General features: G+C 43.8%; 5 protein-coding genes and 2 long non-coding RNA genes across 17 annotated transcripts; 4 read left to right on the top strand and 3 right to left on the bottom strand.

The window, feature by feature from the left end:
• Positions 1 to 2,491: 2,491 nt before the first annotated feature.
• ELP2 (elongator acetyltransferase complex subunit 2) lies at positions 2,492 to 234,146 on the bottom strand. 2 transcript variants are annotated; one of them, XM_048839455.2, is made up of 22 exons: positions 234,077 to 234,146; positions 228,513 to 228,660; positions 118,125 to 118,195; positions 114,779 to 114,935; positions 112,479 to 112,556; positions 84,054 to 84,118; positions 72,855 to 72,921; positions 71,396 to 71,539; positions 63,924 to 64,019; positions 62,637 to 62,737; positions 58,369 to 58,500; positions 57,385 to 57,534; positions 45,243 to 45,431; positions 42,968 to 43,037; positions 29,203 to 29,298; positions 28,990 to 29,047; positions 20,731 to 20,803; positions 19,589 to 19,781; positions 10,494 to 10,615; positions 9,809 to 9,951; positions 9,391 to 9,504; positions 2,492 to 2,792 (listed from the first exon to the last, which is right to left on the bottom strand). In XM_048839455.2, exons 2-22 carry the CDS (start codon positions 228,559 to 228,561, stop codon positions 2,636 to 2,638), a joined length of 2,325 nt encoding a protein of 774 aa, XP_048695412.2. In that variant the 5' UTR covers positions 228,562 to 228,660; positions 234,077 to 234,146; the 3' UTR covers positions 2,492 to 2,635. The 2 variants fall into 2 exon arrangements, with proteins under 2 accessions (XP_048695412.2, XP_048695411.1); XM_048839454.2 differs by lacking the exons at positions 228,513 to 228,660; positions 234,077 to 234,146 and adding exons at positions 125,075 to 125,153; positions 127,622 to 127,878.
• LOC125631954 (uncharacterized) lies at positions 127,119 to 135,113 on the top strand. Its single transcript, XR_007355113.2, has 5 exons — positions 127,119 to 127,254; positions 128,872 to 128,934; positions 129,411 to 129,546; positions 131,140 to 131,426; positions 131,772 to 135,113. It is a non-coding gene; the product is annotated as an uncharacterized LOC125631954 (long non-coding RNA).
• CTNNAL1 (catenin alpha like 1) lies at positions 207,125 to 330,588 on the top strand. Of its 4 annotated transcripts, none has more exons than XM_048839457.2 (19): positions 207,125 to 207,324; positions 235,245 to 235,434; positions 244,176 to 244,363; positions 252,355 to 252,474; positions 264,220 to 264,309; positions 264,619 to 264,789; positions 267,713 to 267,913; positions 279,873 to 279,959; positions 284,402 to 284,560; positions 288,229 to 288,321; positions 296,313 to 296,463; positions 308,598 to 308,635; positions 320,573 to 320,623; positions 320,727 to 320,881; positions 324,106 to 324,154; positions 325,579 to 325,635; positions 325,798 to 325,917; positions 328,625 to 328,708; positions 328,789 to 330,588. In XM_048839457.2, the coding sequence occupies exons 1-19, from the start codon at positions 207,199 to 207,201 to the stop codon at positions 328,948 to 328,950; spliced, it is 2,292 nt and encodes a 763-aa protein (XP_048695414.1). In that variant the 5' UTR covers positions 207,125 to 207,198; the 3' UTR covers positions 328,951 to 330,588. The 4 variants fall into 4 exon arrangements, with proteins under 4 accessions (XP_048695414.1, XP_048695416.1, XP_048695418.1 ...); XM_048839461.2 differs by lacking the exon at positions 207,125 to 207,324 and adding an exon at positions 207,846 to 208,129; XM_048839462.2 differs by lacking the exon at positions 207,125 to 207,324 and adding an exon at positions 226,692 to 226,742.
• ABITRAM (actin binding transcription modulator) lies at positions 315,350 to 347,982 on the bottom strand. 5 transcript variants are annotated; one of them, XM_048839468.2, is made up of 6 exons: positions 347,859 to 347,982; positions 344,403 to 344,454; positions 332,298 to 332,427; positions 330,897 to 330,973; positions 330,749 to 330,818; positions 315,350 to 315,807 (listed from the first exon to the last, which is right to left on the bottom strand). In XM_048839468.2, the coding sequence occupies exons 1-6, from the start codon at positions 347,917 to 347,919 to the stop codon at positions 315,742 to 315,744; spliced, it is 456 nt and encodes a 151-aa protein (XP_048695425.1). In that variant the 5' UTR covers positions 347,920 to 347,982; the 3' UTR covers positions 315,350 to 315,741. The 5 variants fall into 5 exon arrangements, with proteins under 5 accessions (XP_048695425.1, XP_048695424.1, XP_074981593.1 ...); XM_048839467.2 differs by lacking the exon at positions 315,350 to 315,807 and adding an exon at positions 330,284 to 330,675 and having other exon boundaries at positions 347,859 to 347,969; XM_075125492.1 differs by lacking the exon at positions 315,350 to 315,807 and adding an exon at positions 330,284 to 330,675 and having other exon boundaries at positions 330,897 to 330,935; positions 347,859 to 347,968.
• A 31,645-nt stretch (positions 347,983 to 379,627) lies between these two features.
• Positions 379,628 to 409,818, bottom strand: SLC39A6 (solute carrier family 39 member 6). Of its 3 annotated transcripts, none has more exons than XM_048839465.2 (10): positions 409,607 to 409,818; positions 405,657 to 406,277; positions 399,618 to 399,798; positions 399,187 to 399,356; positions 394,100 to 394,312; positions 392,826 to 392,892; positions 389,709 to 390,086; positions 385,041 to 385,121; positions 383,170 to 383,360; positions 379,628 to 381,995 (listed from the first exon to the last, which is right to left on the bottom strand). In XM_048839465.2, exons 2-10 carry the CDS (start codon positions 406,266 to 406,268, stop codon positions 381,843 to 381,845), a joined length of 2,046 nt encoding a protein of 681 aa, XP_048695422.2. In that variant the 5' UTR covers positions 406,269 to 406,277; positions 409,607 to 409,818; the 3' UTR covers positions 379,628 to 381,842. The 3 variants fall into 3 exon arrangements, with proteins under 3 accessions (XP_048695422.2, XP_048695423.2, XP_048695421.2); XM_048839466.2 differs by lacking the exon at positions 409,607 to 409,818 and adding an exon at positions 409,274 to 409,506 and having other exon boundaries at positions 405,657 to 406,273; XM_048839464.2 differs by lacking the exon at positions 409,607 to 409,818 and adding an exon at positions 408,759 to 408,841.
• Positions 408,893 to 416,382, top strand: LOC142071123 (uncharacterized). Its single transcript, XR_012667110.1, has 2 exons — positions 408,893 to 408,993; positions 415,380 to 416,382. It is a non-coding gene; the product is annotated as an uncharacterized LOC142071123 (long non-coding RNA).
• Positions 416,383 to 434,899: 18,517 nt separating this feature from the next.
• Positions 434,900 to 442,052, top strand: LOC142070838 (uncharacterized). Its single transcript, XM_075124780.1, has 9 exons — positions 434,900 to 434,986; positions 435,199 to 435,294; positions 436,010 to 436,112; positions 436,559 to 436,694; positions 436,931 to 437,025; positions 437,192 to 437,344; positions 439,117 to 439,195; positions 441,004 to 441,109; positions 441,674 to 442,052. The coding sequence occupies exons 1-7, from the start codon at positions 434,955 to 434,957 to the stop codon at positions 439,156 to 439,158; spliced, it is 657 nt and encodes a 218-aa protein (XP_074980881.1). The 5' UTR covers positions 434,900 to 434,954; the 3' UTR covers positions 439,159 to 439,195; positions 441,004 to 441,109; positions 441,674 to 442,052.
• Positions 442,053 to 519,486: the final 77,434 nt, after the last annotated feature.

The raw sequence follows: 519,486 nt of genomic DNA on the forward strand, positions 1-519,486 counted from the left end.
GGAGCGCCCTCTGCCGGTGGTGTCCCATCCATTTCTTGCCCTCCGTTGGTCTCTGGACCCATGTTGCTCCCCGCTCGGCGGCGTCCTCTTCAGGACACTGCCCTCCAGCGGTGACCCTTAGTCCATGCTCACCCCCTTCCGGGGGGATTTAACAACAGTCTCCTGGTTTACCCGTGCTGCAGTGGCCAACCACACCCCAAAGTCTAACCCCTTCCCTCAGGGGTCTGGTGCAGTCCATTATGGCCACTTCCCGCGGCCAGGTGGAAGATAAGGGGGGGGACGACCCAGGCCCACCCACTACTCTGGGTTCCAAACCAGTGACCCTCTAGCGACAGCCTCCCTACCCTCCTTCTCTCCTGTCATCTGTCCGCTCTCCCTGGGTCACTTCCCCTCTGACCCCTTTGCACCCTCTTGGCCCTTCTGGTCAGAGCCCGCAGCCTGGCAGGTAACTGGCTGGAGCTCTTCTATGCTCCCCTGAGTCTGCCCAGCACTGCACGTCCAGGTGCTGGTCTCCTTGGTCAGGAGACTGACCGCTCCGCTCATGGGCAGCCTTTATATAGGGCTGAGCCCAGCCCTGACTGGCCACCTCTTGCCCGACCCTGATTGGCTCTCTAACAGGCCCTCCCTGATTGGCTGCCACTTTGTGCAGCCTCTCTGGCCTGTCTTTGACCCCTCTCACAGGGGGGGTGGGGCACTTGCCCCACCACACTCCCTCATAACATTGTTTGGCAGCCACCTGCTTTGTCCACTGCTTGCAGGAAGAGCAGCCCGTTGGAGCCAGCTGGTGGGGGCTTGGAACCAGGGTGGGCCGGCAGCCCCCCTATCAGCTTCCCCACAGCGTTCCCTGTGCACCAGCCGCCCAGCAATTGCCCGGCAGTTCAGGTGTCCCTCCCCCCACTGCCGTGTGCTGCTTCTGGGAGGCTCCTACTTGCTGTGCAGGGGGGAGGGGAGAAGAAGGGTGCTGATTGCAGGGTGTCTCCCCCCTGTTCCTCTACCCCTCTCCACAGAGCAGGGGTGGGGACACAACAGGGCTCAGGATGGAGGGATCTTGCTGGCAGCATCTGCTGTCTCATCTTTTTGATCTACTTAAAAAGGCAGTGTACTTAGAGTGGGGTCAGCATACTTAAAGGGGCAATGCGCATCTCTCTCTCTCACACACACACACACACCCCAGCACTTTGGAAAGTGGAGGGAATGCTGCGCGCCAGTGGGATAGCATGGGTTCATCATCACGTTCAGTTTCTGCAGGGAATGTTTGCAGCCACTGCCATGCGTTTATTGGGTTTCCTCCCTCCATTTGTGCTGCCTTGTAGCATAGGCGCTGACTCCGTGTGTGCTAGGGCTGGAGCACCCAGGGGGAAAAATTAGTGGCCAATGGCTCTGCAATCACATCCGCCAATTCCTTTAGCACTCTCGGATGCAGTGCATCTGGCCCCATGGACTTGTGCACATCCAGCTTTTCTAAAAAAGCTGCTTGGCTGCTTTCCAGCTTGGCTGTCTGCACCCACAGACAGCCAAGCTCCCCTTCCCCCCTGCCCCATCTCCCCCGCTTCCCCCGCCCCTGAGCACGCCACGTCACCGCTCCTCCACCTACCTCCCAGCATTTCCCGCCTGGCCACCACCAAACAGCTGTTTGGCAGCATTAGCATGCTCCGGGAGAGAAGCGGGAACGCGGCACACTCAGGGGACGAGGTGGGGAAGAGGTGGGGCTGGGGCGGGGATTTGGGGAAGGAGTTTTAATATTGGCAGGGAGGGGGCAGAGTTGGGGAAGGGGTGGGCGGGGGCTTGGCCTCATGGAAGGGGTGGAGTGGGGGTGGGGACAGAGGGCAGGTCGAGCATCCATGAGAAAGAGGGAAGTTGGAGCCTATGCCTTGTAGAGTGTGAGGCTACACTAACATGTTAACCCTCGAGGGCTCAGCCGAGTGTTAATCATTTAGAAGCAAGGCATTCCCTGGGAAATATCCCACCCTCTTCCACCCTCTGACTCCACCACCTCAACCAAGCTCCACAATTGTCATTGCTGTGTACAGTATTCAATTCTTTAGAACTTATACTCTGTGTGTGTGTGTATATATATATTTATTTATTTCCCTGGAACCTAACCCCCACTATTTACACTAATTCTTATGGGGAAATTGGATTCACTTAACATCGTTTTGCTTAAAGTAGCATTTTTCAGGAACATAACTATAAGTGAGGAGTTACTGTAATAAGTTTGAAATATTTTGATACTTCATTTTGAAGCCCAAACACAAACAGTTCCTTCCCTCTCAACTGCATGATAGAGGTACCATTTTCTCTGCTTATCCAGCTCCATGCAGAGTGGAGAAACATTGTCTCTTTGCCACCATTTCTATACAAAGTGGAACCCCCCCCATCTATTTCACACATTCTCCAAAATATTTACTAGCTGGAACACCCAATGTATTTGAAACTTCCTAATACTGCTGGATAAGATAATTATTTAACACTTCAAGACACTACAAGGTGCTATTATTCAAGATACTTTAATAAATTAGATCAATACACTTGTCAGACATTCCTGTTTTCACAACAGAAAATGGAGTTTAAAAATCAAAAGGTTAAACAAACTGAAATACAGATTCATTTGGCTCAGCTGGGTCTGCTGCCTTAGCTAAAGAGCACACCTGTTAACATTTAGTATCTTTACACAGTGATCAGCTCCACAACTTGCAAGCTGCAACCATTCACTGTTGTCTTGGTCGTTATGTCCAGCTCTGCCCACCCGGTTTCTCCAGCATAGCCGTTTGACAGCAAGAGTGTGACTTTGGCTGCAACAAAGACAGAAGATATTGAAAAAAAGAATGCATACACCAACTTCAAAATGTCAAACTCAGCTGGACTTCTCAGCTAAACATCATCATTTTATCTAATTAGTGCACTCCCTTTCAGTGCTACCAGCTGAGAAATATTGACTTGTCACGACCTGCAGGTATTAAACACTCCAGAATTTCTAGGGTTATTAACAACACTAATGACATTTTATCCTCTCACTTGTCAATAATTAAAACTGCTATCAATTTCAAGTTTTACCACATTAGTTTCAGATTAAGCATCTCACTTGCTCAGAAATGACACTGCTGACTAAATGCTAGAAACAGTGTTTGATGCGTCTTTCAAACTGACTAAGTATACATGAGCCAAAGTCACAATGTTCAGCTGCAGATCCACATGTGAATCCCAATTTCCTCAATGTATGGTGGTGGTGGAGGGTGATTCTAGTGCACTGCTCTGGTTGGAGTTCATCTATAATTTTTAGTTACAAAATCAGAGAAACACTGTAGCTTCCCTTACTGTAATATTCTCTAAAATACTGCTGTCATTTACCGAAGATATCAGTCTAAGGTTTCTGACTGATGATCACGTCCAGGCAGCCAAGATAAAGAGTAGGGTATAATCCCAGTATATTGAGTAATTTTCTTCTTACTTCTTAAAACAAGATGCAATGCATAAGCTAGTGCTTAGGAGCATAATGACTTAGAGCTGGCAGGAGGATGTTTTCACTGCCACTTTTGTGGTATCAAAATTTTCCATTCCATATTGGAATGGAAACCAAACCTTTTGAAACATTTTCACACAAAACTGATGTGTCTCTCTCCAGCCAGGTGGTCAGGATATCAGTTTGGGTCGAGGGGTCGGCAACCTTTCAGAAGTGGTGTGCTGAGTTTTCATTTATTCACTCTAATTTAAGGTTTTGCATGCCAGTAATACATTTTAACATTTTTAGAAGGTCTCTTTCTATACATCTATAATATATAACTAAACTATTGGTGTATGTAAAGTAAACAAGGTTTTTAAAATCTTTAAGAAGCTTCATTTAAAATTAAAATGCAGTGTCCCCTGGACCGGTGGCCAGGACCCGGGCAGTGTGAGTGCCACTGAAAATCAGCTTGCGTGCCGCCTTTGGCATGCCTGCCATAGCTTGCCTACCCCTGGTCTGGGCTGTGGAAGATCTAGGTTCAAGTCCCTGCTTTGCCAGATTCACAGCAGTTTTTTATCCCAGATCACTCCAAATCAGGCAGAGCAGGGTGCTTTAACCTGGGTCTCCGACATCCCAGGCCAATCCTCTACCCACCCAGTTACAGAATCTCTCTGAACATTTTGTGAAAACGGATGTCTCTGTGAAACGTTTTGGTTCAATGAAATGTTCCTGACCAGCGTTACAATGATTCTTATATGTGCCCTCCAAGTCACTGCAGTACCAGCATGTATAGCTTATGTTCTAATCCTTTTAGGTTTGCTTTCTGTATGGAAGGTACTATATAAAACTGCTTGTTCTATCTACAATGCTTTCTGAGCAACAGTGATGATTAGGAGGTTGAATTTAAACTAAAGTTATTTAGGCCAAATGAAACGAACTGAAGAATTGGTGTTAAAGTATGACTATGACTTGGGAACAACTATTAGAAAGTCATATCCTGACTGAGGATATGTGAACCAGCTGAGCAGCAAACAGCAGAGAGGCTAAAAGAGGGAGTTTGCCTGGGATCTGTCTGAGAGGAGGTACGCTAAGGGCTGCATTAGGGAAGCTGTGTTGGTGAGTATTTGAGTGTCTGTTGTGGGGACAGTTTGACCGTGTGCTTGATTGGTTGTTTGAAAAGTGTGAATTGGGAGTGCTTTGTTTCAGGTGAGCCTTGAGTGGGCCTGACTGTTATAAAAAGCCAGTCAGCTGCGAACCAGCTGAGCGGCGAACAGCAGAGAGACTAACAGAGGGAGTTTGCCTGGGGAGAGCCCACTGAGGCTTACATCTTGCTGGCTTCTCTGAGTAGTTACTACAACTCCTGTGGAAGCTCACAGAAGGAAGGTAATATGGATGGTGAACGTTCAGCTGTTGTGACCTGCACTGGATGTGCCATGTTTGTTTTTTTTCCACAGGACAGAAACGACTTTGTCTGTACAAAATGCAAGCTGGTCTCCATATTGGAAGAGAAGGTTCAAGGTCTGGAGAAACAAGTATCGACCCTGCGTTGCATAGGAGAACTGAAGATTTCCTGGACAGACGTCAGGATATGCTTCTACGGGCACATGTTCTGAAGATTCAGAGCAGGCTGCGCAGCGGGGACAGGAGGATGGTGAAGAAATTTGGCAGCATGTGACCTCCAGAAGAACAAAGGGGAGCATCCATGTACCAGCAGCGCAGATACAGGTAAGCAACCATTTTCATGTTCTCTCCACAGGTACTAATGCGGAGAGTGGACTAGATGATACATCTGAGGGAAGGGAACAGAAGGAGACTCTGCCGATTGGAAGGCATGGGATGCACTGTCCTAGGGTTGGGGGTTCCACGACCACCGCTCCTAAGAGGAGGAGGCAGGCGGTGGTGCTTGGGGATTCTCTCCTCAGGGGGACTGAGTCATTTATCTGCCGCCCCGACCGGCAAAACCGAGAAGTCTGCTGCTTGCCAGGAGCTAGGATTCACGATGTGATGGAGAGACTGCTGAGACTCATCAAGCCCTTGGATCGCTACCCCTTCCTGCTTCTCTACGTGGGCACCAATGATACTGCCAAGAATGACCTTGAGCAGATCACTGCGGACTACGTGGCTCTGGGAAGAAGGATAAAGGAGTTTGAGGCACAAGTGGTGTTCTCGTCCATCCTCCCCGTGGAAGGAAAAGGCCTGGGTAGAGACCGTCGAATCGTGGAAGTCAACGAATGGCTACACAGGTGGTGTCGGAGAGAAGGCTGTGGATTCTTTGACCATGGGATGGTGTTCCAAGAAGGAGGAGTGCTAGGCAGAGACGGGCTCCACCTAACGAAGAGAGGCAAGAGCATCTTCGCAAGCAGGCTGGCTAACCTAGTGAGGAGGGCTTTAAACTAGATTCACCGGGGGGAAGGAGACCAAAGCCCTGAGGTAAGTGGGGATGTGGGATACCGGGAGGAAGCACGAGCAGGAGAGCACAAAAGGGGAGGGCTCCTGCCTCATACTAAAAAAGCAGGACAAACAGCAAGTTATCTCAAGTGCCTATACACAAATGCAAGAAGACTGGGAAACAAGCAGGGAGAACTGGAAGTCCTGGCACAGTCAAGGAATTATGATGTGATTGGAATAACAGAGACTTGGTGGGATACTCACACGACTGGAGTACTGTCATGGATGGATATAAACTGTTCAGGAAGGACAGGCAGGAGAGAAAAGGTGGGGGAGTTGCATTGTATGTAAGAGAGCAGTATGACTGCTCAGAGCTCCGGTATGAAACTGCAGAAAAACCTGAGTGTCTCCGGATTAAGTTTAGAAGCGCGAGCAACAAGGGTGATGTCGTGGTGGGAGTCTGCTATAGACCACCGGATCAGGGGGATGAGGTGGATGAGGCTTTCTTCCAGTAACTAACGGAAGTTACTAGATCGCAGGCCCTGGTTCTTATGGGAGACTTCAATCACCCTGATATCTGCTGGGAGAGCAATACAGCGGTGCACAGACAATCCAGGAAGTTTTTGGAAAGTGTAGGGGACAATTTCCTGGTGCAAGTGCTGGAGGAACAAACTAGGGGCAGAGCTCTTCTTGACCTGCTGCTCACAAACCGGGAAGAATTAGTAGGGGAAGCTAAAGTGGATGGGAACCTGGGAGGCAGTGACCATGAGATGGTCGAGTTCAGGATCCTGACACAGGGAAGAAAGGAGAGCAGCAGAATACGGACCGTGGACTTCAGAAAAGCAGACTTTGACAACCTCAAGGAACTGATGGCAGGATCCCCTGAGAGAATAACGTGAGGGGGAAAGGAGTCCAGGAGAGCTGGCTGTATTTTAAAGAATCCTTATTGAGGTTACAGGGACAAACCATCCTGATGTGTAGAAAGAATAGTAAATATGGCAGGCGAAACAGTGAAATCCTTGCTGATCTTAAACACAAAAAAGAAGCTTACAAGAAGTGGAAGATTTGACAAATGACCAGGGAAGAGTATAAAAATATTACTTGGGCATGCAGAAGTGAAATCAGGAAGGCCAAATCACACCTGGAGTTGCAGCTAGCAAGAGATGTTAAGAGTAGCAAGAAGGGTTTCTTCAGGTATGTGAGCAACAAGAAGAAAGTCAAGAAAAGCGTGGGCCCCTTACTGAATGAGGGAGGCAACCTAGTGACAGAGGATGTGGAAAAAGCTAATGTACTCAATGCTTTTATTGCCTCTGTCTTCACGAACAAGGTCAGCTCCCAGACTGCTGCACTGGGCAGCACAGCATGGGGAGGAGGCGACCAGCCCTCTGTGGAGAAAGAAGTGCTTTGGGACTATTTAGAAAAGCTGGACAAGCATAAGTCCATGGGGCCGGATGCGCTGCATCCGAGAGTGCTAAAGGAGATGGTGGATGTGATTGCAGAGCCATTGGCCATTATCTTTGAAAACTCATGGCGATTGGGGGAGGTCCCTGACGAATGGAAAAAAGCTAATGTAGTACCCATCTTTTAAAAAGGGAAGAAGGAGGATCCTGGAAACTACAGGCCAGTCAGCCTCACCTCAGTCCCTGGAAAAATCATGGAGCAGGTCTTCAAGGAATCAATTCTGAAGCACTTAGAGGAGAGGAAAGTGATCAGGAACAGTCAGCATGGATTCACCAAGGGCAAGTCATGCCTGACTAATCTAATTGCCTTCTATGATGAGATAACTGGCTCTGTGGATGAAGGGAAAGCAGTGGACGTGTTGTTCCTTGACTTTAGCAAAGCTTTTGACACAATCTCCCACAGTATTCTTGCCAGTAAGTTAAAGTAGTATGGGCTGGATGAATGGACTATAAGGTGGGTAGAAAATTGGCTAGATTGTCGGGCTCAACGGGTAGTGATCAATGGCTCCATGTCTATTTGACAGCCGGTATCAAGCGGAGTGCCCGATGGGTCGGTCCTCGGGCCGGTTTTGTTCAATATCTTCCTTAATGATCTGGAGGATGGTGTGGATTGCACCCTCAGCAAGTTTGCAGATGACACTAAACTGGGAGGAGAGGCAGATACGCTGGAGGGTAGGGATAGGATACAGAAGGACCTAAACAAATTAGAGGATTGGGCCAAAAGAAATCTGATGTGGTTCAACAAGGACAAGTGCAGAGTCCTGCACTTAGGACGGAAGAATCCCATGCTCCGCTACAGACTAGGGACCGAATGGCTAGGCAGTAGTTCTGCAGAAAAGGACCTAGGGGTTACAGTGGACGAGAAGCTGGATATGAGTCAACAGTGTGCCGCTGTTGCCAAGAAGGCCAATGGCATTTTGGGATGTATAAGTAGGGGCATTGCCAGCAGATCGAGGGACGTGATCATTTCCCTCTATTTGACATTGTTGAGGCCTCATCTGGAGTACTGTGTCCAGTGTTGGGCCCCACACTACAAGAAGGATGTGGAAAAATTGGAAAATGCCCAGCGGAGAGCAACAAAAATGATTAGGGGACTGGAACACATGACTTCTGAGGAGAGGCTGAGGGAACTGGGATTGTTTAGTCTGATGAAGACAAGAATGAGGGGGGATTTGATAGCTGCTTTCAACTACCTAAAAGGAGGTTCCAAAGAGGATGGATCTAGACTGTTCTCAGTGGTAGCAGATGACAGAACGAGGAGTAATGGTCTCAAGTTGCAGTGAGGGAGGTTTAGGTTGGATATTAGGAAAAACTTTTTCACTAGGAGGGTGGTGAAACATTGGAATGCGTTACCTAGGGAGGTGGTGGAATCTCCTTCCTTAGTCGTTTTTAAGGTCAGGCTTGACAAAGCCCTGGTTGGGATGATTTAGTTGGGGATTGGTCCTGCTTTGAGCAGGGGGTTGGGCTAGATGACCTCCTGAGGTCCCTTCCAACCCTAATATTCTAAGATTCTATGGGGCCTTTCTGGCACGGCTATAGCCCTGCACCAACACCCAATGAATACAGAGCTGGGATCCCATAGTTGATGTGATAGATCAGTAGAATCACCATGCCTTCTCTCACTTCCTACTCCTCGCCACATTTTAACAGTGATTTTTTAAAAACATTTTTAAAAGCTTCAATCCTATTTTACCCTTAAAGGTCACATCAAAGGATTTCTTAAAAACTGGGTTTATGCCTTTTTTTGTCTTTCTCTGATATCTAATGGCAGCCTGAAATAATTTTTTTTTTTAAAAGCTTCTCTCTCTTTTGGAAATATCAGGAAGGCTGATGCTGGTTTTTCCCAGGGTTTACTGGAGGGTTTCTTGGGGTTACAGCGGTTGCACATTGTCTTTTTCTGAAAAAACTTTCAGAGCTTTTGATACCTTTTTTTTTTTTTTTTTTTTTTTTTTTGCTGTTTTCATGGTGTGTCTGAATAAGTTTAATTCCGAATTCCCATACTGCCCAGATCTCAAAAGGAAGCTCTTTCCTTGCACATGACCTGGACGACAGGATCGGTCTGGAGAACTGCTCATGAGCCCCTTGACCCAAAAAAGATACCTGTTGTCAGTCTCGACACATTTGGTCCAATCAGTCAACGCTGATCTCTGCTCACTCTGCTTCCATGTGTACAGGTTCATCTTCCCGCACTCTAACCCTACTGCGACGATGTAGCTGTTGAGAAGGAACAAAACTATGTTATTTCTAAAAAGGATGAATCAACAATCTTCAAAAAAAGACAACCACTGCCCAAGTCACACACATTTTCTGTTGAAACCTGCTCTTCAAATCAATATTTTATCATCATCAAAAGAACATGCAAATGAAAACAAAAAGGTAATGTTAAAAAAACCAAGAAGAGAGCAAGTAACAGACCTAGAAAAGGCTTGCACTGACTAAAGTGGAAAACAAATATCACTTTCAAGTAAAAAGAAAAAACCCACCAAAAATGAATTCTAGAATGCCGAGGTAACAATACCTTTCATCAGGAGCAAGCACATGGCTGATGCTGACTGCAGTGACAGAATCCCCAACATCCAGTATTGAAGAACAAGGCTCGATTGCACCTAGCCCATTGCTTTCAGTGGCTCCAGCTGAGCCACAGTCACCCCAGATAATGACCTATTAGAAATAAAAGCAGCAACTGTTCCCTTTGATCTTTTATGTACCTGTGCTTAGGAACTAAGAACACGTCAGGAATAGCAGTAATTTTGTATTGTGCCGTGGAGGTAGATAGACCAAAACTCCTTTTTTCCCCTGAAATAAACAACAGTTTCTGTTTATAGGAATTCAAATCTTTCTTAAAAAACAGAGTTTTGAGTGGTATTATTAAATATATTGGCAACAATATCTGGTAAATAGAAGTCTACTTGTAAGAGCTGAATGAATCAAGTTACAGAATCCTTGATTAAAAAACACATACACAAAATAACATGCAGCATGTTCTCCTTTTGTTGCTATACACAATAAAAAAGAAGCAAAATCACTGGCTATAATCTTGCACATGCTTACAGACGTGCTTAGCTTTATGCATCCAAGTAGCCCCAATGACTTCCATGTCGCTATTCGTACATATGATACAGTTGCTAAATCCAAAAACATTTATTTCAAATCAATGCTTACTTTATACTGTTCTTTTTGTTAGTTCCTTTTGTATTAGTTACCTTTTTGTCCCGACTTCCGGTAATGAAATATTTGCTGTCTGGGGTCCAATCACAAGACCAAATGATCCGGCTATGCACAGCTGTGTTTTTGTCAGTGTATGCAAAGAGGCTGAAAACAGGATCTGGAATAAAGCAAGTAAACAGAAGAAAAATTCTTGTAATTATCTTTTGAAAAAAAAATACCTGTTCTTATTTTGCTTTGAAAGCAGTACAGGGAGGGGACCAAGGCTACAGAAATAATCCTGTACAATCCCACCATCAGCTCCGCGTGTCTTTAGTGGAAACTGGGGTAGTTAGCACTTTGCAGGACGGATCAAGCCATATGCCTGTCATATTTATTATATATGAACAGCGACCAATATAAATATAACTAGTCAGCCTAATTACAATATAATACTGTTAGCTGTAATGCCAGATGATAGCAAAAACAATTTTATCTTCTGCATGCATTTCTCTCACTCTGAAAACGTATCCATGTCTATAAGAATACTCTTTCATATTCTATTTGGCCTAATTCTATGATATTCTGTTTATTTTTGATAGTATCTTAATAAGTACATTTTAGTGACTTTGAAAAGTATTACCAATGTAACTTTCATTTTATCATGATGTGTGCAGAAGTCACTGACCCAATAACAGTTCTTCATTCTTTACTACAAAAGACTCCAGTGATATTGCAAATTTTCAGAATCATGCAGTCTTGAGTAACAATTTTTTATTTTAACAACAGAAAAGCACTCATTAACTGCAATGGAAAAAGCAGTAATATTAAATTTTAATAAGCTTTTAAATTTCTTGGGATGGCAGTAAATGTAATTTTACTTTAAACTGACTTGGTGATGTGTACTTTGTAGACAGATGGGTTCTGGATTTGTACATGAAAAGAGAATCTCTTCCGTCCACCTCCCACAGAGTACTCATGATCCTTAACTTGGAACAGTGTGTGCTATTTGGAGTTTAAACTAAATGTGCCAATCTTATTCCTACTGCTTTATTAAAGTAACACAAACTAACAAAAGAAGTTTCTCCAGTGAGAGGAGTACTGTAAACAAGCTAGCAAGATTAGCGATAGATTGGACTGGCATACTTAAACATCAATAACACATCCTTTCAGAAGTTAATGAGCAAAAAATCTTGGGAAAGTGAGAAGTACAGCAGATTTTCTTCTCATTCATATCTTAACCTCATCTACAAAGTAAACCACCAAAACATTTTTCCTTCCTTTCACACAAAACTTTAAAATAGATGCTGAAACTTAACTGAAAACAACATTCAAAGTTGACTGCTTTTCTGACTGAAATCAGTGGAAAAGACTCGATCTCATTTAACAGAGCTTCCTGCCTGTTTCACAGGAAAATGGCAGTCTCTGTGGAATAAGCTCAGAGCCTTCCACAGCCACAAAATGTTGAATTTTTTACTTATTTCTTTAATTTATTTGCAACTTGCATTTACATTTTTGTAATCCCCACAAATCTCTCTGAAATGTTTTAAAAAACCTCACCCCCCCAAAAACAACAACAAATAATGAACAAAAAAAACAACCAGTCCAAGAACCACTGGAGTTTCCTTTTAGCAGATTATTTATGGGAGATAACATCAAACATCAAAATCTGGGGATATTTAATTTATTTAGAAGAATCAACACAGCCAATTTTCATATCTGACAAAACCAATGGAAATTTAAGTGTTAATAATCTAATGTACTATCAGGTAAGAAAGTTTGTTTTTAAACGTGATTTTTAACATAATAGTGCTGCTTTAGGCCTTGTCTACACTATATAGTTTTGTCGACTTAAGTCTACTTTTGTCTGCAAAACAGTGGAGATACACACACTAAAATGCTCCTCCTGCTGCTGTAACTCCCTTGCTAAGCCAACATAAAAAAACCCACCTCAACAAGTGCTAGAGCTTTTTGCGACCCCGTTAGAGTGACGCAGCATCAGTATAGACAATGTGCATGATTGTGTTGCCCTAACTGACCTCCAGGAGGTGTCTCCCAATGCCCATCATGACCACTCTGGTCAGCAGTTTGAACTCTGCTGCTCTGAAGATACATCGGTATGTGCCCCTCCCACATCTAAAGGCCCAGGAAATTTGAAATTTCTCTTCCTGTTTGCTCGGCGTGCACAGTTCATACAGCATCTTCCCAGCTGACCATGCCAGCTTTTCGCAGTAGACACGCTCCTGCGTGGAGCACACCAGAGCTGTTGGATCTACGGAGTCTATGGGGAGAGGAGGCTGTGCAGTCGCAGCTTTGCTCTAGCCATCGGAACTTTGATACTGACGGTTGATTGCTGGTGGCATGCAGGAGAAGGGGCACAAGAGGGACAGGCAGCAGTGCTGTACTAAGATCAAGGAGCTGAGGCAGGCGTACCAGAAGGCCAGGGAGGCCAACCGTTGCTCTAGTGTGGCGCCGAAAACATGCTGCTTCTAGAAGGAGCTGCACGCCATCCTCGACAGCGATCCCACCTCCTCCTCCTCCTCCAAGTGCCTGCGGATACTTCAGGGGAACTAGAGGCACCAGCCAGCAGACTCAACCCCGATGACGAAGCGGTGGACGAGGAAGTGGAGCTGGAGGACGATGTGGAGCGCCCAGCAGGGTTGTCCAGTGGTGTGGTGAGTCAGGACCTCTTTTCCACTCTGGAGGCGTCTAGCCAGTCCCTGCACTCTGGCTCTGGCATGCAGGATGTAGGAGAGGGGAGTTCTGATAAGTGCTCATTTTGCTTTGATACTACACAGCGAGAGGAGATTGAGCTGTCATGTACTTTATTATATGGTAGAGAAGGGATAAGGGGCAGAAATTAACAATAGAGCCTGTCCATATATGCAGTGGGGCCATGGTGGAAAAGTTTGTTAAAGTACATAGGGATGTCTTGGGAATCCTCCACAGAGATCTCTAGGAAACTTTCCTGCATGTATTCGGCAATCCTCTGCTGAAGGTTCCTTGGCAGAGCCTCCTTGTTTCTCCCCTGGCTGTCGGAAACTTTGCCATCCCACTGTGCAACTTGTCACCCTCTGCCGCTGGACCTCTGGGAATGGATTGTGGTGCATCACGGGGACGTGCTCGCTGTCTTATGATGCAGTTCTTTCCATCCCATCATTCCTTGAGCTTCCTACTTCATTTCATGCCATTTTTCAGCAGTCCTTATAAACTGTGCACCTGCCATCTCTGCCTGACAGTATGGATCTTGAGCTATTGACCAGTCTGGTGATGAGCGTTATGAACACCACCAGTTATTTCATGAGCTGCAAAACAAAGAGAGTGAATCGGCTGCCATGGAAACAAATAATTCAAGATTGCTGCTGCCACTGTAGAGCATTGGTACTGGGCTCAGGAAACAAGCTCTGAATGGTGGGATTACATCGTGATGCATGTATGGGATGACGAGCAGTGGCTGCAGAACTTTTGGATGCACAAATCCACCCTCCTGGAACAGTGTGTGGAGCTCACGCCAGCACTGCGGCACAAGGACACCAGAATGAGAGCTGCCCTCACTGTGGAAAAGCAAGTGGCAATTGTTGTGTGGAAGATGGCAACTCCAGACTGCAACTGGTCAGTCGCAAATCAGTTTTGAATGAGAAAGTCCACCTTGGGGGTGGCGGTGATGCAAGTGTGCAGGGTCATTAATCACCTCCTGCTATGAAGGACTGTAACTCTCGGTAATGCGCAGGAAATAACTGATGGCTTTGAGGCAATGGGATTCCCTAACTGCAGCAGTGCGCTAGATGGAACACATCCAAATTTTGGCCCCCCAACCAACTTTCAACAGAGTACATCAACCGAAAGGGCTACTTCTCCATGGTCTTGCAGGTGCTAGTGAATCACCAGGGCCGTTTCACTGACATCAATGCAGCACAGTCAGGGAAGGTGCATCATGCACGCATCTTTCAGAACACTGGAGTGTATAGAAAGCTGCACACTGTGACTTTCTTTCCAGACCAGAAGATTCCAATGAGGAATGTACTTGCCTCCTGCATTCAGCAAGGAGTCATTATTCCTACTGTCAGTGAATGTAACTCCCTCATTTTACTGTGCTGTTAATACTGCTGTGCTCCCTACCTTTCCCGTTGTTCCTAGCCCTGCTACTTTCCTTTCCTACAAAGCACCAGGGCTGAGGGGTTGTTACCGCCTCAAATAAGGAAAAGGTTGTATTAAGTCTGGACATAAAAGGATTAAGGTTATTGTTAAATAAGATGCATCTAGATATGGGGAATAAATGTGTGTGTATGTAAATAGGTGTGTATAAATAAATAAAAGGAGGCTTAGTCAAAAAGCCAACCCTCTTGGCTAAATTGGTAGTGAAACAATGCCTGTGCCCATGGAAAGAAATAATGCAACAACAAAAGAATCGGGCCCAGACAAGCAGGCAAATGCAGTAGAGGAAGTTAAAAGAAAGAAAGAGAGAGGTTAGCTCTGTAGTTACTGGAGGAAATTAAGCAGTGAAATTTTGTACAAACGTTAAAAGAAGGTATTATGAAAAGAAAATTCTTGGTTTCTTTGCAGCCATTCCTTTGGCGAAAGGGCACATTTCTCTGGAGGAATTTCTGTAAATAATCCAGGCAAAAGGTTAAGTGAAATCATTTAACTATGAACAAGGTAGTCAAATTTGCTAAAAAACACTCCTGGTGTGTACAATCTTTCTTTTATAAGTTTAAGATGAATTGGTGTTGTTTTAAAATTGTAAAACAGAAAAATACTTTTGCCAAACAAAAGAAACTAGTGTTATTTAATTTTGGTATTTAGCATTTAATCCTTAAGGTGACTTAATGCTTTACAAGATTTAAAATGTTTTTAAATAAAGACCAAAGTTGTGGCTGCAGCAGGGCAGTCAAAGCCAGAAAAATGGAAAAGATTTTAAATCTGTTTTGGTAACAAATAGCAGATAAAAGCTGTAGACAGTGCCCCACACTAAGTCTTAAGGTGGCTCTGTATAATCAACAGTCACTTTGCCAAAGGAAAGCCAAACTGGGCTGTGTTTTCCTTTTCAAATCAATGTGTGTTTAAAAGCAGAAGTTAAAAGTTAGAAGTTAATTGTGTCCTTTTGAGACAAAGTCTCTAACGGGCTGATACCTTTGAATCCAAAAGCAAGCCAAGAATGTCTGTGTTAATGCAAATCACCTAAATAATAAAGATAGAAGCCACTGAAACCTGACCTGCCTATAAAATAAATACAGAAAAATATGGGAGTAATTCCTCAGTTTTGCCTGCAAACAGCAAGGGTATTTCTAAAGAAAGGAATATTTTAAGCAGTACTGCCAACAGTGTGTAATCTGCCAGCAACATAGTGTTGGTAAAGCTGTCAAGGTTAGGCAGGCAGCACATCCCCCCTTCCTGGGCATCTTTTGTAAATGTTCAGCTTGATTCAAATGTTTAAATGTTGTAATTGTAAGTATGTGTTAGTTTTAGTAATGTATTTCCCTGTAAAAAGGAAGATGCCAAAACTGTTGTAAAACTTTGTACCACGATTTGCCATACCTGTGAGTAGCAACAATAAGAGTGTACCTAATGTTATTGGACAAATTATAAGAAGTTATGTGCAGCTTTACAGATCCAACACAATCTCCACTGCCCCCACCACCTGCAGTCTGCCGGGACAGTAAAACGTCAAAATGAGATTTTTAAAAATAAAACTGACCAAGTTCTGTGCTAAAACAAATTTAAAGTGGCCAAATGCTCTCCCATTAGCATTAATGAATATGAGGGCCACTCCCAATCGAAAGACTGGACTCAGCCCTCATAAAATTCTAACAGGGTGCCCAATGCGACTACTGGCTGCGCCCCACTGGCCCTGGCTCAGACGGACAGTCATTTAATGAGTAACACAATGCTTAATTATTGTCAGACACTAACGAAATGTGTTAGGTCTTTTTATATACAGCAGCCCTGCCACCCACTGAAACCAGGAGACTGGATCTTCACAGAGATCCATCAGCGAGGAACCATCCTAGCCCCATGCTGAAAGACCCTTATCAAGTCCTGTTAATTATCAACACCGCTGTGAAGTGCCGAGAATCGACTACCTGCCCATGTTTCTCACTGTAATGGCTCTCCGACTGATGATCAGTCTATCTTTCCTTCTGGCATTGTTGCTCCTTCTGGACAGCAGGAGTGAAGGACAAGGTGAAAAGCCGGTAACCTCTCCTTTGTCTGCTGACAGACCCACCGTGCCTTTGAAGGCACAACCTCTCCACCTGAGGACATCATAAAGCCTCCCACCAAGCAAGGTGATTGTGCTAGTAACCTCTCCCTTGCTGCCTCATTGCCGGACAGCTAAGTGAATTAAGACTACGAAATCTTGAAGAATAGCTTGCAGAAGCTAGCCAAAACTACCTGAAGATAAAACTTTTAATATTCCTCAGCCTCTCCTTCTTAACAAACTTAGGGTGGGGACGGGAAAGTAATATTTTTCTAGATCTTGACCAATCAGTAGCCTCACTAGTAAATAATCAAACGTATACCCAAAAAGTTTGTTCTGGCACCGGAAATTTTGCCTGTACTAAAATTATCCCAGTAACGGATAATTTAACCTGTCCCGTATTGTAATATGCCCCTTCTTATGCCATTGGCGCTGATGCCTCTCAACCTTTTTGTGAAGGTGTCGAGCCAACAGATGTGGTCTAATACTTCACGAGGAAGAGGTGCGTTGGGACACTGACGGACTGTAATTAATGCCACATTAGGGACCATTAAATTCACATTGCCCTTATCCAGTTTTTAAATTACCTCTACATATCCAAATTGCTGTAAAGGGGCTGCCATCAGGTTAGCACAGCAAAGGGCCTGGGTTTCCCCTGGAAAGAAAAGGGACTTGGCTGGACACTTATGGGATGGTGCAAATAGCGTAGCGGCAATCTGAGTATCCACAAGAGTCAAGAACATGAGGAAAAAACTGGGACACTTAGAAAAAGCCACAGGCCTTATTACTGGAGCACAATTGACCCAGACACAAGCAGGAGTAGGTGAATTAGGTATTATTTCCACCCTCAGTGTAATGACCCAGAAGCTTGTAACAGATATGGTGCTTAGTATTGCTGGGGCTGGAAAGGCATTGCAGTGGGATCAGGCTTGTTCAGAGGTTCAGGATTTCCTGAATGACCGGCTCACGGCCATTCGGAGGGATCTTGAACATCAGGCATGGCCCTCTGCCCTTACAGCCACCTCGGGAGTACCATCTGATCCGTGGCCAGGGAGACATGCTTGCAGATTCTCTGGGTGGAAATGCAGATGTTCGCAGCGCTCCTTCTAGCATACGGGCCGGTGAGAGGGGTATGGACTCCCACCTACAGAATCCTGCTGGGTCCGTGGGGAGGATGCATGTGGGATTGGATAATTCACCGAGACATTTGGGAACTTGAACTACCTGGTATGCCCAACCGATCTGTAGTCAGTGCTCCTGGAATAACGCCCGTCATTTGGATAGGGATTGGAAGCCAATGGACACTCTGGCCGTTAGAACCCCCTCAACTTCAATGTGTACGTAAACTCAAACCAGGAGAGGTTGTCACTGTTCATGACAACATTTGTTGGGAGGGTATGGAACATGGGACTACCCTGACAGGACATCTACTTTTCCAAGCTAATAATAGCTGTATGCATGTTAAGAACACTACCTTGAATGATGTACATTTTAACCTCACCATGGCTGCAGGCAATCATATCATTCATTGGCCTGCGGATAAAATTCTACAATTAGCCCTTAGATTCCAAATACCCTTTAACTGGACTACCCTAGTGCCTGACCAATTCCAAAATTTGCTTTCAATTCTACCAGAGGTTCAGAAAATTTCCAACCTACAGGGACAGATTCACATTCTCCAAAATATATATCAAGTTGAAAAGAATGCCTTTCATACAGCCTATAGGGAGTCTACCTAATGTACTAAGTATGATGCTTTGTGTTTTGTGACTAAGACTATTCAGCAATCTCAACCCCATCGTTTTATTGCCATAGAAATTTTGTTGTTTTTATTTCTGTTCGGTATGGGGTTATGTTATTGCTGTTGTAGTAGATGTGTTTATCATTGCCTGTCTGGTCGTAGACCTTTTAAGCTCAATGTAAAGGAACAAGTGGCACTAATGATTGTCAATAAACTCTAGGATAACAGGAGGCAAGAGTCAGCAATGAATGTTTATGAGGAAATGCAGGTAGTACATGAGGGAGAGAGAGAGGAAATTAATAAATTAATGTCCATGGAGGTATGACAGAATAAAGTGAGGCCTCATAGGGGGGGAACTGTGAGGGAAAATTAACAGGACATAAAACTCAGGTCAAGGCCCTGACTTTGGTCAAGATTGCCTGCAGGCCGTAAAATGAGATTCTGCTTGCTTGTGTGTGTCAAGGGGTAGGAGAAGTCACAGTGGAAAGTCCCCAAAACAACAATGGTTTTCTGTGCATAAGGGACACCAAGGGGCAGGATGGAAAAGTCCCCAGACAGAACAAATTTGCAATAGTCAAGCTCATGAAATATATAACTGCAACAATTGTGTTAGAAAGGTCACTGACTGCAAAAGAACAGACAGGGAATAACAGGAAGGGCCTAGTGCGGGAGACGCTTCTTTTTGCTTTTGACCAGTGTTAATTTTGCAATGTATTCCAAATAAGGTAATTAATACGGAAGTATGTGTAATTTGTCTGTGGTTTTAAGCTTTAAAAAGCTGTGTGTGCTTTGCAGCAGGAGGCAGCTACCTAGAGTTGTTACCCCCCTGCGCTCGTAATCAATGAAGGAGCCTCAGGCTTGTTCTGATCCAAACACAATGCATGGTTATTTTTCCACGATACGCGCATGGATCCCAAATCCCGCGTTCTAGCAAGGGTCCAGTGTATTTATTTTACTGATATGTTTATGGCTAGCTTTCTACATTTTAATCTACTTTGTGACTGCTCCATACAACAATAAATGTACAGTATTTAAAAAGAACCATGTGAACAATTCTCTGTTTCCTAAAGAGTGAAAAAATAAAAGTATAACAAGATGTCACAGTGAGATATAACAGAACCTTATTAATTTATTGTTAAAATTGTTTTAAAAGCTAAACTTGTTTACTAGTTTCAACACCTCTTTTTGAATGGATACACCAATGCCATGTAGCTTACCTGATTGCAATGGTTTGTTATCTTGATTTTTCCACAGTGACCAATTCCTATCTCTGGAAACTGCTAATAAGAATTTGTCATCAGGAGAAAATGCCATCTGAGTAACAGTCAGATTGTGAAAAGACAAGCTTTGCAGCTGATTCCAAGAAGTGGTGCTCCACAAAATAATTGCTGCGTGTTCTTTTTTAGAGGCCTGTAAGTACAGGGACAAAACCACTGAAAATGAAGGAAAGGAAACAAAAAACAAAACGACACCACCCTAAAATATTAGCATGATTTTTTAAATGCTTGCAACTGAGTTAGACTGAATTTTCCTCTAGGTAGTTCCAAGTTTTATTTTCACTCACGTTACTATGATAGTAAGGATGTTTCCCGCTTAAACTTTCTACTAAACCCTGGAAGATGAAAACAGTGTATGTATGAATTCTGACAATTCACTTTCTTCTTAATTTGTTCAACACCAAAAATACCACAAATCATTTATTATTACTAATTTTTGTACATTCATTTGCACATGTCCGTAAGGCCAAATATACCCATTTTATGGAATGACAAACTGCGGTACAGAAAAGTTAAGTGGCTTGCCCCAAGTCACTGGGAGTCAAGTAGCAGAACGTAGACCACAATTTAGAATCTGTCTCCCAATCCTTTCATAATGACAGGTTTCAGAGTAACAGCCGTGTTAGTCTGTATTCGCAAAAAGAAAAGGAGTACTTGTGGCACCTTAGAGACTAACCAATTTATTTGAGCATGAGCTTTCGTGAGCTACAGCTCACTTCATCGGATGCATACCGTGGAAACTAGAGCAGACTTTATATACACACAGAGAATATGAAACAATACCTCCTCCCACCCCACTGTCCTGCTGGTAATAAGCTATTACAGTGGGGTGAGAGGAGGTATTGTTTCATATTCTCTGTGTGTATATAAAGTCTGCTGCAGTTTCCACGGTATGCATCCGATGAAGTGAGCTGTAGCTCACGAAAGCTCATGCTCAAATAAATTGGTTAGTCTCTAAGGTGCCACAAGTACTCCTTTTCTTTCTCCCAATCCTGTGATCCAACTTTTAGACCACAATCCCTGTCAATCTGATAGCATATAACCCTTTTCAATAAATGGTGCTAAAATCTCTCTTTTCTTACCTTACATGCTGAGGCAATTATAGTTTTTGAATTGTTACAAGCAACACAAAATATTTCATAGCCATGTCCATATCTGAAATGGAAAATAAAATTATACAGATTACACAATCTTGGTGATACGTTTCAAGATTTATATAGGTTTTTTTAAAAAACACCACTGATGTACAAATTATGAAGCAATCTCAAAAACAACAATATGAGTATGTAATCTTCTGCATTTTGTTACAGACCTCTAGATCAAATCAATAAAGGAAGCAGTATTTAAAAGGGAATTCAAACCCTTCACGAACAGAATAAAAACGCGTTTGCCATTTAGTTTACTATTGTTAAATATCTATATTAAAATAGCGGTTGGAGGACCCAATCAGAAACAGGGCCCCATTGTGCTACGTGCCGTACAAACATATAAAGACGAAGTCCCTTACCCAAAGGGTTTACAAGCTAAAAATGACAAATGACACATGGGTTTTTTTTTTCAGGGGTGGGGAGGTACACAATTATATAATACATGAACTCCCCCAACACAATATATGCACATCAACACAAATCAGCCAGTCTTTCCCCAGTACCTTTTTTGCACAGTTCTAGAAAATCACATTCACTCACGTCTAGGGAACAGGGTGCTTGAAGGTTAGCATCCACTCTGAAGCACAGCCACAATGTAGTGTATTGTCTGAGGTGTATCACTGTTGTGCTAGTAGCAAAGGGTGAGTGAGATTCTGGGTAGAAGACTAGAGGATACACACTACTGGATGCCTTAAGTTAGTCTTTTTTGTGTTAGGTGTGTTATGTACAGACTAACCTGAAGTGACACACCACATAGTGGCGTTATGTATTAAATTTCCCAGATATGGGGGGTGGGTTGGTTGGTTTTTTAAGATTTTGGAAGGGAGCTGCAATGAGAAGAACAGGATCTTTGTTAAGCTGATTGTCTTGGAACTTCACTTTCACGAAAGGGCACTTTTATGAAGGTTTTTTTCTTCATGAAAGTAATCAATGCCATGCTGAAAACCTTCCTGTACAAAACAACAACAAGAATGATGCTGGATTAGAGAGACTACCACCCCCATGTTCTTGAGCTGGCTGAATCATTTCACAAAGAATAGGATCCTCAATCCAGCAGCTGTTGCTTTATCGAAGACCTTGTTGTCTGTGCAATTGTTCTCAGCTGGTTGAAGAGCAAAGCACTGTTTTTCCCCCAGAAAGAGAGGATGAGATCCCAATTTAAGGACAAAATAGAACTCAAAAGAACTTAGTATAAGGCCTTTCTACACTACACACTTTTATCGACAAAACAGTGGATGTGTAGACACTGAAATGCTCCTCCCACCGAAGTAACTCCCCTGCTCAGTTTTTCAGCATTCTTGAATTGTGGACAGTCACACCAGTACAAACTACAGAAGTAAAATATCCTCTCCACTCTTTCTCGATATTCCCTGGTTTATACATACAAGCATTATGTTAGCACTTTTGACCACAGGGTTGCACTGGGAGCTCATGTTCATGACTCCCATGTTCTTTTACGAGCCACTGCTTCACAAGATAGTGTCTTCCTGCATTCTGTTATGGATGGGCTACATTCTTTGTTCCCAGGGTTCTGCTCTCATCTACATTTCTTTATTACTGATAATCTTGTTAGCACACATATTATTCAAATCCTTTCTTTCTAAAGGATATTTTTTATTATTTGTATTATACTAGTGATAAGCGGCCCCAGTGAGAATGTAAGCATAAGCTGCCTAATTAGCAGCAGCTGTTGTCCTCAAAGCAAAATTCAGATGGTCAACAAAATGTTTGTTAAAGATGAAGCCTCATTTGATAAAAATAAAAATTAAAAAGAGAAAAAAGCTGGGAACTTTTTTCTTCTATAGAAAGGGCATATACAGTGTAGCATGAACAGCCCCAAAATGTGATCCTTGTCTTTCTAACATTAATACGATTGTGTTCCATGCAAATATGAGATATCCCTAAATCTCCTGTTATTCTGGACACTTAGATGTTTAATAACGTGTTTTGCATTCTTCTCCTCTGTAGAAAAACAATTATTATATTTTAGCACTTTTCCTGGCAAATGAGTGATTGTTTTCCTAAAACTGTCCAAATTTTGAGCACTGGGCTCTTTCAATGGCATTTCTTATAAAATAATGTCACTACCTGACTTTAAAGATTTTTTAAAATGCTCATAAGGCATGATTAAGTTGGCAAATGTATATGGCAAGCAGGTGCAGCCACTAACTCTCTGGGAAGTTGTTGGTGCAGTTCTTGGTTTTGAAAAGCTAGGGAAATCCTGCTCTACAGACTCTTAGCTGGAGGGATTCAGTTGAGAATGGTGGGAGATGAGGGTGAATGTACTCAAGTATGGCATTCTTGCATCTCTTCAAGATGCCGTTTTGTGCTCCACAATCTAAGCTTTGTTTTAAAGCAAGTGTCTAATTGTCATGGTTGTAAATAAAATCCTGTAAATTTGAACCGAGTGTAACACTGAATCATAGAAGATTAGGGTTGGAAGAGACCTCAGGAGGTCATCTAGTCCCACCCCCTGCTCAAAACAGGACTAACCCCAACTAAATCATCCCAGCCAGAGCTTTGTCAAGCTGGGCCTTAAAAACTAAGGATGGAAATTCCACCACCTCCCTAGGTAACCCATTCCAGTGTTTCGCCATCCTCCTAGTGAAATAGTTTTTCCTAATATCCAAACTAGACCTCCCGCACTGCAAATTGAGACTATTGCTCCTTGTTCTGTGATCTGCCACCACTGAAAACAGCCTAGCTCCATCCTCTTTGGAAACCCCCTTCAGGTAGTTGAAGGCTGCCATCAAATCCCCCCTCACTCTTCTCTTCTTCAGACTAAATAAGCAAAGTTCCCTCAGCCTCTCCACGTAAGTCATGTGTCCTAGCCCCCTGATCATTTTCGTTGCCCTCCACTGGACTCTCTCCAATTTGTCCACAACTCTTCTGTGTGTGGGGGGGAGGGGGGGACCAAAACTGGACGCAGTACTCCAGATGTGGCCTCACCAGTGCTGAATAGAGGGGAATAATCATGTCCCTCGATCTACTGGCAATGCTCCTACTAATGCAGCCCAATATGCCATTAGCCTTCTTGGCACCAAGAGCACATTATTGACTCATATCCAGCTTCTCGTCCACTGTAATCCCCAGGTCTTTTTCTGCAGAACTGCCACTTAGCCAGTCAGTCTCCAGCCTGTAGAAATAAGAACTAAACTAGATACTATATCCAGGAAAAATGGTTGATTGAAAAACTTATTAAAATTCCAGGGTATATTGCCTTTAGGCAAAATTCAAAACTAGGTACAGGAGGAGGTGTTTGTACTTTCATTAGGGAAAGATTAAACTACATAGGAATAAGTCTTGAATATAATGCTGTTGAGATACCAGTGCAGAAGAGAAATATTTCTTTAAGGATTTATAATATTTATAACCAGCGTGGGGAAATTAGAAAGCTCAGAATCACAAGAAACAGTGAAGAATGCTAAAAGACCATGTATTACTTGAGGTGATCTAAATAGTCATAATAAGTTATGGGAAGTAGGACAACTGATCGTAATGGCACAGGCCTAGAAAGATTTAATAGACAAAAACTATCTACAGGTTTTAACTGATGGCACACCAACTAGATTTAATGCACCAGATGGTAGGTTTTCTTACTTAGACCTGGGAACAACAACATCAGTTATTGCAAGCAAATGCAACTGTGAAATAGATATGGAAGGAGAAATGGGGAATGATCATTTCCCTTTACTTTTCAAGGACAAAGTAAGGCTGAGGTAATGGAAAATTACCCATCTAGAATTTTCAGACAGCTAACTGGGAGCTATTCACAAGTAAAAATATACTGAATTTGTGAATGATCACTGTGTGAGTGTTGACACAAAGAATTTCAATGACAACGTAATAAAAAGGATAATAGCAGCAGCTACTGTAGCCATACCTAAGATGTTAAAATACCCCAAAACTAAAAACTCACTTCCATGGTGGAATGAGGAGTGTGAAATGTCAGTTAAAGAATAAAGCTTATAAGAAAGCAAAAATTTACAATGAATAGTGAAGATTTAATGAAGTATAAAAGAAGTAAGGCAATGCCACAAAGCACTGTAACAAAATCAAAGAAAGTTGGAGGAAGTATTGTGAAAGGTTAAATAAAGATATCAAAGCATCAGAAATATACCAGAAAATCAGAATGAATGAATGGAATTCAGAATAAGAGAAGTTACATCCCAGGTTTTATTGGAACTGACAACATAGTTAGAAGTTCTTATAATGAGAAAGCAGAAGTTTTAGAAGAGACTTTGAAGAGTGAGTAATGATGAAAATCGAAGTGCAGTTTGCCACCAGATTAAAAGAATTAATTGAAGATCTATAATGTAGTTGGGGAAATCATGATGCTACTATATTGAATAAAAGTTTTTATAATATGCAGGCACTACAGAAAGCTATTGATATAAGCAAAACTATATACCTAGGCAAAGATAAAATAAGCAATATACCAACTGCAGGGAGAGAAAGTCTACAGTCAGTATCCCAGGCACTAAACGGTACACATATCTCGAAGGCACAGGACTGGAGCAAGCATCTGTGGCTGACGCAACACAAGGTCTAGGAATTATTTGTTGGACTTGTTTGTTGAACTCTGTAACCACGAAAGGGGTAGGGGCTAACTGGTGACCTGGCCAGAGGGCCAAGTTACCAGAAGAAAGACTATCGCAGAGCAAGCAATGAGCAGGCACCCAATGCAGTGAGATTTATATTCCCCAACCAAGATGTAAGAAGACGCACTAGTGGTGAGTGGGCAACCCTCTTATAGTTGGCCTTAGTTTGTGGAAAGAGCTTGGAAGTGTAAAGATTACCCAGACCTTATTTTTCCACAATTTGATTCCTGCTTGGTGTAAAGAAAAAACCTCTCCCAAACCTCACTGTATGAGGAGGAAACAAACAGTGGACTATATTCACAGCTCACTGAATTAAAGGAAGAATAAGGAGCTACATTTTCAACAGAATATGCACACAACTCATTTTGCCCTGGCATTGCGTAATAAGCAAAACTTTTGTGCACAGGTAAAATTGTGTAACTTTCGAAGTTTGCAGTAATCACTCTGATGAAATTAATTCACGTACTGCTGAAGTAAGCAATCAAGAACTTTCAAATATGATATAGGATATCCATATACACATTTCTGAAAACATTTTGGTGTCAATCGCAATAGTGCTCCAGGGTGCAATGGTTCAAACACACAGTATTTACACAAACCTGCTGCATACTAATTCTATATTGCGATTTTCCAAAAAGATTAGTGTAAATTTTAAATTATATCATCTCTCAGAATTTGTCACATACTTTACATGGCAGTTAGGTTATGCAAACACTTCAGCTGATTTTTTTATAGAAACATTATCTAATCAATTAAATATTTATGAAAATTCAACGTTATTTTTTTTCAAATTCTGCTGATGGAGTTAAAGCTTGAATATTTAGCACAGAAATGCAGATGCCAAGCAAGCTATTTTTAGCAAACCAGTTCCTACCTAACACGGTTTTCTAGCTGCTACGGCCACATGCAATCTACATTATGTGATTTCATGTTGCTTTTAAGATTAATGCTGTGCAATAAAATTGAAACCCAAGAATACTTTACATCCCACTGCCTATTTATCAAAAAAGATTCTCTTAAAAAAGATGGAAATCAATTAGATTAAATAAGCCACCCACAACCCCACCCCTAAAATGTAATATAATTATGATTTTAAGTAATGTGGATCAAAAAATGTCAAGGTTGCATTACTGCATAAGAATCCAAAATAGTGGATATACTGAAATGCAGCTAGACTTCTCCCTGAGGCAGGGGAGAATAAATTGTTAATCTTGAACTTTAACTTTTTAAAATAAGAAAAAATATGAATACTTTCATCTTGGACACAGAAAGGCGGTAGATCAATACAAAGAGAATCCCAAGGACATTTTGATGTGAATTATGGGCCATTCGTAGGATGGGCAAGAGAGCGTGGGAAGACCATGGCATGATGATGGGATTCCCCCCTCTGTTGGAGACTATCAATCACTTTGAAAAAGAATCTTGTGTAGGTCTATTCTATAGTAAATTAGTCACTAGAGCTTGAAGCATAGTCTATGAGCTGAAGTCACTACCACCAGGAAAAATGACCTTCCTTGTATCAGATTGTGACCCTCAGAGCATCCCAGTGCCAGAAGAGAAAAGGCTCCCTGGTATCTAGCAGTGAGTTTCAGCTGACCTGACCAGCCCACTATATCCCAACTCATTGTTGTCATAATCTGTATCTATAAGGTGTAATGTAAGGTATCATATACAAACTGGTAACACAATGTTCCTGAACATCACTGTGCGGTGAACACATGCAGGGTATGTACTAAGAATTATGTGCTGGAATTACGCTCTTAAAATGTGTTCAGCTAGCAATGCGTAAGCTCAGTCTCCCCTAGACAAAGGTACGTGTATTTGTTTGCCTGATCAGCCTGGTTCTCAAGCAGAGACAATGAAGGTATATTTGCATACAAGATAAACAAAGCTATCAGCTAACAATCGGGAGGAGAAGGCAGCATGAAAGAGAGACTTTGTCTGGGCTTACTTTTCAAAGAATACATTTCAAAAGTTTACTGGACCACAAAAAGGAGGGAAGAGAACCCCTGTTTTATCCTTCACCTGAGGTGACAAAGAAACTAAACACTTTGAACTCTCTGAAGGGTCCAAGTTAAAAAACTGGTCAGCCATCCTGGAAGAAAGACTGGAAAGAAAAATGCCTTTGAACCAAAGACTAGTTTATTAAATTTTGGTCTTAGATGCATATTTTTATTTTTGTTTCTTTGTAAACATTTCTATCCTTATTCCTTATATTTGGTTTCACTTACTTATGTCCTTTTGTTAATAAACTTGTTTTACTTTTAACATAAACCAACTTAGTGCTATGATTGAAGTAGAGGATGTCTCTCTTTATAGGATCAGCAGGCTTGGTAAATTTTGTGGATGCTACAGTAAGAGGAGCTGAGCACTGTAGAGAAAGATATCTCTGGGGAACTCAGGAACTGGGGTTCACTGATTGTTACCTGCTGGACAAGATTTGGACTGGCAGAGCATCTTGAAGAGTTTTCTGGTAAGGCAGACATGCTGATGTGTCAGCTTAGCAGCAAAGCTCCTACTTGCTGAGGCTAAGAGGGTAAAGTGGCTCACAGTTCTGGGAATCCCAGCTGACTGTCACACAGATGCATACAGATCTATGCAGCAGGGGTATTTATCTGAAACAACTGCTTGATTCCAGTTTCCTTACAAACTGGACTGAGTTTGGTGGTGTTCTTGTTCAGACTTGCTCTATGACAAGGTTTACTCTGATCAGAATGAAGCCCGATAGCGTGTTATGGTCCCACTGGATTCACCCATTCTCCCAGGATTGGGTTTTTAAGACAGTGAAACCTTTTTCAGTCATTTTATGACATTTCAACACACCATTAATACCAAGAACACATATTTTTGGCATTTAGGAACAACAAATTCCAATATATGCTGTATTTATTTTTTTATTTATTGTGTGTATTACTTTTACCCAAATGGTTTATATTAGTTGGCATGACTATATTAAGTGAAAACACTTCTCAGGATTTATGTTTATTGCAAATGCTGTGTTCTCTGTTTCCATATAATCCTGGAGAAAAAAGCTTCAATGGATCAGAAAGATCTGTGTTTGCATAAGTGCATTTATGGCTGGGAATATAGTACAGCTTCAGAACACTGCTTTTGGCTATCATTATAGGCTGCTGATATAAGCCCTTTAGTCTTAATGTGTCTTAATATCAGTGTTTTAATAGGATGCAGGTCACAGGGGGCTTTTTAATAAGAGGGTTCAAAAGTGTTAAGCCCTACATGAAGCTGACAAGGAGCTATACTTGACTGCTATGCTACAGACATACCACCTTGAGAGACATGGAAATAGCTTATTTAAAAGTATATCAGTTCCTATCTATCCAGTGCAAACTTGTATACTGACCCAGATTAAAAAGTTTCTTACAACCTACATACTGAACATGCACAACATTAAAACAACTAGCAAAAGAATGAATAAGAGCACTGGATATTAAGAACATAACATATTACTGCAATGGATGCCTTATAAACATGTATTATAATACTGTGTACAAGACTACATGAATCAGTTACAACAAGAGCTTCTAAGACATTTTGTAACATTTCTATATTTATATAAAACAAAATAACTTACAGCTTTTGAATTTCAGGCCATAATGTATTCTGCAACAAATGATCTTCTGTGGGAGGTTCTACAAGACATATGCATACATTTTATTCAAATTTAGTATAGTGTTTTTCTTTATCAGTTTCTCTCTCTGTCCCAAAGGGTAACACCCAAAAAACCTCATTCTAGTAATGAAAGCAACTACTAATTCATATAAAATACCCTTTTTATGTTGCATACCTGTAAGGATGAAGGGTTGAAAGTAAATCTGATTATACTGATTCGAAACACTATTAAACTTTTCTTCCTCATCAGCTGGTTGAGCTGCCATATCACCTGTCCAAAATAAATATTTAATTCAGCCACAGAGAAAATACTTGACATGAAAATTTGGTTACATATAAGTAAAGAGATCCTATTAGTTTTACCACAGAAATTATCTAGATGAGATGTGTCTATTTCAGTAATATCCTACTATGCAAATTAGGAATTACTTATTTAGGATAAATTCAAGTATCTAATGTACATCTAGGGAAGCAGGGGGAAAAAGCCTTTGTCAGACAAATATATAGTATGAAATGGAAAACTTCTTACTTGATTATTTTCTTTCTGGGACTGACCTCTCCCTGGATTGGAGGCATTTGGTCTGCCTCTCTCTTACAGAGACTCTAAGGGAGTTCAGACTTATCCACAAACCTCCAGGAGTTGGCCATGTGCTTCTCCCCGTGCACCAGAGGAGTATTTTCAAAGATGTGTGGAAACACTACAGCCAAGATTTTAAAAACAGGTGCCTAAAGTTAGCCTTGTAAATCTATATTTAAGCACCTAAATAAGGGGTTAATTTTCAAAGGTGCGAACTCTGCACTTCCCATGAACTTAAATGTGAGCTGCTGGCTGCTCAGCACTTAAATACAGTAGGTGCCTAAAGTTAAAGTAAATTAGTAAATTAAAATTCAACTGTTAATCTGACCCTAAAGAGGCCACTGAAAAGTTACCAAAAGAACTTATCAGGTGGGGCAGACTCAGGGAGAGGTCAGTCTCAGAAAGGATGCTATCAAGTAATAAATTTTCAATTCTGGAAGATGACTTCTCCAGAGAAGATATCTGGCATACAGAAAGCACTAAGAAAAAATATAAGCAAGGAGGAAAAATGAGGCAGAACAGAAAAGAAAATATGTCAGTGGACAGAACACTTGTTCTACCTAGTGCAAATAGGAATTGGCTGCTCTCAGGCCCAGACATCTAAGGTAGAAGGGAATATATAAAGATCTTTTCCTGAACTGGTAAGTTCCACAAATATATACAGTGTATATTTTAACTGTTTTTAAAGTCACATCAATCATGTGCTCCACTCGCTTTCATTTGCTGAGCCTTTGGGGTATGGGGGGGAAAAAAAGAGTTAATCTTGGTTAGGAGTTATTTTGACCTAAAAATTAAAAACAGTTACCTACCTTTCATAACTGTTGTTCTTTGAGATGTGTTGCTCATGTCCATTCCAAGTAGGTATGTGTGCGCCACATGCACAATTGTCGGAAGGTTTTTCCCTAGCGGTACCCACTGGGTCGACTGTGGAGCCCCTTGGAGTGGAGTCTTCATGGCCGTGTATATAGGTCCCTGCCAACCCACCACCTCTTCAGTTCCTTCTTGCTGGATCCTCTGACAGAGAGGAGGCAGGTGGGTCTTGGAATGGACATAAGCAACACATCTTGAAGAACAACAGTTACGAAAGGCAGGTAACCATTTTTTCTTCTTTGAGTGATTGCTCGTGCTGATTCCAAGTAGGTGACTCCCAAGCAGTCCCCTGGAGGAGGGGTCGGAGTTCACCGAGTTGCAGACTGAAGCACTGCTCTACCAAATGCGGCACTGTCTCTAGCCTGCTGCGTGATGGCATCGTGCAACATAAAGGTATGAACAGATAACCAGCTCGCCGCCCTGCAGATGCCCTCAATGGAGGCCTGCGCCAGGAGCGCTGCAGATGAAGCTTGCGCTCTCGTGGAGTGCGCCGTCAACGCTGGGGCTGGTGTCTTTGCCAGGCCGTGATCCAAGAAGAAATTCATTGGGATGAGACCAGAAACCCTTTCATTCTCTGAGCAATGGCGATGAAGAGTTGCGTCAACTTCTTAAATGGCTTTGTCCGCCCAATGTAAAAAGCCAGCACCCGTCTGACTTCTAGGGAATGGAGCCTGCGTTCTCTATCATTAGCATGTGGCTTTGGGAAGAACATTGGTAAAAAGATGTCCTGATTTGCGTGAAATTGTGAAACAACCTCAGGGAGAAAAGCCGGGTGTGGCCACAACTGTACCTTGCCCTAATAAGACACTGTATAAGGGGGCTCAGACAATAAAGTTTTGAGCCACGTTATTGCCACGAGAAATGCCACTTTCCAAGAGAGGTAAAGCAGAGAACAAGTTCTAGAGGTTTGAAAGGGGGCCCCATGAGCCTTGAGAGGACCAGGTTAAGGTCCCATTGGGGGACCAGTTGTCACACCTGGGGGTACAATCTGTCTAGCCCTTTAAGGAAGCATCCAAGCATGGGGTTAGCAAATACCGACCGCCCTGCTGCACCCGGGTGGAAAGTGGAAATAGCTGCCAGGTGCACCTTGATTGACGAGACTGCCAGCCCTTGCTGCATTATGTAGAGTAAGTAGTCCAGTACAAAGGGGATTGAGGACTGCAGCGGAGGGGTGCCATTCTGTGCAGACCAAACAGAGAACCTTTTTCACTTGGCTAGATAAGTGGCAAGAGTGGAAGGTTTTCTACAGCCAAGGAGAACCTTCCAAACCGAACTGGAGCACTGAAGCGCTAACGTGGGTTTAACCATGGATTTTCCATGTGGTGAGGTGGAAAGACTCTAGGTTGGGGTGCTGAAGGAAGCCACAGTGCTTCGTGATGAGATCTGGAATCATGGGCAAGGTCATGGGCATGTCCACCCAGAGGCTCAACAGCATGGAGAACCAGTGTTGGCGGGCCACGCCAGCACTATGAGAATCAGTGAAGCCTTGTCCTGCTGGAGCTTGAGGAGGACCTTGTGGATGAGACGGAACGGCGGGAATACATACAACAGGCGCCCCACCCACGAGAGGAGAAAAGCATCCACCATTGAGCCAGGGCTGTGATTCAGGAAGGAGCAGAACTGCTAGCACTTCCTGTTGCCTTGTGCTGCGAACATGTTGTGATGTTGCATTCTATATGATTTTATGAAAATATGCTAATGAGTGTGAATATAATGTAACTGGAATATGCTTCATGCAAAAGATCTCTTGTAAGGTATCATTACAAAGCTTATAATCTACTGAGTGTGGCCATCCTATTTGTATAAGTGTATCACTCTTGTATCTGAAACTAGAAATATGAAATATAACTTTGAGGGGTTTCAGAGTAGCAGCTGTGTTAGTCTGTATTGGCAAAAAGAAAAGGAGTACTTGTGGCACCTTAGAGACTAACAAATTTATTTGAGCATAAGCTTTCGTGAGCTATAGCTCACTTCTTCGGATGCATTCAGTGGAAAATACAGTGGGCTTATTGTAATTATGCGAAGTGTGGGCCATTAATGGTAGTTTGGAATCTTGATGGCTCCCATTAACTAGAACAATTGACTGTAGATGGCTCTGTTTACTTGCAAGTCTTCCTGTATACCCGTGTGCTGGAAAGTGAGTAATGAAGTCTTACAGTGACATGTGATTATGTCACCTGAACTGGAATCCATCTTTAACCTGGTGCTTTTCCATTTAGGAGGGGTAGGAACCCAGAAAGGGACAAAGGATTCCCACCTTGTGCAAAAGATATATAACGGGGTGGAACAAAACAAACGGGAAGCAGTCATGAGGAATCCCCTAGCTAGCACCTGAGCTGAAACAAAGACTGTACCAGGGAAAGGATTGTGCCCAGACTAGGAAGGCGTCCAGTCTGCGATAAAAGCTTATTGAAACATTTCTGAGGGTGAGATTTTATCTGTATTCAGTTTTCTTATTGTATTAGGCTTAGACTTGTGTGTTTTGTTTTATTTTGCTTGGTAATTCACTTTGTGCTGTCTGTTATTACTTGGAACCACTTAAATCCTACTTTTTGTGTTTAATAAAATCACTTTTTACTTATTAATTAACCCACAGTATGCATCAATAGCAGAAGGGGGGGCAAACAGCTGTGCATATCTCTCTATCAGTGTTATAGAGGGCGAACAATTTATGAGTTTACCTTGTATAAGCTTTATACAGGGTAAAATGGATTTACTTGGGGGTTTGGACTCCATTGGGAGCTGCATACCTGAGTGTTGGAGACAGGAGCACTTCTTAAGCTGTTTTCAGTTAAGTCTGCAGCGTGTGGGGGACATTGTTCAGACCTGGGTCTGTGTTTATAGCAGGCTCAAACCAGGCAAGGCACTGAAGTCCCAAGCTGCCAGGAAAAACAGGCTCAGAGGTAGTCTCAGCACATCAGTTGGCAGTCTCAAGGGGGTTTCTGTGATCCAACCTGTCACACAAGTCTCCCTGGGGAGATCCCCACCTCAGGAAGATATTGCTGACGACATCCAGTTGGAGAAACCATTTGTGGCCATGGAAAGATCTGCTGAGGTGATCAGCCAGTTTGTTTTGTACACCTGGCAGATACAATGCCTCCAACAGTACCGAGAGGGCAATGCAAGTCCCACAACCTGAGGGCTTCCTGGCACAGAGGAGAGGTGCGAGCACCCCGTTTGTTCATATAGAACATCGCTGTGGTGTTGTGTGTCCACACATATACACATTTTGCCCTGAAGATGGGCCTGAAACGTCTGGCAAGCTAGATGCCACACACGTATCTCCCTGACATTGATGTGTAGCTATGGTTCCACTTGGGACCATAGGCCTTGAGTTCTGAGGTTCCCCAGGTGCGCTCCCCACCCTAGCACTGACGCATCTGTGACAAGCGACAGCGACTGCTGTGGTTTGGAAAAAGGTACTCCCACAAAGACTGTCTGTGGATCGAGCCACCACCAGAGGGACTTGAGAGCCCGAGGAGAAAGCATGACCAGAATGTCCAAGTGATCCCAATTTGGTCTGTACGCTTGCGCCAGCCATGCCTGGAGGGGATGGAGGCACAGCCTTCCATACTGCACCACATAAGTGTATGCTGCCATATACCCGAGTAATTTTTGGCAGTTTCTGGCTGTCATGGCGGGGAACCAGTGGAGAGCTCCTATGATGGCGTTCATGGCTAGAAAACGAGACTTGGGCAGGAACACCCTGGCCTGGGTGTCCAGGAGGGCCCCGATGAATTCTATTCTTGGAGTGGGAGCCAGAGTTGACTTCACCATGTTAAGGATGAGACCGAGACTGAGGAACGTCGTCTGTACCAGGTTCACGTGTTCCTCCACCTGGGCTCGGGACTGGCCCTGGATGAGCCAGTCATCTAGGTATTGGAAGACTTGCACCGGACACTTTCAAAGGAAGGCCGCCACGACTGCCATATACGTGGAGAATGCCCGAGGCACCGCTGATAGGACCGTGAACTGATAATTATGTACTGTGAACCACAAACCACAGAAACCATCTGTGGGAAGGGATTATAGAGATGTGGAAGTATGCATCCTTCAAGTCGAGGGCAGCATACCAGTCCCCCAGATCCAGAAAGGAAATAGAAGAGGCCAGGGAGACCATACGGAACTTCAATTTCTTCACAAATTTGTTGAGGTTTTGCAGATCTAAAAAGGGCCTGAGCCTGCCTTTGGCCTTGGGGATTAAGCAGTAAGGGAAGTAGAATCCCCTGCCCCTGAACTCCAGAGGAACCTCCTCTACCGCCCCCAGCTGTAGGAACGTTTGCACCTCCTACACTAGAATTTGCTTGTGAGAAGGGTCCCTCAAGAGGGATTGGGGGGGATAGGGGGGAAGGGAACAGAATTAGAGAGAATACCCAACTCTACCAACAGCCTGAGGTTATTTGAGCCCAGGCATGGTAAAAATGGGATAGATGGTTCACAAAGGGAGGGGAAGGATCTGGATATCAAACTGGTGCTCCATCCTCAGGCGCACCTTCAAAAGTTTGGCTTTCAGCCCTAGGGCTACTTAGCTGAGCCCAGCCCGTGGCTGGAGGAGGACTGAGATGTGCGCCTCCTATTACTTCTGCCCAGCTTCCTACTGCACTCCTGTCTAGGAGGGGCAGGGCAAAATTGTTGGGTGGCCTGGGGCTTAAATGCATTTCTTTGCAGGGCTGGTGTGTGCAGCCCCAAAGACTTGAGGGTCGCCTGCAAGTCCTTAAGGCTATGCAGCCTTGAGTCTGTCTGTTCGGCAACGAGGCCGGAGTACTCGAAGGGAGGGTCCTGAATTATGTTCTGGACCTCATGTGGGAGCCATGAGACCTGTAGCCAAGAGCTGCGTCTCATAGCTATGGCAGGGCACATAGTGAAGTGGCTGAGTCAGCTGAACCCAGGGCGGCCTGAAGAGAGGGAGCACACATACCTACTTGGAATGGACATGAGCAACACATCTCAAAGAGCAACAATTATGAAAGGTAGGTAACTGTTTTTAATTTTTAGGTCAAAATAACTCCTAACCAAGATTAACTCTTTCCCCCCCCCCCATACCCCAAAGGCTCAGCAAATGAAAGCGAGTGGAGCACATGATTGATGTGACTTTAAAAACAGTTAAAATATACACTGTATATATTTGTGGAACTTATCAGTTCAGGAAAAGATCTTTATATATTCCCTTCTACCTTAGATGTCCTTGCAACCACCTTTCCCTCCTCCAGAATCACTCCAAACTCTGAGCGGGAGTCAGCTGGGAGCAATTCCTGGAATTTGGCCAGAGAGCTCTAGGAATTATAAGCATAGGGGCTCAGGACCACTTGCTGATTCCCTGTGCAAAGCTGGCGCTCCCCCAGTGGAGTAAACTTTCTGACTGAAGAGGTCCAGCTTCTTAGCGTCCTTGGATTTGGAGGTGGGTGAAGAGGTGCTCGTACCCCATAGAAGGCACCAAGTATTTGCACTCTACTCCCTTGGCTATCAGCAGCATAGAGGCGGGCATGTGCCACAGTGCCTAGGTAGCATTCTGTATGGTTTTGATGAGGGGCAGAGCCACCCTTGAGGGGCCAGAATATCCACCATGGGATCGGTATTCTCAGAGACCTCCTTTGACTGCAAGTTCAGCTTCTGGGCCACCCTTCTGAGCAGGTCTTGATAGGCCCTGGTGTCCATAGCGAGCAGAGTGGTGAAGGTGCCTGCTACTGCCTCATCCAGGGAGGACGAGGATGATGCCCTCGGAGGCATGGGGTCCTCTTGCCCCTCCGGCTCGCGGAGGTCCCCTACGCCACTTGAGAGGTGCAGGAAATGGCAGTAGCACCTGGTGCCACGGCTGCTTCGGTGCCGGTGCTGACGTCCTCATCAGCCTGGGCTTGTGCATCCCTACCCCAGAGAGGCTCCTGGGCTACAGACATGGCCGATGGAGGGATTCATGCCGTCACCACCACCGACAGGGACCTGGAACCCAGACTCTGGACTTGGCGGTAGGCCCATGGTGTCCAGAAAGGCCACTGCATTGGTCCCAGCCACAGAGGAGACCAGGCACCAGCTGCCCTTTGTCTTGCCTAGGGCAGTGTGAAGAGCAGTGCCGACTCCACCTAGAAGCATAGGAATCAGTCTCCGAGAAGTCCGAATCTGACCAGGGCAGTGCAGATCGAGACGGTGCCGGGGATCGGTGCCACATCATAATGGGCTTGCCCCTATGCGGGATCAATGTCAGTGTCCAATGATGTTGCTCGTGCTGGAGCCTGAGCCAGCACCAGTGCATCTGCTGGTGGAGCAGGGAACCAAGCCATCATGGCAATCAACTCTTTGGCTACCTCAAATGTGTCTGGTGTGGAGGGAGCATCCAAGTCCTCCTCCAAATCTTCCCGCACCGGGGAGTCCACTGTGGCCAGACTCAACAGACCTCCCTGAGAGGCCGGAGTAGACGGCACCGGTCTAGGCGGCCCCAAGACTGGGTGTCCCAACGTGGGACTCACCCCACTGGTGCCTGCCTGCTCTGCTGCGCGAGCAGGGGAGTGCCCTGTCAGCTCTCTTTTTCTTGTGCCACACTAGCGACTGCAAGCAGTGCCTCGTACTACAGCTGGTCCTCAGTGCTGGGGAATGGTGGTGCCGTGGCGCACCGAAGCACTTAGCCAGATGCTACTGGGAGCGGTTGGGGTTGAAGAGCTGACTCCATTAGTAAGAGCTTTAAGTGAAAGTCCTGCTCCTTCTTAGTTCTGGGCTTAAAACCCCTGCAGATTTTACACCTGTAGGACTGGTGTCCTTCTCTGAGACTCTTTAGATATGAATCGTGTGGGTCTCCCTTTGGCATGGGCTTCAGGCAGGACCTGCATGGCTTGAAGCCCTGAGACTGGGCATGCCCTGGTCCCCAGGGGGGGTGGGAAGAACCTCCAACTAAAAGTTAACTAACTACTACACTTATCACTAACTATAACTTTCAAATTATTTACAGGGAGAAAAGGAGAGTCCACTAGGGAATCGCTTGCTAATGCAAGAGAGGAGCTGCTCCAATGACCGTCACTGGCAGTGAGAAGGAACTGAAGAGGCAGCGGGTCGGCAGGACCTATATACACGGCCATGAAGGCACCACTCCAGGAAGCTCCACAGCCAACCCAACGGTACCACTAAGGAAAACCCCTGCGATGACTGGGCATGCAGCACACACACACCTACTTGGAATCGACATAAGCAATCACATGAAGAATTACTTTGCCCTCATGTCTTACAAGATCAGAAGTTTTAGTGAAAACTCTTGATGAGGTGATTGTGACCAGGAAACAAGTCTTAAGAGCAGATTCCAACTAGGAAAAACAGGCCTAACTGTGATCTATCAGAGTTGGATAAGCCTGTAGTGGATAAATGATGTTTAACACAGGTGTGAGATGTGATGACAGGAGGTATTAGGCCCAATTCGAGGCTGTTTTATGAGAAACAGGGTTGGTTGGTTTGGCTGGAAGTCTCCTGGAGGCTACTGAAGCCAATCCGGGAGATTTTAGTCCTGTGTCACAGCAGGGCTAAGGCAGGTTCCCTACCTGCCCTGGCTCCACGCCACTCCTGGAAGCAGCAACATGTCTGGCAGCGGCTCCTAGGCAGAGGTGCAGCCAGGGGATCTGCCCCTGCCCCGACTCCACAGCTCCCATTGACTGGGAATGGGGAACCACGGCCAATGGGAGCTGCGGGGATGGTGCCTGCAGGCAGGGGCAGAGCGGAGAGCGGCCTGGTTGCCCCAGAGCATAGGGGCCGATGCCAGACACGTTGCTGCTTTCGGGAGCTGCCTGAGGTAAGCACCGCCCAGCTGGAGCCTGCACCCCGAGCCCCTTCCTGCATCCCAACCCCCTGTCCCAGCCCCCTCCCACACCCAAACACCCTCCCAGAGCCCTCATTCTGCACCCAAACACCCTCCCAGAGCCCACACACTGAACCTCCTCCTACACCCCAACCCTCTACCCCAGCCCCCTCCCAGAGTTCACATTCCCTCCTGCACCCCAACGCCCTGCCACAGGCTTAGCCTGGAGCCACCTCCCAGACTCCAAACCCCTCAACCCCACGCCCCAGCCCAGAGCCCACACCCCCTCCCGCACCCCAACCCCCTGCCCCAGCCCGGTGAAAGTGAGTGAGGGTGAGGGAGAGTGAGTGGGTCGGGGCCTCAGAGAAGGGGCGGCGCAGGGGTGGGACCTTGGGCCAGAGCAAGGGTGTTTGGGTTTGTGCGATTAGACAGTTGGTAACCCTAATGAGAAATCCAGAACAGCTGGAATGCCTAGATTCTTTGGACTGATATTTTTACATTGACATCCCTAGACGAATTTTGTCCGAACTCTTGTGTAGGCTGAGAGATTAGACGGCCAGTGTGAGGCTAACAGTTTTACTGTAAAGTACAACCCTATCTGATTTAATCTGTGCTGCTCAATAGCCTAGCTGTAAGATTCAGTTAACCTGGATTGGTATGTAGGAGCAGCCTCTGTGAGAGAGATCTCTAGCCCACTGGAGAGAGATAACAAAAGCCTCTGATAGCTCCACTAGGTCACGGTATTATAGCAGTCTTGACCAACTTGGAGCGAAAAGAATGACCTCTTCCTTTCTAAGTCTTTTTAGCCCCACTTCCTTTGGGAGATGCCTAGACCTTTGTTAGGTAGAGAATCTACAGATCCCTGATCTGCTTCCCTGATGAAGGGCTTCACCTTAGTGTTTTGAATGAAGGGAATTTGATACACTTGGGGGTGGCCTAACTTGGATATCAGCTGGAAAATTTCTTGGTTCAGGAATCATTCTATATTTTATACACTGATAGCTTCAATATATAGTTTTTTGGTTTTGTTTTTCAGTGCTTGGAGTGATTGGAAAATGCAAATAAGTTTCTGCAATGATCCAACGTTAAGAGGTCTTTTACAGAAACTGTGGCTCTGGAGGAAACTAAAATGTCTGTCCTGCATTTCATGTTTTCCAACCTGAAAATTTTGTGGCCAGGCACCAACTCTGGCTTAAGCTTTGGACAATGGATAATAACTAGGGCTGTCAAGCAATTAAAAAAATTAATCATGCAATTAATCACACTGTCAACCAATAATAGAATACCATTTATTTAAATATTTTTGGATATTTTCTACATTTTCAATATATTGATTTCAATTACAACACAGAATACAAAGCATAAAGTGCTCACTTTATTTTTATTACGAATATTTGCACTGTAAAAAACAAAAGAAATAGTATATTTCAATTTGCCTAATACACGTACTGTAGTGCAATCTATTTATAATGAAAGTTGAACTTACAAAGGTAGACTTATGTACAAAAAATAACTGCATTCAAAAATCAAACACCGTAAAACTTTAGAATCTCCAAGTCCATTCAGTCCTACTTCAGCCAATCACTCAGACAAACAAGTTTGGTTACAATTTGCAGAGAGATAATGCTGCTCACATCTTGTTTACAATGTCACCTGAAAGCAAGAAGAGGCGTTCACTTGGCACTGTTGTAGCTGGCATCGCAAGATATTTATGTGCCAAATGTGCTAAAGATTCGTATGTCCCTTCATGCTTCAGCCACCATTCCAGAATACACGCATCCATGCTGATGACGGGTTCTGCTCGATAACGATCCAAAGCAGAGCGAACTGACGCATGTTCATTTTCATCATCTGAGTCAGATGCCACCAGCAGAAGGTTGATTTTCTTTTTTGGTGGTTTGGGTTCTGTAGTTTCTACATTGATCGGAGTGTTGCTCTTTTAAGACATCTGAAAGGATTCTCAACACCTTGTCCCTCTCAGATTTTGGAACGCGCTTCAGATTCTTAAAACTTGGGTGGAGTGCTGTATCTATCCTTAGAAATCTCACATTGGTACCTTCTTTGCGTTTTGTCAAATCTGCTGTGAAAGTATTTTTAAAACAAACGTGCTGGGTCATCATCCGAGACTACTATAACATGAAATATATGGCAGAATGCAGGTAAAAGAGAACAGGAGACATACAATTCTCCCCCAAGGAGTTCAGTCACAAATTTAATTAACGCATTATTTTTTTAACGAGCATTATCAGCATGGAAGCATGTCCTCTGGAATGGTTGCCGAAGCATGAAGGGGCATATGAATGTTTAGTACATCTGGCACATAAATAACTTGCAACGCCAGCTACAAAAGTGCCATGCAAATGCCTGTTCTCACTTCCAGGTGACATTGTAAATAAGCAGCAGTCAGCAGTATCTCCCATAAATGTAAACAAACTTGTTTGTCTTAGCAATTGGCTGAACAAGAAGTAAGACTGAGTAGACTTGTAAGCTTTAAATTTTACATTGTTTTGTTTTTGAGTGCAGTTATGTAACAACAATAAAAATCTACATTTGTAAGTTACACTTTCAAGATAAAGAGATTGCACTATAGTACTTGTATGAGGTGAACTGAAAAATACTATCTTTTGTTTATCATTTTTACAGTGCAAATATTTGTAATAAAAATAATAATGTAAAGTGAGCACTGTACACTTTATATTCTGTGTTGTAATTGAAATTAATATATTTTAAAATGTAGAAAAACATCCAAAAATATTTAATAAATTTCAATTGGTTACTGTTTAACAAAGCGATTAATCACGATTAATTTTTTTAATCGCAGTTAATTTGTTTTTATTTAATTGCATGAGTTAACTGCAATTAATCGACAGCCCTAATAATAACTGGAATCAAATCTTGTGTATTTCAAATTTCTTAGGCGGAATCTTTTCAGAGAGAAACTTGATTAAGATAGTGGCTAACAACATAGGTAAGCTAAAGCAGTCCTAGGATTTTGCTGGATTGTGAAGTGAATGCAAGTCCTCTTATGAGGGCAGAAGCTCCTGTTGTTCCTGTCCACAACAAAAGTACCACTTGAGGGATGACTCCTTTCAGTCAGGGATAAGACCCAGCCTGGAACATCAGAAAGCAGCACAGATCAGGAAAGGTTCAAAGCCCTCCCTGCAGTTCAAACAGCTGGTAGGACTACAACTCGGCCTGCTCCAATAAGAAATATGGGGGAGGCAGAAATGGCAGGATCTCTCATTCTCGAACACTTGGTTCCAATTAACCTAAGGCAGGTGAGTATAGGAGAGCGCAGCATGGATCCTATCTGGAACTTTTACCCTCTTCATCCCTTTTCCAAACTCAGGGGACAAGGACCATTCTGAAAAAGATCTCACACCTCAGAACTATGGCCAATAGAATCTGTCCCCTCAAGACTTGATTATAGCTCTACTCTATATTCTCCATAGTAAGGAAAGGATCAGGAGGCATCTAGGCCTTTCTAGACCTAAAAAAAAAACAGAGTATTTGGTTTGAGGGGAGAAAGAGGATGGCCAAGTCCATGAGCTACCTCAAAAGTTTGCAGGAAGATAGGCAGAAAAGGTCTCAGACTGCATGAGAGGCCAGGGTCCAGAATGAAGTACCTCCTCTTTATTTTTATTTTAACAATGATCTGTTTAAGGAGCTCATCACCATATTATCAGTGTGCCTTACAAATGTCACTCGCTATTCCTGACAATTCCCCCTTAGGAAAGAAAGTATGATTATCTTGGTTTATTACACATGGGGAGCTGGGCCACCAATATATTAAGTGGCCTGCAAAAAGGTCACACAGGAAGTCTGTACCACATGCAGGAATAGAATAGTCTTCTTAAGACGCAATTCAGTGCTTTAGCCACAAGGCCAGTTCCATCTCCTGCTTGCCAGAATACTGAACACACTCCTACCAGACTCAAATTTGGCCTCAAAGTTCCACATTTTCATAACACCCAGACTAAGCTTCTGCAATTCTCTGCGTCTACAAATGAAGCCCCATGCCATGAGAAAGATCCAGCTTGTTAAAAAAAAAAAATCCCACAAACTCTGCAACACGAGTCACTAGACACACACCACGTTGTTATGTTACCCTCTGCAGTGGCTCTCCATTAAACACAGACTGCAGATATAGGTCTCAGTCCTGATTTTCAAAGCCCTTCATGGAATTGGTCCTAGTCACTTGAGACTCCCTCCACAATTATAACAATTATTTACTGCAATAATGAACTAGCTGGTCATAGAGGGAGATTAGTGACTGCAGAAGATAAACATTCCTAGGAGCTGTATCAGGACTACAGACCTCACTTGCCAGATGAAATAAGAATGGCCACTAATCCCACCATATTCACAGCTAAATGCAAACCCCATCTCTTTGCCCAAGCATTCCCATATCAGCACCTTCATTCTCATACATCAGTATTAAAAATTCCTAAGCCTGTCTTTGATGGCAGGGAAAGGAGAGATTATTGTTGTCATTTTTACATTCGGGAGGACACTCAAATAGGTTGGGCACCAATAAAGAAGCCTACACATAGATAGATAAATGCTCAGCACCTAACAATAGTTCCAGGTGATCTTAAACGTTAATCAGTTGTATGGTAGCAGACTTAGTCAAATCATCGAACATACACTTTTAAGACAAGTAATGGTGTAAATTTACAATCAATTCTGGAGTGCCTTCACCACTATCCACAATAGTCTTACCCTGAAAGACAGCTTTATTGGACAAACCCAAAGCAGGTACAGTCGCACCTTCTGGAAGGTCAACAGCATCCTGGGTAAAAAATAGTAAACATATTTTCATGCAGAAGTTAGTATACTTTATGGGTACTTTAAAATCAAGGGGCAGATGTCACTAGAGGGAAGTAAAGATGTGTCACATTGTAGAAGAAGCCTCTGAATCATCCAGAATTCCTCAGGGAAGTGTATGCTTGAGCAGTTGCACTGCCAGGCTTTGAAAGCCATGCCGTGCTTCAGCCCCTCCTCTGAAACTACATATGGTGAACTTTGCTCAGTTCTCTAGATTTGATGTGAAGCATGCATCTTTAATCATTTTAGTACAGGTATTCTGAGGTAACATCACTTATTCAATGAGAGAGAGAGAGAGAGCGCGCGCGCGCGCTTTTATAAAGTGAATACTTAACTCAAAGAATACAGTTTCCAGGAAGACAAGACATGGGAACTAGGTGTTTTGAGGTCTGGGTACAAGGAACGATTTTTCGGGGGAGAAAGGAGGTGAGAGTATATATCTGGGATTTTCAAGACGACTTTGGGTGCCTAAGGGGCAGCTTTGCTTTGGGCACATGGCAGGATAGGGAGAGAAAAGGTCCTGTTAGCTGAGTGGCAGTTTGCATCAGCTATATTTCAAAGGAAGGGAAGTCCTGGGAGAAAGCCAAAGCTAGAAGTGGGAAGTCAGGTTGGAGGACTTTTCGGGGGGTGGGAAGACAGGGACATGAGAGATCAGTACCTGCTGGTGCGTATATTCATACTCAGCACCTCTGTGCAAATTCACTGAGACAAAAGTATTTTCCAGGATTGGGTTAACAGATTTGGTGGAAACACCTTACCTGATAAACAATATTTAATTATATCATAAAACTACATCAGAAACCCAGAATACAAATAACAGTCTCTAAGGTTTAAAGTTTTTTCAGGAAAAAGTATGAATTTAAAGCAATACAGTTGTTCTGGGTATAACCCCAGGTGGACACTTATTTTGGTATAAAAGTGCCTTATGTCACAAGGATGGGGTTTAAGCTAAATCAAAAAAGCCAGTTTTATACCAGAATAAGTGTGTCCAAACAGAGGGTTATTCTGATAAAACTATATCATAGATGTATTGTACATAGTTACAATCTAACTGGTAAAACTTTCCTGTGCGGACAAGGCCTGTAAAGAGTTCTGGACTACTATAGGTCACAAACAGAGTACAAAGGGAGAATGGTATGGAAAATCAAACAGAGCATGTGTCTGCATCATATAGTACAATATATTATTTTGTATAGCTTCATTAACACAAATGATCACAAATGCTATTTAGCGTTAAAGACATAAATAGTGAGAAATAATATGAGTAGCCATGGGAGAACATTTTTTTTCAGCGGATATTTAATATATGAAAACGCTAAAATGTTTGGACACAAGAAGATTATTCCAGCTGGTGGTAGCTGCAGCAGAGCGAGCTCATGAGCCTGCAGTGCAGAGAATGTGTTATGGCACGGAAAGGCAGCCAGTGTGAGATGAGCAGGTAGAGAGCAGGAAGGATTGAACCTGAGAGACAAGATCTTTTAAGATTAAGCAAGTTAGTAAGAGAAGAGAATGGATTTGATTTGGATCACAGGGAAGCCAGGAAAGCTATTTCAGGATGGAAATGCTGTGGTCATGTCTCTTTCTATGGATAAGGAAGCAAAGCTATAGCCTGGAAAACTGGGACATAAAGACCTCAGAAGACAGTTTGAAGACAAGACAAGACAAGGTAAGACAAAGAGACATTGATGAGTATGTATACAACATTTATATACAGTATCTAATGCAGTAGCTTCTGGAAGCCTTGGATTGTTTCAGAACATACCATTAAAGAACAAATAATACCACACAACAGTAACTACATCTAGATAATGCTATTATGCCCTTACATTCTTGAGAACCTATTAACAGGATTTGTTCTTAATTGTTTAAGAGTAGCTCACACATGCTGACCTTTAGTACATACCCACACACTTTAGAACCCTCAGCAACCTTCCTTCTATCCAGCCAATTTGATAAAACGATAGAGAAGGTACATGTGATCTAACTACACACAAACCTGACTGAACAGACTGGAAAGAGAGAAATATCTAAGGGCTGTGGTTTCAGGATTTTTTTAAATAATTTTGACATTTTATAAATTTTAATCTCAATAGTTATGCCGTAGTGATGATTCTCTGTCTCCTAAAGGAGCCATTTTATCAAACACTTGTTTGTTTGTTTCAATACTTACACCGGAACACAGTTTCTCCATTGAAATACCACTGATGTTACTGAAGTTTTCCACAAAATTCTTGGGGGCAGTAAAGACTCGAAGCACCTTTTCATCTGCTCCAGAAACAAACTGAAATCGGCCAGTCATTGCTAGACAATGCATGTCATATCCATGTACTTGAGGCCTTGCAATTTCATGCCAAGTTACCTAAATAAAAAGCAACCACAGTTGTCAAATTATCAGTTGTCTAAATTCAACAACAGATAACTTAAATTACCATCTTCAAATTAAGCTATTTCAAATACTGCTTTAAGGTTAAGTTAATCTTCTGCTGATACTCCTTAAAAAAACACACTATCAGTTCACCATGCAAGGGCTAAAATACTTAAGTTTACTATTCTTCAGCTGAACAACTCTCTCAAACCCAGACCATTAGGGTCCCAATCCTGCAAAAACTCATGCACAAGCTTAACTTCACTATTGTGAGTAGGACTACTCACGGTAGTAAAGTTGCAGGGTCAGGCCTAGGTTAGTTAGGAGGGGTGAGAGGAGGATCATGTGTTACATTATCCCTCTCAAAGCATTAAGCTTTGAAAAAAGATTCAAGACAATGGGGAAAAAAGTTTAATTTAGGTAAGCATACATAAAATTAAGGTGAATTAGCTATACAGTAGAACCTCAGAGTTATAAACACTTCGGCAATGGAGATTATTCGTAACTCTGAAACATTCCTAAATCTGAACAGAACACTATGGTTGTTCTTTCAAAAGTTTACAACTGAACATTGACTTAATACAGCTTTGAACCTTTATTATGCAGAAGAAAAATGCTGCTTTTAATCATCTTAATTTAAATAAAACAAGCACAGAAACAATTTCCTTACCTTGTCCAAACCTTTTTTTTTAATACTTTCCATTTATATTTTTAGTAGTTTATGTTTAACACACTACTGTACTGTATCTGCTTTTTTCCCCCCCCTTGGGTCTCTGCTGCTGCCTGATTGTGTACTTCTGGTTCCAAACGAGGTGTGAGGTTGACCGGTCAATTCGTAACTGGTGTTCATAACTGTGAGGTTCTGCTTTATGTAATATTTAACAGGATACAGTTTATTTGTGCTGTTTATCTTTGTACCTCACTTTTTAAAAATTTACCCTTATTTAATTTAAAAAAGGAAAAGAGTACCTCAAACAGGTTGTGACACACATCTCCTTGGCAAAGGATCCCCTGTTCTTTGCAAACAACTCTTACCTCAGACCGGACAAACTCACTACACCAAACAAATTGAGAAGTCAAAAAAAAAACAACCATGTTTGGCTTGAACAAGAACAACAACAAGTTATTAACCTTTCATTACTGCTGTTTTTCGACACACGTTGTACATGTGCATTCTGCTCTTGGTTTGCATGCATAGAGACCGGAAATGTTTCCCTCAGCCAACTCTGAGCCCCTCTCAGTTCTTTCTTTCCGGAAACTCTAATGTAGAAGAGTAGGAAGGCAGCTCGTGGAATGGACATGTGCACCACATCTTGAGAAACAACAGATATGGAAGTTTAGTGTTTTTTTGTTCTTCAAGTGACTGCACATGTGCATTCCACTCTTGGCAACTCCCAAGCAGTAAAACAGGTGAAGGGATCAGAGTTCACATACACACTGACTGTAGCACAGTTCGACCAAATTTGGCATCAACTCTAGAATAATAGGTGATGGCATAATAGGAGGAGAAAGTGTGCACTCATGACCAGGTTGCTGCTTCACAAATGTCCGGTACAGGGATCTGAGCTAGTAATTCCATTGAGGACGCATGCAATCTTGTGGAGTGAGCAGTCAGCTTGTCAGGTAGTCTGCCAGGTCATAACAAGCATGGATAAAAGAAGTTATCCAAAATAAAATTCTCTGTGAAAAGACTGGATGACCTTTCATTCTATCCACTATAGCCAAGAACAGTTGGGTGGACAGCTGAAATGGTTTGGTCCCACCTATGTAGAATGCCAGTGCTTGTCTAACAAGTATAACCGTTGCTAAAGAGAATGTTGCTAAAGGCTCAAATGGTGGTCTCGTAAGTTTAGTCAAAACCAAGTTCAAGTCCTAAGGGGGAACTGGCTCCCTTATTGGAGGGTAAGATCTTTCCAGACCTTTAAGGAATCTACTTGTCATGTCATTAGAAAAAACAGAACAGTTATCCACACAAGGATGGAAAGCTGATATTGCTGTGTAAGCAGGTTTGGGTGTCTCTCCCCTTCTGACAGGGTGAGAGGCTACACCCCCTCCCCGCTTCTCAAGCGGGCACGGCTCACAGCTAGTGAGTCCACCTGGTGATTAGTCCAATTAGCAGTTAGTCCTTCTGCCAAATCCCTCAGTCAGGGCAGTGAGCACATAGCAGACCTGGCCGACAATCAGCCCAGGCTTTAATTAGTCTTTCCGCCCCAGCCCCTCAATCAGGGCAGTTCACAGTTTATACCTCAGGCTGAGTCCGTGCCATACAGCCGAGCAGTTCAGGGTGGGGAATTAGCTCCCAGCTGGGAGTGACAGCACCTGGTGACCTAGCTCTGGTGGGCACCAGACCAATTCAGGCCTCCTGGCCTATTAGTGGGGAGGTGGCCCCCCTTCACAGGTGGGGTGCCCAGGGTAGGGGGACACAGGCCCTCCCACTCCACTGTGTCCCAGCCCAGCACCCTATTAGTGGTGGTGTATTGCGCCACTAGGTCAGTGAGGATCTGCCCGCAACACGCTGGCCAGTTCACAGTAACTCCACAGCTGAACCCTATTTGGCATCCCTGGGCTTCTTCCTGCCCTCCCCAGTTTGGGGTACCTGGGTTCCAGGATCATCCTCGGTCTCCCCCAGGTAAACAGCCAATGGCAGTCCCGGCAGTTTGTCGGCGTTGCTGGTCTCTGGCAATTCAGGTAACTCCTCTGGACATGGTAAATCTGGCACTTCTTCCACCGCCCCGGCTGGTGTATCTCATAGTTGACAGGCCCAACTTGGCGAAGGACTTCATAGGGGCCTTGCCACCAGGCTAATAGCTTGGACTCCTCTCCGGGAGTAATACCAGGACCCGATCCCCAGGTTCGAAGGTTCAGTCTCAGGCTCCTCGGTTGTAGGCTTGGGCTTGGGCTCCCTGGGCAGCCTGCAGGTTCTCCTTGGCTAGGTTACTGACCCGTCTCAGGTTCTCATGCAATAGAATCACGTATTTCAGGAGTCCCTGGGTTGGCAAGGGGCTCTGTTCCCAGGTCTCCCTCATGAGGTCCAGCAGCCCCTGCGGCTGGTGTCCATACAGTAACTCGAACGGGGAGAACTGCGTGGAAGCTTGTGGTACCTCTCGAATTGCCAATAGCAATGGTGGAAGGAGTTGGTCCCATTGACGCAACTCTTCCGGGGGAAATTTTCACATCATCCCCTTTAGCATTTAATTGAATCGTTCCATGAGGCCATTGGTTTGAGGATGGTAAATTGAGGTTTGCAACTTCCGGATCCCTAACAGGAGACAAACTTCACGGAGCAGCTGAGAAGTGAAGTTCGTTCCCTGATCAGTTAGTATTTACTTTGGTAAGCCTACCCGAGCAAAGATTTTCAGAAGTTCTGCCACGATAATCCAGGCAGTGATGGACCTCATGGGGATGGCCTCGGGGAAGCAAGCGGCATAGTCTATGACGACTAGGATGTACCGAAATCCTGCACTGCTCCTTGCAAGGGGCCCAATTAGATCCACAGCAATCCTTTCAGAAGGGGTCCCCACCACCGGCATGGGCACCAGGGGTGCTTTCGGGACTCTGGATGATGCAGCCTGCTGGCACTCAGGGCAGGATGCATGAAGTTCTTGGCATCCTGGTGTACTCCAAGCCAGTAAAATCTGAGTAGTATCTGAGCCAGGGTTTTCTCTTGGCCCAGATGGCCTACAGCGGGGATATCATGGGCCATCCTCAACACGGTCTGGCGCTGACAGTGTGGTACCACCAATTGGGAGCAGGGTTCACGAGTATGAGGGTCCTGGTAAACCCGGTAGAGACGCTCGCCCTTAAGTTCAAACCGGGGCCACTGAGTCGCATGCTGAGGGTCTATAGTGACACCGTCGACACATGCCACCTAGTCATAGGTCCAGCTTAAGGTGAGGTCCTCTTTCTGGTCTCGACAGAAGTCCCCCTATGCCCCAGAGGAGTCCCTTGCCCTCGGGTGCCACTCAGGGTTCATCTGAAGGGTTGGTCGGCCCTTCCTCTGGTGGGTCTAGAGGGTCCCCAGGGGGTTGCCCTTCCTCGTCATCCTCGAGCAGGTCTCCCTCCAACCCCAGCTTCTCCGGCCCAGTCTGGAGGGATGCTGTCTGCAGGACCTGGCTGAACTCCAGCCAATCTCTCCCGAGGATGACGGGATAGGGGAGGTTCGGTGCAACTTCGACTGTCATTTGTCGGGTTACTCCCTCAATTGTGAGGATGAGTTGAGCACTGGGGTACACCTTCACATCCCCGTGTACACAGCGGACTGATCAGCTGGGAAGGGGCTTTCCCGCACCATCGTTAGGCTGCACCCCGAATCCAGAAGGGCCTCCACCTGTCTTCCCCCCAGACTAGCTGGGACGATCACTTTAAGGCTGGAATATTGGCAGGCCCGGGCATCCCTGGCATCGACCTCGCCAAAAGAACAGTCCATGACGGGACACTGCCTCTGGAGGTGCCCTAACTGGCCACACCTGAAGCAGGGGCCAATCGCAGCGGGATCCAGTCAGTCCTCCGACTTCAGCAGATGATCCGGGCTCTCTATCAGAGAAGTCCTTCACCTGCTGTCATGGCTCATCAGAGGGCTGGGGGGCCTTGGAGCCAAACCCAAGGTGCCTCCACCACGTCGGCTGTTTTTGCGGCCTGGGGCAGGCGAGGTATCGCCAGAGACCCAGAGTTCTTTCCCCCATTCGGAAGGGGGGTCCGCCCCAGGCCCAGTGGACCAGGGTTCACCGGGGTCTCAGCCACTAAGAAGTCCTCCATGAGCCCAACTGCAGCCTTCGGGGGGAGGCTGGTGCCACAGGACCCACGCCCTCCCTCAGGGCGGGAGAATGTGGGTAAATTGTTTCACTATCACCTGTTCAGCCAGTTCGAGGGTCGTGTGTCACTCCGGTTGGAGTCAGCACCAGCAGGCATCCTTAAGCTCCTAGGCGATGACGCAGGGTCATGCCCCCAGCGGATAAGTCTTCCCCCAAAATTTACGCCAAAAGATTTTGGGTGTTACATCCAGAGTGTCCAAGATTGCAGTCTTCACTGTCTGGTAGTCTTGGGCCTCCTCATTAGGAAGGCCATGGTAGGAGGCCTGGGCAGCCCCCATCAAATATGGGGCTAGGAGCGTGGCCCATTGTTCTGGCACAGTTGGTACTAGGACAGGGTCAGTATCGTGTGCTGCTGCAGAGGTGGAAGAAGCTCCTTCTGGCTCCAGACTCCATGGCACCTTCCCAGATGCCAGAGTCAACGGTTCCATCTTCTGCAGAGGAGTGCTTAGACTTGGACCACACTCTCGTCTTAAGCCCTTGCCTAGCAGACATGGGTGCCTGGGACCTTCCTCTTTTGGCTGTCTGCTTCTTATGCCTCTTTTAGGCATTGAGGATGGTGAATGGTGCTGAGACTCAGGCACAGAGTGAGGTGCAATCCTTACTGATGCCAATGCACTCAATGTCAAGTCCATTAACCTGGTTCAGATTGAGGTCTCAAGGCAGCCTCCATGAGTAAAAACTTTAGCCTGGCTTCATGATCTTTCTTTGTGAGAGGCTTAAAGTGCCTGAAAATTTGGCAAGGCTCCCCAGTATGAGCCTCCCTGAGGAACTTTAAGCAACTTGAGTGCAAGTTGCTCATGGGCATAGCTTTATTGCAGGAAACACAGGACCTGAAGCCTGGTGAGAGAGGCATCCCTTGGCACCGGGAACCGACCAAAATCTTCAGGTGGAGTAAACACCTAACTAACTATAATAAACTCTAATAACCTTAATTAAAGTAAACTATTTACAATAAAATACAAGCAAACACAGTCCACTGGGAGTATCTGCAAAAGGACGAAGGGCAGTTCCAGCAACCATCACAGGCAGTGAGGAGGAGCTGAGGGAGCGTGGGGTCGGCTGGGCCTTTTACACCAGCTCCAGCAGCGGGCACTAGAGTTGTCCCCAACAGGTACCACTGAGGGAAACATTTCCGGCAACCGTGCACAGGACGTGTCATAAATATAAAGGGAAGGGCAACAACCTCCCTGGATACAGTACTATAAAATCCCTCCTGGCCAGAGGCACAAAATCCTTTTACCTGTGAAGGGTTAAGAAGCTCAGGTAACCTGACCAGCACCTGACTAAAAGGACCAACAAAAGGACAAGATACTTTCAAATCTGGGGGGGCGGAGAGGGAGAAGCGGGGAGGGGGACGGTTTTGGTCTATCTGTTCTGTGTGCTTGCCGGACACAGATCAAGGAAGCAAGCAATGCAACTCCACTAGAATTAGTAAGTACTAGCAAGGGAATGCGTTACCTTATTTCTGTTTTGGCTTGTGATTTTCTCAGTGCTGAGAGGAAGGTGTATTCCTGGTTTTCTTTTTGTAACTTTAAAGTTTGTCCCAGAGGGAAATCCTCTGTGTTTTGGAATCTGATTGCCCTGTAAGATTATCTTCCATTCTAATTTTACAGAGGTGCTTCTTTTACCCTTTTTCTTTATAATAAAGTTCTGTTTCTTTTAGAATCTGATAGGGGTTTTTTTCAGTGTCCTAAAAAAAACCCAAGGTTGGTCTGTGTTCATCTTGTTTATTCTCAAGCCACCCCAGGAAAGGGGCTGCGGGGGCTTGTGGGGATATTAGGGGGGAGTAGGAACTCCAAGTGGTCCTTTCCCTGCGTTTGTCTAAATCACTTGGTGGTGGCAGCATTACCTAATCCAAGGTACAAGGGAGAGACCTCACCTGGAATACTGTGTGCAGTTCTGGTCTCCCACGTTTAAGAAGGATGAATTCAAACTGGAACAGGTACAGAGAAGGGCTACTAGGATGATCTGAGGAATGGAAAACTTGTCTTATGAAAGGAGACTCAAAGAGCTTGGCTTGTTTAGCCTAACTAAAAGAAGGTTGAGGGGAGATATGATTGCTCTCTATAAATATATCAGAGGGATAAATATCGGAGAGGGAGAGAAATTATTTAAGCTCAGTACCAGTGTGGACACAAGAACAAATGGATATAAACTGGCCACCAGGAAGTTTAGACTTGAAATTAGACGAAGGTTTCTAACCATCAGAGCAGTGAAGTTTTGGAATAACCTTCCAAGGGAAGCAGTGGGGGCAAAAGATCTATCTGGCTTTAAAATTAAACTCAATAAGTTTATGGAGGACATGGTATGATGGGATAACATGGTTTTGGTAATTAAATATTCATGGTAAATAGGACCAATGGCCTGTGATGGGATATTAGATGGGGTGGGATCTGAGTTACCCAGGAAAGAATTTTCTGTAGTATCTGGCTGGTGAATCTTGCCCACATGCTCAGGGTTTAGCTGATGGCCATATTTGGGGTTGGGAAGGAATTTTCCTCCAGGGCAGATTGGAAGAGGCCCTGGAGGTTTTTCGCCTTCCTCTGTAGCATGAGGCAGGGGCCACTTGCTGGAGGATTCTCTGCTCCTTGAAGTCTTTAAACCACGATTTGAGGACTTCAATAGCTCAGACATAGGCGAGAGGTTTTTTGCAGGAGTGGGTGGGTGAAGTTCTGTGGCCTGCGTTGTGCAGGAGGTCAGACTAGATGATCATAATGGTCCCTTCTGACCTTAGTATCTATGAATTTGTGCCTTGGGGAGTTTTTAACTTAAGCTGGTAGAAATAAGCTTAGGGGGTCTCTCATGCAGGTCCCCACGTCTGTACCCTAGAGTTCAGAGTGGGGAGGGAACCCTGACAGGGCGCATGCACACCAAGAGTGGAATGTGCATGTGCAATCACTGGAAGAACAATTTGATTTCAAGTTTTAATTTTTTAAAATAAAATTGAAGGAAATTTCAAAACAAAGTCATTTCAAATAAAAAAATCAAAATATTTCTTTTTCAAAAATGGCAAAACAAAATGTATTCTTTGTTAAACAAAAACAAAACAAAAAACCACAATTGTTGTTTTGCCCCAACATGAACATTTTGGCAAAACAAACCTAAGTTTTCAAAATATTTTATTGGTGCTGAATCTACATTTGTCACTGGAAAAAGTTTCAGCTGAAAAAGGTTGCCTCGCTCTAGGTAGTATGCACCCAACAAACCTCCCTTCCATTTTTTTCCTGTGTTTCAGCCTCTAAAAAGGAGTCTAGGTGTCATTATTTACAGAATGTGTTACAAGTCCTATTTTTCCCCTCTTCTGTCTACATCACAATGTTTTCATTGTAGGTTTATTTTTATCTTAAATTGACAATACTTTGTATTAAGTGGCATGTAATGGTGTATGTTCAGACTGATGCTCATTATTGCTCACTTGAAAACCATGCACATTTGGAAATAAAGAAAGATGAAGAGGAGGTCAACTGAGGCAATAAAAGAACATCAATAGCATAATCTACTATTTTAGCAAAATTTCTTTTTTTCGGTAGTTAGACCCTATGTATATGTTGGGGGGTGGGCGGGATTTCAAAACCCTGGGGTTGACAGAAATGTTTTCATTAAAAACATTTTTTTTAATTAAAAATTCTCTTGCACAATACTGTAATACTTGGAGTGCAAATGCAAATACTGCAAGTGCAAGAGAAATAGAAAGTGACAGTGAAAACTTACTAGACTTAAATGAAACTGACTAGTCCAGTTTTATTGGTCACATGAAATAAAAGGCAAAAAAGTACACTGATAATACAAATATTGAAAAGTACGCTAGATTTTGAAAGAGTATTTCAATTTAAATAATTTGTTTAACACAATAAAGGAATTTTTTTCTTAAAATGAAAAAAAGTTTTTTAACCAAATTCCCTTTCATAGAAGTCATTTGTTCCAAAGCTTTCATCCTTTGCCACTGCACATATCTGACACCTTACTTTGCAGAACATATAGTGTTCTTTGGGTTAATGACTACCAGGATCCTATTTTTATTATTTGTTACTATTAATATTATGGTAACGCCCAGAAGTCACAATCAGGATGAGGCTCCTATCTAGACGCTATACAAACATATACAAAGACATGGTACCTATCCTGAAGAGCTTACAAGGTGGGAAAAATCTGCATAAGTTTCATGTATCCTAAGAGTTTTCCATTACAAACAAATGGGAAGTTTGAAAGAGCTTGCTAAATCCCAAGATCTCTTTTCAGTGAAAACAGATAGTTTTTTGAACTCTTACAAAAAGAGGATATGACATAAAAAGTTAATTTTAAGTCCTTCTCCACTCCTTACTAACTTATCTTTTCATTTGTTTTCCTCTACACTATTCTGTACTAATTTTGCAATGATTTGTTCAATAATTTCTTCCAAAAAATAGAGTGCAAGTCTGGATGTCAAATTATAACTGATGATTAATTTTGTATTGCATTCACAGGTCAGAAGATAAATAAAGGTAAACAGAGATTACTGAAAAGGTGACCAAGGATCTTACTGAAATGGAGGATTAAAGAGTTAATAAAACAGAGGTTCATAGTAAAAGCAACTAACAGCTGTGATTAAAAAACATTTGGATGCCAATTTTTCCGTGGACATCTGAAGAATACCAGTTTTATTTTTTGCATTTTGCTCAACTGTTAATTCACCAACAGATGTCACTATCCTATACATTACATATCCTATACTAATATTTAAGCTGCTTTAGAGCCTCTATATTAAAAATACAGTAAAATATACTTGTGGCTTTAAATTCTTGAGGTATAAAGTATACATAGTGCTATACTATAGTTTGTATAGTAAATAAATGATACCTCAATAAATTAAAGCCACAAGTACCCCTAATACGTTCCCGACAGATAGTTTTTTGAAGATTGTCAACTTACAGTACATCTACTGTACATACCATACCTGGTATCTAAATTTAGTCCACATTATACCATTTCCTGAGAAGAAACAGCTATTCCTTAATTTTATGCTATTAACATGTTGACAATTAACATACAAAAAATTAGGAAGTTCAAAGCTGAAGCTCCCTCAGCAATCTTAACTCAGTCTCATAACACATAAGTAGTACTTTGTATTACTTTTTATTTAAACACTACAATGTTTTTTTGGCATAGCTATATCAGCCAGAGGTGTGGGAAAAAACCCCACACAGTCTCTAGCCAATGTAGCAGTGTCAACAAACCCGCCAGTGTAAACACAGCTATGCTGACAGAAGACTGCTTCTGTTGGCATACACTGTGTCTACACTAGGGGATTCTGCCGGCATAGATATATCGGCAAAGCATTTGCAGTGTAGATCAGGCCTAAGCCTAATAGGTATTACTGAATAATTGCACATGTAGAAAACGCCTAACTCAATCCACGCTAGGGGCTAAACCAGTATAGATATTTTGGTAAAATAATCATATACCCCTCACCAAAATAGTTATATCAGTACAAAAACTGTATGTAGAACAGGCCTGAGAAAAGAGAGGAGAACTATCATTATGAAGAACTATTCCAACAATGACCAAAGTGGCGGGGACATGAAGGACTAAACAGAGGAGTGCAAAGTGAGGTTACAGGGAAGCATGATTGATTTAATTTTCCTGAAGGAGGTGGGGGAGTTTGGGAAACATTGGTTGAAGCTATTGAAGATGGGACTATAGTAGTATAAACAATAACAAAGATACTACATGGTATGTGAGTTAAAATTGCAAGAATTGTATTGGCCTGCTTTTCTTCTTTTTTCCCTTTTTTGAGAGAGAGATAATAAGAGTGCTCTCAATGTCAAACACAGGTATATTTCAATTCCTCCACAAAACAATTCCTTAATCAGAGTAACAACACAAACATTTTTCATTTCCAAGTCATTGTCCAGTATTAACACTACCCAATTGGACAGTACACATCCTCTCTATTTTAAGGCCAGGTCTACCCTAAAAAATTAGGTTAATCCAGCTACCTTGTTTAGGAGTGTGAAAAAGCCACACCCCTGAGTGATGTAATTAAGCGAACCTAACCCTCCCCCTCTCTCCCGCACAGACAGTGCTAGGTTGATGGAAGAATTCTTCTGTCGACCGAGCTGCCACCACTCGGGGAAAGTGGATGAACTATAGCAATGGGAGAAACCCTTCCATCGCTGTAGTGAGTGTCCACACTGAAGTGACAGCTGCAGCATCGTTTCTAGTAAAGACAGCCTCAGAAAAGCCAGAAGTTTGTCATTTTAGAATATCTGCTTGTCAGTGCAGCAGTACAAAACCTCCAAAAACAAACAAAAAACACACAAAGGAGAGAGGTGTTTGTGTGGCTTGAGAAGGAAGCAGATGCCTAATTGAACATGACACTATCTCCATTAAAAAAAAAAGGTTAGGGACCTCATTATTTTTCATCCACCTGGATATGCCTATTCCATTATATCCAAGGCAAAAAGTCTTCAAAAGAACTGATGGGTCTAGTGGATCAGCAGCAATTTAAGAAAACAATGAGGAAGATAAGGATCTTGTAAGAAAGCTAAAGTGATTTCTTTGCATCAGCCTTCACCATAGGATGTTGGGGAGATACCTTACCCGGACCTCCCCTCCTCACAAACTTAATTAGGTACTCTCATATCAGAAACTGAGGAGTCAACAAAAGAGGTGCTGGAACAAAACTGGTAATTTAAGAACAAGTCACCAAAACCAAGAATTCTGATGTAATTTACAAGCGATGCTACACAAATAACAAAATAAATAAAAAACCTGGAGGAAATCCATTGAGAAGATTATTAGGTTTTAGTTTTCAAATACCTGCTAGTTTTTGAAGAGTTGGAAATGTTATTATTTATAATTGATATTACAGTAGCACCTACAGACCCCAAATCAGGGATCAGGGCACCATAAAAGCCTGTAGCAAATACTGCCAGAATTCCTCTCTCTTACAATATTTTTGTATTTCAGTTTCTTGTCCTTACAAACACTGAAAACAGGAAATGTTGAAGGACAAAATTAAAAATGTAAACACAATGGGTCCCAGTTTAGCATAGCTTAAGCAATAAGCATTGTTCAGGTTGGCTCTAATCTTGCGCCAAACTGCTTTATCCATCCTGAGTTCTAACATCCCTTTGCAAAAACTTCCAAAGACTTACCTCTGTCTGGTGTTTTCTTTTCCATGGAGCAAAAAGTCTAGTAGTTTGATCAGAACCAACAGTGATAATAAATTCACCTTCTGGATCCCACTTTACATCTTGTACACTGTTAAAATGTCCTGAAATCACAACTTCTGGAGTCCATTCTTTCTATTAAAAAACCAGAAACCATAAAATTACACATATGAATGAGAGAACATGCATAAAAAGGAGCAATAGATATATTTCTGTGTACCTTTTTACATTAAAAAATATATAGAACTGAATGCAGAAGTCCTCTACCAGACCTGACTGTGAGGAAGACAAAAACAGGATACCTGAAAAAGCAAAAGGTTAGATCAAGGTGAAGTGCCAGAGCATGGGCTGAAGAGGCTCAAGTCCTGGTGGGAGCTGCTCAGTGATTCTTGACTATCAGCAGACGTGAACATTCAGAGGCGGCAGTTGGAACACAGCCCAGACCCAAATGGAAGTTAGCTCATGCCCCAAGCCACTATCATTGCCCTTAGGGCATGTCTACACTTACCGGTAGATCAGCACTGCTGCAATCGATGCAGCGAGTGTCAATTTAGCAGGTCTAGTGAAGACATGCTAAATCGATGGGAGAGTACTCTCTCATCGATTTGTGTACCCCACCTCTCAGAGAAGCATAACGGAAGTGCACCTCCTGTCGACACAGCACAGCATAGCCACTGTGGTAAATGGATCTAACTACGTTGACTTCACTTACGTTATTCACATAACTGAAGTTGCGTAAGTTAGATCAATTTACCGCAGTGGTGTAGACCAGCCCTTAGAAACAGAAAGGCTAAAAGTTTGAGGAGCCCAACATGCCTTATTCTCAAGGTCCAGAACTGAGAATCCTGCAGAATGATATCTTTAGACAAAGAATGGTTCTGTCATTTAAAGTAAGTTAAACGGCACTCGGTCCACATACATTTATCATGATTTTTCTACCCAACAGTAAAAACAATAAAATGGTTTTACCTTGTTAGCTGGAGTCTGTCTCCAAAGATGCAGTGCTCCATGGAAAGCATGAGCAAGAATCATTGAACCATCTGGGCTAAACTGACAGTCAAAAAATCCAAGCGTGTTACCACCCACTTCTCCTACACGGACCTGAATGAACAATTGAAAGTGAAATATTTATTGCTCAGTAACTAGTCTTTCATTAGTTGTAATCCTACTCCAAGATCAGCCACATAGCACAATCTATATCTTGCATGCAAAGAACACATTAAAAGAGCATTATTCCTCCTGGGGGAATTCTGTGACACTGCATATGCAAAATTCACAGATTTCTTTGCTTCCCGCAGAAAAATGACTTTCTGATGGTGAGGCAAAGGGAAGCCGCACGAGTGATCACGTGCCCTTCCCCAGTAGTGTGGGCGTGTGGTTTCAGGTACCTAGAGCAGTCAGTGCAGAAGTAAATCACTGGGGGGAGAGGGTGTCTGGGGATGCCTCGGCTGGTGCCCAACCCCCATGCATCTGAAGTCCCCCCATACCCAAACCACCTGCCATCAAGCCTCACCCTCCCCCCGACCCAGAACACTCCCATCAAGCCCCCTGCACCCACCCCTCCCCAGCCCCAGCCGGTGGCTCCTACCCTGCGCCGGGCTCAGCTGCTAGTGCTGGCTGGGTTGGGAGTGGGGGAGGAGCACCGTTCCCCTACACAGGGTGGCTGGGGCTGGGTCAGACCCACTGCCAGAAACCTTCCCCAGCGCTGCATCCCCCCATTCCTGCCCCCATTGCTCCTCAGCTAGGGGGGAGGGGTCATTATATGGGGAGCTGCTCCCATCTGCCCAACTCCCATGCATCCTGACGCCCTCATATCCAGACCCCCTTTACCGAGCCCCACCCCCTGCACCCAAACCACCCCCACTGAGCCACCTGCACTTGGACCCCCAACCCAACAAGCCCCACCCCCTTTGCACTTGGACCACCCCAATGAGCTCCCCACACTCAGACCCCCACCCCACTGAGCCCCAACCAGCTACACATGGACCCCCACCCCACACTGCCCCACTCCCACAGAACCCAGACCCCTCTGCTGAGCCCCGACACCCAGACCTCCCCTGCCAAGCCCCATTCCTCCACACGTAGGCCACCCCCCTGCTGAGCCCTAACTACCTTCACCTGGACCCCACTGCAGAGTCCCATTGCCCCTGCACCCAGATGCCCTCCAACAAGCCCCTGTGTATCCGGATCCCACCTGGACCCAGATCCCCACCAGAGCCACCTGCACCCAGATTGCCCCACACAGAACCCTCTCACCCAACGCCTGGATCTCCCAATACTGAACCCTCCACACTTTGATCCTGCTGGATTGAGCCTGCCTGCCCACATTTGGTGCACCTAGCAGGGAGTGGCAGGGACCCAGAGTGTTTCCGGAGCAGGCTTAGCCCTTGCACTGTGTCGGGGTCGCAACTCTCCACCAAGTCCACATCCGGCTTGGGGGGGGAAGGGGGGCTGCAGGGTGATCTCCCACCTCCGTGGAGCCAGTCACCTGTGCTCCCCACTGCCACATTTATTTATTAACAAATAAAATTTGCAGAATTTTAATATACCATATGCAGAATTTTGTTTTTTGGCACAGCATTCCCTCAGGAGTATATTATGGTTGCAAAATCAAGGACACAAAAGTTAAGAGGTGTCAAAATAAAGGTTGCTCATGAAATTTTTATGTGGCCTCCTTGCATACATATATCAGGGATCTTTCTCCAAATCAGTAAGTCTGTGGTAGAGCCAGGTATAGAACCCAGCTCTCCTGCTCAGTCCAGCTCTTTAAAAACAAGAGAACTTCTTGCAATTTTCTTCCTCATTCACTATACATCTTTGAACTGAATGAGAAATGGGACTTGTAGAACAAATCGTGTGTGATCAAAGACTATTGTATTATATACATGTAAGGGGACTGTATTAAGGTTGCACGGTCAAACTTAATTTTGGTATTTTCTAGCTTTTAAATTCTTGTCTTTGCAACTTTAGGCCATTTAATGTAGGTTTGTGAGTCTAATTTCCTAGGTTTAGTTAGAAGGAAAGAAAACAAATTCCGTCATATGAAACCCTACGTGGGTCATTTGTAGGGTTTGAAAAAATAAAAACATATGTTCATTTAAAAATTTCAAATTTTCTAAGTTTTTTCATGTCTAAGTGTTCAAAAGGACCCATTTTTAATTTTTTGTGAAAATTTTCAATGTCAAAAATTTTTCATGAAAATTTTTATTTTTGATAAAAGGCTATTTTTAAATGAAAAATCTTTTTGTCCAAAATTTTCACCAGCTCTTATTAAGACCTTTAAATCCACAGCACAGACCTCTCGCTCATGAACTCAAGGAGTAACTGATGGCAATAGAAGCCTGTTATCCTCTTCCAATTAGCCACATACTTTGCCAGTGGTTTACACAACTATTTGCTAGATAGCAATGGAATGTTGGGAGGTAGGATTCGTAGGTTCTGTGTTTGGCTGTAAAAGGGATTGTGGACCAGTGGATATAGACAGCATAGCCAGATACACAGCTATGACACGCTCATGCTGAAAAGCACTGTGGTTGTGGATTAGACTTTCCTCTACCATAGTAAAGAAAGGATTCTATTCCCAACTCTGCCTGAAGTGATTTGGTGCAGCCTCCCCATTACCCACATTAAAATGGGGAAGGGCAAGAGTGGAAATAATACTTACCTGGCATCTTTGGCGTATGAGTGCAGAGAATTATTAAACACAAATAACTGAAAGAGCAGAAACTAGATCTCCTTCATTTGGGCTTCCAGCCCTGCTCTTTTTTTCCTAGGCCAAAAGAGTTGCTGTGGCTTATATCTAACATATGGAGCTCAAGATCTGTGTGCTTAGAGAACATATTCAATGCAAACGGAATGTTCGGAGATTTAGCAGTAAACCCCTAGCAAGTTCTGTTGAATACAGTAGAACCTCAGAGTTACGAACACCAGAGTTACAAACTGACCACACCTCATTTGGAACCGCAAGTAGCAGAGACAAAAAAAGCAAATACAGTACAGTACTGTGTTAAACGTAAACTATTAAAAAAAACAAAGGGAAAGCAGCACTTTTCGTCTGCATAGGAAAGTTTCAAAGCTGTATTAAGTCAATGGCTAGGTATAAACTTCTGAAAGACCAACCATACCATTTTGTTCAGAGCTACGAACATTTCAGAGTTACGAACAACCTCCATTCCCGAGGTGTTCAAAACTCTGAGTTTCTACTGTATATGCAACTAATGGATTTTCAGAGACATTATTTGGCCAGATGTGTGTGGATTTTCATGGTTAGAGCAAAAGGAATTTCTCTGACCTGATTAGCATCACCAAGCCAATTTCAAATTCCTACTCCCAAGCACTATATAACTCTTCAAAGAAATAACATTTAACATTAAGAACACAACCTATTTTCTAAAAACTCATTCTCAAAAATGGTTGAAACTTTTTGCTGATATCTATACCTATATCCAATAATTGACCTTAAGCAAAGACGAAGCATAGAAAATTTCAGCCCAAACACGTAAAGTCTGGCAAAGTTATAAGTAACTGAAAACAGGGACTTAGAAAGTGTAAAGGAACCCTAAATATAGGTATTGCAACCATATCTACCTATATTAAAACATCATTACAAATAACTGTAGTGGTATGCACTACTTATAAAGAAACTTATTGTGGCTTGCCACACGTTGCAAATAAGTAAGGAAATACATAAAGCAGAAAAATTAAAATTACATCACAAAGTATACTTTGTTCTTTCTGAGAAATGTAGTTTTATTTATGTCATAGAGTATATCAGCTGAGTGAACAAAGGAGAGAGTGTTTTAACAGTGTATGTAAAAACACCAAAGAATTCACTTTGCAATCAAGACCAGTTTTTGCAAATTTCAGCCCCAAAAGTGGAAAATTAGAATGTTATTCACAACACAGTAACTGTGTTTAAAATGACAACCTTAACCAAGGATAACACTAGCACTTCAGCTATAACTCAGTTTTGTCAGGTACTACATCTTTTGTTCAGCTGTTGCCCTTAAACTACACAACTGTTTCTGCATCATCTTTTCTATATTTTGCATATGATTCTTATTCCACTGACCAGACATATAACTTAGGAAACATTTTCAAAGCAATATATTCTACTTGAAATTTGTCACAATAAATTAAAAAAACAAAACACAAAAAAACTAAAGTCACAGAGAAACTCAAGACAAACCCAATATATGTTAGGTTACACAGGTATGCTTAGAAAAACTGACCCTTACCTGTTCTAACCATACCCCAGATTCTTCATCTGGAGCCCACAGAATCATAGTTTTGTCCATTGATGCAGACAGTAGTCTCATTGGTTGTTGTATTATGCCATCTACAGTACAAAAAAGAAATTATTCTGCTACTACAAATCAGAATGCTCTTTAACAGAATATGGCAATACTGAAACCTAAATATGGTGAAAATTCAACTGCTATATTACAAAACTTGTGCTGTAAACAATGAATAAACACCAGCCTTAACAAGATCAGGTCCTTGATGAATGCAATCTCTGATAAGGGTATGTTAAAATATTGCTCCAAATATTTGTTTGTACCAGGGCTATGCTAAAGGAAAGTATAAGAATAAGCAATTTATACTGTTTCTTTCACATTAGGATTTTCAAAGTTCTGATTTAGAGGAAACAAAAGCTAGCACACACTAAAGACCCCAAGGTTATTAATCACAATTCCAAACTCTTTATTTGTAAAGGTAGTCTATTCTGTTGGACATATATCATTAGATTATTATTGCTCGAAAGTGGGGAAAAAATTCTATGCTATTCATTGTTCTACAAACTGAAAAATTAACTGTTCTATCACGTATTCAGAAGAAATAGTTTATTCCTTTATTTTTTTAAATCCCTGATTCTATGGTGGGCTGGGGATAGAGAACTGCAGAAGCAGTAAAGAAGAAGAATGTTTTCGATTAACTTTGACTAATTAGATATTAATGCATAGTTTTAAATAATTTATATCTGAAAAACAGACAAATTCAAGGGATTTCTCTGAACACTTCTACTAATACATGTAAGGTTGAACCAAAGAAATTTCAGAATGCCAATATTTTATTACCGTACCATTTTTCTATATTAAGAAAAACAAGGAAGGGCATTTGAGTTAATATTGATCTTCTGGAGAGATTATTAAAAACAAATCTTCATCTTTAAAATTTATTTTTAGTTTGTGTTGAACAAACAGAGGTGAAATACCACAAGCTGTATAAATCACAAATCAAACAAAACCAGTACTACATGTAAAGCATTCATATACTATATTCATATAGTCTTTTATCAAGGCAACATCGATAAAAGACAAAGCATCAGACGGTGTACAACAGCAAATAAAACAGGAACACCATACAGCAGGACCTTATGATACATGCAAAAATGTTCTGATTGCAAAATTACAGAGAATATTCCAATAGCCTCTCTGTGGAAACTCTTGCCCACAAAAAGGTATATAACGTATTGTAGCACCATGTTTATACATTATCTGGTAAGCTATGTACTTTCTTCCTACCTTTCAAAAAAGAAGGCTGCCAGTGAACTGCAAATACCCAATTTTCATGACCAGCTAACACGGACTCCAGAATAACTGCATATGTTGTCTCAGTATCTACCATAGAACAGAGGGAATGAGACTGCTTATTCTTCAATGGCATTTTGATAAGAACAAAGATCTTTCACATTTTCACAAATACAGAGACAGCTGCTATAGTGATACAATTCTATGAGAAGCCTTAAAAACAAGCAAAGTTAACTGCAGTATGGTACCCTGCACTGCTGGGTGACTCACACCCAATGTGGGCACTGCAATGCACAGGCCAATCCTATTGCCCTCTCTGGAAATGGTACCAAAATTAAAGGTAATTTGTAGCCTTACTCTACTCTACATGATGTTGGAAATTAGCAAATTAAGGCTGCCCTGCATAAACTGAAATACTCATAACTACAGAATAGTCAGTCTAACTCACTGCAATGCTTAATTATAAAAATTATAATTATATATAATTATATACTCACTTAATTATAAAAATATTTCTGACCTCAAACCATAGCTCAAGTCTTATACAAGGTCGTGTGTGGGGTATTTATAACAGTTTGTGTAATATATTATATTTTAATATGATCTTTAAGTACTATATTTAAAGAGAAGAAGAGACTTTGAAATAATATCTTAATAATTAAAAAAGAATAATTTGGCCTCTGAGACTTGAGATTCTCTGAACTACTATATATATTTTAGAAATTTCTATAGAAAATGACTTAGCATCCTATGTAAAGGAAATCATAACGAACCTCTCTCCAGTACAGGGGCAGATCTTTGGGATTTTTTCAAATGTTTTTATACTTCTCCCCTTATAAACCTCTGTATAAGAAGACTAATGAATTTTGGCTATAATCTCCATAAACGTGATGTTTCCAATGCTCATAAGTCTAACTCCTACAAAATGTTAAGTATGTGCAAACATGTGTATACCATAATTCACTCTCTCTTTCGTTATATGAAGAGGTCTGTATGAGTTAGTTAGGACTAGTTAGGAAGTAGGACTGAGTAGACTTGTAGTCTCTAAAGTTTTGCTTTGGTTTTTTTTAGTGCAGTTACGTAACCAAAAAAAAAAAATCTACATTTGTAAGTTGCACTTTCTGGATAAAGAAATTGCACTTCAGTACTTGTGTGAGGTGAACTGAAAACTGTTTCTTTTATCATTTTCACAGTGCAAATATTTGTAATAAATATAAAAAGTGAGCAGCGTACACTTTGTATTCTGTGTTGTAAATGAAATCGATATATTTGAAAATGTAGAAAAATATCCAAAAATATTTAATAAATTTCAATTGGTATTCTATTGTTTAACCGTGTGATGAAAACTGTGATTAATTTTTTAAATAGCAATTAATTTTGTTGAGTTAATCATGTGAGTTAACTGCGATTAATCGACAGCCCTATTACAAAGTAAAAGATAATCAAATTTTTCACTCAAACATGTACTGTAGTGAAATCTCTTTACCGTGAAAGCACAACTTATAAATGTAGATAAGTGAAAACAGGTGTTTGCATGGCACTGTTGTAGCTGGCATTGGAAGGTATTTACATGCCAGATATGCTAAACATTTGTATGCCCTTTCATGCTTCAACTTGTAGATTGCACTACCTTTTTAATCTTTTTTACAGTGCAAATATTTGTAATACAAATTAATAATTACGGCTGTCAATTAATCACAGTTAACGCATGCAATTAACTCAAAACAGATTAACTTTTTTTTTTTTAAAAGGAGTGTGAATTGCACACCAGGGTGCCGTGCTCATTGGGCCCTTCTGCATGCCTCGAGGGCCAGGGTGCCCCTTCTCCCGCCACAGTGCTCCACTGCTGCTCGTCTCCCCTCCCACCCACGGACCCATCCCTGGCCAAGCTACTCTGGACCGGGAGCCTGCCTCCTGTCTGTTGTGCAGAGCTGGGGAGCTGATGTTGGGGTGTCCCTTTCCCCCGCTCCCATGTACCTTGTCGCCACTGAGCTGGGGTTGGGGAACAGGGGAAGCCTGTCTGCTGCTGGCTCAGGAGTGAGTGTTGCTGACAGCAGTTGCTGCTGCCTGGAAAAGTGTACAAGCTCCTGAGTGCTCTGCTTAAAGAGAGAGTGCTCCCCACACACACAGTTCCCCCCCACACACAACACCAAACATATTTAAATAAATGGTATTCCATTATTATTTAACAGTTCTATTAAAACTGCAATTAATCGTGATTATTTTTAATGTAGTAATTAATCACGATTTTTTTTAATAGTTTGACGGCCCTAAAATTAGGACATTTTCCACTTTCGTTACACACACTAACAAGAAGGGCTTGAAAAGCAAAGCCAGTTACTTTCCACCTCTTCTACGTACTTTCTTTCAATAAATATTTAACAGCTACATTTTCCACATTATGGTTAGCAGTAGATTGATTACCTTTCTATTTAAGCAACATGGTTGATCATTTATGGGAGCATACAAGGGAACTTATACAGTTTCCTGACATTTAATGCCACATTTATTGCTTATCTTTGTTCCACCTTTAGATAAAGGCATCAGAGTAGAAAAAGCAGAGACAGGTGTGTAAACCATCTTAAAGTCAAAAAGGGACGTGTTCCCCTCTGCTGTCAGTACAGAGGGTAGCCTAAGTGAGGTGCATGGGCCTCATGCTAGAGCCCTGTTTCTCAAACTTCTGAAAGCTGAGGCCCACTACAGGAAGCAAAGCCAAATGACTCCCCTCCTATGTAACCTCACCATGTCTAGGTGAAGACCTATACACCTTAATTTATACATCTTGTGTGCGCCCCCTCTCCCTATGCACATATAGCTCAGTACTTCTCAAAGTGCATGTTCATAATATATTACTCTTCCTTTCTGTCATGCTTTGTTAAGCCGTAAAATAATTAACAACGTTGACATTTAAGGAATCATCACTGGCATATGAGTTAGCATCTACTGAAAATAACAGGGCAGCACACACATCAGAACTCTATTCAGGATCTCTGGACACTCAAGATGAGATCACTGCAGTGGTTACATTCACATTATGTTTTGAAGATTATATTCATAACTTTTTTTTAAAATCAGGTAACGTTGATTTCACCATACACAAAATGACAAAATATTGACATCAATAATAACTGAAATTGAAATAGGCAAAGTAAGAAAAATTATCTTGAGAACTAAAGGATATTTAATTGTACAATTTATTTTTCAATAGTTATAACGCTTTAACTTTTTGAATTTTAATGTCTACTGTTAAATGACTATTGTCTGACACCCCCCCACCCCATAATTTCCCATGACTGAAAATGTAAATAAATAAAAATTTTAAAAATGCTTAAAAATCTTTGATATTATCCAGTGAAATACTAGTAAAAAAAGACCAAATTTGGTCAAGTCTAAGAGCCACAGACTTTTTTTTTTTTTTTTAAATGAAAGCACAGACTCTGGAAAACAGTTGAGAGTTCTGTCCACATCCCCTTGGCTACTCTTTGCCATGAGGAACAATCCATACTTTGGGAAACACTGCACCAGGGAAAGCAAGCTACACTACAGCTTCCTCTCCATGAGGTACCTTTCTTTGACCTCTCTGAGGCTGCTCTGTAAGAGCTGAGCTCCACACAGCTCAGCTGTATATATGGTTGAATAAAAAGTCTGAGAAATAACTGTTAAGTGCAGAACAGGAGGAACAACAGCAATGATACCATTGGTGTGGGAGATCCTAGGGATCACAAGCAGGCCAAAACCTGCAAGGGGGAGGGGGGGAGGTCTCCATTATTCCTGTGGACCTCAGCTAACCACGAGGATAAATGGTATCACCTCCCAGCAAGTCCCTTTGGGAGGCAGAACTAGAGACAAAGCAGAATTATACAGATGAACAGGGGCCCACAGAAAGCCACATATCTGTAGAAGCTGTGGTTCTTTTCTGCGATACTGTAAGTGTGAAGAATAGCTTCTGATCTCACATGATTAAGGTTAAGATTTTGTCAGGGTTATTTTTAGTAAAAGTCACAGACAGGTTGCAGGCAATAAACACAAATTCACGGAAGCTCGTTACTTGTCTGGAGTGTTCTGCATTTTCAGTTTTTATTTGTTTAAAAAAATGAAAATCAGGTTAAAAATAAACTTGAAAAACAGAGGGGAAAAAAGAAAAAAAGGAAAAAATCTTTGTAATATACACATTTCACTACAGTATAATTGAAACTTTTTTAATGTCCAAAGATATATTTGGTCTCTCTCAGAGCTAATAGTTTTTCCAGAAATCCTGGTTTGCGTACGCACACATAATTTTCTTCAAAGTATCCTCACTCATGTTGAGCCTCTTGCTGTCTTGGAGGTAGGCCAACTTTGAAAATATGTACTCTGCATCAATAGATCCAAGGGGTACGTTCAAAGCTTGCCATATCACTTTGTTGAAGTTGGTAAGTGTGTTTTGATAGTTGGTAAGTGTGTTCCAAAAAGGCGGCATATCCAGTTTCGCATTATCAGTGTGAGGAAAGTTCAAGAAGTAAATTCCTCTTTCAGATTTGAAATTTCTTCTTTAGTGGCAAACGGTCGAAATGCTCTGGCATAATGGTCATAGTCTGCTGCAAAATTCACCTTGAGGAAGGGGTGCAACACCTGGATCACATTCCTAAAAGAATCTTCAGCACCAACACTTCGGGTTCAGATTACGGGTCATTTCTCACCTAGCACTGTGTTGAACGTTTTTTGGCTCTCTCATGTTCCAGAGTGGGAAGGATTTCCAGAAACAGTTGGGTTTTCTCGCCGTATGTTTCTCCTGCAGCTTTTGTGCTCAGTTCAGCTGAGATTTTGGTTGTCAGGATCCAGTAAATGTCAGTACTGGCAAACATGTTGACAGTAGTCGGAGAAAACTCCAGTGTTTCCTGTGGGTCATGCAATGATTCCAAGTTTTCAACAACAAACGTTACCTTGGTGCGCAGAATCTGGTGGTCATTCTGGAGTCAGAGTTTCTGCTTTATAAACCAACAAACTGAGGGTGATCTTGGAGACACATTAGCAAAGTCCACACGTTATTTACATGACAGGCAGCAAAATACAAGCTCTTCCATTGATGTGGCACAACAGGGGTAGGTAACTGGCAGCTCGCACTGCACTTGTCTCGCAACATGTAAAACAAAGCCATCAAGTTGTTCATATGCTTGAAAACGGCCCTAAACCCAAAGATGAAAGATTTCACATCTTTCAATTTTTTGTAGCAGTAGATGCTGATAGTGAAACACTGATCAGATGAGCAGAACAGGTAATACATAGCAGCTCCAGTTTCTGATTGAGTTAAATTTCCCAGGCAAACTCAGCCATGTAGGAAGCAGAATCTGTGTTAGTTATAGCTACACTCCCCAAGTTAGTTGGTACATCTCAAATATGTCAGTTATTGCGGCATCGACAAACTGGGTGTCAGCAGAGGGAATGAATGTCACATCAACACAAAACAATGCAGGTTTATACGCTTTGAAATCAAAAAGAAAAACAGAAGACCAAGAATCAGATGGTCCAAAGCATTAGAAGACTTGTCAAAAGTCAGACTAAGTGCCACATTTCCACCAGTTTAGATATTAAAGCATTCTCATTTTCTTTCAGTTACTTATGAGTGAGGTTGTCTGCATTAGGAAGGGTTTGGCTGCTGGACAGTATTGTTGCACAAAGTCACCAACAGGCCCCTTTGCAATTAATAGAGAACACAGAGACACAAAGAGCACACACAAATTCATTGACACAATTGTGCTGTGTCCTCTCTTTCATTAAAGCCCAGTGAAAGCGCCTGATATTGACTGTTCATCCCAAAGTTCACTTTCTTCTTTAAGCTTCTTGTGTCGCTTACTTTCAACATGTTCCTTTGTTCTGTCAGCATGAGCACTAACCTCAATGCTGCAATACTCGCAGCACAATGCATCCTCTTCACTCCCATCTTTAGTTTTCTTGAAAATTTTTAAGCACTGATTTTCTTGTTGGTATTCAGGCATAGATCTGCATCTTCCCTCCACGTTTACCTTTTTACCTTATCTATCTGTAAGCCCCAACAAGCTTACCTAGGTTCCTGGGGCTCAGTATGCTGGTAGTTCAGAGAGATACACACTGCCCCTGGTAGGAAGAGGGAGCCAAGGGCAGACTCAATCTGCTAAGCAACCCAGAGGGAGAGAGGAGAGACATTATGTAGAACAAGAGAGGGCCTCGTTGGTTTGGGGAAGGATTGCAGGCATTCCTGCTCAGAGGAAGGGGAAGAGTCAAACAATTGACAAGAGGAAGCCTGGGAAGAAGAGCTAGCCTGCCAGTAGTGAGATACTCTCCCCTGGGAGCCCTGGAGGGGGGAGAAGAAATTTTGGGGGTACTCTGGAGCCACCTATAGAAAGGACAGGACTGGCTGTGTGGCGATCCATCCAAACCTGTAAGGCATTTGGCACTAAAGAGGTAACTGGGTGGACATATATCTTTATGGAGAATTGATTGTTTAAATTCAGCACCACACTAAACAGACACAAAGAAATAGGCAGGCAGCATCTCTTTGTGAGCCAATCATAGTGCAATATTAACAGTTTGATCTTCCGACCTCCACCGTGTGTGCGTTTTGTGTTTTACACTGAGGAACTGCTTCAATCTCAGAGCTGCAGGACACAACAATCGCGTAAAGCTTTAATGTTTAACAAAAATAAGTCCCTGAAAAAGTACTCAGTGGATTGATAAGTGGGTGTAAATCTGTAAAAACTGAACTCCTTTAATAAAAAAACTGGTAATTTATCAGTGAAAAATCAGTAAAAACTGAAAACACAGAAGGCTACCTGTCTGTGACTTTTACAAAAAACGATGGGGGGGGAGGAGACACACTCCCTCCACACAAGGCAGCTCAGAGCTGCAGGGCCAGTGGCTGGGAGCTGTGGCTGAGAGCTGCCTTGCATGACCTCTGTGACATAATTTCATCTTTACATATAACAGCCTGTTAAATTATCCAAAAAATATTGAAGTAATAAATACATACAATTCTCTCTTTTCACCTTTAAAGGCACATGTGTAATTAAATCTTATTAATAGGAAAGACTTATTAATCTTATTAATTTAAAAAAAACTTTAAGACGCACACTTGTCTGATAACTGGAGAGAAACTGTGTAACCAACAGTTTACTACAGGTGGAACAAATACATGCCTTAAAACCATAGGCTATGGTTCGAATATTTGTAGTTTAACAGAAGGCCTCTATTGAGATTCTTTTGCTGATGTACTATTTCTGCAATAAACCAGACACTGTACACAGTCAATGCTTCTAAAACACAAACACATTTACTATATTTTTTGCTGCTGAGGAGCAAGCGTTATTGTAACTGAATTTGTCTTAAATTCCTCTAGCATAGGAATAAAATTATAACAGACAGAATTCCTATTATCCCTACTGAAAGCAATAACCACTACACTGGCTGGAAGAAGGAATAGCTACAGAGAGAGCATTTCAGTTGTTACTCACTTTTATTTTTCATAGTAAAAATGTTCTCCTTCAGCCTTATAGAGTCATCATCTTTGACTTCCACAGATGGTGTTGATTTTGCCTGCACTTTCCAGATTCTTATCAGACAATCTTGCGCACAGCTTGCTAAGAAAAGATCCCCACCTGTTTAAAAAAATAACACACAGTAAAAATAAAAATGTTAAGTCACATACCTTTTCGTTCTGACTTATCAAGGTTAACTTATTTCATTCTTATCACCCTTCATCACACCATACATATTTTATTTTTCTCTCTGCAAACAGTATTATGAACACGATTGTTCCTTCTATTCCAGTGTCAACTCATTCTAACATTTTAACACAACCAAGCAAATTACAACACACTAATGGGTCCTGCCTCACTTACATGGTAACAGCCATATCCTGGGATTTACAGTATTAAAACTTCAGCCTCACAGTTCAACAGTCCAGGATACATTGGTTATTGACTTACGGAGAAAACCCACAAGTTACTCTTCTGAGATGTGCTTCTCACTCCTACACCCTTGAGCTTTTCACCCTCCATGTTGCTTAGGAAGGATAAGTCCCCGCTCTTGAATATCTTTTTAAATTAATACATTTTAAGAACTCCCTTCCTCCTGTTGCCTCTCTCCTACATTTTCTACAAAGTGAGTAACGTTTGGAATCAGTTATTCAAAGGCTGAATATGAGGAGTAGTGGAGTCTCCCACCAATTTGCGCTGTTCTTACAAGGGGAGAAAGAGGAGGCAAGGAAGTTCCTAAAATTAATTTAATTTTTAAAAATAAAGTGGGGCTGACTCATCGTTCTCAGGAACAAGGACCACAGGGTTGACAAGGAGCAAGTTGCTGAGTCAAGCATATTTGTTTGAGTTCAAATGCCACTAAAACTGACACACTAAAAACCAGGCAGGGCAAGACAAGGTGATGGATGCAGGGAAAACAATGGTTATAAAGAGATTTGCATACTGGGTGGTTGAGAAATATACAAATGCAAACCAATCCCACTGCAATCAGAGTGCAGGAAATAACCACACCATTGTGGTATTAGCATAAAGACCTGCAAGGCATCCCGGTATTCTGGCTACCTGAGACAATTCAATTTCTGTATGACTTTGCATTATACTTTATTTAGTCTGAGGAATGTTGTTCTGTAAAGTGACCCACATAGATCATAATCAGAGGTGCCATCTAAAAAAAGATCTACAGCAAATATACAGAAGTATCAGAGAATATAAATATATCAGAGAATACCTAATACTGGAGTAAAATGGCAGTGCTATGCTAAAATATTTCTCCACCTAACGTCTAATCCATGCAATGACATCAACCTTCCATTGGACTGGGAACTGCGATCTAACAAATGAATGGGATTAAAAATGGAGATCAGATGGTTGGTTTTTCTCTTCTAATCTTCAAGTCTCTGCCTCATTAAATATTTTATTGGACTTTCATACTGACCACAGACGACCCATTCAATGCCTCTTATCCAATCTTCATGGCCATAGAGTATTAGTGTTTTCTGAAACTAAAAAGAAATCACCGTTACATCACAGAAGTCAGAACTTCAATGTCCATTAGTCTTACATACCATACATATGCCTTTGGACAATTAACTCCTGCTCTTCAGATGTGCTGACCACCTGCAACTCCTATTAACTGGATGATCAGTACCTGAAGAACAAGGCCTTATTGTTCAATACCATGTTCTTGTATGGGCCCTTCTGATGAGACCATAGCCAAGGAGTAACTCTAGCAGATCAGCTCATCTCAGTTATTGTCCCACTATCTAAACAAGAAAGGTGGGTGAAAAATAGGTGGGGTTTTCTCCCTACAAACTTTTTCTTTTCTTTTTTAAATATTTTGGAAAAAAAATTGCAAATACTGTAACCTCTGTCAATCCTACACTTACGAGACTTCAACAGGAGTTTTGTCTGAGTGAAACAGCAGCAGGGCCATTAACCATAATTGTTTATATTTACTATGTTGATATGTACACATACCCAATAAAAGGGATGACTTCCTACATAGTCTTTGACATTCCTGTAATCGTCTTCACCCACTAATCAATATTTCTTTGCTTTTCTGTTTTTACAATTCACAGCCTTAATATTACATAGATGTCTAGATAAAAAGCATTAAGTCACTGAAAAGACTTTTGAAAACACTCCAAATTGGAAAATTTTATTCTTAACTATAAATTTGTCTATTCATAACAGGGAATCCAACAATCTGACTAATCAATTGGGGAATTTATACCCACCAGCACTCACAGAGGCAATGTTTTGGTTAGATTTTTTTTAACACCTAAATGATTACTCAACAACAGGGCAGTAACTATAGCACAAGCCCAGGAGGTAACTTCCAACACAGAAGAGAACCTATAAAATACTTGTCAGTGTTACAGAGCTTGTTGCATCTCTGTCCCCTTTCTGTGCCCCCTAAGGTCTCAGGCCACCTCTACCTCTTCTGGGGTGGAATTCTGCAATTCTCCCACTCTTAGCCCATGCTCCTGGACTACAGTACCCAGTGTTATCAACTGCATTTCCCAGCATGTTCAACTGGGTTCACCACCTGCAGTTCTTACCTTTGAGAGTCTGTGATCAGTGGTGAACATAGTGAGCAGACAGCCTTCTTAAAATTAATGTATTGCTTACTGACCAGTGGGAACAAAGCATTTCAAGAAAAAGGATTTTTAAAACAGCTAACATGCTGTTCTGTCTTCCCTAAAGCCCCTACCAGCCTGTGATGGTAACCTGGGCAGACCTAGCTTCCTCAGGCACCCCAGATATTATATATTATATCCTTCTCATGACAATGTTGGCACACAGAGCGGAAACTAGTTTCTTCCATCCCTCTTTATCATTAGCTGCTGTTTCCATCTGCTCTATGGTGTTGAGTTTGACTGTTCTGTCCTCCCAGCTAACGGTTCTTCTTAAGGTTTCCCTTGGAGTGAGGAAATGAGACCACCCAATTGGTTACCACTTGACAGCTTCATGTGGGAGTCTACGTATTGGCAACCAGAGTACATGCCCCAAATATGTCCAACACTTACTCCTAATGCTAGTGGAGACAAGCTGCAGATTGGCACTTTCTCCGATATCTGTGTTGGTAATAAAGTCTCCCCATCTAATGCCCAGAAACTTTTATAGCACTTATTTTAAAAAGACATCTAATTTTCTATACGTTGTATTGGAAGCTCTCCAGCTGACACAGCCATATGTTAGCACTGAGATTACATTTGAGCTGAAATTTTTTAGGTTTTGTCTGGTACGGTCTCTCTCTGATTTCCAAATGTTATTGAGATTAGTGAATGTTGTGGATACCCTTCCTATCTTTGATGTCACTTCTTTCTTGACATCTCCATTGGCTAGTATGGTGCTTGTGATTGGACATCTGCCCCACACTGGTAGAGATGGGGTTAATAGAGACCTGGGGAGGCTACACAGGAACAGGCACATAGATGAACATAATTTGTTGGGAAACAGTCAACATGGTTTTTGTAAAGGGAAATCATGCCTCACCAATCTATTAGAATTCTTTGAGGGGGTCAACAAGCATGCAGACAAAGGAGATCCAGTGGATATAGTGTATTTAGATTTTCAGAAAGCCATTACTTGGCCCAAGAAAGCCATTACTCCAAACTGGCAGAAGGAATGCCTGCTGAGTCCCTGTGAGAAATCAAATTTACACGAAAAAAATTTCCTAGTCAGATTTTCAAAAGTTTTCAGTGACTTAATACATTTAATGTTAAACCATAATAGCTTGAGCCTGAGCATGGTTTTCACATTCAGCATCAAGTTCAGCGAGTTACAGTTATCCAGACCAGAGATGTCAAATGCATGAACCACTGTGGCCAGATCCTTGTCTAGAAGGAAAGGAAAATTTTCCTGGCAAGTTGGAGGTGAAAGAAAGCATTTTTAAACACTGATACTTCGTGTTGGACTTTGAGGCTTCACATCACGTTGACAAATGAATGCCTTCAATGGAAAGCGGAGGCAACATCTACATCAGTTTTTTACGGCACTTCCCCTTTCCAACCATCACCATCTTGCCTGGATTTAGCTTGAGCCAGTTGCTTTTCATCCAAGCGCTGATTGCTAGTAGGCATTATCACAGTTTTGTAGTGGTGGTAATTGCATCAGTTCAGGATGAGATACACAAGTGAGTTATTGTGTTGTTGGCAGCAAAACCTGATGGTGTCTCACTATCTCTTCAGCGGTCTCATGTAGATATAGAAGAAGTGAGGGTTTTTAGAGAGGACAACTCATCATTCTCTTAGCTCTGCTGGAAAGGTATTATCACAGCAATCTACTCCTGTTACGTCACGTAGGCAGGTTAACAGTATCTTGTGGTCTACTATGTAAAAAGCTGCAAAGAGGTCCAACAGCACAAGTATGGAGATTTTGCCTGTGTTCATGGCTATAAGAAAGTAGCCTTTTAGCATCATTAGAGCTGTCTCTGTGCTGTGCCCTGGTCTGAACCTTGATTGTGAGGCATCCAGGATGTTGTCTGCCATCACATGTAGTTAGACTTTCATGATTATTACTTCTGATGTTTCCAAAAGCTTTGAAGATCTTACGAGTAGGAAAAATGCTCTTGAAATACAGAGAACTTGCTAAGATCCAAAGCTTTTTAGAAAGCTGTATCTAACTTCTGACCACCAAATGAGGTATGATCGAGATGTCATCCTTATCCCAGGACTACAAGATGTGCTTTCTGGCCACTGTGGATCAGATAAAAGACTATGAAGTGAATCCAGTGATATTACAAGAAAACATGTTATACAAAAAATAAAATAAAAATGTAGGAACATAGGAATTGCCATACTGGAGCAGAACCATGGTCCATCCAGACTAGCACCCTGTCTCATAGAGTGGCCAGAACCAGATGCTTCAGAGGATTGCTTAAGAACCCCGCAGTAGGCAGATGTGGAATAATCTGTCCCTCATATAGGTCTCACTCTGATCTCTAATAGTTAGAGATTGGCTTAAACTCAGAAGCTCAAGGTTTAATGGCATTTCCAAAATTTGTACTGTCACTGATTATGACAAATCTGGATATTCTTAATATCTGTATAAATATCCATTCACTTTTTGAATCTCATTATGTTCTTGGTCTCAATGACTTCCTGTGGCAATGAGTTCTAGTTTAGTTATATACTGTGGAGGAAAATTTTTCACTCTTTGTTTTTAATTTGCCAATTTCTGATTTCACTGAATTTTGCCTTGTTACAGCTTTATAAGACAGGGAGAACAGAAGCTCCCGATCTATGTTCTCTGTAATTTTATATATTTTTATTGTGTTCCCTCTTATATGTCTCCAGATTGGGATTGTTTCTCTTCACACTGGAATTTAACGAGCTTTTGATCATTCTTATCATTCTTCACTGAATCCCCTTCAGTTCCTTAATACTCTTTTTGAAATGGAGTGTCCAGTACTTCACACAGTATTATAAGTGAGGTTACGTCACTGAATTATATAAAGGAATTAGTGTTTTCATTATTATTCTTCATCCCATTCCTAATGTCTTGTTAGCTTTTTTGACTGCAGTTGCACACTGAGCGGAGATTTTCATTGAACTGTCTACAGTGATGATCCTGGCCCCTTTCTTGGGTTGATAGAGTTAATTTGGAATCCTGTTATGTGCATGAGTAGTTATAATTTTCCCTCCAATGTGCATTACTTTGCATTTCACAACACTGAATATTATTTGTCATGTTGCCCATTCACCCAAATTGTTTAAGTCTCTCTGAAGAGCCTCATGGTCTTCTCTGGTCCTGAATAACACAAATAACTGTGTCTCATATGCAAATTTTGCTACCTATTAATGACCCTTTCCAATAACTGTTTTAATATATTAAACACAGGACATAATATGGAACCTTGAGGCACCCTGATGTTAAATTTTTTGCCATGATTAAAGTTGACTTACTCCTATTCTTTGCTTTGTCTCCTGTCCAGTTTTTGATAAAAAACAAAAACATACTTTGCCTCTCACCCATAACTACTCTTAACTTTTTTAGTAGCCTCTTCCTATGGACCTTATCAAAGGCCTTTTGGAGGACTAAATAAATTAAGCCAACTGGTTCTCTTTTATTCACTACTTTACTGACACACTCAGATAATTCTAAGAGACTAGTGAAACAATTTTTCTTTGTTGAATCCAAGCTCATTAAATATCTGGAAGATCATGATCTTCCAGATGTTTTGTTATTGTTTTTAAACTATCAATTCAACTGATTTGCCTGGTACAGACAGACAGCAAGGCTTACAGATTTCTCATTTTCCTGATCATCTATCAGGACTTTTTTAAACATGAATAAAACATTTGCTACTTTCCAATACTCTGGAAGAGTAACTGTTTAATGAAAAATTACCAATTTGTGTTACCAACTCAGTTGCTTCATACTTAAGCTCCTTCAAATCTCTTGGATGTACACCACCTGGGCCTGATGATTTACTGCATTTTACATTATCAGCATGCTCCAACTCCTCTTCTTCTGTCACCTCAGAGAGTACCTCATTTTTGTTACCAGGAAAATTAGGTCTGGGGTAGGAATTTCACCAATTTTCTCACTAATGAAGACTGATGGAAAGAAATCATTTAGCTGCTCAGCAATGGTTTTATCTTCTTGAATTGCTCAGTTTAACCCTTGAGGATCTAGTGGACCCACCAATTCATTTGCAGGCTTCCTGCTTCCAATATACTTAAAGAATCTCATGTTTGTTTTTACACCTTTAGCAATTTACTTTTTGAATTTCATTTTGGCCCTTCTAACTTTCCTCTTCTTTAATAACTGCTGTAATTTATACTCCTGTTCATTGGCTAAGCTAGAGGAAGAATTCCAAATTTTGAAGGATTTCAATTTGCACAAATAGCCTTTTGACTAACCTCATTTTATTTAAATATTTTTTCTAAAGATTAGTGTCACTTTTTAGTACTCTACCTGCTGTTTGAATGTTAAACCTAATCATACTATTGTCACTATTTCAGCATAGTTTAGCTACCATCACTTCTTGAATTAGTTCTTGTGTGCAAATTAATAGCTTATGCCCTAGAACTAGTTGTTGAAAGAAGCAATCATTTGAAGTGTCAAGAAATGGTTTCTCTAAACTGTCCTGTTATGCCATTTGACCAGTTTCTATATGGGCAGTTAAAGTCCCACTTTATTGTTTTGTTGGATTTTACTGCCTGACTGATCTCTCTCAGTACTGAGTGCTCAGTTTCCTTTGCTTGATATGGAAGCTGGAAGTAACATCTACTAATATATTTATATTTTTACAGTTTGGGATTTGTATCAATATAGATTCACTTGTGTAGTAGTCTCCATTCAGGATTTTTAAGCTCATTAAATTCTATGGAATCACAAATATATAGATAGCACTACTCCTCAACATCTCTAGCCTATTCTCTATTTTCTGTATAGTTACAATAGATGGCCGTTTTTGATCACTCTGCCACATTTCTGTGATACCTAATTTTGCTTTTAAAATTCTTGCCTTGGTACACAGCCACTTCTCGCTTTTATTCTTGCCTACATGTCTGTTTCTATTTAACTCCTTGATCCAACACCAAGCTAATTTTGTGGAATGTACCTCTGTGTTCTTATCCTGTCTCTGCTCTAGTGTAGTGGTATTTTCACTCTACGCTTTATTGAATACACAGATACCAGTGTACTACCCACATCTTTAACAAATGTCTCTTTCCAACTTGTGCGCATTTCAGCTCCTGCTGGCTTTCCGCCCAGCTTTTAGTTGAGCCATTTCTCCAAACTCATTTATTTTACATGCCAACAATCTGGTTCCATTTTAACTAAAAAGAACTTTATGCAAATTTTGAAATTTTTTAGATACTGTTGCACAAATAAATTTGTTAGTCTCTAAGGTGCCACAAGAACTCCTCATTGTTTTTGTTTTCCTTAAGTTTCTCTTGACAGGCCTTGTAAGAATGCTGATGCAGGAAGAGATATATAACTTTTCTTCCCTGGGAGCAACAATTCTGAATCAATACTATCTTTCAAAGGCTCTCAAAAAAAGAAACAGTAGTTTCCCCTATACTCTTTTATCCTACAAGAGATTTCTTGGTACAAGAGTCTTCAAGGATTTCACATCTGACCCTTCACACTCAAAAACCTAATTGACTTTAGGAATAAGTATATTCAGACTGCTTTCAGCATGAATTTTATTACTTGAAGCTGAAGAGATTTCACCTTGCTCAAGAGTATGACAACAATCCCCTTTTAGGGTTTATCTGAACTTTCCTTTATCAACCTGTCCTCCACCCTCCCACACACAAAACTTTTTTTTTCTTATGATGATAATCTCTGGGGGATGGTTCAACACCAAAGAGTCACTATTGACTGGGAAGGGTGAAGGATCTTTACTGGCTAGGGGAGGAGGCAGTGTCTGTAAACTCAATCTTCCACACCAAATTAACTTGAAAGGAGACAGGATGAGGTGTAACATTTTATTCAGATAAATACGAAATGAAATGAAAGAGAAAACATAGGAGTGAAGGGGGAACTATCTGCAGAGCTGGTAGTAGGTCAAGGAACAGAAATAGAGAGGAGAGAGTGAGAGATGCTTTTAAAATACAGATCAAAAAGATGTTTGTTTTTTTAAATAAAGTATGTGAATTTAGGTCCAGATCACCATTCTTAAAATTAATTTGTGTTCACTATCAAAATGGGGACCACCCTCACTTTGTATAAAATGTTAAGCTCTTGAAACACAAAACAAAGAAAGGAAAGAGGAGGAACTGACCAGTAAATACAAGTTTAAATGTCGCCTAATATACTGAATTAGGTTTCTTCTAATGTACAGTGCTAACACTGGGGCTGGTGGGCAGGAATTGATGACTGGACTACACCTGGATGAAAAAGGAAGCTGAAGGTAACAGTGGGTCTTAATGGAATGAAGGAGTGAGAAAAAGGACAAGCTATTGGTAGAAAACCTTTAAAAATATTAAATTTACATTGAGTTTTAGAAAAAAATGACAAAATGTTACTCTGAAAAAAATTGTATTTGATTGCATCTCATTAATTTCCTAAAGTTACAAATACTTTTAAGAAGGAACATACAGGTTCAACTGGGTGTTCATAGATTCTCGTGCTTTTTGGATGGAGGAGGGGTATGTGGGGGGGGGGGCGGCGACACTTATTCTAAACCCTGCAACTTTGCACTTAAACAAATGTAAGAAAATTGGTTATGTTTCAAGTAACTTTGAAGCTGTGTTTTAGTAATAATGGCCACTCTATGAGGGCCCAAAAACAGAAAGTGGATATCGCCCAGAATGTAATCCTACATTCACAAGTATATTCTGAACCTTTTCTTTACTGCCTCAGCCATGTCATTTCATGACTGTAAGGAGTGTAGAATGGCTTATTACCAATGGTGTCAAATTGGATATGGTATGAGCCAAGTTTTTGAACTTTAGTTGCAATGGACCTCTTTAGCCCTAATGCTGAGCAGCTAACCCAACCAGCATACAACACACCCCAAAATTTTCAAGTGGATATTGCTTCAGGATTTTATCACTTGAGATCTGAAACCAGGGATCCTCCCCCAAGCTCCAGAAGAACTGAGTTTAAAGTATCTTCAAATCCAGACTCTGAAGATGTAAATCCAGACTCTGAAGATGTAAATGACTTAGAAGAGGCTTGATTTTCAAAGAATAGTTGATCAGCACTTTCTGAAAATCAAGTACCTTTAAGATATCTTAAGTTAGGCAACCAAAAATTGAGGCACAAAATAAAATCACTTGAAATTCTTGGCCACAATGCAGCAGCATCACCAACAAAAAATTAGCATTTTAGCCACAGCTTTCACAAATCTTTCATTCTGTGTGTATATACACACTAGCAAATTCAGACCCAGAATTCACCCCAGTAGAGCTGCCCAAAGGGTGAAATATAGGTCTGAATTTATTGTAAACAAGGCCTTGGACTGTAAGTTGTGCATATCAGAGAAACTTTTTTTATTTAGTCTCTAATGCCTATCACAACAGATATATAAAAAAAAATCACCACCACATGTTTGGGGGGCCTTGCCAGAATGACTTGTCAATGGAAGAAATTAAAAAAAAGTTCCCAAAAGCCAGAGGGACACAAACATTTTTAAGTTTTGATAGGAGCTAAAAATTCAGATACATAATTAGAGCTCCATCCCATAGCCTCATTTGAATACTTTTGATAGTTAACTATATGAAAAATTAAAAGTTTCCATGTTCCAAATGACACACAGTACTTTTCACACATACTGAACACGGGTCACAACTTGCTGGATATCAAGTGCTTCAAAGGTTCTTTTGAACTTTCAGAAGCACTCAGCAAAGAAGGCAATTTTAGCGGGAAATGCCAAATTCCAAAAAGAGTAATAATGCAATTCTAATTAGACTACGATATTTACATTTTCAATTGAGGAAGTTATTTTTCAAATGATATACTAAATGCATGGATACTCCTTAAGGAAAGAGATGCATAATTACTTTATTTCAATGGTTGGTCTGAGGTAGGTTTTCTTTTCATAAAGAGAAATGTTTAAAAAAACCCTGAGATTTCCATGTGTGAAACTGACATATCTGTATTTCATGATTACCCAAGAAATCATAGAAATGTAGGGCTGGAAGGGACCTCAAGAGATCACCTTAGTCCATCCCTCCCTGTGCAAAGGCAGGACCTTAGACCATCTTTGAGAGGTGTTTGTCCAGCCTGTCCTTAAAAACCTCCAATTATAAGGTTTCCACAACCTTCATTGGTAACCCATTCCAGTGCTTAATTATCCTTATAGTAAGAAGCTTTTTCCTAATATCTAATCTAAAACTCCTTTGCTCTCTATATTAAGCCCATTACACTTCTTCTCCAAGTCCACTGAAGGTAGGACAACTGATCTCCATGCTCTTTATAACAGCCCTCAACATATTTGAAGAGTGTTATCAGTTCCTCCCTCAGTCTCTTCTCAAGATTGAACATGCCCATTTTTTGTTAACCTTTACTCGTAAGTCAGGCTTTCTAAGTCTTTTATCATTTTTGATGGTCACCTCTGGACTCTCTCGACTTTGTCCACATCTTTCCTTAAAGTATGGCACCCAGAACTGGCCACAATACTCCAACTGCTAAGACCTCACCACTGCTAAGTAAAGTGAAACAATTACCTTCTGTGTCTTACATATGACACTCCTGTTAACAGAAGTACTTGTGGCACTTTACAGACTAACAAATTTACATATAGTAAGATGATATATACATATACACATACACACACATACAGAGAAGGTGGAAGTTGCCATACAAACTGTAAGAGGCTAATTAATTAAGATGAGCTATTATCAGCAGGAGAAAAAAAACTTTTGTAGTGATAATCAAGATGGCCCATTTAGACAGTTGACAAGAAGGTTTGAGGATTCTTGACTAATAAAGCCCAGAATGACAGCAGCTTTTTTTGCAACTGCACCACACTTTTGGCTCATGTTCAGTTTCTCATCCACTATAATCTTCAGATGCTTTTCAGCAATACTACCCAACTAGCCAGTTATTCTACATTTTTAGTTGTATGCTGGATTTTTAAGTGTAGTACTTTGCAATTGTCTTTATTGAATTTCATCTTGTTGATTTCAGACCATTCTGAAATTTACCAAAGTCCTTCTGAATTCTAATCCTGTTCTCCAAAAATGCATGCAACCTCTCCCAGGTGCCATCTGCAAATTTTGTAAGTATACCCTCCACTCCATTTTTCAAGTCATTAATGAAAATATTGACTAGCATCAGACCAAGGACAGACCCCTGCAGGACCCCACTAAGTCCTCCCACTTTCACAGAGAACCATTAATAAAACTTTTTATTTAGCATGGTTTTCCAACCAGTTGTGCTCCCACCTTACAGTAAGTTCCCATAGACCACATTTCTCTAGTTTGTTTATGAGAATGTCATATTGGACTGTGTTAAAAGCTTCACTAAAATCAAAATACAACATCTACCATTTCCCTCCTATCCACTAGGGCAGTAACCTGTCAAAGAAGGAAATTAGGTTGGTATGGCATGATTTGTTCCCAAAAAATCCATGTTGTCTATTCCTTATCACCCTGTTATCCTCTAGGTGCTTACAAACTGTCTAATAATTTGTTCCACTGTCTTTCCAAGCATCTAAATTAGGCTCACATCTATACATTTCCAGGTTATCTCTGTTCCCCTTTTTAAAGATAGGTGCTATGTTTGTCCTTCTCCCGTCCTCTGGGACCTCACCCACTATTGAAGATAATTGTTAACAGTTCTGAGAATTGTTCCAACTAGTTCGTTAAGTACCCTAGGGTGAATTTCATCAAGCCTTACACTTTTCCCCCCTATTCTGGACTGTGTTACTTGCCACTTGCTGTTAGTATTAAATGTGCTAAGCATCTGATCACAACTAACTGTTTTAGTTAAGACAGAACCAAAATAGGCATTAAACACCTCAGCCTTCTTGGTGTCAGCCGTTATTAGCTATGCAGGAAAATTAAATATCTGAAACAGAATTTAAATAAAGCTGTTATTATGTGATGACTATCTAGGGAGAGATAGCAGTTATAGAAGAAGCCAAAAAGAATAGCAGTGCACATCAAAAGAAATGAAGCAGAAAAGAATGAGTATTTTACTTCAAGACAGGATATGAAGCAATAATTACCTGCCCATTCTGTTGAATATACAAATTAATTCTGCAGTCATCGCCACCACAAGCTAATATTGGAACTGCAAAAAGAGAAAAAAAATTAAGTGTTTGTTATTAAATCTTGTAACTTTAGCATTCTGTGATCTTTAGTAAAAGAAAAAATGGGCACAAGATGAAACCATAAATATAACTGAATAATATAATGGATATTATGTCACTTTGTGATCTTTATGCAAGATGAGTTAGAACTTCAAAGTAGTAAAAGATTTAAAAGCACCTAAAATTGAAGTTATTGTACATATATAGTATCTGCTACAAATATTGGGAGGCTGAAGGGCAAGTATCTCTAATTTAGGTCTCCAATGTACCTCTATTAAGTCCAGTTGTGACAGATATGGCAATTTCCTGCAATATCTTTGGGAGATCTTACACACAATAAGTAATGGCCACACTGGGTCAGACCAATCGTCCATTTAGTCCAATATGCTATCTTCTGACAGTGACCAGTACCAGATGCTTCAGAAGGAGTGAACAGGACACTTTTATGGAGAGATCCACCCTGTCATCCAGTTCCAGCTTCCAGCAGTCAGATGTTTACAAACGTGCCAAGCATGGATCTGCATCCCTGACAATCCTGGCTAACAGCCATTGTCGGACCTATCCTCCATGAACTTATCTAATTCTTTTTTGAACCCAGTCATACTTAACATATTAAGTTTACATATCATTATAGACTAGAGATTGTATTGGTTTCAGAATAGCAGCCATGTTAGCCTGTATCCGCAAAAGAAAAGGAGTACTTGTGGCACCTTAGAGACTAACAAATTTATTTGAGCATAAGCTTTCATGAGCTATAGCTCACTTCATCGGCTGTAGCTCATGAAAGCTTATGCTCAAATAAATTTGTTCGTCTCTAAGGTGCCACAAGTACTCCTTTTCTTTTTTTAGAGATTGTATGTAATTCCATAAGTGAGGGGACCAGAGTCATCCAAGAACTAAGAGCAGTAAGGGGTGATTCGGCAAATGCACTCAAGTTGTAACACCTCCAGAGAGGTACAACCACCTGAAGAGTGGCATATTGGTTCAAACTGGATTCTCCAGAGACCAAAAGACAAGCAAAGAAATTGCATGAGCTGACTCAGGAACTTCTTTCTGATCCAGAAAACAGACAGGCCCTTCTGTCAAAAGGGGGCCTCAATCCTTAGGAAAGACCTGGAAGGACTAACACCAGCACCAGACCCCAAGGTCGGAGGTAGGGTGACCAACTGGTCATTTTAGCATGTGTGTAAGTTCTTACTGTTTTTAATACATTTCCTCTGTAATGCTTTCACCAAATGTGCTTATTTAGAAATGAGCTGTGTGGTAACTTATAACTGTGGGTAATTATGCTGTTTATAGCATCTGAGGAGAAAGCAAAGCACAGATGCTGGCCTGTCTAGGCCAATATTGCAGCCACAGTGGCCACATTTGAGTATGTGGCGACCAGGAGGTTTTTGTGCAGCTACTACAGCCTCCTGGGAAGTGATGGGGGGAAATAAGCCCCCCCTCACTCCCTCCTTGTTGCTCCCACTCCCTCCTTGTTGCTCCTGGCCAACTGCGGGGCAGTGGGTACTGACCTCCTCCCCCCAGTATGGCCACGAGGCCTTGGCCTCCAGCTGCAGGGCTTCAGCCTCTGGCCCCTGGTTCCAGCTGTGTGGTAGCAGGTGCTGGCCCCCTGCTCCAGTCTCAGGCTCCGGTCATGCGGCCCCAGCCCCTGGCGCTGATCCTCTGCCCCAGCTGCATGGCAGCAAGCGCCGACCCACAGCTCTGTTCCCAGGCTCCAGCCACGCGGTGGTGGGAGCTGGCCCTGGGTGCCAACCCCTAGCCTTGGCTGCACAGCAACAAGTGCTGGCTCCAGTCACACAGTGGCGGGCGCTTATTCCTGGCTCCAGCCATGCAGCCCTGGGCTCTGGCTCCCAGCACTGTGCAAGCTACATGTTACTAAATTTTGTACCATACCAAGTAAACTGACTGAAATAATTAAAAACAGAATTATAACACAGGTGATAATATAAGGACAAACCATTAGATGCCTCTCTAATGTATTAGGATTCTTTGAACACAGCAGAATAGTGGATAAAAAAGGTGGGAAAAAATTGGGACTTTCATAAATTCCTTGGCAAAGAGTCAACAGATTTTGTTTTAATGGAAAATACACAGTTATGAATTAAGAAACTAATTACTACAATGGATGACAATCTGGCTACAAAACAGAAAATGGGCACTGGAATAAGTGGTCAGTTTTCATCATGACAATAGGTTAAATATAACCTATAAAGCTTTTTAAAGTTTGTTCATGTTTTCAGCTTGAGATTCAAGATCATGAAGAGCCACTTCTAATTTATTTGTCAGAACCCAAGTTACTAGGATTGGTGAACCAACAGCTTGATCCATTATGGCAGTTCTTATATTAGTAAGGGGTGATTAGGCTGCATGGCAAAAGGACTTGCCAAGATCTGTAAGCACTTGAGGGGAGTTGTTCTGCAGTCTTAGGGATCCACAGGGTAACAACTCTCCCACAAATTCTCAAGGTCCAGGAGACCAGCTCAGAGCAACTCTTTGCTCATAGGTCAACCAGTGAAGCACTGAATCATATAATTTGCTCTTCTGTAACAGTTTTTTTTAATTAAGGGTTTTCTGTTGTCTTCTCATAGATGACTTACCGGGCAGAGAATGTTCCAGTATCAATTCTCCAACAAAGCAATTGATGCAAGATTAGTTATGGTTATGAAGAAGTTCATGGAGGCACCATAATGGTTCCATAGATTTATCAAAGACATTTTGTCCTCTAAAGTTTTAAATTCTTAGTCATCTCAGTCTGTCAGATTAACTGACTGATTCTGGCAAACAGATCAGCAGTGAGCCTTAAGGATGACATTTAAGTTACCTGTAGGTTTCAGAGTTAACCTTCATATAAACACTGGCAATCCAAGCCTCTGTGGTATTGTTTCAGATTCAAGCAGACAACACAACTAACTGCACCAGTTTATACTCTATTCAAGTTTTCAAGGTTTCCTCAACCACCAACATAGTGAGAATTTTTTTTTTAAGATGACTTTGGATCATAATGATAGATTTTGAACATTAATTATTGCAGCACAGACCAAACCATTTATAACTAGTATTCAAAAATTAACAAATTAATAATTTTTCATCATCGTATGCCTGAGCTTTTGATACAGTCTAGAGCAGTGGTTCTCCAAGCCGGTCTGCCGCTTGTTCAGGGAAAGCCCCTGGCGGGCCGGACCGGTTTGTTTACCTGCCGCGTCCGCAGGTTCGGCCGATCGCAGCTCCCACTGGCCGCGGTTCGCCGCTCCAGGCCAACGGGGGCTGCGGGAAGGGCGGCCAGCACTTCCGTTGGCCTGCGCCGCTTCCCGCAGCCCCCATTGGCCTGGAGCAGCGAACCACGGCCAGTGGGAGCTGCGATCGGCCGAACCTGCGAACGCGGCAGGTAAACAAACCGGTCCGGCCCGCCAGGGGCTTTCCGTGAACAAGCGGCAGACCGGCTTGGAGAACCACTGGTCTAGAGGCAAGTCAGTTTTCACACGCCCATACCCACAAAAAAACAAAAACAAAAAAAAACAAAGCATTTCTTTATCCATTGGTTTTAAAAATAATAGACTTGTCCCCTTTTTAGAATTTTTGGGATATTTTAAAATGCTTATACCTCAATTAACAGATTTATATGAAAATTCATTCTTTACCTTTTGAGGAAGTTCTTTAAGCTGTGGAAGATATGCTATATCATTTCCACATAAAAACAATGTTTCCCTGCTTTAAATACAAACTTAAACTCAGCCTTAGCTATGGAAACAAAAGGGTACCTTTATAATAAAGCAAAATGTTTAATATCCAGTTATTTACATTTCAAGGTTAAGCCTTACATGGAATATCACCTTTAGAAAGGGCTGATATTAAAACTCAGCACAGTAAATTCTGAGTTTAATTTTTAAACTACTATTATAGGTTTGCAAGTTTTATTTTAAATCTTGAAGTCTGAATCATTACTTCTCATTTATAAACACAGTGCTATACTGATATATTTCTCTAGAGAACTATAAAGAGAATTTCTAATATGTACACCACCATAATAAACAAAGAACTAACCTATTGCTTCACAGCATGAATTTTAGGACAGCATTATCCTGACTAATATGCAGCACAGCCCCTTTATTATTTCTGACAGTAATTCAGACTACAGGTCACGAATTTATTGTAATTTTCCAGCCTTGTAAACTTAATGTCAACAACCACCTTCTCACACATCTAAGGAAAAAATGTCTATTGAGTCAATATTATTCAGAATGAAAATGGAAATATTGCTTTTCATATTGCACTGCCTTCAGGGTATGACAGCATTTTCAAACTACACGATGTATTTTGTATATAGTTCTAGAAGATTTGAAAACTTCATAAACCAAACAAATTGACTTGTCTGCTCTGAAGGCATTACAGTAAAAAAAAAACTGTCAGAGTTAAATAACACATAACTAGACAGCTATGAATATGCCTATACTTGTCCCATTAAATGCGTCATACATAGGGCCCTACCAATTTCACAGCTGTAAAAAAACATGTCATGGATCATGAAATAAGCCCTGCTCCGTGAAATCTGATCTCCCCAAAATCAGCCAAGCTAGGGAGGGACAGGATTTGTCCTTCCCCTGCATGGCTGTTATGGGGAGAGGTCAGACCCACCTCCACAGACAGCGCAGAAGAGGGTGGTACACCCTCATTTATGTGCTGCAGAAGCTCCAGAACTGGGCCCCAGACTGTGGCCCTCCACAGCTCCTGTCTGGGCTCAGGGCCTCCAAGCTCTGGGGCTTCCGCTCCCTCTCCCCCATGGCTCCTGCTCGGGCTGCTGTTCTCCCTCCCTCCACGGCTCCTGCCTGGGCTAATCGTGCCCAGGCGCCAGCTGGGACTCAGGGCTTCCACCCCCTGCAGCTCCTGCTTGGGTTCAGGGACCTGGGCTGGGGGCTGCCACCGCCCACAGCTCCTGCCCAGCTCAGGGCTGCCCCCCGCGGCGCTTGCCCAGGCTCAGGAGACCCAAGTTCCAGGAATGCTGCTCCCACACCCCGTGGTTCCTGCCGGGGCTGGGGGCAGCCAGTCTCCAGCCAGGACTCAGGGCTTCCACCCTCAGTGGCTCCTGCCCAGGGTCAGGGCTGCCGCCTCCCCGCCCCCCCCACAGCTCCTGCCCGAGCTCGGGACACCCGAGTTCTAGGGCTGCTGCTCCCTTCTCTCCCCCCACACCCCCCATGGCTCCTGCCAGGGCTAGGAGCACCCAGGCTTCAGCCAAGACTCGGGGATGCCAACCCCCCCCGCAGCTCCTGCCTGGGCTTGGGGAGGCCACCCACACCTCCCCACCCCCACCCCAGGACTCCAGCTGGGGCTCGGTGTGCACAGGCTCAGGGCTGCGGTCCCCAAGGGCTCCTGCCTGGGCTCTGGGCCGCCCAAGTTTGGGGCTTCCGCCCCCCTTCCCTCCTCCTCTGGCTCCTGCTGGTGCTCGGGGCTTCCACCCTGTGGCTCCTGCCAGGGCTAGGGCACCCATTTTTCAAACTGTCCGGGGCCCCTGGGCACAGGTCCCATGAGCCCATGTGTTAATCCACCACTGGCCCTGACTAGCAGCTAGGAGCCTCCCAGTTGGGGCACTCACAGCAACACTGGGGAGATTGGACGTACCTGGGGGGGGGGGGGGGAATAGCTCAGTGGTTTGAGCATTGGCCTGCTAAACCCAGGGTTGAGAGTTCAATCCTTGAGGGGGCCATTTAGGGATCTGGGGCAAAAATTGGGGATTGGTCCTGCTTTGAGTAGGGGGTTGGACTAGATGACCTCCTGAGGTCCCTTCCAACCCTGATAGTCTATGATTCTACCTCCGGGAGCCTCCTCTAGCTGCAGGAAACGCTGCAGAAGTGAGCATGACAATCCTGCAACCCCCATACAACAGCTTTAGGACTACCCCTGCCCCACAATACCCTTTTGGATCACGACTCCCATGGTTACAACACCGTGAAATTTAAGATGTAAACATCTGAAATCATTAAATTGACCAATTTTAAGACCCTGTGGCCGTGAAATTAACCAAAGTGAACCATGAATTTGGTAGGGACTTATTCATACATGTTCTGTGCTCTACTAAGCACTGTTGGATTGCTGTCTTCATGCAACAGTTATACAGCGTATGCCTAACCATGCCCTGATGCAGTCCCTTACATGCATGGACAGAAAGTAGTTTATACCTTATTCACCTGAGGAAAGAATATCTGCTGGCAGCTTCTTCTCACAATGCAAAATAGCTGACATTTTAATTATCTTATCAAAGAATCTCTTCCCCACTGAACATTCAAGGCAATTTTGGGAGGGCGCCTCTCTCTGGATTATTTTCCTAGTATTTCAGAAACACCTGCATTCATACTAACAACACACTCACTACTTCTATTAAATACTGGGAGGTGCTCAGATGCTTTATATGGTCCCCATTACTGTAATATGGTCATTTACCTTGTCTAGTAACTGGAGCTCTTCAAGATGCGCGGTTCCTAAGTGTATTCCACTCAAGGTGCACATGTGCTCCTTGAACCTTAGACAGGAAGATTTCTGCTACCGGTGTCTCTTGGACTATGCCAGGGAGGGCAAACTACAGCCCGCAGGTTGGATCCGGCCTACGAGCCATTTTAAGCCAGTCCAAAAGTTATGGCCGGGGCGCTGCGTCAGGGGCCGCACCACGCGGCTCGGCCCCGCTCCGGCCGGGGCGCTGCGTCGGGGGCCGCACCACGCGGCTCGGCCCCGCTCCGGCCGGGGCGCTGCGTCGGGGGCCGCACCACGCGGCTCGGCCCCGCTCCGGCCGGGGCGCTGCGTCGGGGGCCGCACCACGCGGCTCGGCCCCGCTCCGGCCGGGGCGCTGCGTCGGGGGCCGCACCACGCGGCTCGGCCCCGCTCCGGCCGGGGCGCTGCGTCGGGGGCCGCACCACGCGGCTCGGCTCAGCCCTGCTCTGGTGCTCCAGCCGGGACGCTGGGTCGGGGGCCACACCATGCGGCTCCCGGAAGCCGCAGCATGGCCCCGTGGCTCCTAAGTGCTCCAATGGGAGCTACAGGGGTGGTGCCTGCCAATGGGGCAGCGTGCAGAGCCACCTGGTCGCGCCTCCAGGTAGGAGCCGGAGAAGGGACATACCACTGCTTCCGGGAGCCACTTGAGGTCAGCACTGCTCAGAACCTGTACCCCTGAGCCTCTCCCCATGCTCCAAACCCCTGCTCCAGTCCTGATCCCCCTCTTGCTCGCCAAACCCCTCAATCCCAGCCCTGAGCACACTCCTACACCCCAAACCTCTCATCCCCAGCCCCACGCCAGAGCCCGCACCCCCAGCCAGAACCTGCACCTCTTCCCACACCCATGCCCCAGCCCCAGCCCTGATCCCCCTCCCACCCTCCAAACCCCTTGGTCCCAGCCAAGATCACCCTCCCATACCCCAAACTCCTCATCCCTAGCCCCACCTGAGGGCCCGCACCCCCAACCAGAGCCCGCACCCCCTCCGGCACCCCGACGCCAATTATGTGAGCATTCATGGCCTGCTCTATCACAGCCTTTGGAAGGACCTGCAACAAAAGGGAAGCAGGGCAGGTAGTGGAATACAGATAGGAACCACACAGCTCAAAGAATTCCAGTTACTCCACAAGACAACCATATTTCACACTCCATAAGTATTCCACTCAAGGTGATTCAGAAGCAATATTCATCGAGAAGGAGGGTACAAGGAACTATGCTGTGCCACAGACTGGAGGCTGTTCCACTGAAAGATATATGTGCTACAGAAGCTTGTATCAGGGCATAATGCCTAGTAAACGTGTGCACAGAGCCCCAAATTGCTGCTTTATAGATTTCTAGGAGAGGGACATCTCAAAGCAAAGCTAGTAGTCTGGATTCTGCTCAAGTGGGCCCTTATACCTTGCAAGAGGGGGGTTGCTATCAACTCCTACTAAAGCGGGATGCAGAGCAAAATCCATTAGGAAAGTCTCTGACAGGATACTGCTGAAGGGAAACAAAGGAGACAAATAGTTTAGGGGATTTCCAGAAGGGTTTTGTCCTCTGCAGGTAAATGCCACGGCTTGATGGACATCCAAGAAGTGTGTAGCTTCCCATCCTCTCTGGTGGCATGGCACTTCAGATAAAAAAAAAAAAAAAAAAAGACAGGTCAACGGATGACCTGCTTCACATGGAATTCCAACATCATTCAAGAGATTAATTTAGGATGTAACCTCTCAAGGAAACCCTGTCCTTATGAAAAACCTTGTAGGGCAGGCGTGCCATAAAGGGCCTCCAGCTTAGTTGCCTTTCTGGCTGAGGTTCTTGCAACCAGAAAGGCAACCTTCATAGACAGATGAACAAAGGAACATGAGAATAAAGGTTCAAATGGAGCTTTCATTAATGCTGACAGGACTAGATTGAGATTCCATATCAGGGTAGGTTTCAGTACCAGAAAAAAGGTTCTGACAAGTGCCTTGAAAAACCATGCTGTAGCAGGATGCACAAAGAACAAATGGCTGTCCACTGGAGGGTGAAAGGCGTTAATAGCCTCCACATGCACTTGCAAGGAGCTGATAGGCAATCCTGACCTTTTCAGAGAGAAGGCAGTCCAGAATAGTGGGGATCTGGAAAATGCTGGTGAACCACAACTGCCTCAGCCACTGAGGAGCAAGTAGGATTACTGACTTTATCTTGTTTTCCTCAAGACTTGAGGTAAGAGAGGGATGGTATAGGAATGTGTACATCAACAGCTTCAACCACTATAAAAGTAATGCGTCCCAGAGACACTCTGGAGCAGTAGACCGGGCATTTATTGTTTTTTGCGGGATGCAAAGAGATCTCACCGTTGGAATCCCACTATTTGAATATGCTCTGTACCACTGAGTTATGTAGCTCCCACTCATGGTCTCTAGAGAAATGTCTGCTGAGACGTCAGCCACTCTCGGAAAGAGCACTGCCAAGCTGGTGACTTGACGGTAGAGGCACCAGTTCCAGATACTAACAGCTTCTGTACCAAGAAGGGTGGACCTTGCTCCTCCCAATTCAGTGATATAATAAAGTGCTGTCATGTTGTCTGACATGACTTGAAAGTCCAGGGTCTAATAAACAGTAGGAATTGTTTGCAGACTTTCTGCACTGCCCACAGTTCCAAGATATTTATGTGCAATTGGGATTCTTGTTGGGTCCAAGTACGTGTTTATCCAGGCAGCCTACCCATCTTAGTAAGGAGGTGGCTGATCAAACTTTTTGTGAGTGGGAACGGGACAAACGTAATCCTTCACATACACACTGTTATCCGGTTTTCCCACAAAGTAAGCAAAGTCAGAACTCTGTGGAGGAGCAATAACAACATTGGGGGGAAAACAGACAGTATAGTCTCATCATATGGTGATTACACTCTTTTCATTCCACTAGTATCTCTAGAGGATGTTAAACAGAAGCTACCAGAGTCAGACAAATTTTAAATCAGCAGGTCCAGATAACTGCCTGAGGAGCTTGCTGGACCATTAATGTTTATTTTCAGTAAGTCCTGGAGCACTGAAAGCTAAATGTTGTGCCAGTTTTGAAAAAGGGCAAGAAAATGGAGCAGCTGACACAGGACTCTATTAATAAAGAATTAAATGAAGGTAATGTAATTAGTGAAAATGAACATGGGTTTACGGAAAATAGATCCTATCAAACTAACTTACTATTTTTTTTTTTGAGATTACAAGTTTGTTTGGTTGATGAAGGTAATAGTGTTGACGTAACAGACTTTGGTAGGGTGTTTGACTTGGTACCACTTGACTAAATTAGAATATAAACTTAACATGGTGCAGACACACATAATTATGGATTAAAAACTGTCTAACTGATAGGTCTCAAAACTTAATTGTTAATGGGGAATGTCACTGAGTGGGTGCTTCTCCAGCATGGACCAACAGGAATCATCAGTTCTTGGCCTTATACTAATTAACGCTTATCGATGTCCTGAATGAAAATATAAAATGGTCACTGATAAAGTTTGCAGATGAGACGACAAATTGGTGGAGTGGTAAATAATGAAGAGGACAGGTCACTGATACAGAGAGATCTGGATCACTTGGCAAACTAAGCACAAGCAAATAATATGCATTTTACTATGGCTAAAAGTAAATGTATACATTTAGTAACAAAGAAGGCAGGGTCATACTTATAGGTTGGGGGACTCTATACTGGGAAGCAGTGACTCTCGAGAATTTGAAGGTCACTGTGGATAATCAGCTGAACATGAGATACCAGTGTGACACCTGGCCAAAAGAGCCAATGCAAACCTGGAATACATAAACAAGGGAATCTAGAGTAAGAGTAGAGAAGTTATTTATCTCTGCATTTGGCACTGGTGCTACCACCAATGGAACACTGTGTCCAGTTCTGATGTCCACAATTCAAAAAGAATATTGAAAAATTGGAGAGAGTTCAAAGAAGAGCCACAAGAATAACCAAAGGGTTAGAAAACATGCCTTATAAACTCAAGTAGCTCAACCTATTTAGCTTAACAAAGAAAAGGTTAAGGGGTGACTTCATTATAGTCTAGAAGTACCTACATGGGGAACAAGCATTCAATAATGGGCTCTTCAATCTAGCAGAGAAAGGCATACCACAATCCAATGGCTGGAAGCTGAAGCTAGACAAGTTCAGACCAGAAATAAAGTACACATTTTTAATGGAGAGAATAATTAACCATTTTGGAACAATTTACCAAGGTGAATTCTCCATCACTGATCATTTTTAAATCAAGATTGGATATTCTTCTAAAAGACACACTCTAGAAATTATTTTGAGGAAGTTCTGTTATGGGCAAGACCTGTGTGATATAAGAGGTCAGACTAGATGGCCTTGGAATCTGATGCGTATTTAACGATTCATTTGTTCTCTCGCTAAATAGATCATCGCCCTCAAAAGGCAGATCCTCACAGTGAATTGGACTTCTTTGAGAATCTAGAGGATTAGAACCATGAAATTCATCTCATAACTATGGATATTGCCATCGAGCTGGAGGCTGTATCTGTTGCACCCACAAAGCCTGTAGGGCCAATCTGGCAGGCAAATTTACCTTTATCAACAATTGCTTAGAGCTGAAGTTTATCCTCAAGTCAGTTTCTTGGTGAATTCAGAGAACTTACTGTAATTAATAAACTAATAATTTGATAATAAAGGTTGGTACTTCACTATCCGGAACTGTTATACTTGCCAAAGTGAAGTTCTTCCTCTCAAAAAGGTCTAGACATTTAGCCTTGTCTGTGGGTTTAGATCTGGGTTGGTAGTTGCTTGTTCCTTTCAATGACAGCCTGCACCACTAAAAAGAGTATGGAGCAAGGTGTTAAAATAAGTATTCTGTCCCTTTGCATGGTACAGAATATTTATTCTCCATTCTTTTCAGAGTGGGGGTGCAAGTGACTGGAGTATGTTAGACCAGTGGTTCTTGTGGAAGTATAACATTGTATAAGGCGACATGCTGGATACATTGTATATGAGAGGGCATGCCAAAACATGTTACAAAGTATCTGAGGGAGCACACGTAGGGACAGTTAGCTTTTGAATGGAGAAGCAATTAAGATAGAGCCAGCACGTCTAAGAAGCAGGCATCAGAATGGAAGGTGTGAAGGGCAATTAGTTAAGTTAACTGGAAGCTGTTAAAGGAGATTGTTAAGGGTGGCAGGTAATTGAAGATACGTGACTGGTCTCAGGGATCTCGAAGGGTGGTGACTAAAATCTTTTTCTTCTTTTGTCTGTAACTTCTCTGTAACTTGTTCTCCAAAAAACTGAATAAATTAAAAGACAAGCCCCACTAGGGGGGCTCACTTCTAAATGTATTAGCAGAGCAGCTTTGCTAATAAAACAGAGTGGTCTGATAAATTGTGAGTCTGAGTCAAACTTTGACATTCTCAAAGCCAGTCCGCCACTTGTTCAGGGAAAGCCCCTGGCGCGCCAGACCAGATGTGCTGGCCGCCCTTCCTGCAGCCCCCATTGGCCTGGAGCTGCGAACCACAGCCAGTGGAAGCCGCAATCGGCTGAACCTGCGGACGCAGCAGGTAAACAAACCAGTCCAGCGTGCCAGGGAGTTCCCTGCACAAGCGGCAGACCAGCTTTGAGAACCACTGTGCTAGACAGTCTCAGCCAGTTCTAAAGTGGCCTCATTAATAGGCAGTGCCACGTTACTGGAAGCAGCACTCTGGAGGATATCAAGCAGCTTATAAGAGTGCCCTGTATTTCCTCCAGGGGAATCTAGAGAACGCATGCAATTCTCAAGAGGTCATAAAGTCATCATGTGGTAATGGCAAGGCAGGAGTGAAGGCCTCATCTGGTGAGAACAATGATAATCCTACAGAAGTGGGTGGTTCATAGAATCATAGAATATCAGGGTTGGAAGGGACCTCAGGAGGTCATCTAGTCCAACCCCCTGCTCAAAAGCAGGACCCATACCCAATTAAATCATCCCAGCCAGGGCTTTGTCAAGCCTGACCTTAAAAACTTCTAAGGAAGGAGATTCCACCACCTCCCTAGGCAATGCATTCCAGTGTTTCACCACCCTCCTAGTGAAAAAGTTTTTCCTAATATCCAACCTAAACCTCCCCCACTGCAACTTGAGACCATTACTCCTTGTCCTGTCCTCTTCCACCACTGAGAATAGTATAGAACCATCCTCTCTGGAACCACCTGTCAGGTAGTTGAAAGCAGCTATCAAATCCCCCCTCATTCTTCTCTTCCGTAGACTACACAATCCCAGTTCCCTCAGCCTCTCCTCAGAAGTCATGTGTTCCAGACCCCTAATCATTTTTGTTGCCCTTCGCTGGACTCTTTCCAATTTATCCACATCCTTCTTGTAGTGTGGGGCCCAAAACTGGACACAGTACTCCAGATGAGGCCTCACCAATGTCGAATAGAGGGGGACGATCACGTCCCTCGATCTGCTCACTATGCCCCTACTTATACATCCCAAAATGCCCTTGGCCTTCTTGGCAACAAGGGCACATTGCTGACTCATATCCAGCTTCTCGTCCACTGTCACCCCTAGGTCCTTTTCCGCAGAACTGCTGCCTAGCCATTCGGTCCCTAGTCTGTAGCTGTGCATTGGGTTCTTCCGTCCTAAGTGCAGGACCCTGCACTTATCCTTATTGAACCTCATCAGATTTCTTTTGGCCCAATCCTCCAATTTGTCTTGGTCCCTCTGTCTCCTATCCCTGCCCTCCAGCGTATCTACCACTCCTCCCAGTTTAGTATCATCCGCAAATTTGCTGAGAGTGCAATCCACACCATCCTCCAGATCATTTATGAAGATATTGAACAAAACCGGACCCAGGACCGATCCCTGGGGCACTCCACTTGACACCGGCTGCCAACTAGACATGGAGCTATTGATCACTACCCATTGAGCCCGACAATCTAGCCAACTTTCTACCCACCTTATAGTGCATTCATCCAGCCCATACTACTTTAACTTGCTGACAAGAATACTGTGGGAGACCGTGTCAAAAGCTTTGCTAAAGTCAAGAAACAATACATCCATTTCTTTCCCTTCATCCACAGAACCAGTAATCTCATCATAGAAGGGGATTATATTAGTCAGGCATGACCTTCCCTTGGTGAATCCATGTTCTGGATGTTTGGATTGCTCCTCTTCCTCAGCGTGTTCCTGGGCAGATTGAGGTTCTCCCCCAGGTAAAGAAGCCTGTCCTGACTCCCAATGAGACCTTGCATATTTGGGATATCTCACACAGATCCCATGAGCCCTTGCACTGGCCTTATTTGGGTCCTTGGGGTGATCCTCCTGGAGGAGGATACCATCAATCCCAAGTCAGGTAGTCCTACCTGTGAGAGTGGGAAGTTGCCCATGAGATTCTGGAGACGCTATCAGGGCTGATCTTCCACCTTGATAAGGCTGGTGAAGCCCTCTCCTTGATTCTGGACTCACTGAAGGAGAATGAGGCTTCTGTCAGTGGGTAGTGCTATTGGCATCGGTGGTCTCATTATTCCTTGGCTAGTCAATGGTACCAGACAGTGGCTAACCAAACTTGCAGAGACATCCTTGGTTAGACCAGATCTGATAGTATTACTGATTCTTGGCCTGCACAGATTAGCTGTTTTCAGTACTGATCATTCCTTTTCTTTGAGCATAGGTACAGTCGGTGTAGGAAATGTCCATTGTCTTCTTTCCCTCACCAGTATCAAGAACGGTGCCATCCATTTGGCTGTGGATGGCTTTGTTACATTTGTGGTTCTCAGTGTCAAGAAACCAGAACCATGCCTTTTGTGAGCTCCTGACCCACGTGGACCAGGGAGTGGAGTCCCAGCCAACTTTGAGGGTGTCAAAGAGGAAGTCCTGTACTTGAAGACTTGGAGGGAGATTTTTCACATTTTTTGTGAACGTTTGCTCCTGCCACCTAATGTCTGCTGTATTTGGAAGAGTCTGCTGAGCAGTCCCTGAGCCTGAGACCGGGTGCCTCTGTGCAATGCACAGGGAGGTCTCATGGGTGAGGATTGGACTGCAGTCTCATAGACATTAAGGTCAGAAGGGACAATTATGATCATCTGCACAATGCAGGCCACAGAATCTCACCCACCCGCTCCTGCGATAAACCTCTCACCTATGTCTGAGCTATTGAAGTTCTCAAATCATGGTTTAAAGACTTCAAGGTGCAGAGAATCCTCCAGAAAGTGACCCGTGCCTCATGCTACACAGCAAGGTGAAAAACCGCAGAGCCTCTTCCAATCTGCCCTGGAGGAAAATTCGTTCCCGACCCCAAATATGGCAATCAGCTGAACCCTGAGCATGTGGTCAAGATTCACCAGCCAGATACCCAGGAAAGAATTCTCTGTAGTAACTCAGATCCCACCCAATCTAACATCCCATCACAGGCCATTGGGCCTATTTACCATGAATAGTTAAAGATCAATTAATTGCCAAAATCATGTTATCCCATCATACCATCTCCTTCATAAACTTATTGAGCTTAACCTTGAAGCCAGATAGGTCTTTTGACCCCACTGCTTCTCTTGGAAGGCTGCTCCAGAACTTCACTCCTCTGATGGTTAGAAACTTTCGCCTAATTTCAAGTCTAAACTTCCTGATAGCCAGTTTATAACCATTTGTTCTTGTGTCCACATTGGTGCTGAGCTTAAATAATTCCTCTCCCTCCCTGGTATTTATCCCTCTGATATATTTATAGAGAGCAATCATATCTCCCCTCAGCTTTCTTTTGGTTAGGCTAAACAAGCCAAGCTCCTTGAGTCTCCTTTCAGAAGACAGGTTTTCATTCCTCGGATCATCCTAGTAGCCCTTATCTGTACCTGTTCCAGTCTGAATTCATCCTTCTTAAACATGAGAGACCAGAACTGCACACAGAATTCCAGGTGAGGTCTCACTAGTGCCTTGTACTAACACCTCCTTATCTCTACTGGAAATACCTCGCCTGATGCACCCCAAAACCGCATTAGCTTTTTTCACAGCAATATCACATTGGTGGCTCATAGTCATCCTGTGGTCAACCAGTACTCCAAGGTCCTTCTCCTCCTTCGTTACTTCCAATTGATATGTCCCCAGCTGATAACTAAAATTCTTGTTATTAATCCCTAAATGCATGACCTTACACTTCTCACTATTAAATTTCATCCTATTACTATTACTCCAGTTTACAAGGTCATCCAGATCTTCCTGTACGATATCCCGGTCCTTCTCTGAATTGGCAATACCTCCCAGCTTCATGTCATCCGCAAACTTTATTAGCACACTCCCACTTTTCGTGCCAAGGTCAGATATAAAAAGATTAAATAAGATTGGTCCCAAAACCGAACTCCACTGGTAACCTCCCTCCAGCCTGACAGTTCACCTTTCAGTATGACCCGCTGTAGTGTCCCCTTTAACCAATTCCTTATCCACCTTTCAATTTTCATATTGATCCCCATCTTTTCCAATTTAACTAATAATTCCCCATGTGGCACGGTATCAAACACCTTAGTAAAATCTAGGTAAATTTAGATCCACTGCGTTTCCTTTGTCTAAAAAATCTGTTACTTTCTCAAAGAAGGAGATCAGGTTGGTTTGGCACGATCTACCTTTTGTAAAACCATGTTGTATTTTGTCCCATTTACCATTGACCTCAATGTCCTTAACTACTTTCTCCTTCAAAATTTTTTCCAAGACCTTGCATACTACAGATGTCAAACCAACAGGCCTGCAGTTACCCGGATCACTTTTTTTCCCTTTCTTAAAAATAGGAACTATGTTAGCAATATTCTAGTCATACGGTACAACCCCTGAGTTTACAGATTCATTAAAAATTCTTGCTAATGGGCTTGCAATTTCATGTGCCAATTCCTTTAATATTCTTGGATGAAGATTATCTGGGGCCCCTGATTCAGTCCCCATTAAGCTGTTCGAGTTTCGCTTCTACCTCGGAACTGGTAATATCTACCTCCATATCCTCATTCCCATTTGTCATGCTACTATTATCCCTAAGATCCTCATTAGCCTCATTAAAGATTGAGGCAAAGTATTTGTTTAGATATTGGGCCATGCCTAGATTATCCTTAACCTCTACTCCATCCTCACTGTTTAGCGGTCCCACTTCTTCTTTCTTTGTTTTCTTTTTATTTATATGGCTATAGAACCTTTTACTATTGGTTTTAATTCCCTTTGCAAGGTCCAACTTTACTTGACTTTTAGCCTTTCTCACTTTATCCCTACATGTTCTGACCTCAATAAGGTAGCCTTCCTTGCTGATCCCTCCCATCTTCCACTCCCTGTATGCTTTCTGCTTTTTCTTAATCACCTCTCTGAAATGCTTGCTCATCCAGCTTGGTCTACAACTCCTATCTATGATTTTTTTCCCATTTCTTGGGATGCAGGCTTCCGATAGCTTCTGCCGCTTTGACTTGAAGTAATCCCAGGCCTGCTCTGCTTTTAGATCCACAAATTCTTCAGTCCAATCCACTTCCCTAACTAATTTCCTTAATTTTTGAAAGTCAGCCCTTTTGAAATCAAAAACCCTAGTCGCAGATTTATTTTTGTTTATCCTTCCATTCAGCTTGAACTGAATTAGTTCAGGATCACTTGAACCAAGATTGTCCCCTACAACCATTTCTTCTATGAGGTCCTCGCTACTCACCAAAACCAAATCTAAAATGGTATCCTCTCTTGTTGGTTCAGCAACTACTTGATGAAGGAATTCATCAGCTATCGCATCTAGGAAAATCTGAGCCCTATTATTATTACTAGCACTTGTCCTCCAGTCTATATCTGGGAAGTTAAAGTCTCCCATGATCACGCAGTTTCCATTAGTATTTACTTCAATAAAAACATTAAAGAGGGCTCTATCCATATCCAAATTAGATCCCGGCAGTCTATAGCACATCCCAAGCACTATCACAGGGGACAGTTTTCTTCCCCAATGTGATTTTTGCCCAGACGGACTCTGTCTTATCCATTCCATCATTTCCTATTTCTTTACAGTCTACCTCATCATTGATATACAATGCTACTCCACCACCTTTACCTTTATTTCGGTCTTTCCTAAACAGCACATACCCTTCAATACCCATACTCCAGTCATGACTACTATTCCACCATGCTTCTGTTATCCCTATAATATCTGGTTTCACTTCCTGCACCAGTAGCTCTAGTTCCTCCATTTTGTTCCCTAGGCTTCTCACACTGGTGTACAAACATCTTAATTTTTGCTGCTTGGCTTCGCTCACATTCTTTACCCAATTAGGCACGGACATTCTACCACCAGTAGGACCTAGTAGATTGGACATAAGGAGGAAGGGCAGTGTGGATACCATTCTCCTACCCACGGCTGTATCCTTTCTTACTTTGTTTTCTTCCCTCTCAATGTTAAAATCTGGCGTGGAGATTACCTGGACATCTCCCAACCATCTCCCTCAAATTCCTAATTTAAAACTCTCTTGATCAGTTGTGCCAACCTCCATCCTAGAAGTCTATTTCCTTCCCCACTCAGATGAAGTCCATCAGGAATCTTCTAAGTCTGAAGTCACAGGCTTGACAAGTCTGCCAAGAAAAGAACCATCAGATATTATACTTAGTAGGCAGACAGAGATGTGTGTCGTGGAAGTCGATGACCAGGAAGGCAGGCTATGCAGATCTTAAAGATTGAGGTCTTGGGTATGCTGGGCAACCCTGTATCGGGGATGCTGGGGTAGGTCAGGGTTTTCTCCAGGCCCCTGTACTACTGGAACGACACTATCTAAACTGAAAACTATTAATATCAAACTTGTTAAACAGGAATTCCAGCTAAATCTGTGAACGCTGAGGAAGCACTCTTCTTTTCGGAAGGTGGGATGAGGAGATGCCGTTAAATTGACTGAAATACCGATTACCAAATTCTGCATACCGATCTAAATGCCAGATCTAAGGAATAATGTTTTGTGAAAGTATGAGTTGAGCTCCAGGGACTACAGGCAGCAGAAAGGAACTGGGGAAGTGGGCATCTGCCCCATTTGCCCTCAGTTCAAGGCACAAGAAGGGCACAGACATGGATCTATGGACACGGCTAGGAAAAAATCTTCCAATCTCAGGTGCATGGAACACATGCACACCTTGACTGGAATACACATAGAGGCCGCCAGTTGAAGAACATTCATATCGCTAACCTCAAGTTTTCAAAAATCATGAGTCAGGCCCTAAAAAACTATGAGATTGGCTTAATAAACAAGAATTTTTAAAAAATAAAACTGAGGGTTTTTTATGTGGTTTCTGGGTTGTTGTTGTTGTTTTAAAGTCTTTAGGGTACAATACTCAAGTTTTCATGCTCTCCTCCACAATCTTGAGGGCCTGAAATTTCCTTTAAAAAAAGAAAATATATATATAGGTGATTCACTGTCATTTGAGTTCTTCAAGATGAACTCGGTCTATTCCCTCTCAGGTTATGCCAGGGGTACAGCTTGGATCAGCTGAACATACTAGCGGCAGTGCCCACTGGAGCACTTTTGTGTCCCCATACTAAGGGCGGGATTATGGGCAGGGGGTGGGGGTGAGGTTTTGCCAGCTGCCTTAATTCCTCAAGTCTGAAGCTGAAATTAGGACTATGAGGATAAAAGGAAAGGTGGGTGAGGAGTGTGAAAGTGCAGAATCATCTCAATGAAAACCCTGTATGGCTGAGTAACCTTTATTTCTTCAAGTAGCCTTTGCAAATTCCAATTCTTGAATACTGACAACTAGCACTCTTCTTTTTGGAAGGTGGGATGAGGAGATGCAGTTAAATTGATTGCAATACAGATTACCAAATTGTATACACCAATCTAAATGGTGAGCTCCGGTACGAAACTGCAGAAAAACCTGAGTGTCTCTGGATTAAGTTTAGAAGTGTGTGCAACAAGAGTGATGTAGTGGTGGGAGTCTGCTATAGACCACCGGACCAGGGGGATGAGGTAGATGAGGCTTTCTTCCGGCAGCTCACTGAAGCTACTAGATCGCATGCCCTGATTCTCATGGGTGACTTTAATTTTCCTGATATCTGCTGGGAGAGCAATACAGCAGTGCATAGACAATCCAGGAAGTTTTTGGAAAGCGTAGGGGACAATTTCCTGGTGCAAGTGCTAGAGGAGCCAACTAGGGGGGGCGCTTTTCTTGACCTGCTGCTCACAAACCGGGTAGAATTAGTGGGGGAAGCAAAAGTGGATGGGAATCTGGGAGGCAGTGACCATGAGTTGGTTGAGTTCAGGATCCTGACGCAGGGAAGAAAGGTAAGCAGCAGGATACGAACCCTAGACTTCAGGAAAGCAGACTTCGACTCCCTCAGGGAACGGATGGCCAGGATCCCCTGGGGGACTAACTTGAAGGGGAAAGGAGTCCAGGAGAGCTGGCTGTATTTCAAGGAATCCCTGTTGAGGTTACAGGGACAAACCATCCCGATGAGTCGAAAGAATAGTAAATATGGCAGGCGACCAGCTTGGCTTAATGGTGAAATCCTAGCGGATCTTAAACATAAAAAAGAGGCTTACAAGAAGTGGAAGGTTGGACATATGACCAGGGAAGAGTATAAAAATATTGCTCGGGCATGAAGGAATGATATCAGGAGGGCCAAATCGCACCTAGAGCTGCAGCTAGCCAGAGATGTTAAGAGTAACAAGAAGGGTTTCTTCAGGTATGTTGGCAACAAGAAGAAAGCCAAGGAAAGTGTGGGCCCCTTACTGAATGAGAGAGGCAACCTAGTGACAGAGGATGTGGAAAAAGCTAATGTACTCAATGCTTTTTTTGCCTCTGTTTTCACTAACAAGGTCAGCTCCCAGACTGCTGCACTGGGCATCGCAAAATGGGGAAGAGATGGCCAGCCCTCTGTGGAGATAGAGGTGGTTAGGGACTATTTAGAAAAGCTGGACGTGCACAAGTCCATGGGGCCAGACGAGTTGCATCCGAGAGTGCTGAAGGAATTGGTGGCTGTGATTGCAGAGCCATTGGCCATTATCTTTGAAAACTCGTGGCAAACCGGGGAAGTCCCGGATGACTGGAAAAAGGCTAATGTAGTGCCAATCTTTGAAAAAGGGAAGGAGGATGATCCTGGGAACTACAGGCCAGTCAGCCTCACCTCAGTCCCTGGAAAAATCATGGAGCAGGTCCTCAAAAAATCAATCCTGAAGCACTTGTATGAGAGGAAAGTGATCAGGAACAGCCAGCATGGATTCACCAAGGGAAGGTCATGCCTGACTAATCTAATCGCCTTTTATGATGAGATTACTGGTTCTGTGGATGAAGGGAAAGCAGTGGATGTATTGTTTCTTGACTTTAGCAAAGCTTTTGACACGGTCTCCCACAGTATTCCTGTCAGCAAGTTAAGGAAGTATGGGCTGGAAGAATGCACTATAAGGTGGGTAGAAAGCTGGCTAGATTGTCGGGCTCAACGGGTAGTTATCAATGGCTCCATGTCTAGTTGGCAGCCGGTATCAAGTGGAGTGCCCCAAGGGTCGGTCCTGGGGCCGGTTTTGTTCAATATCTTCATAAATGATCTGGAGGATGGTGTGGATTGCACTCTCAGCAAATTTGCGGATGATACTAAACTGGGAGGAGTGGTAGATACGCTGGAGGGGAGGGATAGGATACAGGGGGACCTAGACAAATTGGAGGATTGGGCCAAAAGAAATCTGATGAGGTTCAATAAGGGTAAGTGCAGGGTCCTGCACTTAGGACGGAAGAACCCAATGCACAGCTACAGACTAGGGACCGAATGGCTAGGCAGCAGTTCTGCGGAAAAGGACCTAGGGGTGACAGTGGACGAGAAGCTGGATATGAGTCAACAGTGTGCCCTTGTTGCCAAGAAGGCCAAGGGCATTTTGGGATGTATAAGTAGGGGCATAGCGAGCAGATCGAGGGACGTGATCGTTCCCCTCTATTCGACATTGGTGAGGCCTCATCTGGAGTACTGTGTCCAGTTTTGGGCCCCACACTTCAAGAAGGATGTGGATAAATTGGAGAGAGTCCAGCGAAGGGCAACAAAAATGATTAGGGGTCTGGAACACATGAGTTATGAGGAGAGGCTGAGGGAGCTGGGATTGTTTAGCCTGCAGAAGAAAAGAATGAGGGGGGATTTGATAACTGCTTTCAACTACCTGAAAGGGGGTTCCAAAGAGGATGGCTCTAGACTGTTCTCAATGGTAGCAGATGACAGAACGAGGAGTAATGGTCTCAAGCTGCAGTGGGGGAGGTTTAGATTGGATATTAGGAAAAACTTTTTCACTAAGAGGGTGGTGAAACACTGGAATGCGTTACCTAGGGAGGTGGTAGAATCTCCTTCCTTAGAGGTTTTTAAGGTCAGGCTTGACAAAGCCCTGGCTGGGATGATTTAACTGGGAATTGGTCCTGCTTCGAGCAGGGGGTTGGACTAGATGACCTTCTGGGGTCCCTTCCAACCCTTATATTCTATGATTCTATGAAATGCCAGATCTAAGGAATAATGTTTTGTGAAAGTATGAGTTGAGCTCCAAGTAGCAACTCTACAAATTTCTAATATTGGATTACGTCAAAGATAAACCACAGAAGCAACTTTGGCCCTAGTCAAGTAAGCCCTTCTGGAAGAGGAACAGAGATGTGTGTTATAAAACTTTTCAATACAGAGTCTAAACCACTTAGGTGTGGGAATGTGAGTACCTACCTTTCCTCTTTTCCCCATAAGGAACAAACAGTCCAGATGATTTCCTGTGTTACTTAGTCCTATTCAAACAAAAGGCTAATGCTCTCTTAGCATCCAATGTGTGTAGTTCACTTCACCTGAGTGACAGTGTGGCCTCGGAAAAAATACTGGCAAGTTTATGGACTGGTTAAGATGGAATTCCATTATCATTTTGGGGAGAAAATTTGGGAGTATATGAAAGATCACTTTCTTTGTGAAAAACTATAGGAGAATGGCCAGTTATGAGAGGTTCCCTGGTCCATTTTCTGGGAGGGCAATGACAAGGAAAGGTATCAGGCCAGTAGTAGCCTGATTCCAGATCAGTGTCAATCTAAGGCAGTTTCCAAGGCAACAAGAACAACCTAGTTAAGCAAAAAGCTCAAAACTGTGACACACATTTCCAAAGCGAACGAGTAGCGGGTTCTACGGGGAGGTTCTCATATCTCCAGAGAGGACTGCGTAGGTAAGAAAATGGTTTAGACTTACATTTTTCTTTTTCTTTTCTGGAGGAGGGGAAGAAGGAAGAGGAACCAGACCCACCACATTATACTTCTTTCCTTTACCCTAAATCACCAAAGATAAATTATCTGGTGTTGCATGAGGGTAACTAAATAACAGTGTTCCAAGTGTTTACCAGGAACCTAAGCCACCAATGTAATCATGGATCCAATAAGAACCAATGGCTCTAAGAAAGCATCAGGTGTCTTATCAGGCTTCTGATGAGTTCTCAAGCCTGGAACCAATTCAGGGAAGGAGGACACTGGCCCTTAATAACCCTTTTGCTGTTGCTCTGACTTTTAAGTGCAGACTCTTAATAGGGATGCTTTTGCACTTGAGTGTGCAAAATCAGAAGTACTGGATCCCTGAAATTTGCTCTTTCAGTAGAGGCATATGCCTGTGAGGCCAAAAGTTTATGCTTGGTCGGATTCATAGTGAACAACACCTTCAGTTTGGCTCTAATTAAGGAAGTGGATGAGTAAGCTGGAAGTTGGCTAGCCTTTTTAGTCTCCTTAGGAGTTGGAACTAAGGCCAGTCTCCCTGCATTTGTAGATTCTGATGCTCCTTTCTGGCCCTCAGAGTAACAGGGCTGTACATAAAGCAACAAGGTAAATGACCTTCCTCAAACAAACCAAAACAATACATATCTCCAGTAGAAGCAAGAAAATTAGCAGGGTAAGAGGCACAACTCTTAAACCGCAGTTTCTTTGCCTTTGGTTCCAACATATAAGAAGAAAGGAACCGAATCAAGAACATTAGTTAAAAGAACTAATTGAAATCTATCAAAACTAAGGCAGCATCACCTTTGGGAATGCAATGTGCTGACAAATCCAGGTTAGAGGAACCAGTGAGCTTCCCGGTCCATCTGCTACTGCAGTTGAAAGTAACTGAGGCAGTCAGGGGCCAGCCTACGCATGACCAAGACGTTATACGCCAGGACAACCCCCCAAGTCCCGACTGAGATATGCCCTCAGCCACACAGGTCCTCTCCACACCTTCAAGGTATGATTACAACTATGCATTCTGGGCAAGATCTGACAGATATCCCCACAGTGGGCCCTTATAATTCAGGTGCTGCCAATTACTTTAAAGATGACATTATAGCTCGAGCCCTACGAACACCGATACAGGCAAACTGCACCCTTCACCTCATTAATACAAAGAAGTGTTCCTCCTGTCCTCAGGCCCAGTGGTGAAAGAGACCACATCTTTGGAAGCCATCATCGAAGGACACAGAGAGAGGCTGCATTTGGCAAGATCACTTCCCCACTGATTCTTGATAAAATGTTGTTGGCTCTCCACAATCCTCACACCCTATCATGGGAATAACAATAAAAAAAAAATCAGCTTCCCCTCTGAATTCTGCCAATGTGTCTGCCTGCAGATGGCTAGCAACAAGTCTTCAGACCTGGGCAGACCAACCCAGCATGGACGTTTGAGAAGATGGACACCTGCCTCCACACCGGAACTACAACTGCCCCACAAATCTGCAGCCTGGGTGAAGGCTCCGTATAGTCAAATCCATGCACTATTCAAGCCTGAATTGGCTATCCTGTGCACATACCTCCAAGGGAACCTGGTCAAGGGCTTATGAGCCGATCTCCTACTGGGGCTCTGATCCCGTGGACTATTGGTCCTTGAACCAAGTGGAGATCAGGAACCAATATTCCTTACCTTTAATACTTGAACAGTTAGACTGCATTAGATCTGCTCGGCTATTTACTAAACTAGTATGTATTTGGGCAGGGGATGAATGGAAAACTGCATTCTGTACCCACTACAGTGACTTTGAGCATTTAGCGATGCCGTTTGAACTGAAGAATGCCCTGCAACCTCCCAGTATTTTGTTAAAGACAACATATTGGTCCAAGATGTCTCAGAAATATCTATCTCAATGAGATACTCATCTCCTCAGGAAATCCCAAGAAGCACACTCACCACGTTAGAGCCGACCTAAAAGAAAAGTCAACACAGTCTTATGCAAAATTGGAAAAATGTGTTTTCGATCAACCCTCCATGGAGTTCCTACAGTTTATTCTATCCCCAGAAGGTATCAGGAAGGATCAAAAAAAGGTGGAGACCATTTGCAATTGGCCAAGGCCTCAGTAAACCTGCTTCTTAGGCTTCACTATTGGTGTTTCATCACAGACTTTTCAGGGCAATTAGCACCTGTGACCACCCTCATTTATAAAAATACCAGATTTATTTGGTCCTCCAAAACCCCAGCAAGCATTCAAATGACAAACTCATCTTCACCACTGCTCCTGTCCTGGTACACCCAGACCCCACACAAGCCTTTATCATGGAAGCTGATGCATCCAACATGACAATCAGGGCAGTGCTCTGTCACACATATCATCTCAAAGAGTCATTACATCTGTATACCTACTTGTCCTGGAAACTCACCACCAATGAGCAAAATTATGAGATCTTGGACAAGGAACTCCTGGCAATCTAAGCCACTTTTGAGGAGTGGCATCACTACCTCCAAGGAATGCAACATCTAGTACAGGTCTATACGGACCTCATAAACCTTGAATATCTACACGAAACCAGAGTACTGAACCAGAGGCAACTCAGATGACTTGTATTCTTCTCCCACTTCAACTTCACCATCACCTACCGCCCAGGGGCCAAAAATGGTAAGGTCAATGAACTATTCCAAAAGGGGGAATTATTATGTAGCCCCAGAAATACCTAGCTAGAAGCTGCCTTCCATTCTCAAGCCTCATAATTTACTGAATGCTGCCATTCACCAAGATCTAACCCTAATCCATTCGGCTTCAAGGAAAGTGATCTTTCCCAAAGAGCTAAGGACAAGGGACATCATGACACGTGGGGTGGGATAATATATGTGACTGGACACACATCCCTCTAGAGCTTCCCACAACAGAGGTGACACATTTGGGACACCCACACTCCCCTAGCAGGGTATTTCAGTTACCTTATAACTTATCACTAACCCTCCTGTTTCTTCTGGTAATGCCGAACACAAGCTGTGATACATGCTTAAGTCAAGTCCTGTGACTTGTATGCAAGTATCAACATACCAGGGTACAAACTCTTGAGCATTCTCCTGCCCAGGCCCTGGATAGTCATCACCCTGGATTTTATTGTGCAACTCCCTGAGTCCAGTGGCCACACAGTAATCACAACTGTTGTGGACCAATTTACCAAGATGACACATTTCATCCTCTACATTCACCTACCTTTCTCCAAAGAAACAGCTCAGCTCCTAGTGAAATATATCGTCTACCTCCAGGGGCTCTTGGACTAGGTTATTTCAGATTGAGTCCCACAGTTCATATCACACTCCCAGCGCAAGGCCCTCCAGCTACTTGGAGCCCACACTTACATCTCTTTAGTGTACCACCCATAGACAGATAGCCAATCAGAGAGGGTAAACCAAATATTAGTACACTACCCACAATGTTTTGTCAATTATCACAAGAGCTACAGGTCCACACTCCTGTCCTATGCGGAATTTGGATATACAACATGTTTTCACCCTCGGATCCACCCACCATTACCTACAGCTTCCCCAAACCCAACAGTCACTGACTGGATTCAACAGATTCACCAGGTCCAAGAAGTGGTAAGAGGCTACCTTGAGGAAGCAAAGAAAGCCCACAGTGATATCGGACTGTCAGTAGCCAACTTTTTCAGTATGCAAGAGGTGCAGATTTCCACAGAACAACTCTGCGCAGACAGGCCATCCTACAAACTCGATCACCAGTTCCTCAGGCCATACCAAATCAGTTAACAAATCAACACAGTTACCTTCAAACTCTGCCTGTCTAGATCTCTCGAGTTACACCCTGTCTTCCACGTGTCGCTCCTGAAACCCTACATGGAGATCCATTCTCCCTAAACCTAACCTCCTCCCCCACCGGTACATGTCCCGGACTACAGAGAGTATGTAGTCCATGAAGTGCTTGACTCCAAGACAAATTGGAGCAAACTATGGTATCTCATTGACTGGAAAGACTATGGCCCTCAAAAATGGTCCTGGGAACCACCTGACCTCCATGCACCTCACCTTTCATAAAAACACCTTGGTCCAGCAATGCCATATGTGCACCCCAGAAGGGGGTGCGATGTGAGGTTCTGCAGGGATAGGACTGGAACCCAGGTCTGTGGGATGGCTAATGCCTCCATGCTGTTACCTGGCAGCTATAGTAGGGTGTCATGCATTACCACACAAATCCTGTGGAGATAAATACCACAGGAAGTACCACCTCGGAAGGCCAGGCTGACAGTTTCCCTCATGGCTAGACCATGCACTGTATTTCAGCCCAGGAGGAGTTCCAGGAAGCATCTGTGCAACAAAACAGATCCCTGCCAGGCATAGCAATAGAAAATGCATCTCAGGTTGCTCCAACTCCTGACTCCCAACTCTGGCTCTGATCCCTGGCTTGTCTGACTCCTGACTCTGTCTTGTCTCCTGACTTCAGTTCTGACCCTTGGCTTGACTCCTGTCTCCAACCATTAAGCCTGGTTCTACTTGCTAGGCCAGACCACCCATGTCCTGCTCATAACACATTCCGCCCCCAATATCACTGGGCATACAACTATGCACAGGGAAAAACCTATTCCACAAACACTAGGCTCCATCCAGCCTCCTCCCATTCACAAGATCTTGGGATAGACAAACTCATGAAAGGACCCACCAGGAGACTCAGCCAGCAGAGGCAGAGTCAAGCAGCTGCAGCAGGGACCATCAGACACTGATGATGTTGTCAGTGCTACTTCCTACACCTGCTTCCCACAATTTTTACTCTGGACACTCTCTCTTTTGCATTAATTTGGCAGTTGAATTCAATTCCCTCCCTCCCACCCTCTTCATCTCACTGCACCCCACACTCATATAGCTCTGCTCTTGTCCCACTTCTCCCTTACGCTATCCCCTTGCCCGCCTCATCTTCCTTTCTGATTGCCTTACCCCACTTCCTGCAACATCCTTTATCCCTTCCTATGTCTGTTTAGCTACTCTAATCACAACAAAACCCACCCCCCCAAAAAAATCATGAACTCACATGATATTTGCAGACAATCACAATGTTCACTGTTTGTGTTATATCTCTGTCACACAATCTGTTTCTGTCTTGTCTACTTAGATTGTAAACTTTGAGGCCAAGATTGTCTCAGACTCTGTATACAGTGCCTAGCACAATGGGACTCCTAGAAGCTACTATAACACAAATATCAGATAATAGTTAATAATAATAATAGAACATGACACAAAGTATTGGGTGATGTTCTATGGCCTGTGTTAGGCAGGAGGTTAAATGATTTAAATGGTCATTTTGGTCTTTAAAAAAAAATTTATGAAATTTATACAATTGCTTCAGGGTGCAACAGGTACTGTTCCTCCCTTCCAAAGGAGCTTAACTCCATCCTACCATTGCTGGGGTGCTTATATCTTGACCTAACTTTATGAATCTATAACTGACTTCTGCCTCACATTGCAACTAAATTGACATATAATACATGCTCTATCAAGACTGTTTTGGAAGCACTACAACTAAGCAACTTTGTTCTTACTACTAACGTCCAAATTAAATCTATTCAGACGTGAAGCTCAGGGTGGTTTCTTTTTAATTTAGATATGATTATTCATATATTATGTGTATCTGAAATTAGCTAAATGAAAACACTGTTTTTCAAGGCACATCAACCACTGTTTTAAAAAATCTGTCATTTCTCCAGGACTAAGCGTTCAGGATATGTGGCTGTACTTACCATCACTGCCAGGTAAGAAGGATAAGCTGACATCCATAACAAATCCATTTCCAAATTCCAGGGTCTGAAGGCAGTTAGCTGAAAATTGAGAGTAAAGAATGCTGAACTCACTCTACCAAATTAATGCTGTAGGGGGAGAGGGCAGCACACTTATGTTTTGGTTGGTTAACACTTTCCATTACAAAAAAAATCATGCACCCCACTTTGAAGCTGTTACCTCCATTGGTTGCAGGAAACATTTGATCTTTGGCAGGGGACCTCCATGGAATCAGGGAGGTGCCTTTTGCTGGCCCCAGTAAAATCCATTGAGATCTGAATTATAAGCTATTAAAAGTTATTTCCCACAGCATCTTATATTGTACAGTTTAATTTTAGCAGCACAACAACAGCAATGCATGTTCTAAATCCCTCTCTGGATGGGCCCCATCACTGCAGCATGCATTCACTGCACTGGGGCAGAAATTTAGCCTGTCTTCTACCAGAGCAGCTGCAGCGGCAGGAGGAAGAGAGAGATGAGCCGCAGCTCCCCACCACCACCCTACAGACCCAGCAGTGGTCCAAATGGCTCAGCACCCTAAACTAAAGGCAACACTGAGGGAAGAGCTCCCCCATATATCAGGGGCAAGATTAGGAACAGATGCTCAGCCCTGCTGCTGCTAGAGTGTGGCAATGCGGGGAAAGACATGTAGAGAATTTAGAATGTTTGCGCAGGAAGATGGGGGGGTTGTTTTCTGGGGTGGGGAGTTCTGCTTAGGCAGTTCCCTGCTCATTTAGTCTAGGGAAGAAGTTATTTCTCTGAGGTGGTCAGGTTAAAGGGAGATCTCTTTGGATGAGAAATAGTGGTGCAGGTTGCCTGGGGTGGATGTACATGGGGCACGGAGAAGGTGACTAGTTTGAGAAAACTAGAAACTACCACCAAATAACCATCAAGTTTTGTACCTCAACATTTTGCTTGTATGTTATCTATTATTATTTGTTTAGCTTGTCTAGTAAGACTAAGTTCTTAGGGCAGAGATTGACTTTTTGTTCTGTGTGCACACAATGCTTATTACAATGGGGCCCTGATCTCCGATGGGGACCTCTAGGCTCTACATTACAAAACAAAACCCCACAACTGGGAATCAGGAAATTACAAGTTCTAGACTCACTCTTCTACCGATTGCCGCTAACAATTCTGTACCCTTCACAATCATTATTATTAAGCAAGGTGTCACTGAAAGGCTACATAAGCTGGGAATAGAAGATAGATCTCTAATATGGAAAACCAAAATCTCAGACATTTAGCTACACTAGTCTGCTACGCTGTCTGTAAAATCAGGCTACTCATCCTAAGGTAAGCAACCCATCATTCCCAATGCAGAGGAGAGAGCAGCCAACCAATCAAGCAGCTCAATGCAGACCTTGTCTTCGAGCTGGCCCAGAATGCTACCTTCCTCCTTCTGAAGGCTTGGGAGGACAGAACAAACACCTAGCTTTCCCTGTGCCTCCTGGTCATTCTCTGCTGTGTCCAAGGAGATCCTGCACCTGAGGCCTTCTGGTCCATGTGGCCCCAGCTGCAGTATGGAGAAGCAGAAAGGTGCTTCTTGCTCCCCTCAGGCATTGCCTAGGTGCAAGATATCCCCCGTTGGTAAGAAGCAGTTCATGAAGAGATGACTCCTAGAATCCCTGGTTAAAAGGAGCCCAGGAATCTCTGTTTGTTTGTTTGAGTGGGGAATGGGGGGTTGCTTGTTTTGTTTCAAGTCAGGAAAATTGCATTTACCTCATTTTTCTTTTGAGGCTTGAAAAGAATCCCCAAAGCCCTGCCACAAGCAGAGATCCTTGGTCTGCCCCCTGCATGGACTCAAAGGCAAAGAACACTGGAGAACCCCAAAAAAAGGTGCAGTCCTAGCCCCTGCATGCTGCCAAAATTATTAGTGTGCCTTCATACAACAAGGAAAAGTGGATGCCAAACACTTCACCCTGCAGGATATGAGAAAGGTGTTTTTTCTAACTGCCATCCTTGCAAATTCAGCCTAGACCCAGGGTGAATTCTATTTTACATCAATGCCAATAGTTCTGCAGAGCAAATAAGATCTTCAGTTACAACAGTGCAATCCCCTGGCTTTCAATGAATTTGTAGAGGTCTGACTGAATGACTGTTCTGAAGAAACAGAATCCAGCTGACACCCAGTCTTTAGCAGAGATTATTCAGAGACTTTAGTGTAATAGAGGCACTTGAACATGTATACATTCATCCATTTTTAGAGTTGGTCTTTCAGCCATCCCGTCGTGTCTACAGTATTAACAGTAAGGAAAGTTACCTTCTGAACCTCGTTTGGACCAGATTCTGACAGTAGAGTCAGAAGCGGCAGAAGCTATTAGAAGATGTAACTCTGTTTTTGACTCATCTGTCTGGTAGACAGCATCCACAGCACAAACAGCTTCTGTATGGCCTTGAAGATGAACGCATTTCACAAGCTGAACATGACAGAAAGTTACATAAGATTAAACAAAGAATAAAGATAAAACATTTAACAGAAAACATGAAACTTTCAGGCATGTAGACATTTAAATTCTTGGAAATGTTTAGAAGAGCACCATAACAGTTAAATATGAAAACTAACAACTTATATGGGCTAGCTTGCCGAGGTAAGTACATTCAGCCTTGAAAAAAATGACAGAGGTAACTTGATTACAGTATATGTTTATGTATTTCTTAAAAGGAAATTTTACAGCTTACAGATGTCATAATTAAGGCAACAATTTAGTCACAGGTATTTTTAGTAAAAGCCATGGACAGGTCACGGGCAATAAACAAAAATTCATGGGCCATAACCTGTCCATGACTTTTTCTAAAAATACCTGTGACTAAATCGGGGGGGAAGAAGTCACAGTGGTCACTGAAAGTCATGGAATCTGTGACTTCCGCAACCTCTGTGACAGACACAGAGCCCTTGTCATAATGAGATAATTAGAAAAAGCTATTTAATGATAAATGCAGAACTTATCAAGGAAGTTTCTTTTCCAAAAGGCTTATAAGAATGTGGAGTACATTACTGAAGGAGACTTGGAACAATGAGTATAGCTGAGGGCATATCTACACTACCCCTTAAGTCAATCTAACTTACGTCACTCAAGGGTTCTGAAAAAGCTCCCACACACACACCCCCAAGCAACGCAAGTTTCGCACTGTCCACACTAGTGCTGTGTTGGTGAGAGACACTCTCCCACCAACATAGCTTCCGCTTCTCGCTGAGGTGGAGTAATTATGCCGACTGGAGAGTGCTCTCCTGTAGGCATAGTGCATATTCACCGGATGCACAGCATCAGTGCAGCTGCATTGATGTAGCACTGCAGCGTAGACTTGCCCTGAGTGCGTATTTAGTGTCCAACAACTTCTTAATACAGGCTTGCTGCAATTTTCTGCAATTCAAACTGTTTCCCCCCAAAAAAAATTTAAAAGCCATAAAGAATTTATGAAATTAAACACAAACATACCATGACTGATACATTTCATAATCACATGATACCCACGGACCGAAAAAAAAAAAGCTTGCAATCCTGTAACTAGTTAGGCCTAGCATTTGTTATCCACCCACAGAAACACCTGGCACCTTATCTTAATCTAGCCTATTACACAGTTTCATGAAAACCAATTCAAACATATTAAAAATGCTTGATTGACAGTGGTCTGGCTAAACATAGTGTAGGTCTTTTGAAAATTGACTAAGTTCTGAATTCAATTATTACACCTTCTATAATTTAGTCCCACTGTTTTCCACCACTGTGATGCAAACAACCCTGACAACCTCCTTGACACACATACTTTGGGACAGAAATCTCTAAATGCTAGAAGATCAGGAACACACTCTGGCTTAAGGTCCATCAGTCACATTTCAGCCTCTCCTTCATGTTCGGAGCTCAACCATTTACATTTGTATTTGTGATCAGTCACGTTATTTAAGTAAGAGAAAGGTTCTATAACATCTCTGTCTTTTTGGATTATTATTATTACTTCATCCTTCTATGGTTCTCATTTCAGGTTTTGGTTAATTAGCTAAACTGAGACTTCCACCGAGAATGGAAAAGTCTGCAATCTGTCAAACTCCTTCAAAATCTTCCTTCAATTGCTTTTGTAAATTTAGTGCCTGTCTGTACTCTTGTGCAAAATACATGCTACATTTTGATCATAGCCCTCCTCATACTGGATGCAAATTTCTTTTTTCAAATCCTCTTTTTTCAACCAAGTGGGAGACTGATTCTGACTGAAATCGAATTTTTGAATTTCCATAATCCACTTCAGGACTGTGTTAGGTATAACTTCGTATTCAACAAGGTTTAAACCCTTGCAGCCTTCAAACTATCTTTTCCACACTCCTCACAATTTGTCTATTCCTCTGGTAATAAAAGTCCCATTAAATAAATGCTGTATTCCAGTTGTGGATTCACTAAATCCAACTAGAGAAGAGTGAAGAGAGATACAGGAATGCTGTGCCAGACAAACAGAACTACACCTCTACCCCGATACAACGCGGTCCTCGGGAGCCAAAAAAAATCCTACCATGTTCAAGGTGAAACTGCGTTGTATTGAACTTGCTATTGAGGGCCAGGTAGGGAAGGCTGTGCCTCCCCAAACAGCCTGGTCCTGTCCCCGATCCAACCCCCACCTACTTCCCACTCCCTGACTGACCCCTCAGAACCCCCGACCCATCCAACCCCCCCTCCGCTCCCTGTCCCCTGACTGCCCCCCGGAGACCCTCTGCCCCTTATCCAACCCCCGTGCCCCGCCGCCTTAACACGCCGCTCAGAGCAGCATGTCAGAGCCAGACATGCTGTCGCCATAGGCACTGACTCTGGGACTGGAGCACCCACAGAGAAAAATTGGTGAGTGCAGAGCACCAACCGGCATTTCCCTGCCCTGCGTCCCCCGCCCCAGCTCAGCTCCACTCAGCCTCCTCCCCGAGCGCGCCGCCACTCCGATTCTCCCCCCTCCCTCCCAGGCTTGCCGCAAATCAGCTGTTTGGCACAGCAAGCCTGGGAGGGAGGGGGGAGAAGCAGAGTGGCGGTGCACTGGGGGGAGGAGGCGGAGTGGAGGTGAGCTGCGGCGGGGAGCGGTTCCTCTGTGCCCTTCCCCTCCCGTTACTTGCTTGCACAAGCCTGGTGGGGGAGGGGGAGGAGAGGGGAAATGCTTTACCGAGTTATATCCAAATTCGTGTTCTATCGGATCACGTTATATCGGGGTAGAGGTGAATAGAAAAATAGGTCTCACACTAAGAGTGATGAGATTATGGGAAAGAAGTATACTACATGATGTTAGAGAGTGAAGCAGGGAGAGATAAAAGTCTTTGAAACAATCTAGATAAGTCTATGAATTTTTTTTTAATGAATCACTAAAAGAATTGCAGCAGAGATATTTAGGAATAGGATTAAATGTAATCATGTGACAGAGGATAACAACATTATGCTGATGTGAGAGTTCAGAGAGAGACTTGGAAGAAGCATATAAGAGTTTCAGTAATCTAGGGGAGATGAAAAGGCATTATAAAGAGTTCAGAAATGCAGACAGAACTAAAATTTAATCTACTAAATATTTCATGGGTACTGTGCTTGAAAATAAAAATTGATGAAGTGATAGTTCAAAAAGACAATACCAATATTTCTGCTTACCTGGTTATTCTGTGTTTCCCATACAATGAGCTGTTTATCAGATCCTCCAGAAATTAATTCCGTCTCAGCAGCTAAAAAAATATTTTTTAATTATGTGAACACCTACTTTTAATGGCTACTATAAAGTAAGAATTATTTCCGTCACAGAACAAACAAAGCTACTCGATGTGTATTACAGAAAATAAAATTTCCCTAACAACATAAGAGTTGCGATAGCCATGAATGCTAAGCGCTGTTCAAGACTAGGCAGACCATTGAACATATCTGTAAAGAAAAAAAATCCCACAAACGTTAATGCTTGTGAAGTTTTATATGAATACGGTCAAGGGCATGCCAATTTTAAAATTCACTCAAGGAACTTAAGTGTGTCTTAATTAAGTTTTTTTGGTTTTGAATAGAGCTGTCTATTAATCACAGTAAACTCACGCGATTAACTCAAAAAAATTAATCATGATTAATCACAGTGTTAATCACACTGTTAACAGAATACCATTTGAAATGTATTAAATAATTTTTAATGTTTTTCTACATTTTCAAATATATTGATTTTAATTACAACACAAAATACAAAGTGTACAGTGCTCAGTTTATATTATTTTATTACAAATATCTGCACTGTAAAAATGACAAAAGAAAATAGTATTTTTCAGTTCAGCTCATCCAATACCGTAAGGCAATCTCTTTATCGTGAAAGTAAAACTTACAAAGTAGATTCTTTTTTTGTTACATACCACCACTCAAAAACCAAACAATGTAAAACTTTAGAGCCTACAAGTCCACTCAGTCATACTTCTTGTTCAGCCAATCGCTAAGACAAACAAGTTTGTTTACATTTACGAAGAGAACGCAGCCGGCTTCTTATTTACTGTACAATGTCACCTGAAAGTGAGAACAGGCATTCGTATGGCACTTTTGTAGCCGGCATTGTAAGGTATTTACGTGCTAGATATGCTAAACATTCGTATGCCCCTTCATGCTTCGGCGACCATTCCAGAGGACATACTTCCATGCTAATGACGCTCGTTAAAAAAATAATGCTCTAATTAAATTTGTGACTGAACTTCTGGAGGAGAATAGTATGTCTCCTGCTCTGTTTTACCCACATTCTGCCACATATTTCATGTTATAGCTGTCTCCAATGATGACCCAGCACATGTTGTTTGTTTTAAGAACACTTTCACTGCAGATTTGACAAAATGCAAAGAAGGTACCAATGTGAGATTTCTAAAGATGGCTACAGCACTCGACCCAAAGTTTAAGAATCTGAAGTGCCTTCCAAAATCTGAGAGGGACGAGGTGTGGAGCATGCTTTCAGAAGTCTTAAAAGAACAACACTTCAATGTGGAAACTACAAGAATCCAAATCACCAAAAAAGAAAATCAACCTTCTCCTGGTGGCATCTGACTCAGATAATGAAAATGAACATGAGTCAGTTTGCACTGCTTTGGATTGTTATTGAGCAGAACCCATCATCAGCATGGACGCATGTCCTTTTGGAATGCTGGCTGAAGCATGAACGGACATATGAATCTGTAACACATCTAGCATTTAAATATCTTGCAAAGCTGGCTACAACAGCGCCACGTGAACACCTGTTCTCACTTTCACGTGACACTGTAAACAAGAAGTCGGCAGCATTATCTCCTGAAAATATAAACAAACTTTTTGAGTGACTAACTGAACAAGACATAGGAATGAGTGAGCTTTTAGGCTCAAAAGTTTTACATTGTTTTATTTTTGAATGCAGTTATTTTTTGTACATAATTCGACATTTGTAAGTTCAGCTTTCATGATAAAAGACATTGTATTACAGTACTTGTATGACATAAATTGACAAATACTATTTCTTTTGGTTTTTATAGCACAAATATTTGTAATCAAAAATAAATATAATGTGAACACTGTACACTTTGTATTCCGTGTTGTAATTGAAATCAACGTTTGAAAATGTACAAAACATGCAAAAAAATATTGAAATAATATTCTATTATTTTTAACAGTGTGAATAATCGTGCTATTAATCATGATTAATTTTTTTTAATCATGCAATTAAGCACAATTTTTTTTTAAATTGCTTGACAGCCCTAGTTTGGAGTCTTTTTTTTTTTTTTTTTAGTACACCGATTTATACAAATCATAGAACTGTAGGGCTGGAAGCAACGTCAAGAAGTCATCAAGTCCAGCCCTATGCATTGTGGCAGGAACAAGTAAACCTATGCCATCCCTAACGGTATTTGTCCAACTTGTTTTTAAAAGCTTCCAAAGATGGGGACTCCATGATCACCCCTGGAAGCCTATTCCATAGCTTAACTACCCTTATAGTTCGAAAGTTTTTCTTACTATCTAACCTAAATCTCCCTTGCTGCAGATTAATCCCATTACTTCTTGTCTTGCCTTCAATGGACATGGAGAGCAACTGATCACTGTTCTCTTTATAACAGCCCTTAACATATTGGAAGACAGTTGTCAGGTCGCCCCTCAGTCTGCTTTTCTCAAAACTAAACATGCCCAGTTTTTTCAACCTTTCCTCATACGTCAGGTTTTTTGTTGCTCTACTCTGGACTCTTCCCAATTTCACCACATTGTTCCTAAATTGTGGTGCCTAGAACTGGACACAGTATTCAAGAGGGGACCCCACCAGTGCCAAGTAGAGCAGGACAATTACCTCCTGTGTCTTACATGCAACACTCCTATTAATCATATTCAATCATATTCAACCAGAATCATATTAGCCTGTTTTGCAGCTGCATCACATTGACGACTCATATTCAATTTGTGGTCCACTATTTCCCCCTGGTCCTTTTCAGCAGTACTACCTACAAAGTTATTCCCCATTTTGTAGCTGTGCATTTGATTTTTCCTGCTTAAGTGAAATACTTTGCTCTTGTATTTATTGAATTTCAGTCTTGTTGAATTCAGACCAATTCTCCAATTTGTCAAGGTCATTTTGAATTTTAAACCTATCCTCCAAAGTGTTTGTAGCCCAGCCAGCTTGGTGTCATCTGCAAATTTTATAAGCATACTCTCTACTCCATTATCCAAGTCATTAATGAAAATATTGACTAGCAATATTGAACCAAGGACTGACTCTGTGCAACCCCCCTAGATACGCTCTCCCAATGTTACAGCAAACCATTAATAACTACTCTTTGAGTACGGTCTTTCAATCAGCTGTGCATCCACCTTATAGTAAATTCACCTAGACCACATTTTCCCAGTTTGCTTATGAGAATGTCACATGGAACTGTGTCAAAAACAGTACTGAAAATCAAGGTATATCATGTCTACTGATCCCGCCTATCCACTTGTTCGGTAATCCTATCAAAGAAAGAAATTTAAGTTGGTTTGGCATGATTTGTTCTTTACAAAACCATGCTGACTATTTCTTATAACCTGATTATCCTCTAGGTGCTTACAAATTGATAAAAAATTTGCTCCAGTATTATTCCAGGTATTGAAGTCAGACTAACAGATCTATAATTCCCTGGGTCAGTCTTGTTACCCTTTTTAAATAAAGATACCATGTTTGCCCTTCACCAGTCTTCCAGGACCTCTCCAATCCTCAGGAGTTTTCAAAGATAACTGTTAATGGCTCCGAGGATTGCTTCAGTTAGTTCCTTAAGTACCCTAGGACGTATCAAGAACGGCCATATAGGGTCAGAACAACGGTCCAACTAGTTCAGCATCCTGTCCTCCAACAGTGGCCAATGCCAGGTACTTCAGATGGAATGAAAAGACAGGCAATCACTGAGTGATCCATCCTGTCATCCACTCCCAGCTTCTGGCAATCAGAGGCTAAGGACACCCTGAGCATGGGGTTGCATCCCCAACTATCTTGGCTAATAGCCATTTATGGACCTATCCTCCACGAACTTATCTAATCCTTTTAAAGAAACCATTATATTTTAGCCTTCACAACATCCCCTGGCAATGAGTTCCACAGATTGACTGTGAACTGTGGGAAGTACTTCCTTTTGTTTGTTTTAAATCTGCTGCCTATTAATTTCATTGGGTGACTCCTGGTTCTTGTGTTATGTGAAATAGTAAACAACACTTCTATATTCACTTTGTCCACAACATTCACAATTTTATAGACCTGTATCAGATATACATACCCCTTAGTTTTCTCTTTTCCAAGCTGAAAAGTCACATTCTTTTTAATCTCTCCTCATACAGAAGCTGTTCTATATCCCTAGTCATTTTGTTGTCTCTCTCTTTTTCTAATTCTATCTGTTTTGAGATGGGGTGAGCAGAACTATATTCAGTGTTTAAGATGTGGAAGTACCAAGGATTTATAGAGTAGCATTATATTTTCTATCTTTCCCTTTCCTAATGATTCTTAACATTTTTAGCTTTTTTGACGGTTGCTGCACATTGAGCAGATATTTTCAGAGAGTTATTCTTCAGTCCAAGATCTCTTTCTTGAGTAGTAACAGCTAATTTACACGCCATCATTTTGTATGTATAGTTGGGATTATGTTTTCCATTGTGCATTACGTTGCATCAATACTGAATTTCATCTGCCATTTTGTTGCCCAGTCATCCAGTTTTGTGAGATCCCTTGTGTGACTCTTTGCAGTCTGCTTTGGACTTTATCTGAATAATTTTGTATTGTCTGCAAATTTTGCCACCTCGCTATTTAAACCTTTTTACAGATCATTCATGAGTACGTTGAATGGCACTGGTCCCACTACAGATCCTTGGAGGATATCACTATTTACCTGTCTCCATTCAGAAAACTGACCATTTATTCCTAGCCTTTGTTTCCAGACTTTTAACCAGTTACTGATGCATGAGAGGACTGTCCCTTTTATTCCATGATTGCATACTTTGTTTAAAATGCCTGTCAAATGCTTTCTAAAAGTCCAAGTATGATGTATCAGTGGCCCCCAAACTGTGGGGCAATCCCCCGTAGGGAGGCGCAGAGGAATGTTCAGGGGAGCGCACGGCACGGTCCAGACAGGAGGTGGGGAAGGAGCACCACCAAACCCCGCTCCACTCCCAGCCACAGCTCCACTCTGCCCTCGTTCCCTCTCCGCCCTCTAGCACCAGCCCCTCATCCATCTCCAGTTCTACTTTCAGCCTAAGATCCTCTACTGAGCCAACTGTACAGCAATGGAGGGGGGGCACAGACAAATTCCAATACTGGTAAGGGGGGTCATGACAGGAAAAGTTTGGTCACCACTGTGCTATATCCCCTGGATCACTCTTGTCCACGTTTGTTCTCCCTCAAAAGAATTCTAATAGATTGAAGAGGCATGATTTCCCTATAAAAAGGCATGTTGACTCTTCCCCAAAAATCTTCATCTATGTGTCTGATAATTTTTTTCTTTATTACAGGTTCAACCCATTTGCCTGGTACCAAAGTTAGAGTTACTAGTCTGTAATTGCTAGGATCGCCTCCAGAGCTTTTTTTAAAAATTGGTGTCACATTAGCTATCCTCCAGTCAGCTAGTATAGAAACTGATTTAAATGATAGGTTACGTAACACAGTTAGCAGCTCTACAATTTCATATTTGAGTTCCCTCAGATCTCTTAGGTGAATATCCTCTGGTTTGGTAACTTACTCCTGTTTAATTTAGCAATTTGTTCCAAAACCTCCTCTAATGACTACAGCTGCGAGTTTGTCATGGAGGTCACGGAAGTAACGGATTCCATAACTTTCTGTGACCTCCGTGACTTCTACAGCGGTCAGTGCAGCTGGCCCTCGGGCCACCTGAGCAGTTCGGGCAGCCCTTGCGCCAGCCACAGTGGCCGCTGCTAGGGCAGTTCGGGCCACCGCCCACCCCCACTCCCCCCCAGCAGCAGACATTTGGGTCAGGGGCTCAGGGGTTGGAGCATGGCAGGGGGTGAGGGCTCTGGGTAGCACTTACCTTGGTGGGAGCGCCCCAAAAACCGCGACATCCTTCAGCTCATAGGGAGAGGTGCAGCCAGGGGGCTCGGTGCACTGCCTTCACCTTCAGGCACCGCCCCCATAGCTCCCATTGGCTGCAGTTCCCAGCCAACGGGAGCTGTGAAGCCAGCGCTCAGGGTGGGAGGCAGAGCATAGAGCTGCGTGGCCACTTCCAGAGAAGACCCCCTCCCCCAGCACCAGCAGGGTCCCGGGCCACGCGCCACTGCTCGCCTACCCCCCAAGCACCCAAACAACTAGTTAATTCAAATTTTTAAATTGATGAGATTGCAAGTTGACAGCATCCAGGATTCAACAGTCCTCAGATGAGCACATGAAAAATAAGAATCCTGTTCTAGCACAGAACAAAAGTGGGTATTTGCAAACACAGCTTGCTTAGTTCTTACAGCAGAGGTGAGCAAACTATAGCCTGCGAGACCGTCCTGTCTGGCCCCTGGCCCATCCCCTGCTGTTCCCCCTCCCCTGCAGCCTCAGCTCACTGCGTCACCGGCGCAACGCTCTGGGCGACGAGCTCTTGCCAGGCAGCACAGCTGCAGACCCGGTGCTGACCCGGTGCTCTGTGCTGCGCGGTGGCGTGGCTGGCTCTAGCTGGGCAGCGCGGCTGCCTGTCCTGGTGCTCTGGGCACCGCGGCTGTAGGGCCACCAGCGCTCCAGGCAGCACGGTAAGGGGGCAGGGAGTGGAGGGGATTGGATAGAGGGCAGGGAGTTCAAGATGGTGGTCAGGGGTGTGGATAGGGGTCGGGGCGGTCACAGAGCAGGGAACAGGGGGGTTGAATGGAGACAGGAGACCGGGGGGGGGTTGGATGGGGTGGCAGGGGGCAGTCAGGGGCAGGGGTTCTGGGGGCAGTTAGGGGACAGGGAGGGATGAATGGGGCCGTCAGGGGATGCGAAGCAGGAAAGGTCGGATAGGGGGCCAGGGCCGGGGCTGGGCCATGCCTTGGTGTTTGGGGAGGCACAGCCTCCCCTAACCAGCCCTCCATACGATTTCGGAAACCCAATGTGGCCCTAAAGCCAAAAAGTTTGCCCACCCCTGACTTACAGCCATCTTGGTTGTGAATCCACTGCACACAATTAACTCTACCAGTGTGACCATTCAGTGTAGCAACTACTCTTCTTTTCTGAGAAAAGAAAGAAAATGTTTAGTTGCCCAACTGTTTTTGAGGAAATTTATGTTTTATAAAAATGAGGACAGGTGAGCCACTCTGCCAAAGCTTTAAGAAGGGTCATTTAGCTAACAACTTCCTGATGTCCTGGAGAGCTTGCTCAAGAAGGAACAAGTTACAGAAAAAAAGATCAAACACCTTCTTGATGTTCGCGTTTTAATGGGAGGCGGGCCTTCAACCACTCAGGGCAGCCATGCGGCTGGCAGCCTCGGCACCAGAAGCAAAGCGGAGAACAGGAAGCTGAAGGGAGATGCACAATGATGCCCAGCCAGAGGGAGGCTGAGCAAAGAAAAACTGCTCTCTGTCTTAATTTGCTGCTTATGGTGTACTACACGACCTGAGCATACTCAATAACATCTGCTGAAGCCACAGCCCTTCACCCTGCCTTTACTTGGCATCAGATTCTGCAGACTGCTTTTTACAGGGGGTAAAAAGAGCCAAAGGGGGCAAACTGAAGGAGGGGGGTGAGCAGGAGACGGAAACTGACTGGCCAGGGGCGTTCAAGCAGATCGAGGCAGGGATAGGATATGGGCTGAAGGACTAAACCAGGGATGGGGGATAGGAGCCAGAGATGAAGTGCTGCCAGAGGGTAGCAGGGGGCAAAACCCTAGCACAGGCAGGGGTAGAGAGGGTAACAGTTACCCCAGTGGACTGAGACACCAGTGTTTGCAAAAATAGGGTGCGGGGGCAAAGGGGCTTTTTAATTTGGTCAGAGGGGCTTTTTCATTTTCCCTCTCACAAGACAGCAGATCTCAGCCTGGGCTTCCCGCTGGGTTCTTAAAGGCACAGGCATCCCAATGCCTAGTCACCGCAGCTCCTCTCTGTCTGATGTGACTTACTGAGGTGCTGCAGGAGATTTGATTCAGTGAAATATTTTACATATATCCCTTCACAAACAAAGAATCCCTTATGACTTTATAGAAGTGCACAAAGTATCTTAGGTTTCAGAGTAGCAACCAAGTTAGTCTGTATCTGCAAAAGAAAAGGAGGACTTGTGGCACCTTAGAGACGAACAAATTTATTTAAGCATAAGCTTCCGTGAGCTACAGCTCACCCACGAAAGCTTATACTCAAATAAATTTGTTCGTCTCTAAGGTGCCACAAGTACTCCTTTTCTTTTTTAAGGAATCTTAGCAGTTCACAAACCTGTCTTATTTGTTGCTGGGACTCCCTGAATTACTCTTAGCACTTCATCATTTGTTATTGTGCAGATGTGTCACTGTGCTATTTAATTTATATGTTAATAACAAATACTCATTGAAAGTATGTATAAGTAGTTATAGTTATAGTTTTAGCACAGACAGCTGTGTTTCTAGTATTGCATTTGCTATGTTGTGTTTGCACAGTAAATGCAGCTACAAAATAAATGACATTTAAATGCCCTCAGTCAATTAAGAAGTAATTGATACACACATACCCCAGGCAGGGTTCTTTGGAAGCTGAAGACTTTATGCTTCCATCCCACACCACTGTCAAGTTTCAGCAAATTAGGACAAGTTAGCAAATAAGAACAACTTTACATATCAGTAACTGATACTGATTACAATTTACTTCTGCTGTTACAGTATCAGAGTAGGTCAGATAGCCGTTTAATATCAGTAATGGCTACTGGTAGCAAATTTAAGACAGAGAGCAGTTTTCAGACTACACCCGCTGCTCTCGGGGGCAGTCGCTGAGGGCAGCCCCAGGACATCCTGCCCCTGGGGGCCAGGCCCATCTGCATGCACAGAGAGCTGGCCTGGTTATAACATGGGTTTCCATGCAGGGTAAGTGCTGCCAGCCCAGCGCGAGCCCATGGACTCGGTTCCCCGCTACGCACACGGCTGAGGAGGCTCGCGGCCGGCGCATGCAGCAGAAGGGCCGCCGGGAGCTGATAACCAAGTCGCTGTGGGGCGGGGCTGCAATGGGGAGGCCCAGCACGGCGCGTGCCCACCGCTGGGGGCTGAGCAGCCGGGTGCCTAGCCCGGCCAGGCTGCGAGGCGGCAGCTGAGGCACGGGCAGTGGAACTCCCGAGGCCAGCGGGCCCAGCAGCAGCGCTACCTGGGGGACAAACGAGGTAGCTGTCCCGCCCCCAGGAGGGCCTGAGCCCTGAGCGGGGCCTCAACCAGAAGAGGCGGGGCCATTAAACCCCTGGCCCTTTAACTCCCGATTTAAAAGGCCTGGGGCTGCAGCGGCTGGGAGCCCCGGGCCTTTTAAACCACCGCGGGAACTACAGCTGTGGAGGCAGCCGGGAGCCCCAGGACTCGAGCGGCGATTTAAAGCGCCCGGCCCTTTAAATTACCCACGGGGGGCTCCCGACCACCGCCGCTACCCCAGGGCTCCAGCAGCGGGGCTCCGGCCCCTACCGGGCACCCCAGGCCCTTTAAATCGCCAGCCTGGGGAAGCCGGTCCGGTCTACCTTCACCTCTGCCCGCCCCCCTCACCTCGGGGTCGTAGAGCGCCACAGAGCGGCAGGTGCCGAAGGCCAGGAGCCCGCCCCGCCCCCACGACACGGCCCCGCCGCCAGCCCGATTCGCGCAACAGGCAACGTGACCGATTCCCAGCGGCGCCGCCATTTCCCTCGCGCGCCGCCGCCTTTGACCTCACGCAGCTTCCGTCGTGCGACGCCGCGCGAGGCGGGTACGGCGTCCGGGAGGCACCGCCGGCGGGGCCACCGCGAGAGGGCGGGGCTGTGACCGGGAGCCAGGCTCTGAGGTCCCTCAGCCTCACTCTCACCCACGAGTCACAGGCCCCTCCCTAGCCGTACGCAGTTGCGTAAGGCATCACGTGGTGCCCTGCCCCGCTCCTTCCCCGTGGCCCCAGACCCTGCTCTGCCCTTAACTCCGCCCGGACCCCAGGAGAGCAGCCGCGGGCCTGGGGGAGGCGCGGCTCGGAGCCCGCCCCGCGCGTGGGGAAGGTGTCTGTTCGAGTCGTGTTCAATACCCCGCCTCACTTGGTCGCCCTGTTCTGGCCTGGACACGTGGCAGTGGATGTGTCGCCCTAATTTTCTGACATATGTATTAAGATTTTCAAAAGGAACCAAGTCCCAGGAACATTAAATCAGAGTTTTCTCATCGTGGACCTGTCGGTGGAATAGAAAAATGTTTATGGATTAAAAATGGAGTGACAGATCTGCTTCCGGGTCCCAAAGATGTTGATCACACAGTGTTGTAGGTGTGTTTTGTACACCTCGTAAATGTGTACTTTTAACTACACACACACACAAAAATGTTAAAAGCTGTTCACGTTGCATAGTCAAGTACTCAGAAGTTAGAAAATGTCAGAATTAATCATAGACTATCAGGGTTGGGAGGGACCTCAGGAGGTCATCTAGTCGAACCCCCTGCAGGGCCAATCCCCAATTTTTGCCCCAGATCCCTAAATGGCCCTCTCAAGGATTAAACTCACAACCCTGGGTTTAGCAGGCCAATGCTCAAACCACTGAGCTATCTGTTGCTGCTGCAGTCTTAGTTCTGCCCTTTTGTGCATATGCGTTGTGATACAATCTTTAATTAAATTGCCACATTTTTATCCTTGGGACCTCTGCCTCATTCAGTGCACAGGATAAAAGGTACTTGGTGAATGAGGGAGCTATTCAGTATTTTTATTTATCATCATTCGGTGTGTTGCTTCTATGCCTAATGTGCTGTACACAAACCAAACCCAGCCCAGAATCATTCATTTTCTTTTCTAGGGTACCCATCACCATAGTGCCTCACAAAAATAAATGAATGTCTTCACAAGACCCATGTGAAGGGTGAGTGGTATTACTATGCCCATTTTATAGATAGGGAACTGAAGAACAGAGCAATTAAGGCCAAAATTCACCTATGTCCATTAATTTTGAGTGCCTCACTACCTAGGTCCCCAACTTGAAAAATCTAGGGTGCCATTTTTCGGAGTTGCTGAGCACCCACAGCTCCTGTTGACATCAAATACAGTTGTAAGTCCTCAACGCTTCTGAAGATTAGATTCTAGAAGTAGGAAACCTGTTGTTTTCAATAGGATCCTCAAAACAAGACAAAACTCCTATTGATTTTAGTGGAGTCACAATTTCGGTCTAGGAGTCCCAAGTGTGGCACTCAGAAAATAAGGAACATAATTATGAACATTTTGGTGTGAGTGACTTACAGACTCCTTATCTAAAGCTGGGTAACACAGCCAAGAATAGAACTCAGTTCTCTTGGGTCACAATCATGTTAACCACAAGAACATCTTTTCCCTTTCTTCCAGGTTTGGGATATGGCCCTGTGGTCATTTCCATGATTGGGGAAATTCCACATCTCTAGCACAATAATAATCTCTTGCAGAAACTTCTACCCTCTGAACCCACCCCTGTAGGATTTACCACAGAAGGGGATGATCCAGGGTGAGGAATTATTCCCTGTGAGAATGTTTATAGACTGTATCTACATGATCTTTGATGGGAAAACACTGTTTTCTTTTACCAGCCAGATTTACTTACCCTACATTTTTAAAAAATGTAACTTGCCACAATAATTTCACTCTACACTATATTCCACAAACACAATGAAATCATTTTGTAAGATAAGAAAGCAGACATCAAACACAAGTTTTTACACTACATCTAAAATACTTAGATTAAACATTTTAAATTGAAAGTTGAATAGTGCTTGTGAAAGGTGCTGGATTTAATTTAATAAATATTAATCACATCTCTGTTCGATATTTATTGAAAGGACTAAATTGTAAATATTTTACAAATGGCTTTCACTGCCAAATGCATAGATGTGCCTCACATAATAGAGAATGTATTTCTGAATAATTTTACCAAACAGAAATTGCTGTGTCAAAATTTAAATGTCCAAACAATGAATGTAATTTGCTTGCTGAAAGACACACTAGAAAATCTCCTCGAATCCTTTTGTTAAACAGGGAAGTCTCATGCAATCATGACCTAGAAAATTGCTGGAAAAAGTAGAAGGGGATGAAACAGCTTGTCACATAATCAAACTGATTAGAGTTTCTGCTTCAAAAACATAATGCAGAAACAGATGTGGTAGCAGTCATGCATTCCAGAGCACATAAAAGTGTGGAAAGAGGTATTTTTCCATTGCAAAAAGACAACACTCAGAAGTGCAATCTCAAACAGTTAACATGATATTCTGTTTACAAATCCCATATTAGCAGAGGTTATTGTGTGGATTGTGGATAATACTGCAATACGCTAATATCTTATTAAAACAAAAAAGGCATTATGTATTGTTTGCCTGACATTCACACCCATCTGTGGTTATTTTCAAATAATATTGCTTTGTATGAAGAGCAGTAGCAGAGCCTTTATGCTTATATATTATTTTAACTATATGTACAGATGCCAAGAGTTTTTACATGAATTACACTTTGAAATATAAAATCTACTGATAAACATAACACAGTATGAACATCTCTAAAAGAGATAGGGCTCATATAGGTCCTGATCCAGAACTCAGAAGTCAGTGGAAAGACTCATTTGGATCAGGCCCATGTTTACTGGCGTTATATCTTTGCTTGCAGCATTCTTTTCTGCATCATAGTTTTGCTATCAGTACCTTCTGTCACTTTTACACATACACTAACTTAGTAAACAAGATATTCAAAAGTAGCAAGCATCCAGCCATCTGATCTGGAGCTTTCTCAGATCTCAGTTAAGAGCAAACACAAAATGCATTACTATGGAAAATCCCAGTTCCTTATGCCAAGGGCACAAACAGCTTAGGTGCCTGGGATTTATAGTGCAAACACGTATGCAGTAACTGTACACACCACTCTCATAAAATGTATTTCTTTTATTATGAACAACCTTATTTCCTGAAAAGTATTGTTAAGAATCTATCTCAATTCCCATTAAAACCCACATTTCAAGTGTTTATATTTGAGTTATAAAAATTCTTTCTGGTCTGAAAATTGTGAATATTTGTATGCATGGTCTCAGTATTATTCAATAATTTGTCTTTTTTAGAGGATTAACTACTTTTCCTCCAAACATAACAATTGAGAAGGTTGTGTGGAAGTGATCGACTCTGTCCTGAAACACTGGGATCTAAAATGGTTGTTTGTGAGGTGGCATTAACAGGAAGAAAAGTCAAATGCATGCTGAAGAACAAGAACAATTAGAAACATCAGGTGAAGGCTAAGGATATTACTGTATGATAATCCCTGAACAACTTGGACTGGATGTAGTGATCCGTATTGTTTTATGGAAGAGTGAATAAGCCTCCAGAGACCTCTGAAATTTCACTTTATTATGTGAGTGAACATTTAGGATTCTTGAGACACTATGCAGATAGCGTGACTGAATCAACTCTGAAAGCAATAACATTGCAACTATATCTTTATGTTTCAAAAATATTTTAAAATATATCAGCACATACTTACTAAAAGAAATATGTGCACAAACCTTAGTGACCTAGGAACACCCACCAAAAGATATAACAGATCTTCTGCCTCGTGAGGTCAGTGAGCAGGCACAAGATAGTGGGTGCTACCAAATCGTTTGCTCTGGGAGGGTTTTCTGTGCATTACTTTTCTTTTTGTATTTTTTACTTCCTTGTATTTTTCAGCCTTTAATATTATTCTAATTTTACTTTGCAGGAACCTCTGGCATTGGTGGTGCCTTGGTCTCTATTTTCTGCAACATTTTAGCATCCAGAGGAATATAATGTTTTAGTATAACTGAAGTCATTGTAGGCTCAATGTAGGGTATTTGCATGAAATTCAATGGCTTGTGATATCCAGGAGGTCAGATTATTTGATCTAATGGTCCTTTCTGACCTTAAATTCTATGAAGCTTAAGGAAATGCTTAGTTAAGGCACCCAATCTTAACTCAGCCCCATAGTAATACCATAAAAAATAGACAGAAAACATAACAGAAAAAACAAACAAAAATAACCCAACCACTAGCAGAGTTTCTTTGCCTCAAAAAATGAAAAAGACCTAAAGACTCCACATAGTCTCCTGGAGACCTCAGAGTTGAAGACCATAAGGGACCACTAATCTGATAATCTAGTCTGACCTCCTACACACCACAGGCCCCCAACACCACTCACACACCAAATCCAACGATCCAAAATTGGACCAAAGGAGACTAGACTATTAGGTGCTGCAGGCAGAGAGTAGGAGGGACCAAGGTGCACTAGTACGCGAGGCCCCTGCAGTAGCAGGGAATTGATTAAGATATACCCTTATAACACTGGCAAGTGACCCAAACTCTGTGCTTCAGAGGAAAGCGAAAAACTTCTAATGGTCTCTGCCAATCTGACCTGGGGGGAAATTCCTTCCCAATCCCACATATGGCAACCAATTAGACTGTGAACATGTGAGCTATTGCTAATCTATTTTAAATTGAAGGCACTCAGATTCTGTCAAAAACCCAAGATAGATAAGGAATTGGGAATCCATTTATCTTTCTTTTAGTTTATATTGTTGATCTAATTTCTTGATTGTACATCTGAAATATGCAACTCCTTGACCTTCCCCTTTGCTATAGAACCTTGGTCAAAGTTCTAGCTATATATTATGCCTAAATTACTGTGATTCTCATTTGACTGGAATCCTTTCTTCTTCTAACTACAGTCTTCATTCCATTCAAAGTTATGCAACTAAATTAATACTTCACTGCCCTCCTATTCTCAAGTGTCCCCTTTACTCATTCGGCTTCATTGGTTGTTGATGCATTTAAGGATTTATTTAAGGATTAAATTAATATAGTTTGTGTTTTAAGTTTCTTCCCATCATTGTATCATCTTATGCAACAGAAACTGACCAGGTAGTATCAAAGTAGGGGCCAGATCCTCAGATCCCTTTGAATAGCGTGTTTCGTTCTGGGCCTCTCAATACCAGAAAAATGTTAACAAAATGGATAAAATTTAGAGAACAAGAAAAATAATTAAAGAGCTGGAATGTGAAAGTTTTTAATCCTTCAACCCATATCCAAGGGGCTATTGTGATGCCATGGCCCTTTAAGAGCACAGTCTCCAAGCTTTCTGGGTCTCTGAGGACTACTCCAAGACCTGACTAAATGTGGGCCTCCAAATGTCCAGCTTTCTCTTTCCCACCTTGTAGAGTACAACCTGTGGGTCTGTTCTGTGGGCAGCTTCTTGGACTCATGGCACCTCCTTGAGATCATCACTGGCCTTAGCAGCCTCCCCACTGTCTGAGAATGCAGCCTTTTATCCAGCTGTTACTAGTCAGCCACTTGGTCACAGCTGGGGAAGTCACTGTTCTGGCCATTCACCCCTTCATGGTTCCTGCAGTGTGGGGTTTATGCACTTTATCACATACACTTATTAGGAAACCTTAATAGAATTATATCTGTATAGTTTGGCTAAGTGATATCTGAGGAGTGAATACAAGGCTGTGAAAGGTGTAAGGATTAAGTTGTTTATCTTAATCCAGAGATGACAGATATAAGTATTTAGTTAAGATTTGTGGGATGATATAGAACAAAAAATTAGCTGGAGTATCAAAACAATTTCCTCAAAATGAGATCTATGAGAGATTATCAACAGTGTCCGATGGAAGTGGTGGAAGCCCTCATTTGAACCATTTAAAACTAAATCGGACACAGAACATCAAACAAAATAACCCGAGTTTGTATTTTCAGGCACATGACTTATAAATCTCACATGCTAAATGTGCATTGAGGCATGTTATTTTTGTGTCATTTTTCTTTCAATCACAAAAATAATCACTGCAGTATTTTTTTAAAAAAAATATGCCAAGAGCGAGATGTCTAGAAAATGAGGGCAAAGTCACTCTAGTGTGCTAGCAATACCTGTAGGGTATTGTGTACATGAGAATGTTTGAAAGACCCAAGCAAAAAAGGCAGATACCTCTAGAAATCAGCATCTACATTGGAAAGAAAGTGGGATAAATATATGCTTTCTCACAGACAAAAATGTGAATGCTCTGGAAGGAAATGTTTAGTTTTTATGCTATGCTTGACTTTTGCACTTGCTATACATTAATGTTTAATGATTAATATAATGTAACCTGAACTATGCTAGAAAGGTATCTTTTTCCATTATTTTTAATATATAAAAAGGCAGTCGAGTGGGAAATGTACTCTAGCCAAACTGCAAAGCATGGAAAATAGAACGCTAAAACTTTTGCTTTCCCCGTCCTTTTTTTTTTAAACCTGTAGGCCAGTTTCATGAGATACATGATCAGGGGTGCTAAATTTGTCACCTTGTTTCATATAAGCTTTGTATCCCTTGGGGTTTGAGTTCGTTTTGTTGTGTCAAAACCAAAACAGGAACAAAACATTAACTCAGCAAATCTGGGTTTTCAAAAATTCCCTGTGAGTTTTTGAAGTGAAATGTCATTTTCAAAAATCCGTTCAACCAAAATCTTCAACATTTGCCTTTTTGGGTTGGTTTGGTGTAGAGAGAGAAGACAGGAATAGAGTCCTTTCTCTAATATTAGAGAGCCACTGGTCGCAGCTCCATAGTTAAGATTGCATTATAAAACATGCTTAAAATTAACACACAAACTTTCATTAACATGGAGTTAAGGTTGCAAGCATTCACTACTACCCTGTGCCCTTCCAGGATGTGAGAGTTGTTGTCATAAATATAAAGGAAGGATAAACACCTTTAAATTCCTCCTGGCCAGAGGAAAAACCCTTTCACCTGTAAAGGGTTAAGAAGCAAGACAACCTTGCTGGCACCTGACCAAAATGACCAATGAGGAAACAAGATACTTTCAAAGTGGAGGGAACAAAGGGTTCTCTCTGTCTGGGTTGTCTTTTGCCGGGACCAGAGCAGGAATGCAGGTCAGAACTCCTGTAAAGGGTTAGTAAGCAATCTAGTTAGATATGCATTAGATTTGGTTTTGTTTAAATGGCTGATAAAATAAATTGTGCTGAATAGAATGTATATTCCTGTTTTTGTGTCTTTTTGTAACTTAAGGTTTTGCCTAGAGGGATTCTCTATGTTTTGAATCTAATTACCCTGTAAGGTATTTACCATCCTGATTTTACAGAGGTGATTCTTTTACTTTTTCTTTAATTAAAATTCTTCTTTTAAGAACCTGATTGCTTTTTCTTTGTTCTTAAGATCCAAGGGTTTGGGTCTGTGTTCACCTATGCAAATTGGTGAGGATTTTTATCAAGCCTTCGGCAGGAAAGGGGGTGTAGGGCTTGGGGGGGGATTTTGGGGGGAAAGACGTTTCCAAGTGGTTTCTTTCCCTGTTATATTTGTTAGACGCTTGGTGGTGGCAGCAATAAGGTCCAGGGACAAAAGGTAAAATAATTTGTACCTTGGGGAAGTTTTAACCTAAGCTGGTAAAAATAAGCTTAGGGGGGTTTTCATGCAGATCCCCACATCTGTACCCTAGAGTTCAGAGTGGGGAAGGAACCTTGAAAGTTGTATTCTTAGTGATGTCAGAAAAACAAGGAAATGCACAGTTCTCAACAGAGCTACACAATCTTTACTTTGGGAACATTATAGCTGGGGCAGTGAGTTGTATGGTCCCATGGTGCCCGTGCTCCAGCAATATTCGGGGCCCGGCTCCACCAATGTTTGGGGCTGGGTCTTTTGCCCAGCCCTGCCTGCTGCCCCTGTGTGCCTCCCCTGGGTCCCTGCCTCTCCCCTACAGCTCCACGCTGACTCTGCTCTGCTGGCTCCCGGCATGAACTGCCACCGCAGGATCCTAGTGCCCCCATTCAGCCTGCCCTGTCCTGACCCTGCACTTCTGCCTCGGACCCTTCCTTTTTCCGGCAGGACCCTCCACCAGCACAGGGTGACCCCCGCCCACAGTCACTGCTCCTGCCCCACACTGGGCAAGGGGCAGCCCCATTCCCCACCCCCAGTGAGGGGCAGCAGCAGGGGAGGAGGTGCACATGTGATGGCAGCGCCACCCCCCACCCCTGCAACCACCATAGGGGAGGCAAGGGGGCTTCCTGGGCCTGAGAGGGGCCCTGGGAGCACGTGCAGTGACAATGGTGCAGGGTGAGTGTGCTGCCGGGGGGGGCCTCCCCCAGATCTCACTGTTGCCAGTGAGGACAAGGCTGAGGGGAGTCCTCCTCTTTGGCCCCAGCCCTGGAGAAGCCTGCCTGCACCCCAAACTCATCGCCAGCCCTGCCCCACCCCAGAGCCCACACCCCCAGCCAGAGCCCTCACCCCACACCCTGCATCATGAACCCCTCATCCCCAGCCTCACCCCACAGCCCTCACCCCAAACCTCTCATCCCCATCCCACAACCCTCACCCCTATATCCCCTCCCTCTGCACCCACCCATCCCCAAACTCCATCCCAGAGCCTGTACCCCCACCTGCTGTCCCAACCCAGAGCCTGCACCCAGCAACCAAACTCCATCCCAGAGCCTGCACCCCAGACCCCCTCCCCCACCCAAACTCCCTCCCAGAGCCCAACTTCTCACCCCTTCTGCACCCAAACTCCCTCCCAGAGCCTGTACCCTGCACCCCAATCCCCTCCCCCAGCCCAGAGCCTGCACTCCACCCAAACTCCCTCCCAGAGCCTTAGGCGGGGTGGGGTGGGGGGAAGCAGGTTCTGGGTACCACCAAAATTTCTACAAACCTGCCATCCCTGCATTATAGTACCTGACCCTCCCTCACCCCACCATTGGGGTTAATCACTTCCACGGCAGACCAACTGCTACTGCCATCTTTCCAGCCCCTGCAAAGTACAGGGCAGGCACAGGGACCTGGAGAGCATAAATCTGCAAGTTCTTCATCTCCCTTATTGTCAACACACTATCCTCCACTAGTGAAAACAAATTAGCAATTGCCTCTGGAGCCCTCTCCAGCTGTGTCTGACTGAACTTGCCTGCCATTTATCAGGCCGCTTAGGTGTACTTAATACTTTATCATCCCTTTGAGCAATTCATTCGCTGTATATTGATTTGTCAGCTGATCGCTTACATTTTCCATATAATGTATTATTTCAAGCCCCATTTGTTTTCTGCTTAATTAAATGTCTTTCCTCTGTATAGATTTAATGATTAGTTTCTTTGCTCAATTCATTTTCTGTGTATTCAGTTAATTCATAGCTCTAATTTTTGTCCTTCATTAATTGTTTCCCTGTTCATGTGATTTATCCTTTCTCCAAATACTGTGTTGAGTCACTGTGGATTTTATTTTTTTCACTTCTAACTATCATGACTATTGAAGTAATCTTCTGCTGGCTGCCTGATCGCCATCCCTTCTCCCTTTCTCCTTCTATTCTTCCCTCCCGCCCCTCTCACCAGCTCTTACTTACTCTTACCAGCAAATGACATCTGCCCCAGCCCTGTCTCTGTCCTCTCTTCTCAGTCTGCAACTCCTATCCTTGATGAGTTCAATTTCCATATCAGTGCTCCCATTTGATGTATTTGCCAACTACTCCTTGGATTAATTCTCCCACTCATCAAAAAAGCCATTCATTTGACCTTATATTCACTAAAACTCTGTCCTCTAATCTCTCTGGCTCTGGCTACCACCTAAGCTCATTCAGCATTGTCTATGACACTGCCCAGTCCCGCCCTTCCACCTGATCTTCCCCACCTCCAGTCTTCTGAAGCCTGCTCCCCCCGCCCCCCGTCTCATCCTTCACTTCAGTAGACTCAGACGTCCACTCCTAGTCTGATCTCTCCCCCACCCTTGACTCCCATGCGTTCCCCTCTCCTCCCGCCCATGGGCTAGATCACATACATTCAATTATCTAGGATCATACATATGCGACCAAGGAGGCTGAACCAAAGGAATCAGAAGGTGAAGATTGGTTTGTTCACCCATAGCCTCCTTACAAAAGTTTGGAAAAACCGGGGCATCTTGAAATGTAGAAAGGTTCAACTGGTAAAAAGAATACTTTTTCCAGTGCAACTTATCGATGTGAATCATGCGCAAGGCGAAAATTGAAACCTTTCAGATGTGGTGTTGGTAGAGACTCTTGCGTATCTCATAGGTTTTTTCTTTTTTTCTGTTCATGTTAGAAATATTTATTGTAGAGAAGTCAACAGGAGCAAACTTATGTACTTTGGTCACATCAGGCATAAAAATGGAAATAACCTCAACAAAGTTATAATGGAAGAATTGGTGTGTATTAGGAAGAGAGCCTGAGACATAACCCCTTGTATCAGAGGCCTGGTGTGAGGCCTGAACTAAAGTAGTGGTCAAGCCTTGCTAATATAAAGCAAAGTTAGCAAGAGACAGAAGTCAGACTCTGTCTGCATGCAGGCTCACAGAACCTGGCAAGAGCAGGGCTGATATTGCAAAAACACACACATTCCTGAGACAGCCCTAGGTACAGGACACTCACGCAAACATGTTCCAGAAGGGTGGTATGAGACTACCCCATACCAAGTTTGGTACAAACACACTCCCCGAAGATAATGAGAACACAATGACCCCTCCTAAAGATGAGGTCAGGATGACAGTGTGATAGAGATGTTATGATCAAACCAATATGTACAAGGTAATGGGTGGTAACAACCCACATCGGGGTGGGTAACTATGTCAGAGGGGCAATATGTAACTTGTTTGTTATTGGGGTATAAAATGAAGTTTCAGAGGGAGTGTCTTTGGCCAGCCTGGGGGCTAATGGAAAGTCCCATCTTCAACTGAGCTAGTCCGTTCCATGTGTTGATGTACCTGTAACCATTGAACCATGGCATTAAGACCATACTTCGTTGGCAATAAACGTGACCAAGTGCCTTCACTACAAAGAGGTCTGTGGTTATTGGGCAGTTTGACAGAGGTCTGCTGTGTCAAGTATCTGCACAGAGCTGGGACAGCACACAGAGAGAACACACACACGCCGCTGAACAACTGACGACGTGGTGGGTCATCATTGTGGAGCTGGAGAAGACCAGTAAGGAGATGATTAGTGTACAGCAGATCACTGGGATGGCAGCTGCTGAGTGCTCAAAACTACTGATAAATAGAGAAGGCTTCCAAAAATTCTGTTATGATGTCACCAATATTCAGACATGAATAAATGGATTTTACTTGTACACACAAGCTACCGAAGAACATAGATAATTTCCTCTAAGAGTTTACTCACAAATTTGCACTGGTTTAGTTAAACTAATGCAAATGCATAAATGGCCCCACTTACAGTGGTTTCACAAGAGTTATATTGATTTAGTTTGCCTCTGTACATTTAAGCTAATAAAAAGCCAGCTTTAAATCACTGGAAGAGTGTCCTCATGAAAAGTTGCACTAATTTAACTAAAAATTAGTTTAAAAATCACACTTTTCATTTAATTGGTGCAACTTTGTATGTGAACCATGTGTAAGGGTATGTCTTAAAAGCAATTAAGCACCTGCAGCTGGCCCATGCCAGTTAACGGGTTCACAAGGATGTGGGGCTATAAAATTGCAGTCCCGAGCCCCATGAGCCTGAGTCAGCTGACATGGGCCAGTTGTGGGTGTTTAATTGCTGTGTAAACATACCCCATGTGACCTGGGATGCCTGGGGAAGCCCTCACTGAAAATGCCACAGTCAGGGCATGCTGCTAAAAGGAGAGCCAATTCTCCCAAAACTGGTGGCTAACACTGAAGTTAAACTCACCCACCCGTCACAAACTATGCTTCTGATGCCCCGCACTGGTTATCGAGAAGCTTAAAAAAAAAAAATCACACAGCCCCCTTTATTGCATTCCAGTTCTCCGGCTGCCAGTCAAAACCTAGGTACAGTAGCACCAGTACAGTAAGAAGTTATTTAAAAACTCTGCTCACATATACAAAATGACTAAAGAGTCACCCATGTTACCAGGTCAATACTAGTTTGGATCTTACCCAAAATACCCCTGCCAGCCAATCCTTTAATGTCTAAAACTAAAGGTTTATTATAGGGGAAAAAAGAAAGCACAGGAAGAGAGTTGTTAAATTATAAAGCAATCAGATACATACAGAGACTTCAAAGTTCATGTATCAGGTTCTTAGCAGTACTGGTGAGTTTACTGGCTTGAAAGTCCCTCTGGAACACATCCACAACTTGGATGGGTCGTTCAGTCCTTTGTTCAGAGCTTCATGAGGTAAGAAGCAGGAAAGAAGACAAAATGGAGACAATGCAGCTGCTTTTTATATTCCTTTTGCCATGTGGCTTGTACTTCCTGTGTCCCAAACACAAGCTTGACAGCACAGGGCATGGGAAAGCCTGAGAGTTCTGTCCATAGGCATGCCCCTCCATGCCTTGCTGACTCATAAGGGGTAGACCCAGGCTTTTTCAATGAGTTCACTGTACAGCTGATGACCCCTGATGAGCCGTCGAACAGGCTAGGCAATGCTGATGCCAATCTGTCTGGGGGCGTCACCCAGAAACACAGCACAAGTTTTTGAAATACATATCCTGGCATATCTGGTCAGATTACTTGCAATTTTATAATATTGATATTAATATTATAAAGTATTTCCGTATTCCATACAGTGTCACACCCTACATGTCACATTTGAACAGATTCCAGAAGGAGAAAAAACCCCAATTACATGAACGCACTTTTCACTAGCTCCCTCCCAATTTATTCATAAACCTCCCTCTTATTAAAAGACATTCAAGGGTAAATTGTACCATTGGGAGATTCTCATTGTCTGCAGAACTCTTTACTTGCCTGTGACTTATCTGTCCTTGTGCAGTCCCAGCTGTGGATGGGGTTTTCAGATCTTCATTGCTCAAAACTCATGGGTAGTGTTCAGTCAATTGGTGGGAGGAGTCAGCAGACTGACTTTTAAGCAGTAGCAGCACTTTGGTGGCTTCTCAGAGCGTTTGCCCATGGCTATGTCAGCCCCTGTCTCTCACCCATCACTCCAAGTAACCTGCTCTGATCCTTGGTTCTGATTCCTGCCTTCTGACATTGGTTCTGACCTTTGGCTCTGGCATCTGGCTTTACTCCAGTTCTGACTCTCTGCTCCAATCCTTGCCGACTAACTCCTGTTCTAACCACTAGGCATGACTGCCCGCCTCCCAGTCTCTGATATACAGTGCCTGTCACACTGTCAGGATTGGTTCATGACCATGAGTACCAACCTCAGGGCAGACTGCCAAGAAGCAGGGCACACACCCCAAAATGGATGTGTGTTCTAGAAATAGATTTCACCAACCCAGTTACAAGTGTGAACTCCTAGGGCACTATAACAATCTTACCATGGAGTCAGAGACAGTTCTCTTGGGCACTCCAGTCTATCTTGCCATCCAGAGGCAAGCTGGACTTTGTGATAGTTGGTTGTTACATACCAAAGATCATGAAAGATTCAAGTTGCTTCCAGTCCCAAGAGATCTAATGAATCTGTGTTGTGGGAGGAGTGCTCTTGAGTAGAGTCGAGATCGACTCCTATGAATTCTAGTCTGTATCAGGGTTAATGTCTGTAAGGACACTGAAAGTGTTAAGAGCAGTTTAGAATGCGTTTTGTTTTTATTTCATTTGACCAGATCTGACTTGTTAGGCTTTGACTTATAATCACTTCAAATCTATCTTTGTAGTTAATAACTTTGTTTGTTTATTCTACCTGAAACAGCACATTTGGTTTAAAATGTGTCAGACTCTCCCCTTGGGATAACAAGCCTGGTGCATATCAATTTCTTCGTTAAGCTGACGAACTCATATAAGCTTGTAGTGTCCAGCAGGCATAACTGGACACTGCAAGATGGAGGTTCCTAGGGTTGTGTCTGGGACCGGAGATATTGGCTAGTATCATTCGGTTGCACAATCCAAGGAGCAGCTTACATGCCAGAGGCTGTGCGTGAACAGCCCAGGAGTGGGGGTTCTCACAGCAGAGCAGGGTAAGGCTGGCTCCCAGAGTCAAGGATTAGAATGATCTAGGAGATCACCGGTCCAGATAACCCCAGAGAGGAACACTACATGGGGGTAACCTCTTCCTCAATATTGGCCTCTTGTTCCTCGCTCATCTGTTCAGGAGGCTCAGACATTCTAGATGCAGTAGCTGAAGAAGGGCATCTCGTTGGCTCCTGATAAGCCATGCTAGAACTCCGAGAGGCACAATGCCTATATGTCTGCCAAGGATCCCAGTAAGGCCACTGGTATGGTGGGAAGGGTCCCAGTCGTTGGTACCATGGTTGCTCATACCAGGGAGGTTGAGGGTCAGGGAGATGGTCAGTTGAGGTCCGTATTGGTAAGGGGTGCCACAGGATGCTTGAGAGGAGCAACAGGAGACTACGTCCTCCTATTCACTCTCTGACTCCCCACTAAAGAATGGGGGTGCATGGCACAATACCAAAGGGGAATCTGGAGCTCGAGGTGGACTTAGTACTGGAGCCCCAGTACCGAGTAGAGGCAAGTCCGGTGCGTCAGACACAGAAAAGTCTCTCAAGTACCAGAAGTCTGGCAGCGATGCCGTATGCCTCGCTACTGGTAGTTGTTCACAGTGCTGGGATGTCTGTGTCGATGGAGTTGGAGATCCTGGCTGAACAGTCCACCAATGTCTGGCATACCAAAGATGGTAGCGACACTACTGTCCATACAAAAGAAGCCTTCCCCAGGGTGGAGTCTCAATCTTTCTCTTGTCCCGTCGGTACTGATGTTTCCTAGCCTGCGCCCATTGGGTCCTTAGGCAGCCCAACATGCTCTGTTGGGACAGTACCAGGAGAACTCTAGGTATCAAGTTTAAATAGCCTCGGTGCCGGCAGTACTGATGATACCGAATGAGCCCATGATCTTTTTCGGCTTGGTTGGGGCTCGCTGTGGGGACTCATGGCTCTCTTCTTAGAAGCCTTGTGTGAGTGGCTCATGGTTGTCTTCTTAGGCTCACCTCCCTTAGATGTAGAGAGTTGTGGTGAGGATTCCCGCCATCCTGAGTCTTGGCATGGGTCTAAAGGTGATCGGAGAGCTGCTTCCATAAGAAGTTGGAGTCTCAGCTCTCTATCCTTTCTGGACCCCGGTTTCAACTGTTGTCATAAACCACGCTTCTGGGGAATGTGGTTTTCTCCAAGGCAATAAACACACTGGCCATGTCTGTCTGTCACCTGGATAGACTTTTTACAGCTGAGACACTTCCTGAAGCCCAGTGAACCTGGGGAGCAGGTGTAATAGGCCAGGGGAGGCGCTGCCGTGGCCGCCAGACCCCTGGTTGTAGGATTTGGAGGGGAAGTTTTTGCTTTATTATGCCCCATGCAGGTTCCAGGATGGCTGGGGAAGTGGTATGTGCTGTTCAGCTTACTGATGAAGCCAGGAAGCTGAGTAGTACATGCCACCTCCTCAGCCGCTCCGGACCCTGCATGGGGCATATCAAATGTGTCAGGAAGAGATGCTTTTCCCCAGGGCGACTTGGGTCTGGGGATGGGAGTGGAGGGGAGGCACGGCTGGCCCAGGGCTTCTCCAGGCAGGTGGGGAAGGGGCTCAGGGCTTTGGCCAGCCCGGGATTCCTCTGGCCGAGGCCGGGGGGGTGGGGAGTGAGGGCATTCAGGGCTTCTCTGGGCAGGGGGACTTGTGGCTCCGGCTGTGGGGGGAAAGGGGTCTCGGGGTTCTGGCTGCGGGGGAGAGGGGCATGGGCAGAAGGGGCAGAGCAGGGGCTAGCCTCACCAAAGGGGGGCTCCACCCACCGCCCATGCCAGTGAACCGGACATAACCCGTCCGGGGGTCCCCAGATGAGGGGAGGAGTTGAACAAAAAACAAAGTTTAAATTAAAGATATTTTTGAGCAACAGGATAAAAGAAGGGAAACGTAGAGGAAAGTCTAAGAAGTTGTTAAGAAAAGGAAACAATTAGTAAGTCTTTTGAAGGTTAACAATCTGCTAACGGACAGCTATAGCTCCATCTCTAGCCAAGGGCTGTTGAGAAGGAACTGAAGAAGGTTCTCCTGCACAATACTGGTTATCCTCATGGCAGAGCACAGGGAGTGGGGGGACAGTGCGGGAGCAGGAGACAGTGCATGTGCGGGCTGAATGGACACTGCTACCAAAATTCTCCAGTCAGCAGCACAGGGATGCAAACACACCTTCAGTGGAGCACCCATAGGGACACTACTGGAAGAAGAACTTAAATATTATCTTATAGCATGTGATAAAGAAATTATAAGTGGGATTAATGCATGCAGCAACTTGCAAGCATTGTAAAGACCAAACACATTGTTATAAGTTCAATATACATCTTAACCATACTAACACACAGGGGGAACAGATTGGTTTCCAGCAATGAATTTGTCAGTGCTTGGCTAAGGCCTAAAGCCTTGGCAAGAGTTGGCACCTAGTTTGCCGGTTTCACAGTGACCCACATCCTTCTTAAAACAAACATTGTTTATTTAGCAGTAGGAACAAAGCTTTGGAGAAAAAGGCTTTTAAAACAACAAACAGTCTACACACATATCTATCTTACCTAAAGTCCTACCAGCCCATCATGGTGACCTAGGCAAGCCTTAATTCTCCAGACATCCCCAACCATTTCCTGGATCTGGTTTTAGTCTGGTTCTCCCATTTACAGTCCTAAAGGGATGTTCCTTTTAAACTCTGCCTGTGTTTGCAGGACCTCAGTCATTCCTGGTTAAACCAGTTTCAGAGGATGTCCAAAGAAAGAGGATAAGTCTTAGCTGCAGAGTTAATGCAGGGTTTTATGCAGTGTTGCTCCTAACCCTCCTCCCATCCAATTCCTTCTCACCCAAGTTTAGTGGAGCTTTCCACCCAGGGCAGCTGGCTCATCTAGGGCTGTAGGCTAAAATCCCAGTGAGGCTTTCACTCAATTAGTAGCCCACGCATTTCGCAGAGAGGATATAGGCTAAACCATTTGAGTGCTGTAAGTGCAAATACTCCTTTGCACCCGGAAGGGTAGACAAGTTCTCCCACAAATAACCAAGACAGAATCACAGAATGACACTGCTTACTGCAGCACAAAGAACCATGGACTATATCCCCAAAAGTCCTAGCAATACAGATGGGTGAATACAGCACCAGTGAGGACACAGTAACTCGAGTAAGGCTGTGCAGTGTGGAGGCACACCCCTGGGCAAGGCTGACCCAGCTGCTGATTTACTGGAGTTAACTCTGCAGTCAAGACATTCCCTTTGAGAGAGTAATCAAAGCTAACCGGTCTGGCACTGTCTCTTAACAATTCTTAAATGTTTGCTCAGAGGTAGCTATTTTGAGCTATTCTTCTCCTTGCTACCTGACTTCCAGACAGACCCCTACTGAGCTGAACTAGTATATTCATACAGGGCATGTCCACAATGCAGCTGGGAACATGCCTGCGTAGACAGACACATGCTAAAAATAGCAGTGTGGATGTTGCAGCATGGGTGATGGCATGGGTACAAATCCACCCAACCTCCTGGGTCCATACCCAGATAGCTAGCCTAAGCTGCTGACTGTGCTCTTACCTCCACTTGCCCTGGGCTGGGTGAGGAGCCTAGGGGGCAGGGACAAGGGCTGGGGGCTGCTGTCAGCCCCCCACCCCCTGCACCGCAGGTAGGGGGAGGGTCTCCCACAATTGTCCGGGCTTTCTTCCATGGCTGGGCTCCACAGTGGCCTGGCTGGGCGGTGGGGCCTCAGGGGGAAAGAGGAGGGGAAGGGGGTGGGGTCCACCCCAGTGAAAAGTGGGAGGGCCGTGGTCCCCTGGCTCCCTGGGTTCCAACGCCCCTGGGAGGAGGCAGAACAAGAGATGTACCCAGGCGTGGCAGTCTCAAACTGGCTGATGTTGCTCATTACACACGGTATAGCTGCTGCTGTAGACTGGTGCTTCTGGTGCAGGCCACAAGCACAGACTGGTGGGGACCACATTGTCATGCAGCCCTTGGATGACCAGCAGTTAGTTAGAACTTTTGCATGAAGAAAGCCACATTTCTGGACCTTTGTGAGCAGCTTGTCCTGGCCCTCCAGCATAAAGACACATGCGTAAGGACACCCTTCCATGTCCAGAAGTGGGTTGCAATAGCCACCTGGAAGCTGTCTGCCCCAAACTGCTACAGGTCTGTTGCCAACCAGTTTGGTGTTGGGGACTCTACTGTGGGTAAAGTGATGGCTGAGGTTTCTGAGCCAATCAGATGTGTAGTTTACCCTAAGGTGATGGCCATAAAAGATATTCCTGAGGTAATTGCTGGCTTTAAGAGAATGGGGTTTCCAAACTGCACTGGGGCCACTGATGGGAATTCTGTCTGTAGTTTGCCCTTCTCACAGAGCACTTGAGTACATAAACTACGAAGGGTACTACTCCATTGCAGGCCCTCACAGACCACAGAGGGCGTTTTATGAATGTCAATGTGGGCTGCCCTCGGAAAGTTCATGATGACAGGGTTTTTCTACATTCATGGACAGGCTGGACTTATAAATGACATAACCACTTACGAAATGGGGAGGTGGAGGATGATTCTAAGTATGGATTCACATTAGGAAGTGATTGAAGTGTGGATTGAAGTACTTAACTGTATAGGGGAATAATGTTTGCTTACTAATTTCTAATGGTCCCTGATACTATGTTTACCTTTATTATTTCTAATACAGACTGTATGATGAGATGCAGTGATAGCAAGAAACTTTCTGGATGACATAAAAAGCTTTATTTATAAATGTGTATTATAAAAGTACAATATTCACCCATTGCCAGGCAGGCCAGCTGCCATTACCACACCAAAACACTACAGTAGAACCTCAGTTATGAAAAGCAGCGTTACCAACTGACAGTCAACTACACACCTCGTCTGGAACTGGTAGTACACAATCAGGCAGCAGCAGAGACCAAAAAAAAGTACAGTACTGTGTTAAACATAAACCACTAAAAAAATAAAGGGAAAACAGCATTTTTCTTCTGCATAGTTAAGTTTCAAAGCTGTATTAAGTCAATGTTCAGTTGTAAACTTTTGAAAAAACAACTAATGTTTTGCTCAGAGTTACAAACATTTCAGAGTGATGAAAAACCTCCATTCCTGAGGCGTTTGTAACTCTGAGGTTCTACTGTAGTAACTAGAGAACCTTTCAAAAACAAGAACCAAAAAGTGAATGAACAAGTGCAAACACTGAAACCATGTACAAGACAGAAAGCCCCTACCATTGTACGTCCCCTAGCCCTCAGTTCTCCTTTCCCCATATCCCAAGTCTGGAACAGGCAAACATTTCCTGTCACTGTCATGAAGTCCATTAGACAATGGACACACTTAATTTAAAAATGTAAGATTATATACAGACAGTAAGCAAATCCTGCATTGTATCTCTGATCTGATTACTATGAATAGGCTGCGGGATAATGATTTTAAATATTCAAGGTATTGTGTCAATAAAAGACACTGACAGAACTGATTACAAAAGCTTCCCAGTTTTGGGAAAAGTTGACAATAGCCTATCACTAGAATAGGCTGACAGAGCTACCATATTTCATTTCAGGAGAATCAGATCAGTTGAGGGCATATTTTAAAATAAGGCAGACAGCTTGGCATGGGAGTTCCATGCTCTCGTTTTGTAAAACCATTAGTAGAAATGTTATACTATTTCTGTGTTGGTTCCATTAAAGATCTTAGACCATTTCTCAGTTGCTACTTTTGGATAACCATTGATATCAATAAGAACCCCCTGACAGCAGTTAGGTTCTGGAGGGCATGAAAGTCTTAGAGCCACCCAGCCAGCAGCAAGGGAGGAGGTATGCCGTCAGACTTGAGACACTTTTTGTGATAGGTTTTAGAGTAACAGCCGTGTTAGTCTGTATTTGCAAAAAGAAAAGGAGTACTTGTGGCACCTTAGAGACTAACCAATTTATTTGAGCATAAGCTTTCGTGAGCTACAGCTCACTTCAGTATGCATCCGATGAAGTGAGCTGTAGCTCACGAAAGCTTATGCTCAAATAAATTGGTTAGTCTCTAAGGTGCCACAAGTACTCCTTTTCTTTTTGTGATAGGACAGTCTGCATTCTGGACTTTGACAATTTCTTGTGCTATTTGATCCAGGCCTCCTAAGCCTTCCCTCCACACTTCTCCTTCCCTAGCTTCCTCCTTGTCTCACACAGTGTCTACATTTTGAAAATCACAAAAGAAAGACAAAGTTGGGGGAGACTAGAGAAGTAGAACAGAGGTTTTAAAAATAAGTGAGAGAAAAAGGCTGAGGTTTAAAACTAAATTACAAAAATACTGTAGATCCAAGGTGAGCAGTTGTTGGACCATACAACCTTGATGCAATTTTATTCTTGTTGGTACTCTTGTGCATAAAGCTATTCACATGTGTCAGTGATTGGAGGACAGAGGCCTGTATGTACAACATCTAGCAGAATGGGATTCCTAATCCTGACTGGGACCACTAGGTATCATTTATTGTTAAGGCTACGTTTTAGTCACAGGTATTTTTAGGAAAAGTCATGGACAGGTCACAGGCAGTAAACAAAAATTCACGGCCCGTGACCTGTCCATGACTTGTACTATATACCCCTGACTAAATCTTGGGTGCTCTGGGGCAAGGGGTGGCCCGGGGGTGCCACACAGCCCGGGACCCCTGCTGCTGTTGGGGCGGGGAGATAGCAGCCCCAGACCTCTACTGCTGCTGGGGAGCATGGTGGCCCAAGACTGCCCTAGCAGCGGCCAGTGCAGCTGGCCCCAGGGCTGCCCCAACTGCCCCAGAACACATGCGGCACCCGAGGCCAGCCACACCAGCCACTGCAGAAGTCACAGAGGTCCCGGAAGGTCACGGAATCCATGACCTCTGTGACAGACTCACAGCCTTATTTATTGTCATACAAATACTAGTTCCCCTCTTGCAGTGGTCCCTCTAAACTGCGCGCCTACGCGGCCACCCAAGAATCAATCAAGTGCCACGCACTTGATTAGCAGAGCCGCACACATCCAGCGACTTGTGTTTAGGTGCCCCTCCCCCTGCTGCTCTGCAGCTGCATTGCTCCTGCCCTCTGCCTTGGAGCCCCTGGCCAGATGCTGCCGGGATGAGACCCTTCTGCTTGCTGTGCAGAGCCGGGGGTGGAGGGGAAGGTCATTGATGTCAGGCTGTCCCCTTTCCCCTCCCCATCTCCACAGAGCAGGGGAGGGGGAATAGGTCTCAGGAGTTAGACATAGCTGCTGCGGTCTATACGAGGCTTCAGACTGGTAAGTGCCTCTCTGCTTAAAGAGACAGTGCACGGTCTCTCATACACTACCCCAGCAGTCAGCACACACACATTCTGTCTCTCTCGCTCATACACACACACATACACTGTCTCTGTGTATGTGTGTGTATCTCTCTCTCACACACACACACTGTCTCATACACACATACACACAAACTCTGCTCTCACACATACACACAGTCTCTGTCTCTCTCCTGACACACACACACACTGTCTCTTTCACACTCACCTCCCAACACATACTTGTGTTACTGTTGTTGTTGTTACTTCTTGGTACTTCCTGCAATGCACATATATTCTCTGTAATTTTATTCTTTCAAAGTGCTGTTTTTTAGTTTTTTGATTGGTCTATGCATTTCATAATTGTATTGCTCTCTTATGCTTAAATTTAATTGTTCGAGTAGTGGGTTCTAAAATGCCTAACCTGTTCTCGCTGGAGTAATTATCCCTATGGTAACTTTTTAAAAATATATATTATATCCAGGTGTTTTGTTTCTACTGGTGGCACACATACGCACATTACCTCGATATTGGTGCACATAACAAAATTAATTCCACACATGGATGGAAAAAATTAGAAGGAATATTGCTTTCTCAAATGGTTTTCTCATATGGTTTTCTCAAAAGGAGAACAGGAACTTTTAAAATAGAAAAATAGGCTGATTATTTTGGGGAGATTTAAATTCAATATTTTTTTTATATAAAATCCTTTCTAAATCCTTTCTAAATTCTATTACAAGTTGGCCTGCCATCTCCATGGTGTTATCCCATAGACTAGAGGTTTTCAGTGAAAACCCAGCAATCTACTGGAAGCTCTGTTCTGATTGGCTGTCTTCCCTTTTCTACCATCCTTATGAAAATACAGCAAATCGGAATTTTCCACGTATGCTGCAAAGTACAGCAGCCAGGAAACTTTGGCTGTCTCAGCACACAAGTAGATATCAGACCTCCACCCCTTCCTAATAAGGGGCCAGATGAAGGCACTGGTAGATGGGTAGCTGGATACCATTGTATCTCCTGAAAACAAGCTTAGAGGACAAGAGCCCTGACTCCCCATCAGTCCCATTTGGGGTTCTGGCTGAGCCAGAAACCTCAAAGAAAAAAACAGCCTTGGGCAGAGAATATATAGCCTTCTGCTCCACTGGTTCCTACAGGTAACACCTAGCCCCTTTTCCCATCTGACCTCCAGGACTCCCATTTGCCAGCCCCCAACAAAGACAAAAGCTACACGCTTCCTTGCTGACAACATCCTCTACCACCCAGTCTGCTGCCTACTCTTTTCAACCCCTGTTCTTTTACACCAAGCACTCTCACCACCTACCCCTAGCTTCCTCTCTCCATCCCTCAATTCCCAACCCACTGGCCAAGGCCCTGGGGCCCTGTTCCAGTGCAGATAAACCTGCTGGCAACCTCTATTCATCAGCTGTGTCCCAGACCTATCTATCACCTCCAGCCTCCTTGGCCACACTATGCAGGAACAAACAGATAATAGAATTTCCTTCATTTTTAATGCTTGTGGCTTTTTCCCTCAGTATTTCTCTTGTAGCATAAAGGTACAATACATTCTTTATAAAACTTTTCTGGCACTGTCTACATAGTCATAATTTTTGCTATTCTTGGCTTAATACAAAGTGGCAGTTGCAAAGAAAAACAACACACACACGCACAACAGGATCACATCCAGTTCTCACTGTCTCCCCTCTCGAAAAGGGAAATGTTATGTCTCCATGTCATGTGGCCATTGTAGCACAAGGTACATGGCTTATAGATTCATAGGAGTCAGTGAAAAGAGGAAGAGCAGAAAAAAATTAGACATCTATTGTAGGCACAAAAATAGGTTGTTATTTAATGTAAGCCAGTCGTCTGAATGAGCTCTTTTCTGCCATCTATTGATGAAGTGGGGGAAAAGACCTCAGGAGCAGACCGTATTTGCATAAACACACATGTTTTGCCAAACTGATCAATTTTCATAGAATCATAGAAATGTAGGGCTGGTGAGGACCTTGAGAGTTCATCTAGTCCAACCCATTGCACCGAGGCAGGACCAAGTAAATCTAGATCATCCCTCATAGGTGTTTGTCCAACCTATTCTTAAAATTCTCCGGTTTGTTGTTGTAGCTTAAAATTCACTTATATCTTAGATGAAGGGGTAATGAAATGTAATGAAATTCTCATTCTATGTCTAAGGGCCGTAGAACTGTACTTAATATGCCCTAATTGAGGGAGTCACCCTAACTTTAGCCTCACTTGCTAAGTTTGGGGTAGTGAAGTAAATTCAAATGTGAGACTGAGGGGGTAGGGATAGGTGTTCTTACCTGGTGGCTAGGGTTCTGTTTAAAGGGTCTTTGATACTATTTGGCTCTCCCACTCCAATGTTCAAAGGCAGAGCCTATTAGATTCATTTGAGAGTCTTTGTCTTTTCTTGCTGACCACTAGAACTGAAATCCCTGCTAAGCTGGTCCGGGAGGCTGAGCCTTAGAACTGGTATGGGGAGTGTGTTCTGGTGAAAGACAACTCAGAGGAGGCAGCGGTGAGGTTCCCCACTACCAGTGAAATCACTAAGAACTCAACTAGGTGGTGGTGCTTCGGAACAAGGCATTGCAGATAATGGCACCATAGTGAGACATAGAGCAGCAGCAAATCCTAGAGCTGTGATTACTAATAGCTGAGCTAGGTGATCACGGTACTGTAGGACCAGACCAGATTGGACCAAGGACACAGTGGAGAAGAAGAGGTGGTGGCAGCATAGCATCATCATCATCTCACCACCCCATCAGTCCTGCCTCCCCAGGGCTGGAGGCGAGCCCACCTGAATACACGCCTAGGCTATGGGATTTCGCTTACCTCAGATACAAATTATGAGTAATGTGCAACAGAGTAGAAGGGAGAATGGCACGTTAAAGGGACATTCATCCCATGGACAATCACATCACAGCGTTGGACACTTAGTCAAAGGACTTCTGCCCAAGAACTGTGGGTGTTTATCCATTTGAGTATTATGGAAACAAAGTTGTGGTGGTCTCCCAAAATTAATGCTGTGTTCCCTCTCCCATTTAAAAAAAAGGTATTGTTGTTATTATTATTATTATACACAAAGTCAGTCTTTGGGTTGGGGGGGGGCATGCCCCTCTTAGAAACACCCAGAGATGGTGTTTAGTTTTCTGAGATTTCTGGGTGGGGTCTTGCGCTGGTTCTGTTTTGCAAAGTTAAGAGGAACACCTAGATACTTAACCTGGCCCTGTTGCTGCTGACACCACTTGGCAGAACGGTTACATTACATACCCTCCCAAGTAAAGTCATTTAGCTCACAACATTCCAGTAACAAAATTCAGGTGGTATCTTTATGAGGAATCACCCTTCCTTAAGGCCCAACTTTACCATGCAAGGGAGCGTCTGGATGATTTCTGATTTGAAGTCTTCTTACTATGGATTCCTGATTGTGACTGACTTTATAATCCCATGGTTTCTCCTTCATTTTGCTTCAGCCAGTGAGTTCCTTCCCTGTTTCCAAGCTCCATTCTAGTACCAGATAGTGCTATGTGAGGGTATCACTATTGTACTCACACACCCTCATATGTGATTTAAAATGAAATCCAAGGCCAACTGACTTCACCGAGCTCTGAGGTAAAAAGATGCCCCTTACAGTAAGAATGTCCAGGACTCTACTTTTTGTTCTCCAGCATGGAAAGAAGGAAGGAACCAACTCTGTAGTGTGCCCCCTGTAGCTGGGTTTTCCTTCTCCATTTCTTTTATGACTTCACATATAATTTCCATTAAAGGTTTCAATAAAATTAAGATAGCTTTTGTATTTACCCTTTAGCAGAACCCACTGGATTCTCTCATCCCAGCAGTGACTTGCTCTGTCACTCCAGATCAAAAGAACCCAGTCATGACTTTTTAATGAACTATAACAATTTCTTGCTGTTTTTCTCATCCAGTTAAGTGAATCAAGTTAGCCTAGTTAGAAGGTAAAGGCTAAAAGCCTACTTCCAACCTAATACAAGATTACATATGGTGCTGTCAGAAACTAATATCCCAATTCAGGGGTAGAAACCCCAACAACCAGTTGCTCCAGCAGCGATTGTGTGAGAATACTACCAAACACACATTCTTTCTGGATGCTCAACTATGGGTTTCTCTCCTCCCCCTGTTGATGGTATTCAATAAAAATTGAAGTGCTGTGTCTGTTTTTTAGATTTCCATTGTGCCTCAAGAATAGCATGCCTCTCCAGTAGGGTGCTATCTGCAGGCTATGTAGATGCTAGCATATCCATTTTTTAAAATTCTGTCTATCATAGTTACAAAAATAGGCCTTTGTTTTGTTTCTTCTGTAATTTACTGCACTAAAATGAATTGTGAACAATAAGAAACACAGCAGATGATGCTTCTTACCCTTTCGCTACAAGCCATTTTAGCCATTGTAGCATCTGATGATGTAAAACTGGCTTCCCCAACTTCCTCCAAAGGGAATACCATCAAGGATAAAGCAAAACAGTTCCTTCTCCCCATGTTGGTCTGTAGTGCTGTGGTTCTGAATGTCTGTTTTTACTAGCCACAAAGTAATTTTACCATTGACTTTAATGGAAGAAGGAGTGGGTCCATTATCTACTCCTTCACTTGGGGTCAGCGAAGGGACTCTGTTAGCTTAGAAGTCATATTACAAAACCTACTTTTCTTGTTATTCAGTATGAACAATGAAAATAGACTCGTCCCCTTGTGGCTTTCATGCCCTACTGTAAGCTTGCAATATTTGGTTTGCAAATCGTGCAGGGGAATATTGACATCCAAACAAAAAAACTTTTTTCATTGAGGGTTATTTTTGTGATGTTTCACGCCATATGCTTTATGAAAATATGCTTATGATATGAATATGACATAATTGAGATGTACTTTATGCAAAATGGGTCATGTAAGATATCATTGGAAAGGTTATGATTTACTGAATGTGATTATCCAATGTGTATACCTGTATCATTTCTGTATCTGAAGTTAAGAATATTAACTATGTATCTGACTATGGTCTGGTCACCTGATACTAAACATTACCTGGGACTTCTTGTAACCTTCCACTGGAAGGGAAGGGGTGGGCGGTCAAGTTTGGGAAACAAAGGATTCCCGCCTTATGTAAATCCTATTTAAGGGTGGGGAGGAAGGCAAACGGGACTCCTCCTCTCCAGGGCCTGTCTGCCCAAGAAGAAATACTGCTAAAGCCACCTGAAGGGAAGGCAAGATGGGAGTCCAGACTGAGACAGGGGTCCAGTCTGAAAAGGAATATACCTGGAACTCTGAACCACAGAAACTTTGCAACCTGCCTAAAATAACATTTAGGGTGAGAATTTACATTTTGTAACCTGTTTCTTACATTTATTGAGCTTAGCTTGGGTACTTTGTTTTATTTGTTCAGTAATCTGCCTTGTTCTGTCTGTTATCTCTTATGTTCACTTAAAATTCACCTTTCATAGTTAATAAATGTATTTCTTGTTAGAAATTACATAAACTAGGTTATATTATAAATGAGGGGGGAGCAAGAAGTTGTGCATATCTCTCTCCACATTGAGGGAGAGAGAGAATTTCATACAACCTTTGGGTTTGTACCACTTAGAGGAAATGGGCACCAGAGCGGATCTCTGTCTCTCTGTGCAGCTGGGTGTGGCCCTGCGAGTGTGCTTGACTGGAAGAGGCTTGTGAGCCTAGCCCAGCAAGCCAGGTAAAAAGGACCCAGGCTGGCAGAATAAGCTGACTCAGTGGCACCTGAGCGCAACACGTGACACTCTAAAGTGCCCAATCCCATCACAATTTTTTTATTGATTTTTATTGAATTTTTATTGATCCAGAACACTTTATAGAATCTTGGGGGAGATTCTGTTCTGAGTTTGAGTAATGTAAATTCACAGTAACTCCTTATTAGAAAAGTTTCTGTAAAATCAAAACCTTTTATTGAGCTCAGTGGAACTACTTTGGATTTATTCTCTCATAAGTGAGTGCAGAATTTAACTCTTGCACTAGCCAAGGATCTCGGCCCTTGTATTTACAAACCCCAAACTTTTAATTAATTTGACTTGAGGAATGATCCCTGATGAAGTATTCTTAGCAGGACACTTTGTCACCATTTGTGCCCATAGCCTTTTCAGGACATCTCCAGGAAGTTCATGCTCAAAATCCAGTTGTGACAGAAATTAAGTTGCCATGCAATAAAACCATACTGCCAGAACTATATTTGCACATTGTAGTGGGGTGATCACACCACTCCAGCCCTGACGGGGTTAAAACAGCCCTGGGAGAGGGCTGCCCTGGGGAGAACAGCTGGGGCAAGCTGAGTGAGTAGCTGACCACAGCTGTGGCCAGCTCAGTCAGGGCCCAGCTGGCCTTTATAAGAGGGCTGTGAGCCAGGAGCAGAAGAAGAGTCTCATTCTAGTCCTGGAGTGGGAAGGACTAGCTGCCTGGGAGCAAGGTACCTGAGCAGAGCAATGCTGGGGAAGGGCAAAGGGAGCTCCAACCTGGTAAAGCCCCAGGCTACAGGCCTTGGTAAAGGCCCAGAAAGGTACTGGGACTGCAAAGGGGCAGCCTGGGGACAGGCAAAGGCAACAGGTCCTAACCCCTTGCCAATGATGAGTGGCCATTACAGACTGCAGTCTGCCCCAGGGAGCAGGGGTTAGATGATGACTGGCAGTAGCCACTGAGGCAAGGTGGATTTAGAGGGGCAACCCAGAGCAGCTGGGTTACTGCTGGGGGCAGAACGCTGAGGAAAAGGAGCACCGGGGTCCAGGAGGGACACAGGGCCAGTGGCAGCCGAGACACCAGCCTGCAGAGGGTGCTCTGAAGGCTGGAAAGAGCTAATTCCTGAAATGACCAGCAGGAGGTGCTGCACCAGCGAGTCTCGCCTCACTACTCCTGCTTATGGACTAAACTGGTGGAGCAGATGTACAGTACAGATGCTCTTCAGTTTGGCTGAGGGAGAGCCACGTCAGTAACCCCTGTGCATGGTTGCTCAGGCTTTGCAAAGGGGTCCTTAATATGTCACAGCTAATGTCTAATAAAAGGCCTCTAAAATGGAGTCTTCCATTCAAAGCCAAGTAATAATGAACACTGATAGGGTCATAGCAGAGATTGTTTATAAAATTCTGCTACAATTCTTTTTCAGGTTCCCCCCCCACTAAGTGATGCCTGTTATATATATCAAGAAAGAGATCCTAATCTACATCCCTGTAAAAACAGATATGCCTAAACCATGAAGTACAGCTTATGATCTACTCTGAACTTTCCCAAATCTTAAGAGTTTCACATCCTTTTGGGGGGTTAAACAAATCTTAGATTAAAAATCCTCCATGCCTAAAAGTAATGAGCTGGTCTATATGTAAGTTTTTGTACTACTAATAGTTATAGTATCATTTTTTATTTGTATTCTCATAGCTTCTAGAAGGCCCAGTCACAGACCAGGACTGTTGTGTGCTGTATAAACATAGAACAGAAAGACAGTCTCTGCCAGAAAGCTTACAAACGAACTAAAAGACAAGACAACAGATAAATACAAATAGACAGATGGGGGAAGCACAAGGAAACAATGAGACAATATTGTCTCAATAGATAGGACAGATGTAGGGGTGAGGGAAGAGGTATACCATGCAAGCAGAGTGAAGAATGTGATTGTGGAAAATGTAATTAAAGCAATGACACTCCAAGCATGGATGCAGTAATACTGGTATAAATGTGCTTACATTGGTATAGCTTATGCCTAAATTTGGAATTTTTGGAAACTTGGAAGTTTCTAAGTCAACATAATGGTAGTAGTATAAAACCCGTGTGCAGATCAACTCTAAATTGAGCTCATCAATACTTCTTTACTTACTGTAGCTCACTTTAAAACCTGATCCAAGTCAGTTGATTCCCTTCAGCTTAGGTCAGTGACAGTCACTTAGGACACTAGAGGAACATCTTTTCTTTTCAATCTTTGCATTTAAAAAAAAAAATCATGATTTGTCAGTGACTAACAATTGGGCCACCCATGATAAAAGTTTACAACAATTCATTATAAGCATATTTTAAAAACATTTTAAACTAGTTAAATCCTGTTACATTGCAACCAAAGTGTTTTATCATTCATAACTATACATTTGCCTACCTACAGAATGATGAGTGTCTATGAATTGAAAGGAAACAGAGCCCTGGTCTACACTAGGACTTTAGGTCGAATTTAGCAGCGTTAAATCGATGTAAACCTGCACCGGTCCACACAATGAAGCCCTTTATTTAGGCTTAAAGGGCTCTTAAAATCGATTTCCTTACTCCACCCCTGACAAGTGGATTAGCGCTTAAATCGACGTTGCCGGCTCGAATTTAGGGTACTGTGGACACAATTCGATGGTATTGGCCTCCGGGAGCTATCCCAGAGTGCTCCATTATGACCGCTCTGGACAGCACTCTCAACTCAGATGCACTGGCCAGGTAGACAGGAAAAGAACCGTGAACTTTTGAATCTCATTTCCTGTTTGGCCAGCGTGGCAAGCTGCAGGTGACCATGCAGAGCTCATCAGCACAGGTGACCATGATGGAGTCCCAGAATCGCAAAAGAGCTCCAGCATGGACCGAACGGGAGGTACGGGATCTGATCGCTGTTTGGGGAGAGGAATCCGTGCTATCAGAACTCCGTTCCAGTTTTCGAAATGCCAAAACCTTTGTCAAAATCTCCCAGGGCATGAAGGACAGAGGCCATAACAGGGACCCGAAGTAGTGCCGCGTGAAACTGAAGGAGCTGAGGCAAGCCTACCAGAAAACCAGAGAGGCGAACAGCCGCTCCGGGTCAGAGCCCCAAACATGCCGCTTCTATGATGAGCTGCATGCCATTTTAGGGGGTTCAGCCACCACTACCCCAGCCGTGTTGTTTGACTCCTTCAATGGAGATGGAGGCAATACGGAAGCAGGTTTTGGGGACAAAGAAGATGATAGCTCACAGCAAGCAAGCAGAGAAACTGGTTTTCCCGACAGCCAGGAACTGTTTCTCACCCTGGACCTGGAGCCAGTACCCCCCGAACCCACCCAAGGCTGCCTCCTGGACCCAGCAGGCAGAGAAGGGACCTCTGGTGAGTGTACCTTTTAAAATACTATACATGGTTTAAAAGCAAGCATGTGAAAGGATTACTTTGCCCTGGCATTTGCGGTTCTCCTAGATGTAGTCCTAAAGCCTTTGCAAAAGGTTTCTGGGGAGCACAGCCTTATTGCGTCCTTCATGGTAGGACGCTTTACCACTCCAGGCCAGTAACACGTATTCGGGAATCACTGTAGAACAAAGCATTGCAGTGTATGTTTGCTGGCATTCAAACAACATCCGTTCTTTATCTCTCTGTGTTATCCTCAGGAGAGTGAGATATAATTCATGGTCACCTGGTTGAAATAGAGTGCTTTTCTTCAGGGGACACTCAGAGGAGCCCATTCCTGCTGGGCTGTTTGCCTGTGGCTAAACAGAAATGTTCCCTGCTGTTAGCCACAGGGAGGGGGGAAAGTTGAGGGGGTAGTCACGCGGTGGGAGGAGGCAAAATGCGACCTTGTAACGAAAGCACATGTGCTATGTATGTAATGTTAACAGCAAGGTTTACCCTGAAAGAGTGTAGCCACTGTTTTATAAAATGTGTCTTTATAAATACCGCTGTCCCTTTTTTTTTCCTCCACCAGCTGCATGTGTTTCAATGATCACAGGATCTTCTCCTTCCCAGGGGCTAGTGAAGCTTAGAAAGAAAAAAAAAACACACTCGCGATGAAATGTTCTCCGAGCTCATGCTGTCCTCCCACACTGACAGAGCACAGACGAATGCGTGGAGGCAGATAATGTCAGAGTGCAGGAAAGCACAAAATGACCGGGAGGAGAGGTGGTGGGCTGAAGAGAGTAAGTGGCGGGCTGAAGACAGGGCTGAAGCTCAAATGTGGCGGCAGCGTGATGAGAGGAGGCAGGATTCAATGCTGAGGCTGCTGCAGGACCAAACCAGTATGCTCCAGTGTATGGTTGAGCTGCAGCAAAGGCAGCTGGAGCACAGACTGCCACTGCAGCCCCTCTGTAACCAACCGCCCTCCTCCCCAAGTTCCATAGGCTCCATACCCAGACGCCCAAGAATGCAGTGGGGGGGCCTCCGGCCAACTAGCCACTCCACCACAGAGGATTACCCAAAAAAAAGAGGGCTGTCATTCAATAAATTTTAAAGTTGTAAACTTTTAAAGTTTTGTGCTTAAAGTGCTGTGTGGCATTTTCCTTCCCTCCTCCACCACCCCTCCTGGCCTACCTTGGTAGTCATCCCCCTATTTGTGTGATGAATGAATAAAGAATGCATGAATGTGAAGCAACAATGACTTTATTGCCTCTGCAAGCGGTGATTGAAGGGAGGAGGGGTGGGTGGTTAGCTTTCAGGGAAGTAGAGTGAACCAAGGGGCGGGGGGTTTTATCAAGGAGAAACAAACAGAACTTTCACACCGTAGCCTGGCCAGTCATGAAACTGTTTTTCAAAGCTTCTCTGATGCGTACCGCGCCCTCCTGTGCTCTTCTAACCGCCCTGGTGTCTGGCTGCGCGTAACCAGCAGCCAGGCGATTTGCCTCAACCTCCCACCCTGCCGTAAACGTCTCCCCCTTACTCTCACAGATATTGTGGAGCACACAGCAAGCAGTAATAACAGTGGGAATATTGGCTTCGCTGAGGTCTAAGCGAGTCAGTAAACTGCACCAGCGCGCCTTTAAACATCCAAATGCACAGTCTACCACCATTCTGCACTTGCTCAGCCTGTAGTTGAACAGCTCCTTACTACTGTCCAGGCTGCCTGTGTACGGCTTCATGAGCCATGGCATTAAGGGGTAGTCTGGGTCCCCAAGGATAACGATAGGCATTTCAACATCCGCAACAATTATTTTCTGGTCTGGGAATAAAGTCCCTTCCTGCAGCTTTTGAAACAGACCAGAGTTCCTGAAGATGCGAGCGTCATGCACCTTTCCTGGCCATCCCACGTTGATGTTGGTGAAACGTCCCTTGTGATCCACCAGTGCTTGCAGCACTATCGAAAAGTACCCCTTGCGGTTTATGTACTCGGCGGCTTGGTGCTCCGGTGCCAAGATAGGGATATGGGTTCCATCTATAGCCCCACCACAGTTAGGGAATCCCATTGCAGCAAAGCCATCCACTATGACCTGCACATTTCCCAGGGTCACTACCCTTGATATCAGCAGATCTTTGATTATGTGGGCTACTTGCATCACAGCAGCCCCCACAGTAGATTTGCCCACTCCAAATTGATTCCCAACTGACCGGTAGCTGTCTGGAGTTGCAAGCTTCCACAGGGCTATCGCCACTCGCTTCTCAACTGTGAGGGCTGCTCTCATCTTGGTATTCATGCGCCTCAGGGCAGGGGAAAGCAAGTCACAAAGTTCCATGAAAGTGACCTTACGCATGCGAAAGTTTCGCAGCCACTGGGAATCGTCCCAGACCTGCAACACTATGCGGTCCCACCAGTCTGTGCTTGTTTCCCAAGCCCAGAATCGGCGTTCCACAGCATGAACCTGCCCCATTAGCACCATGATGCATGCATTGGCAGGGCCCATGCTTTCAGAGAAATCTGTGTCCATGTCCTGATCACTCACGTGACCGCGCTGACGTCACCTCCTCGCCCAGTATCGCTTTGCCAGGTTCCGGTGCTGCATATACTGCTGGATAATGCGTGTGGTGTTTAATGTGCTCCTAATTGCCAAAGTGAGCTGAGCGGCCTCCATGCTTGCCTTGGTATGGCGTCCACACAGAAAAAAGGCACAGAACGATTGTCTGCCATTGCTCTGACGGAGGGAGGGGCGACTGACGACACGGCTTACAGGGTTGGCTTCAGGGAGCTAAAATCAACAAAGGGGGTGTCTTTACATCAAGGAGTATTTCAGGCAGGACTTCACGGAGGGTTCCAATAAGAAATGGTGCACCTAAGTTATCGTTCTTATTGGAACAAGGAGGTTAGCCTGGCCTCTGATTGATACATGGCTAGATTTACCTCGCTGCACCTTCTCTGTGCGTGACTGCAGTGTGACCTAGAAGAATGAGTCCCCTAGAGGGGGGAGGGGGGAAGCAAATGAATACAGAACAAATCTGGTCTATTTCTTGTTTTGATCCACTCCATCTATCTTTTACATCTTTGGCTGGCAGCAGATGGTGCAGAAGGACTGCATGCCATCCACATCTCATGGCTGCTCGGCAGAAGATGGTACAGTACGACTGCTAGCAGTCCGTATCGCCTGCCCGCTCACCATAAGACGGTTCAATAGGACTGACTGCAGGACTAAAGAGAATGACCTGGTCAAGTCACTCCAAATTTAGTTCCTGCGCCCATGTCTGTCCAGGCACTCCCAGCCGACGTGGCCAGGAGCACCTCGGACATGACGATGACGGCTACCAGTCGTACTGTACCATCTGCTACCACAAGGCAAGGGGTTGCTGCTACTGTGTAGCAATGCCGTACCGCGTCTGCCAGCACCCAGGAGACATAGGGTGACGGTTACCTGAGCGGGCTCCATGCTTGCCGTGGTATGGCATCTGCACAGGTAACTCAGGAAAAAAGGCGCGAAACGATTGTCTGCCCTTGCTTTCACGGAGGGAGGGAGGGAACGGGGGCCTGACGATATGTACCCAGAACCACCCGCGACAAGGTTTTAGCCCCATCAGGCATTGGGATCTCAACCCAGAATTCCAATGGGCAGCGGAGACTTCGGGAACTGTGGGATAGCTACCCACAGTGCAACGCTCCGGAAGTTGACGCTAGCCTCGGTACTGTGGAAGCGCTCCGCTGAGTTAATGCACTTAGAGCATTTTCTGTGGGGACACACACACTCGAATATATAAAACCGATTTCTAAAAAACCGACTTCTATAAATTTGACCTTATTCCGTAGTGTAGACATACCCTAACTCTTAGCTGCCTTACTTCAGTTTTTTTGCCATGATGCAGCATGAAACTAAAGTCATAGCCAGAGCACCAGGCACCCTGCGCCTAGTACCAAAATTTCAAAAGCAGCTCCTAAATTCCATAGCAGCAACCCCTACAATGAGGCAACGTTTATTCTATTGACATAAAATAACCTTTACTTCCATCCCCACCTCAGCTGTGGTTATAACTGAAGATACTCAGGGATATAAACTACGTTGGTGATTATTTTCAATCACAGATTTCCCCCCCCCCCCCCCCACTCTGCTTTCCAAACAGCCCAGCTTTACTAACCAGGCCTCAGCTCCCATGATACTCATAACATCCTTCCTGCTTCATGTGTGCCAGGGAAGCAAGGAGTTTGTAGCTAACTTCAGCAGCTCAGAGATTCTCTCCCTGGGCCTCAGCTGCTGTGGTTTTTATCCAGTCTTCCCAGCTCACTGGTCTATACTGCTGCCTGGCTCCATGGAACAGTGCAGAGAGAATAAACTGTAAACTCTTGTCTCTTGGGAGGAATCATGGAAAACAAGATGCATCTATAAACAGGTCCTGGGAGGTTAGGAAGATGGAAAAGGAAATGTTGGGTGCCTAGTGCAGTAAAATGTTGAATTCTGTGGCACCTTAGAAAAATTCCAGAATCCTTAACCACAGAAGCATGAAGTCTCTGAAGCCCTGACAGAAATGAACAGGGCAGATTGCACCCTTTAAAGCTGTAGATGCAGCCTCTCTGCAGGCTCAGGCAGATGACCCTGCTTTGGTTTACATTTGATTCATCCAGGTTAGCATTGTAACCATAAGGGCTACATGCATTTTTTTAAATGATAGCTGAGATTCTGGAACACAATTCTGCATCACGAAAAAGAATTCTATGGTAAACTCTCCGACAGTGGAATATATGGACCCTGGTGAATGCTGAATGTAATATGGACAAGCACTGGTAGTTTGAGAAAGTCGTGCTAAAGTATTTTCCCATATAGCAACACACAGTGTTCAGATTATCCTCATTGACCCTGGTACAACTTCAGAGTGACAGATGGCAGAGTTTGGCTCAGCATTTCTGTAGTCATTTTAGGCTAGTTAAAATCTTTCCTTGTGCTAATGTAGGTAGCATCGGAAACTTAAAGCAGTGTGTTTACATTGTCAAATTCAGGTAACATCTGAAAATACAATGTAGCTTAAGACAATATAAATCTTATTTAAAAATGGGGAGTAGCTAGTCTAATATTTAACATGTACCTGCTGACAACAATGTAAGCTTGATCCAGAGTCACTGAGGGTATGTCTTCTAGACCAGTGCTACTCAAAGTGGTGGTCCGCAGACCGGTGCCAGTCTGCGAGCCATCGGCAGCCAGTCTGCACGCACAGTGGAAGAATTGTTGATCCCCCACATCAGATAGCTTGAGAAGCACTGGTCTAGGTTGCAATTTAAAACTTGCTGCTGGCCCAGGCTCAGGGGCTGTTTAATTGCAGTGTGAACATTCAAGCCTGAGCTCTGGTACCCTTGCAATATCCTAGAGCCTAGGCTCCAGCCCAAGCCTAAATGTCTACACTGCAATTAAACAGTGCCTAAGCCCAAGCCCCCTGAGTCCAAGGGATGAGCCAACTGCGGGTGTCAGATTGCAGTGTAGACTTATCACCAAAAAGGAACTTAAGGTAACACCAGATCTTGAAAAGATGCAACCTGCTAGTTTATAAATCTTGGATCCAATTTATTTGGCTCTTTGTTCCTAGTGATTAGTAATGTGTCTAAAAATCCAGCTATGTATTTGATGAGCTCCAAGATGTAATTAAAAGAAAAAACAGCAAGAAGCTGCATTCAGGAGCAGACAAACAGTGAAATGGACAAGCAGAGCAGAGAGTTTGCCGTTGGGCCTATGAAAGAACTGGTTTGCTCATTTTACTTCACATTTCTTCTTGACAGCATAGTGTTATTGGACGAGGCTTCTTTATTTAGATAAAGAGTGACTAAAAAGGAGTGATTTATTCATATTAGTAGTGACTCTCTGTTAATGACTCATTAGCGTATGATCAGAGAGAGGATTTGTAACCCAAGGGCCTGTGAACAGATTAACAGAAGGAGACAAAGATGAATTTGCCTTGGAGAATCAGTTTGTAGGGAAGTAAGCCAAATAAGAAGGTTTAATAAATAATTAGGAATCTTGAATTACTAGTGGGTATTCCTATTCAAGCAATGAGCATATTAAGAATGTTCACATTGTGTCCTTGAGGTCATATTCCATGTCTGAGACACTATTGCAAATTATGGGACAAGACCATCCACATGGCACAACCTTCAGCTCTGAATAGCCAAGAGACTCCAGCCTGATCATTCAAACATTAAAAATGCACAAATTAGAAGTGGCTGCTGACTTCCACCTGGCCTTGCACATTGTTTCTCTTTCATCTCTGCCACCCTCTGGCAGCACAAGAAAGTTCATTCTAGAGTTGTCCATTCTGTAACTAATGAAGGGTGTCTGAGTGCTGGGAAGTTCTTCATGCCCAGCTTGCAGTAGCTGCTTTGGGTCCAGGTTAATGGCAGCATCAAGAAGCTGCATTATATTCAGATTTCATAGCACTTGACTTAAACTGCCAGAGTCTGAATCTCCATTCCAGCTGAATAATGATGAGCCCAGAAAATGGGCTTGCCCTCAAACATTGCTAAGACGGCTTTGGGACATTTTATGCTAACTGTATTCAGTGGCTGACCTGATGTGTGTGCATTCACCAGTGTAACTTAAGGCAGATAAAGGTTTTCCTAACTTGCATCTGGCTGCCTCCAGCCTCAAGGGGCTGTTCCAGAAACCAGGAACAGTTAATTCATAAGGGCACACCACCATACCCTCTTTTTTCCAGGAATGATCTGTACACCAGGGGAAACGCAGAGATGCTCTGCCTGCCACATGTGGCTTTTCCCCTATTCAGGAAAATGTTCCCTGGGGCCTGTTCATCTGGGTTTATGGCCCCTTTGTAGCAGTGGAACAGCACAAAGGAGCCATAGCAGAACGGAGAATTGGATCTTAGATGCCAAACAAAACTAAATCTATTTCCATACCAACTTTAAAGTCAGTTATTTACTTAAAACTTGCTACATGAGTCTAGCCATTAACAATAATACCACCACTCAAAAGGCAGGTTTTGTAATGGCCTGGAGGTTTAAACCTGGATTTTGGTGGCCAAGAAGGGAAAGAGTTCCATGGTTGAGGTCCCTGATTGACAATGTTCTGCCAGCAGCTCTCTCTTAAATCAAAGGGTGTCCAGCTCAAACCCCTCTGTCTTTTAAAGATGATCATTAAATGTCTTTAAGATCAAAACATCCATTTCACTGATCTATCCCCAATATTGGTGTGAAAGTGCATGCACATAGAATTTGCAGGTTGGGCACCACACACCATGGAAGCTGCACTTATATAAAAGATAGGGCTGTCAACTGATTAAAAAATTGCAATCATGTGATTAATTGCACTGTTAAAATAATAGAATACCATTTAAATATTTGGGGATGTTTTCTACACTTTCAAATATATTTCAGTTACAACACAGAATACAAAGTGAGTAGTGCTCATTTTAGATTTACTTTATTACAAATATTTGCATTCTAAAAAATAATATTTTTCAATTCACCTAATACAAGTACTGTAGTGCAATCTCTATCATGAAAGAACTTACAAATGTAGAATTATCTACAAAAAACCTTCCATTTAAAAATATAACAATGTAAAACTTTAGAACCTACAAGTCCACTCAGTCCTATTTCTTGTTCAGCCAATTACTCAGGCAAATAACTTTGTTTACATTTGCAGGAGATAATGCTGTCTGCTTCTTGTTCATGTCACCTGAAAGTGAGAACAGGTATTTGCATGGTCCTGTTATAGATATTTACATACCAGATGCACTAAAGATTCATATGTCACTTCATGCTTCAATCACCATTCCAGGGGACATGATGGGTTCTACTTGATAACAATCAAAAGCAGTACAGACCAACACATGTTCATTTTCATCATTTGAGTCAGATGCCACCAGCAGAAGGCTGATTTTCTTTTTTGGTGGTTTGGGTTCTGTAGTTTCTGCATCAGAATGGTGCTCTTAAGACTTCTGAAAGCATGCTCCACACCTTGTCCCTCTCAGATTTTGGAAGGCACTTCAGATTCTTAAACCTTGGGTCAAGTGCTTTAGCTGTCTTTAGAAATCTCACATTGGCACCTTCTTTGCATTTTGTCAGATCTCCAGCAAAAGTGTTCTTAAAATGAAGAAGATGTGCTGAGTCATCATCCAAGACTGCTATAATGTGAAATATATGGCAGAATGTGGGTAAAACAGAGTTGGAGTCATACATTTCTCCCCCAAGTAGTTTAGTCAAAAAAATGCATTAAATTTGTAACAATCATCATCAGCATGGAAGCATGTCCTCTGGAATGGTGGCTGAAGCATGAAGGGACTTGAACGGTTAGCATATCTGTCACGTAAATACCTTGAAATGCCAGCTACAAAAGTGTCATGCGAATGCCTGTTCTCACTTTCAGATGACATTATGAACAATGAGCGGCAGCATTATCTCCTGCAAATGTAAACATGCTTGTTTGTCTTAGCGATTGGTTGAACAAGAAGTAGGACTGAGTGGACTTGTAGGCTCTAAAGTTTTGCATTGTTTTGTTTAGAGCAGTTATGTAACCAAAAAAAAAAATCTACATCTGTAAATTGCACTTTTATGCTAAAGAGATTGCACTACAGTACCTGTATGAGGTGAATTGAAAAATACTATTTCTTTAGTTACATTTTTACAGTGCAAATATTTGTAATCAAAAATATAAAGTGAGCAGCATAAGTTCTGTATTCTGTGTTATAACTGAAATATATTTGAAAATGTAGAACATCCAAAACTAAACACATTTCAATTGGTATTCTATTGTTTAAACAGTGTGATTAAAGGTTTCAGAGTAGCAGCTGTGTTAGTGCATCCGATGAAGTGAGCTGTAGCTCACGAAAGCTTATGCTCAAATAAATTTGTTAGTCTAAAGTGCCACAAGTACTCCTTTTCTTGGTGTGATTAAGGAGTTAATTCATGTGATTAACTCAAAATTGCAATTTAAAAAACTGCAATTAATCAGTTTTAATCGATGCCCTAATTAAGATAGGTTTTTAGTGAAACAGCTTGTCTGGCTGGCTGGCCCTAAATTGCTGTAAGTCCCACTGCCCCCCTCAGTCCAAAGTTCATTAGATCTCCCATTTGCTTTCACTTGTGATACAAAATGCAGCCTGCAGTTATTATTGCTATCCGATCATTAAATGTCATGGTAGGCCAAAAGACATTTCCGTCCTGCCTTCTATGTGCCAAAAGCACACTCCTCCACCAGCCTGTGCCTTTTGAATGTCTCAGTGAAATTGCATCTCTTGTTGTGGGTAATCTGGAATGACTTTATGAGCCATGGAAAATGTGGGTATATGCAGGATCATCTAAAGTCAAAGAGGTGATAAAGACACTACAAATACTTGGTGGGAAGAGAAACTCCCTTTGCCTGTTCTTGAGAAGTCTAAAGTTCTCAAATTCTTCTGTCACATGCTTTGCCTGGCCACTCTAGATACATATCCAAGAACTAGCTTGATGATCTACTGAGCTAGCCTGCATCACCACAAAGTAATACTGCCTTTCTGTAACTATCCTTCTGGGTTTGCTGGGTTAGAGGGGGACAGAGAATGGACATATGGGTTCCATCAATAGCTCCTGCATAGGTCAGAAATCCCAATTGTTTCAATCCCTCAATTACTGGCACACTGACCACCTTGATTGCACACCCCTGCAATACATTATGTTTACAAAGCAAACTTCCACAACAGCATCTACCATGGGCTTTTCAATCCCAAATTGATGCCTAGATGATCCTTATCTATCTAATGTACCTAATTTCCACAAGGAAATTGCCAAACTTTGACAGAAATCAGAGCTTTCATTCTGGTGGATGTACTTCTCAGAACCAGCTCACCACAGAGGAACAGAAATGTCTTTCATTCTGGAATTATGAAGGTGCAGCTGCTCATCCCAATTCTCAAACAACTCAACCCACCAGTCTGTGATTAGCACTCAAAAGTAGTGTTCTGCTCAGTGAACATTACTCAGCTACTACAGAGATCAAAGCAACTCCAAGGATAGAATGCAGGATTGTTGCAGCAAATACTCTATCAGCTGCTGGTCTCAGCATCTAACTCTCCACAGATACTGCTAGAGCACCCATCACCACCACTGCACAACAGCTGCTTCAAAAGCTTTGTGACAGCTTTCCGAAATCTCCAGCAGAGAGATTTGCAGAGCAAGAAGTGAAAGATGAAATTTCATCCTGACCTCCATTTTCAAAAGGGGAAAACACCACCAGTTCCTGGGAATTTATGGGAGGCTCCCATGGATGTGGGAGTTTGATCTATTCTCCCACAATTCCTGTAGATGCTAAGAAGCCCTTTTGAAATCTCCCAGAATACACTGCTTCAAGAAGCTGTTCCAAGAACTGAGAGATAAGTGCCTGAAGGGCAGCGCAACTGCAATGGTGTCATACAGTACTAGTGTGGACATGGGGCAAAACTGCAGATGAAATTGCTTGGCTAATGCACTGCACCTTTGCTACTTGAATTGGTGGTATCCCTTCTGGCAGCTCTCATTTATGCCAAAGACTAGTCTGGTCCCAGGACCTAGGTGCCACAAAACCATCTTTATATCTGATCTTGCACTGAGTTGGTGGCAGCCCAACCAGAGAACCAGGGACAAATTCTTTAATAATGTCACTTTCATATAAGCAATTGCTGTAGTTACACAGGATATTATGCAATTGCAAACGGGAAAGAATGTGATCCACAAGACATGATACACATTGAGACACTCAACTTTTCTCAAAGGTTGAGAACGATTCATGTTATCCTGTTAAAATACTTTCTTAAAGAGTCTTGCTTCATATAGGTTTCAGATTAGCAGCCATGTTAGTCTGTATCCACAAAAAGAACAGGAGTACTTGTGGCACCTTAGAGACTAACCAATTTATTTGAGCATAAGCTTTCGTGAGCTACAGCTCACTTCATCGGATGCATACCGTGGAAAATACAGAAGATGTTTTTAGACACACAGATCATAAAAAAATGGGTGTTTATCAGTTGACAACAAATTTTTTTCTCCTGATAATAGCTCATCTTAATTGGCCTCTTACAGTTTGTATGGCAACTTCCACCTTCTGTGTGTGTGTGTATATGTGTGTGTGTGTGTATATATATATACACACACACACACTCTCTTCTTACTATATGTTCCATTCTATGTATCCAATGAAGTGGGCTGTAGCCCACAAAAGCTTATGCTCTAATAAATTTTAGTCTCTAAGTTGCCACAAGTACTCCTGTTCTTTTTGTGGATTCAGACTAACACGGCTGTTACTCTGAAACCTGTGTACAAGAGAGTACTTAAAGACAATTACAGTGTCCACAATAGCAGAAATTGCCCATCCCAAAGCAAGCGCACACAACTCAGGAGCCCCAAAATGGTGAGTAAGCACAGGGTCAAGGGGGACTGATTGTTTCATGGCTGTACTGTCCTCTGGGGTTCTGTACCTTGGGGAGAGCTAACAGCTTCAGGGGTCCCCTATACTGAACACTATCCCCACATTTTCCACAGGAGTGTGTCCTGGAAGATATGTTGCTGCTGAGGGTGACCTGGGAAGCAAGGGAGGGTCTTCTACTGCAACGCAGCTTCCGCCCTGACCCATATGCAGCTTGCCTGTGTGCAGCAATGTCCCCCCCACCCCTCATGGCACAGTGGTGTGGACATGTTAGCCTGACTGGGACAAGGAGCACAGCCAAGGAACCTGCACAAGTGGATTGCCCATCTTCTGCATGAGACCTTTGAAGAGATCACTGAGGCAGATTACTGCGATGTGAGAGAGCACATAAACACCCTATTCTGTATCTAGGCATGCATGCAGCCCTAAGCCTCCTTGCCCCAAGAGCGCCCACTGAACTTCCTTCCTTCCTAAAATAAAAGCTGCTTACTGGGCACCTCCTCTGCTGTTTGTTCTTCCCCAAACACCATCCACTGTGACTGGCTACCTTCCTCCTGGCTTGAAAACAGCTTCTGGCTGCATGGATCTAGGGATGCCGGGCTTTCCCCTCCTCCTCAGCACCCTCACTCCTGCTTTCCTCCTCCTGCCTTGTTGAACTGGGCTCTGAAGTGTCCATGGTCCACTTTGGAGTGGAGGTGGGGTCACCACCAAGTATTGTGTCCAGCTCTTTGTAGAAATGGCAGGTCATGAGGGCAGCACCGGAGCAGCTGTTTGCCTCATGGGCTTTGTGGTAGGCATTCTGCAGCTCCTTCACTTTAACCCTGCACTGCAGTTCATCCCAGTCATGGCCCCTTTCCATCATGTCCCTTGATATCTGCCTGAAGGTATCAGAATTCCTATGACTGGAGCGCAGCTGAGACTGGACAGCTTCCTCCCCACAAACACTGATGAAGTAGAGCACCTCACCATTGCTCCATACTGGGGATCGCCTGACACATGGAGGCATGGTCACCTGGAAAGATCTGTTGTCATTTCCCTCCACCTGCCCCCTCCCTCTTTAAAAGAAGGAGAACATTATTAAACCCCTGGACCCACTGTTTGTGAATGGGGAAGTATTATCCATCAAGGTTAGAGCATGGCAGCCCTGGATCAAAGGAAGCATGTATGTATGTACATACAGAGAGAGGTGGATTCATTCCCCTCTGGGTGAGGGTTTGAGCCAGTGGTATTTCAGTTTTTTAGAAGGAACCCCTAGAAAATTGAACCTGGTCCTTTTGGCGGACAACACCTAGCAGAAGTGTTACATCTACAAGATTAACGCATTGTAGACAAAGATACTCAGAGGGGAGTAGATTTAAACTTCAGCACATCTCCTAGCTGCTTTCCCCAACATCATTTCTGTTTTACCTGGATGAAGTTACAGCCAACCTGCTCTCATCCATGCCCCACTAAGCCAGATGCTGGGACAGAGCTCCTCTGCACTGTGTATGAGACAAAAAAAGGGAGAAACAAAGCTGGAGGTCACTTCTGTACTGAAGACACCAAAACTCAGGCTCTCTCCCTAGCACTCCCATATATACTGAACAAGAGGATAAGATGAATCCCAACAGAACTCCTCATAAAAGCATCTTTGGGGAACAGGACCAATTGTTCAACACTACCTTCTTGGATATTTTAGAGAAAAAAAATACTTGAGAGCAATCCCACCCACTCCTTTCACCCACAAGCAAGTCAACCACCTCTTGTACTGAAGGCAGATAAATATAATATCTTCATAGATAATTAGTCCTCTAATTGCAAGAGCAAGATTGTCAGCCTATGAAGACTAGGTACCACACAAGTAGTTTCACTGACTTGAGGGCTATTTGCATGATTAAGGCAAGCAGGACTTAGCCCTCCAAAAGGCCATTGCAAAGGATTAAACAAGAGAGTCACAAGAGGCTCTAAAAGCACCAAGGACTGTTACAAACCACAGCAGAATTAAAGATTCTTTACTTCACATTTAACATTAAAGTATGTTAAAGAAAAATGCCTGTGCCCTTTGATTTCTTTCCTCAAGGATTTGTTAATGCTCTAGGAACAGATGTCTGATAAGACTAAAACTGAGGGATGAACTACCAGAGCCTTGCTGGGGAGGAGAGAGAAGGATGCTGGTGGGTTGGTACTCCCCTGCCTGAGTAGGTGGCTGAGGAATGGGAAGAACTTGGGCTTCACCATCCAACATAGTGGCCTGCATCTAAGAGGTGGCATAAAGGAGGAAGTAAGCTGTGCCAGCAAAAAGGGTGGTGTGACTTATTTCCCCTCTGGGGCAAAGGGAAACATGAGATTAATGACTCAGATTTCCCAGCGTAGTGCAGCTACATATTTCCCCTTTATTCAGACTTAATGGTAAGGTGAAATGCCAGTACTTTGTTCATCTGAGACAAAGCTTTATACTAATTTGTTAAATTTATCTGATCTGGGTTTTGTTTGGCTCCATGTACCAAAGTTGATATATTTTTATGCAAGAATCTCTCCCTTGAGGGACTCATCAAGGCCCATGTTTGGAAGGGCTGTTTTCCATTCAGCCCTCAAAGCACTGCACTAGAAACAAGATAAAGGGTTATATCTGTCAAAGCAATTTTAAGGATAACTAATGAATATACTTGCCATTCTATTCAGCCTCTGTACTCTCGCTTTCTTCCCTGGTATCTATCTCTACTGTGATCTTTGTATTCTGTATTTATGAATCTTTATTAAGATCTCTAGACATGGATGCTTTTTTTGTGTGAATTATAACAGAAAAGTTATAGCTTCTCACTTCACTAATGGCAATAACAGTCATTTTAAATGTACAGGCTCCCATTGCTGAAGGCTCTTTGATCCTTAAACTTATTAAGTAATGCCAACATGTGCAGCTAGGCACTCTATAGACACAGACACACTATCCTCAGCTGCCCTTTTACCCAGCTGTTATTCAGTGGCTAATTTCTTGTAAACACCACAGTACAAGTGTGCCATAAGGTGGGATTAGAATGAGGAGAGGGTAGTGTGCATCAGCTCAAAAAGGGCTTTTCATACACAGGATGGAATGGAAGAAAGTGTAGAGTCTGCATGAGAAATGGACACTGAAGCTAGCTTTCTTGGTACAGTGGAGGTGATAAGACCAATTAAAAACAACCACAGAAACCTGCCTGAATGGAAGCTAATCATAGAATATCAGGGTTGGAAGGGACCCCAGAAGGTCATCTAGTCCAACCCCCTGCTCGAAGCAGGACCAATTCCCAGTTAAATCATCCCAGCCAGGGCTTTGTCAAGCCTGACCTTAAAAACCTCTAAGGAAGGAGATTCTACCACCTCCCTAGGTAACGCATTCCAGTGTTTCACCACCCTCTTAGTGAAAAAGTTTTTCCCAATATCCAATCTAAACCTCCCCCACTGCAACTTGAGACCATTACTCCTCATTCTGTCATCTGCTACCATTGAGAACAGTCTAGAGCCATCCTCTTTGGAACCCCCTTTCAGGTAGTTGAAAGCAGCTATCAAATCCCCCCTCATTCTTCTCTTCTGCAGGCTAAACAATCCCAGCTCCCTCAGCCTCTCCTCATAAGTCATGTGTTCTAGACCCCTAATCATTTTTGTTGCCCTTTGCTGGACTCTCCAATTTATCCACATCCTTCTTGTAGTGTGGGGCCCAAAACTGGACACAGTACTCCAGATGAGGCCTCACCAATGTCGAATAGAGGGGGACGATCACATCCCTCGATCTGCTCGCTATGCCCCTACTTATACATCCCAAAATGTCATTGGCCTTCTTGGCAACAAGGGCACACTGCTGACTCATATCCAGCTTCTCATCCACTGTCACCCCTAGGTCCTTTTCTGCAGAACTGCTGCCTAGCCATTCGGCCCCTAGTCTGTAGCGGTGCATTGGATTCTTCCATCCTAAGTGCAGGACCCTGCACTTATCCTTATTGAACCTCAGATTTCTTTTGGCCCAATCCTCCAATTTGTCTAGGTCCTTCTGTATCCTATCCCTGCCCTCCAGCGTATCTACCACTCCTCCCAGTTTAGTATCATCCGCAAATTTGCTGAGTGCGCAATCTATACCATCCTCCAGATCATTTATGAAGATATTGAACAAAACCGGCCCCAGGACCGACCCCTGGGGCACTCCACTTGACACCGGCTGCCAACTAGACATGGAGCCATTGATCACTACCCGTTGAGCCTGACAATCTAGCCAGCTTTCTACCCACCTTATAGTGCATTCATCCAGCCCATACTTCTTTAACTTGCTGACAAGAATACTGTGGGAGACCGTGTCAAAAGCTTTGCTAAAGTCAAGAAACAATACATCCACTGCTTTCCCTTCATCCACAGAACCAGTAATCTCATCATAAAAGGCGATTAGATTAGTCAGGCATGACCTTCCCTTGGTGAATCCATGCTGACTGTTCCTGATCACTTTCCTCTCATGCAAGTGCTTCAGGATTGATTCTTTGAGGACCTGCTCCATGATTTTTCCAGGGACTGAGGTGAGGCTGACTGGCCTGTAGTTCCCAGGATCCTCCTTCTTCCCTTTTTCAAAGATTGGCACTACATTAGCCTTTTTCCAGTCATCCGGGACTTCCCCCGTTCGCCACGAGTTTTCAAAGATAATGGCCAATGGCTCTGCAATCACAGCCACCAATTCCTTCAGCACTCTTGGATGCAACTCGTCTGGCCCCATGGACTTGTGCACGTCCAGCTTTTCTAAATAGTCCCTAACCACCTCTATCTCCAAGAGGGCTGGCCATCTCTTCCCCATTTTGTGATGCCCAGTGCAGCAGTCTGGGAGCTGACCTTGTTAGTGAAGACAGAGGCAAAAAAAGCATTGAGTACATTAGCTTTTCCCACATCCTCTGTCACTAGGTTGCCTCCCTCATTCAGTAAGGGGCCCACACTTTCCTTGGCTTTCTTCTTGTTGCCAACATACCTGAAGAAACCCTTCTTGTTACTCTTGACATCTCTTGCTAGCTGCAGCTCCAGGTGCTATTTGGCCCTCCTGATTTCATTCCTACATGCCCAAGCAATATTTTTATACTCTTCCCTGGTCATATGTCCAACCTTCCACTTCTTGTAAGCTTCTTTATGTTTAAGATCCGCTAGGATTTCACCATTAAGCCAAGCTGGTCGCCTGCCATATTTACTATTCTTTCGACACATTGGGATGGTTTGTCCCTGTAACCTCAACAGGGATTCCTTGAAATACAGCCAGCTCTCCTGGACTCCTTTCCCCTTCATGTTAGTCCCCCAGGGGATCCTGGCCATCCGTTCCCTAACGGAGTCGAAGTCTGCTTTCCTGAAGTCCAGGGTCCGTATCCTGCTGCTTACCTTTCTTCCCTGTGTCAGGATCCTGAACTCAACCAACTCATGGTCACTGCCTCCCAGATTCCCATCCACTTTTGCTTCCCCCACTAATTCTACCCGGTTTGTGAGCAGCAGGTCAAGAAAAGCGCCCCCCCCCCCAGTTGGCTCCTCTAGCACTTGCGCCAGGAAATTGTCCCCTACGCTTTCCAAAAACTTCCTGGATTGTCTATGCACCGCTGTATTGCTCTCCCAGCAGATATCAGGAAAATTAAAGTCACCCATGAGAATCAGGGCATGCGATCTAGTAGCTTCCGTGAGCTGCCGGAAGAAAGCCTCATCTACCTCATCCCCCTGCTCTGGTGGTCTATAGCAGACTCCCACCACTACATCACTCTTGTTGCACACACTTCTAAACTTAATCCAGAGACACTCAGGTTTTTCTGCAGTTTCGTACCGGAGCTCTGAGCAGTCATTCTGCTCCCTTACATACAGTGCTACTCCCCCACCTTTTCTGCCCTGCCTGTCCTTCCTGAACAGTTTATAACCATCCATGACAGTACTCCAGTCATGTGAGTTATCCCACCAAGTCTGTTATTCCAATCACGTCATAGTTCATAGCTAAGCATTACAAACCTCCATATTCCATCTTGCAATATACAAAGCACATGAGCTATTGCACACACACTAGCCATGGGGAGGCAGTAAAGCTAGTGGCTAGACCAAGGTACTGTGAATGAGAAGACTAGGGCTCAATTTCCAACTCAGCTCCTGACTCACTCACCAACTGTTTAGGTCATTGTTTCTCCACTGTAAACTGGAGACAAGAGTACATGACTAAATGCTTTGAAATCCTCAGGTGAACTGTAAAAATTCTGATTATTAAAGTGTTATAGGGAAAACAAAGCTCTTAAGGGCTATCTGTAGCTGCTGGGAACCCATAAAGCCAGCTTCCTTTGTGGGAAAGAGGACTAGAAAGGTCTTAAAGTCTGCCCCTCTACTGGTAGAATGATGCCTTTGAGTGGGAGTGGAAGGATACCATGAAAGGGCACTGGCCATTAGAAGCCATTCATACTAGTGAGCCAATGTTTTATGCCTTACCACAATTTCTCTTCACCTCCCTTTCCCTCCCAAAGGATAATTGCATGCTAATTTCCTGTAACAACTTCTTGTATGAGAGTTTATGGGACTATGTTTTATTTTAATATTTTTCAGAGTAGCAGCCATGTTAGTCTGTATTCGCAAAAAGAAAAGGAGTACTTGTGGCACCTTAGAGACTAACCAATTTCAGCATAAGCTTTCGTGAGCTACAGCTCACTTCATCGGATGCTATTTTTGTTCATCAAGAGAAACTGGTTTGAGCAAATCTGGCTAGTTGCTCAGGGCAGTAAATTTTCTTCACTTTTCTAATTTGATAATGTATCACTAAACAATTTTTTTTAAAAATTGATACGTGTACTTAGTAAATTATCTTAAATAAGCAGCTTATTGGTAAGTCCTCAGAACACCTTTTGTACTAGCCAGTGTTTCAATTATTAGTGATAAAATTAATTTTGACATATAAAAATGTGACAGGTAATAGTGAATTAATCCAAATGTGTGTATTGTATCATCAAGATTTCAATTAATTTAGACCAAATTGTTCAATCTTAGTTCATAAAATGTCCTGATTATACAAAGTATAATCAAAGTTGCTTTCATTCCAGTGAAGCTGAAATTGAACCAACAAGTTAACTCTTGTCTAAGCCACTAAAGTTTAGATCAGACATTTTCCCTTATTTTTTACCTAATTTTGAAAACAGTTCCACATGGGGGGTTACAGGACTAGTGAATTATTTGAGCAAAGGAACTGGGCTAGCGGGTTTTAAGATACCTTTCAGGAAGCAAGTCTTGGAGATAGCAGAAGGCCCTTCATGCCAAGCCCCTTCAATCACTGATAGCTAGTAAACACTAGTGTAGCCAGGAAAGATTGGATTGTTCAGTTTCATCTTGCATGAGGTTTTTCCATCAGTGGATGCCAAATCTGTTGTGAAGAGAGCTGAACAAATACTGCAAAGAGTTTTCCACAAATGTTTGCATTTAAGTGATTGTTTCTCTGTGCCCCTTTATGTATTCATTTTCTGTACCCATTTGATCTGAGTGTTACTATCATGAATGCTTGCAGAAAGTGATGTTTAAGCTCCCTCTATATTTGCTGAAAAATAAGTCTAAATTTACTTTTGCAAGTATTCATACCAGAAACCTGATAAGTCACTCATCCAATCAGAGAAAAGAAATTACCATGTGAGCAGTGGCATTGGAACAATTTTTATAGTGTGGGAGCTGAGAGGCATTGACCAAAACTGTAAACCCTGTATATGATGGAAACCACTTACCCTGCATAAGAGTCCGATAGCTAGTCAAAACTTCAGCTTTCAAATGGAAAATAGAGTAAAAGAATTACTCTTTTTTACATTTTGTTGGATGCTTTCCAATAATAAATTTGCTCAACTCTAGTGACAAACAAGTCTTTACAATTCGTTCCTAAAATACCACCTAAGTCTGTGTGATATTACTGAGATCCAGTTGGATTATGATATACAAAGCTATTGCAAAGCTGACTTAACTGGTTAAGTCAGAATTTCCCCTTGTGTAGATCTGGTATAGTGACTCCTATGCTATCACTTTCCCCTATAACCTTCCTGGATGAGGGGCGTAGCCAGTAAGCTGCTACTGCCATCTGATCCCTAGCGGCTTGAATAGACAACTATGGAGCAAATTCATACCTAGTTAACTCTATTCACTCCATTGATTTCTGATTTATTTTTATGAATTACTTGATGCTCTAAATATCCAGTATCTGTGTTTGTTTTGATTTTGTTGTGTCAAACCAGATGCAATTCAGAGATTTACTTTAATTCTTGCAAAGTTGTGTGAAACAGTAAATCCTAGCTCAGAAAATTATGGCTGATTGTTATCTCCCTTGTTATGCTGTTGTGGCACCAAGCACTGGTTCTAGTATGCAAAATTTGCCAGAGAAATCAGTCTAAATTGGAAGCTTTGTCTACTAAGACTTACTTATCCTGCCTATCTTGTATGTTGTAGTCACTGCAGCAGTTGCTTCTGCAGAAGAACTATGAAACTATTTTTATTTGCCTCTGGAGTCGTATTTAAATGTGCCAGCAAGAACACTGCAGATTTCCATTTAAAAGAAAGAATGCCTCCTCAAATTGTACAGCATAGATGAATTATTATTTAACAGCTGTGTGGGTTGGAAAAGCGTGAAGAGTTTTAATGTCCTTGTTGGATCATCTTGATTTCTGGGATGCTAAAGTAGAGAATCTAAAATGCATGACTGCAGCTCAGAAATTGAGGCAGCTATTAACAATAAAGGTTATGGTCCTAGACAAAATTTTAAAGAGAGTAGGCTAAATTCAGCCCTGTTTATAATTTTATGTAGCTCCCTGAGTTTGCTTACAACAGGCCTGAATTTGCCCTATTGTCTTACAGTGTGCAGAAAGAGGGAATTCTTGCTTTCCAACAAACAATAGTTCTCAAAAACAGATATATTCAGGCACGGACAATTAATGACTGCCAACCTACAACTAAAAATGGACATTCCCCATTTCCTGACTATCACAAGCGTCTCATCCCTCCTTTCCTGCCTCCCAATGACAAGGACTAGATCATCCTCCCGCTGTCAAACCCTGGCTGCCTTCTCCTCTCAAGTGATTAGCAAGCCACTCCCAGTTTCAAAAACCCTCCTGTCCTGACCATCCAATGACAAAATGCAAATGGTTTTTCAACTCCCTTGCTCATCTAAACAGGAGATTAAAACACCCAATGAAATATAAATGCATTGGGTCCTCTCTCTCCTTCATGGGAAGTGGTCACTGGGCACAGCTTCCCTCCTACCTTCTTCCCTGCAGAAACTACATGGATTCTAGTGGTTGTGCCTTCACCATACCCTTTTATTTTAGGTTCCTTCCACCATTTCCATAACAATCCCCATGAAACAGTCTATTTACAGCACGACTGTGCTTTTTGGCCCTCTCTCCAGGACCTGAGGAGGTCTCCCTCTCTTGAGCCCTCCACATAACTGAGCTCACATAACTCTAGTTCCCTCCTCCTTGGGGCTTCCTTCCTGCCTCTTTATCAGCCTTGGCCTGGTGGGATAATTGGCTCCTTATCCCACCCAACCAGCCAGCCTGATTGTCTAGTTATCCCCATCAGCTTTCTTAATGGGAACTAGTGATCAGAGTGCAGGCTCACCTGTAGGCACCATGCTGTGGCAAGAGGGAGACCCAGGCACATGTTTACCTGCAGTGCAGCTCCTCCAGAACCTTCTCCTCAGGTTCTGGCTGCACTTCCCCCTGATCTTTGCACACCCCATCTGTGGCCCTACAAAGTCACAAGACATCCTCATCAACCTCTTCCTGATGCTGGCAAAAGTGGCCATTTACAAAACCAGGAGGAGGATGCTGGATGGGGAGGTGGTGTGGCACTGTGGGTCAGACTTCAGTTCCTCCCTTCCATCATGTATCTGGGCAGAATTCCTCTGGGTGGCATCTGCTGGCTCCCTAGCAACCTTTAAGAAGAGTGGGTGCTGTCCAGGATTCTCTGCTCAGCGTCCCCGCCTGGTTCCCTTTGTTTGACCCTTTGACTGCACTCCTGTCCCTGTTTATTCATTTGTTGTCCCCTGTATTCAGTTGAAACTCAGGTTTAATGGCTCACCTTTCTAGGTTGGGGTAGTGGCCTTCAGCTGCAGGCGGGCTTGTGCCTGCCCACCATCCCAGGATTCAATAGGTGTTCACACCCTGCTGCTGTGTGAGGGAGACCCAGGCACACATCTACCTTGAGTGCGCCAGATATCCTCTGGTTCTGGCTGCACTTCTCCCCACAAAGTCGTGAGACCTCCTTGTCAACCTCCTCCTGGCCCAGGCCAACGTGGCCATTTATTCCACCAGGAGGAGAATACTGGACAGGGAGGTGCTCTTGTTAAGGAAAAGTTAGCACATATGACTCCATTTTGGTTTGGGGCCCACCATTGTCTAAAAGCAAGCACATCATGCACCAGGAGGAGTGTTCCTTAGATACTGCATTCCTGTGAAAATCCTCCTCCTTGTCTCCAGCCTGCCTTGACTCCTGGTATCTGTTCTTTGTCTGACCCTAACTCCCTATCTCCTGGCCATTGATGCGAGGCCTCCCATCCTGATAATAAAAGTTACTGATGCATTGCTTTAGGACCATGCTGTGTAATTAACATACTAGTTTAGCACGAGGAATGCACCAAGCAGGAATAGGTGGTAGATAAGAAAAGGGTTTGTTTATTGGCTAAGGTTTCTGATGCACAAGGGCAACATGCCTTGCTAGGAGGTATATAACCTTTGTATAATCTGTATTCGGGGTCCCCTCCTGGCTAGCAGGGGGGCACCACGCTCGAGCGTAATAAACTTGGTGTTTTTTGGGAACTCTGCAGTTGTGGACTTTGTTTATGTGCCTCAGCCTAGATTCAAACTGTGCGTGTCCTACCAGGTGTAATTTGCAGCAGTTGTGGCGACCACGAAGGGACCCTAGGCTTGCCCCGACAAGCGAGCCTGCACTCCTCCTCTCCGACAGCTCCAGCCGGCACAGGGTGAGTTCACCTTTGAGAACTCTGGGGGAGGGGAGGGGGGGGATGAGCTGTTGCTTAGGCGATAAGGTGGCACATTTGGTGTCCTTTGGGTAGCCCATTATGGGTTCTGGGCAGAGTGTAAGTAAGGGGACCCCTTTGGCTGAAATTTGAGAATTGGGGGAATATTTCTGGTACCTAGGAATTAGGTAAAAAAGCTGTAATCTTGTGTGAGGTTGAGTGGCCAGCACTAGCAACTCAAACACCTTTTGAATGGCCACCGGATGGTTCCTTTGCTGGGGAAAAATTAACAGCGCTTAAGTAAAGCCTGGAGAACAAAGCTCTAGCCCAGATGGATTATTGGTACGTATGGGACAACTGGGCTTATGTGCATGCGAAAGGACGTCCTCTTTCCTCCTCCTTTTCTTATTCATCACAGGGGTCTCCAGCCCCGCTCTGTGCTATGCCTGCTTCTGCCCCTCCTCCGGCTTACCCTCAGCTTTCTGACTTATGCCCATCACCTCCTTGCTTGCCAATTGGCCGTGCTTTCTGTCCAGGTGACAAGCCTCATGGGGGGAGGACTCAGGTAGCCCTTGTAAGTGAGAATATTTAAGAGAAGAGACCAGGAGGGCTGGGGGGCTAGTTAAGAAGCCCACCCTCCTTGTTAAATTGGTAGTGAAACAAAGCTGGTGCTCATGGAAGGGACAGTTTGGAGAGAAAAACAGGATTGGGCCCAATGTTGGCAGGCAACAGATAGAGAGATTGGAAAACAGGTTGGAAACTTTGAGGTCATAGTGAAAAGAGAGGAGTAAATAATTACAGGAATGGGAAATGTAAATTCCGGAATAATACTTGGAATGGTAAAATCTGAGTTAATTGGGTGTTTTGGGAAATAAGCAAGTGATTTAAGAAAAGAAAGTGAGAAGTTAACTCTGTAGTTGCTGGAAAAAATTAAACAGTTGAACTTTGTGAAATACTAAAAAAAGAATTCTTGGTTTCTTTGCAGCCATTTTGGGAAAAATGGGCCCTTTACCAAAGGAATGCAATTATACAGTGCTACTTAATATCTTATTAGGCTCCAAGGGGCTATAATAGGTGGTGTCTTCCTTTTCAGGTTGCTGTGTGTTTGACAGCAGGAGTTAAAAGTGAAAGGCAATCAAAAGTCTGGTAAAGTTTATTGTGCCCTTTTTAAAGTAAGAATCTTTAAGCTGTGGATCCAAAAGCAAGCTGGAAAGCATTTGTTTTAATGTAAAGTTACCTAACTGATAAGGTAGAGGCCAGTGAAACCTGGGCTGCCTATAAAACAAATACAAGAAAATATGGGTAATTCCTCTGTTTTGCCTGTAATTAACAAGGGTATTTGTATAAAAAGGAGATATTTTAAGCAATGACTGACTGCCCAGAAGGGGTAGATCTGTGTTTTTTTTGGTCTTTCAGAAAATCAGAAAACTGATGCCAGCTGAAAAGCAACTCAACATCTCATGAATTTACTAGCACAATAGGAATTCTGTACTGTGTTCTATGTCCTGTCTTGTGGTGTTTGTCTTGTGGCCAGAATTGCTGTGTATAATTTTTCATAGGACAGTTTAGTTTAAAACTAAATAGAAGGCTTAAATCAAAATGCAAATACTTATTTTATCCAACTTGCAATACAAAGTGTTTGGATAGTATCAGGAAAATGTGATATACTAAAGTTGAATACATTTGCTTAATTAAGAAAAAGAAATTTCATTGGCCAGATCTTTTAACTGAAAAAATTGTTGTTAAAATTTGCACACCAACAGTCTTTGGAAGCGAGGACATGGAAGGTTAACCCACTCCCCATATTATACATGGGATCCTTCTGGCTACCCCAAATTTCTAGCCAAAGGGCTGGGGAGGGAGGAAAGCTATTGGACACCAGAGGTTGTACCAAGTGGAGTCCTCAAAAGGGAGTGTGCTTGTCCTGGCTTGTTGCTCCAAAGCTCTGTAATAAAGTCATTATCCTAAAAGGGTGTATGTAGCATACATTGAATAATAAGACTAAAGTGCAGTATAATAGGCAATGTATAGGTGTTCATTTTTAAACAAAGGTGTATGGGTAAAAAGTGAAAGTTTCCTTTGCAGGTTAATAAAAGCCAAGAAGGGGAGGAAAAAAACGGAAAACGAGCTAATTCAACGCTGTAGCTGGCAGGCTCAGTCCAAAGATAAGACACTGGCCGGCCCAAAGACACTACTCACAGCTAGGATTTGGCTGACAGCCAAGAAAGAGGGGGGCTTGAATGTGCCCAAGCAGCTGTGAGATCTGCAACACGCTGCCAGACATTAATGAAATGTGTTAGGTCTCTGTATTTACAGGTGAAAGAAGTCCTGCTTCAAGAATCCTGAGCAAACCTGCCATTTGTTAAAACCAGGTGACTGGGTCTACATAAAGGTCCATCAACAAAGAGACTACTCTGGCCCCATACTGGAAAGGCCCTTAAGTCCTGCTAACTACCAACACCGCTGTGAAGTGCCAAGGACTGACTGCCTGGACCCATGCTTCTTACTGCAAAAAGACCCCTCCACCTCGAGATGACTTCACTTTGACTACTGATCAGCCTGTCCCTCCTTCTGGGTTTTTTTTCTTTCCTCCTTTTGGACAGCAGGGAAAACAACAAGGTGAAGTGCTAGTAACCTCTCCTTGTCCACTGACAGAGCTAGCCTGCATTCAGTATTTGCTAAAGAAACCAAATCACTACAGGGTAACGTGCTAATAACCTCTCCCCTGTATAAAGCAAAACCATGACTGTTCCAAGAGAAGAAGGAACACCTGCTCTGCTGAAACCATCAAGATCCAAGGATTCCTGACTGCGAAAGACACTGAAAATTGGCCTTGGTGGCAAAGACGGAGCATTATACATTGGCAGGGAGGAAGTTGCGGGATGTATTCTTGGGAATGTGAAGTGGTGGGGTGGGTTTAATCCAGGGGCTGGAATCTGTGCTTGTGGGCAAGTATGAATACCAAAAACACCTTACAGCCACGAACATTACTCCCACCATCTGCCACCACTCCTTTGCAGGTGAAGGTTCCATCATAGCTATGTTAAGCTGGCGCTGGGACCCCCACCTGACCCTCACAAGCCATTGGACGAACCACTTCACAAATGAACACCACGACCAACCCATGGACTAAGCTTTCCAGCTATTGGGACCTTTATAGCCCACCAGGACTTCTTCTGTTCCTGTTTATTGGACTTACATTGGTGGTGTTGTTTTTTGTATGGTATAAAGGAGGATGCTGACATGGTATGGTTTGCCTGGGGGTCCTCTCCCTATTCCCAGGTCCAGTACAAGGATGGGAGGGCAATAGCTTCTTGAATTTAACCCACACTACCAAACAGGGTGTAAATTGAACACAGTGTTGGATTTGTATTCATACCCCCACATATTTGGGTCAGGGGTCCCGTTTGTAGGGGTACCTATCCCTCTTAATCAAACACTCCAAGCTAAGCTATGGGCAAACACTACATTTAACTGGAATGTTACAATCCAAATATGGTCTATTGATATGGTGGCCCAGGGTAATTTATGTTTTTTGGGAACTCTGCAGTTGTGGACTTTGTTTATGTGCCTCAGCCTAGATTCAAACTGTGCGTGACCTACCAGGTGTAATTTGTAGCATTTGTGTGCGTGTCCTACCAGGTGTAATTCTGCAACTGTGGGGCCTATTTCTGCTCCTCCCTTAGTTCATGTATCTGGGCAGAGTTCCTCTGGGGCCACATCCACTGGCTCCCTAGACACCTTCGAGGAGCACTGGGTGCTATCTGGGGTTCTCTGCATGGTGTGCCCTTCTTGATCCCTGATTTTGAAACTGTGGACCCCCCCCCCACTCCTGACCCAGTTTTTAATTTGTTGTCCCCCATAGTTACTTGAGCCCTGAGTTCAGTTGCTCATCCACTTAGGCTGGGGGAGCAGCCTTCAGCTACACCTCCTGGAAAACAGGTGTTCATGCCCTGCACTCTGTCACAGAAGCAGTGATGTCCGCTCTCATAGCAGCACTATCCCCCACTTCCTGACTCAGTGGTTCTCAACCCGTGGCCCACATGCAGTCCAATTAGCACACAGCTATGGGCCAGCTGAGTGCTAAAGGTGGCCAGGCTGCACGGAGTCTCAGTTCCCGACTGCCTAGACACCCATCATGGTGGGCTCAGGGTTGCCAGTCGGCCCCACATGGTGGGGTCTAGAGTTGCTGGGCAGCCCTCTGGGGTCAGAGGCTGCCGACCAGCCCCGTGGGGTCCAGGGCTTGCCCTGCTCTGGTGCTCCATCCTGGGAGCGGGGTCGAGGTCTTGCCCCACTCTGCATGGTTCCCAGAAGCAGCGGCATGTCCCCCCTCCAGCTCCTATGTGTAGGGGCAGCCAGGGGGCTCCACATGCTGCCCCCGCCCAAAACACTGGGAAGCCACCACACATTCTGCCAAAGACTAAGATGATTAATGACACGGAGGGTCTAGAATAGCTTGGATAGATCTGGGAAGTTATCAGTCACTGCAGATTAATGTGGGACTACTCAGAGACCAAACTCTGTTCAGTTCCACTGCTATAAGTCTCGAGTAACCACAGTCCAAGGGAGCAGAATTTGGCCCCTAGTCTGCAGATAATACAAAGATGTACACTAAATATAAAAGATCTACAGCTGAACCTTCTTATGTACAACCTGATTCTGAAACCCCCACTGTCATAAGTAGAATCAATGAAATCAGTGACTACGCATCCAGTTATGGGTTGCAGAACTGGAGCCATAAAGTGGGATTTTCAAAAGTGTTCACTGTTGGCCTATGTCAGCTCCCACAGAAGTCAGTATTAAAATTCTTTAACTTCAATGAGAGCAGAGTTACACTGAGAGGTTTTGAAAATCCTGCTGAAAGTGATCGTGTCCCACAGGGCATCTAATAATAAGCAGAAGTTCACTATAAATGGAATTCTAATTGGACAAGTGCAGTTCAATGAAGCAGTTCATGGTTTTCATTTTGCTTTGCTAGAAATAGTGTTTCAACCAAGTATAACTGAATTAACTGTAATTGTGTTCCAGTGCATTAAAAATGAGGGGTATGGGGAATTAAGGAGTTTGATCATATTAAAATCAAAGGAGACTTCATGTAAAAAATTGCAAGATAAAAGCCATAGGGAAAATAAATCAATAGAGATATAAATTATGAGAATATTATCTAAAAAGCAGTAATGAGAGATTTGAGGGTAGCAGTGTATTACAAATTGAATATGAATTCACTCTGATGTCGTTGCAAAGGTCAATTCTATTATCTGATGTAGATGTATACAGAGATCTCTTACAAGAGAAAAGGTTTTAGTGCCACTTTAAAACATTCCTAGAATGCTATGCATAATTCTGGTGTTCATACTTCAGAAATGAAACTTAAGAAACATTAAAAAGTTATAGGAGGAACAACCAAAATCATACAGGTACTTAATAAAGACCAAATTAATTTACATATCATTGTGATGGGTCCAGCACTGCAGCACCCCTTTTTGGCAGGGTTATCAGGGCCTCACCACTCTTATGTTCCCACATCTATCCTTTAAGGGTGTTCCCATGTGGCCCAATGGCCGGTTTCCCCATGCTCACCCCTTGGTCAGGTTAGCAGGACCTAATGGCCAGAGTCCATGTGTCATGCCCCATGTACCAGGGCAGCATGGCCCAGCGGCCAGAGTCCATAGCTCCCCCTCTCAGGCAGGGAAGTGTATCCCAATGGTCAGAGTGGTAAGGGGACCCAGGCCCGCCCTCTGCTCCAGATCCTGACCCAGGGCTCTCCTATTGGCAGGTTTTCCCCTCATGCTTAGCTCAGCAGGGATCCACCCGCAACACGCCGAGCATCAGTGCAGCTTTAACGCTGCTTGTCTCTAAAGTTCCCCTGGGTCACTTCCTACCTATGCCGTCATGTTCTCCACTCTTGTGGGGGGGGGGGTCCTCCGGTCCGGTCCGGTCCATCCCCTCCTGTTGGGACCTTCATCTGGGACACCCAGTACATCCTAGCACATTGGCTATCCCTCCTCAGGAGCTGGGGGTGTGCTTCCTTCTCCTCCAGAGGTCAACCCAGACTGAGCACCTTTGCAGTCTTTTATACCTATTCTCCAGTTGGAGCATGCCCAGCAGGGCTTCTGGGGTGGGGCTTCCTCTGCCAGGAAGGAAGGGTTAACCCCTGCGGTACCAGTGCGGGGCCACTCTGCCGCATCACAATCATACTGAAAGGATTTTTAAGGGAGACTCATGCTATCTCTACATAAAAAAAGGATAATAAAATAAGAGAGGGGAAGCCCAGCAGCAATTGTTGTAGGTGACTCACAAAGCCAACATGAAAACAGTGAAAGATATATTTTTAATATCTCCATTCAAAATAGAGTAGGGGATCAGGGACACACAGAGAAATTTGTTCTAACTTATCTTTTCACACAGCAAATTTTTTTTAAAAACTCTAGTATTTTGTGACATGAATGATACCATTAATTCATGGATTCTGAAATGTCTTTAGCAAACCAGGAAATATCAGGGGATTACCATCCAGATGAAAAAATTATTGAAAGGTAAATTTCTCTAGATATCTGGTAAAGGGGATGATAACATTAACTTTCATACAGTCTTCCATTGAGGATTTCCACTCCAGCCTTCATTCCAGATAAATTCCCAAAATTCTAATATCTTTCTTAAAAGGAGCTAAAATGACACATGCATATAATAATAGTCACACAGCAGCTCAATCTTTCATTCCTTTGTCATTGAAGTCAATGGTAAAAAGTTGGTCTTGGACTTCAATGGGGCAGGATCAGGCACTCATTTCCCTTATCCATCCATAAGCCGTCCCCTTATTTATTGTCATGCTTTCTGCTATGTCTAATTTAGAGTGTATCTCCTTGAGACAGGGACTTGTAATTTTTAATGGCCTGTGACATGTATGAAAATTTTAAAAAATATCTGAGCATCAACTTTTCCAACTCTCCATGTTCACAGGCCATTCTCAGCCCTCTGCAGGCTTAGAGAAAGAATTTCACTGCTTCCTGGGCTTTTGCACAACGCTGGGAAAAGGACTTGGGCAGCCCTAGACCTCGCCATCTTGTTGTTTGGTTTTGGTTTGCTCACGAGCTCTCTCTCTCTCTCTCCCCACCTTCCCCCCCCCCATTAAAAGCAAAAAAAGGTAGATTAGTGCAATGTTAGTAAACAAACACTATCTAGATCCACTACACGGGGGAAAAGATGAAAAAGGAAAGTATAAAATAATTTCTAAAAAAACTAACAATGCACCAAAGTTAGGTAGACTAAATTTTATCTGGTTTGCTTCTAATAAAGCTGGATAAGCAATTCAGAAAAACAAACATTAGCCCTACCTGGCCAAATTTATCATTAGTGTACCACCACTGACTTTAATGAAATTATACCAGGAAAGAAATTACACAGTATGCCTAAGACTGTAAGTACTGGGAACTAATTGGGCATAAAGGTTACATGTCCTCAACACTGTGGTTTTCTTCATTATGAGGTGACTACATACCCTTACCATTTGTAAGTATTAAATGTATAGCCTGTACCATTACCATATGACTTTGTAGGCATTACACATTTAATGCAATTACAGCTGTGATGTTTTCCTCAAAAATTAGTGATATGTAAAAAATAATATCTGTAAATGTTACATCCTAATATTTGTGATTTTTTATTATTACAGTTCTTCAAAATTTTCTTTTCTAAGTAATGTGATGTTAGGCTAGAATAGAAAAGAGTTGATAGAACTCACTGCAAAGTCAAAATGCATTACAGCTTGTTTTTAGTAGGCAGAAAATCTACAGTACAGTGAGATGATGTTTGATCCTGCAGTCTGGACTGAAGTCAATGGAAGTATTGCCAAGCAAGGACTACCGGATTAGCCTATACAACTCAAGAACACTAGGGCAACATGCCTCCAACATTTAATTAGGCACCAATAATGCTACTTTGAGAAACCTTTGTCAAGCAGGTTTCAGAGGAACAGCCGTGTTAGTCTGTATTCGCAAAAAGAAAAGGAGTACTTGTGGCACCTTAGAGACTAACCAATTTATTTGAGCATGAGCTTTCGTGAGCTACAGTGAGCTGTAGCTCACGAAAGCTCATGCTCAAATAAATTGGTTAGTCTCTAAGGTGCCACAAGTACTCCTTTTCTTTGTCAAGCAGACGTTCTCTGCCTTCCCATATTTTTGAATTGGCTAATTCTGCATAAGCACTTCTATACAAAGAAGAATTTTTTTCTGAACAATTTGTTAACATGTAAAGCATGTAGTTCAAAAGATGAAGATTCTTAACTTTCAGTTAATTGTACTGTGTACAGTGAATTGAACCACCTTTATCTAAACATATCTCTATAGAGTATAAATTCATTACATGTATTTATTACAAAAAGCACAGGCTTCCACTAAAGACAGCATGCTACTTCCCTTTCAACCTCCTGTTCCATTTACAATTACCTGCTCCTATTCTGACACTCTAGTGTGTATTCTGCCGCTGCTATCACAACCAGAACTGAATCCTACATATTGCCTGTAAGGAGCTAAGTAAATACAGTTTTAATAAATTGTGCAGTTGTCTAATTTAGTTACAATACTTTGCCAGTCCTGGTGGCATATAAAAATATGATGATTTTTAAAGCATCTTAAAAAGTCATTGCTAGTTTAAAAGTAGTTCACAGAGAGCCACAGTTTTAAAAAGCAATAATAATTTTGAAGAAGTGAATATAAATAACTTTCCCTGCAAGAAAGAAATAAAGAGAATCACTGAGGTCCTGACTGAGACAGGTACTGGAGAACATGTATAACTTTAAGCATTTGAGTAGCCTATAGACAGTTATGCATGTACATAAATACCTTGCTGAATTGAGGCTTGAAATAAGTTTCGTGGCCCATATGGGATAGAAACTGTACATTTGTCAGAATATACACAGTTTATGGATTCTTAATTTAATGAAGTCACAGGACTAAAATTCCCTAACAAGTAACAGTTGTTCAGTGTGTTGAGAAGCACAGCCAAGTGACCCATCACAGACCCCATGTAGTACTAGTTTATTTACTCCATGGAGAAATAAAGGATAAGAGAAAACAGTAGTGGAAGGGGTGGGAGCATGACACGTTTTGGTTCAGGCACACTTAAAATCCAACGATAAATAAAGACCCTGATCCTGAAACGACTTATGCCTGAAAGTAGTCTTACTGGATGCAGTGGGTCTACTCAAGTGTATGAACATCTTATTGTAGCTTTTCTAGAATCCCTCTAGCACTTCAGAATACAGACTTGATGGAATTTTCTGTTGTCACTGAGTCCAGTCCACATGCACTCCAATCACCTTCCCTCTCATTTCATTCCCCTGACCTCACTCATACACCATAGTAAACTCCAGGAACATCTAGTGGGAAATAAGTTTAACATAAGTTAATTGAGAGACAAGGTGGGTGAGGTAATATTTTTTAATGGACCAACTTCTGTTGATGAGAAAGACAAGGTTTTGAGCTACATAGCTCTGTGTAGCTCAAAAGCTTGTCTCTCTCACCAACCAAAGTTGGTCCAATAAAAGATATTACCTCACCTACCTTGTCTCTCATAGACTTTAAGGCCAGAAGGGAGCATCGTGATTATTTAGTCTGCCCTCCTCCAAATTGCAGGCTACAGAACCTCACCCACCCACTCCTCTAATAGGCCCAAAGCCTCTGGCTGAGTACTGAAGTCCTCAAATCTTGTTTTAAAGACTTCAAGTTACAGAGAATCCATCATTTACTCTAGTTCAAACCCGCAAGTCACCCGTGCCCTACGCAACAGAGGAAGGTGACCCCCCTCCCCCCACCAGCTCTCTGCCAATCTGACCTGGGGAGAAATTCCTTCCCTATCCCAAACACAGCGATCATTTAAACCCTGAGCATGTGGGTGAGACCCAACAGCCATATGAGAAAGCTGACATTCCTTTTATTGTAAAGGCCTTCGCTATAATAGTAACTTCATTGTTTCCCTTTCTGCTGTTTTCATACATTCTTTTTTGTCTTGAACATTTACCACTATGTTAGAGACTTCTAATAGCAATACAATCCTTTTTGTTAGCAATGCAAACCTGAGACTGTTGCTGCATTTTTCTTCCCACATAAATGACTATTGCAGTTATACACATTGTTGTAAGAGGTTTCCTCTGAATCACACAATTATGGATTGTACTGAAGAAACAGAAACGTTCCTAGCTGTTGCTAGGTGGCAAATGCTCTTAAAGGTTTTGCAGGCTACAGATTCCTGCAAAACTTTAATCCTTCATTATGTATTTTATAGCCCATTGGGCCTGGATGTTTATATGGATAAAAAGAATATCCAGAGCTATAATAATTAATGCTAAATAAAAAGAGTTTTTGAAGGGATATAAAACCTCATGATTCAAGGCTTAAGGCAATCTCAAACTAGGGGTTAGCATGAGACTTTCATGAGGTGAAGATTATTCCAGAGCTGCCTACTATGAGGTTTCTTGCATCTTCCTCTGCGGCATTAGTGCTAGCCACTCTTGGAAACAGGATCTAAACTTAAATTGGTGTAACTCACATGCCAAAAGGCCAAGAAATACAACTTAAAGGAGTATGTAAAAACTTGTAAATTACAGTAATACGTGGCCTGCTGTAACTTATACCTACTTGTTACCTAGCAGCTCTGTGTTCTTGGGGAACCAGGGCGTAGTACCCAGCCTGTCTGACTCACGAAAGACCTTCTTCCCCAAAGCCTCTGTTTGAACCAAAACCAATCAGAAGAAAGATTTACAAAAAGCAATGAAAAGGCAGTGGGAGACACACCTAAACCGCTGGGATAAGGGTGACAGGATTAAGGAAACTCCCCTAGCCTCAAGCTTCAGAGGGGTAGCTGTGTTAGTCTGGATCTGTAAAAGCAGCAAAGAGTCCAGTGGCACCTTATAGACTAACAGATGTATTGGAGCATGAGCTTTCGTGGGTGAATACCCACTCATGCTCCAATACGTCTGTAAGGTGCCACTGGACTCTTTGCCGCTCCCCTAGCCTCATTTGCATCGAAGATGAGACAAGGAGGCATCTCCATTAGCATACAGCACGGAGAACAGAGATTCCAAGGCAAGAACCACACTGAACTCTGGGACCAGAAAAGCAGGGAAGCACTGCATGATGGAGGATCTCTGCTCCAGATGTTAATGAACTCACGCCTGCACACACCCAGCTCAGTAGTTATCAGACCAATTCTAGTAATAAATCCTTTATTGGTATCCAAAATAGTGAAGCTCCCTAATTGCATTGTGAGCTCCCTCCAAGGAACACCACCCAAAGTCAGAAATCATCAGCTCTCATTGTCTAGCCTGAACAAAACAACTTTGGTATACTCCCTTGAGCTATCAGTTTCACATAAACAAATCTAGTGTTCTCCCTGGAACCATTGTTGTTTCTCTACAAAAACCCCTACCCAGACTCAAGTAAGTGTTCTGATGCCTGGATCCAAAATCTGCATCTGTTTGATTGGGACTTCATCTTCTCCTGACTGAGCATGCTGGGGGCTCTGTCTGACTCCAGCACTCTGGACCCTCAGCTACCATCACCACCTGGGACCCCCGATCAACTCAAGCTTCACGGAGTGGTAAGAGCCCAGCTCTCTCTCTCTCTCGGTATAGCCTTCTGACCCTGACTTGTGTGATCAGTTATAGTTTTCTAAACCTGACTTTTATAATCAAATTTAAGTTAGATTTAATATTATAACAGTTTTGTTTGTTTGGCTCCCCTATGATTATTACCTGGCAATAAATAACTTTTATGGTTAAGCTGGTTGCTTCTCTCTTCTCCCTCCCCATTGTGGGTGGTTTTTTTGGTTTCCTTATTCACTCTGCAGCAACAATCCTCATACCTAAGCTAAAAGATCCCTGGAGCGCCCAAAAACCCTGTGTAGTTTGCTCATCAAGAGGGTTACTACCAGAACAAATGTAATGTGAAAGTGGGGATAGAGACGTGCTGAACCTGGGACATACAGGGGTGGCAGCTTGAAAGTGCTGCTCGACCCAGTTTGCTCAGGCGAACTCTGGTCCAGTGCGGTGCCCAGGGCATAGGAGGGTGACAGCTTGGAGGTGTTGTTCGACCCAGCCTGCTGAGTCCAAGGACATTTATTGGGAGTGCTGATTAACCCGGTCCGCTTAGATGCACTCTGTTAATGTGTGTGTGTGTGTATGTGTGTGTGTGTGTGCGCACTTGTCTGATTCTGGGGCTGGAAGAACCCAGCCCTGGGGAACCTAGGTCCTGAAGGACAGCTCCACTGGGAGGGAACTTGCAGCAAGGAGAAGTAGAGCTCCAAATGAGAACACAAGTGACATAAGCAGTACATTGATAGAATTACAGACTGCCCCCCCCCACCTCCCAAAGAGTAACCCTAATAAAATGAGCATACCCCAAAGTAACGGGCAAATCTGGTAACATTCTTCAGTTTCTTTGCCATACTAACAAGAACTGAGATTCCCGTATACATCAGTAGGGGGGTGTACATATGCCTAAAGGAGTCTAATTTGTACAATACCATTTAGTTATACGAGACAAGAACCATGTCTTTATACATATTTGTATAGGACCTCGTAAAATGGGGATCCAGTCCTGACCAGGGCCTCTGGATCCAATGGTCATTCCAATACAACAAAAACAACTACCTTAAAAGAACGGTGTTATGGTTGCAAAGTCAAGCTGTTACTGGGGTCCCAGTGGGGGCCAGGTGAGGTCACTCAATTAGGGTGAACTGCAAAGAATGGGGCAGATAATCCCCAAAGATGGTGGCTATTTTCAATACTTAGATTTACCAAGCCAGCATAAAACAGCTTCTTTATTACCTCACTGGTTGTCCAGAAGCCAACAACACAGTTCCCTTGAAGTAACCCAGCCTCAGGCCTCCATCCAAATATCCAAGTCAAATATGATGAAGATTTCTGAAAATCTTATTTTATCATATAAAAGGAAAGGTTCTAACAATCCCAAGGGATTGGACACATTACCTCCCAGGTTAATGAATATTCCAGAACTTACCCAAACTCACGCTACAGCCGATTCTTATTAAATAAACTAAACTTTATTAAAAAAGAAAAGCTAGCGAGTATGGTTAAAAGATCAATATACATACAGACATAAGTTTAATTCTTGAGGTTCAGATTCACAGCAGAGATGGTGAGCTTTTTAGTTGCAAACAGTTCCTTTAGAATTTAGTCCAGAGGTTATAGTCCAATGTCCAATATCACATTCAGGGAGCACCAGCATAACTAGGATCTCAGTCCTGTGGCTTAGGCATCCCCTGCATGAAACCTCAAGCAGATCTGAGATAAACAGGATTGGGACCCAAGGGTCTTTTTATACAGTGTTCTAGCATCCACTTTATCATGCAGTCTTGGGTAAACAATAGGCTTTTGATGTAACCTTCTGTTTTCTAAGCACCATCAGTAATTAGTTACACAAATTAACATAGGGCAATTTATTCATTAGGCAGTCTATTACAAATTTCAAAGAGACATATAGACAATGACATTATTTCACCCAAGATTCATCTAAATGTTCATATTCCCTTTTGATCTCTGAATTAATAGTTATAGTGATAGACAGGAACTGTCTGTTTACATGGCTATTCTCTAAGACAGTGCTACTCAAAGTGGTGGTCCGCGGACCGGTACCGGTCCGCTAGCCATCGGCTGCCGGTCTGCGCGCACATTGGGGAAAAAAATTGCCGGTCCCCCACATCAGATAGCTTGATGAGCACTGCTCTGAGATACTAATTGTATGTATCACTTCTAATTTTTTAACTATACAGGTTTGCATTTCAAAGTTCTAGCCTATCTAGCCTTGAATGGCCTTAATTACCATTTCTAACATGTTTCTGCAGGCTGACTCTGGGTTAATTAGCCTGCAGGATGCTTAACCCTTTCCGATCATGTGTTACGCTCTTTATAAGATTCGTTGCAAGCATATAACAGTGGTAGAAATAATGATTTGCATGGTTATATTTTAATTAGATAATGTCACACAAGCACTTTAAAGTTAGGAAATTCTACAATTAAAGTTGTTTTAGCAATCTTAATTTTTCCTCCTCGTGTGTATGCATTATGATACAGTTTTTATTTACATAACCACATACTATTTTTCCACAGGAATCTGCCTTGTTCAAAGCTGGGGTCAACAGTTCAGTTTAGGTGAAATTCACTTTCCTCTGCATGAATTCCAGGTAAACCGTTTCTTTTCAGGAAATGTAATGGTGGATTCTGGAAGTGAAACCCACACCCTACCTCAGCCTTGGTGAGCAAACTATTCTAAGTAACTCATGAGAGAGTCTAAAAACAGGACGTTTTCAATACACTTAAACATGCTTTTTCATGACTCTGAAATACTGTACTGTTTATCATAGCACAAATATTCCTTCCCAGAAATCAGTAGTCCTAGCATGGTCTGTTAAGGCACGTATATTATTATTATTATTATTGGAGCAATCTCATATTCCAAAATAGAAAATATACCTGTCTCAGGGGACCCTACGTGTCAAGTGGGACTGCCCCCATTGGCCCAGTGCAGGGTTGGTACACCTTGTTACATGATTGGCCGGACTCCCTGTTGGATTAAGCAATTGCGGTTAGGGGGACTCAGGGTTCCTGACAGCGCCCAGTATACCCTCCATCTTTGCCTCCTGAGCCTCCTGACTGGGGCAAGCAATCACAGCTGGGCTTTGACGCTCTGGGCAGGGTAAAGCCAACAAATAGTCAGCAGCCACAGGGCGGGGCAGAGCCAATGCTCACTCTCTAGTCTCCTAAGCCTCCTGACTGGGACAAGCAATAGCAGTTAGGGGACTCTGACTCTCTGGGCAGGGCAGGGCAAACAGTTAGTCTGTAGCCCCTGGACAGGGTAAAGCGAAACAAATAGTCTGCAGCTCCTGAGCCTCCTGGCTGGGGCAGGCAATAGCAATTAGGGGGCTCTGACCCTTTAGGCAGGACAGAGCAGTCAATCAGTTTATGGCTGTAATACCCAATAGGCACACCTAGTCGCAAGTGTGCGGGGAGGGAGTAGGGGAACCTAGGCCCACCCTATTCCACCAGGTTCCAACCCAGGGCCCTCTAAAGCTGGGAAATTCCCAGTTAAGGGTTCAAGCATCAGCTTCTAATACATTCCCTGGATCACTTCCTACCACAAGGCTCATCTCAGGCATCTCCTTGGCTGGCAGCGATTCAGCATCCCAGTCAGCGTCTGCAAGCAGATGGTTGTCTGCAGCATAGTCTGGGTCTGTGGGTCCCACCACTTTTGGAGAGTCGCAGACGCCCCTGCAGAAGTCTACAGCACACATCCTTCCTCCTCCTCAGCCAGCCCAGACCAATCTGGGTTTCCTCCTTTTATCTGTCCCTTCTACCTGGAGTATGCGCAGCAGAGGTAAGGGGGCATGGTCTCCTGGGCCCAAAGTGATTGGTCAGGCCCCGTTGGCCCAGTGCAGGCTTGGTACACGGTCACCCCACCATAATACCATTAACAGAATATCTTCTCCAGCCTCTGTTTTCCCTCCTCCTCAGGGTTACTATGTTCAGTTGCTTTGCTTCTCTATTCTGAACAAAAAATTGGCTACATCTCTAGTTCCTGCACATGGAACTGGAGAGCAGATCAACCACAAGTTCTCCTCAGCCTCAAACATGGGAGTCTCAGCAGCAGACACATATGAGAGTGCCCAGAGCACAGTCCTTGCAGTTTATCTAGCAAGCAGGGAGTTAACTCCCTGATTACACTTCATATAGGTGTATAGGGGAGACTAATGAAGGAGGGTTGGTGACTGACTGCTCAATCAGGCTTTCAGAAGGAATATAAAAGTCTCCATAGAAACAACTATTGACGCTACTCAAAAGCAGGAAGGGTGCTTTTCAGAAGGTAGAGCTCCACCCACAACCAAAGGGGCTGTAGCTCAAAATGGTAATGTCAGACCATTTTGTTTTCTTGTTTTCAGACACTGTTCTATCTCCCTCAAACATAAAAACAGAAGGAAAAGACCTTGAGGACGATGAACATTTTTTTTGGCCAGCACATTCACTCTAACAGTTTACACACCGCTGATCAGATTTCTATCTAAAGCATCTTTTAGTCTCAGAGGCTAAAATTTTCAGACTAACTAGTGATTTAAGGTACCCAACTTGAGGTTCCTTAGAAGCTTGATTTTCAGAAAGTGCTGTGCACCTGCTCTCTGGAAGTCAGGCCCCTTTAAGGCTCCTGAACTTAGGCACCCAAAATCACTGAGGATGTCAAAAAAATGCCACAGCCCAGCAGTGGGCCCTCAGCTTCCATGATTCCCTGCTGCCCTTTGGAATCCATCATGAGTTGCTGTGTGGCTCTGTGGGGGCAGGTGGCTCTTCTGGCCCTGCAGATCCTCAACCCCACAATGAGACCTATCACTTCCAGAGGCTATAGGGTATGTCTCCACAGGTACTCTCCTTTCTTCAGGCAGAGGGTTCTCTGTGATGTTCCTGCAGGAGTTTCAAACTGATCTGTCTGCCAGAGTTAGCTGGTGGCTGAAGTGGGGGGACGGGGTGTACTTCTGCTGTTTCACCATGCACTCAGGCACAAACAAGATGAAGCCACCCTGTTCTTCTCAAACCTACAGCCCGAGGTGCTGCAGGTTGCCAAGGTCACACTGGGATGCCTGCTGTACCTCCGGGTCTGTGTGGAGGGGCTGATTCTCAACCTGTTTTACATCTTTTCCCCTATACTGGGCCTGGAGTGAGTGCAGGGGTATCGGCAGGTGTCCACCTTCTTCGGCACTCTGGATCTTCCCAAGTGCTGGGTCCTGGGTGGGAACTTTAATATCACTGTGGACACGTGGGACTGCCTTGGGATAGAGGAATGCCAGGCTGCCTTGGATGTCTTCAGGGAGACTGTCGACCATCATTTCCTGGTAGATATCCACCACCAGGGTGACTCTGCCACTTATGTCCAGGGGGAGGATACTTGGTCGTGCCACTCCCAGTTGAACCGCATTCACATTTCTTGATTTTGCATCTTGCAGGTCCACTCCTCCAGCAACAGGCCGGCCTCATTCTCAGGCCATCTGGTGGCTGTGACAGCCTTATTGACACCTGAGAGGTTGGGGCTAGCCTACCAGCATTTCAACAACAGTCTGTTGGAGAATGTGAGCTTTGTGGTGTCCTTCCAGGAGTTCTGGATGGCCTGGTGGAGGTGTAAGGATAAGGCCTTTTCCTGTAGCCATATTGTAAGGCCTAAGGCCTTTGTTTGCAGCCATATTAGGAGAGCAGCAGCCATTAGCTAAGAAGCAGGAAGTCACATCCTCACATTCCATCTAAATTACAATGAAAGCAATGTAATATCGGGCTGTTAACACGGGGCAATCCTGTCCTAATAGCACTCACTATCACCAGATAAAGAAACAGATCTTAAGATGGTTAAAGAAAACTTAGTTTGATAGCATTCTGTCTGGCAAGAAATCATTTATCAATAGTTGTGGTTGTGAAATCTTAATTTCTTTATTGTTTTGTCTTTATGGTCCCCACTTCTCTATTGTCTGTATGATCTCTGTCTGGTTCTTTGATTGTTTCTATCTGTTACATAATTAATTTTGCTAGGTGTAAATTAATTAAGGTGGTGGGGTATGATTGGTTAGAGAATTTTGTTACAATATGTTCAGATTGGTTAGTAAAATTTTAGTAAAATGATTGGTTAAGGTATAGCTAAGCAGGACTCAAGTTTTACTACATAAACTGGGGTCCAAGAAGGAGACCAGCAGAAAGAGCAGAAGAATAATAAGAAGGAAAGACCTGGAAGAAGAAGAAGAATCACCTCTAAGACTCAGCCTAAGATCAAAGCTGCTAAGAATCTTCTGCATGACTGTGACATGCAGCAACCAGAATCCAGACTAGACTGACCTTGCCTGGCCAACAGGGAAAGTCTGTCTGTCTGATCAGGATTGGTGAGCATAGCATTGTATGCTTAGCATGTGTATTCTGCTTGGTAATTTTTAATAAACAGCAGATAAGGATATTACTGTGTAAGCTTCTTTCACTGGTAAAAGATCCTGCAAACCCACAAAGAGTATGATACCCTGAGCCCTAGGAATTGGGTACGGGTGGGTGTCTAAATTAAAAAGATCAGGAATATTTGTGGCACCTTAGAGACTAACAAATTTATTAGAGCATAAGCTTTCATGGGCTACAGCCCACTTCATCAGATGCATAGAATGGAACATATAGAAAGAAGATATATATATACATACAGATAAGTTGGAAGTTGCCATACAAAGTGTGAGAGGCTAATTAGTTAAGATGAGCTATTATCAGCAGGAGATAAAGATCTTGTAGGTGTTTGTCTCTGTCTGAGGGTTTGGAGGAAATGCGGTTGTATCTTAGAGCTTGGCTGTAGACAATGGATAGTGTAGTGTGGTCTGGATGAAAGCTGGAGGCATGTAGGTAAGTATAGTGGTCAGTAGGTTTCCAGTATAGGGTGGTGTTTAGGTGACCATCACTTATTAGCACTGTAGTGTCCAGGAAATGGACCGCTTGTGTGGATTGGTCTAGGCCGAGGTTGATGGTGGGATGGAAATTGTTGAAATCATGGTGGAATTCCTCAAGGGCTTCTTTGCCATGGGTCCAGATGACAAAGATGTCATCAATGTAGCGCAAGTAGAGTAGGGGTGTTAGGGGACGAGAGCTAAGGAAGCGTTGTTCTAAGTCAGCCATAAAAATGTTAGCATACTGTGGGGCCATGCAGGTACCCATAGCAGTGCCGCTGACTTGAAGGTATATATTGTCCCCAAATGTGAAATAGTTGTGGGTGAGGACAGAGCCACAAAGTTCAGCCACCAGGTTTGCCGTGACATTATTGGGGATACCGTTCCTGACGGCTTGTAGTCCATCTTTGTGTGGAATGTTGGTGTAGAGGGCTTCTACATCCATAGTGGCCAGGATGGTGTTTTCTGGAAGATCACTGATGAATTGTAGTTTCCTCAGGAAGTCAATGGTGTCTCGAAGATAGCTGGGAATGCTGGTAGCGTAGGGCCTGAGGAGAGAGTCCATATAGCCATACAATCCTGCTGTCAGGGTGCCAATGCCTGAGATGATGGGGCGTCCAGGATTCCCAGGTTTATGGATCTTGGGTAGCAGATAGAATACCCCAGGTCGGGGTTCCAGGGGTGTGTCTGCGCAGATTTGTTCTTGTGCTTTTTCAGGAAGTTTCTTGAGCAAATGGTGTAGTTTCTTTTGGTAACCCGCAGTGGGATCAGAGGATAATGGCCTGTAGAATGTGGAGTTAGAGAGCTGCCTAGCAGCCTCTTGTTCATATTCTAACTTATTCATGATGACGACAGGTGCACTTTCATTAGATCCTGCATCCAGCTCCTTTGGGAGATGGATTGTGGCTCCCGCTTTTTCTACACTCTGGAGAGAAAGAGAGGTGCCAAAAAACTATCACCTGCCTGCTAGCAGAGGATGGCACCCCTCTCATGGATCCAGTGGACATGCAGGAAGGACCAAAGCTCCCTTCCAGCTTTTTCTCTCTAGATCTAAGCAACTCTGATGTTTGTGGGTTCCTGTGGGACAAACTGTCCAGTCAGTGTGGGCAACCGGGCCCTGTTAGAGTAACCGCTCACTCTGGCTGAAGTCTCAAAAGCTCTCTGTCTGATGCCCACTGTGACAGAGTATACCTGCCCCTCGCTGGGCTGGAGCGGGTTAACTCCACGCTATGGGCTGAGGAAGCCATGCTCCCTCACCTCTGCTGGGCATCCTCCAACTGGAACCACAGTATAAGAGGGAGCAACTGTGTCTGGGCTGAGTGAGGAAGAGAGCAGATGGGTATTGCAGGCTCCTGCCAGGAAGCTGCTGAAGCCCCAGGCTGCAGAGGCCGACTGTGCTAAGGCCCCTGCAGACACTCAGGCAACTGCTGAGGATGTCAGAGAAGTTTGCTGACCGCTGGGACACTACTGATGTGGGAAGTGAAGGTAGGAAGCATCTCAGGGAATGGAGCGGTTGTAGAGAGAGACTGAGCCTGAACCCAAGAGAATCAGTTCCTTGGGACCCTGGGTCGGAACCCAGTAGAGTAGGGTGGTCCTGGGTCCTCCTACCATGCACTGTACGCCCCACTGCATGTGGTCATCAGCTGAAGGAGTGGGCTTTACTGCCTTGAACCCAGGGGCAGCTGCTTGGACTCTGGCTGTTGGGCAATGCTGCCTTGAACCCGGGGCCAGCTGACTAACTGGCCACTGGGCTTTACTAGAGAGCTGGGCTTTACTGGAGAGCTGGATCAAGCTAGAGGCCAGGACGTCTGACCAGCTGTAGAGGTGGACAGGGTTGCTTCAGTGCTTTTCCCTTCAGAGGAGGACACTTGTGTTCAACCAGTTGGTCCTGTCTATGCTCTAGCATCAGTTCAACACCCTGAGCCCACCCCTGGGAATCCTGGCCAGCCTGCAGAAGAATATCCTGGAGCTTTTCTGAATGGGGCTGCACAAGGTCTCTGCAGGTGTCCTAAGCCTTCCCCTTGGGGGTTCGGGGGGCAGACTGATCCTGGTCTGCATCCACAGCCGGGTCTACGCCTTCCACCTTCAGGCCCTACAGAGACTACTTTACACTCCAGGTAGTCCAGCATGGGGCATGATCACATAATTATGATACAGTTTGTACAAACTACACATTGTGAGGTATCATTTTAAAAGTTTTCATCTGTTGAACATTAATATCCTGTTGAATTATATGTGAAGTTATGAATCATTGCTACGTTTTACTGAAATATGTTATGGGGTTGGGAATGCTCACAAGCCAGCCTTTCATTTACAATAAAGGAGGGCCAGACAGCGCTTATGGCCCATCAAGGAAAAAATCCGCTATCCCAGAGACTCCTTATAGAAGGCACAAACAAAATGGAAACTGTTTGACCAATGGAGACTATCTGACCCCTCTTCATCTCCCCATCTCAACATCTAGAAGCATGTCTGGAAGACCAAGACTTTGAACTGTGGAAGTTTGGTACCAGGCTGGGAGGTAGTCCCAGCGTGTGTAGTGAGAGATGGTACAAGCAGGTTACAGCTCATTAGGGTGAGACACTGCTTGATTCAAATCCTGCTTAGTGTGGTTAGATGTTGGGCTGCATGTGTGTTCCCTCTGTGCGCCGCCCCAGCCCAGCGCAGACAGCTGGGACAGCAGACCTCGAACAAACTTCCCAATGACCACAAGATCCATTAAGGGACGAACACAGGGGTGGCAGGTTTGTATAATTTTTGGTGGTGCCCAGAATGGGTCCAACTCCCGCACGTGGCGCACACGGCCCCCCCCCCCCCCCATACACACCTGCCTAAGGCTCTGGGAGAGAGTTTGGGTGCGGAAGTGGCGCAGGCTCTGGGAGGGAGTTTTGGTGCTGGATGTGGGCTCTGGGCTGGACCAGAGGGTTAGGGTGCGGAGGGGGGGCAGCCTGGGAGGAAGTTTGGGTGCAGGAGATGTGAGGGGTCAGGATCTGCGAGGGAGTTTGGGTGTGGGATGCAGGCTCTGGGCTGGGGCAGGGGGCTGGGATGCAGGCTGAGGGGGATGGGCCCTGGGAGGGAATTTGGGTCCGGGTTCTGGGCTGGGGCAGGGGTGCGGGAAGGGGTGAGGGTTGCGGTGCTTACCTCGGGTGGCTCACCAAAGCGACCCGCACACCCCTCTGGCAGTGGCTCTTCGGGGTGGGGGTCTCCATGCACTGCTGCCCACAGGCCCCACCTCTGCAGCTCCCATTGGCCGCAGTTCCAATGGCAGAGTTGGTGCTCAGGGTGGGGGCAGCACGCGGAGACTCCCCACCTCAGGGGCCACAGGGATGTGCTATCCGCTTCCGGGAGTAGCTCACACACTGAGTGAGGGCAGGCAGGAAGCCACTTTAGCCTCCCTGTGCTGCCGGTGGTGGCAGTGGGGCCCCCGGACCCCTTTAAATCACACAGGGGCAGCAGGTGGGGCCGGAGGCTCTCTGGGGAAGGTGCGTGGGGGAAGCAGGCAGGGCCGGAAGAGAGACCCAGCCCCAAGCATTGGTGGAGCTGGGCTCCCGTGCTCTAAATATACCTGGAATATGGGCATCATGGGCCCATACAACTTGCCACACCTGGACAAAAGCACCCAGCCAGATTTATTGTTGACAAAGCATGGGACTAGGATTCTGTAGACTCTACCGGACCACTAATACATATATGCCTGCAACAATGGACCAGCTCAGTGAACAGTGGGACTTTCTGTTCCTCCCTAGGCTAGACAAAAATACTCCCTCTGAGATATATCTTTATACCGTGATACAAACAAGTTAGTACTGCCCCTCTGACATAGTTACTGCCCTCTGACATGGCTAGTTATCACCCATCACCTCATACATGTTGGTTCGATCAAAACATCTTTATTACGTTATCCTGACCTTATCTTTTAGGAGGGGTCAGTGTGTTCCTGTTAACCTTGGGGAATGTTTTTGTACCATCCTTGATATTGGGACGTTCTGGTACCACTTGATATCGGGATGTGTTTGTGTGAGTACTTTCTAACTAGCACTTCTTAGGAATGTGTATTTCTGCAATATCAGTCCTGGTCTTGCTAAATTCTGTGAGCAGGTCCTGTCTCATACCAGGCCTCTGATATAAGGGCTTATGTTTCAGGCTCTCTTCCTACTACACTTAGTTCGTAAAATTTAGACTGTGAATTTATTTTTATTTCTTAAGTAGCCAACTTTGATCTGTATGGCTACTACTTATAATCACTTAAAATCTATCTTTCTGTAGTTAATAAATCTGTTTTTATATTTCACCTAAAACAGTGTGAGGTTTTTTGGTTGAAGTGTTAAGGGAATCTCATCTCAGATTACAAAGGCTGGTGCATGTCTACTTTCCTATGAAGTAGTGAACTAGGTAATGAGCTTACACTGGCTAGGCTTTTGACCAGTGCAAGACAGTACAGTTCTGGGATGCAAGACTGGGAAGTTGGGGGGAATTGGCTGGAGCCTCTCTATTGACGTGGCTAGGAGATCATTCATGTAACTCAGTTGGGTGTGTCTGCCTGTCGATGGCTGAGTAAGTAGCAGAGGCTTGTGGATGGCAGTGCCTGTCAGACGCTTGTAGCTTGACATCAGTTTCACAGTGTGAGAGGCAGCCCAAGTTGGTAGGTTTGGAAGGCTCAGTGGTCTCAGTCCAGGTTGCATCACAAGGACCCCATCACAGTGAGTAAGGATTGAATACCTTGTAACCAGCCACACCAACGCTTGGTATCAAAAGCCCAAATTCATTTCTTTTGATTGATGGGAAAATTACTTGTATATTTCTTCAGTTTCTGTGCCTTCATCTCTCATTCTTTCCCCTTGCAACACTGGACTGGTGCTTGTGGTGAGGAAGGGGCAGGAACACATTTTATAACTTTAGTGGACCTGAAGGAAACCCAGACCTGACTTAATGGATCTCAGGAAAGCCTTATAAGGTGACTGCCATCTCTCCTAGCTCTGTGGCAGTGCTCCTAGTCTATAGCTAACCTGCTCTTTCTTCTGAGGGGAAGTTGTAGATCAGGAGTTAATGTAATGAGCATCGTTAACTCTTAACAATTTGTTGTGTACGTTAAGAGCAAGTACTGGAGGAGGATGTCATGTAAAGCTGCTGCTCCCTAGCACCTCTTCCTTTCTGACCATCTGTTTCTTCCCTTTCATGCATATTTTAACACTCATTGTTTCCACAGAGATGTGGGTGGTGTCTGGATAGCTGTGAGGCATAGCATGCTGTGTGTGTGTTCTAGTATTTATGTATTCACAGCCTGAAGAATAGTAATTTTTGCTTCCTGAAAATCTGTGAGGAGAATTCTGCCAATATCTCCTGAGGCAGAGAATTCAAGTGTTTATATATTTGGGGATAAAAGTGCTTACATATATCTAATCTACACTTTAGGGGTTTTAATCTTCAGTAGGGATGCATGGTTTTTTTGTTGCTGCTTAGTTCACACACCTCAATCTCCCAACTCCTTGGGAACCCTCTTACCATATTATATTTGAACACCCTCCAAAGCTCCTTTCCCCAAGTATCCTGCCTTTTCTGCAAATTGGTTAGATTTAAACTTTGCTGCCTCAAAGTAATGCCTCCACTAGCATATATAATTTGTTGAGAAAGGGAAGCTACTTTAAATACATATTGACAATTGTTATTGTACATACACTTAAAGTGTGTGTGTGTGGCATATCTAAAAATGGGTCACAGAAAGAGAATTTTTTTTTCAGGAGATGGTTTTTACTTAAAATGGACGTTATGTGGTACTATTTCTCTTGTCTCGTCTCAGAGCTGAACATTTTACTTATCCTGTGTCTGATCTGGAAACTACATCCAACTTAGAAAAGGCTGAGCCTCAGTCTTTTTCAACACTGAAGAAATGGTGCAGCAGCAGCTAAAACTAACATACATTTTGGTATGGCTAGACAAGTCTACAGTGGGTGTGGGTGCATTGTGCCACATTAGATACAAAATGTAGATTTCATGTGGTTTATATTATGGTAGTGCCTAGGAAATACATTCAAGCACCAGGACCTCACTATTCTAGGGACCGTACCGACAAGTAACAAAGAAGACCGGCTAAGCTTTTTGGGACAGAGTCTAGGATTAACAGGAAAATAGAAGTCTCAGCAGTATTTAGAGCTAGTTGCATAAAACATGATTGACTTTTAATTTAAGAAGGTATAGCTCATTTAAACATGTGCTATGAGATATTTCTGTCTTCTGGACAAGCAAATATCTTCCTTGTAACACTTTATGTTGTACAATGGATGTCACTTTGGAAGATCCAATATTGGATGGGGATGGAATCCAATTTCCTGAGTTAATAAGAATAGGGTCATGGCTTTATCTAGGGTTATACAGATAGCTCGAGCAATTTTCTCTTTTTATTAAAAATCTAAGGCGGCCAACTAAATCTTGACTCCCTTTATCTAAGTAGTAAAATAACTTTCAGTATCGTGTAAATGACACTGAAATCAAACAACTTACAAATGTTTTCAAAGGCTAATGACAATGCAAAACCTTTAATATGTAAAGTTTCAGAGTAACAGCCGTGTTAGACTATATTTGCAAAAAGAAAAGGAGTACTTGTGGCACCTTAGAGACTAACTTAGGCTCAAATAAATTGGTTAGTCTCTAATGTGCCACAAGTACTCCTTTTCTTTTTAATATGTAAAGTAGAGATTATAGAACATCAGGAAATCCTGGAAAATGAACAGCCATAGGGGGTGAGCAAGTGATGTTTTTTTGGTTTGAATATTGATTCTATGATAGTTTCAGTAGCTCATAAGGCAATGTGATGAGGTGAGTCAAACCAACCATGAAGCTTGTCTACTCTGCCACCAAAATAGGGAGTGTATAGGACATTTCCTCAAATTGTTGATTTGCAAATCAACAACATATGTTCTAGGTAGAGGAGTGCTTCTTAACCTATTTACCATCGTGGGCTGCATATGCGGCCTGGAATGTGTCATGTGGGCTGCATCCAATGCTACCTATATTGCCCGGAGGACGTCACAAGGGCCCCAGCTCTGTGCTGATTGAGAACCATTGACATAGAGGAAGGAATCCCTGGAATGGCAGGTGGGGGGCTTATCACTTCAAGGCAGTGCTGCTGTAAGGACAGAGTGTGGGGCGTTTCTCCCTTCAAGACATTAAACCAGCTCCACCTGGCCCTTGGTTTTTCCAAGGGTTTTTTTTTTGTTTTTTTTTTTTTGAAGCAGGATAAAACATATGAATCCCAGACCCACTTGCCTTCAGTACAGAACTGGCTTTGGGGCTGGCTCTCTGGCTCACACCTCATCAGCACCTCTGGGTTTTTGGTTGACTGCCAGAATTCTTATCTTCCTCCCACCTCCTCAAAAGTTGCCAGCTGCATCAGGAACCATCAATTCCCGCAGCAGCTTCCGGAGCTCCAGCTGTTCACTGGCCCCTATATGTAAAAAGAGGAGGCAGAGAGTCTCCTAAGTGGTTGAGGGAGCAGCAAAGCTTGACCTCTAACAACCTCCCTGCTTTCTGGGCAGCCAGGTTTGCAGCTGCGGGGAGATGGGCCTGGCTGGCTGAGGAGGAGGAGGAGAACTGGCACGCGGCGCTGAAGGGGAGCTCCCGCCCTGCCCGGAGAAGTTCAAGGCACGGGGGGGAACCTGCGGTGTGGGAGACCGGCGCGGTGCAAGGCCGGGGGAGAGCTGATTGGGGGCAGCTAGGGCGCAGGAGAGCCGGGATGGCAGGCGTGCAGCACGCAGAGGGGACGGCTGGAGTGTCCTGTTCTCAAATCCTGTCAGCGCGAGGAGCAGGAGCGCGGGAGCGGTGACTGGGTTTGTTGTTTCCCAGGGGCCAGCGTAGGCAAACATGCGGAGGCTCCGGCGGCCGCGGCGCGCCGGGGCTGGAGGCAGCTATCGCCGGGGGCGCGGGAGAGCCCGAGGGGACGTGCCCCTCACCGGGGGCTGCGTCCCGGGGCTAGGGCAGGTGTTTGGGCGCCGGCTGCGGCCCGACCCCGCTGGGGGGCGATGTGCGCAGCCCGCGTGGCTCCTGCCCGGCCCCCGACTCGGGCGGGCGGGCCAGGGGGGCGGGGCTCGGGGCGGGCTCCGGGGCCGCAGCGGTGTCGGCGGGAGACGAGCGCGCCGCGGGCCGGGAGAGGCGCCGCCGCGGGGCCGGTCCGGCTGCGGCTCCCGCCATGGCCACGTCCCCGTGCAGCAGCAGCGGCGTCTCCTCCTCCTCGTCCGCGGGGCTGGGCGCGGAGGCGGCGCTGGAGATCCGCACGCGCTCGGTGGAGCAGACGCTGGTCCCGCTGGTGTCGCAGGTAGAAATCCCGGCTCCGCGCGGGCCGGCCCGGGGGTCGCGGCCGCCGCGTGTGACGGGGCCGGGCGGGTTCCCCGCGGCCCGGAGAAGTTTGTGCGAGCGGCCCCGCGGCGGGAGGGGACCGCGGTGCCCCCGGCTCGGGCTCCAGGGAAGCGGGGCCGGCCCGCCCGGGCAGCATCCGCGCGCTGCTTTGCGGCCGGGCCGCCTCTCCCCGGCCTCCGGGGTCCGTAACTTCCCCGCTCGCCCTTGGCACGATCCTGCGGAGCCCGCGGGGCGGGCGCCCGGGCCCCCCAGCTCCCCCTCTGCGTGCCAGGGCCGGGCGCCACCTGCCCCCCGCCACAAAGGGGGGCGGCCGGGCGAGGGGTGTCCAACGCTCCCGTGGCGTTACGAATCTGAGCCTGTGCCCTGCGTGCGTGCGGGGTGGCGGGTTACATAAGGGCTGCGCGGAGCCGCAGCGCTGCACCCAGAGAGGTTCAGTCCTGGCAGGCTGGAACCGCGAAGTTGTCAATGAAAAGTACAAAGTCAGGGTGCGCGGGGAGCTCCCTTGGTATCGTTCATTTACGCTGCATCGGCAACGTGCACAACCTCCGAGATTGTGAAAAGATGTGACTTCGTGCGGCTACGTATACAGCGGAGCAATTAGAGTGGCTTCGGGAACAGGACCGTTTCAACTAGCTGGTGTTTTTGTGTTCCGCCGTCCAACTGTGGGAGCTGAACATGCTGAACAAACATGCTGTTTGTAATGCTGCCGAGAGTTGGATTAACTTCAGTGGAATTATTCACGGTGGTAAACACCGGGCTCAGTAGTAAGTGCTTGCGTGCTGTGACCTTTAAATGTTGCCTGAATGTGTGTTCTCATCACGTCCAAGATAGTACTTAGCAACTACGTTTTTAAAAGGCACAGGAAGTCAATATGCACATTGTGTACAGTGCTATCTGTGCGTTGAAAATAACTTTTGGCTTTGTAGACTTCTGGGTTGGTGGGTATGAAGTGAATTTGAGGGGCTTTTTATGCACTGGTTATATAGGTCCACTGTATGTGAAAATAACTTTCAAGAAAATCAGGTTTCAGAGTAACAGCCCTGTTAGTCTGTATTCGCAAAAAGAAAATGAGTACTTGTGGCACCTTAGAGACTAACCAATCGTGTAGCTCACGAAAGCTTATGCTCAAATAAATTGGTTAGTCTCTAAGGTGCCACAAGTACTCCTTTTCTTTTTGCGAATACAGACTAACAGGGCTGTTACTCTGAAACCTGATTTTCTTGAAAAACAGCCCTGTTAGTCTGTATTCGCAAAAAGAAAAGGAGTACTTGTGGCACCTTAGAGACTAACCAATTTATTTGAGCATAAGCTTTCGTGAGCTACACGATTGGTTAGTCTCTAAGGTGCCACAAGTACTCATTTTCTTTTTTCAAGAAAATCAGTAACTTTGATGACTTAGAAAACTTAGAATAGATTTGTTGTGTACAACAACATTATTTTGAAAAGTTGCATGGAATAGTGGACATGAGTGAGAACTGGCAATGCTGTAGTTCGGTCTTCGTACTAAACTTTACTGCTGTATCCAATGTACGGTAAGTACCTTGTTAAGTTAATCAGCAAGCTGAGATCACAGCGGCTGCTACCAGGAAGTTTCCTGAGTCCTGTTGTGTGTCCCACTCTGCTCTATGGAGAAAGGGTAAGTGGCGTGCAAGAGCACGGGGGAGGGGAGACACCCTGACATTAGCCTCCCTCCCTTCCCCCAGCAAGCAGGAGGCTCCGGGGAGCTGCTCCAAGGCAGAGGGCAGGAGCAGCGCATGGCAGTGGGGGGAGGGACAGCTGAACTGCCTGGCAATTGATAGCCTGCTGGGCTGCTGGCGCACTAGGAACTTAGGGGAGCTGAGGGGGGGCTGCTGATCCACCCTGGTTCCAAGCCCCCACCAGCTGGCTCCAATGGTCTGCTCATCCTGCAAGCAGTGGACAAAGCAGGCGGCTGCCAAGACATCATCAGGGAGCATTGCATAACTTTAAATGAGCATGTTCCCTAATTGAGCAGCAAGGAAACAATGTTAACCAGGACGACTTTAAGTGGGGAGTTAGTGTACTTAAAAGTGGTGTCAGTGTACTGAAAGGGGAAATGCGCATCTCTCTCTCCCATGTCTCGCTGTCTGCCATGCTGTCTTCCCTCCGCATTATTTTTTGGTTAATTCTGCAAGATTCATATAATATAGGAGTTTTCTCACTACTTTGTCAGTTTTTTAAAAATACTTTGGTCAGGTCAAATTATAGTTTTTAAAAAAAATCCTTATGAGCTCCACAAGCATCCTGTAAGCACAATTTTTCAGAATTGCTTTATTATTGCAACCGAGAGAAACAAAAAGGAAACAGTGGCAAAGAGTCCTGTGGCACCTTTAGACTAACAGATGTATTGGAGCATAAGCTTTCGTGGGTGAATACCCACTTCTTCAGATGCATGTAGTAGAAATTTCCAGGAAACAACAGACTATTGTCTGATCAATTTAACTTTCAGATTTTCCTTCAGTAAAGCCTTATGTAAACACACGTTATACTGGTTTACTAACTCAGTTTTTAAACCAGTGCAAAAGGCTGTGCAGACAATCTCTTGTTTTGTGTTTAAACCTGTTCCTAATTGACTTGCGCTATAAAATCTGGCTAAAATTAATTTTGTATTTTAAGAATCCACATGACCTTTTGTACCTCTTTGCCTAAAGTGATTTTTAGTCATACTTTTATGTAATTGGTGGAATTTTGCATGAAAAGAACCCTAAGTGTTGAAATGTTGCCAGCAGTGTAGAGGAATTCTTATTTGTTCAAGTTAAACCAGCTGCCATTAGTATTAAAGAATTAATGGAAATATTTCTTAACGTCTTAAATAGTAAGTTTTTACAACACTTACACACCTAAATATCTTGCTTGACAGCGTCCTTTTAAAGTGTAGCAACTAGTTTTGTTTTACTTTTTTGTTTGTTTACCAATCAAAACCTGACAAAATAAATCTTTAGTTTTCACTGTAAAGATTGTTTTAAGTATATTCCTCAGACTTTCCCCTCTGCTATTCAGACCTCCACACCCTAGGAAGTAAATTTAACATAATAGCATGGTGTACATCTTAGAGCAGACAGTTTAGGAGTGATGCTTTTAAACAGGGATTGAAAAATTTACTACCTCAGGGCAAGTAGAAATTTTTCTTGGGCAACTGTTAGCTTCTGCAGAAACAGAGCTGCTACTTCAAGTATGTGTCAGCATGGATCCCACTGTAGGTGCGTGTGCACCTCATGCACGAGATTAGATTTTTTTTCACTAGTAGTTTTTGTTGGAGGCATGTGTTCACCCTGTGCCTTATTGTGGTCTCTTGCAAAGGCATAAAACATGGAGCATAGCCGTGATCCTCCCTCAGTTCCCTTTTACCACTCATGGCAGCAAGACAGAATTCAGGTTATGTCCGACCCAGTACTTTCTTCAGAGACCGTAAACCAGGCTTTTACAGCTTATTTGGTGTGAAATCTAGCCTCACTTTTTTCTCATAAGACATTTTTAAAAATTGATTGTATGCCCCCTCTGTATAACAGTGGAATGAGGTGCTGCAGTTCTTCCTAACTGCCATATCTCATGGGAGAGTGCAATTCTTCAGGGTTCAAACCCTGCTCATCCTGTGATGGACTGATTTCCATCAAGGATACACACAAATGATGCCTCTTCTGCCTATGAGACAGCCGCATCCCTTATAAGTGCTCTGTGGTGCAAGCCCTTCTGCAGATCCAGGGACATATGGCTCAAGATGCATTTATTTGAGCAATCCCTGTGGGTCATTTCATACCAGTCATCTTTGGATCTGACTAAAGTGAGACTGGATTAACCAGTGTCGGCCAGCGCTCCCTCCGAGCACTCTTTTTATGCAGTGGAAAGAAAGTGAGGAAGGCTCTGGCAGAGTCAGCAACATTAATGCCAACCACTTCAGTATTGTCAGAGTCCCTGGTGCATGAGACCTCTGTGCCAATAGCCTTGACATTGACAGTCCCAGTGCTGATGACTCCTTCTCCACACTAATTGCACCAGTGCTGCACGTAGCAAAGCCAGCAACTGCATCTGCTCATAAACGGGACACTGATTGTGTAGTTAGATCAAGCATAGAGAGAACTCTGGAGGGGGACATGGTAAATCACTCCTCCAAGGGCAAAGCCCCTCAACAGTTGGGCAGAATGAAAGAACCAGCACCATACCAGTGCCTGTAATGGAGCCAAGCAAGAACTTCAGATATGTTGTTGAGGCATCCATACTTCTTCCAGAAATATTCCCAGTGCTGAAGAGGCAGCTGGCCTCAGATCTGGTACTGGCCTCATACATTCCTCAGCACTGCCCTTCAGCGAGGAGGCCCATTCCTCCTTATTAACATCAGGTAGAAATCCCTCCCCCCTGCCATTTAAGAATGAACAGAGGCTCCCCAATACCCTCCTTAGGATCACAGTGCTGTCCCATCTGGTGTGGGAGTGGTGTTGGGCTGTCCCATCTCAGCCAGGCCACTACTCATTTGGCTTGCCACCTTGGCCTTACAGGGGACCCTCCTGCCATGTGAGGGTGATCTGTTTCTCCAACTGCATGTTTAGAAAAAAAATCTTGCATCCTGGCCAGGCCACTCAAACTGAAGCTGAAAATGAGCCCAAAGGAACAGAAGAAAGTAAAGAGACAGCAGCAACCCTTGTCCCCTACCAAGAAATCCCCTTCTTTGCCAGACAAAGCAGTAACACTAGCACCTGCCCTGGTGATAAGTGATTTTAAAGCCTTCCGGGACCTCATCTGTCAAAATGCAGGGAATCTGGTCATTGAAGGTACATTCATGCAGGAGAAGTTTCATTAGCTCTTAGAATTAACCAGTGTCATCAGATGGATATCAAAGATCCCTTTGTTAATAAAGAGAGTGATTCTGACCAAAGAGTTGCAAACCCTGGAAACCCTTCCTTTCACCTCCTGCGTCGAAGTTATCATGCGGCGAAGTTATCAGGTGCCACACAAGATTTTGAACACTTTTACACCCATCCAAATCCAGAGTCCTTTGTTGTATCTGCTGCACAAAAGACACTGAAGTCTACTAAAGGCACACCTATGGAGAAGGACTCCAAGAAGTTAGATCTATTTGGGCAAAAGGCATGTTCGTCAGCCTCACTGTGGCTTTGGATTGCAAATGGCCAACTACAATTACCTTTGAGGGAGAGAAGGATCACCAGGAAGAAGCAGACAGTCGTGAAAATATTGCTGCAGGTGGCCAGGGCTATCACCTGATACAGCTACAGGGCTGATGGACATAGCCATCACTAAGAGATGAGCCTGCTGGCTCCAGGCATCATATATACCACACAAAGTACAGGCCGCTTTAGAGGACTTGCCTTTTTGGGGACTGATACTCTTAACTAGAGGAAAGATGAACAAACTAAACCTAGTTACTCAGGGGGATTCCACTCCTTGACCAACGTGGCACTCTCTCAGTGGCAGCAGATTTGATGGGTGTTTTGGGATCCACAAAAGTGTCAGCCAGAGGCTGGGAGCTGCCTTGCCCCATTCCACAGGGTCTGGGTGACTGTCACAGCCAATGAATAGGCATTAGACATTGTTTCTCAAGCCTGTCCTGCACAGTTCTGTTCACTACGCCCATCCCATAGCCCTTCCCTGTTCCCTTTCAGGACCCTTTTCAACAAGACCCTCTTGCAATGATGCCACTTCTGTCTTTCACCTGGGACCTGTAGAAATGTTATCGCCGGGGAACAGGTGAAGAGGCTTCTAACTCTTTTATCTGAAGAATTAGGGTCTTTTTGTCTTATTTCAGAAGACTGAACAAATACATGTCACCTCGGATTAAGGATAGTTACACCTAACCCCCATTGCTCTATTTCTGTAGGCTCAAGACTGGTTTGTGGCTCTTGACTTACAGGATGTGTACTTCCACATACTGTACACCTGGCCCCCAAGAAGTACCTAAAATTCACAGTAAGGTCCAACAACTCGCAATACAAAGTTCATGGAGGATAGGTCTATCAATGGCTATTAGCCAGGATGGGCAGGGATGGTGTCCCTGTCAGGGTTCCTTCCCCACTCTGAACTCTAGGGTACAGATGTGGGGACCTGCATGAAAGACACCCTAAGCTTATTCTTACCAGCTTAGGTTAAAAACTTCCCCAAGGTACAAACTTTGCCTTGTCCTTGAACAGTATGCTACCACCACCAAGCGTTTTAAACAAAACAGGAAAAGAGACCACTTGGAGACGTCTTCCCCCTAAGCCCTACACCCCCTTTTCTGGGGAAGCCTTGATAAGAATCCTCACCAATTTGTACAGGTGAACACAGACTCAAACCCTTGGATCTTAAGAACAATGAAAAATCAATCAGGTTCTTAAAAGAAGAATTTTAATTAAAGAAAAAGTAAAAGAATCACCTCTGTAAAATCAGGATGGAAAATATTTCACAGGGTATTCAGATTCAAAACACAGAGGATCCCCCTCTGGGCAAAACCTTAAAGTTACAGAAAACAGGAATAAACCTCCCTCTTAACACAAGGAAAATTCACATAAAACAAAAGATAAACTAATCTGCCTTGCCTGGTTTCCCTATCCTGGTTGCAATATTGGAGACTTGGATTAGGATGGGTTGGAGAAGATGGATTTCTGTCTGGCCTCTCTGAGTCCCAAGAGAGAACAAACACGTAAACAAAGAGCACAAACAAAAGCCATCCCTCCCACCCCCCAAAAGATTTGAAAGTATCTTGTTCCCTTATTGGTCCTCTGGGTCAGGTACCAGCCAGGTTAGCTGAGCTTCTTAACCCTTTACATGTAACAGGATGTTGCCTCTGGCCATGAGGGATTTTATAGCATTGTATATAGAAAGGTGGTTACCCTTTCCTTTATATTTATGACAGTCCCTAACCTCTGTTTGCCAGAAGTTGGGAATGGACGATAGGGGGTGGATCACTTGATGATTACCTGTTTGTGTTTTTTTCATTTCCCCTCGTGTACCTGGCATTGGCCACTGTCGGAAGACAGGATACTGGGCTAGATGGACCTTTGGTCTGACCCAGTATTTCCATTGTTAGGTTCTTATATTCTTTTTCTGGCATGAATGGAGCCAGGAGAACAAAGCAGGGTGGATTTAAAATTTTTTTTAAAAAATAACATTTTTTGAATTTAATTTTTAGGTCTTACACATCTATTTGAAATGGACAACCTGCATTAAGGACTAGATTTACTGTATTCTCTTACAATTATTTAAATACAAATATTAAGCAGTACATGTTTGCTGCTGAAGTTTGAATGTTGAACCACTGAACTGGTGGAAGTTACTAGCTAACCACCTGAAGCCAGAGTGTGTTGAAGTGCTAAACCAGTTTTTGACTGAAGTAGTCTCTTCTGCAGATGCAGAGAGAATATTTTCTTCTTTTCAGTTTATTCAACTAGTTCAGTTTAAAGACTAATTCATTCAAGGTTAAGAAACCAGTTAAGAGTTGGACCAGCAGGAAAGCTTGTTTTCCTTTTCCAGTGTATGAATAAAAACAAGGTATGAGAGAATGAGACCCACTAGTTCTAAAATCTTCAAGGACATGCTAACTAAGAACAATCATTTGTTTTAATTCATTAGCTACAGCTAATAGTTCCTTTGTATAATCAATTTTAAACGGATGTGTGTTGTTCTTGCGTATTCAGGACACAAAGTAGGTTCAACTTAAAATAAACACTGTTTTTTTTTTTTTTTTATTTATGAAACTTCAGTGCCCATCTATAGAGCTTGGCACAAATCATAAATACAAATTTGTTCATTTTCTAATATTAAAAAATAAAAATTAGTAGTCTAAAGACATAGGAAGCTGTTCAGTTGCTTAAATAAATGCATATTGATACAGTGTATTCTTCTGGTTATGAAAAAAAGTACCAAATTTAGTGTAAAGGCTATATTTAGTTGCAAATCAACATATCTTAATGGTTACTGTACAATAAGTATCAATTTTTCTTTAGGAGGATAACTGAAAAGTAAAAATGCAAAACAAGAAGAAAAGCAATTTATTTAAATCAAGGTTTCCTGCTTGCTGATTTATATAATGATTAAATTGATGTGTGATGGGACACTTGCCCTGCACTGGACTCTAAGGGGTTAATAGAGCCCTAGGGAGGCTGTGCAGAGGCAGCCAATCAGGGCCCGGCAGGTCCATTTAAGAAGAGCTGCAAGGCAGAGCAGCTTCAGTAGCTGCCTGGCGCTTGAGGAGGGAAGGTCAGGCTCCTAGCAGGAGGAAGGATTGCCAGCACCCTGGACAGAGCAGTGCTGCTAGCAGCAACTGCAGGGAGCTAAAGACTGCTCCTGGGTGGCTGCAGGGATTCGCAGGCTGAGAGTCTGAGGCAAGGGCGAATAGGTTGCTGGGGAGCTGTGAGGAAGTGGCCTAGGGAAATGAACTGAAGAGTTGGAGGGGACGTAGCAAGTGGTGGCCATCTATAGGGTCCCTGGGCCAGGACCCGGAGTAGTAGGTGGACTCAGTTCCTTCCCCCGTCCCGCCACTGATGAAGTGGCCTGATAATTGGCTGCAGTTGCTACTGAGGGAAATGGCTGGACAGTGGACTGCAGTTCCCCTGGAAGGGGGGAGAACAGTGTGACACAGTCGGAAGGTCCTGGGGGTGACATGGGTTGTGGAGCAGAAGTGACGACAGCAAGACACCGCCAGAAGAGAGTGCACTGCTAGCAGAGCTAATTCCTGGGATAGCCAGCAGGAGGCACTGCAGTGGTGAGTTGCACCTTGTCACATGATGATTCACATTAATCTACTCTGGCAAACAGAAACATCTTTAATGTGCCACTGTTAGATCTCTTGTGTAGCTGCTCCACGCCGATGGAAGAGAGCTCTCCCGTCAACATAATAATAAATAAATAATAAAACCACCTTCACGAGCAGCAGTAGCTATGTCGGCGGAAAAGAGCTCTCCTGCTGACATAGCACTGTGCAGACTACCGCTTATGCCAGCCAAACTTACGTTGCTTAGGGGGGTGTTTGTTTTTTTTTTTCACCCTCTGAGTGACATAAGTTTTGCTGACGTAAGTGTTGGTGTAGACATGGCCTAAGATGGAGTCTTTCAATTAGTCAGCCTTTGGGTCAGGCCCATACTGAAGTTAGTTGGTGGGCTTGAGGTTGCCCATTATATAGAGCAGTGATTCTTGACCCGTGGGCTGCATGCGGCCCAAATAGCACATAGCTGCGGCCCAGCTGTGTGCTAAAAACAATTCAAAATTTGCTCTCTGGTCTGGCTTGGGGTGGGGGCTGGCTGAGGGGGAGACAGCATCAGGCAGCCCAGCTGGAGCACTCCTGCCAGCAGCAGGGTGTGGGAGCGAGAGTCTCTGGGGAGGCTTGTGGGGGAGGGGGATCTGGGCAGAACAGGCACATGAACTAAGGATTTGCAGGGATGCTGCAGCACCTCCAGTTTTTATGTGGAGCTCCACTCCTGGCCCCGTGCCTGGGGTCATGGCTGCCGCCCCTGCGCCCAGGACTCTGCTCTTGGCCTTGTAGCAGGGGTCCTGGCCCCACTCTGTGGGGGGAGCCTCTGGGCGAGGGGCACTGGGCATAGAGGTGTGTGTGGAGTTTTAGCAGGTGGTTCTCAACCTGCGGCCCACAATGATAAATAGGTTGAGGACCACGGATACAGAGAATTGGATGTGTCAGTACAAACAGATAACACATTTCATTGTTCAAATTATCAGTGAAGATATTTTGGATGAATCAAGTCAGAATTCATAAGCATCTTTGTGACTCAACAGATTACGGAACAAACAACTTGCCGATGTTTGGTGTACATCTGAAGGTAAAATTTAAGACATTTTGAGTAACATTGCATAAATAGAAATTAAATATGTGTAGCCTGCTGTAGCAACATTTGGAAGAGCAATTTCATAGTTTGAAAAGGAGTACTAGTGGCACCTTAGAGACTAACCAGTATGTTTGAGCATAAGCTTTCGTGAACTACAGCTCACTTCATTGGATGCATCCGATGCATCTGTAGCTCACGAAAGCTTATGCTCAAATAAACTGGTTAGTGTCTAAGGTGCCACAAGTACTCCTTTTCTTTTTGCGAATACAGACTAACACAGCTGCTACTCTGAAAGTTCACCGTTTGAGGAATTCCTGAGTGGCTTGAATTTTAACTAATTGTGGATTGCTGGTTTTAGAACTGACTTGTATATCAGGGCTGACATCTCAAATGAGAGAGGTTTGCCGGTGATTGTGTTGTGTTGGCCTGTGGACTTAGTTTTGAATATGCTGTTCCTCCTACAGATCAAAGTGTTTATCAAAGCTTGCTAAATAGCTCTTTACTCTGCAGGATTTAGAAAATCTGGATTCCCACATCCTGTCCCTGTATCTAAAACCTTGTCCACATTCTGGTCATCTTCCATCTTGGTAGCCATCCCATACCTTCTTCCTCAGCCTTGTTGATAGCTATTTCATTCCCTTCAAGTCTTTTTTTCAAAGTGTAACTGCTAAAATCTTCCTCTTGCATTTACCAAAAAGCTTCATTCACTTCTTGAGTACCTTCATTGGCTCTCTTGCCTCCCTAACATGAAATTTAAATTTCTCATTCTTGTGATCAGTGCCGTGATCAGTTCCACCCCTGCCTACATCTTGGACCTTGCTTTATATTGTATTTTCTCCAGCCCCATTTGCTCCAATAACAAAGAAAGCCTTGATGACCCTTCTGTATCCTTCCACTGTGCATTAGGTACAGGATGGAGAATTTTACAAAAAATATTATCCCATTACATAAATCGGTGGTGGGGGTCTCATCTGGAATATTTTGTGCAGTACTAGTCACTGCATCTCAAAAAATATTGCAGAACTAGAGTAAGTTAAGAGAAAGGTTGACAAGAATAACTAGAGGCATGTAAAAGTTCCTATAAAAAGTAGGATTGTTTATCTCAGATGAATAAGGGGGCACATGATAAAAGTATTTAAAATAAGAAATGTGTAGAGAAACTAGATTAGGAGCTCTGGTTTTTCCAATTTCATAATGTACGTGGAAAGGGGACATTCAATGAAATTTAAAATGTGGCAAATTTGAAACTGATAAAATTAAATACTTTGTCACACAACACATTTAGACAGTGGAACTCTTTGCCACAAGACGTCTTTGAGACTGAGAATTTAGCAAGTTTTTTTTAATTGTTACTTTATATGGATAACTGACTTTGGAAAGCATATTAAACTTCATGCTTTAAGGCTTATGCTGATCTCTATTAGAGATCTGGATGAGATCTAATGTGGAAGGCCTAATAACATCTAGCTCTAGTATGGTACTTTTCACAAGTACATCTCAAAAGTGCTTTAAACAGGAGGTAAGTCCTGTTTTATCGTTGGGGGAAGCTGGGCACAGAGCTGAAGTTGAGACAACAGGCCAGTGCCAGAGCCAGGAAGAGGACACAGATCTCCTGAGTCCCAGTTCAGTACTCTAGACACAAGACTACACTGTCTTGCAAGGCTTGTTGCACCTTCCTCTTAAGCATCGGGAAATCGCCACATTTGGATACCAGATACTGAACTAAGTGGACTTGCAGGCCTGATCTTATGTTCCTGTCTTTTTGTAACCTTTCATGTTGCTGCCTTCAAGTGGAACTCATTCTTAGTCCACCAAGCTGCCTCTGTCCTCATTTAAATTGTTTTGAAAGATATTCTTCTGAAAAGCCTGCAATAAGCTATGATGAAAAAGGGGTAGTTTTTTTGAAGGTGACTATAGTAGAATCACACAGTGTACATAATTGTAAGTAGCTGAGTTAACTTATTTTTCCCCCTTCTTTTACTACCTTCCCCTCTCGGTTGTTGCACTTAATTGTCGTGACTATAATAAGAGTGTGTGTCATTAGTTTTATAAACCCACAAAAAGGCAGGCAGCAGGCTCGTATTTCGCACGTGTATTTGTGATCCACAGTTTAAAAACATGATAGTATCAATTTTCTTCTTGATGTGCAGTTTTTTTTTAATGCAGTAGAAAATGTTCTCTTTGGTAGCTTTGAGCTATTAATTTAACTAGTCACAGTGAGCTAACAAAAGCTGTCTGCAGTAAAATGTTTGCTATTTTAGAAGTATAACTTCTCAGATTTAAAATGAGTGAACCAATTAAGAAATGAAGCATGCAGGGCTGAATTGTCATGGCTCTCATTCAGCTACACAGTTGGAATAAGTGCAGCCAAGTAAACGCTCTGATTAGCCTTCATACTTTTTGCAATCAAGCAGCCTAGGGTTATGGAGGTGTCTTGACTCTGCCATACCTATTTGTTGTCCACAGTAGCTGGCTGGATGCACTTGCGGGAATAAACTGCTCCATGAAAAGGGATGAAGTGGCTTAATCCACCCAGCCAGGAAGGATTCATTTAAATAACCAATTTTTATCATGATTTAAATCAGTAAGCAGGAAACATTGATTTAAATCAATTTTAATCTTGTTTTGCATTTGTACTTTCCAGTTTTTTTCCTAAAGAGAGATTGAGTCTCATTGATAGGTATAATTTGGTACTACTTTTGACTCTCTGGGAAGGTACACAATAGCTGTATACATTTATTTAAGCTGTTGTGCAGCTTAACATACATTTACTGAGGTTCTTAACATCTGCTTTTTTATAATGTTCGAAAATGGTGAATGATTTATTTCTTTCTTACTAGATTTTTTTTACTTGTTTGCATCAAACTGGATGGAAATCAGACTAGCTAAAATGCACAAGCAGCATTATAAAGTAGAAAGAAAAGGAGTACTTGTGGCACCTTAGAGACTAACCAATTTATTTGAGCAAAGTGAGCTGTAGCTCACGAAAGCTCATGCTCAAATAAATTGGTTAGTCTCTAAGGTGCCACAAGTACTCCTTTTCTTTTTGCGAATACAGACTAACACGGCTGTTACTCTGAAACCTGTCATTATAAAGTAGGTTTATTTAACTAATAAACCATCTTCAATGGGCTGGATACTCGTAAGTTTATCAGTCAGTTTGAAATGCAAAACATGTTCTTATTAAACAAGGAAATATTATCTGTAGTGAATTGAACTAAGGTCACCATGTCCTTGAAGATTTTAAAATGAGTAGATCTTATGCTCTTGCACCTCATTTTTATTTGTGGATTGGAAGTGGAAAACAAACTTTTCTGCTTTTTCAGCTACCCATCAGGCTCTTAGCTTTCAGTGAACTAGTCATTGAACTGAACTAGTTGAATAAACTGAAATGAAGAAAATACTGTCTCCTTACCTGAAGAAGAAACTATTGTTGTCAAACACTGGTATATCACTTCAGCAAACTCTAGTTATAAGTTTTTAACCAGCAGTGCTTTGACTTTCTTTAAAGCTCCAGCTGCAAACATGAACTGTCTGAATACTTATTTAATTTACATAGGTTAAGGCCTAAACTTTTAAGTTTAAGTTAACTTTTAAGTTGTCATAATTTCAAAATGGCTTCTTTTTAAACAGAAAAGTTTAATTTTAAGTGACTTTTAAAAAATAAATTGGTTTTTGTCCAGCACAACAAGGGAGACTAGGGGAAGAATTGTGCCGTGAGAACAAATTGTTACCCATTGTGTTTCTGGGTGGTGCATATATATGTCACCTGTTACTCAGGCCAGAATGTAACTTACAATGTAGCCCCCAATGATTGAACAACTATATTAAAACATTGAGGGGAAAATGAATAAGGAATTATTTCTGTAAATGAAAACATGTTGAACCCCTTTAAGAGCCCAGGAAGGTGCACATGGGAATTCCTTCTTGTGGGGTGCCCTCAAGCCCTTTCACCCCCTCCTCTGGGGAAGAGTGGGGGGGGGGGAGAAAATCAACTGTTGCCACCAGCTAATTAAACAACATGTGCACAAACCTCTTAAGACACACACATCCAATTCCGTTCTTAAAGTAAATTTTATTAATTTAAAAAAAAAAGAGAGAAAATACATCTGGAACTCAGGCTATTGCTAGATTTTAAAAGAGCAACTACAAGAATTAAGCACCAAGAATAGCTTTCTTGAGATCCAGCTTAAAAGTTACAAGCAAAACAAAAGCACCTGGGGTTAGCACAGAGGAATCCATGAGTCATAACAAAATAAAAGGAATAAACCTAATTGCGTCTTCCTAGACATTTCCTGATCTACTTACTTATCTGGGGTTTTAAATGAGTGGTTTCTAGGTATGATACTGATGATTTGTTTTCATACCTGGCCCAAGCGTCTTACAGCATAGCTGTTGTCCTATCCGCCTCTCCCCGGGAGAACAACAGACAGACAGAAGGGGAGTCTTGTTTCAATTTTAAAAAGTTCTAGCCTTCCCATTGGCTCTTTTGGCCAGGTGCCCACTCACTTCGTTTTACCTGTGCATAGCAGTGAGACTTTTTTAACCTTTTGCAGATAGAGCAGTTAGAGAACAGCTACTAAGAGGGATTTTATAGCTGCTGGGTGTCCATAAAAGGAAGCACCCCTCTTCTCCCCCCCCCCCAATCGCAATACACTGATTTATTTTCTTATTCAGTAAGGGCTACGTTTTGTCACCCTTACTCATTATTAGGGCTGTGGATTTGTCTTGGCATTATTTTTGGTCATGAAGCAGTCACACAAGTTTTGTGAGTTCTTTTTATTTAAAAAAATATGCTGAGATAAGTGGGGAGGAGGGGGCGCCAGAGAAGTGCTGGAGAGTGAGCTTGTCCTGCACTCCACCCCGCAGCTGTTACACCTACAGTTTCTGCCCCATGGGGTGGATGTAGCTCCTTGTTCTAGACATTGCAGCTTGGTACATATGGTTGCAGTGCTTCCCAGGTTTGGGCTGGCTGCCCCAATGAGGGCTGGATAGCCAGGCCAAACCTGAGCAGCGCTGCAATGCCCAGAGCCAGTTGCTGGGCTCAGCCCCCTAGGACAGACACTGCTGGGGTGAGTTTATTAAAATCATGGATGCAAAGACATCACACAGACAAGTCATGAGCAAACAGGAAAATGACAGTCTCAATGACGTTTCTCACTGACAAACCTACAGCCCTATTCATTGTCTGAGAAATACCTTACTCTCCAAATAGTCCTATTGATTTAACGGGGCTACCTTCAGATTAAGGTAGTATTCAGTGTTAATAACGATGGCAGAATCTGGCCTCAAGTCTTTAGCTGTAGATCTGTTCCATCTCTACAAACTATAATGAGAATAAACATCACTTTCTTGATTTGGAATGTAGAATAAACGATCTAATATGCAGCTAATTAACATTTAACTTTTGTTAATATAAATTCTTTGAGGAGTTCAGCAGCTGGTTATAGGGAGCAAATCTTGGTCTGTTTCTTCATGCCAAAGACCAAGCTGTATTTAGTGATCAAAATTATTTTGTGGTCCGTTTTCTCTCAAAGGATTATCAGACTTTTCTTTGTATAGCTGTGATAAATGAAGGGGGGGTGGCTCCCTTTTATGGACACCCAGTTAGCTATAAAGTCCCTCTTGGTGGCTGTTCTCTGCTTGCTTTATCTGTAAAGGTTTACCAGGTAAAGGAAAAGGAGTGGGCACCTGACCAAAAGAGCCAATGGGAGGCTAAACTTTTTAAAATGGAATAAAAACTTCCCATTTGTCTGTTTCCTGGAGAAGGAGACAGAGCAGCAATGCTATAAGCAGGAATGCTGTGTAAGACTTGAACCAGGTATAAAAATTCATCTTCCATACCTAGAAGAAATTATTGGACAGGAAATGTTTAAATAGACACAATCAGGTTTATTTCTTTATTTTGGCTTGTGGCTCTCCTCTGTGCTAACCCCAGATGCTTTTGTTTGCTTGTAACCTTTAAGCTAAAACCCCAAGAAAGCTATTTTGGGTGCTTAATTTTTTGGAATTGCTCTTTTAAAATCTAGCAAAAGCCTAAGTTTCAGATGTATTTTCTTCCTTTTTGTTTTTAATAAAATTTACCTTTTTTAAGAACAGGATTGGATTTTTGGTGTCCTAAGAGGTTTGTGCATATGCTGTTTGATTAGCTGGTGGCAACAGCTAATTTCCTTTGTTTTCTTTCTCAGCTCTTCCCTGGACGGGGGGTGGGTGGGTAGGTTGGTGAGAGAAGGGGCTTGAGGGTACCCCATAGGGTGGAATTCCCAAGTGTTCCTTCCTGAGTCCAAGGGGGTTTTTTGCATTTGGGTGGTGGCAGCGTTTCCCAAGCCAAGGTCAGAGAAAATCTGTAACCTTGGGAGTTTAATACAAGCCTGGAGTGGCCAGTATTAATTTTTAGAATCCTTGCGGGCCCCAACCTTCTGCACTAAAAGTGACAGAGCGGGGATTCAGCTTTGACAATAGCGCAGAATGAATAAAATAGAACTTCTGTTTTGTAGCAGTGTAAAAACTGAATGCATGTAGTAAGTGAAACAGTTACCCTCCTAATGAAAGATACCAGTTAAAGAAGGGGGGATGTGAGTTTGTCATATTTGTTAGTACTCTTCTTCTGTAGATCTGCAGCTGCTTCACATAGATAAGTATTGCCCAAAGTTTGCAAATGTTTGAAATAGAGAAACAGTGCATGGTTTCTCTCAGGATCTCTCTTTGAGGTTTCTCCCTTTGTAAGCAAAGATTTGCATAATACTTCAGTATTGAGTAGATGTCACGTTGCATTTTTAAAATTCTCCCTTCTTTGCTTGTCATCAGACCCCATAAAATTTTATTTTCAACTACCAGTCTTTCATCAGCATGAGTCTATGAAAATGGTCGTTGGGTTGAGCTAGAGAGAGATGGTCTTCGGGTTTCTAGAGGTGGTTAACAGGTGCTTGGTCATAGCCATAGCTTGAGGGTTAGGTGTCTTTGTATTGTCACTTTGTCAGGATCAGGATTGATGAAGTCAAGGGGAATTTAGGGTGTTTCCTTACAGATAGGTTTCAGAGTAGCAGCCGTGTTAGTCTGTATTCGCAAAAAGAAAAGGAGTACTTGTGGCACCTTAGAGACTAACCAATTTACTTGAGCATAAGCTTTCGTGAGCTACAGCTCACTTCATCAGATGTATTCGATGAAGTGAGCTGTAGCTCACAAAAGCTTATGCTCAAGTAAATTGGTTAGTCTCTAAGGTGCCACAAGTACTCCTTTCCTTACAGATAGTTGCTCTCTGGGACAACTGGATGCCTAGTGTGTGGTCACTTGCTTGACCTATGATCTTTATGCACCATAGGTTGCAAGGAATGAGTTATCTAGCCACAAAAACATTTAATTATCTGGATGTGCATATATGTGCAATAGGGAATTATTCTTGATTGACCTCTGCACATTCCCATTCTTGGAATGTGCTGATTGTGCAGTTTGGACCAGTGGCACTTGCAAGTAGCAGTTTCTATTGTAGCTTTCTTATATCCTCTGCCCCACCATCCACAGCTCTGACTGTTCAGAGGGTGGGGCCATAAAAGAGGGCATGATGTATTTGGTTTTTTTTTTTTACATGACTAATTCAGTTTCAGGGTGTGAAAATGTAGTTAACCAAATAAATAATATTAGATGTCATGCTGTAATCTAGCCTAGTGTATTATGTAAACTTCTGATCATTGCTTGTGTTAAATGTACAGGTAAGTAGTGTTGTTTTTATGGCCCTTCCAGTAAATGATATTGGATATCCTATTCTTGCTACAGTGCGTGCAGTAAAAGGTTTTTGTAGACTTGAATGTCAAATATCATGTGCTTTTCTGGTTAAAGGAGTCCTCATTAGGAAAAATGAGCAAATGTTGGTCCTAGGTATTACCTGAGATTTAGAGAGACTTTATTTAAAGAGTGCGGTATTTGAAATTGAGGTTTTGTTTCTAAATGAATCAGCTAGTCTCTCTTTAGTTACCGAGGAAACTTGTCTCAAAAGCCCACATACTAAGTCCTCTGCAAGTGTCCTCTAATGTGACAGAACAGTAGATTTTTATAGTGCAAACTTATGGCAGGATTTGTATGTCTTCTGTCCTATATGTGTTGCCTCAATTTTCATATTTTAGTGAGGTTTCTTGAAATTTTTAATGAAAATGCCTTTTGTAAACAACTTGATGTAGAAGGGGGAAAGATGCAAACCAGTGTAAGAACTAGTGCTCAAGATGTACTGCAGAACTAAAACGAGTCCTTATTCCCTGTAGAAAATATCTTGAACATTTTGCTGTAGCAGGAATAAAAAACTTAGAGAATTCACTGAATAAAAATCTGATGCAATAAGCTCTATGTATGTCGTATATGTGATAGCTATAAATATTTTCTAAAACCAGGTGATGTAATCACTTAATGCTGTCCATGCTCAATGGGGTCTCTTATATTTTAATTCATGGTTTCTTTGTAAAAAGTATAAGTGCTAAGGCCCTCATGTGAATGAGAAGATTATGGACTCTATGACAGACTGAATATCTTTTTGTGGCTATAAAGCATCAGGATACTATTAGACAACTTAACCAAAGAAAGTCAGAAAAGATCATTCTTCCACAGCTGCTCATAAGCAACAAATCACATGACTCCTAATCCCTGGCAAAATCCACTGAAAGGAGGCAGAGTCCACTTATTCTCAGACGGTTGGCTTTCCAGAGCCTCAGACGGGTGTCTCCTGGGAATAGTACAAGGGGGCTTCTCAACAGAACTCAAACTCCACCTGAGGATCTACTTCACCGAGCTACCTTAAATAGAGGGTTGTAGAAGAATTCATTACCTCAGTGAGATTTATCAGGTGAAAATTCAAACCTTTTTTCTTTTGTCAGCAAAAAAAAATCTGGTAGTACTAAGGCAATACTTAGCCTCAGGCCATGTACTCTAGATATGTCAATTTCAAAACTGAGACTAGATGGTTTCTTTTAATCCCCAGGGATTTCTTACCTTGACAAATCAGAAAAGGCACATTCATATTCTTGAAGAGATAGCTGAGGGTTTCCTTTATGGATCATACCATTCCATTTGGCCTTTTGTGTATTGCACACTTGTTCACAACTATCACTTGTAGCCTTGAGAGAAACGGCATTCACACTTTTTCTGAATAACATCTTCATCAAAGTGTCCCCACTAATGAAGATGAACAAACATACATAGTATACAGTGATCACCTTCCTCCAAGAATACTGCTTCTCCATAAACAGCTGTGAGTTATACAAAGTATTCTTCTGAGATTAATATCAATAAGATTGTCTCCCCTAAATCTGTGCTGTGTATCAGAAAAGTCACAACAAATCCACTGGAAACAATTGTTGAATTGATTTTGGCTATGTAGTACCACAAAGGAAGCTCATTTCTCTTGTTCAGGCGCAAGAACTTTGACCAGTCGGTTATTTCTATGGTCACAGTAGGAGTTTGCCTAGGTAGCCCTGCTTTGATCTTCTAGTCTAAGGGAGCTTTGGCAAATGTAATTCACTTCCCTTCCTTCCTTGCTTCTCTTCCCCAGGCAGTGCAGACCTACAGATCTCAGTAGAAGAGAAGTTTGAAGTAGTTAGTTCTGCAGGTGAGCGATCAGAGAAGATTACTCATGTTGTGCATGTATGGGCTTTTACTGGCCTTTCTAGGGAGGGTGACTGCTTTATTGAAAAAAGAAAAGGAGTACTTGTAGCACCTTAGAGACTAACCAATTTATTTGAGCATGAGCTTTCGTGAGCTACAGCTCACTTCATCAGATGTATACCGTGGAAACTGCAGCAGACTTTATATACACACAGAGATCATGAAACAATACCTCCTCCCACCCCACTGTCCTGCTGGTAATAGCTTATCTAAAGTGATCATCAGGTGGGCCATTTCCAGCACAAATCCAGGTTTTCTCACCCTCCACCCCCCCACACACTTTATTGAAAGTGAAGAAACTGGGCTTCCACAACAACTCAGCTGTCCCTAGAAAGGGAGGATCAATGGTTATCCAAGTTATAGAAAAATGTAAGACTTACCATTAAGCAGATAAGACGCTACCCAGTTTTTTATGTTCTGGACCAGATATCCAGTCTCTCAGGTGAGTTTCTATTGAGTCATGCCATGTAATATTAGCTATATGTGTGTCCTCTGTCACTTGTAGTAACGAACACATACGACTAAATTATAACCATTTTACTTTTTATAAGCACCTCTGTTTGATGTCTCTGTGTAAGTCTTGCATTTAGTACACAGTAAAAATCCCTTACCCTACTTAATTAGAATTTCTTTATTTAAAAGTCTCCAGTTCTTGAAAACTTAAGATTTTATTTGCCCTTGATTTGGGGGATGGCACTTACCTTAGGGTCACTTTCTCCTAAATGGATTCTACCTTCAATTTTATGTGTTTATCTAAAACAAAAGGGATATATCTGACTATTTGTATAATCACTTTCTCTTTCCGGAGGTTTCAAGAAGGGAAAAAGATGCTTGACTAAAATACTTCCCTGGATCATTTGTTCTTGTCCACCACACAGCTGTGCTTTCTGAAGTAACAGGATATTGGGAGCAGATTTAATCTGTTCCTGCAGAACTCTTCTTATTCTTCTAATGATGCTATTTTACATTTGGTATAATTGTGATTTTATTCATTACTTTCTCTGAAATATTACTAAGCAGTAAACAAAGTTTAATATCCAAAGTCAGCCTTTTCCAGCTCTGTCCTTTTTTTGTCATGGTTTTCATAACAATCCAGTACCCAGTATTATCACAAACAGCCCTTCTAGTTTTTACACCACAACAGAATACACTGTATCTGATGCTAACGTATTTAATTATATAAATTACACCAACATAAAATATTTCCAACTTCAGTATTTTTGTTTGTTTTTGTTCTGTATTTTGATTTGTGGTTCAGTTTTTACCTGACATTGAGATGTCTTAACAAAACACAGCAGTTGTCAGTGTTATTTCCCTTTAACACACACAGCCCCCCATCCCTCCCAAAAACCAAACAAACTTCACCAAACATCCTTCCAACTTAAATAAATTAGAACCATCATAGTAACGACCCCAGCCTGCCCCCAAACAAATGAGGATTGTATTTTCCTATCCCATTACTTTAATCCTCAACAGATGGGGAGATGTTACTCCTCTGCATTGTAGAATCTCCTTCCCACCTTGAGTGCTATTAAGTATTTTACAGTCGGAATGAGCTAGGAGGGATTTAACTGCATGTTTTAAGGACATGCCTTCCTTCTTTTTCCCTCCTATCAAAGAGCCTGTCCTGATGGCAGAACATCTCTTACGAGTAATAAACTACTTATTGTAATCCCATATTACAAATGTTTGTTTTTTAAAACGCTTCACTTACCTTCCATACATGATTGCAGATGAACATTTTCTCCTGACTCATATTCCATGGCTAACTTCTAGAGTGTTGACAACACACTTCCACAACTAGGAAACCAGTCTTTCTAGACTCTTGTTCTCTTCACAGCTTGCATGGAGATCCATCAACACTGAGTAAGAAACCCAATAGTGGTAACAGAGTGAAATTGTATCCCATGCTATTGTGAACAATGTTGTTGCCAACCTCATTAAAAGTATTTTTCAAATAGTTTGAAAAACACAACTGTGACGACGACTCCTCCCCCCCCCCACCCCCCGCTTTCTTAGATAGCTGGGTGGCATGTCTTGCTTGCATACTGATTGCCAGATTTGGGGTCGTGAAAGAATTTCCCCTTAGGTCAGATTGGCAGGGACCTTGTTTTTTTAGATTTCTTTTGCAGCCTAGGGTGTGGCTTGCCTGCTAGGATCATCTGGCCATATTCCACTGTAATGTAGCACTCATCTCTTGAGCCCCTCCTAGCAGCTGGGCGTGGTACTGCAGTCCATTTCTTTCCCCTCGTGCCCCCTGTAGACTGCCAGCTGAAACTGGCTGTTCTTCAGTGATTTAGCTCTCCGGACAAGTCTTAAAGTCCGAATGAACCCTTCCTTGGTAGGAAAGTCTAGCAAATAAAATTCTCTTTGCCTTCGCTAGGGTCTTCTGCCTTGGCTCTGGACCCTATAAATTCAGCCCTTTTCTCAGGCTTCCAAACGAGTAGTGCCCCTCTTGGGAATTATGCCACTTTACCTGGGACTAGTACAGGAACCTGATCCCACCCAGGGACCCTATACATAGCAGCCACGTACTGCTTTCTTCAGTCCTCTGCTGCTATTTCCCTGGGCCTCTTCCTACCAGGCCCTTTATCACTAGCCCCATCCCAAGGCCAGTGTCCTCTGGTTCTTCTCCCTCTGCAATCCCAGAGTTCAGCCAGCCTTAAATTCTCTGGCTACTTGTCTGGCTCCTTGGGACAGGATGGAGTACCCTTCTTCTCTGCTCTGGTCCCAGCCAGGAACTGACCTGCTAAGACCCCACAGCACCTTTTATCTGAGCCTGCTGGACTCTGATAGGTTGTTGCTAGCTCTTCTAGCTCTTGAAACACCAGGTCTCTCTAGCTTCCAGGATAGGGCAGCCAACTTACTAATTCCAGAAAACTGAACAACCTTGCCCCGTCCCCATCCCTTCCTGAGGCTCTGCCCCTGCTCACTCCATCCCTCCTCCCTCTGTTGCTTGCTCTCCCCCATCCTCGCTCATATGCTCATTTTCACTGCAAGGCCCAAACAGGCATATTTATTGTTTTGACAGATGTATTCTTCCAAGTTCAAGTTTCATTTGTTACAGGATGCTAGAGCTGGCAGCAAAATAGCCAAAAAGGATAATTTTTTAAAAAATGAAAGTTTACAAAGGTTTTCATGATTCTTTCCCTCCGCTCTTCCAATTTTTTGTAACCAGCTCCATGTTTTTTGTTCACTAAAGTTACTGTAACTTTGTGTGTGGAATTAGGACCACACATTATCACAGCTGCAGTGGGTCCATTAAAGGCCCACTCCTGAAGCCCAAATACAAATCCATAGAGCACAACCACAGAAATGCATACCTGTCCAGATAGATAAATCTGTAGAAACTGACTCCCACGCCTACATGCAGATTCACACGTGTATTCATGTATTCACATCTAGCATACACTAACACGCATACTTCCACATTATTTATATATTGTTGTTTAGTGCTTAGAAACCCCAACTAAGATCAGGGCTCCAGGGTGGGAGGTGCTGGACATACACATAGAAAGAGAGTCTGCAACAAAGAGTTTATAAAGTAGCTAGACAAAGGTGGGGAGAAATGTATAATACATGGCTTTTCTGCAATTACTCAACAGGTTTCAGAGTAACAAACTTGTTAGTCTGTATTCGCAAAAAGAAAAGGAGTACTTGTGGCACCTTAGAGACTAACCAATTTATTTGAGCATAAGCTTTCGTGAGCTACAGCTCACTTCAACAGGATTCACTTTTTAAGAAATAATACATTTATTTTATAGTTCTTCATTTCAGAACAAGTTTTTAAAAGAGAATACACAGTCTGTCATCAGTTTTTGGTTTTTTTTTTTTTGTGCGCAAGCCAGCAAAAGAAATAAGTCAGTGAGGCTGCAAATTTTATTCACATAGGTATACACACGTGTGGGAATACATGCATCTCCCTACACACAGTCTCTTACACACATACAATGCATGCACGCACAGACTTGCCTACACAAAAAAACTTTTTCATACACTTTTCCAGGGGCTGCCTAAATCACCAAGCCAGGAAGGGAGGAGGGTGGGCTGGAGGGGAAAAGATGGGTGGAGGAGAGAGGATGGGGAGGGAAAGAGGCCAAGGATGAGAGCAGTGTGGGGGGGCAGTGAAGGAGAGAGGAGGGGTGTGGCAGGGAAGTGGATGGGGAGGCAGAAGGCTACAGGTGCATGAGGATGTGGGGTGTATAGGGATATAATGGGAGTGCAGCAGTGTATGGAGGTGAATTGTGGGTGAGGGATGTGGGAGTGGCGGCTCTGGGAGGTGGAGAGGATGGATGGGAGAGTGCTGTAAGGGGTACAGGGCTGGGATGGGTAGGTGTGGGGGGCAGGATGGGATGGGGAGGGATGCAATGACGGGGATGGGGGAGTGGGGGCTGGGATGGGGAGGGCTGCAATGATGGGGGTGCGGGGGCACGGAGGGGTTGGGACGGGGATGGATGCAACAGTTTAGTCTCCAGAGGACCGAAATGCTTTGATCTAACTGAAGTCACTGGGCTCAATATAGGTGAAATTTAATGGCTTTTGATATACAAGAGGACAGACTAGATGAGCTCATGATCCTCCTGGCTTTACTCTGTGAAATGTATGAAAAAATCTTATTCATATATATTTTATTATTTGTTGATAAAATATGGTGACAACACAAATAATTAAAATGGAAAGTTTCTAGAATACTCTATAATTTGTATCTGTCCAGTTTATCTTCTGAGACTAAATACCCTCTGCCTCCTCCCTGTTAACCATTGTCATGTATATCAAGTTGATTGTTGTTCATGAAATGTGAACCCTACCTTCAACAAAAATCAGTTTACCTCTAGTATATCTAACTTGCATTTTAGTCTCAGTGGCTCTGTTTTGAATTAACCAATTTGTCGTCTGCTAAAAAAAAAGTTGGTTTCAGATTTTAGAATGTGTGCTTTTATTAGTGAATCTCGTGATACAAAATCCAGTTGCTTCTGTAAATACAGGAAGCACGACTCCCAGGATATAGTTGTGCCCTTCAGGTGGGATTTCGGCCTGCTGTACCTGTTTGTGGTCCTAGGTGCTCCAAAAGAGAACTAGGCCCACAGGGAACTTGATTCTGATCACTCTGAGCTAGCCAAAATATCCAAGCCTGGTGAATCTGGTTGTGGAACTTCAGTGACAAGAGATCCTGACACGGGACCCTATCACCTGTGACAATACGTCTAATTTCAGGTATAGGGCATGGCTATTTGGAGGGCAAACTTCAGAAATAAAGGCTTTTGCATAAGGTCATTTCAATGTTGTTCTCTTGGAATCAGTCTACTTTGGTGCAGCATTCAAGCGTTTGGGAACGTGTCAGTTCTTGGTGTGACATTCACTCTATAGTTTATACCCTTCCTGATATTTTGGAGCTTTTTCAGGGTAGTCTGCCTCATAGGGATGAATGCCAGCTCACTGATTCTCCAATTACCAGTAAGTGTGACCTCACAGGGCCACTTAGATAATGTGGCGTTGGGGGCATGTTCTGGTCATATCTGGGTTCTGTGGAGAATCTTAGGCTGGTTTTCAGTTCACCTGCCCCACTATGAGAATTGAACTCAGCTCTGAATGCTGTCACCAAATCACCATTCAAGCTATTATGAAGAATTCTCTGGTTCTTATCACTGAAGGTCTTGTTACTACTTGCAGCATGGTGAACTGGTAAGTTTTTAAAGTCATTTTCTTGAAGAGATGGAAGTGATTCATTTGGATGGAAATTAGAATTAAAAATGCACAAAAACATAATTCTGATATTATTCATTCTTTAAAACTAAAGATGCTGGATACATAAGAAGAAAGTGTATCAAATGTTTTTATTTAAAACTCCTTTATTAAACAAAGGAAGTATTATGTGTAGTTAATGAATTGAACTTATTGTTTCTGGTCACGTCCTTCAAGATTTTACAGCGAGTAGAGCTCTTCTTCTCGTACCTAGTTTTTATTTACAGAAAGAGGAAAAGAAGCTCTCCTGATTTTTGTGTCTTCTAATTGGTTTCTCAACATTGAACCAGTCATTGAATTGAACTAGTTGAATAAACTGAAATGAAGATATCCTCATCTGCAGTTGCAGAGAAGGATACTAATGTCAAAAGTTGGTTTTAGCACTTAGTCTGTTAGTCAGTGACTTGTACCAGTTCAGGTTTTTGACTTTTTTTTAAAAAGGCTTTAACATTGGTTGTCATAATTTTCAAACTTAATTTTAAATTGATTTAGTTTTGAAAAGAAAAATATATTTCATTTAAAGTTTAAAAAAAATCAAATTAAGATTTTTTTGTAAACAAGTCTGTTTTTATCCATGCTAGTGTTCAAGACATTGCTGTGATTTTTGTGAAAGGCTTCCTGTTTTGTTCCATTTGAACCAAAATATTACTGTCCCTCTTTGTCCTAATCCCAAGGAACAGTAATGAATGTTTGAATGTAATCAGTTTTAAGAATCATCTCTGTCTCAGAAGCTCAGATGCTTTTCATTCTGCATCAAGGCCCTAAGAAAGGACAAACAGCACCCAAGTCTACCTTGTATAATTGAATGCATCCAATGAAGTGAGCTGTAGCTCACGAAAGCTTATGCTCAGATAAAGTTGTTAGTCTCTAAGGTGCCACAAGTACTCCTTTTCTTTTTGCGAATACAGACTAACACGGCTGTTACTCTGAAACCTTGTATAATTGGATAACACATCCTCTAATGGAGGCGTATTTCAGTAAGAAGTGTCAGAAACATTCAAGTTTTACTTTATGGAATTATTGGCTTTATCATGGGAAACGTGCATAAGCAGCTCTGCTGGCAATTTGTAAAGCAACCGCTGCATCATGTCACACATTTTTTCAAATATTAGAGTGGATGTATAGCCTCAGTAGATGCAGCATTCAGAAGGAGAATACTGCAGGCCACTGTGGGTTGCGAGTGCCTCCATTAGGGGTCTGGAATATGCTTTGGAAGGTCCCGAGTGTCAAGATTAGCATAGATGATCAAAGAGAAAATGGGGAATTTCCCTCGTTTGATTACTATCTCTCTTCAGGACATTCGTGCCAGTTCATACTCCACTTTTTTCAGACTAACATCACTCCATATAGTTTCAGTCTAAGCTTAAATTAAGTTTGGTCTTTTTACTTTAAAAGTTAGCAAATGATCATAAAGTGTTCTTAGAGGTGTTAGCTGAGCTTATTGAGGGATGACCTCCCCAAAAAGGTTTTATGTACTGTGTCCATCTGCTGCAAGTATCTGAAATGGCAGAAGATCTTAATGGAAAATTTTCTTACCTGAATAATATTCTTTCAAGATTCTTCTGTTCAGTTTCAGTGTAGTATTCTGACTAAAATTTCTGTGGAACTGTGAAATGAATGGAGCTGCGTAAGACTGTGACTGGAATATTGAAGTTAATATTTAATACAAACATGTTCACTTATTTTATGCTGCTGCAAAAGTAAGTTGGCTACAGTGTAGTTAGTTCTTTTGTCTGGGGAATTGGAGAGGGAAAGAAGGGTTTCATAGTGGGGAGAAGGTGAGAGAGCATAAGTCCTTCTGTTACTGGAGGGAAGGTTTGGCAGCCAGCAGGATTTGTTTTTGCTAGATTGGAGTAGGGTGGGAGCATCCCCTTGCACAGACCCCACACACCCAAAAGTATTTTCTTATAGCTGGGCAATGTCCTGCAGTTTTTTTTACAGTAGGTAGGGGAGGTTCTAGGTTTCCTAATCCCGTTTTCTTTTCACTGCTATGAAATAAGACCTATTTTGATGCAAGGCTAATGGGTCCAAAATTGAGCCAAATCTAAGAGTAATTTTTAAAAAATGCGTATCCGGTCTTGAGAGGTGGGTAAAGTTCTTCAAAATGTAATTTAGCTCCAGCATTGATTACATAAATGGGTTTGCTAGGCAAATTGCTAACATTAAGATTTTGATTGGGTACATGCACATCTCTGCAAATGGCCTTTTTTCTATTTATGTGATATAGCCGTTGATTAAAATACACAAGTTCTGAATAGACAGTCAGAATGGAAAGATGGCAGGACTTGTGAATGTGTTGGCAAACCAAAACAATGCTGGTCAGTTTAGAATTACACAACAACTTTAACAGGGACATTGTAAGTATTATTGGCCTGTCAAGTGACTTAGAATGGTTTATTTTTAGTACACCCGCTCCCATTACTACTTGTGAAGTTTAAAAATAAAAGTCAATCTTTAATCTTTTATGAGAAGAGGGTGTGAGTTCAGAAGTGAAGAGGGAACACCAAACTGCTTTTTTAATATTCAGTTTTGAATTTGTTTCCAGAAATATTTAACACATGATTCCATGTGACTCAGTGCAGTCGTGTGTTGGCTAATAAAATTGAAGGTCTGGCCCCAGGTGTATTTGAAAACTTGCTAGTAATTTTCATGTTAAAATGTTGACTAATCTGCCATCCTAACAATTAACTTTTTTTTATTATAGATAACTACTCTTATTAACCATAAGGATAAACCAAAGTGGTCAGACAAGACATTGCAAGCAATTCAGCGGGTGGGTCAAGCAGTTAACCTAGCAGTTGGAAGATTTGTTACAGTAGGAGAAGCCATAGCCAATGAAAATCGAGAATTGAAAGAGGAAATGAGTATTGCTTGCATTGAGGCAAAGCGAGCAGGTATGTGATTATTTAAGAAATATGCCATTTATGTTGCTATGCTACACCTGACATTGAAAACAAACAGAATCTACTGCTTTCATCTATTGCAGCCATTAAACATGATTTTGGGAGACCTTTACAGTGATGACCCCTGCCTACATTCAATACCTGATTGGTACCAGTGCTCTCACACTCCACCTGCTGTTTAAATGTCCACCATTATGACTAAAGTTGACAGATGATGGCATTCTTGTGTCATGCTTTATTGTGTGCAACACTTTGCCACAAGAAGATTCACTTTTCCCTTTTTAATTTAAAAAAACCCCCAGCAATTCGCCCTCAACAAACCCTAAAGTTGTTTTTAAAAATACCTTCAGGATGACCAATGGTGAATCTACATATTTTTCCATTTCTCCCAGTAACTTTCCCTATTTCAAAATTGGAGAACCTGTATTTGTAGTTTTGATGAGGGAATCTTTAAATTAAGGAAATCAGTGAATTAAATTATTGTTTATTTTAAAGAAACATAATTTGATTTATATCTGGTTGAGTCTTCACAAAACTAACTTGAAAACTTGTGCTATTGCAATCTGTAATGCATTTTAATATAAAACCACACTGTAAATGCTGTTTTTAAATTCTTATTTTAAAGCTCCCATTTGTAGGGAATCTTCTATTTTAGTTTTACAAAGTTACTGTAAGCAAAGAACAAAACCACAAGAAAATATTAAACTTACATTATATTTGTAACTTTTTCCATCCATCCAGTGGAGCAAAATTTGTCACTAAAAACAAAATTACTTCAGTGTTAACACTGAAATGTTGTGTAGAGCTTCAAAACGTGAAGAAAATCCAAATATGTGAGAACCATTTATAGAGACACGTTCATAGTACAACATGAAGCATTGCTCCAATCAATGATTTAAAAAAAAAAAAAAAAAAAATTGCAGGCAGTTACCACTGGTTTGTCGTTGCTGACATTCACTTTCAAGGCCTTCAGAATTAAAATACTAGAAGGTAAACCAAACTTGAAAGCACTATTTATTCCCATGCCATATAATCTTTGTGTAATTGTCCATATGGATTCCACTCCTTGTGCTCTTCCCACCCGATGTGCACATGATTACTGTCCAGAAGAATCCAGTGTCCATTGGGGCTATGAAGGACAGAGCAGGCCCAGTAGGCCATCAGTTCCTCCATACCACCTGGCAGTGAGATGGAACCCTAGCACATTGGGCATTGTAAATTAGTTTGGTTAATTAAGTTAGTCACCTAGTGGCATGCCAAAAAAAAAATTGACCTTTTTTTTTAGATAAATGTTTAGGGTAGAGCACCTGCGCCTTGTTACAGTGTGACTAGCATCATGGCACAAGCAAAAACAATAGATTTAAGGCCTGTCTCTCATGGAGTGCTTTGATGCCTGTTAACAGGTACTCTGATGTCTGCTCTGCCTTGGAGAAGGACACATTCTGTAGCAATGTTCTGTTTGTTGCTCTTTGTCCAAATTCACTCAGAGCAAGGAAAGCTTGCATGAAACTATTTCCCAAAAGATCGATGCAAGCTGCCTCAGATTACCGAAAAGAAGGCTATAACCATGCCTCAGCCATCCAGTCAGTCCTTCTCTGTTAATGGCCTTGGGAGGCTGGATTCCACCCCGATATCCCGAGCCATATTTTATCAAAGGCCCCATTCATCTGCTATTACTGTGTGTTTATATTTTCAGACAGAAAGGAGCACTTCTCCAGAGATGAGCCAAGGCTTGCTTGGGTCATCCGTGCCCAGAAAGTTGAGACACCAGATCATCAGACTCATGATTTGTCTTGAAATCACTCTTCTGAGGGCTGGAAGCCTCAGAAGGCCTCTTCCAGTGTCCCAGTACCAAACTCAGAGACAGCATATGTGGTACTTGCTAAATCAGTGGACCGTGCTACCCTTGGTACCAGCTCCTCATCATTGACCCTGTCAAAGAGAGCCTTACTACTTGGTATTCCCAGTACCTTCCACCTTCGTGCAGATGATGTCTGCTTATACCTGTTACCGTTGAACCAACAATCTTGACACCTAAACTATATGTCATGCCACGTGACTTATCAGTGATCTGGGTACTGGAGTCCTCTCTCTTTGAGAGATTGAGGGTGGTGATATCCAAACCCAACAGTTTCAGAGTTACTGGTACATCAGATTCAGGAGGTATCCTTGGCACCCACCTCCCCCATACAGAGACAGACCCCCTTGTGGGGAGTATACCCTTCAGCTGGGCATAGCATGGACTCATCTCCAATCTGTCCATTTTCCCTTTCCTGGGTAGCACATTGGAAGTCAGGGAGGGATTCTAAAGAGGAGTCCATGAAAGGTAGAAGAAAGAGACCTTGGGCACATAGGAATCCTCCTTCTTGGGTACCCCCATGTATCTCCCGCTTCAGTATTCCTATCCTTACCATCCATGGTCCTATTGAACAACCTGTGTTGTGCAGCCATATTCCAGAAAGCCTGCATCATCCACTTTCTCGAGGGCTAGATCAGCCGCTCCAAACAGGCAAATCAGATCATCGCCAACAAGTCTGCGGTGGGTGCATTTCGGATAATGGAGAATCAAGAGGAGGATAGTAAAGGAAGAGCATCAGCTGCAAAGTGAAGAACTGCTGCTTTCTCCTCATCTTCCCCAGATGAGGAAGTGAAACCACCCTTGCCTGCCTCATTAGATGAATTCAAGGTATTCCAGGACTTCATGAATCAGATGGCAGAGACCTTGGATGTGCCCCTGGAGGTAATTCAAGCAAAATGGGACAAACTCTAGGACATCCTATGTGCTGCAGCTAATGGAACCTGCAAAAAAAAAATAAATGCAGTTAAGTGACAGGTGATACCAGGTATCTGAAAGGGGTCTAAATATTTTTGGTTACATATACCATCAGGTTCAGGAGAAGCCAAAACGGGGACATCCTAAGTCTACACCAGGAGAGAAGAATCTAAAGAAATTGGACATCTTCAGGCACAAGTTATGCACACAGTTAGCTCCAGATGAGGGGGCTAACTATCAGACTCTCCTCTCCAAATATGACTATTTAACATAGGACCAGTTGTCTCAGTTTATAGACAAACTCCCTGTAGACAAATTCCCTGAGGAACCCCAAGAAGAGATTAAGTCTGTCATGGATGAGGGCTGACTGCCTTCCTGAAATTAACAGCTGGATGCACTGAGTTGTAGTGGAATGAGTTGTGATACAATGACACGTACTATGACCTCAGCAATAGTTATCATGGCTGCTATCCTTGGTGACCCAGTGAGCTCTAGACAACAGTCGAGGACCTGCCATTTGAAGGCAACAAACTTTTAAGTTTAGTAATGGATGAAGCCATCACTCCTTGAAAGGCTCCAGGGTGATTGTGATTTTTTTTTTGGGGGGGGGGTATCCTTGTCTGTCTCGCATTGCTCCAGAGTGGCTACTTGACAGATGCCTTTCTTATCCCCTGGACACTGGGACTAACATATGCTTTCCCACCAAGCCCCATGAAGAAACAGAGCAAGATGCTGGGTGGATGATTGATAGTCCCTAGCTGAGCCAGGCAGTTCTGGTATTAAGATCTGATAAACCTTTCAATACGGTAGTCTACCAGTCCTGCCTGACAGTCTTGCAGAACAGCAGTCAGATCCTACACCTAAATACAGCCTTGTTGCATCTGACAGACTGGATGCTGGCTGGATGTCATCCACCAAAAGAAGCTGTTCAGCGGAGTTTCCAGAATATTCTGCTCTCCAAAGCAAAATATTTTCAACTAGACTGACTTACTAAGCTTAATGGAAATGATTTTCTATCTGGGCATCTCAGCACAACGTTTCTCACGTGACATTACCGATTTCAACAATATTGGACAACCTGCTAACCCTGATACAAATCTGAGCTTTCCATTAGCTCCAAAGGCATCCATCTAGCAGCAGTCTCATGTCATCCTCCTGTCCTGGACCATATTATTTTTTTCAGGCCCTACAGTGGCAGGATTCCTTAAGGGCCTCATTCATTATTTTCCCTTGGTGTGTGAGTTCCCTCCCTCTTGGGACTTCCTATGCAGTGTTAGTGAGGTTGATTATTCCCTTCCCTCTCCTCCCTCACCAATAGCAACCTGTTCCCTATACCACCTGTCTATGAAGACTGCCTTTTCAGTATCCATTACATCAGCTGTAAGAATAGGGGCAATTCAGTCCCTCATAACAGGTCTTCCTTTATCCAGTGTTTCATAAGAACAGGATCACTTCACCTTGGGTAGACCTCACCCCAAGTTTTTATCTCAGACTTCTCTGAAAACCAGTCCATTCATATCTCATTTTGTTTTTTCACATCAGCAGAACAAAATCATTCAGGAATACACCCAGACTATTTGTGGCCTTTGCTGATGGAGTTCGGGGCACCCTATATCCACACAGAGATTGTCTTAAGTGGGGCCATGTCTGTTGCCATTTCTACACTATGGAGCCTATATCTGCATATCTCCATAGAGTAGAATTAACGTAATCTGATAAAAGAAGCTCTACTGCAGCTTAGAAATACCACCCCTGAGAAATGTTAGCTAAGACAGCAGAAGCACTCTTCTGTTGGCATATTTGCATCTATAGTGAGGGTTTTGGTGGCATAGTTATGTTTGTTTTTTCTCTCAACACTCCTAGGCTGGCATAGCTGTGCCTGTATAACTATGTAGTGTAAACTAAGCCTGGGTCTCCAACTGTAAGGGCATGCGATACATTAACCAGGTGAGATCCAACTAGCTATATTAGAGCTTATTCCACTAGAGTTCAGGCAGCTCTGTTTGAGGAATTTCCCTGTTTTGAAAATTCGTAGGGCAGCTGTGTGGATTAAGCTAGTTTACAGGACACTATTTCTTAGTGGAGGCTTCCAGATCATAGAATCATAGAATATAAGGGTTGGAAGGGACCCCAGAAGGTCATCTAGTCCAACCCCCTGCTCGAAGCAGGACCAATTCCCAGTTAAATCATCCCAGCCAGGGCTTTGTCAAGCCTGACCTTAAAAACCTCTAAGGAAGGAGATTCTACCACCTCCCTAGGTAACGCATTCCAGTGTTTCACCACCCTCTTAGTGAAAAAGTTTTTCCTAATATCCAATCTAAACCTCCCCCACTGCAGCTTGAGACCATTACTCCTCGTTCTGTCATCTGCTACCATTGAGAACAGTCTAGAGCCATCCTCTTTGGAATCCTCTTTCAGGTAGTTGAAAGCAGCTATCAAATCCCCCCTCATTCTTCTCTTCTGCAGACTAAACAATCCCAGCTCCCTCAGCCTCTCCTCATAACTCATGTGTTCCAGACCCCTAATCATTTTTGTTGCCCTTTGCTGGACTCTCTCCAATTTATCCACATCCTTCTTGTAGTGTGGGGCCCAAAACTGGACACAGTACTCCAGATGAGGCCTCACCAATGTCGAATAGAGGGGAACGATCACGTCCCTCGATCTGCTCGCTATGCCCCTACTTATACATCCCAAAATGCCATTGGCCTTCTTGGCAACAAGGGCACACTGCTGACTCATATCCAGCTTCTCATCCACTGTCACCCCTAGGTCTTTTCCGCAGAACTGCTGCCTAGCCATTCGGTCCCTAGTCTGTAGCTGTGCATTGGGTTCTTCCGTCCTAAGTGCAGGACCTTGCACTTATCCTTATTGAACCTCATCAGATTTCTTTTGGCCCAATCCTCCAATTTGTCTAGGTCCTTCTGTATCCTATCCCTCCCCTCCAGCGTATCTACCACTCCTCCCAGTTTAGTATCATCCGCAAATTTGCTGAGAGTGCAATCCACACCATCCTCCAGATCATTTATGAAGATATTGAACAAAACCGGCCCCAGGACCGACCCCTGGGGCACTCCACTTGACACCGGCTGCCAACTAGACATGGAGCCATTGATAACTACCCGTTGAGCCCGACAATCTAGCCAGCTTTCTACCCACCTTATAGTGCATTCTTCCAGCCCATACTTCCTTAACTTGCTGACAAGAATACTGTGGGAGACCGTGTCAAAAGCTTTGTTAAAGTCAAGAAACAATACATCCACTGCTTTCCCTTCACCACAGAACCAGTAATCTCATCATAAAAGGCGATTAGATTAGTCAGGCATGACCTTCCCTTGGTGAATCCATGCTGGCTGTTCCTGATCACTTTCCTCTCATGCAAGTGCTTCAGGATTGATTCTTTGAGGACCTGCTCCATGATTTTTCCAGGGACTGAGGTGAGGCTGACTGGCCTGTAGTTCCCAGGATCCTCCTCCTTCCCTTTTTTAAAGATTGGCACTACATTAGCCTTTTTCCAGTCATCCGGGACTTCCCCCGTTCGCCACGAGTTTTCAAAGATAATGGCCAATGGCTCTGCAATCACAGCCGCCAATTCCTTCAGCACTCTCGGATGCAACTCGTTTGGATAACTGTTTTGGTAGGGCTGTCCAGCAGCCATTAAATAGGACTCAGACTACTCACCCACAAGCGAATAGGCTACTGCTTGTTAGTAACCATGAGTGGAAGCCATCTGGACAGTCACTTGAAGCAAGAATGGTTACTTACCATGCAGTAACTGTGGTTGTTCGACATATGGTGCTGCGTAGATTCCATGACCCACCAGCTTTTCCTGCTATATCATTTGGATTCTGTATTGGCGAAGGCATTGAGGGACAGTTGGGCCTACTTATCTTTTATGCTCTTGGGGGAGGAGAGCATGAGGGCACCTGGGGTGCATGCATGGCCCCAGTATTCGCTGCGGGCTGAAAGAATCCAAACTCATGCCCATGGGGTACATGCACACCAAGAATGGAATCTGTGTGGACAACACATCTCAGAGAACCACCGTTACTGTAAGGTAAGTAACCATTCTTTCACCAGGCCAAATGATGAAAATAGTCTTTAAAACACAGCAGAGGAAGCCATTGCAGTTTACAGTTGACATACTGCTTTCATGATTGCATCTGTTTTCTCTTGGGATATTTACCTGAGACATTAACTAATGAACGGGTATAGTGTTTCAGTATTTAATTTGAGAGCATAACTTTCTGAAACGGAGAATTATTGTTGGCAGAAACACACTTCTAGTAGAAACTTGTATAATGCTTTCTCGGTGGATGCTGGTGATTGTGGAGATTAATCATCTGTTAGAAAACTACGTGGTTTTGCAACATGATCAGTGTTTTATGAATTCATATTTTTACATTACATAATTGCAAGTCAGAAAATAGATTTTTCAGGCTTCTTCCAGTCTGCAGCGGCTTCAGCAATTGAACATGAATTCTTCTGTACAGAATCAAGTACCACTACAACTGGCATTAATATTCAGAGCAGTTCCCTAGCACAACTTGTCAAATTAATATTTGTTACTTTCTGTCAAAGACAGTATTCTGCTGCACTCCTCAGACTTTGTGAACTCAGATGTTTGTTTCTGTCTACGTGAGGCATGACAAATATACAGACACTTTCCTGTTAATATTTGGTGAACTACAAAGTAGTTGATGCAAAATAATTTAATTGGAAGTGGGATCTTTGTTGTTCTTTCCTTTCAAGCCTTTTGACAGTAAATTTAGAATGTATATAGATGTGTATGTAGCTATTAGCTGCACTACCTTTTACAAAGATGAATCATATGGCACCTACATTCCTTGCCACTTTTGACTGTATCCTGAGTGATTGTAATCAAATATTTGGAAGAACGTGGATGACTGGAGTTATGGGTGCTAGACATGTAAATTGCTCCTCCTATAGCAGTTAATGTATCATACAGAATAGTTTATGAATGTTACTCCATATATCTATACTCGCATATATGCAGTAACTGGACAGTTTGTGAAAATGCGTATGTCCAGATCCTTCAGAAAGACTTGAGCGCCTAAATAGTTCTGAGTTCAGTGAGACTACTCACATTCAGTTAATTGTGTAAATTTCTGCAGGGATCGGGCTGAAGTCTTATTGGCTTGAAACACTTCATCCATAAAGTGCCGAGCCACTGCAGATCTGTATGGTGAAGTATAGCCTGATTGAAGCATTTCAGTTTGCTTGACTAATGGATTTCAGTATATCAGAAGGGGGTGCTGGTTGCAAATAGAATATAGGCTATTTGTAGAGCCCTTCCTGGATGCATAAGTATGACACTAGTATGTGCAAGGGAAAATGGCTGGTGAGCCTGGTGCCTGCCTAAAACCTGTACACAGTAGTGTCATTGCAGTGCTTCCTCAGTAGCCCAACAGATACAAAACTGTTTTATTGGCTATTTAAAATTCCCGTTTGGGGGCTGCTTATTCTTTACACTTGAGAATTTTTAAAGCAAAATGAAATCTACAAATCCGCTAGCTTGTGAGAATTCTAGCCGGGGCTTGACAGAATAAATGCTGGTTGGGCTATGGGGTCTCCTGCTTTGTTCCAGTGCTTGCATGAGCTTAATTTTTGTCATTAAAAATAAAAGAAGTAGGAGAGAAATTCTAACTTTCATTTTTTCCAGAGCAAAATTAAACCTGCAAGCTCTTGAGGGCAAAACCAAAATTTTGTTCATGTGTGAGGAAGAGAAGGAGCGAATATCAAGCAGCTGGGAGCTGAAGTGAGGAGATAGAATCTCCTATAGTTAGTAATAGGAAACAAGACAAGACAAAACGGAGCAAGCAATAGGTCAGCAAGACAGGTGCCACTTATCCCTGCGCTAATTTAGGCTTTTTTTATGTTCTCAGCTTTTTTCTGTTTTAAAAGCACAAAAGTTATTTATTTATTTTTGGGGTTTTTTTAGGTGAAACAATTGCACAACTTACAGATGTAACTAACTTGGATCATCCAGAATCTGATGGCCGGATAACAATTTTTACAGACAAAACGGGAGTAGTAAAAGCTGCAAGATTGCTGCTTTCTTCAGTGACAAAGGTGCTGGTGCTGGCAGACAGAATAGTTATTAAACAAATTATAGCTTCCAGAAACAAGGTACTTAAGTGTCTTTTGTTATTTCTGAAACTATATGTACTGGAGATGTGAGAGCATTTGATACCAAATGAGGTAATACTTTGCATTACACTTAGTATTAAAGAACTATGTTTTTTTCCTCTTGGGTTTAACTATATATATTTTAAGAGAAGAAACTGTGAAGCTTGTAAAAAAGTCTATTTAGATTCTTTATTTCACGAAATACTGAAACAAGAGACTTTAGGTCACATTTGCAAATAATTTTTACATACTTTGCTTTATATTCTCTTGTCTGTCAATATGGCTACATCTGTGTAATCTATTAGTGGTACTTATTAGAGTTGGGGTGGGAAGTTAAAACAAAAAAACTATATACCTTGTGGCAGTATTTAACTAATCTACCCAGTGTATGAAGTGTGGTGGTGGTTGGGCAAGTGTCTAAAGTTATTTTGGTGACTTTGAGCATTGTGTCAAGACTTGAGGTGCTGTTTTGTGAGGAGAAAGATGAGGTGGTGTATTAGTGTTCATTTACTTTGGTACGAAAAAAAAATGGCTATTATATTTCCTGTTGGGTGCAAAGGATGGCTGTTGGTAAAATGGCCAATGAAAAATCTCTTCTGTTGATCCAGCACGACCTTTTTAAACAGGTTTCCACCAACTGTCAGCAATAAAAATTATTACCTCATCTACCTGTGTGTCTCATATCTTGGGCCCAGTATGGCTACAACAACACTGCAAACACAAATGTTATGTGATTTAACTTTTTGAGTCTTAAATATCTTCAATTGGTGAAGTAAAAAAAAGGTTTAGGAAATATACCTTAATTTTAATGTTGGTTGTTTCATATATACAATTAATGAAACTTAAGTGCAAGAAATAAAGCCACATGGTAATACTAGCTAGGGCTGTTAAGTGATTAAAAAAATTAATTGTGATTGTGCGATTTAAACAACAATAGAATACCATTTATTTTAAATATTTTTGGATGTTTACTACATTTCAAATATATTAATTTCACTTACAACACAGAATACAAAGTGTACAGTGCTCACGTTATATTTATATTTGATTACAAATATTTGCACTGTACAAAACAATTATTTTTCAGTTCACCTCCTACAAGTACTTTAGTGCAATCTCTATCATGAATGTTGAACTTACAAATGTAGAATTAGGTACAAAAAAAAACTGCATTCAAAAATAAAACAATGTAAAACTTTACATGTAAAACTACAAGTCCACTCAGTCCTACTTCTGGGTCAGCCAATCACTCAGACAAACAAGGTTGATTACAATTTGCAGGAGATGATGCTGCCCACTTCTTGTTTACAGTGCCACCTGAAAGTGAGAACAAGCGTTCGCATGGCACTGTTGTAGCTGGCGTTGCAAGATATTTACGTGCCAGATGCGCTAAAGATCCATATGTCACTTCATGCTTCAGCCACCATTCCAGAGGACATGCGTCCATGCTGATGACTGGTTCTTCTTGATAACGATCCAAAGCAGTGCAGACTGATGCATGTTCATTTTCATCATCTGAGTCAGATGCCACCAGCAGAAGGTTGATTTTAATTTTTGGTGGTTTGGGTTCTGTAGTTTCTGCATCAGTGTTGCTCTTTTAAGACTTCTGAAAGTATGCTCCACACCTCGTCCCTCTCAAATTTTGGAAGGCACTTCAGATTCTTAAACCTTGGGTTGAGGGCTGTCTATTTTTAGAAATCTCACATTGGTACCACCTTTGTGTTTTGTCAAATCTGCTGTGAAAGTGTTCTTAAAACGAACATGTGCTGGGTCCTCCTCTTAGACTGCTATAACATGAAATACATGGCAGAATGCAGGTAAAACACAGAGCAGGAGGCGTACCATTCTCCCCCCCCCCCCCCCCCCCCAAGGAGCTCAGTCAAAATTTAATTGACCCATTATTTTTTTTAACAAGCATAATCAGCACGGAATCGTGTCCTCTGGAATGGTGGCTAAAGCATGAAGGGGCATATGAATGTTTAGCATATCTGGCATGTATATACCTTGCAACGCCAGCTACAAAAGTGCCATGTGAATGCCTGTTCTCACTTTCAGCTGATCTTGTAAATAAGAAGCAGGCAGCAGTATCTCCCGTCAATGTAAACAAACTTGTTTGTCTTAGCAATTGGCAGAATAAGAAGTCGGACTGAGTGGACTTGTAGGCTCTAAAGTTTTATGCTGTTTTGTTTTGGAGTGCAGTTATGTAACCAAAAAAAATCTGCATTTGTAAGTTACACTTTCATGATAAAGAGATTGCACTTCAGTACTTGTATGAAGTGAATTGAAAATGTAGGAAAATATCTAAAAATTTAATACATTTCAGTTGATAGTCTAAGTGTGATTAATAGCAATTTTTTAATCGCTATTAATTTTTTGAGTTAATCATGTGAATTAACTGAGATTAATTGACAGCCCTAGTTAATAATTTAAAATTAGTAAATTTCTGCAAAGGTGAGCAGTATGATGCCATTGTTGCATTAGTGACAGTAACTTGAAGGATTCTATTTAGCAGATTCAACTATGCCTGCTCCTGCTTGGACTATTGATGGTCCTACTGCTGTCAACCATCTTTGGCAGTCAGATATGTAAATAAATGAGAATGTGATCTGCATGGCACAAGATACGAAGATAATTCCCATACTTCTTGCTTAGACTTAAACAAGATGAACTGGAAGTATTTGTACATAAGCTAAATGCTCTGTCTTATTTGGCAGCACAGAGACTTGATGGGATAAATCTCGTGACTGGCATATTGGTACAGAGAAGTATGAATTGTTCAGGAAGAACAGGTGCAATAAAAAAGGGAGTAGGTGCTGTATATAGTCTTGATGTATAATGCACTTGATTTGAGGTCCAGAAGAAGGTGAGAGGCAGAGCAGTTGAAAGTCTCTGTGAAAAGATATAAGTTTATATATTAAAAAAAAAAAAGTGGGGGGTAACATCATGGTAAGGGTCTATTGTAGACCACCAAATTGGGAAGTGGTGGTGGATGAAGCATTTCTAGAACAAATAATAGAAATATTGAAAACACAAGACCTGGTTGTAAGGGGGGACTTCAATTGCCCAGAGATCTGTTGGAAAAATAATACTGCAAAACACAGTATTTCCAGTAAATTTTCGGAATGTACTGGGAACAACATTTTTGTTTCAGAATGTCAGGAAGTAACCAGAGGGACAGCCATTTTAGACTTAATGCTGACCAACAGGGTGGAATTGGTGGCGACTGTGAAGGTGGAAGGCAATTTGGGTGAAAGTAATCATGAAATGGTAGCTTTCATGATTCCTAAGGAAAGGAAGGAGTTAGAGCAGCAGAATGAGGATAATGGACCTGAAAGAAGCAGACTGCAGCAAACTCAGAGAACTGATGGGAAGAAAATCTAAGGGAAAAAGTTGTTCAGGAGAGCTGGCAGTTTTTCAAGGAGACTATATTAAAAGAAAAACTGCAAACTCTCATGATGCAAAGAAGAAATAGGAAAAACAGTAAGATGTCAATATGGCTCCATGAGGTGCTCTTTAATGATCTGAAAATCAAAAAGCAATCCTACAAAAAGTGGAAATTTGGATGAATTGCTTAGGAGGATTACAAAAGAAGAACACAGGCATCTAGGGATAAAATCAGAAAGACTGCAGCACAAAATGAATTACACCAAGCAAGGGACATAAAAGGAAACCAAAGAGATTTAATACATTAGGAGCAAGAGAAAGGTGAAGCCAAGTGTAGGTCTTTCACTTAATGGGGAAGGAGAGCTAAAAATTGATGACCTCTAGAAGGCTGAGGTGTTTAATGCTTATTTTGCTGCAGTGTTCACTAAACATTAATGGTGACCAGATACTCAGCATAATTATTAACATCAAGGTGGAAGGAATACAAACCAAAATAGGGAAAGAACAGATATCTAAAGAATATTTAGTTAAGTTAGATACACTGGACCCTCGCTAGAACATGGGGTTCGGGATCCATGCGCGATACCGCGTTATAGCAGGGGCAGCGTTACTATGGATCCCAATTTAGATATTTAAATTTGGGATCCATTGCCGCGACCGTGCTATAAGCGAATCCACGCTCGAGCGATGCGCGCTGTAGCGAGGTTCCGCTGTATGTTCAAATTGATAGGTCCTGATGAAATTCACCCTAGAGTCCTTAAGGAACTAGCTGAAGCAATCTCAGAACTGTTAGCAGTTACATTCGAAAACTCATGGAGGACTGGTGAGGACCAGAGGTCTGGAGAAGAGCAAACATAGTACCAGTCTTTAAAAAGGGGAATAAAGAGGACCTGGGGCACTATAAACTAGTCAGCCTAACTTTGATACCTAGAGAGATACTGGAACACATTATTAACAAAACAATTTGTAAGCATCTAGAGGATAATAGGGTTATAAGGACTATTCAGCATGGATTTTTCAAGAACAAATCATGCCAGAACAACCTAATTTCCTTTTTTGGCAGGGTTGCTGGTTAGTGGATAGGAGGGAAGCAGTACACTGGATATATCTTGATTTTCAGTAAAGCTTTTGACACAATTTCACATGACATTGTCATAAGCAAACTAGAGAAATACGGCCTATGTGAAATTACTATAAGGTAGATGGACAACTGCTTGAAAGACCATAAAAACTGTAGTTGCCAATGGTTTGCTTTCAAACTGGGTGGGCATATCTAATGGCGTTCCGTTGGGTCCAGTCTTGGGTCTGGTACTGGTCAATATTTTCATTAATGGAATGGAGTATTTATAAAATTAGCAGATGACACTACGATGGGAAGAGGGTTGTAAGCACTTTGGAGGGCAGGATTAAAATTCCAAATGACCTTGACAGATTGGAGAATTGGTCTGAATTAAACAAGACTAAAGTCAGTAAAGACGAGCAAAATATTTCAAATGCTCAACTACAAAATACAGAATAACTGTCTAGACAATAGTACAGCTGAAAAAAATTGAGGGCTTATAGTGAATCAGGAGTATGAGTCATCAGTGTGACGCAGTTGCAAACAGGCTAATGTCATTCTGGGGTGTATTAACAGGAGTTTTGTATGTGAGACATGGGAGATAATTGTCCTGCTCTACTTGGCATTGGTGAAGCTTCAGCTGGAGTACTGCATCCAGTTCTGGGCACCACACTTTAGGAAAGATGTGCACAAGTTCGAGAGAGTCCAAACTGTGTTCCCTCTAAGGTGTGCGCCTGCAAGGCTGCACAGGAAACCATCAAGGACCGCGCACCTGATTATTTCAGGTGGACCCACAGGGGTGTAGCCACAGGGGAGTGTAGGGTGAGCTGGGGAATAGGGATGAGGTGGAGGGCAGTAATGGGGGAGCATGAGGCATGGAGGTCTATGGTGGGGAGACACCTGGCCCCAGCCGTGGGGCTACAGTGAGGGAGACACCTCTCCCCCAGAGTCCCTTCTGCCCTTGATCTGAGGCTCCTGACAGTGCACCCATACAGGAGCTCACCCACACACAGTTCCACCAAGCTCCCCCTCAGAAAGTGCTCAGACCCTGCAGCAGACACGCACACAATCTCTGCTTTGCCTTTGTCCTCCTTGGCGCCCGATCTCTCTGGATATCACAATAACAGATGTAAGATAAGTCTTACAGGAACCTCTCTGCTGGGCTCCCCTAATCCTGTGTCCCGGAGGTTTCCTTGTTAGACAAACGGTCCACTCCTGACTCCTGGTCACTTGCGCTATCAAATCTCCCGGGCACTTTCTCCAGATGGAGAGTGCTTCACCTCTGAGAGATGTCCAAGTTTCCTTCCAAACACATGCACCAACCTGTCACCACATAAGCCCCGGCCAGCTCAGGTAGGCATTTTTCTTGCTCTCACTTTTCTGTAGCTCCCCAATAAATTATCCTGAGTAGTGCCATTCCTTTGTATAGGTTGTCAGGCCTCCAGACATTCCACATTTCAGATCTGGCAGCACCGAGGTAGGAATATATCAAAAATGTGCATTGCACATGTGTTGTTTATTAACTATTTCTACCATGCAATTTTGCAATTGAAAGACTTTAGGGTGTTCCGTTGTGGATTACAGAACACGCACGCACACATTGCTTCAGTTAAGGAGGTGTGAGAGTGTATGTGTTTAACTTGCTTTCATTCATCTGAGCGGTGCCTGCAATTATCTAATAACCTGTTTTATAGGTCAGACAAGAACCGTGAAGATAGGAATTGGGTAATTTACAAGAAACCTTTTTTTTCCCTAAGGGAGATCCTGAGTTACAGCAATTAAATGTTTCTGTTCTTTGTTCTGCGGTACTTCTGGTTACATGTGATTTATGGGGCTAAGCAATATTTTATCTGCCAAAAATATATACCTTTATTGCGTCTGAGCCACATCCTAAACCAAGATTTATACAAAACTGTGAAATACCACAATTTACTACCAGAGAAAAAATACCTTCAAGACACCGTGGAGTTTTAATTTCCTTTAGGGTGAGGAATCTCAGTTTAGGTTCAGCTGTGCACTGTCAGCCACTAGTTTAAATTCTGAGCAAAGGGAACTGCAACCTGAAATATGGGTTGCACATTATATGATTTCATTGTTTTCTGTCCTTCAGAAAAGCCGGTTATGTTCATAAGACGTCAGTCTATGCATTTGCAATAGTGATAAGGAAGCCGTTCTAATATGATAAGCTTGAAGGGCCAAATCCTCAGCTGGTGTACAGCAGCCATGATGTCAATGGAATTACTTCGATTTACACAAGCTGAGGTTTGGGCCCTAAATGTCAGATTCCAGGAAATGTATATGTATGTTTTGTTTCTGTTGGTGGTACACATCTGCACGCTACCTCGGTATTGGTGCTGCACATAACAAAATTCATTCTGCAAATAGATGGAAAAATTAGAGGGAACACTGAGCCCAACTACCAGTAAGGGATGGTCTAAGGCAGTGGTCCCCAAACTGTGCGGCACAGGGTTCCCCCCACCCCAGGGTGGCGCAGAGGAACATTTAGGGGGTGTGGAGGGGCAGGGAGGAGTGTCGCCCAGCCCTGCTCTGCTTATGGCCCCAGACGTGACCGTGGTTCCCATCAGGTTCCAGGGGCGGGGGAGGGAGCAGAAAGTTTGGGGACCAATGGGCTAGGGTTACTTGGTCCTGTCTCAGCGCAGGGGGCTGGACTTTGATTTCTCAAGGTCCCTTCCAGCCCTACATGTCTGTGATTCTTTAGAAATCTGCCCTGAAGTGTAGACCATTGGTTCTTAATGTGGGTGGGGGGCTGCGAGCCACTTCATGCGGGTCACAGGGCCCCATAACTAGAGCCACAAGCCCCAGCTCTCCTTTTGAGGCTAAAGCCTGGAGCGGCTGGCTGAATCCTTGAGCCTCAAGCCCAGGCACCCGCCATGAGGCTAAAGCCAGGAGCTATGGGGCTAAAGCCCAGAGCCACAAGCCCCGATGCTCCCACAGGGCTGAATAGGATGCTTGGACTTTGAAAACCGTTTTTTTAAAGTAGGGAAACTGGATCTTCTAAAACTTATTTCTTCAGATAGTAGGAGAAAAGGGAAATGGTTTTGTTCTGAGAGGAAAGGGAATATAAAATGTTTATCCTTGTTGGCTTTCAGAACAAATGGGTCTCATATTTTAATTGAAACAGAATGATTTAAAATATTTTTCCATCTACAAGAAAAGAGCTTTTCTCCACCTTTTCCTTCATTTCCAACACTTGAAATAATGGTCTTACATGACCCAGTTGATCTGTATATAATCCAAGCACTCTGTCTCTCAACTCATAGCATTTGGTAGTCAAATTTCCTCCTTCTCTATTTACCGAAGGAGCAGTTTTATTGCAAAGTTTTGTTAAAGATGAAATTAAGTAAATAATTACTATTCATTAATAGATAAAATGTAGCTTAATATGTAAATGTATGAAAATCTGCTTTAGAAGCTTCTGCACAACACTTTCTAAGCTTTTAGGAATATTCCTAATTTTATTTTACTCTGCTGCAGTTTTACAGGTTACAAATAGCCATCATAACTAGTTTTCTTCAACATATTACAGGTTCTTGCAACAATGGAACAGCTAGAGAAAGTGAGTAGTTTTCAAGAGTTTGTGCAAATATTCAGTCAGTTTGGAAATGAAATGGTGGAGTTCGCCCATTTAACTGGAGACCGACAAAATGTAAGTACTGATGAAAAGCTTCAAGGTTTATTTCAAGTAATTGTGACTTTTGGCTCTATTCAACAGTGGTGTTTGGGTTCTTTTTTAAAAGGAAAAATGATTGTGGTGTGACTACAAAAAAACAATGAATACTTGTATCCTTATCCTGCAGACGTTTCCAAACCCCAGTTTCCTTTCCCCTCCTCTCACTGGGGAGCGCCATTCTTAGCGCATCACTTTCCAGAAGCAAGGGGTGGAGCTATGTAAATAGCCTGCTCTGGCATCATATTACCAAATTGCCAGTATTTTATCATTTGAAAGCTGCCAAAACAGGTGCTTAACTCCATGTTCTTGTTACTTAATACCTTGCATGTAACGCAGATGAGCACCTTCACCGCAATCCCAAGGCACAGTCTTCTCAAAGAACAGCATCAAACAAGCTACAGATAAGTAGGGAAACTCCAGCCTGGAAACTACAGCTTTTACTTTTCTCCTAAGTCTCACTGGCAGTTGAATCCTGTGAAGGGACAGATATTCCCCGAGTCAGTGACACATTAAGGCTAAATATTGCCCAGATCAAATGAAGACTGTGATCTGTTTGTGTATTTCTTGCTGAAGTTACTGCAAAATTTTGATTCTCTTCGGACAATGTGGCCTCATCACTGATGATTAATTCTGCTTTAATCCATCAGCAACTGTTTTGAAGGAATATAAGGAAGCCAGGCCTCTTTCCTGAAATGGTCGTTTTGTATTTGGGCTTCAATATGCTGCTGTCTCATAGTTTTATCAGGGGGAAACATCACTGTCGGTGTTTTCATTATGTTTAATAACACTAGGCGTGTGTGCAAAACTTTAGGTATGTTCATTGTTCTCAGGGTGAAATGTGAACATCTCAGAGAAACAAGGCACTGTTTCCTTTAATGTACTCTAGAGGCTTGACCTTGTGTTCTGCATTTGTTTAAGAGTTTTTAAGATCAGAGGGGACCATTATGATGATTTATCTGCCTAACTGCGACCAGTTAATTTCACTCAGTAATTCTTGCATCAAACGCATAACTTCTGGCTGATGAAATACAATCTTGTCATAAAGCACTCTCCCTCTCCCCCCCCCCTTCTTTCTCATTCCCCTCAACACTTGCTTAACTACTACAGTGATCAAGGCTGACTATGATTAACTGTGAACACTTTTCCAGAAGGTTAGTGAAAACTAGTTTGGGCATATTTACACTTTTGCTATTCAGAAAACTATACAGTGATTGGGCTATTGAACATTACTTGATTTGTGAAAATTATTGTAGAATTATACTAAGCATAGTAGTAATTTGTGTTTTTTGTTTTTTTTTTATGGCTACATCTTGCAAAGGGATCCACTCTGGCAAACCCTTATGCCCACATGGAGCCTTGTTGAAGTCAGAAGTGTGTGGATGTGGGTGCAGTTAAAGGGTTGGGGCCTTAGTAGCTTGTTATTAGACATACAGATTTAACACATGTACTGTGTGCAGGGGTGTGGATGCTGAATTTCAAAAGTAATTCAGATTTTTTTTTAAAGCTGTGCTCTACTCAGCTGCTACTAAAGACAAGTCAAAACTGTTTATGTAACAATTATGAGCGTGTAGGAGTCCTAATGGAACATTGCATCTCATTCTTCCTGTAAGAATGCTGAACATGAACTGTTTCAGCTTTACTAGAAGCCAAATAATCTTAACACTTTTTGAGGAGGACCAGTTACTGATGACCATTATCAGAAATGGGTCATTTTCCTAATAGAGACTGTCCCTGATCTAAAGAGCTTATAGTCTAAATGCACTTAAATACCAGTGAATGTTGGGGTAAAGGAATGCAATGGAAAAGCGAAATGATTTCACAGATGTAAGTAGCTTTTGATTAGCATCACTACATTTCTATTTAAAAAAAAAAACAAACTGTTTCCTGCCTTTTTAAGTGTGTTCTAATTAAGTTTTCCCACCTTATTTTTTTTAAGAAATTGCTTTCATATTTTTTATGTTGACAGGACAGTATTTACATAATGCTTACTAAATATTGGTAACTAACTGGAAAAGTTGTAAACACCTTTTTTTAAAAAAAGAAAGTTTTTAAAAACCCTGAAAGCTAAAAACAGAGTGGGGTTAAAATCCCTAAAGATACCATTATTGCAGGATTCTGACTGCTTTGTCTCAGCTCCCTGCTGTGAGACGGGCAGAACTCTACACTCAGAGCAATAAAACTTTGAAGAGCTGTGGCAGTGACCACAGAGCTTGACTCTTAGCAATTTTTAAGCCTGCCAGTCAGTTCTGTTACCTGGCCAGTGAAAGGATTCCTTCTGTAGCCTGCCACCTCTTTCTTATTTCTGGTTTTCCTTCTGATTCAATCCTTAGTATATCATAGGAGCCTTCATTTCCTGCTAAATCAGGAATTATCTGGAAAGTTTCAAGGGTGGTGCTTAAGCTTTGTGGTGTTGCATTACCATGAGCAAAGAATGATTGCCCTTATAAAGGGGGGATGGCGACCCTTTTATGCTCCTAAAAATCTTTCAGTCTTGGTAGAGTTCTGCTTGCCTCACACTAGGGGTCTAAGACTAAAAGCGAGAATCGTGCAAGATAACTTCAGAAAGGCAGAATTACAAAGATAGTGACTTTCCCTTATATTCTATGTGGATAAATTTTTCAGTAAAGTTAAGCTTCTAGCAATTGCCTAAAAAATGCCGACTACATAATGTCATTTGCTATAGAATTAGGCTCCTGAGTTTTAAAGGGAAGAGGTCTTTGTAGCTGTCCTGCAGAATTCCTAAGACTTCCTTCTCTTTTAATGCAACTGAGCAGCTGGAGAAAAGGAGGAGAGGTTACTTACCTGTACAGTAACTTGAGTTCAAGGTGTTTTTGTCCCGTGGTGCTCCACCATAGGATGTGTATGGGTCTGTGCACCTTCCACTGGAGATTGTATATAGCAGTGTCTACAGGTCTGTGCCTGTGCAATGGATTGCCTCATGCTCCCGGGTGAGGTATTATGGGGAGGCTTGGACCCATGGCCTGTTCAGTTCCTTCTCAGCTATGGTGGCTGGAAGACTCTACAGCAGGTAGGAAGGAGGGCAGAAAGGTAGAGCACACAGAGGGACAAAACACCTTGAGGAACTCCACGTTACTGTACAGGTAAGTAACCTCTCCTTGGAGTGTATGTCCCTATGGGTGCTTCACCAAAGGAGCCTCCCATGTGGCATGTCAGTGTGGAGGCGGGTGCTAAGGAGGCGAATTCAAGACAGTTCAGAGGACTGCATCACCAAAGATTGTCACCTCTGGGTGCACGTCTGATCGTGTAATGTTTGGCAAACGTGAAGTGAGGACCAGGTTGCAGCCCTGCAGATTTCTGCTATGGTAGCATCTTAAAGGAGGGCTATAGAGAAGGACTGAGCCCTTGTGGAGTGGGCTGTCATTGTGAGGGTGATGTATCCCACCAGTTTCATAATAAGTTCAGATACCATGTGATACCCACTGTGACAGTCTATACCTCTATATGCACCCCTTTTACAGGACTAGGACAAATTTTGTACAAAGTATGCCTTAGAAGGTATCATTTGAAAAACCCATAATTTGCTGATCATTATTGTCCTGGTAAAATGTGTGGCGACATTGCACGTAAAGTTATAGGATTCCTCTGTATGATATTACTAATACATGTTCCAAGTCTGGGGAGAGCAGCGACAAACCAATTCCCCAGAAAAAAGAAGGCTAACCAACGCCTCAGCCAGGTGTCATCAAAATCAAATGGACCGTCAACTGGTTAAGTGGCTGTTCTTTGGCGGGAAGGAAGATGTGGGTGAAAATCTACATCTTGACAAAGAAACAGCTTGGGGTTCCCATCCACACAGACATGCTTTCTCGTGAACCTCTGCTGGTGACGATTCTTGAAGAAGAGAGAGAACTATAAAAGGAGATGCCCCAAATTATTCCTCCCTTTCTCTCTATCCATGGCATCCACAGTACCTGAAGAGCAAAGGAAACAGCTTTGGACTGGAGAGGGATCCTGTCTGAAAGAAATTCAGCCAGGTAGACTGTTGGAACATGTGGTGAGAGAGACTGCTTTTAATTCACTTACCTTGTCAAGTTGGGCATTAGTTGTGTTTTACTTTTATTTTCTTGTAACCAATTCTGACTTCTATGCCTCATTACTAGTAATCACTTAAAATCTATCCTTCTGTTGTTAATAAACTTGTTTTGTTGTTTTATCTAAACCAGTATGTCTGGATTGATGTGTTTGGGAAACTTCATTTGGTAGAACAGGATTTGTGCATATCATTTTCTATTAATAAAATGACAGACTTTATATGAGCTTGTATTGTCCAGGAGAGGGCTGGGCAGTACAAGACGCACCTTTCTAGGAGAAAGTCTGGGACTGGGAATTTGCTGGTGTTGCTCTGCAGTGTAATTCATTAGTGGCTGGCCATAGCACGCACACAATATAACTGGGAGTAACTTACATGCTGGAGGCTGTGTGCGCACAGACAAGGAGTGGTAGCTCTCATAGCAAAACAGTGTAAAAGGCATCCCAGGTTGGAGAACTGAGGGGGGACAGCTATTCATCAGTCCAGATTGTACCCTGGGTAATGTCAGTTTGAGTGGAAATTGGCCATCCATTCATCTTTTTGGTAAAGGACACAAAAAGTATGAGCAAGTCCTAAAGGTCTTAGTGCTGTCAAGGTAGATGGTGAGGGCCCTCCTGACATCTGTGGAGGGCCTTCACCATCTAATTTGTGGAGAATATCTTCCTCCCTTTAGGTGTGGGGCTTAAGATAAAATACTGATAAATGGATCTCTTGTGTGATATGAAATTTCACCCAGACTTTAGGGAGGAATCGAGGATGGGGGCGCAGCATGCCCTGGTCTCAGTAGAAGATGGTGTATGGTAGGTCTGCCATGAGTACCCTTAAATCACCCCTTCTTTTGGCCAAGTTGATGGCAATCAGGAATGAAGTCTTGAGATAGGAGAGTGAGCAGGTAGCCATTGACACAAATGTGGGCCATTCCTCAAGGCGTTGAGGATCAGTTTGAGGTCCCATAGAGGTACAGAGTTCTGGATAAGAGGGAATACATTGTATAAACCCGTAAGGAATGTTGCCATGGTTAGACTGGCAAAGACTGAAACCCCTCTGATAGGTGAGTAGAAGGCTGTAATGGCAGCCAGGTGTACTCTAACTGAATTAATTGGCAGACCTTGTGCCTTGAGGTCCAACTGGTAATATAGGATCACTGAGAGTGGCGCTTCTGAGGCTTGGCAAGAGTGGTGACAGCACCAGGAATGAGTGTTTTCACTTTTGCAGATAAGTCTTACAAGTAGTCAGTTTCCTGCTACACAAGAGGACCGACAGAATGTTAGCTGAGCAGTTCAACTCTATGCCCAAGAACTGCTGAGGAGCCATACTTTTAGGCTCAAAGATGAGAGATTTGGATGATTCTAGGTGCTGGGACTCTGACAGGAGATTCCCTCCCCCAGTCCCTCCAAAGGGAAGGCAGAGAGGCATCACCACAGAGATCTGAAGCAGATCCGAGTTCCACACTTGTTGCAGCCACGAAGGTGCAATCAAAGATAGGGCAATGGCTTTCTTACATCAATTTGATTGAGGTCCTCAGGATTGGAGGTGTAGCTGTGTAGGCATAGAGCAGGATGCAGGACCAAGGTAGCAGCAGGGCATCTCCCATGGAGCTGTGGCTGCATCCTTTCTTGGACCAGAAAAAGCAACATTGGTTGAGGTTTCAAAGAGGTTTACCTTCGGGAGGCTCAGGTGTGACAGATTCTGTGGAAAAAGGAGCTATTGAGCTCCCACTTGTGGTCCTAATCGGAGCTCCTGCTCACTGAATCTGCAACTATGTTCTAAAGGCCCTGTAGATAAACTGCAGAACTTTCTAAGTGATGGAAGAGACAACAGTTCCACAGCCTTGGTGGTTCTGCAAATAAGAATTGGGATCTTGCTCCCCTTCTTTGGTGTATGTAGTATATAGCTGTCTTGTTGTCCAATATTACCCTGATAGAAGGGCCTGCTGTGTCATGAAAGAAGTGCTGACATGCATAGAGACTGCTCTTAGTTCCAGAATGTTGATGGGGAACAATCTCTTATGGGGACCCATTTGCCCTGTGCTCTGGCACCCTATTCATGCGCCCCCCCACCCAAGAGAGAAGCATTTGTGATAAGAATTTTCAAAAGTGGTAGATGTGAAAATGGGATTCCCATTCAGGGGGTGTTTTTCCACTGCCTGAGAGAGTCTAGTACCTCTGGAGGCACAGTGATTCATTTGGAAAGACTGTGTCTGTTTGAGGTGTATGTGGGCCTGAAGGCATCTAAGATGCAGTCGTGCATGTGGTATAATGAACATGGAGGCCAAAGTGTGACCTAGGATTGTAGACAGGCCCTTGTAGTTGTTTGGGGGTTGTGCTGTAGAGCAGAGTTCAGGCTGGATGTAGTGGAAAATCTGTCCTTGGGCTGGTAGAGCCTGGTGGTTAGACTTCATCAGGGCTGCACTAGACTCCCTATCTGCTGGACAGTACTGTTGGGATATTTTAGGGTTAAGTATAACAATAAGCTGCTAATGTGCTAACGTGGCATTAGGGGACAAAGGCATATGTAGGCAGTATTTCTTTGTCTAATACATAAATTGCAGATTCTTTTCTTCTCTGTTGCTTGTAAGGGTTGATAAGGATGCAGCTTCAGGAGAAATGCCCTTTCTGTGAAAGAAGGTAAAAGAAATGTTATCTTCCCTTCTGTTCCTCCCTCCCCTGAGAACTGCTCACGGCCCCTTCCTCCCTCCCCGAGAACTGCTGATGAGGGAGATTTATGGCAACAGATTATTGCAAAGAAACGTATCTTCAAGGTAAAAGTGTCTGGATGAAAAGTGTAATGCTATGAGTAATATATAGGGGTGGGTTTACTAAAAGTAAGTGTTTGTTACTTAAGGGTTTTTGGGGTGTTGTAGCAGATGTAGGCGTGTATATACTAACCTAAACAAAAAGAGTGTGCTGTAACTAATTCAGTGCTTACTGGACAATTGGGTCCAGGGGAACAAGTATCTCAATAAAGAAGCCTGTACTCATATCCGCCTCTGGGTCGATCTGCTGCTGCTCCTCCTTCTAACTATTATTAACGTAGACTTCTTTTAGATTGATGCAGAGGCCCAGAAACTGAAATAGGGCTACAGCCTTGGTTGTTACTGACTGGGCCTCGTAGATAGAGTGGCCTCTAAGGAGCCAGTCGTCCAGATACGGAAAAAATGTGATGCCCCACTAGCACAGGTGAGATGCTATTGCTGAGAAGACCTTCATAAAGACCCTCAGGGCCACGGATATCCCAAAGTGAAGGACACGGTATTGGTAATGTTCTGAGCCTATTGCAAAAAGCAAAGAATGCTTGACGGAGGGATGATTAGACACGTGAAAATAGGCATCTTGGAGGTGGAGGGCAACGAAACACCCCCTGGATCTATGGGTGGGATTATGGTAGCTAACATCACCATCCTGAAGTACTGTAATAGGATATAGGTGTTCAGATTCCTAAGATCTAATATCAGCCTCCAACTGCCACTTTTTTGAGAACCAGGAAATGTTTGGAATAGAACCCCTTTCCAACAAATTGAGAAGGAACTGGCTTGATTGCCCGTAAGTGCGGGAGAGATTGGACTTAGTGCATTAGAAGATCCTTGTGAGAGAGATCCCTGAAGAGGAAGAATGAAAGGGAGGCTGGACAGGACAGAATGGCAATGAATGGAGTATCTTGTAGTGACCACCCCTAGAATCCACTTGTCTGTGGTGATAAACTCCCAGGCATGTAGGAATGGAATAGGCAATCTCCAGAAGGACAGTAGATGGCAGAATGGTGCAGTTAGAGGGTCTTTATGAAAAGATTTTTTGAGGCCCTTGACCCTATTGTCAAAATGATGACTTAGAGAAAGATGCAGGCTGGGTGGTTGTAGAGGAGAGTAATCCTCTTCTAGGGGTCTTTGTAGATCTGTTGCAGATAGTACTACAATGGTGGCTAAGGACTGTGAAGCCATGTCAGTGTCACTGAGAGTAGCCTGCAGGGAAGCTTTAACAGTCAACTGACCCTCTGAAATGAGGGCTGGAAATTGTTCCTTTCAGTCTTGTGGCAGTTCAAGAAAATGAGCAAACTTTGTATAGTTATGTAAAATCATATTTTACTTATCAAGGTCAGGTAGTTCGCAACTTTGAAATTGATGAGCAGCTGACAAATAGCTTTTCCTACTCTGGAAATCTAGGTGATTAGACACCACCTCAGAAGGAGGGAATCTGGAGCGAGCTTGACAGTCATTGACCATGTCTACAGCTAAAGAGTTGGGGAGCAATGAGAGAAGAAATACTCCATTCCCTTGACTGGAATGTAATATTTTTTTTCCGACTCTCTTAAGTAGATGGGATAGTGTCATAGATTACATGCTGGTGATGACAGTGCCGCATTGATGGGTAGGGATATCTTACTCTGCGGGGGGGATGATATGTAAAATGTCCACCTGGGAATGTTGAGGCTCCTGGACTTCCTCCAATGGAATCTGGAGGGATTCCGCTGACCACTTCATTAAGTCCTGGAAGGCCCTAAAGTGATCTTCATAAGAAGGCCATGGCAGCAGCAGCATCGTTGCCTTGTCGGGGATAAGGAAGACTTGGGTGAAGGGGGTGACCCTTCGTTTGGTGCCTCTCGCTTCTCGTGAGTCTTCTCGGGTAACAGGGAAACGTTCAGTACTAGTGGGCTATCTTGCAGTGCCAGTGGCTGTTGCAGTACTGGCAGGTCTTTCTGTTGTTTTTTGTGGGCTGGTACTCTGTAGATTGGGTGCCATAACCTACCCAGGCTTTCCAGGAGTCCCACTGAAGAGGTGGATGGGGAAGAATCCCCACAGGTATTTGTGCTCAGGGAACCTAGGGCATCTGCTTGGCTCTAGAAAGTCGTCTTCAGGGTATGTCTCGAGGCGTAGTGTGGTAGGTGTTGAGATAGAGCCCTGTCTGAAAACCTCAGAGTCTGAGGATGTCATTTTCCGAGTTGAATAGTGAGTCTTTGGGCATTGGTGTCTGGTACTGGAGGCAGAGAATCAGGTCTTGTTCTTGCGAGTAAGGGTCAGTCACCAACTGTTGAGGTGGCATTGAGGAAGAGTCTCTTACAGTGCCCTTTAGGAGAGAGTACTGCAGTTCATCTGAGATGAGATCCTTGGGAGGAAGAAATCTGGAGGGCATTGGAGGGCTATGATAATGAGCAGTAGGAGCCTGAGGTAGTACCAGGTCCTGAAATGAGGATGGCTGCAGTGCTAGAGATGCACGTGGTATTGGAGAGGTGGATGAGGTGATGTCTCAGTGCTTAGAATGGTTATGTCAAGAGGAAGATGGTACTGGGAAAGCCAGCAGTTGGTCTGAATGGGGTCTCTGGCTCCAAGAGGTTGTCTGTACCAGTGCCCTTGAAGTGGTCTTCTTAAGAGTCTCTGGTTTTAGATGAATCTCACTGCCTAGAGGTGTCAGATGGTACAGAGGAAGGTTCCTCTTGGTGCTGCTTTGTTGATGACTTCTCCAACTGAGATGACATCTAGGCCAGGGGTCTCAAACACGGGGCCCACAGAGTTACTTCCTGCGGCCCACCATAGGCACTGACTCCACTGGCAGTCAAGCTTCAAACATTACTGAGTGTTTATATTTTATTAAAATCCCTCTTTGCATTACAGTTTAAAAATGTTAATACATTGACTTTTAATAACATACTATATTACTCTTCATTTTTTACTATACTTTCGTATGATTGTATGAAAAGGGTTTCAGTGATGCAGCCCTCAGGCCAATGTACTAGTCCTCATGTGGCCCTCATGGTGATTTGAGTTTGAGATCCCTGATCTAGCCGGTACCAAAACCTTGGTACTAGAGTCAGCTGGAGCCTGGGCTGTACCCATTGTGGCACGCAAGGTCTCCCTTGAGTCTGCTCTAAGAGGTGACCTACTCATCTTTCGAGAGTCTTTGGTGGGGAAAAAGGAGTTTTCTTCTCTCAGTGGGCTTCATCTCTGAAACTGCCCCAGAGCACTTGAAGTCACTGGTATGGCCTGAGAGGTTGAGCCTGGTGTACTTGGCGGGGGAGAGGGAATTGGACTCCGCCGGAGATAAGGAGCATTCCGTTAGGAAGAGCTTGAGTCTAGCTTCTCTATCCTTGTGGGACCTGCCCTTAAACTCCGTGTAGACTTTGCATTTGGATGGGATGTGAGGTTCTCCATGGCCCTGTAGACAGCTGGAGTGCCTGTTGCTGTGGTGAAAAGATTTGTGGGCAGGTTTGGTAGGGCTTGTACCTTGAGGCCTTAGACATAGTCCAGGGAAGTGCCATAGACCACAAAGCCTGCAAGGTCAAGAAATTTAGGGAGGGAGAAATCCCCCAAGCACAAAATTGTGCTACAACTAAGAAAAATTAACAAAACTGGAAAAAATAGTCATTGAAGCAAATAAGTAAGAAAGGTGAAAACGCATCTAGGAAGCCGCATTCTGCAGTTGCTCTATTTGCTCAATTGTTCAGGTGGTTGAGCAGGAGTTGGAGTGGTGGCGAGTCTGCGCCTAGCTATATGCCCTTGCCTGGAGCACTAGGTGCTGCACTGTGCAGGCATAGACCTGTGGACGCTGGTATTTACAATTTCCAATGGAGAGTGCACAGGCAAGTGTACAGCGTACGGTTGAGCACCCACGTGATCATCTGCTCAAAGAAGAACTTAAGAGTATTTGAGCTGGAGTGATGAAAGGGCCCTCATTTCTTTAAAGATTAAGACACTATGCAACTGAGTTCTGCTGGTGTGTGGAAGACTTTTTTCATCTTTAACTCTTTGCTCTTATAATGACTTCAGTGTGTCTGGAGCATCTTTCCTCTCTCCAGCTTATGTCCCTCAAATTCTCTCCTCTTGCAGGGCTTACTTTCCATGGGCTAAGTGACACACACCCCTCTCCTGGGAACTTCCTGACAAATTTCTACTGTTATTGAGTTCCTCTCCGTACAAATAGATTGGTTTCTAGCTAAGCCGCTTAAGTGTTTCATCAAGTAAAATTTTATGCACTTAATATTTTAACCACCAAGGTTGTAATTACGTAATACTATTCTTTTTAAAAGAAGAATAATTTTATAGCCTCTTCCTTTATGAAGATTTCTCATTCTTTGGTTTGCGAGTTTTTCAAAGGTGACCTAACAAAAAAGTAGTTGGTTTATGCTTCTTATTTGCTTTATGATGTATTGAGGATCTGATTTCTCCCTCTACCTTTCACTCTCACTTCCTTGCCCACCATTTTATTTTGGGATGGATTTTTTTGCTTAGTTTTTACATTAAAATGTCATGTCTTGCCTTCCTGTTTATTCAAGAGGACTCCTTTGGATTAGCAAATTAAAGGAGTGGGAACTTTCTTAGGACATAGCTGGAGGATCTGGGATATTGAATATATTGGAGACCTTTTCTTCCACGAGTTTGACTCAAATGGATGTTAACAGAAATAAAATATAGTTTTCAAATAGTCCGACATAAAATGTCTTTCCCTTCAGTTGCTCAGGTTTCTTCTTTTGTGTTTTGTGATGTCATAATTCTGCATGTATTCTAGATTTCCAAGAAGTTATCTGTTGGATAGACTGATATTTCAAGACTCTCACATCATAAAGTAGCTGAAAAAAAAGACAACTTTTAACTTTTTGTTGGTTCTTTTCTTTGTTTATAAGCAGCTAATTTCTTCAGCTATCATCCAAGAATACTCAGTGTTTTCATTTCCTTTACATAGGATTTAAAGGATGAAAAGAAAAAAGCTAGAATGGCAGCAGCTAGGGCTGTCCTTGAGAAATGCACCATGATGCTTCTAACTGCTTCAAAGGTAAGGCTTCTCATACTTTACTCAGTGTGGTGAACCACAGATTATAGTAGCTGGTGGGAATAACATAACCCTGTTTCCCCAGCTATATTTATAAAGATTGCAACAAAAGAAATTTGAACACAAAATGATGTTGGGGAGAAGCTTTTCCATGAGTAATGCTAAAAATGTTGCCATATGCAATAGTAAGTTAATTGAAGGAATTTGCAATAACATTACACATTTGTGCTTTAGGCTGGGTATAGAAATGAGTATTTGTTTCATTATATTACATGTGGACTTTTGGGTAATATGTTAAATTTACTTTTAAAGACATGTCTGAGGCATCCTGACTGTGAATCTGCTCTTTTAAACAAAGAAGGAGTGTTTCACCGAATGAGATTAGCTTTGGAGCAAGTAATAGAGATTGTAACTGACTCTAGACCCAGTGGAGAGAATGAAATGGCCCCCATAAGTATATATACTAGCATCAAAGAATTCAAGGTAAGGATAAAGACAGTATTATTATTCTATGGCTTAAAAGAATTTGATTACAGCATAAATTTCAAAAATACATGTGTACACTAGGAAACTAATTTCTCTGCACCTTGAATGAGTGGCAGTTTCCAATGTCAGCCTTGCACAAAGCCCAGAAGTTCATTATAGTTTGAAAAAAGATGGTTATGGTTTGTCTGATGCTGCCACTGCACATCATCCTGCTAGTATTCCAACCACTTCTAACACGTAGGGGAGTAGATCAAAATGTATTCAGCTCTATATGCTATGTTGAAGTGCTGTTCTCAACTCTCACTCCTAGGCGGCCCAGAGAGTAGGGTATGTCTACACAGCACTAACTCAGGGCTTGGCCTTAAACCTATGTCAGAGCCCGGCCTCTGTCCACACTGAAAAAATGATTCAAAGCCACAGGCATTGCTATGTGGCTGCTAGGTCAAGTCCAGGTTGCCAGATTCAGAATCCAACAATGATATCCCACAGTCCTCTGCGGCTGTGCTTCCTAGCCCTTCAATCCCAAAGCTTTCCACTCACTTCCCAGGAACTGAAAGCAACGTCCTGGTTCAAATGCAGCTGTTTGGCATTTAACCCTTCACTTCCACATGGACTGCTCAGCTGAAAACACAATCAATGCCAGCATGTATTTGAACGGCCAGCAGTAAGATCAAGTCCTGCATCAAGCACATTGCCAGCTGGCCTGAGAAACGGAGCTGGATTCTAGTAAAACTCTAGTGCAAGGAGAGCAAAACATTCAACTTCGTCAAGAGCACAAGAAATAATCATGTCTACAAAACTGTATCCAAGCAGATGGCAGTGTTGGAGATCAGGGGGACAACAGAACAATGTAGAGAGTGAATAAAGCAGCAAGTCAACAATGTTAACGTTCCATTCCAGGACCTTCCTATAGCTACTGAGGTGTGTAGCTGAATCTTCTTTTGCTAGGTCCTCTGAAATGAGGATATGGTTTCATAAGCCATGGCAACAGGTAAGTGGGATCTCCTAGAATAACAGTAGGGACAGTGACTCCATTTATCAGCATGTCATTCAATGGGAATAATGTCCCATCTTCTCCATGACCCCGGCATCATGCACCATGCCAGTGCATGCAACATTAATGTCCATGAATCTGCCCCTGTGGTTGACCAGGGCCTGAATAACGATGGAGTAGTACTTTGTGGTTTGTACTCATGCTTCCAGTGTATAATTTATAGGCATGAGTCCCTCTGTGGTCCCGGCGCAGATTGGAAGACTCATTAACTGAAAGCCAGCAATTATTTCAGGAACATTTGTAATGCCCATCACCTTTGGGTACATCCTCTGCTCAGAAATCTCTGCCACAACAATCCTCACAGTTGATTTGCCAATTCCAAACTGTAGCAGTCTGGGGTAGCCAGCATACCTATGGCTATAGCGACCTGTGTTTGGACCAGCATGACCTCTGTTATATGGGTGTCCTGGTGCTGGAAGATAGGGAAAGCTGATCACAAACCTCTGGAACATCTGCTTCTTCATGCGAAAGTTCAGGACCTGCTGTTGGTCATTCCCATGTCCGCATGACAATGTGATCCCACCAGTCTGTGCTTGCGGCCCTTCTCCAGAAGCACTGGTATAAATAGGGGAAATCTGCGGCTAAGGCAAGAGGCATAAGCAGCATCAGCTGAGTTGTTACTGAAATGACAGTACCCCTATCTCCTCTGGCTGCTGGGAATATATGGACACAAAATAGGTTGATAGGATGTGTTCATGGGGTAAGACCACCGAAAACACACTCAATTAACTTCCATGGGATAGACAGACAAGTTCTCCCAACACCCTCTGTGAACCAAGCCCTAGAACAGCTACAGCTGGCAAAAGTGCAATAGCCCACACACCCACAAAAGCTGAAGCTTTGACTTGGGTCTGCTTATTGTAGTATGGATGCTCCAGCATGGCTGTTAGGCCTGGGTTTCTAATGCATTGTGGATGTTCAAGGGCAGACGTGGAAATGCCAAGTCTGCAGGCATGGGTCACACAGGTCTGGGCTTAGTGTGCTGTGTAGATGTACCCATAATGTCGCAGCCAGCGTTTCCCTAAAATAAGTCATTAGGAGGTGGACTAAGGAAGCTCCTAGTTGATCATTGGTAATTAAACTTCTAACATTTTAAAAGCTACACACTAAAAACATCACCCTTCTGTGAAAAGAGTGTAAAAGAGCAAACTGTCATTTTGAAGAAATTGTTCCAATCCAAAATCATCTCTTCTGCTCATTTAATCTTGCTCTGCTAAAATTCCATTGGATATCACATCCCCCTGAGAACATGTTTCTGATTAAATGGATGTCTTAGCTGAACACTTGAGTCTGTCCTGCCGAAGATTTATTCCTCAGGATGGCAATCAGGGGAGAGGCTCTTTTGGCCCTTTGCATCCTGACTTTGATTTTATCTGATATATCCATTCCCTGGAGGTTGTGCTACTCTTCTTTCTATATCCCTGCACCTAAAATTTGGTCAAGATTCCCATGATGCGGCTGCCCAAGAATATGCACTTTACTATATGTAAAATTTTTATAAAAATTTTGAATGCAGGAGGGTGTGTAAAAGACCAAACAAAACATGAATACCACATTATGTTTAGCAACAGTCACTAGATTGGGTTTATCTTCCTATTCACAGCAGAACTATTATAGCACAGAAATATTGAAATATGCTTAACTTTGCTGTTTGTTTCAGTGGTGAGATACAAATAACATTGCTAATGGTGCTAGTAGGTGAAGAAACAAAATGGATGGCTGTGGGTGGGGAAAATAATTTCTCATTGGCAGAAAGTGAGAACAATAGGCTAAAGGAAAGCTGAAGGGTGGGAGAAGAGGCACGATACATGCACTATCTGTATTTACATGAGTGATTCACAGGGAACTGAATTTTATCTTTTACAGAATAAGGTGGAAGGTCTTCGGGAGAATCTTTATTTTCTTTCTAAGGAGAATCTTTCAACAATGCTGGAACTCATTCTGGAACACACAGAAGATTTTACTGATTCTGCCTACACCAGCCATGAACACAGAGAACGCATCTTGGAGCAGTCCAAGCAGGCTAAAATGGAACTAGAGCAGCTGGTTTCAGTGTGGATGCAAGCTGTAAGAGCTTTTTAGCAAAGTAAATCTTTTCATCTATACTTTGGAAAGAAAAACATATTTTTTAGACTTTTCGTCTTTTTTGGTTTAAGAAAACAGAATGCATGTAATATATCAAAAAGCAGTTCTTTATAGCAACCTCCACCCCAGTCCTCTAAAATATCCTCAAGGCTGCAAGAGCAATGTAGTTTTCCATTGTTTTAGTCTATCTCCTTCTCTGCCCCCATAATGCTCTGAATTCTGGCTACCATCCTTGCGGTGAACAATTGCATGGCATTCTTTTCAGAGACCGTTGTAGCTCCTTACTTGATTATCTCATTACTCAACAGTAATTCTTTTAATTATTTTCTCTCTTCCAAAAAAAGAGCATTAGCTTCTTAATTAAAAACAAAAGTAGTAGCCAGTGGAATATTTTAAATTAAAATATACTAATGGAACACCTAGTCATGTGTCCTACTTTTCCAGTATTTTTAGTGTTCAAAAATATTTTTGTTACTGGTGGAGGTTTTAAATTGGTAGAGGTGGTCAGTTTTTTTTGTTTCACTGAAATTCCGTGTACAGGCTAATCCAGAACGTTCAAAACTTTTGAAAGCTAAATTCCCTTTCAGGAATATGAAAAAAATTGTGCAGCCCTATCAGCCCTCCGATGTAATGTTGAAAGTCTGCTCAGAATGAGTGTCCACTCAAATGGACAGGTTTTTGAGTAGCAGCCGTGTTAGTGAGCTGTAGCTCACGAAAGCTTATGCTCAAATAAATTTGTTAGTCTGTAAGGTGCCTCAAATGGACAGACATCACGCTCATATTTGGGTCACATTTTCAAGGTTTTCTTCCTAATCTTAACAGGTGGAGACTGATGTTTTTAATGGAAGCTGAGGCTCTGGAAAATAATTGAGAGGCCTGGGTTCTCTCGAGTAGACTCCTCTGTGCTTTCCCAGGCTGTGTCCCACACTTTGGAAGATATTGGGTTAATGCAGGGGTGGGCAAACTTTTTGGCCCGAGGGCCACATCGGGGTTGTGAAATGGTATGGAGGGCTGGTTAGGGAAGGCTGTGGGTCCCCAAACAGCCTGGTCCTTGCCCCCTCCCACTTCCTGCCCCCTGACCGCTTCCCAGGAACCCTTGCCCCTAACCACCCCCACGGGACCCCACCCCCTATGCAACCCCCCTGCTCCCTATCCCCTGACTGCCCTGACCCCTATCCACACCCCCGCCCCCTGACAGGCTCCCCGGGACCCCCGACCCATCCACCAACCCCCACTCCTTGTCCCCTGACTGCCCCCTCCTGGGACCCATCCCTAACTGCTGCCCCAGGACCCCGTCCCCTGACTGCCCCCTCCTGGGACCCATCCCTAACTGCCGCCCCAGGACCCCGTCCCCTGACTGCCCCCCCCCCCGCTCCCTGTTCACCCCTCCCGGGACACCCTAACCCCACGGGACCCCACCCCCATCCAACCCCCCTGCTCCCTGTCTCCTGACTGCCCCCCCCGAACCCCGTACCCAACACCTCCCTCCCCCCACCCCCTTACCATGCCTCTCAGAGTGGCAGGACAGGCTTATTGGGAAGCCTGGAAGTGGGCAGGCACAAGTTGCACTGCCTGCGTGGCTGCAGGGGAGGGGGAACAGCGGGGAGGGGCCGGGTTCTAGCCTCCCCGGCCAGGAGCTCAGGGGCTGGGTAGGACGGTCCCGCGGGCCGTAGTTTGCCCATCTCTGGGTTAATCTGTAGTCTAATTAGAAACCTTACTTACAGTTTACTTTTTACAAAAAATTATGGACTGATATTTAAAGCTTTTGAACAAGGATCATATGTCACTCATACTCGCATGTCGAAGAATACACAAGTAGCATTACAGAAAGCAGGGGAGGGGGGCAGGGATAGCTCAGTGGTTTGAGCATTGGCTTGCTAAACCCAGGGTTGAACGTTCAAATCCTTGAGGGGGCCATTTAGGGATCTGGGGCAAAAATTGGGGATTGGTCCTGCTTTGAGTAGGGGGTTGGACTAGATGACCTCCTGAGGTCCCTTCCAACCCTGATAGAAAGTCAGGTGCTACGCAAAGGAATCACAGACTAAGACCATGTCCACACTGGGAATTTGGCAATGTAGCTGGACCAGTGCAAATCTCAAGCATAAACAAGGACAGCCACAATTTTCAGGTAGAGCTTACCCCAGCTTTAAATGCCTTTGTCCTGGGGAAGCAGCTTAAAAGATCTTTTTTTCTTTCCTCTATTGCTTCATGTTTAAAGTCCTCTTGCAGATGCTTCTGGGGAGTCCTAAGCAAGATAAAGCTTTACTAGCACTGTACTAGTAGTCACTGAAGTCTGACAGCAGTTTAGAAAGCTTCAGTTCCTTGGCTTTTCTTTGTTCAGGACAAAGATACTTTGTATACCCTATGGAAGGGATATTTCTTAGACTTTCTCCCTCAGTTTCCATTCTTCCTCTTGACTCCAGTAAAAGATGGCCTTATGGGGTTCAGTTTAATGGATTTTGCATTTAGGATGCATTGTATATCTGAGCAGAAGGGACTCGGGTTCTGTGTCTGCCAGTACTGATTTCCCATAATATATGGGAGATGTAGTATATTCCATCCTGTATTTGCCCCTTTCAGGGCTTGATTAAGGGATGTGCCTTCTAGGCCCATACTCCAGATCACGGAGTCACGTGATGAGATCACAATCTATCCTATTTTTTGTTTGTTTGTTTTAAAGTTCTTTGAGTACTTGCTCATGTCAATTCCATTTTGGGTTTTGCCAGAGATTTCTGCCTTAGTGGTATTCTTAGGGCCAGCTGTGGCGCCCTCTGGAGTAGTGCGCTCACGCAGCGGTATATCAGGTGCCGCTGGCCCTGCTCTCAGTTCCTTCTTACTGCCCATAGTGGTTAGTCCGAGTGCCTTTACTTGCGTAGCAAAGGCTAGCGGTTTCATCTTGTCCACAGTGGACTTCGTGCCTTAGAGCCTTTTTTGTAAACAGTTTGTTGATAGCGTTACCTAAGTAACTGTTAAGTATAGTTGTTAGTTAGCAGTTAGAGTCCCATCTGGGACTTCATCCCAAGCAGGGCATGCCCCACTCTCTCGGCTTTAAGTCATGTTCAACATGCAGTAGACCGATGCCCATCAGCGATCTACACGACAGTCGTCTCAAGTGTCTGGGAGAAAGCCCGAGGAAGGACAAGTGTGATATTTGTAAAACCTTTCGCCCTCGTACCCAGAAGGAGTGGGATATCCACTTGAGGACTCTCCTAATGGAATTGGCTCTTTGTCCTGCGCTGGAGTCCTCCACGGCTGACCCCATGCTGAGTGGATCAGCTTTGGTGTGGAGCGCACTACCAGCACCAGACTCGGCTCAGACCGCTCCCCCTCACTGGTGCCCAGGAAGTGGCAGAAGAAGCGGAGCCCTTTGGCGCCGAAGGACTGTGGGCTTACGGGCAATGTGCCCACTTTGGGGCTTCAAGGGGATATTGCGGCGGTCAGACCCTCAAGCCCGATCAGGGACCTGCCCCCCCACCCCAGGCAGTGGCAGGAGCTCCCAGCCCACAGTGGGGCCTTCAGAGCCCAAAGTTTTTCCGGTGGCTAAAGAGCAAAGCCGACCAGCTCCACAGGTGCCACGCCAAGGGACTGAGTCGGCCCTGCCCCCAGCACCGAAGGGCAAGTCCACCAGAGTGCAGCAACATAGACTCGCGGAACACCCTCGGGCATCGGACCGCAGTTGCAGGTCTTCTTTGCCGCGATCTCTGTCCCCGCCTCAGCTCACCTACCAGAAGGCCTTCGTTCTCAGCGAGATCCCCACTGATCAGATTCTTGTAATGACTTTAATGTATCTGGAGCATCTTTCGTCTCCCCAGCTCATATCCCCCAAATTCTCTTCTCTTGCAGGGCTTACTTTTCATGGGCTAAGTGACACCCACCCCTCTCCTTGAAGGTCCTGACAAATTTCTGTTACTGTTGAGTTCCTCTCTGATCTCCAGATCCTTTCTGTTGGCTATGATCTGAGACAGAGCCCTCCTATGTCCATAGCCCTCAAACATTAGCCCAGACTTTGACATGCAAGTTAGTTTAGTTGTAGTTAGAAAGGATCACTTGCCATTTGCGCCGGCCATACCACGCTGCACTAAGGGCCACCGTGGCCACGCTCGCACCAGCAGACCAACCTCTCTGAAGACCCCAGCCAGTTCTCCCACTAAACCTCATTACACCCTTCTCAAGGACCTGGTGCCTTACCCAGACCCTGAGTTGCTGATCCTGTTAAACCTGGTTCTGGTGAGAGGCATCATTACACCATCCACATGTCATTCTATGGTCCCAAACAGTGGCTGGCCCATGGGTGCTTTGACAATGTCAAACTGCTGGTTGCTGAGATATGCCTTTGACTGTGGTGCTACAAGACAGATGGTACCTGGGACAGCAGTCCAGAGGCCCCTACATCCCAGTGACACATACTGTGGAGCTAGAGATAAGTGGTACCCCCCCCAATTGGGCCCACCTCCATACCCATATGATCCCACCCATTGGCCACACAGGAGCTGTTTGGATCCATGTCATCGAGCTCCAGACTGTGAGAACCCAGGGCACAACTTTTGGCAGACAGCGCCTCTAAGAAAGGAGCCTCACACCTCTCAGAGAAAGTGGGGAAGCAAGAACAGCCAGTGTGCTGGCAGGTGTGCTGACAGCATCATCTTCTCTGGATGAGGCAGTGGTGCTGGCCTCTCCCTCCCTTCCGGATGAGAACAGACAGTGCTAAGAACTGCTGATGAGGATTGCTGAAAAAGGTTCAGGATCTCACCCATGGACATTCTTCAGTCCATAGCTCCTTCCTATGTGGCTCTCCCTAGGCCATTTTGGAGCCTGCTAGGGATATGTGGCACACAGCAGCTGTCAAAGAGGGCTGAGAAAAAATGTTTTGTTCCCTCCAAAGGGGCGGGATATTGGTTTTAAACTGTAACCTGAACTTTGTTCTCCTCCATGACCACTTAGATGACAAGGGACTTCAACCCAAGTCTGCCCCTTTGGACAAGGATACCAAGAGACTAGATCACTTCAGCATAAAGAACTTTTTGTCATCCAGGCTATTCCATATTGTGAGCTACCAAGAACTCATGTCAAAATATGATTTTATTCATTACGCCACACAGTCAGAGATCATCAGTTTAGTACCACTGGAATGTCGCCTGAAACTGGGGTCTGTCTTAAATGAAGGGAAGCTGGTAGACAGATTGTCACTTGATACAGTGGATATGGCTTCCTGTGTCAGGGCAACCTCAGTGGTTATGTGGTGGGCCTCTTGGCTGCAGCCCTCTGGGCTCCCAGTGGAGGTCCAGGAGACAACTGAAGATCTCCCCTTTGAGGGTAACAACCTTTTCAGTGAGAGAAGGTATGTCACTTTATACCTTTAAGGATTAGTATGCCTCTGCTCCTTGCAATTATACATCTTGGCTCCTCACGTGAAATATTCTAAGTCACTACCGCACAGATACTGGCCAATCCCTCAGCTGTGCTACCACTAGAAGATCTGTGAGCCACCAAGAAAACACCAGAGTGTGCAGTGTGGTAGACATTACACCACCAGCATACCCTCTCTGGACTCAGCTGCCTACCAAGACGACATTTTGATGGAACACTCGAGAGCTATCAACCAGTCTCCGTCAAACCTTTTGGTGGCCGCCTGGCTCATTTCCTTCTGACATAGCAGTGTATAATACCAGGCAAATGGGTCTTAGACATCATTGCAACTGGTGCATGATTGAATTCCTGCTTCCCCTCCTCAAAAACCCCTTCCTCATCCCTATTCAGGGACAGTTCTCACGAGAGGATTCTCAGCAAGGAGCTGGACTCTTTAGTCTAGTTAGGGGCAGTAGAGCCTCTACCCCCTTGTCACAGGAGTGGGTGGAAGAGCTTTTACTCCAAATACTTTCTAATTGGCTGGAGACCCATCCTAGACCGCAGGCAGCTGAACATTTTCATCTGCCATTCAGGATGATTTTACCCAGGCCACTATAATCCCCTCCCTGAATGCAGGTGACTGTGCGGCTCTCAATTTGAAGTACGTGTATTTCCATATAGATACCATCCAGTGCCAAGGAAATTCCTGCGTTTCACTGTGGGCGTAAAGCATTTCCAGTACAAGGTTTTACTCTGGCCTTTTGAAGAATGTCCTTGTCATTCCCAGTAACAGGAAACCCTCTACAAGAAAGTGTTATGCTGCCAAATGGGAGCAGTTCTCCCTGTGGTGCAAGATGCATAATTTGTCTCCGGAGGAGTTTGGATTTCCTCTTGTCTTGGACAACTGTTTTTACAAAAGTCTTGGTGCTGGTGTGCGGCCACCACAGCCATCAGAACCACCCTATATTTCCCTACCTACATGACTGGCTGCTCATGGGATGATTGCTTCAGGAGATATAGGCATCATTCACCTCCTTATTTGGCCTGCGTAATTCCTTGGGATTTCAGGTAAATCCTGGAAAGTCCACTTTAATACCGACAACAACTATAGAATGTATTGGCACAAATCTGGACTCAGCTGGAGCCAGGGCCTACTTACCACCGAACAGATTCCTTGTGATGAGAGACCTCATTTAACTTCATTTCATCTCTGACAACAATCTATCCCTGCTAGGTCACATGGCTGCATGCATCTATGTGACCCCCCCATTGCGGTCTCTGGGATTGGGTGAGGAAGGTTTGTGCTCCAAGCAGAGAAAAGTGTCTCGATTTCCTCAGTCTCCAGACATCATTCCCATAATAAGACAAGAGGGACAATGTTTATATAGCGGTTTGTTTCCATCGCCCCCCTCTCTCCCCCAAACGCTTGTTACAAGTGCCTCTGCTGGGCTGGGTAGCACTCCTGGATGAGCTCACAGTACCAGGACACAGAGTCCACACTCCACATCCACCTTCTTCAGCTTTGAGCACAACACAAAGTGTGCAAAAAGTTTTTGACCTTTATCCAATCCAATAACATCTGGGTCAGGTTGGACAGCATAACTACTGTTAACTATATAACAAAGCTGGGGGGTATGGGGGGACCAAGGTCCACCCCACTCTGCAGGGAAACAGTCATGCTCTGGCATTGGTGCATCCGGCATCAGATCACCCTCTCTGCAGTACACCTGCTGGGGTAATGAACTCCCTAGCAGACTCTCTCAGCAAAGGTTTTCGCGAGGATCACGAGTTGGTACTCCACTCATCAGTGGTCCAGCAGATTTTTCATCAGTGGGGATTCCCATCATGGGACCTCTTTGCAATCCAGGAATACCATTGCCCTGCCTGTTGATCTCAAGATGCCCTGAGGCATGACTCCAGACAGGATGCAATGATCAGGCCCACTGATGTATGCTTTCCCTCCCATTCCCCTCCTATCGCACCCTCTAAAAGATCAAGTGGGACAAGGCAACAGTGATTTTAATAGCATCATGGTGGCCATAACAGTTCTGGTTCACGATGGCTGTGCAGATAGCCTCCCCCCCGTGCGTTCACCTGCAGTCATTTCTGGACCTGCTGTCACAGAGCAAAGGGAGGACTAACCATCCCTCCATCTGGCAGCCTGGTTTTTGGATGTGCAACAAGCTTAGAAATTCTTCTCAGAGTAGGTTCAATCCGTCTTTCCCAATAGTAAGAAACCTTCTACAAGAACGTGTTATGTTACCAAATGCAAGCCGTTCTTCCTGTAGAGCCAGATGCATGCTTTGCGTCTGGAGGAGTCTGGATTTCCTCTTGTCCTGGACAATCTCCTCTCCTCTACTTGAAGTCATCAGGCCTGTACATTAGTTCGCTATGGGTACATTTAGCCTTTCATCCTGTGGTGGTGAACTGCTTAATTTTCACCCACTCTATATCAGCAATGTTCTTAAAAGACATTGTCAGAACATTCCCATCAGTATCAAGATTCGAATCTGATGCTTTTGCAGGATAGGAACCTGCCACTAGATCACTTGGCTTCCTGTACGCTATGTGACAGACCCAGACCAGTGGGGTACAGGAGTCTGGTAGAAAGCCAATATACTGGCCACTGGATGAATAGTTTTCTGTTCCCTGAGTGACCAGAGCAGGGGATGCCTTAGAGCAATCAGGAATCTGCTAGAACCAGTTAAGACAGGCGAGCCAATTAAGAACATACTAGAATCAATTATGGCAGGCAGATTAATCAGGACACCTGGTTTAAAAAGGACCTCCCATCAGTTAGTGGAGGGCATGCAAGGAGCAGGGAGTGAGAAGGTGTGCTGCTGGAGGATTGAGGAGTGCAAGCGTTATCAGGCTTCAGGAGGAAGATCCTGCAGTGATGATAAAGAAGGTGCTGGGGGGAGACCAGGGGGAAGTAGCCTAGGGAGTTGTAGGTGTCACGCAGCTGATTCAGGAGACACTGTCGACAGCTGCTATCCACAGGGCCCTGGGCTGGAACCTGGTGTAGAGGGCGGGCCCGGTTCCCCCTATCCCTCCAACTCCTGATCGGACACAGGAGGAGTTGACCTGGTCTTTGAGCAACACCAGAAGGGAAGGTCTAATTTGGAAAGGGATCTGGCCTGTCCCTGACCCACTAGGTGGGACAACAGAGACTGCGGAGATTGTTCTCCGTTTTCCCCCATGCTGGCTAGTGATGAGGTTAGCTGAGTGAACAGCAGAAGCGGCCAAACTGAAGGCTGCCGTGAACCTCTGAGGTGAGCAAATCCACCAAAAAGCCCAGGACTCACCAAGGCGGAGGAGGAACTTTGTCACACCTCTTACTTTTATCGATGAAAATGGCCGCCTTAACAGCTATCGCCCCTACCAGGAGAGAGGGGGGGACAATAATAGGAGGACAGGAGACCACTCTCTCAGAATGTAGAGCTCCATCCTTCTACCTGGACAAGGCAAGGCTCTTTAGAAGATCTCTGTAGTTATCCACTTCCATTACTCAGTCTGTCAGGGCTCATTCCACCAGAACTTAAGCTCCCTTCTTGGAGTGAGCTTCTCTGCAAGGAATCCTACTCCCTGAGACCTGTAAAGCAGCAACCTAAGGCTCCTTTCACATGTTTACGAGGCACAATGCCCGGATGCAAGCCTTAGCTGAGGATGCTTCCTTTGGTTCAGTGATCCTATGAACTGTGGTGCAGAGCACTTCCTTGCACCTGCCTCCTCAATAAATGATCCTTGGGAGTCACCTACGATGAATCTACATAGGAACCAATACTTGAAGAAGAAAGGAAGATTCTTGTTTGAGTAGTGTCCCTGTGGGTGCTCCACTTGAGGCGTGCATATACCTTGGATCAGAGATTTTTGGTAACAGCACCTGCTCAGCCCATGCATGCACCCTTCACAACTTCATGTCCTCTACTAAGGATATACAGGGCTTCATGGGTTCCTTCTCAACTACCTTGGCCTGAGATCTATCATGCCAACTTTTATTATTATTCAAGCTTAGCTTTGCAATTCTTAGTTATAGTTCTGGTGTTAGTTGTAGTTATCCGTGTTAAGTTTTCTTTCATAATGTCTCACTTTTGTTTATTCCTTCTCCTGGTTCCCCATACGGAGAGATTTTTCTCAATGTTGCATGTGTTGCGGGAATATGCCAGGATCTCTAGGATTTAAACATTATCTCACCTGACGAGACTCTATCCCTGTCAGTGGCAGACATTTCCAATGCATTAGTTGTTTGGGGGACATGCATGTCCCGCAGAAGTGCAATATTAGCTCAGACTTTAAGAGCAGAGCTAGGCAAAAGTGGGAGATTCTTATGATTAAGGCTAAGATTTTGTCATGGTTATTTTTAGTAAAAAAATCATGGACATGTCACGGACACTAAACAAAAATGCACAGAAGCAGTGGCCTGTCCATGACTTCTGCTGCTGCAGCTCCATGTTTTCCCCTGCTACCATGGTGGCTGGGAACTGTGGGGTTCCCCTTCTGCCCGCGGCGGTTGGAAGCTGCAGGGTGACCATATTTCCCAAAGAGAAAACGGGACACCTCCAGCCGCTTGTCCGAGGCATCCTGCTCCTCCCCCACACCCCGCATGAGGCTGTCGCCCATCGCTAGATCCCTGAGGAGAGCTTCCTCAGGAGTCCGTCATCTGTTGCTGGAACCTTGCAGGGGTCCGCCTGTCGCTGCTGTTGCTTGTCGCTGGAACTCTGCTAGGGCCCCGCTGGCTGCCAGCTCCACCATCCCGCAGCCCTTGGGGCTGAAGCAGAGAATGTCATGGAGTTCCTCCATGACATAAACGTAGCCTTACTTATGATGTAATGTTTTTGCCCTGTCTCGGATCCAGGCCAGGATTCCCCCCCCACCCTTGTACATTGGTCTCTGAGTGAGCTTAGTGCCCCAGTCACCTCAGTACTGTGTTTGCCCCAACCTTTGTTGGAAACGGCATCAGAAGGTTCTTGAAAGGCCCCTAAAAAAAAAAGGAGTTTTAGTTCTCCTCATAAAGAGTCCACTTTAGGAAAAAGTCTTGGTCTCTGCAAAAATCAACTGTACGAGTGCTGAGGTCCCATGCTGGGTACTGCTGAGGTTCCAGCCTCCTTTTGTTACTGGTAACACTTCTAAGAGTCATGCTACCAAGTATACTTCAGTACCTAAAACATCCTCAGTATCATCTAAACATGATTGTGATAGCTGAGAGAAACATTCTGCTTCCAAGAAGCTTACACCAACAGACTTTAGTATGTAACCTTCAGAACCTAGACATACGACTCCCTTGGTATCTCAGAAGTCTAAACTGCCATCTCATACCACTTGGTTACCTCTGAAGCACTCGGCATTTATCGGTACTGACAACTTCTAATGAAAGTGGCTTGTTGAAACATACAACTCCCATGGTACTGCAAATCCACCCAGTACCATAGGAGTTTAGACATTCCCGAGACTTTCTTTTCAGTTGAGCCAGCGTGTCACATTCTGACAGACAAAAAATTGCTTTAAGCAGGAGCTAAATTTGAGAGAACATATCAGAAACATAAGGGAAAAAGCATTACAAGAATATTGTAATTATCCCCAAAACAAACATTACAAACTCCATTTTAATTTAATTTTTTGCCTGTTATGGAGTACATTTCTGGGGAAGGCAATTGAAAGAAAGTATAAAGAAATTCAAGAGACACTGAACAATCAGGAATATTGGTTTAAGATGTGTTTTAAAAGATACATTATCAGACTGAGCGGCTATGCCTTTTAAAAAAAAATTATGCCACACACAATCCAGAATCTGTGTTGTTGATCTGTTTGTAGCTGTTAGATTTAAACCTTATCTTGACTCTCTCTCTCTGACCACATCCATCTTGTGCTGATGCTCTTAATTAAGATAATTTTTCCCCCCCCATCAAGTTTTGGAGAAAGAGAAACTTTTTAGCTCCTACCTTCTTCCCCCCCGCCCCCATGTGCATCCTCCTTCACTTTTGTGCAGGTTGTCTTGTTTTGCAAATGCACACAAATTCCAAACCCGAAAGCACTCTTTTTGTATAAATTGAATGAAAGATTCATAACAATAATTCTTACGTTACATGAACAATTGAAATTTGTAGGGCATAGAAAAAGATTCTCTATTATTTATTAAATAAACCTCTTGAATTTAAATGACAAACATTAATTTGGTGAATTAGTCTTTTTTAAATAATGAGGGTTTTTATAAAATCTACTCCTGTGGGCTTTTAAAAACTGGAATAGCTGTAGCTAGTCTAACAGGATGGTTCAGGCATAAAGATTTGATAGCTCATACTAAATAAAAAAGCCCTCTTTTTCTCAGAAAGGACACAATGTTCAAACCTGAAAAATCCTTCTTGAATAAAAATAAAGTTGATGGTGTGGCATCATTAATTGTTTTTTTTAATAGACTCTTGATTCAGTGATGAATAAACAAATGCAGTAGTAATAATGAATTCTTAATATAAAACTTTTTTTAAAAAAAAAAGAAAATGTACTTAAAACTGGATTACTGCATTAACACAGCCTGGGATAATTTGTACATCGTTTGGGGTATTTTTTTTTTAAATATTTGATTCTCTTTTCCTTGTAGCAAAGCCAGAAAACAAAGGATATCACAGAAGACTTGGAAGTAGCCATACTAAAAACATGCCAGTGTATGAATGAACTCAAAAGAGAAGTAAGTACAGCTTATATAAACACAATCTGAAGAAGATTTTGAACCTCCTTTATTTTCATGTGTAATACAAAATAAGGCCCTGACTCTGCAAAGGCATAAACATCACATTACATGCTGTGAATAGTTCTGTTGACTCAGCTGAACACTCTGATCGTCTTAACTTTATGCCTGTAGGTAGTATCATAGAATCTTATCCTGCAACACTTACTCAAGTGAGCAGAAATCAGTGGGACGCTTCTAAGACTTAGGATTGTTTGCATAATTAAATGTTTATAGGATCTGATTTATAGTGAATTTCAGAGCCAGCGCTGCTGTAGAAGTCCATTAAAAACTTCTTCATAGGGAGCAGGAACAAGTAGTACATTTTCAAATGCATATATGTATAATCCACAGAGAGGCAAGGAAGGTGAGGTAATATCTTTTAGTGGACCAGCTTCTGTCTGAATTTTTTTAGCTCAGACACTCTGCTTCCTTCCCCAAACCTGAAGAAGAGCTCTGTGTAGCTCGGACGCTTGTACCTTCCACCAAAAGAAGTTGGCCCAGTAAAAGATATTGCCTCATCTACCTTGTGTCTCTCATATCCTGGGTCCAACACAGCTACAACAACACTATATAATCTGCCAGTTTAGTGCCAGATTTTGCTCTTGGATGCATACATAGCTCTGATTAAAGTTTACTGTATATAAAGGTAGTACTTACTTCAAAGGATTTTTAAGAAACCAGGAGTTATGTTGACCAGTAATTATTACAGTATCCACGTGTAGTTTGTGAAAACTGAATAAATGGCTTTTGCAATTTCTTTGCATTTTACTTATTGCAATTGAGAAGAAAACTTCCTTATTTTCTCTATGAAATACATTAAATATGTGCCTTACAAAAACATTTTTTCAGGTATCTTGCTACAATAGATATTGTTAAAATGCAGCCTAAAAAAACTAGAAGTTAATTATTTACCAAGATAGTTATTGTAGGAACTGCAATTATTCATAGTAGTATCTGACATCCTGCACATTTTTATCTTGAAGAATTCAAAAGCACTCTAAATATTACAGACAAAAGCTGTTTTAAAATAGCTTTTTACGTGCTAAGTCAAGATCTTGAAAGTTAGAAGTGTCAGAATTTAGGTTGATCTTGAAATCTCAATTTGATCTTTGGAGCATATGTATTATGATTCAGTCTTTAATTAATGATCATATGCTGTTTTATTTTCCCCCATAGGAACTGTGCCTCGTTCAGTGCACAGGGTGGATGGTGCTCAGTGAATGAGGCAGCTGTTTGGTATTCTTGTTTATCCTTATTCAGTGGATGGGTTTGTGCCTTGTTTACTGCACACAACTCAAATTCTGCATTGAATACAGAATTAGTGATTTCCTAATGGTCTTTTCTATGGTGTTCATCACTCTAGTATCTGAGTGCCTCACAAACATATTAAGGAACTTATCTACTCAACTCCCTGGGAGATAAGAGAATTATTGTTGGAGAAACAAAGTGACTTGCCTGAGGTTTACTCATGGGGGAATTCTGCACTACTTTGCACATGCAGAAGTCGTGTTCCCTGCAGATTTTTTTCTCTGCAAAATATAGATTCTGCTGGAGAGGTGCTGCAGTTACAGCTTTTGTCCACTAGGGGCTGCTGTGGTGCCAGAAGAGAGGGCAGCCAACCGGAGAGGCCGCATTCCTCACTGCGGTGCCAGGTGAGGGTGCACCAGACAAACAGAGAGGGGTACGCAGGGCAGGTAGGGGGTGGTGTCACAGACAGGGGTTCAGACCGGCTAGTGGTGGGGACAGACTAGGACGCGGGCTCAGGATCTAGTGGGGCGACTGCATTGAGCCGGGGGCTGAATGGGAAGTGGGCTGTGGGGCCACACGGGGACAGAGGCAGATATTCCTAACTGAATGGCATAGGCTAGGAGTCTGCATGGGGGAGGCTCCCCAACTCTCTAACAATCCCGCCCCTCTCCCCCCTGAAAAGTAACCTGTTCCATGCTTTTCCCACCCACACCCAACAACCCTCCAGGTTCACTCCCAGGCTCCTTTCCTCTCCCTCAGCTCCTCTGTTACCCCTGACTCCCCCCAAGACTTTGCACTGCTTCTGTGAGGGGTGCCAGAAATACGTATCTGTATTGTAGTTTAAATGAATTACTCAAAGTTCTGTATTAATATGCCTAGTAAAGAATCTTATTTGTCAAAAAACATTTTCTGAATTTTTTTTGTGTCTGTATTGTTAGACATATTTGCGGACAGATATTTTAAAATAAATTGCCAAAATAATTGAAACTGGCATGATTATATTGTTATTTTGACAAATAAAATATACAGAATTTTGCTGTATTTTAAAATACTGTGCACAGAATTTTTAACTTTTTGGCACAGAATTCCCCCTAGGAGTAGAGGTTCTGCTGCAAGTCATTAGCAGAACCCTAATTTGAACTCCGAACCGACTGACTCTCATCCCTTTCCTCATCCTTCCATCCAGAGCTGTTGAGCATACACAGCTTCAGTTTGACTTAATTTGCAACCGACTGCTCAACGCACCCCAGGTGTGTCAAATTGGGCACCCAGAAAATGAGGAACACACAGATAGTAGCCTCCGGCCAACATTTTGATGTGACTTGCTCATCATAAGGAAGTCTGTGGCAGAGACAACAATAGAAGAGAGTTCTCCTGTGCGACATTCGCCTGTTTTAACCACAAGACACCTATCTCATTCTGTATATACCTGCCTATTCTAGAGCAAACGAGGCAGGGGCTTCTTCTGCACACAATTCTGACTTATTCCCTGACCGCCATCCGTCCTGTGCACTAAAAATAGTATGTGATCATGCAGTTAACACTATCTCATAATGCATATGTGTAAAGGGGCCAGATTTAATTTGCATAGGAAGTGCTTGACTTTGCAACCTTAAATAACTTTCTTATAATGTCATTTTTAATATTTCCATTGTTGGTCTTAAAAAAAAAAATTAAAAACAAGCTCTGTTTTGTACAAATGTAATGTCTACAGTTTGAACCCTGAACCTCTCAACACTGCAACACAGGCTTCTACCACTAAAGTTCGAAGATTTACTAAATTACCTGGCAGCAACAGAATAGTTATCCTCTGTAAACCAAACACTAGAAGAGGGTATATAATACATGTACCCAATGGGAACATGAGAAGCTCTGCTTTATTGACAGTGTAGCTAAGGTCAAAGATACGGCAAATTATTTGAGAGGCAGTGGAGCTAACGGGGTGTCATTGGGTTTGACATATTAGAAATCTGCATTCTACATTCCCAGCTTTTGTAGCCTCTCTGTAGGGAATGAAGTCTTGCTTAATGAAGGGTTTGTGAAGGCTATAGAACTATTAACACCTCTCAGTAGAAGTGAGTCTAACTTAGTGCTGTCTTGGTTCCCAGCTGTTTGTGCTCCAGGGCTTCTTATCCTGCACCTGTGAAGTAGTAAAGGGGGATTGGTCCTCTGGGGCCAGGTTCTGGGTCCTGGGTGTGGCTGAGAAGTCTGACCTGCTACACGCTCCCACATCCCCTGTTTCTATAAATTGATCCATCAGGATCCAGGCTATTTCTGCTTCTGAGGGTTCCAAAACTTTGCAGCAACCCCTATATTTAGGTTGCCTTACAATTTTCATTATGAAAGATTCAATTTTCCGAAGTTATAATACCTCCATTGTTTAAAGACCACTTTATAAACTCAGTAGGGAGATTGCTTTGGGACAGAGGACATGCCTTTTGCTTGCCTCATGAAATTCTATTTAAAGTTAGCTGATCAGTACAATAGTAGTGGGGACCTAGCCTTAGCATGTATAGAGATTATGGCACGCTGCCAAAATTATGCTGCCAGTCCCTCATGTGATACAAGCAATATGTTTGCAAGAATCATTTTATTAATCACTGCAATGAACCCAGCTCTGGTTAAAACATGGCAATATTAAATAGCGCAGGTCAACATTACCTAAGAGTTTACAGTGAGAAATGAAGAATACTACAGTTGATTGAAAACATAGCAGGAATTTAGGTAGACAGAAGTACTGTAGGTAAGTTTATGTGAAGGCACTAATAAAAAGGCAAAAATGAAAACTGGACCACTGATCCTTGTTCACGCATAGCTGGTGGCCGCAATATCCTTATACCCTGGCCTGCCCCAACTGTTTTTCTGTCTGCCCCCAAAAGGCTTGAATACTCAGCTTTTTTTGAGGGTGGAGTGGATTTTAGTCTGTGTATTTGAGTAAAAATTGCAGAGTAAGGCCCCTGAGGTACAAACGTTCTTTGCAGACTTCCTCTGAACTTAGTATCAGTAAGCTTCTTTTTTTTTTTTTTTTTTAAATTCCTGCCTCTTGGTCATCTGCTGAATTTACTATCACTAAAGTATTTTTATTGTAGATTAGCTTCACATGTTGTTTATCTTTCAATGCTTGTTTTCTCTTTTCCTTACGACTACTGAAGCTTCACCATGCAGCCACATCATTGGCAGCAGACCTGCTAAGATACCATGCAGATCACATGGTTTTGAAGGCATTAAAAATCACAGGAGTAGAAGGAAATCTAGAAGCTATAGCAGAATATACTTGTAAGCTATCAGAGCAGAAAGAGCAGCTTGTTGAGGTGAGTTCATTTTATTTTCAAATAGATTTAATGTAAAAAGTGCCAAAATCTATCTAAATGAACTGTTCTTCAGGGTGTCTTTTGTGTTTTAACCTATAGAATGTACCTCTGGCGCTTCTGGACTCTACATTCTCCTGGAAGATAGTGTCTGAGTGAAGCATGAGTTTCCTCACTGCACCAAACATTTGGGTCCACTGTTATAGAATTGGACCCACTGCCCCACCTGCACAGTTCCTGTTGCTGCTTGCTGTGGGCACAGGAACCTCATTGCCTGATTTTTGGGGGCCTCTGTGACTGCCTATTGGGGCCAAGATTTTCATAAATAGGAGCTTAAAATTAGGCTCTTAAATCCAGATTTAAACACTTGCCTATTTTCTCAAGAATACTAAGCAACCAAGCACTTCCATTGATTTCAGTGGGAGTTTTTAGGTGCTCAGCATTCTTAAAATCAGGCAAATTCCTAAATGTGAATTCAGGAGCTTAACTTTAAGGATGCATATGCATATAAAATAAAATATATATAATATAAAATACAGACACACACAAAATAAGTAAGTACTCTATTTTTATTTCCACTTTAACATCTGCTTTTGCTGTATCTGTGTCTGAAGCACTGGGGATAACTTCTAAATGTGGCATTTAGATTAATCCAGCTTCTAATAAACATACCAAACTGAAAGGTAGAGAGCTTTGTGCTTGTGAGAGTGCCAGGGCCGGCTCTAGGTTTTTTGCTGCCCCAAGCAAAAAATTCACCACCCCAAGCTCCGAGAGCGCAACTGCCCAAGCAAAAAAAAAAAAGGGGGAGGGGGGGATTTGTAACTTTCTCATAACTTCTTTTGGGCTGACATTTTCTGTTCCTTCTCAGCCCAAAAGTGAATTGTTGCTTTTTAATGTTTGCTCAAAAATGAATATATTTTGCTCAGAGTATGCTTTAAGATCAACTTGACACTGTTTTGCTCAAAGATCAGTCAAAATGAGATGAACTTTGAAATTGAAGTTTTTCATGTGACTAGTAATTACTGATTAAGTTTCTTCCTGAAAGACATTTTGTTTTCTGAGTACAGAGTTATGTTATTTACTTGGCTACGGAGGACTATATACTTTGACTACTAATTGGATAATTGCAATGCTCTTGTGCAACAATTTCTTCTACAGAATTTACTTCTACTTAGTTGCCAAGTTTCTTAATCTTTCATATTTATTCAACTGTGAATCTACAGTATGATATCGGTGTAGAGATGAGTATTGTAGACTTTTTCCTTTCTTTTGGTTTTCTGTTAAGAACATAAGAACAAATGTTGTCCTGGGATGCACACTCTATGCTCCCATTGACTTCAGTGGGAACGTTGGCTCAGATAAATTAAATGCAAAAGCTCATGTAATAGAGCATTAAACTGTTGCGTTTGAAAATTAAACAATCATCAGGAAATACTGGTATGAGGACCATATTTCAACTTGATGATATTGCATATCCTGTACATTTTATTTTTTAAAAAATAAGAACACAAAATAGTATCATTACATACAAAAAATGCACATTGAAAGAATGATTGTTATAGTCAAGCATTTGAAAGTTAAGAAATGCCAGGGTTAAGGTTACAGTTACACAAGGGGAAAGAATTAAGGTTGTATTTGCACTGATAATATATGATCATGTACTTAGATATGTATTTCCACCAACCCCCTGCCTCATTCAGGATGGGAAGTGTTCTGGGAATGAGACAGCTGTTCAATATTTTTGTGTATGACATCTGCCATAATTACTGCACACTATCCAAAGCCTGCAGTGAATACATAAGTATTAATTTCTTGTTGTCTTTTTTAGGGTGCTCATCATTGTAGTTTTTGAGTGACTCATAAATATTAGTGAATTTATTTACACAGTTCCTCTGAAGTAGGAGAGCATTATTAACACCATTTTACAGATGGGGACAATTGATACAGAGATTTGCCAGAGTTCACACTGAATCGGGCAGAGATAGGCATTAGAACTTGTGAGCCCCCTAATTCACAACACTTCTCTCATTCCTATAGACCACTCTTCCTACTGGCAGAGATGCAGAGTGGCCACCATAGCTTCAGTTTAACTTCAGGTGCAGTTCAGTGCTCTGCACTTGTGCAAATCTGGCCCCAGGAATCTCAGGTTGTGCACACAGAAAAATGAGGAATGCACAGTAGGGGCCACCTGCCAACATTTTGGTTTGTGACTTGCTCCTGATCATACAGAAAGTCTTTTGGCATAGGCATGGATAGAGCTGAGTTCTCACATGTGACATTCACCTGCCTTAACTGCAAGACCATTTTTTCTCTTTCTGCAGTCCCTTGTCCTTTTTTTCCTCTACCTACCTGACAACTTCTACAGAGAATAGCCTCATTCACTCTACAACCCCAGTTCATTCTCTGAGTGCTCTCCATCCTGTGTGATGAATGTGGTGGGGTCCTGTGGGGGGAAAATGTACTCAAGTAATTAAAGACTGTGTCATAATGCACACCCACAAGGATGCAGAATTAAGGTTTCACGGCCAACATAAATTCTGGAATTTAACTTTCAGGTATTAGATTTTGTAACTAAATAATGTTTTTAATGTCATGTGAGTGGATTTAATATGGAAAAATGTTTAAAAAAAAATTGTAACAGCCCCCTCCCATCATGCACCATCAGTAGAATCCGAACCTTGAATCCTCAGCATTGCAGCGCGTGTTGAGTTACAGGACTTGACTTAACATTAGCTGAAAGCAGAAGAAGGCTGTCCCAGCATGGGTAGGGGGGGAAATGGGTTGCTGGAGCCATGTGCTAAATTTGGGCTGTTGTTGGAGGAATCATCTACATCACAATTTTATAGCCCTCTGAGCTCAAGTCAACTGACCCAGGCCAGCTGCGGGTGTTTTATTGCTGGGTAGACATACCCTTTGAGAGGCTGCCTGCACCTGGGGATCACAGTGCAATGTAGTGGTATTTAGTGGTGGCACAGTCCTGACCTTGCATTAAAACGTCTATATTCAGTATTACTTTGACTTTCTACCAACATTTTGATGACAAGGTAAGTCACAGAAGAGAAATAATGATTTTCAAAAGTTTCTATCTCAGCCAGAATTTCCCTGGACATAGAAAAGGCACTTCTCTGGCCTGTGGGCTTTCTCCCTGTCAAAATCCACAGGCCTGCATCAAATGATCGAAGTTTTTAGACCTTCTCAAAAAAAAGGTTGCAAGAATTTTTAATGTGGAAAGTGCTAAGCAACCTAGATGTTGGTGTTGCTACCAGAAACACAAATGCATGTAAGCATGATCAGGTTAATGTTACTGTGAGGCCTGGTGACTTTCAATACCTGACCTGAAGGTCAGACAGTTACACACTCAAATGTAACTTCTTTTCTTAAAAAATTCCTGAGGTTTAGGAGGACAAAGGGGAAGGAGAAGCAAAGGGGAAAATAGCTCGATCCTTGTTTTCATGGTTTGATTTCACTTGAACCCCTTGCTGGAATTCTGACCCAATAATTCATACATCTGCTACACCAGATGCAATTTCTGGAAAATTTACTGTACCTGATAGGTTTTCACCTTTTCTCAGCAATGAAAAGAAAATAAACTTTACTGCTGTGTACACTTCTTTAATATATCTTATTTATAATATTATTTACTCTTCAAAATATATTAACTTTTTTCTTAGACATGTCGCTTGTTGAGGCATGTTTCTGGAACAGAGTCACTTGAAATTACTTGCATACATGCAGAAGATACCTTTCAGGTCACTGGCCCACAGGTATGCCTACCTTTCATTTGATCACATTTTAAGTAGAATTTTGTAAAATGGCTGTACACTAAGATAAACATTCAACATATGCTCTTGGAGGCATGCCAGTTCAGTTCACAAAGAAACATAGTGAGAGTATTACAAGTAGGAGGCAGTATAAATATTTGAAGAAACATGTCCAAGCTAGATCTTCTGGTACATCTTGATTTGTGCTCTGGACATTTTGGAAGACTCTGCAAAGCTGGCATAAAGCTCCTACGGTCCCTGTGTGCTTTTCTGGAATGTGCTGTAGCTTTAAGTCTGCTTTAAATTACGCTGGCTTATACCAGCCACTTGGGGCTGAATACTAGCCCAGGGTAGATGTAGAGTAGGGGTGTCCTCACCATGGCCTCCTTTTCAGTGACTATGCACCCCTCTTGCCAGCAGCTGAGCCACTATGCCACTGCAGGATCACTAGGGTTATCTTCCATGGGCCGTTCGCTTGAGTGCTGCCGCCAAAGTATGCTAGCAGTGCATTGCAAAGTGGCCGCAATCCACCCAAAGATCTGACCAGTCAGTCTCTTATTTATATAGGGCAATTTTCACCCCTGTGCAGAGAACCAATATAAAGCTTATGAATCATTTAATTCCTGTTTTGAGTGTTTAAATAGGACTTCATTGGTACATAGGCCTTCACTGGGCCTTTGTACAGGGGTCAGTTTCACAGGGATAAAAGGTATCCCTGTGTGCTAACCCAAGTATAAAATTATGCCACTATTACATGTGTAAACAGCCCACCAGCTACTTCAGGGCCTTAACAATATTGTGCCTAATAATAGTAATTAGTATTTACATAGTGCTTTATATTTAAAATGTATTTTACAGACACTGACTAATCATGTGTAAGTACCTGTGGATAAATTTTCTTTACAGTTGTCACACGAGTATATGCACAGGTAACTATATATCTTTATGTAGAACAATACTGCACCAAATACTGCATCCTTACCTATGTATGGCAATACTGTACCTAATTTTGCATTCACGGTTTATTTATCTATATGCCTGCCTGCAGATACCCCTGTAAAACATAAATAGCTTCTTTTAAAGTGCTAAGTATTTATTATTCGTCATTAATTATATTTTAGACACAAGGTGGGTGAGGTAATATCTTTTATTGGGCCAACTTCTGTCAGTGAAAGAGACAAGCTTTCAAGCTTGTGTGTTAACTACTTATGCTAAACAGCCTGTTCTTTGTGTAGATGCAGCCATGTATTCCACTTTGGTATGTGCACACCCAGCACACCAAAGCCGGAGAATTTTGCCTTGGAGTACCCGTAGAGGGGCAGCGCTCTCACACCTTGTGGCCATAGCCCCTCCCCTGGCTATATGAGGCTGTGTTGCCCTGACCCTCTTTGGTTCCTTCTTACCGCCCTGGCTGGAGTCGACGCTTTGAGTAGTTTCTTACCTCACAACCTCGCTATTTTTTAGTGACTTTTCTAGTTGTATATAGCTAATCAGTACTCTTAGTATAGTGTTTGTTAGTTAGGTTTAGTTTAAATATTTCCCTGGTGACACCCTCACCAGAGTTTAAACAGTGTCTGCTGTGTGGGGTAGTGATCCCTAACAACAATCCCCACACATGGTGTTTGTTGTGCCTAGGCGAAGCCCACATCAAGGAGCGGTGTTTGATTTGCAAATCATTCACGATACTGGGTGAGGGATCTTTTGTCTAAAGCAGCACCTGCTTGAACAGGCCATTCAGCCTGCTTCAGCACTGACACGTAAGTTGGACCAGAGGTCGTCCTCGGATTCTGATACTGCTGCTGTTTTGTGCTCTGAAGAAAGGGAGAAGTTATTCCCCATTGAGTGTGCTGAGGAAAAGGTTGCATACGACGGATCCAGGTTGCATGGGGAATTGTCTGCCTCCTCCAGAAGGAGCACGAACTGGCACCATGTGAATACTGATGTAAGGGATGGAGCAGGTCCTGTCAACTGCTTCCTGGTACTGTACAAGGAGGTCAGTGACCCCACACCCTCGACTCCAGTTCTGGCCCCAAAGCATCCGTCAAATCCAGTACCAACGAGGGCAGTGCGAGCACCGGCAGTGTACACGCTGGTGGCATATCAGATGGCAATGGCCCTCCTCTTCCTTTCTGTCCCATCTCTCACTTTGTCCTGGACTTTGCCGGGGCTGCATTGTTTATAGCCCTGTTGGCTGGGCAGGCTGCTGAACCTATGAGTCTGTCGGCACAGCACCCTGATGTTTCCCTTCCATAGTCAGTGGAAGTGGGGCTGGTGCCAGGCTCTGCACAAGGGACCTGCTTGGTGCCGGGAACTTCTTCAGTGTCCCTGCTGTGGATGCCACTGTTATTACGGAGGTGGCACTCACCGCCCTGCACTTCAGCACAGTCAGTCACCTCAGTATTGCTGCCGACTTCGGGGTCAACGCTACTGACAGCACTGGAAATGACAAAGGCATACTGGATGCTGCCAGTACCATTTCTGCCATCGCTGTCAGTTCCCTGTTCATTCTGGGCTACAGTTGAGTCAGTCCAATTGCTCACAACCTCAGAGCTGGCTCCACCTTTCTTCCCTGAAGCTGAGGACTCGTTGGCACCCAGGTTGGGGTCTTCCTCCTCTCGCTCTCTATCGTCTGACCTTCATCACAGGCCATTCATGGAGCACTGTGTGTACCAGGATTGGCACTCATCTTGTGGTCGGGATGGGGGCCAGTGGCCAACCGATGCCCTACCCATACCAGTGAACTCCATGTAATCCATTAGATGCTTCTTGGTCATGGAGGTCTCACTCCTCATCTCACACTAAGGTGAGATCATTGAGCACATTTGTGGTGGTGACTGTCGCTCTGCCATGGACCCAGCTACCAGTGAACCTTCCCATTGTGGAGCCTCCAAAGTCATCCTGTCCAGGTCTGTCAGTCCTGGAGCAAGATCCAGCTCTGGCACAGTTAACTGTTTCAGCTTTGTCCCTGCACAATTCCAAGGTGCCTGTCACTTCTTCTCCTTTGTTACTGGAAGATTTTAAGGTGTATCAGTACCTTTTGCAGCATGTGGCTGCTTCCCTGGGTATTCAAGCAGAGTTGCTGCAGAATACCCATAAGCCGTTGGATATCCTGCAGCCATCTGCCCCGGGAGAGTCTCCCTCCTTATTAACAGTGTGCTCTTAGAGCTTGCCAAGGTTCTCTGGAGCTCACCGGCTTCAGTACCACCTACTGCAAAGCACATGGGGAAAAGCTACTTCATACAGGTGCAGGGATTTGAAGGTTTTTACTCATATCCAGCCCCAAATTCCCTGGTCTTAACCATGGTGAATGATAGAACCCAGCAGGGCAGATTTAAGTCACAAGGATAAGGACTCTGAACGGATGGACCGATGGGTAGGAAGATTTACACCTCTTCTTTGCAGATGCACATTGCTAACCAACTGGCATTCCTGTCCAAATACGACTTTGTGAACTGGACGGCTATGTCTTAAGTTTGCGGACCAGCTGCCAAAAGACTTGAGGGAGGAATTTCAGGCATTCATCACCGAAGGCTGTTGTTGGCTAAGACTTTGCTGCAGTCCGCACAGGACATCATGCATACTTCAACCAGAGTTATGGTCTCGACAATGGCCATGAGAGAGACATCCGGGCTGCAGAATTCCGATATTGTTCTCGATATGCAACAGGCACAGAGGATTTGCCCTTCGACGGCAGAGTGCTTTTTTCAGAAAAGACACTGCACTCCTTCAAGGACTCTCAGGCTACCTTTTGGTCCTTAGGGGTGTATAAAGAGCAGTGAATAGATGCCACTTTGGTGGTTGTCAGCAGCAGCAGTATGGTCTGTAGCCTTTCTCTGAGATGGATGGACTACCCCAGAAAGGGGCGTATGTCTCAGAGGAGGAGGCATTCAGATCCACAGTTTGGCCAGTCAATATGCCTTCCTCTGGCGCCATCCTCTCACCCACAAACACCCATTTTGACTCTAAGGGTAAGATGTATCCTTAGCCTTCGTGGCCTCAACAAGTGTATCAGATACATGAGGTTCCAAATGGTCACTCTATCAACTATCTTCCCTGCATTGTCTCAGAATGACTGGTTTGTTGCTCTGGACCTCCAGAAGCCTACTTTCATGTGTCAGTTTTGCTGAGACACAGAAAATCCTTTCAATTTGTCATAGCAGAGCACCATTTTCAGTATTAGATGCTTCCTTTCAGCTTCTCCTTTGCCCCTTGGGTTTTTACCAACTGTATGGTCGTGGTGATAGCATACCTCAGAAAGAAGGGAATCCACATCTTCCCATATCAGGACGACTGGTTACTGAGGGGCAGGCCAACACTACACTGTGCTTGCTCGACCATCTGGGTCTCATCCCGAACACTGGAAAGTCAACTTTGGCTCCTACTCAGAAAATTGAGTTCATTGGGGCCCTAATAGACTCTCCAAATTCAAGAACATTTTTGCCAACTGACTGTTTTCAGGCAGTTCACCACCTTTGCCTCAGCCTGCAGTATCAGTCTTCAATCACAGTTCAGATATGCCTGAGGGTTTTGGCCACATGGACCACCTGCATGCAGGCAGACAGTTTGCAGTGTTGTCTCTTCACCCCTTTCAGTTGTAGCCCAGGACAGTTTACCATCTGATTCTTCCCTCCTTGAACAGATTGGTCTGTATCCATCCACAGGTCCTGGACTCCTTGCAGTGGTGGAAGCTTCCAGAGAATGTTTATCAGGGTGTTCCCTTCGTCTGGCCCTTTTCAACCAGGTCTGTTGTCACCGACACCTCCCTGATGGGCTAGGGAGCACATCTGGGGTTGTTGAAAGTTCAAAGTCTGGTCAGAGCAGGAGTTTTCACTGCACATCAACGTGCTGAGCTTTTGGCCATCTACAATGCATCTCATGCTTTTCTGTACTGTATCAGAGACTCATGGTTCACATACTTACCCGCAATACCACCACGATGTATTATGTGAACAGGCCAGGGGGAGCACACTCCAGGATGCTCTGCCAGTAGGTGATCAGGTTGTGGTAGTTCTCCATCAAGGGGAAACACTCTCTGATAGGACCATCTCAGCAAGAATTTTTCCCTGAGTCGCCTGTGGTCTCTGAAGACAAGCATTCTCTGGGTCATCTTCACAGCTTGGGGAATTCCATTGATCAGCCTGGTTGCCACAAGGGACAACAGGAAATGTCATCTGTTCTGCTCTTGATGGGGGCCTTGATCCGAACTCCCTGTCCGACGCTTTCTACCTCAGCTTGCCATCAGTTCTCCTGTATGCTTTTCTCCCAATCATTCCACAGGCCATCCTCAAGCTGAAGGTGGATCAGGCCAGTCTCATTATCATTGCCCTGGCATGGCCAAGACAAGTGTTGTACGATCTTCTTGTGCTGTTAATTCAGTTTCCCATACCCCTTCCTCTCTATCCTGAGCTACTCACCCAGGATTATGGTTGCACCATATATCCTGTGCTCAGCTCCCTGTATCTCCTGGCATGGCTTGCTTCGTGGCTAAGTGGGGAGAAAATGCATTGTTCAGAGGCTGTTCAACAGATCCTATTCAACAGTACAAAGCCCTCTACCAGAACGGCCTGTTCAACTAAATGGAAGCGGTTTTCGGTGTGGTCTTTGGCCCATGGAGTTCAGCTGACATTGGTTTCTATTCAGTACATCTTGGAATACTTGCTGTACCTTCAGTTGCTGGGCCTTGCGCTTAGTTCGCTGAGAGTATATCTGGCAGCAATAGCACTGTTTCATCCCCCCGATCTGGGAAGATCAGTCTTCTCTAATGCCATGGTAGCAAGATTCTTAAAAGAGCTTCTTCATCTCCATCCTCCGATCTGAGGGCCGGTTCCTCTGTGGGACCTTACATGGTCCAAGTGGCTTTAATGGGACCTCCGTTCAAGCGCCTGGCATCTTGTCCCGTTCCACTTTTTGTGTCACAAAACTGCATTCCTGGTAGCCTGAGACGTCCCTATGTTACGGTGAATCGGGGTGGCTGCCCCGGGCCCCAAGCTTTGAGGGCTCTGCGCTTTAGTGAGGAAGCAGGCGGGGAGGTGAGGTAGGTAGGTGGGGGGGGGGAGGGAGGAGCCCACTACCAACCTCCGCCTATCCCCAGCACCTCCTGCCCACCGGCTGCCCCGCTGATCAGCACCTTCCCCTCCCTCCCAGCGCCTACCGCTGATCAGCTGTTTTGCGGCATCAGGAGGCACTGGCGAGTAGGGGAGAGGAGCGAGGGTGCAGCGCACTCGGGGGAGGGGGTGGACCTGGGAGGAGAAGAGGTGGGGTGGGGAAGGAGCATAGTGAGGGTGGGAAGAGGCAGTGGGGAGCACCCCCCGGAAGTGAGAAACATCTGTTCTGAGCCCTGTAGCTCCCTAGGGACAGCCCTGCTGGTTGCAATAACATCCAAAAGGAGAGTCTCTGAGTTGCAGACTCTGATGGTAGAACCTCCTTATACACAAGTCTCCAAGGACAAAGTGACTTTATGACCACACCCAATTTTTTTGTCTGAAATGGTTTCTCAATTGCATTTGAAGTAGGAGGTATATTTACCTGTGTTCTTTCCTAAGCCACATTCATCTCCAGAAGAGCAACATCTCTATACATTAGATGCCAGGCAATATCTAGACTTCTACTTGGACAGGACTAAACCTGTTTGTGTCATATGCAGATCGTATGAAAGGGAAAGCAGTCTCTTTCCACACTGTCTCTAGATGGATGACATCCTGTATCAAGACTGCAGATGAAATAGCTTTGGCAGTGCCTCTTCAGTGGTTGTGAGCTTGTTCTACGAGAGCGCAAGGGATCTCAATAGCATTCCTCAGTGACATTTCAGTATGGGACATTTGCAGGGCTGCTGTGTGGTCGTCCATGCACGCATTTATGCACCATTATTGCATTTTCCAGAGTGGATGAAAGTTTTGGTAGGGAGGTCCTGCAATCCTTGTTTAAGTAGACTTTGAGCCCTGCTTCCAGGGATGGGTACTGCTTGTGAGCCACCTAAGTGGAATACATGGCTGCCTATACTTGAAGAAGAAATGGCTACTAAGTGTAATTGTGGTTCTTCGAGACATGAGGCAGGCATGTATTCCACGACTCATTCTCCATCCCCTCTGCATTGGATTCTAGTCTCTGGGCATTCAGTGCAAAGTAATTGAGGAGGGCTGGGGTGGTGCTGCCCAAGCACCGCCCCTCTTTGGGTACTACTATGCAAAATTCTCTGGCTTCGGCGTGCACACACATAAGTGGAATACATGTCTGCATTGCATCTCGAAGAAACACAGTTAAAGTAAGTAACCATTTTTTCCACCTTGTATTTAGTTGGGACACTTTTCCCAGACCTGAAGACGAGCTCTGTGTAAGCTCAAAAGCTTGTCTCTTTCAACAACAGAAATTGGTCCAATAAAAAAGATTACCTCACCCATGTTGTCTCCCTAATATCCTGGGGCCATGATGGCTACAATAACACTATAAAAAAGTTACATAATCTCAATAAACCAAACTAATTTTGATAGAATATAACAAACTAGAGTGGAGGAGTTGAAAATATCATGTACTTGGTTCTAAAAAGCAACCTGTTCCGCAGGTATAGTCCTGCAGACCCTTATACATGAGTAATTCTTACTTATGAACATGGTTCTTGTGACTTCAGTGGGATTATTTGCACATGTAAGGATTATTCAAATTTGTAGCAGTTTGCAGGATATAAAACTAAAATTAGTGAGGTCACGAAATACTTGTATTCTTTTCATTCTCTTTCCTGTTGTCTAATATGCTAGAACTCTTTGTCCATGCTGATTTTTAAAAAACTGCGTATTCACAAATACATATAATACCAGAATGTTCCAGCGAAAGGCCTTAGAAATATACCCCGTCTTCGGTCAACAGATGTAATATTAACTCTTTCTTACTGTTGACATTGTTTCTTGTTTTGTATGTGGAGGCATTTGCAAATTAGCTTGTAACGTTACATGAGAAGATGGGTTTTTAACATTTGTTGCTCTGATTGCATTTTTTTTCAGATAATTTCTGCTGCAGAAACACTGACATTACATCCATCTAGTAAGATTGCAAAAGAAAATCTTGATGTATTCTGTGAGGCTTGGGAGTCCCAGCTGAGTGACATGTCCATGTTGTTGAGAGAAATCGGTGATGTGTTTGAGGGAAGAAGAGGTAAGAGTGCTGTTCATCATAACACAAATGCAGCATTCCGGGTATTTTACCTGTTCTACTAAGCTGCGGTCTAGCAAATATGCTCTTTTCTGCAGATGGATTAAAAAATAAACACTCCTTTTTTTAATATGACAACGTATTTTAAGTAATATTACATCAGTTCAGTATATTGGTTTTATAGAAACAATGGATTGGAGTATAATTATCCGATCTGCTAAATAAAATACAGAATACTTGATTTTAAAAACTAAGGCTAAAATCTAGATCCTGTAAAAACATATGCATGTGCTAAACTTCATGCACTCTGACTAGTCCCACAGCTCACAGTACATAAAGTTAAACACTTCGTAAACCTTTGCAGGAATGGAGGCTAAAGGCTGAAGGAGTTATATGGTTTTCATAATCATCTAGTGTCATGACCGGATATGTCACTGAGTGATACTAATCAAAATTCTCATAAATTGTAAACGGAAAGTAAATTGAATTGTAGGACAAGTATAGTTTCATCATAGGGATTTAATATGATTAGTATTAGCAGTTCAGTTTTATTTTTGAAGTGTAGTCTTTAGGTTTTCAAAATTTTTCCATTCTGCTAGGCTTTTCATTGTCCAGTATTCCTGGAAAATAAAATATTTTAATTCTGTACTATCAGCTTGAATTTTATTCACTTCATAATGTAGTGAATGTAGCTATTTGATTTTTGAACTGCTGTCTTTTCTCCTGGATGGAATCTCTGACAACACCACACAATCTTGGGATGTTTTCTCTGGTTGGTAAGTTAACTGGTATTTGTACAACATGTAGAATGCAACCATGGAACTTTCAAGAACAAATTGGTGTTTACTCTCATTTTAGTATCCCCTCTATATGGTATTCTTTTTTCAAAATTTAAGAAAATAGCCTGGTGTTTATTTTTACATAATTTAAATTTTCTTCAAAAAGTTGGTCTTCCGTGCAGCTTGGCATATCACTTTTGTGCAGTTAAATGCTTGTGTCATTCTTCAGGTTATAATATAGAGGTACAATGTAACATGCCATATATGTAGGCTTGGCAGAATTATGATTATTTTTAAAAATTTTAATGGCAAACGTTGCTGTTTATTTTTAAGCACGTTTAAAAATTTTTATAGATTTATATTTTCACGCTTGCAGGAAATTATTGTGGGGAGGGGGGATCAGACAATAATTATTTAATGACAGGAGACATTGAGATTCAAAAAGTTAAAGCTTCAGAAGTGTTAAAACACAAATTGTCAGAGCACGTCAGAATATACAAAGCGAATATCCATACGTCAAACTCTAGCAAGTTCCCTAGCACCATTTTCTTGTATTTTTCTAACTTTGCCGAGCTGTAAATTTCAATCATCATCCATGGAAATATGGTGTGGGGGAGAGGGGACGAAATCTACAGTTATTGATAAAAATGTAATCTTTACAAGCCTAAATATCTAGAATCTGTTTTGTGTTTTAAGAAAAATTACTCAGGGAAATGCAATGATTTGGTTAAAAATTAGACAGACAAAGGGATTTAACACAATTTTTTCATATCGAAGCTATCACTGTATGTTCTGAATCAGGGTAGACAGATTGTCATTACATACAGTACTTCACTGACTAACAATAGGATTCTTTCAAAGATTGTCAAAGTGTCAAACTGGTAAACCTTCGTTTTTGTATTTTGGTGAACTTCTGCTACAGGGAATTCACCTGAAAATTGTTGGCTTTCTTGGTGTGAAGTCACATATTATCCGTGATGTTTTATGAAGTATGAATTAAAATATACTAAAACTATGAACAGGGCTAAATAAGCAGCATGTGGTATAGCATAGTTAGGCATATGAAAACAAAGGGAAACTTGTGTTCATGTTCCACCTGTTCTTCATCTTATTCCGGAACTATTGGATATGAGATCCTGTTTATGGGCCTGATCTTGTAAGAAGATGAGCCCTCAGACGGCATTCATTACCTCACAGGATCAGTCGCTAAACTGGGACTATTAACTTTCTCTGAGTTAAGGGAATTTATATTTTTGGAATTTCAGCAAGAACTATGTACGTAGGTTAATTCCAATTGGCAAATGCAGGTCAATTGTGCTCTTGAAAAAACAGCTTTGTTATAATGTGACATCACAAAGAAGACCTGTTCAGATTTATGGTTAGGGTTATAACTGAAGATATCTTTGCATGTCTTGAACAAGTTCCAATGCTTTAGAGACCATTTATCAAGGAAATCAAAATAGTTTGGGATTAGTTATGTCCGAATAACCCAACTTTCTTTCTTTAGTAGCAAAATGATTCTGTGTTTTAAATTATGTTGTATCAAATGCTAACTATATTTACTACAAGTTATGTAAAAATAGAAGGTTTTAAGACTGACTATGCAGTTTGAAATCTATTTAATTCTTACGTATTTAGGAAATAGTTTCATGTTACCTCATTGGGATGGGGGGAAACTTTTTGGGTGTTTGTTTTGTTATATTTTAAATGTTAGAGCAGAACAGTGCTGTTTTGCAGCCAAGTATTTACTCATCACCCACAAAAATTGAATATGGGTTTTGAAGTAGGTTAGAGCAGTGCTACTCAAAGTGGTGGTTCGCAGACCGGTGCCAGTTTGCGAGCCATCGGCGGCCAGTCTGCATGCACATTGGGAAAAAAAAAATTGCCGATCCCCCACATCAGATAGTTTGAGAAGCACTGGGTTAGAGGACAATCCTAGTGTGTCCTGTTAGCAACAGTTACTTTTCCTATAGTCTTCCATAGACAGTGGCCACAAGCTATATGGGTTCTGTATAGCTGTACTGTTAATATGCACCATGACAGTTGGGGCCAAATTGTGGTTGCTGCCCTAGACATTCTGAAGAGGAGACTGTGCTGTCTCCCTGTTTCTTAGCGTACCTGTGCATAAGGCAGCGCGTTATATGATTGCCAGACTTGGAAGTTGGGGGGAGGAGGTGGATAGCACTTGCCAGCAATCAAAGAAACCTCATACCATGTATCAGCAGGGATGCAGTAGATGTTGGCTATTCCCGTTCTACAGGTGCAGCCAGGGACATATGTCTACATGTTTATAGCACCCAAAAAGCATTGTTAGGCATGTCTTCAGGCAGTGCCACTTGAGCAGTGTGCCTGCTTCTCCTTCCTACCATGGCTCAGCCTGCTGAGGGACACAACTGAGCCTTTTGACTCTAATTGGCTATTATAAAGGGGGGGGCCTACCTTTTTTAAAAGGACCCTGATAGAAAAATAAAATGGGGGTGAACTCCTCTTTGTATTCTCTATTATGTTTCACTTAATTCTCCATTATGTTTCACTTAAGTATTATCATAAGCCACAAATCAAATTAAGTACTTACGATAGTACCTCCATGGACTTCCAAATGTGGCTTGCCTTAGTGGCAATGGCTACCAGCAATAACCGTAAAAATCACTTTACCAGTTTCAGCATTACATTGTTTTCTAGAAACAAGTTGATAATAGATGAAGGATGAGGCTAAATATTTAATCATCACGTTGTCATGAGATGACAGAATTTGTGGATGCTTTCATCAAGTAATAATCTCATCACATTCAGTCACAGTGTAGGGCTTGATAACATATTAGCATCTGATCTTGTTTCCCATTGTAAATTATACTACTTATTGTAAAACTGAGATTGGTAAAGTCATCTTTATTTTACTTAGTACAAATGTGAGAAATATTTTGCTCTTATGAGGAGTATGATTGAGTCTGTATAATAGAAGATAAAAATGTAGGAAGATGGTGCCTTTTCTCCTTAATTCTGAAATTCAGAGTTTTTAAAATAATGTAATTTTGTATTGTCCCTCTGAAACATTTGGATTTGATATGGAGAGTATGGTAGAACTATTATTTAAAAGCCTGAGAGAAAGAAACCTTTTGCTGTTGACAAACACTGAAGAGCAACCAAATGTTCTTGGCACATCTAATAAAGTAAGCATTTTCTGTGTTGTTTCAAAGTGTGGTTGTCTCATCTGTTGATTGGATAAGCAGGTATGCAATTGATTTTACATCAGTGTTTATTAAAAGTATTAGCAAGCTATGCACTTGGCAAACTAAGATTTGATAATTGACATAGAATAAATAGAAAGCCTTCAATAAAAGGAGCCAAATTCACCCTGGAGGTAGGAAGATGCAACTCCATTTATTTCAGTGGAGTTATTCCAGATTACACCTAGGTTAAATTTGGCTAATTGTTTTTATGATAAACAGGCTTTTACAGGGCTGCAAGGGAACTGAGCCTATACCTCATGAGAGAATTACTGCATTGGTCTGCAGGACTGTCCCTACCAAACAGTTGTTTCCTGAGTAAGGGAGAGTTGAGTTCAGTCTGCCCTAGAACAGAGTGCCTGATCCAACCACTGCAGTTAGTAGATGTTTCTCATTGAGGGAAAGGGAGCAAGTGAGCAAAGCATTTTCCCCTTCTTCAATCTCTCTCTGCTCTGTGGTGTGTGAAGAAGAATCCTCTGACAGCTCCCCATGCCTTGAGAAGTGGTAAAAGAATACCTTCCCCTGTAGTGGTCCTCCCCCTCTGTCCTCTTGTCTCTAGGTGATATGAGAGAGTTGATTAGATGTTAGGATCTGTGGGGGAGAAGAGTGGTGAATGCAAACAAAGGTGTAGTAGTTTTGGAAGGGACAGAGACTGAAGGAGCAGGGAGAAAACTGAGTAGTATTGAGATGGCATGTGATGGGAAAAGAGGATGACACAAGGACAAGGTGAAAAGAAAGACTGGAAGAAACTGAGGGGAAAATGATAGAAGTATTAGAAGGTGGAACAGTAACAAGGAAGATGGAAGGAAAAAGGAGAGGTGAAATGATTAAATATTGAAAAAGAGAGGGGAAAAAATACATCAGTAGATAGAGAATGGAGTAAAGGAAGGTAAAGAGAAAGAAGAACCAAGGTATGGCGCATATTCTTTTTGATGATTGTATTGACAGCTGGATCCCAAAATGATTAAATGTAAATATAAAATATTTTGTGTGTATGCATAACTCATATTATAGATCTAAAATCCATGAATAAATTGATGTGGATGATCTCCTTGTCAAGGATGACTTATCTTGGGCTTGAATAATTTTGCCTTTGGAAGACATGATCTTGTATCTAGTGACTTAAAAAGATTTTTCTGAGAATAATGTTACCTGCACCTACCTTTGCAACAAAATGCACACAGAATTCTCACTCATAAGTCTTTCACTTCCACCACAAGACAGGCTGGGAACTCCTAGCTCTTAGCATTTTGCCCCTCTCAGGCACTGGTAGTTGAGCGCCTCACTTTTGTGCCTTTTTCAACTACCAATGCCCTTCTAGAGTCTTCATGCCGTTTTTTTTAGTACAGTCAGCAAAGACACTCCTCACTTGAGTTGTATGTTGGTTTTGTTTCTTCTCTTCTGATTGCTGCTGTTTCCCTTACTTTTGTTTACACTCTTTTTCTACTCAGTTCCTTTGTTGATGGTTGTGTGTATGTATGCGCATGCAAAAGCTTCCATTTTCGTTTGGGTCTCTGTGCACTTGTGGCTATGCTGCGACAGTCTCGATGTGCCCATTTTCCTCTGACAGCAAGAGTTTTCAGCTTTTCACTTGGAAATTGCATGCATAGCACCAAGGAGACCTCAGTATTTGACACTTTTTTGAACTGGGATTCTTGGTGCTACTTAAATAGCTTCTTTGATGGTTTTCTTTCTTGTTGCTTTGTACCTGCTTTCGCTATAGTACTGAGACCCCTTAATCAGACAGCTTGACACACCTGAGATGTCATCCAGAACATTTGCTAATTTATAACACTCTTCAGTGCAAAGATTGGTCCACTTGGACAGATGTTGGGGCAATGGAAACACCTGAATGATTTTCTCTGTTCTTTTGATCTGTTTTGGTAGACAGTTAGTGCCCTGATGCCCGCTTCACCTCTAGTGTGGGTATCTTGGCTTCTTCTTGATGGAAGTATGGTCCTGGAAAGAATGCTGGCCGACTTGTAGTGCGATTACCGTGTTAATCAGCCACCACTTTTGGAAGGAATTTTGGTTGTAGGTGAAGGACCACTTTGTCATATATAGAAGATTGTAATAGGAGGGTCAGCCATAAGACCCTGGAACTTGTTTACCTTTTTCATGTTGTTAAGGCAATAAGCTGTGGATCCAAAAAGGGGTTTCATTACCCCAGTAAGCACTAAGTTTAAGTGCCAGGTGGTATTTGTCTTTCACCAGAGCATTCTCTATTCACTTATAGTCCATTAATAAAACATTTATCTACAAGATACCAAGCATGCTCTTGTTTTCTGCTTCTGGATTGTGAGCTCAAATGGCTGTAAGGTGCACCTTTTATAGAGGATATGGATGGTCTCATGGATGAGAGGTATAATAAGTACTCTGAAATTGAGACAGGGGCTGTGGCTGGAGAGAGATTTTTGTCCACAGTTATTCACATAAATAGAGATGTTTTTAACAGATGGAAGTAGATGGTGTTCTGAGATTTAGCAAGATCTCTTAAATTTGACCTGAGCAATTAAGTTTTTGTAGCAGTTAGAGACCAACAAAGACTGCCTTGAAGATTTTGGCTGAGCTGGTCCACCAGAATGTTTCCATGCCAGATGAACTGTGGGATGTATCTGATGGTTTAGGCACCAGTTCTACACAGTATAATGTCCTTTTGCAGAACTACCTGGACTTGAGGGACCATCTGACTGCCTGAAGCTTTCAGATTGTGTATTTTATCCTCCTGGGTATTCCGGTATCTGTGGTTCAGTGAGCAGTCCAGGTTTGAGCATCTGAGACAACTGATCATTGTTAGTGGAGGTCACATTCTTCCGGATGTTGCTCCATTGATTCTCCCAGTGGAAAGAGTTGACACCTTTTGTGGTATCCTCAGCAAAAGAGATACGTTATCTACATTGGGGATGTATTATTGCACTAGCCTATGCTTCAGAGCCTCATTCTTAGTCAAGCATAAGGAGTTGCATAAATGCTTTAAGTCTTGAGGCCTATCAGTCTATGGAAGAACACCACTGGTTGACATGTTACCTGTCAGTGTTTCTAGCCTTACATATTTTGAAGTACCTCTGTCCTCTGGTAAGAGTGCCTGCCTTGTATCAAATCCAAAACTATCCGAGTGAAGATGATTCTTTGAGCTAGGGTAATGCAGGATTTTTTTTCCCCTCAGTTAATCTCTTGGCCCAACTTTTTAAATAAATAGCAAGTTGTTCTCATGGAATGTTAGAGCTTATTAGGATTGGACTTTGACCAGCCAGTCATCTAGCTGTGGGTATACATTGATGCCATGACAAGGCCACCTGAGAAGGCAAGGCATATGTGTCCTTTTTGTTACTTTATACCCCATGGCCAGAGCTATGTCTTAATAACTACACATGATGTAAGCATTCTGTTTCATTTACCATGTGTCACAAGGAAAACTTAACTTACAAAATCAGTTTTGTCTCTTGCTCTTCTCTTAAGTTTCTTCTTTGAGTGCTTGCTCATAACCATTCCATTGTAGGTGTGTGTGCTCACCCCATGCACCAGTGCCAGAAGATTTTTCCCTTAGTGGTATCCGTAGGGGTTTGGCTCTGGCGCCCTCTGGAGTGGCACGCTTGTAGGCACCAGTATAAGGGCACTGCCAGTTCCCCCTCCCTCACTCCCTTCTTACCACCAGTGATGGTGCTGGAACATCTCCTTGCCTTGGCAAGCTTTTCTATTTCAACTCCGCTTAGTAGCGAATTAGTTGGGTATAGTTTTAAAGTTGTATAGTTCCCTTAGTGTTAAGTTAGAATTAGTTAGTCCCATACAGGACTTAGCCTAGAGATGGGGCATGCCCTGGTCCCCAGGCTTCAAGTCTTGTGACTGCTGCAAAAAACCTGTGCCAGTCAGTGATCCCCATAGAAGCTGCCTGACGTGTTTAGGGGAAATCCACGTGAACAACAAGTGTCACATTTGCAAGAGCTTCAGGCTGCAGACCAAAAAGGTGCAGGACATTGGTCTTAGAGCACTCCTTATGGAGCTGGCCCTTGCACTGGCCTCTGAGCCGATGAGATCAGACTCTGCTCCAAGCACCATGGCCTCAGTGCAGAGCATGCCACCAGCAGTGGTGCTGATCCCCATCCCTGGTACAAGCTAAAAAGCAAAGAAAGGCCAGGAAAGGGCATTCTCCTACATCCCATAAAGGGAAGTAGAGAGTGAGAGGAGAGCAAAGACCCACGTGGGGCAGCTCTTCCGCTTCAGATGTTAGCCAGGCTCCAGCTTCCATGGAGCTGTCGAGCCCACTTTCAGACCCACCCAACACCCTGGGAACTGGCAGAGGCACTTGGCACCTGGTGGTGCCATCCATGTTGGAGGCCTTTCAGGCCACTAAGGACATACTATGTCTTTCGGTGCTGCCCACGTCAGCTAGTAAGGTACCCCGTTTGAGAGATAAACCTGCCCTGGAACCCTTCCAGCGGTCTCCCATCAGTGCGGCACCACTTCCCGCTGCAGGGTGTGCCCACCAGCCCGCAGATGCAGGTTGGTTTACCTGCCAGAGTTCCCCGCGTTGGTCTCTGGACTCTCGGCAGGGTTCCCTGGGGTCCCGGCATCAATTACTGGCAGTCTGGCGCAGACCTGCGGAGGCACGTCACCAGTCGCCAGAGCCCAGTGCCGGGAATGCCCGAGTCGGTCTCCCAGTCCTTGGCACCGCTCCAGAGGATCGAGGTGCTGGTCCCTGGAGCCCTGTCACCGGTCTCCAGATTGTCGGTACAGATCACTGCGAGCACATCGCAGTCTCCAAGATGTCTATCCTCTTGCTCCCGCTCCCTGCGGAGCGGCACCATTCTCAAAGCGTGAGGCATCGATCACCATGGTACCATCACCAATCTGCCAAACGCCGACACTAGTCACCGGAGTCATGGCACTGAGAGCCTTCGTGTCTATACATATGTCTCTCCCTCCTCTGGGTCTGACAGTGAGGAGGAAGACCTGCCTGCAGGCCAAGGTCACCCACTGGGGACATCGGCATTCCCTTCTACACCTTCCCCTCCTACACCAGTACCGCATAGCCCCAGGGCCAGTGGCCAGCCCTCTGGTTTCCCCATCCATTGCAAAAGCATTGATTGGTCTTAGGGGCATCTGAAAGACAGTCGGCGACAGTCTCCAACCCACCCCATGAGTTGAACGTGGAGTTGAAGCAAGCTCCCCAGGGACAGCCAGCCTCGGCTGAAGCTCCCCTGACAGAAGTGGTGGAGTTGGCAGACCTACCTGTACCTGCCGCCTCCTCATCTTCACCCAATGAGGTGATAGCAGGACCTTCCCCCAGGGTGATGCAAGGGCCCACCAAGACCTTTTGAAGAGGGTGGCAGCAAACCTGGGGAACTTGAGCCTGCTTTGTTCTGGGAAAGAGATTTAGGAGGAAAACCCTCAGATGTTTGTGGGCCCTTCATAACTGATGGAAATGGAAGGGGAGTAAAGCAATGATACTGTGAACATACTTATCCTGTGTTCCAGCTGACCTTTGGATCCACTGGTCAGATCCATATTTGTTGAATCTGTCTTGCTTCCAGTTTCAGATGCCAGTGGCCATTTTAGATGCGTTGTCTTAACCCCTAGAAATGTGCTGGGAGCCAGAGAGGCTCTCATTGGTCATGCACAGAACCTGTGGAGCTGAGAGCCTCTGAACTTTAGAGCTTTGCTGCCAAGGCAATAAGACTACTTGGAGGCATTCTCTGCCTCTTTCCTTGCCCTCAAGATGCAGGTCTTACATATGAAATCACATGAGGAGGACCACGCCTTTTCCAGAGAGTTGCATATGAGACTCGAAAAACTGCTGGGCAAGAGGTGTAACCTGTAGAGTCTGATCTCTTTTATTGGCAGGTGCACAAAAAAGCATCTTAGGGGGCTCAAATACTAGCTAAGTGTTTTCTCTCTAAAACTTCCTAAAATTACTAAAACAAATCCTAACTGTTTACAAATGCAAAAAGAGATTTTTTTTTTTAGCTAGGTCTGGTGAAAGACCGGACATGCTTTCCAGATCTGTACTCTACTGCAGTTGGAAGGAATTGAGACAGTTGTATTGCCATTTCCCCATTTTTTATACTTTGCCACCCTTATGGCTTCCAACATTCAAAAGACATGTGGGCTACCCCAACGGGCACTGTTTCTACAAGGTTCCACTAGTCTGCTGAGTCATGGGCGCATCTCCTAATAGATGAAATGTACAGTGACCTCTTGCATTGATTGGAGTTTCAGGGTCAAAGTAATTTGGGAACCCTCTCACAAGGTCTTCTAATGTTTCCTACCTTCTTACCTTCACAAAATTATTTTTAACCAGAACTATGGCAAGTTTTGACATTTCTCCTGTTGTTGTCTTTGTTCTTTTCATCTCAGTCTCTATGTTTTTGGGCCACCTCTTAGTACTTGCACTTCAAGTGAGCAGACCTCTTTACTTTCTTGAAATGGATTCAAATTTTTATCTTCCCCTGAAGACACAGACCTTTTCAGGACACATAATGCCATGTGTAGTGCAGAGGATCAGTATTTGAGGTGTCCTGTGAATATTTCTCTTCTCCCATTGTACCTCTGTGAGCCAGGATGACATGGATGTATATTATTGTAACCATATACCCATCGAGCTGAAGAAGTTTGTGCTGTCAGGGAGTAACTTATTCGTCACCGCTTCTAGTTAAACAAGAGATGCATCACAGCTCTTCTATCTTAGGATTGAGAAAAAATCCAAGTTTAGTGGAATTTTGAAAGATATATAGGTCTGCAATAGCTGAAGTTGCTATGCAAGGTTGTCAGCACATGGTACAGTCCCACTTTTGTGACATGTTTATCCATGGGAAAGCTCTTTAGCTCACTTGGATGTACTTCAAATGTGTATTCATTTTTTTTCTCTCCCTCTGACTCTCGTGTTCAGTTGTACTCAGAATGACTAAGGCACCTGACTTCTCAGGAAATAAAAGAAATAGTTCCAATAAAAAAATTCTAAAATTCTCTTAAACACACATCTAAAATAGTTTTTTCTACAAAATATGTGGCATACACTGCAGTAATGTATATCTGTATATCATAAAGGTTTTATTGGCACTTACTTGGGTCAACCCTGCATAACTCACAGGGGGCTTCACTGCTGCTGTGTGATGCAGCCATTCCAGACTCATGCCAGTAAAACATATCACAATACCATGTGTTCTGCATATGCCATATTTTAAGTGTGCCTGTGCACCCATGTTCATTACTTATTTTTATATTAAGATTTCAGTTTCTTGATTGTCTTTTTATTATTTCCAGGAGTGGGTAACCTGTGATGATGGTTCCTTTTAAAGAAAGGAATTAGTTACTCATAATTCTTTGTAGATATCATCTTGCAGGATTCCCACTCATGTATCCACCTCAGTTTGGGGTTCTGTTTTTGAGGCAAGGTGGTGTTTTTATTTTCCATTCTTTTGCTGTCCATAGGTGCCGACTTCTGCTGGCACTGGTGGGTGCTGGACCCACCCCTGCACCACCCCTATTCCAACCCCTTCCCCAAATCCCTGACCTGCCCCTGCCTCTTCACCTCCTTCTCCCCCCTCCCGCCTTCCCAGAGCTTGTTACGCCGTGAAACAGCTGTTTTGCGGTGGCAAGCACTGGGAGGTAGGGAGAAGTGGGAACATGGTGCGCTCAGGGGAGGAGGAGGTGGTGAGGTGGGGCGGGGAGGGGAGCTTGGCTGCCGGTGGGTGCAGAGCACCCACTAATTTTTCCCTGTGGGTGCTCCAGCCCCGGAGCACCCACGGAGTCAGTCTATATGCCTGTCTTCTCCTTGGGTGGAGTGGGGATGCTGTTGGTTTTTGGTTTTGTTTTCTTTCAAGTAGTTCTGATTCCCATGCATTTCAGAATTGACTGGAAGGGTCCGGAGGCACTAGAAGTCAGAATGGAGTGAAAGGGGAGGGGCTTATGCTCAGCTATTGGTGACTGAGGGTTAAAAATCTAAACAGTAGGGGAGTTCCCAGCTTGTCTGTCTCTGGAAGCACAAGGTAAAGAGTGGAAATTCTGAGTGAACTTCAGAAAGGATTACAGATAAGTACGTTTCTTTTATAATTTAAAGTGAAGGAAGGGTGAAACTAGAAGTATTATGGTATTCATTAAAATCTGCATACAAATATTCTTATGTTCTTCATAGGAGAGAAGCGTGCCTACCTATCACTTCCCAGGCCAGGGGTAAGTTTTGTGGGTTGTTACTTTTGTTGTTGTTGTTGTACATCTGTTGATAACTGATTGACCCCCACAACTTGCATATTGCTCGCGTATTAACTGCTTTGTAAAGATACAGACAATAAAACCTTGTTAATGCACACCTTGATTGTATGGCCCTTTGTGAGTTACTGAATTAGTTATTAAATGAGTATACATTTTAAAAAGCCAGGGTAATCCATCATAAAATATGTTTTTGTTATTTACTTTACAATTCTAGCTTAATTTTAATTATAGTTTGAAATGTACAGAATATCTGACTTTATTTTTACAAGATGTACCATAGTACATTGATTATTACAGTATCATGACTGCACTGTAATATATTGTAAAAATAAGTTTTGTGACCTGACACTTCCCTGCACTATTGTCCGAGTTAGTAACTCTTTTTTATTGAAGGAAAAATTGACTTGTTTGTGCATACTAGGAGGTGTCCATGGGAACGAGGCTCTACTGTCTGTAAATAAAAAAAAAATTTCATTCAGACTTTGTCATCATTTTTTTATGTGATAAATCAGTTTATTACTATGCTGCACAAAAGGTCAACAGATCAATCTAGAGTATATAATACACTGTTTCTGAAAATATCCATCTCCTGGTAAACCATCTAGTAAGTCCTGTTAGTATTACTTGTAATATAGTCATAAAAAGAACACAATAACATATTAGTCCTCTCATGGGGGAAGGGAAATGATAATATTGTCTCCAACTTTTTCTCTAGCCCTGATCCCTTTTCTAAACCTGTAGCATTGAGGAGTTGGTGGTATGGTATAATCACCTGTTCTTCTTTGAACAGTCTTTGAATCAGTCTTCTTTGAATGCTTCTGCAGCAGTTTCAGAAGCAATACTTTAACTGTTACTTTACCCTTAATGAAGAGATATAATACCTTAAAGATAAAATTCATTCATTCTTGAGCCTACTTAAGGGGTTACTTAGGATTTAAGTGGTGCTGTGCTGGGCCTTTTGCAAAGGGGTGAATGTCACCTTCTGGAAGTAGATAAGTTGGTTGAGGAGAGATGACTACAATTTTTTTGGTTAACTGCTTCAGTGACTACTGACATATAGTTTGTCCCCAGAAGAACCATCTATGTAGACTTTGGTTTGGGGATATAAATCATACTGCTTTGCTGTCTTTGAAAGCTCTTAGAATCACTGAATAATAGAATATCAGAGTTGGAAGGGACCTCAGGAGGTCATATAGTCCAACCCCCTGCTCAAAGCAGGCACGGTCCCCAATTTTTTTTGCCCCAGATCCCTAAATGGCCCCCTCCAGGATTGAACTCACAACCCTGGGTTTAGCAGGCCAATGCTCAAACCACTGAGCTATCCCTGGCATTAAAGAAGAGAGCATTGCAGAAGGGTAAAAGAGTTGAGAGGTCAAGAAAGAGTAAGGAGGTTGCATTGTTGAGTATTGTGAAGATAAATGGACTCTTTCCTGTTGGTTTACTAGTAAGGCGGTCCTTAGGATTTATGGGGCCCTTTGCAGTATTATTAAACTGGTGCCCCTATGCCTGACAGCAGCCTAGGCTCGCAGCCCGGTGCGGGGGAGGGATGAGGCAGCAAAGGATACCGAGCCACCCAGCCCACCTCCCGGTGGCGGACAGTCATAGTTCCCCGCAGAGACCCCCGCACCCTCTCCCTCAGGCAGAATGCGCAGCAATGGCGCATTCGACTCTCTAAATACTGCCCCTGCCTAAGAACACTGCAGCGCGTGCTAGGTGTGCGGGAGCCAACCCGCTCTTACCTGCTGTCATGGGCGGCGGTGGGTAAAGCTGCCACTTGGGGAGGCTAGCTCCCTAGCCCACCTCTTCTGCCTGTGGCCCTGTCCATACTCCACCCCAGCTCTGGCCCCGCCCCGACTCTGCCCAGGCCCCACTCCTCCCCACTGCCTCCCTCCTCTCTTCTCTCCCCCTCCCTGATCACACCCTTCCAGCCAAATCCCTGAACCCAAATGAAGCAAATGACCTTAGAAAGAAATTGCATAAGAATGTTCTTTTCAAAAGAAAATGGAGCATGTTTTCCACTACATGCCAGAAGGTGACGACTGGACATGCAGAAGGTACCTAATTAAAAGCACTAAATTTAGGAATAAAAAATGTCAGTCACAGGTATTTTGATAGACCCTGAAGTTTTGTCAGAGATTTATTTGCAAAAACTTTGTAGTAAGGGCAAGTCAGCTGTCCTGCTGAATACAACATTAATTATTATGGAATACATGATGCAGCTCTTCTGTTTTACATTTTCTTAATCAGTATTTCTAAGCTGATTTTATGTTTTAAATGTACTCTTAAGCCTTCATAAAGTAATCATTCCAGATTACTACATATGTAACTCTCTGAAACAAAGACATTATTTTAAACTAATCAGTCAGAGGTTTAGTGTGTTCATAACAATGTTCATTGCTTTTAGAAAAAGGGAACACTAATTTACTTTGTGTGATCTCCATAACAACAGACATGTTTATGAAATTTCACCAACTTTAAAAAAATGTTTCCAAAGATTTTAGGCATAACAAAGGATTTTAGGTCTTACTAAGGTACTGATTTTGCTGGATGGTTCTCTTAAAACTAATTCATCAAATAATCAGAAGTAAAGAAAGGAAAACTCGTTTGTCCAGCTATCTGGAAGGAAAGGGGTGTTGTCCCTTTAAGGGCTAGTCTCCCCAACAGATGAAGGGAGTAAGGGATGAACAGAAAGGACAGGAAGACTTCGGAAGGAAGTTTTTTGTACTATACAAAAAGAAAAGGAGTACTTGTGGCACCTCGATGAAGTGAGCTGTAGCTCACGAAAGCTCATGCTCAAATAAATTGGTTAGTCTCTAAGGTGCCACAAGTACTCCTTTTCTTTTTGCAAAGACAGACTAACACGGCTGTTACTCTGAAACCTGTCATTTTGTACTATAGTAATTAAAATAAAAATGTGTATTTTAGATAAGTGGTCTTTTGAAGGATTTATTTAAAAAACTATGTCTGAAGATCCAAGCACTACAGTAATGCACAACTGTTTTTGTTAGTAAAGTCAGAAACTGACAGTATATATCTGGGGTTGGCAAATGCCTGTTAAATGGCTTCACAAGTACTCCTTTTCTTATTACCGCTTGAATGGCTCTTTAACAGTTTCAATGTTGTGCTAATAGGGCTGGAAGGCTTTTTCACTTTTAAGTTACTAGATCCCCTCCAGAGTAAGAGTCACCAGGCTGCAGCAGCTAGCTGTGGGAGCCTGCAGGAAGGGTTAGAACAGGGATAGGAAGAGGGCGGACCCCGGTGGACACCAAGACCCAGGGATGCCCCAGATTTTCTGGTGCCCTGTGCAGCCTTGTGTGCTGCATATGCCTGAGGACGGCCCTGTTTACTAGTCAGAATCCTAGTTCCCTCTGAGGCAGCTTCATGTGTAAAAAGCTTGATATGGAAAGAAATTGAATAATCCTGGTTGGTTCCCTATTGCCGGCTGTGCATCCACGCTGCTTGAGAACAAACACCAAACAGGCAAAAGTAGTATAAAGTATAAGGAAGAAAAAAGTGTGTGTGGTTGGGGGAGGGAGAAAAGCACTTAAAAAGGGGGGTAAGGGAAGGCGGAGTATAGAAATGCTACAGAAAAGGAGGGAGATACAAAGACACAAAAGACTGGGACAGATTCATAGCTGAAGTAGACCTGGTCAAACATTTTCCAACAGAGCAGTTTCCTGTTGGAAAATGCTGATTTGACAAAAACAAAATGTTTCACGGGAATACACTGAAACTGTCATGGGAAGTAGTCAGATATTTTGTTCTTCAAGTGCTGTGTATTCCACATGTGCGCGCATGCACACTATCTGCCTGAGTCAGGAAATTCTAACCAGGGTCCATTGGCCTGCCTGCCTGCAGTAGTTCTCCTCATGCTTCAGACTGAGGGCATAAGAGGCAATGCGGGCCGATGCCTCTCCAGTTCCTTCTCACCACTGCATGGCCTGAGTTGGAATCCCCAAGCCCACAGATTTTTCCTGCTTTTATCCTTAGTGGTCTGCAAATTTATAAATAATTTTTATGTAAGTAGAGTTAGTGTAAATAGTTATTTCCTTGTCCTGGTGTGGGACTACGCAAAGAGTCCCCGCATTCAAGTACAGTGTTTTCTGTCCTTGCTCCTTCTCTGAGCGATGGTCCCCAAAGCTCTCTCTCCAGCTTGGGTGAGATGCATATTGCTGTGAAGTGCGACATTTGTCACTCGTTTCCACCACAAATATTCCAAGTTCATAAGCTTTGATTAAGGAAACACCTTAAGGCAGTGGTTCTCAAACTAGGGTCGCCGCTTGTTCAGGGAAAGCCCCTGGCGGGCTGGTTTGTTTACCTGCCGCGTCCACGGGTTCGGCCGATCGCGGATCCCACTGGCCACAGTTCGCTGCTCCAGGCCAATGGGGGCTGCGGGAAGGGCAACCAGTAAATCCCTCGGCCCGCACCGCTTCCCGCAGCCCCCATTGGCCTTAAGGAGAAGTCTGTGAGGCCTCACTCTGATCTGGGCCAGAGATTCCACCTTGTACATGGGGCCCCATTAGACTAGCAGCACTCCTTCAAGCACGTACTTAGGAATGGAGCCCACACCAGCAAAGCCTAAGGTCTTTTCTGCCATGAGGGAGCACTCACATGGTTGGAAGGACAGATCCTCATTCAAATCTGCCCATAAAAGAAGGGATTCCTCCCTGAGCCCATCCTGTTGGTCCATGACCACAAAAGATCCCCAGGCTGGAGGGTGACGCGCACAAGGAAAAGGATCTGTCAGTACCGTTGGTGGCACCAGCTCCAAAACGCAAGGACTGACATCTGTTGAGTCCATCCAGAAGTGCTGGACTTGATGGTTCCTTGATACCAGCCTGCCCTTCAAGGACTGCCCAACTACAACTTCCCGGAATGTATTGGAACTGTCAATCCTGACCATTAGAAATGCCCTGAACACCTGGTCATGTGGACACGTATGCTACGCCTGGTCATCCTGAAACACACACATCACTGATGCAGTCAAGTCTTCTGGTGTAGCAAAGAACAGTCCCCTCTCCAGCCCCTGGGCAAGAGCATCCACCTTCCATAACCATTGGCCCAAGCAGTGGAGACAGAGGACTTCTTAGATTCGGATGAGTTGGATACCCTGGCTGGTTCATCTCCTCATAGAGAGCTGAGTCCTGGTAAACAGTGAAAGAACTCTGAATGCCATCCTCCCAAATACAACTTCCCAGGGACCATTGTTACCCGATGCCATAGAATCATTTCCCCCCTTCTCCCCCCCCATACACGGTTGATCCTTCCATTTGGGCTTATTGGGGCCCCTGGAACCCCTATAGTAGGTGTCCCAGAGCTGTCCACAATCCAACCACACTACTTCTAGCTGGCGCCCACCAGATTCCTAAGAGTACAAGGAGGCAGACGTTGACCTGGGTCTGCAGGAACTGATAGTGCCAACAGGAATCTTGTCCTGGTTTCTGGATGAAGCTGTCACACCACCTTCACCATCTCTAGTGGATGACCATGAGCAGTACAAGGGGCTCTGGCAGGGGATAGCCAATGACCTCCAGGTACCACTGGTGGAGGTCAGGGACTCCCAACATCAGCTCCTAGATATTCTGCAGCTGTAGGACTATGGAAGGTGGCGCTCCCAGTTAATGAGGATATCCAGGAGCCAGCCAGGTTGGTTTGGCACATTGCAGCCTCGTGCCTCCATGCCTAAGAGGGCTCAGACTCTGATTTGTCCCTGCCAAAGGGGCTGAATTTCTTTTCTTCCACCTGGCAACAATGCTGTGGTTGTACATACAGCCACAGAGAGAGAGAGACTGCAGCATCCCAGACCACGCCAGCTGACATGGGCTGAAAGAGGTTGGACCTTTGGGGACAAAAGGACTTTTCTTCTACAAGCCTGCAACTCCATTTTGCTAACTATCGGGCCTTGTTAGCAAAATATGATTTTAACAATTACTCCAGGCTGGCCAACTTTAAGGACAAGCTTTCCTTGAAGACGGAGCCCAATTTCAGTCTTTCATAGAAGGGCAAAGAAGGGAATTCAAGCTGCTGTGTACACTGCATCCACAGGCTTGGCCACTGGTATAGTCATGAGGCATGGGTCTTGGCGTCACTCCTCAGGAAGGTCCAGTACACCATGCAGGACTTGCCTTTCGACAAGTCAGATTTGTTTAGCAGAAAATCAGATGAAAGACTCGACATCAATTCCTATGCTTCTTGGGAATTTACACTCTGGTCCAGAGGAGAAAACACCAGAGGCAGGTGTATAAGCCAAGGCTGCCCCCTCCGCAGATGTAGTGCCATAAGCATCCAGCCAAACCCCTGTGTAAGGAGAGGGTTCAGGGGCCTCTATTTTTTCAGCCCCCCTCTACTACCGGAACCTCTAACCATTCCCAGCTACCCACTAAGGGATGCTTTTGATACCTCAGTCAAGATCCACCCACCCCTATTGATGCCACCCACGTCTAACTCTCCCCTCCTTATCTTTGGGAGCTGCCTCTCACTTTGCACCCAAACTTGGGACTCTCTCTTGATAGTTGGGTATTAGAAATTATCCATCAAGCATACTCTGTAGAGTTTCCCTCCCCCCTGTCCTCACAAAGCCCTTCCTGGTCCCCCTTCAGAGACCATTTTCATGAGGTGTTTGGAGGCGGACTGCTTCCTCCTACAAGAGGTAATAAAACAAGTGCCAACTCGGTATCAAGGAAGAGGGTTCTATACCCTTTATTTTTAGTCCCCCAAAAAGACAGAGGGTGGAGATGCATTCTGGACCTTCAACAACTGAGCATCTTTATTCAAAAGCCAAATTTAAGATGGTTACACTAGCATCACTAATCCGCTCTTTACAGGAGGGAATGTAGTTTGTGGCAAGCAACATGAAGGATGCCTATTTCCATGTAGATATCAATCTGTCCCACAGAAAGTTCCTTTTGGTTTTGAATGGGTCAGGAACATTTGCAGTTCAGAGACCTTCCCTTTGGACTAGCAACAGCACCCAGAGTATTTACAGAGGTCGTCTTTGTGGTGGCAGCCCAAATGAGATGTCAGGGTTACACAGTTTTCCCATATCTCAGCAATTGGCTCGTAGTAAGTCATTGCAGCCATGAGTTCAGATCAGCATCTTCGTTCTTTCTACATCTTCTAGAAGCGCTGGGTGTCTGTTTAAACAAAGAAAAGTCTTTTTCAACACCCACACAGATGATGAACTTTATCAGAGTGACACTGGACTCCATTGCAACAAGAGCTTTCCTCCCCATGGAAAGATTTGAGTTAATGAGCAAGCTGATAGCACTCACAGACCAAGGACTATGGTCAGGATGTGCCTTTCTCTTCTGGGCCACATGGCCTCCTGTACTTATGACACACCATTCAGCAGGCTTCACTCTCTACGCTGCCCACTGGCCTGGCTCTAGTCAGTCTACTCACCAAATCAGGATCTCATCAACAGCAGAGTGACTTTTCCTATAATGGTCAGTATCTCTCTTACCAGGAGGTTGAACCCGGTACCGGGACCGCCTGGGAGGCCAGACTGCACATCCATTTACTGGAACTGAGAGCAGTCCACCTGGCTTGCAGGGTTTTTCTCTCACTCATTCATTCTCTTCATGTCCAAGTAATGACCGACAACATCACCATGGCTTTACATAAACAAACTGGGTAGAGCAAGATGTCTTCCCCTTTTCCTAGCAGTCAGGCTTTGGAACTGGTGCATCACAAACCACATCACTGTTCCAGCCTCATACCTTCCAAATGCCCAAAACTTCCCAGCAGATAACCTGAGCGGACACTTCTCTGCAGACCATGCATGGGAGATACTCCGCTCTATCCTGAGCTAGATATTCACGCAGTGGGGAACACTTCAATAGGATCTCTTCACGTCCCAAATGAACAGGAAGCTTCGCTTGTACTTCTCCAGAGGAGCTATAGGTCACAGCTTCCAGGATGATGCTCTCCTGTTGTCATGGACAGACCATCTCAGAGATGCCTTTCCTCACATTCCCGTTACCACAGGTCTTGAGAAACATCCCTAAGGACAGGGCCAGAGTCATTCTTCTCATGCCCGACTGGCCCAGATACTTTTGGTCATGTAGCTCCTGAGAATGTCAAGCCATCCTCCTGTCAGGATCTGCCCGTTCCTGGATCTCCTTATTTCCTGGATCTCCTTATTCAGGAAGGGGGCAGAATCAGACACCCCAATCCATACCCTCTCCACCTCATGGCCTAGTGTTTTGGATAGGCATCAGAACGAGAACACTCTCTTGCTCAGTGCCAAGCCAAGCTATTCTTACTCTAAGTAGGAAAGACTTAGAACTTGCTACCTAACTAAAAGGAGACACTTGTCTACCTAGGCTCAGAATAAACCAGCCTCCTCCAACTTCTCCAAATATCCTAGTTGTTTAAGATTATTTCCTGTTTTTAAAAAACTCAAGTCCTTCCATTAGCTCACCATGGGTCCATCTTGAAGCGGTCAGTGCCTTCCTGACAGCAAGGTTTATGAAAGGCCTAGTAAGACCTTTCTGCCAGTTGTAAAACCTATACCTGAATGTGACCTCAACCTCATCCTGTTAGCACTCACCAGGCCACCATTTGAACACGTAGTAACATGCTCCATGTCACACCTGTCCGTGAAAGTCATGTTTCTAGTTGCTATTACCTCAACCAGAAGGGTGAGTGAGATGGAGCCCTCCTAGCAGACCCACCATATGCTGTTTTTCTCCATTCACCTACAGCCTAAATTCTTCCTCAAGGTTGTTTCTGAAATCCACATCAACCAAACTATCCGCTTACGTATTTTATTCCTGAAACCCTAAGCTTCTGCTAAGGAGAGGTGACATCATTCCCTCAACCTCAGACGTACCTTAGTGTTCTACCTGCAGGGGACCACACCTGTCAGAAAATCATTTAGGCTATTTCTTGCTATAGTGGAATGGACTCTAGGACAAGTTATATCCTCTCAGAGAATCTCTAAACTGAGTTCTGGTTACATCATCATGTGCTGTGAATTACCCCATGCAGAGGGAAGTGTGCTTCCACAAGTGCATAAGCTGCCTGTACAGCATCCCTGCAATAAGTACCAATTCTGGACATATGCAGAGTGGCTACCTGGAGCTCCATTTACAAAACATTATGAGCTAATTCAGGCATCCTCTCACACACACCCCAGTCTCAACACTACTTGTCAATCACCCAGGTGTGGAATACACATAGGCGCTGGCACTTGAAGAAATGGAGGTTTACCTGTAACTGGAAGTTCTTCGAGATGTGTGGTCCCTATCTGTACTCCACTACCCCACCCTCTGTCCCGTCTGCTTCAGATCCTCCTCGATCCACGATAGGAGGAAGAACTGGAGAGGCTTCAGCCTGCACTTCCTCTTACACGCTTGGTCTGGAGCATGAGGAGGACTACTGAGTACACGCGGGCTGATGGACGCTGCTTGTTAGACTTTCTGGACTGGGGTATATGGCACGCATGGGCACTCGCATGTGGAATACAGTTAGGGACCACACATCTTGAAGAAGTTCCAGTTACAGGGAAGTAACCTCTATTTTTAACTTTGTTTTCTTTTGTTATCTTATTAATTGTAATATAAAAGTCAAAACATTTAAACATTTAGATACATGACAAATGATAATAAATCAGAACAATGAAGTTGAAACAAAATACTTTTGGAGTATTTCACTTCATGAAGAATTCTGAGATTTTGATGTTTCTGCCCTGATAAAGGATGAAACCAAAGTAGGGACATGCTGGCCGTCGCTTCCCACAGCTCCCGTTGGCTGGGAAGAGTGAACCGTGGCCACTGGGAGCTGCGGGCAGCTGTGCCTGCAGACGGTCAATGTAACCAAACTGTCTTATGGCCCACCAGCAGATTACCCTGATGGACCGCATGCGGCCTGTGGGCCACGGGTTGCCCACTGCTGTAGAGGGAGAAATCAGTGTTGAGCAACTTTTCTGAAACTGACACCAAAACCACACCGCTCTGCTATTATCTTATGAAGATACTTTTTCTTTTCTGTACTTATGGATGGCAAATCTACAAAAATGTATGAACGCTTTTGTGTGTGCTTGATATAGATATGCAGATCTCTATGTGCTCATCCTTGGATGATGGCTGGGTCCCCAAAGGTGGTACTTCAGTAAGGTTACTGAAGCCAGCAAAATCTCCAATGAGGAACAGTAACAGGAAATGAAAGTAATTCGTAACTGAGAATTGCTATTCAAAGTATTATTCTCCTATTTGCACATTTGTGTCAATTGTCTTTAAGATAACATATCTTTATTGGGAGAAGGCAGCCTATTCTGTTATGTAGTGCCATAAATACCTCATACAGTAAGGGATCTCTATACTACCACAACCATGTCAGGAAAGAATTCAGTTGCACAACTATGGTCCCTTTTAGAGTTAAAACATGGTTCTGTCTTTAATATAGGTAATGCTTTAACTGTGTGTGATCTGTGTTTTTGAACTGTACTACAACCTTGGACACAGCAAAGCAGTAACATGGTTAAAGGGCACAGTTAAAACGTTCCCTGGCTGCAGCATCATAAGCCTGCCTGCTGCTTATTGGCAACTTCCAGATAATGGCAACTTTTTGCTGCGAACCAAGAGATTGATAAGAAGCAGAATCCACTGTACATATAAAATATATTACATGAAACAAACTTAAATGACATTCAGTACTATGAATTTGTAAATTCTCTGGTGGATCATTTGGTGCCAGTGCAATTCCCCCTTCCCCCGCCCCCCCATTTCTAATACATCTGCAGAATTAGATCAGTTCTTTATAACTAAGACCCCTGAAAGTGTGTTTTGGATAGACATTCATAAAGTTTATAATAAGCCTTTGGGAGCTTTGGCAGGAACTTCCATGCAAGTTAAGTAACAGCAAGTGGCAAATTGTGGCAGGAGATCAGTAATAGTATTCCATTAGTGCCTAGAACCTCAAGCAAGATTGAGGCTGCATTGTGCCTAGATGCTTTACAACAGTGGTTCTCAACTAGGGATACACCTACCCCTGGGGGTACGCAGAGCTCTGCCAGGGGGTATGTCAACACATCTAGATCAGTATTTCTCAACCTGATGGACGCAGGATGGGTTTAGGGGGGTCGCAAGTGCAGGCCCAGTCTCGGGGGTGACAAGCAGGGCAATTGCCTGGGTCCTCAAGCCACAGGAGGCCCCACAAAGCTAAGTTACATGCCTCAGCCCCAGGTGGTGGGGTTTGGGCTTCAGGCTCCTGAAAGAAGCACAGCAGTCTGGAAAGGTTGAGAACCACTGCTTTATAAAGAGAGCAAATCCATGGAATGAGAAAAGCAGCAGCTCCACTGAATGTGCCTGCATTGGCCTCCAGCCATTACAGTCAATAAGGATCTGAATGGTACAGGAGGAGGAGCAGCAGCCACTGGAAGCAGCATGCCCCTCCTGGGTTTCTGTGGATTTCAGTTTGGAAACCTGACAAGGAGCTGATGATGAGTCAACCAGTAGGTAGCTCCTCTCTATAGCTTCAAAATCACCCAAGAGGCAATTTAAAAAAAAAAAAAGGGGGGGGGGGGAAGGGATGCAGCTATCCGCAAGGACCACTTAGCTTCTGAGCTGGTCATGCTGCCATGCAGGAGGGGGGCTATGAGGTCTGGGTGAATCTTCGGAAGTCTAAGGGGCAGAACCTCAGGGCAATTCCTTGGACACAAATCCCATTCCCACATTCCACAAGGAGAAGAAACCCCAAGCAGAAAACAGTGTCCTGTTCCTTACACAGAAAAATCTCTCATATGGAGCATGTAGGCCTCTGTCTTAGAAGTACTTTGCAGAATGGGATTTTAGTAACTAAAGATGACCAAATATTTTACTCCGTGACTTGTTACTAAATTGACTGCCTATACCTTTTATAAATCTTTTTCTTCCAATTATTTTTTGTTTGAAACAGAAGCATAATGCAAATCTGAAAGCATTAAAGCCAGTCAAACTTGATACTGAGGTAAGATGCTTCCCTCTATTTAGTATTGAATCTTTTAATTATTTGTTAATTTGTATAAAGAATGTAGTGAGTGGAAAAAATGCAGTAAGTTTATCATGTACAGGAACAAGCAAAACTTGGAAAACTTGGATTAGAACTGCATTTGCTCACCTCTGATGTAGACTCTGAGACTGAGAAATGGGAGGACCAGGAGAATGAGATTGTGCACCATGGACAAAGTATATCCAGCATGGCCCACTCCATGTACTTATTTACCAGGTAATTACTCTGAATACGGTTTAAAAAGAAAAAAAGTATTTGTAGGACTTACAGAACCAGAGACAGGTTTTGGCTTTATTGAAAAAGCAGAACATTTTATAGGCAACTATAATTGAGTTTCATCCATATGCCTCCTGATTTTATATTCTAGTGTATAATACTTCATCAGTAAACAGCTTGGTAAGCTTTTCTAAGTGCTGGACATAATTGTGTTGGCAAGCAGCTCTTTTTAGGACCTTCTGTGAAAGATATATATATATTTTTTTAAATAAATACTAAATAATACTAAATAAACACAAAAATTTTTAAAGCTGACCAAGAGACTTAGTCACACAACTCCCATTTGAAAGGCAAACAGTAACTGTGGGACTCACTCCCTTCATCAGCTTTGAAAACGTCAATGCTTATGTTTAAAAAAAAAAAAATTGACATTATTCAAATATAATTTTTGTAACAATTTTTAAAAGCAAAAAAGTCACATGTTAAGGTTAATCCTCCTTTAACTTACAAAAAAAGGTAGCTACATTCTGTTTTTCAAAATCTTGAAAGCTGCAATTAAGGTTGCAGCAGGTCTTTCATCATAACCCCATATTCCAATGTTTGTAACTTCCTGAAAAAATGTCATTCTGCACAGAGAGGTCTGTCCAGATGTGATTTTTTTCATTTTGATTTTTAATGAGGAAAAACCCTTGCAACTATTGAAATGATTGAAGAATGAAAAAACTACTACTTCAGCATCTTATGACCTACATTTTGCTCACCAATAAACACAAATGACAGAAAAATCCCTTCAGACTTTCCATTTAAATATCACTTTATACGTAATCATCTCCCCCACTTGGGTGGGGGGAAAAAAGATTGGAGTTAGACTGAAAAAATCTGAAAGGTCATAACTGACAGAAAATGACAACTGGTTAGGATATTGAAAATATAAATTTTGTACAGAGTGGGCAGGTTAACGTTTTAAGAACCTTTTAATATTTGCTTTCCCTGACTTTGTTTAAATGTGTAGCTTTAATGTTAATTATTGGAGGTCTTATCTATATAATAGAACATTTACTTGAAGCAAATCAAATTGAAACAAAGGAAATTAAAACAAATAGTAAAAGATTCTTTAACTATGTAAATAAACAGAGAAGAAGAAAAGATGTACAGCCACTGTGCTGTGAGGATGGGGTAGAAATCAAGGATAATGAAACTAAATGTATACTTTGCCTTAATTTTCAGTAAGGATTACAATACAGATCTTGGGGGCTGTTGCCCCTTTTCTATCTGAGGGCCTAATCAAATTTCAGAGATCTTGGAGATGTTCCAGTTGGCATTAGAAATTGATGGTCTGGTATTTTCTTTGTGCATTCCTTATAAACAAACAAGTTTTCATCAAAGTCCTGCTTCTCTGAATGCAGGAGGCTTTTCTTAGTTTACAGCCCCAGGCCTCTTTAGCCAACACCAGACACAAAAGTGCTCTTGCTAGCTTTTTTTCTCTGGTCATACTGTAATCTGCAACTGTTTGTCTTATCTTACTTTTTGCATCTGCCTCTCTCTGTGTTCTGTTTATTGTGTGTGTGTGTGTGGTCTGCCCACTTAGTGTGAACTCTTGCGTGGGTTCACAACTCCCTTTTGTTTTAGGTGGGAGGGGACTTCTGATTAACTCAACCTAACAGTTACATTACTTGAAAGGCGTGTTCATACCCAGGGTATTGTCTACACTGCACAGTTGTCACCAAAACCTTTGTCTTTCGCGGGTACTTAAAAAGAAAAGAAAAAAAAAACCTGCGAAAGACACAAGCAGCAGTGTAAATGCAGCTTTGTCGGCAGGAGCGCTCTCCAGGCTGGAAGTACCGCAAAAGAGCCTTGTCGCTAGAAGCTGCGTAGTGTAGACAAGCTCCCAGTCTGAGGTTTGTGATCAGAGCAGTGACCAGTGCCTCTCACCATAACAGGGCAAAAGCATGACAGCTACTGGGAAGGAGTGTATAGAAATGGAAATTACTACATCCACTGTGAAAGCAAAACCCAAAGAGCTTAATGCATACAGGGTAGGGGGACATAATGACTTCTCTCCCAGAACACTAAAAGAACTGACACATGAAATTGCAAGGATTTTTAATCTGTCCAACCATATGACTAGAGAATAGCAGACATAGTACCTATATTTAAGAAAGAGAAAAAGTTATCCGGACAACTACAGACCCATTAATCTGACCCCAATAGTATGTAAGACCTCAGAACAAGACATGGAGGTAAATGGAAAATGGGTTTACCAAAGGTAAATTGTGCAAGACTAATACATTAAGTTTTTTTTTTTTTAATAAGAACGGATTTTTGGTGTTTTGTGTTGGGTTTTTTTTTTTAGACCAGAGAAATGTTGGATCTAAATCTGGACCTCACTCAACCATTTGATACAGTACCACAGGGGAAATTAATAGTTAAACTGGAGAAGATAGGGATTAGTTTAAGAATTAAGGGTGTGATTGACTGGCTATAGGGGAAATGTCAATAGGTTGTGCTGAAATTGGAACTATCTGTCTGGAAAGGAGGTTCCTAGTGGAGTTCAAGGTTTGCTCTGGGGACATTGACACAGAAAGGAGAGTGCTCATAAAATCTGATGACACAAAATTGGGAGGCATCATCAATACAGAGGAGGACTGGAATATTTCACAGGAAGAAGAGGATGACCTTGAGGACTGGAGTAATAGAAATGAGATGAGACTTAATAGTGCAAAGTGCAAGGTCATGCACTTACGGATTTATAACAAGAATTTCTGCTATATGCTGAGGGATCTATATCAGAGAGGTAAACACCAGGGAGGGTGAAGAGCTTTTAAAGCTAAAGGACAACGTTGGCACAAGAAAAAATAGATATAAACTGTTTGTGAATAAATTTGAGCTGGAAATTAGAATGTTTCTGACCATTAGAGAAGTGAGGTTCTGGAACAGCTTCGCAATAGGAGTAGCGGGGGCAAACAACCTAACTGGTTTTAAGATGGAACTGGATCATTTGTGAAATGGGGGTTGCCTCTGATAGCAGGGGACTAGACTCTGTGACCTTGGATGTTCCTTCCAGTCCTCTGTTCAGATAAGCAGACTGGCTGTATATAATGGCTACATTTGGTGAAGTTCTAGGAGGAGAAAAAGCATGTAAACCACATTATGTAAAAAACAAGGGAACAGACTAAGCAATCACCAGCTGTACATGGTATTAATTCTGTTGTTGTCTCTTTCAGAGGAGAAGGGCTGCTGAAGACTACCCAGGATTTATTTCACCAAGCAGAGGTAATTTATATTGAGAAAACAGGAATTCACAAACTGGCCATTAACAGCATCTTAGACAGTTTACTGTGTTCTTGTATCTGAATTACAGAGCAATTTAAAGCTCTGCAGTTGAGGTCCTTAGCATTAAAAATTCCCAGACACCCCATAACTAAGGTAGTATTTTTCCTGAAAGTCAGCATACCTGCATTCCAGGAATTAGTTTGAGGGGCTACTATTAAAAATATTAACAGTGCTCATCAAGCTTTGACGTTCTGTAATTTGGATATTAGTTTGAGAAAGGTGTAAAATTTCTGTACAAATCAGTTTGCGAAGGGACTCTTGTTTATTGAATCTTAATAGTCTAAGATACCAGATTAATCCCAAGGAAGCATAGGGAAGATTGTACGACCCAGATCCTACATACACTCACGGACCAAATGTGTGCTGCTGCTATGGTGGCTCCTTAAAAGGCCCCTTCGCTTTCTACAGGCTCGGGCATAGATTTCTCTGCTGTGTGCCACTCAGCTCAGTTGTAACTGATGTTCCATCCTTCCCTGAGCAACATGCAGCTGCCTTTTGAGCAGGAGGAAGGGGGAAAGCAAAAGAATTTAAATAATAGAAAAGACAAGAAGGAATGCAGGAGAATATAGCATAAAAGGACATGGGATAGAAAATGAATTTTGGAGATGGAGGATGAGTGGGTAGTAGTGGCAACTCTTAGGGCAATACATGGGAACAGAGGAGCACCAGGAGGCATCCATAGACCAAATCCTTGCAAGGACTTTAACAAAGAAAATTTGGGAACCACTGAGTGAAAATGAAACCTCATCACTCTGCATCCATGTGCTGAATCTTTGCAGGGAAAGCAATTTTTTTATCTGAGAAAATGTCATTTTGTCCTGTATCATGTAATTTCAAAATTGCCTAAAAATGCAAAAATGTATATAATTTTAAATATTTCCAGAGCATGGCACATTGCTTTGTTGTAATACTAAGTAGTAGTCTGTTGCAATGGTTCTCAACCAGGTGTACATGTACCCCTGTGGGTACATCAGCTCATGTAGATATTTGCCTAGCTTTACAACAGGCTGCATAAAAAGCACTAGCGAAGTCAGTACAAACTAAAATGTCACACAGACATACTCTATACTATACACGGAAATGTCAGTACAATATTTATATTCCAATTGATTTATTTTATAATTCTATTGAAAATAAGCATTTTTTCACTAATAGTGTGCTGTGATACTTTTGTATTTTTGTGTCTGATTTTGTAAGCAAGTAGTTTTTAAGTGAGGTGAAACTTGGGGGTATGCAAGACAAATCAGACTCCTGAAAGGGGTACAATAGCCTGGAAAGATTGAGAGCCACTGGTCTATTGTTCTTGAACTATCCAATGTATTTGCAAAATAAACAAACAACTCTGAATAACTTTTTTGTTTCAGGTTTTTGCTACAGAGGGCATAAAGCTTGCTTCAGTTCTTACTGCCTTTTCTGATCAGGTAATGTATGACTAACAAATGGTACAAGTGATTATTTACTTCCCTACTTTATTACACTTGTGTTTGCCTGGAAGCTTGGGGTCACTGGTTTTCCTTGTAACTTACATATATGTTCTGTGATTGTAACACTGAATGGTTTTAACATCTTAAAATGTATTTCAGCTAGAAGACGATGACACACCTTTGCTTTTGTTGGAGATTGACAAGCTGATCCCTGTGTGCCAGCAGCTTCAGATAACGGCTAAAACCACTGTTCAGGGGAAAAATGCTACATTTACAAAGGTAAGATTTAAAAAAAAAAAAACGTTTTAGGAGAAGCATCCAAGCCTTGTTTTGAAATCTCATTTACTTGCCTACTTCAGCTGTTTGCACAAAAAACAGAACTGCTGATTTAAATCTGGTCCATTCTAGTAGGGTTTTTTCTTTTATCACAAAACAGTCATGAGTGGTGATGAAAATGCGGAACTTTCTGATCCCCCACACAAGGATATGAGCTCTGTCCCACTAATGCCTCAGTTGTGCTGTCTTGCCCAGAATGAACAGCAGAAGTTACTCCCCTTTCCTAACAAAAATATTCTGTTTAAAATTTAAACGTGTTTTTAAAAAACGATATAGAATAGCCAAAATATAGAGGAGCAGAAGAACTCCTCCTCTTTCGAAGAAGCCGTTCTATCTACTGGCTCTGGAGATTTGACCTACTTGTTAACTGTACTCTGAACTGTTCGCTTCAGTTTCAGACATGTCCAGAGGAGAAGAATTTCTTCAGGAAAGATACAGTACCTCTTGCTTTCAGTGTTCCTGTAGGTGGTGGTCTCATTGCTAGTGAGGAAAAACAATGGTAGAAATGACAGTGCAATGAAGGCTGTCATTGATGCTTGGGTGCTCTCTTATCGTTAGGCTTTATCCACACTAGAAATTGGCTTCAATTCTAGATATCAGTGGACAGCCATTGATGTACCTGAATTGTTCCAAACCATAAGTAGGGACAAAGTCAAGATTTGTACAAATGGAACTTATCTCTGCTTGAAACTGGGGTAAGCTCTACCTGAAAATTGTGGCTGTCCTTGTTTATGCTTGAGATTTGCCCTGGTCCACCTACATTGCCAAATTCCCAGTGTGGATATGGTCTTAGTCTATGATTTCTTTGCGTAGCACCTGACTTTCTATCAGGGTTGGAAGGGACCTCAGGAGGTCATCTAGTCCAACCCCCTGCTCAAAGCAGGACCAATCCCCAATTTTTGCCCCAGATCTCTAAATGACCCCCTCAAAGATTGAGCTCATAACCCTGGGTTTAGCAGGCCAATGCTCAAACCACTGAGCTATTCCTCCCCTCCTTAAGAAATATTGGGAAGCCAAGTTTTTCATTCCCCTGTCTCAAGGCTTAATACAGTTCTTGGCTCCATAAACTTCTCTGAGCAATATTCCTCTGGAAACTTGAATTTGGCTCACATTGACTCTAGAGCCTTAGGTAGCAATTCCTATGTAAATAATAGGTCAGTTATGCATCTCTACACTATAAACACAACCAGTGTTGATTTAGCAAATCATTGTTGTCCTAAAAGTTTCCCCCATAGTTCTTGTCAGTCTGTTAAGGAAAAATAGGACACAGTTGCCAAATGGCTTCCCTTTAATTCTTTCTCTGTACTTTGAAAGGTGATGAGATTATGCCACTTACTGTGAAAAGGATAATGCTATTTCTTTCATCTGCCATCAATGAAGACTAACTCTTGGGGAGACTGAATTGTGGGAACCTCCTGATGATAAATTCAGATCTTAATAAATTGCAAATGGATGATGCCATCCTTTGGATTTCACTGTTATGAAATATTCCAGAAAAATATATTTGCCCATTAGAGGCAATTCTATTTCTGGGCTCTCTACATGGAAGAAGAGGGTGAATCGAGCTTTTAAAAAGAGCTTAACTTTTCTTCCACACAGTCTTCTGCTTCTGTACACTACCTTCATGCTAAGTAGGCTCTTGTTACCTCTACTTAGGTAATACCCTGTTATGCAAACCAGCAATATGGAGTTCAATCCAAACATTTACCACTCACTGTTCCTGGTGAAAGCTTTCATGTTGGATGCTGGTTTTGGCGGGGCTGTCCTACATACACTGTTCAAGAAGGCTTCTCACCTACCTGCTGGATAACTGCCTGTTGATTACCACGCATGGAATTTGTGTAGAAAATCATTTGAAGAAAGAATGGTTACTTACAATTCCTGTGCATCTTTCAGATGTGTTACCCACACAGATTCCATATCCTGTCGTCTTTTCCCTACTCTTTTTGTCATGGGCTATGGGAACCAAGAAGGCACAGGCGTGGTCCGAATGGATACTGCTATTCAAAATAATCCAATGTCAGGCATAAGTATGCCAACAATGGAAGTTGTGTGGACAACACATTTAGAAGTATCCACAGGTAAGTAACTGTTCTCTCATGCTCTAAGAAAGAGAACATGTTAGTGACATAGAACTGCAGTCTTGGTGTTCAGTGCATACCCTTACCAGTAGTTATAAGACAGCTGCTATCTGTAGGCTAATGTGGAATTACTGAAAACAGCTGTCGCCTTAAATTGCATCCTTCAAGTGTTAATAAAAAATCCAGATGAGGAATTCAAGAGAGCTAGTATATCCTGGATGGTACTGGAAAGTTCTGAATTCTGATTGGTCCTTCCTTGTTTTGTGAAAGAAGGTAAAACCTCTACCTCCATAGATTGGATTGTCAGATCCCTCTTGCAAATAAATAGTTGTCTTCTACTTCCTCCAGAAAGAACAAACACTTCATTTTCCAATACAGAACAGGGAAAATGTCAAAGGACAAATACTATTAATAATTCAAGCTGAGTCTGTGCCACACAGATGCATTTCATAAAAGTGTGAAGAGACTGTTCCTTGTCAATTTTAAAAAGGAAGAATCTCTTCATATTTTAAAGGGTCAGCATGTGATATTCTCATCTAATTATGGTTTTTACATGAATTCTGTTTTAGGTTGACACATGCATTCGGAAAACAAAAGGTGTGATGACCATATTATCCCAAGTTCTCCCACTCAGCTGCAAGCTACTGAAAAAGGTGAGTTAATGATCCATTTGCAGCAATGAGCCAAAATAAAACCATCCTGCTTCTCTGCTTTTTGTTTTGTTTTTTTATAGTGTGGAACTGGAAATGGCTGGCTTAAATCACCTCATCCATGGAGAGAGAACAGATTACAAACAAATACAAATGACGACAGTATGGAAGGGAAAACTGATGCCTTTGGAATAAAATCCTTGGAACATCATGTAGCAAATCTGACATTTTTAGAGAGCAAATAATAGTAGTATTTAGGAATGGAAGAATTTCATGTGGAAATTACAAACTGGCTCAAGTTTCAAAGTTGCTTTCTTTTGTGAAAGATAAAGCAGGTTATTTGAATTAAAGCTGTTGTGACCTTCTCACATCTAATAGATGTCCTGGTACTTAACAGTAAGAGTTGCATCATCGGTCAGTTTTTAACTGTTCTGTATTTTTATAATGTGAATGTGTCTCCTTTGCTCAACATTAATGCTGTTAGTTACAAAAATAACACTTGTGAACATCTTAATGGAAGTTTCACCCAAAGATGCTGCTAATGGACATTTATGCAGAGAAACTGGATAGTTTGAGGATATGTGCTGCATATACTACTACTGTGGAAGTTTGTCAGTCTCATTGTTGGCCAATATCCAGAAGATAATCTGGAAGGCTATGGCCTCAAGCACTGAATGTTGCTGTCTTAACTATGAGATACTTCTGCAATGAACGAAAGCCGCCTGCTGGTTTGCAATACACATGCCAATTTTTTTAGGCTAGTTTGATTTAAATAATTTAATTTTACTGCTGTCAATCTGAACTAATGATGTGTTCATCCTCCAGACACATTTTATATTTCCAGTGAATACTTAAGAATTCTTTGTTTTAGTGATAAATAGCTGATCTTACTGCTGCTTTTGATTTATCATCAAAACTTAGAGTAGGATTTGAAATGCATGTGAAACTACTGAAATCTTCATTTAGAATGTATGGCATATTTAAGTTTCATAAAGTAGATTTTTACAGTGCAAGATTTAGAACGCTTAGAAAAGATATTTTGATAGCAATTATGACCAATCGTTGTACAAAGGGCATTATTTGATTCCAAGCCACTATACTCTAACCACAAGTGAAATATACATTTAACGTTGGAGATGCCTGTTTGCTCTTTGTACAGATGCCATACCTTATTTTGTTGGCCTTGTATATCATTAGTCTTTGTTTTCTTGTTTCTTTAAAACTTAGGGTTTTTCTCCTTGTTTTACTACTTTGAGAACAGTTGAGTACTCTAAGGGATTCAGGTCTTAAGGGTATTTCATTCTTGTAGGGCATCGTCGTCTCACCAGTAGCTCTGTGTGTGTCCTTCGCTGGTAACAGACATCACAATGGGGATGCTGGCTTTGAGCACCAAAGAAGAAATAGCTGAAATCCTCAACACTAGGGATTGGGGATTAATCTTGATCAGTCAGTTTCACTTAAGTCATCTTACACAGATACACAAATGAAAACCATTTCTAAGGGTTTTTCCTTATGACATTAAGCACTAGAAAGATAGATATTTTTCTACACTGCACCTGTCAAAAAGATGCAGAAGACTTAAATGTTTAAACTGTTTATTTCTGTATGAAATAAAATGATGACTGTTGTTTTTTAAACAAGTGATCAGTAAACAAACAAACAACTAATTTTCATTCCCCTACATTAAGTCTGTACAATTTTACAACTCTTTCATGTTACAACTCTTGAACTATGGGCTATACTGGAAGTAGATGATTACAAGTGTTATCTATGCAATACTTAATTCTGAAGCTACTCACAGTGTAGTTCAGACATTTATGTATTCAGTTAAATACAGAGCTTCATGAAGTGGAATTAAAACGTTTCAACAAAACTTCTTCATATTCCTTTGGTGTCAGAAGTCCTTGAGTTATGGTCTTACTTTCTTCAAATTTGGGTAGTACAACTGCAATGTATCCCTCAGTAGATGGCTAGAAAATAAGACCATGATATATATAGCACAGTAATAAAAAGGAAAAAAAACAATGTAAGCAAAATTCTTACCTTTTCTTGTAGAATAGCTGGATTATCCAGAATGTTTTCATTAACTTCCATCAACCGCCCTCTGATACAACTGCAAAGAGGTTTCAGTGTTAGTAAAACCATGCTTTGTAATCAAAATACCAAAAAAACAAAACAAAAAAATACTTACCTATATATAGTATATTCTTCTCCATCTGAACAAGATATCCTGCACAGAGGGGCAAGTTCTGTTAGAAACTGAGCACCCTGCATGTGAAACAAAGAATTCCTATGACTGTAAGAAGTTTGTTTGTTTTCCAAAGAGCAGTCTAGGTTGGAGTTCTTTAATCTTTCCAAGTGTGGCCTTCCTAGCATATTGAGAGAAAATTCTGAACCTTGTTACAATCAGCAGTACAAAGTAGTCACATGTTCCGAGATTGTTTGTTTGTTTTAAAAGACTTTTGGTCTCTCAGTTTTATCTTTTTCTAAATTTTTCACATGACTAAAAGTAGCTGTTATCCACAATGCAGGAACCAAATATCCCCCTAAGGATTTCTTTTTAACAGTGTAAATGAACTAAAATAAGTGTGTGTGGACATTTACATGAAACTAAGACAGTTGTATTAAGCCCTGGTCTACACTGGGGGCAGGGGGGGAAGTCTATCTAAATTATGCAACTTCAGCTATGTGAATAATGTAGCTGAAGTTAATGTACTTAGATCTACTTATCATGGTGTCTTTACTGCGGAAAGTTGACAGCTGACACTCTCCCGTCGACTCCGCCTCTTACCTTGGTGGAGTACCGGAGTCGACAGGAGAGTGCTTGGCAGTTGATAAATCAACCCCCGCTGGTAATGTAGACAAGCCCTAAAATAAAGACGTTTATTTTGTTGTACTTTGGGTGTAGATCAGCCCTCAGGAGTTATCTACACATATCTCTAACAGCTTACTTAAACCAAAATCAGTTTAGCTCAAACTCTGGTTCTAAATCAACATAAGCTAAATTGAAATGAGTATCCACACTACCTTTTGCACTGGTTTAACTAAAGGTGTAATTTCAATGTGACTGTTTTTAGACAACCCCTAAGCTTGCCATATATATTTTCAACAAAAGGGCAGTTTTCATGTCCATTAAGTCCTTGACATCTCTGAAGAGGCTTTTAATGTTTGAGATCTAGTTTTTTTTAAAATAAAAGACATGACACCTTTAAGCCCTATACACCGTAGGGAAAGTTTGACATTTTCCACCACTTAACACCAGTATGGGCAAACTACTTTAGACAACCCTAGCACTGGTACTGTAACAGTATTACATATTCCTCCTCAGAACAGATCTAAGGAATGGGGTGCTTAGTATAGACACTGCTGCAGGTATTTGAAGAGCAGTCTAGGTTGGAGTTCTTTAATCTTGGAGGATCTGCACCAATGTCAACAATGGTAGACCATGTAAGAATTTCTTTCTGGGAAAGGAACCAGCCTCTGATATAGTGGATCCTTTTTATGTTACCATTAGAGATAAGCATTTCAAGGACTTAAGTAAAACGTCAACTGACAAGATAGTTTTAAAATTAAAAAAAGAAAAAATCCATACCCGCTTTGACTTTCCAGAGACTTTATTTTGAAGTCTACTGCAGTTGGCACTGATTTGGTAATTAATACTCTTAATTGTTTTTCCATTTTGAAGAAGAGGATGAGCTTCTGCCAGCGTGATGACACAGATTCTGCAAGAAAAGTTAGTTACCTACTGTACTTAAGCTTCATCCCTGGGATTGTTTAGCCTTCTAATATGCAAATAACTGCCTCCCGTAGTAAGTTAGTTCTAAGAAAGGCAATATTTTCTTATGCCCTTGGTAGCAGCTGAGTTGAATGTCTTCACTCCATGGTTCACTCAGGCTCTTCATGGGGTGTTGCCCCTCACACACAAAACCCAACTTTAGTGGAGAGTTCAACACAGACTACCTGGTTCATCTGGGACTGCAGGCTAAAACTGCTGAACATTTCACTAGGGTTGCTCACCTGCCCCCCCTTTGTAGCGAGCTAAGCCACTCAAGTAAGGCCTCATCTGGAGTACTGTGTCAAGTTTTGGGCCCCACACTACAAGAAGCATGTGGATAAATTGGAGAGAGTCCAGTGAAGGGCAACAAAAATGATTAGGGGTCTGGAACACATGATTTATGAGGAGAGGCTGAGGGAACTGGGATTGTTTAGTCTGCAGAAGAGAAGAATGAGGGGGGATTTGATAGCTGCTTTCAACTATCCGAGAGGTAGTTCTAGAGAGGATGGTTCTAGACTACTCTCAGTGGTAGAAGAGGACAGGACAAGGAGTAATGGTCTCAAGTTGCAGTGGGGGAGGTTTAGGTTGGATATTAGGAAAAACTTTTTCACTAAGAGGGTGGTGAAACACTGGAATGTGTTACCTAGGGAGGTTTTTAAGGTCAGGCTTGACAAGCCCTGGCTGGGATGATTTAATTGGGGATTGGTCCTGCTTTGAGCAGGGGGTTGGACTAGATGACCTCCTGAGGTCCCTTCCAACCCTGATATTCTATGATTCTAAGTACTGACAGTCCTCCAATACCTTCCCACAATTCACTGGGAAAGAATGAGAGCAGTGGTCCCCAACGCAGTGCCCATGGGCGCCATTTCTTGCCACTCCTGCTTCTCAGCGGCATTTCGGTGGCAGGGTGTCTGGCGCCCACCAGAGTCTTCTGGGAATAGCAATATGCTATTCACACAAGAAAGGTTAGGGACCACTAAATCAGAGGCTCAGCTTACAACAGAGCAAAGGACAAGGAGGTAAAGCTCCAGAAGTCTTAACACCCACATGGTTAAGTGCACACCAATGCAGAGAGAATAATTCAGGTATGGTTTTGCTGTGTGACTGCTCACACTTGAGTGCCAATCATTCAAGTTAACTTTGCAGTGAAGACACACCCTGTATGTCAACTATACCTGCTTGCTTCCATGACAAGTTTTATATCCATTGCCCCCTTCCTACATTTTAAAATTACAACTGCAGAGCCAGATTCAACCCTCACTTCCATGTGCGCAACTCACTTGAAACTTTGGGGATTGCACAGTTGTATCACTAGCTGGAAATTGGCCTGCAGATCTGTCATCGCTGATACACAATTCATTAAGCATCCATGCTTTATTTTCAGATGGCAGATTGAAATTGCAAAGCAGGTAGTTAAAGCCATCTTTTTACTTGCAAACTGAACAAGTTTTATACAGATGCCATATAAGAACAACTGCAAATAGGAAAAAGAAAAGGAGTACTTGTGGCACCTTAGAGACTAACCAATTTATCTGAGCATAAGCTTTCATGAGCTACAGCTCACTTCATCGGATGCTTTCATCCTTTTCTTTTTGCGAACACAGACTAACACGGCTGCTACTCTGAAACCTGCAAATAGGAAATTTCACAGGTCGTTTACGAGTGAAATCTATCAAACTATTATGACAGCAGTTGCAAACTTGCTCAACTGACAGATCAACCAGAGTCAAGGTATGCTGATTACCTAAATGTCACACATCTGCACTGCAATCTATGCTATTTTTAATCTTATATTTTAGTTTTAAGTGATCTTTCCTCAAATGTAACAGCCAGGTTTCCTAGGTGACACTATCACCTCTGTAAGGTATTTCCTTGTTTTACACATAACCATTGAATTTTAGAATGTATTTTAAAGTCAGCAGCTTTATGAGTTCTAGAAAACACTCAGACAGTGAATAGCAGAATAGGACAATATAGTAAAAGTTAAAGAGGCATCAAGGCTATGAAATGAGAGCACAGCTAGCTAAAGTTCTAGAAATGAGTTAATCCCCTTTAATTGGCTAAGTGTTTTGGTACATTTTAAGAAGGAGGAGTTTCTTGGAGCTGACTAAGCTTTATTATAAGAGGGGATGTTTCTCAAATGAGAATCAAATAGACTTTAAATTCACTCTTATCAAGACTAGTAATGTTACAAAACATAATTTTGTATCAAAAATACATTGGAAACTGGAGGCCCTGTGGACTATGATGTACAATTATTGTTTTTTAAAGGCAGATTAAGTCAAAGTACGGTCTAGGCATTATCACCTCGTAGTAATATGCACATATTAAAAGTGAATTGGCTGTGTAACATCAGGCCTAGAGCTAAAAACCTCATTCCCTACAAAAGGAGATGTATACGAGGGTAGTACCCAATACAAAATATGCCATGGATTTGATACAGAATTATGCTCAGCTTTTGTTTTTAAAAAGTGTTTCTAGCCCTTATGACTAGGGCTGTTGATTTTAATCGCAGTTAACTTGTGTGATTAACTCAAAATTAATCATTATTAAAAAGATTAATCGCACTGTTAAACCATAGAATACCAATTGAAATGTATTAAATATTTTTGGATGTTTTTCTACATTTTCAAATATATTGATTTCAATTACAACACAGAATACAAAATGTACAGTGCTCACTTTATATTTTATTACAAATATTTGCACTAACAATTATAAGAAATCCTATTTTTCAGTTCACTTCATACAAGTACTGTAGTGCAGTCTCTCTCATGAAAGTGCAACTTACAAATGTAATTTTTTGTTACATTACTGTGCTCAAAAACAGAACAATGTAAAACTTTAGAGCCTACAAGTTCACTCAGTCCTACTTCTTGTTCAGCAAATCGCTAAGAGACAAGTTTGTTTGCATTTACGGGAGATAATGCTGGCCGCTTCTTAATTACAATGTCACCTGGAAGTGAGAATAGGCGTTTGTATGGCACTGTTGTAGCTGGCGTCAAAAGATATTTACATACCAGATGCGCTCAAGATTTGTATGCCTCTTCATGCTTCAGCCATCATTCCAGAGAACATGCTTCTATGCGGATGACACTCTTTAAAAAATAATGTGTTTATTAAATGTGTGACTGAACTCCTTGGGGGAGAATTTTATGTCTCCTGCTCTGTTTTACCCGCACTCTGCCATATATTTCATGTTACAGCAGTCTTGGATGATGACCCAGCACATGTTGTTCATTTTAAGAACACTTTCACTGCAAATTTGACACCAGTGTGAAATTTCTAAAGATAGCCACAGCACTTGACCCAAGATTTAAGAATCTGAAGTGCCCTCCAAAATCTGAGAAGGATGAGGTGTGGAGCATGTTTTCAGAAGTCTTAAAAGAACAACACTCCAATGCGGAAACTACAGAACTGAACCACCAAAAAAGAAAATCAACCTTCTGATGGTGGCATCTGATTCAGATGATGAAAATGAATATGCATCAGTCCACACTGCTTTGGATCGCTATCCAGCGGAACCCATCATCAGCATGGACGGATGTCCTCTGGAAGGGTGGTTGAAGCATGAAGGGACATCTGAATCTTTAGCGCATCTGGCATGTAAATATCTTGCAATGCCGGCTATAACAATGCCATGCAAACACCTGTTGTCACTTTCAGGTGACATTGTAAACAAGAAGCAGGCAGCATTATCTCCTGCAAATGTAAACAAACTTGTTCAGCCAATCACTCAGACAAACAAGAAATAGGACTGAGTAGACTTGTGAACTCTGAAGTTTTACATTATTTTTGAGTGCAGTTATATTTTTGTACATAATTCTATATTTGTAAATTCAGCTTTCATGTTAGAGATTACACTACATTATTTGTATTGGGTGAATTGAAAAATATTTTTTGTCTGTGCAAATATTTGTAATAAATATACAGTGAGCACTGTACACTTTGTACTGTGTGGTAATTGAAATCATTTGAAAAAGTAGAAAACAACCAAAAACATTTAAATAAATGGTATTCTATTATTCTTTAACAGTGCGATTAATCATGATTAATTTTTTTAATCACTTGACAGCCCTACAAACAATATAAAAAAGCAGAAGAATACGTGAAGAGGAACAAACATGTTGTATCACAAAATAAGAGAACTGAGCGGGGCATAGGAGTTGAAGATGTCAGCCATGAAAGACAAGCACAGCCAAGTAACTGAGGATGAACAAACAACATAAAGAATATTCTGAAGAACTGTGCAACCTGCAGAATGCAGTGGATTAAACTGTCCTGGAGACGCTCCCCAGTACAAATAAGGGAGAGCAGGTGCCGGAATTTTTAGGCGAAATAGCAAAGATCTTTATAGAAAGTTAGGAAAAGGTTCTGGGAAACAACAACATAACCACAGAGCTGTTCCACAAGAGAAAATGCTAAGTAAATGGGGGGAAAGTGAAAATAGTACCAAATCCATAAAGAGAGAAGACTGAATGCAAGAACTATAGAGGAACCAACTTATTGAGCATACCAGGAAAAGCATTCACTGAGATGCAGCAGAGGACAACGAAAAGGTATGTGGATGCAGCGTCTGCGGAGGAATAGGCCAGACTTCAACTAAGAAACTATAATAAAATCAGCTAATTGTGATGAGACATATCAGAGATATATACAAAACACAACTAAACCTGTTACAACTACTTTATAAACTTCATACAAGCTTTTGATAGTATTTGGCAGAAGGCATTATGGCAAGTTTTGAGAACATATGTATCCCTGAGAAATCAAACTGATAGAAGACATCTACAGCAAGTCAATAAGTGTGGTTAGAAAAGACAAGAAGTTGATGGAATCGTTCAGGATGACTGTAGGAGTGAGACAAGGATGCATGCTGTCACCAGATTTGTTCAGCATGGTACTGGAAGCAGTAATGGCTGTAGCATTGAGAGATTAAACGGAAAGAGTTATGGGGAACAGAAAATAACCTTAGATTGGCAGATGTTACTAATCTCGTACCATTGACCAATTAAGATTTACAGAGAATTTGTAGAAGGCAGACAAGGAAAACAGAAAATCCAGATTGAAGATCAGTAGAGATTACAAAAATTATGGCAACTGGAAGACATGAGGAAGAGATAAAGATTAAAGTCAAAGACAAAGAACTAGACCAAGAGGAAAAATATGTACCTTGGAGAACTACTATCAAAGAATGGGAATTATGACGACGACATAAGAAGAATCAGACTAGCTGCTACTGTACTCAGAAAAGCTGCAAGATCTGGAAGGCTAATGACATGTCAATAGAAATAAAAATTAGTGTATATGAGACAGTGCCATATCAATACCACTCTATGGGTTGGAATGTCTGGAGTATGAGGTAAGCTGAGGAACGAAAGATGTTGACTGCAGAAATGAACTGGCTGAGAGTTTCAGGACAGCGGAAAATAATTTAAGTTATAAGAAAACAGCTAAGACAAGAAATGACACTGTTGCAAAAGATTCAAGACAGACAACTACAATGCTTTGGACATGTGTCAAAACAGACCTGGAAAGTATAACATATCTGGTGATTCACACCCAGAGTGCAAAGAACTAGAAATAGAGGAAGACTGAGGATGTGCTGGATGAACACAGAAGAAAAAGTTTTAGAGACTAATTAACCTGTGAAGCGTGTACAAGGCAAAAATAGTTGAAAGACTGAATTCAATGCCATCATTACTTCTGAGCCGACAGACTGGAATTGAAGAACAAGAGAAATGGCTTGTGCCACAGAATACATGGGGCCCTGCTATTAGGAAACCTCAAATACGTAAGGGCATGTCTACACAACAAAATTTGATCAACCTAAGTTAGATTGATCTACAGCCGCCACAGCAATTAAATCAACTACCCTCCTTCTGCCAGTGGTGTGTGTCTTCACCAAACAGTGCTTGCACCGACTGAAGTGGGGCATTGTGGGGCACTGACAGCTACATGGGGCTCACAGCTGGAGCCCTCAACCCCCCCCAGGACAGAGCACAATTTCACAGCAGGGAGCCTACCACCAGTGAAACTGACATTCTTGTCAGTTTCACAGTTGTTATTATTTCACATTTTGTCTTGGGCTCCTGCTGTCAGCCCCTCATCCTGGGGCTAACAGAGCTTGATGGGAATGGGGGGGCACCTGCTGTGAGCCCCGTACTGGGCTGACAGCCAAGAGGAGATGTAAGTCATGCAGTGTCTGTTTAAACACTGCATCACCTTAACTACATCGACCTAAGCACTACGCCTCTCGGGGAGGTGGAGTTACTACATCAATATAGTGGGCAACTTACATTAGCAGGAGCACCACTGTAATGTAGACGCTTAAGAGTTAGGTCAGCGTAAATAGCCCTACCTCGACCTAACTCTGTAGTGTAAACCAGGCCTAAGCAATACCACCACCTAACTGAGGACTAAAGTCTAGAGAAGAGGCATCTTTGCTTAAATGGCTATAAACAAAGTTGATTCTGTTCCTTTACTCATAAAGCACTGCAGGGTGATGAGCAGTGTACTTGAAGACACTCAGTAATGCAGATTTGTAAGTCCAGTGACTCAACTATAATAGAATTGATCTAATGTTTGTATGAATCCTGGAGATGACGATCATGGCTTAAAGGGGTTGAGCTTAATACCCAAGCTCTCTGAGTCTCAAATTTAGACAAGAAAACCAGTGACAAAAAAATAATTTTTATAACAATAGCATCAAATCTAATAGTTTTAGATGGAGAACATTACACCTCAAGGAAAACAATTAAGCACAGCATGCTGAGAAGGCAATGTTGCCAACGAAGCCATCAATGTGAATAAATGTCAACCTCCTCAGATGTTAGTCAAAGACAACCCACACCAGGGTCGCTGACACTTGAGCCCTAGTGTCTAAGACATCCTTCCTCCTCATCGGAAAGAGGCTCTGACAACTCAAAAGCAACTTTATCTACACAGCTAGAAGAGTCTGAGAAAGGCAGTGTTGTAGGGAGCTACTTCAGCGCACCACCAAACTAGGGAAACCAGGGAAAGAATACAGAAATATTGCCAAAGCCACAAGGTCTAGAACCAGCCTGAGCAGCTGCAGTTCCAGTAGGAGCAGCACCTTTGTTTCACTTAATTTCTGATGGCAGTCAGCTATGTTCTGGGGTACCCAACCCTCGCAGCTGGTCTCAAAATGAGGCCAGCCTGCTAGTATTTTAAAGGGCCAAAAATCTTTGAGACCTAAGGCAGATCCAGCTTCTCCATTAGCATCTGGAGAATAATAATTTTCCTAAAAGTCTGCCTGTGGTAAGATAGATCAATAAGCAAGGCTAAAGTACACTCCTGGGGGAATTCTGTGCCACTGCATAACTTGTGCAGAATTAATGTTCTGCACAGAATTTTGTTGTTCCCCATAGAACTGGTGCTGCAGAGCTGCTGACTGCCACTAGGGGCCATTGAACCCAGCAGAGTCCAGCTCACAAATACAGGACACTGCTGGGGTAGAGGGGAGGGAAGGGTTCCTGGCACATCCTGAAGGAAGAAGGCACCATGCAGGAAACTCCATACAAGCCCGAGACTCAGCATTAGGATGTTTTTCCCTTGAATCCTTAGGCTCTGTGCAGTAGGGGCTGTGGGTGTCTGGACTTGGGCCTACCCCACAGCTGGGCTCTGGGGGGGTGGGTGTCTGGTCTTGGGGGCACCCTGCAGCTGGGCTCGGGGGTAAGGGGTGTAGGTGCCTGGGCAACCTGCAGCAGGGCTCTGGGGGGGCAACTGATGCAGATGTGTGAGCCAAGGAGTGCCCTGCAGCTGGGCGAGGGGATGTGCATGTCTGAGACCAGAGGGGCAGAGTTTTCCCCCTAAAATATGCCCAGGTGGCACATGTGAAAACACCCAAACTGAGGCACCCAACAAAAGCATAACAGAGAAACAGGAACTGGGTTGTCATAGAGGCTTCTTTAACTCTCTACTTCTGGGGGAACTGGGTTTTCTTGCTTCTATTGTTACAGACATACTTGCTGACAGGTATTTGAAATAAATTACCAAAATAATTGAAAATGGTGAGATAGTGTTATTCTGACAAAATATACAGAATTTTGCAGAAATTTAAAATATTGGGCACAGAATTTTAAATTTTTTGGCACAGGATTCCCCCAGGAGTAAAAATAGTCCTCAGTGAATAGAAAAGGTTCTTTGGCAGATATTTACAGCCAGCATATAGGAGTGTTTTATGCAAGGTGAGAGGGCTCTATCTTGCTCCTGCCTAAAATTGCTTCCCTGGCAGCAGCAGAAGCAGGTTGACCTGATTATATACTTCTTTGAGTGTATGTCCCTATGGGTGTTCTGCCATAGCATGTGTGTGCACTCTCAATCAGAGAACATAGAATCTGCAGGCCTGTGCAGAGGAGTGCCTCTTACCTCCAAACGAGGGCATATAAGGAGGTGCGGACCACTGCCACCCAGTTCCTTCCCAACTGCCTATGGCTTGAAACAGAGTGGTTGCAGGTCTGTTGATTCTCAGCTTCCTGCCTTTGTTAGTATACCATTTTAGTCTTCACTTTTTCCATTTACTTTATTTAGAAGGGTCCCTCCCCCAGCTTCTTTTACTGGTCCATTATCACCCAGGGTTATGCCCTGGCATGGGTCTTTTCCTATTAGTGACTAGCATTCAAGCTGAGGCCAGCTACATTCAGGAACACTAGAGACTTAAATGTCATCCTCTGTTGCTGGAAACTCTTCAGAAGAGGAGCAGCTCTAACTGCCCACTACTACTTTGCTCTTGCTTGAGATGCAGTGTGCATACCATTAAGAACAGGAAAAATGTCTACACTGCATCTGGAGAAGACAGGAAGCGGTAAGAGGAAAAACACAGAATGGCATTAGCCCTTCTGCAGAAGAAGAGAAGGGGAACAAGTTCTACCCCCTCTCAGCAGCTAGGAGTGGTCAGGGACACTTAGGCCTCCATACCAGGCCACTGCATTTAGACCTGGCTTTAAGAATAGGGCAGGGAGAGGACATTGATATTTTCATGGGACTAGCCCTATTAGAGCAAACCTTATTAATAATATACTAATCTAAAGGGTAAAGGGCTTGAATACAAAAGATGCTGACAATATAAAAAGATTACAAGTGATTAATTTCCCATTTCAATTTATTTTCAGTGTGTATAACAAATGCAAGAAGAGAAATTATTTTTTCCATTTAATGTCATTAAAGCAACACTTTCATCTTGAATGTTAAGTATCCAAGTTGGATAGAAGGCCCTTTAATAGCATGCCTAGTGTTCTTTCTTGGAAGTGTTTTTTTGTTGTTTGTTTTTTAATGAAGTTACTTTCAGGAAGAGAGACTGGGTGGGCTCAAGAACAGCAAAGTGGGCTCCCCTCTCTATGCACATGTGTGTCTGCCTGCTCTTCAGCAGCAGCATAACTCCTCTCTGGGAATTGCAGAGGAGTCCCTGCAAGTAAAGAATTCCCCACTCCTTTCCTCCCCACGACCCCACCCCACTAATCCCTGCTTCATATAGGGATCTGGAGGCTTCTCTCTGTGAACTCCCTGCTTCAGAGAGAGAAGAGGGCTTCCAGGCCTTCACGGACTTCTGTTACTCCCCAGCCCCGTTCATGAGGATAGTGACTGAAGAAAGGGATTGTGTGAAATCCAGTGTTTCAGTCCTGTTGAAGAATCTAGGGAGTACATGGAGCTCCCCATCCCCTTGCTCAGGAACTTGGAGAGGAAGAGGTTCTTCACTTTGGAGGAAGCCCCAAGTACCAAAGAGTTTTAGAAGTAGGAATAAATAGCTCCTAATCCAATTTTAAAAGATTAGCTGAATCACTAGATTATTAATGTAGTCTGTACAAAGCTGAGTATGAACGAATATGACTGTTTTCTACTTTATTATCAGCCTTATGATTTTTAGTAGGACCGGAAGATCAGAGTTGCAAGCAGACAAAGAAACAGCAGGAGTCTTCAACAGTTGTTCAATGAGACCAGTAAAGGATTTTAAAAGAGGATGCGTATCCCTTTTGCTCTTTGTGTTGTAAGAAACAAGACTGAAATGAGGTTTTCTGCTGTGTATTTTTCTAAATTTCTTGATTTGTACCCAAGAAAAATCAGGAACATTAAGTCTATTCTTCCCTATTGTGCTGGAAGACTTCAGAGATGTTTATTGTCAGCTCTCACACCTTAACTGGAGGGAGAAATAAATCAACAAGATACATCTTTCTTACAAATGTTTATGGTGTTAAATGAATTAAACAAAACAAAGTTGAATCTCTTGCCCTCAATTACTCAGCTTGCAGTGACTTATTAACCATTTAGATTGTGGCTGTGCCCAAGATGTGCTTGGTACATGTCCTTTGTAATGTTAATTTTACAAGTTGAAGTAACCATAAAATGTTCCAGGGTAGACATAACCTGGTGCTCTAATATTTGAAAAGAATCAGAAAAAAAACAAAACAGCCTTTTTGAATGAAGCTGGGCATTTTTTATACTTGAAAGAAACAAAATAGGACCCAAGTCCAATATCCTCCCACCCTGGAAGGTCTAATTTTTTTTCTCAGTTAATATGACTTAATACTTCCACTTTTTGTCAGTTTTAGAAGCAGTCTGTGCTCTACTATTATGATTGGGTCTCTGATTCTAAGTGTTCCCTGTGTGTCTTCCCATAGTACTGATCTTCATGTCCTGATAGGCACCATTCAGATGCCTTCCTTGGTCTGACCCAGTATGGCCATTCTTATGTTCCTTACTACAATTGTAGCCTCAAGAGATTACACAGCTTCTCAATTCACATTAATCAAAGTTTTAAAATACATTCCAATCTTTTTAAATCTGCTTTAAAAAAATTTTTAATTTAAGATAAAGTCAGTAGGTTTCCTTTAAAAAAAACAGGCCTCATTGGAAAGTGGCATCATGGGACTCAATGTCATCTTAGTGATTTTTATACATATTACTAAAACTTTTACAATTTTACAGGTACCCACCCTGCAAACCTTGCCTGGGCTCTGAAACTCAAGTTATGTTCTGCCTTCTCATGCATAAATCACTAGTAGTAGAGGTTCTGCAGGCAATGAGTAGCCCTATGGGTTAACAACTGTAATTTTGTACTCAGTTCTGTTGAGAATGCAGAAGGAATTGAATCCAACTTACACTCCGAGTTGTGCTGACTACAGGACTAACAGAACTACAAACTTAGCAACTAGTTTAAGCAGACGCAATTCCAAATGCACAAAAAGAGAGCTGCTGAGTACCCTGATAACATTCTTACCCAATGATTTTCATGGTAAAACCGCATTTTAAAAATGGGAGGCCATTTGTTCATATTTGCAACTTACAGGAGACATACTCAGCAACATGACTAAAAAATTTTAAAATGAGACTTATATTACAAAATAATTCCTTAAACGTTTTTGGCCCAAATGCTATCAACTAGAGTCAGAGTAGGTATATTGTGACCAAATATAAAAACCATCATAATATCTTCTGATACTAAAATATTTTGGACTTTTTTTAAATAAGACAAGATACTTTACATTTACATATTACAACCATCAGAAATTAAAATTAACTAATCTAGTAATTTGCATTTCACTAGACTGATGAATTTCAGTTTTAGGTTATCATACACTAGCAAAATACATACTCCAAATTTAAACCATCAAATGGAAATGTTTTAATAAAAAAGCTTGTTGAAAAAATTTCAAAAATTCTCATTCATATTAGGTTTTCTAATATTAAAACCTAAATATTGTGTCTAATTTACTTAGCTATGTACTTAGGGTAACTAAAGTGTTAATAAAGAAGCTATCAAAGAACGATGGTGCTTACTCTGAAATATAGAAAACCCAAATATCATCCTTTCAGTGTTGAAAACATTAGCTCTCTATTAAAGATGTGTTTTCAAACTAGTAGTGCAAAACAAATATCCTAAGAATTTAACCAGATTTTACTTACCTATTAGAATGCTGCAATATACAGTGGTCCTCACATAGATTACCCTTAACATCTGTAAAAAAGAACCAAAACCAATAACTACACTAAGCTAGAAACATGCAAGAACCAATACACTGAAATATATTTCTGCATACTAAGATGGATTTATAGTTCATGAAGAAGGTTCCTACACACTTCAGTGATGAAGAGCAATCTCTGTGCCTCAGTTCTCCCATCTGTAGAACAGGAGTCATATTTTCCTCCTTTGTAAAAGCTGTGGCAGACCCACCCCCAGAAACCTCCCCCAGATGCAAGAAGCTCAGCATCCTTCCCTGCTTCCTGCCCCCACCACTCCTCAACTGTGGGGTGAGGAGTCACCGTACAGAGAGCTGCTCCCCAATCCACCCAACTCCCTTGCATCTGGACCTCCCATACCCAGATACCCCTGCCACGCCTCAGCAGGTACATCCAGAACCCCCCTAGCCCTCCATACCCAAACCCCACCCCATTGAACCTCAACCCCTGCACCTGGAGCCCTCTGCACCCAGACCCCCTGCCTCCAAACCCCCATCCCTGCACCCAGACCGCCCCCCACTGAGCTCCTTGCACTCAAACCCCAACTCTGATGTCCCTTCCCCTGCACCACCCTCAGCCCCCACACCACTGACCCCCAACTAGTTGTACCCAGACCCCTGCCCCACCAAGCCCCATTCTCCCAGCAACCAGACCCCACCGCTGAGCCCCAACCAGCTTCACCTGGAAGCCTTTGCAGAGTCCCATTGCCCCTGCACCTGGAACCTCCCTCTCCCCACCCCGAGCCTCTGTGCATCCACACCTACACCCCCCACTGAGCTGCCTGCACCCAGATTGTCCCACACAGAATACTCTCACCCCACACCTAGATTCCCCCCACACTTGGATCCTGCCTGGTTGAACCTGCCTGCCCCACCCCTGGTGTGCCTGGAGCAGAGGGGCAGGGTCCCAGGGCATTTCTTGGGCAGATCCAGGCCCTGTGCTGTGTCAGGATCGGGTGCAGCCTCACCACCGAGTCTGTGTCCCAGGGGCGGGGGGAGCAGTTGGGTGATCTTCCACCTTCAGCAAGCCAGTGGCCTGTGCTCCCCACTGCCATGCCAGAACCTCTGCATTTATTTATTGACAAAACTTGCCAAATTTTAAAATATTGTGGAGAGAATTTTTAATTTTTGGTGCAGAATTTCCCCAGGAGTACTACAGTAACTCCCCACTTAACGTCCTCTTGCTTAACATTGTTTCTATCTTACATCCCTGCTCAATTACAGAACGTGCTTCATTTAAAGTTGTGCAATGCTTCACAAAAACGTCCTCTGGCTGCCTGCTTTGTCCACAGCAAACAGCCCTCCTATCAGCTCCTCTACGCCCGCCCCCACAGCGCTTCCCACCCGCCTGCAGACCGCATGGATCAGCGCCTTCTCCCTCCTTCCCCCCACCTCCTGCCCACGGCAATCAGCTGGCTTGCAGCAACCACCACGTAGCCAGGTGGAGAGAACAGGGGGAGCGATCCAAAAAAAAAAAAAAAAAAAAAAAGGCGCCACCCACTGTGTCGCATTTACTCACCCAGTGGCGCTCAGGCGGCGGGCCCTCACTCACTCCTGGTGTCTTCGGCCGCACTGAAGGTCCCGCCGAAGACCCAGAGCACCGCTGGGTGAGTAAAAGCGCCGCAGCGGGTGGCGCCTTTTTTTTTTTTGGATCACTCCTCCTGTTCCCTCAATAGGTGAAAATTTAAAAGGCGCCAAGGCATTGACAAGGCACCACCTGTGCTCAAGGGGGGAGCGCCACTGCCCCGCTCCCCCCCAGCTATGCTACTGGCTTGCTGTGTTCAGGATGGAGGGGGGAGGAGCAAGGATGCGGTGTGCCTCCTGCCTCCCTCCCCTGCCTCCTACCTGCGGAAATCAGCTGGTATGCAGCATTCAGGAGGCAGGGGAGGGAAGGGGAGCCTGCGCACTGTGTCCTTGCTCCTCTCCCCTGCCTCCTGAACGCTGCAAGCCAGCTGATTGCTGCGGGCAGGGGGAAGGAGCTAGGACATGGCGTGAGGAGTAAATGGGAAGGGGGGGGAGAAGAAGCGGGTTAAGGGTGGGGGCTTGGGGGATGAGGTGGAGTGGGCAGGCCAGCCAAGGGTTAAGCCCCCTGCCTCTGGTGCTTGCAGAGTAGGGGAAGCTGCCACTGTGCTTCTCCTAGCCTACAGCACCTTCAGCCTCCTTGCCTGCCTCATTGTCTCCAGTGCCTGTGGGCTGTGCCTGTGTGGGATAAGGCGGGGGCACCTCCCCACTATAATACTATATGGCAAAAAAAAAAAAAAATTCCCTGGAACCTAACCCCCCCATTTACATTCATTTTTATGAGGAAATTGGATTCGCTTAACATAAAATTGCATTTTTCAGGAATATAACTACAACATTAAGCAAGGAGTTACTGTACTTGTATTCTCACAGCATCTCGCAGCTCCAGTGACAGACCACCACCTCACGGCACTAGCTGATGTACAACACAGAACAAAGAAAAGGAGTACTTGTGGCACCTTAGCGACTAACCAATTTATTTGAGCATGAGCTTTCGTGAGCTACAGCTCACTTCAGAACAAAGAGGCAGCCCTGCAGGCCCAAGGAGTTTACAATCTAAGTATAAAACAAGAGACAACAGACGGATACTACAGGCAGACTAGCAAATGAGTCCAAGAAAACCAGGAGACAACATTGGTCAGCATGAAAGGCAGCTGTCTCAGCACATCAGCAGGGACTGTTTTCTTACCCAAATAGTTAAATATGCAATCCTTAATGCGGGCTCTAGTAGACTGGTACACAGCTGCCTTATAATGTTGACTTTTATTCTCTTCAGTTTACTGGAATAAGCTGTCCTGGCACAAGGCACCTCTGTACCCAGATAACTGCATCTACACAAGGAAGTGACCCTGCTTCGACTACATTCGTTTCACACTGATGCCCTTAAAGTAACTGCACAGACCAGCCCTCACACGACCAGGGAAGTATGTACAACACAGAGCCACGCACCGCCCGTCCCGCATCACACAAAACCCGTCCCCCCCCCCCGGCTCACTGGGGCTTTCCACGGTGCGGCCTGGCTCACCCAGGGCGGCAGGCTACAGCCTGAGCGGGGCTTTCACGCCAGCGGCGAGCTCAGCCCCTTGGCAGGGAGGAGAGCGGCTAAGCCGGGTACGAGCTGACAGCCCGGCCGCGGCCAGACCCGCCGCTCGCCCGCACCCGCGGGCGAGGGCCGGGCTCCGCACAGGAGCGGGTCGCGCCCGGCGGGCTCTGCACGGGAAGGAGGCGGACCCTGGGCCGAGCTCTGCCACCAGCCCCCTCCCCCGGGCGGGGTTCGGGCAGGCCCGGCCCGGCCCATCCCCCCGTTACAGGGATTGGCCCCGTTCCCGCGCGACCCCCCGCCCGGCCTCTCCACAGCCCCCACGGGGGGAGGGGCGGGTACCTGGCTTGTACCAGCGCGTGAAGTACCGCTCCGTCACCCCCGGCGTCACCGCCGCCGCCATGCCCGCTCCCACCTGGCGGCGGGCGCCTCCCCCTCCAGTCACGGGGTCACCGCGAGCCAATCAGCGCGCGAGTCCCTTCCTGGATTGCGTCCAGGCGGCGGCGGCGGGAGGGGCTCCTGCTCCTAGGCGGGAAGAGCCGCCCCTCGCTCGGCGCCGCTGAGACACGTGCGATGGGCGGTGACCTGCCAGCACGTGGCTTCTCACCCGCAGCCGCGAGAACGGCTCGCGCTCCCCGCTGGGCGGTTACGCGCCTGCTCCAAACTCATTCCCGCCCTGCCGGCGGCGCGTAACCGGCCTGAGCGGTTAAAGAGCGCGCCACGAGGGGCCTGAGCGGAAATCCCTGTCGGCTGCAGCGTTCTCCATGAATCGGGGCCTGGGGAGAGACCCTCTCGGAAGAGGCGCCCTTGGGATAGCCTCCCGTGCACGTGCGTGTTCCGCACAGACACGCCCAGCCCCTGTGCACACTGGGTGCGTGTCACGCACAGTCCCACACAAGGGTGGGTGTGCATGATGCTAATGCACAGTCACACAGCGTACACGCACACTGGGTATGTGTCACGCACAGTCACACGCGCCAGTATGTGTAGGGCCCTACCAAATTCACGGCCATGAAAAATGCATCATAGAGTCAGGGCTGGATTAAGGTTATGAGGGGTCTAAGGTTAACGGGAGGGAAGGGCCTAAGTATGAAATTACATATTGCAAAAAAAAATAATGAAGTCATCAAACATTTCTCTAGATGCATATTTACATATTATTTATTTATGTAAAATTAACAAGCGTATTCTAATCTCGCTACACTCAGTCTTTCAAACAGTCCTCTTACTTCTGAGTAAGAGGTACCATGAAGGATGCTACGCTGCCCTTCTCTTAGGCAGAGGTGAAAGTAAGCCGGCAGCTGGAGCCCCGGGCCCTTTAAATCGCTGCCTGAGCCCAGGGTAGCGGTGGTGGCCCGGAGCTCCAGTGGCTATTTAAAGAGCCGGAGCCCCAGGCCCTTTAAATCACTGCCGAAGCCGTGGGGAAGTGGTGATGGCAGGGAGCCCTGGGCCATTTAAATCACCACCTGGCCGCGCTGAAGGGCTGGCTACGGGAGTCTAGCCACAGCCCCGCCTCTTCTGCCCAAGAGTCCACCCCCACCTTGCTCAGAACCTCGGCTGCTGTGCGTCCCTTAAGTTATTTTCACCCCTGCTCTTAGGCCTCCTTCTTCCTAGGTAGTGGAGTGCTAGTCATACATACGCTGGGTACATGTGAAGTTGCGCACAGCACACACTATGTTCATGTAATGTACAGTCCCACACAGCATACACACACTGGGTTCATGTCACATAGAGTCGCACACCGTACACGCACTATGCTGTCACACATAATGTACACACTACAAACAATGTATAGACTACAGAGCATGTACACACTCAACTACACATAGCGTACACACACAATACAGACTGTACACTACACACAGCATATACACCCTGTACACATACAAATATACAGTAAATACAAATACAGTGTGCACACCAGACACAGCATATACATCCAAAATGTAACACTGTACAGTGTGTGTGTGTGTGTGTGTGTGTGTGTGTGTGTGTGTGTGCAATGAAGGAGTACTGCAGAAAAGGACCAGGGGGTTATAGTAGATCACAAACTAACCATGTCAGCAATGTAACACTGTTGCAAAAAAAAAGTGAACATCACTATGGGATATATTAGCAAGACTGTTGTAAGCAAGACACCAGAAGTAATTCTTCCACTCTGCTCAGCACTGATAAGGCCTTAGCGAATACTGTGTGCAGTTCTGGGCACCACTCTGCGGAAAGGATGTGAACAAATTGAAGAAAGTCCAGAAGAGAGGAACAGAATCATTAAAGCTCTAGAAAACATGACCTGTGGGAAAAGATTGCTATCCTGTCCCCTGTCTGTTTTCTCGTCTCCAGACTAAAAAACCCCCCAAGTTTTGTCAGTCTTTAAATACATAAAAAGTTGTTATAAAGAGAAGGATGATAAATTGTTCTTACCCACTGGGGACAGGATAAAAAGTAATAGCTTTAAATTGAAGCAAGGGAGATTTAGGTTAAATATTAGGAAAAATTTCCTAATTGTAAGGATTTTTAAGCACTGGAACACATTACCTAGGGAGGTTGTGGAATCTCCATTATTGGAGATTTTTTTAGAACAGGTTGGACAAACATTTGTCAGGAATGCTCTAGGTAATACTTAGTCCTGTGTGTCAATGTAAGGACTGGACTAGATGACCTATTGAGGTCCCCTACAGATCTATATTTCTGTGAGTCTAGAATGTAAGCGCAATGTATGCACTGTTCACACAGTGTACACACTATTCCCACTCACAAGATATGCACACAATGTGCACACTATACACACAATGTTCACAGAATGTACATTCATATGCAGTGTACACAGAGCAAATACAATCCCTCCAGAGATATTTGCAGTAACCTGGATTGGTTCCCCCTGGCGCTCCCAATGCTGTCAGCTCCAAGTTGCTCCAGTTCCTAGCTTCTATTTGCACTATTATGTGGTGGATGAAACAATAATAATTGTGTGGCCATCTAGACAGGGGTGACCATGATCAGCGATCAGTAACCTGGGATCATGAGGCAGCCCTGCCTGCTTGACCTCTTTGAACAGTCACAGACCAAGTGGCCCATGGGGCGAGGTGGATATGATGCTTTTTGTAACATGTCATTGATGTGTCACAAAACCTGACTGGAAAAGTGAATTCAGACCAGCCTGTACGCAGGCATTGTCATGTGAATATGGCCCGCTGATTGGCTCTAAGCAAAAGGGAGCACACAGTGAGAAGTGCTGCATTTTATTGTGTTGGTGCCCACTGCAAGGGTGGACGTCATGTTTTCACTCCTTCTTGATAAGGGAAGGGGAATAGCCTGTCCATGAGACTCATAGACCCTATTCACATCTGACGAACTTAAAAACACCATTGAGGACACTTGCAGTCACTAGTCTTTTTTTTCCCCCTGCTACACCTTCATCGTGTTAACTTGACATATCTTCTATCTCACAGATTTTATTATGTAATCCTATAGGCCTTAGATGCATTATCTTTTATAATTAGCTGATGGTAGGGCCTCTGCTTTGTTTTTCTCCACACGATCTCCTTAGCTACAGTCTTCTTATCATCTGAAATGGGAAGGGGTATTTGGCTGAGTAAATTTGCTGAAGGAAAATTGGTCAGTTGCATGATTTGTGGTACAACAGAACCACTAACCCAGGAACCTATCCTTGCAACAAAGTCCATTGCCAACTGTGTCCACATATCTATTCAGGGGACACCATCATAGGGCCTAATCACATCAGCCACACTATCAGAGGCTCGTTCACCTGCACATCTACCAATGTGATGTGTGCCATCATGTGCCAGCAATGCCCCTCTGCCATGTACATTGGCCAAACTGGACAGTCTCTTCGTAAAAGAATAAATGGACACAAATCAGACGTCAAGAATTATAACATTCAAAAACCAGTCGGAGAACACTTCAGTCTCTCAGGTCACTTGATTACAGACCTAAAAGTGGCAATTCTTCAACAAAAAAACTTCAGAAACAGACTCCAACGAGAGACTGCTGAATTGGAATTAAATTGCAAACTGGACACAATTAACTTAGGCTTGAATAAAGACTGGGAGTGGATGGGGTCATTACACAAAGCAAAACTATTTCCCCATGTTTATATGTTTATTCCCTCCCCCCGCCCCACTGTTCCTCAGACATTCTTGTCAACTGCTGGAAATGGCCCACATTGATTATCACTACAAAAGGTTCCCCCCCACCCCTGCTTTCCTGCTGGTAATTGCTCACCTTACCTGATCACTCTCATTTCATGTTCATGAACATCCATTGTTTCATGTTCTCTATGTATATAAATCTCCCCACTGTATTTTCCACTGAATGCATCCAATGAAGTGAGCTGTAGCTCACGAAAGCTTATGCTCAAATAAATTTGTTAGTCTCTAAGGTGCCACAGGTACTCCTTTTCTTAAAGCTTATACTGTATTCAGTAGATGCTGAAAAAAGATTACGTGAAGAAGAGCAGAGGAGAGGAAATGTGTGACAGAACAGCCTTCTAAATACCTTTGCATACTTCCCATACACAGGTCTCAGGGTATAGGCCTAGATGCTAACATAACCAATCATGCGTATTTCTGTATCCAGATAGACAACTTTTCAACATTTACTTCTTGCTTGGTACATCTTCTGAAAAATATAGTTAGTTTTTGTCACACAATTGCTCATCTGAAACAGATGCATGCTGTACAGTTGTCAAATTAGGTCAGTTGGAATAAGAGTAATTTCAGAATATTATGTATGAGATTTTAAATGGCTTGGGGAAATATGGAGTGAATATTTCACCTTAAATGGAGTTAGTTTTAAGATTACTTAAAAACTAATCCCAGAATGAAGATTCTCTCTCTCTCCAAATGAGTGAAACCTAGCAAATATACATACTAGTTGGGCAAAACATGACCTTGTGACCTTTTGGCTATCTAGCATTCCTCCAACTGCAGCAATTACTGAACACAATGAACCTGATTCTCCATTGACTTCAGTAAAGTGTCTCCCAATTTGCACGTCTGAGTAAGGGGTAAAATCAGGTCCAATAAGATTTTTTTAACATTAAATGTAAGTGTTTCTAAAGCTTCTCAAAGTAGTGTAATCCTAATTTTCAGTTTTAAAAGAAAATTATATAATAAACTGTCTTTTTGCCCAAATCCCCCCTGCAAAAAAAGTCTGTGGTAATAAATGAATTAAATTTCACTATCTCGAATGCACAGCAAAACCTAAATTCAGCTGACATGGTGGTTTTGACCAAGGAAATAGAGCCATGCTTAGAGCTATCAGAACAAAAAGATGTTCACTCATCTGAATGGATTTTGACATGGTGAAGATGTTTCACATGCCACAGACAGGTTATAGTACACAGACAGGTCTGTCACGGGCTGGTGTATTTCAGCCTCTGGATCACAAGTCAGTTGACCTGTCTAGGATGACATCTGTCAGGAATGCTCTTGACTCCTGCTACCAATCCTCCTTCACACTGGGGCACGACTACTTAATTTTCATCTTAGTCTGTCACATTTACTGCCATGATTAGCACATGATATCACAGAATATAACTAGTCAAGCTTGAAGTAAAACAGACAGAAACCAACAATAAGAATAGGAAAGCAAGAAAATAGTGGCGAAGTAGTTACACACAAGGATGTGCATAGCAGGAATCTTAAAGACCAGAGGTTGCTTAGAATCCAGTTGATGGCCTGACATTCTAGAATCTAACTGGTTCATTTGTGATCCAGATGTATAGGAGTATTCCCACAGACTTCATAGCAAAGGTGTTGGCTGAGGGTGAGGTGAGGATTTTCAGGATGCTAAAAAATGTTAAGGAGTACTTGTGGCACCTTAGAGACTAACGAATTTATTTGAGCATGAGCTTTCGTGAGCTACAGCTCACTTCATCGGATGCATACCGTGGAAACTGCAGCAGACATTATATACACACACACATTATATACATAAACCAGTCGGAGAACACTTCAATCTCTCTGGTCACGCAATCACAGACATGAAGGTCGCTATCTTAAAACAAAAAAACTTCAAATCCAGACTCCAGCGAGAAACTGCTGAATTGGAATTCATTTGCAAATTGGATACTATTAATTTAGGCTTAAATAGAGACTGGGAGTGGCTAAGTCATTATGCAAGGTAGCCTGTTTCTTCTTGTTTTTTCCTACCCCCCCCCCCCAGATGTTCTGGTTTAACTTGGATTTAAACTTGGAGAGTGGTCAGTTTAGATGAGCTATTACCAGCAGGAGAGTGAGTTTGTGTGTGTATGGGGGTGGGGGGGATGTGAGAAAACCTTGATCTATGCAGGAAATAGCCCGACTTGATTATGCAAAGAGTTGTCACTTTGGATGGGCTAGCACCAGCAGGAGAGTGAATTTGTGTGGGGGGTGGAGGGTGAGAGGACCTGGATTTGTGCTGGAAATGGCCCACCTGTTGATCACTTTGGATAAGCTATTGCCAGCGGGACAGTGGGGTGGGAGGAGGTATTGTTTCGTATTCTCTGTGTGTGTGTAGGGTCTGCTGCGGTTTCCACGGTGGGCATCTGATGGGGTGGGCTGTGGCTCACGGGGGCTCATGCTCAGATGGATTTGTTGGTCTCTAAGGTGCCACAAGTACTCCTTTTCTCTCTGGAGATGGTGACTCGGCCTTTCATTGAATCAGCGGAGCTTGGACCCACCCCATCGTAGTAAATAAATGCGATCCACTCTAGCCCCTTCCCGGGACCCTGAGGGACCCAGTCCATATTGCAGCTTCTGAAGGTGAGGGTTTGGTAGAGAGAAAATAAACCAAATATACACTGGGATAATAGTCTATTACCAAGTTTTAATGCCTTCTTCAAAGCATTAAGTGTACTCAAGTTTCAGAGTAACAGCCGTGTTAGTCTGTATGTGCAAAAAGAAGGGGAGGACTTGTGGCACCTTGGAGACTGGCCAGTTTATTTGAGCATGGGCTTTCGTGGGCTGCATCTCGCTTCATCGGATGTGTGCCGTGGAGGCTGCAGCAGACCTTGTGTACACACAGAGTTCATGGGGCAGTGCCTCCTCCCACCCCACTGTCCAGCACCTCCTCCCACCCCACTGTCCTGCTGGTGGTGGCTTGTCTGGAGTGATCATCGGGTTGGGCCATTTCCAGCACAAGTCCTGGTTTTCTCACCCTCCACCCCCCCCCCCCCAGAGGTTTAACCAGAACGTCTGGGGGGGGGGGTAGGAAGGAGAGTGAGTTTGTGTGTGAGTGTGTGTCCCCGGGAAAAAAAAGAAAAAAAGGGGGGGGTGAGAAAGCCTGGATTTGTGCTGGACATGGCCCACTTTGATTACCATGCACATTGTAGGGAGAGTGGTCACTTTGGATGAGCTATTACCAGCAGGATAGTGAGTTTGTGTGTGTGGTTTTTGGAGGGGGGTGAGGGGGTGAGAGAACCTGGATTTGTGCAGGAAATGGCCCACCTTGATTATCATGCACATTGTGTAGAGAGTTGTCACTTTGGATGGTCTATTACCAGCAGGAGAGTGAGTTTGTGTGTGGGGGGGTGGAGGGTGAGAAAACCTGGATTTGTGCTGGAAAGGGCCCAACTTGATGACCACTTTAGATAAGCTTTTACCAGCAGGACAGTGGGGTGGGAGGAGGTATTGTTTTATGATCTCTGTGTGTATATAATGTCTGCTGCAGTTTCCACGGTATGCATCCGATGAAGTGAGCTGTAGCTCACGAAAGCTCATGCTCAAATAAATTCGTTAGTCTCTAAGGTGCCACAAGTACTCCTTTTCTTTTTGCGAATACAGACTAACACGGCTGTTCCTCTGAAACCTAAAAAATGTTAGTGATGTGTTCCTCTAAAATTTTGGTGTGGCATGGTCAATCATTGCTGTTTCATCAGGCTGATTAATTGAAAACAAAATATGATGGTCCAAACATAGGCATTTTTTTTCTATTTCAGAGAATACCTACTCTATTTTTATGCCAACTTGTGTCCTTTATAAAAGCCCCTTGAAGGTCATACCACCACCACACTTCAACCTAAACAAACACAATTCAGATAATTCTTTTCACTTTGCCTTCTGCTCATTTTTATTAGCAATTCTATATAACAGGTTTATGGGTCAAGATGACCTGTCACCTTTTATCTACTTTGGCTCAGCAAGGGTCTATAAAAAGGTAACACCAAAGTTACGGTCCTTAATACAACAAAGAAAACTTAATCACAATACAACTTCTTGAAGAAAGCAGTTGAATTTTAGAGACAAAAGGAAAACAAACTCTGCATTGGGAAGGAATATTGAAGTGAAAGGAAAAGAGAGACACAGAATATACAAAAGCAGTGTGTCTTTCAGAAGAGAGAAGAAAAGAAAAAAAAACCAGCAAGTGAATTGGATTCTGGAAAGAGGACATCAAACTTGCTGTGATATGTTCATGTTCCAAATCTTTTACTGAAATTTTCATTGCTTGTCTGAAATGAGTCATATACATCCAAGCTGCAGGACAGATTGAAAAGAAAAAATGGAGGCGGAAGGAAAAGCTGATTTGCATTTATATCTATTTTTAAGGTCAGTAGAAAACTCTCTACTAAAAATTAAACTGCTGAAACAGAACGATGGTCAACAACTTCAGGATACTGTTTTGATTTTTTTCCCCTTACATTTTAAAGAAGTCCCTTTGGGGATAGGAAAATTTCTGCTAAAGCAAGTATTCATTCAATTTTCCATTAAATACAAATGTAACTGAAATGAAGGCCTCTCGTGGTCTTGTCTTCACTAAGAAAAAAGTTGTTGTTTTTTACTATTTGCTAGCTAACACATGGAAACTAACACGTGGTAAAATTGTAGCATGGGCAAGACAGTTTGTAGTTTTCACATGTCAGGTGGTCAAGGTAAACTCTAAGCTCACCCCACCTGTTTACCTCAACCAGCTAACATGTGAAAACTACACACTGCTTTGTCCATGCTACAGTTTTGGTAAAATTCTAATGTTACCATGTTAGCTAATGCTTTGAGTTTTTCCTAATGTGGATGTGCTTTCTGTATTCAAATGCAGTAGCTGTTTAGCAGCTGTTCTGATGCTGAGAACACAGTTCAAGTGAGGAAGCAGGAAAAAAAAATTATCCAGCTGAAGTTACATGGGAATTGTAGGTACACAAAAGTCATTCACACACACACACACAGAGGTTCTGCAAGGTTGTTATCATAGTTACCAGCCTTAGAGTTGCTTATGCCAAGGCACTAGCCAGGTGGCCTGGACACGAGGAGGGAGCAGGGCCTTGTCAGATGCACATCTGATACTCCTGGAAGTTGATTTGCAGAATCAGACCCCAAAGTTCTCAGTTTCTAGAGTCCATTTTTATAGGAATTTATTCTATGCCAGTTGTCAAGGTTCCTCCCCCACTCTGAACTCTAGGGTACAGATGTGGGGACCTGCATGAAAAACCTCCTAAGCTTATCTTTACCAGCTTAGGTCAAAACTTCCCCAAGGTACAAAATATTACACCCGTTATCCTTGGAATGGCCGCTACCACCACCAAACTAATACTGGTTACTGGGGAAGAGCTGTTTGGACGCGTCTTTCCCCCAAAATACTTCCCAAAACCTTGCACCCCACTTCCTGGACTAGGTTTGGTAAAAAGCCTCACCAATTTGCCTAGGTGACTACAGACCCAGACCCTTGGATCTTAAGAACAATGAACAATCCTCCCAACACTTGCACCCCCCCTTTCCTGGGAAATGTTGGATAAAAAGCCTCACCAATTTGCATAGGTGACCACAGACCCAAACCCTTGGATCTGAGAACAATGAAAAAGCATTCAGTTTTTTACAAGAAGACTTTTAATAAAAAATAGCAGTAAATAGAAATAAAGAAATCCCCCCTGTAAAATCAGGATGGTAGATATCTTACAGGGTAATTAGATTCAAAAACATAGAGAACCCCTCTAGGCAAAACCTTAAGTTACAAAAAAGATATACAGACAGAAATAGTTATTCTATTCAGCACAATTCTTTTCTCAGCCATTTAAAGAAATCATAATCTAACACATACCTAGCTAGATTACTTACTAAAAGTTCTAAGCCTCCATTCCTGTTCTGTCCCTGGCCAAGACGACTACAGACAGACACAGACCCTTTGTTCCTCTCCCTCCTCCCAGCTTTTGAAAGTATCTTGTCTCCTCATTGGTCATTTTGGTCAGGTGCCAGCGAGGTTACCTTTAGCTTCTTAACCCTTTACAGGCGAGAGGAGCTTTCCCCTGGCCAGGAGGGATTTCAAAGGGGTTTACCCTTCCCTTTATATTTATGACACGCCCCCCAAATCTCAGCTAGGGTGAAACACTGGCTGGGATTTCTTCCTGGAGCTCTAGGAAAACAGAGTTAATAAGACACATGCATCTCTAAATATACTACCAAGTACATAAAGACTAACAATATTTTCCACATCTCAAGGACGATTTTAACCAGTTGATTCTGGGAAACTTTCACGGGAGAGTGCATCAGCCACTTTGTTAGAAGCTCCTGAGATGTGTTGGATGTCGAAATCAAAATCTTGGAGAGCTAAACTCCACCGAAGAAGTTTTTTGTTAGTTTCTTTGACGGTGTGAAGCCACTTTAGTGCAGCATGGTCGGTTTGCAGGTGGAAACGCCGTCCCCAAACATATGGGCGTAGCTTTTCCAGAGCGTAGACAATGGCATAACATTCTTTTTCAGTGACTGACCAGTTGCTTTCCCTCTCAGACAGTTTTTTGCTGAGAAACACTACAGGGTGGAATTCTTGATCAGGTCCTTTCTGCATTAAAACTGCTCCCACACCACGCTCGGATGCATCTGTGGTTACTAGGAACGGTTTGTCAAAGTCTGGGGCCCTTAGTACAGGGTCAGACATGAGTGTCGCTTTAAGCTTGTTAAAGGCCTTCTGACACTTTCCGGTCCACTGAACAGCATTTGGCTGTTTCTTTTTGGTTAGGTCTGTCAGTGGGGCAGCGATTTGGCTGTAGTGCAGTACAAATCGTCTGTAATAACCGGCCAAGCCTAAGAAGGATTGAACCTGTTTCTTTGACTTTGGGACAGGCCACTTTTGGATAGCATCCACTTTGGCCTGTAGGGGGCTGATAGTTCCTTGACCCACCTGGTGTCCAAGGTAAGTCACTCTGTTTAGGCCTATTTGACACTTCTTAGCCTTAACAGTTAGTCCTGCCTCCCTTATGCGCTCAAGGACTTTTTGTAGATGTTCCAGGTGGTCTGCCCAGGAATCCGAAAATATGGCCACATCGTCAAGGTAGGCGACTGCATATTCTCCTAATCCCGCTAGGAGACCATCTACAAGTCTTTGGAAAGTGGCGGGTGCATTTCGCAGCCCGAAAGGGAGTACATTAAATTCATACAGCCCGAGATGTGTGATGAAGGCTGACCTTTCCTTGGCAGATTCATCTAGCGGTACCTGCCAGTACCCCTTGGTTAAGTCCAAGGTAGAGATGAACTGGGCCCGTCCAAGTTTCTCTAATAGTTCATCTGTGCGTGGCATTGGATAATTGTCTGGGCGAGTTACAGCATTTAGCTTACGGTAGTCCATGCAAAAACGTATTTCCCCATCTGGTTTGGGAACTAGAACCACTGGAGATGCCCATGCACTTTCAGAGGGGCGGATTACACCCATCTGTAACATATCCTGGATCTCCCGTTCTATAGCAGTTTTAGCTTGAGGAGACACCCGGTAAGGTTGGACCCTAATTGGGTGAGCATTACCTGTGTCAATGGAGTGATATGCCCGTTCAGTCAGTCCTGGGGTGGCTGAGAACGTTGGCGCGTAGCTAGTGCACAGCTCCTGGATCTGCTGTCGCTGCATACGCCCAAGGGTCATGGAGAGGTTCACCTCTTCCACACCACCAGCACATTCCCCTTCGTAGTAAACACCTTCAGGCCACTCAGCGTCGTCTCCTCCCTGGGCTGTAAACTGACAAACCTTTAATTCTCTGGAATAAAAGGGCTTTAGAGAATTAATATGGTACACCTTAGGCTTCCGGTTGGAGGTGGGGAATGCTATGAGATAATTAACAGCTCCCAGGCGCTCCTGGACCGTGAATGGCCCTTCCCACGATGCTTCCATTTTATGGGCCTGGAGCGCCCTTAAGACCATGACCTGGTCTCCTACTTTGAAGGAACGCTCTCTGGCATGTTTATCATACCAGGCTTTTTGCTCTTTTTGAGCATCCTGTAAGTTTTCTCTAGCAAGGGCTAAAGAGGTTCGGAGGGTGTTTTGTAGGTTGGTTACAAAGTCCAGAATGTTAGTTCCTGGAGAAGGTGTAAATCCCTCCCATTGCTGCTTCACCAACTGCAATGGCCCCTTAACCTCACGGCCATATACAAGTTCAAATGGGGAAAACCCTAAACTGGGATGTGGTACAGCTCTGTAGGCAAAGAGCAACTGCTGCAACACTAGGTCCCAATCATTGGAGTGCTCATTTACAAATTTACGTATCATGGCCCCCAAAGTTCCATTAAACTTCTCCACCATGCCATTTGTTTGATGGTGGTAAGGAGTGGCAACCAAGTGATTTACCCCATGAGCTTCCCAAAGGTTTTTCATAGTTCCTGCCAGGAAATTAGTCCCTGCATCTGTGAGGATGTCGGAGGGCCAACCTACCCTGGCAAAAATGTCTGCTAGTGCCTGACACACACTTTTAGCCCTGGTGTTGCTTAGAGCTACTGCTTCCGGCCATCGGGTGGCAAAATCCATGAAAGTCAGTATGTACTGCTTTCCTCTGGGTGTCTTTTTCGGAAAAGGACCCAGAATATCCACAGCTACTCGCTGAAATGGAACTTCAATGATGGGGAGTGGCTGGAGAGGGGCTTTGACCTGGTCTTGGGGTTTTCCCACTCTTTGGCACACCTCACAAGACTGGACATAGGTAGAAACATCCTTGCCCATTCCCTCCCAGTGGAATGATCCCCCCAAACGGTCTTTGGTCCTGTTCACCCCAGCATGGCCACTAGGGTGATCGTGGGCTAAGCTCAAGAGCTTGGCCCGGTATTTAGTTGGAACTACCAACTGTTTCTGAGGATGCCAGTCTTCCTGGTGTCCACCAGAAAGAGTTTCCTTGTATAAAAGTCCTCTTTCTATAACAAACCTGGATCTATTAGAAGAGCTGAGAGGCGGTGGGTTGCTCCGTGCCGCCGTCCAAGCTCTCTGGAGGCTTTCATCTGCTTCCTGTTCGGTCTGGAACTGTTCCCTTGATGCTGGAGACATCAGTTCCTCATGGGATTGTGGACCTAGGCTTGGTCCCTCTGGAAGCGATATAGGGGATGGAGCTGTTTCTGTTGACTGTGAACCGCTCTCCGCTGGTGCACTATGTTGGGATTCAGGCTCCGGCTGAGCCTCTCGTGTAGGGTTATCGGCTGCTGCCAGTTCAGGTTCGGTGGGGCCCTCTGGTGTTGAGGTTGCAAGTACTGGATTCAGTGCTGACACGGGGTCTGGTGTTGGTTGTTCGGCTGGTTCCGGTTCTAGGACTGGTTCCGTCTGGGTCTCTGGGACTGGATCCACTACTGCTGTTGCAGACATTGGCCTGGGGTCCGGGTCCATCACCTCTGACTGGGTCCTGATAGAAGTTTCCGGAACAGAGCTAGGCCTCACGGCTTGTTTAGCCTGGCTGCGGGTGACCATTCCCACCCTCTTGGCCTGCTTCACATGATTGGCCAAGTCTTCCCCCAACAGCATGGGGATGGGATAATCATCATAGACTGCAAAAGTCCACATTCCTGACCAGCCCTTGTACTGGACAGGCAACTTGGCTGTAGGCAAATTGAAAGAGTTGGACTTGAAGGGTTGAATCGTCACTTGGATCTCTGGGTTGATTAAATTGGGGTCCACTAAGGAAGCATGGATAGCTGACACTTGTGCTCCGGTGTCCCTCCACGCGGTGACCTTCTTCCCGCCCACACTCACAGTTTCCCTCCGCTCCAAGGGTATCTGGGAGGTATCTGGGCCTGTGGACCTCTGGTGTGATTCCGGGGCAATGAACTGTAATCGGTTGGGGTTCTTGGGGCAGTTGGCCTTTACATGCCCCAGCTCGTTACACTTAAAACATCGTCCAGCTGACGGGTCACTGGGGCGAGGAGGGTTGCTGGAGAACGGGGTGGTGGGACGATAAGGGGTCTGGAGGGTTCTTTGGGAGGTAGGTGGGGCTTTGGGCGGCCCCCGGTAATAGGGTGTGGTCTGGGGTGGTCCCTTCTGGTCTCCGCTCCAACTGCGACCAGTTTTCTTCTTCTCTGCCACCTCCACCCATCTGGCTCCAATCTCTCCTGCCTCAATTACAGTTTTGGGTTTCCCATCTAGGATGTATCTTTCTATTTCCTCAGGAACACCCTCTAAGAATTGTTCCATTTGCATTAGGAAGGGCAAATTTACTGGAGATTCAACACTTGCTCCTGATATCCAGGCATCCCAATGTTTTACAATGTGGTAGGCATGTCGGGTAAATGACATGTCTGGTTTCCACCTTAGGGCTCTGAACCTCCGACGAGACTGCTCGGGTGTTATCCCCATTCTGACTCTCGCCTTGGATTTAAACAGTTCATACTTGTTCATGTGTTCTTTAGGCATTTCAGCTGCCACCTCAGCTAAGGGTCCACTGAGCTGCGGCCTCAGCTCTACCATGTATTGGTCAGTAGAGATGTTGTACCCAAGGCAGGCCCTTTCGAAGTTTTCTAAGAAGGCCTCAGTATCATCACCTGCCTTGTAGGTGGGGAACTTTCTGGGATGGGAAGTGGTACCTGGAGAAGGATTGCTAGGGTTTGTTGGTATATTCTGCTGGGCCTTTATCCTCTCCATCTCCTCCACATGCTTCCTCTCTTTTTCCTTCTCCTCCTCCACATGCTTCCTCTCTTTTTCCCTCTCCTCCTCCACATGCTTCCTTGCCTCCATTTCCCTCTTGTGGGCAGCCTCTTGGTGTTGTTCTGCCTCCCTTTCTTGTTCCTTCTTCAGCTGCATGAGTTCTATCTGTCTTTCATGTTCCCTTTGTCTTTCCTCAGCCTGAAATTTGGCTAATTCGAGCTGTAGTCGAGCCGCGGATTTTGCCATTCTAACCTCTCTGTTTTTACTAACTTTACACCCGAGGTTTAGAAATAAACAAACAAAACTTGGCTGTAAAATTTTGCTGTGCTGGAATAGAATACCTATTCTCTGATAGTGATTGTCAGCCTACAGAAAAAGACAATTCCCTTGTCTCTGCTCTGGGCCCAAATTAAAGCAAAAAACCTCCAACTACTTGGAAACCTGCTTACCCAGCCCAAAGGAAAAAAAAAATTTCTTTTCAAACCTGTGCTCCTTGTAAAACAAAAACAAAAAAAAAATCAAAATCCTAAAAAAAACCCTGCCACTTTTGTCTCCAGGCAAATGGGTAGAGCACACACCCCCTATTTACTTTTAGGAAGAAAAGAAAAAAAAAAACCTCTGGGTTGGAAGACTGTGAATTTCCCTGCAGGAGTTAAGTACCCTGCCTCCAGGCAAAGAAAACCTGCAATTCACAAGATAATCCCCTTTTGTCTCTGCTTGGCCACAAAGCAGAGAGAAACCAAGCTGCTTTCAGTTTCAAAGCTGCTTTCTGGACTTTCTTTCCAAAGAAAAAAAAATTTCCTTTTTAAAATCTGTATTTCTAGTTCAAAAAATCTCAACTGGATCTCAAATGATTTCAGGTTAATCCCACCACTGTGCCACCATGTCAAGGTTCCTCCCCCACTCTGAACTCTAGGGTACAGATGTGGGGACCTGCATGAAAAACCTCCTAAGCTTATCTTTACCAGCTTAGGTCAAAACTTCCCCAAGGTACAAAATATTACACCCGTTATCCTTGGAATGGCCGCTACCACCACCAAACTAATACTGGTTACTGGGGAAGAGCTGTTTGGACGCGTCTTTCCCCCCAAAATACTTCCCAAAACCTTGCACTCCACTTCCTGGACAAGGTTTGGTAAAAAGCCTCACCAATTTGCCTAGGTGACTACAGACCCAGACCCTTGGATCTTAAGAACAATGAACAATCCTCCCAACACTTGCACCCCCCCTTTCCTGGGAAATGTTGGATAAAAAGCCTCACCAATTTGCATAGGTGACCACAGACCCAAACCCTTGGATCTGAGAACAATGAAAAAGCATTCAGTTTTTTACAAGAAGACTTTTAATAAAAAATAGCAGTAAATAGAAATAAAGAAATCCCCCCTGTAAAATCAGGATGGTAGATATCTTACAGGGTAATTAGATTCAAAAACATAGAGAACCCCTCTAGGCAAAACCTTAAGTTACAAAAAAGATATACAGACAGAAATAGTTATTCTATTCAGCACAATTCTTTTCTCAGCCATTTAAAGAAATCATAATCTAACACATACCTAGCTAGATTACTTACTAAAAGTTCTAAGCCTCCATTCCTGTTCTGTCCCTGGCCAAGACGACTACAGACAGACACAGACCCTTTGTTCCTCTCCCTCCTCCCAGCTTTTGAAAGTATCTTGTCTCCTCATTGGTCATTTTGGTCAGGTGCCAGCGAGGTTACCTGTAGCTTCTTAACCCTTTACAGGCGAGAGGAGCTTTCCCCTGGCCAGGAGGGATTTCAAAGGGGTTTACCCTTCCCTTTATATTTATGACACCAGTCTATGGATATTGCTTCATCATGCTGTTGCTGAATCAATCAGCAGATGGCACATTCCTGACGGCTCCGTGTTGCCAGATGTTATCTTGTTCTTCGGTTCTCCCATCCTTGAGGCTGTTGGATGGATTCCAGTCTGCCATCCGGGGGTCCTCTGGTTGTTTCCACTTGATGCCTTCTTCGGCTGATCGACAATGGATTCTTAGGCTGACACTTCCCTTATCGTTCATTTATTATCCACACCAAGCATCTATCACACACATCCTCTATCTCTATTTTAATCACAATTGTTAACAAAGCGAGATTAATTCAACAAAAGGGCAGAGAGGGTCCATAGGTGAGAGGATTTGCCATTCATAAAGAGTAAGGGGAGAAGCTGTGCATCAGAATATAGAGCTGTCCTAAGAAAAATGAAACAGCAGCTTTATGACAGATATGAAATTTCCCCATTTGTGGCAGTTATATGTCAACTCTGATACTTTCAAAGTAAGATTGTCAACTAAAGCATGTAGTTGCTCATGGAAAAATACATGTCTCATTTAGCATACATAATTACTGCAGTGGTGCACTTAGATCAGGTAATTCCATATGTATGACTTTGGATCAAATAAATAAAGGGTAGAATTAGCAGTAGTCCTAAAATGACCCTGTTTAATTTTCCACTTAGTGAGGCTGAATGCGAAGTAATTTTAACTAAAGTTGCAATTATACTTGCTTTTTGTGCAACCCACTCATCACCCATGGGAGATCTGCTTGTGTGTGCCTCTGACTTAGTAGCCCCAGTTCACACCACATAAGTAAAAATACAGTTAAGGTCAGGCCCTGGAATGCTTTTGACATTGTTCCAAATCATAATCATAAACAGTAGAAAAAATTGCAGCCATCTGCATAAAGTTGCTCTTCTCATGGTAACTTTTGAGTGTGTTTTTATGATATTTATATTATACTGCAGTCCAATACTACAAAATACCTCAGTATGGAACACCTTATTATATACAATGATATACAAAAAAGCTACACATCATTTAGGCTGCAAAAGCAAGCACTCAAAAGGTAGGAAAAGCCAGACTTATGGTTGCCTGTACAACTTCCATTCTGCCTATTTTAAAATCCATCCTCTGCCTTGAATGAGGCAAGGGTCCTGTGGAATAAATAGTATATGATCATGTAATTAAAGATTGTATCATAATGCAAACACATAAAGAAGCTGAATGTGAACCAGTTACATTTATCAGTCATCGGAGATAGTCAGAAAGACTTGGACAAAGAAACTGCTCTGGATGACTAGGCTCCTATATGGGAAAGGGCAACAGAACCAACTCTCATTCTCCTGGGCAGCCTCAATTGTCCTGTGTGTCTGGCAGACTCCCAAACCTGGTCCTCCCTCTCTCCTGACAGGGTCTTGGCCCAGTTAACGTATTGCTCCATTGTTTCTAGAATGCAAAGCCTCTTGGTGCCCGAGACTATTTTTCCTTGGCCCCAGAGAGCATGCAGTAGGGCCCATCCACAAGAATGCACCTGCCATGGCTGCTCCAGTTTTTGGGCTGTTCAGTCTCGGCATCAATATGTAGCCCTGGTGTTGCCCCTAACCCCCTTTCTGTCCACACACAAAAACCTCTAACCCAGGCTTGAGGGCGCTTTAAACCAGAGCTGGAAGGCATAGCTGATGGTATAGGCTTGAGCCTAGGTTTTGGTTCAGCCCAGGCTGGCAACCCACTGACTTTGCAGTGAGAATGCAGGCTAATCAAGCACCTGTGCTCTTAGTCCTCCAATCCTATCTCATAATTACCCACCTAAACTGTACTCTGTCTAAATCTTCCCTTGGTTTGCATTGCATTTTAACCCCATGTTTGCCTTCTCCATTTCTGCTGCACTGTCACAGCATTTGGACAGAGATTTTATCCAAGAAATGCTTCTCCCCTGCTTCAGTTGGCCAGAAGCTAACACCAGCTGGCAAAGCTATGGTGTGATAGCAGCATGACCTATAATTTGAGGAAATGTACACAAAATAATATTTTTTTATGTGCACTGGGAAGGAAGGAAGCAGAGAGGCAGAGATGTCAGTTGGGTGCACTATGACTCACATTGTGATTTGCAAACTGAATTCCTTAATGATATTCTCAGTAAAAGTTCTTGCTGTTTGCTTTCTTCTTCTGAACTGTCTACATTAATGAGCAACACCGTTTGGAAGTTTAAATCAGGTATTGTTAGCATGTCACTGTCACAGACAGCAGCTCCATACTACCTGAAAGTGAGAGCACATTAAGAATGAATTCAGAGCCAATCAGTTTAATGCACCACTTAGAACCATGGGATAGCCCACCAGAAAACCATCTCCGCATACAGGCTAGTACAGCAGCATTGTGGACCCAGTTACACACGTCTGGCACAGATAATACTTTGCAGTGGGAATGTGCTGCCCTTGTTGGTTAGCCCAGGCTGACTCCACAGTGAAGACATGCTCAATAATGAGTTGTAATCATTAGTCTGGTGGCTCTCTCTCCTCTGCAGGTAAGGGGGCTGAAAATTGTCTGCTAAGTAGGTGTGGCCTCCTCAACCCTCTTCGCTGTAGTTGAGCACACGAATCACATTTTGGCTACAGATCAAAATATGGAATTAATAGATTCTGACAGTCATGTTTTCATATTATTTTATCCCCTCCCTTTGTCTTTGTATTCTTGATCCCTTTTTAATCAGGACCCCTCCTTATTTTTTCCTCTCAGAGTCCTCCCTTCCACCCTCCTACGTCCATAAATCTCCTTCCTTCCAAGTAAGAGTAGGAAACCAGCCTCTGCAGCCTCATAAATAGTTTCACACTGTTATTATTCAACAGAAATTCTAGGTTTAGAACTTTGTATTTTTGTTGAGTCTTCTATCCAAGTATCTCAAAGCGTCACCATGAATGAATTAAAGGTAACATCCTATACAGATGAGAAAAGTAGGCACGGCAAAGAGTATGTGATCTCCCTAACTTCACTTAGGAAGTTTGTGGCACAGAGTGGATTAGAACCCCAATCTCTTGACTCTGATCTACTACAAACCAAGAAGTTGGTCAATGTGCACTAGGAACTTTTAGTGTACTGTAGATTAAACTGTTTGTCTCGACAAATCCTAAAAAACATGGTATGTCCTGATTTTATTAGAATGAAATCACCCATGAACTTTAAATGGAACACTGAATTAAGCTTTGCAACAAAGTGGAATTTATTGATTCTATCAACTCTATGCAGAATGGAACTTGTGTTTTAAACAGAGGGCTACAGATAACTCAGTCAATTGTTACAAAGAATACACAAGTTACAGAAATAGTGCTGCATTTAATTAATCTAAAACAACACCATCACCTAGAGTAGTTTATTCCAATGAGGCCCTTTCTGTTTAGGGTATGTCTACACTACGGAATAAGGTCGAATTTATAGAAGTCGGTTTTTTAGAAATCGGTTTTATAAATTCGAGTGTGTGTGTCCCCACAGTAAATGCTCTAAGTGCATTAAGTGCATTAACTCGGCGGAGCGCTTCCACAGTACCGAGGCAAGCGTCGACTTCCGGAGCGTTGCACTGTGGGTAGCTATCCCACAGTTCCCGCAGTCTCCGCTGCCCATTGGAATTCTGGGTTGAGATCCCAATGCCTGATGGGGCTAAAACATTGTCGCGGGTGGTTCTGGGTACATATCGTCAGCCTCCCGTTCCCTCCCTCCCCCCGTGAAAGCAAGGGCAGACAATCATTTCGCGCCTTTTTTCCTGAGTTACCTGTGCAGACGCCATACCATGGCAAGCATGGAGCCCGCTCAGGTAACCGTCACCCTATGTCTCCTGGGTGCTGGCAGACGCGGTACGGCATTGCTACACAGTAGCAGCAACCCCTTGCCTTGTGGCAGCAGACGGTACAGTACGACTGGTAGCCGTCATCGTCATGTCTGAGGTGCTCCTGGTCGCCTCTGTGAGGTCGATCAGGAGCGCCTGGGCAGACATGGGCACAGGGACTAAATTTGGAGTGACTTGACCAGGTCATTCTCTTTAGTCCTGCAGTCAGTCCTATTGAACCGTCTTATGGTGAGCGGGCAGGCGATACGGACTGCTAGCAGTCGTGCTGTACCATCTTCTGCCGAGCAGTCATGAGATGTGGATGGCATGCAGTCCGTCTGCTGCCAGCCAAAGATGTAAAAGATAGATGGAGTGGGTCAAAACAAGAAATAGACCAGATTTGTTTTGTACTCATTTGCTTCCCCCCCCTCCCCTGTCTAGGGGACTCATTCTTCTAGATCACACTGCAGTCAAGATGCAGCGAGGTAAATCTAGCCATGTATCAATCAGAGGCCAGGCTAACCTTCTTGCTCCAATAAGGACAATAACTTAGGTGCACCATTTCTTATTGGAACCCTCTGTGAAGTCCTGCCTGAAATACTCCTTGATGTAAAGCCACCCCCTTTGTTGATTTTAGCTCCCTGAAGCCAACCCTGTAAGCGCCCCTCCCAGCGTCAGAGCAATGGCAAACAATCGGGCATCTGAGAGTGCTGTCCAGAGCAGTCACAATGGAGCGCTCTGATGGGGCTAAAACATTGTCGCGGGTGGTTCTGGGTACGTGTCGTCAGGCCCCCGTTCCCTCCCTCCCTCCGTGAAAGCAAGGGCAGACAATCATTTCGCGCCTTTTTTCCTGAGTTACCTGTGCAGACGCCATACCACAGCAAGCATGGAGCCCGCTCAGGTAACCGTCACCCTATGTCTCCTGGGTGCTGGCAGACGCGGTACGGCTTTGCTGCACAGTAGCAGCAACCCCTTGCCTTCTGGCAGCAGACGGTGCAATACGATTGGTAGTCGTCCTCATCGTGTCCGAGGTGCTCCTGGCCGCGTCGGCTGGGAGCGCCTGGGCAGACATGGGCGCAGGGACTAAATTTGGAGTGACTTGACCAGGTCATTCTCTTTAGTCCTGCAGTCAGTCCTATTGAACCGTCTTATGGTGAGCAGGCAGGCGATACGGACTGCTAGCAGTCGTACTGTACCATCTTCTGCCAGGCAGGCAAGAGATGAGGATTGCTAGCAGTCGTATTGCACCATCTTCTGCCAGGCAGGCAAGAGATGGGGATGGCTAGCAGGCGTACTGTACCATCTTCTGCCAAGCAGCCATGAGATGTGGATGGCATGCAGTCCTTCTGCACCGTCTGCTGCCAGCCAAAGATGTAAAAGATAGATGGAGTGGGTCAAAACAAGAAATAGACCAGATTTGTTTTGTACTCATTTGCCTCCTCCCCTGTCTAGGGGACTCATTCCTCTAGGTCACACTGCAGTCACTCACAGAGAAGGTGCAGCGAGGTAAATCTAGCCATGTATCAATCAGAGGCCAGGCTAACCTCCTTGTTCCAATAACAACGATAACTTAGGTGCACCATTTCTTATTGGAACCCTCCGTGCAGTCCTGCCTGAAATACTCCTTGATGTACAGGCACCCCCTTTGTTGATTTTAGCTCCCTGAAGCCAACCCTGTAAGCCGTGTCGTCAGTCGCCCCTCCCTCCGTCAGAGCAACGGCAGACAATCGTTCCGCGCCTTTTTTCTGTGCGGACGCCATACCACGGCAAGCATGGAGCCCGCTCAGCTCACTTTGGCAATTAGGAGCACATTAACCACCACACGCATTATTCAGCAGTATATGCAGCACCAGAACATGGCAACGCGATACCGGGCGAGGAGGCGACGTCAGCGCGGTCCCGTGAGTGATCAGGACATGGACACAGATTTCTCTGAAAGCATGGGCCCTGACAATGCATGCATCATGGTGCTAATGGGGCAGGTTCATGCTGTGGAACGCCGATTCTGGGCTCGGGAAACAAGCACAGACTGGTGGGACCGCATAGTGTTGCAGGTCTGGGACGATTCCCAGTGGCTACGAAACTTTCGCATGCGTAAGGGCACTTTCATGGAACTTTGTGACTTGCTTTCCCCTGTCCTGAAGCGCATGAATACCAAGATGAGAGCAGCCCTCACAGTTGAGAAGCGAGTGGCGATAGCCCTGTGGAAGCTTGCAACGCCAGACAGCTACCGGTCAGTTGGGAATCAATTTGGAGTGGGCAAATCTACTGTGGGGGCTGCTGTGATGCAAGTAGCCCACGCAATCAAAGATCTGCTGATATCAAGGGTAGTGACCCTGGGAAATGTGCAGGTCATAGTGGATGGCTTTGCTGCAATGGGATTCCCTAACTGTGGTGGGGCTATAGATGGAACCCATATCCCTATCTTGGCACCGGAGCACCAAGCCGCCGAGTACATAAACCGCAAGGGGTACTTTTCAATAGTGCTGCAAGCTCTGGTGGATCACAAGGGACGTTTCACCAACATCAACGTGGGATGGCCGGGAAAGGTGCATGATGCTCGCATCTTCAGGAACTCTGGTCTGTTTCAAAAGCTGCAGGAAGGGACTTTATTCCCAGACCAGAAAATAACTGTTGGGGATGTTGAAATGCCTATATGTATCCTTGGGGACCCAGCCTACCCCTTAATGCCATGGCTCATGAAGCCGTACACAGGCAGCCTGGACAGTGGTCAGGAGCTGTTCAACTACAGGCTGAGCAAGTGCAGAATGGTGGTAGAATGTGCATTTGGACGTTTAAAGGCGCGCTGGCGCAGTTTATTGACTCGCTTAGACCTCAGCGAAACCAATATTCCCACTGTTATTACTGCTTGCTGTGTGCTCCACAATATCTGTGAGAGTAAGGGGGAGACGTTTATGGCGGGGTGGGAGGTTGAGGCAAATCGCCTGGCTGCTGGTTACGCGCAGCCAGACACCAGGGCGGTTAGAAGAGCACAGGAGGGCGCGGTACGCATCAGAGAAGCTTTGAAAAACAGTTTCATGACTGGCCAGGCTACGGTGTAAAAGTTCTGTTTGTTTCTCCTTGATGAACCCCCCCGCCCCTTGGTTCACTCTACTTCCCTGTAAGCTAACCACCCTCCCCTCCTCCCTTTAATCATTGCTTGCAGAGCCAATAAAGTCATTGCTGCTTCACAGTCATGCATTCGTTATTCATTCATCACACAAATAGGGGGATGACTACCAAGGTATCCCAGGAGGGGTGGTGGAGGAGGGAAGGAAAATGCCACACAGCACTTTAAGCACAGCACTTTAAAAGTTTACAACTTTAAAATTTATTGAATGACAGCCTTCTTTTTTTTGGGCAATCCTCTGTGGGGGAGTGGCTGGTTGGCCGGAGGCCTCCCCACCGTGTTCTTGGGCGTCTGGGTGTGGAGGCTATGGAACTTGGGGAGGAGGGCGGTTGGTTACAGAGGGGCTGCAGTGGCAGTCTGTGCTCCAGCTGCCTTTGCTGCAGCTCAACCATACACTGGAGCATACTGGTTTGGTCCTGCAGCAGCCTCAGCATTGAATCCTGCCTCCTCTCATCACGCTGCCGCCACCTTTGAGCTTCAGCCCTGTCTTCAGCCCGCCACTTACTCTCTTCAGCCCGCCACTTACTCTCTTCAGCCCTCCACCTCTCCTCCCGGTCATTTTGTGCTTTCCTGCACTCTGACATTATTTGCCTCCACGCATTCGTCTGTGCTCTGTCAGTGTGGGAGGACAGCATGAGCTCGGAGAACATTTCATCGCGAGTGCGTTTTTTTTTCTTTCTAAGCTTCACTAGCCTCTGGGAAGGAGAAGATCCTGTGATCATTGAAACACATGCAGCTGGTGGAGAAAAAAAAAGGGACAGCGGTATTTAAAAAGACACATTTTATAAAACAGTGGCTACACTCTTTCAGGGTAAACCTTGAAAGTTAACATTACATACATAGCACATGTGCTTTCGTTACAAGGTCGCATTTTGCCTCCTCCCACCGCGTGAACGGATTTTGGTTGAATGCCAGCAAACATACACTGCAATGCTTTGTTCTACAGTGATTCCCCAGTACGTGTTGCTGGCCTGGAGTGGTAAAGTGTCCTACCATGAAGGACGAAATAAGGCTGCCCTCCCCAGAAACCTTTTGCAAAGGCAGAACCGCAAATGCCAGGGCAAAGTAATCCTTTCACATGCTTGCTTTTAAACCATGTATAGCATTTTAAAAGGTACACTCACCAGAGGTCCCTTCTCCGCCTGCTGAGTCCAGGAGGCAGCCTTGGGTGGGTTCGGGGGGTACTGGCTCCAGGTCTAGGGTGAGAAACAGTTCCTGGCTGTCGGGAAAACCGGTTTCTCCGCTTGCTTGCTGTGAGCTATCTACAACCTCCTCCTCATCATCTTCTTCGTCCCCAAAACCTACTTCTGTATTGCCTCCATCTCCATTGAAGGAGTCAAACAACACGGCTGGGGTAGTGGTGGCTGAACCCCCTAAAATGGCATGCAGCTCATCATAGAAGCGGCATGTTTGGGGCTCTGACCCAGAGCGGCCGTTCGCCTCTCTGGTTTTCTGGTAGGCTTGCCTCAGCTCCTTCAGTTTCACGCGGCACTGCTTCGGGTCCCTGTTATGGCCTCTGTCCTTCATGCCCTGGGAGATTTTCAGAAAGGTTTTGGCATTTCGAAAACTGGAACGGAGTTCTGATAGCACGGATTCCTCTCCCCAAACAGCGATCAGATCCCGTACCTCCCGTTCAGTCCATGCTGGAGCTCTTTTGCGATTCTGGGACTCCATCATGGTCACCTCTGCTGATGAGCTCTGCATGGTCACCTGCAGCTTGCCACGCTGGCCAAACAGGAAATGAGATTCAAAAGTTCGCGGTTCTTTTCCTGTCTACCTGGCCAGTGCATCTGAGTTGAGAGCGCTGTCCAGAGCGGTCAGAATGGAGCACTCTGGGATAGCTCCCGGAGGCCAATACCATCGAATTGTGTCCACAGTACCCCAAATTCGAGCCGGCAACGTCGATTTAAGCGCTAATCCACTTGTCAGGGGTGGAGTAAGGAAATCGATTTTAAGAGCCCTTTAAGTCGAAATAAAGGGCTTCATTGTGTGGACGGGTGCAGGTTTAAATCGATTTAACGCTGCTAAATTCGATCTAAAGTCCTAGTGTAGACCAGGGCTTAGTTTCCCAAGCACTTCCAGAGGATCATAGGCAGCACTTTTTGGATTTCTGAAGTAGCTACAAAATTGTATAGAAATTATTGTAAAATATCACCTCCTTAATGGATAAAATTGTTGCCTAAATCTTCCTGTGAAACACTAAGGTACACTGAAATCAAGCATTGGGCATGGAATCTAAGCTGTACCTCTTAGAATGCTCAGCCCCAGAGATGTGGGTGACAAAGTGGCTGTACCATATTTGTGCTTCTTGAAGTCTGGAGGCAACTGCAAAGGACTAGAGTTGTCCCCAGTCCAAGCTAGAGCAGCACAATAATCTATTTTGCTTTTCTCTTTTTCATGTGGTTAGTTCTCCTCCGCCTTCATATAACCAAAATAACTTTTTGAGACCTCAGGTCCATAGAACAGAGGGACCTCGTCAGTACACTTAGGTTAAAAGATAAGTCCCTCTCATCAGGAATAATGACTTCTTCCTCAAACCCATGGAAGCATTCTGCGCCAAAAAAATCTGCAAAATTCTGCAAATTTTGTCAAAATAACACTACATATTTTCAATTATTTTGGTAATGTATTCAAAATACCTGTCAGCAAGTATGTCTGTAACAATACAGACACACACACAAATTCCCCCAGGAGTAGAGAGTTAAAGAAACCCCTATGACAACCCCGTTCCTGTTTCTCTACCCCCTTCCCCCACCCCACAACCCAGCCAGGGGCCAGACACTCACAATCCCTCCCCCCTCAGAGCCCCCTTGTGGCCTCCCCCAGCCAATACACCCAAACCACTCCTCCCCAGAGCCCAACCACGGGGGGGCTCCCGTTCCCAAGACACTCATCCTCCTCTTCCCCAGAGTGCAGGGATCCAGAGGGAGAAACAGCCTGATGCTGGCTCTCAGGCTTGCATGGAGTTTCCTGTGCACTGCCCTCTCCTTCTCTTGGGGCATTCTGGGAACTGCAGCGGCCAGGAATCCTCTAGCTCCCTCCTGCTCCCCCTCCCCCTCAGCAGTGTCTTCTATGTATGAGCTGGGCTCTTCCGAGTCCAGTGGCCCCTAGTGCTAGCTAACAGCACTGCAGCCCATTTCTGTGGGGGAAAGGAAGTTTTCTGCATGTACGTTAATCTCTGCAAAATCCTGCATTGCGCAGTGGTGCAGAATTCCCCCAGGAGGATTCCTCATCAGCATATTAAGACTAAAGTTAGAGAAAAGTAATTGGTTACAGTAGTCTATATCCTTCAAGATGATGCATCATCAATAGACACTGTAGATATTTTTTTCCTTCTTAAGGTCCTCTGGTAGAATATTGATCATTTCAATGGCAACAATAGACTGATCTACTTCAGATGCTCTGAGTTAAGTTATTTAGCAGGTCTAAACTATATCAGAATAATGGTCAATTTTCAGACTACTTTGAGAATGAAAATACTATATTGTTTATTATTTGGCACTCAGGGGCAAGTTCACCAAAGGCCCTGCCTGCAGCTGAACTGTTAAGTTCTGCCACATGGGTGGAGCAGGTCAATATTTGAGGAGTCAAGAGAGGATCCACACATCCTGTGGAGCACAGAGCTCTATAAAGGTTCCCTGCCTGCAGCTGCTGAAGAGGATTAGAGGGATTCACCAGCTATACACCAAAGGTAGGCAGGGGCAGCACACAACCCTAATAGAGGATACTTCAGCTCTCAGGTTGATGTTTTTATTAAACATTGATATTGTGATTGCACCTAACACCATAAACTGATTTGTCCCCATTATGCTAGGTGCTGTACAAACATCAGTCCCTCCCCAAAGAGCTTACAGACTAAAATGTAAGACGGACATAGAGAGGACGAACAAGCAAGCTGGGGTGGTGGGTAACAAATCTCAGTCATTTAGCAGCAGTGATCACAATTTACCACACATCTAGACATCCGGTTGTAGTGGCCAGTGTGCATTAAGGCAGAGGTGGGTTCTGAGGAGGGTCTCTAAAGGAGGACAGGGTGGTGGCCTTACTGATTTTGATTGGGAACTTTTCCCATTTGTGAGGTGGGCAGGCCTGGGAGAAATGCAAATGCGCTTGTCAGCAACTTCAGCAATGGAGACTGGCATCTTTGTTAGAATGAAGGCAGGAATTAATCTTGTAATAAGACAGTAGGTAGGGTAGGGCAACATTGCAGAGGGCTTTGAAAGGAAGGACAAGAAGTTTGAGTTTAATGCAGTAGAAGAAGAGGAGACCAGACAGGGACTTAAAGAGGAGGGAGATGTAGTCAGAGCAATGACCAAAGAACAGTGGCCATATTTTGTGTGGGCTAGAAAGAGGCACAGTTGGCAGGCATAAAATCCAGAGCAGAGTCAGGGCAAGAGATGATCAGGACTGGGACAGGAGTCTTGGCTGTGCAGAGATAGGTTAGATCTTAGAAAAGCTGTGCAGAAAGAAGTGGTAAGATATAGACACAGAGAGGATGTGTGGTTCAAAGCAGAGGGCTGAGTCAAAGATAAAGTTAAGATTATGTGTAGGCCCAGGGCTTAACTCACCCTCATACTAAACTATCCTTAGGTGAAACTCAGGGATTTCACCACTAAAATTAAGAGAAATGCTCAACTGCTGCTAAGACACACCCACGTCAGGCATGCTCCAAACAAGAGTTATAACACCAAGGGTTGTAAAATAGTGACACCCGGGTGCTAGGAAGTTTAGGGAGGAAACAGAGAGGCACAACAAATGGTAAAATAGAAAATATAAACTCTGACCAGCAAATGTATGCTGACCAGCTGCACAAAGGAGGTCGTAAATAAATTACAATGTGGGCATGAGAAATAAAATGTAAAAAAGATTTGAGCAGGGAGAAGGAAACATAGATGCCAATGCATAATTGGTTAAATTTTGTTACCTAGGAGTATCAAATAACGTGATGGGTTTAGTGAAATTAAAGGAGGTAGCCAGTTTTACCCATCTAATGTAAATGAAAAACAGTGCTCTTTGGGAACCATCTCCAGACTGCAGTTCAACATCAACCTGCTGGAACTCTGATCCCTCTGCATGACCACAATATGCAGAGGCATTGCTGGAAACCTCAGATGAGTGGGTCCTGACTGACCATCAGGTGAAGTTCGTCTGTATATTGGGAGTGGTAAGCATAAGAGATTTGCTTGGCATATGTATTGTGTGTGTTGCTAATAAATAGATGTTTAGAGCACAGCCGTGTAAGGCTCTTTCATTATGAAAAGGTGCTGCAGACCCAAAGAGCCCCATGAGAATGGGTGAGTGTTTTACACCCTGAGCCCTCGGTAGGGAAAGGGTGGGGGTGCCTAAATTAACCAGGTCATGTCTTGAGCCTTCAGTAGGATATAGGTGGGGTGCTCTAGATTTTTTGTTGGTAACAATGAGCTCATGTAACAGGGTGGTTACTGGTGATATTCGGTTGATTCTCTACTGTGATAGAGAAAGAGGAGGGCTCTGAAGAGACAATTTAAGAGCATGGTGTTGGAGATGTTACGTTTCAGTTGATGGCTGGATATCCACAAGACGGCAACAGGGATAGGCCACAATTTGAGTCTGGAGGATGAGAGAACAGATGGGCAATTAAGGGATCAGATGTGTTAATGTAAAATTGATGTCCCCAAGGATGCGTATGGGAGACTGTCAGGAGAGGAAGAGAGCAAGCCAGGAGTCAAAAATCAGAGGAAAGTGAACATTGAAGGCATAGACAGCACCCTCACCATATTCTTTTTGGATAAGATTCAGGGTGGGGGTGGTAGGAGGACTTTATAAGAGAAAAGGACTGCTGCAACAGCACTGGACGGAAGAGCTAGAGGTGGTAAAGTATGAGAGAGGTCACAGATGGCTGTAGCACCATGGAGCGGTTTTGCTACTGCCATGGAGTTTAAGGGAACAATTCCTCCCTCCACCTAAAACCCCTCGGGATCTTCTCTTGCAAACCTAGCTAGTTGGTTTTGGTGTAGGACAAGATTTCCTCCTTAAAAAGTGCAAAAGTTTAATGAAATTTCAGAAGTGTAAAAAGAATCAAGGATATCGTGAAGCTGCCTCAAGATGCTCAATCCAAGGGGTTCAAATTCGGGCTGTCAATTGCAGTTAACTCAAGCAATTAATTTTTTTTAGTTAATCAGTTTTAATTGCAGTGTTAAACAAAAGAATACCAATTGAAATGTATTAAATATTTTTGGATGTTTTCTATATTTTCTAATATATTGATTTAAATTTCAGCAGAGAATACAAAGTATACAGTGCTCACTTTATATTATTACAAATATATGCACTGTAAAAATGATAAAATTGTATTTTTCAGTTCCTCATACAAGTGCTGTAATGCACTTTATTATGAAAGTGCAAATTACAAACGTAGATTTTTCTTTTGTTACATAACTACACTCAAAAACAAAACAAACATCCATGCTGATGACAGGTTCTGCTCAATAACAATCCAAAACAGTGCAAACTAATGCATGTTCACTTTCATCATCCGAGTCAGATGCCACCAGCAGAAGGTTGATTTTTATTTCGTGGTTTGGGTTCTGTAGTTACCGCATTGGAGTGTTGCTCTTTTAACACTTCTGAAAGTATGCACCACACTTCATCCTTTTCAGATTCTTGAAGGTACTTCAGATTTTTAAACCTTGGGTCAAGTGCTGTAGCCATCTTTAGAAACCTCACATTGGTACCTTCTTTGCGTTTTGTCAGATCTGCAGTGAAAGTGTTCTTAAAATGAACAACATGTGCTGGGTCATCATCCGAGACTGCTATAACATGAAATACATGTTAGAATGCAGGTAAAACAGAGCAGGAGACATATTATTCTCCCCCAAGGAGTTCAGTCAAAATTTAATTAAAGTATTATTTTTTTTACCGAGTGTCATCAGCATGGAAGCATGTCCTCTGGAATGGTGGCCAAAGCATGAAAGGGCATATGAATATTTAGCACATCTGGAACGTAAATACCTTACAATGCCAGCTACAAAAGTGCCAAGTGAATGCCTGTTCTCACTTTCAGGTGACATTGTAAATAAGAAGTGGGCAGCATTATCTCCCACAAATGTAAACACACTTGTTTGTCTTAGCCATTGGCTGAACAAGAAGCAGGACTGAGTGGACTTGGAGGCGCTAAAGCTTGAATTTTTACTTTTGAATGCAGTTATTGTACATAATTCTACATTTGTAAGTTCAACTTTCATGATAAAGAAATTGCGCTACAGTACTTGCATGAGGTGAATTGAAAAATACAACTTTTTTCCAGCAAATATTAGTAATAAAAATATAAAGTGAGCAATGTAGTGTTCTGTGTTGTAATTGAAATCAATATATTTTAATACAGAAAACATCCAAAAATATTTAAATAAATGGTATTCTATTATTAACAGTGCGATTAATCACATGATTAATTGTGATGGTCTTTAATTGCTTGATTGCCCTATTTCAAACATGTGGAGCTACCTCAAAATGCTCAGTCCAAGGAGTTCAAATAGATCAAGGGCGGATCTATTTTGGAGATTGTCATCACTTTAATATTAAATGGGAAGGTGCAGCATTGCATCAGCCTGTAGCAATGGAATGCAACAAGGGGAAAAATATGGAGACAAAATAAAGGTTTCCCAAAGGAGTTCTTTTACCCATAGAGGGCCATAGCCAGCCAGCAATCAAATGCTACACGTATGCCCATGCAGAGTGGGTTGAGTTGGTTAGGGGCACATCACTGGTCTCCCCACCTATTTGTTTCAGGATGGAAATTGTGTAGTGATGTTAAACATAAAATATGGGAAGGGGCAAGGAAGGAGCTTTTCCCATAAATTTTTGAAATTTCTAATACAGCATCCTGGATTTTAGAAGATTTAAATACATTTCATCAGTAGGACATTTTGGGGCACTACCTATGGAGTTGGAGAGAGTGCATCTCTCTCCTTTCCTCTCCTGGTAAAGGAAGGGAGACCACAGGGGGTGGTTGTAATCTCCTTGTGGCCCTTGGAGTGCAAAAGGGGCCAACAACTGGGAGATCTTTTTCTTCAGAGGAAAGGAGAACAAATGGAGATACCCAGTTGGGAATCTTTTTTTCTCTCAGTTAGGCGCTGTTGCAGAAATTGCTTGTAGTGATGGAATGCCTCAAGATGGAAAAATGGGGACAAAAATGTTTCCATGTAGTAGTTTCCAATCCAGGAACCAGTTCCTCCAGCTGCTCTCACTTCAGATTCCCTGTACTTGACCCATGGTGAGCCCACAAGGTCTGGTCCTCATTTTTACATTCTATTACTACGGAGATGTCAATATTAATATATAGAATTGCATGGTAGTTGTAGCAGTGTTCGTCCCAGGAAATTAGGGAGATTAGGGGTTGAAGGAATATCTTTTATTCGTTCAATAAAAGGTGTTACTTCAGCCACCTTGTGTCTCTAATACTGATGTGTGGCTCTTTGAGAATTCAAAACAAAGTGAGGAATGAACTGAATTTTAGATCAGTGCTATTTTAGGTTGTTTTGGAGTGTATAATTCATACAAAAGAAATTTAACCACCAGCAATTAGAATCGTCTCCTTTTATTCTCATTAATTCATGTAAAGTTGCATTACATAACTTAAGTCCAAATGGGCTGTGGGGAAGATACTGAAACCTCGGAGTGTGGCAAGTTTTAGTCCCACATTTAAAACCTACATTCTATCCAGCAACACTAAATAGACAATTTCAAATTAAACCAAGTGGTTAGCCACTTTATTATTTTGATAAGCTTCTGAAAGCTGGCTTCAAGATCAAGGATAATGAGGTTCAGAATTTCCATTTCAAGTATATAACACAAATACCACATGCATGCACAGACAATGGTAACAGAGAATACTAATGTTTTGTCAAGTGAATGTATTTCGACTAATCCAATCATCCTTACTAAAGACTTTGCACTCAATGGGAGCTTTCTCCATTATTCAGGTGTAATTATGATAGAATTTAAGACTATACCAAACCTTCCTTTCTTCCACCACATGCTAGTGAGCATGTTCATTAGTGAGATTTGAGGGAAGGGTTAATGTTCATCACACAACTCTTTCGTAAGAAAGTTTGTCTAAAGCGTAAACCTGATGAGCTAAAAGGAACTGGAACACACTGCTCAAATGGAAAGGCCCTGAGCAATCACCACCATGGAGAGAAGGAAAACCATGGAGAAATACACAGTGGGATCCCGCAGAGGGGTAAAGCTACTACAGAGGACACCCTCCAGCTCCACATAGGATCCCCATTCCAACTACACAAAAAAACCCCACCACCAGTGGGCAGCATAGACAAAGCAGGCAGGGCAGGAACTGCACTAAGCAGTATGTAATATGGAATGCTGCCCGCAGTGACATGGACAGCAGATGCAAGTTCTCCAATTCCCATAGAACAGATAAAGGGAAAAAACAGCTACTGGTCTTATAATACAAGAGAAAAAAGCTGAAGAGAAATCTAGCAAAGTCTTTCTGCAGGGCTGGTATCCACAAATGATCACCCCTATTCCGTGGACACACACACACACACCTCCCATATTTCCTGCGCACCTGTGAGAAGACTGCATGATTTCATGGTTTGGCTGAGCCAAAGTTTTTGAATTACTTTGTTCTTTCTAGATGCCTTTGCTTATGAAAGTATACGGGCTTAAACGCTGAGCTGCATCATTTAAGAAAACTGCAGAGAGATTCTTAGTGCTATGTCAGAGAGTTCAGAATATTTAAGATAAACAAAATGGCCAAGCAGTATACAAGATGCCCTAAAATGTTTACAGATCTTCCCTGGGTACTACCATTTTCATATTTACAAGGGAGACACCCCGCTGACATGCACCAAGCCAAGATGAGACACCATGGGCAGCAGAAGCAGCATTTTTCAGGTAAGTTCTGTGGGTGAAATCCTGGCCCCACTGAAGCCACTGGGGCCTTGCCATTGACTTCAACCGAACCAAGATTTCACCCAGTTTCTTTGTTTGGTTTTATACAGATGCAAATATAGCACATCTCACCACACAAAATACACCATTTATCGAAAAAGAGCTGTTAATGTTTCTTGTTCCTTTTGCCTCAGCTTGTTGTTCTGGTAATTTTTCTTGTACATAGATTATACACAATATCTCCCAGCTTCATTATTTCAGCAAGCTTTGTTATGAAATTTCCATATTTTGACTCAACTTGGGCACACTTTGGATAAGCCATGTGTCTGATTTGTAACTCCCGTAATAGCTGATACCTATATCCCATTTATTACATTTCTCTCTTCAAATATTTTGTTTTACAATACTCACTCTGCCCACATGTTAAGAGTATTCACTGTTTCTCGAAATAGAAAAAGTGGACAATTTTTGCATTTCATACTACAAGAAGAACATGGCCATTTCACTTGTTTATACAGGCAAGCACCATTTAGGTAAAAGTACAAGACACTAAAATCTCACAATTATTACATGCAGTAAACGAATCAGAGAACAATATTGTAAAATAAAAATTGTAAAAAAAGTGATACTCCTTTATGGATTTGGCACTTTTACCATGTGTAACAGTGCAGCAGTCTGACTAGCGCAGTTATCTATAGTACCTCATACAATACTGAGCATTATGTGTAAACAGTTCACACCATTCAGTTTTACTTCTGGAAAAAAAAGATACATCAATAAAAAAATGCCTAGCCTATAAAGCCTAGAGCTCATTTACAGTAGCTAATAGAAAAAGCAGAACCATGTCTACTATAAGCTTCAATTCAACATCAGATAACCAAGATTATAGGTTTATGCTGAACACAATTTTATGTTCAAACACAGAGATAAGCAGCATAATCCCAAAACCTAACAGGATTCCAGCATTCTGTAACAGGAAATATCCCCAACGGCTACATCCGTGATCACTAGCATCATTGTGCAGCATTTCAGGCACCTAAATAAAAAAATAATAATATTACCATCTTCAAAATAAATAGTATCCCTCATTCTGACTTGTTCGCTAAGGGCCAGATTCTGTCCCCCTCACTCATGTGGAGTAGTCCCTTACTCCTTGAGTAGTCCCACTGACTTCAGTGACATCACTTGTGGCATAAAGTCTAGTCCTCAGGTGTAAGGATATCAGAGTCTGCCTCCAAACAGCTCATCATACCTTGGAACGTGATGATGTTGCACAGGTCTAATCAGCACCATCTATTTTCAGGAATTATACCAAATGAAATGAATGCCTTCCAATTATATTATTGGTGCATAGATGACTTATTTACAAATGAAAAATAAGAATATAATCTGATTTTCATAAACAATATAGTTCTAGAAACAAGAACAAGTTTGTACATTATTTCTGCCTATTAGAATAATTTCCAGTCTTGTACTGTCCCAGTTTAATCTAGAGAAGTGCTGAAGATTTATTGCAAGTGTGCAGCATGTCTCAGGATCATGCCAACAGTGTACAACCAGGCCATTGTACCATTATCCAATACACCAGCCACAGCATCTTCATCACTAATAAAACTGGTATTAAAAAGTAACTGAAACAGGCTGACATAGGGGGAATGTCTCACTGAAAACAAACATCTCTACCTCCCCTCACTGTTATTTTTTTTAAATGTCTCATGTTTTTGCCTCAATACTTACTGCCACAGACCATTGTCCTTTAATGTTCCATTCCACCAATATCTCCTATACAGAATAAATCCAGAACCTGAACAATTTTACTCAATTAAGCAACACCATTGAGGTGCCTAGAGATTCTTTACAATGTGGTTATGTGGATTCCCAGAGAATTTTGCTTTAAGCAGAAAAAAAATTCTAGTAATATTCCAATTTGGCATAAAATTTCAATTATTTGAATAGGAACTTCCAACACATTATGCTATTCACAATAATTTAATGTCTATTTACTTGTGTGTGTTCCATAGTTATGTTGAAAAGCTTCCTTAAGAACAAATTAAATGGTGTCAGTCTTTAGGTTAAGAAACATGTAATACATGTGGTCAATGTTTTCTAAGAGGAAAGAAACCCACTTCCTATTTTATGACAAACTGATTTTGGTATTGATTCTGAATCTCAGTTATGTAAACAGCAAGTAGTTCTAGTTACATACTTACCATATCAACAAGAGCCACATACATGAACAAGCCAGCAGTAAGTGCAAATATCCACATTGAAACATTGTCAGCATAGTGACCAATAAGAATCCCAGTTGCCATTCCAAGATATGCTAGCATAGCTGATAGAGCATTATAAAGAACAGCTTGTTTGACTGTCATGCCAGCTTTTAGAAGTACAGCAAAATCTCCTATAGCAGAAAAAAAAAAAAGTATCTTTCACCCACTCATGTAACTACTGTAACATGCGCAGTAACATTTATTTTCACCACCTAGAAAGAATATATGGAACTATTTTAGTGCCTGTTATTGGCTTTCTTCAAAGTTTTCGTCCAGAAAATAAGTTGTTCATTTATGGAGAAATAGGTCAGTCAATGAGTGAACACGTGAAAACTGCTGCATACCCACGATCTATAGTATGAAAATTTAGTCCTGCACAAGATCACATTTTTAGTTTATTTTTAGTATTCTGGAAAATGCATACTGTCGGACTTACCTGATTTAATAATGTATATCATTTTAACCGAAGTATTCCACAGTATTCAACCTCAGTGAACACTGTATAAAGTATTTTTTCCACAAACTGGCTTTAATGGATTTTGAAAAAAAAAATTGCTATGTGATGTGTTCTCATCATGGTTCTACCCAGTTATCCAGTGACTTTTCTAAATACTTTATACTCTAGCCCAGTCATTGCTTAAGAATTTCTTTATTAATTTCTATAAAAAAGTGACCTTACGTATCTCAGTTTCACTAGAATGATTAACAGCAGTGCTAATTTGAAATGGGTAAGAGTACGGAAATATCCCTGTGCCATTCCAAACTCACTGTAAAGAATATTGCCATGTTTTGTAGTGTTTACCTATTACACACACATATATATATATATGTTTGCAAACCATTTTTCTCTGGGGGATGCGACTCCCCTGCTAATCTCTATGTAACCCCACCATTTTATACCACAACCTGTAAAATCCTATGTCAAGGCAAATTTCCAGACAAGACAGGCTTGATGAGATTCCTTTTTAAAATCATCCACAGAAACATTCTAAGCAATGGGCAGCCTCCGTTAGTTCAGTAAACAAAACAAGCTTCATTCTACTGAGATAAAAAAGACTAAGTGCTCAATCCAATTCCTAATGACTTCTCTGTGACAGATACCAGGCCCCAAACCTATAACCTCGTAGTATCTAAATTCTTATGTGGAAGACACACACAGATTAACCCAATCTGACTAGAAAGACTCAAGATGTAGAGTTCCAAACAACATCCCCAAGTTAGACTTTGGATGGGAATCTTTTGCAAGATCTGAACTTGAGCTGAATAATAGTGGAAAAAGCAATCCACCAATGTTTGTTCAAACTTGAAAGTGAATTTTAATTTGATATTTGAGAGTACCCTAAGTACCCTTTCAGCAAATATTCAAGCACTTCCATATTATCCTCTGTGCACACACACAAAAATCAAGTTAAGCAGGTATTTGACAGAAACCAATTGCAAATTGCATATTCAGTTGCAAGATTCACAAGTTACACGTAAGTCACACAAATTAAGGAACAGAAATAATGCCACGTAATTAAACATAATACATGTTGAATATCTGCAAACTGAGTGATCTGATCAACAAAAACTTAACTTCTGAGATTTGCAAATAATTCTAAATAGTAAATCTATTCATGAATTTTATAATCTGTTTAAAAAACAGCTGTAAACTGAGTGAACACTTCTGATCCTGGTTAGAATTATTTCCTCCTAAGACTTCAGAAAAATGTTTGCTATGCAATAAAACATTGATAAAATAAAGCATTATCCTTTAATGTCTCCCAAATTCCTAGCAAGCTATCCTTTACTAAAATATCGTGTTGTCTTACCTAACTCATGGGGTAATTCATGGCAAAATACAGCCACAGAAGTACTTAATCCACTAGATAAACCTTCAGTAAAGGCTGCGCCTGTGAAAAGACAAAAAAAAACCCCAAAATGTTACAGTTGAAAAAATCAAGCTTGGAAACATTGCTGTATGTGTTCATATCCGATTAGGGCAGAAATGGCCAAACAGCCGAACTCCAAAGAAAAGTGAAAGTGTTTGTGTGTCTGTGTGTCATAGATTTTAAAACCAGAAGGGACAATCATCATCTAGTCAAACCAGTATAACAAAATAATTTAACCTTGTAATTTCTGTTTCAAGCCCATCTCTTATAGCACTTTTTCTTAAAAAGCAAAAACCTACCATTGGTCTCAAATGCCAAAACAAAAAAAGCAGAGGATTGGTGCTTCATCGACCAACTTCACCCGACGCTTTACTCAAGCTGCTGTAGATTAAAAATGTGATTTTTACTAGCCAGTTCTATATTTACTGCTGACAGCATTCTGCACCAACAAATTTAAAAATTCTACGCACAGTATTTTAAAATTCTGCAAGTTTTATTTGTCAATCAATAAATGCAGAGGCTCCAGCATGACAGTGAGAAGCACAGGCCACTGGTTGCATGAAGGTGGAAGACCACCCTGCAGCCTCCCCACCCCAGGGACACAGACTCAGTGGTGAGGCTGCACCCAACCCTGACACAGCACAAGGCCTGAGCCTGCCCAGTAACACCCTGGGGCCCTGCCGCTCTGCACTGGGTATGGGGCAGGCAGACTCAACCAGGCAGGATCCAAGTGTGAAGGGGCTTGGGGGGGGGGGGGGGGCCTGCTCCAGGTGTTTGGTGAGAGGAGTCTGCGTGGGACAATCTAGGTGCAGACAGCTCAGTGGGGGTGGGGGGGGGTGTCCCCTAGGTGTGGGGGGATCTGGATGCACAGAGGCTTGTTGGAGAGGGGGAGGGGAGAGGTTCCAGGTGCAGGGGCAATGGGACTCTACCGGGGCTTCCAGGTGAAAGTGGTTGGGGCTCAGGAGAAGGGTTTGGGTGTCGGAGTCTCAGCAGGGGGGTCCGAGTGCTGGAGGGGTGGGGGTCTGGGTGCAGCTAATTGGGAGTCAGTCGCATGGGAGTCTGGATGTTGGAGCTCAAGAGGTGCGGGGAGTAGGGCTTGAGTGCAAGGAGTTCAGTGGGGAGTGGTGTGAGTGCAGGGGTGGGATTCCAGATGGACAGGTTGAGGTTCAATGGGGTGGGGTTTGGGTATGGAGAGCTGGGGGGTTCTAGATGTAGTGGGTGAGGCTTGGAAGGGGGTGTCTGGGTATGGGAGATACAGATGCACAGGGGTTGGGTGAATGGGGGAACAGCTCCCCATACAGTGACCCCTCCCCTCACAGCTGAGTGATGGGGGCAGGAAGCAGGAAAGGATGCTGAGCTTCCTGCAGCTGGGGGAGATTTCTCGGGGTAGGTCTGACACAGCCCCAGCCTGCAAGGGGAAGTCCCAGTCCCATCCTCTCCTGCCTTCAGCCCAGCCAGGACTAGCAGCTAATCCTGGCTCAAGGTAGAAGCCACTGGCTGGAGTGTCCCCAGCCCTGCAGTGATTTACCATTTTTCTGCAGGGAAGCAAAGAAATCTGCGGGGAACATGAACTCTGCACACGCATCATGGCGCAGAATTCCCCCAGGAGTATATATTGCTCAATTTCACAAAATTTTGTCCTGAATAAATCTAGCACTGAAATAGTGAGAGTTATTCCTGTGGTTGTGTCAACCCTGCTTGTATCAAGAAATACTTGAAATATCACAAGAAAGCTCTTTCCGGATCAAAGGCTCAAATAAACACCAAAGAATTTGAATTCTTAGACACGTCTTAGCTTAACATTTGTGGTTCATCTCCTGCTACTTGCAAGAAATAGTTTATACAGAGTGTATTTTATCAATTTTTGAAGGAGAAGCCCAGGATGTATTCAAAGCTCTATTTGCATAATGTCTTTTGTCACGGCCTGTACCATGGTTTATTAAAATCTTAAGTGGATGAAAGATAACACAAAGGCAATATTGACCCCTAACTGTTATATAAAATTTATGAACATACATATAAATGGAACTGAAAAGGCAGACACCAGGTCCTAAAATCTGATTAGGGATTTTCAAGGCTTCCGGTAAGGCTGTATAATTCTATTAACAACAAACAAAGACCTTTCCCAGACCTGAAGAGCAGCTCTGTGTAAGCTCGAAAGCTTGTCTGTCAACAACAGAAGTTGGTCCAATAAAAGACATTACCTCACCTATCTTGTCTCTCTAAAAAAACAAGATGTTAAGATGGGAGAGGTTCATACGTGGAACCAATGGATATTAGTTTTTATTGCAGTGGTGACTGGTGCTGAAAATAAGTGTGTGTGGGTGGAGGGCTGGTGGTAGCAAACTGCCTGTGGCCCAGCTTCTGCCAGGGTGATTATGTTTTTCAAAGTGGAAAACTGGAAGAATGCAAAAAGAAAAGGAGTACTTGTGGCACCTTAGAGACTAAAATTTATTTGAGCATAAGCTTTCGTGAGCGACAGCTCACTTCATCGGATGCATTCACTGCTCCCTGACTGCCCCCACCCCTATCCACACCCCTGCCCCCAACAGGACCCGCAGGACTCTGACACCTATCCAACCCCCCATTCCCCATCCCCTGACCATTCCTCCCACCCCCCCGAACCTCCACCCATCCAACTGCCCCCCTGCTCCCTGTCCCCTGATTGCCTCCGGGAGCCCCTGCCCTTATCCAACCCCCCTGCTCCCTTACCATGCCACTCAGAGCACCAGTACTGGCAGCCACGCCGCCCAACCAAAGCCAACCACACAGTCAAACCGTGCAGTTTAGAGCAGTGGGGCAAGCCGGTGGCTCTCGCAGCCACGTTGCCCGGCAGGAGCTCACAGTCCCACCGCCCAGAGCTCTGGCGGCACGGCAAGCTGAGGTTGCGGGGAAGGGCGGATGGCAGGGGAGGGGCTGGGGGCTAGCCTCCCCGGATGGGAGCTCAAAGGCTGGGCAGGAGGGGCCCGCGGGCCGGATGTTACCCGTGGATCGCAGTTTGCCCACCTCTGGTCTAGATGAATCAGTTAATGAGGCCTTACTAAATTGGCTGGTCTCATTTGTTACAGGTGATATTAGCCTTCCCTTGTATTTTACTGCAAGTCCACCAAATCCATCCTTTCCCAAATCTCTCTCACATATACTTAGGAAAATTGATTCTTCTTGGCTTTTATTACATGCAAATCCTCTTATTTTTCCTACCACGTTTTCACTACTGATAAGCTGGAAAATTTAGATTCGATGGTCCAATTTTTATTTTAAAAAAAGGTTATATCAGAAGCTCTCATCACATTATATTATGAATTGGATACAGAATCTATGTTTGTTCACATCATTATTCTGAAGTCCAAAGAAATACTTATATACTATCACTTATTGTATCCCTTCCTCATGCAAACAAGAAAAAGGAATTCAGCCCTGCAATGTGATTTATAGTAAAGTTACTGTCCTTGAACTGACTACAGTGCATTGTTGCAACTGACCCTACATTAAAAATGAATCCAACATCTGTAGAGCAATGAGCACATCTAGAAAACTGTTGTTAGTCTTTCGTGATCTTGACTTGTTGGTGTTGACTGCTCATTTAAAAAAAAAAAAAAATTCCCTCCCATCACCATCTTACTTTACATCCAGAATTCTCATTATCCATCTTGCTAGAGAAAGGTAGGGGACAGCCAACCTGATCTCACTTGTCTAATGCCCAAAATGCCGTGCTGCATATACGGCTTTTGTGAATAGCTCATTAAATCTTTCCAAAAAAGCTACAGCATTCCAGTATCACAGAACTGAAGGAATAAAACATGCATGAGAGAAGGAATAGGTACACGAACAAACCATGCAGGAAGAGGAGATACTGTTATACCTTTAGACAAGCTTTTTTTTTTTTTTTTTTTTTTTTTTTTTTTTAAAAACCATAGTCACAGGATATACACTAAACATTCAGTCAAAAAGTTTAGGAACCCCTTCCTTAGGGGCTCTGGACATTTAAAATATGAATCCTGATCTTGGTGAAGGTCAATGAAGCTTGAGGAAAAATATGAAAGACGATGACCTGATTAAAATGAAAACTGGAGACTACATAGACAGGCTATAGGAGTGAAGACATGGGATCACCTATTTTTATGAACACAGCATAGGGAGAATTAACATCAAGCCTGAAATCAGTGGATGCTGCTGGGTGCCCAGCACTTTTGAAACGTGAGGCCAACTACTTAAGTAACTAAATCATGAATTTAGGTGCCTATCTTTAGGCTCCTAGTTTTGAAAATCTTGGTCTGATCTTTTGGGTGTAAAATAATTAAAGCAATATTTATAACTTCCCATTGTCTGTTTCTTTAAGAAATGTCTTTTCTGTTATCTGGTCATTATCCTTATACCTTTCTCAGTTGCAACGAATAAGTTATGGTTTACTGTTTCGCACTAGCTATCCAGGTTTCCAATCTGTAACCTTGACTGATCAATTCAAAACCCACTAGCAGATCACTGGCTAATTTATTATGGCAAGACTCTTATCTGATGTCCTCTCGCTAGAAGTTAAGTGGCAGCAGAGGAACAATTTTACCTTGCTGTTATTACATGAGAAGGCAAAAGTATTGTATAAACACTTACCGATTGCTAAGCCATCACTGAAGTTGTGTAGTCCATCACCCATAATCACCATCCAGGCTAGAGTAGCTATCCCAGCATCCTTCAGCTCTTCGCGTGAGTAGCGCTGACTGTGGCTGTGTGGATGATGATTCTGGGTATGATGGTGATGCAGAATATGATGGTAGTCATGATGATGGTGACTCAGATGATCTGACTGTCCAAGAGTGTCATGTAAATGAGAATGGCATTTGTTTCTACACCCCCTGGATACATATTCATTGTCTGTTTCCTCTTGATGGGAATGAGCTATCATGACTTCTTCTTCTTCTTGTACCACAGGTTGCTGAGAAATGAAGTGTGATGGATCTTGTGACTCTGTCCCTAAGTAACCTTCAGGCCCTTGTAAATAATAAAATAAATAAGACTACATAACTGTACATAAAAATAATCACATACAATGTTACGTTACAATAAGAGAAAAGCAAATAAATTCAGAATTGAGACGGACACCTTCTTCCACTGTGACTAAGTATGGCAATATTTTGAATGACTTACCACAATAGTTTCCTTTTAAATATCATCTCAAATTTCCCTAAACTCACCATGAAATTCTACAGAAATGTTACAAAATTATATATATAAAAAAAGTCTTAACTCCTAACTTGTCTCTAAAGACTCATTTCCAAAAAACAAAATCTTCACAAGTTATACTGTGGTGATCTAACTTCTTTCAGCTGATAAAATATATTATTTTTATAGCAACATTATACTATATCACATATTAAATCATTTGCTAGTTTTTGAACTATTTTTCTTAGGCACAAATGTGTACAGTTTTTACTTTTTAAACTTGCACAGTTTGACTTGTAGCCCAATTGTTTTGAAAATTAAAAAAAGTCTGAAATCACATTGTATGTACTTTTAATGAATTTTAGGCTGAATTATAAGCCACCAAAATCAGAGAAGTTATAATATAAGGATCAATTCTGGCACTTTGTGATGATATAGATGTAATTGATCACTACATAAAAATCCGGAAGTCTGAACTTCCAAAAAATAGTCAGACATATGCACAGAAGGAAAGTATCCAATACAGAAGGACATGGCAAGTTGTATTAAACATTTAATGTCAAGATAGGTCAGTTAAGTTAAGAATTGGCTCTAACTGGCACTTCAGTTAACTTCTTTACCTGCAGTGAGTGACACTGAAAGACGACAATTCTTGTGTCTTTGGGGGAAAAACACAAAACAAAAAACGTAATTTGCAATATGATCCTGAAATAAAAATCCCATTGACCTCAGCACCAATGGGAACTGGTTTCTGCAAAATAAGATATGCTCCATATAGCCACATAAAAACTACAAATGGGGATCAGTAAAACCAAATTCCACTGTGATACCTATGCAGACAATCAGATATAGAAGAGTTCTGTTTGAGGCTACAGGATCATGTATGGCATGCAACACTAAGCCAACATATGAGCTTTTATGTATTTTCAGGAGAGTCTGGGGTTCTGTCGAATCAAATAGAGAATATTAGTATTCTGGTAGTTCTAGTCAGCGTTAGATGCTTGAGGTGCTTAAAAAACAAGAGACAGAAAATTGGAGAAAAAAATACAATTAAAAGAAGCCAGAGATAATTTATCATGCCAGAAACAACATCTCCTGTTAACTACAGATAAAAAGTGCTGTCTCCATATAATATGATTGCAGGAGATATACCCATGCGATTTGGGGTCCCTGCAAACTGAACAAAGTTCCTTTTTTAAACTGACTATTTTGGTACTGTTCTACTCGGTGGAGCAGTTCACACATTTTGATTCCAAGAAATGCTTCCGAGATGGTGTTTTGCTCAAGAGTCTGAAAAACGAGTTAAAGCAGTAAAAGTGAAAGTAACCCTTCTAACCCTGAACATAGAAACAGAAATAAACCCAAATCCCCATTTATTTTTTTCAATTGAGTATATGATTCAGCCTTGCAATAGGATCAAGAGGAGAGAGAGGAAGTCCACAGAGGCATATAAGGGCACATCTTAAAACCTCTAATGGGGTAAGTAGAGAATATGAAGTCCAGGGCTTAAAGGAGTGAGGCAAAGGGGCATAAGTCAACTTCATCTATGCTTTCAATCCACCAACTTCAGTGGGCTTTCACCAAGGATGTGTATATTTGTTCGCAGACAGAACACTGCTGTACTTGGACAAATTTTTGACATGAACTCCCCTCCAGCAAATATCACACTAATATGCAAGACATTTTATAATTATATTTTCACCTCAGAATTGCTTTAATCTCACTCTTGCTGAGAATGAGGTATTTTGATCACACTGTAATTTAAAACCCAGAATGAGATTACTTAATGTTAATATATCACACACACACACGCCCTGTTTACACCTACCTTACAATCCAAGTGCTTATCATAGTGGATATTTCAGTAGCCGAGCACACACAGTACTGAAATCAGCCTATAAAAATCAAAAAGCTCAATGTTTTATTGTAAACTTGTACCAGAAGATCTGGACGTTTGGTGGCACTCTTGTTCCATGAAATTTTTAAGGTGTTTTCATTAATGGTCTGATTTTGAGAAATGCTGAATACCTGCAGCTTCCCTCTCCCCAATTAACTTCATCTCGAATTGTGGGTGCTCAGCCCTTCTGAAAATCAAGTCCTCGGGTATTTGAAATATGTAAGCTTGAGTGCTTACGTTTTGATACCAGATTTGACACAGGGACTCTTAAAAATCCTTCCTCCATAGAGTTACAGGTACTATTAGTCTAGAAATTGGTAGATGCATAAGCATCTTAAACTTCTGTAGACAGAAGGGCTTAAACAGAACAGTTTTGATTTCCAGTGCTCAATCCTGTATCACAAGAGTAGAAGCTTAAAAATTCAGAAAACACATGGACTACTTCGAACCCCTATCAACATTAAAAAAAGGTTAAAAATCAACTTACTTAGGGTCAATCCTCTGCATACCAACGTGTATCAAGATTTTGTTTCAGGAAAGATTTAATTAACCTAGCTACACAGTGATCCAGTCAACAGTAAGTGAAAGGATCAATGAGCCTTCAATAGCATAGAAAAGATTCTTTACCCTTTTGATTGATACAATTGTGCAGTAGTATTACTAAGACTTACGATAATCTGCATCTAATTTTTCTTCATTTGTTGAAAACTTCTTACTTTCTGCATCTTCATTTTTTTTCTGACTCCAAAAGAAAAATTGAAGTTATAAATATTTTACTTATTTTTCAGGATATATATGAGCAATACACAGTATATTTATAAAATTATGCAGCATGAAAATCAAGAGGACAGCATGGAGATATCCAAAGAATACATAATCAGGAAGATGACTAGAACGTCAGCAGAAGCAGAGTAAGAAGTAGAGTAAAAAGGCAAAGAATTAGCTAGGGTACAGAGGGAAAAAAAATGTCACAATGAGCAGGCATAAGGATTTATACAGAATTACACAGTAACTATAGTTCCACTTTATACTTGAAACACTTCTAAAGCCTCACAAAATGCCAATTTTTTCCCTATTGTAGTGTTTAACGCATACTCAAATTTTAAACAAATGTCTCTTTAAAACATGATGAAAACCAAGCATCTGCTCTGCCTGGGAACTATTTGCCCAGAGGTACCTTACAAAGAGCAAAGAACTTTAGCTGTAGTTATGGAGACTGATCCTGCCAACCTCATGAGTATTGGGGGGAGGGATAGCTCAGTGGTTTGAGCACTGGCCTGCTAAATCCAGGGTTGTGAGTTCAATCCTTGAGGGGGCCATTTGGGATCTGGGGCAAAAATTGGGGATTGGTCCTGCTTTGAGCAGGGGGTTGGACTAGATGACCTCCTGAGGTCCCTTCCAACCCTGCTATTCTATGATTTCTTACCCATTTTTACACTATGCAGCTTGCTACAGTGGGCACCATTTTATAAAATAACATTTACACCCACAGTAGTTAGAATAGGAATAACACCAATGATGTAAGTGTAAGGACTACCATAACAATCCCAATATAGTAACCACTGGGATTTTTGGAGGGAGGAGGAGGAGAATGATGTGGTTTTTGTTGTTTTAAGATGGCACTCACTGTAAATCAGGTCTTTCACTGTAACTTCAAGGTAAACAACTGAAAGATGCAGACTGAATTATCTGCTTGTGCAAGAAAACAGTTAACAGAATTCTTTTTAGGAATATAAATACATGTCTACTCTGAAGGAGGAAAGATGGTTAGGATCACCCAAAGTATAGTACTATAGACTTATAAGCAAAAATTGAGTTGTGAGCACATTCCTTATTAGCTACCAAATCTAATCAACAAGCTGCTCTCTACAAAAGACTAATTTTAATATCCACAGACACGACTATTACATAGTGCAATGAGGCTTCAAAAATGTAATTTCCCTACCTTTTTCTTCTTGTCTTTAAACTGCTTAATTAAAGTGATCAAATGCTCAGCTAGAAACATGAAATACAGGCCTCCAAGGGCTGTCAGTCCTTTCCATGTGGAATCCAAATAAGCAGTTTCTTCTTCACTTTGAAAGACAAGATGCTTGAACAGGGCATCTTTATTTTGTTCAAGTAAAAGTTTCTCGTGGTGATGGTGATGATTTCCATGAGACTAAGGGAAATTAAAAAAAAAAAAACATTCAAGTTCCACTAATTCAGAATAAATTTCAGTACAACAGAAGAAAAAACTGAAAGGTGCTCTGTGGCTCATTTTTATTGATTCCAGAGACAAATCTTATTACTTTCTTAAATGTGAGAAAGAACTATAAATGAAAACAACTCAAAATGGATTAAACGGCTGTGATGTTTGTGGGTAAAGGGAAATATTTAAAGAGTACATGCAGACCCAGCCATCACCCCCTACCAAGTGTGCATATGCACCTTTCTTAGAATGGTTTGCAACATTAGGATGCTCTTGCTAAATCCTCAGCTAGTAGTGGTGGCCCAGACCACCATTTTTACTGCCTCATCTATAGCTGACAAAGAAGCTAGGAACATTCCTTTCTAATACAGACCACACAATAGTGACCCAAGCCTTTGCCTGCTCTCAGAGGACCCCATCTCTGGGGCTCTCCCCCATTGGGAGGCTACTTGAACCAAAGTTGGGCAGCTTTCAGGGCAGGAGAGAAGGACTTCTGCTTAACTTTTTCATGAGTTTGTCTTATTCCAGAAAATTCTGCTGCCAATATATTTTTGAGGTGGCAGCAACAGTAATTTTGTTTAATGTACACGTTGATTAAATTTATGTTTTGAAACAGTAAATGGCATTCACTTCCTATGACAATAAATAAATGGCTGGTTAAATAGAGCAGAAAGGATCAAAATAATCTGCTAGCTAAACAAAGATCCCACAACTCAGGCAGATTAGTGTTAAGGTGAATCCAAGGGTGTATAATGAATAAACCATCTGACAGAAGCACCATTATGGAGACTGAATTTTAATATCGGGGAAAACAAAAATCTAGGTATTGCATTGTAAGTGCTCTAAAAAGATGACTGTTTAGCACTAAAAATCAAACTATTCCCTCTCCCATTTTTTTTGCTAGGTATGTTGGATCTAGGGCAGCAGTTAAACAAGTCAACTCTATTCCCAAAGTAGTCTTGATAGGAGTGTGAAAGTTATTTTGCATTTTTTTGCGCTTTTTGGAGGGGGCGGGGGAGTGGGAGTGGAGGGCATGCAGAGAGAATAAAATGACACCTATTTGAACAAGACAAAATCATAAGGGAAAAATTTGATAACAATGATAAATTTACTCATTTTCACTCTCAGTTGTATAGTAGTAAATTTTCCAGATGGAGATACACAAATCTAGAATTTCTGACCAGATTTAATTCCTTAGGTCAAATTTTGAGGTAGAGGTGCATTCCCCTAAAAAGCCCCAATGCATTCCTAAAGTATAGTTTCTTGTCCAGTATGAAAGAGGAAATCCCCTGAGGTCCAGATTCGGACCTTATATAAGCATGGTGCAACTCCCATAAAACACTCTGGATCAAATGCAATAGTCATAGTGTAAGTGGGTTGGAAAATGAGTGTAAACTAAGGATGTCAAGCAGTTAAAAAAAAATTAATCGCACGATGAATCGCACTGTTAAACAATAATAGAATACCATTTCTTTAAATAGTTTTGGATATTTTCATTTTTAAATATATTTATTTCAATTACAACACAGCATAGAAAATGTACAGTACTCACTTTATATTTATTTTTGATTATAAATATTTGCACTGTAAAAAACAAAAGAAATAGTATTTTTCAATTCACCTACTACAAGTACTGTAGTGTAATTTCTTTATCAGGAAAGTTTAACTTACAAATGTAGAATTATGTACAAAAAATAACTGCATTCAAAAAATAAAAATGTAAAACTTTAGAGCCTACAAATCCATTCGGTCCTACTTCTTGTTCAGCCAATTGCTCAGACAAACAAGTTTGTTTATATTTGCAGGAGATAATGCTGTCCATTTCTTGTTTACAGTATCACCTGAAAGCGAGAACAGGCATTTGCACAGCACTGTTGTAGCCAGCGCTGCAAGATATTTATGTACCAGATGCCCTAAAGATTCATAAAAAGAAAAGGAGTACTTGTGGCACCTTAGAGCCAAGGTGTAAAAACACCTTGAATGTTTTTAAAGCCACAATTTATTTGAGCGTGAGCTTTCGTGAGCTACAGCTCACTTCATCGGATGCATACCGTGGAAACTGCAGCAGACTTTATATATACACAGAGAATATGAAACAATACCTCCTCCCACCCCACTGTCCTGCTGGTAATAGCTTATCTAAAGTGATCATCAGGTGGGCCATTTCCAGCACAAATCCAGGTTTTCTCACCCTCCACCCCCCCACACAAATTCACTCTCCTGCTGGTGATAGCCCATCCAAAGTGACAACTCTTTACACAATGTAGATTCATATGTCCCTTCACGCTTCTACCACCGTTCCAGAGGTCATGCGTCCATGCTGATAACTGGTTGTGCTCGATAACCATCCAAAGCAGTGCGGACCCGATGCATGTTCATTTTCACCATCTGAGTCAAATGTGACCAGCAGAAGGTTGATTTTCTTTTTTGGTGGTTCGGGTTCTGTAGTTTCCGTATCAGAATGTTGCTTCTGAAAGCATGCTCTACATCTCGTCCCTCTCAGATTTTGGAAGGCAATGTAGATTCTTAAACCTTGGGTTGAGTGATGTAGCTATCTTTAGAAATCTCACATTGGTACCTTCTTTGTGTTTTGTCAAATCTGCAGTGAAAATGTTCTTAAAATGAACAACATGTGCTGCATCATCATCCAAGACTGCTATAACACGAAATATATGGAAGAATGTGGGCAAAACAGAGCTGAAGACATAGTTCTCCCCCAAGGAGTTCAGTCACAAATTTAATTAAAGCATTATTTTTTAGCAAGCATCATTAGCATGGAGGCATGTCCTCTGGAATGGTGGCCGAAGCATGAAGGGGCATGCGAATGTTTAGCACATCTGGCACATAAATACCACACAACGCCGACTACAAAAGTGTCATGCGAATGCCTGTTCTCACTTTCAGGGGACATTGTAAATAAGAAGCAGGCAGCATTATCTCATGTAAATGTAAACAATCTTGTTTGTCTTAGCAATTGGCTGAACAAGAAGTAGGACTGAGTGGACTTGTAGGCTCTAAAGTTTTACATTGTTTTATTTTTTGAATGCAGTTATTCTTTTGTACATAATTCTATATTTGTAAGTTAAACTTTCATGATAAAAAAATTACACTTCAGTATCTGTATGAGGTGAATTGAAAAATAATGTTTCTTTTGTTTGCCATTTTTACAGTGCAAACATTTGTAATAAAAATAATATAAAGTGAGCATTGTCAACTTTTCATTCTGTGTTGTAACTGAAATCAATATATTTAAAAATGTAGAAAAACATCCAAAAATATGTAGTAAGTTTCATATTCTATTGGTATTCTATTGTTTATCAGTGCAATTAAAACGGATTAATCGGGATTAATTTTTTTAATCCTGATTACTTTGAGTTAATCACATGCATTAACTGCGATTGACTGCCCTAGTGTAAACATTAAAGTAGTGTAGCTTGTACTAAACGGACATTAAGTGTGAAAAACAAATATATCTTGAACATCAAGGAACACAGGAACACAAAAAGCAACTTTCAGGAGGGTGCAAGATAAAGAAAAGCAGCCTGACAAAAGGGTCAGAGCTGTTCTTAATCAGGACCTGCTTTTCCTGCTCCACTCCCTGGTGTGAGAGAATTACTCTTATTGTACCCACCCACCAAATGCCAAATCAGTGCAAGTGCAACTACCTTAATATATGCGCCCAAGTTCCTGTCCCAGTTATGACACTGCTGAATTTAGGCCTGAAGGCTAGTACTTAGCACTTTTGTACACGAGAAGAGTGCTAGTGGAGGTTCTTATGAAGAAGCGTATAGGACTCAGCAGCAGTGCTGCTTTTGTTGCTTCTTTTGAAAATTTTCAAGTTAAGATACATTAGCAACCCCTTAATTGCAGCATAAGTATGGTTCAAGCATCACTGAGAATACTGCTTTCACAAAGCCAGTCTTCCATAAGGTTTGTAAGTAAAGAACATACAATAAAGCATGCTGGATTTTCAGGATACTTGCACCCCAAGCACAGAGGCCCAAGTGCCTCCAGAATCTGAGAAACAGGTCAACAATATAAATAACTGAAGGGAATAAGGAAAAACCTACACATACAGAAAGCAAGGCTTTCAACTCACTGCATAACACTTAGTTTTACTGATGGAGCGTACCACAGGGTTGGACTGTCCCTGTACTATAAGTCCGGCACATAGACGTCCCTAGAGACAGAATTTTATAGGGATTCTAGTCCAGTTCCATTCTTGACCTAAGTTGAGTCTCTTCAACCCCATCACATGGGTAAGTGGTCTGGTATTAAACCTCTCAAAGTGTTGTGTTCCCAGCATTTCTCAGATGCTCCATTCAGAGGATAAGCAATGTCAGCATTTGAATGTTGTAATTATCTCTCTCCCGTCACACTGGAAAGAGATAATGGAGCTATTTCTATTTCTCAAAAAAAAAAAAAATAAAAAAAAATAAAAATGAGGTGGTAGGGGAAGAGGGTGAAAAGAAAAAAAAATACCGAAAGGATTTTAAATTGCTGATCTACAAGCGCAACTTGTGTGTGAGGCACTGAGTAATGTACAAGAACGTTGCAAACCAGCGTATGATAGTGCAACTGCATGCGTTGTGGGGAATCCTAAGTCAGATCAGAAACAGCAGCTACAGTTTTACATAGATTACTTGAAGGTAGATCATTTTTTCTTATTAGGTTAATACAAGTTTTCATTAATGTCAATAAACCAGTAGGTTTGGTAGACAGCCAAACCAAGTGTTAGTAGGCTTCCTAAAGCACTTGACATTGATAATAAGGTAATAAAGCCATATTTCACTAACATTTTTCAAGTTAAGATGAATGATTTAATACGAGTAAAAAATACTTACATGTGGAAGGAGATGTAAAAAAGCATCTCCACTCAGAGTCCCAACAGCCAGTGACACAAGGAAACTTAGAAGAAACTTGAAAAATACACGATTCATCAGCGGTATCAATATAACACCCAATAAAGAAAGAAAACTGATGATGGAGATTGATATAAGACCACCAATCCAAGCTGGTAAGAGAAATACAAAATATATCAGATGATGCTTGCTTTCTTCAAAACACTGATTTAGACGTTAATAACTAAGAAAATCCCCAGGATAAGGGTGTCTAGAAAGAACTCTTTGTACAGCATATAGAAAAGTCAAGTATCTAAGAAAAAATAATAGTTTAGAATCTAAATATTTATATTAGCTATAAAAAGAAGCAAATTTCAAGTGCGAATGATTGTTGGTAAGATTTATTCTAAATTTAAAAAGAAATTAAAACCTACCTATTTGCAAAGAATAGCTTTTTGGAGGGCTTTCAGTCTTTTCACTAGCTGCATGGATTATGCAGTGTTTACCATCAATCTGGTTAATAATTGCTGGACAAAGATAGCTGAATTCTGTAGCAGCCAACAATACTTGTGTGCTTATTCCATGAGACGTCATCAGTTTTGATACATTGAAGCACTGCAGAAAGAAAAACCCTGTTTAAGATGAATAAGAACAGAAGTACTATCATATCCTAGAAAAACTTCAAGAGCAGTCCAATACCAGTTCAAAATACAGTAGCACCTCCCTAAAATAGTTAAATCAATTTTAGCCAAGGTCAGTCGCTAAGGTTGGTAACAAGCTGACTTCAGCTAAATAAACTTTTGCAAGTTTTATTCTGAAATAATTGTCAATGCACAGGCACCAAAACAGTTAAACCTATCAGTTCACACCTTTTGTTGTTTCAGTTCAAATTTGTGTGTAGATGGAAGCAGCCTCTATTCACTACACCCTAACCAAGAAGATACCCATCATTGAAGACATTGAAATCGAATCTCCCTCAAGATTCTATCCTTTCTTGTGTCTACAGTACATGTTGCATACACCTAAGGGAGGTGGACAATGCTAGCAGTACATTTCTCGTTCCATGGGCTAGCCTCAGCCTCCGGACTCGAGAGTTAATTGGACAACATTGCCAGCTGGATGCATGAGCTGACTCATTCCTAATTGAAGGAAGACAGAAATCATGCTGGAGGAAGAAGGCTTTCTTATGAGAGGCTCGTAATAAATCTTTTCAATCACATCATTTCGATCGAAAGCCATGTTCTGAACATGTTTCTTCCTGCAACTATCTTTGTATTCCACACTACTTGCAGTCTTTAAAAGTCTAGTCATTCCTCTTTAGTAGGGCTGCCAGCCTTGTTTCTCCTCTGCTTGTGAAAAATGAAATATGCCTCAACACTGAATTCAGAACCTGTAATTATGCGCGCACACACACACCCTGAACTATTTAGCTTAGCTACCTCAAGTAGGGTAAATAGACTTCAAAGAGGATCTGCTGATTTTTAAAGCCCTTAATGGTGAAGGATTTGGCTGTAGGAAAAGCTCTCATTACAGTGGTTTTATTTAGTGACACCAGCCAGCAGTTCCATGAGCATCCCTTTCTCCTTTTAAAAAAGAAAGAGAAAAGACATTTTATTTTCATTTGGGTTTGCCTCTACAAAACCTCCCCCACCTCTTAAGAAAAAGAGGTAGGATCCAGCACTCAAAAAAAAAAAAAAAAAAAAAAGGTATGTTTGTGATTGAATTTTAATAATCTGTGCAACAGTACCAGTGGAAGGTAGTAGTGGGGTGAATATATACATATTACTTTAACAAAAACAAGATACTTCAGAATTAATTGGACATAGTCAAAAACAAAAGCCTTCTTTTGGGGAAAAAAGCCTTACATTTTACAGAAGAGGACACTGAATGACAGCTACCATGTCCTTACTAAAGGCAAGTTTACACTACAGCACTACATCGGCACAGCTGTACCGATGCAACTGTGCCACTGTAGTGCATCTGGTGAAGATGCGCAATGCCGATGTCTCCCATCGGCATAGTTACTCCACCTTAGCGAGAAGCAGAAGCTACGTCAGCAGGAAACATAGTGCCAGTGTGGACAGCGTGCAACTTGTGTTGCTTGGGATTGGGGGAAGAAGAGGGCTTTTTCACACCCCTGAGCCACATAAGTTATATTGACTTAGATATCGCTTAGGTAACGTAGACCTACCCTAAGAAGCAGGAGAAGTTAGGATAGGAAGAAACTTAGTCTGCATTGAAATGAATGGGAAAAGCATTAAAGACACTGAAGGTTTTTTTTGTTTTGTTTTTTTAAGTTTCATTACACTTAAGGCTTCCAGCTAAATTTTATATTATTGTCAGAATGGTTTCAGGAATATCTCAGTGCCCGTATGTCCCTTCCATGCTTCAAGCCCCTCGTAGATCCCATCATTCCCTCAGATCATCTGCCTGTCCTGACCTCAGGTCCATCCCACCTAAACTTCACCTTCTCAAAACCATGCTCCAACTTGAAAATACAGGGTAGCAGCAGGAAAGTGGAAGTGAAAGTGAAATGAGAGGATTATCATTTTTCAGGGACAGACATGCAAGTATCTACGGCAGCTCTAATTACAGAAATAAAGAAAGCGCAGACAGCAGCTTTCATCAGAGAATGAGAATGTTTTACAAAGGTGATTATTTTCCCCATTTTAAAAGGGGAAAGTAAGGCACAGCAAGACTTATTTGCCTGATCACAGAAGAGTAAGCCAATTGCAGAGTGGTGAACAGAATTTAGGGCTCCCAACCTCTAGAATACAAGTTTATACCAGATTACATTTACCAAAGATGATTAGTAAATATACATAATGAAACTTGCATAAAATCCATACTTAAGTTCCAAGGCCTCTCATTGATTTCTATGTAGGATGAATTACTTTCTGTCCATGAAGGAGGAGTGCTGGGGCAGAGACGGGCTCCACCTTATGAAGAGAGGGAAGAGCATCTTTGTGAGCAGGCTGGCTAACCTAGTGAGGAGGTTTAAACTAGGTTCACCGGGGGAAGGAGACCAAAGCCCTGAGTAAGTGTGAAAGCGGGATACCGGGAGGAAGCACAGGCAGGAACGTCTGTGAGGGGCGATCAGCAGGTTATCTCAAGTGCTTATATACAAATGCACAAAGCCTTGGAAAAAAGCAGGAAGAACTGGAGGTCCTGGTGATGTCAAGGAATTATGACGTGATTGGAATAACAGAGACTTGGTGGGATAACTCACATGACTGGAGTACTATCATGGATGGTTATAAACTGTTCAGGAAGGACAGGCAGGGCAGAAAAGGTGGGGGAGTAGCACCGTATGTAAGGGAGCAGTATGACTGCTCAGAGCTCCGATATGAAACTGCAGAAAAACCTGAGTGTCTCTGGATTAAGTTTAGAAGTGTGAGCAACAAGAGTGATGTAGTGGTGGGAGTCTGCTATAGACCACTGAACCAGGGGGATGAGGCTTTCTTCCGGCAACTCGCAGAAGCTACTAGATCGCACGCCCGGGTTCTCATGGGTGACTTTAATTTTCCTGATATCTGCTGGGAGAGCAATACAGAGGTGCATAGACAATCCAGGAAGTTTTTGGAAAACGTAGGGGACAATTTCCTGGTGCAAGTGCTAGAGGAGCCAACTGGGGGGGAGCTTTTCTTGACCTGCTGCTCACAAACCGGGAAGAATTAGTGGGGGAAGCAAAAGTGGATGGGAATTTGGGAGACAGTGACCATGAGTTGGTTGAGTTCAGGATCCTGACACAGGGAAGAAAGGTAAGCAGCAGGATACGGACCCTGGACTTCAGGAAAGCAGACTTCGACTCCCTCACGGAACGGATGGGTAGGATCCCCTGGGGGACTAACATGAAGGGGAAAGGAGTCCAGGAAAGCTGGCTGTATTTCAAGGAATCCCTGTTGAGGTTACAGGGACAAACCATCCCGATGTGTCGAAAGAATAGTAAATATGGCAGGCGACCAGCTTGGCTTAACGGTGAAATCCTAGTGGATCTTAAACATAAAAAAGAAGCTTACAAGAAGTGGAAGGTTGGACATATGACCAGGGAAGAGTATAAAAATATTGCTCGGGCATGTAGGAATGAAATCAGGAGGGCCAAATCGCACCTGGAGCTGCAGCTAGCAAGAAATGTCAAGAGTAACAAGAAGGGTTTCTTCAGGTATGTTGGCAACAAGAAGAAAGCCAAGGAAAGTGTGGGCCCCTTACTGAATGAGGGAGGCAACCTAGTGACAGAGGATGTGGAAAAAGCTAATGTACTCAATGCTTTTTTTGCCTCTGTCTTCACTAACAAGGTCAGCTCCCAGACTGCTGCGCTGGGCATCACAGCATGGGGAGTAGATGGCCAGCCCTCTGGGGAGAAAGAGGTGGTTAGGGATTATTTAGAAAAGCTGGAGGTGCACAAGTCCATGGGGCCGGACGCGTTGCATCTGAGAGTGCTAAAGGAATTGGCGGCTGTGATTGCAGAGACATTGGCCATTATCTTTGAAAACTCGTGGCGAACGGGGAAATCCCAGATGACTCAAAAAAGGCTAATGTAGTGCCAATCTTTAAAAAAGGGAAGGAGGACGATCCTGGGAACAACAGGCCAGTCAGCCTCACCTCAGTCCCCGGAAAAATCATGGAGCAGGTCCTCAAAGAATCAATCCTGAAGCACTTACATGAAAGGAAAGTGATCAGGAACAGTCAGCATGGATTCACCAAGGGAAGGTCATTCCTGACTAATCCAATTGCCTTTTATGATGAGATTACTGGTTCTGTGGATGAAGGGAAAGAAGTGGATGTATTGTTTCTTGACTTTAGCAAAGCTTTTGACACGGTCTCCCACAGTATTCTTGTCAGCAAGTTAAAGAAGTATGGGCTGGATGAATGCACAATAAGGTGGGTAGAAAGTTGGCTAGATTGTCGGGCTCAACGGGTAGTGATCAATGGCTCCACCTCTACTTGGCAGCCGGTGTCAAGTGGAGTGCCCCGGGGTTGGTCCTGGGGCCGGTTTTGTTCAATATCTTCATAAATGATCCGGAGGATGGTGTGGATTGCACTCTCAGCAAATTTGCGGATGATACTAAACTAGGAGGAGTGGTAGATACGCTGGAGGGCAGGGATAGGATACAGAGGGACCTAGACAAATTGGAGGATTGGGCCAAAAGAAATCTGATGAGGTTCAATAAGGATAAGTGCAAGGTCCTGCACTTAGGACGGAAGAACCCAATGCACCGCTACAGACTAGGGACCCAATAGCTAGGCAGCTGTTCTGCGGAAAAGGACCTAGGGGTGACAGTGGACGAGAAGCTGGATATGAGTCAGCAGTGTGCCCTTGTTGCCAAGAAGGCCAATGGCATTCTGGGATGTATAAGTAGGGGCATAGCGAGCAGATCGAGGGACATGATCACCCCCCTCTATTCGACATTGGTGAGGCCTCATCTGGAGTACTGTGTCCAGTTTTGGGCCCCACACTACAAGAAGGATGTGGATAAATTGGAGAGAGTCCAGCGAAGGGCAACAAAAATGATTAGGGGTCTGGAACACATGACTTATGAGGAGAGGCTGAGGGAACTGGGATTGTTTAGTCTGCAGAAGAGAAGAATGAGGGGGGATTTGATAGCTGCTTTCAACTATCCGAGAGGTAGTTCCAGAGAGGATGGTTCTAGACTACTCTCAGTGGTAGAAGAGGACAGGACAAGGAGTAATGGTCTCAAGTTGCAGTGGGGGAGGTTTAGGCTGGATATTAGAAAAAACCTTTTCATTAAGAGGGTGGTGAAACACTGGAATGCGTTACCTAGGGAGGTGGTAGAATCTCCTTCCTTAGAAGTTTTTAAGGTCAGGGTTGACGAAGCCCTGGCTGGGATGATTTAATTGGGGATTGGTCCTGCTTTGAGCAGGGGGTTGGACTAGATGACCTCCTGAGGTCCCTTCCAACCCTGATATTCTGTGATTCTAGCCTTTTACTTGAAGCAGAAAAATGTAAGCCTACCTGGAATAAGTTCAGCAATATGCATGGTTATAGAAATGTTAAACTTTCAAAGAGTACTATTTGTTTTTAAATTTTTTTTAATCTACCCTTTTCTACACCATAAGAAAACGTAATTGTTTTCCTATAATAAGCATCAAAAACTTTCACATACTTGTGTCAGACATTAACTAGTCTTAAAATGTTCTCCTAAAGAGAGAAACCAGAAAGAAAAAAAAAATAAATCAAATATTACAACTCAGTGTACAAACCAGAATGCATAACTATTCCACACACACACACCTCTTGCATCAAGATTCCTAGAAGTTAAATGAATGTCTCTGGAAGACAAACCATACTAACACACTTCTAATGGGGATATGCCCCCAAGAAGAGTACAGAACACTAGTCTCACTTCTTGTGTATTTTGGTTTTTAAATTTATAATACATGTAACTTCCTCTTTCCGATTCCCTTAGGGAAAGAAGTGATTCATTAGTTTTTCCATTAACAAGTAAACTCACACTGCTGCTGTCTGTGACATTCATGGCACTGGGGCTGGTTAGACTTATATGAACAGGCTTCACTTCTCTGGTTTCTGAATTCTGTAACAAAGGATTGCCATCTGTAGCAGTGGTGTTGGTATATGCAGTTATTTCCATAACAGTGTTTTTGTTGCTTATCAAGTTCTGCTTGTGCTCAGCGTTTTCTATTCTTTGTAATTCCTTTGCCTGACCATTACTAGGATCTTTATTTATACCACCAGATTCATGATTTGGGCAATCTGTTCTCTCTAAGTTTTTGCTTAGCATAACATGGTTATGATGAAGATGATGATCATGATCGTGATCATGACCAATAGTGATACTTTTCACTTTATCTATTCCTATGTTTTGCAGCAACTTTCTAAATCCTTCAATAGTCAAAGTATTGTTCTCCCCATAACGTTGGAAAAGTTCCTGAAGGTGATGCTTCTGCATAAGTGCTGCCAAGTCAGTGTTGACACCAGCTGCCTTATCTGGAATTAATTTCTCAGAGGTCTGTGCCACAGTAGCCAGCTCTACTTCATGACGATGACTTTTGCAGAACAATATGGAAAATGACAAAAGAAAGGTCATCAGAAGCTCATTCTCCATTGCAGCTTCCTATAAAAAAGGAATGACAAAAAAAAGTTATGAGACAGCACATATGTGCTGTAGTGCAACTCACTGTCTAATTTAGCTGACCTGAATTATTACCAGAAAAGGTGCCATAGCAAGAGGAATATCCATCAATTGAAACCTGGCTTATATTGGTTTAGCTTGTTGGTAAATTTACAAGAGGCAAGCTAAACCAACATAAACCAGTGAGAGAGCATCATCACGCAGAAGTTCAACTAGTTTAACGACACTGGTTTAAAGTTAAATTGGTGCAACTGTGTTTAGACCAGCCCTGTAAGATAGCGTTTGACCAAACTCAACATTGCAGTAGGGGGAACTGTGCTGCTGAAGATTTTAGAGCAGTGGTTTTAGAGCAGTGGCAACCCAGTTGAAGAAAACTGTTGATGCCAAAGGGTTTGGGGTATGGGAGGGGCTCAGGGTTGGGGGTGAGGGCTGGGGATGAGGGGTTTGGGTGCAGGAAGGGGCTCTGGGTTTGGGGGGGCTCAGAGGAGGGGCAGGGAATTGGGCCACAGGCTTATCTCAGGCAGCTCTCTGTCAGTGGCACAGCGGGGGTGCACAGGCAGGCTTCCTGCCTGTCTTGGGACCACGGACCACCCTGCACCCTGGAAGCGGCCAGCAGCAGGTCTGGCTCCTAGGCGGAGGTGCGCAAGCTACTCTGCGCAGCTGTTGCCTGCAGGCACCGCCCTCTCCAGCTCCCACTGGCCACAAACTGGCCAATGGAAGTGCGGAGCCGGTGCTGGGGCAGCACACAGTGCCCAGTGCCCCCCCGGCAGGAGCTGGACCTGCTGCTGCCTGCTTCTGGGGCGTGGTGTTGGAAACAGTAGGACTAGCCTGCCTTAGCTTGGCAGCATCACTGACAGGACTTTTAACGGCCCCGTCGGCGGTCCTGACCAGAGCCGCTACAACCCAGTCCCTTCTATTCCGCAATCCAGTTCCGGGTCGTGACCCATGGTTTGAAAACCCATGTTTTAGAGCAATGGAAAAGCAAGATCCTGAACTCCTCATCATTAAGACGTCATACCTAATAAGAGTTAGAGCGTGAATTCATTTTGTACATACATTAAGACTTATTGCTACATTTTGCTTAAGTTATACCTGTAGTTTAATTTTGATATAATCTCAATTTTTCGTAAATGGTTGTGTAGTATTGCTGGGAGCTATTAAAAATTACCACATTTCACTCCAAAGGTGCAGACAGAGATAAACTGGTATAGAAACTATATACAAATGTAAGTTTTAAAGTGCCTTTGGTTCTTGGACCAAGAAGTTGCTATAAACATTTGTAATGTTTCATACAAAAGGGAACCTTTAATTGTCAAATGCAGTATTTATATGCTGCCTAACATTTTAAATCAGTATTATGTTGCAGCAAAGACTATACACATTTTTGAAGCCTGCTATTGCAAATAATAGTTGGTATGGGTACTTCCCCCTTTTCATGTTCTCTGTATGTATAAAAATCTTCTTACTATATGTTCCATTCTATGCATCCGATGAAGTGAGCTGTAGCCCACAAAAGCTTATGCTCAAATAAATTTGTTAGTCTCTAAGGTGCCACAAGTACTCCTGTTTTTACCACCTAAATGTACAGTTACTCCTGTGCTGATTCCCACTAACTATAATGAAATGCCATAAGGTAGGAACTACAGATTCAGGCCCTTAAACTCTGATTTTGAAAACGCTTGTGCTTAATTTTACACATCATGGGACTACTCAGATGCTTTGTTCGAAGCCTGTGCACGAGCATTTGCAGTATCAGAATCTTAGTTTACAAGCAGTAGACAAAGTGTTTACTTCATATTGTGAAGAAGTTGCCCCATATGCTCCATGGACCCTGAACACAAAATACTCAGTTAAATTTCCCACTGACTATGAACAACATGCACGTTCAGTTAAGATTTGTACTTCAAAATTAGTGTGTCCATCTCTTATCAATCTAATGCAACTTTTCTCCAATTATCTCCAATACCCCGGACCAATCCCCTACCGCATCTGGTCCATTTCTAATATTAAACAAATTGCGAAGAGGTGAAGCCAGCCCTGGACAGATGTGCGACTAAGATGACACATTAATTGCACATATGACAAACAGCGGCGCCGGGGCTTGGGGCCTATCACTGAGTGAGTACGCTAAGGCAGTGCGAAGGCAGATCCGGCCCAGCTCGGAGGACACTGCTCCCCTCCGTACAACTGGAGTGTGGGGGGCCGGGATCCCCACGCGGGCAGCCGGGGCACTTCCCCAGGCAGGAGACCAGCCTCCGCCTATGCGCCCCGCTCAGGCATCGCCCGCATGCCGGGCGGGGCTCGGGGCCGAGGCTCGCGGGCCGGCCCCAGGAGGAGCCAAACAAGCCCGGCACAGGCGGGCGCCATCCCCACCAGCCCACGTGGCCTCCCCGGGGAGTCACGGCCGCGCAGGCCCGGCCCGGTCCCGCCTCCCCTCACACCGCTCCGGCGGGGACACTTCACCTCCTCCTGCAGCCGCCCCGCGCCCCGGCTCCTCAGCGCACCCCCGCCGCCCTCTCCCCTTCCGGCTTCGTTCCCAAGCCCAGCGGCCCAGGCAGAGTCCAAGCCCGGCCCGCCGGGCAGCCAATCAGGATGTAGCGGAATGTCACGGGTTGACTCCGAGCCAATGGGCACAGGAACCGCGGGCCCCGCCCCCTAGCGGCGAACGCAGGCCGCGCGCCGGGTCGGCGGCAGTTGGGTGAGCGGCCCGGGTTACGCGCGCGCGCTGCCCCGTCCCGTTCCCACTGGTGCCTGCGGGGCCCGCTCCAGGGCGCGGGGTTCGGCTGCTCGCACGTCCCCCTCGGCAGCCGTGGTCGGGGCCAGGGCTGGAGACCCCTGGGCGGTGGCGACTGCCCGGGAGACCCCGCGGAAGGCGGAACGGCCCCAGCGCCACTGGGCTGGGCTTAGAGGGCGGCCCGGTGTCGTGCCGCGCCGCGCCCCGGCGGGGCTCAGAGGCCCGGCGGGCGCGGAGGAGAAACCTGCCTGGGCGGCGTGTCGGCTCGGTGGGGCGGCTCCGCTCGCCGCCCGGCTGGGGAGACTGGGCAGGAGCGGGCGCTGGGGAGCCGTTGGCGTCTGCCTCGCTGCTGCTCAGGGCGCGGAGGGAAGGCCAGGCGCGCGGGCAGGGGCGTTATAAGGCGCGGGGCGACTCGCGGTGCCGGGGGAGCGGCCGGCGCCTGCTGATCGCACCCTCACGGGAGCCAAAAGACCGGAGGGGGGAAGCCGCGGTCCAGGCCTTGGCGTGCCCGGAGCCGTGGGGTGCGGCTCCGCTCCGCCCCGCCCTGCTGGTGGGCTGGAGCCAGGGAGCTTCTTACCGCCACGGCGGCTGGAGCTGCTGCTGGTCCCTGGGCTGGAGGCTGGCTGCGGTGTCACTCGGGTCCCAGTTCCCCATTTGTCTTGGTAACCCTGGGGGCTGGACTGTGTTCAGTTCAAGCTGAAGTGGGGGTACCAGGCACGTGCCTAGTGGGCCGCCTGAGCCGGGATGCGGCTTTCCCCAGTTTAGATCCACACCTCCCTGAGGCAGAACCGACTCTGACAGCTCCGCAAAGCCTGACTTCAGCGCTGTGATGTCTGCACAGCCTGTGTGGGGCATCTCAAGTGGGCTTGGAAGAGTCCCCCTCCCCTCCAAGCCCTAGTCATAGTTTTAAGCCGTGGCTGTAATTTATTTTCTAGAATTTATTCTGACTGTTAGCTGATTATAACTCTAAAACAAGTTGACCTAGACACATCCATTGTGTTTTCTTGAGTTGTGTGTGCTGAGGAGAGGTTCCTTTTAATCTTTTTGGGAGGATGGGATTGTGGGGTGGGGGAAGATTTAGGTGTATAGGGTGAGGGTTTTTTAGTAATGGCTTATAAATATTGTTTATAAACAATCTTAATAAATATTGTATCAGTTCAGGGCACCCACCCCTGTATTCTCTGTGGTCTTTCAAGGGCACCCAGTCTAGGCTCCTGGATCCTCAGCCATCTCCTCACCTGGGCAGAGACCGGCATCTCTCTCCCTCCTGACTAAGTTTTTCCCCCAGGCTGCACAATTCCCTGCCTACGCTATGATATCACCAGCAAGCCAGACTGCCTGAACAAGTCAGCATCTGTGCTTTGCTTTCTCTTCAAAGGCTATTAATGTAATTGTTAGCAGTTACAAGTTACCACACAGCTCTTGCTAAGAAAACACTTTTTTCTTAAGGTAAAAGCATTACAGAGAAAACAACAAAAAATCTACCATCATGCTAATAAGCTTAGCAGAGATCACCTGTCCAGTTCCAACAAAGGCTGTGGTAAAGGAGTTAGTCCTTCAAACCACCTTGGGGTTTTTCTGTGCTTACAAGTTCATAACAGCCTCAGCTCAGAATAAGCATACTGAACAGGGCAGATCAGCCTTTTTCTTTATAAAGCTTTTGGGCCTTTGATCTTCAGATTCTGGGAACAGGTAATTAATAGACAATGGTCCCTTCCTCAGGGCATAGCTTCAAAAGTCTGGATTTGTGCATAAAGATATTTGCATTAACCTTCCCATAGCTACTTCCCAGGAACTCCACATGTAATGTCCCAAATTACCATTCTTGTCTGCCACATTTAATGCAGTCGGTTGATTTTCCAAGTGCACAATAATACATTATATTTGCATTTAATACAATGGACTGCAAAGATACTTATCGGGGTAGCCGCGTTAGTCTGTATTCACAAAAACAACAAGGAGTCTGGTGGCACTTTAAAGACTAACAGATTTATTTGGGCATAAGCTTTCTTGCTTAAAACACCACTTCTTAAGATGCAGGTAGTAAAAAATTACAGACACAGGCAATATATTGACACATGAAGGGAAGGGAGTTACCTCACAAGTGGAGAACCAGTGTTGACAGGGCCAATTTGATCAGGGTGGATGTAGTCCACTCCCAATAATAAATGAGGAGGTGTCAATTCCAGGAGAGGCAAAGCTGCCTTTGTAAGGAGCCAGCCACTGCCTGTCCAATTTGCAAATGAATTCCAATTTATGCAGGAAATAGCCCGACTTGATTATGTAAAGAGTTGTCAGCAGGAGAGTGAGTTTGTGTGTGTATGGGGGTGGGGGAGGATGTGAGAAAACCTGGATCTATGCAGGAAATAGCCCGACTTGATTATGTAAAGAGTTGTCACTGAATTGGAATTCATTTGCAAATTGGATACTATTAATTTAGGCAGGAAATAGCCCGACTTGATTATGTAAAGAGTTGTCACTTTGGATGGGCTATCACCAGCAGGAGAGTGAATTTGTGTGGGGGGGTGGAGGGTGAGAAAACCTGGATTTGTGCTGGAAATGGCCCACCTGTTGATCACTTTAGATAAGCTATTACCAGCAGGACAGTGGGGTGGGAGGAGGTATTGTTTCATATTCTCTGTGTGTATATAAAGTCTGCTGCAGTTTCCACGGTATACATCTGATGAAGTGAGCTGTAGCTCACAAAAGCTCATGCTCAAATAAATTGGTTAGTCTCTAAGGTGCCACAAGTACTCCTTTTCTTTTTGCGAATACAGACTAACACGGCTGTTCCTCTGAAACCTGTCATTACATAATCAAGTCGGGCTATTTCCTGCATAGACCCAGGTTTTCTCACATCCCCCCCACCCCCATACACACACAAACTCACTCTCCTGCTGGTAATAGCTCATCTAAACTGACCACTCTCCAAGTTTAAATCCAAGTTAAACCAGAACATCTGGGGGGGGGGGTAGGAAAAAACAAGGGGAAATAGGCTACCTTGCATAATGACTTAGCCACTCCCAGTCTCTATTTAAGCCTGAATTAATAGTATCCAATTTGCAAATGAATTCCAATTCAGCAGTTTCTCGCTGGAGTCTGGATTTGAAGTTTTTTTGTTTTAAGATAGCGACCTTCATGTCTGTGATTGCGTGACCAGAGAGATTGAAGTGTTCTCCGACTGGTTTATGAATGTTATAATTCTTGACATCTGATTTGTGTCCATTTATTCTTTTACGTAGAGACTGTCCAGTTTGACCAATGTACATGGCAGAGGGGCATTGCTGGCACATGATGGCATATATCACATTGGTGGATGTGCAGGTGAACGAGCCTCTGATAGTGTGGCTGATGTTATTAGGCCCTGTGATGGTGTCCCCTGAATAGATATGTGGGCACAATTGGCAACGGGCTTTGTTGCAAGGATAAGTTCCTGGGTTAGTGGTTCTGTTGTGTGGTATGTGGTTGTTGGTGAGTATTTGCTTCAGGTTGCGGGGCTGTCTGTAGGCAAGGACTGGCCTGTCTCCCAAGACTTGTGAGAGTGTTGGGTCATCCTTTAGGATAGGTTGTAGATCCTTAATAATGCGTTGGAGGGGTTTTAGTTGGGGGCTGAAGGTGACCGCTAGTGGCGTTCTGTTTTTCAAGTATATTGTAGGAAATTGCCATATCTGTCACATCTCCCTCTGTAAAAATTGAGTATAACTAGTGTGCTTGAGCAGCATCCTGGGGAACCCTTGACTTATTTTGTGGACAGGTTTATTCCCTAGACAGGGGTGGCAGGTTTGTAGAAATTTTGGTGGTGCCCGGAATGCCCAGAGCCTGCCCCCCCCCGAACTCCGCCCCCCCACCTGCCTAAGGCTCTGTGAGGGAGTTTGGGTGTGGGGAGGAGATCTGAGATGCAGGCCCTGGGCTGGGGCAGGGGATTGGGGTGTAGGACGGTTGAGAGGTTGGGCTCTGGGATGGAGTTTGGGTGCTGGGTGCAGGCTCCGGGCAGGGGCAGGGGGTAGAGGTGAAGGAGGGGGTGAGGGATGCAGGTTCTGGGATGGAGTTTGGGTGTAGGCTCTGGGCTGGGGCAAGGGGTGGGGGTGCAGGCTCTAGGAGGGAGTTTGGGGGCAGGAGAGGGTGTGTGGGAAGGGAGTGGGGGTACAAGGCTCTGGGATGGAATTTGGGTGCTGGCTGTAGGCTCCAGGCTAGGGCAGGGGGTGGGGGTGCAGGAGTGGGTGAGGGGTGCAGGCTCTGGGCTGGGGTGGGGGTGTAGGCTCTGGGAGGGAGTTTGCGGATGGGAGGGGGTGCAGGATCTGGAACGGAGTTTGGGTGTAGGCTCTGGGCTGGGGCAAGGGGTGGGGGTGTAGGAGGGAATTTGCAGGTTCTGGGAGGGAATTCGGGTGCAGGAGGGGGTGTGTGGGAAGGGGTGGGGGTACAGGCTCTGGGACAGAGTTTGGATGCAGGCTCTGGGTTGGAGGTGCAGGCTTTGGGAGCGAGTTTCGGGGTAGGAGGGAGGGGGTGCAGCCTGAGGGAGGGGGTAAGGGGTATGGCACGGGGAGAGGACCGCTATCACATATGGCTTCTTTCCTCCCCTGCTGCCTCTCACCACAGCCTTGGTAGTGGATGGGGCTGCCCCTTGCCCGGCGTTGGGCAGGATTGGTGGCTGCGGGGGGCGGATCACAGGGTCAAACACTCACGGAAGCCCCAGCTGCTGTTCAGGTGGGTGAGGTCCACTCCAGCTGTCTCCCGTCAGAAGCCCCCTCGGCAGTGTCCCTTCACGGTGGGTGCAGGGGGAGGGGAGGGCTGCCAAGCATGTGTGTGCCCCCTCCCCCTCCTGAGGTTTAGCAGCAGCAGCCGCCAGCTGCCTCAGCCTGCCACCAGCACTGCTCTTGTGCTGTGCTGTAGCCGTAGGCAGCAGCAGGCAGGTGAGGCAGAGCCCTGCCGCTTTCATTCAGGCAGGGACCTCTGGGTCAGCAGGGGGGACTCTCCGGGGCCCGAGTGAGGCGTGCGAGGGGGCAGGCAGGGGCCAGGGGCTGCTCTAGGCAGGGCCAGGGGAGAGACCGAGCTCCAAACATTGGTGGCGCAGGGCCCCCAGCCCTGAATATTCCTGGACCCCGGGCACCACAGGCCCATACAACTCGCCATCTCTATCCCTGGATGGTGTTTCTGACATGACCTTTATAATTTCACATTTCAGCGATTCAGATAAACATTCTGCTGGCCCAGGATATATCCTTCAAAAAAATCTATTGAGTCTTTTGATGTTTGACAAACATCCTTCATGATTTCTCTCCTTAGAACCTCTGAGCTCTTACATGCCCTTCTTAACCTTGTTCCCCCAAAATCTTTGGGTGTGAATTTGAGACCTGATCCTCAGATTCCCACATCCCATGCAGCTTTTAGGGAGTGTGTGTGGTGTCCCTTTGTCCCTCAAGGGGTCAGCTGCCCCACTGCCCCAGAAGTAGCAATTCTTTGGACCAAAAGGAGTAAGGAACGGCTTCCTCCCTATGAAATGAATTTCAACCTTGCACTGCTTCTAATAACAGGGGGATTGGGCAAGACAGGTTCTTCAGACCTCCCCTACAGCCAAATTCCTTTATCCCATTTCCCCAGAGGTCGGGGTCCAGGTACTCGAGTGACTTTACCTCAGCTTCTCTTGGGGGAGGGGAGGAGTATTGATCTCCTACCTCACTGGGGTGGTCTTTTGAGCCTCATATGTAGAGTCAAGGGGAGCAGAATTTATTCTCCCATCCAGCTTAGGTCTTTTACATTTTCACAGACCATCAGGCAGTTGGAGACTGTGGGAAGATCTCCCTACTCCCTCCTGCTGGTAGTTACCTTTGTTGTCTCTCAAGCAGCTAATATAAGAACATAATGGCCATACTGGGTCAGACCAATGGTCCATCTAGCCCAGTATCCTGTCTCTGACAGTGACAAGTACTAGAGCTTCTGGGGGAGTGTACAGGGCAGATGGAGTGATCCACCTGTTTTCCCCCTTCTGGCTTCTGGTAGTCAGACGTTTAGGGTTGCCCCAAGCACAAAGTTAATAACCATTGATGGACCTATCTTCCATGAATTTATCCAGTGCTTTTTTAAACCCAGTTATACTTTTGGCCAACACATCCCATGGCAAAGAGTTCCACAGGTTAATTGTGAATTGTGTGAAAAAATACACCTCCTTGTTTGTATTAAAACCATTGCCTATTAATTTCATAGGGTGACCCCTCTTTTTTGTATTGTGGGAAAGGGAAAATAACACTTTTCTATTCACTTTTTCCACACCATTCATTATTTTCTATTGTATCACCTATTAATCATTTTTTTTCTAAGATGAAGAACCTTAATCTTTTTGTCTCTTCTTGTAGGGAAGCCATTCCATACCACTGATCATCTTTGTTGCCCTACTCTGAACCTTTTCCAGTTCCACTGTATCCTTTTTGAGATGAGGTGACTCGAGCTACACTCAATATTCAGGATGTGGATGCACCATAGATTTATATAGTGGCAGTATATTTTCTTATTATTTTCTATCCCTTTCCTGATAGTTCGTAATATTGTTAGTCTTTTTGAACACTACTGTGCATTATTGAAGTTTTCAAAGAACTATCCACATGAGAAGGGCAAACATAGTGTGACACCCTGGCACCCCACTGTCGTGTAATTAGGATATGTTTTGTACAAAGTATGCCTTGTGAGGTATCATTCTAAAAGTCTTGATCTGCTAGACAGTAATATCTCGTTGGATTGTATGTGCTATAGTCAAATGTGAAATTATGCAGGTTGGCTCTGCAAGTGTTACTGAAACATGTTGTGAGATTGAAAACACCCACAAGCAGCCTTTCAGGTACAACAGTAAAAAGGCCAAACAATGTTAATGTCTTATTGAAGAAATGCGCACAAGGATTACTCCAGGAACTGTGTACAATAGAAACCTCTCAGAGATAGCACTACACAATGGGAACTGTTTGACCCAGGTCACACCAAAAGAGCTTTCCAGCAAGTGGGAAGAAGATATGAAAGGGGGAAAATGACATCATGATGGTATCTTACTCTCCTTACAACAACACACCTGGAAACATCTGAAGGGCAAGGACTGAACTGTGGGACGTAATGGTCCCCGGCTAGAGGGATTTTTAGCCTGTGTGTGAAAATGTGGGGAAGCCAAGGCAACTTGTGCCTTAAGAATCTGCCAACCTGTTTATCACTCAGGGTAAGAATTTGCTAATTTATATCCTACTATCTAGTGTGTGAAACTCAGTTTGCAGTTATGTTTATTTACTAAGGTAATCTGCTTTGATCTGTTTGCTATCATTTCACTTAAAAATCTATCTTTTGTAGTTAATAAACTTGTTTTTGTTTTCTCTAAAACCAGTGTGTGGAAATTATAACTTGGGGCAAAAAGCTGTTGTGTATCTCTCTCCACATTGAGGGAGGGGGTGAATTTCAATGAGCTTATGCTGTATAGTTCTCTGTGCAGCGCACGATGATACAATTTTGAGTTTACACTCCAGAGTGGGAGTGCACTCGAGTGCTGGGCAATTCCTTAGCTGAGCTTTCCTATGCAGAGCTGATCTCAGCATCTGTGAAACTGCAGCTGGGTGTATCCCTACTTGTGTGTGTGCTGGAAAGGGGCTTGAAAGCCGGTCACAGCAGCACAGTATAAAGGAAACCCAGTCTGGTGGTCAGGTGGGCTCAGTGGTACCCCAGTTTCAAGTGTCATCACAGGGGTACCTAAATTAACCAGGTCACATCTTGAGCCCTTGGTAGAGTATATGCAGCATGTCCTAGGTTTTTGTGGGTAACAATGAGCTCAAGCAACAGGGAGGTTAATGGTGATACTAGGTTGATTCTCTACTATGATAGAGAAAGGGGAGGGCTCTGCAGAGAACATTTAAGAGCTTGGTGTTAGAGATGTTACGTTTCAGTTGATGGCTGGACATCCACAGGACGGCAACAGGGATAGGCCACAATTTGAGTCTGGAGGGTGAGAGAACAGATGGGCAATTAAGGGATCAGATGTTTTAATGTAAAATTGAAGTCACCAAGGATGCGTATGGGAGACTGTCTGGAGAGGAAGAGAGCAAGCCAGGAGTCAAAAATCAGAGGAAAGTGAACATTGAAGGCATAGACAGCACTCTCACCATATTCCTTTTGGATAAGATTCAGGGTGGGGGTGTTAGAAGGACTTTATAAGAGAAAAGGACTGCTGCAACAGCACTGGATGGAAGAGCTAGAGGTGGTAAAGTATGAGAGAGGTCACAGATGGCTGTAGCACCATGGAGCGGTTTTGCTACTGCCGTAGAGTCTAAGGGGAGAATTCCTCCCTCCACCTAAAACTCCTCAGGATCTTCTCTTGCAAACCTAGCTAGTTGGTTTTGGTGTAGGACAAGATTTCCCCCTTAAAAAGTGCAAAAGTTTAATGAAATTGCAGAAGTGTAAAAAGAATCAAGGACATGAGGAGCTGACTCAAAATGCTCAGTCCAAGGAGTTCAAATAGATCAAGGGAGGATCTATTTTGGTGATTGTCATAACTTTAATATTAATGTGAAGATGCAGCATTGCATCAGCCTGTAGCGATGGAATGCAGCAAGGGGAAAAATAGGGAGAGAAAAGAAAAGTTTCCCAGAGGAGTTCTTTTACCCATAGAGGGCCATAGCCAGCCAGCCAGCCAATCAAATGCTACATGTATGTACATGCAGAGTGGGTTGAGTTGGTTAGGAGAACATCACTGGTCTCCCCACCTATTCGTTTCAGGATGGAAACTGTGTAGTGATGTTAAATAAAATATGGGGAGGAGCTCTTCCCATAAATTTTTGAAATTTCTAATACAGCATCCTGGATTTTAGAAGATTTAAATACATTTCATCAGTAGACATTTTGGGGCACTACCTATGGAGCTGGAGAGAATGCATCTCTCTCCTTTCCTCTCCTGGTAAAGGAAGGCAGACCACAGGGGGTGGTTGTAATCTCCTTGTGGCCCTTGGAGTGCAGAAGGGGCCAACAACTGGTAGAGATTTTTCTTCAGAGGAAAGGAGAATAAATGGAGATTCCCAATTGGGAATCTTCTTTTCTCTCAATTACGTGCTGTTGCAGAAATTGCTTGTAGTGATGGGATGCCTCAAGGTGGAAAAATGGGGACAAAAATGTTTCCATGTAGTAGTTCCCAATCCAGGAACCAGTTTCTCTAACTCCAGATTCCCCTTAGTGGGGAATCTTAATTTCACCAGCACTTTGACCCCAAGTGAGCCCACAAGGTATGGTCCTCATTTTTACACTGTGTTACTGTTGAGATATCAATATTGATGTATAGTTGCATGGTTGTTGTAGCAGTATTGGTCCCAGGAAATTAGGGAGACTAGGTGGGTGAGGTTCAATAAAAGATATTACCTCACCCACCTTGTCTCTCTAATACTGATGTATGGCTTTGTGAGAATTCAAAACAGAATGAGGAATTAATTGAATTTTAAATCAGTGCTTATTTTAGGTTGTTTTGGAGTGTATAATTCATACAAAAGAAATCCAGCCACCAGCAATTTAAAGGAGAACAGTCTATTCTCATTAATTAATGTAAAGTTGAATTACATAGCTTAGGTCCAAAAGGGCTGTGGGGAAGATATTGAAACCTAGGTGTGTGGCAAGTTTTAGTTCTGCATTTAAAACCCAGATTCTACCCAGCAAGACCAAAAAACAGCAGTAAAAAGAGCGCCTGTACCCTGTCCGGAAGTTTGCTGTTAAGGCATAAACCCTTTGCGTACTATGGATCTGTCAATTATATTGGCTAACTTTTTCTCATTAAACATCAAGTTGTTTGGAAACTGAACCCCCCCACCCCCCCACCCACTAAATAGAGAATTTCAAATTAAACCAAGTGTTTAGCCACTTTATTACTTTGATAAGCCTCCAAATGCTGGCTTGGAGATCAAGAATAATGAGGTTCAGAATTTCCATTTCGAGTATATAACACAAATACCAGATGCATGCACATACAATGGTAACAAAAAATACTAATGTTTTGTCAAGTGAACATATTTGGACTAAATCGATCATCTCTAGTAAAGACTTTGCACTCATCCCCCATCATAGCAATGAGCTCTCTCCATTATTCAGATGTAGGTATGATAAAATCTAAGACTAATTACCAGGGGTCTCAAACTCAAATGACCATGAGGGCCACATGAGGACTATTATATTGGCCCAAGGGCCGCACCACTGACCAACCCCTGCCCCCACTCCACCCCTTATGTGAGGCCCCGCCCCTGCCCCGCCTCTTCCCACTCCTTCCCTGCCCCCATTCCAACTCCTTCCCTGAAATCCCCACCCCAACTCTGCCCCCTCCTGCCCCCAGGGGTGCAAGAGGGGTGCAGGCTGCAGCAGGGGGCTCATGGCAAGGGGTTGGGGTGCAGGAGGGGTGTGGGGTGTGTTGGGGGCTCAGGGCAGGGGGTTGGGGTGCAGGAGGGGTACAGCAGGGGGCTCAGGGCAGGCAGTGGGGGTGCAGGAGGGGTGTGGGGTGCGGCAGGGCACTCAGGGCAGGCAATTGGGGTGCAGGAGGTGTGTAGGGTGTAGCAGGGGGCTCAGGGTAGGGGGTTCAGCTGCAGGAAGGGTTCAGGGGGAGGGTCCGGCCCAGTGTGCACCGGGAGGAGGGCAGGCTCCCTGCCTGCCTGCCTGCCTGCCTGCCTGCCTGCCCTGCCCCCGCACCGCTCCAGGAAGCGTCCGGGACCTGAGCTGGGGGGGCACAGGGGTCTGTGTGTTACCCTGGTCACTCCTCCAGGTACCTCCCCTGAAGTTCCCATTGGGAGGGAACGGGTAACCGCGGGGCAGGGAGCCTGCCCTGCCCCCGGTGCGTGCTGGGCCGGAGCCGCTCTAAGTAAATGCTGGGGGGCGCGGGGGTGCTGCGGGGAGCTGGTGGGCTGCAGAAAATAACCCCATGTGCCACGTGTTTGAGACCCCTGGATTATACCAAACCTTCCTTTCTTCCACCACATGCTAGTGAGCATGTTCAGTAGTGAGATTAGAAGGTAGGGTTACTGTTCATCACACAACAGTTTAGTAAGAAAGGAGTAAAGCTACTACAGAGGATGCCCTCCAGCTCCACATAGGATCCCCTTTCCAACTACACACACACAAAAAAACCCCACCACCAGTGGGCAGCATAGACAAAGCAGGCAGGGCAGGCGCTGCACTAAGCAGTATGTACTATGGAATGCTGCCCGCAGTGAGCAGATGCAAGTTCTCCAGGTCCCATAGAACAGATCAAGGGAAAAAACAGCTACTGGTCTTGTAATACAAGATAAAAAAGCTGAAGAGAAATCTAGCAAAGTCTTTCTGCAGGGCTGGTATCCACAAATTATCACCCCTATTCCGTGCACCACACACACACACCTCCCATATTTCCTGCGCATCTGTGAGAAGACTGCATGATTTCATGGTTTGGCTGAGCCAAAGTTTTTGAATTACTTTGTTCTTTCTAGATGCCTTTGCTTATGAAAGTATATGGGCTTAAATGCTGAGCTGCATCATTTAAGAAAACTGCAGAGAGATTCTTAGTGCTATGTCAGAGAGTTCAGAATATTTAAGATAAACAAAATGGCCAAGCAGTATACAAGATGCTCCAAAATGTTTACAGATCTCCCGTGGGTACTACCATTTTCATATTTACAAGGGAGACACCCCGCTGACATACACCAAGCCAAGATGAGACACCATGGGCAGCAGAAGCAGCATTTTTCAGGTAAGTTCTGTGGGTGAAATCCTGGCCCCACTGAAGCCACTGGGGCCTTGCCATTGACTTCAACCGAACCAAGATTTCACCCAGTTTCTTTGTTTGGTTTTATACAGATGCAAATATAGCACATCTCACCACACAAAATACACCATTTATCGAAAAAGAGCTGTTAATGTTTCTTGTTCCTTTTGCCTCAGCTTGTTGTTCTGGTAATTTTTCTTGTACATAGATTATACACAATATCTCCCAGCTTCATTATTTTAGCAAGCTTTGTTATGAAATTTCCATATTTTGACTCAACTTGGGTACACTTTGGATAAGCCATGTGTCTGATTTGTAACTCCCGTAATAGCTGATACCTATATCCCATTTATTACATTTCTCTCTTCAAATATTTTGTTTTACAATACTCACTCTGCCCACATGTTAAGAGTATTCACTGTTTCTTGAAATAGAAAAAGTGGACAATTTTTGCATTTCATACTACAAGAAGAACATGGCCATTTCACTTGTTTATACAGGCAAGCACCATTTAGGTAAAAGTACAAGACACTAAAATCTCACAATTATTACATGCAGTAAATGAATCAGAGAACAATATTGTAAAATAAAAATTGTAAAAAAAGTGATACTCCTTTATGGATTTGGCACTTTTACCATGTGTAACAGTGCAGCAGTCTGACTAGCGCAGTTATCTATAGTACCTCATACAATACTGAGCATTATGTGTAAACAGTTCACATCATTCAGTTTTACTTCTGGAAAAAAAAGATACATCAATAAAAAAATGCCTAGCCTATAAAGCCTAGAGCTCATTTACAGTAGCTAATAGAAAAAGCAGAACCATGTCTACTATAAGCTTCAATTCAACATCAGATAACCAAAATTATAGGTTTATGCTGAACACAATTTTATGTTCAAACACAGAGATAAGCAGCATAATCCCAAAACCTAACAGGATTCCAGCATTCTGTAACAGGAAATATCCCCAACGGCTACATCCGTGATCAGTAGCATCATTGTGCAGCATTTCAGGCACCTAAATAAAAAAATAATAATATTACCATCTTCAAAATAAATAGTATCCCTCATTCTGACTTGTTCGCTAAGGGCCAGATTCTGTCCCCCTCACTCATGTGGAGTAGTCCCTTACTCCTTGAGTAGTCCCACTGACTTCAGTGACATCACTTGTGGCATAAAGTCTAGTCCTCAGGTGTAAGGATATCAGAGTCTGCCTCCAAACAGCTCATCATACCTTGGAACGTGATGATGTTGCACAGGTCTAATCAGCACCATCTATTTTCAGGAATTATACCAAATGAAATGAATGCCTTCCAATTATATTATTGGTGCATAGATGACTTATTTACAAATGAAAAATAAGAATATAATCTGATTTTCATAAACAATATAGTTCTAGAAACTGGAAACAAGAACAAGTTTGTACGTTATTTCTGTCTATTAGAATAATTTCCAGTGTTGTATTACTGTACTGGTTTAATCCAGAGAAGTGCTGAAGATTTATTGCAAGTGTGCAGCATGTCTCAGGATCATGCCAACAGTGTACAACCAGGCCATTGCACCATTATCCAATACACCAGCCACAGCATCTTCATCACTAATAAACTGGTATTAAAAAGTAATTGAAACAACAGGCTGACATAGAGGGAGCGTCTCACTGAAAATAAAGATCTCTGCTTCCCCTCACTGTTAATTTTTGTTAAATGTCTCATGTTTTTGCCTCAATACTTACTGCCAGAGACCATTGTCCTTTAATGTTCCATTCCACCAACATCTCTGATACAGAACAAATCTAGAACCTGAACAATTCTACTCAATAAAGCAACAACATTCAGGTGCCTAAAGATTCTTTACAATGTGATTATGTGCATTCCCAGAGAATTTTGCTTTATTAAGCAGAAAAGTATTCTAGTAATATTCCAATTTGGCATAAAATTTCAATTATTTGAATAGGAACTTCCAACACATTACACTACTCACAATGTGATACTTACTTGTTTGTGTTCCATAACTGTGTTGAAAAGTTTCCTTGAGAACAAATTAAATGGTATCAGTCTTTAGGTTAAGAAATGCGTAATACATTTATAGTTTATATCCTACCTATCTAGTGTGTTAAGATTAGTTTGTGGTTTTGTTTATTTACTAAAGTAATCTGCTTTGATCTGTTTGCTATCACTTATATTCACTTAAAATCCATCTTTTGTAGTTAACAAACTTGTTTTTGTTTAAAAGTAGTGTGTGCAAATTATAGTATGTGGCAAAAAGTTGTTGCGTATCTCTGTCCACATTGAGGGAGGGGGTGAATTTTATGAGCTTATGCTGTGCAGTTAGTTCCCTGTGCAGCACAAGATGGTCAGGGGTGCTGGAACAATTTTTATAGTGGGGGTGCTGACAGCCATTGAATCAAACTGTAAACCCTGTATATAATGGAAACCACTTCAAGTCAGGGGGTGCTGCAGTACCTCCTGCACCCCTAGTTCCAGCATGGTATAATTTTGGGTTTACACTCCAGAAGGGAGTATGTGCACTTGAGTACTGGGCAATTCCTTAGTTGAGCCTTCCCATGCAAAGCTGTGTGTCTAGCTGCATCTGGTGTGTATGTGTAAAGTGCAGTCTGAAGCCTGAGGGAGGGCTTGGCTGGGAGGGAGGGCTTGGCTTGGCTGTGTAAAGGGAACCCACACTGGTGGGTCAGGTGAGCTCAGTGGTACCCCAGTTCCAAGCAGCACCCCGGGGGGCAGGGGAGGACAGAAGTCATCACACATAGTACCTATCTTTAAAAAGGGGATCAAGGAGGACCCAGGGAATTATAGACTAGTCAGCCTAACTTCAATACCTAGAAAGATACTGGACCAAATTATTAAACAATCAGTTTGTAAACATCTGGAAGATGATAGGGTTGTAAGAAATAGTCAGCATGGATTTGTCAATAACAAATCATGCCAAACCAATTTAATTTATTTCTTTGATAGGATTACTGACCTAATGGGTGAGCGGTGGGAGTGGGGGGAGCAGTAGACGTGTTATACCTTGATTTTCAGTAAGGCTTTTGACACAGTTCCACATGGCATTCTTTTAAGTAAATTAGGGAAATGTGGTCTAGATGAAATTGCTATAACATGTGTGCACAACTGGTTAAAAGACCATACTCAAAAAGTTGTTCTCAATGGTTTTCTGTCCAACTGGGAAGGTTTCTCTAGTGGGGTTCCATGGGGTCAGTCAAAGGTCCAGTATTATGTATTCATTATTTTCATTTATGACTTGGATAATGGAGTAAAGAGTGTGCTTATAAAATTTGCAGATGACATCAAGCTGGAGGGGTTGCAAGCACTTTGGAGGACAGGCTTAAAATTCAAAATGACATTGACAAATTGGAGAATTGATCTGAATTCAACAAGATGAAATTCAATAAATAGAAGTGAAGTACTTTTTACTTAGGAAGGAAAAATCAAATGCACAACTACAAAATGGGGAATAACTATCTCAACCTTTCCATACTACTGTACCCCTTTCAGAAGTCTGATTTGTCTTGTGTACCTCCAAGTTTCACCTCACTTAAAAACTACTTGCTTACAAAATCAGACAAAAATATAAAAGTGTCATAGCACACTTACTGAAAAATTGCTTATTTTCTCATTTTTACCATATCAATATAAAATCAACTGGAATGTAAACATTGTACTTACACTTCAGTATATAGAGCAGTATGAACAAGTCACTGTATGAAATTTTAGTTTGTACTGACTTTGCTAGTGTTCTTTATATAACCTGTTGTGAAACTAGGCCTGTATCTAGATGAGTTGATGTATCTCCTGAAAGAACCCTGTGTACCCCCAGGGGTATGTGTACCCTGCTTGAGAACCACTCGTCTAGGTGGTAGTACTATGGAAAAGGATCTAGGGGTTATAATGGACCACAAAGTGAATATGAGTTGCCAATGTGATGCAGCTGAAAAAAAGGGTAATACAATTCTGGGTGTATTAACAGGAGTATTGTAAGTAAGACACAAGACATAATTGTCCTGCTCTACTCGGCACTGGTGAGGCCCCAGCTGGAGTACTGTGTCCAATTCTGGACACCATGATTTAGGCAAGTTGTGGACAAACTGGAAAGAGTCCAGAGGAGAGCAGCAAAAATGATAAAATATTTAGAAAAACCTGACCACTGAGGAAAGGTTGAAAAAAATTGGGCATGTTTAGTCTTGAGAAAAGTAAATTGTGGGGTGACCTGATAACAGTCTTCCAATATGTTAAGGGCTGTTATAAAGAGGACGGTGATCGATTGTTCTCCATGTTCATTAAAGGTAGGACAAGAAGTAATGGGCTTAGTCTGCAACAAGGGAGATTTACATCAGATATAAATAAAAACTTTCTAAATATAAGTAGTTAAGCTGTGGAGTAGGCTTCCAAGGGTGGTTGTGGATTCCCCATCATTGGAAACTTTTAAAAATAAGCTGAACACCTGTCAAGGATAGTCTAGGTTTACTTTGTCCTGCCACAGCATAGGGGGCTGGATTTGACAACGTCTCAAGGTCTATTCTAGACCTACATTTCTGTGATTCTATTGTTCCAAGATCTCTTTCTTGAGAAGTATCAGATAATTTAGAACCCACCATTTTATATGTGTAGTTGGGATTATTTTGTGTTGCATTTACCTGTGTTGAATTTAATCTGCCATTTTGTTGCCCTGTTTTGTGAGATACCCCTGTAACTCACAGTCAGCTTTGCAATTAACTATCTTGAATAATTTTGTATCATCTGCAAATTTTACCACTTCACTGTTTACTCTCTTTTCCAGACCATCAGTGAATATGTTGTAAAATACAGGTAAAGGTATAGATCTTTGGGGGACCCCACAGTTTACCTCTCTCCATTATGAAAACTGGCCATTTATTCCTACCCTATCTTTTTTAACCTGTTACTGGTCCATGAGAAGACCTTCCCTCTTATCCCGTGACCACTTAGTTTCCTTAAGAGCCTTTGGTAAGGGATGTTGTCAAAGGCTTACACGATATCCTTATCCCCATGGTTGTTAACATGATGAAATAATTCTCATAGATCGGTGTGGCATGACTTCCCTTTACAAAAACCGTGTTGATTCTTTTCCAACAAATTGTAATAATCTATGTGTCTGATAATTCTGCTCTATAGTATTGTTTTTATCAGTTTTCCTGTTACTGACAGTAGGCTTACCATGCCCATAATTGCAGGATCGCCTTTGGAGCTCTTTTTTAAAAATCAGCATTATATGAGTTACCTCCCAGTCATCTGGTACAGATGATTGTTTCAGTGATAGGTTACATACATACTACAGTAGGTAGTTCTGCAATTTCATATTTGAGTTCCTTCAGAACTCTTGGGTGAATACCATGGGGTCCTGGGGAGTTTGTTCTAAATCCTCTTCTACGGACACATCAGTGTGGGACAGGACTATTGGCCTTGTGGATAGACAGAAAGCAAAGTTGGGGATTCTTTCTCTCTCCCCGCCCATGGTAATAGAATGAATTCCCTTGGAAAACACTTCCACAGCTGCTGGGCCAAATAGCTGTGCAAGTAGCCAGCAAGTAGCCAGCAGTGGGCCAGAAGGAGGAGGACCACACAGGAGCTATTGAGATGGGGGCAAGGAGGAGCAAAAAGCATCTTGCTTTTAAAATTGCCAAGGAGGAGAGGGACACGGTCCATAAAGAGACCGTGCAGGTCCATGTAGACCTGACAGTGGAATGGTGTTCCTGGTCCTGGCTCCAATGCTTGAAGGCTGGAGTTTGTGGAAGGGCCAGTGAGCAAAATTACAGATGGCGTTTGTGTTCCAAACTATTGACAGTTGTGTGTCTGAGAGAAAGATCCTCTAACCCCTGACCAAGAGATGTGCCCTGACTCCAAAACCAGTAAGGTGGCAGAGCGCATACTGGTTTATGCCATATACTGCACCTTTTCTGGTTGCCCTGAACTCTCCAATTCCCTGATGAATGTTCTTCTGGCACTTAATAGCTTTTACATTTTCACTGTAGCGATTATTCAGACGCTCAGCCAAATCGGACAGGTCCTTCTCCCATGTGGTGCCTCACTTTCTCCATCTCTGAAGTGGGGAGAATCCTGACCCACATTCAGAAAGTGTTTGATCCTCTGCTCCTGCTTTCCAAGTCCCTGCCCTCCTTGCCCAACCCTGGCTTCTGCCCTATTCCCCAAACGTCCATGCCCATGTTAGTGCCTGTCTCACCCCGAAACCTGCGAGGGCTCATACACAGTCTCCTGCCGGCAAACGGAAGCTGCCCCTGGCTCTGGTGCTGCAATTGTATGTCTTGAGTGCTGTCCTGCACCATGTTCACCATGTGCAGGTAGATCATCAACTTCCATCTCTGTCCCAGGTGCAGAATGGCCTCTGGTCCCTGCTCCCTCATGCACCTGGAGCTGCTGAGATTGGGGTGGGTTTGGTGGAACATGAGGAGAGCTGCAATGTCTGCAGGTGCGCAGGGACATGTGGACATGAGAGTGGAATGGTGTTCCTGGTCCTGGTTCACAATGGTCAGAGGGTGGAGTTTGTGGCAGGGGAAGTGAGCCAATATAAAATCACTGCTGATAAGATTGGTGGGTGACAAAATACTGGCAGAGTAGTAATTACTGATGAGCACAGGGCAGTGATACAGAGCGATCCAGATCCCTTGGTAAGCTGGACCCATTCAAGCAAAACAAGTTTGAACCGAGCCAAATGCAGGGTCCTATACCTAGCAATAAAGCATGCCGGCCACACCTAGAGAATGGGGAAGTGTATCCAGGAAGGCAGTGACTCTGAAGAGGATTTAGGGGCCATACTGGGCAAGCTATTCAACATGAGCTCCCAGTGTGATGCTGTGGTGAACAGGGCTAAAGCCATCATTACACATATAAGCAGAGCCATGAGTAGGATAGGGAGGTGAAATAGCATCAATGAGACAGATATTGGAATAGTGCATCCAGTTTAGGTGTCCACCTTTGAAAAAGGTGTTGAGAAATTGGAGCTGGGGCAGCAAAGAGCCACAAAATGTTCTGAGGGCTGGAGAAAAATGCCTTCCTGTGAGCTATGGAAAGAGCTCAACCTGTTTAGCTTATCAAAAGAAGATAGAAAGGTGACTTAATTGAAGTGTTCAAGTGCCTTAATGGAGAGAAAATATCAGGTATTAAAGGGCTCTTTAATCTAGCAGGGGAAGGCATAACAAGACCCAATGGCTGGAAGGTGAAAAGAGACAAATTCATATTATAAATAAGGCACAAATATCCAACAGCGAGGATGATTCACCACAGGAACAAACTACCAAGAGAAGTGGTGGATTCTTCATTTCTTGATGTCTTTGAATGAAGACTAGATGCTTTTCTGAAACGTGTTTGGTCAAAAACTAGCTACTGTGCTGTACAGGAGGCCCGTGACATGCAGAGGGTGAGATTAGATGCTCTAATGGTCCCTTCTGGCCCGGAAGTCTACTAATTTATGAAAAACTGAGTGTGGCATGGAGAGCAGCTTCGGATGTTTTACTGTGTAGCCGGCTTGCTTCCTAGAATGAACACACATTGAGTGGGGTGATCCACAGGGGTTAGATCAAACATCCAAAGGGGTTAGCCATGGGCAGGACATTAGCCCTGCAGGGGAGGGGTGGGTGTGGCAGTGACATCACAAGGGCCTTTGGCAGGACTTCAGCCTATTGGTTGAAAGTGGTGGGGAGGTGGTGACCTCACAGAGAGATGCTGACATCAGCCAGAAAGGACAGGGGTGCAGGGCCAGGACAACCTCAGAGACCCCTGTGGCTTTGCCTCAGCAAGTCTCCTTCTCAAGGTCTCTCCTAGAGGACTGAAAAAGTATTCTGGTTCACGTACGTGAGCACGAGGAGGACCCTCTTTTGAGTTTTCTCCTTTCCTTTTACTGATTTTACTAAGAAAACGGACGTCCCTGTTCAGAAGGTAAGAGCCTCCAGAGAGGTTGGGAACCTGTTTGGTCTTATCCACCTGGTGCTGACTGAATTCTAAGCACAAAGGTTAAGGTGGCAGAATTTTATTCCCCACCTAGGACTTTGTCCCTTAGAATCACTGGGGACATTGGGGTTTGTCTTGTTTGGTTTCCCTTTTCCTCTGTCCCTCCCTCCTTTCTCTTCTTTTCTTGCTGGGCTGGGGGAGTGCACTGCAGTTCTCATTCTGGGAGGCTCACCCAAAAATGTGGGGCTGGAATATTTACACTTACAGTTAACCCCTGTAGTGGGGACCTGGGCCATCCTTTGGGCTCTTTGGTGAGAACACTCAGCCTCCCGCCCCTCAGTCTCTACTCTGATTGGCTGAGCCGGGGGCTATTGACAAGGAGGAGACTCAGGTCCTTGTTGTTCTCTTTTAAGACCAAGCAAATAAGTCATAAGCAGTTCTATGTTTGACTAAATTTACTGCTTCTCTGCATTAATTGTCTCTGAGCAGTTCATGATTCTCTCTAACATTCCAGTATCAGAGGGGTAGCCGTGTTAGTCTGGATCTATAAAAGCGGCAAAGAGTCCTGTGGCACCTTATAGACTAACGGACGTATTGGAGCATAAGCTTTCGTGGGGGAAGAAGTGGGTATTCACCCACGAAAGCTTATGTTCCAATACGTCCGTTAGTCTATAAGGTGCCACAGGACTCTTTGGCCTCTAACATTCCAGTTCTTCTAAAATACTTGCTGAATAATTACTATGAACAGTTGTTGGTCTATAGCTCATTTGAAAGCACTCTATTCAGGTCATTCAATGTATGAAATTCAAGAGGTGATGGTTAATTTGAAAGTCAGGACTCCTGGGTCCTATTCCCAACTCTGCCACTGACTGGCTGTGTGACCTAAGACAAGTCACTTCTCCTTTCTCAGCCTTAGTTTCTCCCTCTGTCAAGTAGAAATAACAATCCTCTCCTACCTACCTCATGGTGGGTGTAGGATGGGGATCCATTGGAGAGTGTCACTAGGAGCAGTGCATAATATGAGGTGTCCTATCACATGGAGTCATATCAGATTATAACATACTATAATGGCTGGAAGATTCTATTTTATTTGTATTTTATTGTTTTGAAATTGTTAAGAGCAGCAACTACTTAGATCGGACTGAAGCAGCTCATCTGATTGTCTAGATCACAGTGACTCCTTTTTGTGTGCGACGAGACAATTGAACACACTGTGAGGAACAGGAGATGCTTTTGTTTTGCAAACAAATATTTTTGCAAAGAGTTTTCATCCAACTTGTTACAATTTCAAGAAACAAACTGTTTTAGTCTGAATGGGATTTTCTGACAGAAAACGGTTTCCATGAAAATGTTCCCACCATCGGGATTCCTGGGCTCTATCCCTACTCTGGGGGGTTTCTGGTCTGATAGTTAGGACTGGTGGCTTTTCTATCTGGCTCGCCACTGCCTTGCTGTGTGGGACCTTGGGTAGGTCACTTCCCTTCTCTGTACCTCAGCATCCCCTTTTGTCCCATGGGAATAGGGACAATTCTCTAACTCCGGGCAGCAGTGAGCCTGGGTGAGATAAGGGGCGTTAAAGCTCTCTGCGAAGGAGAAAGGGGTGTTTCCAAGTGCTGAGCGCCAAGGAATTCTAAACTTTGCTAAAATGGCTGGTCTGTGGAAAGAAAAAATGGTCGGGGACAAATTTTAATCATTTTATTTTTTAAAGCCCATTCAGGGATGTGAGTCCCACTATTTTAATCACCTGGGGCTCTTTGCCAGGAGGAGAGAAGAGGTTCCTGCCTCAATTTTTGTGGCCTTAACAAACCAGGTGCTGTGCACCAGCTGTCTTCTGAGATCCCAGAAAAAGAACATCTTCCCACCCATTAACAAGACAGGACCTATCTTTAAAAGCCTGGAAAGATACTGGAACAAATGATTAAACAATCAGTTTGTAAGCACCTATAGGATAATTGGGTTATTAAGACTAGTGAACATGGATTTGTCAAGAACAAATCATTCCAAACCAATCCTATTTCCCTCTTGGACAGGGTTACTGGCCTAATTGAGGTGAGTAAACAGTTGACATGATGTATCTTGGTGTTAATAAGGCTTTTGACACAGTGCCATAGGACAGTCTCACAAGCAAACTAGGGAAATGAGGTCTAGATGCGATTAGTACAATGTGAGTGCACAACTGGTTGGAAGCCCATACTCAGAGTCCTTCTCCATGTTTGGCTGTCCAACAGAGGGGGTGTACCTAATGGGTCTGGCAGGGATTGGTCCAGAGTCTGGTACTATTCAATATTCTCATTAATGATTTGGAAAATGGAGTGGAGAGAATGCTTATAAAATTTGCAGATGACACCAAGAATTTTGGAGCACAGGATTGGAATAACAAATTGGAGAACTGGTCTCCTTGAGCCAAACTCCATGACTGGGCCCTTCTCCCAGCACTTTACACGAGTGGGAAAGTATTAAATCCCCATTTGACTGCTGGAGACAGAGCCATAGAGAAGCGAACAACTTGCCCAGAGTCCCACAGGTCAATAGGAAAACCAGCAATGGAACCCAGGAGTCCTGCCTCCCAATGCCCTGGTCCAGTCACTACAGCAGAGCACACTCCCTCTCAAAGGCAGGGGGACCGGACATGAAGGTCTGGTTCTAATTGCCAGCTGTGGGAGGGAGAGTACAGCAGGGGTTAGTGAAGGGGCCTAAAAATAAGGACTACTGGGTCCTATCCCTGGCTCTGACACTTGGTGACCTTGAGCCAGTAGCTTCCCCTCCTCAAGCTCCATTTCCCATCAGTAGGGTTGGGGTGCCGTCCCTCCAGCCCTGGGCGTTTGGGAGGCTTCATGAAGGTGTGTAAAGTGCCAGGATGTCAGGAGTTGGAGGCACCGTCACCCCTGCACTAGGGCAGTGTTCTGCACCCACTGCTGCTGGCTGAGTTTCTCCGTCCTTTGGCAATAAGAGAGATTCTATTTTTCACAGCCAGTCGATCTCCCAGTGTCATCACCCTGCCTGCTGGCTGGGCAGCGTAACTCCTCAGGTCACCACCCTCTCCAGCTTGGGGAGTGAGGAGGAGGGCAAAGGACAGCTGGCGACTCTGAACATCCTCCATCCATCATACCATCACCTAGAGCAAGTGAGTGACATTAGGGTTCCTTGGTGGCTTCCCCTGTCCATCTGGGGAGAGGCAGAAATAGGGGGAGAGAATCTCTCCCAAAGGAGATTGGATTTGCAAACAGCCCCTTGCTCTCAGACTGGGCAGGGGCTTCTCCAGAGCCATCTCTGGTGTGTTTGGAAATGTCCCAGCAATGGGACTCCCAGCCCTTCCCTTATGGGAGACTGTTACCCAGGCTGAGAGTCTCTGAGCTGGGTCAAACCCTTTGAGCTACTAAGCATGGAAATCAGTGGGAAACGAGGGGGCCCTGGGCTTCCTGTGCCTAGGGATTTTGTGACTTTGACGTGGGGAATGGTTTCCCATGAGAAGTAAGGACCCCTGGGTTCTGTTCCTTCTCTAGCCTGGGCGGGAGTGTGGCCTGGGATGGCAGGATGGGGCTGCTTGTCCAAAGTAACCGATGGTCTTTGTGACTGATCCCACTACTCTAAAAGGATGACACTCCCTGGGTATTGCAGCACCAGGGCTGATGAGGGGGAACATTGGGAGCAGATCATGCAATGAACTCCTGCCAGTGTGCATAGCTTGCACTCCGTGCACCCCTGTGGAGGGGAGCAGGGAGGAGTTGCTCTGTTGGGGCAGGGATGGGGAGGGACCAAAAAGGCTGGTTAGTGAGAGGCTGCCTTGACCCCAGACTCACAATGCTCCCTGCTCAGTTCCAGGATGGCCTGGCTCACCCTGTCCCCTTCTCTCCCTGGTGTAGGGACCCCCAGGTACTCAGAGGAGGCTCTGCAGGTGGCCCCAGAGCCTGAGGGAAGCAGCTGCCATCTTCCCCAGGAGTAGAGGTGCCCCTGTGTCCCCGCTGGCAGGGAGGCAGCTCTTCGCCAGGCCAGGAGGTGGAAGTGCCCAGCCTTCAAGTTCTGGCAGAGGAAACCCGCTCCAAGTGCAGGCGCCGAGGCAGGAGAGGCAGTGTCCAGGCCCCAGTGGAGCTGGCCCAGGATGCGGCTGGGCAGGCGGGACCCAGCCCAGGAGGGGAGCAGGGCAGGGTGGCTCTGGGGCTTGTTGTGTGGGCAGCAGCGGCCACAGGAGCCCAGCCCTGATTCCCAGCAGGAGGCATCGCCCTGCCTGGTCACTTGGGACCTTCCAGCCTCCCCGGGGCAGGAGGTGGAGGATCCCTGTCCCCCAGCACCAGCAGCTCGGCCTGGGACAGCAGCAGCTCCTGGGACTCCGCCAGCAGTGAGGCCGATGGGCGCCGCTGCTTTGTTCCAGGTGAGGAGCCAGGCTGGGCTCAGGGAGGGGTGAGGATGGGGCTGTGAATACCCTGGGCCCAGGCACTCCACCAGTGCTATGGGGCAGGAGTCCCCAGCCCAGGTGTCTGGCCTGAGCCACGTGAACCCCACTGACACCAGCAGCAGTCACAGAGCTGCCCCTGCAGCAAGGGAAACTTAGGGGTGGGGGCAGCGCTGCCACTTTGGTCTCTGATGCTTTCAGGGGGGCAGGCACCTCCCAGGGAGTCCAGGACAGTGCTCTCTTCTATGGGCTCCTAAAGCCATTGGGGGCTGAAGGCACCACTGAGTGGGGGGAGTGTGGAGTCTGATCTGCCCTGGGTCCCTGAGGTGGGAAGGGGGGGCATTAATCCTTCGCTCCCCACCACGCCCCTGTCCTTCCCCCGAGTAGCAGCAGAAGTCACCCTGTCCCCTTCACTCCCTGGTGTAGGGACCCCCAGGGACTCAGAGGATGAGGAGGAGGAGGAGGAATGGGTGGACGTGGCCATAGAGGAAACTGCTCTCAAGGACATCTGAGAGCAGCTCCAGGGCAGAGAAAAGGTACAAACGTTCCCTATCTGGACTAGAACTGAGATTGTCCTGCCCCTTCCCAGCACCCAGACCCCTTGCTGAGGGTCTTATGTGTGATCATCCACCACCTCTAATTAGAACCTTTCTCCTCCATGATCTGGGACCCCCAAGATGGGGGTGTTTGTCACACACCAGCCGGGGTCTCCTCCCCCCACAGGCACTGTCCCAGTTCCTGACCCTGCTTGTGTAGGAGTCGTGGGTGATTTGGACAATGGGTGCGTCCCCACTATCCCCCACTGAGGCCTGAGGCCTGCAGCTGGTGGGGGTGGGACAGGGAGGTCCCTGGCTAACTGGCTCTCTCTCTCCTGGTGAGTGTAGGATGAGGCCCAGCAGCTCATGTTCCTGCACGCCATCCACCCCGCGTGTCTCGCTGCACAGCAGAGAGGGCAGGACACATTGGAGCCACAGTGCTGTAAGGCGGCTGTGGTGGAGAGGATTGTGGTGAGCGAGACATGGCACCCGGCAGCTGGAATGGGGAGAGAGACATGGGACAGGCAGGGGTCCCCCCAGGCCAATGGATGGGGGCTGGGTGGTGCTGGAGGGGGCAGCACAGGGCAGGGATTGCTGGGGCTGAAAATTGGGGAGAAGAGATGGGAGATATTCTGAGATTGGTCACTAGTGGGCAGTGAGGGAATTGTGGGGCTGGAGGGGCAGCTGAGGCTGGGGGACAAGGAATCAGATGGTCCCAGTTTGGTAGTCGGGATGGTGGACCGAGCATGGCAGGAATCCTGGGAGGGGGCCAAGTTTGATGGGCAGTAAGGAATGGGAGGAGTGGGAGGCATGTGGAGGGATCCTGCTGGCCGTGTGTGGGGCTGGTTGTGTAATCTCCTCACAGGGAAGTGTCAGTGTGGCCCGAATCTCACACTGTCTCCTTGGGTCTCACAGGAGCTCATTGAGAATCTGTCTGATGACTCTCCACCCAGCACTGTCCTCGCTAACTCCCTGATTGCTGTGGGCATCCTCAGGTACTGAGACCCCCTGTGCCTGGCTCCCCTAACTTCGGTGCTGCTCAGGCCCAGGGCTGGGAGTCACTGTCCCTCCCACTCTCAGGTCACCTCCCAAGGGTGTCTCCTCTGGCAGAGGTGGCATCTGTCTGTGAGGCCTTGGCCTTGTCATTCCCTGGCTCAGTGCCTGAGTTTCCATTCTCGCCAGCCCCTGCCTATTTCTCTGCAGTTTTACATCTGTGTTGGTGCCAGTCCCACCCCCGCACTGCACAGTCTAATACCGGCTCCTCTCTCTTGCCAGCACCATGAAACCTGTCCTGGAGCCAGAGCTAGAGACTCACCTCCTGCGAGCTGCCCTACATGCCATCTTCACCCTGGGCACCCAAGTCCAGGTAGATCAAGCTAAATTATCATCGATTGAAGAGCCAGCTGTCATCCTGCCATGAATCCTTGCTAATTGTCTGCAGTGGGATGTGAATGAGAGAGGCCAGGATATGTGTTTGGGGGTCTCACCGGTGCTTCCCAGAGACCCCTCTTCCCATCCTGTGGCAGGTATAGCCCCAGTTTCCCTAACTCTGACCCATGGCTCTCCCTTGCTTTGCAGGCTCTGCACAAGGTATTGCCAGACCTCCTGGATGCCATGCTGGGGAACCTGCTGGCAGAGTCCCCAGACACAGCCAGGCTCCACTACATCTTGGAGGTGAGCCCCATGAGAGGGGTGGGGGCAATTTTACCTTAACACTTAGATCCATTTTCCAGGCTGTCCTCCTAGCTGAGTCCCCAGTGGGCCGTCCTTGGTCGGAGCAATTGGTGTAATGCAGTGTCAGGTCCTTCCTCCTTGAAGGCCAGAGGAAGGAGCTGGGATTTCAAGCCAGAGCTCTGCCTGGTTCTGTTGAGCACTAACCACAGGGCCCCTGGCTGGCCTGGGGAGTGAGAGTCTGAACCCCCCAACCCTGTGAGCTCCATGAGATGGCCCTCAGAGAAAAGGCACAGGCTCCTTCCTAGAGAAACAGGAGGACCCCAGGGAATCAGCCCTTCTCTCCGATGGGCCCTGAGATTCCTGGGGGAATTGTGCTCACACTCAGTCCCTTCATCCAGCCAAGGACTTGGGAGCTGGGGAGGGGTGAGGGGTCTGTCTCCTTCCTGGTGAGCTGTTCAGGAATCAGGAGTTCAGGGAGGGTGAGACCAGCCCCGACACTGAGCACTGTCCCAATCTAGAGAGACAATAACAAGCTGTGACCTGCAGGATACAACCATCGTCCTGGGGGCAACAATCCCCTTCTAAAGCTCTGCGATCAATGAATCAGATATTCCACCCCACACACAATGCCTCAGCCCCCTGGGGATGGGGAGGGGCTCATTTGCACAGCACGTGCACCTGCCTATTGATTCTGACTTGCCTCCTTCCCCCACAGCACACCAACTTCTGGATCGTCCAGGGTGTGCCAGGAGAGAGCCAGGGCCATTAGGAGCAGCACAGCCCTGCTCAGATCCACCATCACCCTCCCTGAGTTTGATGTAAGTGAACTCTGTTGCCAGCTTCCTGACTCCAGGCATGGGTGGGCTGGCTCCGATGGGCTGTAGGATCTGCTGCTGCGGGGGCTGTAGGTTAGGAGTATTTCTCTTGGGGAAGCAGTGTCAGAACAGGGAAAGAGCTAGACTTGAGTCAAGTTCTTTTCCTGGTTAACTGATGACCCTGGGCTTTGAAAGGGACCATGCTCCAGGTTCATGCCTTCCTGTCATCCTGGAGCAGCTGGGGTGGCAAGTCCTCATGGAGGACCCTGCCCACATCCCTTTGCTCCAAGCTTCCTTGGGGGCAGAGAAAATGAAGGGTCTAGCTCTAGTTCCTATCCTCTAGTATCTCCTGCAGAGGGGCTGAGGGGAAGGAGACTCCTGGCCCAGGGGGGACTGGGAGCTGATGGGAAAATGCTGATGGAGTCCCCTCTCCCTCTCCCTTCCATTAGAACTCAGCAGAATTCGCCAGGATGGGTCACCATGTGGCACAACTGGCTGTGTTCATCGGTTACCCAGCCAAGGACATCAGCCAGCAGGCCAGAGAGGGGGTTTACTGGCTCTACCAGCTGCTGCTGCACCAGAGGGGTAAGGAACCCAGCTGGGAAATGGCACCCGATAGAAGAGTGAGACTGGGACCCCAGCCAATTTCTCTCAGACTGACCCCAGCGAGAGGATGAGTCTCTCTCTATGTTCTACACCACCTCCTGCAATTCTATTGGGCCAGGCACACAACGAGGACTCTGGCCACTGTGCAGCCAACAGTGGGATTGGAAGGACACAGACACTGCAACCAGAATGACAAATGTGTGTCTCTTTCCCAGGGCTGACCATCCATGAGGCTGAAGACTTGTGGTGCTGGGACTGGCACCAGGACAGCAGGCTCCTGGGCTACAGGAACACAGCCAGGGTGGGGGAGGTAAGGACACTCTGCCAGGGCATGAGACAGCTCAGGGAGTGGGGGTGGCTGGGTCCCCTGCAGTGGTTGCCTCTTGGGGCCACTAGAGGGCGATGCTGTTCTAGTGCCAGAATTTGGAGCCTGGTTCTGGGCAATCTGCTAGTGCGTCACATCCTTTTGGTGTTAGGTCTTCAGAAAGTTCTTCTCGGAGGAGCAGAGAAGATCCTTTCTCCGGACGGCACTGCTGGCCATCCACGACCCCCTGCTGCGTGTCTGCCAGGCTGGGCTGCTCCTCACCTACTTCCTCTTGGGGGAAGCCCAGCAGTTGGTGGGGGACAAGGTAAGTAGCTGCATTAGACTCAGGAGATTGGGGTGGGGCCCGGGGCCTCATTCCCATCCTTTGCCCATTCACTGGCCTGGCAGCAAGGAGCCTGGTGGGGAATGAGAGTCAGAGCAGATGCTACTGGGATGGGAAATGAACTTAGCTCCACGAGCAGGAGGGAGCCAGCTTGTCCCCAGAGCAGCTCCAACCCAGCTCTTTAGCAAGGCTAATTAATGACAAGTGTTACCTCCTCATGGACTTATGTTCTTAGGACACGGTGCTGTCGCTCTTGGGAAGGGCAGCAGAGTCCCCTAAGTGCCCTCTGCGAGCCTCTTCTGTCCCACAGGACGGCACCCAGTTCCCCGTGGCCTAGTGTCCTTGTCACCCGAGCCACCACTCAGAGTTGCTCTCATCACTGGCAGCCTGGGAGGCCAAGGACTGACGGGTGATGGCAACTGACCAGCCAGGGCTGAGGCACATGGGCAGACATGGGGAAAACTGGGAACAGCAGTCATGGGGGAAACCAGGGAAAACCGCAGCAAAGGTACCGGAGCAGGCCTAGCTGTTCAGTACAGGGCCTTAGGGCAGAACCTAGAATCCAGGGCAGGACTGGGTTCTCCCACTGTCCCCGAGGAAGGGGACGTACAAGGCCATAGAAAGGGCTGCCAAGCCTAGCCAAGGGCAGGCCGAGCCGAACTCAGGCTGAGGAAGAGCCCCCAAGAGGGCGGAACGTTTTGTTTGGACTTTTAGTCTGGGATGAGCGCGACCCAGGAAGGAGTGGATGAAAGGACAGTCACCTGGCTGGAGGGCTGAGTTCCCAGCCAACAAGTGCCAGAGCAGCTATTGGCAGGGGTGCGAGCCCAGCAAAAAGGCTGAGACACCAGGCCTGGCCAGGACCTATCGGTGAGTGAACTCTGGTACAAGCCTGCTTCCATTATGAAAACAGCCTGGTATTGGAGAGTGGTGAGGATGGCTGGAGGGGTCATACAGGAAGGTCAGCAGGGTCCAGTGATGAGCGTAGGGAACAGGTTTTATTGCAGCCCTGCCACTGAGTGGTAAAGTGATCCTGGCCAGGTCACTCTCCCACCTGGTGCCTCACTTTCTCCATCTTTGAAGTGGGGATAATCCTGACGCAAATTAAGAAAGTGTTTGATCCTCTGCTCTTGCTTTGCAAATTTCTGCCCTCCTTGCCCCACACAGGACTCTGCCCTGTTCCTCAAACTTCCGTGTCCATGTTAGTGCCTGTGTCACCCCCCCAACTGTGAGGTCTCATGTACAGTCTCCTGCCAGGAAACTGAAGCTGCCCCTAGATCCGGAACAGGATTCGCAGTTCCTGTGCACTGTCCTGCATAGATTATTGCCCATGGGCGTGAGGAAGGCCAACATTCACACCCAGGTAGATCATCAACATACTCCTCTGTCCCAGGAGCAGGAAGGCCTCTGGTCCTTGCTCTCTTCCGTAGCTGGAGCTGCTGAGTTGGGAGTGGGGTGGGCAGAGATGGGAACAGGCCATAGAATTAAAGAAGTGTCAGGGGGAGACTCCCTCTCCATGGGAGATTATGTCACCCCTCTGTGGGGGATCACTTCCTTGCAGATGCTGTGCTTTGGTTCCTGGACTCTGCCAGGAAGCCCAGCTCCCATCCCTAGCAGCTTGGCTGTTCCATACCCTGCTGTGCACCAGGCCCTCTACAGAGAACTGCTCTGGGCAAGGACTGCAGAGCCAGCTGTCACCCTGGCACATGTAGACCCAGGTTCGAGAACCCTGACCCATGGTCTCCCTTTGCTGGCAGGCTCTGAACAAGGCTTGCGCAGAGACATGGATGCCATGCTGAAGAGCTCACTGACAGCAACCTCCAGCACATCTTGGAGGTAAGCACAATGGGGAGGGGCAGCAGGAATTTTACCTTAACCCTGGGGAGTCCTGGAAATGAGAGACTGGATGAGCCACGTTTCCACTGTGTCCTGATACCTGAGAGCCCATTGGGCCAGCCTTGGTGAGGGCAGTCAGTGCAGTGCAGTGTTGGGGCCCTTCCTCTTTCAGGGACAGAGGGAAGGTGCTGGCGCTCGATGACAGGGCTCTGCCTGGTTCTGTTGAGCACTAACGCCAAGCCCCAGGCCAGCTTAGGAAGTGAGAGCATCAGACCCCTGTGAGGTCCAGGAGAAGGCCCTCAGAGAAGAGCCCTGGTTCCTTCCTAGGGAGCTGCTGAGATTCACAAGGAGGAAGTTAGCTCTTCTCTCCCATGGACACAGATGACTGTAAGAAGCAGGGGGTTGTCCTTTGTCCAACAGAGACCTGTCCTAGGTCTCACCCACAAACCTGGGAGAGAGCTGGGAACTTGACTGGGTCCTATCCCAGCACTTCCCTGGTACATTCTCTTCTCCCCTCCCCCCTTGGCTATTTTACTATGGGTCTATGAACAGGAAACAAACAGGAACTTCTTCTCCATCTTTGAGGTTTTGCTCAGGACACCCAGAACTGTCAGCCCCTGTTACCCTGCTGCCTCAGCAAGTGAGAGCTTTGCTGCTGCCAAGCTGTGTCAGCTGCCAGACACGCTAGCCTCTCTGCCTTGCCAGCAAACTCTTCAAGACTCTGCCAGACTGAAACTTGCCTTGCAAGTAACAATCAGTGAACCCCAGTTCCCCAGAGACATCCCCCTGCAGAGTCCAGTCTCCTTACTGGACACTCACTAAAATTATTAGGTTTGCTACCTCCGAAGAGACAGGGCACACTTCAGCCTGTTAGGTAGGCTGGAGACTCACACTTCACTTGAACACACAGCACTGGGATGGTTTGGAAGCGTAGTAACAAATAACAGAGATTTAAATGATACTAAGGAAGAGAAAGAGACAAGTTTGGTTACAAACAAAACAAATCACGCTTTGTAATGATTAAAACTGAATCTTAGCAAGTCACAATCTTTGCCTCAGGAGTTTGAAGACTAACGTCAAGTTGCCAGCATCTCCAGCTGTTCCCTCTCTTCCCTATGTGATGGAGAACTCAAATGTCTTTTGCTCCCCTTCTATTGCCCAAAGTCCATTGTTGGTCCTTCCAGAGCCAGGAAAGTTTCCTGGGGTGCAGACTCTGTTACCTGGTGTGCTTCCCAAGCTGTCATTTGTTAGCTTAGTTCCTTTGTTTACCTTCAATATTGATGTACTTTCATTGCCTATGGCTTACAAAGTTTGACCCAGACAGATGAATCCACGCTCCTGTCTCTAAGCCAAACTTGTTTATCAAGTCTGATCCCAAAACATAATTTAAGAACCTATTTCCAGCACACATACCCAATTTATTATACCCCACCCGGACCTGCATCTCACAAGGATATTCTTGACCAGCGTGTTCTCAGCATTGCTAACAGACCTTACTTGATGTCCCTGGATGGTACAATAATTCTCTATTGAATGAGTTGATTTAATTGCTTAGTCTTTTGGTTTCAGACCCTCTGTTCTCCCTCTGGGGTGACAGAACCCTGATTGTCACATCTGTCTTCCAGCTCTGTCCCAGCCTCTCACACAGACATATCCTGCAGCCAGCCCAGGTCAGTATCCTGACCCAGCTGACTCTCGACTCCTGTCTTGTGAGTGTGGACTCTGGCTCTGACCACTAGGTCTGGCTGCCCTGACCTGGCCGTGACACCGTTTGTACAATTTCTCCAATGCCCTTTTCTGCTCTCCAGCTCTGCTCCCTCTAGCAAGACACACCAATCCCTTGGCTCCCAGAGTCCTAGTTGCCTGCTGTTCCAGGGCTGATGGGCAGTGCTTGTAAACAGCCTGTAATGCTAGGTGAGTACAACCATGGCCACATACAGACACCATGGGCATCCATGGGGACTGAATCTGGGACCTTTGCTACCAAGAGCACAACTCACTCTAACTTGAGCCATGACATTGGTGACCCCTGCCAGCCCCTTTGAGGTGGGTTAGTATTATTCCTGTTAGCAGGGCCACAGGGATGGAAAGTGACTGGCTGCAAGGTCACCCACAATGTCACTGACAGAGGCAGGACTGAAGCATGGTCCTGATACCACTCCAGCTCCAACCGCTAGACCACACCCACTTCTAAAGCCAGAGAGCCCAGGAGCTCTGACTCTGACAACCAGTCCTTAAATGACAAGAGCAAATTCCCTCCCTTTCAGGAAGCCAGAGAAGGGACCGTGTGCTGAGCCCCCGTCTGCAATGCCACTGTCAGAGACCATTTTAGTGGGTGCCAAGAGACTGAGCAGGGAGCTCCTAGAGTGAATCCTAGGGGCTGCCCAGTCGTGTTTCACTGTGACCTCTGGGAGCCATGTAAAGAGTGCAGCATTGAAGAGACTCTCCTGCTCTAACAAAGGGTTTCTGTTCTCCTAGATTGTCAGCCAGGGAGGCCAGCTTGCAGAATGTGGAAGAGCTATTTGGCGATGGAGGATTCACCATATAGGTGGTAGCAGCTGGAGTGCCTGGGGTCCCCATGGGCCAAGCCTCCACTCCCGACAGTCTTGGCTAGTCTCCCACTGCTCTCAGTGGGGCTTTGGCTTTAGGTGCTGGGCCTGCATGCCTAGACAGAGGACTCAGGTATTTCCATCAGGCTGCTCAATGGCAAATGCAGCCATCCAAAGAAGTGAAGAATGGAAGCAAAAGAGCAAAGCTGGACCATCTGCTAAGCTGCTGCAATCAAGTGAGCCGAGCCAGGGAGAGAAGAGGGAGACCTCAAAGGTGGCTGGCGGCTGTAGGGAGGAAAAGTGGTTTGGGAGCCAGGAGAGTAGAAATAAATAGTTAATGATGAATACTGTGGACTTTGTCTTGTGTGGTTAAGGGTTTAAAATGGATCTCTTTACATTGACTTAGCTCTGTAGGGTTGGCCTTGCACTGGCCTTAGTGGATGGACTGGGCAATCCCACTGGCCACATATGGAACACCTCTTCTCACCCCCCCGTCCCAGGGTTTCTCAGTGGTGGGTTCCCTCACTTCTGGATGTGGGTTTCGGCTTGGTCCTCATCCCTATCCTCTGATCCCAGCTCATCCCTATTAGATTTTCTGCCAAACCTAGGACAACATCCACAGACTGATTTGCCTATTTCCTAGTTATAGTTACACCTCAGAGATTTCTGTCTATCAACCATGCTTTCAGATGGGGATGGCAGAGTTTATAGAATAGTTCTATACCCATTAATTCGTAGGCCTTATCAACCATGGTAACCCCCCAACCAGTTCCCCATTTTCTTACATAACCCCTAATTTGAGCTGAAACCTCAGCATCGGTCATGACCCCTTTTTTCTGCACTCCCTGAAAGCACCTCCTATACTCTTCAGGGAGCAGTATAAACTTGTTTACATCTCTCTTTCTGTTCATAAGGGTGAAAATGTTCAAAGCCTTTGTCCCTGACAGTAGTGGAACCAAGTACCATACCATGTTTTCCTTCCCTACCCTATTTCGAAAGCATTTAGAAACACATCCATGTTATCTCCCTCCCTGAAGGGAGGAAGTAATTTGGAATCTATGCCACCCACTGGGATAGGTACCTTGGGTCTGGCTTCACCTGCTGGACTTATGGTTCTGCTAGCACAGTTTCTCCAACTTGAGCTGAAGGTGATGCTCTTCTTCTCTCTTGTGGTGGTGCTGGTGCACCTTCTACTCTTTCTCATGCTGGCACTATTGCTCCTGGTCTGCAAGCTGCTGGATTTCCAGGTGCAGTTGGTTCCTCTTCAGCTGTATCCTCTGTTGGTTCACCTGTGGACCTTTCCTAGCTTCAGTGATGCATGTGGCTGGATTGTTGCTATTTCTGTCAGCCTCTTGCCTGCTTCCCTCCAGGGAGTTGGATCAAAACTTTCCCCTACCAGCTGGACACTCTGCCAATGGGCTGGATGTTCCCTGTGAATCTGGACCATCATTCTTTTTCATGTCCCCTGAGTATATGGCAAGTCTACTCACTGTGTCTTTGTCAGTGTTGAGCTGCCTTCTCTGCATAGTTCAACCAGCAGACCTTTCTTCAGTTGTTCATAATTCAGTTTTCCTGTCTCTCTTTTTGCTGTTCTGTTCCCGAAAGGACAATTGAGACTTTTGTCTGGTTTTCAGACTTTTTCCTTTCTAAGGTGCTTCCTTTTGCTGCTGTTGGCACTTATGCAATTCACACCGTTATAGCTCCACAGACGCTACCTCCTTCTGTGTCACAGTTCAGGGCAACTGGACCTGAATTCCCCCTCTGTGGTCCAGCAAGGACACCCACTCTCGGCTCCCAGCTCTTCAGCCATCAAATCTGTTGGTTGGAGATGCATGTCCCTCTCCTTCCTGACGGGGTATTTCCAGGCTGCACAGCTCTCTGCCTGCACTGTGAATTCCCCAACAAGTCAGACTGCTTAAGTAGGCCTGCTTTGGTTTTCTTCTCAGATGCTATAAACAGCATGATTGCTCATAGTCGTAAGTTATCACGCAGCCTTTTCTACTGAAGGTGTAAGCTTTATTGAGAAAACAATAAAAATAATAAAAGAAGCTACAGCCTGATAGGGAGGATTTTTGGCTGCTCTATTTTGTTTCCTAAGCATAGCACTAAAAAACACAGCCTTGCCAGTTGCCACCATTAACTGCACCTAAGGGAAAAATTAAAATAAAGTTGGTTAAATTGGTTAAATTGGTAAGAAATAGGGTGGCACCCAGTAGATCATAACATTAAGGTGTTTAAGTTAATAAACAAATATATATTAGAGAAATAAGATTGTGGTTTTTAGTTTAGAAAGTTTTAAGGTATAAGAATTAAAAGTGCAATCAAATTGGCACACTGCTAACAGTAACGAAAAAACGGGTCACTGGGCAGTTTTGAGCCAGGTGACCAATAACAATGTGGTGTTAGGCAAAGCCTGAACTGAGGTTAAGTAAAGGTCACTTTAGGCAAGAGGAGGGGTACTCTTAGCCCAGAAAGGGAGTGTCAGACAGATGGACTTAGCTCAAATTCATGTGAGGTTTAGCAGTTATGATTGGTTCATATTTGTAGACCAATCAGAAAGATCAAATAGGATCCTGTAGATGATTGTGTTGGGAATACTGGGTATGGCCACTAGGTAACTCGAGGGGATGGAAGACCACGAGTGTTGATGAAGCCCCCTTGCAGTAGGCCCAAGTGTCCTTGCCCCCCCCCCCCCCCGGAGGCACTCGCAGCAGCTCTGCGTACTAGGCCCAAGTCTCCTTGGCCCCCCTGTCTGGAGGCACTCACAGCAGTTATGCTGAGGATCATGCAACAATATGTTGCAGAGTCAGACTGCCTGAAACTAAACAAGGCCAAACAGGGCAGATATGGAAGAACAATGCTGAATAAAGCAGCTTTATGATTTAACAGCTGGTACAGAGAACAAGGGAACTAGCTGGTAACTGGATTGGCTGGCTATATGGATACTTAGGGCAACTTGCTATTGGATAAGTATGCTGAAGAAAGGATGTATAAAAGCCTATGTAACTTCCTGCTCTGTGTACAGGATTTGAGATTCTAATCTCCCTGTACCTTTTTGAAGCTTCAAATAAACTTTTCTGCTTCTCCACCGCGTTGTGATTTTTGGGAGAAGCACACCGGATAGCGAACCCCCACCACCACTGTTGCTCGCCTCTGGCACTGGGTGCCGGCAACAGCTGGAAGATAAGGTAGGATTGAAAAAATAGGCCAGTCAGAGCAGGCCAACAACTGTATATAAGGCAGAGAGCTGGCAGGCAAAGATCAGTTGGATCAGGAGCAGAAGGAGAAGATCAGAAAAACCTAAAAGAGCAAAGAGCAGCAAGGAAGAAAACCTGAAGGAAGCAGCAGCAGCGGGCTGTTGGGACAGAGCAGAGGAAAGATAGATTCTGGAGAGTAAGTATGCCAGCTATAGTATAGGATATAGAAAAGAAGTGGGGTTAATGAATGTGTATGCTTGGGATAATAAAGCTGGATGTCTGTATGTGTATGTTTGTTACTATAAAGTTTAGAGTTTGTTAAGATTGCTCTCAGTGTCCTGCATGTGACTGATCGCCATATGCAGAACACAATCACTTAAGCCATTCCAACTGTATGCCATTGCACTTTTGGGTACTTTAGCTTGTATACCTGTGCTAAGGAATTTATGTTTATGCTTTCAATTTAAGTTTAGATTAACTATATTTGGGACAGATTAGTTAAATAAACAAAACACGGTTTTGAAAGAATACTGCCTGAGTGTCAATACTTTTGAGTGGAGGGCTGTATCCATGTCCTCCCAAGGGGGAACAAATCTAGTTTGTTCCAAAGGGTATAGGAGAATCCCTGGTAACCCTGGGTGGGCCACCTCTGGTTACCTCATTAGACTTTAGTAAATGGGCCAAATTAAAGGGGACCTCTAGTAAGACTGAGGAGGGGCAATAGGTAAGCTATTAGGGGTAGTAGGAACAGGTAATTAGTATGATCCTTTCCTTAGGGCATAGCTTCAGCAGTCTGGGGTTTTACCTAAGTGGCAGAAGGCATTTGCATTAACCTTCCATGACAGAATGTACCCCTGTGTCCACACCCTACACACTATTGTAATAATCCTTTTACAACGTATTCCTTGTGAGATATCATTAAAAAGTCATCATTTGCTGATCAATAATATAATGATAAAATGCATGTAGCAGTGTTAAATGTGAGGTTATAAACATAAGCTGAGATCATGACTAAACCTGTGTTTTCCAGAAAAGTCTGGTGAGTGGCCAGACCAGTTCCTCAGAGACAAAGGGTAAGCTGAAAGAAAAGGAGTACTTGTGGCACCTTAGAGACTAACCAATTTATTTGAGCATGAGCTTTCGTGAGCTACAGCTCACTTCATCAGATGTTTACCGTGGAAACTGCAGCAGACTTTATATACACACAGAGAATATGAAACAATACCTCCTCCCACCCCACTGTCCTGCTGGTAATAGCTTATCTAAAATGATCAACAGGTGGGCCATTTCCAGCACAAATCCAGGTTTTCTCACCCTCCACCCCCCCACACAAATTCACTCTCCTGCTGGTGCTAGCCCATCCAAAGTGACAACTCTTTACATAATCAAGTCGGGCTATTTCCTGCATAGATCAAGGTTTTCTCACATTCCCCCCACCCCCATACACACACAAACTCACTCTCCTGCTGGTAATAGCTCATCTAAACTGACCACTCTCCAAGTTTAAATCCAAGTTAAACCAGAACATCTGGGGGGGGGGGGGTAGGAAAAAACAAGAGGAAACAGGCTACCTTGCATAATGACTTAGCCACTCCCAGTCTCTATTTAAGCCTAAATTAATAGTATCCAATTTGCAAATGAATTCCAATTCAGCAGTTTCTCGCTGGAGTCTGGATTTGAAGTTTTTTTGTTTTAAGATAGCGACCTTCATGTCTGTGATTGCGTGACCAGAGAGATTGAAGTGTTCTCCGACTGGTTTATGAATGTTATAATTCTTGACATCTGATTTGTGTCCATTTATTCTTTTACGTAGAGACTGTCCAGTTTGACCAATGTACATGGCAGAGGGGCATTGCTGGCACATGATGGCATATATCACATTGGTGGATGTGCAGGTGAACGAGCCTCTGATAGTGTGGCTGATGTTATTAGGCCCTGTGATGGTGTCCCCTGAATAGATATGTGGGCACAATTGGCAACGGGCTTTGTTGCAAGGAAAAGTTCCTGGGTTAGTGGTTCTGTTGTGTGGTATGTGGTTGTTGGTGAGTAAGCTGACGCCTCAGTCAGGTGTAAACAAGGCTGATGGGCCATTACTTGCTAAGTGGCCATCCTTTGGCAGAAAAGGAGACTGGGGCAAAACATCTACAGTGTAGCAAACAGCATGGAGTTCCCTTCCAAAGAGACTGCGTCACTTTGCTCCTAGCCGGAAATGCTTCTCAAATGATTATAAAAAGAAGAGGCAGACACTCCAAGGTGTCTCTGTCTCTCTCTGCCCATTGATTCACTGCATCAGAAGTGACAAAGGAAGCAGCCATTAAACAGAAGACAGGGTCCTGGCCTAAGAAGTTTGGCCAGTAAGACTGTTGAGAGCATGTGGTGAGAAAAACTTTGCTTTGAGTTTAACACAGCTTGTTAAGTTAGGCACCAATTGCATTTTATCTTTATTTTTCTTGTAACCACTTCTGACTTTTATGCGTCATTACTATATTCATTTAAAATCCATCTCTTTGTAGTTAATAGACTTGTTTTATCTAATCTAGTGTGTTTGAATTGAAGTGTCTGGGAAACTCCATTTGGGGTAACAAGATTTGTGCATATCATTTCTATTAAGAAAGTGACAGACTTTATATAAGCTTGTATTGTCCAGGAGAGGGCTAGGCACTATAGGGCATATATTTAACTGAAAATCTAGGATGGGGGTCTAGGTTTTGGTCACCCTGCAATATAATCAAGGCTGGTGAGAACCAGAATATAATCCAAGTGTGAGTGGCAGGCTGCAGTTGCACACAGACACTCACGCTGTGGCTGGCATGCTGGAAAGGTGTTTGTGAGCAGCCCAGGTGGGAGCTTCTTCAGCAAGGCATTGTAAGGCACCCATGGTTACAGGACAGGAGTGACACAGCTACTCATCAGTCTGGATTGTACCCTAGGTATGTCACACCTCCCTCTATATATTTCCTAGGAACTCCGCACACATGGTCCAAAAGACCATTCTTGTCTGCCACATTGTTCAATATCGTCCCGTGATCATCCAGGCCCACAATAATACATCATATTTGCATTTAATACAATGGAGTCCAAAGATATTTAAATGTGAAAAACATTATTGAATTAAGAATACTCCAGGAAATTGCCATATCTGTCACAAATATAAAGAGACATTCTGATTAGGGCAGAGTAAGAAACAGGAAAATGTGGCAGGACAGAAATCTGGGAAGGGAGTGGAGTAGGGGCAGGGGATTTTAACAGTCATAAACTAGGTGGTGCATGGAGGGGTGGCATGCAGTTGTTCTTTGTGGTCTCAGAATAGGATGGTTTTGTGGGAGGGAAGAGCAGTTGGGGTGGACACTCATGAAGTATGGAGGTATGGTCATAAGGTGTTGCATAGGACTCCAGGAGCATAGAGGAGGGAGGTATATAAGGATATCTGGGGAGGCATAGAGGGGAACAAAGAAAGGGAGAGTGGTTGGTATAAATCAGCTGGAACAATTATGAGTGAAGGATATGTCAATGGGGAACAGGGTGGCTCCCTCAACTGTCATTTTTAGACCCTAACATTTAGGGGGTTTAAAAGGCACAGAATTTTTGCAAAGAGTGTTTGTGGTTTGAGGGTTAGAATATTGGGGATAAAGGTAAGTGTGGTGTACTGCAGCTCCTTCTTTTTATACTGGCAATCTGTAGATTTACTAATTCTTGGTAAAATCGTGGAACAAATATTAAGGGGAAACATTTAGCAGACAGCTAGAAGATAGCATAACTAGTAACAACCAACATAATCAGTTTAAAAGTAAACCATTCTTTTCCCAAAATATCACTTTTTATCAAATTATATTTGTGGGAAAAGAAAATGCCCTTAATGTAACAGCATATCCAGACTTTAGTAAATCTTTTGAAGCAGTATCTCATACTTGAAAAACGTATTCAAATTGGTCTGGATATGAGCACTGTCATATGGATTAGAAACTGGGTGAATGACTGTAAACAAAGGGCCATGGTAAATGGAAAACAATTTAGTTTTTGGAAGGCATCCACCATGGTGCTACAATGATCACTGTTAGGCCTGGATTTATCATCATAATTAATGATCTGGCAGAAGTTGAAAACCACACATTAACTGACTTCACAGATGACTGAAAACAAAAACAATTCCAAAGGACCTAGAGAATTTAGACAGAGGACTTAAATCAGGCTGTTATGCCATATGAGCACTTTCCTCCAATAAGATGTACTGACTCTACTCCCTGTGATCTTAGGAACCCCACAGTGTCCACTAGCAAAGGGCTCATGGTCACGTAACAGCAACTCCTGTGTGGCCTGACAAACTCACTACATATAACACATTGCTGTCATGGTATTTATAAGAAATGTGATGTAAGGTATCATATGAATATATAATAATGGTCATCATAATCACTGTGTAGTGTATGTATGGGTAACAATTAAAAAGTTGTATGCATATATCAAGAGTATGCTCAAACCATGAAACCAGGCAGGGCTGGTAAAAAAGTTTGTCCCAGACAAAGGAATTTTGAGTGGCCTGTGTGCCTGGGTCTGGGATGTAAATGGAGCAGAGTGAGCCAAAGACAGTGAGAATTATATGTACATATTGAAGTAACAAGAAAAGCAAATTAACAGAAGAATGAGAGGAGCACAGCATGACATCTGCACCCCAAAGAATAAATCGGGGACGGGGGGGGGGGGAGGACAGGAATTTTGCCTGGGGTGAAGATACACTTCAAAGGGTACATTTCAAAGGTTTTACTGGACTATAAGAAGACGGGGGGGGGGGGGGAGTCACTGTGGTTACCCATCATTGATTCATCAAAGAGATCTTTGCATTCCTGAGCACTGGGTCCTGGCCCCCAGCAGGGCTTGTGATACTGAGTGGAAGCTTTGGGTGAGAAAATTGCCTTAGACAAGGAGTGTAGTATGTTACATTTCAGTTACTAGAAAGTACATAATACTTCTATTTGTAACAAGTTTCTGTTTCTATTATCTTTGTTTAGTATCACCTGGCTCTGTTCTTTATTAATAAACTTATTCTTGGTTTTACTGTAAGTTCATCTCAGTCCAATATATTACAGTAAAGTGTACATCTTCAGCTGAGCTAATAAGCTGGTGTGTTTACTGTCTCTTTGGAGATAGCAGAGTTTGTCACTTCTGTGAGTGCCCAGTGACAGGGGCTGGGTACTGCAGAGGAACGCTTTTCCAGGGAGTTCAGGAATTGAAGTGCAACAAGTGTTAACTGCAAAGCAAAGTGGGGACTGGCAACGTCCTAAGGATTGCAGGGGGCTGTCACGCAGTTTAGCACCAGCAAAAGTCTCTCTTGCTGAAGCAGAGGGGTAACAAGGTGACTTACAGTTCTGGCCGCCAACCATCAGATTCCTCCATACCACTTTCCTCCCACTTGGTGACCTGGACCCCCACTGCCCATAAGCCTTGCAAGTGCATGTCCTGAGTTCTGTTACTGTATTTCCTGCTCCCTCCTTCCAGAACTACTCTCTCTGGCCCCCGTGTCAATTAGAATTGCTCAGAGATTGGCTTCAATGCTGCTTGCACATCCCAGCAAATACAAAGGGAAGAAATAACTCTTTCATCCCTCACTTTTCAATCCCTCACCCAGTCTGTACCCATTTTTTCTACTGGAAAAAAATAAAATGTTAATTTCTTTTTATTGAAAAAACTAAAAACATTCAACCAAAATTAAATTTTCACAAATTGTTGTTTTGGTTAAAAAAAGCTATAAGAAGTTGACCAGCTGTATTCATAACAATTTCAAAAATCCAACACTTTCTCTCTGTCTGGACTGCTAAAATTCTAGGTCAGACCCTTTTGACTACTGCAACTGCCTTTTCTTTGGTGTCTGACACACACAACTCCCTTCAGTATATTCACAATGTAGCTTTTAGAATCAGCCTCTTGGTCCATCATTCTAGCCTATCAGATCCCTCTATTGGCTTCCCTTGTTTCAGTGCCACCAAGTCTGAGCTCCTTCCTCATTTTCAGTAGTTGCATCTCTGGATTTAGTTGCTGCGCTTTGCATAATTAGTCTCCCACTATCAGCCACCACTAGCAACCTTCTCTGCCTGTTTGTCATCTTCTCCCACAATCATCTCCATGATACTTTCCACCCTGCCCCATGCAAGGTGGTTTAGATTTTCAAAAATAGAAGCCTAAAGATAGGCTCCTAATTCTGTCTGGTGCCTAATAAGTGGTCTCTTGCTGTGGCTCTGATGTAAATTAAGAGGCTCAGGAGTGAGGTACTTTGATTTGAATGGCTGGATTAGATGTGAGAAGATGGCGCGGGGGACTGATTTCATGTCTTGATTACTGTAACCTCTTTTTCCTACTCCCTCTCTTGCTTCTCTCTTCTCTGTACAAAATACAGCCATTCTCTATTATGATCTTCTTTGCCCATTACTTTGACTATACCTCTTACCCCTTTGAATCTCTCTGACTCCTGAATGATGTTCTAGCTTCTTGTTACTGCCTTCAGAGCCCTGCATAATAGGTATAGTTAATCATGCCTCACTGCAATGGGGTGAGGTGGGGGGATGAGAATAGGGGAAATGGACTAGGTGACCTCTTGAGGTTATCTTCCAACACTGCATTTCTATGATTCTGTAATCTGACATTCACTATTTATCTGCCCTTGTCTCATTTTATTCTGTGGTCACCCCAGTTGGTCTGCTAATGATGCCGGCTTTGTGCGCCCATTTGTCCGTTTCTCTCACAAATGTCTCGTAGTCTTTTCCCATACCATCTATCAAATGAATGGGAAGCCCTTCTTGAGCCCATCTGCAAGGCACTACCCTCTCCATGTTCAAGTTCCCCATAAACACCCACTTCTGTAATAATACCTATAGGAGACTGGCTTAATAAGGGCAAGTTTGAGGAGTAACTGGGAATAGTAAATGGGACATGTCTCCCTGTCTCCTTCCTTCTGTTGAGATAATTGTGTCAGGGTTCTTTTGTAAAGGACTGAGCTATCCCATGTAATCTTGGGTAACGTGTTCATAATGGGGAGTACCGGCTCTTGAACGCTAGCATGGGAAGCCTCCGGGCCTGGAACTGCCACAGTCACCAGAAATACACCAGGGGCATGGTAACTGCAGATGGCTGAGGAGCTGGGGTGGGATTAAAAAGCGAGGAAGTGAGAGAAGGAAAGAGCTGGCTGACAGCGGCTGGGCTGGGCCTGGCTTAGTTGCTGGCCAGGCTGCAGGCTGGCTGTGTAGGCTGGGAGAGGCTGAGAGCTGGGGCTTGCAACTCAGGGGTGGCTTGGACTGGCAGTTGGCTGGTTTGGACATGTGACAGCTGTCTGTAAGGGGAAACTGAAGTGTGGTAAATATGGAGGAGAACACTCGTATGTGGACTGTCTGGAAGGAACAGAACTAAAAAGCAGCAATTCTGGGGATAAGCCCAGTTCAGCATACAAAGGGGATGTGGCAACAGAATGCTCCAGAGAGATACCGAAAATTAAAACTCACCCTAAAATATTATATGCAGAAGCTATCAAAAGATATTGACAGAGGAATATGCAGAAGGAAGAAAATGCCAGTGAGGGAAAAGAGCCACTGGTACAACAACATACAGTTAGGGCAGGAAAGATAACATAAAGGAAAAAGATGATGTACTGCTTGTAGGCAAAGAGAATTTTATAGCATTTAAGATATAAGTGATTAATTGCACTTTACAGACGGGGGGGAAAGACTGAAAGAATAAAAATTATAACAAAAGCAGCAGAAAAGTATTTGCATATAGGCAATCTCTCTACAGACCCCATTCATGCAATTTTAAATAAAGGTAATAAAGTAGTTTTAACAACATGGTTCTAATGTGTGGTGTGGTTTTTTTTTTTTTGCTGGAACACCCATAGTCTAATAACACATGCTCACAAATTAAAAAAATGTTTTTTAAATGGAAACCAAACCTGATGTTATGTGTGTACAAGAAACATTGTGAGTGAGAGAACTTATGTTTAGACTTCCAGGATATGATGTAATCAGACATGACAGATGATAACAAGTGGAGGAGGAGTCTGTATATTTACAAAGGAAGATCTTAGTTATGTTGACATAGATGTTCAGAATTTAAGTTTTGAGCATAATGCTGTTTAGATTACTCTGCAGAATAATAGCTCCTTTATATGAATCTATCATGTTTACAACCCATATAAAAAACTAGACAATCAAGAATTGGAAGAGTTAGTTAAGGGTGTCAAAGGCCTGTATATTATTTGTGAAGACCTTAATAGCCATACTAAGTTACAGTGAAGCAGGAAAACTGATTATAATGGCAAATGCCAGGAACAGTTCATTAACATGCACAACTTGGTATTGTTCAATACTGGAATGCCTGCTAGGTTTAATTTAGTAGATGGAACCTTTTCATGTTTAGATCTGGGAATTGCAACAAGCAATACTGCAAGTAAATGCAATTGGGAAATCTATAAAGAAGATGGAATGCGAAGTAATCACTTCCCTATGCTAATTACATATCAAGGCCACGGTAATGCTGAAAACACTGAAGGAATTCCTACTCGGAGCCTTAGCAAAGCAAATTGGAGACTCTTCAAGAGTAAGCGTGCTTAGTATCTAAGTGCCAATTATATAAGAGATAATCTAGAGGAATTTCATGATAATATAATAGACGGAGTTGTAGCAGCAGCCAACTTACCTATATGTAAGACACTGAATTGCCACAAACTCAGAAATCCCGTTCCCTGGTGGAATGAAAATTGTAAAGCAGCAGTTACAGGCAATAAGGCATACAAACAAGCAAAAAGTATAATGAATAGCAAGGACTTAATGACCTATAAAAGATGTAAAGCAGTGGCACAAAGAATTATTAAAAAGACAGAGACGGTATTTTGGGAAAAAGAACAAAGATTACAAGGATTTAGAAATATAAACAAGTTAAGAGAATGAATGGGATACAGAGTAAAAATAAATTTGTACCTGGTCTTATAGTAAATGATAAAGTTGAAAGTTCTAACGTAGGAAAAGTGAACATTTTAGCAAAAGAGTTCCAAAAAGCTAGTAGTGATATAATTCAAAGTAAAGAGTTATGTGGACAAACAAATATTCACTGAAGAAAATGTTGAGCTCTTGCATGGCTGGGTAGAATATAAAGATGATATACTGGATGAAAACTTCAGCATATGTGAACTCAAAGCTATAGACAAAAATAAAAATACAGCCTCAGGTAAAGATAGCATATGTAATCCAATGCTAAAGCACCTAATGGAAGGGAGTTTGAATCATAGAATCATAGAATATAAGGGTTGGAAGGGACCCCAGAAGGTCATCTAGTCCAACCCCCTGCTCGAAGCAGGACCAAATCCCAGTTAAATCATCCCAGCCAGGGCTTTGTCAAGCCTGACCTTAAAAACCTCTAAGCAAGGAGATTCTACCACCTCCCTAGGTAACGCATTCCAGTGTTTCACCACCCTCTTAGTGAAAAAGTTTTTCCTAATATCCAATCTAAACCTCCCCCACTGCAACTTGAGACCATTACTCCTTGTTCTGTCATCTGCTACCATTGAGAACAGTCTAGAGCCATCCTCTTTGGAACCCCCTTTCAGGTAGTTGAAAGCAGCTATCAAATCCCCCCTCATTCTTCTCTTCTGCAGGCTAAACAATCCCAGCTCCCTCAGCCTCTCCTCATAACTCATGTGTTCCAGACCCCTAATCATTTTTGTTGCCCTTCACTGGACTCTCTCCAATTTATCCACATCCTTCTTGAAGTGTGGGGCCCAAAACTGGACACAGTACTCCAGATGAGGCCTCACCAATGTCGAATAGAGGGGAACGATCACGTCCCTCGATCTGCTCGCTATGCCCCTACTTATACATCCCAAAATGCCATTGGCCTTCTTGGCAACAAGGGCACACTGCTGACTCATATACAGCTTCTCGTCCACTGTCACCCCTAGGTCCTTTTCCGCAGAACTGCTGCCTAGCCATTCGGTCCCTAGTCTGTAGCTGTGCATTGGGTTCTTCCGTCCTAAGTGCAGGACCCTGCACTTATCCTTATTGAACCTCATCAGATTTCTTTTGGCTGCCAACTAGACATGGAACCATTGATAACTACCCGTTGAGCCCGACAATCTAGCCAGCTTTCTACCCACCTTATAGTGCATTCTTCCAGCCCATACTTCCTTAACTTGCTGACAAGAATACTGTGGGAGACCGTGTCAAAAGCTTTGCTAAAGTCAAGAAACAATACATCCACTGCTTTCCCTTCATCCACAGAACCAGTAATCTCATCATAAAAGGCGATTAGATTAGTCAGGCATGACCTTCCCTTGGTGAATCCATGCTGGCTGTTCCTGATCACTTTCCTCTCATGCATTGAGTTTTATTGGAATAATATATGGGGGAAAAGGAATACTACTGGCAAAATGGAAGCAAGCAGTGGATATATCTGTAGGAGAAGCTGGCAAATTATACACAGGACCTGATGTATATAGACTTATTGCCCTCACATTGTGCATGGGAAAAATTATGGAAAGAATGACAAATGAGATTGTGAGGCTGGCTGACCAGGTCATGCAAGAGTGTATTCAGGTCAATTCGCTTCTGAATTAGATTGAAGCAATTGTAAATGTATAAGTGTTTTGGGTGTTTAAACTCATAAAACTAATCAGATGGTACATGTGTTTTCACTTATCTGTTCCTGTCATCATGTAGTTTCAGAGTAGCAGCAGTGTTAGTCTGTATTCACAAAAAGAAAAGGAGGACTTGTGGCACTTTAGAGACTAACAAATTTATTTGAGCATAAGCTTTTGTGAGCTACAGCTCACTTCATCGGATGCATTCAGTGGAAAATACAGTGGGGAGATTTATATACATAGAGAACATGAAACAATTGGTGTTACCATACACACTGTAACCAGAGTTATCACTTAAGGTGAGCTATTACCAGCAGGAGAGCCGGGGAGAGGAGAACCTTTTGTAGTGATAATCAAGGTGGGCCATTTCCAGCAGTTGACAAGAACGTCTGAGGAACAGTGGGAGGTGGGGGGGGATAAACATGGGGAAATAGTTTTACTTTGTGTAATGACCCATCCACTCCCAGTCTCTATTCAAGCCTAAGTTAACTGTATCCAGTTTACAAATTAATTCCAATTCAGCAGTCTCTCATTGGAGTCTGTTTTTGAAGTTTTTTTGTTGAAGTATTGCCACTTTTAGGTCTGTAATTGAGTGACCAGAGAGACTGAAGTGTTCTAAACATTTATATGGTAAATACCCTCGTAACCAAATAACTCATCAGACATCGATGAAATCTAGTGAAATGCTAATGAAGGACTTAACATTTTCTGTTAAAGCCCTTAATTTCAAAGCAATTGGCTTGTAGGTGATGGTTGAGGTAAAAAGACTAAGTGCATTTCTCATGCATGGTCTTCAAAGGAAAACCCATGTGGGTAGAGACATGTCAAGTTGCTTTTTGTGTGAAGATACTATAAATATGGATTCAAAGAAAGATCCTGTATCTCTGGGCTGTTTGGATTTTAGCAGGGCAAAACAACTGAACAAGAAGATGGAGATCCCCAGAGTTATTCTGGGTAGATCTAAAAGACTTTAGGGAAACTGGCAGTTTATTATTTCACTGCCACCATTTGGAATTATAAATTGTGATTAATCTGTTATTACATTTCACCTGCTTTAACCTCTCAATAACTCTTATTCCTTTTTTTAGCTAATAAACCTTTAGTTAGTTTACTACAGAACTGTCTGCCAGTGTTATCTTTGGTGTAAGATCCGGAGTGCCAATTGATCTGGGGTAAGTGACTGGTCCTTCGGAATTGGGAGAAATCTGATGTTGTGTGATTTTAGGTTTAAATAACGTTTTATCACAAAGTTCAGTTTGTCTGGGAGGTAAGATAGACTGGAGAGGCTAAGGGGACTGTCTCTGACTCCAGGGTAAGACTGGTATAGTGATCCAGAAGTTCACATTTGTTACAGGCCTGGTGAAATATAATTATAGAACAAGGCACTAGTTTGGGATGTCTGCCCTTGTTTTCTGACAGTTTTCCCTGAGGTAGGCACTCACAGTTGTGAGCTACTCCAGACAGCGTGACAGAGATTAGTAGCATACTTGGAAAAAATAAAATTATAAACCGAACACAGTGATTTCAGGAAAAGAAGATGCACAGTTGATTATGTTGTAAGATTAGAAACAAATACAAAAAACCATGAGGAACAGAATTTGATAGCTGACTTTTTAGACATACAAAAAAGCTTATAACATGCTATGGAGGGAAGGCGTGCTGTATAAACTACCCACAATTAGAATAAGAGGAAGAATGTTCTGATGGATAGAGAGTTCTTAAGTGATAGAACCATATGAGACAGGGTAGGGCAGCTTTGTCAAATATTTATAAACTTCTTAATAGCACTCCACAGGGGAGTGTTATCAGCCCAACCCTGTTTACCATTATGATTACTGACCTCCTGGTGCATATACCAGCAGGAATAGATATTACTCTATTTGTGGATGTGACATTCCCCAGGATACAATATGGACTGTTGAAAAGCTGTGTCCCCTCAATTTGCAAAATGGGGTGCCTTTTACACAGTTTTGCTGTGAGAGTAGCCACTCCTAGCCTGTTGACACACAGCCTCTAGCATGCAAAATCACTCCCAGTTGAATTATATGAATGCTTATAGTCAGCCACTCCTGAATTTTATTGCTCTGCCCTACCCCATGGGTCAGACCCCTTTAAAACTGTTTGTTGCTCCGCCTTGCCTGAGGGCCTGAACTCCCTAGGGTGTTTATTGCTCTGCCCTGCCAGAACGCCAGAGCCCTACAGATGGCTTGCCGATCAGCCCCAGCCAGAGGGCCAGAGCCTCATAGACTGTGTGTCGCTCGGCCCCGCCCACAGGGCCAGAGACTCTTGATTGCTTGTTGCTCTGCCCAAGCCAGGGGAATCAGAGCCCTGAAAATGCTAATTCCCCCTTATTTTTGTTGGGCAGCCACACAGTAGTGAGGGGGCATAGCTCCCGCACTGAAACTGAGAGGGAGGGACAACCATGGACCCTTACAGCATAATAACAGCCACATGGGTAGGTATCCTGTTGGCACTGAGCTGGATAAGGGATGTATGCCCAACTATGACTATTATCCTATCTGACTGTCCATCACATATAATGGCAATTAGAAAGGCACCCTCCTACAACCCAAACCCCTCATCCCCAGTCCCACCTCAGAGCCTGCACCCCCAGCCAGAGCCATCACCTCCCCCCTGCACCTGAGCCCCCTGCCCCAGCCCTGATCCCCCTCCCACCCTCCAAACCCCTCAGTCCCAGCCCTGATCCCCCTCCTGCATTCTGAACCCCTTGGTCTCAGCCAGGAGCACCCTCCTGCACCCCAAATCCCTCATCCCTGACCCCACATCAGAGCCCACACCCCAACCTCTGCCCCAGCCTGGAGCCCCCTCCTGCACCCTGAACCCTCATTTCTGGCCCCACCCTGGAACCTGAACCCCTAGCCCAGAGCCCATACCTCCTCCCACACCCCAATCCCCTGCCTCAGCCCAGAGTCCCCTCCATACTCTGAACCCCTCGGCTCCACCCCCGAGCCTGGAGCCCCCTCCTGCAACTCAAACCCCTCGTCTCTGGCCCCATCCCAGACCCCACGTCCCCAGACGGAGCCCTCATCCCCTCTCACATCCCAACTGACTGCCTCAGCCTGGCGCCCCCTCCTGCACTCTGAACTCCTCATATCTGGCCCCACCCTGGAGTCTGCACCCCCAGCCGGAGCCCGCACCCCAGCCCCCTGAGCCAGCCCAGTGAAAATGGGCGAGTGAGTCAGGGTGGGGAGAGCGAGTGACAGAGGGAGGGGGGATGGAGTGAGCGGGGATGGGACCTCTGAGAAGGGGGGCCATGGGCAGGGCCTCAGAGAAGGGGCGGGACAAGGGTGTTCGTTTTTGTGCAAGTAGAAAGTTGGCAATCCTACCGGGCAAGGGAAGGTAAGGATTATTTTCAAAGAATTCGGCAGGTGTAGGTTCCAGGAAGTGGGTTCTAGTTCATGGATTACTAAACAGCCTGGACTTAGGTGCCTATCTCTGAGAGATAGGTGGGTCTTAGCATACACCCCTCTCATTGGCTATGTAGGCTGCTCCCTGCCTTGCATGGTGGCTTTTGTGGATTACATCCTAAAGCACCTTTCTCTCTCCATTTTATAGGGAGCCTAGGTGCCTAACTCTGTTTTGTGGACTGCAGTGTTCCTGTGATTTTTTTTTCTAAGCACCTAAAAGTTAGGCGCTGTGACACTCAACATTACAACACCTAATTTCCTTCCTGGATCCTACCCATCATCTCCATCCTTTATAGCTCTGTTAAGATTTTTCCTAATGCATTGAATTCAGTTTTGGGCAAGTCAACTCAGTACCAGAAAGATGCCAAACATTGGAGAGGATTTAGAGAATGTTATTGGCAGGAGAATTGACGGGCTGAATTAATAGCTTTTATTTTCCATCTCCAATTTTTATGACAGAAAAACTACTCCTTCCCCCCTCACAGGAAGCTATATGCTATGCACTATTAATGTTCTGCAATTGGATACTGTATTCATGTGAAAAACAGTAAGTGGTTAAATTTTCCCAAGTGGCTTTCTATATCCAATGTGGAGGAGGATTTCAGATGTCATTTTATCTGAGAATCTTTACTATATATAGAAATTAAGTGATACATTTGCACAAAAAAGAGAATATTTAATCAACAATAAAGTAGGCTAAAGCTGTAATGTGTGTGGGATAATGATATGCTCATCAAAAAGAGAGAGTAGAGCCTGTAGGGGGAAGTGTATAGAATCAGTGGAAAACTTCACATTTTTATGTATTCCACTTTCATTTAAAGGTGATACTCCCCCTATCTCTACTCCCATAAGCTTCTTGATGCTTTTAAATAGCTTCTGTGAATGCTACCGGTGGCAGGTATGACAAGACCCTCAAATTACATATCTCAAAACACAAAAAAGTGCCATAAAACCTGGAGCTATGTCCTTGTCAATAGTTCAAAATTTTCAAGACAGAAATCATCCAGTCTCATCACTGCAACTTATTGGAATTGATTGGGCACAAAGACATCATGGTTGGAAGAATAGATCCAACGTCTCCAAGGACTTTCCTGGATATTTATGCTGGGATCTGCTTATAGTTTGAATGGGACCTACTTCAGTTGATCGATGGACCCTACTTACTGAATTAATATGGTGATTTTTCATGAGCCCTGAAGTGACACTGTCACTGTGACACGCTATTTGTTTATTTACAAAATGTACATGAGTCCTGTTTCCTTGAATAGAGCTGGTAACAAACACACAAGCATCTGCCTCTTACAGGAATCTCAGTGGACCTCTGCCCTGTCCCCAGAACCAGCTATCTTGTGCCCCGTCTCACTCCATGGCCTCACTCCAATTTCACAAATTCTGTCCCTCTTTCTTCCTCAAATCCTGAGATTCCTGGATTTTACATGGAAAAGTGCTCAATCAAGTTGTTCACCAACACCTAATGGTGCTTCCTTTTATATTGTACTCGGCAGTTCAAAGGACTTGCTGGGAGAGTACTTTAATCCACACCATACCCTTAACAGCCCTCTGGGTTTAGCCACTGTACAAGCATCTTAACTCTTCCTATGTTCCCAATGTACCTAGAACAACAGGTCCTGCATCCTGATTGGGCCATCTGTGTATGACTGCAAAAAAACCTGTTAAACATTTTATTGTAATCACTGAGAAAATCCAAATGCCAAAGCATTTGTTATATAGATACAGCGTCAGAGAGGATGGGGGAAAGGAATGAGAAAGCGGGAAATAACCTGTAAATAAAAACAGTAAAAGTTTGTTTGGCTGTCCTCTTGTACACAACCTACCCCAAAGCCTGTATATTATTTATTTATATTGTAGTGGTGTTTAGAAGTCTCAACCCTGGAGGGGCTGGCCATAGGGTTTTGAGAAAGAAAACAAGAGCAAAATCCAGAAACACTGAGGATGAACAATATTAAAAAGCAATACAAGGAAACAGAAGACAGAGAAATGAAAATGTGAAAGAGAAAGACTTCCACACACAATGTTAGTAGTGGCTGGAATAGAGAGGCTGGATCAAGGCCCTAGGAATGTTTGTTTGTTATTGCTCCATTTTTGACATGAGTGACTCGTTGAATTTTTGGGCCCTGAGGAAGTTCCAGCTGGAAGTAGAAATGGATGGAGTCTGATGTTTTCTTTGATGCAAAAGTACAAAATCCTGCCTCTCCAAATGTAGGAAGAAGTAAGAACAAATGGAGCAGTTAGCCTACAGCCTCAAGTCTCTTTAGTCATAGACTCAAAAGCATCCTGCCTAGCTTTTCCCAGGGTCACACAAAGCTTGGATTTTTTGCTTTTTTGCTTCTTCTTTCTGTTCTTGTCTGTTCCCAGTTTGTGTGTCTTCTCTCACACCCACACCCAAAACACTCAATGGAACCTCCTGCACACCTGGTGCTAGTTTCTGGGCAATTCTGGTTGTTTTAGGTGTAGGCGTAGGACCCCAAAACTGTTGCAACTAGCTTAAATCTTAAATGAAGTTTGAACAAGGTTTTAACTCAACCCATAACAAAGTTTCACCCAGCTCACTTCCCACCTCAGTTTTGCTTATTGTCCAAGATGAGGCCTAAAATGGAGACACCAACTAATCCACCCCAAACAGAAAGAAAAATAATGTAACAAATTACTAATGATACACACTTACATAAGAATGGGCATACTGGGTCAGACAAATGTGCCATTGAGCCCAGTATCCTGTTTTCTGACAGTGGGCAGATGCTTCAGTGGGAATGAACAGAACATGACAATTTCAAGTGACCCATCCAGTCCCAGCTTCTTGAAGTTAAAGGTTTAAACTATAGGGACACCTGGAGCATGGAATTGCATCTTTGACCATCTTAGGTCAATCAACGGTAGTTACCCATCCTCCATGAACTTATCTAATTCTTTTTTGAACCCAGTTATAGTCTTGACCTTCAAAACATCCCCGGCAATGAGTTCCAAAGGTTGGCTGTGCCTTGTGTGAAGAAGTACTTCCTTTTGTTTGTTTTAAACCTCCTGTCTATTAATTTCATGGGTGACCCCTAGTTCTTGTATTATGTGAAGGAGTAAATAACACTTCCTTATTCACTTTCTCCACACCATTTGTGGTTTTTACAGACTTCTATCATATCCCCCCTTAGTCATCTCTTTTCTAGGCTGAACAATTCCAGTCTTCTTACTCTCTCCCCATATGGAAGTTGTTCCATACCCCTTATCACTTTTGTTTCCATTCTCTGTATCTCTTCCAATTCTAATATATTTTCTGAGATGGCGGGGGACCAGTATTGCACATAGTATTCCAAGTGTGGGCATACCATGGATTTATAGAACGGCAATATATTTTCTGTCTTATTTATCCATCCCTTTCCTAATGATTCCTAATACTGTTAGCTTTTTTGACTGCTGCTGCACATTGAGCAGATGTTTTCAGAGAACTATCCGCAATGACTCCAAGAGCATTCTTGAGTGGTAACAGCCAAGTTAGAATTCTTCATTTTGTACATATAGTTGGAATTATTTTTTTCAATGTGCATTACTTTGCATTTATCAACACTGAATTTCATTTACCATTTTGTCATCTAGTGACCCAGCTTTGTAACTTTTCACAGTCAGCTTTGGACTTAACTATCTTGAGTAGGGTTGTATCATTGGCAAACTTTGCCATATCAGCATGATTATGTAAAGAGTTGTCACTTTGGATGGGCTAGCACCAGCAGGAGAGTGAATTTGTGTGGGGGGGTGGAGGGTGAGAAAACCTGGATTTGTGCTGGAAATGGCCCACCTGTTGATCACTTTAGATAAGCTATTACCAGCAGGACAGTGGGATGGGAGGAGGTATTGTTTCATATTCTCTGTGTATATATAAAGTCTGCTGCAGTTTCCACGGTATGCATCTGATGAAGTGAGCTGTAGCTCACGAAAGCTCATGCTCAAATAAATTGGTTAGTCTCTAAGGTGCCACAAGTACTCCTTTTCTTTTTGTGAATACAGACTAACACGGCTGTTCCTCTGAAACCTACGAATGTTTTGAAAATCACAGCTCCCAGTACAGCCCTGGAGAGCCCTGCTATTTAACTCTTTCCACTGTGAAAACTTAACATTTATTCCTACCCTTTGTTTCCTATTTTTTAACTACTTACTGATCCACAAGAGGATCTTCTCTCTTACTCTATGACTGCTTAGTTTGCTTAAGAGCCTTTGGTGAGAGCCTTTGAGAGGATCCTTCTGAAAGTCCAACTATACTATATTGATTGGATTACCCTTGTCCACATGCTCGTTGAGGCCCTCAAAGAATTTTAATAGATTGGTGGGGCATGATTTCCCTTTACAAAAGCTGTGTTGACTCTTCCCCCAACATGTCATGTCAGTTTCTATATTTATAGCAAGGAAAAGAATTATTAGTTTCAACCACTTTGCCTGGTATTGAGGTTTGGTTAACCACACCTACACCCAGTCTTTGTCAGGATAGTTTCACATCACCAACATAAACTAATTTCATTCCCACCTGAATCTCTTTTGGGCTTTCCTTTCATTTCAGTCACCAGAGAAGAATCCATTTCAGTCAACCTCTGAGGAATGCCTATTGTTTCTGTAAAATGTGCTGGTTGAGACAGACTGTACCCATTCTGTTTGAATAGGGGATTCACCTTTGTAACAACTTTTCCCACCTCAACTTCCACAGCTACATTCTCAGATGTGGGGGTTGGGGTGAGGCAGCCAAGCTGAAATTCTGTCCCCCAAACTGTAAGCACCAGCATCTGTGTCCAACATGAAAGGGGTTTTGAAACACGGATAGTCCAAGACAGCAGTCATTTTTCACCTCTGAAAATTCTAAATCACACCCTGCTCACCACTGAAATGGTTTGATTGCAGCTTTATAGCAGTGTTGGTCTCAGGATATTAACAAGACATAGGGTATGTCTACACTACAAAATTAGGTCGAATTTATAGAAGTCGTTTTTTTAGAAATCGGTTTTATATATTCGAGTGTGTGTGTCCCCACAGAAAATGCTCTAAGTGCATTAACTTAGCGGAGTGCTTCCACAGTACCGAGGCTAGAGTCAACTTCTGGAGCATTGCACTGTGGGTAGCTATCCCACAGTTCCTGCAGTCTCCGCTGCCCATTGGAATTCTGGGTTGAGATCCCAATACCTGATGGGGCTAAAACATTGTCGCGGGTGGTTCTGGGTACATATTGTCAGGCCCCCATTTCCTCCTCCCTCCGTGAAAGCAAGGGCAGACAATAGTTTCGTGCCTTTTTTCCTGAGTTACCTGTGCAGACGCCATACCACAGCAAGCATGGAGCCCGCTCAGCTCACTGTCACCGTATGTCTCCTGGGAGCTGGCAGACGCGGTACTGCATTGCTACACAGCAGCAACAACCCATTGCCTTGTGGCAGCAGACGGTGCAATAGGACTGGTAACCGTCATCGTCATGTCCGAGGTGCTCCTGGCCACGTCGGCTGGGAGCGCCTAGGCAGACATGGGTGCAGGGACTAAATTTGGAGTGACTTGACCAGGTCATTCTCTTTAGTCCTGCAGTCAGTCCTATTGAACCATCTTATGGTGAGCAGGCAGGTGATACGGATTGCTAGCAGTCCTATTGCATCATCTTCTGCCGGGCAGGCAAGAGATGAGGATGGCTAGCAGTCCTATTGTACCATCTTCTGCCGAGCAGCCATGAGATGTGGATGGCATGCAGTCCTTCTGCACTGTCTGCTGCCAGCCAAAGATGTAAAAGAAAGATGGAGTGGATCAAAACAAGAAATAGACCAGATTTGTTTTGTACTCATTTGCTTCCCCCTCTCCCCCGTCTAGGGGACTCATTCCTCTAGGTCACACTGCAGTCACTCACAAAGAAGGTGCAGTGAGGTAAATCTAGCCATGTATCAATCAGAGGCCAGACTAACCTCCTTGTTCCAATAAGAACAATAACTTAGGTGCACCATTTCGTATTGGAACCCTCCGTGAAGTCCTGCCTGAAATACTCCTTGATGTAAAGCCACCCCCTTTGTTGATTTTAGCTCCCTGCAGCCAACCCTGTAAGCCATGTCGTCAGTCACCCCTCCCTCCGTCAGAGCAACGGCAGACAATCGTTCCACGCTTTTTTCTGTGTGGACACCATACCAAGGCAAGCATGGAGGCCGCTCAGCTCACTTTGGCAATTAGGAGCACATTAAACACCACACGCATTATCCAGCAGTATATGCAGCACCAGAACTTCATGCTGAGGAAAGCCGATTCTGGGCTCGGGAAACAAGCACAGACTGGTGGGACCGCATAGTGTTGCAGGTCTGGGATGATTCCCAGTGGCTCCGAAACTTTCGCATGCGTAAGGGCACTTTCATGGAACTTTGTGACTTGCTTTCCCCTGCCCTGAAGTGCATAAATACCAAGATGAGAGCAGCCCTCACAGTTGAGAAGCGAGTGGTGATAGCCCTTTGGAAGCTTGCAATGCCAGACAGCTACCGGTCAGTTGGGAATCGATCTGGAGTGGGCAAATCTACTGTGGGGGCTGCTGTGATGCAAGTAGCCCACGCAATCAAAGATCTGCTGATATCAAGGGTAGTGACCCTGGGAAATGTGCAGGTCATAGTGGATGGCTTTGCTGCAATGGGATTCCCTAACTGTGATGGGGCCATAGACGGAACCCATATCCCTATCTTGGCACCGGAGCACCAAGCCGGCAAGTACATAAACCGCAAGGGGTACTTTTCGATAGTGCTGCAAGCTCTGGTGGATCACAAGGGACGTTTCACCAACATCAACGTGGGATGGCCGGGAAAGGTACATGACGCTCGCATCTTCAGGAACTCTGGTCTGTTTCAAAAGCTGCAGGAAGGGACTTTATTCCCAGACCAGAAAATAACTGTTGGGGATGTTGAAATGCCTATAGTTATCCTTGGGGACCCAGACTACCCCTTAATGCCATGGCTCATGAAGCCGTACACAGGCAGCATGGACAGTAGTCAGGAGCTGTTCAACTACAGGCTGAGCAAGTAGAGAATGGTGGTAGAATGTGCATTTGGACGTTTAAAGGCACGCTGGCGCAGTTTACTGAGTCGGTTACACGCTGGCGCAGTTTGCTGAGTCGGTTAGACCTCAGCGAAACCAATATTCCCACTGTTATTACTGCTTGCTGTGCGCGGCACAATATCTGTGAGAGTAAGGGGGAGACGTTTATGGCGGGGTGGGAGGTTGAGGCAAATCGCCTGGCTGCTGGTTACACGCAGCCAGACACCAGGGCAGTTAGAAGAGCACAGGAGGGCGCGGTACGCATCAGAGAAGCTTTGAAAACCAGTTTCATGACTGGCCAGGCTACGGTGTGAAAGTTCTGTTTGTTTCTCCTTGATGAAACCTCCCGCCCCTTGGTTCACTCTACTTCCCTGTAAGCTAACCACCCTCCCCTCCTCCCTTCGATCACCGCTTGCAGAGGCAATAAAGTCATTGTTGCTTCACATTCATGCATTCTTTATTAATTCATCTCACAAATAGGGGGATGACTACCAAGGTAGCCCAGGAGGGGTGGTGGAGGAGGGAAGGAAAATGCCACACAGCACTTTAAAAGTTTACAACTTTAAAATTTATGGAATGCCAGCCTTCTGTTTTTTGGGCAATCTTCTGTGGTGGAGTGGCTGGTTGGCCGGAGGCCCCCCCACTACGTTCTTGGGCGTTTGGGTGTGGAGGCTATGGAACTTGGGGAGGAGGGCGGTTGGTTACACAGGGGCTGTAGTGGCAGTCTGTGCTCCAGCTGCCTTTGCTGCAGCTCAACCATACACTGGAGCATACTGGTTTGATCCTCCAGCAGCCTCAGCATTGAATCCTGCCTCCTCTCATCACGCTGCCGCCACATTTGAGCTTCAGCCCTGTCTTCAGCCCGCCACTTACTCTCTTCAGCCCGCCACTTACTCTCTTCTGCCCACCACCTCTCCTCCTGGTCATTTTGTGCTTTCCTGCACTCTGACATTATTTGCCTCCACGCATTCGTCTGTGCTCTGTCAGTGTGGGAGGACAGCATGAGCTCAGAGAACATTTCATCACGAGTGCGTTTTTTTTTCTTTCTAATCTTCACTAGCCTCTGGGAAGGAGAAGATCCTGTGATCATTGAAACACAGGCAGCTGGTGGAGAAAAAAAAAGGGACAGTGGTATTTAAAAAGACACATTTTATAAAACAGTGGCTACACTATTTCAGGGTAAACCTTGCTGTTAACATCACATACATAGCACATGTGCTTTCGTTACAAGGTCGCATTTTGCCTCCTCCCACCGCATGACTACCCTTTCAACCCTCACCCTCCCCGTGGCTAACAGCAGGGAACATTTCTGTTCAGCCATAGGCAAACAGCCCAGCAGGAACAGGCTCCTCTGAGTGTCCCCTGAAGAAAAGCACCCTATTTCAACCAGGTGACCATGAATGATATCTCACTCTCCTGAAGATAACACAGAGAGATAAAGAACGGATGTTGTTTGAACGCCAGCAAACATACACTGCAATGCTTTGTTGTACAATGATTCCCGAGTACGTGTTACTGGCCTGGAGTGGTAAAGTGTCCTACCATGGAGGACGCAATAAGGCTGCCCTCCCCAGAAACCTTTTGTAAAGGCTTTGGGAGTACATCCAGGAGAGCCGCGAATGCCAGGGCAAATTAATCCTTTCACATGCTTGCTTTTAAACCATGTATAGTATTTTAAAAGGTACACTCACCAGAGGTCCCTTCTCCGCCTGCCAGGTCCAGGAGGCAGCCTTGGGTGGGTTCGAGGGGTACTGGCTCCAGGTCCAGGGTGAGAAACAGTTCCTGGCTGTTGGGAAAACCAGTTTCTCTGCTTGCTTGCTGTGAGCTATCTACAACCTCATCATCATCATCATCTTCTTCGTCCCCAAAACCTGCTTCCGTGTTGCCTCCATCTCCATTGAAGGAGTCAAACAACACGGCTGGGGTAGTGGTGGCTGAACCCCCTAAAATGGCATGCAGCTCATCATAGAAGTGGCATGTTTGGGGCTCTGACCCGGAGCGGCCGTTCGCCTTGCTGGTTTTCTGGTAGGCTTGCCTCAGCTCCTTAAGTTTCACGTGGCACTGCTTCGGGTCCCTGTTATGGCCTCTGTCCTTCATGCCCTGGGAGATTTTGACAAAGGTTTTGGCATTTCGAAAACTGGAACGGAGTTCTGATAGCATGGTTTCCTCTCCCCATACAGCGATCAGATCCCGTACCTCCCATTCAGTCCATGCTGGAGCTCTTTTGCGATTCTGGGACTCCATCATGGTCACCTCTGCTAATGAGCTCTGCATGGTCACCTCTGCTGATGAGCTCTGCATGGTCACCTGCAGCTTGCTACGCTGGCCAGACAGGAAATGAGATTCAAAAGTTCGCTGTTCTTTTCCTGTCTACCTGGCCAGTGCATCTGAGTTGAGAGTGCTGTCCAGAGCAGTCACAATGGAGCACTCTGGGATAGCTCCCGGAGGCCAATACTGTCGAATTGTGTCCACAGTACCCCAAATTCGACCCGGCAAGGCCGATTTAAGCGCTAATCCACTGTCAGGGGTGGAGTAAGGAAATCGATTTTAAGAGCCCTTTAAGTCGAAATAAAGGGCTTCTTCGTGTGGATGGGTGCAGGTTTACATTGATTTAACGCTGCTAAATTCGACCTAAAGTCCTAGTGTAGACCAGGGCATAGTGGGTGAGGTAATATCTTTTATTGGACTAACTTCTCTTGGTGAAAGGGACAAGCGTTGAACCTACACAGAGCTCTTCTTCAGGTCTGGAGAAGGTATTCCAATTGCCACAGCTAAAAACAAGGTGGATCAGATTGTTTAGCATAAGTAGTTAACACACGTTGTAAAAGACCATTCAAAGTGGCCTGCTAACACCTCTGCTGCAATCATAGGACAAAAAAAGGGAGTTAGTGGGTTACAGATTGCTGGATTGCCATAAATTCAGTGTCTCTATCAAGACCATGATTTTTAGTGTCTAGTAAAGTTAAGCTTCCAGGCTCGTCTTTTGAAGATGTTGCATAGAATTCCTTTGAGAATGAGGACTGAGGGTATGTCTACACTGCAACGTAAGTCCAGGGTTTGAACTCAGCATAACTCCCCCTTCTATCTACACATACTGAAGTAACCCAGCGTTTGGACTCAGGGTGCCAGGATCCCATGGGGGTGAGGGGTCTGAGCCTGAGTCAAGCTGGGACTCAGGGTTTAAGCCCTATTGCTGTGCAGTGTAGATGCAACCCCACTGGACTTGTGCTTTGGGAGTTCACCAAAAGAATCCCACAGGCTGACTTTCCTTGTCTTCTGGACAATCAAGTTTGGTGGACAGACAAGTATTCCCACACTGTATCATGACCAAAGAGCTACTGTGGCCACATTTTGGCAGGGTACTAGGAAGTCAAGAAGTGTGGTTGGACTTGGGCCCATATAATGCAGTGTAGCCACCAGAGCCCCCAGCTTGGGGCTCAACAATTCCTAATCAGTGGTTACAAATGTGTGCAGACACGCCAGCCCAGGATCTGCTAACTCAAGTTCTACTAACACTGGGCTTACGTTGCAGTGTAGACATACCCTGAGGGGTCAATACAGAGTGATTGCCTATGGGCGAGATGGTGTTTTATCATATTTTCTGTGTGAGCTCATTCGAGAACATAGTGATTGTCCGATTTCATCCACATAGTTGTTGTTCGGATGTCTAGTGCACTGAATGAGATATACTACATTTTGTGAAAGGCATGTATAGGACCCATGGATCTTGAAAGGTGTGTTTTGGGGGGTATTGATTATCATAGCAGTGGAACTATGTCTCCAGGTTTTGCATCTGTTGTTCTGGGTCTGGTACTGCTTTCAAGGCTCCTGGTCTGTGAGGAGCTTGCTTCTGATGATGAAGTTGGAGGAGGGTTGTTTGAAGGCCAGGAGAGGGGATTTGGGAAAGATTTCTTTCAGGATGTGGTCTCCATAGAGTATGGGTTGTAACTGTTTGAAACCTTGTATGGGTTCCAGTGTGACCCCTAGGGGTGTTTGGCCAGAGGGAAGGAGGGTTTCTGTACTTAAGCATGTTCTCTCTGGGTATTTGGGTGGCTGATTCCATGATGTGATCTACTTCCCTGGTGGAATGTTCTTGTTTGGTGAAGGCCATTTTAAGTGTGTACCCAGACTTTTTCTTCAGAGCATATTCTGTGGTATCTATAGAATAACAGATTTGTTGGTGTGGTTGGGGTGTTTACTGGATCTGTGAAGGAAGTGTGGTGATCTGTGGGTTTTTTGTACATAGTTGGTTGTAGGGTTCCATTGCTGAGGTTGATCATGATGTCCAGGAATTTGAGGCTGGTGTGGGAGTGTTCTAGAGAGAGTTTGATGGATGGGTGATGGTTGTTGAAGTTGTGGGGGAAATCCTATGAGGGAGTTTATGTCATCTGTCCAGAGAATGAAAATATCATCTATGTATCTCAGATATATCATTAGTTTCATGGTGCATTTGTCAAGACATTGTTCCTTAAGGTGGTCCATGAAGAGGTTAGCATATTAGGGAGCCATCTTAGCACCCATGGCTATTCCCATCGTTTGGAGAAAGTGTTGTTGAATGTATAACTATTACAGGTGAGGATGAAATGGATGAGTTTGATGATGTGTTTAGGGTGAATATCTGAGAGTTGTCCATTGTCTGGCAGATATTTGAGGTAGGCAGTGATGCTGTCATTGTGAGGGATGTTGGTGTATAGAGAGGTGACATCCAGGGTGGCAAGGATGGTGCTCTGAGGGAGGTTGGTAATGTTGCAGAGTTTCTGGAGGAAGTAGGCCCTTTGGGTGGTTTTGAGCATGGTTTCTATGAGTTCTGATATTCCTTCAGTAAGAGTGCCATGACCAGGTATGATGCGTCTTCCTGGGTTCCCTTGTTTGTGTGTCTTGGTTAGCATGCAGAAGATCCTTGGGGGATTTGTGGGGGATGAGTTTGTAGAGTTTCTCTTGGAGTTGTCTGAGGAAGGATTTTGTGATATCCTTAAACTCTGTGGTGAATTTTGGTGTGAGGTCTTCTTTGAGTTCTTTATAATAGATGGTGTCAGAGTTGTTGGTTGGCCTCATTAATGTAGTCACCACAGTTAAGGACTATGATGGCATCCCCTTTGTGTGCTGGTTTGACCTCTATCTGGTGGTTGGATTTCAGGGACTATGTAACTGTTCTCTCAGCAGTGGATTGATTGCAGTGGATGTGATGGTTGTTGAGGGTTTCAGTCCATTTTTTCCCTTAAGCAATCAATGTAAACCACACACTTGATCATTACTTGATATATCACTACATTGCAGTTGCAGGCTGCCTGCCAAATAAGGAAAACAAGGTTACATTGAGTCATGTTCAGAAGGTTCTTCAACCATAAGGGCTAAGAACAGTGGTCAAAACTTTACAGATACAAGTGCCTTTGAAATCAATGGGGCCAGTGGATGCCCAGCACTTCTGAAAGTCAGGCCTAAATATGGGTCTGGGTTCTTATCAGTTAGGGCCCCTGTTTAAAAACATTGTCCTTAATATATTAAAATGAAAGCTTATATTCTGCAGGATCTTCGTTTGTCATGGGGGTTAGGTTTACACATGAAGCAAACTGGATCTGTCCGATGGGCCAGATGTTTGATCCGTGTAATCACTGGATCTTTTAAAAGATAAATAAAGGGGGATTATAATGACTGATGAGTCATTCCTACAGTTACAAAGGAGTGTCGGCAATGTGTCAGCCTCAAGACTGACAGCAGTTCAACTTGCTTTGTTAAGTCATCATGCTTGTGAAAGTTGGAGCTGTTTTCAAACCAGTAATTCAACAATAATGATATGACACTTGACAGGTGCCACAAAAATATGTAATGTTAGGGTCATTGTAGTCTCCTCCATTTACCCTATATGAAATTTGGATAGTATAATATCTCTTCTGAAATAGAACACCACTGGATTGCTTGAAAATTGGGTACTGCAATTTTTCCCCTTATCAGGCTAATTTCTTTTAAATCTGTTTGCGCTTGAAGCAGCATCTATCAGATGCTGTCAGCAGAACAATAAGGTACCTACTGTAGATACTCTGTGGAATACCAATGAGCTCCTCATTTTACCACACTATGTAGTCACAAAACCTGTTGTTTTCAGATGATGGCAGAAGGTCATTAGAACAAATGATCCTATTTCCAAACAGTGACAACAAAAACACAGCTCAATACAAAGTGGTGTATCTGTTATTGAGTACAAACAGCATGCTAAAGATTGTGCTGTACTAACTTCATCTGGTTCTTTACAGGTGGACTGATAGCAGTGTTGAAGTACTAAAGCTAAACATGCTGTTCTGATTTCTAAGGTTAAGTTGCAACCATGTTTGTCAGACAGAAGATACACAGGAACTTCTAATATAAAAAATGTCAAGTGCTGTAGCTCTTGCTTAGCTTGCAGACATTGCAGGTTAGTTCCTAGCTAGCACTTCATAACTTCATCCAGATAAACAGCTAATTGATCCATAAAGAATTCTAAATATTGGCCCTTTGTCCTGTGAGAGTCAGAATATCTGTGAATGATAAGATTTTACACTATGTTCAGAGCAGTGCATAGTGAGCCAGACCTGTCAAGCCTATGGCTTTTCCCTTTAGGCTTTTGCTTTTTGGCTTGGTCCACTGGGAAACCTGACCAGTCTACTGCTTTTCCTGGTTCTGGTCCCGAGGGCGTCATACGAACTCAGAATGATGTGTATCAGGAAATGGCCCTGTTTCATGCTGCTCTCCGCCATCCATCCCTTATTTCTAAGGCCCTACTTGAAATGTGGGATGATTGGCAAAAAACTGCAGTTGAGTTGTGGCCAAGCCATGGAAAATTGTGGAAAAGTAACAATGGATCTTATTATTTGAGGTAATAAAGTCCATTATTACTTTTCCATGATTTTTCTGCCCAGGGCTGAGAGCGGGGGCTCCCACAGTCAGCCCTGTGCACGGCAGGGCTCCCACTATCAAAATTGCAATAGAAGCCTAATATTGTGGAATCTGCAATTTCTGAAATATCACAAGTTAATTAGGGCCTTACTTATTTCAGAATTTAGATGATCTATCCATATTCCTCAGTCTCTCACATAACGTAATTATAAGCAAATATTTTTCTTTATTTTCTAATGTCAACACTTATCAGATTTCCCATTTCATCCCATTCAAGATTGAAATTCTTCTTGAAGGGTACAATTACTGAGATTCCTCCCTTGGGTCAGAGAGCAAACTGCTTGACACAAACACATGGGAATGCAGTTTTCTGTGAACAACCTGAAAAGGTCATCACCAAGCTCTAAGCTAACTTGTTCAAAATTGTTAGAAATACCTTGATATTTCTGATATTTCTATTGCTTGATATAAAAAAAATTGGGGTTAATCAATAAAAGTATGGATAGTGCTAACAGGCAAAAAGAAAAGGAGTACTTGTGGCACCTTAGAGACTAAGGTGCCACAAGTACTCCTTTTCTTTTTGCGAATACAGACTAACACGGCTGTTCCTCTGAAACCTGCTAACAGGCACTAATTCCCATGCCTCTTCCCCCTTCCGCCCTCCCTCCCCCTCCGGACTTGTGCACATGAAAAAGAGAATAGGATCAGTATTGGAAACTGGACATGGAAATAATTGTACGGTATTGACATAGTATCTCCCCACATTGCGGTTTTGTTATAACAGTTTGTCCTTTTTGTGTGATCTTGCTTTTGCTGTTTCTGTGTGTGGAACCAGAGGATTGCTCCAAAACATAGGTGGGAATTGGGCGTAAGAAGGTGCATTTACACATAAAAAAATCCTGTGGCATTGAGTCTCAGAACCTGGGTCTAATGTCTTGGGCAGGATCTTGGCCTCTGAAGCCTGGGGACTGGGATTGGCTTCAGAGTCTGAGCTCCAGCCCAAATCACAATGTCCACATGGCTCTTTTTGACACCATAGCGCAAGCCTGTAGACCCAGATTCTGAAACTCACTACTGTGTGGATTTTTATTTATTTATTTTTGCTATGTAGACATACTGAGAGAGACTGCACTCCCAGCAATCAGAAAGGCTGTCTTTTTTCCCTCTCTCTCTCACACTCACACAATGTTAAAAAAAAAACATTAAGGTTGCAAAGTCAAGCACTCCAAATCAGGAAATTAGTCCCCTCTAACCTGTCCCAGTCTTGTCTTTTCCCCACCTGAGGCTCCTCATCCCAGTCCCATTCTTTTTGCTTATCCAGTCCCAGTGTCCACTCCTCATCCCAATCTCAGTCTCCTTGCCCAGCCAGTCATGATCTCTGCTTCTGAGCTCCTTGTTTGATTCTTAGTCTCCCCCTCTCAGTCCCAGTCTTCTTGTCCAGCCAGTCCCAATTCCTCCTTCCCTGTTCCTCATCCAATCTGTCTCTCCACCCCTTTCCCCCACTACACTGGGCTGGTACGAGAGCTCTGCCTGATTGCAGGCCAGAGCCTTAACTGTTGGTTGCCCTGCCCTGCTTAAAGGCTGGGGAAATAGACTACTGCAGCTCTGCCCTGGTCACCAGCCAGAGCCCAGACTATGTACAGCCTGCCCCACTTGAAGGACAGCCCCCTGGGAATCGCTAATTCCTCCCCCTGTCTTTTTCTGCTTAGAGAAGGATTTAGCAGACCCAAATTGTGGGGAGGCATGGTCCCCCTCAGACACAGATGCGGAGGGGTGGCCCCGCCAGCCTACACCCTGCCTTCACTCTGCCTCTTCCCCTGAGGCCCGGCCTGCCTCTCACTCCTTTCTGCCCCCTCCCCCCCGTCGCTTGCCCTTCAGGCAGGAAAAAAGTGGGAGGGCATAACTCTGGCACTTCAAAAAGTGATGGTCTCATGGGAAGAGGTGGAGTCGGGGTGGAAAGAGGTGAAGAAAGGGCAGGGCCTCAGGGGAGGAGGCAAAGCAGAGGTGGGGTCTCGGGGCAGAGCAGGGACAGGGCCATGGGCGGGAGCGGTGGCAGAGCACAAGCGGGGCCTTGGGGGGAGGGGCAGAGCGGGGGAAGCGGGGCCATGGTCTGCGTGCCGGTGGTCCCCCCCCTTCTAGGGACCTTCCAGTGCTTCTGCTCCCAGGGTGCAAAGGCGGCAGGCCGGTATGCCTCCAAAGGAAGGCATCCAGCATTTGCCTCCTGTTCTATATATTCTAAGCTCGGGGTTGGGGCTGACAGCAGGGAGCCCTGGCCGTGCCCACGGCTGACAGGATTTCTCAGTAAAAGTAAGCCTCGCTTTAGAACTCTCAAACGTCAGCATTTTTTTTTTTCAGCTGAGTCTGAAAAAAAAGTTCTGACATTTGGGAGTTCTGTGGTGAGATCATGAGTGAGGCTTAATTTTACTCAGAAATAGGGTCTCTCGTGGTCAGTTTGTGAGAGTTGGCGTGTCTGGAATTGCCAGCCTAACGCTGGCACATGCAGTGTAGCTGCTGCCTATGCCACCTACGTCTCCCCACCCCTTCCTGGTCTAAAAAGGGCAAGAGAGCACGCTGGGGCAGGCAAGGAGCCTGGGGATGTGTGGTGGAGCCAGGCTACGCTTGAACCTCACTGGCATGAACTCACTAAGGCTTTACTTTATGCTCTTATTTTTGAAAATCTTGGGCCAAGTACATAGCGATGTCCTTTCACTGTCTTAGAAACAAAACATATGTGCAGTCATCACATATATACGGTGCATATATATGGCTACAGGACAAATGTAAGGGATCTTAAGAGAATACCACTGGCCCAAGGGCACCTACACTAGATGGTAGCACTTATTTGCTAACACTGAACGCTAGCACTTATTTGCTCGGGTGCTATCAACTCTCACCATTGTGATAAAAAGGCCTGGTATTGCCAATCCCAAGTATTCAAAAAGCATAAGTCAGGTGCCAAAATGATAAATGTTGAGTCCTCTTGATTTGCCTTCTGGTGTTGAGCATTTAAAATTCACATTTTCAAGTTTTTCCCTGCAACCATGGAGGCAAGAACGTACTTATTTTGTGAGACTGAAAGCAGAGTCATTCCCGCAACAATTAGTTCTGCCCCTGCAGCCTTCCAGAAACTCTGTCTTCCACCTGTTCTTCCCTCGCCTCATCTCAGAGCCTCATGTAGTTCCTGGGATTCTTCAGGGCAGGGTGTTGCAGGGAGAGAAGAAGAAGCAGTAAAGGAGCTGTCCCATGGCCCACAGGAGAGAAGAAGGGGCAGAGTCAGTCTGAGCTGCTGGGCTATTTCTGCTCACTCCTCTCCTCCTGTGAGAATGACGTCAGCTCCTGAGGGGATGTGGGTGAGCTCTGTCTGCTTTCTGCCACAGCCCTGACTGACTGATCTTCCCCAGGAGGCAGACAAGTGGGGAAAGCAGCTAATTGAAGGGGTTTCCCCCAGGCAGGGTTAAAAAATTGCACCTGCCACCAATTTGGCTCACTTCTTAGAAATTTCATTTCCCAGGTCTGTAACCACTGGTGCACACGAAGCACTGCCTGTGCCAGAGGCTCCACTCACTCCTCTGGCAGAATCTGAGCAGGGGAGGCCCAAACTGTGTCCACCCTATCCCTGTGTAAGCCCTAGGCGTTATGTCGGATCAGGGTATTTACTTCTTCTGAAAGAAACTGAGAACGGTGGTGGGCAGAAGGAAGGGACTTTCCGGAATTAGCTGTATCTCGGCTCACACGAAAGAAGCAGAGCTGGGGACTCAGCTGGAAGTGCCCAGAAACAGCCAGAACAGAGTGTGCTAGTTACTGATTGTGCCCAGTAGGCTGCTTGAAGCCATATGGAAATCCTCCATTGTGGACAAGCTGTCCTCACATCCATCCTCCCCCTGAGAGCTGAACTAATCGGAGCTCTGGGGGGAAACGTTATGAATACATGAGCTATTGGGAGCTCTAGAGGGCTGAAGAAGATAACGCAAGGTCAGGAGGCATGCTGTCTGTCAGGGCTGGGTCTTAACGCCTGCGTCACCTTGGCTACAGGCAGGATCTTCCTATATGACATACAAGCTGGGGAGTGTCAGCCATCTATTGGGGCCTAAGAGCAGATAGGTAAGAGGGGTAAATATTTGTTTACTAAGTACTCTCTGAAGGTGAGCAGTTGTTCATACCTCAGTTAAGGTGTGTTAATACAATAAGCCCTGGGGTTTGAATTGTGTGCAGTGCCTTCTGGAAAGAACAGACTCTAGCCTGTGCTTTAGCAAAGTGCTGAGCTGAGGGAGTGTGAAAAAAGGGAATATAATAATAGCTGTACATAACTTGCTCACATCTCATTTAGCACTTGCAGTGGCACAGAGGCCAGTGGGGATGAGTCTCCTTAGCAAGGAGAGTAGGAGGCAGAACTGAGAGTAACTTTGTGTTCACTGAGCACCACCTGGTTGTATCTCTGGAGCCAACACAGCTTCTTTCAGAGATCAGTAACTTGCATGATCAAGCCCTGTGTATGCACTTGTACAGTACTAAACTACCTCTATCGTGGCTATGGTATTTATTCAATTATCTGAATTCCTTTTTCATTCTCATTCCTGAATTCCTTTTTGATACCCAACACACACAACAGCAGGATGTGGCCATGCATCCCTGCATTCAAAAATAATCTTAAAGCAACATACAACAGTATCTTGGAGGGGGTGGGGAGACCCACTGATATTAATAGAATCATGAATGGAAGAGCCAATGTTAATTTTTGCCAGAAGACATTCTTCTGACAGCAAATCTGCATTTTAAGGCATGTTGCTACTTTCAGAAAAAGGTTAGTTTTTAATGTTTATAGTAGATTATCATAGAATTGTAAGACTGGAAGGGACTTCAAGAGGTCCTCTAGTCCGGTCCCCTGCACTCAAGGCAGGTGGATTAACTATAAGAAATGGATTTCTCACAAGCTAGAAAGTTAATTTTGACTTCTGTATTGTACTTTGACATTTTTGTGGCAAGATTCTTATTCTGCAGCTAAAATTGAAATGGGATGTTACTCATTTTGAAAAGAGGCACAAAGTAGCAACAGCTTCTCAAGTTATTCTTTATATACTATACTATTTATTCTAATACCTAGCAGCTGAGAATGCAACTGCAATATCGTTATACAACATATTATTATTTAATACAGACATGGTCTCTTGAATCTTTAGAATATTATAATTTAAATTGTCCCCATATCCACAAATGTTTCTGAACACCGTTAGAGACTGATAGAGACTGTGGACATGGTATTTATATCTGTTTTTCTTGAGGGGCGGGGGAAGGGGGGAACCTCATTAGCAGGCAAGAGCTGAAAATTAGTAAACTAAAAGTGACGTTTAATCAAATCTCCCATCTTGGGGGGGGGGGGGGGTTAGGGTGGGGGAAGAAGCAGCAAATGTATGTGGTAAATTTTAATAAGTGAGAGGGTAGAGCATCAATGAATTTCTGAGCCCCTACATTTTTGTTTGGGTGTGCGATTTTTGGAAGAAAATTATGTTTTTGCCTACTACCTAGGCAAAAATGAATGAAGAAAACAAAACGCTGGTTTACTTAATTTTTTCTGACAGGTTTCAGAGTAACAGCTGTGTTAGTCTGTATTCGCAAAAAGAAAAGGAGTACTTGTTGCACCTTAGAGACTAACCAATTTATTTGAGCATAAACTTTCGTGAGCTACAGCTCACTTCATCGGATGCATACTGTGGAAAGTGTAGAAGATCTTATTATATACACACAAAGCATGAAAAAATACCTCCTCCCACCCCACTCTCCTGCTAGTAATAGCTTATCTAAAGTGATCACTCTCCTTACAATGTGTATGATAATCAAGTTGGGCCATTTCCAGCACAAATCCAGGTTTTCTCACCCCCCCCCCCCCCACAAACTCACTCTCCTGCTGATATTATGTTCATGTAGAAGTTTTACTAGCCCTCTGTTGTAAATTTGTACATTATTGTTTTTCATTGCTTCTTACAGATGTGTGAAAAACAATTTACCTGCAGTTTGTTTAAACACATTTACAACCATCATTTCAGTTGAATATTTTTCTCCACAGTTACAGAAATAAGATCTGAAATAATTCTCTCTCCTAAAGACATTTCCTTTGCTGCTCCTACAAGTGGATAATTTAAAATATTACTATCATAGGAGGTCTGATATGGTTTTTTTATTGCTGTGAACTTCATACCCTATTTGAGACAAATGAGTGTTCTTTTGCTTTCAACTTACAATATACTCCCTGAAGAAATAATTTGCCATGGTGTGTTGTCCTTTAGCCCACATCTACATTCTCAGTTCTGCTGTTATTTCACCATAATTGATATGTTTTTGTTCAAGGCTACAACAGAATTTAGAGTCCTATAAATGGCACTATTTACTCTTCTGTTCCAATTATATTCTATCTTTCTCAAGCTCTTCCTTTAAAACTAACATCCAGTGATTTAAATAAGCTAGGATGAGGGAGGTGTACAGGAGTGTGTGTGTGTCACTTCTCCCCATGTGTGTGTCACCCCTTCCTGTGTGAACCCTAAAGCCTTAAAGATAAGAAAGCAAATAAAGACTCCAGCTACGCAGTATTTCTTTTTAACAGGCTCAGTCAACTTGATGTTAATTTGAACATTTGTACTGCATAGTTCTGATTGTTGTTGAACTCGCTTGAATATGAGTAATTTCCCCAGGTATCCCATATACAGCATAGGGAAATATGGTCACCCTAAAATAAGCAATCCCTTATGATGACCATGGTCCTCAGAAATATTACATGAAGAAAAAATTGCTTAGAGGCAGCACAGAAACAGAAGTGGTCCCACATTGTAAAATTCAGAGCTGGACCCAGGGGCTTGTTCTGGCACATTAGAGATGGAGGTTTCAGTTAAGCCAGTATCAAGATCTAGGAGTCTTTGGTGCCGTACCAAACTAAGTATAAACACTTCATTTCAAATATTTAATGGCAGTATCCAGTCTTCAATGTGGACTGAATTTTTAGGATAAAATATGCTAAAATTGTGCATTTTCATTTAGAAACAGTTACTGAATATAATTACTTTATGGCTAGCTATCATGGTGAAAGCAACAGCAATATTAAGGAGTACTAGTGGCACCATGGAGACTAACCAATTTATCTGAGCATAAGCTTTCATGAGCTACAGCTCACTTCATCGGATGCATTCAGTGGATGCATCCGATGAAGTGAGCTGTAGCTCACGAAAGCTTATGCTCAAATAAATTGGTTAGTCTCTAAGGTGCCACAAGTACTCCTTTTCTTTTTGCGAATACAGACTAACACGGCTGCTACTCTGAAACCTAGCAATATTAAGGTTGCCTAATACCTTCCATAATAAAAATTGGTGTGACTGTTTGATTTGCACCAGGACTTGGAAGGGGCATAGTCCATGCGGCCAGTAAAATGCACCCCGCAAAAATCTGTTCAGACTTGGCTGAGTTATAAACTGTCCAAAATAACTATTTTTTCTCTCTGCTTTATTTAGTACATCTTGGTTTTTGGCTTGCTGTCAAAACCCTCAGCATTCAATAGCAACACCATGTGCACCAGTAAGGCGTCTTGCTTCAGCATTTCACACAAAACTCAAATTCCAGATGGGTCACAGACAAAATGGATTGTCCTTCTTCTAAAATACACTTTGACCTAAAGGAATGGGAATCAGGAAATGAGTTCTAGATTCACTTCTAATCTTCTCTAATAATCCTGCATCTGTCACAACCCTTCTTATTAAGCAAGTTTTAATACTCCACTGAGGTTATGTCTACACTACGAGTTAGGGGTGTGATTTCCCCTCCGCTCATACATACGCACTTGCACTAGCTTTTGTGGAGTTAGGGTGAGTATAAAGAGCAATGGTTGTGGCAGTGGGGGTGCAGCGGAGCCGTGTTGAGTACAAACCTGCCTGAAACCAGTGGGTTTTCACTTGGCATCACTCAGCTGAGCCTCCATCACCACCACAACCAGTGTTACCATGGCTACACGGTTATTTATACTCACCCTAATGTGATAAAAGCTACTGCAAGTATTTATATAGGAGCAGAGGGGAACATCACACCCTGAGCTTGTAGAGTAGGCAAAGCCTGAGAAGATACATAAACTGGGAATAGAACCCAAATCTAGGGCTGACACAAATCCCATCCACTGAGCCACACTAACTCTTAGAAAGCCCCTGCCATATTTTGCTCATTGTCTATGCTATCCGTAAAATTGGACTAGACATGCACAGGTCAGCCATACATAAATCAAAATTAGATTAATAAGGAATGAGAGGTAGACAACCTCTATGGTTCTTGTAATACTATAATACTGCCTTTGTGAATTAAATATCTAATTATTATAAAGTTCTAGCAGAACTGATGTAATATTAATTGCTAGCTTTAAAAAATGTGAACTTTGTGAATCAGGCTCATGCAAATTTCCTAACATTTATTCACTAATATGAAGATGATGAATTTACTGATAAGATACTTTCATAAATAGGTAATAGACAGTAGCTTCCTATTATGAATCAGACACTTAGACAAATCTGTTCATAGCTCATAGTGTGTCCATCACTAGGAAAACTTTTCAAATTATCTATTGATGCCATAAAACTATTGTGGAAAAAAGTGAATAACAATGTTTTAAATAAACTGAAACATGAAAGAGTGAGATGCATTCATCACAAGTGTCTTGAAATTGCCAAGAGAGAGTGAGGTCACTCCCTTGGCCTCTACCAAGCAGTGGGATTACAACCGGATTCAAGGTGACATATGATACGATACACACACCAGTGATTCATACAGAATCTTGTTCAGAATGAAAGAAACTGACCATGATGGAGGAGGCTGGGAAAAACCCCAAAACACTATAACTAAGGTGGAATAAAGCAGTCTCCTGGCTGATCTAAGTTATGACAGCCTTGCATGCCTGCCTGCGGGATTCTTCACAGTTTGAATGAATAGCCAGATCATGCTTCCTTTCCTGTCTCTAGTATGCCTGCAGCCATGCCCCTGCAGTAAAGGCTATGCAGGATGGTGGTACAGCACTGCCCAAAGAAACCCTCCTACACTGGTGGAATTCCCCAGGGGCCCACTATGCCCTTTTATGCCACAGCACAAAGTAGAATTGGAGCCCTTGTTTTGCTGAGGTATTTTTGGTCTTGTGCCGTCTTGTTTATATTTAGTCTTTAAATTTTTGCCATCTATAACAACCAACAGTGCTTATGAAGAATCTTATAATATCTGGAGAAAAGTGCAGTATCAAGGCATTCCGCTGTCCAGCTAGCAACCATTCCAGTGTTTTTAAATCATAACAGTATAGAAACCAAAAAAATAAGTTGAGTCTTCCAGTTCTGGGAGGTGGCAGCACTGATAAAATGTATAATATATCTTGAAACATAAGATTTCAATTCTCAGTTTTAGCAAGTACTGTAGGATTCTTAGAAGACATAAAATGAATACAAACTGCCTCAAATCTACCACCACCAAATAATTTCACACCCCTGAGAGACTTAAGTTTTACTGAAATAAGTGTTAGTGTAGACATGGCCTAAGTAAAACTGCAGAATACCGTTTATAGGCTAACAAACAAATGAAAAGTATGTTTACACTGCAAATAACCTGCAGCTGGTCCAAGCCAACCTGCCTTGGGCACCTGGAGCTTGGGCTAAGGGGCTGTCTAATTGCAATGTAGATATTCAGGCTGGAGCCTGAGCTCTGGGTTTTTGTTTTTTTGGGGGGGGAGGAGGCGGGGGGAGGGTAACAAAAGCTTAAGCTAATGTTCAAAAAAAGTCTCTCAACCACTCTAGCCTCCTTCTTAGGTACATCAGAGTCTTCTCCACAGCTCTAGCCATGAGCACTGGCCCCTAACATCTCTCAGCAGCGTCTGTTCTCCTACAGGCTTTGGCTTGGTTCCCTTCACAAGACCTTCTATGCCCTAGGCTTCCTCCCTTCTTACTGAACTCTCCTTTCCTTTTATGAGGCCCAGTTGTCCTATTACATTGTCACCTGATGCCTCTTTGGCCTCTCTAGGTGAGAAGCAATTTTAATTAATTAATTACTGCACAGGTGCAACAGATGTAATTAAGTGGCTCTTCACCCCTTTCCATCCCCTGGTTGGTTTCACCCCATCATTGGCACTTGCAATTTGAACTTTTCTAAAAAAAATGGCTTTTACAAAATATTTTTCTAATTTTATAACATTCTTAAAGTAGGGAATACAGGTCGTATAGAAGAATGAGGAAATGGTATAACTCATAGAAACTAGAGTCAAAATGAATCTTGGCATCCTGACAGTGAAGGCATTATTCTTTACAGTCTATCTTTCAGTGCTTATCTAGTCCAGTTTTAAATGACAGAAGGCGATAAGACTTTGTGCTTGCCCATTAGAAAGTACACCACGCTTTAGTAGATATTTGCCATTAGGATATGTTTCCTGATATTCAACGTTCAGCTTTCTCAGTCCTCAATTCAAAACCCAATTAATTTTATCCCTTATGTTTTAACTGAATTCAGATTTCAAAACTTGCAGGACCCTTTCAGCTTTTACTCCTTTATTGGAAAAGCTAAACAAAGCTTTGATTAACAACTCTGACTGAAAAAAAAATGGACGCCCAGGGGATCCGAGATTGAAGATGTGGCATTTCTCTTTGAAGTGTGAGCATTAGTTGTTACTTCTGTAAGCAGAGCCAGAGTGAGCTCTATCCTGACATCTGGTGGTGAGCTGTGGAAAAGGACTTCAGGAGCTGATCTTGTTTGCATGGGCACACCCACCCTGCCTAGCGTGATGGACTGCTTGCCCAAATGGTCACTTTGGCTGCTGTGGGATCCCCAGTCTCTTTGTTATTGTAAAAAAGTAATAAAGGAGTAATAAAGGATTGTTATCCTGGTTATGTGAATCAAGGACAGTAGAACTGTACTTGGCATTTTATGACAGAGGGACTTGCCCTCAACTAAGTAGCACTCGCTAGGCAAGGGACATGGGTTCCAAAACCCAGTGAATTGAGAGAGGTGGGGTGTAGGTATGTGTATCTGGCTGTCTGGGCCCTAAACACTACTTTGAGCTCTTCACTGTGTAATAATAGAGCTAATTTTGGCTCCATTAAGAGTCTTGTTATAGTCTGCAAAGCTGAAATCACTAATACTTAGGTCTAAGCATTAGGCCTACTTTGGGCTGGGGTGCACCAGCACTGAGGCTCCCCTACTACCAGCTAAAAAATCACTGAGAGCTGAAATCACTAAAGAGCTGAAGTTGCTGACAGCTGTGTTAAGTTGGGGGGGAGCTGAAGACAAGTTGGTGAGCAGACAGCAAGATAGCTAGCATGTGGAGCAGAGCAGCGTGGAGAGCAGAGTAGAGCAGATAGCAGGGTGGCTGGTGGTGATGTCTGCAGCAGAACCCCATGGAGAGGCGTGGCACTCAGCCATTGACCTGAGCAGTGGAGCATGTAAGATGTCCCCCATACCTCCCTCTACTTCCACCCAGGCTGGGAGGTAAACTCTGCAGATGAGCTTCTGAACTCTGGGGGGGCTGCACTGACCAAGGACAGAAACTTTTGGAGGGGGGTGACTATTGGGTTGCTGGACTTAAGACCCTGAGGGGAAAAGGACACTGCCAAACTTACTTGGGAGTGGGTCTTTTGCTCATGGTTGGTGTTATGAATCCTGTTTACGGTGTTTCCCCAACATAATGCCGCATTGTTTCCCTCCTTTATTAAAAGGCTTTTGCTACACTCAGACTCTGTGCTTGCGAGAGGGGAAGTATTGCCTCTTAAAGGCACCCAGTGGGAAGGTATGTAATTGTCCCAGGTCACTGGGTGGGGGCTCAAGCCAGTTTTGCATTGTGTTATTGAAAGGGAACCCCTAGATAACCTGAACCCGGCCCTTGTTGCTGCCAACTCTGATGGGCAGAAGGGTTACACTTCTACATACAGCTTTCAAGGGTTAGTTTCTGAAATATCACACAGAGCATTAAACAGCTCCCAATTTTGACATTGTCAAAAAACGAAACCCTGAAAGGTGTCCAGCTGCCTCTGTGCTGCTGGTAAACAGAGATACTGTGTGGAAAATACTGAAATAAAAATACTGCTTGGCTTTGTTGGATGATGTGGGGGAGAAGGGGTCCCCTAAAGTCCCCTCCAGATTCTACTTCACATCCTTGTATAGTCTTTCTCTCCCCCACCCCTGAGGAGACACCCAAGAGGCTCTTAGAGTAAACAAACAAAAAAGAAAAGTCCTCTCCCCTCTTTCATCACTTATGGGAGAGGGGAGTCTGTGGGAAACTGAAAAGAAGCAACTCAGACAGTCTTCCTGGGTCGGCCCTTTGGGCTTACTTGACACAGGGTCCACTTCCAGCCCCTCTTCATGGGATATGCTACTCTGAGGCTGGGTCATGCAGCTTCAGGAGTGGTGTCTGTCTCCGTCTTGGTGAGCCTGTCTCAACTGTCTGAGGCAGGGCAGCCTTCCTGCTGTTCACTTCCCCCTCCTGGGTCATGTTTTCCCTTTTTAAGCTCCCCCCACCAAGCAGAACAAGCCTTACAGGCATAGGCACTGACTTTTCTTTTCCCGCACAAAGGCCACGCCCCCCACTCTGTCCCTTCCCCCGAGGGTCCACCTTTGCTCAGCCTCTGCCTGTCCACACTCCACCTCCTCCTCCAAGGCCCCACCCGCCTGCCGCTGGCTCCTCTCCACCCTCTCCTGAGCACCTCCCACCAGCTGCCGAACAGCTGATTGGCAGCCAGCCCCAGGACTCTGCTGAACAACTATTGCTGGTGAGTGCTGAGCACCCCCTGTTTTGTTTTTTACGTGGGTGCTTCAGCAACGGCGCACCCATGGAGTCGGTGTCTATGGTTGCAGGTGTGCATCACTGCTGTTGAACAGGCCCAGAGGAACACATTTAGCCCTGGTCTACCCTACGAGTTTAGGTCAAATTTAGCAGCGTTAGATCGATTTAACCCTGTACCTGTCCGCACAAAGAAGCCATTTTTGTCGACTTAATGGGCTCTTAAAATTGATTTCTGTACTCCTCCCCAACGAGGGGATTAGCACTGAATTGGACATCGCCGGGTTGAATTTGGGGTAGTGTGGATGCAATTCGATGGTATTGGCCTCCGGGAGCTATCCCAGAGTGCTCCATTGTGACCGCTCTGGACAGCACTCTCAACTCGGATGCACTGGCCAGGTAGACAGGAAAAGTCCCGCAAACTTTTGAATTTCATTTCCTGTTTGGCCACCATGGAAGCTGATCAGCACAGGTGACCGTGCAGATCTCATCAGCAGAGGTGACCATGGAGTCCCAGAATTGCAAAGGAGCTCCAGCATGGACTGAATGGGAGGTACTGGATCTGATCACTGTATGGGGAGATGAATCTGTGCTATCAGAACTCCGTTCCAAAAGATGAAATGCCAAAATATTTGAAAAAATCTCCAAGGGCATGAAGGACAGAGGCTATAACAGGGACCTGCAGAAGTGCCGTGTGAAACTTAAGGAGTTCAGGCAAGCCTACCAAAAAACCACAGAGGCAAACGCCCGCTCGGAGTCAGAGCCCCAGACATGCCGCTTCTGTGATGAGCTGCATGCAATTCTAAGGGGTGCCCCTACAGCTACCCCACACCTGTACGTGAACCCCTGCAAGGGAGTGTCACGCAACAGGGATGAGGATTTTGGGGACGAGGAAGATAGCGCACACCAGGCAAATGGAGAAACCATTCTCCCAGACAGCCAGGAACTGTTTATCAACCTGGAGCCAATACTCTCCCAACCCGGGCTCCCGGACTTTAAAAGGCGGAGAAGGCACCTCTGGTGCCTGTACCATTGTAAATATAATATACGGTTTAAAAGCAAGCATGTTTAATGATTAATTTGCCCTGAAGACTTGGGATGCATTCGCAGCCAGTACAGCTACTGGAAAAGTCTGTTAACGTGTCTGGGGTTGGAGCGGAAATCCTCCAGGGACATCTCAATGAAGCTGTCCTGGAGGTACTCCCAAAGTCTTTGCAAAAGGTTTCTGGGGAGGGCAGTCTTATTGCATCCTCCATGGTAGGACACTTTACCACGCCAGGCCAGTAGCACGTAGTCTGCAATCATTGCATAGGAAAGCATGGCAGCATGTGGTCCCAGTTTTTGCTGGCATTCAAGCAACATCTGTTCTTCATCTCTCTGTGTTATCCTCAGGAGAGTGATATCATTCATGGTCACCTGGTTGAAATAGGGGAATTTTATTAAGGGGACATTCAGAGGTGGCTGTTCCTGCTGGGCTGTTTGCCTGGGGCCTAAAAGAAATCATCCCCACTGTTAGCCACGTGGTGGGGGAAGGGGTGAAGCAATCATCCCAGAGAATTGGGTGTGTGTGTGGGGGTTTAGTTGGGTTTGTGCTGCATGTTGACCCAAAAACATCAGCCCCTCCTTTTAAATGGCCAATATGTCTCTCTCAATTTTACTCTCCCTTTTTTCCTCCCACAGCTGCAAATGTTTCAATGCTGCCACTAGCATCTCCATCCCAGAGGCTAGTGCAGATAAGAAGCTGAAAAAAACGCACTTGCCATGAAATGTTCTCTGAGCTCATGCAGTCCTCCCAAACTGAAAGAGTCCAGCAGAATGCATGGAGGCAGACAATGGCAGAGTCCAGGAAAGCCAAAATGAACGCGAGGACAGATGGCTGGAGCAACAGGAAAGGTGGCAGCAGCGTGATGAGAGGAGGCAGGATGCAATGCTGAGGCTACTGGAAGATCAAACTGATATGCTCCAGCGAATGGTTGAGCTGCAGGAAAGGCAGAGACCGCCACTGCAGCCCCTGTGTAATCAACCGCCCTCTTCCCCAGGTTCCATAGCATCCTCACACAGACGCCCAAGAATGCGGGGGTGGGGAGGGGAGGCTCGGCTCCAGGCACCCAACTACTCCACCCTAGAGGACTGCCCAAGCAACAGAAGGCTGGCATTCAATAATTTTTGAAGTGTAGTGTGGCCTTGTCCTCCCCTCCTCCCTTACCCTACTCGGTGCTTCCCTCCTCCCGCACCCGTCCCAGGCTACCTTGGCAGTTATCCCCCTATTTGTGTGACGCATTATTAAAGAATGCATCAATTTGAAACAACAATGACTTTATTGCCTCTGCAAGTGGTGATTGAAGCGGGGAGGGGAGGGTGGTTGGCTTACAGGGAAGTATAGTGAATCAAGGTGGCTGGTTTTCATCAAGGAGAAACAAACAGAACTGTCACACCATAGCCTGGTCAGCCATGAAATTGGTTTTCAAAGCTTCTCTGATGCGCACCGCACCCTGCTGTGCTCTTCTAATCGCCCTGGTGTCTGGCTGTGCGTAATCAACGGCCAGGCGATTTGCCTCAACTTCCCACTCCGCCATAAACATCTCCCCCTTACTCTCACAGATATTGTGGAGCACACAGCAAGCAGTAATAACAGTGGGAATATTGGTTTCGCTGAGGTCTAACCGACTCAGTAAACTGCACCAGCGTGCCTTTAAACGTCCAAATGCACATTCTACCACCATTCTCCACTTGCTCAGCCTGTAGTTGAACAGCTCCTGACTACTGTCCAGCGTGCCTGTGTACGGCTTCATGAGCCATGGCATTAAGGGATAGGCTGCGTCCCCAAGGACAACTATTGGCATTTCAACATCCCTAATGGATATTTTCTTGTCTGGAAAGTAAGTCCCTGGCTGCAGCTGTTCAAACAGACCGAGTTCCTGAAGATGCAAGCGTCATGTACCTTTCCCGGCCATCCCACGCTGATGTTGGTGAAACATCCCCTGTGATCCACCAGTGCTTGCAGCATCATTGAAAAGTACCTCTTGCGGTTTACGTACTGGCTGCCTTGGTGCTCCGGTGCCAAGATAGGGATATGGGTTCCATCTATGGCCCCACCACAGTTAGGGAATCCCATTGCAGCAAAGCCATCCACTGTAACCTGTACATTTCCCAGAGTCACTACCCTTGATAGCAGCAGCTCAGTGATTGTGTTGGCTACTTGGATCACAGCAGCCCGCACAGTAGATTTGCCCACTCCAAATTGATTCCCGACTGACTGGTAGCTGTCTGGCATTGCAAGCTTCCAGAGGGCTATCACTACTCACTTGTGAACTGTGAGGGCTGCTCTCATCTTGGTATTCTTGCACTTCAGGGCAGGGGAAAGCAAGTCACAAAGGTCCATGAAAGTGCTCTTACGCATGCGAAAGTTTCGCAGCCACTGGGAATCATCCCAGACCTGCAACACTATGTGGTCCCACCAGTCTGTGCTTGTTTCCTGGGCCCAGAATCGGTGTTCCATGGCATGAGCCTGCCTCATTGCCACAGGGATGGCCAAATTTCTGGGGCCTGTGCTTTGAGAGAAGTCTGCGTCCATGTCCTCATCACTCCCGTCACCGCGCTGCCGTCGCCTCCTCGCCTGCTTTTGCAGGTTCTGGTTCTGCATTTACTGCAGGATAATGCGCGAGGTGTTTACAATGCTCATAACTGCCGTGGTGATCTGAGCGGGCTCCATGCTTGCCGTGGTATGACGTCTGCAGGAGAGCAGAGTTGCAGGGGAAGCGGTGGTTGGATGACCAGTTTTGCAGACCTACTGCACCGTCTGCTGCCAGGACACAACAGCTGAGCGGGCTGCAAGCTTGCCGTGGTATGGTGAGACAAGAGCAGCTGAGCAGAGTTACAGCAGAAGCGGTGGATGACGACAGTCATATAGAGGACCTGCGAGGTGGATTCATAGCACTCGATGACGACGGTTTGCAGCCCTACTGTACCATCTGCTGAAAGCAGTATGGCTCCCGCACCGAAAAAAGGCATGAAACAATCGTCTGCCGTTGCTTTCAGGGAGGGAAGGGTGACTGACGACTTGTACCCAAAACCACCCACGACAATGTTTTTACCCCATCAGGCATTGGGACCTCAACCCAGAATTCCAATGGGCAGTGGAGACTGCGGGAACTGTGGGATAGCTACCTACAAGGACAGAACTCAGTTCTCCTGAATAAGGGCAGGTCTACACTATGGCAGGGATCGATGCTCTGAGATCAATCCACCAGCAGTCGATTTAGCGTGTCTAGTAAAGACCTACCAAATCGACTGCAGATCGCTCTCCAGTCAGCCCCGGTACTCTACCCCAGACGAGAAGAGTAAGGTAAGTCAATGGGAGATTGTCTCCCATTGACCCCCCATGGTGTAGAGCCGGCGGTAACTCGACCTAAGGTACATCAACTCCAGCTATGTTATTCATGGAGCTATAGGGTGACCAGATAGCAAGTGTGAAAAATTGGGACGGGGGTGGGAGGTAATAGGAGCCCATATAAAAAAAAAGTCCCAAATATCGGGACTGTCCCTATAAAATCAGGACATCTGGTCACCCTATGTAGCTGGAGTTGCATAGTGTAGCGTAGGTTGTCTTACTGCGGGAGTGTAGACATAGTGTCAGTTCCATGCTCTAAACCCAAAAGAGCATCCTTTTTCTTCTTGCAGTCCTCTGCCTTATTCAGTCCCCAGCCTGTGTCCTGAGTATTGCAATCCTGTGATCATGTAATTAAAAACTGTATCTAATGCATACACACAAGGGGACTGAACTAAAGTTGCACGGGGTACCTCAATACTGGTATTTTGGAATTTGAGTCCTTTATCTGATCATCTTAATGTTCTTTAACATAGCTTTTTGTATACGATTTCCTATTTTTTTAAAAATAAAAAATACCCTGATAATATATAAATTCCATTATGTGAAACCAAATTGACCCCCTTGCTGCAAAGGTAGTAAGCAGAGTTTGAGTGTAAGACCTTTTGAGCCACACCACAGACCTCTACCACTTGAGCTAAAGGAGTAACTAGGATCAAGCTATCGTCTTCTGTGGACCAGCCACTAGAGGGGCACACAGGAGACACTTTGGCCAAAAAACAAACAAACAAACAAAAGCCCAAGTGTTCAGACCTGTACCCTGGTTTTAAATCATGAACACCCAACAGCAAGGACTTACTATATGAGGGACCTATAACCTTGCCCTGAACACTCAGATCTCTATGCATGCACTATTTTCCAGATTGCTTCAAGCTCACAGTACATCTTTTCCTAAGGAAGTAGAACTGCAGATGCAATTTAACGGAGAATTGCATCCTCATAGTATGGTACGAGGGGGCACTCATCCCACACTAGCCCTGCAGGGGTTATTATAGGCAAGAGAGGTCAGTTAGCCATAAACTGCACCTGGAGGGGAGCCAGGATGCAGCGAAGCTTAATTGGGGTGCAGGCTCTGGGAGGGAGTTTGGGTACAGGAGGGGACTCCAGAATGGGTTAGGGAGTTGTGGTGCAGAAGGGGGCTCGGGGTACAGGCTCCGGCCAGGAGGCACTTACATGGGGCGGCTCCCAGTCAGCGGTGGAGCGGGGCTAAGGCAGGCTCCCTGCCTGCCCTGGCCCTACGCCGCTCCCAGAAGCAGCCTGCAGCACCTGGGGGGAAGGGACAGGGCACCGTGTGCTGCCTGTGCACCATCCCCACAGCTCCCACTGGCCACAGTTCCCAGCCAATGGGAACTGTGAAGTCGGCACTCAGGGCAGGGGCAGTGCACGGAGACTCCCTGCCCTCCCCCCAGGGGCCTCGGAGACATGCTGGCCACTTCCAGGAGTGGCATGGGACCAGGGCAGGCAGGGAGCCTGCCTTAGCCCAGCTGCGCTGCTGGACTTGTAGCTACCTAAAATCTCCTGGTTTGGCGTCAGTAGCCTTCGGGAGATAGGACCTAATTCCAGGAGACTCCCGGTGAAACCAGGAGGGTTGACAACCCTATAATTGAAAGGACACTCTGATAATACCCTTGAAGGGGGAGAACTTCAGTGTGACTTGGCTGGAGGACTAAGCCACAAAGAAGAAAGTGCTGCTGCTCCAGCAACGCGAGAGAGGCCACAGAGTGAGTGAGTGAGAGACAATGGGCTGAGCAATTGCAGGAAGGGGTGTCAATGTGGTGAACTTATCCCCAGATGGGCCACTAGGTGGCACCAGAGCAGTAAGAGGGCATGCCATCCCCTATCCCATATGGTTATAGAGAAATAACCATGCAGTGATTAAGCAAATGGTTGTAACCTGATGAATAATGGCTGTCAGCCAATCAGTCAGAGTACAGGGATTTGGATACTTGATAGTTCTTTAGGAACTGTATGACCATTATGCAGATCAGACACTCACAACCAGAGATCAGGGAATTGCGCAGGTAATACAAAAGGGACTCTTTTTATGTATCAAGCTGAGCAGCACCACTGCATTTTGATAGATGATTCCATTTCAATATAGTACATTATCTAGTCACATATTTTCCCTCATTGTTACACAGCTCACTACATTTTAAGCAATTAACTTTATTATCCAAATATAGTCTATATGTAGCCAAATATTTTAGCTTGTTAAAGAAACAAAACCATGTACAGTTTTAACCCCCAGAGAGCTGGTCCTATATCTGTGGTGGATGAAGAGATGTTTTCAGTCTTCAGATTTGTAAATCTTGTACCTTTTAATGTGACTTAAATTCATTTTTTTAAAGAGCATCCTGGCAGGGAATGGAAAGGGAAGAAGTATGATACAATGAGTAGAGCACAGGACTTAGTGGGAACTAACATGTTCTCTGGCTCTGCTACTGACTTCCCATATGATCGTGGGCCAGTCACTTAACCTTTCTGTTTGTTTTCACATCTGTAAAATACTGGAGAGGATACTTATCTACTGCACTAGGACTAGTGCTTGTCCCATGCAAACCTAAATGATATATTCTTTAAGAGCCTAATCTCAAAGGCCAGTGATTTCAAAGAAAAGACTGAAATTAGCCCTAACTACTTATTCAACATGTTCAAAGTCTTGACATAAATGTGTACAATGAGCTAGTCTTAACTAATGACCAAGGCAGTATAAAAAAATTCAAAATAGTACTTTGAATGCAGTGGAGGGATTCAGAGTGCATTAAACTTTATTTTATTTATAAAGAAAAAGCTAACGGCTCCTGCAACAATAATAATAATTTTATGCTTTTAGTTTAACCAACTATGACATAACTGGAGAACACAAGTAGGCTAGACTAAAATATTAACATGAGTTATTGTAAGAATTGGAAAAGAGAATGGGCAGCAATAATGACAGTTAGAGCTCATCTCTGTTTGCTTATTCGAGACTAATGACTAGCAGTGTTTGTATTTGCTATATATGGAGAAAGAAAAGGAGTACTTGTGGCACCTTAGAGACTAACCAATTTATTTGAGCATAAGCTTTCGTGAGCTACAGCTCACTTCATTGGACGCATACTGTGGAAAGTGTAGAAGATCTTTTATACACACAAAGCATGAAAAAATACCTTCCCCCACCCCACTCTCCTGCTGGCAATAGCTTATCTAAAGTGATCACTCTCCTTACAATGTGTATGATAATCAAGTTGGGCCATTTCCAGGTGCTTTTGTAAGGGACCTTACACCAAGAATCACAATATTCAGGTTATTCCCAGTCCCAAAACAACTGGTCAACTGCACCTTAGATCACACACCAAAGACAATGCTTGTAGCCAATCCTATAATTAACTATCTAAAGTTTTATTAACTAAGAAAATAAATGAGAGTTATTTACAAGGTTAAAGCAGGTAAACACACACACACACATACACACACACAAAGAGTGAGAGAGAGTTACAGTCTTAGGTTCCGAGGTGATAGAAGCTGCTGTAATATGCAAGCTCTGTATGTCCTTTAAGGCTAACCTACGCTAAGCAGCTGGGGAATCCCTTGCGTATGCTTAGAAATCTTGCCCTCCCAAAGTTCAGGCAGCAAAGAGATCCAATTTCTTCCTGTCAGCAGTTTTTGTTCCCTTCCCCCAGATTTTACGCTGATGGAACCAGTTCTCCTACAAGTCTCATCTTTATGGGTGTTCGGGGAGTAATCAGCAAAGTTTTTTGCCCTCTGATGTTCCACACTGTTTGCCTGGTGTCTATGTGGCTTCTTTTGCTCAGTAGGAGATAATACTTCTTGTAGTAAGCTAATATTTCACACCTAGTTATACTTCTCTCCTGACTGTGTGGGTTTAGAGTTTCAGAGCAAACACTTAAATATTACCTTATAACATGGGATACGGATATTATACATGAGATTAATGCATGCAGCAATTTACAAGCCTTTCATAAAATCTAAACACTAAATGCATTTTTATAAATCTAATAACTATTTTACCAAGACTAACACAGACTGGTTTCCAGCTATGCATTTGTCAGTGTTCAGTTGAGGCCTCGGGGCCTCAGCATGAGCTGACACCTGATCTGCCAGTGTCGCTGTCACACCCCTCACTAAGCCCTGGAGATCACTGTCATGTCTGCCACCAGAATGCTGACGATCCCTACGGCAAGAAACTCCCTGAACACCAATACTGACATATCTACAGAACACAGTGCTGAAATGAGTAATATTTGATCCCTCAAAGTGCACATGCACCTCTTCTCCCATCACAGTGACAACTTCTTTCAACCTGCTCCAAATAATCCCTCCACCATTCAATTCTGCTACACCGAACATAGTGAACAACAGCTGGAGTGCATGCAGATAAATGCTGAAATTCAAATCTGTGGAACACAACAATGGCACCTTCTCATAGTCCTTCCTTGTGTTTAGTTATTATGGTACCACCCTTACTGAATCATTCCCATTGGCTAGTGCCAGCCCCAAGGGAGCAGAGGTAAGGTTCTGATGTGGAGGTGGCATGTACCTTAACTCTATTTCCTGGTTTTCAAGAGGTTTGAGCATAGCTGAACTTGACGTTCTGGAAGGGCACAAGGAATCACTGGACAATATTAACGCTGTATTAATGAAGATTTGGGGCAGCTAATATATTTGTTTATCTAGATGAATATGTACACATTTTTGTGATTTAGTGTAATCCCAGTTCTTGACTAGTGGTAGGACATTTGTTTGCATCCAGTCAAATTCACTCTCAAATCGCCCACTCATTCCTTTCCTACATACACCCACACATCCCATATTACACAGCAAGAAAGTACTCCTACATGTTTACAAGTAGAACAAATATCTGCCCCTGGTTAACTTTAACAATCTGTGATAAATCATGTCTGGTTTTGTTGATTTATTCCTCCTCCCTTACTTAAAATGTCTGCTTCGTTAATCTTGCTATTATTTAGGAAGTTCTCTCTGACCCAGTACATGGTCAAAATCAGTAGGCATGTTTTATCTCTCTTCCATGATAAAAATGTTAAGCCTCAGTGACTTTACCACCCTCTTGATCTCTTTATCCTGCCATATTCTAAACTTCCTTTCTGATCTTTAGCTTTTATAGAACCGAGATAGGAACTATAATTCAAACCGACCCTCAAACTGTATTTATTTAGAGGTTTTCCTTTACAGTTCCCCTATTATTTTGGTACGTTTGGAGGGATATAGGTTGTAGTCTCCACAGTCCATTGAAAATATTTCCATTGTTGAAAACATTATAGCAAATATTCTCTTTCAAACTATTTTGGTTTAAGATAATAATAGCCACTTCATTTAACCTCTGGTTGGTTTTCACAAAGCTGCCTATGGGAGTCTGCATGGATACACTTCTAAAAATAAATTTCCTTTTCTGCATGAGTAGGCATTAAAGCTGCTCAATTTCTGTTCAGCTATTTGAATTATAAAGCAGTTTTCAGGGAGTGATCAGAAAAAGGTAATATCTGTGGGTTTTGTTACCTTCCCTCAATCTGACATTCTGTATCTAGGATAATCCATTAGAGCAGGCTGAGGTGAAATCAGCTATTCCTCATCAATCTATCACTTTCCTGTTTCAAAATAAAGACAGTGGATTTCTTGAGAGAATAAAGTAAATGAAAAAGAGTTACAAGTCAATTTACAGTAGTCACGAGTAACATAACCAGTAGATAATATTTGTGTAACTGAAGTGGGCACCTATACATGGTAGCAGTCTGTAGATCAGAGAGAGGTCCATATTCCTTCTAATTTTTTCCATCCATGTGCAGAATAAATTGTATACGTACTGAGGTATATGTGGATGTATGTCACCAGTACAAACACAAAATCTAGATATAATATATATTTTTTAAAAGTTACCATACGCATAATTACTCCAGCCAGGACAGGTTAGGCATTTTAGTACCCACTAATCAAAGAATTAAATTGAAGGGTAAGAGAAATAAAAATTATGAAATGCATAGACCAGTCAAAACACTAAAATAACACTTTGAAAGAATAAAATTACAGAGAATATATGTGCATTGTAGGAAGTCCCAAGAAGTAACAACAACAATAATACAACTATGTGCTAGGAGTTGAGTGTGAAAGAGACAGAGTGTCTGTGTGTGTGTGTGTGACACAGTGTGTGTGTGTGAGAGAGAGTGTGTTTGCTGGCTGCTGGGGAAGTTTCTGAGAGATGCCGCTCGCTGCCTCCTTAAGACACTCACTGAAAGCTCTCCTGCTCTGTCCTGAGCCCTGTCTCCCCTGCCCCTGCTCTGTGTGTGTGGGGGGGGGGGAGTGTGTGTGTGTGTGTGTGTGAGAGAGAGAGAGAGACAGAGGGACAGAGCCCTGGTCTACACTACAGGGTTAGGTCGAATTTAGCCACGTTAGGTCGATTTTATAAGCAATGCGTCTACACAAGCAACCCTGTTCCATTGACCTAAAGGACTCTTAAAATCTACTGCTGAACTCCTCCCCGGCGAGGGGAATAGCGCTAAAATCAACCTTGCTGGGTCGAATTTGGGGTAGTGCGGACGCAAATCGACATTATTGGCCTCTGGGAGCTATCCCAGAGTGCTCCAATGTGACCGCTCTGGACAGCACTTTGAACTCAGATGCACTAGCCAGGTACACAGTAAAAGCTCCGGGAAAGTTTGAATTTCATTTCCTGTTTGGTCAGCGTGGCGAGCTCAGCAGTCTGGTGACTGTGCAGACCCCCCAGAATCGCAAACGAGCTCCAGCATGTTGCGAAAAGGAGACACTGGATCTGATTGTTGTATGGGGAGAAGAATCTGTGCAGGCCAAACTCCAATCAAAAAGAAGAAATGCTAATATATATGCCAAAATCACACAGGGCATGGTGGACAGAGGCTACAACAGGGACGCACAGCAGGGCCGCATGAAAGTCAAGGAGCTCAGGCAAGCCTACCAAAAGACAAAGGAGGCAAACGTTCGCTCTGGGTCAGAGCCCCAGACATGCCGCTTCTATGATCAGCTCCTTGGTACACTACCACACCACTGTTCGTGGACATCTACAAGGGGGGAGTCTCATGCAACAGGGAGGAGGATTTTGTGGATGAGGAAGAGAAGGAGGAGGAGAATGTACAGCAGGCAAGCTGTGAATCCGTTCTCCCTGGCAGTCAGGACCTTTTCATCACCCTGGAGCCAATACCCTCCCAAGCCAGGATCCCTGACCCTGAAGCCAGAGAAGGCACCTCTGGTGAGTGCACATTTGTAACTACAATACAGGGTTTAAAAGCAATAGTGTTTAATGTTTGATTTGCCCTGAAGACTTGGGATGCATTCGTGGCGAGTACAGCTACTGGAAAAGTCTGTTAATGTGTCTGGGGATGGAGCAGGAATCCTCCAGGGACATCTCCATGAAGCTCTCCTGGAGGTACTCTGAAAGCCTCTGCAGAAGGTTTCTGGGAAGGGCTGCCTTATTTCGTCCTCCACACTAGGACACTTTACCACTCCAAGCCAGTAGCAAGTAGTCTAGAATCATCGCAGCACAAAGCATGGCAGCGAATGGTCCTGGGTTTTGGTGGCATTCAAGCAACATTCGGTCTTTATCTTTCTGTGTTTGCCTCAGGAGAGTGATATCATTCATGGTCACCTGGTTGAAATAGGGGAATTTTTGTAAGGGAACAGTAAGAGGACCCTGTTTATGCTGGGTGGTTTGCACTTGGCTAAAAGGGATCATCCCATAGCCATGTGGTGGGGGAGGGGTGAAGGGATCATCCCAAATAGCCACGTGGAGGGTTGGGGGGAGGTGTGTGCTGCACATCCACCCGAAAACTGCAACCCTTGCTTTTAAATGGCAAACCCAACCAGCATTGCTTACTATGGGAAAGGAGGACGCTGCCGTTTGAAAACATTCCCACACGTTATGAAGGCATTGGAAACCAAACCCGCGTACCCTTTGGTTTAACATGGCTGCCTGGAAACTGAATTCTGTTGCCCAGCCGTATGTGATGTGTCACCATACCGGCAGGCGCTCAATAGAAAAGGCAAAATGCGACCTTGTACCTAAAGCACATGCGCTGTCTGCTGTGAATTGCTTGATTCATTGTGAAAGAGTCTCCCTTTTGTTCTCAGAAATGTATCATCTTAAATTTTACTCTCCCTTTTTATCCCCCTGTAGGTGCAAATGTTTCTATGCTCCCCCTATGATCTCCGTCCCTGAGGTTATCGCAGATTAGAAGGCGAACAAACCGCCATCCACTATGACCTGCACATTTCCCATAGTCACTACCCTTGATAGCAGAACGTCAGTGATTGCATTGGCTACTTGAATCACAGCAGTCCCCCCAGTAGATTTGCCCACTCCAAATTGATTCCCGACTGACCGGTAGCAGTCAGGCGTTGCAAGCTTCCACAGGGTTATCGCCACTCATTTCTCAACTGTCAGGGCAGCTCTCATCTTGGTATTCCTGCGCTTCAGGGAGGGGGAAAGCAACTCACAGAGTTCCAGGAAAGTGGCCTTATGCATGCAAAAGTTTTGCAGCCACTGGGAATCATCCCATACCTGCAACACTATGCAGTCCCACCAGTCTGTGCTTGTTTGCCAGGCCCAGAATCGGTGTTCCACTGTATCAACCAGCCCCACTGCCACCATGATGTCCCGATTGCCAGATCCCGTGCTTTCAGGAACATCTGTGTCCATGTCCTCCTCACAATCATCCTTGTGCTGCCATCTCTTAGCCAGGTTCTGCACACACTGCAGTATAATGCGCAAGGTGTTTACAATGCTCGCAACAGCAGCAGTGAGCTGAGTGGGCTCCATGCTTGCCGTGCTATGGGGTCTGCACGGGTAACTCAGGAAAAAAGGCATGAAAAAATTGTCTGCAGTTGCTTTCATGGAGAGAGGGAAGGAGGAAGGGAGGGGAGACTGACAACATATACCCAAAACCACCCGCAACAATGTTTTTGCCCCATCAGACATTGGGAGCTTAACCCAGAATTCCAATGGGCAGCGGAAACTGCAGGAACTGTGGGATAGCTTCCCATAGTGCACCGCTCCGTGAGTCGTTGCTAGCCACGGTAGTGAGGACTCACTCCGCTGACTTAATGCACTTAGTGGGGACATACACAATTGACTGTATAAAATCAATTTCTAAAAATCGACTTCTATAAAATCGACCTAATTTTGTTGTGTAGGCATACCCAGAGACTGTGTGAGCTGGGTGCTAGGGAAGTCTCAGAGACAGTGCGCTGTCTCTTTAAGAAAGGCATTCACTCTCAGATGTCAGACCAAAGCAGCTCCGAGTTCTGAGCCAGGCTGTCCCCTCTGCCTGCTCTGTGGGAATGGGGTACAGGGGCAGGGGGAGGTGAAACCCTGACATCAGCACCCACCCCATGCTCTGCACAGCCAGCAGGAGGGTCCTGGGAGCAGCTGCAGGAGCAACGTGGCTGCAAAGCAGTGGGGGAGGGCACCTGAACACACACTGCCGGATGTGAGTACTCTGCTCATCAGCTTCACGACACTTGTGTCTGTCTTGGGCAGCCACCCAACGGCGCAGCTTACAGGGAACACAGAGAGAGGTGCATTTATACAGGAAAAATTAATAGGCTGGCTATAGCTATCACAAAAGCAAGCTTACCTGGGTGGAAAGATAGAACAGAGTATCCCAAGGGACTGTCTGTGACTCCCTGGTTAGGCTGTTATAGTGTGTGAGGAGTGTACACTTGGTACCTGATGAAATCCAAGTATAGAGTTCACAACCAATTTGTGGTTTGTGCTCCGCTTAACAGTTTGCCCTGAGTCTGGTACTCACCCTCCAGACCCACTCCAGACAACTTGACTAGGGGTAAGTGAAAACAATGTTTCTGAAGGAATTCTCAGGGCAAGGGTGAAGGGTTGGTAACATTGACCAAGCCTGGGGTAGTTTGTGTGGAGCAGCCTCAGTGTTTGTGTAAGCCAGGTGTAGGTAGATCTTGTTTGCTACACCTGATTTAAACCCAAGTTTTGCCTAAGGAAAGAGAGGATATTAGGCTGTGTCTACAGTCCCTGAGGTTCTGTAGAATCTATAAGGTGTGTGTGTATGTTAGAGTGCTGGTATGTATCTTATTGGTGTGTTGGGGCATTGCTCAAAAAGGACAGAGTTAAGGTTGCATTATGGGGATGGTATACACCTAAACTCCCTATTTTGTTTGCTTTACAATAATTCTTTGATTCCTAGGTTTTGGATATTTTAATGAACTTGAGTTCTGGAAGGGCACAAGGCACTGCTGAACCACCATAACTCTGTGTTAATGAACGTTTGGGGCAGTCAATGTCCTTGGTTTTTTTTTTAAATAATTTTTCAGCCCCCACACATTCTACAACCCAGGTCTCCCCTTCTACTGCCTCTGGCTCATTGGCAATAATTACCCCAGTCACAGAAGGCACTGGATGCACATTTATCTCTTCATTGCCTTTGCATCATCTACTTGTCTCCCATCTCTCTGCCTGTCCAGCACAGCCTATGCTCCTCTGCATCGATAATACCTCCCTACATTGTCATCAACAAATTTCATTAGCACACTCCTACTTTTTGTGCCAAGGTCATTCATGAAGATATTAAATAATATCAGTTCCAAGACTGATCCTTGAGGTACTACACTATTTACCTACCTCCATCCTGGTAGTTGTCCTTTCAGCAAAATCCACTATAACCTCCCCTTTAGCTAGTCCTTACCCACCTTACAGTTCTTGTACTAATCCCCATATTCTCCATTTTAGCTAGTAATTTCACATGTGTACTGTATCAAGTGCCTTACAGAAGGGCTGATAAACTAGCTCTCCCACATTTCCCTTGCCTAGATAGTCAGTTGTCTTATCAAAGAAAGATATCAGGTTAGTCTGGCAGAGAACAATTAATGTGCACAACACAGATTCTTTAAAAGCTGCCAAGGGAAGGGCTCAGACTCTGGATATTGAACCATTTTACTGAGTCTATCTTTTGACTCTGCTAAACTGGCTTTTCTTTGTGAATTATTTTTAAATACCAATTTAGATAACCCCAAAACCCAAACACCTTCTCCCCAAACAAAGGCAAATTTCCTCATAGCAGTCCAGACTCATTCAAAAAGATATGGCAAAGATGTTGCCTAATACTATTTTAATGATACCATAAGCATTAATGGAAATTGGCCTTTCCTTCCAATGGTCACAATAAGTACAATAGACTTGTTGGAAAAATAATTGAGAATATATTTGCCTTGTGTTGAAGAAGATGTCTGATCTTTTTTCCTAATATATTGAAGACATTATTCTTAAAGCTGCATGCTGCTGTTGTCAGTGTAACATGGGCCAAAGTCTTCCATCCTTCCAGAAGAACTTCCAGCGTTTGGCTCTATACAGTTTGAAGTTTCCTGGCCTGCTTTAATTTACTCACCTAGTTTTTCTGGAAGTTTCAAAATTGATGGAGAAAATACATATCCTGTTCTTGTTTTCCCACATCGACTTTATTCTATTGTTGTTCCATGCCCACAGATCCTAATGAAGTTAATGAGTAGTGTAAAAATAGTGGGAATCAGTGACTCAGCAATATTTTTAGGGTTTTTTTTCACAACTATGTGGAGGTACCCCTTCCCATCGCCTCCAGGAAAGAAATACCATTATTACGTGATGCAATGAGATGCAATATTTAGCACTTTGTAGATTATAATACGGAAAATCCTCAAACTGTAAATGAAATGAGAATAAGGTCAGAAGAGTATTATGTTCAGTTTTGGCCATCCTTTTAATGACAAGAGAATGCTCAAAGAAGTACTGTAGAGAAGTGTAATTAAGGAAGTGTTAGGAGTATGGGGAAGAATATTCTACTTTGCCTTAACTGACATTTTAAAAGAAAGGTTCTCATTTTACTATACCAAATTACAAACACATTTAATGTCAGATCTGAGGTTTCATCAAATCAGGCAGTGGAGTTAAATGAAAGTCAAGGCAAAGAAAATAAATAAGGAGGATGTTACTTTTACTCAGAAAGCAATGAATCTTTGGAATTGCCCACCTGATAAAGTTAAAGGAGTGAAGCCACTAAAGGAGCAAGTAGGTCTTGTTCTTGGAGAATATGCTTTAACAAGGATAAACTTCATTGAGCTGAATGGCCTATTCCTCTTCTGAATCGTTCACTTTAGAGGAAAGCAAATATTATTTATTTTTCTAGCAATTTGCTGATGCCAGTAGAGACTAGCAAAGCTCTAATTTTCATATGCCATAAAACCATGCTGTGAGTTTTAATAAAGTCATTATAAATGATTACTCAGTGCTCCCAAACTTATCATTTAATTGGTTTTCATTCATACTGATAATTGTGGCTGTTTAATAGGAGCAGTTCTCTCTTTAACATGTAATACAACTTGTATACAGAAAACTATAATATTTTTGTTTCAACCATTTTTCATGCAATACCAGTTATAGAATTTAAGGAGAGAGAAATTACGATTTTTATATATTTTTTTTATGATGTCCATACTCTATTTCCCATTTTAATACATAGTTTTCTTTAAATAAGAACTTTTAACTTCTTACCTCCAGCTTAATACATTACTGCATCATTTTCCCTCTTTAATAATTTCTTAGTATAATTTCTCTGATATTATGAAAGCCACTGAAAATAGAGAAACTAAGCACCTCCCACAAAAACTGTGAATACACAACTACCCACAGCTTTGTGGAACAATATGTCTAAGCATTGCATTGTTATCCAGCATCCATTTAAAATGGGTTAAGGAGTATGCTTTGGGTTTTGGAACAACCTTAGTTGCTACTTTTTGCATTAGCAAGTAAAAGGCAAAACCTGAGAGTGTTCTGGAGATTGGATTCATAGCCTATAAAATGTAGTGAAAGCCCTGAAATCTTCCTGTTATAAAGAAAGATACTGAATTTCCAGGAAGAGGTAGTTTCAAGAACGTGTTTCAAGGAAGAACATAGGATCAGAAATTAGCAGAAACTAGAGGGTGAAGAAGGATTTGACAGATATTGCAACCACATGCAGTATCTTTGAGGTCAATTGTATTAACTTTATTAATGTTATATTTACATATTATATGTGTTGTTGTGGGCTAGGGATTGTATTCTACTCCATGGGGGAGGGTTACTGCAGCTTCTCTAGGAACGAAAAATCTTGTTCAAATTTTTACCGCCTGGAGATTGTTGTGCAGCATGCTATATACCCACCCTCCACTACAGAACAGACTGCATTTCTGAGCAGTTATATATTGTTATTTATTTATTTATTTTATCCTAATTGTATTCTCATAATCCCTCAGAGCCCCAGTAATAGTCCATGACCCCATTGTGCTGAGTGCTGTACAAACACAGAACAAAAAGACTAGTTTATAATCTAGTTTATAAAACACTGGGATCCTTTGGAACATAAGAAGATAAATAAAAATAATTATATATAGGAACTATCTCTGGAGGTCATTTCCTCTGCACTTTCAATAATTACCTAGTTTTATATTAAACAGATGCTCAATAATGCACAGTACTTTAAAGTAGTGTAATAAGATAAATTTGTCCAGGTTACCTTACAGTTATGTATAAATATATTCTTATTTTTGCGTTATCAATTAATTCAAATAAGTCTGCCTTTACAATGATTCAAATCCAGAGGGTTCTCAGAATTCAAAGAGAAAATTCAAAACGATATGTTAAACACAGGGGAAGAAAATATATCTTGCTCCTGCACAGAACACACAGAAATCGCAGTGACATTTAGCATCATAGAGAACAAAGCCTCAAGTTGAATATGGCTAATAGCCCAGCCCCACTGAGAAGAATAATATATGCATCGCCTAACACAGAACCACCACCCAGGGAGGCCACCAGCTGGCCTGAGCAATGTACCCAGTCAGTGAAGCATGATTTGAGTTTTAACAACATGGACTATGGCAATAACATTTCACCCCCTTAATTTTCAGATTTCACAAATGCTAACAAAAATAACTTGTCACCAAACAGACACAAAAGCTTTTGTGAAAGTTGTCTTACCAATGAAACTTCATGTTCACACTACTAACCAAGTTAAACCAACCACTGCTATTGTATTCTGACACTGTTCCAACAAGGGGAATGTAAAATTGTTTCAGAGAGTTCTACAGAACTTACTTGGTCAACATGGCCACATAAATAAGCTCTTGGACCACTGTTGAAGAGCTATGTGAAATAGTCATTAGTATTGTGTTGTTATTGGATAGAACTCTAATTTAGTATCCATTAATATTAGAAACCTTTTTGCATTCTCTGCTGACCGTGCGTTAGATTCTGACACCCTTAGGCACCGACTCAGTGGGTGCTCCAGGGCTAGAGCACCCACAGAGAAAAATTAGTGGTGCTTATAACCCACTGGCAGCCAACTCTCCTCACCCTCCTGCCCACCAGTGGCCCCTCAAATCAATTTCTCCCTCCTTCCCAGCCTATCTCGCCTGCCACAATCAACTATTCTGTGGCGTGCAGGTGGCACTGGAGGGGGAAGAGGGAGGAACGGGTATGGGGTGCACTCAAGGGCGGGGGTGGGAAGAGGCAGGGCAGGGGCAGAGCAGTAGTGGGAAGAGGCAGGGCAGGGTGGGGACTTGGGGGAAGGGGTGGAGTGGGGGTGGGGGCATCAAAATCTCTCCCAGTATAAGTGTAGATTATGGAATACATGACTGTTATGTCTTTCAGCTCACAAAGAGCAGTCATATAATTTCAGAATGAAGGACTTATTTTAGATTAAGTAGAATGGCAAAAAAAAAAAAAAGAGTAAAAAGACTCCATGAGAGAGTACAGTGTGTGGTTGTGTGTCCGCTGTGTCAGTCCATATTGAACTGATTATAACTGCTTATCTATACAGAAAGCAATGACGGTAGAGATTCAATGGTGCTATATGCAGAAAACCAAAAGGCATAGCAACTATGTAGCCAAAATACAAACTGCTATCTGCTTCTGAAACCCTCAGATGGAAATAGCTAAAGGAAATTGCACCTCATCTTATCCAGAACACTCTATGACCTTGATAGATTATACGTAGACACTGGTTATTCAAGTTTATCTCTCCTGGTTATTCAAATTTATTATAATTTTTCAAGTCCTGTAAAGCTGCAGGCACAAATCCAGATTTATTTATTTATTGTTTTATTTGATCTGGAATGACAAAAACCAGTGAGGAGTCATGTTCCAACCGTGTACTTCTCAAAATTCAGCAGTTAGGCTTCAAGATAGTCCAGCCATTATAAAACCTAGATTTTCAGCATTATGCATGTACATTTGTATGCATAATTGCCATAGTTGTATGTGAAAATTAGGCATCCAAATAAACATTTTGCACATGCAGTAATAAAAATCTGGGCCTGTATCTTCAACACACTAAAAGAATGGAAGTGGCCAGTCTGGATTTCCTTGTCTTCCAGTTGATTAATTCCACAGAAATATTTTTAACCTTTCCCCCTAGGTTTAGGATTTTCTAGAGTGCATATGTGCACTTTGTTATTAAAAGCAAATGCCCATAGCAAGTGCTACACCTTCACCTTTAAATGAAAAAGTCAAAAATGTAGATGTTTTGCCTTGGAATATATCAGGTCTTGTGCAGCTGGCAAACTCCTCTTGGTTAACATACAGTTTCCATATTTCCAGTTGGAGATTCAAGACAGGAAAAGCTCTTAGTTTCCAGAAGCCAAACCTGGGCACAAGACAGCCCATGAGTCAATTCCCAGCTTCTTAAAAGTTTCCTCAGTACCTCTTATAGACTCGGTCTGTAACCAGACTTTTTTATTCCCCGAATCCTGCTGCTCAAATCCTGGACACTTTACACCCATTGGGTGCAAATAAAGGGACACTCGGCTGATGATTCTTTCAGTCCTTTCAAAACTTCTGTTCATGTTTATTTTTAATTTTCAAACCACAGATTGAATGTTCTCTAGCTTTACCTGGAGAGCAGAGCAGTTTATCTGTAATTTGAGAATGATAATTAAAATTTAAGCTACTTCAAGTTAGCCATGTAAAGCTGTTATATCACCTTTGTAAAATTTTGAGGTGCACAGTAAAGCATCAAGAGTTTTCACAGAAACAGAATAGGAAAGTGTTAATTTCTGTCATAATCTGAACCACCTGTGAGAAGACATTGAGCATACTGGAAGAAAACAGTATCATATTGTATGTGCAACAGAGCTTTGCTATCGTACAGAAGTTTTAGTACAAACTTAGTAAAGACTGAAGACCGATTTTATGGCTGCAGGGCAATGGACCAACCAGGGCTGGATTAAGGCATAAGGTAATTAAGCTACAGTTTAGGGCTTCACAATATGAGAAGCCTCTAAAAAAGAAAAAACTGATTCCATTCCAAATTTTATCAAAATCAGTTGATAAATAAAGGAGATATGGGAAAAAGAAGAGTCTCTCTAAATATAGACATTTTCGTTCAAATATGACAAAAATATACACATCTTGCTACACAAATAGCCTTACCCTTCACTAATTGTTCATTATTGACAAATGGGAGGCCAGGGCTGAGGAAAAAAATGATAATTGCACTTGTAAAATTAGTATTTCTACGAGTAAGTCTGTTATCCTTCTCTTAAGGCAGCGTTTTGTTGGCTGGCTGCTACTGGTAAAATTCTGACCATGCCTCATCATTTATTTAAATAAATAAAAGCGGCAAAGAGTCCTGTGGCACCTTATAGACTAACAGATGTATTGGAGCATAAGCTTTTGGGGGTGAATACCCACTATTATGCTCCAATACGTCTGTTAGTCTATAAGGTGCCACAGGACTCTTTGCCGATTTTACAGATCCAGACTAACATGGCTACCCCCTGATAAATAAATAAATAATCTCGTTGCCAATAAAATCGGGAAAACTGTGAGGTCGGAGACGGCAGTGTCGTGAAGCCGTCCTGCCACTCTCATACTCGTATGGGACTTGTCCTAGGAGTGACATCATGTATAGCAACCCTCTTGGCTGGTAATAGCCGGAAGGCCTCCATCTTTTGTTTATGGTTTAGCACGCTCAGTTGTATAGTGCCTTTGCTTCTGTTTTTCTTCATTTTCTTAAGTGTTAGTGTATTCTTTCTTCTTTTGATCTGTATATACATACAACTGTGTATTTTAGTATGCACACCACTTTCTGCTTCGTGCCCTGTCTATGCTTCACATGATTTGAGTTTGCAGGTGATTGTCTTATGCACTTGGGTCGAATGGATCTTGAGGAGTGAAGGAAGATATACATATATATCAAAATATTCTGAATACTTGGTGAGCAAGTTATTTCAAACTATGTGCATATATGATTTATAGGCTATTAAAGCCTATAATAATCATTATATTTGCTTGAATATAGGCTAGTTTTTCTCACTTTCTCAATGCCTGTCTAGAGATTACCAGTCTTTTTTCTGGTTAACTTCTTTCTTTCTCTTTTGTGCATATAGCTTGTTGTCATTCTTTGGGTCTGAGTTGTTTATTCGAGATTAATTAGTGGTCCTGGGGGAGACAGAGGCTAGAGAAGCACACACGAAGAGAGACGTCTGCCTAGAAAATGCTGCAAGAAAAGATATCTGTCCTGAGCATTCTGTGCATCAAAAGTATCAAACTCTGTAGCTTATCATTTGACGACATCCTCAATAACTTTGCTCTCCAAAAATTACAAAAGAAAGAAATCACAAAAGAAATTTCAGTGTTAAAATTAATATGATGTGCAAACAGATATACTGCAGGTTGTATTGCTTCCATTAAGTAAGCTGGGCTGTGTAACTGTAACTGCTTTTGCATTGCTGTATATATAAAGTTTTCATATCTACTAATTAAGAAATCACAGATGAAAATATGTTAATTTGAAACTATTTTATAATGCAAACAGGCATATTGCAAGACGTGTTTTAGATTATTATTCTATTTTTACAACTTTGCCTTTGTATATATGCAAATATAAAGCTTTTTGTTTATATATTCAATGTCCTTTCTGTGAAAATAATATCTATTTTTTTATGGTATGGGGCCTCTTACACTTGACATAGCTTAGGACCTCAGAATGTCGTAATCTGGTCCTGGAACCAACTGCAGAATGTCGCGGATAACCAAAGACTGAGTCAGGTATGGTATTGCTCTAACAAAAGCTGATTATGGGACATAAACTCTGAGAGCTGCTGGGAATGTTATATGAAAACCCTGAAGGATAGAACAGCCACCAAGTGCATGAAAAAGCAACAATGAGAAGAGCTTCTGGAGCCTGAGCCAACCACAGGCTCATTGTTTTTTGAAAGTGCTGCTTGAAATTTTAAATGTTCGTGTTCAAGAGCTTAACTAGAAGTGTGTGCCTCTACTACTTCTTGCAAGTTCTTTGTAAGAGATGGAAGAGAAAATCATTTCTGGATCTCAGCCAACCTCCGACTTAAGCTCTGTAACTGAACAAAGAAAACTGAGAAAGTTAAAAGGCAGAGAAAAGAAAAGTTGAAGAAAAAATTCTCTTGACAAGCCGAAAGAAATGAATAGTGTAGCAGATGATAGCCCAGACAGATGGGAAAGTAAATGTAGCTGTGGAATATGTGCAGCCATTTTTGTGTCATGCATGAGTGGCAGAGCTTAGGTTGTGAGCTCTGGAGAATATACCGATGCAGTGTTGTTGTACACGTGGCAGTTCCAGGATATTAGAGAGAAAAGGTGGGTGAGGGAATGTCTTTTACTTTCTTGGTGAAAGAGACAAGCTTTTGAGCCATAATAAGCTTGTAAGCTTGTCTCCTCAACAGAAGTTGTTCTAATAAATGAGAATATATCTACTTTTTTTTTTTTCAATCTGACCTCTCATGGACACAAAATAAAACTCTGCACAGCCTCTTCCACGTTTAGCAGCTCGCTGCACAGTCAAGGAGACCACAAGAACAGTTGTGCTGAACCGCACAACTTTGTACTGCAGACAAATGGGAACTGCCATTTCAAACACGTTTCTGAGCATGCTTCGTAAATGCTAGAGCCCCTAAAATAGTGTCTGTTTCAGTAAAGGATCAGAGCTATATTATTTGTGTCCCACACCCTAGGTTTAAGGTGTCTTAGTTGAGTTCTGATGCAAAGACTGGCATTGCTGAAACTGTCACACCGCTCACATTTACATCAGTTTGAGTTTTGCATTAATTTTAATTAGGGCTGTCAAGTGATTAAAAAAATTAATTGCGATTAATCACGCGATTAATCATGCTGTTAAACAATAATAGAATACCATTTATTTAAATATTTTTGGATGTTTTCTACATTTTCAAATATACTGATTTCAGTTACGACACAGAATACAAAGTGTACAGTGGCTCACTTTATATTTATTTTTTATTACAAATATTTGCACTGTAAAAAAACAAAAGAAATGGTATTTTTCAATCCACCTATTACAAGTACTGTAGTGCAGTCTCTTTATCATGAAAGTTGAACTTACAAATATAGAATTTTTACAAAAAAATAACTGCATCCGGAAATAAAACAGTGTAAAACTTTAGAGCCTGCACGTTCACTCAGTCCTACTTCAGCTAATCACTCCAACAAACAAGTTTAGTTACAACTTGCAAGAGATAATGCTGCCCGTGTCTTGTTTACAATGTCACCTGAAAGTGAGAACAGGTGTTCGCATGGCGCTGTTGTAGCCGGCATCGCAAGATATTTACGTGCCAGATGTGCTAAAGATTCATATGTCCCTTCATGCTTCAACCACCATTCCAGAGGACATGCTGGGTTCTGCTCAGTAACGATCCAAAGCAGAGCAGACCGATACATGTTCATTTCCATCATCTGAGTCAGATGCCACCAGCAAAAGGTTGATTTTCTTTTTTGGTTGTTCGGGTTCTGTAGTTTCTGCATCGGAGTGTTGCTCTTTTCAGACTTCTGAAAGCATTCTCCACACCTCATCTCTCTCAGATTTTGGAAGGCACTTCAGATTCTTAAACCTTGGGTCGAGGGCTGTATCTATCTTTAGAAATCTCACATTGGTATCTTCTTTGCATTTTGTCAAATCTGCTGTAACAGTGTTCTTAAAATGAACGTGTGCTAGGTAATCATCTGAGACTGCTATAACATGAAATTCATGGCAGAATATATGTAAAACAGAACAGGAGACATACAATTCTCCCCCAAGGAGTTCAGTCACAAATTTAATTAACGCATTATTTTTTTAACAAGCATCATCAGCATGGAAGCATGTCTTCTGGAATGGTGGCCGAAACATGAAGGCGGCATATGAATGCTTAGCTTATCTGGCACGTAAATACCTTGCAACACTGGCTACAAAAGTGCCATTCAAATGCCTGTTCTCACTTTCAGGTGACATTGTAAATAAGAAGCAGTCAGCAGTATCTCTTGCTCAGCAATTGGCTGAACAAGAAGTAGGACTGAGTGGACTTGTGGGCTCTAAAGTTTTACATTGCTTTGTTTTTGAGTGCAGTTATGTAACAAAAAAAATCTACATTTGTAAGTTGCACTTTCACAACAAAGAGATTGCACTACAGTAGTTGTATGAGGTGAATTGAAAAATAGTATTTCTTTTGTTTATCATTTTTACAATGCAAATATTTTTAATAAAAATAAATATAAAGTGAGCACTGTACACTTTGTATTTTGTGTTGTAATGGAAATCAATATATTTGAAAATGTAGAAAAACATCCAAAATATTTAATAAATTTCAATTGGTATTCTATTGTTTAACAGTGCGATTAATCGCGATTAATTTTTTTGAGGTAATCACGTGGGTTAACTGCAATTAATCGACAGCCCTAATTTTAATTGAACCAGGAGGATCACGCTCTGTGTAGCAACTCTTTAAAAGATAAATCAATAGAACGGCACTAGAAGGTGCTGCTTTGTAAAGTAATCAGTAAAGCTGCAGACCTTAGTGGTGCTTTGTAAGATGATAGCACAACACACAGCATACTGGACATTTCACACTAAATTCTTGCTGAAAAGCAGAATGCAAAGTTTAGAAAACAAGTAATGCCATTTGTGCTATTAGTAGATTCATACATTAGATCATATGTGTTAAATAGGCATTAGTAAGTAAAGCAAGTCAATAGGTCTTAAAATAAAGAAATAGAGGACGCTTAATTCAAAATGTAATGTTGGCTTGCAAGTATTGGCCAGTTAATCTCCTCCACCCCTACCCCCCACACTGTCCCTTTCTATCCCACCTCCCATCAGCATTGGTATCCAGTAGAGGAATAGCAGCAATACACCAAGCCCATAGTACTCTTCCCACAGCAGCAGGATTTTCATCATGTTCCTCTTGGTGGCAGCCAATAAAGCACATAGGGCCCTGGAGAGGAAAGGACTCCATTCAGCAACAGACGTATGGCAGCGCACCTTCCCTGTGCCTGCAGTGACCTGCCTGCATCAGAGCAAATATTCCTAGAACTTTTATTTCTCTGTTATCTGACATGGATTTAGGAGTACATGGTGGGAGGGGGAGGCCAAAGAATTTGGAGAAATCTCTTATCTATGTTCTAGGGCAGGGGAGGCCAAACTACAGCCTCTGGGCTGGATCTGGCCGGTCAGGGCTTTCAATCTGGCCCACAGGATTGCCAACCCCATGGTGCAGTGGGGCTAAGGCAGGCTCCCTGCCTGCCCTGGCCCTGTGCCGCTCCCAGAAGTGGTTGGCACCATGTCCCTGTGGTTCCTGGTGGAGCAGGAGGGAGGGCAGAGAGCTCCATGCACTGCCCTTGCCTGCAGGCACCACTCCCCCACCCCTGCAGCTCTCATTGGCTGGGAATGGGGAACCGCAGCCAATAGGAGCTTCAGGGGTGGTACCCCCAGGCGAGGGCAGTGTGCAGCGGAGCCACCTGCCCCACCCCACCCCACCCCCAAAAGCCACTGCTGGACATGCTGGCCATTTCCAGGAGTGGCATGGGGCCAGGGCATGGAGCCTGCCTTAGCCCTGCTGCATGCCGCTGCCACTCCATAGCCGCTCGAGGTAAGTGGCGCCGGGCCGGAGCCTGAACCCTTCCTGCACCCCGCACCCTAACCCCCTGCCCTGAGACCCCTGCCGCACCCTTCCTGCACCCCAATCCCCTGCCCTGAACCCCCTCCTGCACCCCCACACCCCCTCCCACACCCCACACTCCATCCCGCACCCCAACTCCTTGCCCCAGCCCTACATTCATGGCCATGCATACAATTTTCCCACCCAGATGTAGTCCTCGTGCCAAAACGTTTGCCCAGCCCTGTTTTAAGGAGTGAGCGGGGATGATGGTAAGTTACCACAGGGTTAATGGGACTGCTCATGTGCTTATGCATGTGTTTAAGTATCGGGGCCTTGGGGCCTTCCAGAACTAACTAAATAAGGTAGGTGAAATAGAAAAACAAGAGAAGTTTCTTTAGAACATATTAGAAAATAGAAAAATAATAAGGACCTAGAAATGAATTGTTTTTCAAACATAGATAGGAAAAGAATTTTAAGAATACCAAAGGGTTACAAACAGACAATTAAAAGAAATGAACTAAAAAAACTGGCAAGGTAAAGCCAAAAAAGAAAAGAAAGGGGGATGAACAGACAAAGCTGAAAGAAAACAACCAGAAAAAGCCCTTCATTCTTGTTCCTCCAAAGAAAAGAAAATAGGAATGGAAGAAAACATCTAGGGTTGCACCTCTTTCCTCTTCTCCTTTTTGTTTGTATTTTGTTTACTTAAACTGCAAATTCTTTGATACAGGAACCTCTTCTTCTTTGTTAAACACCTAGCCCACTCTTGGCCCTGGTCTATGGGGTTAGGTCGAATTTAGCCACATTAGGTCGATTTTAAAATGAATGTGTCTACAAAACCAACCCTGTTCTCTCGACCTAAAGGCCTCTTAAAATTGACTTCTGTACTCCTCCCCGGCGAGGGGAATAGCACTAAAATCAACCTTGCTGGGTCAAATTTGGGGTAGTGCGGATGCAATTCGACGGTATTAGCCTCCGGGAGCTATCCCAGAGTGCGCCACTGTGACCACTCTGGACAGCACTTTGAACTCAGATGCACTAGCCAGGTACACAGTAAAAGCTCCGGGAAAGTTTGAATTTCATTTCCTGTTTGGTCAGCGTGGCGAGCTCAACAGCACTGGTGACGATGCAGACCCCCCAGAATCGCAAACGAGCTCCAGCATGGAGCGAAAGGGAGACACTGGATCTGATTGTTGTATGGGGAGAAGCATCTGTGTAGGCCAAACTCCGATCAAAAAGAAGAAATGCTAATATATATGCCAAAATCACACAGGGCATGGTGGAGAGAGGCTACAACAGGGACACGCAGCAGTGCCGCATGAAAGTTAAGGAGCTCAGGCAAGCCTACCAAAAGACAAAGGAGGCAAACGGTTGCTCTGGATCAGAGCCCCAGACATGCCGCTTCTATGATCATTGCATGGCATCCTGGGGGGGGGGGGGGACCCTACCACTACCCCACCACTGTCCATGGACACCTGCAAGGGGGGAGTCTCATGCAACAGGGAGGAGGATTTTCTGGATGAGGAGGAGGAGAATGCGCAGCAGGAAAGCGGAGAATCCATTCTCCCCGGCAGTCAGGACCTTTTCATCACCCTGGAGCCAATACCTTCCCAAGGCAGGATCGCCGACCCTGAAGCCAGAGAAAGCACCTCTGGTGAGTGCACATTTGTAACTACAGTACAGGGTTTAAAAGCAATAGTGTTTAATGTTTGATTTGCCCTGAAGACTTGGGATGCATTCGCAGTCAGTACAGCTACTGGAAAAGTCTGTTAATGTGTCTGGGGATGGAGCAGGAATCCTCCAGGGACATCTCCATGAAGCTCTCTTGGAGGTACTCCGAAAGCCTTTGCAGAAGGTTTCTGGGAAGGGCTGCCTTATTTCGTCCTCCACTGTAGGACACTTTACTTGCTACTGGCTTGGAGTGGTAATCTGGAATCATTGCAGCACAAAGCATGGCAGCAAATGGTCCTGGGTTTTGGTCACATTCAAGAAACATTTGGTCTTTATCTTTCTGTGTTTGCCTCAGGAGAGTGATATTATTCATGGTCACCTGGTTGAAATAGGGGAATTTTTGTAAGGGAACAGTAAAAGGACCCTATTCATGGTGGGCTGTTTGCGCTTGGCTAAAAGGGATCATCCCGGAGAATAGCCACGTGGCGGGGTGGGGGGAGGTGTGTGCTGCACATCCACCCAAAAACCGCAGCCCCTCCTTTTAAATGTGAAACCCAACCGGCATTGCTTGCTCTGGGAAAGGAGGGCACTGCAGTTTGAAACCATTTCCACATGTTATGAAGGTGGAAGAAGCCAACCCCACTTACCAAAAGGCTTACCATGGCTGTCTGGAAACCAAAATCTGTTGCCCAGCTGTGTGTGATGTGTCACCATACTGGCAGGCGCTCAATATAAAAGGCAAAATGCAACTTTGTACCTAAAGCACATGTGCTGTGAATTGCTTGATTCACTGTGAAAGAGTCTCCCTTTTGTTCTCAGAAATGTATCATCTTAAATTTTACTCTCCCTTTTTATCTCCCCCCAGGTGCAAATGTTTCTATGCTCCCCCTATCATCTCCGTCCCTGAGGTTATCGCAGATTAGAAGGCAAAAAAAACACACTTGCGATGACATGTTTTCTGAGCTCATGCAGTCCTCCCGCACAGATAGGGCACAGCTGAATGCATGGAGGCATTCAATGGCAGAGGCCAGGAAAGCAGTAAGTGAGCGTGAAGAGCAGAGGCAGGAGGCGATGCTGAGGCTAATGGGGGAGCAAATGGACATGATAAAGCATCTGTTGGAGCTGCAGAAAAGCCAACAAGAGCACAGACCACCACTACATCCACTGTATAACCGCCTGCCCTCCTCCCCAAGTTCCATATCCTCCTCACCCAGACGCCCAAGAAAGCGGGGTTGGGGGAGGCTCCGGGCACCCAGCCACTCCACTCCAGAGGATGGCCCAAGCAACAGAAGGCTGTCATTCAAACAGTTTTGATTTGTAGTGTGGCTACAATATGCAATGTGGCCTTGTCCTTCCCTCCTCCCGCACCCCACCCCACCCAGGCTACCTTATCAGTTATCTCACTTTTTTTTTAATTAATAAAGAAAGAATGCATGGTTTCAAAACAATAGTTACTTTATTTCCTTTGCCAGCTGTGATCGAAGGGGGGAGGGTGGTTGGCTTACAGGGAATTAAAATCAACAAAGGGGGCGGGTTTGCAGCAAGGAGAAACACACACAGCTGTCACACTGTAGCCTGGCCAGTCATGAAACTGGTTTTCAAACTGGTTGCGCTGAGGGCTAACCTAGTCTGCAAAAAGCGCCAGCAAGCTTTTAAACATCCAAAGGCACATTCTACAACCATTCTACACTTGCTCACCCTATAGTTGAACTGCTCCTTACTACTGTCCAGGCTGCCTGTGTACAGCTTCATAAGCCATGGGAGCAAGGGGTAGGTGGGTTCCCCAAGGATAACTATTGGCATTTCAATATCCCCAATGGTAATTTTCTAGTCTGGGAAGTAAGTCCCTTCTTGCAACTGCTTGAACAGCCCTGAGTTCCTAAAGATGTGAGTGTCATGCACCTTTCCCGGCCATCCCACGTTGATGTCGGTGAAATGTCCCTTGTGATCCACCAGTGCTTGTAGCACCATTGAGAAGTACCCCTTGTGGTTTATGTACTGGTTGGCAAGGTGGTCCGGTGCCAAAATAGGGATATGTGTTCCGTCTATCGCCTCACCACAGTTAGGGAACCCCATTGCAGCAAAGCCATCCAGTATGACCTGTACATCTCCCAGAGTCACTACCTTTGATAGCAGAACATCAGTGATTGCACTGGCTACTTGGATCACAGCAGTCCCCACAGTAGACTTGCCCACTGCCGCCATGATGTCCCAATTGCTACAGCCCGTGCTTTCAGGAATGTCTGTATCCATGTCCTCATCACAATCGTCCTCGTGCTGGTGTCGCTTAGCCCGGTTCTGCACATACTCCAGGATAATGCGCGAGGTGTTTACAATGCTCACAACAGCAGCAGTGAGCTGAGCGGGCTCCATGCTTGCCGTGGTATGGCGTCTGCATTGGTAACCCAGGAAAAAAGGCGTGAAACGATGGTCTGCCATTGTTTTCATGGAGGGAGGGAGGGAGGGAGTGAGGGGCGACTGACGACATGTACCCAAAACCACCCTCGGCAATGTTTTTGCCCCATCAGGCATTGGGAGCTTAACCCAGAATTCCAATGGGCAGCGGAGACTGCGGGAACTGTAGGATAGCTACCCATGGTGCACCGCTCTGTAAGTCGATGCTAGCCATGGTATTGAGGACACACTCACTGAATTAATGTGCTTAGTGGGGACATACACAATCAACTGTATAAAGTCGATTTTTAGAAATCGACTTCTATAAAATCGACCTAATTTCATAGTGTAGACATACCCTTGGTCACTATACAGATAATTATAAAGTATGTTAAGGTTACAAAGTCAAGCACTCAAATGTCAGTAAATGCCAGAGTTAAGGTTGTCCATGTAACCTTAATTCAGCCTCCTTGTGCATATGCATTATGAAACAGCCTTTAATTGCATAACCACAGGCTATTTCCCCAGATTTTTCCTTTTTTCATCTCCCCCTTTCCCACTCCAAGATGGGATTCATCTGATTAGGGTCCCCTCCACCTTGGGAAGTGGAGAGGATGACCATGTCTTTTACTAAATAAAATCAAGAACATAAGTTGAGTGACAGGTCTCAGAGGAGTGGTTCTGTCTGATAGACTCATAGACATTAAGGTCAGAAGGGACCATTATGATCATCTAGTCTGACCTCCTGAACAATGCAGGCCACAGAATCTCACCCACCCACTCCTGCAATAAACCTCTCACCTATGTCTGAGCTATTGAAGTCCTCAAATCATGGTTTAAAGACTTCAAAGTGTCCTTTTCCTCTCTCTCTGCACTACCCTCACAGTGGAAAGAAAGCATAGGATGGCCTTTAGTCCCCTGCCACATGAGCAGACACAGAGCTGTCAGAGCTAGTCTCTGTGCTTCCCTCTCTGCAGCACTCAATGCTGTGGGTGGGGTGTAGTCAGCCTGGGCAGGAATGGCAATCCCCAGCGGGCAAAAAAAAGTCCTTTGTATTTGTGGCTGGGCAGAGGATGAGGGAACCATAATCGGCTCCTTGATAGTCCCCCTGACCCTCCTGAGCATCTGGGCACAGCAGAATTTGGGCCATAACTGGGGTCTAGCCAATGTATTTAGCATCCTACAAATCTACAAGGAAGTGAATTTATCACACCTGTAATTTATTTCAATTTGAGGTTGAAAAGAATGCTGCTGAACTTTAAAGAACATTGTAGTCATAGTGATGATGAACAATGCAGATGCCCAGGAACATTTTTTAAATTAGAAAACTGGAATTATACATTTGTTATTTACTGACTGATTCCTACAGGCAACAAATACTCTGGTGGTAAAGCAATCACCACTAGTCTTATTTACAGTATTGTAAATAAAAATCCTTTCCTTTTCAGAGTTTGTATTCTTTATGATCTGTGACATGCATTAACTGTCTGTATACCCAGCCCTTATGCTGGTTGATATTCAGTACAGAAAGGAGCTTTTCAGAAAGATGATACCACTGCTACTCAAAAAATCCCCAATTCCCTCAGTGTTTAGATACAAAATTGAAAGGCATCTTACAAATAGCTATGAAAGATGAATTCTTCTAGTTGTTCTAGCTAATTGCACCAAACACACTCATGCTTTTAAAAAGGAAACTATAGTGTTGATTTTATTCCATTTTTATGTAGAACTATTGTGAGAGAAATAATAAAAAACCTGTTAATTTATGAGGTCTGGAGAGAATGTTATGGGAGCTGTCATGATGAAAAAGCATAAGAACTAAGATAAATTATTAAATAAAATGGGATGACTTTTTTGGTTCAAAAAGTTCTTATTTTTATGACAAGACAAATGTAACTAAATTATTAATACAGAAGAGGCATAGTTCCACAATGGAAGAAAATAAAAAAAATAAGTACAATAATACAATGGCATAACGCAACTATTTCAATGCCCTAATTAAGAGTGCAAGTTATATGACCAGAGAGATACTGAGGACTACATCAGGGGATAAATAATCATTTTTACATTGTGGAAATGTAACAGGCATATGAAATTTGATGTAAGTAAAATACAATATGAGACTATAAAAATATGTAAGTGTCATTTACATGCTCCAGGAAATATATATTGATTTGTCAAATTGTGAGATATGAAAGGCCATTCTTCCTCAAAGAAAGAAATCTGCCCCATTTGTTATCAGCTGTTTTTTTTCCCCAATACATGACAACAACCACCACAATGACTAATAACTATTACATCTTTCCAATTAGTAATAATCACTTTTAATGCCAGAAGACTATAATAGGTTATCTTTCTAATAGCATGACTCATTTCTGCAGAAAGAACTAACGTTTCAGGATTATTATTTGCAGATCTCAAGCTGATTATCACATTGCGACTTCTTTAATGAAATTCCAAATTGGTAACCAGAATCTGAAAGTCAAATGTCAATGAAAAGTGCTAGTTATTTACATTGACAGGAAACTCTGTTCTCTCTCTCTCTTTGTCTTTTTCTATACATTGATAACACAAGGAATTTCTGAAGTATGAAGACTATGTAAGTGGAGGATATAATTTTTTGATTTTGAGGCTCTTGTAAAATGTTACTAAACATAATTCTGGTCTGAGAACTTAAGATCCACAAAGCTCTTTGCCAAATTATCTGTCAGGGCCTGCTATGAGCTGTTGGTCCAAGGCTGAGGCCAGGGTGCCAGTGGGTGTACTTGATGAGCAGTGGTATCACCAAGAGATTGGTGAGATACGATTGTTTGAAGAGTGAACCAGGTTACACAGTCCAAGGTGCAGACAGGTTCAGCATCTGGGTGTCATTCTGGGGGCGGGGCAGGAGGGGGAAGGCAATGGATGAGCAGGCAAGGGGACAGGCTTGGCAGGATGGGGTTCAGACCGATTGGAAAACTGGCTTGGAGAAGCAGAAGTTTGGTCCCAGGGCTGTCTGGACGGCAAACTGACCTATGAGACTAGTTGCTCAGACAAGGGGTGAGACAGAAATAGGAAGTTCTATACTAAGAGGTGTCCAGTTAGCAGTCTGCTGCTAGTTAGCTGATCCTGCTGAGTCAACAGGCGTAGCCCCTGCTTGGGGGATATCAGCTGCTGTTGCATTGTGGTGGTGCAAGGGATAAGGCTCTTGTGTGACACCCCCACAAGCTTGTGTTTGAGATTTGCTGTACCTGAGCCAAGATTCAAAAGTGCTCAACATACTCAACTGGGGCCAGATTACCCTCAGGACTCTTTGGAAAATCTGGCCAGTTATTTAGATGTCTAAATGGGAGCTGTTGGATGTGGAGCTGTTTCAAAAATCTGGTAGTATCTGCTTCATCCATCAACCATTTATTATAACAGTTGTGACAATTACTGTGATAGCTGATGGCAAAATGCAGCTTCTGCTATAGCAC

Source organism: Caretta caretta, chromosome 2, assembly GCF_965140235.1.
Source record: "Caretta caretta isolate rCarCar2 chromosome 2, rCarCar1.hap1, whole genome shotgun sequence".
NCBI lineage: Eukaryota > Metazoa > Chordata > Testudines > Cheloniidae > Caretta > Caretta caretta.

What these genes read in the sequence shown, in the direction of transcription:
- ELP2 (XM_048839454.2), bottom strand. Translation starts at nt 127,753, where the DNA reads ATGGCGGCGCCGCTGGGAATCGGTCACGTTGCCTGTTGCGCGAATCGG. An exon ending in TGGCCTGAAATTCAAAAGCT is followed by an intron (nt 20,804 to 28,989) that starts GTAAGTTATTTT and finishes TTTCCATTTCAG; the next exon opens with ATATGGACATGGCTATGAAA. An exon ending in TAATTGCCTCAGCATGTAAG is followed by an intron (nt 19,782 to 20,730) that starts GTAAGAAAAGAG and finishes CTGTACTTACAG; the next exon opens with GCCTCTAAAAAAGAACACGC.
- CTNNAL1 (XM_048839457.2), top strand. Translation starts at nt 207,199, where the DNA reads ATGGCCACGTCCCCGTGCAGCAGCAGCGGCGTCTCCTCCTCCTCGTCC. An exon ending in TGGTCCCGCTGGTGTCGCAG is followed by an intron (nt 207,325 to 235,244) that starts GTAGAAATCCCG and finishes TTTTTATTATAG; the next exon opens with ATAACTACTCTTATTAACCA. An exon ending in GCTGCAAGCTACTGAAAAAG is followed by an intron (nt 328,709 to 328,788) that starts GTGAGTTAATGA and finishes GTTTTTTTATAG; the next exon opens with TGTGGAACTGGAAATGGCTG.
- LOC142070838 (XM_075124780.1), top strand. Translation starts at nt 434,955, where the DNA reads ATGCCATCTTCACCCTGGGCACCCAAGTCCAG. An exon ending in TCACCCTCCCTGAGTTTGAT is followed by an intron (nt 436,113 to 436,558) that starts GTAAGTGAACTC and finishes CCCTTCCATTAG; the next exon opens with AACTCAGCAGAATTCGCCAG. An exon ending in AGCAGTTGGTGGGGGACAAG is followed by an intron (nt 437,345 to 439,116) that starts GTAAGTAGCTGC and finishes CTTTGCTGGCAG; the next exon opens with GCTCTGAACAAGGCTTGCGC.
- ABITRAM (XM_048839467.2), bottom strand. Translation starts at nt 347,919, where the DNA reads ATGGCGGCGGCGGTGACGCCGGGGGTGACGGAGCGGTACTTCACGCGC. An exon ending in TCTCTGGAAAGTCAAAGCGG is followed by an intron (nt 330,974 to 332,297) that starts GTATGGATTTTT and finishes TTTCACATGCAG; the next exon opens with GGTGCTCAGTTTCTAACAGA. An exon ending in GAAGAATATACTATATATAG is followed by an intron (nt 330,819 to 330,896) that starts GTAAGTATTTTT and finishes ACCTCTTTGCAG; the next exon opens with TTGTATCAGAGGGCGGTTGA.
- SLC39A6 (XM_048839465.2), bottom strand. Translation starts at nt 406,268, where the DNA reads ATGGAGAATGAGCTTCTGATGACCTTTCTTTTGTCATTTTCCATATTG. An exon ending in AAGCTATTCTTTGCAAATAG is followed by an intron (nt 399,357 to 399,617) that starts GTAGGTTTTAAT and finishes TTCTCTTACCAG; the next exon opens with CTTGGATTGGTGGTCTTATA. An exon ending in TTTTACATCTCCTTCCACAT is followed by an intron (nt 394,313 to 399,186) that starts GTAAGTATTTTT and finishes AATTTCCCTTAG; the next exon opens with TCTCATGGAAATCATCACCA.